At 42.8% G+C, this 576,716-nt stretch overlaps 1 protein-coding gene across 6 annotated transcripts; it reads left to right on the top strand.

Annotated features, from left to right (window-relative positions):
• Window positions 1–157,523: 157,523 nt before the first annotated feature.
• On the top strand, window positions 157,524–490,227 carry PLXNB2 (plexin B2). 6 transcript variants are annotated; one of them, XM_056573757.1, is made up of 38 exons: window positions 157,526–158,020; window positions 269,458–269,522; window positions 354,085–354,141; window positions 361,412–362,519; window positions 374,369–374,563; window positions 382,336–382,458; window positions 383,310–383,410; window positions 385,010–385,136; window positions 386,653–386,806; window positions 386,892–387,006; window positions 387,095–387,197; window positions 391,938–392,039; window positions 394,091–394,180; window positions 395,613–395,694; window positions 396,109–396,266; window positions 398,490–398,638; window positions 418,510–418,618; window positions 419,945–420,081; window positions 439,344–439,511; window positions 442,656–442,776; window positions 447,739–447,969; window positions 448,706–448,882; window positions 453,747–453,883; window positions 455,161–455,261; window positions 455,521–455,750; window positions 456,407–456,585; window positions 461,811–461,877; window positions 462,181–462,327; window positions 465,714–465,870; window positions 466,901–467,001; window positions 467,162–467,246; window positions 468,741–468,895; window positions 468,984–469,144; window positions 471,333–471,480; window positions 475,197–475,261; window positions 479,703–479,778; window positions 480,501–480,575; window positions 488,999–490,227. In XM_056573757.1, exons 4-38 carry the CDS (start codon window positions 361,425–361,427, stop codon window positions 489,101–489,103), a joined length of 5,526 nt encoding a protein of 1,841 aa, XP_056429732.1. In that variant the 5' UTR covers window positions 157,526–158,020; window positions 269,458–269,522; window positions 354,085–354,141; window positions 361,412–361,424; the 3' UTR covers window positions 489,104–490,227. The 6 variants fall into 6 exon arrangements, with proteins under 6 accessions (XP_056429736.1, XP_056429732.1, XP_056429734.1 ...); XM_056573761.1 differs by lacking the exon at window positions 354,085–354,141 and having other exon boundaries at window positions 157,524–158,020; XM_056573759.1 differs by lacking the exons at window positions 157,526–158,020; window positions 269,458–269,522 and adding an exon at window positions 294,941–295,164.
• Window positions 490,228–576,716: the final 86,489 nt, after the last annotated feature.

The following is a 576,716-nucleotide window of genomic DNA, read 5'->3' as shown; positions in this document are numbered from 1 at the left end:
GTCTTTGTCTAATATATTTGGCCCTGTTATATTTGGAGTCCGATATTATGCTAGAGCCTGGGCCCTGTAGACAGTTGTACATACAAAATAAGAAATGCACTGGTTTATAATAGCTACTGATGTTTTGCCACCATTGTATATACCACTGAGCAGCTAAATCAAGACAGAAATAATCCTGTTTATGAAAAATGTTATATAATACCTGTAGTCAGTGATCTATTACATTAGCAGCCCAAGATACACGCAGCAGGAGCATTTGAAGTATAACAATCATAAATAGTGAACTACACATCCTGTTCTCTCTGCTCATAAATGTATAGATATCCACCAGGGTTGGCAACCTAGTCTTTTCTTATTTCTGGAAAACTTCACACACAGCCAACAGTTTTTACAAACACTCTGGAAAACCACAAGAAAAGATTATATTTAATACATGACAATGTATAGCTTAGAATACGGATATTAACATATAAGTAACATTTACTATAAACATAAAAATGATAATTATATAATTGACAACTAAAATAACCTGTACAAGTTCCTCCAACTTCAAAAAGAAATCACAGACACATGAATTTCTTTTCACAGATGCTGGAAATAAGTCCCCAATTTATTGAGGCTGTCCATAAATTTATCGACAGTTTGCAATCCTTACATCTTCTATGGATATCAGGCAACATTGTTTGTTTACAGCTTCTATTATGATAGGAAAAAATAAACCTCATATAGTCAGGAATTTTGTATCAGACGGGAGGCTCCTATCATTGCATTAATCTCTCTTTAAAGGGGTACTCTGCCCCTAGCAACTTATCCCCTATCCAAAGGATAGGGGATAAGATGTCAGATTGCAGGGGTCCCACCACTGGGGCCCCCCAGGATCTTGGCTGCAGCACCCCACTATCATTACTGCACAGAGCAAACTCACTCTGTTCGTAATTACCGGCAATACAGGGGCCAGAGCACGGCTCCACCCCCTCATGACATCACGGTCTGCCCCCTCAAGACAAGTCTATGGGAGGGGGCCTGGCAGCCATCACGCCCCCTCCCATAGATTTGCATTAGAGGGGCGGGCCGTGGCCTCATGATGCTCTGGCCCCTGTATCGCCGGTCATTACGCACAGAGCGATTTTGCTCTGTGCAGTAATGATAGCGGGGCACTGCAGCGGAGAACCCGGGGGTCCCCAGCGGCGGGACCCCCGCGATCTGACATCTTATCCCCTATCCTTTGGATAGGGGATAAGATGCTAGGGGCGGAGTACCCCTTTAAAGCTCAAGTAGCAATCACATAAAATATATATCAGTGAATACATATAGAGAAAAAAACTGAAATCTGCATGGTATCAGTATGCAAAACAGGTGGCTGATGCATCCAATCACAAACAAGGATAGTCTTTATAAACTGCCATCTTGACTGACTCCTCCTCTTTCTTTATTGTTCATCAGAAAGATACATTATTATTGTCACTACCTCATAATATAACGTGTTATATATTAGATCATATTATTATAGCGTTTATTATTTCTCCCTTATTCTCCCTTTTTCTCTTTCATTCTATTTACTGCTTATCCCATATGAATATACTATTGCTGCAACTCCTAAATTGTTCTCTTTTCTCCTCTCCATATATATATATATATATATATATATATATATATACAGAGAGAGAGAGAGAGAGGGGGGAGCATTACTCCTATACTCCCCTACCATTATTCTCATTTGTTCTTCATTTTGTACCTCAATAATTTTATATATACCTACTATATATTATTCACATTATTTTACAATATTGTATACAATATGTCTGAAAAAGGGTATGGTTGTTAGGATGGAAGGAGGCTTTTCCCAGTCAGGTGACAAGGTCTCTGTTATCCCTATCCAAGAACTTGTGGACAGGTCAGTGTCCAGATCAATACATAATGCAATTAAAACTGTAATGTCCTCTATGGTGGACAATATTGCCAGAACAGTAGCAATGACTATATCATAAAATCCTTTTGTTCAATTACCTACTCTCAACCCTCAACCATCGATGCCCTCTGACAAATTTTGGTCGGCGGATGACTCGACCACTCAAATGGCCAAAGGCCTTAAGAGACCTGGAAAAGGCATCACTGTGTAGACATATTTGACTCTCCTGCAAAACATCCTATGTTAGAACCATATCAGAAATCAGATCATTTAAATCTGTTCAAGATAAATTGCTAGACCTCCTTGACCCGCTTACAAAGATTATTTACATTTCAGAACAAGCAGCTACATCGGGAGATCCCGTAGACACTGAAAATCTACGTGGATGGGCTCAACGAGCTATGTGCATGCTGGGCAATGTAATCGCTGCAATTAGCATGGAACATCGCAGATGAATTTTAATGCGACTTGATTCTCAGCTAACTCACTTAGCTCCTAAGGAACCAGGTCCTTCAGCAGAAGGGTTCTTATTTGGGGATTCATTCCTAAAAGATACAAACAAGTTTGTAGGTCTGTTCACTAATCTGGATAAAGCCGGAACTTCATTAAAAAAGGTATTTAACCCTAGAGTTTTTGGCAAGGCTGGAAAAGGAAAGGGCCGATTTCCCAGCCGATCCTCATCTTCCTGTCCATTTAATAGATATCCTACCTTCCCTCAAGAAAGGGTACAATACCCACCCACAATTTACCAACCTCCCCCCTTCTTTCCTTCACGTGAAAGGCCCTGGCGAGTACGTGGACAACGTGGATACCCAAGATCCAGGCCCTCTACAGGTAAGTTAAATTTCTTCCCTATCTCACCCAATTCCACTGGGGGGCAGACTTCAATATTTTTCACCCGCTTGGTCCACGATCACATCAGATTTGTGGATCCTCAATACAGTAACGGGTTATCAACTAGAATTTGGAACCCCTCCTATTCAATTCCATCTTCCCCATCCTATCCGTTTTTCAATATCAGACAAAAATCTAATACAAACAGAAATAGAGGAACTGTTTCAAAAAGGAGCAATAGCTACAGTTCCTTTACAGACTTCTGGCTTTATAAGCAATATATTCTTAGTCAAAAAGAAGAATGGCCGTCACAGACCAGTCATAAATTTGAGATTTCTCAATGATTTCCTCAGATACCACCATTTCAAAATGAAAGGTATTCACCTGCTGAAAAACGATTGGTTGGTGAAAATAGATTTAAAGGACACATATGTTACGCCGAGCGCTCCGGGTCCCCGCTCCTCCCCGGAGCGCTCGCTACACTCTCCTCACTGCAGCGCTCCGGTCAGGTCCACTGACCCGGGGCGCTGCGATACCGCCTCCAGCCGGGATGCGATTCGCGATGCGGGTAGCGCCCGCTCGCGATGCGCACCCCGGCTCCCGTACCTGACTCGCTCTCCGTCGGTCCTGTCCCGGCGCGCGCGGCCCCGCTCCCTAGGGCGCGCGCGCGCCGGGTCTTTGCGATTTAAAGGGCCACTGCGCCGCTGATTGGCGCAGTGGTTCCAATTAGTCTGATCACCTGTGCACTTCCCTATATCACCTCACTTCCCCTGCACTTCCTTGCCGGATCTTGTTGCCATCGTGCCAGTGAAAGCGTTTCCTTGTGTGTTCCTAGCCTGTGTTCCAGACCTCCTGCCGTTGCCCCTGACTACGATCCTTGCTGCCTGCCCCGACCTTCTGCTACGTCCGACCTTGCTTCTGTCTACTCCCTTGTACCGCGCCTATCTTCAGCAGCCAGAGAGGTTGAGCCGTTGCTAGTGGATACGACCTGGTCACTACCGCCGCAGCAAGACCATCCCGCTTTGCGGCGGGCTCTGGTGAAAACCAGTAGTGACTTAGAACCGATCCACTAGCACGGTCCACGCCAATCCCTCTCTGGCACAGAGGATCCACTACCTGCCAGCCGGCATCGTGACAGTAGATCCGGCCATGGATCCCGCTGAAGTTCCTCTGCCAGTTGTCGCTGACCTCACCACGGTGGTCGCCCAGCAGTCACAACAGATAGCGCAACAAGGCCAACAGCTGTCTCAACTGACCGTTATGCTACAGCAGTTACTACCACAGCTTCAGCAATCATCTCCTCCGCCAGCTCCTGCACCTCCTCCGCAGCGAGTGGCCGCTTCTGGTCTACGCCTATCCTTGCCGGATAAATTTGATGGGGACTCTAAGTTTTGCCGTGGCTTTCTTTCCCAATGTTCCCTGCACTTGGAGATGATGTCGGACCAGTTTCCCACTGAAAGGTCTAAGGTGGCTTTCGTAGTCAGCCTTCTGTCTGGAAAAGCCCTGTCTTGGGCCACACCGCTCTGGGACCGCAATGACCCCGTCACTGCCTCTGTACACTCCTTCTTCTCGGAAATCCGAAGTGTCTTTGAGGAACCTGCCCGAGCCTCTTCTGCTGAGACTGCCCTGTTGAACCTGGTCCAGGGTAATTCTTCCGTTGGCGAGTATGCCGTACAATTCCGTACTCTTGCTTCAGAATTATCCTGGAATAATGAGGCCCTCTGCGCGACCTTTAAAAAAGGCCTATCCAGCAACATTAAAGATGTTCTGGCCGCACGAGAAATCCCTGCTAATCTACATGAACTCATTCACCTAGCCACTCGCATTGACATGCGTTTTTCCGAAAGGCGTCAGGAGCTCCGCCAGGATATGGACTCTGTTCGCACGAGGCGTTTCTTCTCCCCGGCTCCTCTCTCCTCTGGTCCCCTGCAATCTGTTCCTGTGCCTCCCGCCGTGGAGGTTATGCAGGTCGACCGGTCTCGCCTGACACCTCAAGAGAGGACACGACGCCGCATGGAGAATCTCTGCCTGTACTGTGCTAGTACCGAACACTTCCTGAAGGATTGTCCTATCCGTCCTCCCCGCCTGGAAAGACGTACGCTGACTCCGCACAAAGGTGAGACAGTCCTTGATGTCTACTCTGCTTCTCCACGTCTTACTGTGCCTGTGCGGATATCTGCCTCTGCCTTCTCCTTCTCTACTATGGCCTTCTCGGACTCCGGATCTGCAGGAAATTTTATTTTGGCCTCCCTCGTCAACAGGTTCAACATCCCGGTGACCAGTCTCGCCAGACCCCTCTACATCAATTGTGTAAACAATGAAAGATTGGACTGTACCATACGTTTCCGCACGGAGCCCCTTCTAATGTGCATCGGATCTCATCACGAGAGGATTGAACTTTTGGTCCTCCCCAATTGCACTTCTGAAATTCTCCTTGGACTTCCCTGGCTTCAACTTCATTCCCCAACCCTGGATTGGTCCACTGGGGAGATCAAGAGTTGGGGGCCCTCTTGTTCCAAGGACTGCCTAAAACCGGTTCCCAGTAACCCTTGCCGTGACTCTGTGGTTCCTCCTGTAACCGGTCTCCCTAAGGCCTATATGGACTTTGCGGATGTTTTTTGGAAAAAACAAGCTGAGACTCTACCTCCTCACAGGCCTTATGATTGTCCTATCGACCTCCTCCCGGGCACTACTCCACCCCGGGGCAGAATTTATCCTCTGTCCGCCCCAGAGACTCTTGCCATGTCTGAATACGTCCAGGAAAATTTAAAAAAGGGCTTTATCCGTAAATCCTCCTCTCCTGCCGGAGCCGGATTTTTCTTTGTGTCCAAAAAAGATGGCTCCCTACGTCCTTGCATTGACTACCGCGGTCTTAATAAAATCACGGTTAAGAACCGCTACCCCCTACCCCTCATCTCTGAACTCTTTGATCGCCTCCAAGGTGCCCACATCTTTACCAAACTGGACTTAAGAGGTGCTTATAATCTCATCCGCATCAGAGAGGGGGATGAATGGAAAACGGCATTTAACACCAGAGATGGACACTTTGAGTATCTGGTCATGCCCTTTGGCCTGTGCAACGCCCCTGCCGTCTTCCAAGACTTTGTTAATGAAATTTTTCGTGATCTCTTATACTCCTGTGTTGTTGTATATCTGGATGATATCCTGATTTTTTCTGCCAATCTAGAAGAACACCGCCAGCATGTCCGTATGGTTCTTCAGAGACTTCGTGACAATCAACTCTATGCCAAAATAGAGAAATGTCTGTTTGAATGCCAATCTCTTCCTTTCCTAGGATACTTGGTCTCTGGCCAGGGACTACAAATGGATCCAGACAAACTCTCTGCCGTCTTAGATTGGCCACGCCCCTCCGGACTCCGTGCTATCCAACGTTTTTTGGGGTTCGCCAATTATTACAGGCAATTTATTCCACATTTTTCTACCGTTGTGGCCCCTATCGTGGCTTTAACCAAAAAAAATGCCGATCCCAAGTCTTGGCCTCCTCAAGCGGAAGACGCCTTTAAACGGCTCAAGTCTGCCTTTTCTTCGGCTCCCGTGCTCTCCAGACCTGACCCATCTAAACCCTTCCTATTGGAGGTTGATGCCTCCTCAGTGGGAGCTGGAGCTGTCCTTCTACAAAAAAATTCTTCCGGGCATGCTGTTACTTGTGGTTTTTTTTCTAGGACCTTCTCTCCGGCGGAGAGGAACTACTCCATCGGGGATCGAGAGCTTCTAGCCATTAAATTAGCACTTGAGGAATGGAGGCATCTGCTGGAGGGATCAAGATTTCCAGTTATTATTTACACCGATCATAAGAACCTCTCCTACCTCCAGTCTGCCCAACGGCTGAATCCTCGCCAGGCCAGGTGGTCTCTGTTCTTTGCCCGATTTAATTTTGAAATTCACTTTCGGCCTGCCGATAAGAACATTAGGGCCGATGCTCTCTCTCGTTCCTCGGATGCTTCTGAAGTTGAACTCTCTCCGCAACACATCATTCCTCCTGACTGCCTGATTTCCACTTCTCCAGCCTCCATCAGGCAAACTCCTCCAGGAAAGACCTTTGTTTCTCCACGCCAACGCCTCGCAATCCTCAAATGGGGTCACTCCTCCCATCTCGCAGGTCATGCGGGCATCAAGAAATCTGTGCAACTCATCTCTCGCTTCTATTGGTGGCCGACTCTGGAGACGGATGTTGTGGACTTTGTACGAGCCTGCACTATCTGTGCCAGGGATAAGACTCCTCGCCAGAAGCCCGCTGGTTTTCTTCATCCTCTGCCTGTCCCCGAACAGCCTTGGTCTCTGATTGGTATGGATTTTATTACTGACTTACCCCCTTCCCGTGGCAACACTGTTATTTGGGTGGTCGTTGATCGATTCTCCAAAATGGCACATTTCATTCCTCTTCCTGGTCTTCCTTCAGCGCCTCAGTTGGCTAAACAATTTTTTGTACACATTTTTCGTCTTCACGGGTTGCCTACGCAGATCGTCTCGGATAGAGGCGTCCAATTCGTGTCTAAATTCTGGAGGGCTCTCTGTAAACAACTCAAGATTAAATTAAATTTTTCTTCTGCATATCATCCTCAATCCAATGGACAAGTAGAAAGAATTAACCAGGTCTTGGGTGATTATTTACGACATTTTGTTTCCTCCCGCCAGGATGACTGGGCAGATCTTCTACCATGGGCCGAATTCTCGTATAACTTCAGAGTCTCTGAATCCTCCTCCAAATCCCCATTTTTCGTGGTGTACGGCCGTCACCCTCTTCCCCCCCCTCCCTACCCCCTTGCCCTCTGGTCTGCCCGCTGTGGATGAAATTTCTCGTGACCTTTCCATCATATGGAGAGAGACTCAAAATTCTCTCTTACAGGCTTCATCACGCATGAAGAAGTTCGCGGATAAGAAAAGAAGAGCTCCTCCCATTTTTTCCCCTGGAGACAAGGTATGGCTCTCCGCTAAATATGTCCGCTTCCGTGTCCCTAGCTACAAGTTGGGACCACGCTATCTTGGTCCTTTCAAAATTTTGTGCCAGATTAATCCTGTCTCTTACAAACTTCTTCTTCCTCCTTCTCTTCGTATTCCTAATGCCTTTCACGTTTCTCTTCTTAAACCACTTATCATCAACCGTTTCTCTCCCAAATCTGTTCCTCCCACTCCTGTTTCCGGCTCCTCGGACATCTTCTCCGTCAAAGAGATTCTGGCATCCAAAAAGGTCAGAGGGAAAACCTTTTTTTTAGTGGATTGGGAGGGTTGTGGTCCAGAAGAGAGATCCTGGGAACCTGAGGACAATATCCTAGACAAAAGTCTGCTCCTCAGGTTCTCAGGCTCTAAGAAGAGGGGGAGACCCAAGGGGGGGGGTACTGTTACGCCGAGCGCTCCGGGTCCCCGCTCCTCCCCGGAGCGCTCGCTACACTCTCCTCACTGCAGCGCTCCGGTCAGGTCCACTGACCCGGGGCGCTGCGATACCGCCTCCAGCCGGGATGCGATTCGCGATGCGGGTAGCGCCCGCTCGCGATGCGCACCCCGGCTCCCGTACCTGACTCGCTCTCCGTCGGTCCTGTCCCGGCGCGCGCGGCCCCGCTCCCTAGGGCGCGCGCGCGCCGGGTCTTTGCGATTTAAAGGGCCACTGCGCCGCTGATTGGCGCAGTGGTTCCAATTAGTCTGATCACCTGTGCACTTCCCTATATCACCTCACTTCCCCTGCACTTCCTTGCCGGATCTTGTTGCCATCGTGCCAGTGAAAGCGTTTCCTTGTGTGTTCCTAGCCTGTGTTCCAGACCTCCTGCCGTTGCCCCTGACTACGATCCTTGCTGCCTGCCCCGACCTTCTGCTACGTCCGACCTTGCTTCTGTCTACTCCCTTGTACCGCGCCTATCTTCAGCAGCCAGAGAGGTTGAGCCGTTGCTAGTGGATACGACCTGGTCACTACCGCCGCAGCAAGACCATCCCGCTTTGCGGCGGGCTCTGGTGAAAACCAGTAGTGACTTAGAACCGATCCACTAGCACGGTCCACGCCAATCCCTCTCTGGCACAGAGGATCCACTACCTGCCAGCCGGCATCGTGACAGCATATCATACAGTCCCAATTTACCCTTCTTTCCATCAATATCTTCAGTTTATTTGGAAAGATCAGAAATGGCAGTTTACATGCCTCTCATTCGGCCTCTCATCGGCCCCTTGGTGCTTTACAAAATTGATGAAGCTGGTTATAGCCATTCTCTGATTATTTATCGAGATGATATATTGATCATGGCTTCTTCCCTTCCTCTAATCCATCAACATTTGGAATGGACACTTTCTCTACTTTCAGACCTGGGTTTTCTGATCAATCTCAAAAAGTCTGTATTAACTCCTTTCAAAGAACTGGAATTCTTAGGATTCCTAATAAATACTCAATTGGCTCTGCTGAGTCTTCCCGCCAGGAAAATGCGTATGATTCACAAGGAAATACGCTCTGTCCTTTCAAAACATCTAATCTCCTTAAGAAGATTAGCTTGAATCGTAGGGTTACTTTCTTCTTCGATTCAAGCAATCTTCCCAGCACCCCTACACTGCAGAGCCCTTCAAGGATTGAAATCTCAACATCTGAGAGAAGGTCTGAGTTACTCAGATGAAATTCCCCTGTCTCCCAAAGCCAAAAAGAACTAATTTGGTGGCTTTGTCATGTTTAGGATTGGAATGGGAAAACCATCTTCAATTCCAAACCAGACTTAATGATAGAATCAGAAGCAAGTCTTTTGGGTTGGGGTGCCCGATATGGTCATCTTTCCACAGGAAGCAAATAGTCAGAGACTGAATCCTCCCTTCACATCAATTGCTTGGAACTGTTAGCCAGTTTTTTCGCTCTCAGGAGTTTTGCCAAGCTCAGGTTTCTCTTCTTCGTTTAGACAACATCTCAGCGGTTCAATATATCAACCGTCTGGGAGGTTCAAAATCGAAGACGTTGGCGGAGATTGCCAGAGATTTTTGGCATTTTTGCCTAAACAAAAATATTATCTTGAAAGCCGAATACATTCCGGGCATTTCCAACTCAGTTGCAGATTGGAATTCCCGTTACCTATCCAATTCAGCGATTGGAAACTAGATCCAATTATTTTTCAGAAAATACTCTCTCTTTTGGGCCCAATACAGATAGATCTTTTTGCCTCTCGCCTCAATTACCAACTTCCACTTTTCTTCAGTTGGTGTCCAGATCCAGAGGCTCCAGGACAGGGGTCTCAAACTCAAATTATCTGGGGGCCACTGGAGGTAGCATGCGCCCCTCACATATAATGCCCCCATCATGCACCCCTCACATATAATGCCCCCATCATGCGCCCCTCATCATCCACCAGCAACACCCCCCCACCAGCAGGAGCACCCCCATCATCCAGCAGCAACACCCCCCATTACCTCTACCACCCTGTGGTAATAGCATGAGCAGATGGATGATAGAGGTGGTACTGCTGGGGGGGGGGGGGAAGCATTAGGTAGGCAGCAGTTTCCCCACATTAGGAAGGTAGCAGTTTCCCCACATTAGGTAGCACAGTTTCCCCACATTAGGTAGCCTTAGCACAGATTCTCCACATTAGGTTTCCTTAGCATAGTTTCCCCACATATGGCAGCACAGCACAGTTTCCCCACATTAGGTAGCGCAGCACAGTTTCCGCACATTAGGTAGCCTTAGCACAGATTCCCCACATTAGGTAGCTGTAGCACAGATTCCCCACCTGGACAGCGCTACTTACATCTGCCTGCGGGGACTTCCCGGCGGAGGTGCGCGCTATAAGTGACATCATCGCACGCGCTGCGCAAGATGTCGGCATCCCTGCGCGGTACTTGCGATGACGTCACTCACCGCATGCACATCCGTCAGGCACATGTAAGTAGCAGTATAGTGATGGGGCAAGACTGGTTGCGCCGTCATATGTGCACCAGGTCCCATGTAGCAATGTTTGCCAAAGTGTGTGAATTCTTCCGGCATTTAGCCCTGCTTGCCCAAATCCCTGGTACGGGCCGCAAAATTTAATTCTTGTGGGCCGGGGGTTTGAGAGCCCTGCCCTAGGAGTAGACGCGTTTCGCCAAGTTTGGCCTCAGGAGACCTTGTATGCATTTCCTCCTTTTTCCCTCATTCCAAGAGTACTTCTTCAAACTTGGTCACAAGAATCGACGATCGTTCTGATCACACCATGGTGGCTGACCCAAACATGGTTCCCTCAGATTTTGGGAATGACTATAGATATTCCAAAGATTATTCCATCCCATTACCATCCTCTTCTTCTATCTCTCTCTGGTCGCTTGGCTAGTCTTGGGTCAACAAAAGCTGATCTGGAATTTTCACAATCAACTAGAGATATCCTTTCCAATGCATGGGCCCCAGGTACCAGATCTGCTTACAGATCAGCCTGGAAACTTTGGGTTCATTTGTGCTCACAACGGGATTTGGATCCCGTACACGCATCTTTGCCACACATCCTAAATTTTCTCTCTGATCCTTTTGATTCAGGTAAGGCCTATGGAACAATTAAAGTTTATAGATCAGCCATCTCATCTGCCCATGATCATAACTTAGTTTGAAAGTTTGAAAGGTATTCGCTTTAGTCTGTGCTGGTGTAGAAACCTTCTTTCCACTAAACGTAGAGAATGCCCCCTTGTTATGGATACATAACATCCAAGACGTCCAAGCTCTAGACATCTCGAATAGACAATACTCTCCTCATTGCGTTCATTTTTACATTTCTCGTCGTACTAAGATGAAACTATGTGTGGCTAGATGTTTAAAATCTTATGAACAATAAAATGACTCTCTTCATTCTTCTTCTTCCTCTCAATTACTCTTTTCTTTTTGCCATCCTCAATTACCTGTATCTTCTTCTACTTTTACGTTCCTGATGAATTTCTACTAGCTGAGATTGATGGTATTTCATCGTCCGGGTTCCTGATTCACACTTCGAAAGAGGAGGAGTCAGTCAAGATGGCAATTTATATAGACTATCCTTGTTCATGATTGGATGCATCAGCCAACTGTTTTTCATCCTGTTACCATGCAGATTTCATTTTTTTTCTCTATATGTATTCACTGATATATATTTAATGTTACTGCTATTTGAGCATTAAAGAGAGATTATAAAATCTATATTTTCCATCTCCAAGGTTAGGAAAATCACCAATTATTTTTTGGTGATTACATTTTATTTACTGTAACCCATCACAACCCTTATGGTAAGTTCACATGTGGTGTGAATCAGTCCCATTCACCTAGATAGGGTTATTTGACATGATTAAGACAGTTCCAAAAATGTTTTCATCAAACCTACTGCATAGGAAAAAGTACATGAAAATTTCATAGACAGTAAAGGCCCTTTTACCCTGGTCGATTATGGGGCACATGAGGAACACTTATTCCAGCTCTGTCTTCAGCTGATTGGATCTTCTGTACAACCAACAAATAATTGTTTGTGAGATTGGCACTCGTCACCTGAGCAGCATTGACCCATGGGTCACGCAATTGTCACCCAGAGACAACCCTTTGTTAGGACAGTAGCCACAATCTGGCTTCTCAAATCCCCAGCAAATGGCAGATTTTGTAGCTATTTTATGGTAAATGTAGAATAAAATGTGTCCATTTAAATAAATGGTTGATCATGTAATACATGAACAACATTAGTACATCAGAATGATAACCACTGTGTGTCTTTCTCAAAGAGGAGGCCTGATGCCTTTAGGCCTTTTTTTTACATGGGTGGAACTTGTGGGGAATGTCTGCACTTAATATTCTGCATGGACATTCCGCTGCAGCAGAGTCCAATTCATTTATATGGGATTCTGCTATACTGTTCACACGGCAGAATTGTCTGCGCCAGATGTTTTTGCCGCAAAAATTATAATTCCGGCGTCCGCAGGAAAAATAGAATAGCGCACAGATTTTTTCAAATGTGTAGAATGTCCACTGGTATTTGACATTTTACACCCATGTGAACATAGCCTGTAAGGGTTGTTTTTGTGAGACAATCGGTTTAAGGCTAAGTTTCCACTTGTTTTTGTTTTTTTCTGGCAGTTTTTGGAAAACTGCCACTGCAGTTATTGAGCCAAAGTCAGAAGTGGATCCATAAGGGAGGAGAAGTGTAAGTCCTTCCTTTATAATGTATGTCCTATTCCTTTTGAATACATTTCTGGTTTTGGCTCAAAAACTGCAGTGGCAGATATCCAAAAACTGCCAGAGAAAAAAACAAGTGGAAACTTAGCCTTAGAGAAATGTGAGGGTTTGGGTTTAGTTATCTCATTGCAGACAGTAATAGAAATAATTTTACTTCCCATATTCTCATTACCATTGTTAAATCTAAACAGAGACAGTCACGTGATTTTACTTCCTCTGTCTGAATATCTTGTTAACTCAATTTACATATTTAGTACATGTCCTCACAAAAGGAAAATGTGTTAACTTGTTCTTTCTAAATGAAACAATAGCACTGGATTGCTTTTATCCTCAGTGAACAGAATTGTTGACAATTACTCATACTACATCTTGCTTTGGAATACATTAGCAAGCAGATGTTATTATTTCCAAAGCTTGGACCATCACTTTGTTTGTTAAATGTCGACATACTAATGTTTGGTCACTCAGAATAATTTGCAAGAAAATAAGACAATGTGGTTTGAAAACCGCCTTCCAAATACATTTGGATTTTTTTTTGCCAAGATAAGTAGACAACAGTCTGAGACACCCAAACATACAAATAACATGCCTGTTAACCCCTTACCAACACAATGATATTTTACTAACAGAGGAAGAAAGTAAAAAGATGGCACTCACCCTAATCTTGGAGACAAGTTTCTGACTATAGCTAAAGACACTTATCTGTCCCAAATGGTACAGGGCCCGACCAGAGGGGGCGCCCTACTAGACTTAATATTAACCAACAGATCTGACAGAGTAACTGATGTGTAAGTAGAAGGATACCTAGGGAATAGTGATCATAATATAATACATTATAACTTGTTCTTCAATAAGGGAATCTCTCCAGGGGCCACAAAAACAATGAACTTTAGGAAAGCAAAGTTTGATCAACTCAGAGAAGCCCTTAACAATATGAAATGGGATATTGTCCTCAAAATATGAATACTGACACTAAATGTCACCCCGAGTTCTAAAGGAATTAAGTATTGTAATAGACAGACCTCTATTTTTAATATTCAGGGACTCTATAGTAACAGGGACTGTTCCCCAGGACTGGCGCATGGCAAATGTGGTGCCAATATTTAAAAAGGGGACAAAAGGTGACCCTGGAAATTACAGACCTCTTAATTTAACCTCCGTTGTATGTAAATTGTTTGAGGGTTTTCTAAGAGATGCTATTTTGGAGTACATTGATAAAAATAAATGTATTACTCCATATCAGCATGGCTTTATGAGGGATCGGTCCTGTCAAACTAACCTGATCAGCTTTTATGAGGAGGTGAGCTCCAGACTGGACCAGGGGCAATCGGTGGATGTCGTATATCTGGATTTTTTCAAAGCATTTGATACGGTGCCACATAAAAGATTGGTGCATAAAATGAGAAGGAACGGGCTGGGGGAGAATGTGTGTAAGTGGGTAAGTAACTGGCTCAGCGATAGGAAACAGAGGGTGGTTATTAATGGTATTTATTCTGATTGGGTGACTGTTACTAGTGGGGTACCACAGGGGTCAGTCTTGGGTCCTGTTCTATTTAATATATTTATTAATGACCTTGTAGAGGGGTTGAATAGTAAAGTAGCAATCTTTGCAGATGATACTAAACTCTGTAAAGCAATAAACACAATAGAGGACAGTGCACTGTTACAAATGGATCTGGATAGTTTGGGGGTTTGGGCTGAGAAGTGGCAGATGAGGTTCAACACTGATAAATGTAAGGTAATGCACATGGGGAGGAAAAATCTGGGATGGGGTTATATATTAAATGGGAGCACACTTGGGATGACTGACGTGGAAAAGGACTTAGGGGTCTTAGCTAATAGTAAACTTAGCTGTAGTGACCAGTGTCGGGCAGCTGCTGCCAAGGCAAATAAAATCATGGGGTGCATCAATAGGGGCATAGATGCCCATGACAAGGAAATAATTCTACCGCTGTACAAATCACTAGTCAGACCACACATAGAATACTGTGTACAGTACTGGGCACCAGTGTACAAGAAAGATATAGTGGAGCTGGAGAGGGTTCAATGACAGGCAACCAGAGTAATATGGGGAATGGGAGGACTACAGTACCCAGAAAGATTATCAGAATTGGGGTTATTTAGTTTAGAAAAAAGAAGGCTTAGGGGAGACCTAATAATTATGTATAAATATATCAGGGGGCCGTACAGAGATCTCTCCCATGATCTATTTATACCCAGGACTGCCTCTATAACAAGGGAGCATCCTCTACGTTTAGAGGAAAGAAGGTTTCTATACCACCACAGATGGTTCTTTACTGTAAGAGCAGTGAGACTGTGGAATTCTCTCCCGGAGGAGGTTGTCATGGTGAACTCTGTAAAAGAGTTCAAAAGGGGTCTGGATGCTTTTTTGGAGAATAATAAAATTGATGGTTATGTATACTAGATATTTAGGGACAGCATGTTGATCCAGAGATTTATTCTGACTGCCATATTTGGAGTCGGGAAGGAATTTTTACCTTCAGTATGAGGGTTTTTTGCCTTCCTCTGGATCAACTCAGTAGGGACTCGTTAGGGATATAGGTTGAACTAGATGGACTCTGGTCTTTTTTCAACCTTACGAACTATGTTACTATGTTACATTAAGTGGGAGATTTGTCAAAACCTGTGTAGAGGAAGAGTTGTGCAGTTGCACATAGCATCCAATCAGATCGCTTCTTTCATTGCTCAGAGGCCTTTTTAAAAATGAAAAAAAATTGATCTGATTGGTTGCTGTGGGCAACTGCACCACTCTTCCTCTACACAGGTTTTGATAAATCTCCCCCTTAAATTTTCTCTTTATTGATTAAATAAAAAGGAGCAGGTCAGGAAGCGTAGATAAAGTGGTAAGAAATAATTTAACCTCCGAATAGCAAGACAACGCATAAAAAAGGTCAAATCTATATCTGTATATATGAAACTCAATATGTGTGTATGTGTGTGTATATCTGTTCCAGCATCACTTCCAAATGGCTGGAGATATTTTGATGAAACTTGGTACACATGTTACTTATGCATCAACTAAAAATATAGGATAGTAAAATTAACTCTAAGCCTGGGTTCACATATGTCCGGCATATGTGACGACGCAACTGATGCCACAACTGATGGCAAGTTGTCATTAGTTGTATGGCATCCGGTGTCCATTGAAAGCAACCGGCTTTCCCCTGTCCAGTGTCCTCCTGCTTGTCTAACCATCCGGTGACAAAATTGAGATGCTGGATGATTGTAAACTGTCCCATTCAATATGAATAGGATCAGATCAGTTTCCCTCCAGTGCATGGACACCTGATATATGTGAACCCAGCCTAACCCACCCCCATTTTCCACGCAAATCTATAGAACTTCCGGTACCTTACTCCACAAGCTCTGCTCTGTATCTCCTGGTGGGTGTGAATCTCCAGCTTGCAAGCCACACCCCTCCCACCAGCCATGCCTCTTTTATTTTTGCCCCTTTGTTTGTTTCAGCTGAAGGCCGAAAACACATGTTTTGCCCGATAAACCCTCAAGACAGGTCTTTCAACCACAATCTTTTCATCACAACTCAGCCCCACAAGCTACGCTTCATGGGTGAATGAGTCAGTCCACCCTGCAAGCCCCACCCCTTCCACAAGCCACAAACTCTTCTATTATCGGCATACAATTTCTTCATTACAGCTCAGCCCAACCTGAGGATGGGATATGAGGATAAGATACGAAGACAAGTTATGAAGACGGGCTATGGGTACAAGATATTAGGATGGATATGAGAATGGGGTATGAGGACGGGATATTAGTTGGGGATAGGAGGACTATAGATATGAGGACTGGATGAATGAGATATGAGGTTGGAAGGGCAGGAAGGACGGGATATGAGGAGAACATCATTGTTGCTTTTCCTCTCCCACAAGGTTTAGGTAAAAAGACCGGGCCACGCTGGTACTCTGCTAGTATTGTTAAAGCTTTAATGGCATCATACAGCAGATGGCAGGCAGAAGTGAGATTTAGCAAATAGTTATACAATTTTTGCATTATCAAAAGTGTGTTCTGTTCTCCTATTTGGAAATTGAATTCATTGTTGGTCCATGACAGTGAGTTTGTGCTGCCACTCTTTGTAAGCCGTGGTAAGAAAGCATTTGTTTAGCAACCTTGTGATTCAGAATAATCATGCACTGGGATGGAGGCCAGACAAAAAAATCACAGATGTGGCTACACAGAAACATGGGCAAAGGATATCTTGTGGTCAATACTGGCTGCAAGAAAACAAAACATGGTAAGACTGAAAAATGTAAAAATAATGCATGACTCACAATACTACTATAAATAAAACAACTGTTTTGTTCTGATGCACATAAGAAAATGTATATAATATAAAATGCAGTAAGAAAGGCAAATACAGTATGATAAATAACATTCAGAAAACATCATAGCCAGGATATGTCTGCCAGGATATGTATTCTGCTGAAACCACAGGCAGCATAACATTTTTAACCCCTTCCCAATCCCAAACCAAATTAAAAAATGTTTTGCTTTTTTTATCTTACACCTCACCTTCTTAGACGCATAACACTGAGTGGACTTATTTTTTGAAGAATATGTTGTACTTTTTACTTGCATCCTTCATTTTACCATATAGTGAATTATGAAGCCAGAAAAAAAATTATTTTGGAGGGTAAAATCGAAGAAAAAAAAAAAAAGCAATTGGGGTTGTGCATATTTGGTGAAATATATATTTTTTACTGTATGATGAAACTAATTATATTTTCTAGGTCATTACAATTCCTACGATACCAAATTTGTATGCCTTCTCTCTATTTTTTTTTTTTTGTACTATGAAATATAAATGAAATAAAAAAATATATGCATTGCAATGATCTAAACCCTATAACTTATTTTCTGTGTAAGGCTTAATTTTTGTGCCATGATCTGTAGTTTTTAATCAGTGCTACTTTTACTTAGTTGTGAGTTTTTGATCACTTTTTTTTTCTTAATAAAAAATCTGTAAATTGGGTGTTTTGTATTTTTTTTTTGCCTACTTTTTATAAGCTACATTCAATATTGATTGCAGCATCTAAACAGTTAAAGGGGTATTTCAGGGTAAAAACTTTTTTATATACAGTGGGGGAGATTTATCAAAGGATTTAGACTGTTTTTTCCTGTCTAAATTTGTCGCACAGAAAGTCGCAGTCTAAATATGTGCGACTTTTCTGCGACATTTGCTCTAGAGGATTTTTAGAACATGGTGCATGCAAGTCTATTTTAGACTGAAATGCATTGGAAAATGCATTGGTGCTGAATTTATCAAAAGCGACTTTTCAGCGACAAGTCTCATCGACTGAAAGTACGCCGAAATGTAAGACCATGTTGGAGCAGGTTTAAATATAGACTAAAGCATAGATCATGCAGTCTGTGCACAGAATTTATCAAGAGCCGTGTGCCATTTGATAAATTATGCGCACAATAGACCAGCCTAATGCTCTGTAGTTTGGTCTATATTGATGCAGGACATAGACAGCTTTGATAAATATCCCCCAGTATATCAACTGGCTCCAGAAAGTTAAACAAATTTGTAAATTACTTCTATTAAAAAAATCTTAATACTTCCAATAATTATCAGCTGTTGACGTTGAGTTCTTCTTTTCTGTCTGGCAACAGTGCTCTCTGCTGACATCTCTGCTTGTCTCGGGAACTTCACAGAGTAGAAGAGGTTTGTTATGAGGATTTGCTTCTACTCTGGACAGTTCCCAAGACAGGTGTCATCAGAGAACACTTAGACAGAAAAGAACAACTCAACTTCAGCAGCTCATAAGTACTTAAAGGACTAAGATGTTTTAATAAAAGTAATTTACAAATCTGTTCAACTTTCTGGAGCCAGTATACAAAAAAAGTTTTTTCCTGGATAACCCCTTTAAATGACCAGCATCTGAGTTATGTCAGTCAATACCTGTGGGTGTAACCTTCTGATAGCAGCTGGCACCTGCTGTGTATGGTCCTCAGCCTGCGCCTTACTTATTCATGGGTCAGAAAGAGGATAGGATCAAGCCTGTTAATATGTAGGCAGAAATCTGGGGGGGTTGTGCCCTTGATGAGGAGTCAGTCTTTCCAGCTCACACCCGAACCCCCCCCCCCCCCACCCCCTTTCCACCCAACCAGCTTGATTGTCAGGTCTCTACCTATACACAAAGTTGGGATGAACCTATGACTCACACAGAGGCAGGTAGGGGGAAGCTAGGAAGACTACCTACTGGTTATCTTGTGACCATGTGCTGTGACTGAGTTTAAAATTAATTTTTGTCCCTCAAACATTTCAGAGTAGAACTTAGCTAACGTTGATGAGCGAACTTGTTGTTATTTGATGCTGTCCTGTTGATTCCAGGAATGTATATGAGCAAGTTTACTATATACAGGGGCAATAAATGAATGTACTTCTTAATCCTTTTGTATTGGCCGTATGCATAGAATAAACAGAATCTACCATGGCGGACATCCTGGCCAGATGAATACAGATATCAGCAGCTGGGACACAGTGTTATCATCTGAGAACCTCTTCAAGGTCTTATTCTATTAACTTACCTGAGTTAAGCGATCAACTGTACATGGTTGCAAACGGAATATATTTTATGCTATTCTCTCTTTTGCTGTTTATTAGTATTAGACAGTTGCTATGTGCATGTCCCTTTGCCTTTTCTAAAGCAATGGGTCAGGCATTCGTGATTGTTCATGCTTAGATAGTTTGGAGTGGAGTTTCATAGGTTATCTTGAAAATTTCCATGGTCTAATGACCAGCCAGCATTTTACATGTAGGTACACAATCTTAAAACAGCATAGATACCAACATTTTCTCGCTGCCATAAATGTTTGTTCGTCTTTACGTTTTTTCACAATGTCACTCCTAACCAGTGTTAAGGATTGCACTCTGGCCGCACACGCCGGCCGCGAGCGCTTTGCCCCTGATGTCAGCGGGGGTGGGATTCGCATCGTGGGACGCGCCCGCATGCGAGTCCCAGCCTGTCACTTACCATGCTCCTCTGACTCCTCCGCTGCTGCTTCTCAGCTCCGGCACGCATGTCCCTGTCCCCCAGGGCGCGCGTTCGCTGGAGCTCTGAAATTTAAAGGGCAGTGCACCCATAATTATGTCACACACCCAGGGGCGGACTGACAACACTCGGAGCCCCTGGACCAAAAAAAATGCAAGGGCCCCTGCTAGGCTCTGCAGCTCCTCAATCTTCTGCCACGCCTCTATTCAACCCAAATCCCACACACAATAAACTAAAATTTATATATGTAAGAAACACTTTAACGTAGGTAAATTTCCATGACCAATAATACTGGTATACAAGGAGTAAATATATACTGCCACACAATAACTGGATAATACCACAATACTGTACTGAATAAAACAACTATACACAGACCAGTACACTATAAAGGATCTGTATACAATATAAGTGATTATATACAGGACCATATGGTGGTAGATAACAGCTGTTCACAGGATGTGTATACCATATAAGTGATTACTGTTACATTTTGGGACTCACAATTATGTATTTTCTGATCAGTGGAGTCTTCTTTCCTTTTCTTCTCCGTCCGGATAAGACCGCCATGTGGATCTCTTAACATCTGCAGGACAAACATGTCAGACTCTGAATTTTTCCAGTGCCCTCCCCTACACAATCTTTCCATCTATAGGCCCACAAACTGTAATAATGCCCTCCTTGGGGTCCTGCATAGTAAAAGGGCAGGTAGGTAGATATCCAGGTAAATAGGTAATTAGGTAGGTAGATCAGGAAGCGAGATATGTAGGTAGGTGACAAGCCAGGTAAGTAGAGGGCTAGCTAGGTAGTTAGGAAGTCATGTATGAAGGCCAGGTATGTACATAGTTAGGTAGCTGGGTATGTAGGTAAGTAGTTAGGCATCCAGGTATATAGTTAGGTAGCCCCCCTTTCCCGTAGGTATAGGCAACAGAGTTAACTCCCCCTTCCCTGTAGGAATAGGCAGCAGAGTTAACCCCCCCTTCCCTGTAGGTATAGGCAGCAGAGTTAACCCCCCCCTTCCCTGCAGGTATAGGCAACAGAGTGAGTTCCCCCTTCCCTGTAGGTATAGGCAGCAGAGTTAACCCCTTCCCCTGTAGATATAGGCAGAAGAGTTAACCCCCCCCCCCCTTTCCCAAAGCTACAGGCAGCTGAGTTTTCCCCCCACCCTTCCCCATAGGTATATTCAGCAGAGTAAACCCCCTTCCCAATAGGTATAGCAACAGAGTTAGCCCCCCTTTCTCCTTAGGTATAGGCAGCAGAGTCCCCCCCCCCTTTCCACATTGGTATAGGCAGAGTTAACCCCCCCCCATTCCCCATAGGTATAGGCAGAGTTAAAACCCTTTTCCAAATAGATATACGCAGCGATCTCCTCAGCAGCAGAGGCCCGCGTCTTCTCCCCTCCACAGTACAGATGCGGATGAGTGATGTCATCTGTGGCTGTAATATGTGTTGCGTGGGGGCGGAGGTCACGTCTCCTCTGTGTAAGCTGCAGTTGCGGCTCAGACTGAGGGGACGCCTACTCCTGTATGTGTTTTTATCACACATACCAGAGAAGGCAGCGCTGTCTGCTGGGGATCTAGCGGCGGCGGGCCATTAACCCAGCCAGGCCCTTGGACGACGCCCGATCAGCTCTGCACACACCTGACACTTGTCTATAAGTTCCTGCACCTCCCCCTGTTCCCTGCCGGATCTTCAGTGCCATTAGCATGAGATTAAGCGTTCCTTTTTGCCTGTTTGCCTTTTTCGTGTATCCAGACCTTCACGCTATGTTATTTGACTTGGCACTTTTGCCGCCTGCCTTGACCTTCTGCTACACCTGACTAGGCTACTGCCTTATCCTTCGGTACCTCACTTTGCCCAGCTACCTGTGTGGTCGAGCCGTGTCGGGGGTAGCGACCTGGGTGTCGCCTGCCACAGCAAGCCCATCCTGCCTTGCGGCGGGCTCTGGTGAAGACCAGTGGCACCTTAGACTCTGCTCCCCGATACAGTCCGAGTCATCAGCCACACAGGTTAGAGGATCCACATCCAGCTCCGTAACAGCAAGATCCGGCCATAGATACCGCTGGGGTCCCTCTGCCAGGTAATCTGGATCTCGCTTCCATCATGGCGCTCCAGTCACAGCAGTTGAGCTAGTTGTCTGCCATGATGCAGCAGTTACTCACTGCTCAACAACAACCGCCACAGCCTCCTCCTGCTCCGGCAGTCGTCTCTGGATCAAAACTCCGCTTGTCTCTTACAGAGAAATATGAGGGGGATCCCAAGTCCTGTCATGGTTTCGTAGCTCAGGGCTCTATGCACATTGAACTCATGGCAGAACAGTTCCCTAAAGAACGAGCAAAGGTGGCCTTCGTCATCAGTCTCTTAACTGGAAGGGCTTTGGCCTTGGCAACTGCGCTTTGGGATCGCAGTGATGCTTTCACTACTAATCTCCAGGCATTCCTATTGGAATTTCAGAGTTATCATGGAATAATGAAGCTCTTTGTGCTACCTTCAAGAGAGGATTATCAAGTCACATCAAGGATGTCCTCGCTGCCCAGGAATTGCCATCTAACTTGAATGAACTAATACAGGTGGCCTCCCGGATTGATATCTGTTTCTCTGAGCGACGTGAGGAACTACGCCAAGAAAGGGAGTCTGCACAACCTCGGCGCTTTCCTCGTCTGGCACCTGTCTTTCACCTGTCCCGCAGTGGAGGCTATGCAGGTAGATCTGTCTCACCTTACCCTGCAGGAAAGAACTCGCAGACAGAATGAGAATATATGCCTATACTGCACCAGTGCAGATCACTACCTCAAAGATTGTCCTCTGTGTCCACAGTCACAGGGAAATGCTCACACCTAGGGTTTGTGGGAGAGGCCTCCCTAGGTGTGAATACCACCTCTCCATGCTTACATTTGACTGTCCAGCTTTTTCTACCCTCCAAAGAGATCATCTCTGTTCTTGCCTTTCTGGACTCTTGCTCTGTGGGAAACTTTATTGATGCTGCCCTAGTACAGTGTGATGACTCGCTCTTGCAGATTGGTGCGGTTGCAGTATAGAGGCAAGGAAACAGTTCTTTTCAAATCAAAGTTCAGTGTTTTATTCACACTTGGCAAACTGCAAAAACAGTCTTAGAAGCAGTTCAAAGAAAAAGTAACAAAGTCCACCTCCGTTCCTTAGGTGTTAGTTCACACCTGAGTCCATGCCATATGGCAATAAGCAAGTCTTTTCCAGGCCTCCAGGCAGGCTGCTCACCAGCTTCGAAACTTGGAGCAAATGCAGGGAAAATTCCATCTCACCACTCTGGCAGAGTGAGCTCCAACATGCAAATTCCTCACAGCTGGTGAAGCAAGCTGCCTTTAAGGCCAACAAAAGGCGGCCTGGATTGTGGGGAATGGCCCCCATCCTACACTTGACCATTCCCAGTAAGAGTCGTCCCGGATTGACCTTCCAGCCATACTACGGCTACAGTGTCAATCTGCATCACAGCACAGACACTGAATAAATACTGGCTCTTACTTTACCAAGGCCAGGAGCCTTGGTGACATGTATCAACCGGCCACTATTATCCCCTTCACCTTCTCACATACCCCCACCTCTTTGTTCAATCCTGAGGGGGTGGACACCAGTGCAACAGTGGACCCATGATAGGGCATCAGCGTTGCCTAGCCTCCAACCAGCCTTGTGTTCAACCGTGAACTTAAAGTTTTGTAAGGACAAAAAACACTGGGTGACCCTGGTATTTTTGTCCTTAGCTTGATACATCCACATGAGGGGGTACTGATCTGTCACAAGACTAAACTTCCTCCCTAAGAAATAATAATAATAATCGAGTGCCCACTTAATGGCCAGGCACTCTCTCTCCACTATACTATACCGGGTCTCGGCCAGGGTAAGTTTGCGTTTGAGAAAGACAACGGGATGTTTCTCCCGGTTGACTTCCTGTGAGAGTACAGCACCGATACCTACCACAGAGGCATCAGACTGTACTACAAACTCCTTTTTGAAGTCAAGGGTCACCAAAACCGGAGACCCACATAGGGCCGACTTCCAAGCGGAGAAAGCCTGCTCTGCCTGCTGGTTTCAACGCACCATTACAGACTTGCATCCCTTCAAGAGGTCTGTTAAGGGTGTAGCTACCATAGCAAAGTGGGGGATAAACCTCATATAGGAACTCACTTGTCGGGTTGTGACAGGTGGTGGCCAATTTTGAATGGCCTCTACTTTGTTTACCTGGGGTTTGACAATTCCACCCCCATTGACATACCCAAGGTATTTGGTCTCTTCTAACCCAATTGCACATTTTTTGGGGTTAGCAGTTAACCCAGCCTACAACGGCCTACACTTTTGGTAGGTAACTTTCCCAGTCTGTATTGTGAATGATGATATTGTCTAAACAGTCTGACGCATACCGACGATGTGGCCGAAAGCACAATGTCCATTCACCTTTGGAACGTAGTGGGAGCACCATGTAGACTAAAGGGTAACACCTTGTATTGAAACAAGCCTTCTGGTGTGACGAATGCGGTTTTCTGAAATTGTTACAGAACCATAACGAACTGTCTGGTTTGGGTATTAAAACTATGGGACTGGCCCACTCACTTTTCGATTCTTCAAAGACATCCAGTTTTAACATCTGTTGCACTTCTTCCGAAATGGCTTGTCGCAGCGACTCAGGTACCCGGTATGGTTTAAACCATATTTTCACCTGGGGTTCAGTGACAATGTCATGGCGGATGACAGAAGTACGTCCAGGAAGATCTGAGAACACACCAATGTTCCTACTGATGAACTTCCTGGTCTCCTGAGTCTGTGCAAATGAAAGGCTGTCAGCAATCTTTACGGTGGCAACTACTTCCCTCGCCCGAGAGTGAGGGACAGGAAACTCTACCCCTAACAAACCTGGCCTGGGGCTGTTATCCACACTAGTCTCCCTATCTCTCCAGGGTTTCAACAAGTTTACATGGTACACTTGCTCTGGCTTCCTCCGCCTGTGCTGGTGTACCCTGTGCGTCACCTCACCTACTTTTTCGATCACTTCTTGGGGACCTTGCCATCTAGCCAGGAACTTACTGTCGACCATTGGTACCAGAACCAGAACCCGAGTCCATGCCATACGGCAATAAGCAAGTCTTTTCCAAGTCTCCAGGCAGGCTGTGCACCAGATTCCAAACTTGGAGCAAACTCAGGGAAGATTCCACCTCACCACTCTGGCAGAGTGAGCTCCAACATGCAAATTCCTCTCAGCTGGTGAAGCAAGCTGCCTTTAAGGCCAACAAAAGGTGGCCTGGATTGTGGGGAAAGGCCCCCATCCTACACTTGACTATTCCAAGTAAAAGCCAATCCCGGATTGGCCTTCCAGCCATACTATGGCCACAGTGTCATTCTGCAAGGCAGCACAGACACTGAATAAATACCAGCTCTTACTTCACCAAGGACAGGAGCCTTGGTGACACATATCGACCATCCACTATTATCCCCTTCACCTTCTCACAATAGGTATCATCTGCCTGTGTCCCGCCTGTTAAAGCCTCTGTACATGTCTACGGTCAATGGAGAAAAACTGGACTGTACCGTGCTATATTGTACAGAACCGTTGTCGATGCAGGTCTGACTCTTGCATAAGGAGAACTTGTCCTTCTACGTAATACCTCATTGTACCTCTCCTCTCTTGCTTGGCCTACCTTAGATGCAGCTCCATGCCCCGCAGCTGGATTGAAAAACTGGAGAAGTTCTTCACTGGGGTCCGCAGTGCAACAATACTGTATTCATATATGTTTGTCTAAGTTAGAACCTTCATCTTATTGTCCTCTGCCCTGTTTGCCTTCGTTCCTCCAGGGCTTTAATGATGTCTTCTGTGAAAAGCAAGCTGAAGTTTTGCCTCCACATCATCCCTACGATTGACCTATTGACTTACTGCCCTGCACCACTCCTCCCAGGGGCAAAATTTACCCTTTGTCTGTCCCAGAACCTTCAGAAGGGGTTTATCAGGAAGTCCTCTTCCCCTGCCGGAGCCGGCTTCTTCTTCATGGAAAAAAAAGACTGGTCTTTGCGACCATGCATTGACTGCCGAGATTTGAATAAAATTACTGTAAAGAACTGCTACCCACTTCCTTTAATCTAAGAGGTATTTGATCGTCTGCTAGGTGCCAGGATTTTCTCTAAACTAGATCTTCGTGGGGCCTTTAATCTAATTCGTATACGTGGAAGGGACAAATGGAAGACTGCGTTTAATACTCCTGACAGAGATTTTGAATATGTTGTGATGCCATTCAGACTCTGACTTCAGCAGTCTTCCAGGAGTTCCTCAATGATATTTTCTGTGACCTCCTGTACTCCTGCATCGTTGTCTATTTGGATGACATACTCATCTACTCGCCCAATGTCCAGTCTCATTGCTCTCACCTCCGCCAAGTGATACAGCTTCTCTGTGAAAATCATCTCTATGCTAAACTGAAGAAATGTACTTTTGAAAAGACTAGCCTTCCTTTTCTGGGCTATATTGTTACCAGTCAAGGTCTTCAAATGGATCCCAACAAGTTATCCACAGTTCTGGACTGGCCACAACCTACTGGTCTGAAAGCGATTCAGCGCTTCCTCGGCTTTGACAATTACTATCGGCAATTCATTCCTTACTACTCCACTCTTGTAGCTCCCATCGTTTCGCTTACCAAGAAGACTGCTAATCCTAAAGTCTGGACTCCTGAGACTGAAAAAGCGTTCAAACAGTTAAAGTCTGCCTTTGCATTTGCTCCTGTTCTATCTAGACCTGATCCTAGCAAACAATTTATCTTGGATGTGGATGCTTCTTCAGTTGGAGCAGGTGCAGTGTTAAAGGGGTACTCCGGTGTAAAACTTTTTTTTTTAATCAGCTGGTGCCAGAAAGTTAAACAGATTTGTGAATTACTTCTATTAAAAAATCTTAGTCCTTCCAGTACTTATTAGCTGCTGAATACTACAGAGGACATTCTTTTCTTTTTGGAACACAGTGCTCTCTGCTGACATCACCCACACAGTGCTCTCTGCTGACATCACCCACACAGTGCTCTCTGCTGACATCTCTGTCCATTTTAGGAACTGTCCAGAGCAGCATATGTTTGCTATGGGGATTTTCTCCTACTCTGGACAGTTCTTAAAATGGACAGATATGTCAGCAGAGAGCACTGTGCTCGTGATGTCAGCAGAGAGCTTTCTGTTCCAAAAAGAAAATAATTTCCTCTGTAGTATTCAGCAGCTAATAAGTACTGGAAGGATTAAGATTTTTTAATAGAAGTAATTTACATACCTGTTTAACTTTCTGGCACCAGTTGATTTAAAAAAAACATTTTACCCCGGAGTACCCCTTTAAAGCAAAAGTCTACTAAGGGGAAAACTGTAACCTGCGGATTTTTCTCTAATACATTCTTCCCTTTAAGTTGGCTTTAGAAGAATGGCGTCACCTCTTGGATGGCTCTGTTCATCCTGTTACTATTTATTTAGATCACAAAAACTTGCTCTATCTCCAGACAGCCCATCAACGTCAACCCGTCAACCCAAGGCAGGCCCGGTGGTCTCTATTTTTCTCGAGATTGGACTACATGCACTTCCGCCCTTCGGAAAATGATTTATGAGCAGACGCTCTTTCCAGGTCTTCTGATGTGCATGACCATCAATCTTCCCCCCAGCATATTATTTCTTCTGAACGTCTCATCTCTGCAGCACCTGCAAGTCTTCAGCATTTGCCTCCCGGAAAGAAACTCAGAGTCTTGAAATGGGGACATTCCTCTCTTCTGGCCGGCCATCCCGATATTTGTAAATGACTACAGCTCATCTCCAGACAATATTGGTGGCCTACCTTAAAACGGGATGCCATTGATTTTTACTGGTCCTGCTTAGTCTGTGCTCGAGACAAGACCCCTCGTTCCAAACCAGCAGGACTTCTTCAGCCCTTGCCGTTCCAGAGCTTCCCGGGACCAATATTGCCATGGACTTCATTACCGACCTTCCATCTTCCCATGAAAATACAGTCATCTGGGTGGTAGTAGGTGGTAGTAGATCGATTTTCTAAAATGGCTAATTTTGTTACCCGGACTTCCATCAGCACCACAGCTTGCTAAGATTTTTCTTCAGCATATCTTTCCTTTACACGGACTCCCTTCCCATATAGTTTCTGACTGTGGAGTCCAATTCTTTTAGAGAAGAATTCTGGTGGCCCTCTGCTCACGTCTTCAAGTTAAGCTGGATTTTTCTTACCACCCTCAATCCAATGGACAGGTTGAGAGGGTGAATCAGGTCTTAGAAGACTATCTGCGCCATTTCATATCTGCACCTCAAGACGACTGGGTTGATCTGCTTCCCTGGGCAGAGATTTCCTACAATCATAAAGATTCCGATTCCACTGGTACTTCACCCTTCTATGTGGTCTATGGACTTCACCCTCATCCTCCTCACCCCTTATCTTCTTCCTCTGGAGTTCCTGCTGTTGATGAACAAGGGCAGAATTTTTATTCCATCTGGCAGAAGACACGTCGCTCTCTTCTATATGCTATTTCTCACATGAAATTCCAAGCGGACAAGAAAAGACGTCCTCCTCCTGAATTTTCTCCTGGAGTCAAAGTCTGGTTATCAACTAACTACATCAGTTTCAAGATACCCAGTTATAAACTAGGTCCTTGCTATTTGGGTCCCTATAAAGTCAAGTAAAGACTTAATCCTGTGGCCTATTCCCTCCCTCTACCCTCCTCTCTCCGGAACTCGAATATGTTCCATGTTTCCCTCTTGAAACCAGTCATCTACAACCGTTTTTCTCAAAAGGACATCTAACCTTCTACCATCTCTGGTACCTCAGATGTTTATGTTGTTAAGGAGATCTTGGACTCCGGAGGAGAGGTCTTGGGAGCCGTAGGACAACATTCTGGACCTGGACTTTCTCATGAAATTCCTGAACCGCAAAAGGAGGGGGAGACCAAAAGGGGGGGGGGGTGTTAAGGATCACGCTCCGACCGCACACGCCGTCCGCGAGCGCTTTGCCCCGGCTGTCGTGGGGCTGGGATTTGCATCGCGGGACGCACCCGCATGCGAGTCCCAGCCTGTCACTTACCATGCTCCTCTGACTCCTCCACTGCTGCTTTTCAGCTCTGCACGTGTCCCCATCCCCTATGTCGCGCACATGCCGGAGCTCTGAAATTTAAAGGGCCAGTGCACCGATAATTATGTCACACACCTGACACTTGTCTATAAGTTCCTGCACCTCCCGCTCTTCCCTGCCGGATCTTCAGTGCCACTAGCTTCAGATTAAGCGTTCCTTGTTGCCTGTTTGCCTTATCTGTGTATCCAGACCTTCCTGCTACCTTATTTGACTTTGCACCTTTGCCGCCTGCCTTGACCTTCTGCTATGTCTGACCACGCTACTATCCTTTGGTACCTCGCCTTGCCCAGCTACCTGTGTGGTCGAGCTGTGTCGGGGGTAGTGATCTGGGTGTCGCCTGCCGCAGCAAGCCCATCCTGCCTTGCAGTGGGTTCTGGTGAAGACCAGCAGCACCTTAGACTCCGCTTCCCGATACGGTCTGAGTCATCAGCCACACAGGTTAGAGGATCCACATCCAGCTCCATAAAAACCAGTTTATCCCCTACCGTTTTCCGTTTTTTGTATGTAAACATAGGGGTATCTCTGAACAACGATCCGTACTTCTTATCAGTAGATAGCAATTTCCAGTACATTCTAATAGTATGTTGGATGATAGACGGACGTTTGTCATATCTACCAACATACATAACACGTTCCCTTTTTTCCTTTTTGGTGACACAACTGCTTCTAGTCTGTCTTACAGCATCTCTACTAGTTTCTCCAACTTCCATTCTTATCTTTTCTACCATTTTTTTATTGTACCCCTTCAATACAAATTTCTCCACAATTTTAGTTTTTTATGTACTCACTATCATTACTTTTGCTTATGCTTTTGGGGAGTCCCTTTAAATTTGTAGGGGCATGATAGCTGCGTCTGTGTAGCATACTTTTTCTATCCGTAGGTTTTTTAAATAATGTGGTCTCAAAACCTGTTTTTGTTTTTCTTACCTTCACATCTAGGAAACAGATACTATGTGGATTGTGAGTCAATGTGATTGTATTATGGAACAAATGTAATTGCTCAATGAATGACTTTAGCGAGTCTTCCCAAACCCCTCCATCGCATGAAGACATCATCCACGTAGCAAAGCCACGTGGACGACGCCTCCAGGCCGAGGGATCCAAAGACATATGTGTTTTTAAAGTTTGCCATAAAGGCACTAGCCAATCCTGGGGCAACTGAGGACCCAATTGAAACACCGTATGTCTGCAGAAAAAAATTCTTGATGAAAATAATTCTTTGAGAGAGCATATTCCAATAACATCATGAGGAAGTTAAATTTTCTATCATGCAACTTAACATCTTGAGACAATAGTTCTCTAATACATTGCATCCCTTCGATCTGAGGTATATTACTGTAAAAACTTTGTACATCAAACGTACTTAAAAAAATAATTCCCTCACTGTTAACTGCTTCTAATCTGTCAAGAAAATAATTCATATCAATAAGACATCTCTCCAATTTTCTGATCCATGGTTGGATATAACTATCCACAAGGATCGAGAGAGGCTGCAAAAGGGAGCCCGATCCTGACACGATTAAGAAAGAAGTCGATTTATATATCTCTGACAGTGTACAGAAGGGCATAATATCAGATAAGCTGGCAAACATGTTGATTACCGACCATCCTCCTGTTCCAGTATTTTATAGGCGCCAAAGATCCACAAGGATCAAGAGAGGCCACCGGGTTGCCTGATCGTGGGCTCCCTGTTTCAGCCTCTCTCGATCCTTGTGGATAGTTATATCCAACCATGGATCAAAAAACTGCAGAGATGTCTTATTGATACGAATGATTTTTTTGACAGATTAGAAGCAGTTAACAGTGAGGGAGTTACTTTTTTGTGTACCCTTGATGTACAAAGTTTGTACACTAATATACCTCAGATCGAAGGGATGCAATGTATTAGAGAACTATTGTCATAAGACGTTGAGTTGGATAATAGAAAAATTGACTTCCTCATGATGTTATTAGAATAAGCTCTCACAAAGAATTATTTTTGTTTTGATCAAGAATTTTTTCTGCAGATATATGGTGTTTTAATGGGATATTCAGTGGCCCCAGAATGGCTAATGCCATTATAGCTAACTTTGAAAACACATGTCTTTGGATCCCTCGGCCTGGAGGCATCGTCCACGTGGCTTCGCTACTTGGATGACATCTTCATGCCATGGAGGGGTTCGGAAGACTCTCTAATGTCATTCATTGAGCAATTGAATTCATGCCATAATACGATCAAGTTCACAATGACTCACAATCCGCATAGATGTGGAGGTAAGAAAATCAGAAACAGGTTTTGAGACCACATTATTTACAAAACCTATGGATAGAAACATATGCTACATAGATGCAGCTATCATGCCCCTACAGTTTTCAAGGGACTCCCTAAAGGCCAATTTGTGAGGGCTAGGCGAATTTCAAGTAATGATAGTATGTACATAAAAAACAAAACTAAAATTGTGGATACATTTGTATCGAAGGGGTAAAATAAAAAAAAATTGTAGAAAAGGTAGGGATGGAAGTTGGAGAAACTAGTAGAGATGCTGTAAGACAGACTAGAAGCAGTTGTGTCACCAAAAAGGAAAAAAGTGAAAGTGTTATGTATGTTGGTAGATATGACAAACGTTCATCTATCATCCAACATACTATTAGAAAGTATTGGAAATTGCTATCTACTGATAAGAAGTACGGATCGTTGTTCAGAGATCCCCCTATGTTTACATACAAAAAAGGGAAAACAATAGAGGATAAACTGGTTAGGAGTGACATTGTGAAAAAATGTAAGGACAAACAAACACTTATGTCAGCGAGAAATTTTACTTTTTCGTGTCTCTCTTGTACACAGTGCAATGGCATTATAAAGGGCGGTGACATTGTACATCCCACAAAGGGCCATAAAATCCCTATTAGAGGTTATCACACATGCAACAGTACCAATGTGACTTATCTTTTGAAATGTCCGTGCGGTTTTGTCTATGTAGGACAGACCGCACGGATGATTAAAACTAGAGTCAGTGAACATAAGTCCGCAATAAGGCATTACACACATGAAGAATCTGTGGCATGTGCAGTACCGCAATATGGAGAGGCAACTGTAAAGAACACGTGTAGCGTCTGATCTAAGATGGCAAGTTATAGAGGAAGTAAAGGTGAACAGTAATGTGGATGTTAATAAAAAGAATTTACTGAAGAGGGAAACATTTTGTATTGGAGAATTAGAATCTTTGGAACCAAAAGGGCTGAATGAAAAGTGTAACTTCAAGGTCTGTTTGTAAACAGTGGATTTGAGCGTGCTAACGTGTCCTGGATGGCCCATGAAGATTTGTGAAATGCGCTTGTCTGAAAGAGTTAACTACTCACCTGTGTCCAGCCATTACCATTCTTAAACCCACTTCCAAATCAAACCTATGCGCATGACTAAGGGGGTGTTCCCCTGAAACATAGCACGGCAGGTTTGTATTCATGTCTCTCTCCACCTCACCAAGGTATGCTGTTTTTACATCTTGCACAGTCAATATTGGCATTTACTTGTCTGAATACATGCATATACAGTATGAAAATACCATGAAGATTGTTATGCTTTATTAACCTGTCTGCAGTAAGAATGCCACGATCTACTGAGTACATACATAGAGGTACACAGCATTAAACCAGTACTGTTCCCCCAACAGCACTACATTCCAGAGGTTGGACGCTCACCAGTCAAAAAGAATGATGGTATAACCTAGCAATATGCCATCACTTTATGAGACTGGAATACTCCCTAAACGGGCACTGTCACTATAAAAACTTTTCAAGTGACAGGTACAATTTCATCTCTGCAACCTTCTTATGATAATGAGATGACTCTGCTCCTCTAAGGCTATGTTCACAAGATAAAATTTCCATGCGTAATTCTGCAGCAGCAGAGTCCTATTGATTTCAATGGAATTCTGCTGCACTGTTCACATAGCATAATTTTCTTCCTGGAAACATCTGGCGCCAAATTCTGGTGCCCATAGAAAGAATAGACATGTCTCTTCTTTATGCGGACTCCGCACAGAAATGCATTATCGAGCGGTTCTAGTGCCAGGTTGTTCTGCCAGCGCTCCACTCTCAGGGGAATGTCCGCACAGAGATTTCCCGTGCGGACATTTCCCCGTGTGAACATAGCCTAAGAGTCAATAAGCCTCTTGTCTGTTGAAGTAAAAGTCACATAGCATTTATATCTACTTAAACTCATTTTAAATAATCTGCAAATCTCTGATCAATCATTCTTAATACATCACAACTGTTATGATATTAACCAAATTCTTCTCAATCGTGAAGTCATTCAACCCTTATACGTTTCTTGCTGTGGAATTCTTGCTATTTATTCTTTCTGATCACATTTTCTGATAAAATGCACAAAATATCAACAAAACATTTTTGAAATATGAAAGAACATAAAACAAATAATTGTGTGCAATGATAAAGATTTCAAATCATAAGCTCACTCCATTACTGCATAGTTTCACAATCTCCAGAACAGATCTTGGTCTCATTCCAGGAATTCAGAAAATGGATTGCTAGTTTAAGTTTATAATTCTTTTGCTTTAGAAAAACATGGATTTTTCTTAAAAAAATAAATAGAATATGGTAAGTCATATTTTAATGCCAAGCCAGAGATGGCTTCAGAAGGAAAGACTACCCATCTGCACACAGCAGTTTCTGGGTTTGTTACCCCTCATCAGTGCAGAGCAGAGTGTTCTGACTTAACTTGTGATAGGATTATTGACAAGGTAAAGGGGGAGATCAACATGAATGGTGTATGGAGCATGTAGAACTATCCAGTTCTCATTAAAGTGGGTAACTAAAATGAGAAAAAGCACTCATCTTGTCTCAACAAGAGTAACTACCCCTACCTCTTTTCAGTTGGTCTTCAAAACATTTTCCAAGCATTTAGTTGGGGTTTTATTTTGCATCATTTACAACAGCTGAAATAAGGATCAAACAGGTCACCATTTTCCTCACTAAATAGTTTCTTTGAGACAACAGTACCTGCTAATTCCAGGTCTTTTTTGAAGCTCTCCACAATTGGTCCTTGGCTCTTGGACAACTGTTCTGAATATTATTTTCATCCTCTGTCAGAAATCTTGTGAGGAGCACCTAGCTGAGGCAAATTTATGATGTCGTACATAGAGGGGTTTGTGTCACTTTTGTGCACTTTCCAGGATGTCAATTCAGTTGCTATGCCTCGAAAATCAGTTTCACAGCTGGTAAAAAAAACACTGCTTTTTTACTTTCCAAACCTGTTGCTACTCTCCAAAGGGAATAATTTTTGAACCACTTGGAAAAGCCATTAAGGGCATTCATCAATGAAATAATGATGAAAACAATCAAAAAGTCACATAACTTTTGCGTAAGGAAGGTCCTTGCACAAAAATGAAAACCTTCTTCCATCAGCAAGGGCATTGAAGATGAAACGTGGCTGGGTCTTTCAGCATGACAATGATCCCAAACACACCACCCAGGCAACGAAGGAATGGCTTTGTTAGAAGCATTCCAAGGTCCTAGCCAGTCTCCAGATCTCAACCTCATAGAAAACCTTTGGAGGGAGTTGAAAGTCTGTGTTACCCAGAGACAGCCCCAAATCATCACTGCTCTAGAGGAGATCTGAATTGAGGAAAGTGCCAATATACCAGCAACAGTGTGAAAACCCTGTGAAGACTTACAATAAATGTTTGACCTCTGTCATTGCCAACAAAGGGTATATAACAAAGTACTGAGATGTACTTTTGTTATTGACCAAATACTTATTTTCCACCATAATTTGCAAATAAATTCTTAAAAAATCAGACAATGTGATTTTATGATTTTTTTCTTATTATGTCTCTCATAGTTGAGGTATACCTATGATGAAAATTACAGGCCTCTCATCTTTTTAAGTGAGAGAATTTGCACAATTGGTGGATGACTAAATACTTTTTTGCCCCACTGTAAACTCTGGCACTGTGTCATCTTTAATTCTGGCAATTAATCCAGTTTTTGTTTGGGATCTGGCAGTGGTCTAGTTTAAGTATGGAGGCCTCATGATGAGCACTTCAATCCTGCCTTTGCTCTGGAGCAACACACTGCCCCAACTGCTCAGTCAGTCACCCCTAGTAGGGGGACAAGGGACACTAAGGGCCCATTCATACGGCGGAATGGCTCATTCTCCATAGACAGCAGTGCATTTCCGAGAGGATTCTACTAAATGAATGAAAGTTTTCATTACTTCAGCAGAGTCCAGAATTAAAATTTTTGCAGCAGATGTATCCGCAGGGGAAATTCTGCTGTGTGCAGGGTGCAACAGAATCCCATTGAAAACATTGGGAGGCTGTTTCATTGGAATTTCTAACCAAATTTTATTCTACCTAGAAATTCTGCCATGTGAATGGGCACTTAAAGCTCAGAGATATATGGAGGGCATCCTTCTGCCACATGTGTTGCCTCTCATGGCAGGGCTTCTAACTGGCATTTTTCAGCAAATAATGCACAATCACCTTCACTGTATATTGTCTTGTCTGCAACTGTAAATTTTTCTATAATGTAAAAATGAAACACCCCCTTTTACATTGCATCCACGAGCATGTTTGATCTCCCAATGCTGATCAAGTACGAAACAGCACCGTCACCAAGAGAAACACCCCCTGTACTTGTTTGTCCTTCTCATACCTGTGTTTTTTATATACTTCAATAAACAGACACCGCATCAAGTAATTCTATGACGAGTGCCCTATTTATTTTTCTCTAAAAGTGTTGGACTTTTTACGGACTTTCTGCTTATTTAATAGTGAGCACCGCTCAGCTTGACGTTTAGTGGAACCTGTCTGAAGAGTAGATGATTGATGCAGTGGCGAGTTTACTTTCTACTATTGGACTGTTGTTAATAAGTTTCCACTTTTTTTTCTGGCTTTTTTTTTTACCTGGAAAAAAAAAGGCACGAAAAACTGTTGTTTTGCACTCCCAGCTTATGTGGCATTTTTGTATTTTTTTTAAATTGGGGGGGGGGGGGGGGGCAGCAATGATAAATCCACTTGCCTTTTATTTTTGGAAGGTGTTTTTCTGTTCCTGTTGACTTCTACGAGATATAAACACCCAAAAAAAAAGAGATAAGTGAAAAAAAATCAGTAGGGATTTATGAAACACCAAACCAATGGCATTTTTTTCTTTGCTGTTTCATAAATCCCTATTAACTTTTTTCATTCAACTTTGACAAACATCACTCAACTTTGACTAGCATATTTTTCACCCAAAAAAAAGCTGTTTTGCACAAAGAAAAAAAAAAAAGGAAAAACATAAGTGGAAACCTTGCTTCATTGCTTCATGTTCTTTCTTGAAGCAGAAAATAATCCTCATTAGGAATTGTCATCAATGGGGCTTTAATTTCCCAAGTATTTCAGGCAGAATTTTCACACAGAATTTTCACATTTCACATCTGCCTCAAATTTGTTATGTGCCATGGTTTTTGAATGGAGCAAACAAGGAAATTCTGAAAAAAAAATCTGCTGATAGCAACCATTGCTAGGTATAAAGCAGGCTCAGCTTCTGAGTTTACTCCTTACACTTCTACTACGGCTCCACTGAACTTGTACAGCGGATTTCATTAAGATCTTAATGAAAACCTGATCTAGAGAGCTCTGGACCTCAGGCACAGCCAAAACAGCACAGCAGTTACTTAGGGAAAACTATGAAAGTCCTTGAGTGGCCCGGACAGAGTCCGTACATAAACCTAATCGAATATCTCTTGAGAGACCTAAAAAATGACTGTCCACTAATGGTCTCATCCAACCTCACAAGCTTCAAAGGCAGAGAAAAATGACATAATATACCCAAACCCCCAAACTCATTAATCATACCCAAGAAGACTGGAGGCTGTCAAAGGTGCTTCAACTAAGTACTGAGTGAAGGGTTTAATTCAATCAAAAAATGGAGAAACACAATTCTGAAACTTGTAGTTCAACTGGTGGATGCTCAGCATTCAAAGACCCATCTCAGAGTCCATGGTAATCCAGAAACAAAAAATGAAAAGCAGTACTCCACAATTCCAATAAAGTAAACATGAAGATTAAAGGGTCTGAATACCAATTGCAATGCAATATTTTAGTTTTTCCTTTTTCAATAAATTTGCTAAGATTTCTAAAATTCTTCCACACACAAGAATCCACCTTGGCACTGCTAGCATATAGTATACAGTCTCTGCAGCTCCTATAGCTAATCCATACGACCTCCTCGGTGCTCACATAACAGACATCAGGTAAAACTTCAGCAAAGGTACATGGAATGGAGCACTCACCCGGTCGGTAACTTCTTAAAAATTTTCTTTAATTATTCAATAAGACAGACATGCAGGAGAATGGACAGAAGCGGTGCAGAGGGGGAGTGTCTGGGCGATGGTCCGTATCGCACACGTAGCACTTCGTGAGGCCCGTCAAGGGCCTGAGCACAAGACAGGAGCTATGTATAAAGAAAACTCCAACACAGGCAATGAGTCACAAACTGGGTAAGGTAATATAGCCCACCTGAGAAGGGCATGGATGACAAGGCCAGATATAATTGGCTCTTTGTTCAAGTTGATTAGCCCAAGTGTCCTCACAGCAACAAAGGATGCATCAGCTGAATACAGGAAGAAATAACCCTTTTACCAGAACCAGATACACTCATTACAGTAGAACACAAACTGCATCATGAAGCCCTAAAGAAAGCTACACATTTTTTTTTTTGGGGGGGGGGGGGTTCAAGCAAAAAAAGTAATGTGTGAAGGACCATTTATTTTGCCAAAAACGCAACACAAATCTAAAAAAAAAAAAAAAAAGGTACATTCAGACAGAATGTTACAGGCAGATTATGAAAAGCTTTCTGTGTCTGCTCTAGTACTTTATCAGAATCATGTAAAAATGTACACTTAAGTTAAATACATGGTACAGTGGCCCGGTTGTTTTCAATCGTCATATTTAGAAATACTGAGTTAATATTGTAAGATCCAACATTTAGGGACCCATCTATTAAACCATAGAGAGCAGCTACATAGAGCATTTCCCACTCTGGAGGACTCAGAATTCACTTGTATTACATTAAGGATAGTTTTACACTTGTTTATTTTTAGGGTGTTTTTCACCTGAAAAAATTCCCGAAAAATCACCAGAAGAGCAGCATTTCCATGTTTTTTCAGCTTTTTCCACTTTTTTTTTTTTCAATGTCTTCAGGGTACCAGGCCAGGCGATCTGCATCCGACCCACGGAGTGTAAGGAGGTAAGAAGTGATGCATAGAATAACTACTTACCGGCAATAGTACAGTATATGCCGGAGCATGGCGCATCTCTGTATGCTGTCCTGGAATCCCATCACAATACTGATGGGAGTCCTTGCTCCTAAAGGGTTAGCTGTTTTTGGGGTTAATGCTAACCATTTTATTGAAGAAAATAAAAAACAAACGCTGGTCTTCGTCATGGTCCACCAAACCCAAGGAGTCCTCCACATTCACATATCGGAAACAAACAAAAAAAGAAAAAAAGAAATACACAAAAAATGGGTTATTACATTTTGGGCACTCTCCCCTGGTAAGAGCACACATGAAGTGCATGAAGGATTTGTTCCCATTCAACATTTTTAACATGCCTTTTTCTAACAAAAAGGCGTGCTAGAAATACAGGATGCATTTTAACATGCCTTTTTAACATGCTTTAAATACAAGAGAAGAACAAAGTCTGACTCACTACTCTCATTCCTGTCTGTCATCTTCCTGTGTAGCCCCACCTCTCCTTATGTCATCACTAGAGGTGGGGCTTTACAGAAGCACTAGCTGCTCAGCAGCTCTAGTTAACTCTTTCCTTGCTGGCACAGCTCAGCCTGGCTAGAAGCAGGGATGCCCCTCAGGATAGTGACAGAAGCCCAGGCTCCACGACACTATGCACAGATCTGCCATCAAAAATGGTTGTGATGGAAAATATAGATTTTACGAAAGACAGGAGACGAACATTATGCAATAAATCCTTCTTTACTGGACTCAGCAGCAAAATAGTTAATACAGAATAAAGCTAAAGAAACTTGAAAATGCAACCAAGTGTGCTGTGTATACAGGTATCCAATCAGGATATAGTCAGGTAACATAAGCAGGTGTAATGTTAGCTCCTCCTCTTTCTTTGTACCATCAGCAGGAAGATAACAGTACATAAACAAGTTCAATTTAAGGTATGTAAAATGTAGTTCAATTTAAGGTAAGAAAAATCAGAAGAATCCAACTTGAACTGGAACAGGAGTGAAGACTTGAAGATGAAACTTCATATATGGAAGTTGAGGGAGTTCAACCGGGTAGAAGAAATGGACAGGATCCATCCAAAGTAGTCTAGTAGGCTATAGGAAAATACATAACTAACAATTAACATATAGGGAGGGACATATGGGAGGGAGGCTAATCTGTAAGCAGATCTGGTAACTGGAGCCCAGGCGTCATTAAGGATGTCTCTAGCTGATTGAGAAATGTCTGAGTCGATTGTGAATGACCCAAAATCAGCCAAGCAACAAGGGAGGGTTGATTCTCTAGAATCAACGGGTGTTGATTCCCTGAAGATCCTCAGAATGTCCAAGAGCATCCCCAGGATTTGAGGAAGTCAAGACTGTGCTGGCCATAGCGGAGTGATCAGGACAATCGTGGATCATTGAATTGACACCTATAAGAAGTGGGGATGCATAAAGTATTCCCGAAGGCCAGATCTGGAGAAGTCCGTCCACACCCAAAGTTTCATATCAGGACGCCAGCTGAAAAAGAGTGGAATTTGTTGATTGAGGTGGGATGCGAAGAGATCCATGTGGAATGGGCCCCAAAGAGAATTGATTTGTTGAAAAATGAAAGTATCTAATTTGCAGTTGCTGAAGTCTGTCAAATGATGGATATTCCAATCTGCAATGGTGTTGAAAAGACCCGGAAAGTATTCCTCTATAAAAGGATGTCCTTGTCTAGGCAAAAATGCCATAGATCTTTGATAATGTTTGCTAAGAGTTTGGATTTGGTGCCTCCGAGGCGATTGACATATTGGATTGCTGAAATATGGTCCATACGAAGAAGTATGCAGCAATGTGACATGTCCTTTGCAAAGGCCTTCAAAGCAAAAAAGCGTGCTAACAGTTCTAGACAGTTGATATAGAGAAGGGACCCTGAAGAGGACCATTTTCCTCCTGTGGAGAGAGGTCTGCAACAAGCACCCCAACCTAAGAGGCTCGCGTCGGCTTTAAAGATGACATCTGGTTTGGCATTGAAGATTGTTTTGCCATTCCAGTCTTGAATGTGATGTAACCACCAGAGAAGTTCTTCTCTGGCTTCTGAGGATAGGTGAATTTTGTCCGAATACCCTAATCCTCCTTTTAAATGATGGATCTTTAGCTGTTGAAGGGCTCTGTAGTGTAGAGGTGCTGGAAAAATCCCTTGTATTGAGGCTGAAAAAAGGTCTACTATCCGAGCTATAGATCTCAGGGATATGGGATCTTTGTAGAGAAGAGATCGGATTTCCTTCCGTATCATCTTTAATTTCTTTGTAGGTAGACTCAATATGGCTGATTGAGTGTTGACAACGAATCCTAAAAATTTGACTTCCTTTGAAGGGGTTAAAATGGACTTGACGTGATTGATTAAAAAGCCGAGATTGGTCAGAAGAGATAAGGTCCATTCCATATGAAGATAGGCCAGTTGGATGGAATGGGCCATGATCAAGATGTCATCTAGATATACCGTATTATCAGACGTACACCTCAGGATCGAAGAGCAGCTACTACTGGTTTCAATAATTTGGTGAAACACCACGGGGCTGAAGAGAGACCAAACGGGAGGCATGTGAATTGCCATTTTTTATTGTTCCATATGAACTGAAGAAATGTTTGAGAGGACAGATGTATGGGAACTGTTAGGTAAGCGTCTTTGAGGTCGATTTTTACCAACCAGTCTGCTTGTAGAAGAAGACCTCTCAGAAGGTGGATACCTTCAATTTTGAAGTGTCTGTAAAGAACATAGTTGTTCAACCTTTTTTAAATTTACTACGGGTAAGCAACTGCTGTCTTTCTTTTTTACAAGAAGGAGATTACTAATAAAACCCTGGGAACGGAGGGGAACTGGTATGATAGCATTTTTTGCATAGAGATCTTTTATCTCCTCCTCTATGAGGAATGATCCTCCAATGAAAACTGAATTGGATGAGGAAGGATAAATTGGATGGGGTTGGATATAACTTCTATCAGATAACCCTGAGTGGTGTTGAGTATCCAGTCATCGGAAGAAATCATACTCCAATAGTGGAAAAAATTTATGAGTCTTCAGCCCACAGGAAGATGGGAAAAATTCTGTAGAGGAAAACTTACCTGGTGCAGGTTTGGAACGGGTGGAGGAAGATTGCCCACGTTGCTCTCTGGTCCTCCAGGGGCATCCCCTATAGGGGAAGAATGGAGGAGATTGTTATGTAGATGCTGGGGAAGAGTGTCTATCCATTTGGAAGAAAACCCTTTGTTGGGGTCTGTAATTGTAGGAACGGCTGGGGAAACTACCCCTTTTTTTCCCAGCCTGTCCAAAAATCTTATTAGAAAAGACTCGTTTGAGTGAGGCCTGGGCCTTTTCTAATGAAGAGAACAGCCCTATGTATTTGCTGATTTCTTTCATAAATTGCTCACCAAAGAGCCATACACTCAGTAGTAGTGGAGGGTTCAAAATTGGCCAGATGTGTAAGGTTGGGGTCTAGTTTTAGTAGTATGGACCCATGCTTCTCAGCGCAGAGTGCTGCATTAGTATTTCTGAAGAAGCATATGGCTCTTGGAGCCCATCCACAGAGAATTGAAACATCTATAGGAGTACCAGATCTAATAGCCTCCTCAGTCAGGTCCATTATTTTTGTAAGAGGTCCTCACAAATAAAAAAAACTTGTCTTGGCACGCTTTGATGGATCCTTTTTTTCGGATTGGATACAGAATTTAATAGATAATGGACCAGAATAGGGTCCAAATCTGGGGTTTGGGCAGCATTATTAGGAAGGGTGGTGCGAGGACACTTAGCTTTTCATTTGTCCTGTTTAAGTTCTTCCTCTTCCAGGTAGCCAAATATTGAGCTACCTGGGGATTGGGCACCCACTCACACGATCTAGGGTGCTTAATGTGGGCTGGGTCAAAGGATGGTAAATGCAATGTTAGCGCCTTCATCAAAATAATCACTTCCCTCTGAGTCCTCTGGACCGAAAGAGTCGCGTTTAACACATCTTGAAGCTTTTTGAACCCATTTACTAATTACCTCCTCACTGGTTGAGGGTATGGGGTGTGTTTGTGTAGCACCGGTCACATGGCTGCAGGATGGTTGCAAACCTTCAACATTATCTTGACCAGTCCCCGCAGGGACAAACTTCCTAACTTCATAGGAAGTATGGTCGTCTTTTTTAAATGCCTCTTCAGAGTGGATTTGTGGTGTATAGAAATATGTTTATGAACATTAGAGGCAAAGTCATCTGCAGACCAAAAAATTTCAGGGGTAACAGGCATATCCTGAGTAGGAATATTCTGAGCAGATCATTGTGCATCAGATTGTGTAATTGCCATGGTGACAGATTTAGATATTGCATCATGCAAAGATGCTTTAGCGCTCTTTATAGCAGAGTTAACTGAGCAGGACACTGGTCCACTAAATTCTGAACTTGATCTTCAGACAAATAGTTAGTCTCTTTAGGTTGTTCAGAAGACATTTTGTATATATTAGCAGTGTAAAGAGTTATATAATATATAGGTAATATAATAGTATAGGGATTAAATAGTTAATATGTTTTTAGTTAATATATAAACAATGTAAATAAATTAAGTTATTAATAAATTAAGTAATAATAAATAGGATAAATTAATAATTATGAATGAATATATATATATATATATATATATATATATATATATATATATATATATGAATTGATATTATTTAAACATAACAATTATGGGGATAATAAAAATTATATATATTAATAAATGCCAGGAATGGATGTAGGAATGAAATAAAACACCAGGGGGAAGTACAGGATCAAACATGTTACTGATGCAGGTTAGTCATCAGTAGCACTGCCGTTCGTGTCAGTGAGGTATGATGCTACTGACAAGAAGGGCGGGAATCACTTCAACTGATCACCAATTGACAATTGAAGCGAGATCTTGCGAGACGTAGTTGTAAAAACAACTGCGTCACTGAGATGAGGGAAAGGAGTGCGGGCCGGAATGCAGGGCTCGCGCAGGAAGTGGAGCTCGCACCGAACCGCCGTTAGATGTAAGTAATATGAGATGTATGGATAATATATATGTATAAGATGAAATGGAGAGTAAAGTAAAATATATATGAATATAAATATGAATATATGTGTGCGGAATAACAGGGAAAAAAAGGGGAATAAGAAGATGTATGATAAATATATTGAGAAATATATATGACAGAAAGAGGGAAAATATGATAGTAATGAACAAAGAGGAATACTGTATAAGAACAATGGAGAGCAAGGAGATATACACTTATCTGAATTTCTGAGCAACAAATAAAGAGGAGGAGCTAACATTACAGCTGCTTATGTTACCTGCTCATGTTACCTGACTATATTCTGATTACCTGTATACACAGCACACTTGGTTGCATTTTCAAGTTTTTTATCTTTATTCTGTATTAACTATTTTGCTTCTGAGTCCAGTAAAGAAGGAATTATTGCATAATGTGAAGTCTCCTGTCTTGACATAAAATTGAAATATCACCAGCAAGTGGTGTTTTAGAGCCCTTGGCTCCTGGCAATGTGGCCCAGCATTCCCTATAGAGTGCAGGCAGTATGATTTCATATTGATTCCCTCTACATCCCTTTTCAGGTGCCAGGCCTGCTTTGTCAAGACAAAAGTGGCATCTAGTGAGGATGGTGAAGGCATGTTACTAAAGAGTATGTGTTATACAGTGGTACAGTATAGTAATATAATACATTCCATTAATTGTGGGGGTAAAATATATAAAAAGAGAATCTGTCAACTCCACACCAGGTTTGAAGCTGCAGACAGCAGCAGATAGCTGATAAGGAGAGAAAGCTAATCAAATCTTTATCTTGATGGATGGCTATTTTCAAAGTAATAAAATTGCTTTAATTCTTTGTAGCTAAAGTGTCACAGAGGCAGCGCCAAGCAGCATGCTTCCTCCTTTCCGCCTGCTTCCACTGATTGACGTACAGGGTTCAGGACTGGAAATCAAGCACTGTACATCAATCACACAAGGTGGGGAGGTGGGGTGGGAGGGAAGAGGCATGCTGAATTGACAGCTACAAAGGAATAAAGACATTTTATGACTGTGAAAATTGCTTTAATTCTTTGTAGCTAAAGTGTCACAGAGGCAGCGCCAAGCAGCATGCTTCCTCCTTTCCGCCTGCTTCCACTGATTGACGTACAGGGCTCAGGACTGGAAACCAAGCACTGTACATCAATCACACAAGGTGGGGAGGTGGGGTGGGAGGGAAGAGGCATGCTGAATTGACAGCTACAAAGGAATAAAGACATTTTATGACTGTGAAAATGGCCATCCATCAAGGCAAAGGTATGGTTAGCCTTTTCTCCCTACAACCTGGTGGTGTCTGTAGCTCTTTACCTGGTACAGAGTCGACAGGTTCCTTTTAAATGAAAGGGTTACAGTATATTAAATTATTTGTGGAAGAGTTGTGTTTATCATAATGAATTTTAGGAAGCACAGTGTTTACTATCTTGAATTTTAGGGGGGTGTCTGTATGTATTATAATGAATTTTAGGGAGGTGGTGTTTCATAATACATTTTAGAGGTATTTAAGAAGTTGTTACTTTAAAGGGGCACAATGAGTGGCAAAGTTATATTTTGAAGGTTCAATGGGCACTGTCAGATTCACAAACTTTTTATATGTTGTACATCTTGGCAAAACATTAAGCTTTCTAATACACTTCATAAGAAAATTTTATTTACTTTTTATAGAAATCATGGCTTATAAAATCATGGCTTTGTCCAAGCTGAAGCACAGGCATGGACAAAGTCCAGTAAGTGAGGGTGGGCTAGCATTCCACTGTCTGATAGGACAGGAGAGAGCCCAGACTAGTCCTATCAGACAGGAGAGAGCACAGAGGAGTACTATCAGACAGGAGAGAGCACAGAGGAGTCCTATCAGACAGGAGAGAGCATAGAGGAGTCCTATCAGACAGGAGAGAGCACAGAGGAGTGCTATCAGACAGGCAAGAGCACAGAGGAGTCCTATAAGACAGGAGAGGGCACAGAGGAGTGCTATCAGACAGGAGGGGGAACAGAGGAGTCCTATCAGACAGGAGAGTGCACAGACTAGTCCTATAAGACAGGAGAGAGCACAGAGGAGTCCCATCAGACAGGAGAGAGCACAGAGGAGTACTATCAGACAGGAGAGAGCACAAAGGAGTGCTATCAGACAGGAGAGAGCACAGAGGAGTACTATCAGACAGTAGAGAGCACAGAGGAGTCCTATCAGACAGGGGGAAGCACAGAGGAGTACTATCAGACAGGAGAGAGAACAGAGGAGTACTATCAGACAGGAGGGAGCACAGAGGAGTGCTATCAGACAGGAGAGAGCACAGAGGAGTACTATCAGACAGGAGAGAGCACAGAGGAGTGTTATCAGACAGGAGAGAGCACAGAGGAGTACTATCAGACAGGAGAGAGCACAGAGGAGTGCTAGCCCACCCTCACTTACTGGACTTGGTCCATGCCTGTTCTTCAGCTTGGACAAAGCCATGATTTTATAAGCCATGGTTTCTATAAAAAGGAAATAACATTTCTTATGAAGTATATTAGAAAGGTTAATTATTTTTGTATCTAACTTTGCACATTTAAGTGTGTGGCAGTATTATATTCTGAGGGTGCAATAAGTGGAGCTGTTTTTTTGTGTGGCAGTGTAATACTTAAGGGCAACGTGTTTGACTTTATTACATACAGGAGGCAAAGTATGCAGAGCTGTTGTGTCACTATAATGATCTTGCCTTCATATAGAGGATCAACTGCAAAAGTGAGAAGCCAATAATGTCTGAGCATCAAACTCTTCAGAGGTGAAGTGTAGCTTGATGAAGTCATGACAGTCTGTAACCAATGGAGAGGTCTGTAACACCTATGAGTTACTTATAACTGTGTGTATTCTGTGTCCCATCAGTAAGGTGTCCACTTGTAAGGTTTGCAGAAATAATGGGTGAAACAACAACTTTCTGCATACCCTTACCACTACTGTAGTTTCACATGGTAAAAACCTCTATAAAGCATTAAACTGACTTGGCAAGTGGTGCATTTGTTTATTAAAGTAGAAATAGTTTTCTTGGGTGCTCTATACCACAGGCATCAAGCAACCAACTACGAAACACATTAAAAAGTTGCATCCCACCCCTGTAAAGACACACCAGTTTGAAGTGCATCCTATATTCTTCTGAGCAGCACACAACTGTTGTGAACACAACTATTGAACAACAGCAGTTGTCCTTTCAAGGAGAAAAAAACATTATAAATAGGATTTAATAAATCACTTGCACCGAAACTGCTAAACTGCTTTTCTTCACAGAAACGAAAGAATTATATATGCAGGAAAAATTGTCAAGGAACCTTCACACAAATGATTGCCGTATGCAGCCCAAACAACATTTATAGCATTTTATCTAATTACATCAAACCATGGTCCACATAAACCACATAAACTGCATGAAAACCACCAACAATGGTACTAAAATAGTTCAGTTTTGGCAGTACAGAATTTGGCATTGTACCACTCAAATGCATTTTGATAATCACATTAAAAATAGATAATGGAAATACTACTAAATACACGAGGTATGAGCTTCAATTAATTCACAATCTGCTCAAATGCTTGAAAAATGCTACATTGTGCATTCTTAACTCAAACTGCACACACAGGATCAGCTGAAATGTCCCTGGTGAGCATTGTGGAAACAGCATAGAGGAATTTATATTTATCCACACCTGTCAAGGTTAGAAAACTGTGGAAACATGATGGAAATGTGAACTGAGTACAAATAAACAGCCATACCTGTATTTATCTTCTAATTTAGCAACAATTTAATATAAAAAATATGTATTTATAATAATGTTTTTGAGAAATGTAGAACTGACTTGAGGTCTGCATGTAAGCATCCAAAATACATCCCCATACTTCTACTGAAATAAACATGAAGAACAAAAGAATCGTATGGTCATTTCATTAAGGTAGAATTGTAGCTAGTCTGAGCTAATTAGGCTGCTTTCACACTATGAAATAGTTCCGTTTAGGAACGTCCGTCACCAGTTCCGTCACTATATCGGCGAAACCCGGCTGTCACAAAACCCCTGACGGCCGTGACTAAATCGCATTGCAGCCTATGGGGTTTTGTAACTGCCCATATGCACCCGTATATGCCCGTAATTCATTACGGGCGTTATACAGTGACGGGATATCGTGGCGAAAAAATTACTGCATGCAGTAATTTTTCCGCCACGATGTCCCGTTTTAATAAAAACACAATGATGGAAAAAATTAAAGCTACTTTATAGGATTCATTTAATTTGAATTAACCCTTTGAGTTACTTGTCCATAGAATGTGGTAGGTAGATGTATGTCCCCATGTGAATGTGTTGCTATGTGTGACGTCCAGATTTTAACGTAGATTTTAACTTTTATATAACTTCCATTATTAATAAATTTCAAATAAAGGTATACAAATAAATACATTACTGCAAGAGTTTAGCCTCAGGGCTTCCCCTTGCCTAGAACAACCAAAGCATAAAGAATATATGTAAAATCCTTCAAGTTCCCCAAGCAATAAATGTCATTGACTTTTAACAAATGGTTTCTCTATTGTCTGAATACTCAATCAGATATCACTGTTCAATGTTACATTAAATCTAAAGAAATAGTCTATACAACCAATGAATTTAAATGTGTTATATCTGCTGCTACACCCACAATAAGTCACTGTGTACAGAATTCTATTGTGGAATTATATTAAGGCTTGTATACTGGGGCTTTTGTTATTTAATATAAGAAGCAATACCCATCTTTGATTTCCCAACATTATTATTATGTTACTGTACATATTCATTCAGTTATTTTACAGAAAATATTTTTCTGTCATGGAATAAAACCATTAAATTTAATAGCTTGTAAAGTATTTAAAAAAAGGTTATATTCTTGTCCCCAATGCCACCAGACATTTATTCTACTTAGGGATGAGCAAACTGAATCAGCCACCCCTGTGCATCTTGTGGCTAGTCACATCAGCGTTCTATTACAGAGAGAGCATTTCACTGCAGGAAGAGATAGAGCATTTTGTGCGTTGCACAGAAAAACTGCTTCACAGCAGCAATTCACAACAAGCCCAAATCATTGCATAAAAGCACTGAAAGAGAGAGAGAAAAAGTACACTTTTGGGTGTAATACACAGTGACTCCACTGCTGCAGTGGGGTGTACAGCAACTCTAAAGCTTAAAAGGGACCAGTCAGGCAGAGCAGTAAAAGCCATTGTCACCTGCTATTAGTGCCTAATAGTACTGTACTGGGCTCTACTACACAGAGATTCTGTACTGCTGCAGTTGGTTGTACTAAAATTGTAAAGCTAACAGGGGCCAGTTAAGGTAAGCACAAAAAGACTAGTTACCTGATTACAGTGCCTAATACAGGTTGCGTAGCAGAGCTTATTGTTCTCTCATAAGTGTAACCTGTGCATACATAGGTGGGGTATGTTTTTTTCTTTTTCCTGAAAACAAATTTTGGCCTAGTTACTGTTAAAGGCCAGCCAAAGCTACAGTTTTAAGCTGAGTATATTGTCCAACTCTCATAAGTGTAAACTGTAGGTACACCTACGTGGTGTACGCTTTTTTTTTTACTGAAAAACTAATTTGGGCCTAGTTACTGTGAAAAGCCAGCCAAAGCTACACCCATGTTTCTGTAGCCTTATACAGTTTGTAGTGGAGCGCATAGTCCTCCTCTCATAAGTGTAAACTGTAGGTACACCTAAGTGGTGTATGTTTTTTTTTCCTGAAAAACTAATTTTGGCCTAGTTACACCCTTGTTTCTGTAGTGGAGCGCCAGCTCTCATAAGTGTAAACTGTAAGTACGCCTAGGTGGTGTACATTTTATTTCCTGATAAACTAATTTGGGCCTAGTTACTGTGAAAGGCCAGACAAAGCTACACACTTGTTTCTGTAGTCTTATACAGTTTTAACCTCTTAAGGACCAAGGACGTTCTGGAACGTCCCCGCACCCTGGGCTTTAAGAACCAAGGACGTTCCAGAACGTCCTGGTGTTTCTTCGGTCTCTGCTGCACGCCGGACAGAGATCGGAATGGCATTCCTGCTAAAATCCTTCAGCAGGCATGCCGTGCAAATGCCGAGGGGGGTCCCGGGACCCCCCCATGTCGGCGATTGCAGAAAATCGCATGTCAATTCAGACATGCGATTTTCTCCTATTCCGGGCTGATCGGGTCTCTGGTGACCCAATCACCTGGAAAATTGTGATGATCTGTCAGTGACAGACCAGATCATCCTGAAGGGCAACCCCCCCGTTCTGCCCACCCCTGGATGTCGAGGGGATCGTGGGAAGAAGAGAAGAAGATGGAGGTCGGTACCTGCAGGAGAAGATGCCTGGAGACCCCGATCATTGCTGGAGACTGCTGGATCCTGGGTAAGGTAGGGAAACTACTGTGGGGGAGGGGGGAATTGAAAGTGAAAGTAAAGTGATCTTTACTGTGGCAATCACTAGGAAGGCCAAACTGCAACTCCCAGCATGCCCAGACAGCCAAAGGCTGTCTGGGCATGCTGGGAGTTATAGTTTTGCAACATCTGGAGGGTCACAGTTTGGAGACCACTGTTACAGTGGTGCCCAAACGGTAGCCCTCCAGATGTTGCCAAACTACAACTCTCAGCATGCCTAGACTGCCCAGGCATGCTGGGAGTTGTAGTTCTGTAACATCTGTCCCTTCAGATTTAGCAATTTTCATGACATTTTTTTAAATTGCTGCTTTACTTTGAAGCCCTCAAATTTTTTCAAAAAGCAAAAATATGTCCATTTTATGATGCCAACATAAAGTGGACATATTGTATTTGTGAAGAAAAATAAAATGTATTGTGAATATCCATTTTCCTTACAAGTAGAGAGCTTCAAAGTTAGAAAAATTCAAAATTTTCAAAATTTTCATGAAATTTTGGGATTTTTCACCAAAAAAGGATGCAAGTAACGCCGAAAATTTACCACCAAAATAAAGTAGAATAAGTCACGAAAAAACAATCTCAGAATCAGAATGATAACTAAAAGCATCCCAGAGTTATTAATGTTTAAAGTGACAGTGGTCAGATGTTCAAAAAACACTCTGGTCCTAAGGTGTAAAATGGCCTGGTCCTTAAGGGGTTAAGTGTAGTGGAGCGCATTGTCCTCCTCTCATAAGTTTAACATATACGCACTGAGCTGGTGTATAAGTATGTCAGGCAGAGAAGTGCCAGGATGTTCACAGAGGAGTGGCAGCGGCCTAAATTGATCAGGCGCAGGCAGAGGTCGCAGCAGAGTAGGGACATGTGGCAGCAGGAGTGGCAGCGAGAGGTCTGAGCTCCCGGTGTCAGCTAGCAGTCGTGCCTCGACCAGCAACCCAGCAGCCGGGATTGATTGGTTCACTGAATCATCCACTTCATCCCAAGTGAAATCCGACACCCCAGTCAACATTCGGTGGGTTCCTCAGACTCAACCCTCAATTGACATGACCCTCATGCTGCTGCTGCCACTTCCAGGCTCTGTCATTGTGCCGCCATATGGTCTACTCATGCTGATGCTGCCACTTCCAGGCGCTCTCATTGTGCAGCCATATGGTCTTCTCATGCTGATGCTTCCACCTCCAGGCTCTGTCATTGTGCCGCCATATGGTCTTCTCATGCTGATGCTGCCACCTCAAGGCTCTCTGATTGTGCTGCTATATGGTCTCCTCATGCTGATGCTGCCACCTCCAGGCTCTGTCATTGTGCTGCTACATGGTCTCCTCATGCTGATGTTGCCACCACCAGGATCTCTCATTGTGCCACCATATGGTCTCCTCATACTGATGCTGCCACCTCCAGGCTCTATCATTGTGCCGCCATGGATACTGCAAAACATAATTAAGGTGCTGGTCCCATTTTAAAGTTTCATGTGTAAATAAAAAACACTTACTTTTAACCTGAACTTTAAATTTTTTTACCAATCTCTAAGAGGCAGCGCCGATGCAGATCACCTTTTTCTACTATTGCTTGCCATGTCAGTAACTGTCCAGAGCAGGAGCAAATCTCCATAGCAAACCTCTCCTACTCGGAATAGTTCCTGACATGGACAGAGGTGTCAGCAGAGAGAACTGTGGTCAGACAGAAAAGAAATTCAAAAATATGAGAACTGCCTGTGGAGCATACAGCAACTGATAAGTACTGTAAGGATTACAATTTTTAAATAGAAGTAATTTACAAATCTGTTTACCTTTCTGGCACCAGCTGATTTAAAAAAAAATTGTTATCCACCAGAGTACCCCTTTAAATACATGTCCAAATAAAATACTTAAGCAGTAGTGTTTTAAAGTAATATTCTGAGGTGTGGGGTACATGACACAGGCACCAAATAAAAAAAATCTATAGTAGGCATAACAAAATGATGTATGGGATATAGAACAGGTTCCAAACATTTCTAAATTATTCTATCATGAAAAAAAAACAGACATGTCTTTGGAAAATAGTGACTAGCTCACTAAGCTGCCTGCTGATAGTATAAATGTATCTATAAGAGTTGAGATAAAATAATGATAAAAATAATGTTTCCTATGAGACACGGCTGTGTCTTCTCAAATTCAATTTTCTTAGGAACTAATGACAAGCCGTACACATCTCTTCAATCAAACAGAGAATCAAACATGACTGCTAAATTATTTGTGCCACTGGGAATGAATATTGCTGTAAAAAGAAGTTACTAGCAGCAAGTGACATTTTCTACATGCCAGCAGAAAAAAATCTTAGAGTTATTGTACGTTAAAAAGGGCAATATTAAGGTACACTAAAAGAATTTGACTTATTTGAATCGTGTAGAAACAAGCAAGCATTTCAAAAAAAGTTACAAAGAGCAAAGCTATTGCATTTGCAACAAGTCAATTTTTGACATAATTGTTGATATTTCAGTTTATGATGTTTTATAGACACATAAAGGCTAGTGTTGAGCGGCATAGGCCATATTCGAATTCGCGATATTTCGCGAATATATGGATGAATATTCGTCATATATTCGCTAAATTCGCATATTCGTAATATTCACGTTTTATTTTCGCATATGTGAAAATTCACGTATACGAAAATTAGCATATGTGAAAATTATCATATACAAAAATTAACATAAGCGAAAATGAGAATATGCAAATTTTTGCATATGCAAAAATTTGCACGCCAGTCTCACACAGTAGTATTAGAGCCTTCTTTACACCACACAAGCTGGAAGCAGAGAGGGGTGATCACTGTGATGTGTACTGTGAAAAAACAAACAAAACCAAAAAATATTCGAATGCAACACTAATAAAGGCTATACAGACATTCTTTTGCACCACAGTACAATCTTCCCATTGTATGCTTATGGGTTAGCATGGGCTCAGTAGTAAGCATGCTTGTAGCACTGGGTCCTGGGTATGAATCTAAGCAAGGACAAGTGGGAAGATTTAGGAAAATAAGAGGAGTTGCCCATAGTAACCAATCAAATGCCTTCTTAAATTTTTTTAAAAGGCCGCTGAAAAAGAAAAGAAGCACTTTGGGTATTAAAGGGGTACTCCTCCCCTAGACATCTTATCCCCTATCCAAAGGATAGGGGATGAGATGTCAAATCGCCGCGGTCCCGCTGCTGGGGAGCCCTGGGATCCCCGCAGCGGCACCCCGCTGTCATTACAGCACAGTGCGAGTTCACTGCACGTAATGACGGGCAATACAGGGGCCGGAGCATTGTTACGTCACGGCTCTGCTCCTCGTGACCTCACGGCCCGCCCCTTTCCATACAAGTCTATGGGAGGGGGCGTGGCCCCCTCCCATAGACTTGCATTAAGGGTTCGGGCCGTGACGTCACGAGGGGTGGAGCCATGACATCACGCTGCTCCGTCCCCCGCATCGCCCGTCATTACGCACAGAGCGAACTCGCACTGTGCTGTAATGATAGCGGGGTGCCGCAGCGGGGATCCCAGGGCTCCTCAGCAGCGGGACCGCGGCGATCTGACATCTTATCCCCTATCCTTTGGATAATGATCTAGGGGCGGAGTACCCCTTTAAGGAATCTTCCCCATTATCTTCCTAGAGTTTAAATGTACTCTGTGTTTGAGTGGGTTTCCTCCGACACTGCAAAAATACACCATGGCCCAGTTGCAATTGCTACTTTTGCATTCCCTGTAGCTATGCCCAAAGATATAAGCGAAAGAGAAAACATAGTCACTCACCATTCAGTAGAAAAGATACATACTTTTTATTCACTTCAGGTCCAGGGGTGAGGCGCTTCAGTGACATGCGCAGTGTGCACAGGTGACAGCGGTTTCGCATGTGATTGTGCTTCTACAGACCTGCCTACATTTTACTGTATACACGATTACAAAAATATGAACGGTTTTACTTGGAGCTCATAGGCTCCAAAGCAAACTCTGTAACAGGGCCCCAAGACACCATGGTCCTGGTGCAATTGTTCCTTTGCATCCCCTGTAGCTATGCCCTAAAGATAGTCAGATACATAATATATTTCCCCCTTCAATTACTGTGTGCCCTTATTGGGAGGACATAAGTGTGATGTAATTCCTAATTGCAGCATGATTGTGGTCTTCTAAATGTGGTCTGAAGATTAACATAGTTAGTCTTCCAAATACAAATACTCCTGAGGGGAATAAATGGTTTTAACCCCTTAAATGGGTACTCCGCCCCTAGACATCTTATCCCCTATCCAAAGGATAGGGGATAAGATGACTGATCACGGGGGTCCCGTCGCTGGGGACCCCTGCAATCTCGGCTGCGGCACCCCGCTGTCATTACTGCACAGAGCAAACTTGCTCTGTGCGTAATGACGGGCGATACAGGGGCCGGAGCATCATGACGTCACGGCCTGCCCTCTTAATGCAAGTTTATGGGAGTGGGCATGACGGGCGCCATGCCCCCTCCCATAGATTTGTATTGAGGGGGAGGGGCGTGACATTATGAGAGGACGGAGCCATGACATCACAATGCTCCGGCCCCTGTATCGCCTGTCATTACGCACAGAGCCAGTTTGCTCTGTGCAGTGATGACAGCGGGGTGCTGCAGCCGAGATCATGGGGGTCCCCAGTGGCGGGATAGAGAATAAGATGTCTAGGGGCGGAGTGCCCCTTTAAGGACCACAGGTTTTTTCATTTTTGCACTTTCATTTTTTCCTTAAAAAATTCATAACGCTTTCAATTTTCCACCTACAGACCTATATGAGGGCTTGTTTTTTGTGCCACCAATTTTACTTTGTAATGACATCAATTATTTCACTACAAAATCTACGGCAAAACCAGACAAAAAATATTTGTGGGGCTAAATTTAAAAAAAATTACATTTTGTAACTTTTGGGGTCTTCCGATTCAATGCAGAGCACTTTTTTTGTAAAAATTACACCTTATCCTAAATCTGTAGGTCCATACAAATAAAATGTTACCCAACTTATTTAGATTTGATTTTGTTTTACTTCTGTTAAACAATTATAACTTTATGCACAAAAATGTGTAGGTTAAAAAATTCCTATTCTGACCCCTATAACTTTTTTATTTTTCCATGTATGGGGATGTGTGAGGACTCATTTTTTGCGCCATTATCTGAAGTTTTTAGTCAATACAAAGTGACCAAAAATACGCAATTTTGGACTTTGGTATATTTTTACGTATACGCCATTGACCGTGCGGTTTAATTAACGTTATATTTTTATAGTGTGGCAATACCACATATGTTTATTTTTATTATGTTTATATATTTTTTATATGGAATTTGGGAAAAGGGGGGTGATTTAAACCTTTAATAAGGAAGGGGTTAATGTGTGTGTGTCTTTAAACTTTTATTAAACTTTTTTTTTTTTACACTTTATTAGTCCCCTTAGGGGACTTTTAGGAGGAGTCATTAGATTCCTCATACAGATCAATATAGTTCCATAGAACTACATCGATCTGTGTGATCTGCACTCGATTGATAAAGCCTGGTCTTGCCAGGCTTCATCAATCTGAGAGCCGGGACCTACACAGAAGGAGAGGTAAGTCCTCCGGCTACCTCAGCAGTGGTTAACAAACCAGATTAGCCTGATGTGTATAATATCATATGCAGATATACTGTAACATGTGCTGTGCAAAGAAAGTGTTATGAAGCCTCTGGTATTGTAGGCACAGGCCTATTGCACCTGATGATTCATTTGGCTTTGGCGTTTCACATTGTCAGTTTCCACTGGCAGAAAATTAGCTTTTTTGGAGATAGATGTGTCACATTTTACAACGCAAGCTCTTATCTTTCCAAAACAGATTTTCCAGTCTGTATCCTATACTAGTCATCTTTATATGTTCAATGGATTCGGAAACTCTACAGACCTTTTCACCTTTTTCACCTTTATTTATGTTGCAATCTTGTGCTAAAAGAAAAAAAATCATGTTCCTCATCATTCTGTGAGGTTGGATGGGGACTGTCGTGCTGTTCGATTGAGCCCAAAACAGAGCTCTAGTTGGGCCACTTAAAGGAGATCTGTAGTGCTCTGAACTTTATTCCCTATCCGAAGGATAGGAGATAAGTTTCAGATCGTGGGGGCCCCAGCGCTCGGACCAGGGCCGTGGCAATGTACAGGGAAGGGGGCGTTCCGTCCCCGCATGACGCGGCAGCTGGCAGGCCCCTCCATGTATCTCAATGTATCTCTAACAACAGCCGGGACCCATGGCTAATAGCGTGCGGCAATGATCGCAGTGCCGCGTGTTATTAACCCTTTAGACGCGGCATTCAAAGATGAACTCCGCGTCTAAAGTGAAAGTAAATCACTGCCGGCAAGCTCAGGGGGTTGTACGGGATGTCCGCGTTGAAATCGCGGCATCCCGAACAGCTCTGGGACACGAGGAGGGTCTCCTACCTTGCATCCTGTTGTCCGATCGCCGAATGACTGCTCAGTGCCTGAGATCCAGGCATGAGCAGTCAAGCGGCAGAATCATTGATCACTGGTTTCCTATGAGAAACCAGTGATCAATGTAAAAGATCAGTGTGTGCAGTGTTATAGCCCCCTATGAGAGCTATAACATTGCAAAAAAAAAGTGAATAAAGATCATTTAACCCCTCCCCTAATAAAAGTTTGAATCACCCCCCTTTTCCCATTTAAAAAAAAGAACAGTGTAAATAAAAATAGTGTATTTTTGGTCACGTTTTATATCATGAAAAAATGAATAAAAAGCGATCAACAAGTCCGATAAATACAAAAATGGTACCGCTAAAAACTTCAGATCACGGCGCAAAAATGAGCCCTCATACCGCCCCATATGCAGAAAAAAAAAAAAGTTATAGGGGTCAGAATATGACAATTTTAAATGTATACATTTTCCTGCATGTAGTTATGATTTTTTTTTCAGAAGTACGACAAAATCAAACCTATATAAGTAGGGTATCATTTTAATCATATGTACCTACAGAATAAAGATAATGTGTCATTTTTACTGAAAAATGTACGGTGTAGAAACAAAAGCCCCCAAAAGTGACGAAATTGCGGGTTTTTTTTTTTCAATTTTGTCTCACAATAATTATTTTTTCCGTTTCGACGTAGATTTTTGGGTAAAATGACTGATGTCATTACAAAGTAGAATTGGTGGCGCAAACAATAAGCTATCATATGGATTTTTATGTGCAAAATTATGATTTTTTTAAAGTGAGGAGCAAAAAATGAAAGTGCAAAAACGGAAAAACCCCTGGTCCTTAAGGGGTTAAAGACATTCACAGAGTTGTCCCTAAGCCTGTCTTGCTAAGGGTCCCGGTCTTGTTAAAAGGTGACCTTTTGGTCAAGTCTGAGGTCCAGACTAGCTTTCTGAATAAAGTTTCATTAATATCTCTGTACTTTGCTCAGCTTTCTTTAACCATGAGCAGTCTCAATGTCCCAGCTGCTGAAAAACACCCCTATAGCATGATGCTCTAACCACCATGCTTCACGGTAGGTATAGTATTGGGCAGGTGATGAGAAGTGCCCGGTTTCAAACACGACACTTAAAATTGAGGCCAAAAAATTCATCACATCAGAGAATCTTGTTTCTCATATTCTGAGAGACCTTTAGGTGCTTTTTTGCATACTATAGAGGAACTTTTATGCATCTCATATTGAGGAGAGGCGTCTTTCTAGCCAAACTGCCCAGACTGGTGGAGTGCTGACCTTCTCCCATCTGTACACAGGATCTTTAGGATCCCATAAGATTGATGGTCAAGTCTTAATGCAAGTCTATGGCAGGGGGCGTGACGACTGCCACGCCCCCTCCCATAGACTTGTATTGACGGGGTGGGCCGTGACGTCACGAGGGGCTGAGCTGTGACGTAACGAGGCTCCGGCCCCTGTATTGCCCGTCATTACGTGCAGAGCGATCTCGCTCTGCGCAGTAATGATAGCGGGGTGCTGCAGCAGCGATCCCCGGGGTCCCCAGCAGCGGGACCCCGGCGATCTGACATCTTATCCCCTATCCTTTGGATAGGGGATAAGATGTCTAGGGGCGGAATACCCCTTTAAGGTTGTTCTCCCCAAGTTACTTTGTTGGGGCCATCAGCTGTAGAAAGGGTCTTGGTTATTCCAAACTTCTTCCATTTAAGAAAGCAACTGTGCTCTCTTCTGGGCAGCAGAAATCGTAAACCTTATAAAGATAGGGATGTAGAAATGATCAAGAGAAAAGGGAGGTTCCAAGGGCTAAATTTGATATGTCAAGGGACTGAATACTTATTTCCATGCAAAATTTTAATTTTTCCTATAATATTAATTTGCAAAAGTTTCTAGAAATCTATTTTCACTTTGCCTTTAAGTATATAGAGAACAGAATGATGGGGAAAAACATATATTTTTTTTTTATATTAGCATAAGGCCTTAACATAACAAAATGTGAAAAAAGTTAAAGGGTATGACTTTCTGAATGCAGTGTACATAGTGAAAAGTATTTAAGTGTATGAATACTTTAAAATGCATTATAAATAGTGAATTTTACTTGTCACTCACTGCCATAGATATGCAATAGTTTTGAAAAATGTAACATAATAACTGTTGGAGCCTTCACATGAAATATTTGCAGTTAGTATAGATACACAATAATATACTATTATCCAAGACCATGCTAAAAATACTTAAGAAAAGTTGTGTCAGAAAAATTAGAGGTCTTATTGTTAACGGACAGATGGTCCAGGTTTCCAGCCAGCTGGGGTTGCTGTGCATGAAATATATATAGTCCCTTTAATTAACTTGGAAATATCACCCACCAAGATGCCAGCAACAAAACATGTTTAACACAGATTATGGGCTGCATGTGACATTGTACAAATTATACTTTGAAGAGGATTTCCTCCTAAAGCCTCAAATTGGCCAAATATTAGTAAATCAAAAGTAACCACTGTTTGATAATCTTATCTTTTTTTATTACTGAAATGTTTCTACTTTCCCATTCAGCTGCCATTTTTGAAAGAGTGACAAGAAGTACAGCCATACAGGTTGTGAGTAATGAATTGTCTTCTCAGGAACTGATGTTAAAGCTGTCACTTCCCTATTGGTAGAAAATATGACAGAATGACAGCTTGTCATTGGTTTCTCAGAAGATAATTCAAGTGTGTCATCCATTATGGCTGCACTTCCTCCCATCAGAGCAGAACAGAAAAATGCCAATATCGCAAGCACTCAAAGACTTCTGCAAGATAGAGTTTTGCATTAGTTGGAGAGCTACATGTTGGGGATCACTGCTGTATGGTCTTTAACTTATCTTGTCTGTCATCTGCTGGTGTAAGTGGATAGTGTTGGGCTATGTTCTCACACACTGTTGTGAGGGATATTTTGAGCTGTAAAACAGCTGTCTGTTACACTCCATGGAAAACAGGTGGTAGTTCCCAACAAATGAACTTACAGAAGCAATCTGATTGGTTGCTATGGACAACTACTCAACTCTTCCTCTACACAGGTTTTGATAAATCTCCCCCTAAGGCAACATTCACATGGTGGAATTTCCATGTGGAATTCCACAGAAGAATTCCACTGGAAATTCTACCAAAATGTAAAGCCCATTGGGGAAGATTTATCAAAACGTGCAGAGGAAAAGTTGATCAGTTGCACATAGCAACCAATCAAATAGCTTCTTTCATTTTTCACAGGCCTCTTTAAAAATAAAAGAACCAATCTGGTTGCTATGGGCAACTGCACCACTCCTCTTCTGAACAGGTTTTGATGAATCTCCCCCATTATGTTTAATGGGATTCCACTGTCCCATTCACACAGCAGAATTTCCGCATTTCTGTCTTTAAATTTTACAGAATTGAGGGCAAAATCCCATTGAACTCAATTGGGCTTGAATTTCAGCAGAATTCTGAACAAAGAATTCTACCGCAATTCCAGTGAAATTACACAATTCCAGAATTCTGCTCAGCAAGCTTTGCTGACTGGAATTTGTGCAGAGTTGCAGATATTCTGCTGTGTGAAGATGGTCTAAGCATGCACTTAGCCTTGCAAACAGCAGTCCAGTTACAGAGATGAGGGAGGGACAGTTTGACAGATCCACTATCTCCAGATCACTGTTAGTTCGAGAAATCCATTGCTGCCACATCCACCAATTTGATCTCAAAAAGCCCCTTTAGGAAGGAATGTGAGATAAAATATTTGAGGAACAAGACACAGTATTTTAAGACAACAAGCACTTTTTTTTTTTAATAATATGCCCAGGCTTCCTGCAAAAAAATAAATAACCTTTACATACCTCCCATGACCAAACCCCCCTACACCGGCCTCAGCTGCAATCCTCTTTCTGGTTCTGGGGCCCAGGATGTCATTGACTGTCACCAGTGGTTTCACACCTCAGCCAGTGATCGGCCGTGCAGCAATGTGCTATATTGAGCTTCAGGCCCTCACCTGCACTGTGACATACTGGACCCCAGAACCAGAAAGAGGATTGCTGCAAAAGCCTGGACAGCGATACGAAAGACACTGGAGGATCACAGATGGTTTATTTTTTTTAATGCAGGCACCCTGGGTATATTGTTAAAAAAATAAATAAAATAAAAAGCTTTTTTGCTGGAGTACCCGTTTAATAAGAAAAGTTTTTAGGAGGGAAAATGTGTCTGTACCAGGCCAGATATAAAGGCACACACGAGGGCATTGGTACAAGAAACTAAGCCACAATCCAGTGTTTCGCTACCTTTTTCTGCCTGGGATCTGGGACCCCTCTCCGAAAAGAAGAATTTGCATAAGGCACCCAAACCAATACATTTTTTATGAAACACAGAGAGATTACAGTGGAAGATTGCAGTGCTGCTATGTGCACTGACTCCAAGATGACATTTTTTCTAATTGAAGTCGTTCCCCTTTATTTCTTCTGACCCAGGCCATCATGACAACTTCCTCCAGTCATAACTCTTCACTACAAAGCCTGCAACACAAATATATTAGGCTCTGCACTTTTTCAGCACTACCTCCAGACTCTCCCCCACACACAAAACCCCCAAACAAAAATAGACATACAATACCTCCAGACTCCCCCCCCCCCCCCACACACACACACACAACCTTCACCCGCTACACATACACACAATATCTCTGGACTCCCCCCCTCCTCTACCTACACACACACACACACACAAAAACTTCAGACCCCTCCCCACACACATACACACACATTAACTCAAGACTCCCCTATCCACACTCACACTCCCTCACTTAATACCTTCAGACTGCCCCAGCACACACTTCAGTCTCCCCCAAGTTCCTCCAGCTACCCTCAAATGCCTCAAGCCTCCCCCCACACACATACACACAATGCCTCCCGTCTTCTCCAGATGCATTCAGTCTTCCCCAAAATTTGCCTTTTTTTCCTCAATACCTTCAGACTTCTCCCTACTTCTCTACACACACACACATAATACCTGCACTCCTCCCCCCCCACACACACACACACAATGCCTCCAGTCTTTTCCAAATGCCTCCATTCTTCCCCTAAATGCCTCATGCCCGTCTCATACACACAATGCCTCCAGCACTCCCAAGTGCCTCATGCCTCCCACACACCCACCATGCGTCTAGCTTCCCCCGCGCGCACACACAATGCCTCCAGCCTCCCCCAAATGCCTCATGCCTCCCCCCATACACACACAATGCCTCCAGCCTCCCCACACCACCACTACTTCCTCCAGCCTCCTCACCTCACCACCATTGCCTCCAGCCTTTCCATTTCATTCTGTGTATGTCGGCTCCTCTCTGGCGGAAGCGCCCAGCATGTGATGCTGACGCTTTCCTTCAGGAAGAAAATTCACCATTCTTTCTGGCAATGTCGCCATCTTCTTCACCGAAGAACAGCAACGCTAGGAATCACTGCCATAATCAATGCAAAAGGGAATAGCACAGGAAGTAACATCACAGCAAGTTTGTAACAGCCCTACATAAACAGTTTGTCAATAGCAGTATTATTGTAGGTTGATAACCACTTTCAGGTAGGTTGAAATAGCTTCAAAGTATCATCGCTCTGTACTATTATATGTTTATTCGCAAGGGATGTTCCTCATGTAATTCCTTAAGAGCTTTAGGACAAAAATCTTTGAGTAGATATTGAAGCATATGGTAGAAAGAAGCTTTTCTCCTGTCAGAATAGTTTATTTTCAGTTTGTCTAATTTATTTTAATGACTTACTGAAATCCGATTCATCTTTTGGTAAAAAAAGAGATAGAAAAACCAACAAGACACAGTTTCTTCTTTCAGGCTTTGCCCTTTCTTTAGCATGCTGATTAAGTCCCATGTGAATAAAAAGAGTGATTATGTATTTAAAGAAACAAAGCTTTCTAGCCCAGCTGCCTATACAAACCTCTACCACTTTTCACTCAACCTATTGATTCTGTGCCCTGCTGAATTTCCAGCCAATTTACAAATTGTAAAATCAAAGATGTTACATTTTTAGAATAAGTGTTTTGTCGCCATTCCTGCCACCTGCTGTCCATTTAAAAGGGCTGGTAGTTCTGTGACAATTACTATTCCAGAAATATCAGCAATGAAGCTAGTTACAATCTTTTTTGTCAGTTGACTGATTATTCATGTAAAAATCTTGCTTCCCTCACCTTATGTAAATGTGTTTGGATGGCTTATAATGATGAGTGCTATATGCCTTTAAGGAGAGGGATTATCTCCATCTGCACCACACTTGATTTGAGATCTGAAAGGCTCTCAAGTGAAAAATTCTACATTCATTCTGACCCACTAAAAAAGCAGCCAGTCACCGGGAGGTGAACTCAGAATCTGGATTCCAGACATAGCTTCACAGAGCTTTACTGACATGCAACAACAGTCTCCGGGTGGGAGAATTTCCCTGTTCATTCAGACTTTATCCTGCACTTATTTTCACCAATAGTGACGGCAGGTGATTCTGCTGTCAGTTTCCCTTTAAATGGGCACTGTCAGATACAATGCTTTTGATATGTTGTAAAGCATGCAAAACCAATAGGTTTTGCAATTGCTTTCATTCGAAAATGTTCAGTATTTCATACTGAAAAAGCCAGTCACACAACTGCCCCCCCCCCCCTTTAAATAAATAAAGGTGCTAGACACATAAAAATTAGATGTACATGGTCAAGATTAGGTACTGAGTGATATATTTAAAAAAAAAAAGTTTTTTTGTTGGATCTGACCGGTACGCTTTAAAGGAATTTATCATCAGATTTGAACTACTAAGACTGCTGTAAGCCCCATAAAGATGTTGGGGAGGGTAGTGAATCCATGCATTTAGATAAACGTTCTATGCCTAGACAGCTACAGTGGCAAGTGTCAAAAAGACAGATTCTTCTTCAGTGCATTGAACTTCCACCATTGAGAGCTTTCATGGTCTATCGCTCACATATGATCGACAGCTCTACCATCCAATCAGAAGACCACTAATGCTATCAACCATAGCTGAGGGGAGGTGACAGGAAAGCTCTCGGAGAGCTCCTTGCACGGAAGAAGCATCTGCCTACGACATTTTCAGGGTTTATCTTGGTTGTGCAAATTGCTTGACCAAAACCTAAAGCAGATTCCACTTCTCTCCCTCTGTTGTCAGCTATCTTTAAAAAAAATATTAGGGAATAGTGTGAAAATAACAGAACACATCTAGTGCTCTAGAGTGTTTGTTTTACTTCCAAAAATTGCTAAATATTTCATTTTTGCTACACTGAATGGTTTTTGATCTGTAAGCAGATTGTTATATTATTCACAAAGTTAGTACTTCTTTTGGTTTTCTTGTTATATGTTTTATTGAAAACACAGGTTTCTAGCCTCACTTGGTTTCAACCCTGCACTGAACTGGAACAATTACATTTCAACACAACTCAATAAATCATAAATTTGTAAAGAAGAACACTGTGCATTTTTAATAAGATGTCTCAATGAAATATATTGCTGTATTTTAGATGAGAGCGGCATATTATTTTAGAGAGACAAGAATGTAGTTAACATGTTCACAAAATATATTTAAAGGGGTACTCCGCCCCTAGACATCTTATCCCCTATCCAAAGGATAGGGGATAAGATGCCAGATCGCTGCGGTCCCGCTGCTGGGGATCCCGGGGATCGCTGCTGCAGCACCCCGCTATCATTACTGCGCAGAGTGAGTTCGCTCTGCACGTAATGACGGGCAATACAGGGGCCGGAGCATCGTTACGTCACGGCTCCGCCCCTCGTGACCTCACGTCCCGCCCCCATCAATACAAGTTTATGGGAGGGGGCGTGGCGGTCATCATGCCCCCTGCCGTAGACTTGCATTAACGGGCCGTGATGTCATGAGGGGCGGAGCCATGACGTCACGCTGCTCCGGCCCCTGTATCGCCCGTCATTACTGTCTGTGCAGTAATGATGGCGGGGTGCTGCAGCGGCGATCCCCGGGGTCCCCAGCAGTGGGACCGCTGCGATCTAACATCTTATCCCCTATCCTTTGGATAGGAGATAAGATGCCAGGGGCGGAGTACCCCTTTAACATAACCCATATAAACTACATCCTTTATCTTTTCAGAACAGATGATATAATGGATGAACCTGGTAATCGAATGTGGGTTAATGTGGGTTAAAGGGGTACTTTGCTGCTGGACATCTTATCCCCTGTCACGCTGCTGGGCACCCCCCGCAATCTCTTTTAGTAAATGCAGGGGATTTTAACTGTCCTGATAAAGACTGGTAGATAATTATACTAAAACAGTAAACAATTTAACGAGTAACAGAGTATAGGGACGGAGCCCTCGTGTGACGTCACACTCCACCTCCTCAATGCAAGCCTATGGAGGGGGCGTGACAGCTGTCATGCCCCCTCCACTAGTCTTGCATTGAGGGGCCGGAGCGTGATGTCACATGGGGCGGAGCCGAGACGTCACTATGCTCCATCCCCGTGATCGCCAGTAGTCAGACCCGGAGCGAGTATGCTCCGGGGGCTGATTCTAACATGGTGCGGCGTGGAAGATCACGGGGGTCCCCATTGGCGGGAACCCCGCGTTCAGGCATCTTATGCCCTATCCTTTGGATAGGGGATAAGATGTCTTAGCGCTGGAGTACCCCTTTAAAAAAAATATGGTTAAAATTAAAAAAAAACTGACTTAGAGAATAGGTCATTTTCTAATAACACATTTCCCTTATGTAAAGTTACTGGTTTTGTTGCAGCACTCTCCAGTTCCAAAGTCTTGGGCCCAGATTTATCAAACTGTGTGAGAGAAAAAGAGATTTTTCCACAGCAACCAATTGCGCATCTACTACCAAGGGGCTTTCAGTTACAATCAGCCAGGACATAGTTAGTTGGGAAGTGCCTCAGAGAATAAAGACTGACCGTCTACTGTCCAGCCCCTTAACTTTAAATATGTAGTAACTCTCAGGAGATATTCAGGCTAGGTTTACACTATGGAATCTCCAGGCAAAGAAACTGGAGGGAGATTCCAAATGGAATATCTGTGGGATAGATTCCACCTAAAGAATTAACAAGATCATTCTTTTGGCAGCAGGATTTCAGTGGCAGGTCTTCAGCTGCTGAAATCCTGTATTGTGCACTGTGTAGAGGAATTCCATTGACAATAATGGGATTCTGCTACACCAGAATTTCAAACCGAAATTCCAAAGCAAAATTCTGCTCGAAAAAATCTGTAATGTGAACCTAGCCTCAGGGTCCAACTGTCTACTCCAGCCAATGTGACATATTAGCTGACCCGGTGGGAATACAAATACCAGTTGACCCTGCCCTTCGACTGTGTCTGCCCCAGAGGTCACTACAATTGTTAATGATGAACAGCCACATTATATCATGCAAGCCACTCAAAGGCCTGTCTTCTAAAAAAAAAAAAAGTACAGTGGTCCCTCGACTTACAATATTTTCAGCATACATTGGTCTCTTCTAGACCATAGTAATTTGAAACCATACTCAACATACAATGCCAAGGACAGCCCAGATCTGTGAAATGTGTGATAATGGCTGGAATTACTGATCAATTAGAATGGACATTTCACTGGTAAAACACCTGTATTACTTAAGTGCATGCACTAACTGGCTACCTGGCAGCGCCCCCCTACATTACAGGGAGGTACTATACTAGTCTTTACCTGTGCCAGGGTTAGCTGCTTCTCTTTGCACCAAGTGAGGGCGGCTCCAATTTACTTTTTTTTTATGAAATTGTGCATAATACATAGACAGTGATTACAGCTCCCAGCAGATCTTTCTTATTTTTATATCTAAGGACTTGCTTTATCTGTATTAGTTATCTACTTATTTTTCTTTAATCCTCACATTTTCCTATTTTTGGATGACATTTTGGTGGCTTCAGAACCAATTACCAGGTTTCCATAGAGTTATGGTATCAACATACAATGGTCATCTTGGTACCAATTAAAATTGTAACTTAAAGCATACCTGTCATAGTGCAAAAAAAAGAAAAAAAGTGATATGTTACTCAGGACCCAATCCTGATAATGTAATGATAATGTAATTTTTATGTGTCTCGGACCTATATATCCAGAGATATAAGCATTTATCTGCTGGTGAGTTACTTTTTCATTGTGCAGGCTGGAGGGGGCGTGTCAGTCTGTCTCCCTCACAGGAGCAAGCCTGGGCAGTCAGCCAATCAGTACTCTGTAACCCTTTCCTCTCTGGTTTTATGCTGTGTCAAGATACTTGGAGCTTGCCTGCAGTAATCAGAAGACATTATGGTGAATTAATAACAGGATAAAATGTATAAATATAAGAATAGGTCTTTATAAAATTAGTGCAAGGACTTTTTAGATAAAAGTACAGCATTTTTATGAATACATGTTCTATCTGTTTTATCTTCTCCTAGTAAAGCTGGATGCTAATCAGCATAGCTGTCACTATGTGTGTCATTCATCTTTCACAGACTCCTGAATGTCTGATCAACTTCTTTGTCATTCAGGAGTCCGAGAAAGCTTTGACTATTTCAGCATGCTGGGAATTGTAGTTTAGTAACAACTGAAGCTGCAATGTTTGTAAATAACTGTGTTAGAGCAGTGTTGCCTCCAGTTGTTTTAAAACTACAGATCCCAGCATGTCCACACATCCTTTATCTGTAGTTTTGCATACACAATAGAAATCTCCTATACTGGATACCGGTATGCTTTACGGCCGGTATCCAGTATGCTGTAAAATCTAGACTAGTCTGTCTGGCTAAAAGACAGGCGACCCCTAGTGGTGGCTATTTTGAGCTTGAATTTCAGGTGAAAATATTTTTTTTTTTAACAGGTGTATATTGTGAAATGTCATATTATAATGAGTCCTGCAATATATGAAAAGTTTTTAACAATGACAGTGCCTCTTTAAGGTACCACTGTATATATTTACACCTTTTTAAATATTAGTGTGACCACATCCAGTTTTGGACACCAGTCTGAAATGGTAAAGAACCTAGAGAAAGTTCAAAGGCGTTTAAAGGGGTACTTCACTGGAAAACAATTTTTTTAATCCCTTAAGGACCAAGGTTTTTTCAGTTTTTGCACTTTCGTTTTTTCCTCCTTACCTTAAAAAAATCATAACTCTTTCAATTTTGCACCTAAAAATCCATATTATGGCTTATTTTTTGCACCACCAATTCTTCTTTGTAAAGATATCAGTCATTTTACCAAAAAATCGATGGCGAAACGGGATAAAAATCATTGTGAGACAAAATTGGAAAAAAAACACCATTTTGTAATTTTTGGGGGCTTCTGTTTCTACACCGTACATTTTTCAGTAAAAATGACACATTCTCTTTATTCTGTAGGTCCATACAATTAAAATGATACCCTACTTATATAGGTTTGATTTTGTCGTACTTCTGAAAAAAATCATAACTACAAGCAGGAGAATTTATACGTTTAAAATTGTCATCTTCTGACCCCTATAACTTTTTTATTTTTCTGCGTATGGTATGGTATGAGGGCTCATTTTTTGTGTCGTGATCTGAAGTTTTTAGCGGTACCATTCTTGTATTGATCGGACTTTTTGATCACTTTTTATTAATTTTTTCATGATATAAAAAGTGACCAAAAATACGCTATCTTGGACTTTGGAATTTTTTTGCGCATACGCCATTGACCGTGTGGTTTAATTAATGATATATTTTTATAATTTGGACATTTATACGTGCGGCGATACCACATATGTTTATTTTTATTTACACAGTTTTTTTTTTTATGGGAAAAGGGGAGTGATTCAAACTTTAATTAGGGAAGAGGGTTAAATGATCTTTATTCACTTTTTTTTTTTTGCAATGTTACAGCCCCCATAGGAAACCATTGATCAATGATTCTGCCACTTGACTGCTCATGCCTGGATCTCAGGCACTGAGCAGTCATTCAGCGATCGGAAACCAGGAGGCAAGGTAAGGGACCCTCCTGCTGTGTCTCAGCTGTTTTGGATGACGCGATTTCGCCGCGGACATCCGGAACAGCCCCCTGAGCTAGCCGGCAACGTTTTAGTTTCACTTTTGACGCGGCGTTCAACTTTGAACGCCACGTCTAAAGGGTTAATAGCGCGCGGCACCTCGATCAGTGCCGCACGCTATTAGCCACGGGCTATTAGCCAACGGCCGTGACCGACCACGCCGTGGCCCCGCATTATAGAACGGAAGCGACCTCAGGACGTACCGGTACTTCCTTGGTCCTTAAGAGGTTAATCAACTGGTGCTAGAAAGGTAAACAGATTTGTAAATTACTTCTATTTAAAAATCTTAATCCTTCCAGTACTTATCAGCTGCTGTATGCTCCACAGGAAGTTCTTTTCTTTTTGAATTTCCTTTCTGTCTGACCACAGTGCTCTCTGCTGACACCTCTGTCCATTTTAGGAACTGTCCAGAGTAGGAGAAAATCCCCATAGCAAACCTATCCTACTGATAAGTACTGGATGGATTAAGATTTTTAAATAGAAGTCATTTACAAATCTGTTTAACTTTCTGGCACCAGTTGCTAAAAAATAAAAAATAAAAATGTTTCCAGTGGGGTAACTCCTTTGAACTCTCTCTAGGTTCCTACCATTTTAGACTGGTGTCCAAAACTTGATGTGGTCTGTCACGATGCCGGCTGGCAGGTAGTGGATCCTCTGTGTCAGAGAGGGATTGGCGAGGACCGCGCTAGTGGACCGGTTCTAAGTCACTACTGGTTTTCACCAGAGCCCGCCGCAAAGCGGGATGGTCTTGCTGCGGCGGTAGTGACCAGGTCGTATCCACTAGCAACGGCTCACCTCTCTGACTGCTGATGACAGGCGCGGTACAAGGGAGTAGACAGAAGCAAGGTCGGACGTAGCAGAAGGTCGGGGGCAGGCGGCAAGGTTCGTAGTCAGGGTGGATAGCAGAAGTACTGGTACACAGGCTTTAGACACACAAAACGCTTTCACTAGGCACAAGGGCAACAAGATCCGGCAAGGGAGTGCAAGGGAGGAGCTCAGATAAAGCCAGGGAACAGGTGGGAGCCAATTAAGCTAATTGGGCCAGGCACCAATCATTGGTGCACTGGCCCTTTAAGTCTCAGGGAGCTGGCGCGCGCGCGCCCTAGAGAGCGGAGCCGCGCGCGCCAGCACACGACAGCAGGGGACGGGAACGGGTAAGTGACCTGGGATGCGATTCGCGAGCGGGCGCATCCCGCTGTGCGAATCGCATCCCCAACGGCCATGACAGAGCAGCGCTCCCGGTCAGCGGGACTGACCGGGGAGCTGCAGGGAGAAAGACGCCGTGAGCGCTCCGGGGAGGAGCGGGGACCCGGAGCGCTAGGCGTAACAGTACCCCCCCCCCTTAGGTCTCCCCTTTTTTTTGTCCGGTGACTGCCTCCCCTGGGATGAGGACACCGGGAAGGAATGGATGGTTTCCTCAATGGCAGGCAGTACAGCAGGAGTAGGAATGGGGAGGGAGGGCAGAGGGTGAAGCTTGGCACGGGGCAGGGAGACACAAGGACGGGAGCCATGAAGGGACACAGAGGCTTGCCTGATGGGACTGGGAGGGGGGGAGAGGCATTTCCTGTGGCAGGCAGAGTCCTTAATGACCTTAGGGGGACCGGATACAGGAGGAACCACAGGGTCACGGCAGGGAGTACTGGGAACCGGTTTAAGGCAGTCCTTGGAACAAGAGGGACCCCAACTCTTGATCTCCCCAGTGGACCAGTCCAGGGTTGGGGAATGGTGTTGAAGCCAGGGTAGTCCAAGGAGAATTTCGGAAGTGCAATTGGGAAGGACCAAAAATACAATTTTCTCGTGATGAGGTCCGATGCACATTAGGAGGGGCTCCGTGCGGTAACGCACGGTGCAATCCAACCTGGCTCCGTTGACCGCGGAAATATGGAGTGGCTTGACAAGACGGGTCACCGGAATGCGGAACTTATTCACCAAGGACTCCCGAACAAAATTCCCAGAGGCACCAGAGTCCAGGCAGGCCACGGCTGAGAGGGAAGAGCTGGCTGAAGTAGAAATCCGGACAGGCACCGTGAGACGTGGAGAAGCCGACTTAGCATCAAGAGACGCCACACCCACGAGAGCTGGGTGCGAGCGTGCGTTTCCCAGACGTGGAGGACGGACAGGGCAATCCACCAAAAAGTGTTCGGTACTGGCACAGTACAGACAAAGATTCTCTTCCTTACGGCGATTCCTCTCTTCCAGGGTCAGGCGAGACCGATCCACTTGCATGGCTTCCTCGGCGGGAGGCCTAGGCGCAGATTGCAATGGAGACTGTGGGAGAGGTGTCCAGAGATCGAAGTCTTTTTCCTGGCGGAGCTCTTGATGCCTCTCAGAAAAACGCATGTCAATGCGAGTGGCTAGATGAATGAGTTCATGCAGGTTAGCAGGAGTTTCTCGTGCGGCCAGAACATCTTTAATGTTGCTGGATAGGCCTTTTTTAAAGGTCGCGCAGAGGGCCTCATTATTCCAGGATAGTTCAGAAGCAAGGGTACGGAATTGTATGGCGTACTCGCCAACGGAAGAATTACCCTGGACGAGGTTCAGCAGGGCAGTCTCAGCAGAAGAGGCTCGGGCAGGTTCCTCAAAGACACTTCGAATTTCCGAGAAGAAGGAGTGTACAGAGGCGGTGACGGGGTCATTGCGGTCCCAGAGCGGTGTGGCCCATGACAGGGCTTTTCCAGAGAGAAGGCTGACTACAAAAGCCACCTTAGACCTTTCAGTGGGAAACTGGTCCGACATCATCTCCAAGTGCAGGGAACATTGCGAAAGAAAGCCACGGCAAAACTTAGAGTCCCCATTAAATTTGTCCGGCAAGGACAGGCGGAGGCTAGGAGTGGCCACTCGCTGCGGAGGAGGTGCAGGAGCTGGCGGAGGAGATGATTGCTGATGAAGTTGCGACTGAAGTTGGTGCACAATGGTGGACACTTCCGACAGCTGGTGGGTTAGATGGGCGATCTGTCGGGCTTGCTGGGCGACCACCGTGGTGATATCAGAGGCAACTGGCAGGGGAACCTCAGCGGGATCCATGGCCGGATCTACTGTCACGATGCCGGCTGGCAGGTAGTGGATCCTCTGTGTCAGAGAGGGATTGGCGAGGACCGCGCTAGTGGACCGGTTCTAAGTCACTACTGGTTTTCACCAGAGCCCGCCGCAAAGCGGGATGGTCTTGCTGCGGCGGTAGTGACCAGGTCGTATCCACTAGCAACGGCTCACCTCTCTGACTGCTGATGACAGGCGCGGTACAAGGGAGTAGACAGAAGCAAGGTCGGACGTAGCAGAAGGTCGGGGGCAGGCGGCAAGGTTCGTAGTCAGGGTGGATAGCAGAAGTACTGGTACACAGGCTTTAGACACACAAAACGCTTTCACTAGGCACAAGGGCAACAAGATCCGGCAAGGGAGTGCAAGGGAGGAGCTCAGATAAAGCCAGGGAACAGGTGGGAGCCAATTAAGCTAATTGGGCCAGGCACCAATCATTGGTGCACTGGCCCTTTAAGTCTCAGGGAGCTGGCGCGCGCGCGCCCTAGAGAGCGGAGCCGCGCGCGCCAGCACACGACAGCAGGGGACGGGAACGGGTAAGTGACCTGGGATGCGATTCGCGAGCGGGCGCGTCCCGCTGTGCGAATCGCATCCCCAACGGCCATGACAGAGCAGCGCTCCCGGTCAGCGGGACTGACCGGGGAGCTGCAGGGAGAAAGACGCCGTGAGCGCTCCGGGGAGGAGCGGGGACCCGGAGCGCTAGGCGTAACATGGTCACACTAATACCGGTATTTAAAAAGGTGTAAATATATACAGTATAATATTTTTCAGTGGAGTACCCCTTTAATGAATATTACACAGGGTCATTGTTTACGATGAAAGAAAATGCAATTGTATCACAAAATTGAAAAGCATCACTTTAATGTCCAAACCATATTGTTATGGAACTTGCTGCCCGGGATTTAGTAATGACTGATAGTGTAAAGTGATTTAACAAACCATGAGACATTTTTCAACACAATATAGAGGGTTACTGTAAAATGCTGTTGATGGGTTTATTGGCAGAGGTTTAAGATGGTTCCCTTCTTTGCAAATGAATCAATGCCATTTATAGGTTGTTTTTGCCTATCTCTGTATCAACCAAGCTTTGAAAACTGAAATATTTTAACTTCATGGGCTTTTAGTTTGTAGAAATAAAGAAATTAAATTATAAAATCCTTTATAGGTAGATACATATGTATGTATGTAATATATAGATTATCAGGGTAGAAAAACTCTCAAAGTACAGATCTGATTTGATAGCGAGTCACACTATGTTTCCCCCTTTACAGGCATCTCTGGAAGGTGTGCGAACAAACCCTTCTGGCACAAAGCATTGCATGTATGTGTGGTGATCTATTGAAAAGTGCTGGATAACATTTGTTCATGCCTCACCCTATCTTGTCAATTAAGAAAAATATTGTACACTTTCTCCTGGAAGTGGCTTTGTAATTCCTCATTACTTGAGTTCTTTGATGTCTGAATAGGTCTTGGAAATAGATAGACTGGTGTGTGGAAGAGTTATTTGTAAAGGATACAAGTAAGAATGACTTTCCTCTCTACCTAGATTGGATACTTTTCAAAATTTCTCCAGATTTCTTTACTCTGTTTTTAAATATTGTCATCTCCTTTCATCTCCTAGTTTCCTTAGGGCTTACATTTTCCAACATGATTAGATTATTTCCAAGCATAGTCTGATTTGTTATGATTTTATATTTTAACTATTGCTGCTGTACTACCTTTTTGTTTCTTTTATGTGTACTTTATTTGTAAAAAACCTAATGACAACTGGACATATATTGTCAAGGACAACAGTGGATAATGAACAAAGATTTAACTTAAAGAATATCGATCACCCTGGAATTTGTTTGTAAACCACCGGCACTCTTCCAAAGATTACAAAAATACCTACATCATACCTATCATACATCTTTAAGTATTGTCTATGTCTTTATTCAGCCCAAACATCTTGTTTTATGTCCCTTGCAAGTGTCAATGAGGTGTTTGCAATGTTCTTCTGTGCCCTAAGGCTAAAATGTGTCTGTGTGCTGAATTCCCAATTTTCTTATAGGTTTACAGACAGGCAGGCCTCAGCTTACAGCACCCTGCTCACCCTTATAGTGTATGCACCATCGGTTTGCATTGCAGTACAAGTGCGTTAAGCTATTCAAATCCTCAATGTTCCTGTGCCACCAGAAAAACAGGAAAAGATCTCACTGCTGTCACCCTGGCAGCACACGTGTGGTGAAGGTTGCAAATAAGGCCACAGCTTCATATAGTTCAAGGAGTCAGTGCCGCAATGCAAAATTATGGAACAAGTGGGTTAAGTAGAGATGAGCGAATTTTTGAAAAATTCGATTCGGCCGATTCGTCATATTTTCCCCAAAAATTTGGTTCGGTTCAAATTTATTTGCCGCGAATCGCTATTAAAAACGGCTATTTCTGGGCTACTAAGAGCCTCAATAGGGGTGTAGAACACTTTCACTTGCCATAACACACATAGGGAGTGTGCTGTGTTAGTGAAATAATACTGTTATTAAGTATGACATGCAGATTACAGGCATCGCTATTAGAATTACTGTCGCAGAGGAGCAAAATGACAGTGCCTGAAGGTGGCATCAGTATGAGGAGACCATATAGTGGCTGAATGACCCAGCCTGGAGGTGGCAACAGCCTGACGAGACCATAGGGCCTCACAATTGAAAAGATTAAAGATATTTTTTAACCTTTAAATTGAAGATTTCAAATGAATGAATCAAAAAGTTTAATTTAATGTGCCAGCAGCATGAGGAGACCACATGGCGGCACAGTGACACAGCCTTGAGGTGGCAGCAGCATGAGGAGACCATAATCTGACAGAATGACACAGCCTGGAGTTGGCGGCAGCATGAGGAGACCATATAGTGGCTGAATGACACAGCCTGGAGGTGGCGAAAGCATGACGAGACCATATAGTGCCTGAATGACACAGCCTGGAGGTGGCGGCAGCATGAGGAGACCATATAGTGGCTGAATGACACATCAGGGAGGTGTCGGAAGCATGAGGAGACCATATAGTGGCTGAATGACATAGCCTGGAGGTTGCGGAAGCATGAGGAGACCATATAATGGCTGATTGACACAGCCTGGAGTTGGTGGCAGCAAGAGGAGACCATATAGTGGCTGAGTGACACAGCCTGGAGGTGGTGGAAGCATGAGGAGACCATATAGAGGCTGAATGACATAGCCTAGAGTTGGCAGCAGCAAGAGGAGACCATATAGTGGCTAAATGGCACAGCCTGGAGTTGGCAGCAGCATGAGGAGAACATATGGTGTCAGAATGAGACAGCCTTAAGGTGGCATCAGCATGAGGAGAACATATGGTGGCAGAAAGAGACAGCCTGGAGGTGGCATCAGCATGAGGAAAACATATGGTGGCAGTATGAGACCACCTGGAGCTGGCATAAGCATGAGGAGAACATATGGTGTCAGAATGAGACAGCCTGGAGGTGGCATCAGTATGAGGAGAACATATGGTGGCAGTATGAGACAGCTTGGAACTGGCATCAGCATGAGGAGAACATATGGTAGCAGAATGAGACAGCCTGGAGTTGGCATCAGTATGAGGAGAACATATGGTGGCAGAATGAGACAGCCGGGAGCTGGTATCTGCAGCATAGGAAGTCCTGAAAGTGACCCGGTGACAGGGTGGGCCGGTGAGTGGCAATACCAGTACCCGTTGATGAAGGCGGGTGAAAAAAGGAGAACTTGGCATCAGATGTGTGGCATCAGGCAGGTGGCAGGGTCAGAATTGTAGCCGAGGCAGGTAGGCAGAAGAAAACGGTCTCTTTTGCAAAAGTGTTAGTGTGCACTTACTACTGAGGATATGCATTAAGTAAAACTTAACTTTTAATAATATTCTTATGATAAAATATATGTACCCAATTTTTTTTAACTTATTTAACCAAAAGAAATGTATTCAGAAAACACCACGTGCCACTTACACCACCAAGTATTGATGTGATGCAAAGATCTCTAAAAGGTGTAAGGGAACAAAGTATGGTCCATTGTAACCAGTGGGGGGTAAAAACTTCCCCTGTAAGGCCCTGCTCTTGCACTATTAATTCCCTTCTTGGCAAGTGTTACTCGCCCTAAGAAGGGGGGCCCCACATAGGAACCTCTCCCTATTTCCACCTACAAACATTGCCATTTCCCAGGGTTTTTAGGTGGGGCCACCCTTTTTAAGATGAGTAACACTTTCCTTGAAAAGGTGGAAGGGAACAACTTATTGTCCATTGTAGCAGGTTGGGGTAAAAACTTCCCCTGTAAGGCCCTACTCTCGCCCTATTAATTCCCTTCTTGGCAAGTGTTACTCGCCCTAAAAAGGGTGGCCCCACACAGGAACCTCTCTCTATTTCCACCTAAAAACCCTGGGAAATGGCAGTGTTTGTAGGTGTAAATAGGGAGAGGTTCCTGTTCCTTTTTAGTAACACTTGCCAAGAAGGGAATTAATAGTGCGAGAGTAGGGCCTTACAGGGGAAGTTTTTACCCCCACCTGTTACAATGGACCATACGTTGTTCCCTTCCATCTTTTAGAGGTCTTTGCATCACATCAATACTTGGTGGTGTAGGTGGCACATGGTGCCATATATTGTGGTCCATATATTTTATCCTAAGAAAAGTAAAAATTTAGCTAATGCATATTCTCAATACTTACTTGTGGTCTGAAGCGGAGGAATTTCTGTAACTGGGGAGCAGCACCTTTAAATATGTTTTGCACTATCCATATTTGTGAAATGTTGTTGTGGCACCATGGTCAATCTTCTCTGTTGCATCAGGCATTGGTGGGTGGAAATCCTGGCGGATCCATGCCTGATTCATCTTCACAAAGGTCAGTCTTTCCACATCTTTTGTGGACAGACGAGTTCTCCTTGGGGTTACTCTGGTCCCCAGCTGCACTAAACACCCGCTCTGATAGCACACTACTGGCTGGCAGGACAGCTTTTCCAGGGCAAACTCTGCTAGTTGTGGCCAAAAATCAAGTTTGGATGCCCAGAAGTCCAGCGGATCTTCAAAGTATGTTAGCAGAGTAATGTAAAGGTATGCCACCACTGGCTGGTTGAGGTCCTGTTCCAGGTTTACCTGCTGCTGATGAGTTGCTTCACTATGCGGGGGAAGAAAGCTATTCATCAGCGACTGTAGACTCAGGCTGCTGCTGATGGAGCTGGTACTGCTCCTGTCACCCCACCCCTCCCTAGCAGCCATGGCAGTGGAAAGTGAGCACAGAGGGCCCCCTGAGTGAGACTTACGAGAGGATGGAATGTTGGCACAGATAGGCATCGTCCAACTGACTACGTAGGATGTCTCTGTTGTAGGTCGGTTTGTCCTGCCCTCTCAGTGGGTGGAAAAAAGGCCCCCATTTTGTGCCAGTAGCGAGGGTCCAATAAGGTAGAGAGCCAGAAGTCATCCCGCTGCTGAATGGTGACAATTTGGTGGTCACTACGCAAGCAAGTGAGCATGCATCGTGCCATTTGTGCAAGTGACTCGGAGGGACTTCCTGCCTCCATCTCCACTGCATACTGCCACATTGTGTCTGGGTCCCCTGTCTCGCCTTCTTTATAACCCTCTAGCTCCTCTGGCTGCTCCTGCTCCTCCAATCCTGTCAGATGACTATACAAACTGCCCATTCGGTGAAACCTAAACTGTGCTCCACTGTCCCCCTTCTCCCCCTCTTCCAGTTCAGCCCCCACAGGGCTCATGTTGCCGTGAGATGTAGGCACCAAATTTCCAGGGCCCTTACCAGCCATCGTTTCCAACACATGTTGTAGGAAATGAAGCAGTGGAATGAAGTTATTCATCCCATAATCCTGACGACTGACTAATAATGTGGCTACCTTAAAGGGCCTGAGCAAACGGCAGGTGTCACATATGAGCTGCCACTGGTTGACACTGAAGTTACACAGGGGAGTCCCCCTATCCCCATCAAGAAATCGGTGATGGCTTTTCTCTGTTCGTATAATCGGTCCAACATATGGAGGGTGGAATTCCAACATGTGGAAATGTCGCAAATAAGACTATGTTGGGGATACCGTTCTGACGCTACAGCTCAAGGAGGGTGTGCTTTGCTGTGTGCGAGTGGCTGAAGTGCATGCAAAGTTTCCTTCCCATTGTTAGGATGTCTTGCAGATGAGGGGAACACTTCAGGAACCGCTTGACAACCAGATTGAACACGTGTGCCATGCAGGGCGCATGTCTCAGGCTTCCTTGTCGCTGCGCAGACAAGATGTTTTTCTGTTGTTGGTCACCATGGTTCCCATTTCCAGTTTTCGCAGAGTAAGCCATGATTCAATATCTTGATGAATTACTTTTAGCAGTTCCTTCCCTGCCAAGGCAAACCATGTGAAGAACAGCGTGACACTGCTGTGCCCTGCACACATGAAATGCTGGAGGAGCACTGAGACTTGTCCGTGCAGTGGAGGCTGAGGACATGGGGGAGGAGGATGAGGCGGAGTTTCACTCTGTCACAAGACCAACGGCCTGAGAGCGTGAAGGCGGAAGTGGCGTGACCTGTCCAAGTTGCTGTTGTGGCTGTGCAGGAACTACATTTACCCAGTGGGCCGTAGTTACAGCTCCACATGTCGGCGCTGCCGTGCACTTTGGTACACACCGACAGGCTCAAGGACTGGCCCACCTTCTGTTCCACAAAATTGTGCAGGGCTGGTACTGCCTTTTTCGCAAAGAAATGACGGCTTTGGACTCTCCACCTCAGCTCGGCACAAGCCATCAGTTCTCTGAAAGGTGCTGAGTCCACCACTTGAAAAGCAGGGACTGCAGCTCCAGCAACTTGGACAGGAGCACATTCAGCTTCTGCGCTGTTGGATGAGTGGGCACATACTGTTGTCTCTTGGACATGGCTTCGCTGATGGATTGCTGGTGGAATGACTGACTCAAAGTAGGAGGAGCAGTAGCATCTGTAACATAGTAACATAGTTCATAAGGTTGAAAAAAGACCAGAGTCCATCAAGTTCAACCTATAACCCTAATGAGTCTCTACTGAGTTGATCCAGAGGAGCGACAGAAGATTGGTATGAAAGACAGACAGACCCCTTCTGCTGAGCTGGGGGATTGTTGGCTGGCTGAAACAGTGATGCACTGGGTGGTGCAGCAGGCCGGACCACCGCATTGGAGCCACGGTTCTCCCAGGCCGCTTTATGGTTATGCTACATATGTTGACGCAGGGCCGTGGTGCCAACATTGGGACCATGGTCATGCTTCACCTTCTGACGACACATCTTGCATGTGGCCAGGTTAACATCCTCCGGATGCTTGATGAAAAACTGCCACACCGCCGAGTAGCTGATTTTCCCCTGCTACTGCCGCTGACTCTAGGAACCCCTGTTCCACTACCTCCTGGTAAGGTAGGCTGCCTCGAAACAGGTGGTCTACCCCGGGCACTTTTGGCTCCAGACTTCCCACTTCTGACTCCCAACCATGCTACCACTTTGCTGGCTCAGCTGCTGCCTCAAGGGCAACCTGCAACCCTCTTCTCCTGATGATAATGAAGCCACTTGTACACCCGGCTATCAAGTGCGATCGGCTTCATCATCATCGACATATGTCTGCACATCACTGATGTCCTCCTCGGGTTCCTCAACAGTGTCTTCTTCAGGAGCCTGAATGCTCACAACACCACCTCCCACGCCACTCTCCTCAGCCCTACTTGCACCCCTAGCAGAGGAAGCGGCGGATGTCTCCTCCACTTCTTGGCTGGGCAGTAGCTGCTGACTTTCCTCTAGTAGATCATTCTCACTAAATAGTGGAGCTGAACCCACAGCATATGATACTTCTGTGGGGGAGGAAACAGAATAGGACAGAGGCAATGGGAGAACAGGGACTGCTCCTGGGCCATGCCAACTGAGGGTTGTGTCTGAGGAACCTTTTTTGTCACAATTCCCTTTGGGGTATAGATACCCCTCTGGGACTAGGTCCTTTCACTAGGGTTTTCCTCTAAAATATAACTTTTATTTTTATTTTCTAAAAAATCCCAAAATTAATAGGTGTAAATATTACAAAAAGTGTGTTAAAAGACACAACCTTTGGTAGGTTCTGGGTCCGTCTGGACCTCTAATATTATGGAGGACTAGTGCTTTCTCCCATATCATCATTTCTATGGGTCAACTGTATAGCACTAGAGTCCCTTATTAGGGAACTTATAAGTTCCTCCTCTATCCACCTAGAAGGTTGCTGATTAAAAGTTTACAATAGTGCCCCCCCCCCCCCCCCCCCCGACGTTTTGCCGGAAGGAACCGGCTTTATCAAGGTGACCAGTGCGGGCATTCATCCGGGTTTAAATCCCCACCGTTGTGGGTGTTCCATGCCGACGAGTGCATTCCAGCCAATGGTGAAGTCCCTCGTCACTCCCCCATGTGTTCTCTATTATTTTTTTATACATTCAATCAATCCCTGTTACGGCCATCTTCCTACGTCATCACTTTGGTTTATTATCATAGGCCTATTCCGTCTCTCCGGCGTCTTCCCACGTCATCACGTTACATCCCCTTTATGCAGTGATGCGTCCGGTCATGTGATTTCCCGGTCATGTGACTCGTCACATGTGTGTGCTTCGCATCCTTTGTGACGTAGGCTTCTTTGTTTATCATCGTATTCGCCGCGCATGCACATTCTCTTTATTTTATATTCCCATATCCTAACCTGTATTCCTATTATTTCCTAATCGTGATATTTATATTCCTAACTTATAAGTTTCCCCTCTCTGTTTACATTCAACTTCATTGGCCCCCATATGATGCCTATATTCACAAATATAGTATATTTTAACCAATTTTTTTTTAGGTAAAGATAATTCAGTGCTATGATTTCTAAAGATGTTAAATATATGAAAAATATTTATGATAAATTTGGGGTAACCATTAATTTGTTAATCTATGCGGGTTATTAATGGGGGAGGGGGATTGGAAGAGGAGAGAAATTATGGGGTGGGGGGAGGGGGGAGGTTGTTAAAGAATATACTAATTTATAAATTTTCTTTAAAATTTTATCCTATCTCTAATTTATTATTTTGGTCATTTTTCTTTTGTTTTTAATTTTTTATAATTTTTCTATAAGATTAAGGGTGCGTTCACATGGAGTAAATGGAGAGTAATTCACGCTGAAAAATATACGGGCGGAATTTTTTTTTTTGCACGAAATTTGTGAGAAATTCGTGCGCAATTTGCGCGTAATTGCGCGTGGACATAGGGGAGAAAGAAGTGAAGGGTTTTTCAACCATTTCCGCACAAATTGCGTGCGAATTCCGCGCAAATTGCCCACGAATTCCGCACAAAAACGATGTCGGGCGGAATTTTTTTTTACCATTGACTTCAATTGATTTCTGCTAGCGGATTCCGCTTGAAGAATGAACATGTTCTTTCTTCAAGCGGAACGGAATTCAGCGTCGGAATTCTGCTAGCAGAATTTCCGCAGTGTGAACAGGACAGCAGAAATAACATTAAAGTCAATGGGCAGAGGATATGTGCATTCATTTGGAGAGGAAAATTCAAGAGGAATTACTCAAGTAAATTCCTCTTGAATTACTCCGTGTGAACGCACCCTAAAGGAGAACTCCAGAATATAAAAATTGTCCCCCATACTGCCGGCAATAAAAAAGTTAAGATGTACATACCTTTCTCCGCTCCTCCGGGGCCTCCGGTAACCGGCTCCAGTCTCTGCCGTGATCCTCTCCCTTGTTGCTGGTTGTCGGCGAGTCATACTGCGCTCAGCCAATCACCGATCGCAGTGAAGTCCCGACTCGGCCGGCGATAAGCTGAGCGGCAGTGTGAGAATGCAGTGAGTCGGGACTTCACTGCGGCTGGTGATTGGCTGAGGGCAGTATGACTCGCCAACCACCAGCAACTAGGAAAAGGATCGCGGCGGAGACTGGAGCCGGTTACCGGAGATGCCTCGGGGGAGCAGATATCAAGTTTCTATTGTTACAATTTATAAACTCTCTCATGAAGTATGTTTTATTGTCTACTGGATTTGTAAATGATTTTATTTAAGGCATAAATTTGCAGTTTACACAATGTCCACATGGGTGGGAGCCAGGTGGAAGTGTGGGTAACCACGTCTGGTTTCTTTCCCTTGTAGCTTCTTTCTGATGGCTATGCACCAGAATGTCTTTTAGGCTCGAGCCTCTCTTATAGGTAATACTTGGTCTCTTACCAATTACATCTCTCAGATCACTATCTGCTTGTAAGATTGGCCAGTATCATTCCATTATTTTAGCAATGTGTGATCATCAAACATGCCTTTGCATCTTATTGTCTTCGGTGTCTTATTTGTTTCCACTTTATCCTCTAGTAACACATTCTTTGATCTCGCCTGCGTCTGAGGAACCCACCGACTGTTGACTGGGGGTGTCAGATGTCACTTGTAATGAAGTGGATTACCGTGTTAACCAATCAATGACGACAGATGGGTTGCTGGTCGAGACAGGACTGCTAGCTGATACCAGGAGCTCAGGATTCTCACTATGACTTCTGCTGCCACTCGCCCCTAGTCTGCTGCGATTTCTGCCTGATGAATTTAGGCCTCTGCCACTCCTCTGTGCACATCCTGGCACTACTCTGCCGGACAATACGCTCAGCTTAAAACTGTACACGGCTACAGAAACAAGGGTGTAGCTTTTGCTGGCCTTTCACAGTAACTAGGCCCAAATTAGTTTTACAGGGAAAAAACGTACACCACATAGGTATACTTACACTTTACACTAATGAGAGCTGGACAATTGGCTCAGCTTAGAACTGTATAAGGCTACAGAAACAAGGGTGTAGCTCTGGCTGGCCTTTCACAGTAACTAGGCCCAAATTAGTTTTTCAGGAAAAAAAAACGTACACCACGTAAGTGTAAATACAGTTTAAACTTATCAGAGGAGGACTCCATTACAAACTCCATTACAAACTGTATAAGGCTACTGAAACAAAGGTGTAGTTTTGGCTGGCCTTTCACAGTAATTAGGCCAAAATTAGTTTTTCAGGGGAAAAAAACGTACACCACCTATGTACGCACAGGTTACACTTATGAGAGGACAATAAGCTCCACTACACAACCTGTATTAGGCACTGTAATCAGGTGACTATGGCTTTTCTTGCTCACCCTAACTGGCCCCTGTTAGCTTTCCAGTTGTTGTACAACCAACTGCAGCAGTACGGAATCGCTGTGTAGTAGAGCCCAGTACAGTACTATTAGGCACTAATAGCAGGTGACAATGGCTTTTTCTGCTCTGCCTAAGTGGCCCCTTCTCTGTACTTTCTCTCTGTCAGTGCTTTTATGCAGTGATTTGGCTTGTGGTGAATCGCTACTGTGAAGCTGTTTTTCTGTGCAACCCACACAATGATCTCTCTCTCTCTGCAGTGAAACAAAATAAAACGCTGAAATAAAACGCTGATGTGACTGGCCGCAAGATGGCTGCTGATTATATAGGGCTGTGACATCACAGGGGTGGCTGGCTGCTGATATGCTGCATGTGATTCAGGGTCATCCCGCCTTCCCAGGATTTCTTGCCCCATGTCCTCACAATGTGGATCTGTCATTTTAGATGTCCTGGAGCCCAGACTGCACTAAATGGAGTTTAATGAAGCGATTTGTGCGATTGAATCGCGGCGAAATTCGGATTCATTGCGAAGCGAATTTTTCCTGAAATTCGTAACGAATTCGGTTTCATCATATTCGATTCGCTCATCCCTAGTGGTGAGGGTGAGCAGGGCTTGGCTCTGTAAACTCAGTGCACAGAGGCTTTGCGGAACTAGGGCACAGCAGATCCTAGGTCACACCTCCTTGACCCTTGCATGGCCCATAAAACAACATTTTGTTGGCTGAAAAAAAATGTAGACACTACAAACAGAGGTATCATCGATACAGTATGCTTTTCAAATGCCGGAGGTTCACAACTAAATTCGGAGGCGACAGATTTGCTTTAAAGAGGTACTCCGATGGAAAACAGTTTTTTTTTTTTTTTTTTTTAATGAACTGGTGCCAGAAAGTTAAACAGATTTGTAAATTACTCCTATTAAAAAATTTCAATTCATCCAGTACTTATTAGCAGATGTATACTACAGAGGAAATTATTTTCTTTTTAATTCCTTTTCTGGCTCTCCACAGTGCTCTCGGCTGACACCTCTGTCCATGTTAGGAACTGTTCAGAGCAGCATAGGTTTGCTATGGGGATTTTCTCCTGCTCTGGACAGTTCTTGACATGGACTGAGGTGTCAGCAGAGAGCACTGTGGACAGACAGAAAAGAAATCCAAAAAGAAAAAGAATTTCCTCTGTAGTATACAGCTGCTAATAAGTACTGAAAGGATTAGATTTTTTTTTAATATAAGTAATTTACAAATCTGTTTAACTTTCTAAAGCCAGTTGACTTAAAAAGACTCCCCCAAAAATGTACCCTTTTAAGGCCAAAACCAGCCAAAAGAATATACCAGAATTGTGATCTTCACCTTTAAATGCCCATATTATTCTAAAAAGTGTTCTCAGAAGCAATAAGCAAAATCATAGTGATACAAATCTAATTTTAATCTTGGCAGAATTCATGATGGATAAAATTAAAATTGACCATGCAGCCAGAAAACAATGCAAAATATCAAAACATCTTTACAATTTCACAGCAACCCAAGAAGCCTGTTGCTCAGGCAACATCCAAAGCAAGTTTATATGTGCACCGTAATAATAATATAAAAAATTGATGTCATAGAGAAAAAAGAATTGATCTGTCAGGGTCTGAGTGTTAACCCCAAGTGATTTCTATAATGAACAGGGAGAAGTGCATATACTTGGCATGTTTTCTCCCAGCTTTGTGTAATTTGGCTAAGATGGTCTCATAATGTAAGTCTATGGAACTGTCTCACAGTGGGTAGAGAAAAAAACACCCTGGTTTTCAATGTAAGTACAGGGACCAGTGTCTCATTATAATAATTGTAATATGATAGACCCATGTTAAGAATTAAGTAAAGATTGGCTTCACCCAATATTTGCTAAAGGGGTATTGTCATGGAAATTTTTTTTTTTAATCCTTCTAGTACTTATCAGCTGCTGTATGCTGCAGAGGAAGTTGTATAGTTCTTTTCTGTCTGACCACAGTTCTCTTTGCTGACATCTCTGTCTGTGTCAGGAATTGTCCAAAGCAGGAACAAATCCCCACAGCAAACCTCTCCTGCTCTGGACAATTCCTGACATGGAAAGAGGTGTCAGCAGTGAGCACTGTGGTCAGACAGAAAAGAACTATACAGCTTCCTCTGCAGAATACAGCTGCTGATAAATACTGGAAGGCTTAAAGCGTACCGATCAGATCCAACAAAAAACTATATCTTTTTAAATATATCACTCAGTACCTAATCCTGACCATGTACATCTAATTTTATATGTTTAGCACCTTTATTTATTTTTTATTACACTTTTAATTTAGCTCACTAGTCTGAATTCCTCTCAAAGGGAGGGGGCGTGGCCTCACTGTGCAGGTCTCCGCCCCCTCCCTCAGTGTGCTGTCAGCTCACATATACCCTATCATTAGCAAAACTACAACTCCCAGCTTGTCCTCACTGACAGTAGGGGGACACAAGCTGACAGTGGGAGGATTTTTCCTCCAGCTGTGAGCCCTGCTCTCACAGCTGTCAATTAAGGAAGTGTGTCCATGACGTAGGCGATGATGCATGGACACAGCAGGACTAGTATGTGTCCAAGCAGGAGGGGGGGTCAGTTGTTTGACTGGCTTTTTCAATATGAAATACTTTTCTAATGAAAATTTTCTAATGAAGGCAGTTGCAAAACCTATTGGTTTGCATGCTTTACAACACATCAAAAGTTTTTGTATCTGACAGTGCCCATTTAAGATTTTTATATAGAAGTAATTTACAAATCTGTTTAACATTCTGGCATCAGTTGATTAGAAAAAAATGTGTTTTCCTCCAGAGTACCCCTTTAATTCTTTCTACAATAGATTCATGTTAGGTCGCTGATACAAGTTTTTCTGAAAAATCACATATAAATGTGCCAATTCTAGATAAATAAGGATCTGTAAACACTATGGTAAAGCACTCTGCTCATGACTGATTGATTCATTGTTATGGATTAAAACAAAAGCTGAAAGGATTTCAGGGAACCCAATTGTATTTTTCATGTCTCCCATTTTACTGGAAAGCCTAGAAGACTATACAAATTTGCCCCCAAATGCAAAAGAATGGAGAAGACAGAACATTTTGACAGACCAAAGGGTAGCTAAAGCTAAGTAATGATATTAAGTAATATCATTATCAGAAAACCCCCTTTGAAGTAATAGAGACATTAACATAAATCTTTCTATGTGCTTTTCTGATCAATTAACAACAGAAAAAATTATGTAGAGAATGGTGATTAATAAAATAACATTGCCAATATGCTGCTATCCTATCTCATAACTGATTCTACTACATATTATACATATTAAGTTGGATCTAGCTATGTAAAAACAGAAACTATAAACAGTGAGTCAGAATTGGTTACATATTTATAATGTGAGTAACGAAGTGGCAACATAGTAACTAAGTAAAGAGTTGACTAATTGTCATCTTCAGCAATAGAAACTGCTTCCATTTCTCCATCAGATATCTTATAGGTGAGGTCATGCGCACATAATGGAAACACTGTAATATTGATTTTCATTTATTTACTTGAACAGTAGAATAAATAAAATGTTATGTACTTATTTCTTAAAGTATCAATTTGTAATTAATTGAATTCCATTAGCAGTGATATTCTCCTCTGATGTACCGAGCTACATGTGACTTAGAGTGCCACTGTTCAACCCGAATGTGGGCCTTAGCATCTATATTGTTCTTCTAGCAGTATCTCTAAGATATATATATATATATATATATATATATATATATATATATATATATAAAAGCATATTATACTTAAAGGGGTATTCCAGGATTTGTTTTTAATTTTAACTATGCTACAGGGGTTGTAAAGTTAGTGTAGTTCATAATATAGTGTCTCTACCTGTGTTTGATGGCTGGTCTCACATTTCTTATGTGATCTTTGTCCCTATGTTTATTTTTAAGAGCATACAAAATGAGTGTAGTCTCAGGTTTCCCAGGTTGCAGTGCAGCCTGAGACATTACATCACTAGTCAGGTTTTGGGGAGCCTGTCTCCTTCAATGGGTGGAATGACCGCTATGTGGGGGGATCATTCTTCACAGGGCTGTGTGATAACCTCATTAACCACTTGAGGACCAAGCCCATTTTGACCTTAAAGACCAAGCCAATTTTCGTTTTTGCATTTTAGTATTTTCCCCCTCCCCTTCTAGAAATCATAAAGTTTTTAATTTTGTACCAACAGACCCATATGAGTGTGGTGTCGGAGGAGGGTAATGTGTAATTAACCATTTCGTGATGCCAAGGTGTGGTTGACCTATACACCACCCCAGGTAGACCAACTTCTCCTGTGCCAGGCACGGGGCAAATAATCACTCCGACGCAAGATTACGGATAACTGGCTTGCTTTACTGAGGTTGGAAAGATGGTACAATCCTATACAGTTCAGATTAGTGTGAAGGAGATGCAGTGTGAACTTTGGGAAGCTTATCGGCTTGCTGGGACTTATAGTTGATTGTGCTGTGACTGACTTGACTTGTATGCAACTTGCACTTGACTAACTTGCAGGACGTGATTTGTATTAAATTCCCCGGACTTAGTGCTTACCGCAAGGCTTTGACTTTCACCTGGGTAGTGGGGTTAACTGGTAGTAGATGTGTGGTTGCGGGACTAGGCCTCAGGTCTCCTTCAGGATCCCCTCACAGACAGACTTCACACTTCTCTCAACTGTACCTCAGCTTGCACTGCAGGACTGAATTCTGACCTCACTATATATGGGAGGAATTTAGAGAGATCTCATTGGTGGGGCAAGTCACCTGGTTCACCTCTGCATACTCCCCTAACAACAAGGTTCATAACAACAGGATTCTTAACCCTTTCCCTCTTTGGCAATTTTTCATTTTTGCACTTTTGTTTTTTCCTCCTCACCTTTTAAAAATCATAACACTTTCAATTTTTTACCTAAAAATCCATATGAGGGCTTGTTCCTTGTGGCAACAATTTTTCTTTGTAATACCATTAATAATTTCACCACAAAATCTAAAGTGAAACCAGAAAAAAATTATTTGTGGGGCAAAATTGAAAAAAAAGCCATTTTGTAATTTTTTGCGGCTCACGTTTCTACACAGTGCAGTTTTTGGTAAAAATTGCACCCTATATTTATTCTGCAGGTCCATACGGTCGCAAGGATATCCAATTTATATAGGTTTGATTTTATTTTACTACTAAAAAAAATTATAACTACATGAACCAAAATTAACGTGTAACAGTCTTACCGTAGATGGCTGGAAAGTGGCTCCGCTGACCTGTGTGGACAATGGCTGAACCACACCAGGGAACAGAGTCTAAGGTGCCGCTGGTTTTCACCAGAGCCCTCCGCAAAGCGGGATGGTCTTGCTGCGGCAGGTGGCACCCAGGTCGCTACCCCTGGCATGATCCATCCACACAGGCCCAGATGAACTTGGCACAGAGAAGAAGCATAGTCGGACGTAGCACGGGTCAGAATGCTGGCAGCAAAGAAGTGTAGTCAAGTCACAGGCACAAGGTCAGGAAGCAGGCGGCAAAGGAGCAAGGTGGGGTCCCAGGCACAAGGTGAGGAGGCAGGCGGCAAAGGAGCAAAGTCAGGACACAAGCTGGAGGTCAAAACACTAATATGGCACAAACTCAGAAACACTTTCCCTAGGGCACTAAGCACAAAGAGCAGAACGGAGTTCTGCCCGCTCCTGGATGTCGAGGGGATCCTGGGAAGAAGATGGAGGCCGTACCTGCAGGAGAAGATGCCTGGGGACCCGGGATCTTCGCTGGAGACTGCTGGGTACTGGATCAGGTAGGGAATCAATGGTGGGGGGGATTGAAAGTGAAAGTAAAATGATCTTTACTGTCACAACCACTAGGAAGGCCAAACTGCAACTCCCAGCATGCCCATACAGCCAAAGGCTGTCTGGGCATGCTGGGAGTTGTAGTTTTGCAACATCTGGAGGGTCACAGTTTGGAGACCACTGTTACAGTGGTGCCCAAATGGTAGCCCTTCAGATGTTGCCAAACTACAACTCTCAGCATGCCTGGACTGCCCAGGCATGCTGGGAGATGTTGAACTGTAACATCAGTCCCTTCAGATTTAGCAATTTTCATGAATTTTTTTTGAAAATTGCTTCTCTACTTTGAAGCCCTCTAATTTTTTCAAAAAGCAAAAATATGTCCATTTTATGATGCCAACATAAAGTGGACATATTGTATTTGTGAAGAAAAATAAAATTTATTGTGAATATCCATTTTCCTTACAAGTAGAGAGCTTCAAAGTTAGAAAAATGCAAAAGTTTCAAAATTTTCATGAAATTTGGGGATTTTTCACCAAAAAAGGATGCAAGTAACACCAAAAATTTACCACCAAAATAAAGAATGATCTCAGAATCAGAATATTCGGTAAAAGCGTTATTAATTCGTAAAGTGACGGTGGTCAGAATTGCGAAAAAGGGCTCAGTCCTTAAGGTGAAAAAGGGCTGCGTCCTTAAGGGGTTAAAAATTAGTATGCACAAAAATTATTTTGCTTAAAATTGAATAAAACTGAATAAAACTTTTTTATTTTTCCGCATACAGGGCTATATGAGGGCTAATTTTTTGCACTGTGATCTGATCTGATTTATCGGTAACATTTTTATTTTGATGGGACTTTTTGATTGCTTTTTATAAATTTTTTATGGTATGTGAAGTGATCGAAAATGCACAGTTTGGTATTTTTCATGTGTACAGCATCGACCGTGCAGCATAACTAACTTTATAGTTTAATAGTTCTGACATTTACACACGTGGCGATACCAAATGTGATTGTTTATTTTTTTATTACATTGAAAAAAAGGGAAAGGGGGGGGGATTCAAACTTTTATTGGGAAGGAGTTAATTCACTTTTATTAACTTTTTTTTTACACTTTTTTTGTCCCCATAGAGGGCTATAACAGGCAATCTTAGGACTGCATACACTGTTCAATGATATGCCGTATCAAAGCATTGATCAGCTTTATCGGTGCTCTGCTGCTCTAGCCTACCATAGCAGGTCATAGCCTCAGAGCACCGATCGGACAGCGAGGAGGCAGTTAAGGGCCGTCCACTCAACTGATCGGGACCTGCGATTTCATAGCGGATTCCCGATCAGCTGTCCTGAGCTAACCGGCACCGTTAACACCACATTTTAGACGCCACGATCAACTTTGATTGTGGCGTCTAAAAGGTTAATGCTGAGTATTGGACTGATCCAGGCATTAACTGTGGGTCCTGGCTTCTCATAGCAACCGGGACCCACCAGGTATGAAGCGTGCTCAGCTCGAGGGTATACAGGTACCTGTTCACCCTTCATCCTAAAGGGGTTAAAGGATAAAAAAAAAACTTAAGGCCACAAATGCAATAAAATAGCAAACTGTTACTTACCTCCCCCTTTGATCCCTTTGTTCTGCCTTTGGCCAGTACTCTGGTGTTACTTTAAGTGTACCTGTCATTATCAAAAACTTTTCATATAATATAAATAATACTATTATATGTATATTTGTAATATACATTGCCTAAAAAATTTGTATATTTTTGGTGAAAAAATGCTGTCCCTGCAGCTATTGCCTGTGTGTCTTCATGAGGAGTCCAAATACAAGAAGTGAGGACAGGTCAAGCAGGGATCTGTGCAAGCTTCTGGCTTGTCAACCATTCTAATGCCTGAGCCGGGAGCGTGTCACAGAGTCTCACTGCAAGGAGTCCTGAGTGTCCTCTGTGCACAGAGCCCTGTTTATCCTCAGTGTACAGAGCCCTACTTGTCCACCCACACTTCCTGTATTTTTAACCAATGTATGTTACAAATATACAGTCATGGCCGTAAATGTTGGCACCCCTGAAATTTTTAAGGAAAATTAAGTATTTCTCACAGAAAAGGATTGCAGTAACACATGTTTTGCTATACACATGATTATTCCCTTTGTGTGTACTGGAACTAAACTAAAAAAGGGAGGATAAAAAGAAAATTGTACATACCAAACCATGTCACACCAAGCTGCAAAAATGGGCTGGACAAAATTATTGGCACCCTTAACTTAATATGTGGTTGCACACCCTTTGGAAAAAATAACTGAATCAGTGGCTTCCTATGACCATCAATAAGCTTCTTACACCTCTCAGCCGGAATGTTGGACCACTCTTCCTTTGCAAACTGCTCCAGGTCCCTCTAATTGGAAGGACGCCTTTTCCCAACAGTAATTTTAAGATCTCTCCACAGGTGTTGAAAGGGATTTACATCTGGACTCATTGCTGGCCACTTCAGAACTCTCCAGCGCTTTGTTGACATCCATTTCTGGGTGCTTTTGATGTATGTTTGGGGTCATTGTCCTGCTTTAAGACCCAAGATCTCGGACGCAAACCCAGCTTTCTGACACTGGGCTGTACAGTGCGACCCAAAATCCGTTGGTAATCCTCAGATTTCATGATGCCTTGCACACATTCAAGGCACCAAGTGCCAGAGGCCGCAAAACAACCCCAAAACATCATTGTACCTCCACCATAATTCACTGTAGGTACTGTGTTTTTTTCTTTGTAGACCTCATTCCGTTTATGGTAAACCGTAGAATGATGTGCTTTACCAAAAAGCTCTATCTTGGTCTTATCTGTCCACAAGATGTTTTCCCATTTTGGCTTACTCAAGTTCATTTTGGCAAAATTTAGTCTTGCCTTTTTATGTCTCTGTGTCGACAGTGGGGTCCTCCTGGGTCTCCTGCCATAGCATTTCATTTCATTTAAATGTTGATGGATAGTTCGCGCTGACACTGATGCTCCCTGAGCCTGCAGGACAGCTTGAATATCTTTGAAACTTGTTTGGGGCTGCTTATCCACCATCCGGACTATCCTGCATTGACACCTTTCATACATTTTTCTCTTCTGTCCATGCCCAGGGAGATTAGCTACAGTGCCATGGATTGTTAACTTCTTGATAATGTTGCCCACTGTGGACAAAGGCAAATCTACATCTCTGGAGATGGACTTGTAACCTTGAGATTGTTGATATTTTTCCACAATTTTGGTTCTCAAGTCCTCAGATAGTTCTGTTCTCCTTTTTCTGTTGTCCATGCTTAGTGTGGCACACACAGACACAAATAGCAAAGACTAAGTGAACTTCTCTCCTTTGTATCTGCTTTCAGGTGTGATTTTTATATTGCCCACACCTGCTACTTGTCCCAGGTGATTTTAAAGGAGCATCACATGCTTGAAACAAACTTATTTTTCCACAATTTTGAAAGGGTGCCTATAATTTTGTCCAGCCCATTTTTGGAGTTTGGAGTTACATTATGTCCAATTTGCTTTTTTTCTCCTTCCTTTTTGGTTTAGTTCCAATACATACAAAGAGAATAAACATGTGTATAGCAAAATATGTGTTACTGCAATCCTTTTCTGTGAGAAATACTTCATTTTCTAGAAAAATTTCAGGAGTGCTAACATTTATGGCCATGACTGTACATATAATGCTATTATCTACATTATATTAAAAAAAACAAATAGTTAACGGCAGGTACACTTTAAGCAATGGTTATCACATGACTGCCACAGCCAATCAGCAATATATGTGGAGAGAAAGAGAACAGGTGGAGGCACTACCTGGTGCATTAATCCTACATGTAGAAAGATTAAAAAAGGTAAAGGGTTGCTCACCTTTTGATATTGTACTCAGAGCATTACCTGATTAGTAGCATGAAGTAGTTATCATTGGTAGCTGACTGTTTCCCAGAACGATATCCAGAGGTCCAGTCTATATCATGGAGTGAAGGAGATCCCTGGAGGGCTCAGGAGAAATGGAAGTATCACTTGGAGCACACTGGCTTTGCGCATACTGGTTCCAACAAGCCAGTATGCACCAAGTGATACTCCCATTTTTCCTGAGCCTTGCTGGGATCTCCTTCACTCCAGTGAGATTGTCGAGGCCACTGATTGGCTGCGGTGGTTATGTTAAATCTGCTTTTGAAGTAACACCAGAGCACTGACCAAAGACAGAACAGGGAAATGGAGGGGGAGACAAGTAACAGTTTATTTTAATGGGGCCTTTAAAAGATTTATTTTTCAAATATAATATTTACAAAAGATTTCTCCTTTAACTACCTTAAAAGATGCAAAATAGGACGCCTCCTTCAAGGAATCAAATTATTAAGTATGTTGAAATCCAAAACGTCTATGAGTCTGCTGGCAGTCAACTACCCTATACACATTTTAACATCAGTTGTATCTACATGCATTTACCTAACATGTAAGATTTAATGACAGGTGGGGGGTCTGAACCTAAATAACAGCAAACTGGATCTTAAATTACAGCAAATACTGTACTTAATTCAACTGGCAGTGTCTGAGGTTACCCCTGTGACTCCCTGTGACCAGATTCAATCAAGATTAACCTGTATCCCTAATGAGTACCTACTGAGTTGATTCAGAGGAAGGTAAAAAAAAACCTCATACTAGAGGTAAGAATTCCTTCCTGACTCCAAATATGGCATCAGAATAAATCCCTGGATCAACATTCTGTCCCTATAAATCTATTATCCATAACCTGTAATGTTATTACTCTCCAGAAATGCATCCAGACTTTACTGAGTTCACCATGACCACCTCCTCTGGAAGAGAGTTCCACAGTATCACTGCTCTTACAGTAAAGAACCCCCCTCTGTGCTGGTGTAGAAACCTTCTTTCCTCTAGACGTAGAGGATGCCCCCTTTTTATTCAGTCCTGGGTATAAATAGATCATGGGAGAGATCTCTGTACTGCCCCCTGATATATTTATACATAGTTATCAGGTCTCCCCTAAGCCTTCTTTTTTCTAAACTAAATAACCCTAATTCTGATAATCTTTCTGGGTACTGTAGTCCTCCCATTCCCCGTATTACCCTGGTTGCCGTCTTTGAACCCTCTCCAGCTCCACTATATCTTTTTTGTACACTGGTGCCCAGTACTGTACACAGTATTCCATGTGTGGTCTGACTAGGCCTATTTACATATTCTGGATTAGATGAGCAGAATTTTGAGGCTGATTTTATTCCAGAATCCATATTGGATCCAGTCACAATTCTCCGCTAATACAAATGAATGGGGTTTTAAAAATACCATTCACATGAATCAGAAAAAAACAACATTTTTTTGTCTACACCACAGAAGAAAGTTATCCATGAGAAAAATGAGCATGTTCATTCGTCTTGTGGATTCTGCACAGAAAATGGCCAAATAGCCCTAGGGAATGTAGCTAATCCTAGTGTGTATCCCACTGGCACACGTGCAGCGCATCCACATCAGAAATACAAGTATCAGCCTTGGATTTCTTCCACACATCCTCATGCAAATACATGCCAGGTTTGCCATAAGCAAATCTGTAATGTATGAACATAACCTAAAAGGGTCAATTTCATATAACAGGTTTAATAGTGTTCCTAGTGATCACATGCCAGTCACATCTTAAGTAATAATAATAGGTCTTGCTGCCAGAATGGACATGTATTTGCCAACACAGAGAAAAACTCCCACTGAATACAAGTGTTTCCTGTAACTGCAAGTAACTACTTACATGATCTATATAAGAACTGTAAATCAGAACATGGCATTAGCCTGGTTTCTAGAACTATGTGGATTGAACCAAGCATATCCCAGTCATTTTTCTAAGATGGGCAGATAGATAATTCAATAAGTATAAGTTATTTTGGAAATAATAGTCACTAAGCATCTTAACCAAAATGAGGAAGACTATATATATATATATATATATATATATATATATATATATATCTCAAGTTACAATATTAATTGGTTCCAGGATGACATTGTATGTTGAAACCATTATATGTTGAGGCCATAACTCTATGGAAACCTGGTAATTGGTTCTAAAGGCCCTAAATGTCGTCCAAAAATAGGAAAAAGTGAGGATTAAAGAAAAATAAGTAGATAACTAATAAAGATAAAGCAAATCCTTACATATAAAAGTAATAAAGATCTGCTCGGAGCTGTAATCACTGTCTATTTCAGTGTTTTCCAACCAGGGTGCCTCCAGCTATTGCAAAACTACAACTCCCAGCATGCCCGGACAGCCTTTGGCTGTCCGGACATGCTGGGAGTTGTAGTTTTGCAACAGCTGGAGGCACCCTCGTTGGGAAACACTGGTCTATGTAGAGGACAGGAGCTTCTTCAGGGTCCTGTACAGAACACGCAATGTCCTAAAAAAAGTAAAATGGAGTCGCCCTCACCTGGTGTCTAAAGGAGCAGCTAACCGTGGCATAGGTTAAAAGTAGTACAGAACATGTAATACCTCCATGTACTGTAGGGGGCGCTACCAGACAGTCAGTCAGTGCATGCACTTTAGGAATACAGGGGTTTTACCAGTGAAATGCCCATTCTGATTGGTCGGTTCTTCCAGCCATTGACATGTTTTGCAGATTCCATAGCATTGTATGTTGAGTCTGGTTTCAAGTTACAATGGTCCAGAAAAGACCATTGTATGTTGAAACTATTGTATATTGAGGCCATTGTAAGTTGAGGGATAACTGTATATATCTTTGAGCCATACTTGAGATTTGCTTAAGATACATGATTTTAGTTACAGTATCTATATGTAAAGTTACAAGTTATGTTTTAAACTCAGCTCCTTAATAAGAATACAATTTTCACATATCCCCCCCCCCCCTACATCTCTAAATAGAAGTCTACACATTGCTTTACACTGAGAAAGAACTAATGAGAAGAAGCAGATATGTTGTTCTCAGTGCAGTCTTTAGGATTCTAATTACAAGACCCTTCCTATACAGCAGCATATGGGTCAATGTCTGCAAAACTGTTGGGATTTTTCACTTGACTGCATGTCAGTAGTCTGCAAGCAATATATCTGACATCTGGAGAGATGTGAACAATCCAAAGTCATATAGAGGTTAGCTATAAATCACAAGCTTGACTGCAATTTTTTGTTCACAAACATTTCTGTGTGTAAAATTATACTCCACAGTCCCCCTAACATTTATCACATCTCACTTCTTTATCACTTTATAGCATGGAATATGGTGCATTTGCTCTTTTATAGCAAGATATTTAAAAGGACGCTCTCAGTCTAACTTGCTACATCTTCAGTCTTTCACTATGACATACATTATGAGTTATGATATAAGAGAGCATAGTGCGCACAAAGAAAAATATTCCCTAAAACACCTAGAATTCTGAAGCGTATTATGATTCTTCTGTGTCTCTTGGTTTATCCTGACTTTGTGATACACAGTAGGATTTGCATAAAAACACGGGTAATCTCCTTGTAAGAAGTAGGTCATGGGGGATTTGTTACAGTTATTGCAAGATGCTCAGTTCTTTCCTATTCAATACTTGAACACTTGAATGCAATGCATATGTATGACATTTTCTACAGTAGCGCAGGCTACACAATATGGATGCTAATATTTAAGACTATTTTTGAGCAATATAACATTCCTTGGTAAGGTTTTCTGCTGTAAATTATTGATATGTCTTGCCTTTTAGACATTATTAACACCATTTCACAATATATGAGTATACAACAAAACATAAAATCTATGGGAATCTTCCTGAAATATTTATTAATGTTCCCATTAATTGGCTGTTAATGTTTGAATACGGCTTATTTGGCAAAGACTGATTAGGAGAAACTACTGCAGAGTACACATCAGATGAGCACGCTCACATTATAGTATTTTATTAGTTTAAGAAATGTCTTCAGCTGTTTTATTTAAATGATTCCTATTGCTATAGTTCATGGAATAAAAACCATTACCAGAGCTTACCAATGAACCAAAAACATGCTCTGATTGCTTGCTTACCCCTCATTTACATTTATCTTGCTTTTGTTTTCTTTTTTGTTTGCCTATTTAATGTCATTTAATATATGCATTTGTTTGTTTTGCATTACATATCCATTTCTCTATATTTCTATGCTCATCTTTAGAAATTTGTCAGATGGAGGAGTATTCATTGCACAATTCTAAAGAATAGGTCAGAGTTTTATGAAGAAAACGAAACAGACAGACTGAAGAAAGATAATTAGCTCTATACTAGTAATATTCATGATCTAAATATATAGTAAATGTTCATCTAAAATAGAGAGTATTTTATTCTCAAAAAGAACAGGCTCTCAAATACTGTTATAGTAACGCCATTGAGGGGTTCACCTGTTGAAACCTCCTTTCTTTGTGTAATAGCATATATTGATATCGCTATCATGTCTGAACACACTGGTGTCCAAAAAACAAAAGGTAAGGAAAATATGACTGGAGAGAATCAACATGCAGTAGAGTCAGTAATGGGAAAATAGAGCAAATCCAATACACTACACAACAGATAAACAGATGGGTGGTCACAGATAATAACATACACAGTGAGGCATCAAATAAGCATGTGGATCAGTTTGGATCAGCAGTAGTTCATGCATTCTTCCCCCATATAAAACAAAATTAAGATAGGCCCACATTCAGTAAGAGTGTTGGGTTTTTACTAGTGTGAAATGTTGTTTTTGACTTGCAGGATTCCACTCTATTTACTATGGGGATTCACAGATTTACAAGACAGAAACATTTTCTGACCAGCTATTTCTAGGTGGAAATTTCTAGCCATTTATTCAAAGCATTTTCTGTGAATGCAATAGTTAACAGGTTGGGCCATAAAACTACACTCCTTCTCAGGCAGACCACACCAATTTCTTGACAGGCCACAACCCTTTTTTGGGTTTTTCGGGTTTATATTGTCACATTGCACCACAAAGTATGGCGCAGACACAATTGGTGACGCAATGCGCCAATATCTGCCGCACTGCCTCACATTTTGGTGCACAACTCGACACAACAGGTTGTGTTTACAATAGTGAATGAGGGTCATTATGTTTATAAAAAATAATCACATGTCGTATATCTGGATTTTTCCAAATAATTTGATACTGTGCCTCATAAAAGTTTGGTGCATAAAATGAGAAGGATAGGGATGGGGGAGAATGTGTGTAAGTGGGTAAGTAACTGGCTCAGTGATAGGAAACAGATGGTGGTTATTAATGGTACTTATTCTGAGTGGGTGACTGTTACTAGTGGGGTACCAAAGGGGTCAGTCTTGGGTCCTGTCCTATTTAATATATTTATTAATGACCTTGAAGAAGGGTTGAATAGTAAAGTAGCAATCTTTGCAGATGATAAACTCTGTAAAGCAGTTAACACAATAGAGGACAGTGAACTGTTACAAATGGATCAGGATACTTTGGAGGTTTGGGCTGGGATTATGTGTTAAATGGGAGAACACTTGGAACGACTGATGTGGAAAAGGACTTGGGACTTAGTTAACAGTAAATTTAGCTGTAGTGACCAGTGTCGGGCAGCTGCTGCCAAGGTAAATAAAATCATGGGGTGCATCAATAGGGGCATAGATGCCCATGACAAGGAAATAATTCTACCGCTGTACAAATCACTAGTCAGACCACACATAGAATACTGTGTATAGTACTGGGTTCAAGTGTACAAGAAAGATATAGTGGAGCTGGAGAGGGTTCAAATATGGGCAACCAGGGTAATACGGGGAATGGGAGGACTACAGTACCCAGAAAGATTATCAGAATTAGGGTTATTTAGTTTAGAAAAAAGAAGGCTTAGGGGAGACCTAATAATTATGTATAAATATATCAGGGTCTGAATGCAATTTTGGAGAATAATAACATCGCTGGTTATGTATAAAAGATTTAGAGGGACAGAATGTTGATCCAGGGATTTATTCTGACTGCCATATTTGTAGTCGGGAAGGAATTTTTACCTCTAGTATGAGGGTTTTTTGCCTTCCTCTGGATCAACTCAGTAGGGACTCATTAGGGTTATAGGTTGAACTTGATGGACTCTGATCCTTTTTCAACCCTATGAACCTTGTTACTATGTTACTAATATCAGAGTGCCACAACTAGCACCTTTTCAATATCTTTTGTGTTTTGGTCCATGTCAGAACACATAAAAAGAAGATTAAATACATGATGACACTGCCTGTAGTATACTGTCTTTATGATGAACAGTTGGCTGTATTCTTCTTTATAGCCTAAAGGCTAGGTTTCCGCTTTTTTTTCTTCTAAAAACACCACAAATTTTGCACATTTTTTTTTTGTGTGAAAAAACCCAACTTACAGATGCAAGCTGAATGTCAATAGGGATAAAATGCGAAAACCATTTGCCTTTTTTTCTTTTGATGCTTTTTACTTATCTTTGGCAGTTTTCTGCAGTTTTTGGCACAGTGAGAGTTCTCCAGAATCGCAGCATGTTCTAAATTTTTCTGGACAGAATCTTTGGCGTTTCGCCGTCTGGTTTATTGGAGAGAGAAAAAATGCCATTAAAAAATTACCTGGGTTTAGCATTGGCATTTTTTCTTGCATTTCTCCCCATTTCTTCAATAGAAATCCTTGAGTCACATGATTAAAGAATCACATGACTTGTCATGATAAAAACGCAGAGGAAAAAACACCAAAGATAAAAATGCCAAGGAAGTGCAAAATAACAGAACATTTCTTTTGGCAGAAAAAACAGATGGAAACTTAGTCTCGTGGCTATTTCCCACAGACATCAGACTGATGCTCTGATGGATATTCACTGATTAAAGTCAGGTATGCTTATAAGATAAAAAAAAAATAGCACTTAAATGGGCACAATCATTAAACATGATTCTTTATATTTGATGTCTTATGGCAAATAAATAACTTTTGTATTTGGCTTCCATAAAAAAAAAAAAAATGTTTTATGTTAGTTTTTCTGCTGTATAATTCTGGAAGCCATTGGTCTCCCCTCTTGGCAAGAACACATTCCGTCTGGTCAAAATCTCAGATTTTGGTCTCCTCCAGGAAGTGTTTCTCTGCACTGAGTTTCAGATATCAAAGTGCTCTATACACAGCTGAAAAGCCAATGCTTTCAGGCGCTCTCTTGTAAAGGGGTTAATAGTATTAACCGAGACGGACCAGTAAAATAAAAAACTGTAGATTTATTTAGAAGAAGGAATAGCCAGCGTGGAATATGCAGAAAGTCCCAATTTATTGTATAAAATCACAAACACAGGTCAGGAGAAGGCATGATGATGCTTTTCAGGCGTGAACCGCCCTTAGTCATATAATAGAACACATGGTCATCTCATCTTATATATGGGGAAACAAATCCGGAAGAGGTGGAGAACACCTGTGACGGATCGGTTAACCCCTTACAAAACGCAAAATAATAGAAATGTACACAAATGAACACAAAAAGAAGAATGTTTTGCACAAGAATAAAATAAAATCAGAAAGATGAAACAAAATCCATATATTGCCTCAAAACAACATCATAGTAGTAGCAAGGCTGGAGAACATATTAAAAATAAAATGTAAAATGAATGACTTGGACTAAATGCCCCATCATCCCCCCAACATCCTTTTCTTCTGCCCCTCAGTTTGGTCCTGTCCCCTTCAGTGCCACATCATTCCTTCCCTTTTATCAGTCCCCGTGCCACATTTACCCCTCTCATCGCCACCCCCCATGTCTCATCATCTCCCCCGTGTCTCATCATTTCCCCGTCATAGACCACCACTAGCCATACAGACATTAAGCATTTAGTGCCTCCCCCATCATCATTTCCCCCGGTCTCATCATCCCCCACCCTGTCTCATCATGCCCCCCCATCATTCCCCCTCATCATTTCCCCGTCTCATCATCCCCCCACTCTGTCTCATCATGTCCCACCATCATTCCCCCCCTCATCAACCCCCACCCTGTCTCATCATGCCCCCCATCATTCCCCCCTCATCATTTCCCCGTCTCATCATCCCCCAACCTGTCTCATCATGTCCCCCATCATTCCCCCCCTCATAATTTCCCCCTGTCTCATCATCCCCCCACCCTGTCTCATCATCCCCCCATCATTCCCCCCCCTCATAATTTCCCCCTGTCTCATCATTCCCCCCCCCCCCTCATGTTCCTCGGCAGTGGTCTTCAACCTGCGGACCTCCAGATGTTGCAAAACTACAACTCCCAGCATGTCCGGACAGCCAACTGCTGTGCGGGCATGCTGGGAGTTGTAGTTTTGCAACATCTGGAGGTCTGCAGGTTGAAGACCACTCTTCCCCTTTCCTTACCTGGCTGCGTTTCGGCTGTCTTGCGGGCTGCGGACAGTGAAGCAGATGAGTGACGTCCTCTCCCGGCTCTTTGCGCGGCATCAGGGATATCACTTTTCGGCGGCGACTACAGGAAATGAAAAGTGATGTCACTGATGCCGCGCAGAGAAGCCGGCAGAGGACGTCACTCATCTGCTTCTCTGACGGCAGCCCACAAGACCCCCCACCTGACCTGACCTGCCGAAGCACAGCCAGGTAAGGAAAATAAACAAAACTATGAAAAGCAGGGAAAAGGGGGAATGATGAGAGAGGGGGGAGGTAAGAAAAATGAAAAGTAAAACTGTCACTTGTTTTCTCCCACACTATCCACAGGTAGTGGTGGATAGTGCGGGAGACACTGATTAAAAGGTAGGGCAGATCCGGACAACGTAGGGCTCATTTTAATCAGCATCTCCCGCACTATCCACCAGTACCTGTGGATAGTGTGGGAGAAAACAAGTGACAGTTTTCCTTTATAGCAGAGCGGGAAGGAGATGCCGCTGGTCACTGATTTAAAGTTATAACCGTTAAGCTGCAAACCCATAAGCCAGACAGAAAATCACAAAAAAAGACAATAACATATGTAGAAATCAGTGAGACGTAATAATGCAACAACACATCTTGTCTCTTATTTAAACCTCCCGGGTTACGGGTGGCAAGGGTTATAATCCAAAATATTTCCCGAGTTAGTAATCTTTGTCTGTGGTCATCACCTCTGGAAGGGAGAGTAACTGTCTCTATTCCCTGAATGCGCAAAGTGGATGTATTGCCTGAATGCTTTTGGGCGCAATGGGCTGATACTGCTGAGATGTGACGTGAGTTAAAATGAGGAACGTCAGCCAGATGTTTTCCGGACCTAACCTTAAGAGGTGTAGTAGTACATCCAACGTTCTGTAATTTACATTCTATGCAGGAGATAAGACATATTACTTAAGTAGTGTTACAGTTGATGTATTGTTTAGTGATATATGTCTTACCACTAACATATGAGGTAAAGCTGTTACCCACCTGCACCCTGGAACAGCAAATGCATGTAATAGAGTGCCTCAACCATGTGGGAACAGGTTTCTGGGTGCTGGACACTAAACTGGGGGACACCAATTGTCCTAAGGTGGGGGCACGTCTGGCCACACATCTGTATCCTCCAGATATGGGGGCTGCAAAAACGGGATCTGTAGAAATTAACGGCATAAATTTGTGAATGATTTTACAGATGTCACTAAAATCAGTACTGTACTGGGTACAAAAAATCACAGTATTCCTCTTGTCATGTGTGTGTCTAGATCTGTCACGTCTCAAGGGATGGGTGTAATTAAAGAATTCCTGTCCTTTTTACCCAATTCCTTGTCAAAAATTGGTCTTAAACCAACATTCCACACTTGATTGATGGAACCATAATTAACAATTCAGGTCTTACATCTATAAGTAATCAAAACCTGGATTCTCATAGACATAGAGTCTCCAATTAGACATTTAAAATGTATTGAAGAGATAAGAGTTTGATGTAGGTCTCTTTCACAGATGTGTGAATGTTTATGTCCAGTCAAATGGGTAATTAACTATTAAACAGAATAACATTCACAAAGTCTTAGGAATATTCCACTAGTCATTATCTCACCCCCCTTTACTTGGGTGAATTTTAGTAGTGATGTCTAGAGAGTGTAACCAGACCCCTTATCAGTAGTGTTGCTCGCGAATATTCGCAATGCGAATTTTATTCGCGAATTTCGCATATTCGCGAATTCGCGAATATTCGCGAATATAGCGCTATATATTCGTAATTACGAATATTCGGGTTTTTTTGTTTGTTTTTTTCACAGTACACATCACAGTGATCATCCCTCTCTGCTTCCAGCTTGTGTGGTGTAAAGAAGGCTCTAAACTACTGTGTGAGACTGGTGTGCGATTTTTCACATATGCGAAAATTTGCATATGCGATTTTTCGCATATACGAATTTTTGTTTATGCTAATTTTTGTATATGCTAATTTTCGCATTAGTTAATTTTCGCATAAGTTAATTTTCGCATATGCGAAAATAAAACAAGAATATTCGCGAATATATGACGAATATTCGTCCATATATTCGCGAATATTCGCGAATTCGAATATGACCTATGCCGCTCAACACTACTTATCAGTCCCTTATCTCAAACACCATAAATAAGGTAATTAGACAATAAGTATTCTACTCCCAGACTGGCATTTAGAGATGCAGTAAAGATGAAACTTCAGAAATTGGCCTACTTTGATTATACGCAAAATGGCTGACATCATGCTCTTATGTTATGAAACATATTAAACATAGTGATTCCTTTTTGGGTGTACAAAATGCATGACAGGCTTGTAAAGGAAGAAAGCAAATTGTTAGTTTCAACTGAACCAGCTGATTTATGTATTTGGGCCACCCTGGTGATGGTGTGGGTCAATTTCAGAGGTTTTAGAAAAGGGACTAACACTTCTTCCCCTGCCTGGGTGTTGTCCACTAGAATGGGTTACTGATTCCCCTGATTCCCCTCTGGTGGTGTCAATTCGCTAGTATCATGTATTGTGAGTATTGATACATTCATAGATGTCAGGATCCGGACTGGTATGCAGTGAGGACACTGGTGGTGGATCCTATGTGTCAGTGGGGTGATGACGTGGGCCGTACCAGGGGAACGGAGTCTAAGGGGTTACTGGTTTTCACCGGAGTCCGCCGCAAAGCGGGATGGACTTGCAGGGGCAGGTAACCCCCAGGTCGTTCCACCCGATAGCGACTCAACCCCAGCTGACAGCTGAGACAGACGCGGTACACAGGGACAAGGCAAGAGCAAGGTCGGACGTAGCAGAAGGTCAGGGCAGGCAGCAAGAGTCATAGTCAGGGGCAACAGCAGAAGGTCTGAGTACACAGGCTTGGGAACACACTAAACGCTTTCACAGGGCTACGCGGATCGCATCCTCGCCGGCGATACTAGTGCAGCGCTCCCGGTCAGCGGGTCTGACCGGGGCGCTGCACAGAGACGAACGCCGTGAGCGCTCCGGGGATAGATAGAGGTTATATTGATAGATAGAGGTTATATTGTTTGAGAGATAAATGTAGAACAGTTGGCATAATATCTTCTACATCAAATGGGATATCCGTTTTTAATTTCTCTTTCAAGCGATTTGTCGTGTCCCTGATGTCCTTCAGAGGATCTTCAATCACAAGGTGAGTATCTTTTGGCATTTGGAGTTCTGCATTGAGCTTGATTGGCAGCTGCAAATAGCCTCAATGACAGCTGCACAGACTATGCTGAACAGACTAAAAGCTGAACAGAGACTCAATGAAAGATACACAGACTGAAAGTTGCTGCACAGAGCTTGAGGTCTTCTATTCATCAAAGCACTGCAACCATGTGAGGGCGGAGGTGGTCCCCCAGCAGGTTTCAGTGATGTCATGTCTGCTGGGAAACGCCCACCTTCTTCTGCTGGAAGATTTCACTATGTGACCAAGAAGAAAGGTAGGGTACAGAGCTTTTTAAAGCTCTGAACTTTTTTCTAAGGGTGGGAGAGGGGTGCTGGGAGTAGTTAGGGAACATAGCATGAGTTAGTTTAGAAAAAAATATTTAGTGACAGGTGATTTTATCATAGTAGATTTCAACAACTAGCTTTGACAGGTACATAAAAAGGTGGAATAAAGTAACATAAGTATGCTATCAACTTGCTATCAAATTGGCATTGAAAGGCCACCTAACCTTGGCCAGCATAATCGGTCCAAAGTGTCACGTGTGGAGGTATAACTGATATCTGGGTGAATAGCTTTAATTGCTATTAAGAAAAAGGAGAGGGCTACTTTTTTTTAAGACTAAACCTTCAGAAGCATTTTTCTGGGGATTTTCAAGCAATTTTCACTATTCATTATTCTAGGAAGGAAAGGAGTAGCAGCTACTTTATAAAATCACTCTGAAATCCCAGCATGTAGGCATTAAAAAAAAGAAATCGAAGCTACTCACTTGACTGGAGCATTTTTTCAAGCTACTCAATGCATTCCTATGGAATGTGGTTTTTCAGTGATATCATGTAGTGAGTAGTTAAAAGTATTGATGTAGCCCTAGCCAAATAGAAACCTAATGTTGATGCAGCACTAACACCTCAAAACTTATTTTCTGTGACAATCACTAAAGGGGCCCATACATTTTCAGTAACGATCAGGCATGTACATTCTCGGTAACACAAATATGCCCTATATACTATGTTAGTAAAGGTTATAAAAGTAAAGTATGCTGAGTACTAAATATACTTCTAGGATTGCCAGTAAGACTGACATTACAGATACAAGACAGATACAAGGGGGATGACTCATGGGTGAGAAATGGAATCCTACATATTACCAGAAAGTAAGTAATAAAACAAAGTTAAAGAGGGTCATCAAAATATGTTATCCAAGGCAGCCAAGTTGTGTCAAAGGTTTTGTGCGTGTTTGTAAAAAGGCTGTTCAACTTATCTTTTGCCATAATCAAATTTAATTTGGATAAGACCAAATCTTAGGCTAGGTTCCTATAAAAGAATTTCTGAGCATAATGAAGCTTAGAAATTACATTCAGAAATTCTGGTTCAGCAGAATGTTATTGCTGTCAATGGGATTCTGCAGCAAAGTCCACATTATGGCGTTTTCCTATCGTAATTCTGTCGCTGAAAGAATGATCTTGATAATTTTTTGCGTGTAATACATGGAATATTTACAGAGTATTCTCAATCTGAACCTAGCCTAAAGAGTATAGATTAAGTTTTTCAACTTGTTGCAATGGCAATTTTGGCCTTATTTGTGGAATTTGCACCTTCTTTGTGGAATTGCTGTTTAAAAGCTTCATGAGCAGTCAATTTTCATTTTTGTGGTTATTTTTCCCTCCTCACCTTTTAAAAGCCTTAACTATAGAATTTTTCCATCTACAGAACCATATGATGGCTTGTTTTAATGCGGCACTAACTGTACTTGTAATGACACCACTCATTTTACCACAAAATTTATGTCCAAACGGAAAAGAAAAAATTGTGGGGTGAAATTGAAGTTTGATTCCTGACACTGATATGCAGCTTTCCAGAGGAGAGGGCTTAAGATGTATGATCCTGAGGGTCCCGCCACGGGGATCCCCGTGATCTCTGCTGCGGCACTGCAGTCATTGAATATTGCTCCATGTCGGATGACTAGCAATGCGGCGTCAGAGGCTTGTGACGTCACACTCTCTCTCTCTCTCAATGCAAGTCTATGGGAGGGGGCGTGAGGGCCGCCACAGGCGCATGGCCATGACGCCACAAGCCTCCGGTGCCGTAGCTGGTGTTATTAACTAATTGCGAGACCCCCCCCCCCCCCCCCCCGATCAGACCTCTTATCCTCTATCCTTTGTATAGGGGATAAGATGTCTAGGGGCAGAGTATTCCTTTAATTGCTGCAAATCTGCACATGGGTTAGCCACATTCAGTGGGGCAGATCCATGTGTGGCAATCTGCCTGTTTTTTAACTTATACTTCTCGAAAAGTGACCCTCATTTTTGTATTCTTGTAATGCAAAGTTCAAATATGTATCAGAGGTACACACAATAGCTATTACTCACAGCCCCTCCCTCCCTCCCTGTGGAATGAAAAGGCCACAGAGCAAACCCAGACACCTTTCCCATGCATGTACATGCAACAGCTTCTATCTATTGTTGTCTATAGACATGTTTCTATATCTGGCTCTAATTGGTAACAAAAAAAGTGATATATTCCCTTTAAATGGGCACTGTCAGATACAAAAACTTTTGATATGTTGTAAAGCATGCCAAACCAATAGGTTTTGCAATTGCTTTCATTAGAACATTTTCCGTATTTCATATTGAAAAAGCCAGTCAAACAACTGCACCCCCTGCCTGCTTGGACACATACTAGTCCTGCTGTGTCCATGCGTCATCACCTATGTCATGGACACACTTCCTTGATTGACAGCTGTGAGCACAGGGCTCACAGCTGGAGGAAAAATCCTCCCACTATCAGCTTGTGTCCTGCTACTGTCACTGAGGACAAGCTGGGAGTTGTAGTTTTGCTAATGCTAGGGGAGATGTGAGTAGACAGCATACTGAGGGAGCGGGCTGAGACCTGCACAGTGTGGCCACACCCCCTCCCTTTGAGAGGAATTCAGACTAGTGAGCTAAATTAAAAGTGTAATAGAAAAAATAAAGGTGCTAGACACATAAAAATTAGCTACTGAGTGATATATAAAAAAATATTTTTTATTATTATTTTTTGGATCTGACTGGTACGCTTTAAGGGTACGTTCACACTGAGGAATTGGAGAGGAATTCTCACGTAAAAATTCCGCCACGGAATTTCAGGGTTTTTTTCGCACGAAATTTGTGTGGAATTCGCAAATATAGGAGGAAACAGTTTTTGTTTTGTTTTTTGCTGAACTACAGCCACCAATTAGAATTTCCCTCTTTTTTTTGCACGAAATTTCCATGCGAATTCCGCGCGAAAACGATTTTGAGCAGAATTTTTTTTTACTATTGATTTCAATGCACTTCTGCTCGCGTATTCCGCAAGAAAAATGAACATGTTCTTTCTTCTAGTGGAACAGAATTCCACAGCAGAGTTCCGCAAGCGGAATTTACGCAGTGTGAACAGTGCAGAGTAAAATACATTGAAGTCAATGGCAAAAACATGGAGAATTCAAGAGGAATTACTCGAGTACACCCTTAAGTGTAACTCTTTTATGCTTTTAATGCTTTTTTAAAATAAATGCATTTATTCGTTTAATACCTGTTTAATACCTGTCTTTTGGCGTTGGGCCTGACTGACCTCTGGAGGTGGAAATACCCTACTGCATCCTCCTTCTCCTTTTATTCTCCGGCCCATAGGTCGTTTCCTCACATTGACCTTGCTCTGGCATCTGAGGTTCTTCTTCTGGCGGTAAGAGATGTTTTCTACACCTCTAGGGGGATCTCAGACCACTCTGCCGTAGTGGTAGTACTGCACCTCGGCCCAACCCCCCCTTCCTGCATATGGCGCATGCATCCTGGCTGGCTACAAGCTGAAGTGGTTGTTGAGGCTCTAAGGGTAGCTCACACTGAATACTGGGAACACAATACTGATTATCCGGACACATTAATGCAGTGGAACGCATATAAAGCTACGATTAGAGGTGCTTTCATAACAGGAGTAGCAGGTCAGAGGAGGCTTAGCTCAGCCATGGAGAGTACCCTGTTACAGAAGGTGGGAGTTTTCGAGGCTGAGTATGTTAGGAATCCGTTGGACTGTTAGGAATAAGAGGGCATGTGTCACGCTTCGGCAGGCTGGAGGTGGATCCTCTGTGCCAGAGAGGGATTGGCGTGGACCGTGTCGGTGGACCGGTTCTAAGTTGCTACTGGTATTCACCAGAGCCCACCGCAAAGCGGGATGGTCTTGCAGCGGCGGTAGCAACCAGGTCGTATCCACTGGCAACGGTTCAACCTCTCTGACTGCTGAGATAAGCGCGGTACAAAGGAGTAGACAAGAGCAAGGTCAGACGTAGCAGAAGGTCGGGACAGGCGGCAAGGTTCGTAGTCAAAGGTGGAATAGCAGGAGGTCTGGAACACAGTATGGGTAACACAGTAAAGCTTTCTCAAGGCACAAGGCAACAAGATCCGGCAAGGGAGTGCAGGGGAAGTGAGGTATAAGTAGGCAAGGAACAGGTGCAAGCTAATCAGGGTGATTGGACCAGGCACCATCATTGGTGCACTGGCCCTTTACATCTCAGAGCGCTGGCGCGCGCGCGCCCTAGAGAGCGGAGCCGCGCGTGCCAGAGCATGACAGCCGGGGACCGGGACAAGTAAGTGACCTGGGATGCGATTCGCAAGCGGGCGCGTCCCGCTATGCGAATCGCATCTCCGCCGGCAATGTCAGTGCAGCGCTCCCGGTCAGCGGGTCTGACCGGGGCGCTGCAAGGAGAGAAACGCCGCGAGCGCTTCGGCGAGGAGCAGGGACCCGGAGCGCTTGGCGTAACAGTACCACCCCTTAGGTCTCCCCCTCTTTTTGTCGGGATATCGCTCCACCTGGGACGAGGACATTGGGAGCGACTGTAGAGTCTCCTTCTGGGGGACAGTGAAGTCCTGGGTACACTCATGAATGGCAGACCGGTCAGAAGGAGTGGGAATGGGGGGGGGCAGAAGGTGAGGCTTGGCATGGAGCAGAGTGTCACCAGGACGGGGACTATGAGGAGGCACGGCACAGTCCTGACAGGCCTTGTGGAGACCAGGCACAGGAGGAGACACTGAGGACCGACAGACGGGGCTGGGGGCAGACGTGAGGCACTCCTTGCGGCAAGCAGGACCCCAATTCTTGATCTCCCCGGTGGTCCAGTCAAGGGTGGGAGAATGGTGCTGGAGCCATGGCAGACCGAGGAGGATTTCAGGTACCTGGCCCTTTACATCACAGAGTGCTGGCGCGCGCGCGCCCTAGAGAGCGGAGCCGCGCGCGCCAGAGCATGACAGCCGGGGACCGGGACAAGTAAGTGACCTGGGATGCGATTCGCGAGCGGGCGCTTCCCGCTATGCGAATCGCATCTCCGCCGGCAATGTCAGTGCAGCGCTCCCGGTCAGCGGGTCTGACCAGGGCGCTGCAAGGAGAGAAACGCTGCGAGCGCTTCGGGGAGGAGCAGGGACCCGGAGCGCTCGGCGTAACAGCATGGGCTAATGCTCAGAGATCTTTGTTAGTTGTCCAGAAGGATAGAGTTCAATTGATATTAGCGGATACGGAGGCTGCCCTGTTTGAATTTGGAGATAAGAATGGTAAACTGTTGGCGTATTTAGCTAGGGCTACTCGCCCGCGGGCCTCTATCCCTTGCATTAGGGGTTGTGATGGGGTGGTAGTGACAGATCCTCAGGGGATAAATGCTGTTTTCAGGGAATTTTACTTCTCCATATATGTTGCCCACTCTATGCCCTGTCAAGGGGAGATTCTATCCTTCCTGCAAGATTTGTCGCTCCCCTCACTTGGTCATGCTCAGGTGGAGGCATTGGATGCGAGGTGGCTCAGGCTATAAGGGATCTTCCTAGTGGCCCCTATTCTTTGTAAATTGTTTCACTCCATCGCTATTGCTGATGCCCTTTCGGATTCTATGAGGGAATCGCTCATTGTCGTACTTCCTAAACCTGGGAAGGACCCAGTGCTCCCTGGCTCCAATAGACCTATTTCCCTTATGAATGTTGATATTAAGATTCTGGCTAGAGTCCTGGCTACTCATTTGTATGGGGTTGTCGGTATCAAAGTAGGTATAAATAGACTCTCATTAGAAAAACAGACGCACATTAGAAAAACAGAGACATGTGATCCCAGGGAGAACCAGCCACAATTGAGGGAGTATGGACAGTATAAGGAGTCATAGAGGGGAGACAGCCATAATGGAGAGAGTCTGGGGAATCACAGAAGTTAAGGCATAATTCCTGAGAACACGAGATCAAAGTAAATGATACTTACCTTGGATTGCTGTGGAGGCTGATGCAGAGAAGGACGGCCTAACGCCGGGAAAAGTGGAAGACTGTGTTGCGGTCTGTGACCGCAGTGTGAATGGCATCAGATAGAAGAGGTCCATCTATTAAGGGTGTCCCGGCCGGAAGTGACTGGGGCCCACTTCCATTATGCCCCGCTTTGCATTCAGAGTGTGCCGGATAGGAAAGTGCGCATGCGCAGAAGTGTGAATCCCGTGGGCACAGTATGGGCACATATCTGTATGATACACCTAACTTTTTGTTGATACACCATTCATCATTCCTACATCATGGTATATGACAGCAATATACTATATACCTGGATACAGCATATTTGTCTCCACTTGATTTATACACCATGTTTTTTGTACTTCATACTGCTCTGATTTTGCCATTTGTTAATTTCGATAGTGAACTTACCCTCTCTCTCTCTCTCTCTCTATATATATATATATGGTTGCCACATAGTATATTCATAACCATCATGTCATTCATGATCATGACCATTGCATTGTCTATGGTTATTGTATTTTTCCATTTTTGACTTTACCTTATCCCCTTAAGGACTGAGCGATTTCACGTTTTTGCATTTTCGTTTTTTCCTCCTTGCCTTTAAAAAATCATAACCCTTTCAAGTTTCCACCTAAAAATCCATATTATGGCTTATTTTTTGCGCCACCAATTCAACTTTACAGTGACATTAGTCATTTTACCGAAAAATCCACGGCGAAACAGAAAAAAAATTCATTGTGCGACAAACCTGAAGAAAAAATGCCATTTTGTAAATTTTGGGGGCTTCTGTTTCTACGCAGTACATTTTTCGGTAAACATGACACCTTATCTTTATTCTGTAGGTTTATACGGTTAAAATGATACCCTACTTGTATAGGTTTGATTTTGTATTACTTCAGAAAAAAATCATAAATACATGCAGGAAAATTTATACATTTAAAATTGTCATTTTCTGAGCCCTATAACTTTTTTATTTTTCTATGTTCAGGGCGCTATGAGGGCTAATTTTTTGCGCTGTGATTTGAAGTTTTTACAGGTACCATTTTTGTTCTGATCAGATTTTTTTGATCACTTTTTATTCACTTTTTTGTGGTATAAAAAGTGATCAAAAATGCGCTATTTTGGACTTTGGAACTTTTTGCGCATACGCCATTGAATGTGTGGTTTTAAAAGCAGTACATTTTTAGAATTTGGACATTTCCGCACGCAGTGATACCCCATATGTTTATTTTTATTCACACTGTTTTATTTTGTTACTAGGAAATGCCGGGTGATTTAAACTTTTAATTCAGAAGGGAATACCTGAAAGGGTTAACTTTTTTTTTTACACTTTTTTTTTGCGAGCTCATAGCTCCTATAGGGACCTATGAGCTTGCAATGGCTGATTGCATACACAGATTGTTGCCTTGCCGTTGCATGGCAACAAGCTGTGTAATCGGAAGTTGATTGCTCCAGCCTGTAACTCAGGCATGGAGCGATCAATCAGAGCGGGGACGCCGACAGAAGAAGGTAGGGACCTTCTCCTCTCCGGGTAGCTGATCGGGCATCGCGATTTTATCGCGATGACCCTGATCAGCCCGACTGAGCAGCCGGGAAGCATTTACTTTCACTTTCGATGCGGCGCTCAGCCGGGACCCCGCGTTATAGACAGGGACTGGACTTAGGATGTACTCATACGTCCTAAGTCCTTAAGGAGTTATGGCATAATTGCCTTGTATTTGTTTCTTTATACTGCCATACGGACATTATTCGACATGTACTACCTATAGATACCTAATTATCACCCATATGGATATCTTTACCTATCTCCAATCAGCAAGCTCTTCCCTATTAGATATACCCCGAGGCTCATAACTGTATATACATTATTTTGATTCTCATTTTGATTTTCTGGTCACTTTTTTCTGATGTCTATATGTTGATATTATTTCAGATATCTGATGAAGACCTTTTTATGGATCAAAACGTCAAAAAAAATATGTCTCGATTGCTATATATGCGGAATCAAATTCACATTATTCAAATTCATATGAGTGCCGAGTTTATTCATCATATATATATATATATATATATATATATCCAAAAAGAAGCAGTGGCACTCCCGTAATTAGTATAAAAAAAACATGTTTCTATATGAAGCAATGGCAAATGATTAGGTAATACTGCATATAAAGCTAACTACATTCATAGAACGTGAAAGCTGCGTACAGTAGTAATGAACAGCATCTTTTTTTAATCATAAATAGAAAATTACATTTATTATATGGGCTGTTTAGGTACTTGAGATACAGAGGAAATGCCTTATTTTTTTTTTCATAACATCAGAATGGACTCCTAAAACAATGCTGGTTAAAACTCAACATTACTACAAAATATATGAAGTATATGTGAATATAGAGCTAGATACAGTCAAGGGCGTAAATCTTGGCACCCCTGAAGTATTTCTCACAGAAAAATGATTTTTGCTATACACATGTTTATTCCCTTTGTGTGTACTGGAACTAAACCAAAAAAGGGGGGGGGGGGAGCAAATTGGACATAATGTCACACCAAACTCCAAAAATTGTCCGGACAAAATTATTGGCACCCTTTCAAAATTGTGGAAAAATAAGATTGTTTCAAGCATGTGATGCTCCTTTAAGCTCACCTGGGGCAAGTAACGTGTGTAAGCAATATAAAAATCACACCTGAAAGCATATAAAAAGGAGAGAAGTTCACTTAGTCTTTGCATTGTGTGTCTGTGTGTGCCACACTAAGCATGAACAACAGAAAGAGGAGAAGAGAACTGTTTGGGGACTTGTGAACCAAAATTGTGGAAAAATATCAACAATCTCAAGGTTACAAGTCCATCTCCAGAGATCTAGATTTACCTTTGTCCACATTGGGCAACATTATCAAGAAGTTTGCAACCCATGGCACTGTAGCTAATCTCCCTGGGCATGGACAGGAGAGAAAAATGTATGAAAGGTGTCAACGCAGGATAGTCCGGATGGTGGATAAGCAGCCCCAAACAAGTTCCAAAGATATTCAAGCTGTGTTCAGGCTCAGGGAGCATCAGTGTCAGCACGACTATCCATCGACATTAAAATGAAATGCTATGGCAGGAGACCCAGGAGGACCCAACTGCTGACACAGAGGCATAAAAAGCAAGACTACATTTTGCCAAAATGAACTTGAGTAAGCCAAAATGCTTCTGGGAAAACATCTTGTGGACAGATGAGACAAAGATAGAGCTTTTTGGTAAAGCACATTATTCTACTGTTAGCCAAAAACGGAATGAGGCCTACAAAGAAAAGAACACAGTACCTACAGTGAAAAATGGTGGAGGTTCAATGATGTTTTGGAGTTGTTTTGCTGACTCTGGCACTGGGTGCCTTGAATGTGTGCAAGGCATCATGAAAACTGAGGATTACCAACGGATTTTGGGTCACACTGTACAGCCCAGTGTCAGAAAGCTGGGTTTGCGTCCTAGATCTTGGATCTTCCAACAGGACAATGACCCCAAACATACGTCAAAGAACACCCAGAAATGGATGGCAACAAAGCACTGGAGAGTTCTGAAGTGGCCACAATGAGTCCATATCTAAATCCCATTGAACACCTGTGGAGAAATCTTAAAATTGCTGTTGGGAAAAGGTGCCCTTCCAATAACAGAACTGGAGCAGTTTGCAAAGGAAGAGTGGACCAACATTCCAGCTGAGAGGTGTAAGAAGCTTATTGATGGTTATAGGAGGCAACTGATTTCAGTTATGTTTTTCCAAAGGGTGTGCAACCAAATATTAAGTTAAGGGTGCCAATAATTTTGTCCAGACCCTTTTTGGAGTTTGGTGTGACATTATGTCCGATTTGCTTTTTTCCCTCCTTTTTTGGTTTAGTTCCAGTACATACAAAGGGAATAAACATATGTATAGAAAAACATGTGTTACTGCCATCCTTTTCTGTGAGAAATACTTCATTTTCCAGAAAAATTTCAGGGGTGCCAACATTTATGGACATGACTGCATATATTACCAGGGATGTGGAAATCCTATCGCCCGACACCCGGTACTAGTAGTTCTTGGCACCGGGCAGGTGAATTTTTTTATAGATTTAGCCCTGTATCGGGCCTAGCAGGGACAGACCGACTTCCCCCTTATTTTTCTTTAATGACGGTGTGAGGCGCAGGAGCCGATGCAAGTCTGCACCTCACACCGGCGCTCAGGGTGTATGGAGGGGGCGGCGGCCGCCAGCTAATTTCAGTAGCTGGGGCGCTGCTCAGAGATAGAGTGCAGTCTGTCCTCCTTCACACACAGAAATCCTCCCCAGCCCCGTGCAGTGCTTCCTCTCTCTCCCCCCTCCCCCTGCTCTGTGTTTTCCCCATGCAAACTTGCAGCCTCTCCGTGGTAGATTAGGTCCTGTGGAGACAAAGCAGGGGGAGGGGGATGGAGCTGTGTGCGGGGGAGGGGAGGAGCTGTGTACCGAGCTGTGTTCGTCCTCGCTCTCCCCCTGCTTCTTGTGTAATGTAGAGTGGGCGGTGTGAAGCTCAGGTGAGGAGGCCGAGCATGCAGGCGGCGGGAGGGGTGGTTGTATATGTATGTAATGTATGATTGGGGGGGTGTATCAGCGGGCATATGTATGGTGTGAGTGTATGTATGGTGTGAGTGTATGTGTGATGTGTTTATGGTGTCTGTGTATATATGATGTGTGTATGATGTCTGTGTATATATGATGTGCGTATGATGTTTGTGTATGTAATGTATGATGTGGAGGGGCAGCGGCGGGTCTATGTATGATGTGTGCATATGTATGATGTATATGTATGGTTTGAGTGTGTGTGTGATGTGTGTATGATGTCTGTCTGTGTGTGATGTGTGTATGATGTCTGTCTGTGTGTGTGATGTGTGTATGATGTCTGTGTGTGATGTGTGTATGATGTGTGTGTATGTAATGTATGATGGGGGGCAGCAACGGGTGTATGTATGTATGATGTGTCTGTATGTATGATGTATGTATGTAATGTATAATATAGGGGCAGCGGCGGGTGTATGTATGATGTGTCTGTATGATGTATGTATGTAATGTATAATATAGGGGGAGGTGGCCGGTGTATGTATGATATGTGTATGCATGTATGTTTTGTACAGGGGCGGACTGACAAGTGCTGCTGCCAGTTGAGCTAATTTTTTAAATGTATTTTTAGTGGCTTCTGGCCACCCGCACTAAATTGCACCCCCAGAATCCCACCCCCTTCATACTCGCCCGCCAACCAAGAGCCCCACGGATTCATGCAAACATGCCGGAACCAAAACTACAACTTCCAGCATGTTGCACCATAACCTAAACTGTAGAACTATAAAGTGTAACATGCTGGGAGTTGTAGTTCTGGTTCGGGTCAGCTGCAGAGCCATAGGCTGCATCAGGGCATGCTGGGTGTTGTAGTTACTAACTGCAATTCCCAGTATTCCTTGACACAGCCTATGGCTCTGCAGCTGACACAAACCAAAACTACAACTCCCAGCATGTCCCACAATAACCTTAACTGCACTACTATACAGTGCAACATTCTGCAACACCCACACAACCATAGGCTGTATCAGGGCATGCTGGGTGTTGTAGTTATCTAGTAACTAAATTCAACGTAACGGCACATAAATTAGAGTAAATAAAATGCATCACACAAACTGGAGAAGCAGAACCCCCCGCCCCCCAGTAACACAGCATTGTTCAGTGCTTTCCAATCAAAAGACTCCATATATAAGTCCCTATGAAGACTGAAAAATAGTGATTACAATATTTAAAAAAGTGCGTATATATGTGAATAAGCCCCTTTCCTAATAAAAGTTCTGATAATAAATGGTTCCGATAAAAACTACAGATCACGGCACATAAGATTACCCTCATACATCCCTGTATATGGAAACATTGGAGTTATAGGGGTCAGATGGGGGGGGCTTACCTCGGGTGTAAAAGGATCTAGCTCCAGCTCTCCCGCTATTAAACCATTAGATCACTGCTGTCAGAATTGACAGCAGTGTCTAAAGGGATCTTATAACCATCCCTGGTGGTCTAGTGGAGTGGATCATATTATTTTGGTTGAAATTATTTAATCTACCAGGGCAAGTGGATTTTCTTGAGGGACAAGTAGATTGTGTCATGCTTTAGTCCCTTGGACAACTACACCAGCCCAGACTTCCACTTTTCCCGGCGTTAGGCCGTCCTTCTCTGCATCAGCCTCCACAGCAATCCAAGGTAAGTATCATTTACTTTGATCTCGTGTTCTCAGGAATTATACCTTAACTTCTGTGATTCCCCAGACTCTCTCCATTATGGCTGTCTCCCCTCTATGACTCCTTATACTGTCCATACTCCCTCAATTGAGGCTGGTTCTCCCTGGGATCACATGTCTCTGTTTTCTAATGTGCATGAGAGTCTATTTATACCTACTTTGATGGCTGATCCCTGTATATAGCTGTATGGGCACACTATCTGTATGATGCACCTGACTTTTTTGAAGTCATTCCATCATTCCTACATCATGATATATGAATGTATGTGAAGAGGTGAATTTCAGAAAAATGGGACCTGCACAAAATGTATCAAATGCTCTGCGACCATTTACTAAATTTGGTGCTCTTAAACATTACCAGCACACAAAAAAGGTGTTAGAAAAATGCTTCACTTATACCTACAATGGTAAATACCGGCCTAAAAATCCATTTGTTTTGTTGGTATGTAATCCTCTCACCAACCATGTCCTCTCACTACTTCATGGTTGTAGTAAGAGCAGTTGCTCAGTACTACAATTCTCAGAATGCGTTTCTTTCTCATCACAGCCATCCCATCCTGCCTGCTCACCTTCCACGGCATTTCTGCCATTTCCCCACCCAGATGTTGCAGAACATTTATACACAGCAGACTATTGCTCTGCACAAAGTAAATATGCTGATTTCATTCACTCTCTGCTCCTTTGTCTGTGGCATTGCTCAGCACAAGGCAGCATTTTGTAAAAATGCCTCATTCTTTCCTAAATGTTCCAATAAAAATGTATGTGTGTATATGACAGGGAGATAGTGATGTAGGTTCTGGTCAGAAGTGGCAACATCACTCAGGGGTTTATCAAGCCTACAAAAACAGCAAAGGATGATGCGTTGTCTCAGAAAAGAGGGAGGAGCCTGGGAGCTGCTGAGACAATACTACATTAAAGATCAAAGAACTTCCACCTGTACACTGGGGGATGGTCTGGGGGTGGGGGCTGTGTTCTGACATGTCAGCGGAAGGGTGGTCGGCATCTTGTGGTTCCTATGCTAGACCTTATTGACTGCCTGTCGGCTCTATACTAGAGCTCTCCTTGACACGGTGACTCAGGGACTTTTTCTTTATGACCAGATGTGTTTCTACTGGGACTGTTCCTTTTGATGCCTACATTTCAGGGAATTGTATTACACTGTAATCTGATTTCATTTTTCTTTTCTTCTGTTTATGTTTTGTATTTGATGAAAAGGGGGATTTCAGGCAAAGACATGCTGGAACCAGTCCAATTAGGGATAACCTGGAGTCAAGTCCTGTGGGAAAAAAGTGTGGGGACAAAAATATTCCAATCAGTGACCTGCAGTTTATAAAAAGGTTCACATTATGGAACCTTCAACCACATAGACATTGCCATCCTTATAGATGACCATGTATTCTGCATGGTTTTCCCACCAAAAGAATGACAGAATTTAGTAATTTGGCAGATAAAATTTAGCGGGGGAAAGCTCTACAACTGAGATTCCATCATGTGCACTGTGTAGCTGAACCCCATTGACAGCACCAGAATTTTCAAGCAGAATTTCAAAGAGGAATTCCGCTTGGAAATTCTGTTGTGTGAACTCAGCTTAGTGAGGAGCCCAGCAAGAATTTAGTGATGCGCAAGACTCATTGCTCCGCCACATATTATAAAACTTATGATATGTGGGGTTCTACAGTTCCATGCACAGATCCCCCTAAGGGTCTATTCACACGGCAGAATTTCCGCACATTTGCACCATTTCCGCTTCCACATTAATTTGGGTGGTTTCTGGCTTGTGTGGATTTCGTAATACACCAAAAGAACCAAATGCGTTTATATGGATCAAATATTCAAACTTTATTACAGCAAATTTAGACAAAGCAATGTAAATACAATTAAAATCGTGACAAGAAAATTTCCAAATAGTAGTCCAGTGGACAAGAACCAAGTGGCAGGGGCTAGGGCAAGGAAATAAATGTGACAGGTAAATGGATCAAATACTGATCTCCATATAGGGCACCAGGGAGCTACGGATCACTATAATGAAGTGCAGTCGTACAAAAGTACATAAAGAAAGTCTCCTTTGTTAGAAGCAAATATAAATAAATAAAGTGCAATAATCACAGTACATATTAGATACTAGATACTGGTCTCCATCTGAGTTACCAAAGGTTAATAAATAATTAATAAAGTGCAGTCATATACAAGGTGCATAGTAAAGTACAACAGGAGACTTAAAGCACAATGGTTTGTATTGCATACTATGGAGAATATATATATCAGCATGATAACAGATACATAATACAACCTGGTAAGTAAACCTAGCCGACCGCCTGACCCAACGTTTTGCTTATCGCTTCAACTGAGGTGTGGCTAATAGACGGAACTACCTCTTATTTAAAGAACAATGGAGTCAATCACATTCTGCTCCCTGCGTCAGCTGATAGCGGTGCGGTAATGTGCACATACTGGCATCACTAAGTTGCGCCCGTCAGAATGAAGCCAGACGGGGACGCCTATATATGGGGTCAGAGATAATCCATCCATTAAGATAGTGTGATTTTACCTTAGAAGAACCAGTGTGTAGTAGGAAGTCCCACACTTAGATGACCAACCAGCGGTCACATGATGTGATCACGTGATCGCGCAGCAACACATCCCTGGAGATGTATGGAAACCGCCGAGGGACACTAAAGTGGCGCTAGTGCACAAAGAATGGAAGAATGGCCAGAGAGACATTGCGGCGAATATAAAAATCTGCCCCGATGTCTCACGTGCGTCGCTAATTAGATAAAGGGACACACATCAAGGAGAAGGACAATGTACCTGGTAAATAAGAATGAATGTTTATGTGAAAATTTGTGTATAAAGATAAAGGTAAATAAAGATTATCCATATATTGTATGTAAAATGTTAAATGATGATAAGTGCAAGGATTGCATATATAAACAAATGTGTAAACAATCTATATATATATATACCGTATTTATAATATATAATATATAATATATATATATATAAAATTTTTAGCCTAAAGTCTATGTGCGTGTTATACGCCGATACACTCCCAGGAAAGGCAGGGGGAGAGAGGCAGTCGCTGCCCACTTCTCTCCCCTGCCTTTCCTGGGGTCTAGAGCCCTGCTGCCGGCCCTTCTCTCCCCCTGGCTATCGGCGCTGCTGCCCGTTCTGTCGCCCTGACTATTGGTGCCAGCGCCCCATTGCCGGCGCCGATAGCCAGGGGGAGAGAAGCGGTGCCGACAGCCAGGGGGAGAGAAGGGGCAGCTGCACCCATTGCCGGTGCCGTTGCCCCGTTGCCTCCCCCCCATCCCCGGTGGCATAATTACGTGTTGCCGGGGTCGGGTCCGCGCTGCTTCAGGCCTCCGGCGTGCGTCCCCTGCGTCGTTGCTATGCGCTGCACAGCGCGGCGCATGACGTCAGTGCGCCACGCCGTGCATAGCAACGACGCAGGGGAAGCACGCCGGAGGCCTGAAGCAGCGCGGACCCGACCCCGGCAACAGGTAATTATGCCACCGGGGATGGGGGGAGGCAACGGGGCAGCGGCGCCGGCAATGGGTGCCGCTGCCCCTTCTCTCCCCCTGGCTGTCTGCGCCGCTTCTTTCCCCCTGGCTAACGGCACCGGCAATGGAGCGCCGGCAATGGGGCGCCGGCACCGATAGTCAGGGGGACAGAACGAGCAGCGGTGCCGATAGCCAGGGGGAGAGAAGGGCTGGCAGCAGGGCTCTAGACCCCAGGAAAGGCAGGGGGAGAGAAGCGGGCAGCGACGGCCTCTCTCCCCCTACCTTTCCTGGAGGTGTATCGGGGTATACACACGCACACACGCACCCTCATTTTACCATGGATATTTGGGTAAAAAACTTTTCTTACCCAAATATCCATGGTAAAATGAGGGTGCGTGTTATAGGCCGGTGCGTGGTATACCCCGATAAATACGGTATATAAAACTCAACGTGTGTGTGTTTGTGTATGTATGTATGTTCCAGCATCACGTCCAAACGGCTAAAGATATTAACATGAAACTTGGCACACATGTTACTTATATGTCAACAACAAACATAGGATAGGTGATTTAACCCTTACTCACCCCCATTTGCCAGGGGCGGGGTTTATGTTAAAAGTCCTATACAAGTCAATGGGAAATATATGTTACTGCATAACTTCCAAATGGCTGGAGATATTTTGATAATACTTGGTCACATGTTACTTATATATCCACTTAAAATATAGGATAGTTAATTTAAGCCTTAACTACCCCCATTTGTGAGGGTCGGGGTTTGTTTAAAGTCCCATGCAAATCAATGGGAAATGTATGTTCCCACATAACTTCCGTACGGCTGGAGATATTTCAATAACTGGTACACATATTATGGGTCAGGATAGGAGGTCGACATAGGAGGTCGGGATAGGAGGTCGGGATAGGAGGACGGGATAGGAGGACGGAATAGGAGGTCGAGATAGGAGGACGGGAAAGGAGGTCGAGATAGGAGGACGGGAAAGGAGGTCGAGATAGGAGGACGGGAAAGGAGGTCAAGATAGAAGGACGGGAAAGGAGGTCGAGATATGAGGACGGGATAGGAGGACGGGATAGGAGGACGGGATAGGAGGACGGGATAGGAGGACGGGATAGGAGGACGGGATAGGAGGTCGGGATAGGAGGTTGGGATACGATGACTGGTATGCCTGATCTGAGGAAGAGGGGTATCCCCTCGAAACGCGTCATCACTGTTTTATGTTTTTATACATAATAAAGACTACTGTGTTCATCTAAACCTGTAGTAATTTGGCCTTTATCCCCACTGGAAACTAAGTTGGCAGCGCCTGGATTCAGAGGCGTAGTGTGGGGGGTGCAGGGGGGCCGGCCGCACCGAGTGAAACATCTGGGGGGGCGCGCTCGCACTTGCAGCTCTCTGCCCCTGCCTGTCTCACTCACTCTCTCTGCAGTGCTGGCTGTGCGAATCCGATCCGAGCCGCCGGGTTGCCGCCCACTGTGGAGGCAGTGGTGGATCCAGGGGGGGGCAACGGGGCAATTGCCCCCCCCCCCCCCCCCCCCGAGATTGTTGCCCCTCTTCCTGAACTATCGCATGGTGGAGCGGGAGCTGTCGGCTGTCCTGCTCCACCACCCCTTTCTCACGCCCATCACATTGCTATCACACGCTTCGGCTGCTCCATTCCTGCAGTCAGTGAGAGCCAATCACGGCAGGCCGGCGCGATGACATCACATCATCGCGCCGGCACCCGGAGATCACGTCCCCGTGGCTCTCACTGACTGCAGGAATGGAGCAGCCGCAGCGTGGGAGAAAGGTGACGGGCGTGAGAAAGGTGAGGGGGGAGCAAATTATAAGTGAGAGGGGCAAATGATGAGTAAGGGGCACATGTCAGGAGGGCATTATATGTGGGGGCACATGACAGGACCCCCCCCCTCTCATGTGCCCCTCACATATAATGCCCCCCCTGACATGTGCCCTTCACATATAATGCCCCCTGTCCTGCCCCCTCAGGGGGCATTATATGTGAGGGGCATATGTCAGGGGGGCATAACATGTGAGGGGCACATGACATGGGGCATTATATGTGAGGGGCACAGGACAGGGGACATTATAAGTCAGAGTCACATGTCAGGGGGGCATTATATGTGGGGGCACATGTCAGGGGGGCAATATATGTGGGGGCACGACAGGGGCCCCCTGTCATGTGCCCATATAATGCACATATAATGCCCCCCTGACATTTGCCGCTTACTTATGATACCCAAAGTCATGTGCCTTGGATCATCTCCAGGGTATGGTTCCATTTTGATGTTTAGTTTTTGTTCTTGATATTTTTTGTCGTTTACGATGGTTGTGAGACGACATATAATAGCATGGCCTATGCTAGGTTACTACATTTGTAGATTTGTATTCATAGACCTGCTGAAAATGTGGAGAATGTGTAATGCATGTTCGCACTCAATAAAGTGTTTGAAAATAAACTTTCAGCAGGAACAATTAACAGCTTTAAAACAGGATTAGATACATTCCTGGAACAAAATAACATTAATGCTTATGAAGAAATATAAAATCCCATCCCTTCCCCAATATCGCGCCACACCCCTACCCCTTAATTCCCTGGTTGAACTTGATGGACATATGTCTTTTTTCGACCGTACTAACTATGTAACTATGTAACTTGTATTTAGATGCATTTTACTTTAATTACATCAGTATTTTCATAACAAACAATACATGTGCTTAGGGGGTAAGGGTTTCTTTAACTAATCTAGTGGAAGAGACTCGAGTGCTAAAATCCACGGATTAGGGGGCGCAAATTACTTGCCTTGCCCCGGGTGCTGACAACCCACGCTACGCCACTGCCTGGATTCCATAGGTCTTTTTTCCATTCCTGTTCATAGACGTCTTCTCCAGGACAAGGGTCCTCTTGTTTCCTGCGACCTCCGGCACAGCAGCCATTTGGACATCAGTGAGTACACCATTGTGGGGTCATATGCGCATTCTTCTATTTCTTCTGGTGAGCACCCAACCATAAGAGCGGTGGGTTATCCACCATAATATATTTCCCATATCACCAAGGGTAATACACGAGGCGCCGTTCCTTCAGTCTTTTTTCTTCTCTTTGGGATACGATGAAGGGATAGGAGGTCGGGATATGACAACAATATATGAGAACGGGATATGAAGTCAAAAGCTTCCTCCTTTGTTTATTTTCCTCCCCAACAAGGATTAGGAAGGAAAAACCGGGCAACGCCGGGTACTCAGCTAGTTATATATATGTAAATATAAAATATAAATTATCTATGAAAAAAAGGACACAGGTAAGCATGAACGATGTGCATAATAAAAAGGTTAATAACTATTTTGGATATTCACCCAGGTGTGCATGGTGTCTGAGTTAGGCCGTGTACCGCTGGCAAGCCTGTGATTGGAATTATTACATCAGTGACAAAAAGAAAAACGAATGGATGAATAAAAATAATAGATGTAAATTAGGGGTACCAAGAGAGGTACCAAAGTGATGCAAAAAATAAATAAAATAAGCAATCACACACACACAGAAGCACTACAGAAAAAAGAAAAAAAAGGAAGGAAAGGAAATGCCGTGCCAGTGAAAAAGTGTGCAAATATAGTGCAAGGTGTGAAGGAAAAGTATACTTACCCTGCGAGAAAAAACATTTAGAAAAACCATTGGTGACCGTAGTATATTACCTACATGGGTAAGAAGCTGATAACCAATAACCAACTCCATAAACATATCCAAGAAATTGTAGAGAAATAACATTTATGAGGTTAGAAATTTAACATTATCCAGGACCAATGGTAACTCACTGAATGGGGACTTTTGGAGCCTACACCTACCCCACCTACCACAAAATGCCACTAAGTAATCAAACATCACAAGGAAAATAAGTTATTCATTATACCATACATGTATAAATTACCTTGCTGTGCTGTTATGCTGTGATATGATAGACGAGGGAGGAGAAGACTTCTGATCACAAAGGCCTGCAATGAATCCATCCCACAATTTATGATGAAACATGTGCAAAAACTCCGACCGCCAGCTGCAACCAAAAGGAAGAAAGACAAACAATTAAAACCAATTAAAATGGAAGTGTTAAAAGAAGAGAATAAATCTGAGTTGAAAAGATCAAGAAAGGTCTATGACAAAATCCTAAAAGTGCATAACCATTGGCAGTAAAACACCCCAAATAGTGTGCACCTATATTATACAAGAAATGGGCATAACTGTTTACCTAATTTAGTCCTTGCTGGTTCCCAGATGAAAAATCCACTGAGTCTCCCATTTTGCCAATATACAGGGCCAATTGCCCCTTTGTGGGCCAATTGTCACATGATCAACCCCCTAAAGCAAAATAGAGAACCGTCAGAGTTATGGTATTGTTTGAAGTGTCATGGAATGGATTTCAAATGTCCTCCATCACTTTCATCTTCGGTTGCTTGTATATCTAGGACATGTTCTCTAATCCATCAACGGAACTCCCTAGTAGCATACTAGGGCATATAGCTATATAGATTACCCATTTTGTTGTACATGTAATATGATGCTTAATTTCATATGTCCTTGTCTCTTTCGGAATTACTGAACTGTGTTGTTCTGTCCATGTTTTTACAGGCCACACATCTACCACATGCTGTACCCTCACTGCCAAAAAGGTAACGATCATTGGATGTTGTGTAATAGCTATGGACCAAAATGTCTCTGATGTTACTTGACCTACAATAGGTAATAGCAGGTGATGAGGGTAACATCTTGCACAGGGCAGAGTCTGTCAGAAGAATGGACCAGTGACGTTTCAAAATGTCAGTTATCTGTAGGCTCCTTGAGTTGTAGTCAAGTATGCAGCAGACCTGTTCAATGGGAGTTGCTGGTTCTTTCCTAGTGCCCAATAGAGAGGTACGGTTCTGGGCCTTGGCTCGTCTATAAGCATAGTTGACGCAATGGTTGCTATATCCTCTTTCTTTAAATCTTTCCTTTAGATCTTGTGCTTGTGTTTCAAATCTTGTATCATCAGAACTTAATCTTCTAGCTCGTAATTACTGACCATATGGAATATTTTTAATGAGATGAGATGGATGTGCTGAGGTGGCACGGAGGATAGTATTTGCTGCTGTGCTTTTTCGGTATAAATCCGTCTGGACATAGCCTCTGTTGTCCACCTGTATTTGAATATCAAGAAAATCAATGGCGGTCTGTTTCATCTTGTATGTTATTTTTATATTTAAGTCATTTTCATTCAAATGACACATATACATATCCAATTCCTCACTGGTTCCATTCCAAATAATCAGAATATCATCGATGTAGAGCCCCCATGACAAAAATTTGTCAAGATGGAGCACCACATCAGATAAGAAGAGGGTCCTCTCCCACATGCCCAAAAAGAGATTGGTGTATGAGGGCGCACAAGCCTCCCCCATCGCCATTCCCCGGAGCTGTAGGTTAGGGACCCCCTTAAAAATTAAAAAGTTGTGTGTCAGTACAAAGGTTAGGAGATCCACTAAAAAAGAAATCAAATCTAAATTCATGTTGCTGGTTTCCAGAAAGAACATAGTCGCTGCTATTCCCTGTGTGTGGTGGATGGACGTATATAAAGACTCCACATCACAGGTTACCAGCCACATGTTGGGGTCCAAATGTATACCTTCCAATTTTCTAAGTATGTAATTTGAATCCTTGATGTAAGAAGGTAGAACTTCAACCAATGGCTGTAAATAAAAATCGATGAGTTTACATACCAGTTCCGTTAGAGAATTGGATCCAGACACTATAGGCCATCCCGGTGGTATCTTGCTGTACTTGTGGATTTTGGGTAATAAATATATGGTCGGTACAGTAGGATGTTGAATCAATAAGCCTCCAATTGTTTCTGAGTCAGGAGACCATTGTCTCTAGCAGATTCCAAGATGGATGACAATTCTGATCTGTAAGACATGAGGGGATTAAACATCAAACGTTTATAACATGTGTTATCATGCAGTTGTCTCAGCATTTCTTTTTCATACATGGCTGTGGGCTAAATCACCACATTTCCACCTTTATCTGACGGTTTAATAACAACCTCTTTCAAGTCTCTTAGTTCTTGTAAGGCCACTCGTTGGGCTTTGTTCATATTGTCATGTAGACGGGTTTACGCTAGGTCCCTAAGGTCTCTGGTCACTGTTTTCACAAACAGATCTATCTCAGGAAATAAATAATGTGGGGGGAAACCTTGTACTTTTCGGAAGAAGATGATTAGGGTACCTGCCTGTGGGTTTGACTTTTTGTTGCAATAACAGTGATTCCAAGTCTTGTAGTGCATTGATCTCAGCTTCAGATTTGAGGCCCATTTCCATAGCTGTTGTCCCGCTATTCCCTGGCATCTGATGGCGCTTCTCATGTCGTTTTTTCAGGGTAAGTTAGCAGGCGAACAGCTGAAGGTCTTTTACTGTTGTGAAAAGATCAAAATTAGCCTGAGGGCAAAACGATAAACCTAGCCCTAATACTTGTTCCTGTGTCTCAGTCAATACAATATCAGATAAGTTAATTACCTTATGGCCCGATGTAGATTGATTGTCCGACATCTTTCCTCAAGGTGCTGAATTTGGTTACTATTGCGAGTTGTGCAGATTGTGTGCGGAATTGGTGCGAAATCCGCATACGGAAATTTAGAAGTGTGAATGGGAGTGCTGAATCCCATAGAAGTCTATTGGGCCTTAATTTGTGGCAGAATCTGCATGTGGAATCTGTGCAGAATTCCAGCATGTGAATAGACCCTAACTCGCATACCTCAAGGACTTGTCCTGTAGAACTCCTGCTAATGGGAAAGATATTCCTGCTGTGGAAAAAGTGCAAGAATACCATTCCCATTCTTTCATGCAGGACTCGAGCCATAAAGGCGTAGTATCACACAGATAGAGATCTGGGGCTCATAAGGGGAGATTTATCCAAACCTATGGGGAGCAAAGTAGCAACCAATCAGATCACTTCTTACAATCTTAACAAGGCCTCTGAAAAATAAAAGAAGCAAGCTGATTGGTTGCTACGGGCAACTGAGCAACTTTGCCTCTCCACAAGTTTTGATAAATCGTCCCCATAGAGATTACATCATCTTTTACACCTGAGTAACACACTAAGTGGAGGATACAGCTGTGTACAGATTCAGTCATTTCCTGCTCTTGGGATATGCAGGTTTTAAAAGGATAATTCTGCAAAACTGAACTGAGTACAAAACTAGGAATATTTAATTTTCATGATATACTGAAAAAGCCTTCTGACCTTCGGCTGTCAGGTCACACTGGGAGCTATAGTTTTGCAGTAGCTGGAAAGCCACAGTTGGAGATCATTGATCTAGCACATATTTACAGTTCTGACAACCTCCAGAAACAAAGAAGTCCACATGTATGGAAAGAGAAGGCTGACACATAGCAGGCTCTCATATTGACAATGGGGGGGATCAGCCTGTAAACCATTCCTTGTCAGCCAGCTGGAGAATTGTGCAGGCTGTAGAAATAAGAAAGCTATGGTTTAAAGCCATTTAATAATTGGCCATCTGACAAATATGCTGAACTTTGGGGGTCAAAGATAATGGCACATATTGGACACCAACAGATTTTGGACTATCCTTGGGAATAAAGCAAGGAGAGGAACGATGAGCATTCACATGGGCCCAGATTTATCAAACTGTGTTAGAGAAAAAATAGAGTGATTTTCCCACAGCAACCAATCACAGCTCAGCTTTCACTTTACCAGATCTCGTTACCTGAGCTGTGATTGGTTGTTGTGGGAAACTCACTCAATTTTTTCTCTAACACAGTTTGATAAATCTGGGCCATGAACATTACAAATAATTTAAATGTCCACTGTCTTTATAAAAAAAAAAACTTTTGCCACATCATAGAGACATATCAAAAATGTTGATTGGTCAGGGTCTGAGTGTTCAGACCCCGACCAATCAGTAGAATGACCTGGGAGAAGTGTGTGCTTAGCAAGTTCTCTCTAGCGTGTCACGTAATCTGAATATGACTTGTCAAAAGTTTTTTATAATGACAGAAACACTTTAAATAGTAGTATGAATAACAAAAAACAATTTCCATCTGTATGCAATGCTGCATTTGTGTATGTAGGCTATAAAAAAGCTTTTCATGAATACGTGAAGACAGACTTGTTGATCTACAAAATTCTTCCATATCTTGAGATGTTCCTCTTATAAACCTCAGTCTGGTCACTGATATGAAATGTCATTGATCTTTTTTATCTACTATCAGTGCAAACCTTTCAATTCTCATACAAAATCCTCTGACAAATAGCTGGAGAAAGCTTGTTATTGAAGATAACATTAAACTGGAAAATGAAGTACAAAGAGCAAATAGGATTAAATACTTCTAAATTCAGCCCTGGTAGTGTTTATTTTAGCTTACCACAATCTCTATAAAAGATAGAATAAAAGTAGTATCTTAATCTTTTTCACATACAGTATATTTTATTGCCAGATCTTTATCTAGAAATAGATATTTTTCAATTATATTTCACAGGTTCTTGGGCAAATTGTACAAGAAAAAACAAAATAAGGAAACAAATGAAAAAACACGTTAAAAGTTTTTGAGTGCAAAGGCAACATAGATAATAATACACTGTTGTGTCAAACTGATAGAGGCAGACATTTTAGTACTGTTTCTGACACAAGTGGCAATTTTTCAAAATCAGATATACCTCACGAGGCACAAAATATCTGTGTACAACAGTCAACAGCTGACATAAAGGGCCTCTTGTGCAATTTTTCATTGCGTATTACTTTTTTGTAAATATGTTGCACAGATGGTTTGCAAAAATTGTAATAGAAATAAACATTTTCATACTAGACACCCATATTCCTAATGAGTTTAAAGATCAGTTTCAGCCAAATAGATATTAAGGTTATTGATTTTTTTTTTTTTTTGTTGTCGTTATTATTTTACTAAATAACTATTTATTATAGAAATAGCCGTAACCACTGGTTCTATGACAGAATCACAGTAATGCGTAACGTTGAGATGTTAGTATACCTGGAATGAAGACAAGATGGGTCTGTCTACCATACATTATGCCTCACCATGATCCCAGGAGAAGGACCATCGTGACATTCCCAAGTAAAAGCCTCTTCATGTTGTTGCTCACATGGTCTCCAGACCAATCTCTGGCTATTACTGAAGAGGATAAACCTCCATTGCCATCTTGCTCTGCATTATTATAGCCATTGGGAGCATTGGTGTGTGATCAATGAAACACCTGTAGCTGTATTTCTAGTTTGTAGCCCAATATCATGCAAGCACCTTCTGATGGTTAGTGTAAACAGTGTTCAACCCCCTAGGTTTGGCATGTGACATTCAATTTCACTCGCAGTAAAGAATGGATTACTACACAGCAGGGGGCATTTGTGTTACGCCGAGCGCTCCGGGTCCCTGCTCCTCTCCGGAGCCCTTGCAGCGTTCTCCTCTCTGCAGTGCCCCGGTCAGAGCCGCTGACCGGGAGCGCTGCACTGTCACTGCCGGCGGGGATGTGACCATTTAATAAATTTGGTGCTCCCACAAATTACCAACACAATAAAAAAAGGTGTAGAAAAATGCTTCACTTACACCTACAATAATAAATGTCGGCCATTATCTTTATTCTGTAGGTCCATACAGTTACAGGGATACCCAATTTATGCAGGTTTTATTTATTTTACTACTTTAAAAAAATTATAACTACATGCACCAAAATCAGTATGTTTAAAATTGTCATCTTCTGCCCCTTATACATTTTTTACTCTTCCACCTATGGGGCTATATGAGGGCTTATTTTTGCACCGTGGTCTGCAGTTTTTATTGGTACTATTTTTGTGTAAATGGGATTTTTAATCGCTTTTTATTAATATTTTTATGGTATATGAAGTGACCAAAAATTAACAATTTTGGACTTTGGTATTTTTTTTACATGTAAGCCATCACAATCGACGCCATAACTTTATATTTTAATAGTTCAGACATTTACGCATGAGGCGGTAGCACATATGATTTTTTTTATTATTACATTATTTTATAAAAAAAATAGGAAAAGGGGGTGATTTACATTTTTATTGGGGGGGGTGGCTTATTCACATTTATTCTCTTATTTTTTTTACCACTTTTTCCTTTTTTTTTAGCCCCTTTACGAGGCTATACCATGCAATCTTTTGATTGCATACACTGTTCAATGCTATGCCATAGCATAGCATTGATCAGTGTTTCCGGCACTCTGCTGCTCTAGCCTGCAGCCAGATCGCCGATCAGACGACGAGGAGGCAGGTGAGGACCCTCTCATCATCCAGTAAGCTGATTGGGACATCGCGATGTTGTCACGATAGTCCCGATAAGCTCCATTGAGCTGTCGGGAGAGTTTCACTTTCAGCTTAGACGCCGCGATCAACTTTGATTGTGGCATCTAAACGGTTAATGCTGGGCACCGGCCTGATCGGCGGTGCCCAGCATTAGCTGTGGGTCCTGGCTGCCTGCAGCAACCGGGACCCACACGGTTTAACCCGTTCTCCGCTCGTGAGAACAGTTTAAACCTCGTTAGTGGGATCAGGGCATACCTTAAAAAAAAAAAGAGCCTGGTTATTAACCCCTTCAGGAACAAGCCCATTTTGGTCTTAAGGACCGGAGCGTTTTTTGCACATCTGACCACTGTCACTTTAAACATTAATAACTCTGGTTTAGTTATCATTCTGATTCCGAGATTGTTTTTTCGTGACATATTCTACTTTAACATAGTGGTAAATTTTTGTCGATACTTGCATCCTTTCTTGGTGAAAAATCCCTAACTTTGAAGCTTTCTGCTTGTAAGGAAAATGGATATTACGAATACATTTTTTTTTGGTTCACATATACAATATGTCTACTTTATGTTTGCATCATAAAATTTATGAGTTTTTACTTTTGGAAGACACCAGAGGGCTTCAAAGTTCAGCAGCAATTTTCCGATTTTTCACAAAATTTTCAAACTCGATATTTTTCAGGGACCAGTTGAGGTTTGAAGTGGATTTGAAGGGTCTTCATATTAGAAATACCCCATAAATGACCGCATTATAAAAACTACTGTCACGATGCCGGCTGGCAGGTGGTGGATCCTCTGTGCCAGAGAGGGATTGGCGTGGACCGTGCTAGAGGATCGGTTCTAAGTCACTACTGGTTTTCACCAGAGCCCGCCGCAAAGCGGGATGGTCTTGCTGCGGCGGTAGTGACCAGGTCGTATCCCCTAGCAACGGCTCAACCTCTCTGGCTGCTGAAGATAGGCGCGGTACAAGGGAGTAGACAGAAGCAAGGTCGGACGTAGCAGAAGGTCGGGGCAGGCAGCAAGGATCGTAGTCAGGGGCAACGGCAGAAGGTCTGGAATCACAGGCAAGGAACACACAAGGAACGCTTTCACTGGCACTAGGGCAACAAGATCCGGCGAGGGAGTGAAGGGGAAGTGAGGTGATATAGGGAAGTGCACAGGTGTAAACACTAATTGGAACCACTGCACCAATCAGCGGTGCAGTGGCCCTTTAAATCGCAAAGACCCGGCGCGCGCGCGCCCTAGGGAGCGGGGCCGCGCGCGCCGGGACAGAACTGACGGGGAGCGAGTAAGGTACGGGAGCCGGGGTGCGCATCGCGAGCGGGCGCTACCCGCATCGCGAATCGCATCCCGGCCGGAGGTGGTAACGCAGCGCCCCGGGTCCGTGGAACCGACCGGGGCGCTGCAGTGAGGGAAGTGTAGCGAGCGCTCCGGGGAGGAGCGGGGACCCGGAGCGCTCGGCGTAACAGTACCCCCCCCCTTGGGTCTCCCCCTCTTCTTGGGGCCTGAGAACCTGAGGATCAGACTTTTGTCCAGGATATTGTCCTCAGGTTCCCAGGACCTCTCTTCTGGACCACAACCCTCCCAATCCACTAAAAAAAAAGTTCTTCCCCTGACCTTTTTAGAGGCCAAAATCTCTTTGACAGAGAAGATGTCCGAGGAGCCGGAAACAGGAGTGGGAGGAACAGATTTAGGAGAAAAACGGTTGAGGATGAGAGGTTTAAGAAGAGAGACGTGAAAGGCATTAGGGATACGAAGAGAAGGAGGAAGAAGAAGCTTGTAAGAGACAGGATTAATTTGACACAAAACTTTAAAAGGACCAAGATAGCGTGGTCCCAACTTATAGCTCGGGACACGGAAACGGACATATTTAGCGGAGAGCCATACCTTGTCTCCAGGGGAAAAAATGGGAGGAGCTCTTCTTTTCTTATCTGCGAATCTCTTCATGCGAGAAGAAGCCTGTAAGAGAGAATTTTGGGTCTCTTTCCATATGGTGGAAAGATCACGAGAAATTTCATCCACAGCGGGCAGACCAGAGGGCAAGGGGGTAGGGAGGGGGGGAAGAGGGTGACGGCCGTACACCACGAAAAACGGAGATTTGGAGGAAGATTCAGAGATTCTGAAATTATACGAGAATTCGGCCCAAGGTAGAAGATCTGCCCAGTCATCCTGGCGGGAGGAAACAAAATGTCGTAAATAGTCACCCAAGATCTGGTTAATTCTCTCTACTTGTCCATTGGATTGAGGATGGTATGCAGAAGAAAAATTTAATTTAATCTTGAGTTGTTTACAGAGAGCCCTCCAGAATTTAGACACAAATTGGACGCCTCTATCCGAGACGATCTGTGTAGGCAACCCGTGAAGACGAAAAATGTGTACAAAAAATTGTTTAGCCAACTGAGGCGCTGAAGGAAGACCAGGAAGAGGGATGAAATGTGCCATTTTGGAGAATCGATCAACGACCACCCAAATAACAGTGTTGCCATGGGATGGGGGTAAGTCAGTAATAAAATCCATACCAATCAGAGACCAAGGTTGTTCGGGGACAGGTAGAGGATGAAGAAAACCAGCGGGCTTCTGGCGAGGAGTCTTATCCCGGGCACAGATAGTGCAGGCTCGCACAAAGTCCACCACATCAGTCTCTAGAGTCGGCCACCAATAGAAGCGAGAGATGAGTTGCACAGATTTCTTGATGCCCGCATGACCTGCGAGATGGGAGGAGTGACCCCATTTGAGGATCCCAAGGCGTTGGCGTGGAGAAACAAAGGTCTTTCCTGGAGGAGTTTGCCTGATGGAGGCTGGAGAAGTGGAAATCAGGCAGTCAGGAGGAATGATGTGTTGAGGAGAGAGTTCAATTTCAGAGGCATCTGAGGAACGAGAGAGAGCATCGGCCCTAATGTTCTTATCAGCAGGCCGAAAGTGAATTTCAAAATTAAATCGGGCAAAGAACAGAGACCACCTGGCCTGACGAGGATTCAGCCGTTGGGCAGACTGGAGGTAGGAGAGGTTCTTGTGATCGGTGTAAATAATAACTGGAAATCTTGATCCCTCCAGCAGATGCCTCCATTCCTCAAGTGCTAATTTAATGGCTAGAAGCTCTCGATCCCCGATGGAGTAGTTCCTCTCCGCCGGAGAGAAGGTCCTGGAAAAAAAACCACAAGTAACAGCATGCCCGGAAGAGTTTTTTTGTAGAAGGACAGCTCCAGCTCCCACTGAGGAGGCATCAACCTCCAATAGGAAGGGTTTAGATGGGTCAGGTCTGGAGAGCACGGGAGCCGAAGAAAAGGCAGACTTGAGTCGTTTAAAGGCGTCTTCCGCTTGAGGAGGCCAAGACTTGGGATCGGCATTTTTTTTTGTTAAAGCCACAATAGGAGCCACAATGGTAGAAAAATGTGGAATAAATTGCCTGTAATAATTGGCGAACCCCAAAAAACGTTGGATGGCACGGAGTCCGGAGGGGCGTGGCCAATCTAAGACGGCAGAGAGTTTATCTGGGTCCATTTGTAGTCCCTGGCCAGAGACCAAGTATCCTAGAAAAGGAAGAGATTGGCATTCAAACAGACATTTCTCTATTTTGGCATAGAGTTGATTATCACGAAGTCTCTGAAGAACCATACGGACATGCTGGCGGTGTTCTTCAAGATTGGCAGAAAAAATCAGGATATCGTCCAGATATACAACAACACAGGAGTATAGGAGATCACGAAAAATTTCATTAACAAAGTCTTGGAAGACGGCAGGGGCGTTGCATAGACCAAAGGGCATGACCAGATACTCAAAGTGTCCATCTCTGGTGTTAAATGCCGTTTTCCATTCATCCCCCTCTCTGATGCGGATGAGATTATAAGCACCTCTTAAGTCCAGTTTGGTAAAAATATGGGCACCTTGGAGACGATCAAAGAGTTCAGAGATGAGGGGTAGGGGGTAGCGGTTCTTAACCGTGATTTTATTAAGACCGCGGTAGTCAATGCAAGGACGTAGAGAGCCATCTTTTTTGGACACAAAGAAAAATCCGGCTCCGGCAGGAGAGGAGGATTTACGGATAAAGCCCTTTTTTAAATTTTCTTGGACGTATTCAGACATGGCAAGAGTCTCTGGGACGGACAGAGGATAGATTCTGCCCCGGGGTGGAGTAGTGCCCGGGAGGAGGTCAATGGGACAATCATAAGGCCTGTGAGGAGGTAGAGTCTCAGCTTGTTTTTTGCAAAAAACGTCCGCAAAGTCCATATAGGCCTTAGGGAGACCGGTTACATGAGGAAGCACAGGGACACGGCAAGGTTTACTGGGAACCGGTTTTAAGCAGTCCTTGGAACAAGAGGGCCCCCAACTCTTGATCTCCCCAGTGGACCAATCCAGGATTGGGGAATGGAGTTGAAGCCAGGGAAGTCCAAGAAGGATTTCAGAAGTGCAATTGGGGAGGACCAACAGTTCAATCCTCTCGTGATGAGATCCGATGCACATTAGAAGGGGCTCCGTGCGGAAACGTATAGTACAGTCCAATCTTTCATTGTTTACACAATTGATGTAGAGGGGTCTGGCGAGACTGGTCACCGGGATGTTGAACCTGTTGACGAGAGAGGCTAAGATAAAATTTCCTGCAGATCCAGAGTCCAAGAAGGCCACAGCAGAGAAGGAGAAGGCAGAGGCAGACATCCGCACAGGTACAGTAAGACGTGGAGAAGCAGAGTAGACATCAAGGACTGTCTCACTTTTGTGCGGAGTCAGCGGACGTCTTTCCAGGCGGGGAGGACGGATAGGACAATCCTTCAGGAAGTGTTCGGTACTAGCACAGTACAGGCAGAGATTCTCCATGCGGCGTCGTGTCCTCTCTTGGGGTGTCAGGCGAGACCGGTCGACCTGCATAGCCTCCACGGCGGGAGGCACAGGAACAGATTGCAGGGGACCAGAGGAGAGAGGAGCCGGGGAGAAGAAACGCCTCGAGCGAACAGAGTCCATATCCTGGCGGAGCTCCTGACGCCGTTCGGAAAAACGCATGTCAATGCGAGTGGCAAGATGGATGAGTTCATGTAGGTTAGCAGGGATTTCTCGTGCGGCCAGAACATCTTTAATGTTGCTGGATAGGCCTTTTTTAAAGGTCGCGCAGAGTGCCTCATTATTCCAGGATAATTCTGAAGCAAGGGTACGGAACTGTACGGCATACTCGCCAACGGAAGAATTACCCTGGACCAGGTTCAACAGGGCAGTCTCAGCAGAAGAGGCTCGGGCAGGTTCCTCAAAGACACTTCGAATTTCCGAGAAGAAGGAGTGTACAGAGGCAGTGACGGGGTCATTGCGGTCCCAGAGCGGTGTGGCCCAAGCCAGGGCTTTTCCAGACAGCAGGCTGACTACGAAAGCCACCTTAGACCTTTCAGTGGGGAACTGGTCCGACATCATCTCCAAGTGTAATGAACATTGGGAAAGAAAGCCACGGCAAAACTTAGAGTCCCCATCAAATTTATCCGGCAAGGATAGTCGTATTCCAGAAGCGGCCACTCGCTGCGGAGGAGGTACAGGAGCTGGCGGAGGAGATGATTGCTGGAGCTGTGGTAGTAACTGTTGTAGCATAACAGTCAGTTGAGACAGCTGTTGGCCTTGTTGCGCAATCTGTTGTGACTGCTGGGCGACCACCGTGGTGAGGTCAGCGACAACTGGCAGAGGAACTTCAGCGGGATCCATGGCCGGATCTACTGTCACGATGCCGGCTGGCAGGTGGTGGATCCTCTGTGCCAGAGAGGGATTGGCGTGGACCGTGCTAGAGGATCGGTTCTAAGTCACTACTGGTTTTCACCAGAGCCCGCCGCAAAGCGGGATGGTCTTGCTGCGGCGGTAGTGACCAGGTCGTATCCCCTAGCAACGGCTCAACCTCTCTGGCTGCTGAAGATAGGCGCGGTACAAGGGAGTAGACAGAAGCAAGGTCGGACGTAGCAGAAGGTCGGGGCAGGCAGCAAGGATCGTAGTCAGGGGCAACGGCAGAAGGTCTGGAATCACAGGCAAGGAACACACAAGGAACGCTTTCACTGGCACTAGGGCAACAAGATCCGGCGAGGGAGTGAAGGGGAAGTGAGGTGATATAGGGAAGTGCACAGGTGTAAACACTAATTGGAACCACTGCACCAATCAGCGGTGCAGTGGCCCTTTAAATCGCAAAGACCCGGCGCGCGCGCGCCCTAGGGAGCGGGGCCGCGCGCGCCGGGACAGAACTGACGGGGAGCGAGTAAGGTACGGGAGCCGGGGTGCGCATCGCGAGCGGGCGCTACCCGCATCGCGAATCGCATCCCGGCCGGAGGTGGTAACGCAGCGCCCCGGGTCCGTGGAACCGACCGGGGCGCTGCAGTGAGGGAAGTGTAGCGAGCGCTCCGGGGAGGAGCGGGGACCCGGAGCGCTCGGCGTAACAACTACACCCCTCAAAGTATTCAAAATGACATCCAGTCAGCGTTTTAACCCTTTAGGTGTTTCAGAGGAATAGCAGCAAAGTGAAGGAGAAAATTCACAATCTTCATTTTTTACACTCACATGTTCTTGTAGAATTTTTACTTGTATTTGTAGCCCAATTTCTCTCGAGTAAGCACATACCTCATATGTCTATGTAAAGTGTTCGGCGGGCGCAGTAGAGGGCTCAGAAGGGAAGGAGCGACAAGGGGATTTTGGGGAGTACATTTTTCTGAAATGGTTTTTGGGGGGCATGTTGCATTTAGGAAGCCCTTATGGTGCCAGAACAGCAAAAAAAAAAAAACACATGGCATACCATTTTGGAAACTAGACCCCTTTGGGAATGTAACATGGGATAAAATGAGCCTTTATACCCCACAGGTGTTTCACGACTTTTGCAAATGTAAAAAAAAAATATAATTTTTACCTAAAATGCTTGTTTTCCCCAAAATTTAACATTTTTAAAAAGGGTAATAGCAGAAAATACCCCCCAAAATTTGAAGCCCAATTTCTTCCGATTCAGAAAACACCCCATATGGGGGTGAAAAGTGCTCTGCTGGCGCACTACAGGTCTCAGAAGAGAAGGAGTCACATTTGGCTTTTTGAAAGCAAATTTTGCTCTGGGGGCATGCCGCATTTAGGAAGCCCCTATGGTGCCAGGACAGCAAAAAAAAAAACACATGGCATAGCATTTTGGAAACTAGACCCCTCGGGGAACGTAACAAGGGGTTAAGTGAACCTTTATACCCCACAGGTGTTTCACGGCTTTTGCATATGTAAAAAAAAAAAAATTTTTTTTACCTAAAATGCTTGTTTTCCCAAAAAGTTTACATTTTTAAAAAGGGGAAAAGCTGAAAATACCCCCCAAAATTTGTAACACAATTTCTCCCGAGTACGGCGATACCTCATATGTGGCTCTAAACTGTTGCCTTGAAATATGACAGGGCTCCAAAGTGAGAGCGCCATGCGCATTTGAGGCCTAAATTAGGGACTTGCATAGGGGTGGACATAGGGGAATTCTACGCCAGTGATTCCCAAATAGGGTGCCTCCAGCTGTTGCAAAACTCCCAGCATGCCTGGACAGTCGACGGCTGTCCGACAATACTGGGAGTTGTTGTTTTGCAACAGCTGGAGGCTCCGTTTTGGAAACAGTGGCGTACCAGATGCTTTCATTTTTATTGGGGAGGGGAGTGGGGCTGTGTAGGGGTATGTGTATATGTAGTGTTTTTTACTTTTTATTTTATTTTTTGTTAGTGTAGTGTAGTGTTTTTAGGGTACAGTCGCACGGGCGGGGGTTCACAGTAGTTTCTCGCTGGCAGTTTGAGCTGCGGCAGAAAATTTGCCGCAGCTCAAACTTGCAGCCATATACTTGCTGTAAACCTCCGCCCATGTGAGTGTACCCTGTACATTCACATTGGGGGGGGGGGGGGGGGGGGGTAACATACAGTTGTTGCAAAACTACAACTCCCAGCATGCGCTGACAGACTGTACATGAGAGTTTTAGTTTTGCAACAGCTGTAGGCACACTGGTTATGTATCACTGAGTTTGTGACCTAACTCAGTGTTTCACAACTAGTGTGCCTCCAGCTGTTGCAAAACTACAACTCCCAGCATGTACGGTGCATGGTGTACATTGACTGCTGAGAGTTGGAGTTTGCAACAGCTGGAGGCACACCGGTCGTGAAACACTGAGTTAGGTAAAAAAAAAAAACTCAGTTTCACAACCAGTGTGCCTTCAGCTGTTGCAAAACTACAACTCTCAGCAGTCACCGACAGCCAACGGGCATGCTGGGAGTTGTAGTTATGCAACTAGCAGATGCACCACTACAACTCCTAGCATGCACTTTAGCTGTTTGTGCAAGCTGGGAGTTGTAGTTATACAACAGCTGAAGGTAACTTTTCCATAGAAAAAATGTGCCTCCAGCTGTTGCAAAACCATAAGTCCCAGCATGCCCATAAGGGAATGCTGGGAGTTGTGGTGGTCTGCCTCCTGCTGTTGCATAACTACAGCTCCCAGCATGCCCTTTTTGCATGCTGGGAGCTGTTGCTAAGCAACAGCAGGAGGCTGTCATTCAACTCCTGCTGCTGCCGGCACACAGGTCAGTCCCTCGCCGCCGTCGCAGCTCCTGGGGCCCCGATCCCAACATTGACGCCGGGGATCGGGGTCCCCAGCACCCGGGGTGCACGTCCCGCACCCGCTCACGTCCTCCGGAAGAGGGGCGGAGCGGGTTTCGGGAGTGACACCCGCAGCAGGCGCCCTGATTGGTCGGCCGGTAATCCGGCCGACGAATAAGGCAATCGTGAGGTGGCACCAGTGCCACCTCACCTCTGCTGGCTCTGGCTGTTCGGGGCCGTCAGAGACGGCACCGATCAGACAGTAATTCTGGGTCACCGGGTCACTGGAGACCCGATTGACCCGGAATCGCCGCAGATCGCTGGACTGAAATGTCCAGCGATCTGCGGCCATCGCCGACATGGGGGGGCATAATGACCCCCCTGGGCGATATGCCGGGATGCCTGCTGAACGATTTCAGCAGGCATCCGGCTCCGGTCCCCAACCGGCTAGCGGTGGGGAACGGAATTCCCACGGGCGTATGGATACGCCCTCGGTCCTTAAGGACTCGGAATGCAGGGCGTATCCATACGCCCTATGCCCTGAAGAGGTTAAAGGGGAACTCCGCCCCTAGACATCTTATCCTCATCCAAAGGATAAGATGTTTGATTGTGGTGGTCCCACTGCTGGGGAGGGGGCATCCCGCCTTTATCACAGCACAGAGGAAAATCTTTGTGCGTTATGACAGGGCGATACAGGGGCCAGAGCACCGTGATGTCACGGCTCCGGCCCCTCGTGCCATCACGTCCTGCCCCCTCAATACAAGTCTATGGGAGTGGGCGTGGTGGCCGCCATGCCCCCTCCCATAGACTTACATTAAGGAAGCGGGGCGTGATGTCAGGAGGGGCCTGAGCCGTAACGTCATGATGCTCCGGCCCCTGTATCGCCCCGTCATCACGCACAGAGATTTTCCTCTGTGCTGTGATGAAGGCAGGGTGCCACTACTAAGAACGCGGGGGTCTCCAGTAAGATCGGACATCTTATCCCCTATCCTTTATCCTATAGGGGATAAGATGTCTAAGGTAAACATTGGGTCCATCCTTAAGGGGTTAAAAAAAGATCAACACGCTTTAAAAACTTTTATTTAAAAAAAAATACTCCCCCACAAGCCCTCATTAACGCTAAATATTTAATTAATAGTAAACTAAAAAAATGCAGATCATCAACATAGTCCACTGAATCTGAAGTAGTCCACAGGATACACGAATCTGAAATGAGAAGAAATTGATTCATGCATTTTTGGCACTCTCCGCTGGGGAGAATGCCCATAAAGCAGGATTTCCAAACAGGGAGCCTTCAGATGTTGATAAATTACACCTTGTTTCTCAACTCACACTGTTCCTAAACTACAACTCCCCTGATGGGAGTTGTAGTTTAGCAACAACTTGAGGCACCCTGTAGCTAAACTAAACTCCCGTGATGGGAGTTGTAGTTTAGCACCAGCATGGAGTCTCGCTGTTCAAAAAAACTACAACTCCCGTGATGTGAGTTGTAGTTTAGCAATAGCTGGAGGCACCCTGGTCCTAAACTACAATTCCTGTGATGGGAGTTGTGGTTGGAGGCACCCTGTTCTTAAACTACAACTCCCATGATTGGAGTTGTAGTTGAACCAGCTAGCGGGCGTGTAGGAATGTGTGGGTGGGTGGCTCTAGACTCCCCAGCCCACTGCCCACATCTACCACCCGCATATGCCAACCGTTGCCAGACAGCTCCCAGCATGCCCTTACAGTGAGGACATGCTGGGAGTTGTAGTCTGGCAACAGCTAGCAGGCAGGTAGAATATGCGGGTGGGTGGCCGGGGAGCTGAGCTTTACAAAAAGTCGCACAAAAAGTCTCAGTTGCAAAAAGCTGTCAAAAGGCATTTTAGTAAGCCAGGTCTGACCTGGCTTTGACTTACGACTTTTTATAGGGGGGTTGCGACTTTTTTTTTTGCTTACGTGTGACATTCGCACTTCATAAATTCACAACCACTGCAAAGTGAAAACTGAAAGTTGCTTAGGTAGTGCACCAAAATTTGCTTAGGCGCATGTGCGACTTTTTGTGAAACTTTTGTAAAAAAAAAGAGCTCTAATTCCTCGATAAATCTCCCCCATAGATTTTAGTATTCAGCCAGATTAATTTCTGTCAAAATTTCTGTGTAAAGGTTAAACTGAAATCATATGACAAGAATCACTGTGGCATCACTGTTAAGAAGACTTAAGGGGGTTTTATTTAGCGGATCTTGTAAAAAAATATTTTCAATTTTAACCAAATATCTATATGTGTAAACAATCAAGTCAGACCTAGGGGTCATAATCTGTATTAGATTATATGAGCCATCAAGAGTAGAGAGAAAAAAATATATGTTATGAGCATACTTGTGACCTTAAAGGGTTGATAACAAAGGGAAATTATTTGTTGAATCTTTGTCCAGTGAACAAGCAAATGCTTCTTAGTCAACTAATCACAAAGAATGTGTGGCTCTAAAAATTATTGTATGGAGGGAAAAAAAAAAAGGAAAAGAAAAAAAGAAGACAGACAAAAGTGCGCAGCAATGTGCAGTTATTCTGGTAGAATGGAGGAGCAATGTGGGGTAATCACAGTCTGCTCACCTGGAAGTGTTGCACTGAGAGTGCAACACCTTTAGTAGCCTCTCGCCCGTTATCAGAGTAGTTAGCCGGGGTGCAGCCAGGAGCTCTCCCGTCCGGAGTAGGTTTCAGGTGTGTCAGATAGAATGCACAAAGATCCACAACTGTGGGTATGAAAAGGCTCCAATCGGCGCTTCTCCCGGGATTTCCAGGAATATCAGTTGTAGCAAGGAACACTCGGATAATCGAGTGAAGAAAGGACAATAAAATGTATTCACATAAAAAAGCGCTAGGATACACATTTTATTCTCCTTTCATCACTCGATTATCCGAGTGTTACTTGCTACAACTGATATTCCTGGAAATCCCGGGAGAAGCGACGATTCGAGCCTTTTCATACCCACAGTTGTGGATCTTTGTGCATTCTAAAAATTATTGTTAATATTGCCATTTCCCCTCCCCGATGTCATGTGACTTGTTAGTGTTACAAAGTCTCAGGTGTAAATAGGGAGCAGGGCCTTCAATGTGGTGTTATCACTCACACACTCTAATACTGGTCACTAGAAGTTCAACATGGCACCATATGACAAAGAACTTCCTGAGCATCTGAACAAAAGAATTGTTGTTCTTCATAAAGATGGCCTAGGCTTTAAGAATATTGCCAAGAATATTACCCTGAAACTCAGCTATAGCACGGTGGGCAAGACCATACAGCAGTTTCACAGGACATGTTCCCCTCAGAACAGGCCTCATAACGGTCGACCAAAGAAGTTGAGTGCACATGCTTAGTGTCATATCCAGAAGGTGTCTCTGGGAAAAAGATGTATGAGTGCTGCTAGCATTCCTGAAGAGGTTGAAGGGTTGAGGGCTCAGCCTGTAAGTACTCAGACTATATGCCGTACACTGCATTAGTTTGGGTTGGCTGTCAACCCAGAAGGAAGCCTCTTCTAAAGAACAAGAAAGCCTGCAAATAGTTAATTAAAAACAAACAGACTTGGACCAGACTGGATTACTTCAATGTCCTATGGTCTGATGAGACTAAGATGAACCTATTTGGTTCAGATTGTGTTAAGTGTGTGTGGAGGCAACCAGGTGAGGAGGACAAGTGTGTCTTGCTGCAGTCAAGCATGGTGGTGGGAGTGTCATGGTCTGGGCCTGTATGAGTGCTGCTGGTACTGGGTAGTTACAGTTCATTGAAGGAACCATGAATGCCAAAAGTAACTGTGATATACTAAAGCAGAGCATGGTCCCTTCCCTTCACCTCCAGAATGACCACTGCCTTTCTAAAGAAGCTAAGGTTAAAGGTAATAAACTGGCCAAACATGTCTCCAGACCTAAACCCTACTGAGCATCTGTGGGGCATCCTTATACAGAAGTTGGGGAAGCGCATGGTCTCTATCATACACCAGCTATGTGATGTCATCATGGAGAATTGGAAGAGGACTCCAGTAGCAACCTTTGAAACTCCATGCCCAAATGGCTTAAGGCAGTGCCGGAAAAATATGATGGGCACACAAAATATTGACACTTTGGGATCAATTTGGACATTTCCACTTAGGATTGTACCTATTTTTTGTTGCTAAGGTTAAGACATTAACCCCTTAACGACCCCGGACGTATATTAACGTCCATCACCGGCTCCCATTATTTCAAGCGCGCTCAGGAGCTGAGCGCGCTTCGTACCTGCTGGGTCCTGGTTGCTATCAGCAACCTATGTCTGTCTATGCAAAAGGACCCTAAGGATATGTGTACACAAGCAAAAACCTTGTCTGTGTGCAGCACTGTGCTATAGTTCTAGCAGAGTCATAGTCAGCAAGGTAGGTCCTGTTATAAAGCATCCATTGATTTCAGAGGGAGCCTCAGAGCGGAGCCACATAGAAAACAGTGACATGCCACTTCTATTCCAGTGCTGTGACGTAGAAACATACAATTTGTCAGTATATTAAAACCCTTTGGCACAAACTGTATATTCTGACTACTATCAATAGTCCCTGGCCTTATCTTTTTCTCAGTAATTTCTCCCTTTAGGTAGCCAGGTCCACTCAGTAATTTCCCCTTTTAGGTAGGCAGGTCCACCCCATTAGTTTATCATTTAGGTAGCCAGGTCGCCTCAGTAGTTTCCCCCTTTAGGTAGCCAGGTCCCCCAGTAATTTCCCCCTATAGGTAGCCAAGTCCCCATATCATTTTTCCCCTGTAGGTAAACAGTGACTCCAATGACAAGAAAACAGGTCTACTCTCTGCACTTTCAGGGAAGGTTTGTGTAAATTCACTGCACACTCACTGCTAATAACACCAAAAACTGTTCTTTTTAGGACTCTCCCCTGTCCCTTGTGCCTAATGTTGCAAAGCAGCTCCCATCTCAACCTTTGCTGATGCCTCCTACTTCAAGATAAAATCCAAAACCTTGCTTTCTGGTGCCAACTACTTTGACAGGTTGTAGCAGTACTGCTAGATTCCCCAGTCCTTACAACCATGGGCAAACAGGCATTCTGAGGTCGGAGGGGTACAACGTTTAGGAGGTGTATCCCTTACAGACTAGAATTTGATACGAGTTCTTTGGTGTTGTCCATACGTTCCAGTGGTGTTATTATCGGTGTATGTCACTGCATTATTGTATATGTGTGTTTACCCTAACCAACTTTATAATTAAACATGACCAAAGCACATTATTCTTTTATCATAATGGCCATAATATTTATTGTACAAAATCAAACCACTCAAGATCAGACATAAGCAACAATGAAGAACTATTGAGACAGCAAGCTTGAGTAAGGAATTAAAGCAATATAATCCATTGCTTGCTCATTCAGAGTTGGTCTAGTAGGTCCTGGTTCTTAAATTTTTTAGGCTAGGTTCACACTACAGAATTTGCAAGCATAAATACCCTTAGAAATTACGATTGGAAACTCCAGTGCAGTAGAGTCCCATTAGTAATGGGATTCCACTGCACAGAGCACATGTTCAAATTCTGTTACCAAAAGAATGATCTTGGTCATTCTTTTGGCTAAATACACTGCCATCTATGGAGTCACCAATGTCTGCACACTCCTAGCCCTGACTAATTCAGTCGGTGTCGGCCGCCCTCTAAATCTCCAGACAAAAAAATTTCAGCCAGAGATTATGTAGTCTGAACCTACTCTTACTCTACTGTGACTCTAGAATAGACTATAGATTGCAGGTTCGTTGAGCATAGTTATAATAAGGCTGAAATCAACAACAAAAAAGGACTTCGCTCACTTAGGACTAGATATGTGCCCTAGGTTACTGGTGTTGCCTACACCCAGAATAGGCCAAGAGTATATGTATAAAAGTATATAAATTATATACAGACTATATAAATTATATGGATGCCAGTCCTCAAAAGTACATACAGAATAAAAGAAATTAGATCCATAAATCCATAAAAGATTAACCTACTGTCATCTTAGCAGGGCCCTTGTGTCTGATGAAGAGGTTAAAACATATGTAAAATAGTAGTATTAAAAATTATATAAATGAACATGCAGATATACCAACTTAATAGCGCTGTGGCCTGTATAGCGCAATAGGGTTCACTGTGGTGTCAGGCTGTATATTGTTAGCAGCAACTGGTGTACTATTAGTCCATAGATTTATCCACAGTATGCAGACAAGTTCATTGGTTATCAAAATAATGAGGAGAGGAAGGAGGCACAGTTCCAACTAAATCAGATACAAAATCCAGCAACTGAAGAGGAGTATCCGGGTGAAGACAGCGAAACAATATTATGAAGTGGGATGGTGTGGTGCATGGATAAATGAAGAATCAAAATGTGAACAAAGGTAACTAATAAAGGTAGAATCCTGCACTCACCGCGTCCATCACTGCATCAGACGAGGCTTCATGGAGAGGAAGGGATGGTAGACGGGGGCTCAGAGGCAACGAACGGTGGTTTCGTACTAATAAGCACTTCTTCCGGCCTCGGCTTACGTAATCGCTCCCGGCTTTTTTTTGTGTATCTTGCAGTGCCCACGTGATGAACCGAACATAGAAAAAATGTGGAAAAGCAACAAAAAACGTGAGTAACAATATAAAATTAATGTATATATCATATCAAAATGCACAGAAAATAATTATTTATCCAAAAAAGGAGAGAGATCAACTCTATCATTCAGTCCTTTAGGGCCTTGGGCTTGTAAACGTAATATCCATTTAGCCTCACTGCGCAGGAGAGCCCGATCTCGATCTCCACCTCCTTTAAGTGTTTTAACTCTTTCAAGACTGCCGAACTTCAGGTTTTCTGTGTTACCCTTGTGATATTCGCAAATATGCGTTATAAATCTGGGGGATCCCTAGCCGGTTTTGATTGAGTTGAGATGTTCTCGGAATCTAGTACACATTTGTCGTTTGGTTTTACCAATACAGAATCGGCCACATTAGCATTTTATGAAGTAAACTATGTAAGTGGATCTACAAGTTATTAATTCTTGAATTGTGTGTTAATAACCTCGTCTTATGCAGTGATGGACGAGGTGATTCTACCTCTATTAGTTTCCGTTGTTCACATTTTGACTCTTCATTTATCCGTGCACCACCCACACCATCCCACTTCATAATATTGTTTTGCTGCCTTCACCGGGATACTCCTCTTCAGTTGCTGGATTTTGTATCCGATTTAGTTGGAACTGTGCCTCCTTCCTCTCCTCATTATTTTGATTGTTATTTCCCTCTTTTGGAGTCTAGCATGTTGTACTTTACTGATCCTATTGCACACCTGTTAAACATGGAGACTGATTCAGATAATCCCAAAGTGAACGTAGCTTTACACTTGGAGAGCAGACGCTGGACAATTCTTTACGTCATGCAACACACAGGACGAGTTGCAAGTCCTGAGTGTCAAGGCTTTAGAATCTAGAATTACCAACCTGATAGATAGGCAAACACGAGCCTTTTGGACGATTAATTCCCTACAGACATACAAAGATTGTGGATGTGTCCCACGAGGATTACTGTTATGCTATGTGCTCCGGCCTCACACGCTGGCCGTGAGCGCATGGTCCCCTTACCTTCTGCTGCCGACGGGGCTGGGACTCGCATCGCGGGGTGCGCCCGCATGCGAGCCCCAGTCCGTGTTTCTCCTGCCTCTGCCTCCGCCTCTCTTGTCCCCGTCCCTTAGGGCGTGCGCTCACCGGAGCTTTAAGATTTAAAGGGCCAGTACGCTCATTAGTGTAATCCACCTGTGGCTTATCTGTAAATTCCTCTACCCTCCTCAGTTCTCTCCCGGATCTTTGTTGCCTTGTGCTCTAGAGAAAGCGTTCCATTGTATTGCCTTGCCGTGTACCAGATCTCCTGCTCTTGTGACTTGACCTTGCTCCTCTGCCACCTGCCTACTTAACTCCTGCTACGTCCTGACTACGCTACTGTGCCGCCTGCTCTGACCTACTGCTATCCAGACTATGAGTTGCCTCGCATCTCCTCAGCCGCCTGTGTGGTCGAGCCGTGCCAGGGGTAGCAACTCTGGTGAAAACCAGCAGCACCTTAGACTCCGCTCCCTGGTACGGTCCGAGTCATCTGCCACACAGGTCCAGCGGATCCACATACACGGGAGTTCCTGTCTTGAGAAACGTGAGTGCTACAATTACGCTCTTTTAAATCACCTTAATTTTTAAATGATATTATATTTTTGGAAAGTTGGAAAATTGCTCACCTTGCACATGCTAATAATTTACTGGATATTATACTCACTAAGAATCAGCAGGAATATGTTAAAATTACAGAAGATCTATGCAAATCCAAAACAGAATTTAGAACACGAGTACACATGCTTATAATTTATAAAAAAAAATCTAGATAAGAAGGCCACTGTTTTACAAGCAGAAATTAAGGAACGCAAACGAGATTAATTTCTCAGAGACAAGAGAGATTATATCCAACAAGAGAAATGAAAACTTAACGAACGAACGAAACTAACGAACTAAATCAAAAGTGCCAACGACGACAACCCCACTTTTCCTTTTGTCTTCCTCGTCCTCCTCCTCATCATGTAGTGATGATGAGCGCACAAGGCAGTGGAGAAGCCGCCATGCGAGGCCACAAACCCCCCATGCTATTGACCCTGTGCCCCATACTAGTACGAGTGACCCTTGCGCCCGTACTAGTCCGACCCCCCAGACAAGTTTACCGGTGCCCTTGTCTGGACTGAGCCAGCGGACTATGAGCCCGTGATTCCTGATTTTGTTGCTGACTCAGGAATCTAGATTGACATTGTCAGGTTCACTGAAAATTAAATTTTTTTTTTCTTCAGAAATGACTTTGTCAATCTGATAGTTGAGCAGACAAACCTGTATGACCTAAGGTTTGTCACCACAAACCCGGGCTCCTTTTTGGCTAGGCCCAATGGACAGTACGTGGTCAGTGCAGCTGAAATTAGAACGTTTTGGGGCTTTGTGCTGCACATGGGCTTTGTACAAAAAGCCAGTGTCAGGTAATATTGTAGTGGGGACGTCCTGCATCAGACTATTTTCTACAGTATGGCCATGACACGTCCTCGTTTCGAGGCTGGTCAACAAGCACTTAAATGGGCACTGTCAGATAAAAAAATGTTTATATGTTGTAAAGCATGCAAAACCAACAGGTTTTGCAATTGCTTTCATTAGAACATTTTCAGTATTTCATACTGAAAAAGCCAGTCGAACAACTGTCCCCCCTGCCTGCTTGGACACATACTAGTCCTGCTGTTTCCATGCGCCATCAACTATGTCATGGACCCACTTCCTTGATTGACAGCTGTGGGCGCAGGGCTCACAGCTGGAGGAAAATTCCTCCCACTGTCAGCTTGTGTCCCACTACTGTCAGTGAGGACAAGCTGGGAGTTGTAATTTTGCTAATGCTAGGGGAGATGTGAGCAGACAGCATACTGAGGGAGTGGGCGGAGACCTGCACAGTGAGGCCACACCCCTCCCTTTGAGAGGAATTCAGACTAGGGAGCTAAATTAAAAGTGTAATAGAAAGCTAAAAAAAAAGGTGCTAGACACATAAAAATTAGATGTACATGGCCAGGATTAGGTACTGAGTGATATATAAAAAAAAAATGTTTTTTGTTGGATTTGACGGGTATGCTTTAAGGGCCACATTTTGGGAAGCCTATGTCCATGGAAAATTTGGTCTCTATTGATAAGTCTCTCATTAGCTTTAAGGGGAGACTCAGCTTCTGTTTAAAAACAAACCCAGATTTATTTATCGGATAGAAAATCAATAGGAGATATACTAGTAAGGGCAGACATAAATAAAAAATGCATTCCAAGACAAACCTTTTTGAAAGCGAGACAAAATGGTACGTTTTCTTGCGGCTCCTGTCAGAACTGCAATGGCATCGTACGAGGTGACACTGTGACTCATCCAATGAAAGGGACTAAGTTCCTTATAAGAGGATGGTTTACATGTGACACAAAGCAGGTAATATACCTCATCAAGTGTCCATGCGGTATGGTATATATAGGCCAAACATCTAGACCTATTAAAATTCGCATCACTGAACATAAAAGTGCAATCAGAACTATGGCAAAAAAAGGTAGCACAAGAAAAGGGAGCAGAAAATACAAAGTTTGAAGAAACCAGTGTTGCAAGACATTTTTATTAAAAAGGGAGGTATACTGGATTACCAAATTAAATTCCATGTCCCCAAATGGCATTAATGAAAACTGCAATTTTTATGTATTTTTATAAGAAGAAATATATTTTTATAATAAGAAATATATTTTTGTATTGGAATTTTGGACAAGATATATGCTAAACCGATGTAACATGATATGGGAATAACATCTACCAATATACGGTATGTGATTTTAATTCTATAGATAAGAAGTCTCGCAAGAGTACGATCTGTAAATAATGGTGGTGGGTTCATTCACATTAGGCTTGAGAAAGGGAGAGATCCTGAAACGTCACCTGGTCTTGTCATCTTCGGGTGAGCTGTTATCCGCTGTTCGGAAAGAAAGCAGGAGGTACGGCTACCATGGACATTTTCATATGGAGCTCCGGCTGGAGTTGGAAGTAATGCCGTAGACCTCATCAGCGACGAGCACTGTGTATAATGTGTTCTATCACACTATGTCCGTAATAATAGTTTTGTATGAAACATGCGGCTTAAGTAAAGTGATTGGATTTGAACACTTATTATTTTGTGTGGAGTGCAGTTTGTATTGGACTGTGCTATACTGAGAAACCGTGGAGACTCAGGTGCACTACATCACACCCAGGTGCTGATTACACCCTCTATTTTGTTTTGAAGAGACTCAGCTTCTGCCAATATATCCCCACTAAGCTGGCGAGGTATGGTGGGAAACTGTATAAACTTTGCGAGAGTACCTTAGGGCAGTGTTCCCCAACCCCCGGGCCGCGGACCGGTACCGGTACTTTAAATAATTTTACTGTGGTGGCCGAGGCGAAGAGCATTGTGCCCTCCCGCCCATTGTGTGACAATAGCGAATGAAAATTCACTATTGTTACACTGATCCTCCTCCTGGCCAATCAGGGAGCGGGTCCTCCCGCTTCCTGATTGGCCGAAAGGCAAACCTAAGTGCCTGAAGAATTCACACAGGTCCGCTCAGACTGTTACTGTACTTACATCAACCTGCAGCAGTCTATAACGAGACTTCCTTGCAGGAATGTGCGCGATTCGTGACGTCATCACATACGCAGCTCAGGACGTCGGGACGCTGACCCTGTGATGACATCACCTATCGCGCGCCTCCCTGCAAGGAAGTGTCGTTATAGACTGCTGCAGGTAGATGTAAGTACAGTAACAGTGTGAGCGGACCTGTGTGAATTCAGTGTGAGATAAACTTGCCTAATATGAGGACCTGCCCGATCACCAGGGGCAAAACTATATTCTTAGGGGGCATACTTGTTTAAATACCGGGGGTGATATCTATCTGAGGGCCTGTATAAACCTATTGGGAAACCCTACCTGATCATCAGGTAGGGCTCCCCAGTAGGTAGACATGCCCCCAGATAGATATGACCCCATCAGTGATGGGGATCATATTTATCTGGGGGCCTGTCTTCATATGGGGTAGCCCTACCTGATGGGAGTCATATCTATCTGGGGGCCTATCTTCATATGGGGGAGCCCTACGTGATGGGGGTCATATCTATCTGGGGGCCTGTCTTCATATGGGGGAGCCCTACCTGATGGGGGTCATATCTATCTGGGGGCCTGTCTTCATATGGGGGAGCCCTACCTGATGGGGGTCATATCTATCTGGGGGCCTGTCTTCATATGGGGGAGCCCTACCTGATGGGGGGTCATATCTATCTGGGGGCCTATCTTCATATGGGGGAGCCCTACGTGATGGGGGTCATATCTATCTGGGGGCCTGTCTTCATATGGGGGAGCCCTACCTGATGGGGGTCATATCTATCTGGGGGCCTGTCTTCATATGGGGGAGCCCTACCTGATGGGGGTCATATCTATCTGGGGGCCTGTCTTCATATGGGGGAGCCCTACCTGATGGGGGGTCATATCTATCTGGGGCTTTGTCCGCCTACTGGGGGAGCCCACCCTTTCTATCAACTGGGGGAACATATCTATCTGGGACATTATTTACTAGGGGAACCCTACCTGCCTACCTGATAAAGGGACATACCTTCCTGAAGTGGGGGGCTACCGACTTAATATGGGAACTTACTTTTTAGGGGCCCTATCTAGCTAATGAGGTGACATGTTTAACTATTTAACAAAGGAGACCTACTTAATTAACAAGCGGGCCACTGAAAATGTATGAAACGTTTACCGGTCCGCGGCGATAAAAAGGTTGGGGAGCACTGCCTTAGGGTATACTAGCAAGTTTAGAGTGTACGAGGGGCGGGATTCCATCCAGACACCTATCCTCAGGGATGAGACCCGTGCCCTTACCAGTGAAAACCTGTTGCCGGTCAGGTATAATGACAAGAGGGATGTCCTTATGCTGACCACAATTCATGGTAATGGCAGCACCCCTGTCCTTGTGTGAGGTACTATGATACCGGTCCTCAAGCCTGATTGTATTTTAGACTACAATCAGTATATGTGGGGAGTTGATCTGCGGAAAACACAAGCATGGTACAAAAAAGTTGCGGTCTACATGGTCCAGGGTGCCATGTACAACTCTTTTATACTGTCCCAGTATGCTGGTAACACGGGAACATTCCTGCAGTTCCAGGAGGAAGTCCTCAAGGCCCTGATCTTTGGCGATTGGGAAAGAGCGGGCTGGAGTACCTCTGGAACTGTAGGCACCCAGATTGTCCCAGCCCAACAGTTTCTAGGTGAGGTTTCCCACTCGGGAAAGAAGGGACGGTCCTAGAAAAATGCAGAGTGTGTTGCAGGAGGGGGATGAGGAAGGACACCATCACTTAGTGATCATGCCCTGATCATCCAGGTCTCAGCATGAAAGAGGTGGAAAACATTTTTTTTTATATCAACTGGTGCCATAAAGGTAAACAGATTTGTAAATTACTTCTATTAAAAATGTTAATCCTTCCAGTACATATCAGCTGCTTTATACTTCAGAGGAAGTTCGTTTCTTTTTAAATTTCCTTTTTGCCTGACCACAGTGCTCTCTGCTAACACCTCTGTCCATGTCAGGAACTGTCCAGAGCAGGAGAGGTTATCTATGGGGATTTGATCCTGCTGTGGACATTTCCTGACATGGACAGAGGTGTCAGCAGAGAGCACTGTGGACAGACAGAAAAGAAATTCAAAAAGAAAAGAACTCATTCTGGAGCATACTGCAGCTGATCTCCTGTACGGGGCCCCGGCTCGCTGGCCAGATAGCGCTTCGGCTTTGCCATAGAGTTGTATTGAGGACGGGTGTCAGTCGCCGCTTTGTGGTGTGGGCAACATGTCCCCTTCCCGCGGGCTGTCAGGGCCCCGTACAGGAGATCGCGGGTGTCCCCAGCGGTCGGACCCCCTGCGATCTGAAAATTATCCCCTATCCTTAGGATAGGGGATACGTATTTCACCACTGGATATCTCCTTTAAGTAATTCACAAATCTAACTTTCTGACACAAGGTGATTTAAAAAGAAATGTTTTTCACCAGAGTACCCCTTTATAACTGTGACTAGGTACCAAATGGAGTCACTACGGCCATAGAAAGCAATGGGGTCCACTGCTCCCATTTAGGCTAGGTTTCCATAGAGGTTTTCTGGCGTATATATACATATATTTTTTTATTTATTTTTTTCAGAGAAAACTGCCACTGCAATTTTTGAGCCAAAGTCAGAAGTAGACCTATAAAGGGAGGAGAAGTGTAAGTCCTTCCTTAATATTTCCAATTTCTTTTGAATACACTTCTGGCTTTGGCTCAAAAACTGCAGTGGCAGTTTAACAAAAAAAAACCTGCCAGAAAAAATACCTATCTGCAAACCTAACTTTACAGCATAAGGGTCCTGTTTTGGGCAGGATACTAACTATAGGGGGGTCACAAACATAGTATGAACCTACCTGACCATGTTTTTGCAATACAGTTCCTGTATCACATTTTTGATGAAAAATGGATTCCTCAAAACCGTACTAAACCGTACTAAACTGTATGTCCTGTTGCATCCGTTTTTTAAGAATTTTTTTTTAATGTTTTTAACTTTCACTCCATTATAAATAAAGTTTCACAACAACTTTCGGCGTACACTTCGCATGTGCAAAGTCAAAAATCGTATGGTGCAAACCGGATGGAACTGTACGCACATAAGGTTCTCTACAACTCCAATTAAGGCTGGGTTTCCATTACGTTTTCCCCCATATGGGAGCGCATACGGTATGTAATGCATACGGTATGTAATTCATTTCAATGAGCCGACCGCAGTGAAACGTTCATTTTTTGCCCCGTATGCGCTTTTTCCTCCGGTTGTAAAAGCGCATACGGGGCAAAAATGAGCTGACCGGACCAAACGTTTCACTGTGGTCGGCTCATTGAAATTAATTACATACTGGAGCGCATAGAAAGGCATACGGGAGCGCAAGTTTTTAGCTCTTCCCTGCCATGTGCGCTCCCGTATGGGGGAAAACGTAATGAGAACCCAGCCTAACTCCCATGTTACAAAAAGTATACATTTTTTTTTTTAAATGGTGGTCTATGGGAACCATACTGAACTGTATGTGCGTACGGTTCCATCCGGTTTGCACAATACGGTTTTGCAGTTTGCACATGCGTAGTGCACGCCAAAAGTTCTTCCCACAAATAGAACAAAAAGAACTTTATTTAATTAAGGACAAACATAAAACCATATCCGTTTTTTTTTAACCACATAGGGACCCAGGGCGTACAGGTACACCTTCGGTCCCTGGTACTTAAGGACCCAGGGTGTACCTGTACGCCCTTGGGAATTTCGGTCCCCGCCACGCGCCGGGCGGGGACCGGGGTGACTGCTGATATCGATCAACAGGCGCCCCGCGCAAATGCCCAGGGGGGGGTTATCAGACCCCCCCATGTCAGCGATCGGTGCAAATCGTAAGTGAATTCACACCTGCGATTTGCGCCGATTGCGGGTCATACAGGTCTATGGTGACCCGGAATATAATGGGGATCGTGGTTGTCTATGATACTGACGATCCCCCTGAAGGGATAAGAGTGAGATGGCAGGGGTGCCACCCCTCCTATCTCTGCTATTGGTCGTCAAGACGCGATGACAGATCGGGGGTGGGGGGTTAACTTTCGGTTTCCCCATTCTGCCCACCCACAATAGGCGGGGCAGAACGGGGAAACCGACAGAGTACCGGGGGCGAAGTCCACTCACCCATCGGCGACGGCAGCGGACAATGGTCGATGGCGGCAGTGGGCGTCAATCGGCGGAAGAAGAGGACGGCGACGCAGCTGCCTGGATCCTACGGAAGCCGGTGAGTTGCCTAGCAACATGTGGAGGGCTACAGTCTGAGACCACTATACAGTGGTCTCTAAACTGTAGCCCTCCAGATTTTGCAAAATTACAACTCCCAGCATGCCCAAACAGCTATTTCTGTGTGGGCATGCTGGGATTTGCAGTTTTGCAACAGCTGGAGGGCTACAGTTTGGAGATCACTGTGCAGTGATCCAACTGTGGCCCTCTAGATCTTGCAAAACTACAACTCCTAGCATGCCCACACAGCAGTTTGCTGTCTGGGCATGCTGGGATTTGTAGTTTTGCAACATCTGGAGGGCCACAGTTTGGAGATCACTGTGCAGTGATCTCTAACTGTAGCCCTCCAGATGTTGCAAAACTGCAAATCCCAGCATGCCCAAACAGCAAACAGCTGTCTCGGCATGCTGGGAGTTGTAGTTGTGTACCTCCAGCTGTTGCATAACTACATCTCCCAGCATGCCCTTCGGCGATCAGTACATGCTGGGAGTTGAAGTTTTGCAACAGCTGGAGGCACACTGGTTGGAAAATACTGAGCTAGGTAACTGAAGGTTTTCCAACCACTGTGCCTCCAGCTGTTGCAAAAGTACAACTCCCAGAATGCACAGTTTGTCAGTACATGCTGGGAGTTAGTAACAAAAAAGAGATGGCACTAATAACCACCTAGGCCATATAATAATACTCTCACAAAAATCGAGGCCATACAGGTAAAGTATGCAAACAGGTATATAATCTTTATTAAACACTACATTTAAAAATACTCCATATAATCACAGAAGAAATAAGATGGTGATCAGAAAAAACACACACATTGAGAAGCTGGGTGAGCTTGTTCGAAATAATGATGGACTGAGGTAGTTACAATCATTAATGCTTGTTCCAGGGTATAGCCCTCTTATGTAGTAAATAGCCGACTGTACAGCACTGGTGAATAGGATATAATAAGAAGGAGGGCACACAAGGAAGCAAGTAATATGAAAGGGTTACAATAAAGGAAACAGGGGAGACTGAAAGAGAATAACAGCATGCAAAACAACAGTTAAACCAGTCAAGCACCCTATGTAGGAACACCTCACCTACCCCGAACGCGTTTTTGCTATTCGCTTTGTCTGGGGGCCCACTGTTCCAAAGATCTGTCAAACGCCAGTGGGGTGTAAATACTCACTGCACCCCTTATTAAATTCTGTGAGGGGTGTAGTTTCCAAAATGGGTTCACATGTTGGGGGGTCCACTGTTCTGGCACCACGGGGGGCTTTGCAAAAGCACATGGCCCCCGACTTCCATTCCAAACAAATTCTCTTTCAAAAAGCTCAATGGCGCTCCTCCTCTTCTGAGCATTGTAGTGCGCCAGCAGAGCCCTTGACGTCCACACATGGGGTATTTCCATACTCAGAAGAAATGGGGTTGCAAATTTTGGGGGTCATTTTCTCCTATTACCCCTTGTACAAATTTAAAATTTGGGGAAAAAACTGCATTTTAGGGGAATTTTTTTTTTACACATCAAACTTTCACAAAAAGTCGTCAAACACCTGTGGGGTGTTAAGGCTCACTGTACCCCTTGTTATGTTTCTTGAGGGGTGTAGTTTCCAAAATAGTATGCCATGTTTTTTTTTTTTTTTTTTTTTTTGCTGTTCTGGCACCATAGGGGCTTCCTAAATGCGACATGCCCCCCAAAAACCATTTCAGCAAAATGTGCTTTCCAAAAGCTAAATGTGACTCCTCTTCTGAGCATTGTAGTTCACCCACAGAGCATTTTACGTCCTAACATGGGGTATTTATATAATCAGAAGAGATGGGGTTACAAATTAATGGGGGGAATCTTCTCCCATTACATTTGGAGAAAAACTGCACTTTAGTGAAAATAATTTTTTTTCATTTACACTTCCGACTTTAACGAAAAGTCGTCAAATACCTGTGGGGTGTTAAGGCTCACTGGACCCCTTGTTATGTGCCTTGAGGGGTTTAGTTTCCAAAATGGTATGCCATGTGGGGGGTTTCTGCTGTTCTGGCACCATAGGGGCTTCCTAAATGCGACATGCCCCCAAAAACCATTTCAGCAAAATTCACTCTGCAAAATCCCATTGTCGCTCCTTCCCTTCTGAGCCCTCTACTGCGCCCGCCGAACACTTGACATCCACATATGCGGTATTTCCTTACTCGAGAGAAATTGGGTTACAAATTTTGGGGGCTTTTTCTCCTATTACCCCTTGTAAAAATTCAAAAACTGGGTCTACAAGAACATGCGAGTGTAAAAAATGAAGATTTTGAATTTTCTCCTTCACTTTGCTGCTATTCCTGTGAAACACCTAAAGGGTTAACAAACTTTCTGAATGTCATTTTGAATACTTTGAGAGGTGAAGTTTTTATAATGGGTCATTTTTTTTATTTTTTTATAAGATAAGAAAGCCCTTCAAATCCACCTCAAAACTGAACTGGTCCCTGAAAAATTCTGATTTTGAAAATTTTGTGAAAAATTTGAAAATTGCTGCTGAACTTTGAAGCCCTCTGGTGTCTTCCAAAAGTAAAAACATGTCAACTTTATGATGCAAACATAAAGTAGACATATTGGCCCACATTTATCATTGTAGGTGTAAGTGAAACATTTTTTTTACACCTTTTTTTGTGTGCTGGTAAAGTGTAGGAGAACCAAATTTATTAAATGTTCACAGAGCATTTGATAAATTTTGTGCAGGTAAACATTTTCTCAAATTTCTCTCTTCACATACACTAAAAAGCTACGCCAGGTCTGGGATGGTGTAGTTTTAGAGACTTTTCAGTGGCTTTGCGCCTTTTTACAAAAAGGCGCAATTCATAAATCCCTTCTATATCACGTGTATTGCCAAAATCAGTGGATCGCAACTCAAAATCAGTGGATCGCAACTCAAAATCAGCAGAACTGTGTAAACAAAAAGGCGCAAAAAAAAGGCACAAATAAACCCTGCTTGCGCCTTTTGTAGACACAAAAAACTGTCTAAAGACAATGATAAATGTTGGCCATTGTATATGTGAATCAATATATAATTTATTTGGAATGTCTGTTTTCCTTACAAGCAGAGAGCTTCAAAGTTAGAAAAATGCTAAATTTTCAATTTTTTTCTTAAAATTTTGGAATTTTTCACCAAGAAATGATTCAAGTACCAGCGGAAATTAACCACTGTAACATAAGGTAGAATATGTCACAATCTCGGAATCAGAATGAAAAGTAAAAGCATCCCAGAGTTATTAAGGCTTAAAGTGACAGTGGTCAGAATTGCAAAAAATGCTACAGTCCTTAGAGTTATAATAGGCTCCGTCCCCAAGGGGTTAAATTATGGACAAACAAAACCGTATCCGTTTTTTAAAAACGTATTAAACCGTATGCAACCGGACATCCGGCTTAAAACCGTACAGAGGTATATACTGAGACATAGGTTTTTTTTTTTTTTTTTTTTTTTTTTTTTACAAAAAACCTGAGACAGGAACCGTATTGCAAAAAACGAGATGTGAATGCAGCCTAACTCCACTGGGGTCCAGTCACCTGATGGCACCTCACAGCATTCATGTAGACAGCAGCGCCTCCTCACAGAAAAAGTCTTTATTTGTATGCAGTCTCTCATAAACCGTGAGAGATTTTACTTTGAATTCGACTGATATCTGTGAAAGGTGCTGCCAGTATGACAATGGAGGTCGTGAGGTAAACGCCTGGGCACATGAACAACGCTCGTACCCTTAGGAAGTGATACCCCTGTGTGGGGCAGATAGGACAACGCTCACACCCCTAGGAGCTAATACCCCAATGTGGGGCAGTAAGCTGCCAGTCGGCAGCGCCTTTGTTATCGATCAGGCAGGCAGTGAGTGGCACTGAGGGCGCAGTCCACGTCTTTCCCGCCCCCCGCCATTCCTCGGCACGGCCAGGCTGTAACCCGATCCTGAGCGGAGGGGAGGAGGAGGAGGACTCGTCTCTCCCTCTCTCTCCTTTCTCCGCTGGATTTTTTTTTTCTGTTTCCTGTCTGGTATTGTGCTGGGGAGCGGATGTGTGCATCGCCCACAGGTGTGTCTGTGCCTGGCTCCTCTCATCCAGTACCAGGGAATCACCTCACCGAGCTCTCCGCTCAGCTATGGACGCCGCCGGCTGACTGCGCTTGGACCTAGGGGACTCGGAGCTGCCGGTGAGTCGGGTGAGCGGGGCCGGGTGTTGGGGGCGGCTGCTGGAGCGGAGCTGGTGTCACCTGTTGGAGCTGTGGGCAGTCATGTGGGGGCGCCGCTCCCGCTCTCCTTCCTGGACTTTGACATGAACTTAGTGAGCTCGGCGTGCAGCGCCGGAGGATGTGGCCGCTCAATTCAGCCCTTTGAGCTCTACTTGTGACTACTTACCTGTACAGGAGTGCATGGTACATGTGAAGTGTATGGGGTGGGGTGCTGGAGTACGGACGTCTCCTGTACTGTGCCAGGCTCCGTGCCCGGGTACTGTGCCCTTATGTCATACAAGTTGTAATTAGCCTTCCCGAGCAGAAGTTCTTAGCAATGTTTGCCCAGTGTGAACTTGTCACATTGCTGACTACATGTTGCAGTTATGAGATTAGAAGTAGAATTTTATAAAGTATCTCATACGTTTTTTTTAATTTATTTATATAAAAGGTTTTATTTATACCTAAATGATCATATCGGTGCCAGGCAGGAGGGTTGGCATTGTATTAAATATTCACATTAGGCTGCAATGTTTTAAAGAAAGTGTCATTGAAATATGGGTTGTGTGGTTACAAGGTCTTTTAGGTGTAGGGTAGTGTTTACCAACTTGTGTACCTCCAGCTGTTGCCGGTTACAAAATCTTTTAGCTGTGGTGTAGGGTAGTGTTTACCAACTTGTGTACCTCCAGCTGTTGACGGTTACAAAATCTTTTAGCTGTGGTGTAGGGTAGTGTTTACCAACTTGTGTACCTCCAGCTGTTGCTGGTTACAAAATCTTTTAGCTGTAGTGTTTACCAACTTGTGTACCTCCAGCTGTTTCCAGTTACAAAATCTTTTAGCTGTGGTGTAGGGTAGTGTTTACCAACTTGTGTACCTCCAGCTGTTGCCGGTTACAAAATCTTTTAGCTGTGGTGTAGGGTAGTGTTTACCAACTTGTGTACCTCCAGCTGTTGACGGTTACAAAATCTTTTAGCTGTGGTGTAGGGTAGTGTTTACCAACTTGTGTACCTCCAGCTGTTGCCGGTTACAAAATCTTTTAGCTGTAGTGTTTACCAACTTGTGTACCTCCAGCTGTTTTCAGTTACAAAATCTTTTAGCTGTGGTGTAGGGTAGTGTTTATCAACTTGTGTACCCACAGCTGTTGCCAATTACAAAATCTTTTAGCTGTGGTGTAGGGTAGTGTTTACCAACTTGTGTACCTCCAGCTGTTGCCGGTTACAAAATCTTTTAGCTGTAGTGTTTACCAACTTGTGTATCTCCAGCTGTTTCCAGTTACAAAATCTTTTAGCTGTGGTGTAGGGTAGTGTTTATCAACTTGTGTACCTCCAGCTGTTGCAAAACTACAACTCCCAGCATGTCCGGACAGCCTTCGGCTGTCCGGGCATGCTGGAAGTTGTAGTTTTGCAACAGCTGGAGGCACACAGGTTGGGAAACGCCAGAATATGGGTTGTAAAATAAACGGGGGCAGTTGTTATATTGAATTGTCTTTATGTGGGGGTGTCAGTTTGAAGTGCACACTAGTATAAGGGGTGAGGAATGAAGAGGCATGTGACTTTGGGGGTGACAAGGTGTCTCAATGAAGGGGGGTACTGCCAGAAAGTGTTCTCTATCTGCGCCATACTGTAAAAGTTCTAAGAAGAAAATTCAGGAAGGTTTGTGATGTGTGTATCCTTGCAGTGTTTGTATAGAAGGGCTGGGGAGAGGACATCTGTGGAGACATGTTGGGTCCTGTTTGTTTTCCACTATACAGCCCATTACATTGTGACCTTGCAGTGCGGTGAGAACAGGTAAATGCAGATATAGACATACCCCAGGTCACTCTACTTTCCCACCAACAAAAAGAAATCCTTTTATTTAGCTGTTTCTTGCATTGGAATTTTAGAATGTACTCGAACCCTGAGAATGTTTATTACTGCCGAGTTCTGGATCTCTAGGAATGAATGATCTACATTAATACCAGATTTCATGCGTTCTGGAAGGTGGTCTGATTTCCGTGACTCCTATCTGCATGTCTCTAAGGCGGCTGTCATATAAATATGCCTGGAGCCAAGGTTGTGGTGTGAGGAGTTCAGCGAGTGCTAGCGGTTTGTGTGTATGCCTAAAAAAAAAAAAAAAAAAAAAATGCCATTCTCATAAAATCCATAAATCTGCCTAGGAGAGGTTTATCGATTTTCCTCGCGATGAAAGTTTGTAGAATCTGGTTACGATGCGCCTGTAATTCGTATTTGCAAGATACAGTCTAAGCTAATCTGCCGCCAGTTCCCATCAGTGGCATAGACCCGGCTTTGTTTGTGTTTTCTCCTGTGTTATTGTGGGATACATTACATTACACAGCAGATACACTAACCGCAGTCACTCTTTTAATTAATCATTATCTCTTTAGCATTCTCATTATGGGAAATAATAATAGGTGTAGAGAAGGTTTCCTAGGTTGCATGTCCTAAGGAAACTTTGTAAAACCCAGATATGTTTAAAGGAGTAGTGCAGTGAAACATAACTTATCTGCTATCCAAAGGAGAGGGGATAGGTTATAGATCACAGGGGTCCGACTGCTGGGACCCCCGCGATCTCCTGAGCAGGGTCCTGGCATTCTGCCGGACGTGGCCATTCTCACCCCGCAGGAACCCGTGTCCTACACGCTCCCCCCATGTATGGGATACATGGAGGGGGGCGTGTCAGCCACTGCTCCTTGCGGAGGTCAGCATGCCCCCTTCCAGCAGACTGCCGGCCCCTGATCAGCAAATCGCGGGGGTCCCAGCGGATGGACCCCCATGATCTATAACCTATCCCCTCTCCTTTGGATAGGAGATAAGTTATGTTTCACTGTACTACTCCTTTTAAGTTGTATACCAACATCTCATACTTCTCTGCATTTAGGAATGTGGTAGGGGTATTTTTTATGTTGGAGTTACGTCTACATTTAATACTGGTCACAAATAAAAGGGGTACTCTGGAGAAGAAATAACAGTTTCACATCAATTTGTGCAGGAAGGATATGCAGATTTGTAAACTACTTCTATTTAGAAACTACTTCCAGTACTTATCAGCTGCTGTACAAGGAAAGTCGTGTAGTTCTTTCCAGTCTAACCACAGTGCTCTCTGCTGCCACCTTTGTCTGTGTCGGGAACTGTCCAGTGTAGGAAAGGTTTGCTATGTAAATTTGCTCCTACTCTGGACAGTTCCTCACATGGACAGAGGTGTCAGCAGAGAGCACTGTGGTTAGTTTAGAAAAAAAAAACTACACAATTTCTTCTGTAGTATACAGCAGCTGATAAGTACTGGAAGGATTAAGATTTTTAAACGGAACTAATTTATAAATCTGTTCAATTTTCTTGCACCAGTTGATTTGAAAACAGTTTTTCTCTCCTCTGGAGTACCCCTTTAAGCTTTGTTAACCATTGGTTTTATGGGTTCTGTGAGGTTTCTGTCATGGTATTTAGCACCATTCCAGACAAAATAACCAGCGACACAGATTTCCAAGATAGGCTTTAATGTAAATGTAAACACAGGCTTTGAAAAGTGTTCTGAACATAAGTTGCAAAATATCTACATTTGAGATTTGAGTTCTCCTTTGTTACTTACTGATAGCATATAGATAGGACACACCATCTCCATTTGATCACTAGGAGTTTTAAAGGAAGTCTGTCACCAGTACTAACCTGTTGGTACCAACAGGTAGTGCAGGTGACACTGGTGAGAACGGTACTTACCTTGTCCCGTTCCGTGGCGGGGATCTCCTGTCATTTCTTCCATTCGTTTTTTGCTCTGGGCACCCGGCTTGGGGCACAGGCGGAGCTTATTGACTACACCGCTGCTGTTGTCTCACAACGAGACCCAACGGAGACCAGCAGCTTGGGGCATGGGCGGAGCTTAGTGACATCACTGCTGCTGCTCCCTGCTGGGTCCCGCTGTGAGAGAACAGCAGTGGTGATGTCAGTAAGCTCCGCCCGTGCCCCAAGCCGGGTGCCAGGAGAAAAGTTAACTGAAGAGATTACAGGAGATCCCCCGCCACGGAGCGGGAAATGGTAAGTACCATTGTCACCAGTGTTACCTGCACTCCCCCCCCCCCCCCCCCCCGTCTACACATACCCTCACAATCCTACCTGTTATTCTGGATTGCAAATCCTTGTTGATCCACAGTAAGGCTTAGTTCGCACTGCAATTTCTGGGCAGAATTTCTGCCGGAGATCAAGCCAGCGGCACTAGGACCGTGCGGACTGCATTGCCGTCCCCATAGATATCAATGCATATCTGAGCAGATCTTCCAAGAGATCCACCCAGAAATGCATTGCCGTCTATGGGGAAGGCAATGCAGTCCATGCTGTCTTAGTGCCACCGGCTAAATCTCTGGCAGAAATTCTGCCCAGAAATTCCGTAGTGTGAACTTAGCCCAAATCTTTGTGTTTCAGGTAGATTTCAGTGTGGATTCCTAGCAGGATTTCCGCCTGCTACATAATAAATGGTCAAATACCCTTTCAAAAAAACTAACAGGAATTTCTGTGTGAAATATGTAAAACACCTAGTGGAAAAAATCTATAGAGAAACAAGTGCTTGCTGGTTTACAAATCCAGTTTGCTCATTCCTGTCCAGAACAGCTATGGATTTTACCAGCGGATTTCACCCTTTTGCAATGCGTAGAGTGTGAGTGTAATTCCTGGTAAATCCGCAGATCCACAAAATCCATGTCTAATATGCTTTAAGATCCACAGTGGACTCCTGTCATATCTAAACTTATCTTTAGATGAAATCATAAATGCAGTTGAGAAAATCCAATGCAAAGTTTTGATTTCAACTTGGAGCAGTATACAATCCACTGCACAGATCTGCCATGTCTGGCCTCCGCCTCATTGAGTGCGAATACCAGGACATTTTTGTCTGTAGATTGTTTTTTGCTCACTGAATGTTAACACTATGGTATATTATTTTGCTTGGTAGTTTCTGAGGCACAGACAATGTTGTTTGTAACTTTTATTGATGCTCTGTGTTGCATGCATTATATATAACCCCCGCTTCGTCTTTATAGTCACAGGACCATTGACAGAGGCTTTTCATAGTGGATTCTTGTCTGCCGGGTCCTCCTTCATACCTAATAAATAAATCTGTTTTTCAGGCATGTAATGTAACATTTGAGATGCTGCACGTCAAACTTTTACTTATGTGATGTGTAACGCATTTAGAAAAGTGAAGTGATGTGAGGGCTGCTTTAATCTAGAGTTATCTTGGTATTAGGTAAAGAAAATATTGGCCATGTACCTCAATTTCTCACCATTACATAAATTTTCATTACACTGGCCAATTTCACAGAAGTATTACACGGTAACGTTTCCACACCTCTGTTACGAAACAACAGGCCTGTAAATCCCTAAGATTCTGTTAGTTTAGGGGATTAGCGGTGGAGATGGACCAGGACAGCCAGAAATGGTGAAGTTGTCCTAAATAATATACAATATGCATTTCATTGATATATAGGCATAAAATTAAAAGGTTATATCCAACTCCCCTTGCCTTCTCTGTTTGAAACAACTGGCTTATTACCTCTTTTTGGGTTTGCCCCTGCAATAAGTGGGCGATCCTACAGAGTTCAAGCTATCTGCACTCTATTTAACCTCACACATACACCCAATATCTTACATACACAGACACTCGCATATGTAGACACAATAGTATTCAAACTCGCACACTTCAGTCACTGTCCTACTACTTCTTGCGTACTGACTCTGAAGGTTAAGGGCCTTTTGATCACATAACACTGGTCCTTTTACCGCTATGGGAGTAAAAATATGGACAGAGGCTGCATAGTACGTCTGTCTGTGTGTGTGTTGGGGGGGGGGGGGGGGTTTGAGGGGCTGCATATCGTAGTTTTGTCCCCACATACACAGACATATAGAGTGATGTCCAGGAATAGTGCCCACCTGCAGCCTGAGTGTTCTCTGCCCCTCGGCACTGAGTGGAACAGTGGCCGGTAACCTACAAAAAGAGCTGATAACAAGGGAAGTGAAAAAATACATGTAAAAGGCAAAAAAAACTAAGTTAAATATATTTTCAAAAATATTTATTTTTGCAAGGCCTTTTATGAATTAATAGGATCCTTCAGTTGGGAATACCTTTTCATTTGTTGTTCCATCCACAAACATTTTAATGGGCCTTTTGCCTTAGAAAGGTGGCGTATGACTCTATCCGATGTCTGAAGAGCACAAATAGTTATTGCACCAGTTTTTATTTACCTACTCACCAACGTCTGACGGACTTGTAAATCAATAAAACTGTTGTAGGTTTTGTGTGCACATACATTAAAGTAAGCTGAACCCACAATTTTGGCAGGATTGGCTCACTAACGAATGTGTATGGGAGACTCCTGGCTTTTCCCTGACAACAGATGGGAAGAACGGTCGGGCAGTTACAATTTTTACCTGCCAATCCTTTTGTTCTTGAGTAGGTAAGCTGCTGCTGCCAGGGACGTCTGGCAGCGACTTTCTCACTACTTCCTATTCAGAACATGCATACATGTGCACGGTTGGGGGCGGGACAGGGGGGGGTGGGGTTAAGGGGGAAAAAAAAACTTTTCCAAGGTACTAAAACAGAGCACAATCTACTTGTCACTCGTGACCCATTTGTATTGGCACACACAATAATTTTAACGAAAATAGTCTGTAAATAAGGTCTTTACTTATAGGCAGAAATAAAAATACTTTAACCCCTCAAGGACTAGGCCAATTTTCATTTTTGCACTTTCGTTACTTTCGTCATTACCCTATAATAGCCATAACTCATATTTTACATCTACAGACCCATATGAGGCTAGTTTTTTTTGCAGGACAAATTGTACTTCGTAATGACCCCTTTCATATTTCCTTAACATATGCTCTAAAACAAACAAACATTTTTTGTGAGGTGAAATTGCAATATTTATTTTTGCTTTAATTTAAAAAAAAAATTTTTTTTTGTGCGCTTCACCTTGTGGTCAAACTTACATGTTATTTTGATACTTAAGGTCAGCCCTGATTACAGCAATATCAATTTTTTTTTCATTGCTCTTTTCTGACCCCTATAACGTTTATACTTTTTTGTATACCGGGCTATATGAGGGCAAATTTTTTTTGCGCAATAACTTGTTGTTTGTATTAGTACCATTTGGTATTAATCAGACTTTTTGATCGCTTTTTACTTAATTTTTTCTGGGATATGAACCCCGCAATTTTTTTTTTAATGTTAATACCAGTCACTGTACAGAATATTTAAAGGGGTATTCCAGGAAAAACTTTTTTTTATATATCAACTGGCTACGGAAAGTTAAACAGATTAGTAAATTACTTCTATGAAAAAATCTTACTCCTTCCAATAGTTATTAGCTTCTGAAGTTGAGTTGCTGTTTTCTGTCTAACTGCTTTCTGATGACTCACGTCCCGGGAGCTGTCCAACTCCTATGGGGACATTTTCCCATAATGCAAGGGATATTCTCCCATCATGCACAGCTCCTGGGACGTGACATCATCATTGAGCAGTTAGACAGAAAACTTCAGAAGCTAATAACTATTGGAAGGATTAAGATTTAATAGAAGTAATTTACAAATCTGTTTAACTTTCCGGAGCCAGTTGATATATAAAAAAAAGTTTTTGCCTGGAATACCCCTTTAATGTTATATTTTAATAGTTTGGACAATTATCGTCCATGGTGACTGCTGCATGTCGGCTATTAGCGGTAGCCCCTGGCTGGGGGCCACCGGGTATGGAGCGGGCTCCTGAATAGGACTCTGAGCACTGTTCTATATTTTTTTTTCAGTGTTGCTCTGCTTTCCCAAAGAAGGGCTAAATGCTTAAAGGGGTACTCTTTGGTGCCAGAAAGTTAAACAGATTTGTAAATTACTTCTATTAAAAAATCTTAATCCTTCCTGTACTTATTAGCTGCTGAATACTACAGTGGAAATTCTTTTCCATTTGAAACACAGAGCTGTCTGCTGCCATCATGAGCACAGTGCTCTCTGCTGACATCTCTGTCCATTTTAGGAACTGTCCAGGGTAAAAGGAAATCCCCATAGCAAACATATGCTGTTCTGGACAGTTCATAAAATGGACAGAGATGTCAGCAGAGAGCACTGTGCTTGTGATGTCAGCAGAGAGCTCTGTGTTTAAAAAAGAAAAGAATTTCCACTGTAGTATTCAGCAGCTAATAAGTACAGGAAGGATTAAGATTTTTTAATAGAAGTAATTTACAAATCTGTTTAACTTTCTGGCACCAGTTGATTTAAAAAAAAAATATAAAAAAAATAAAAAGTTTTTCACCGGAGTACCCCCTTTAAAAAAAACTCACCTACCAGGCTCCCGAAACTGCATGTCCCAAGCATTGGGCAATAGGATTTCCACATGCCTGATGTGTATAAGGGGAACGTTAGACTCATGTCTATCTAAATTGACTCTCTTCTGAAATTTTATTCACAAGCACCTTAAAGCATAATTGTCATGACAAACAACTTTTGACATTCCGACCTTTTTTCTGCATAGAAGCCTCTGCAGAGAAAAGGACGGATCTCCCGGCCGGTGCAATGCCATCCTTTTTTCCGGATAATATCTCAAAATCACAGTGGGTCTCACTCCTGAGATAAACAACTCTTGACATGTCTGATCAAAGTTTTTTTTTTTTTATGACAGTAATGCCCTCCACAAAGCAGGGGCCGGCACGCCCCCTCCATGTATCTTGTGGACTGCCGGGCCACCATGCAAGCGATCGCGGGGGTCCCAGCACCCGGACCCCCTGCAATCCATAACGTATCCCCTAGATCGGGATAAGCGTTATTTCATTGGAGTACTATTTTAAGTAAATTACTTAACCTTTGTTACAAAAAAGGCTTTACTTATTCACATAGCAACATATTCCATAAAAGTGTAAAAGTCACATCTGTCCCTGACCCTATTGGGGTAGACAGTCTAAATTCCAGATTAACCTATCAGTAGAATTTTGGAGTGTGTGAGGAGCACGGAGTACCTGGCACAAGCCCACACAAACACTGGGAGAGCAAACAAATTCCATGAAGAGATTTGCCTTGATCAGATTTTAGCACAGGTCCCCAGGACTGCATAGCCTCAATTCTAAGTTTGCATTTGTCAAGTAAGACACAGAGGAAGGAAATAAAATAGGATGTATGCTATGATTTATATATAGTTAGACATATTTCCATTATCCAGAACTTAAATAGCAGTAGAGCAGTAGAGATGTACTCTGAAAAACATGAAAGAAGGACCTGCTTTAGTAGTTCCATTATATAGTGTTATCAGAAATGCTCTTTAGCAACAGGAGCATATTTAATAACATCCTGAAGTGCTGCATCTTCCCATAGATCATCATGGCGACCTCATGGGCTGACATTGCCTGTGCACAACTAGGAAGAATTGGTATGTCACTACCTACACATAGGAAGTCGATATGCAGAGGTGTGTCCCTTCATTGTCACCCTTAATGCTTATGCTAAACTAGCAAGGACAAAGGTAATAAGAGTTGGTCATACATGGGGTTATGCGACCCCTTCAGATCGGTGAACAATAACGTTGCTGGGTTTTAGTTGTACAGTGGTCCCTCAAGTTACAATATTAATTGGTTCCAGGACGACCATTGCATGTTGAAACCATTGTATGTTGAGACCATAACACTATGGAAACCTGGTAATTGGTTCTGAAGCCACCAAAATGTCATCCAAAAATAGGAAAAGGTGAGGATTAAAGGAAAAATAAGTAGATAACTAATACAGATAAAACAAGTCCTTAGATATAAAAGAAAGATCTGCTGTGAGCTGTAAATCACTCTCTATGTCAGTGTTTCCCAACCAGGGTGCCTCCAGCTGTTGCAAAACTACAACTCCCAGCATGCCCGGACAGCCAAAGGCTGTCCGGGCATGCTGGGAGTTGTAGTTTTGCAACAGCTGGAGGCACCCTGTTGGGAAACAATGGTTTATGTAGAGGACTAGAGCTTCTGCAGGGTCCAGTACAGTACACACAGTGTCCCAAATGGAGCCGCCCTAACTTGGTGTCCAAAGGAGCAGCTAACCCTAGCACAGGTAAGGAGTAGTACAGAACTTGAAGATCCTCCTTGTACTGTAGGGGGCACTACCAGACACCAGTCAGTGCATGCACGTCAGTAATACAGGGGTTTTACCAGTAAAATGCCCATTCTGATTGGTCAGTTCCTAGAGTTATGATATGTCTCACAGATCTGGACTGTCTATAACATTGTATGTTGAGTCAGGTTTCAAGTTACAATGGTCCAGAAAAAAAACATTGTTTGTTGAAACTATTGTATGTTGAGGCCATTGTAAGTTGAGGGATCACTATATATATATATATATATATATATATATATATATATATATATATATGCATGCAGTCAAAATGATATTTGTAATTTGGTCTCTAAGACACAACTGAGTTCTGTACTTGGTTTGATCATAGTCTGCTCCTTAGGGATGCACCGATATATCGGCGGCCGATACATATTGGCCGAAAATAGCTGTTTCGGGGAAATGCCGAAACAACTAAAAATGTGCCGATAATGACCACCTCCCCTGCCCGCCCACAGCACAAGTTACAAACACTGCCAGTGGCAGAGGCACTCGTGGGCGGTGCAGGGGGGGCCGGCCGCAACATCTGAGGGGGGGGGGGAATACTTATTTTTATGTGCCCGGGCCGGCTCCCGTGTGTGGCTGCAGGCGGGGCCAGCCAGAGCATATAAAAACTAATACTGTATACTAAAAACCAGGGGGCCTCCAGCTGTTGTGAAACTACAACTCCCAGCATGCCTGGACCGGCAAAGTCTGTCCGGGCATGCTGGGAGTTGTAGTTTCACAACAGCTGGAGGCCCCCTGGTTTTTAGTATACAGTATTAGGTTTTATATGCTCTGGCCGGCACCGCCTGCAGTCACACACGGGAGCCGGCCCGAGCACATAAAAAGAAGTATTCCCGATCCTATCCCGGACATCCCTGTGTCCCGAAAAATCCCTGTGTCCCGAAAAATCTTACCATTCCCCGGCGTCCTCCCGCGATCCTCCTTCGGTCCTTCGCTTCTCCGCCTCTATGGTCATACGCACGGGACGTCACTGACAACCATAGAGACGCAGGATCGTCGCAGGAGAACGCACGCCGGCCGGGGCCTGGTAAGTGACCGCGTCATCTTCTTCAGTGTTCCGGTCACCGCTCCTCCGGTCCCGGAACCTACTGCTATGGTCCATAGGCCATAGCACTAGATGTGACCCCGGGCCGGAGGAGCGGTGACCGGATCACTGTGGGGGCAGCAGTACAGACATACAGCCTCCAGCCGTACACTGTATATGGCTGGAAGCTGTATGTCTGTGGGGTGGGGGGAAGCTGCCTACTATTGTGGGGGAGCTGCCTAATATTGTTGTGGGGGAGCTGCCTAATATTGTTGGGGGGGAGCGGCCTAATATTGTTGGGGGGGAGCGGCCTAATATTGTTGGGGGGGAGCGGCCTAATATTGTTGGGGGGGAGCGGCCTAATATTGTTGGGGGGGAGCGGCCTAATATTGTTGGGGGGGAGCGGCCTAATATTGTTGGGGGGGAGCGGCCTAATATTGTTGGGGGGGAGCGGCCTAATATTGTTGGGGGGGAGCGGCCTAATATTGTTGGGGGGGAGCGGCCTAATATTGTTGGGGGGGAGCTGCCTAATATTGTTGGGGGGGAGCTGCCTAATATTGTTGGGGGGGAGCTGCCTAATATTGTTGGGGGGGAGCTGCCTAATATTGTTGGGGGGGAGCTGCCTAATATTGTTGGGGGGGAGCTGCCTAATATTGTTGGGGGGGAGCTGCCTAATATTGTTGGGGGGGAGCTGCCTAATATTGTTGGGGGGGAGCTGCCTAATATTGTTGGGGGGGAGCTGCCTAATATTGTTGGGGGGGAGCTGCCTAATATTGTTGGGGGGGAGCTGCCTAATATTGTTGGGGGGGGGGAGCTGCCTAATATTGTTGGGGGGGGGGGAGCTGCCTAATATTGTTGGGGGGGGGGAGCTGCCTAATATTGTTGGGGGGGGGGAGCTGCCTAATATTGTTGGGGGGGGGGAGCTGCCTAATATTGTTGGGGGGGGGAGCTGCCTAATATTGTGGGGGGGGGGAGCTGCCTACAAATGTGGGGGGAGCTGCCTAATATTGTTGGGGGGGGGGAGCTGCCTAATATTGTTGGGGGGGGGGAGCTGCCTAATATTGTGGGGGGGGGGAGCTGCCTACAAATGTGGGGGGAGCTGCCTAATATTGTTGGGGGGGAGCTGCCTAATATTGTTGGGGGGGAGCTGCCTAATATTGTTGGGGGGGAGCTGCCTAATATTGTTGGGGGGGAGCGGCCTAATATTGTTGGGGGGGAGCGGCCTAATATTGTTGGGGGGGAGCGGCCTAATATTGTTGGGGGGGAGCGGCCTAATATTGTTGGGGGGGAGTGGCCTAATATTGTTGGGGGGGAGCGGCCTAATATTGTTGGGGGGGAGCGGCCTAATATTGTTGGGGGGGAGCGGCCTAATATTGTTGGGGGGGAGCGGCCTAATATTGTTGGGGGGGAGCGGCCTAATATTGTTGGGGGGGAGCGGCCTAATATTGTTGGGGGGGAGCGGCCTAATATTGTTGGGGGGGAGCTGCCTAATATTGTTGGGGGGGAGCTGCCTAATATTGTTGGGGGGGAGCTGCCTAATATTGTTGGGGGGGAGCTGCCTAATATTGTTGGGGGGGAGCTGCCTAATATTGTTGGGGGGGAGCTGCCTAATATTGTTGGGGGGGAGCTGCCTAATATTGTTGGGGGGGAGCTGCCTAATATTGTTGGGGGGGGGGAGCTGCCTAATATTGTTGGGGGGGGGGAGCTGCCTAATATTGTTTGGGGGGGGGGGGGGGGGAGCTGCCTAATATTGTTGGGGGGGGGGAGCTGCCTAATATTGTTGGGGGGGGGGAGCTGCCTAATATTGTTGGGGGGGGGAGCTGCCTAATATTGTTGGGGGGGGGGAGCTGCCTAATATTGTTGGGGGGGGGGGGGAGCTGCCTAATATTGTTGGGGGGGGGGAGCTGCCTAATATTGTTGGGGGGGGGGAGCTGCCTAATATTGTTGGGGGGGGGGAGCTGCCTAATATTGTTGGGGGGGGGGAGCTGCCTAATATTGTTGGGGGGGGGGAGCTGCCTAATATTGTGGGGGGGGGGAGCTGCCTACAAATGTGGGGGGAGCTGCCTAATATTGTTGGGGGGGAGCTGCCTAATATTGTTGGGGGGGAGCTGCCTAATATTGTTGGGGGGGAGCTGCCTAATATTGTTGGGGGGGAGCTGCCTAATATTGTTGGGGGGGAGCTGCCTAATATTGTTGGGGGGGAGCTGCCTAATATTGTTGGGGGGGAGCTGCCTAATATTGTTGGGGGGGAGCTGCCTAATATTGTTGGGGGGGAGCTGCCTAATATTGTTGGGGGGGAGCTGCCTAATATTGTTGGGGGGGAGCTGCCTAATATTGTTGGGGGGGGAGCTGCCTAATATTGTTGGGGGGGGGAGCTGCCTAATATTGTTGGGGGGGGGAGCTGCCTAATATTGTTGGGGGGGAGCTGCCTAATATTGTGGGGGGGGGGGGAGCTGCCTACAAATGTGGGGGGAGCTGCCTAATATTGTGGGGGGGGGAGTTGCCTAATATTGTTGGGGGGGAGCTGCCTAATATTGTTGGGGGGGAGCTGCCTAATATTGTTGGGGGGGGAGCTGCCTAATATTGTTGGGGGGGAGCTGCCTAATATTGTTGGGGGGGAGCTGCCTAATATTGTTGGGGGGGAGCTGCCTAATATTGTTGGGGGGGAGCTGCCTAATATTGTTGGGGGGAGCTGCCTAATATTGTTGGGGGGAGCTGCCTAATATTGTTGGGGGGGAGCTGCCTAATATTGTTGGGGGGGAGCTGCCTAATATTGTTGGGGGGGAGCTGCCTAATATTGTTGGGGGGGAGCTGCCTAATATTGTTGGGGGGGAGCTGCCTAATATTGTTGGGGGGGAGCTGCCTAATATTGTTGGGGGGGAGCTGCCTAATATTGTTGGGGGGGAGCTGCCTAATATTGTTGGGGGGGAGCTGCCTAATATTGTTGGGGGGGAGCTGCCTAATATTGTGTGGGGTGGGGGGAGCTGCCTACAAATGTGGGGGGGGGGAGCTGCCTACAAATGTGGGGGGGGGGGAGCTGCCTACAAATGTGGGGGGGGGGGGAGCTGCCTACAAATGTGGGGGGGGGGGAGCTGCCTACAAATGTGGGGGGGGGGGGAGCTGCCTACAAATGTGGGGGGGGGGAGCTGCCTAATATTGTTGGGGGGAGCTGCCTAATGTTGTTGGGGGGAGCTGCCTAATGTTGTTGGGGGGAGCTGCCTAATGTTGTTGGGGGGAGCTGCCTAATGTTGTTGGGGGGAGCTGCCTAATGTTGTTGGGGGGAGCTGCCTACTATTGTGGGGGAACTGCTGACCTAATGTGGGGGGGAGCTGCCTAATATTGTTGGGGGGAGCTACCTAATATTGTGGGGGAAATGCTGACCTATTGTGGGGGAGCTGCCTATTAATGTGGGGGAGCTGCCTATTAATGTGGGGGAACTCCCGACCTAATGTGCGGGAGCTGGCAATCTAATGTGGGGGAATCTAATGAGCGGAGCGCTGCATTTTACCAGAAGACGGGGAGAAGTCATTTTCGGTTTCGGTTTCGGCTGGACATTTTTTTTATTTATTTTGGTTTCGTTTCGGTTCTGAAATTTCCATTTCGGTGCACCTCTACTGCTCCTACTACACTTGGCATAGCCATTCACATGCTCTTATTGTAGCTCCATACCTCAGAGCTGTATAAAAGCGCCCATAGAAGTGTGTGAGGCCTTCTTTGACCTCCATATGTACCTGATTTCAGTTGTGGTATGTTACATCTGATGCTTGATTACTGAGCTATTCTCACCTATGGTGCATTATATAGCAGCATACTGACTGTACATGGATATATAGTACAGTATAGCTACAGGGACTCTTGGTCCCACCATACAGCTTCCTGCGCTTGGCCGTGCAGTGTGCGTGAGGTCCAAGAGTAATGGGAAGGAATACTTAAAATGCCCTGTGTTGGCAAGTTTCCTTTTCAGCATTTCTGTTACATTTCTGTACGCTCAATTATCCTAGATATGAATCGCTCCTTTTCACCAGTGTTTGTTATGTTTGATTAATCCGCAAGGAAAGTTTGTTTTGATGCATTCACAATCTGATTCATTATTGGCTTCCTGACAGTATAATTTGTAAACCTTAGCACTTGTTCAGCTCTGTGGGAGCCTTTTAACCCAAGGTTTAATTGTCCTGTGAATTAAGAGCATTCACATTACTATTGTATGAGTCTGGCCGAATCAATACATAGTGCGCATTCCAAAAGCTTTTTATTCCTTGCTGTGCAAACTAGTTGAGAAAAAAAAAAAAAAAGTTCTTGTCAGAGTGAATGCGTCTTGTTTGTTTTCTATTTAAATCACACCAGTCGTCATTTGGTCATGATTGTTTTTAAGCTAAATATGTGAAAATACCATAACCTGCCTAAAAGAAATTACTCTTTTTATAAAACTCTGCCTGGATTTGTCTGTTTTAGGGTGCGCGGTGAACTTTTACATCAGTGCGAAGGGGGACCCGTTCACACTGAGCAATTTCAGCAGTGGAAAATTCCTCTGCTGAAATTGTTCCGCACAGAAAATGAACACAGTCATTCTTTGTGCAGAATTTTGCGAGCACTGCATAGCAGTCAATGGTGATGGCGCAGTGCCGTGGGGTCCTGCCGCCGTCGGCAGCTGCCTGGCTGAATTTCCGCTCTCTGAATTCTGCGAGCGGAGATTCAGCATTCATTACGCAGTGTGAACTCACCCTACTACACTATATAAAGTTATTGGCATGTTGCTAATTTTTGCTGAATTAAAGGGGTACTCCAGTGGAAAATAAATGTTTTCAATTCAACTGGTGCCAGAAAGTTAACCCCTTAAGCACCACATGTTTTTCCATTTTTGTACTTTCATTTTTCCTCATCACCTTCTAAAAATCATAACGCTTTAAATTTTGCACCTACAGACTCATATGAGGGCTTTTTTTTTGCGCCACCAATTGTACTTTGTAATGACATCAATCATTTCACCACAAAATTTACTGTGAACCCAGACAAAATATACTTGTGGGGAAAAATTGGAAAAAAAAAAAACCACGCCGTTTTGTAACTATTGGGGGCTTCCGATTCTACACAGTGCACTTTCCGGTAAAAAGGACACCATATGTTTATTCTATAGGTCCATACGGTTACTGTGATACCCAATTTGTATACCGTATATACTCGAGTATAAGCCCAGCATGCTTTTGAAACCTCTGGAGGTTTTCAGGTTGAAGACCACTGATGAAGGGATTGACAGGCGGTGAGTTCACTCGAGTATAAGCTGAGGGGGGCATTTTCAGGACAAAAAATCGTGCTGAAAAACTCGGCTTATACTCGAGTATATACGGTATATAAATTGGGTATCACAGTAACCGTATGGACCTATAGAATAAACATATGGTGTCCTTTTTACCGGAAAGTGCACTGTGTAGAATCGGAAGCCCCCAAGACACCCATTTCCCCACTGCGGCCTTCATCATCATCCAGCCCCCCCTAGTCGGGAAGATAGGGTGAGCTGGTCCGGGCCATCTATGCAGCAGCGACAGTCCGGTGGGGATGGTTAGTCGTTGCGTGCTGTCCATTTTCACTGGGGCCTCTTCGCCGCGCTTCGGGCCCGGCCCCGGAGTAGTGACGTTGCCTTGACGACGACGCAAGGCATGCTGGGAGCTGTAGTTTTGCAACATCTGGAGGTTTGCAGGTTGAAGACCACTGATGAAGGGATTGACAGGCGGTGATGATGAAAGGGGGGGGGGGATAATGACGGGGGTCTGGATGAGTACATGGGGGGGATGATGTATTTCCCACCCTAGGCTTATAGTCGAGTCAATAACTTTTCCTGCATTTTTGGGGTAAAATTAGGGGCCTCGGCATATATTTGGGTCGGCTTATACTAGAGTATATACGGTAGGTTTTCTTTATTTTACTACTTTAAAAAAATTATAACTAAATGCACCAAAATTAGTATGTTTAAAATTGTCCTCTTCTGACCCCTATACCTTTTTTTATTTTTCCGTATATGGGGTGTTATGAGGGCTAATTTTTTGCGCCGCGATATGAAGTTTCTATCTGTACCATGATTGTTTTGATAGGACTTTGTGTTCTTTTTATATACATGTTTTTTTTTTTTTTAGGGTATGCAAAGTGCCCAAAAATACACAATTTTGGATTTTTTTTTAAGTGTACGCTATTGACTGTGCGCTTTAATTAACCTTTATATTTTTATAGCTCTGACATTTATGCATGCGGCGATACCACATGTTTATTTTTGTTATGTTTATATATTTTTTATATGGAATTTTGGAAAAGGGGGGTGATTTAAACTTTTAGTAAGGGGTTAATGTGTGTGTGTGTGTGTTTTTAAACTTATTATTTTTTTAAAACTTTTAGTCCCCTTAAGGAACATTTAGGAGGAATCATTTGAATCCTCATACAAATCAATGTGGTTCCATAGAACCACATTGATCTGTGTGCTCTGCGCTTGATTGATAAAGCCTGGTTTTGGTCATTCACAGCGCAGCAGCCGACACAGGTGGTACCTCAGAAGTGGATCGCCCAACTGGACCACCAGGGAGCAGTTAGAGGTACCTTTAGACTCCGCTGTTGGCTTTGACAGCGGCGATCTAAAGGGTTAATAGCCGGTCGCAGCGATCGCCGCATGTTGGCTAGTAATGCAGACCCCTAGCAACAGGAATCAGCTGGGGGTAGGCCGGCTTGAGTCGGGAGCCCGCGCTATACCTTCTTAACGGCACATGGAGGTTTATATACGTCCATGGTTGTTAAGGGGGTCAAACAGATTTGAAAATTACTTCTATTTAGAAATCTTAACCCTTCCATTGGCTGCTGCATACTATAGATAAACTGCAGAGAACAATGTGACATTCTTTTCTGTCTGACCACAGTGCTCTCTGTCCATTTCAGGAACTGTCCAGAGCAGGAGAGGTTTTCTATGGGGATTTGCTTCAAATCTGGACAGTTCCTGGCATGGACAGAGGTGGCAGCAGAGAGCAATGTTGTCAGACTGGAAATAACTGCACAATTTTCTCTGAAGCATACAGCAGCTGCTAAGTATTGGAAGGGTTAAGATTTTTTAATAGAAGTAATTTACAAATCTGTTTAACTTTCTAGCACCAGTTGATTTGAAAATATTTGTTTTCCACTTCTTTCCACCGGAGTTCCCCTTTAACCTCTTCAGGACGCAGGGCGTATGCCTGTATGTATGGGTACCCCCGGGGGAATTCGGGTACCCCCGGGGGAATTCCGGTCCCCGCCGTTAGCCGGTGGGGTCACATGGGGGGGGTCCACTGTTCTGGCACGGTGGGCTTTGTAAATGCACATGGCCCCAGACTTCTATTCCAACCAAATTCTCTCTCTCCAAAAGATCAATGGCGCTCCTACTCTTATGAGCATTGTAGTGTGCCAGTAGAGCACTTGAGATCTACACATGGGGTATTTCCATACTCAGAAGAAATGGGTTTACAAATTTTGAGGGGCATCTTCTCCTATTACCCCGTGTAAAAATGTAAAATTTGGGGAAAAACCAGCACTTCAGTGAAAAAATTTTTTTTTTTCATTTACACATCAGACTTTAACAAAAAGTCATCAAACACTTGTGGGGTGTTAACGGCTAACTATACCCCTTGTTACGTTCCTTGAGGGGTGTCGTTTTCAAAATAGTATGCCTTGTGTTTTTAATTTTTTTGCTGTTCTGGCACCATAGGGGCTTTCTAAATGTGACATGCCCCCCAAAAACCATTTCAGAAAAACGAATTCTCCAAAATCCCATTGTCGCTCCTTCCCTTCTGAACCCTCTAGTGCACCCACAGAACACTTTACATACACATATGAGGTATTTCCTTACTCAAGAGAAATTGGGTTACAAATTTTAGGGTGATTTCTCTCCATTTACCCCTTTTAAAAATTCAAAAACTGGATCTACAAGAACATACGAGTGTAAAAATTGAAGATTTAGAATTTTCTCCTTCACTTTGCTGCTATTCCTAAAGGGTTAACCCACTGAATGTCATTTTGAATACTTTGAGGGGTGCAGTTTTTATAATGGGGTAATTTATGGGGTATTTCTAATAGAGCTGGGCGGTATGATCAAAAATGTGTATCTCACAGTATTTTTGTAACCTATGGCAGTTCCACGGTATATAACAGTATTCCCCCCCACCCCCCAAATCATGTGACCCGCAAGCGCTGTTCTGCTTCTCCCCCCCCAATTAATTATCAGCCCTGCGCTGTGCTGTCCCCATCGGGGAACTAATCACATGTCACCCGCAAGCGCTGCCTTCCTCGTCCTCCTGTTTGTTGCGGGCTGCCGGCGCTGGAACTCTGTACTGTATGCTGTATCCCTATGCTCGGGCTGCAAAAAATAAACAAAATAAACTTTAACTCCCCTCCCGTTGGTCCGGTACCAGCCTCACCTGCTTCCTGGGGATGGGAACGTCAGAGAGCAGTCAGCCTATCACTGGCCGCAGTGATGTTCCGCCTCGGCCGGTGATAGGTTGAGCGCACTGTCATGTAAGAAGACGGTGCGCTCAACCTATCACCGGCCGAGGCGGAACATCGCTGCGGCCGGTGATAGGCTGATGGCTCTCCAACGGGGGAAAGTGAGTTAAAGTTTATCTTTTGCAGCCCGGGCATAGTGATACAGCATACAGTACAGAGTTCCAGCACCAGCGGCCCGCAACAAACAGGAGGACGAGGAAGGCGGCGCTTGCGGGTGACACGTGATCAGTTCCCGATGGGGACAGCGCAGTGCTGGGCTGATAATTAATTGGGGGGGGGTTTAAGCAGAACAGCGCTCGCCGGTCACGTATGATTAGTTCCCCGATGTGGGGACAGTGCAGCACTGGGTTGATGATTCATTCATTCCCGAGGGGGAGGAGCCCAACCAGTATTGCGGTATGGGAAAAATTCATATCGTGCAGGACAAAAATGTCGGTATGAACCTGTATACCGCACAGCACTAATTTCTAATATGAAGGCGCTTCAAGTCCACTTCAAAACTGAACTGGTCCCTGAAAAATTCCGATTTAGAAAAATTTTTGAAAAATATTGATTACTTATCCTCTTCGGTTAGTGCAGAGTTTTTAGTTCTGTGTTTAGTGGTGGACTTTGGCTTATTTCTATTACACTGTACTTTGCGGAAGAATAATCTTGCCACACCCCTCTAGGCTGGTGAAAATGAATATCCTCAGTTCAGAAGGGCAGCTTTGCTTACTGTTTCTGTGAGGATTAGATCAAGAATAGAAATATTTACAGCAGGGACCAACTTAAATAAGAGGCTGTAGTTTCTACTAAATATATATAGCCTTTACCAGGTGGTGAGGGAAGGTAATTATGGAAACACAGCTGTTCAGCTGGCAGTTTACATGCTAAATCTGACCTTCCACTTCTGCTACACCCAGCTGACCTATGAGCTGATATAGTTTCTCTTTATAAGAAGGCATATAGCTTGGAGATCTGTTCCTATAATCTGAATTTAACCTCTTGGGGACGAAGGGCGTTCAGGTATGCCCCCTTGCTCCCCAGTACTTAAAGACCAAGGGCGCACTTGTACGCCCGTGGGAATTTTGATCCCCGCCACTAGCCGGACAGGGATCGGACCGGGATGCCTGTTGATGTCTATCCCCCCCATGTCGGCAATCGCCGGTGAATTCACACCGGGTTGTTAACATTCGGTTCCCCTGCTACCCACCCACTGTAGTGCGGGCAGAGCAGGGGAACAAACGGTGATGGCGCCGGAGGTCAGTTACCCTGGGCCGCGATCCTCGGTGGCGGCAACAACACCGGCGGGTTTACAGTGAGTTTCCTGCTTCAATTTTGAGCTGCGGCAAATTTTCCGCCTCAGCGCGAACTACTAGCGGGAAACTCACCATAAACCCCCGCCAGTGCGAATGTACCCTAAAAATACTACATTAACACATAATAAAAGGTAATACACTACATATACACCCCCTTACACTGTCCCGTCTCCCCCCCCCCCCCCCCCCCCCAATGAAAATGAAAAACGTATTGTACGACAGTGTTTCCAAAACGGAGCCTTCAGCTGTGGCAAAAATACAAATCCCAGCATTTCCGGACAGCCACTGACTGTCCAGGCATGCTGGGAGTTTAACAGCTGGAGCACCCTGTTTAGGAATCACTGGCGTAGAATACCCCTATGTCCACCCCTATGCAATCCCTAATTTAGTCCTCAAATGCGCATGGCACTCTCTCACTTCGGAGCCATGTCGTATTTCAAGGAAACTGTCTAGAGCCACATATGGGTATTTCCGTACTTGGGAGAAATTGCGTTACAAATTTTGGGGAGCTTTTACCCTTATGAAAAGGAAAAGTTGAGGTCTACACCAGCCTGTTTGTGTAAAAAAAAAAAAATAATAATTTGAAATGTTACACTAACATGCTGGTGCTGCCTCATACATTTCACAAGCGGTAAAAGGAGAAAAATTGGGTTGTAACACAATTTCTGCTGAGTACTACTAAAATACCACATATGTGGGCGTTAAATGCTCTGCGAGCGCAAAACAGGGCTCAGGAGTGAGAGCGCACCATGGGGGAGAGTTATCAAGACCTGTGCAAAGGAAAAGCTGCCCATAGCAACCAATCAGATTGCTTCTTTCATTTTGCAGAGGCCTTGTTAAAAATGAAAGAAGCAAGCTGATTGGTTGCTATGGGCAACTGGGCAACTTGGCAACTTTTCCTCTGGACAGGTTTTGATAAATCTCCCCCTATGTACGTATGAGGCCTAAATTGGTGGTTTGCACAGGCATGGCTGATTTTACTGCGGTTCTGACATAAACGCAAAAAAAATTTACCCACATGCTACCCCCATTTTGGAAACAACACCCCTCACGGAACGTAACAAGGGGTATAATGAGCCTTTTTTTAAAAATTTTTATGAACTGGTGCCAGAAAGTGGAACAGATTTGTAAATTACTTCTATTAAAAAATCTTAATCCTTCCAGTACTTATTAGCTGCTAAATACTACAGAGGCAATTATTTTTCTTTTTGGAACAAAGTGCTCTCTGCTGACATCTCTGTCCATTTTATGAACTGTCCAGGGCAGCATATGTTTTCTATGGGGACTTTCTCCTACTCTGGACAGTTTTTAAAATGGACAGAAATGTCAACAGAGAGCACTGTGGTCATGATGTCAGCAGAGAGCTCTGTGTTCCAAAAAGAAAATAATTTCCTCTGTAGTATTCAGTATACAGAATGGCAGACTGAGGTCCCCTCATCTGCCTTCCACGGGTCTTCTGCTCTGGTCTGCGATCAAGCAGACCAGAGCAGATGACGACCAATAACACTGATCAGTGCTATGCTCTATGCATGCATAGCACTGAACAGTATTAGCAATCGAATTGCTATAAATCGTCTCCTATGGGGACTATTAAAGTGTAAAAAAAAAAAAAAATTATATACATATTTGGTATTGCCTCGCGCTCTTCCTGGGGACGGGAACGTCGGAGAGCAGTCAGCCTATCGCTGGCCGCCGCGATGTTCCGCCTCGGCCGGTGATAGGTTGAGCGCACTGTCATGTAAGAAGCCAGCGGAACATCGCTGCGGGCGGTGATAGGCTGACGGCTCTCCGACGTTCCCGTCCCCAGGAAGAGCGTGAGGCCAACGTAGGAAGGTGCGTTAAAGTTTATTTTGTTTATATTTTGCAGCCATGGCATAGGGATAACAGTGTACAGTGCAGAGTTCCAGCACCGGCGGCCCGCAATGAACAGGAGGATAAGGAGGGCATCGCTTGCGGGTGACATGTGATTAGTACCCCGATGGGGACAGCACAGCACTGGGCTCATAATTAATTGTGGGGGAAGCAGAACAGCGCTCGCGGGTCACATGATTTGGGGTGGGGGGGAGAAACACCATGTTATACCGTGGAACCGCCATAAGTTACAAAAATACCGTGATACACATATTTGGTTATACCGCCCAGCTCTAGCGTGAAAACGAAACCTTCCAAAATTATCAAAATTGTAGTTTTCTTTTAAATTTACCCACACACAATTTTTTTTTGGGTTGTGCCATACATTTTATGGTAAAGCGAGTGATTGCATTACAACAGACAACTGGTCCCACAAAAAACAAGCCCTCATACTAGTCTGTGGATGAAAATATAAAATATTTATGATTTTTTGATGGCGAGGAGGAAAATACGAAATTGAGTCCTTAAGGGGTTAAGGTGAAAATGGGCTTGATCCTTAAGGGGTTAAGTGCTGTCATAAATGCATTTTTTTCTTTTTTCCATATGCCGAATAAACACAGTGAGGCCACTGGAACATATACTTAGAGGCACTGTCATTATAAAAAAACTTTTTATATTATGGAGAAATACTTATAATATGACTTTTTAAATATACATTTATAAAAAAAAAATCACTAAAATTTTACTAAAAAATAAGAGATAAAAATAGCTGCCACTAGGGGGCTGCATCTTTTATGCAGACAGACGACTCTGTATTTTGCAACATACTGAATACCGGCTGTAAAGCGTGCCAGTATCCTGGGTAGGAGATAGCTGCTGCACTGGGTGCTGTGTAGGCGCGGGCATGCACTGCCTGTGAGCGAGCGCAGGAAGTCTGCACAGTCAGTGCGGCTGTGATCTGCACGGAAGAGCTTGTCGATAGACTCACACACTCACCCCATCCCTAGAGGGGCCGGCAACATAGAGGAGCGTCGGCGGAGTAATTAGAACATTCCCCGGTCCCATGGAGTGCAGGGGAGCATCCCTTGAGCAAGCAGTGCAACGGACAGGTGTTGGTGGAGTGCAGGGAGCAGGGGGGAGGTGTGTTTGTGGTTTGAGCAGTGCCACTGAGCATCGTCTGAACCCGAAGCCACAATAGCAGGGGAGGGAAGAAGCCTGGGCTATATAGAGCAGTGTTTTCCAGCTAGGTGCCTCCTGCTGTTGTGACCCTACAACTCCCAGCATGCTATTGGCTGTCTGTGCCTGCTGGGAGTTGTAGTTGTGCAACATCTGAAGGCAACACTGCTTTCACAGAGTTTACAAACACTGTACCTCCAGCTGTTAAAAAACTATAACTCCCAGCATGTCCAAACAGCCAAAGGTTGTTCAGGCATGCTGGTAATTGCAGCTAAAGGAACAATGTTTGTAAACTCTGTGTTAGAGCAGTGTTGCCCATCTGCTGTTGAAAAACTACAACTCCCAGCATGCCGGGGCAGCCTTTGTCTGGTCTGCCATGCTGGGAGTTGTTGTTTTGCAGCGGTTCTAGGCACATGTGCAGCATGAAAACCGAGAGGAAGGGGTTACAGTGCAACCTGCAGTGATTGGATGAAGAGACCCAGCAAAGGGAGGAAGGAAGCTGAGTCATGTAAAGTGAGGGTAAGAGAGGGACACGCCCCCTCCCCAATTGAGAATGAGATATAAAGTGAGCAACCGAAGTAGGGTATTTGTGGTAAACATACAGGTGCTAGACAAGGAAAAATTATATGTGCACAATCAGGGTTAGGTACTAAGTAACATATAACTTATTTTTTTTCTGACAGGTACGCCTTAACTTACATATAAACATATGTGCATTTACACATGTTCAGAACCAATCATGACAGAGCCTGTGGAATGGTTGCAATCTATTCATGGACATTTACACCAGTACAAATATTGTACAATTTTTTTTTTTATGAAGGTTCAACTATCGTGCCAATAATGTGCAATTGGGATAGTCCAGATGACAACCATTCACATGTCTGTTACTGGAATTATGACTGTGACCGTTATCTATAAACATTTTACATTACATTTACTCAATCCACTTTCATTGTCAGTATGCTTACACTGGGTGAATAAAGTGATTTTCCAGTCCCAGAAAGCATACTATCCTGCCCTGATCTCTCCCTGCTGCCGTTCCGATGGCTCCCAGCACCCACTGTGATATGTTGTATCCCCCAAGAGCTGCCCACCCAATTACTGACTGCAGTGGTAACCCAGCTCGACTGGTGACTGGCTGAGGGGGCAGTTCCTGCAGTGAGGGTGTCTCACAGGAACCAGGAAGCTGAAGCAAGTGGGATCATCAGAGCAATCTAATATGTTTCCTTTTTTTATTTTCATTGTACGTGTGTGTTTATTTACGGTACATTCTTTCTAGGTCTAGACTATGCCTTTAATCACTTTAAATAGTATATGTAAATACGTTATTTTGTGACGGAAGATAGTTCATGAACTATTTTTTTCCGTACCATCTTCCGTCACAAAATAACGTCCGTTATCAATAATGGACTATAAGGGATTAAAACGGATATTAGAAAAAATCCCATAAACTATAATGGGATTTTCTAACGGACGTATAGGATTTGGTTACTGCCGGTGACAGCTGATTTTAGGACGGAACTAGCGATGGAACTTGCTGAACAGAGTAATTGGCTAGTGTGAAACAAGCCTTAGCGAAGGGCAACTGGCTGACCCTAAAGTTCAGTAGATGTGTTTTTCAGTGATACATTAGATAATGGATTAGAGCCCAGCAGTAAAAGACAATGAATAAATCCCAATGCGAGGGGCATAGTGTGGCTAAGTCAAACAAGGTTGAGTGTTCTAAGATTCACTAGTCACATTACATGATGTAATATTTTACTTGTGAATTTTATTTTACATTTTGTTTTGTTATTTAAGCTGAAAGTTTTTCCTTGTAGTTAGAGTAGAAATGAGTTACTAAACAGCCTGAGCTCACAATTCATTTTAAAATGTGGCGTGACCTCTTGTGGAGAGAAAAGTAGCTCACTCTTATTTTTCTATATGGACAGACAAGTTAATAGACTTGGTTATGTGACATCATTTTTCCTTCTTTAAGTGATTTAGAAAGGCAGTTAGGTCAGTTAGAAAAAGAACTCCTCTAGTAGTTAGCAGGGTCTCCTCAATGACAAGGGACATTGATAATCCACTAGGAAGACCCATCTCTACTACAGATATGCTAACCTATATTAAAACAGGGTAAGGCAAACAATAAAAAAAATCCCCCTTCTGTTTAAAAAAAGGAAATACAGTATAATATATAATTGTATAACTGATAAGACTTTCTGCATTATCATCTTGCCAGATTATTGGAATATTACTGTATTAACTGTGAATGGATTCTTGTTCTCATGAGATTAGATATATTTGCTGCCTGTCTGTTTTTGCTATAGCTGTATAATAGCTGTTATCTTAAAGAAGCATTCCAGGAATTTTTTTTTGCTTGTATGGTGCAGTATAGGCTATTCTCTAATGTAAAGCTTTTGTGTACACCTTTTTCTTACTCTTTTCAATGGCATAGGGAATAGGCTCCATCTTGGTTTACAAAAGCACAATGATATGGGTTGTGTAATGCAGCCTACATTTCCCAGAGAAATATTGCTGAGGAGAAAGCGATTTGACCTATAAGCTATATTGAGGTGTTTTATGAAAGCTAGATATCTTTAAACTGTGATCACACATTTAATTTTTACTGCAATTTTTTGTAACACATTTTTACTGCATTATAGGCTGTGTTGACGCGGGGGGTTGGGGGTTACGGAAGGAAATCGGAGTAGCTCGGTCAACTGCCCTGAGTGTACCAGTGGTACTGGAAGTGTGTGTGTGTGTATGTGTATATATATAATATATTAGGGCTGCACAATATATCGCAAAAGCAATCGAATCGTGATTTTTCCTTTTTGTGATATAGCGATACGGCCCCCCAGTAAAACATGCAATTATCTGCTCGGGCTGGCTCCTGTGGCGGGGGCCGGCCAGAGCAGGTAAACCCTAATTTAAATACTAAGAGTCAGTGTTTCCCAACCAGGGTGCCTCCAGTTGTTACAATACTACAACTCTTAGCATGCCCGGCCCGGCAAAGGCTGTCCGGGCATGGTGGGAGTAGTAGTTTCACAACAGCTGGAGGCACCCTGCTAGAAAAACACTGAGCTAAAGGCGCAGGGAGAAAAATAAAAATAAACCTTCTGCCTACCTAGTCCCGGTCCCTGCAGATTCGTCTCCGTGCGCTCCGAGGTGTCCTCTCTTAGTACAGTAGGACCCTTCCCTTTTCAACCAATCACTGGCCGCAGTGGTGTCACGTGTCAAGCCAGTGATTTGCTGATGGGGAGAGGTCTTGTACTGCAGTAATACACTAGGTTTCCTGGTCCCGTGGAAGATTAGAAATCCCCCTGGGAAACCCAGTGTATTTTGCTGCAGTACAAGAATGTGACAGGTGGGGGGGGGGGGGGGAGGGGAATCTGATAGAAGGGGGGGAGGAGAATGTGACAAGGGGGGGGGGGGGATGTGACGGGAGGAGAACGTGACAAGGGGAGATGTGAAATAGGCAGTGGTCATAAAGTTGGTGGATAGATGTGAAATGTAGGCGATTGGACATGAAATGGGGGGATTTCACAATATTTTTATTTTTTTTAAATATATCTCATCGTTATCGCAATATTTAGGCCCAAAATCGCAATCGCACATTTTCCCCATATCGTGCAGCCCTAATATTAATATATTAGCTATAGTGATAGTGTCACTTGCCCTTTAAATAGGTGCTTATTTCTGCGGCGAATTGCCGCAGAAAAAAGCACCATTTTTGTATCATTGTGCAAGTCCCAAGAGGATATGAGCAAATACATTTTTCCCTCAATTGCTCAGTTTTAAGATACCTTTAGGTAGTGGAAGATTTGAAGAGTCAGGAATACGATCACATGACCAACTGAATAAAACACATGGATGCAGCTGCGCTCAAATAAAACAAATGGCGCTGTATGATTAGTGATAGTGTGCATACATAAGGGTGAAAAAAAAAAACCTGAACTGCTTCCTTAACCTGTTAAGGACCACACACCCTAAATGTACTGGGCTTTAAAGGGGTACTCCGGTGGAAAACATTTTTTATTTTTTATTTAATTTTTTTAAATCAACTGGTGCCAGAAAGTTAAACAGATTTGTAAATTACTTCTATTAAAAAATCTTTATCCTTCCAGTACTTATTAGCTGGTGAATACTAAAGAGGAAATGATTTTTGGAACACAGAGCTCTCTGCTGACATCATGACCACAGTGCTCAGTATCAATAAGAACAAATAAAGGAAGCACGTACGTGCACTCACCGCTCAGCGGAGATAGTTGCGTGAGGGAGTCTGGTTACGGGGTGCTGGGTCTCAGCATCAGTGCAGGTGGAATGGTGCGCGGAGGCTACGCCGGCAGTTTTGCACATGAGTGCGTGCTTTTTCAGGCCGGAAGAAGCACGCACTCACGTGCGAAACCGCCGGTGTAGCCTCCAAGTGCCATTCTGTTTAACTTTCTGGCACCAGTTGATTTAAAAAAAAATAAAGTACCTGAGTGCCCCTAAACTGGCTGCGCTGTAAATGTAAATGCAGCACAGGCTTAAAGTTACTACAGTTCTTGAGAACTCTTTTGCGGTCTACATAGCTGTCATATTAGCGCTGCTGCTAGTGAACTTTCCAATCACCCCAACACACCATAGCTGCTAGGTCTTAGCAGACCCAGATAGGCTCTGCCATTCACTATTTAAAAACAAAAAAAAAACTGTACAAACCAAGCCATCTCCATAGTTGCACAGTTCACTATAAACTAAACATATTTTGAATCAAAACTGAAACAAAATTGAGAACCCATTTAAATGTTACATATGTATTACCTTTTTGTATACATGACTCTTAAAGCAAAAAAAAAAAAAAAAAAAATACGCATCTGTAATGACAAAACAGCCTTTGTAAGGCTAAAGTTTCTACTTTTTTTTTTACTCGAAGAAATCTCCAATTCTGCCGCATGGCGTTTTTTCCGGCCAAAAAACGCTGCGGCCAGATGTTAGATGTAAATTGATGAGAGATCGCAAAATTCTTTTTCAACTTGGCGTTTTTCAGTTTGGCATTTTTTTAAATCCTTTTGGCATTTTTTCATTCTTTTTTGGCGTTTTTCAGCTCCTTAGCGGTTTTGCAAAATCGCAGCATGTTGAGCCACTGGCGTTTTTCTCCCATAGTCTATGGGAGTAAAAAAAACTCCAAGAAAAATGCCATATGGGTTTTAACTTTGGCATTTTTCCTGGCATTTTTTATTCTCTTTGACTTTAGCGATCCAAAAAAGTATAAAAGTATAATAACATTTCGTAGGGTACCATTATAAAATTATAAATTATTAAAGAGATACAGTAGTTATGGAAAAAATTGTATTAAACGAAATGTATCTTTTTTATAACAAAATTTTTATTACGTTTTAAACAGGGATCAATTTATGTGGGCAGGCAGGGCACTAAAAATATAGCCGACAATAATAAAAATGTAGTGTGTGTGTGTGTTTTTCACTTTTTATTCTTTATTTTTTAGGTGGTGGTACTACTACTACTACTTCCAGCATGGAACACACACTGTTCCATGATGGGAGTAGTAGATCCTGTACTAATTGATAGATCGCCCGTTGCGATCCTTCTGTATAATGTATAGATGCGGCCAGCCGCTCTTCTATGGTCCCCTGCACTGATGTATATATATATACACCTATTCATATTTCCCGCAGAGAGCTGTGATTGGCCAGATGGTTCCAGCCAATCACAACTCTCTGTGGGAAATAGGAATACGTGTATATACGTCAGTGCAGGGGACCATAGAAGAGCGGCCGCCCGCATCTATACGTTATACAGGAGGATCACGGCGGGTGTCAGGAGTGATATCCACTGTGATCCATCTTTCCTTAACTGCAGGTACTACTGCTCCTAACATGGAACAGAGTGTTATTCATGTTGGGAGTAGTAGTACCTGCAGTTAAGGAAAGATCACTGCAGGTATCACTCCTGACATCCGCTGTGATCGTCTTTTCTATTGCAGAGATGTGGAGCGGCTCTATACATCGCTCGCATCTCTGCACTATACTCTGGCCAGTGATATGAATAGAATATCCCTCATTCATATTTCCCTCTGAGAGCTGTGATTGGCTGCAACCATCCTGCCAATCCCCACTCTGGGCGGAAAATATGAATGAGGGATGTTCTATTCACATCACTGGCCGGAGTACAGAGCAGAGATGTGAGCGCTGTATAGAGCCGCTCTGCATCTCTATTTTATGGACGATTGCATTGGGCGATCTGTCTATTAGTACAGGTACTACTACTCCCATCAGTGTCTTCCATGCTGGGAGTAGTACTACTTAAAAAAAATGTCAAAAAAGAGAGAGGAAAAAAGTGAAACACACACTTTATAAAAAATTTCTTAAAATTTCGTTATAAAAAAATATAAATTTCGTTAAATAAATTTTTTCCACCACTCATGCATCCTTTTTTTTTTTTTTTTTTTGGGGGTACCAAAAAAAGAAACTCCAAAGGGGCCAAAAATTTCACATAAATGAAAAAACGCCAGACGTAGGAAATTGCACTGGCGTTTTTTCAGGCATTTTTTTTTTTAAAAAAATCAAAAAACGCAGGACAAAAAAACAAAGTAGAAACTTAGCCTAGGGCTGTCTGGCTCCGTTAGGTGGAGCTCCCTCAGCAGTTCCATCAAGTTTAACTGAGAAAAAAAAAAATTCTCCACTAAATTCCTGTAAAATAACCTGATCACCAGCATGCAAGTAAATGGGGGGCGGTTGGAACCCCACAATAGCCACTTGCATCCGATCTGTTTCAGGGTCCGATCGACTAAAGGGGGAAAAAAACAAAAATAAACAATTGGACCCTTAACGGGTCTGATGCAAACGGCAATGTGAACCTAGCCTAACATGAAAGGATGAAAGCAACACAGCCAAATTGTTTAGTTGTACAAAAAATGAAATGGTGATAGCCATCAAACCTCCTGGTATACAGAACTTGAAGTTGTACTAGAACAGTCTAGAATTTCTTCTCCCCCCCACACACACACACACATTCCTTCTCTGCACACGCTTGATTTCTCTACTCTAAATCAAGGACAAACCTTCATGTGAATAAAGGCAAACAAGCAGGAATTCATTTTCATTTTCTAATTGGCTGTTACCCAGGTAAAGTTTCATGGGTGGCTATGCTTCCATGATAGGTTGACTCTTATTGATTTTCTGTGTAGAAGTGAAACTGCGCCCTTCGAGCCGCTTTAAAACTAATCACATAAACACATACATTGTATTGGAATTCATGAATGTCAGAAACTCTTCCTGAAGCTGCAAGAGTTTTCATAAACATTGATCTGGAAGCAGGTAAAATAAATTTTCCTTACCGTACGTTTATATGGTAAGGTAAGATTGTATTTTGTGGCCTTGATAATTGTGTAGGCCTGACATAATATTATTCAGAATAATTGCAGAAAAAAACAAACTAATATAAACACAATTTGGCAGGACCATGTAAATGTTCCCTCCTCTGTGAATTGATTGGCTTACTTGACAGAAGTCTAGACTGGATCCATAGGGAATTTACCGTAATTTCCTCTGCAGTCATGTCACTTGTTTAGTAATTACAAGGAAAGACTCACTTTTTAGCTGTTACCATATTCACAGATATGTTTAAAATAAAGCACAGTATAGACACTGAACACTGCAGTTTTATCTATAGCCATTTTTATATGTTTTCCATGTTGGTTTCCAATTATACATAAACCAGAAATAGTTTTTCGTTGGCTTACATAAATCTGTATGTTAATGGGGTTATCTTGCAATAGCAAACAGAGGTTATTTCAAACAGATCCAACAATCACCATCCAACCTTATATCTGGCAGCAGCTGACAGGTTTAATGATTTAACCACTTAAATTCTGCAGTCAATGGCAGCTGCAGCAACTAGGTGATCAGAAGCAGAGGTTACCATCACTTCTGCTCAATCCCCCCACATACCAAGCAGTTGCTTGGCAGCCAGGGGCTTTCTGGAGGCCATTGTGGCTTTTATGATTCTACTTCTGTTACACCATACCTGCAATTACACACATAAGTCCCTTTTAAAAATATAATAAAAAAAGGTTTTTAAACCTTTCATCAAGAGGCAGGACCCACACACACACAATCCTGGCAACTTAGAACTCTGCTGCTAAAGCAAGCAGTCTACAACATTTTCCATAAGTGTATTGCAATGCAGGTCCATGTGACTTCCAGCAATTGCATATAGCGCTCACTTTAGCAGTGGATTATTGAGTCTTTGAGATTTTGCATGTGAATTCTGTTGCCTACTGAAAAGAGGGGTACCATACCCTTTAAAAATTTTAAACAAATCGGGGGAGATTTAACAAAATCTGTCCAGTGGAAAAGTTGCTGAGTTTCCTATAGCAACCAATGTGATTGCTTCTTTCATTTTTAACTCCTTAAGGACACAGAACATAACTGTATGCCCTGAGTCCACTCCCTTTGTATAACGCAGGGCCATGGCTTAACGGGCTGGGCCCGGGCTCTAACAACGGCCAGGACCCGTGGCTAATAGCGTGCGGCACTGATTGCGATGCCGCATGCTATTAACCCTTTAGACACGGCATTTAAAGTTGATCGCCGAGCCTAAAGGGAAATTAAACTGCTGCCGGTTGGCTCAGGGGGCTGTTCGGGATCGCCGCTGTGAAATCGTGTTGTCCCAAACAGCTGTAGGACATGAAGAGGGTCCCCTTACCTGACTCCTGGTGTCAGATCGCCGAATGACTGCTCAGTGCCTGAGATCCAGGCATGAGCAGTCATGCGGCAGAATCATTGATCCATGTTATCCTATGGGATAACAAAGATCAATGTAAAAGATCAGTGTGTGCAGTCCTATGGGGGCTAGAACATTGCAAAAAAAAGTTAAGATCATTTAACCCCTTCCCTAATAATATTTTGAATCACCCCCCCTTTTCCCATAAAAAAAAAAAGTGTAAATAAAAATAAACATGTGGTGTTGCCACGTGCGGAAATGTCCGAAATATAAAAATATCATTGATTAAACCGCACGGTCAATGGCGTACACGCAAAAAAAAATTCAAATTCCAAAATAGCATATTTTTGGTAATTTTTATATCATAAAAAATTAGTAAAAAGCGATCAAAAAGTCCGATCATACCGCACCGTATGCGGAAAAATTAAAAAGTTATAGAAGTAAGAAGATGACAATTTTAAACGTATAAAGTTTCCTGCATGTAGTAATTTTTTCCAGAAGTACGACAAAATCAACCAAAAAATGCACTGCGTAGAAACGGAAGCCCCAAAAGTAAAAAAAAAACTTAAATTTTGTCACACTGATTTTTTTTCCTCATTTTGCCTCATTTGGATAAATTGACTGATGTAATTACAAAGTAGAATTGGCGCAAAAAATAAGCCATCATATGGATTTTTAGGTGCAAAATTGAAAGGGTTATGATTTTAAAACGAAAGTGCAAAAACTGAAAAATGCAAATTTCTTAAGAGGTTAAAAGTGGCTCTGAAAAATAAAAGAAGCGATCTGATTGGTGGCTATGGGTAACTGGTCAACTTTTCCTTAGCACAGGTTTTGATGAATTTCTCCCGGGGGGAGATTTATCAAAACCTGTGTAGAGAAGAGAAAGTGGTGCACTTGCCCAATCAGATTGCTGCTTTTATTTTTCAGAGGCCTCTTTTTAAAATATGAGAAGCAATCTAGTTGCTATGGGCAACTGTACCACTCTTCCTTTACACAGGTTTTGATATATATAAAGGTGTTATCCAGGAAAAAAACTTTTTATATATATATATCATCTGGCTCCAGAAAATTAAACAGATTTGTAAATTACTTCTATTAAGAAATCTTAATCCTTTCAGCACGTATGAGCTGCTGAAGTTGAGTTGTTCATTTCTAAGTGCTCTCTGATGACACCTGTCTTGGGGAACTGTCCAGAGTAGAAGCAAATCCCCATATTAAACCACTTCTACTTTGTGCAGTTCCCGAGACAAGCAGAGATGTCAGCAGAGAGCACTGTTGCCAGACAGAAAAGAACAACTCAATTTTAGCATCTGATAATTATTGGAAGGATTAAGATTTTTTTATAGAAATAATTTACAAATCTGTTTAACTTTCTGGAGCCAGTTGATATAAAAAAATGTTTTTTTCCTGGAATACCCCTTTAACTTTCTCCCAACTGCAGAAATTATTAGGATTAGGAAGATATCTGTCAGCAGCTTTGGGGATGTGGAATTCCTATCGCCCGACGCCTGGGACATGCAGTTCTGGGCACCGGACAGGTGAGTTTTTCAGGCCCTTAGCCCTGCTTCGGGCAAGCAATGCCAGACCTGAAACTCCTGACAAGCACGGCGACGCTCAGAGGGGTGTATGGAGCAGGCTCCGCACTCGAGCCAGCTTCATATTTTGCAGCCTCCAGCTATTTTCAGTAGCTGGGGGCTGCCGCTAATAGCCAGTATTATCCAGCGATTGCAGTGGCTGGCTAGTAACCCTTTTAGATCGCCGCTGACAGTGGCGTCTAAAGGGACATGTGAATGCTCCCTGGTGGGCTAGTGTGATCGTGGGGGATAAGATGTCTAAGGGCGGAGTACCCCTTTTAAAGTTAGTTTCAGTGTGAGACAGTGTTTTGGCATTTGACGCTGCCCATAATTTGGATTGCATAAATCTGCTGACATAATATATTAAAAAAAATAAATAAATAAAATTTAAAGCACCTCACAATTCTGTGGGTACATAAACAGACATAAGTTACACACAAATTATTCAAACAAGAGGAGAAGGTGGCCTGGAGCTTCCGTGTTCATTATGTCACACCACACCCCCTCTATGTCTATGGGAGGGGGCGTGACGGCTAGTACATTAGTCATGAATGGAAGGGGCATGACTGCTGTGGTCACCTGTCATTGTGTATGGAGCAAAGTTCGCTCCGTGCACTGGATGACTGAGTGCATGCAGCTGCTGGACCCCTGTGGTCAGACATCTTATCCCCTATCCTTTGGATAGGAGATAAGATGTTTAGGGGTGGAGTACCTCTTTAAGGACACAAACAATTTTATTTTTGCATTTTCATTTTTACCTCCTCACCTTCTAAGAGCCATAACTGTTATGTTTCCATCCACAGACCCATATGAGGGCTTGTACTTTTTGTAATGAAATCACAGTTTTTCAAAAGTGTTATTTGTGTGGGAAAATTTAAAAAGAAAACTGCGATTTTGCTAATTTTGGAAGGTTTTGTTTTCACCCTGTACACTTTAGAGTAAAAATGACATGTTTTTCTTCTGTGGGTCAATATGATCAAAATTATACCATGTTAAGATATATTTTCTATTATTGTACTGCTTTCCAAAAAAAAAAAGGTAAAATTTTAATTAAAAGTGTGTTTAAAATTGCCGTATTTTAAAGGGGTACTCCGGTGGAAACTTTTTTATCAATTGGTGCCAGAAAGTTAAACAGATTTGTAAATTACTTCTATTAAAAAAAAAATCTTAATCCTTCCAGTATTTATTAGCTGCTGAATACTACAGAGGAAATGTTTTTCTTTTTGGAACACAGAGCTCTCTGCTGACATCATGAGCACAGTGCTCTCTGCTGACATCTCAGTCCATTTTAGGAACTGTCCAGAGTAGGAGAAAATCCCCATAGCAAACATATGCTGCGGGGGACACTGATCAGTTTGATGCTTACCGTGCCCGGATCCGCCGTGCTGTTCTGCCTTAATCTTCTATTTTCTGTATATTCAAATGAGGTGCTAACTGGCACTCTGATGTCAGTGCCACCTTCCGCAGCACCGCCCAGCTCATCAATATTGATTGTAGGAATTGGAGGAATATTGATGAGCCGGGCGGTGCTGCGGAAGGCGGCACTGACGTCAGAGTGCCAGTTAGCACCCCATTAGCATATACCGTGGGATTAGTTACCCATCGGGGTTACTGTCTATGTCTATATTTATACTTTGAAGTCCTCTGATGTCTTTAAAAAGTTAAAACAAATGAAAACAAAACAAATAAAGTAAACATATTGTATATGTAAAACAAAATTTATTTTGCATGTCCATTTTCCTTACAAGCAGTAAGTTTCAAAGTTAGAAAAATGCAAAATTTTCAAATTTTTCATGAAATTTTAGAATTTTTTTTACAAAGAAATGATACAACTATTGAGGGAAATTTACCACTAACATAAAGTAGAATATGTCATAAAAAAAAACATTCTCAGAATCAGAATATCAGAATGATAGGTAAAAGCATCCCAGAGTTATTAATGAATGAAGTGACACAGGTCAGATTTGCAAAAAATGCCCTGGTCCTTAACCCCTTAAGGACCAAGGATGTACCGATACGTCTTTGGTCCTGCTCCCGTGATATAACGCGGGGTTACACGGTAACCCCGCATCATATCACGGCAGGCCCGGCGTCAAAGTGAACCCGGGACCCGCCGCTAATAGCGCGCAGCGCGCTATTAACCCTTTAGCCGCACGCTCAGAGCTGAGCTGCGCGGCTAAAAGCGAAAGTAAAAGCTGCCGGTTAACTCGGTGGGCTGTTCGGGATAGCCGCGGCGAAATTTCGCCGCGGCATCCCGAACAGCTTACAGGACAGCGGGAGGGCCCCTACCTGCCTCCTCGCTGTCCGATCGCCGAATGACTGCTCAGTGCCTGAGATCCAGGCATGAGCTGTCATGCGGCAGAATCATTGATCACTGGTTTCCTATGAGAAACCAGTGATCAATGATAAAGATCAGTGTGTGCAGTGTTATAGGTCCCTATGGGAGCTATAACACTGCAAAAAAAAAGTGAAAAAAAAGTGACTGAATATCATTTAACCCCTCCCCTATTAAAAGTTTGAATCACCCCCCTTTTCCCATAAAAAAACCCAGTGTAAATAAAAATAAACATATATGGTATCACCGCGTGCGGAAATATCCGAATTATAGAAATATATAATTAATTAAACCGCTCGGTCAATGGCGTACGCGCAAAAAAATTCCAAAGTCCAAAATTGTGCATTTTTGGTCACTTTTTATATCATTTAAAAATGAATAAAAAGCGATCAATAAGTCCTATCAGTGCAAAAATGGTATCGTTAAAAACTTCAGATCACGGCGCAAAAAATGAGCCCTCATACCGCCCCATACACGGAAAAATAAAAAAGTTATAGGGGTCAGAAGATGACAATTTTAAACGTATTAATTTTCTTGCATGTAGTTATGATTTTTTCCAGAAGTACGACAAAATCAAACCTATATAAGTAGGGTATCATTTTAATCGTATGGACCTACAGAATAGGTCCCCTTTGTGTCTTGGGATGCATCAGATTGAGTCTATTCAGTCTGGGGCGAGCATCGGCCCACACAAAGGAACCAAAGCATGCCTGCAACTGCTTCCAGTAGGAAGAGGGGATATATAGAGGGATTGTCTGAAGTAGGTACAATAAACGAGGTGGCCGAGCATTTGTAGGTATGGGACCCAATAGTCACTCCGTGAATGTCAGGGTCCGTTCTAATACAGGCCATCAGATGCTCCATCACCAGAACGTACAGAAGGGGAGAGAGGGGGCAACCCTGATGAGTACCATTATGTATCGAGAAAGGGTCTGACAAAGAGCCGTTGATTTTAAGACGTGCAGAGGGGGCGTGATACAATGCATTACCTTCCCAATGAAAGTGAGGCCAAGGCCAACATTCTGTAAGGTTTGTGTCAGGGAGGACCAGGAAACCCGATCAAAAGCCTTTTCGGCATCTAGAGAGAGGATCATGAGAGGCCATTTCTGAGGCACAAAACCCACCTGGTCAAGATGTACAATGGAAGGGAGAATTAGATTAAGTCTATTGGCCAGCAATTTGGAATTTTTAGGTCAACGTTCAATAAGAAGATAGGCCTATAACTGCCGCAAGAGCGAATGTCCTTAGCAGGCTTAGGCAAGACTATGACATGGGCTTGGGTGGAGGCCGGAGGCAACGGGTGCTCAGTTGAAATTGAGTTAAAGGCCTTTAACAAGAAGGGCAGGATGGCCTCTAACATACACTTATAAAACTTGGCTGTAAATCCATCTGGGCCTGGGCTTTTACCACATGGGAGACCGCGAATCACTGAGGCAATTTCCTCGGAGGAGAAGGGGGGCATCCAGCGCCTCCTGCTCATCCCGGGAAAGGAGAGGGAGGGGCCAAAGGAGCCGGGGACATGGTAGGTGGCAAATGGTACAAATCAGAGAAGAAGGAATGAAATATGGAGTTTATTTCCTCTGTGGTGTGCACCATCGTTCCAGAGGGGGATTTAATAGATGGGATATTGGTTTGGGACCAACGGGTCCTCAGGGCATCCCATTTGAAGCCAACGTCCCCAGGAGGCCTCTAAGAGGCGTTTTACCTCCAGGCGGTCCAGTTGTAAATCCTGCACGATAGGTTGTGAGAGTGATCGTTTGTGCGCCAGTTCCAATGAGGAAACCTTCGCCAGGGCCTCCCTAAGAGTGTAGGCCTTTTCCCGTTTTAAACGAGCGCCATGCCAAATTAGGACGCCACGGAGGACGCACTTCAGTGCCTCCCATATGGTAAAGGGAGCCGTGGGGTCTGAGGTATGATTAGAGGCGAAGTCAGAAACACACCTGGTCAGGTCTGCCGAACATGCCGTGTCCAAAAGGAGAGATTCATTCAACCTCCATGACCAGGCCGACTTAGTCAGGAATGGAACATGGAGGGAACAGAAAACAGGGTCATGGTCTGACCATAGGATGTTGCCGACGCTTGACCCAGTCAACCAGGGAAGGGCATCATGTTGGACTAGAATGTAGTCCAGGCGACTGTAGGAATCATGCGGAGAGGAATAAAAGCTATAATCCCTATCAGAGGGATGTTGCACACACTGATCTTTAACACTGATCCCTGCAAAGCCATAGCTTTGCATGGATCAGCGTTATAAGGGGTTGATTGCTCAAGCCTGTAGCTCAGGCTTGGAGCAATCAAACGCTGATCGGACGCGACGGAGCAAGGTAAGGGGACCTCCACTCGCGTCCTAGCTGATCAGGGCATCACTATTTTATCGCGATGGTCCCGATGAGCCCGACTGAGCTGCCGGGAAGCTTTTACTTTAGTTTTAGACGCAGCGATCAACTTTGATCTGTGCCGTACGCTATTAGCCCAGGGTCGCATCTATCATTAGCCGCCGGGACCGACCCGGTATGATGAGGGGTCACGGCATGACCCCGTTTTAAATACCGGAACCTGGCGCAGGTCCTTAAGAGCTTAATTATTTTTGTGTGATTTTGTTGTCAGCACATTCAACTATGTAAAGACGAAAGTATTTCATACGATTAGTTCATTCATTCAGATCTAGGGTTTATCTTAGTGTTCCCTTTATTTTTTTGAGCAGTGTATTTTGTATGCTCTCTAAGGGCATGTTGAAATGTACATACTAAACATGGCCATCAGAAATTCCAGACCGTGAGCAGAGCAGCTGTAGAGCGTGCACTCATTTGATATAATTGGGTCCCATCAGTGGGAACCCCACTAATCAGCTTTCCTGTGAATAGTGATGCCTTTTAATCTTGGGATGCACCCTTAAAGAGTACCTATCACCATCTAAACTTTCAGTAATCCCCCTCCCCATCTGTCCCTGACTAACTCTCTCCCTGCATTTATTTTGCTTTAAAACCCCCTAAAAATAACTCTTTTCTATGCTCTCCAGTAGCTCAATTCAAGGCACAATGCACAGGAGGTTGTCATAGCAAAGGCAAGTCCATGGAGAGAGCAGATAAGCAGTGCATATATAATTAGCCATGTGGAAAGTGGATAGAGAGGAGAGGAACTGAGAAAAGAGGGAATGTATCCTCTGTTTGCTCCCGACTTGTATATGAGCTGAGTTCTCCCCCTCCCTCCTGCCTGTCTGACTGACAGGCTGGGAGCTGCACAGAGCTGATTTCAGACTCACTGGGGGAGATTTATCAAAGGATTTAGACTGGTTTTTCTTGTCTAAATTTGTCGCACAGAAAGTCGGTCTAAATCTGTGCGACTTTTCTGCGACTTTTGCTCTAGAGGATTTTTAGAATATGATGCATGCAAGTCTATTTTAGACTGAAATGCATTGAAAAATGCATTGGTGCTGAATTTATCAAAAGCGACTTTTCAGCGACAAGTCGCATAGGCTGAAAGTACGCCGAAATGTCAGACCATGTTGGAGCAGGTTTAAATATAGACTAAAGCATAGATCATGCAGTCTGTGCACAGAATTTATCAAGAGCCGTGCGCCATTTGATAAATTAGGTGCACAATAGACCAGACTAACCCTCTGTAGTTTGGTCTATATTGATGCAGGACATAGACAACTTTGATAAATATCCCCCACTGAGTCCGAAATGCTTGCTAACAGGATTGCTAGGGAGAACCCCATTGGAGAAGTTTTTAATTTAATAAAAAAAAAACTCAAAGGAGTTTTATTTAAAATAAAAGTAATTAAAAAGTTGTTCAGTAGGGATTTATCTTTAATATGTATAAAGTTTGTTTCATGAGAGGTACACTTTAAAGTCATCCTGACAGTTATAAGTGTCTCTATGGTTATATCCATGGCAAACAAAATGGTTATGGTTCTTGAAACATAAAGGGCCATTTGGATAAGACAATGAGCCCCACTCCCCTTGTCTGGCAAGCGAGAAGCTATGGTCACTAGTAACAATTGCATCTAACTGGGTATACAGCAGGGAGCAGCATTATCTCCAAACATGAATATTACAGACACTGTCAGCTGCAGTCTACAGCTGACGCCTGCTGTATGCATTTCCTGAACCATCAACAGTAAATGTACTGTAGATGGTGCTAAGGTGTAAAAAAAAAAAAAAAAAAAAAAAAAAAAAACTTTGTCAAACACAGAACAATGTAAAAATAAGCAATATCTCTTGAAATTAGACTTTATTATTAAGACCCAAATAGGGTGGTTCCTGAAGAGTAAATCATATGTATATTAATTTGACTACTTTTAGCTTTCTTTATGTGCTTGTTCCTAAAGGAGTGCCTTTGAACTGGATTCCTGAGCAGAATGCCAGACAAGGCAGGGGATTTCCAGATGGAATGCATTTACTGGGTTATGTTATGAAATAGCCATTCTTGTACTTGGGTAGGGCAAGATATGAGACGACGGGCCTGTAAGGACATGCCTGCATTTTGTCCTTCTAGTTAATTGTACAGTACTAGTAGTATTTATTTTATTTTTTACATGTAGAGAACTTATAGCCTATAAAAATAAATGTTACCTTATCCTTTTATCGGAACCTTTGTCTCATATATTGGATAAGGAATTTTGACTGGTATCCTGATCTGTTGCTGCTGTTTACAGATGAGCCATGCAGCTAGATTTTGCACACTATTGTCTAGTTGCTTGTATATACACACTGTTAATTTTAATGTATTGTTCTTCTGCTGCAGAAGGAAGAAAACTGTCTAGTGCCACCTGTAGTTACCTTTTCTGTAAGCCAAGGAATACCTCTTCATAGAGCCTTGAGACTAGTGATCTAGGCCAAACCAAGGAAAAAGGGTAAAGGGTGGCCAATGACTGCACAGTCAGCAGTTTGGTGTAATAGGTGTCTGTGTTGTAGGTGGGCCTTGAGAGGAGCTGCAATAATGTAACCTCACTACTACATAGTGAATGAAGTCCTTCCAGCCCTTTTTACTGTGTAGTGCGGGAACAGAACAACTGATCATTGGGGGTGTTGGGTGCCTGAACCCCACCAATCAACAGCCTATCCTAAAAAAAATACATCAATCATATTAGCCTGGAAAACCCCATTTTAACTCAACAACCCTATAATGGTCACAAGAGGACTCTGATTGTTCTGTGACAGTCTATATTGGCAAGTTGACGACAGAAAGGGAGCTGCAAAAAAATGTCAGTCCATTTCTGTGACTTTTGTAATCGTAAGTGTTGATACTGGAACATTTCACCAAAACATTTGACAATAGTAGTAAAAACATACCACCAGAATGTTCATAATAAAAATTGTATATTTAAAGTGCAACTGTCATGAAATTTTAGTGTAATAACCTGCACACAGCCTTTGTACTGTGTGCAGGTGTTGTGTACAGCAATTAATTTACCTCATATTTGCAGGCTTTCATGACACTAAAAAGTGATTTTTAATCAAAGCCACTGACGGTCGGATAGGCGTGGTGTGAGGTACATGATGCGCCGCCGCCACGCCCACCCACACGCCTACTTTGTATCTCAGTGCTGGGACCACTGTGTGATTGATACACAGGTCCCAGCGCATGTGCCCTTCAACCAATGTAACGTGCTCGCTGCTGCATGTCATCCAGCAAGCTCTCGCTCCTGCGCTCTCTTCACCTAGCCATGCGTAGGCGCACTGAGGAGGACGACTGCGGCAGTAACGAGCACTTGCTAGATGACACGCAGCAGTGTGCACGTTACATTAGTTGAAGGGCACATGCGCTGGTACCTGTGTGTCAATCACACAGCGGTCCCAGCACTGTGATACAAAGTGGGCGTGGCGGCGGTGGGGCATCGTGTACCTCGCACCACGCCTATCCGACCGTCAGTGGCTTTGATTAAAATCACTTTTTAGCGTCACGAAAGCCTGCAGTGTGCAGGTTATTACACTAAAATTTCATGACCGTTGCGATTTAATGATACATACAATAAAATATATAACTTTTGAAAGGGGAATTTATTAAGACTGGCATGTATGCCATTTTTAAGGCAAGATTTAATAATAGATGCAGGCCGATCATTAGCATTGACAGTTTTTTTTTTTTTTTTTTTACTGTGTGACAGAATGGTTCTGATAGATGTCCATGTAAGAGAGGCAAAATACCGTACTTGTACACCACATAGTGTCTGTCTGACTGCTCTCAGGTTGCAGGTTGGCCAGCTATGCAAATTAGCATAAACTCATCATCTTCTCTTCTGGGCTTTATGTAGTCTCTACTCATGCATATGCAATTGAATTGCAAACCTTGAAACAGTCTCTTCACAGTGGCAACACCGACAATCTGTAATCTGATGGATTGACTGCAGCAAGTTTAGAGTCAGCAATATGCAATACAGAAAAGCCTGGTTAACCCCTCAAGGACAAAGGGCGTACAGGTACGCCTTTGTGTCCTGGTACCTAAGGACTGAGGACGTACCTGTATGCCCTGGTCCTGTTACCGGGGTTTGAAGCGTTCTCACAAGCTGAGCATGCTTCATACACGGTGGGTCCCTGTTGCTATGAGCAGCCAGGGCCCAATGTTAATGCCTGGCATCGCCGATTAGGCCGATGCCAAGCATTAACACTTTAGACGCTGCAATCAAAGTTGATTGCGGCATCTAAAGTGCGGGTTCATAGTTGCAGATTGCATGCCCTCTATGTAGTATAGCACTTCACTTATGAATACAGTAGAAATCAGTAGTCCTCTGTATTTTTTGGATTCAATTAACCTAATTTCACAGTTTTATTTTGTAACTTTTAGTTAAATAGCCTAACATTCCTATCAAAATAATCGGCAGCTATAAAAACTACCAACAAGTGAAGTGAATAACATTGATTATCTTGTGACAGTGACATCTGTCAAGGGGTGAAATATATCCACCATAAAGTGAACTGTCAGTTCTTAAAAATGTGTCCGAAATTTGTCTAAAATAACTTGAGCCCCATTTTATTATGAGTTAAAAAAAATTGTTTAGGCACTCTTCCACGGTGTCTGGCAAGAGGTGTGACGTGGTAAGTGTCAAAATTCCGGCACTACATTAGCAATTTCAAACATACAAATTTTGTTAAAATTATTTGAGATTATCTTTTTTTTTTAAGCGATACAATTCTAGAAAACCATATAACATGGGTATCATTTTAATGGTATTGACCCACAGAATAAAGAAAACATGTAATTTTTACCGGAAAGTGTACAGTGTGAAAACAAAACCTTCCAAAATTAGCTGAATTGCGGTTTTCTTTTCAATTTTCCCATATAAATAAGTTATGAAAGGTGTACCAGTGACCCAACTAAACGAGTTCTTGATAAATTGCGTGCTTTCTTAAGGGCCAGCGTGTTTCTGAAAAAACAAAGCAGAGCTTCTCATGGGATAGTCGTCTGGATAGTGAGATCAAGCTCATCCATCTAATCAGAGAATAGGGGCGATTTTGCTTACCTTTTGTGGTTGTGTATCAGACGCAACCACCAATAGTAGCGTAAGAATGTTGGTGCAACCACCCGGGTTTCAGCAATCAGGGGTCCTCAGCCGAGCGTAGAGACATAAAATAGAGGAATAAAAGTTTCACAGGTTTTTCGGTGCAGGCAGTCTTCAAGTAATCACAGTTGCAGATGTGTGAAAAGGAAGTCCATTTATTAAATAGCCATTACAAACACGTTACGAGGCCTAAACTAGCCTCTTTCTCAATGTTAAAATTGGCATAGGCAAGCAGTGCAGACAGTGAGGTTTATAAAGGGAAAAGGGCGCAAAAAGATAATTGATTGACACAGGGCTGATGTCAGAGCTTCTGCCGGGAGCGCAGAGCACTGACGTGCAGTGTAAACAGTAATCCACGTGTTTCATTCATCAGGAAGTTCGTATGTGAAAGCATCGTGATGTTGACAAGTCCTTCTCCTATTACAGCGACATTAGGCGCTGTGTAGGGGATTAAATTATAGCAAGCGGGGATCGCGGCAGCACATGTGTAAGCGCTGGTCCGCTGCTGATATAAGTTGCAAGGGACACTGGGTCGCGCATGCGCACAATCTGGTTAAATGATCGTGGACATGTAGGTGTTTGTCTGTGTTGTCAGTGAGCGGGGATCGCGGCAGCGCGTGTATAAGCGCTGGTCCGCTACCGGCATGGGTTGCTAGGGACGCTATAGATCGCGCGTGGTCAGTGTAAATGTATGATGTTTGTCTGCGATGGGCACAACAATGCACCCACGGCAGGATGTATGTAAAGTTGCTGTGGCTTGCAATTGAATTAGGTGAATGGTCATGGTCATGCAAGTGTTCATCTGCAGGGGGCAATCGGTGCAGAATAGGATAGTTGGTTCTAGTTCTGGTTAAGAATGTATAAATGTACAGTGGTGGTGGTTAAAAGCCAATGAAATGGGGACTATAATTAAGAGCAAATGCAGGATTATGTTCAATACATGTTAACATATAGTGGTTGTCACCTATTAGTAAACAAAGACAGAAAATACAGTAAGTTACTAATAAAACAGAACTGGGTATAAAAATGATTAAATGCTAGGTATAAAATGCAGATAACCCACAATCTATTCAATAAAAAGAAAGGGGGGGGGTGTAAAAGAGAATTGAAGAGGGAGTGAATTTAAAATGCGGTGTCCTTGCATGCTAGAATAGTGCAATAAGGACAATGTATCTATAAAACATAGAAAGGTTAGTGTGGATGGATAGAAGGTATCAGATATATATATATATACTGAGAAATATCTGGTTATGTAATAATGGGATAATGTATATGCCTTATTTCATATTGTGCTATTCATGAATAGTAGGGCCCGACTAGATACGGAACTGCAGCTTCTATGCGTTAATTTAGTGTATATATGATGCTAAACAAATGAAATGTAAGTATACATAATTTTAGGCAGCGTACTAGATATTATCCGGTTCTTCATTTAGACCGAAAGGATATAGCGTGTTCATTTTGAAAATAAGTACTCACTTTTTTTCAAGCTTTCAAATTGGTCATGTGTATTTGTGGGTATCTGTTCAATCGTGGTCACTATGAACACTGTAAAATCGTTATGATTGCATTCAGCAGCATGGCGCGATACACTATGTTTGATAAAACCGTGATGTATGTTATGGCAGTAATTGTTCATTCTGGTTTTTAACTGTTGCATTGTTTGACCAATATATTGCATTTTACAGTTACACTCAATCAAATAAATGACGTAGGTGGATGTACTCAAGTAATATGCAAAAAAAGAAACAGAAAAGAGAGCGCACTAATGTGCCATGATTCTGTATGTATAGGAGATACACAGGTAAACAAGGACTGCTGCGCTCACCTGGGGGTGTTGTGTTACAGACACAACACCGTTGAAGGCTTATTCCCCAGATCCCTGGGAGGTAGCGGTGGAAGAGCTGCTGGGCACCCGTTCGTCTCGGGAACTGGTCCTGGACGTCTGATATGAGGAGAAGAATAGTGGAATCCTGGTTCCACGAAGAAGCGGTGCTTAGGTAGCGCTCGTTTCCAGCGGGAGACGAAAGATTGTAGTCCACGAACTCGGGTATGGTATAAAGAAAATAGGTGGATGTACAGCTCAATTACATTAACGTGGTCTAAGGTGATAGGAGGTGCTCAACCCCAAGTGCAGTTGTGCGCCTACGCTGGAGTGGAGGACCTGCACCTATGGATCACAATATGGTTTCACTCCTGTGGTTAATGTAAACATTGACATTAGCTAACCCTCAAAACTGATGTAAAATTGAGACATTAGCCAGTATATCTTTATTTGAAAGACATACCTGAGCCTGCACACCACGCCAATGTTTCTCAAGTGGTACGGGATGTACAGCTCAGTCAGCTCTTTATGTTGAACTTCTCTCCTGTGCTGTTGCTTACGTATGTGGTTGCTCCATGGTTTATGTTTATGCATAACTTGCATGTTTTAAGTTGACATTTGTAGCAACCTAGTTTCTCCTCTCTACGGTGTCCAAAAAGGGAAGGAGTACTCTCTCCTGCTCTAATTTTTTCTTTTAATCGACTGAGTACGACTATACTCTTTATTGTCCTGGCACGTCAATATGTAAACTTTGGTTTCTCTGGTAGTATTTTGTTTAAGATGGGATCCAGGCATAAAATATCCCAATGTTTTTCCATGGTCTCTTTAATTTTTAAATGTCCAGCTGAATAGTTAGTAATCAAATTGTATCTATGTTCTTTATTCTCCTGTTGCTCCTGGTTATCCTTCTTGTCTGTCACCTTCTACTTAACCCCTTAAGGACCAAGGGCGTACAGGTACGCCTTTGCTCCCTGGTACTTAAGGACCAAGGGCGTACCTGTACGCCCGTGGGAATTTCGGTCCCCGCCGCGCGCCGGGCGGGGATCGCGCCGGGGTGACTGATATCTATCAGCAGGCACCCCGCGCAAATGCCCAGGGGGGTCATTAGACCCCCCCATGTCGGCGATCGGCGCAAATCGCAAGTGAATTCACACTTGCGATTTGCGCCGATTCCGGGTCATACGGGTCTATGGTGACCCGGTGACCCGGAATAGAAGGGGGATCGCGGGTGTCCTAGACACCCACGATCCCCCTGTAGCGATAGGAGTGAGGTGGCAGGGTTGACACCCCTCCTATCTATGCTATTGGTGGTCTAAACGCGACCACCAATAGCAGATCGGGGGCGGAGGGGTTTACTTTCGGTTTCCCCGTCCTGCCCACCCACAATAGGCGGGGCAGGACGGGGAAACCGACCGGGACCGGCGCCGAAGATCCACTTACCCATCGGCGACGGCAGCGGCGACGATCAGCGACGGCAGCGGGCGACGATCGGCGGAAGAAGAGGACCGCGACGCAGCTCCCTGGATCCAACGGAAGCCGGTGAGTTACTTAGCAACATCTGGAGGGCTACAGTCTGAGACCACTATAGTGGTCTCTAAACTGTAACCCTCCAGATGTTGCAAAACTACAACTCCCAGCATGCCCAGAGAGCTGTTTAGGCTTGCTGGGAGTTGCAGTTTTGCAACAGCTGGAGGTCTACAGTTTGAGACCACTGCAAAGTGATCTCTATACTGTGCACCTCCAGATCTTGCAAAACTACAACTCCCAGCATGCCCAGACAGCAGTTTGCTGTCTGGGCATGCTGGGAGTTGTAGTTTTGCAACATCTGGAGGTCCACAGTTTGGAGACCACTATGCAGTGGTCTCTAAACTATAGCTCTACAGATGTTGCAAAACTGCAACTCCCAGCAAGCCTAAACAGCAAACAGCTGTCTCTGCATGCTGGGAGTTGTAGTTGCGATCCCTCCAGCTGTTGCATAACTACATCTCCCAGCATGCCTTTCGGCGATCAGTACATGCTGGGAGTTGAAGTTTTGCAACAGCTGGAGGCACACAGGTTCTGTTACCTAACTCAGTATTTTCTAACCAAACTGAAGGTTTTCCAACCAGTGTGCCTCCAGCTGTTGCAAAAGTACAACTCCCAGCATGCACGGTCTGTCAGTACATGCTGGGAGTTGTAGTTTTGAAACAGCTGGAGGTTTGCCCCCCCCCCCCCCCCCCCCCATGTGAACGTACAGGGTACATTCACACTGGCGGGTTTACAGTAAGTTTTCTGCTTCAAGTTTGGGCTGTAGCAAATTTTTCACCGCAGCGCAAACTCCTAGCGGTAAATTCACTGTAAACCCGCCAGTGTGAATGTACCCTAAAAACACTACACTACACTTACACATAATAAAGAGTAAAACACTACATAAACACCCCCTTACACTGTCCCCCTAATAAAAAATAAAAAACGTATTGTACGGCAGTGTTTCCAAAACAGAGCCTCCAGCTGTTGCAAAACAACAACTCCCAGCATTTCCGGACAGCCACTGACTGTCCAGGCATGCTGGGAGTTTAGCAACAGCTGGAGGCACCCTGTTTGGGAATCACTGGCGTAGAATACCCCTATGTCCACCCCTGTGCAATCCCTAATTTAGTCCTCAAATGCGCATGGCGCTCTCTCACTTCGGAGCCCTGTCGTATTTCAAGGAAACAGTTTAGTGCCACATATGGGGTATCTCCGTACTCGGGAGAAATTGCGTTTACTAATTTTGGGGGCTTTTTTTCCTTTTACCCCTTATAAAAAAGAAAAGTTGGGGTCTACACCAGCCTGTTAGTGTAAAAAAAATATTTTTTTTACACTAACATGCTGGTGTTGTCCTTTACTTTTTATTTTCACGGGAGGTAAAAGGAAAAAAAGACCCCCAAAATTTGTAACGCAATTTCTCCTGAGTACGGAGATACCCCATATGTGGGCGTAAAATGCTCTGCGGACGCACAACAAGGCTCAGGAGTGAGAGCGCACCATGTACATTCGAGGCCTAAATTGGTGATTTGCACAGGGGTGGCTGATTTTACAGTGGTTCTGACATAAACACAAAACAATAAATACAGACATGTGACCCCATTTTGGAAACGACACCCCTCACGGAACGTAACAAGGGGTATAGTGAGCCTGAACACCCCACAGGTGTTTGACAAATTTTCATTAAAGTTGGATGGGAAAATGAAAAAAAAAAATGTTTTCACTAAAATGCTGGTGTCACCCTAAATTTTTCATTTTCACAAGGGAAAATAAAAAAAAGCCCCCCAAAATTTGTAACCCAATTTCTTCTGAGAAAGAACATACCCCATAAGTGGATGTAAAGTGCTCTATGGGTGCACTTCAATGCTCAGAAGAGAAGGAGCGCCATTGGGATTTTGAAGAGAAAATTTGTCCGGAATTGAAGGCCACTTGTGTTTACAAAGCCCCCATGGTACCAGAACAATGGACCCCCCCCATATGTGACCCCATTTTGGAAACTACACCCCTCATGTAATGTAATAAGGGGCGCAGTGAGCATTTACGCCCCACAGGTGTCTGACAGATTTTTGGAACAGTGATCCGTGAAAATGAAAAATGTAATTTTCCATTTGCACAGCCCACTGTCCCAAAAATCTGTCAAACGCCAGTGGGGTGTAAATGCTCACTGCACCACTTATTAAATTCTGTGAGGGGTGTAGTTTCCAAAATGGGGTCACATGTGGGGGGGGGGTCCACTGTTCTGGCACCACGGGGGGCTTTGTAAATGCACATGGCCCCTGACTACCATTCCAAACGAATTCTCTTTCCAAAAGCTCAATGGTGCTCCTCCTCTTCTGAGCATTGTAGTTCGCCCGTAGTGCACTTCAGGTCCACTTATGGGGTACCTCCCTACTCAGAAGAGACGGGGTTACAAATTTTGGGGGGTATTTTCTGCTATTAACCCTTGCAAAAATGTGAAATTTGGGGGGAAACACACATTTTAGTGAAAAAAAATATATATTTTTTTACATATGCAAAAGTCGTGAAACCCGTGTGTGGTATTAAGGCTCACTTTATTCCTTGTTACGTTCCTCAAGGGGTCTAGTTTCCAAAATGGTATGCCATGTGTTTTTTTTTTTTTTTTGCTGTTCTGGCACCATAGGGGCTTCCTAAATGCGACAGCTGCTGAAGTTGAGTTGTTGTTTTTCTGTCTGGCAACAGTGCTCTCTGCTGACACCTCTGTCTGTCTCGGGAACTGCACAGAGTAGAAGAGGTTTGCTATGTGGATTTGCTTCTAAATCGGGCGGTTTCCGAGACAGGTGTCATCAGAGAGCACTTAGACAGAAAAGAACAACTCAACTTCATCAGCTCATAAGTACTGAAAGGATGAATATTTTTTAAAAGAAATAATTTTCAAATCTGTTTCTGGAGCCAGTTAATATAAATAAAAAAAAGTTTTTTCCTGGTTAAAGGGTACCTCTCATCAAAAAAACTTTTGATATATTATAGATTAATGTATGCAGAATAACTTTGCAATTGCATGTTATTAAAAAATATGCTTCTTTCTATTTAATTTTCCACTTTGAAGAAATGACCACTAGGGGTCTCCCTACCAGTCCTGGCAGCAAGCATTTCAGACTCATGCTGGAGTCCTAAACACTACGAGCTGCCAGTCTGCTTTGTTCACAAAGGAGAACACTCAGAGCTGCCAGCCTGCTTTGTTCACAGCCTGTTTGGCTGTGAACAAAGCAGGCTGGCAGCCCTGAGTGTTTAGGACTCCAGCATGAGTCAGAAATGCTTGCTGGCAGGACTGATCAGGAAAAATACAATAGAAAGAAGCATATTTTTCATTAACATGCTATTGGAAAGTTATTCAACATTCATTAATCTAAAATATATCAAAAGTTTATTTGATGAGAGGTACCCTTTAACCCCTATAATTCTGGGTGGATTCCTCAATGCCCTTTTATAGGCTGCTTCAATGATACTCCTTGGATAGCCTTTCTCAACTAGTCTTTTTTGATGGTGCTGCTTTGTGAGATGTACTCTGTCATCTTGGTCTAATCCGATGGAATTGCCCGTAGGGTATATTGTATTTCCATTTTTTTAAGTGGCAACTATTAAAATCAAGAAGGCTATTGCAATCTACATTCGCTAAAAAAATTTGTGATGATCTTGGTGCCTTCAGTGCTTTATTCCGAGTCTGGATATTCAATTATCTTTTCAGTGCATTTTCCAGAAAACGATAAATTCCAATTGTTTGTATTCAAATACTCTGTAAACTTTGCAAACTCCTCCTCTGTGCTGCTCCAAGTAAATATAAGGTTGCCTATGTACCTTTTTATAGAACTTAATATTATCCTTCCAAGGATGTTCCGTATATATAAATGCTTATTCGTACCCTCCCATATATAGGTTGGCAAACGATGGGGCAAATTTTGTCCCCACTGCTGTGCCGGTTACTTGCAGGTACATCTTTTCTCAAACTATAAATGTGGAAAAAAGTGGAAAAAAGTTAATGTGATTTAACCCCCTTCCCTAAAAGTCCAAAATAGTGTATTTTTGGTAACTTTTTATATCATGAAAAAATTTTATAAAAAGCGATCAAAAAGTCCGATCAATACAAAAATGGTACCGCTAAAAACTTCAGATCACGGCACAAAAAATGAGCCCTCATACCGGCCCACACGCGAAAAAATAAAAAAGTTATAGGGGTCAGAAGATGAGAATTTTAAATGTATAAATTTTCCTGCATGTAGTTATGATTTTTTTCCAGAAGTACGACAAAATCAAACCTATATAAGTAGGGTATCATTTTAATCATATGGACCTATAGAATAAAGATAAGGTGTAATTTTTACCGAAAAATTTATTTTGGAGAAACTGAAGCCCCCAAAATTTACAAAATGGTGTTTTTTCTTCAATTTTGTCGCACAATGATTTTTTTTTTCTGTTTTGCTGTAGATTTTTGGGTAAAATAACTGATGTCATTACAAAGTAGAATTGGTGGCACAAAAAAATAAGCCATCATATGAATTTTTAGGTGCAAAATTGATAGTTATGATTTTTTAAAGGAAAGGAGGGGTTAATTAAAGGGTTAATAGAAGTAATTTACAAATCTGTTTAACTTTTTGCCACCAGTTGATTAAAAAATATATATATATTTTCCATCACAGTACCTCTAAGTCTTTTGTGGAATTGGACTAAATGGTGTAATTGGGCTCATACAGTTTCACAGCAGCTACTTGCAAAGAAGAATGTGCAAACCAAATCCCAATAACTTTCTAGGGTTCATCTTCCTTTCCTATTTAATTATATATCTGTGGTATAATTGTTTTATTGGAGCCTCACCCATTACAAATTAGAGGGACTTGGGCTGCGGGTTGAAGGCATGTGAAGAAATGTAATTCTCATGGCTGCTCATCTTTATTGGATCAGCACATATTATGACCTATTTATGACATTGGTTGTTAGTAGAGATGAGCGAACTTACAGTAAATTCGATTAGTCACAAACTTCTCGGCTCGGCAGTTGATGACTTTTCCTGCATAAATTAGTTCAGCTTTCACGTGCTCTGATGGACTGGAAAAGGTGGATACAGTCCTAGGAGACTCTTTCCTAGGAATGTATCCACCTTTTCCAGCCCACCGGAGCACCTGAAGGCTGAGCTAATTTACGCAGTATAAGTCATCAACTGCCGAGCCGAGAAGTTCGTGACGAATCGAATTTACTGTAAGTTCGCTCATCTCTAGTTGTAAGGTTTAGAAATTATGATTAGAGATGAAAATGATTCGACAGCAGTAAGTCTTTTTACTGGCCAACCATTAAAGGGTACCTCTCATCAAAAAAAACTTTTGATATATTATAGATTAATGTATTCATAATAACTTTACAATTGCATGTTATTAAAAAATATGCTTCTTTGTATTTAATTTTCCACTTTGAAGAAATGACCACTAGGGGTCTCCCTACCAGTCCTGGCAGCAAGCATTTCAGACTCATGCTGGAGTCCTAAACACTACGAGCTGCCAGTCTGCTTTGTTCACAAAGGAGAACACTCAGAGCTGCCAGCCTGCTTTGTTCACAGCCTGTTTGGCTGTGAACAAAGCAGGCTGGCAGCTCTGGGTGTTGAGGACTCCAGCATGAGTCAGAAATGCTTGCTGACAGGACTGATCGGGAAAAATACAATAGAAAGAAGCATATTTTTCATTAACATGCTATTGGAAAGTTATTCAACATTCATTAATCTAAAATATATAAAAAGTTTATTTGATGAGAGGTACCCTTTAAAAAACAGTCTACATATACATGAAGAAAATAATGGACATGGCTTATTTAATTTTTTTTAAACCTCCCAGTTACCTTGGCACTGGACAGACGTAACAGACAATACATAACAATCCCCCCTCTTAGATAACATAACTATCTAAATAACTGGGTGATAAATAACCCGATTTGGATATTCTGTTGAATCTGAAGATCTAACCTGATTTTGAAGTGTCCTTTTACATGTGGTTCATTATCCTAAGGCACATCTTGTGGTGATGAAGATTGTCCCTTTTGCTGAATAAGAGGAGGGTCAGTGGGATATAGGGAATCACCCTGAACTCTTGGTGCTAGAGATGAGTGAAGTTACCAGTGACACGCCGGTAATGACGGACATCAGTGATTGCGCTGATATCCCCCATTAACGCCTCAGATGCCGTGATAAATACAGATTATGGCATCTGCAACAATGCAGGTGTTTGAATGGATGATCAGATTGTCTGGATAGTTCTTACAAGGGAATGGGGGTCTATCGTGACCCAGGAGTAGCTGTTTGATCAGATAAAAAAAAAAAGCCGATTGGACCCTTAAAGGGGTAGTTGCTGCTAGGGCTGGGCGGTATACCGGTTCATACCGAATACCGAAATTTTTCTGTCCCTATCGGGGAACTAATCATATGTGACCCGTGAGCGCAGTTCTGCCCCCCCCCCCAATTAATTATCAGCCCAGTGCTGCGCTGTCCCAATTGGGGTAAATACTCACATATCGCCCGCAAGAGCTGACCTCCTTGTCCTTGTTTGTTGCGGGCTGCCGGCGCTGACACTCTATACTGTATGCTGTATCCCTATGCCGGGACTGCAAAAGATAAACAAAATAAACTTTAACTCCCCTTCCCTGTTGGTCCTGATCAGCTTTCTGGGGATGGGAACGTTGGACAGCCGCCAGCCTATCACCGGCCGCAGCGGTGTTCCGCCTCAGCCGGTGATAGGTTGAGCTCACGGTCATGTAAGAAGCAGTCTGGCTTCTTACACGACAGTGCGCTCAGCCTATCACCGGCCCGAGGCGGAACATCCCTGCGGCCGGTGATAGGCTGACGACTCTCCGACATTCCCGTCCCCAGGAAGAGCGTGAGGCCGGAACCGGACCAACGAGAGGTGAGTTTAAGTTTATTTTGTTTATCTTTTGCAGCCTGGGCATAGGGATACAGCGTACAGTATAGAGTGTCAGCGCCGGCGGCCCACAACAAACTGGAGGACGAGGAGGGCAGCGCTTACGGGTGATATGTGAGTATTTACCCCGATGGGACAGCACAACACTGGGCTGATAATTAATTTGCTCAGCATTTGGAACAAACTGTTCCGAACGCTGGAGCCGACGCCGGGAGCTCGTGACACCACGCCCTGCCACCTCAATGCAAGTCTATGGAAGAGGGCGTGCCAGCTATCACGCCCCCTCATAGACTTGCATTGAAGGGGCGGGGCTATGACGTCACAAGCTGCTGGCTCTAGTGTTCGGAACAATTTGTTCCAAACGTTGAGCAGCGGAGTACCCCTTTAACGGGTCAGATGCGAACGGCAATGTGAACCTAGCCTTAGTTGAGAAGGAAATATCCTTTTAAGTTATTAAGTTTCATATTTGGGCTGGCAAAAGAGTTCCCAGGCTTATTTGCTAAAATGATGCCCTTGTACAGACACTGTACGGAAATAGTCCTTTATAATGAGAACTGTGGAATTTCTATGAGAGATCCTTTAATTATAAATGTGGCCTATAATTTGTTATCCTCCTAAAAAAGCTGTTTTCTTTTATTTGTTGGTGAGACCTTAATGGTTAGGTATGTAAATCTGGTAATCTTTATAAACGTAGGTATCATAAAATTCTGGAAAGGCTGTATTAAAGGGGTACTCCGGCCCTAACACATCTTATCTCCTGTCCAAAGGATAGGGGATAAGATGTCTGATCCTGGGGGTCCTGCTGCTGGGGACCTCCCACGGTCTGTCATTCAGCACGGTCTGCTGAATGACAGATTGCGGGGGTCCCCAGCGGTGGGACCCCCGAAATCAGACATCTTATCCCCTATCCTTTGGATAGAGGATAACATGTATTAGGGCCAGAGTACCCCTTTAAGATACATTCTGCTTATTTCTAGTGTCTAGCAAAGTTGTAAAATACTGAGGGTTATTCAGGGGCTCACGTATGGCTTAGTTGTGACAACTCATTCATATGAAGCGATTTTATAGTGTAATTTGTAATGAATAAAAACAGAAGTTTAGAATTAGGGACTCCAGAAATGATCTCCCTCAACCATAATTAACAGCTTTTGAGGGTGACTGTTTCACTCCACCCTGTATTATTCTACTGCGTGACATTTTCATATTATTTTACAGCCACACATTGCACATATTCCTTTTAATCCAGAGTTAAAGTGAATGTTTCACTTAGATTTTAACTGATTAGAGCCAAATACAGAAACAAGTTTTTTTGTTTGTTTTTTAGTACATCATGATCAGGGAAGCCATCATGCCTGATCTGTTTTTAAAGGGTTATCCACCATAAGGTGACTTGAGTACTTTTCTGCCAGACACTGCTGCTTTCTTTTTGTGAAATAGCTATTTCCTGTTGGAGTTCCCTCTCTCCAACTAAAAGTGCCAGGATTCCTTGTTTGTAAGTGTTAGGTCAGTTTTCTCCCTCCCACACATTAGTCATCCCATCCTTTGCAGCACACCTGAGCTACAAGTGTTAGCTCCACCCATTGAAGCAGACAGTCTCCATTCAACACTTGACTAGTGATGTAATGTCTCGCGCCACACTGCAACCTAGGGAAACCTGACACAACACTAATTCTGTATGCTGATAAAAATAAACATTGGGGCAAAGATTACATCAGAATTGCAAGACCACCATCAAACACGGGTACCGACACTATATTATGAACTACACTAATTTTACAGCCTCTGTAACACAGTGAAAAAAACTAATCCTGGAATACCCCTTTAACAGCAAACTCCATGGACATAGGAATTATGATCATCTTTAGACCCTATTCTTTGTATAGAACAGGTTTCTTAGCATGCTCTGTGACCTGTGCAGAGGTCATTCTTGAGTGGATTCTCCTTTTTGCTTTATCTACTGGTGTCACCTTTCACTGTCCAGCAACCTCCTCCTTACTAGCACAGACAGAACTGGAAGAATCAGCTTAGTTTTGGTTCTAGTGACCAGAATGAAAATAACAGGATTTCAGGATTTTCTTTTTATAATTTGAATAGAAAAACATTGCTTAAACTTCTAAATATGTTTAACATACAAACCTGATTAAAAAAATAAAAAGTCTTGATGGTGTTAAGCATAATTGTTTGGTGGGTTTGTGCTTCTAGAACGCCATTGTATCGTTTTGGTATTTAATTGCTACTAAATGGTTTTATTCCATAGAATAAAGTAGCAGCAGGAGGGTCCGCTCTCAAGGGTCCCCAACACGTCTGGGACTCCAAACAAGATACAAAGCAGCAGATAACAGCCAGTGGTAAAACAGTCGTCTTTATTGGAACCAGGGTAAAAGCCACTAGGCTCGCGGCACAGCCAAGTAAAAACATGCAACAGGGCACAGAATGTGGATGCGTTTTTGGTCTTAACCCTTCCTCTAAAAGGGTTAAGACCCGAAACACGTCCACGCCTATTTTCTGTGCTCTGTTGCATGTTGTAAGCTGGCTGCGCTGCGAGCCTAGTGGCTTTTACCCTGGTTCCAATAAAGACGACTTCGTTTTACCAATGGCTGTTATCTGCTGCTTTGTATTCCATAGAATAGTTTGCATTTAAGTGCACAATATTTGTTTGGCAGGTTTAAATTACTTTATATGTGCCCTATAACCCCTTAAGGACTCAGCCCATTTTCACCTTAACCCCTTAAGGACCAGGCCCATTTTGGACTTAAATGGGTACTCCGCCCCTAGACATCTTATCCCCTATCCAAAGGATAGGGGATAAGATGTCAGATCGCAGCGGTCCCGCTGCTGGGGACCCCGGGGATCGCTGCTGCAGCACCCCGCTATCATTACTGTGCAGAGCGAGTACGCTCTGCACGTAATGACGGGCAATACAGGGGCCGGAGCATCGTTACGTCACAGCTCCGCCCCTCGTGTAGTCACGGCCCGCCCCAGTCAATACAAGTCTATGGGAGGGGGCGAGGCGGTCGTCACCCCCTGCCATAGACTTGCATTAAGGGGACGGGCCGTGATGTCATGAAGGGCGGAGCCATGACGTCACTCTGCTCCGGCCCCTGTATCGCCCATCATTACTCACAGAGCGAACTCGCAGTGGCGATCCCCGGGGTCCCCAGCAGCGGGACCGCAGCGATCTAACATCTTATCCCCTATCCTTTGGATAGGAGATAAGATGCCAGGAGTGGAGTACCCCTTTAAGGACTAGACCAATTTTATTTTAGCATTTTTGTTTTTTCCTCCTCGTCTTCTAAAAATCATAACTCTTATATTTCCATCCACAGACCCATATGAGGGCTTGTTTTTTTGCGTCACCAATTGTACTTTGTAATTACATCACTTATTTTACCATAAAATGTACGGCGCAACCAAACAAATAATATTTATGTGGGAAAATTTTAAAGAAAACAGCAATTTAGCAAATTTTGGAAGGTTCTGTTTTCCCACTGTACACTTTACGGTAAAAATTAAATGTTTTCTTCTGTGGGTCAATACGATTAAAATGATACCCATGTTATATGCTTTTCTATAATTGTACCGCTTAAAAAAAATCTCAAACCATTTTAACAAAATTAGTATGTTTGAAATTGCCCTATTTTGACCACCTATAACTTTCTCATTTTTCCGTGTATGGGGCGGTATGAGGGATCATTTTTTGCGCCATGATCTGTAGTTTTTTTGCTTAGGTTTTACTTTTTATACATTTTTTTATACATTTTTTGGGGGAATAAAATGTGACACAAAAGCAGCAATTTTGGACCTTTTTTTTTTTTTACGTTTACGCCATTCACCGTACTGGATAATTAACAATAAATTTAAATAGTTCAGACTTTTACGCACGTGGCGATACCAAATATGTGTATTCATTATTTTTTTATGCTTATTGGGGGGAAAATTGGGGATAAAAGGAAGTTTTACCTTTTTATTGGGGGAGGGGATTTTTCAAATTTGTTAACTTTTTTTTTTTTTTTTTACACTTTTTATATCCCCATAGGGGACTATTCATAGCAATTAGTTGATTGCTAATACTGTTCAGTGCTATGTATAGGACATAGCACTGATCAGTATTATCGGTGATCTTCTGCTCTGGTCTGCTCGATCTTAGACCAGAGCAGAAGACCCCGGAAGACGGCCGGAGCCAGGTAAGGGGACCTCCGGCTGCCATGCTGGATGATCGGATCCCCACGGCAGCGCTGCGGGCGATCCGATCATCCATTCAATGTACCGCACTGATCACGTATTGATCTCGGCATCTGAGTGGTTAATGGCGGACATCCGCCCGATTGCGGATTTCCGCCATTACCGGTGGGTCCCTGGCTGCTGATAGCAGCTGGGACCTGCCGGGCATGATGCGAGCACCGCTCCGGTGCTCGCGATCATGGTGGCGCGTAAATGTACGTCATGGTGAGTTAAGTACCACATCACCATAACGTACATTTACATTCATTGTCGTTAAAGGGGTACTCCGCCCCCAGACATCTTATCCCCTATCCTCCTGCCATAGACTTGCATTAAGGGGACGGTCCGTGATGTCACGAGGGGCGGAGCCATGACGTCACGCTGCTCTGTCCCTTGTATCGCACGTCATTACGCGCAGAACGAACTCTCTCTGTGCAGTAATGATAGCGCAGTGCCGCAGCGGTGATCCCAGAGGTTCCCAGCAGCGGGACCCTGGCGATCTGACATCTTATCCCCTTTCCTTTGGATAGGGGATAAGATGTCTAGGGGCAAGAGTACCCCTTGAAGGGGTTAAGGACCCGGACATTTTTTGCAATTCTGACCGCTGTCACTTTATGTATTAATAACTCTGAGATGCTTTTACCTTTTGTTCTGATTCCGTGAGTGTTTTTTTTTTCCGTCACATATTTTACTTTAACACCTTAAAGGGGTATTCCAGGAAAAAAAATTTTTATATATCAACTGGCTCCAGAAAGTTAAACAGATTTGTAAATTACTTCTATTAAAAAATCTTAATCCTTTCAATAATTATTGCTGAAGTTGAGTTGTTGTTTTCTGTCTGGCAACAGTGCTCTCTGCTGACATCTCTGCTTGTCTCGGGAATTGCACAGAGTAGAATAGTTTTGCTATGGGGATTTGCTTCTAATCTGGGTGGTTCCTGAGACACGTGTCATCAGAGAGCACTTTGACAGAAAAGAAGAACTCAACTTCAGCAGCTCATAAGTACTGAAAGGATGAAGATTTTTTAATAGAAGTAATTTACAAATCTGTTTAACTTTCTGGAGCCAGGTGATTTATTAAAGTTTTTTTCTGGATAACCCCTTTACGGGCCAAGCCCTTTTTAACCTTAAGGACCAGGCCAATTTTATTTTTTAGTTTTTTCCTCCTCGACTTCTAAAATCCATAACTTTTATATTTCCATCTACAGACCCAAATAAGGGCTTGTTTTTTGCGTGACCAATTGTGCTTTGTAATGAAACCTCTCATTTTATGATAAAATGTACGGCAAAACCAAAATATTTTTTTAGGGAGGAAATTTACAGTTTTCACACTGTACAATTTACGGTAAAAATGACGTGTTCTTTATTCTGTGGGTCAATACGATTAAAATGATACCCATGGCTAGATTTTCCGTATATAGGGTGGTATGAGGGCTAATATTTTGTGCCGTCATCTGTACTTTTTATCGATATCACATTTGCATATATAAAACTTTTCGATAATTTTTATAAATTTTTTTGGGAGTAAAATGTGACTAAAAAGCAGCATTTTTGGACTTTTTATTTTTACATTAACATTGTATTTTGATAGTTCGGACATGTACGCACATGGCAATACCAAATATGTTTATAAAAAAAATAATTTACGCTTTTTAGGGGTAAAATGGGAAAGACTTACAATTTTTATTTTTATTGGGGGAGTGGATTTTTCCCTTTTTTTTTCTTCAAATTTTTTTTTACACTTATGTCCCCATAGGGGACTATCTAAAGCAATAATTTGATTGCTAATACTGTTCAGTGCTATGCAGACGGACGGAGGCAAGTGAGGGGACCATTACACATGATTACACATTACACATGCCATTACACATGATCGGATCGCCGCGGCCGATCCAATCATCTATTTTAACATGCGCACTGCCGCAGATGCCGTGATCTGTATTGATCATGGCATCTGACGGGTTAATGGCGGACATCCGTGCCATCGTGGATGTCAGCCATTACCGGCGGGTCCCCGACTGCTCCCTGATGCTTGCGATCATACACAGGATGTAAATGTACATCCTGGTGCGCTAAGTACTGCCACACCAGGACGTACATTTATGTCCGTGGTCATTAAAGGGTTAATATAGTGGTACATTTTCGTCGTTACTTGCATCCAAATGTTGCATTTTTCTAAATTTGAAACTTTCTGCTTTGTAAGGAAAATGGACATTGCAAAAACATTATATATTGATTCACATATACAATATGCCTACTTTGCTTGCATCATAAAGTTGACATGTTTGTACTTTTTGAAGACATTAGAGGGCTTCAAAGTTCAGCAGAAATTTTCTAAATTTTCCTGAAAAATTCAAAATCTGAATTTTTCAGCGACCAGTTAAGTTTGAAGGGAATTTGAAGGGCCTTTCTGTGAGAAATGCCCCATAAATTACCCCATTATAGAAACTGCACCCCTCAAAGTATACAAAATGACATTCAGAAAGTTTGTTTACCCTTCACAGGAATAGCAGCAAAATGGAGGAGAAAATTCAGAATCTTCATTTTTTTTTTTACACTCTCATGTTCTTGTACAGCCATTTTTTATTTTTTTTACAAGGGGTAAAAGGAGAGAAATCCCCCCATTGTAACCCCAGTTTTCTTGAGTAAGGAAATACCTCATATGTGAATGTAAAGTGCTCTGTGGGTGCAGTAGAGGGCTCAGAAGGGAAGGAGCGACAATGGCATTTTGGAGAGGGAATTTTGCTGAAATGGTTTTTGGGGGCATGTCACATTTAGGAAGCCCCTTTGGTGCCAGAACAGCAGAAAGAAAATAACACATGGCATACTATTTTGGAAACTGCACCCCTCAAGGCACGTAACAAGGGGTCTAGTGAGCCTTAACACCCCACAGGTGTTTGACGACTTTTCGTTAGTCGGATGTATAAATGACATTTATTTTTTCACTAAACTGCTGTTTACACCAACATATGGGGAATGTCCTTTCTCAGGAGAAATTGTGTTACAAATTTTGGGGGACTTTTTTTTTCTTTTTTCCTCTTGTGAAAATGAAAAGTATAGGGCAACACGCGCATGTCAATGTAATTTTTTTACACTAACATGCTGGTGTAGACCCCAACCTTACCTTTTCATAAGGGGTAAAAGGAGAAAAAGCCCCCAAAATTTGTAGCGCAATTTATCCCGAGTATGGAAATACCCCATATGTGGCCCAAACCTGTTTCCTTGAAATAAGACAGGGCTGTGGAGTGAGAGAGCGCCATGCGCATTTGAGACCTAAATTAGTGATTTGCATAGGGGTGGACCCGGATACAAGGATGGCGCTTGCCTCATCCACCAGAAATACTGTACGGCAGTGTTTCCCATTATTATTTTGCAACAGCTGGAGGCTCTGTTTTGAAAACCGTGTTGTACGAGACGTTAAAATTTTTTTTTTATGGGGGGATACAGTGTTAAGATGTATGTATGTGTGTATATATAGTGTTTTTTTTTTTTCTTACCCTTTATTTCGTGTAGGTGTAGAGTTTTTAGGGTACATTCATACAGGTGGGGGTTTACATCAACTTTCAGCTGCCGCAGCTCAAGCTTTGCCCCGAATACTCGCTGTAAACTCCCACCCGTGTGAGTGTACCCTGTTCAGCTGTTGCAAAACTTCAACTCCCAGCATGCACTGACATACTGTGCATGCTGGGAGTTGTAGTTATGCAACAGCTGGAGGCACACTGGTTGGGAAACACTGAGTTAGGTAAGAAACTACCATGGTGTTTCCACACCATGATACCTCCAGCTGTTGCAAAACTACATCTCCCAGCATGCACAATATGTCAGTGCGTGCTAGGAGTTGTAGTTTTGTAACAGCTGGAGGCACACAGGTTGGGCAACATGGAGTTAGGAAACAGACAATGTTTCCCAACCAGTGTGTCACCAGTTATTGCAAGACTACAACTCTCAACAAGCCCGGACAGCCAAAGGACATGGTGTGAGTTGTAGTTTTGCAACAACTGAAGAACAGTTTGCAGACCACTATGTAGTGGTCTCCAAACTGTGGCCCTTCAGATTTTGCAAAACTTTAACTCCAAGCATGCCCTGACTGCCCAGACATGCAGGGAGTTGTAGTTCTGCAACATCTGGCCCTACAACGCTCAGCATGCCTGGACTGTCTGCACATGCTGGGAGTTGAAGTTTTGCAACATATGGAAAGCTACAGTTTGGCACTCCACTCTATAGTAGTCTCCAAACTGTGCCCTTCCAGATGTTGAAAAACTACAACTCCCAGTATGCCGAGACTGTCCAGGCATGCTGGGAGTTGCAGATCAATAACATCTGAAGGGCCAGATGTTGCAGAACTACAATGCTCAGCATGCCTGGACACTGGGCATGCTGGGAGTTGTAGTTTTTCAACATCTGGAAGGGCACAGTTTGGAGACTACTATAGAGTGGAGTGCCAAACTGTAGCTTTCCATATGTTGCAAAACTTCAACTCCCAGACAGCCTTTGGCTGTCTGGGTATGCTGGGAGTTGTAGTTGTGAAACTATAAGGCAGCAGTGAAGATCACTTACCAGAGCTTCAGTGCGGCCTCTGTCTCCGCCACCTGCATTCTGCTGCTGATGGTCCTCCCCGCTGCCTACCACCGACTCCCTCTTCCACAGCGGCTGGTAACCATCGCCGCCATCTTCCCCACTCTGCCCGGACTTCCACAGCCCATTGTTACAAAGATCTGTCAAACGCCAGTGGAGTGTTAAGGCTCACTGCACCTCTTGTTACGTTCCTTGAGGGGTGTAGTTTCCCAAATAGTATGCCATGTGGGGTGTTTTTCGCTGTTCTGGCACCATGGGGCTTCCTAAATGTGACATTAACTAATAACTGTGTAGACAATATTCTACTATAGGCTAATGTGCAATACTTTGGTGCCAATTTTACAATTATTATTTCTTTCATGTAATTTTATGAGGTTGGTCATATTTTATATTTGAGCGAATATTTATTTTTATCCTGATGCTATTATTTTAGTGAATACCGTGATTCCACAAGGGCCCTGTGGGTCACGGTTACCACTATATACCATTAATTTATAGTATTATATTATTGCCGATTATTAATAAATTATTATACAAATTTTCACCTACATCTGGTGTCCACTATCATTGACCTTTGAGCCACAATTCATGTGTATTATTCTTATATCATTTTGAATTATTGGACTGCCCAAGTCTATTTTGGCGTAGATATAACAGGAGCCACTCCATACATTATTTTATTCTAAGATTTGTAAATTACTTCTATTAAAAAATCTTAATCCTTTCAGTACTTATGAGCTTCTGAAGTTAAAGGGTACCTCTCATCAAATAAATTTTTGATATATTTTAGATGAATGAATGTTGAATAACTTTCCAATAGCATGTTAATGAAAAATAAGCTTCTTTCTATTGTATTTTCCCCGATCAGTCCTGTCAGCAAGCATTTCTGACTCATGCTGGAGTCCTAAACACTCAGAGCTGCCAGCCTGCTTTGTTCACAGCCAAACAGGCTGTGAACAAAGCAGGCTGGCAGCTCTGAGTGTTCTCCTTTGTGAACAAAGCAGACTGGCAGCTCGTAGTGTTTAGGACTCCAGCATGAGTCTGAAATGCTTGCTGTCAGGACTGGTAGGGAGACCCCTAGTGGTCATTTCTTCAAAGTGGAAAATTAAATAGAAAGAAGCATATTTTTTAATAACATGCAATTGTAAAGTTATTCTGCATACATTAATCTATAATATATCAAAAGTTTTTTTGATGAGAGGTACCCTTTAAGGTTTCTCTTTTCTGTCTATGTGCTCTCTGATGACACGTGTCTCGGGAACCACCCAGTTTAGAAGAGGTTTGCTATGGGGATTTGCTTCTAAACTGGGTGGTTCCCGAATCCCGAGACACGTGTCATCAGAGAGCACAGAAAAGAACAACCGTAATCCTTTCAGTGCTTATGAGTTTCTGAGGTTAAGATTTTTTAATAGAAGTAATTTACAAATCTGTTTAACTTTCTGGAGCCAGTTGATATATAAAAAAAAGTAGTTTTTCCTGGATAACTAACCCCTTAACGACGCAGGACGTAAATGTACGTCCTGGTGATGTGGTACTTAATGCACCAGGATGTACATTTATGTCCTAAGCATAACCGTGGGCATCGGAGAGATGCCAGCATCATGCGCGGCAGGTCCCGGCTGTGGATCGCAGCCAGGGACCAGCCGGTAATGGCGGTCAACCGCGATCCCGTGGATGTCCGCCATTAACCCCTCAGATGCCGTGATCAATACAGATCACGACATCTGCAGCATCACGGTCACTTAACAGGATGATCGGATCGCCCACAGCGCTGCCGCGGCGATCCGATCATCCTGCACGGCAGACGGAGGTCCCCTCACCTGGCTCCGCTGCCTTCCAGGAGTCTTCTGCTCTGATCTGCCTTCCCGCAGACCAGAGCAGAAGATCACCGATAACCCTGATCAGTGCTGTGTCCTATACATAGCACTGAACAGTATTCGCAATTGAATGGTTGCTATAAATAGTCCCCTACGGGGACTATAAGAGTGTAAAAATAAAAGTAAAAAAATGTGAATAACCCCCTCCCCCAATAAAAATGTAAATTGTCCTATTTTCCCTATTTTACCCCCAAAAAGTGTAAAAATTTTTTATTTTATATACATATTTGGTATCGCCGCGTGCGTAAATATCCGAACTATTAAAATAAAATGTAAATGATCCCGTACGGTGAACGGCGTGAACGTTAAAAAAACAAACCAAAATAGCAGCTTTTTTATAACATTTTATTCCCAAAAAATTAATAAAACATGTAATAAGTAGAGATGAGCGAACTTACAGTAAATTCGATTCATCACGAACTTCTCGGCTCGGCAGTTGATGACTTTTCCTGCATAAATTTGTTCAGCTTTCAGGTGCTCCGGTGGGCTGGAAAAGGTGGATACAGTCCTAGGAGATTCTTTCCTGGGACTGTATCCACCTATTCCAGCCCACCGGAGCACCTGAAAGCTGAACTAATTTATGCAGGAAAAGTCAGCGACCGCCGAGCCGAGAAGTTCGTGACGAATCAAATTTACTGTAAGTTCGCTCATCTCTAGTAATACGTTTTGTATAAGCAAATATGGTATTAATAAAAAGTACAGATCACCACGCAAAAAATGAGCCCCCATACCACCGCTTATACGAAATAATGGAAAAGTTATAGGTCTTCAAAATAGGGGGATTTTAAACGTACTAATTTGGTTAAAAAGTTTTTTTCATGCGCAATAGTAATAGAAAAGTGTATAATCATGGGTATCTATTCAATCGTAAAGAGAATAAAAGAATAAAAATAAAAAACACATGTAATTTTTACCATAAATTGTACGGCGTGAAAACAAAACCTTCCAAAATTAGCAAAATTGCGGTTTTCTTTTTAATTTCCCCACAAAAATAGTATTTTTTTGGTTGCGCCATACATTTTATGGTAAAGTGAGTGATGGCATTACAACGGACAACTGGTCGCACAAAAAACAAGCCATCATACTAGTCTGTGGATGAAAATATAAAAGTTATGATTTTTTTGAAGGGGAGGAGGAAAAAATGAAAACGTAAAAATAAAATTGTCTGAGTCCTTCAGGTCCAAATGGGCTGAGTCCTTAAGGGGTTAAGGAAGGTAGCACTGGTTACCATTTTTCAGGATAATCAGTCATTCAGGTTTACAAAATGTAGTATTAATGGCCTAGTCTGACTAATATTAAATGATAGTGTACAGCTAAAACGTATATACCATCCAAGATCAAGCTATGCCCCTCTCTCATTTTAAGAAAGAAACCACTGTGTATAATCTTATTGGAAGTCACTGAAGTTAGATTTAAAAAAGTGCATAATGTTGTTATCCAGTACTTGGGAATGAAAACATTTGAGGCTTTCATGAAAACATTCTTAGGAGTAAATTTCATATAAACATAAGAAAGCATAAAAGAATATGGAATACAAGGTAAACAAATGTAAGAGAGAATTTATCTTTAAATAATCTGCAATTTGTCACAGAACAAGTTAAACCTTTGTGCCTTTATTTGGGGACAATAATTGCATATTCCTTCTGGGCTCACAGAAGTACAATGGGGGACATTTATCAATGTTTGTTTATGTATTGCTTTTTTTTTTGTAATTTTTTCTTTACTATTTTTTTGCTTATGTGCGACTTATTTATCACCTGGTTTCAGCCTGTTGCTAATTTTCTTTCACGTAAGCATTTATTCTCTTTTACTTTGGTAGTGGCTTTTTCTGCTCCATGTTTGAGCTGGAGTAATTTAGTCAATTTTTTTTACCTTGTTGCAACTTTTCTTTGTACAGTTGCGACTGTCGCAGTTAATGAATACCAGACTGTAGTCCATTTTAAAATTATTACTACATAGTTACGTTTTGGAAAACTTGCTTTTCTCGCTTTCCAGTCAAAATGTTGCACGAAAAATCGCGTAGTCGCAGGTGCGACATTTGTGCGACATTTTTAGTAAAAATTTTTTCAACTAAATCGCTTAATAAATGTCTGTCAATGTGATCTCTTTTGGTAAATTTCTTACGTGCTTTCCTGTGATGGCAAGTTAGTGAGGAAATAATTTTCTAACAGTTTAAAATTAAAGTTGGAGGATGAAGTATAAGAAATAAAATCACTGTAGCTTTTCAGCCAACATCTGTCTCACACCGTCATATTCATGTGTGCATGTGTTGTGTTCAGGCCACTGCCAGAAACCTCTGGTGGATACTTTAAGGGGGTTATCCAGGCATTGAAAAAAGGAGCTAATTTCTTTAAAAATTAAATAAAAAAATAAAACACCACATTTGTCCTTAGGTTGTGTGTTATTACAATTTTAGCTCTATTCACTTTAATAGAAGTGAACTACAATACCACACACAACCTGAGGACAGGGGTGGAACTGTTTGTTTAATAAATCAGCTATGTTTTTCTAACCCTGGATAACCCCTTTAACCCCTTAAGGACGGAGCCCATTTTCACCTCTAGGACGAAGCCCTTTTTTTGCAAATCTGACCACTGTCACTTTAAACATTAATAACTCTGGAATGCTTTTAGTTATCATTCTGATTCCGAGATAATTTTTTCGTGACATATTCTACTTTAACATAGTGGTAAATTTTTGTGGTAACTTGCATCCTTTCTTGGTGAAAAATCCCAAACTTTGATGAAAAAATGTAAAATTTTGCATTTTTCTAACTTTGAAGCTCTCTGCTTGTAAGGAAAATGGATATTCCAAATAATTTTTTTTTTTGTATTCACATATACAATATGTCTACTTTATGATTGCATCATAAAATTGACGAGTTTTTACTTTTGGAAGACACCAAAGTTCAGCAGCAATTTTCCAATTTTTCACAAATTTTTCAAACTCGCAATTTTTCAGGGACCAGTTCAGGTTTGAAGTGGATTTGAAGGGTCTTCATATTAGAATTACCCCATAAATGACCCCATTATAAAAACTGCACCCCCCCAAAGTATTCAAAATGACATTCAGTAAATGTTTTAACCCTTTAGGTGTTTCACAGGAAAAGCAGCAAAGTGAAGAAGAAAATTCAAAATCTTCATTTTTTACACTCGCATGTTCTTGTAGACCCAACTTTTGAATTTTTACAAGGGGTAAAAGGAGAAAATGTATACTTGTATTTGTAGTCTATGTCTATGTAAATTGTTCGACGGGCGCAATAGAGGGCTCAGAAGGGAAGGAGCGACAAGGGGATTTTGGAGAGTACGTTTTTCTGAAATGGTTTTTGGGGGGCATGTCGCATTTAGGAAGCCCCTATGGTGCCAGAACTGCAAAAAAAAAAAAAACACATGGCATACCATTTTGGAAACTAGACCCCTTGAGGAACATAACAAGGAATAAAGTGAGCCTTAATACCCCACAGGTGTTTCACGACTTTTGCATATGTAAAAAAAAAAAAAAAAAAAAAAAACCATTTTTCACTAAAATGTGGGTTTTCCCCCAAATTTCACATTTTTAAAGGGTTAATAGCAGAAAAGACCCCCCAAAATTTGTAACCCCATCTCTTCTGAGTATGGAGGTACCCCATAAGTGGACCTGAAGTGCACTGCGGACGAACTACAATGCTCAGAAGAGAAGGAGTCATATTTGGCTTTTTGAGAGCAAATTTTGCTCGGGGGGCATGTTGCATTTAGGAAGCCCCTATGGTGCCAGAACAGCAAAAAAAAAACACATGGCATACCATTTTGGAAACTAGACCCCTTGAGGAACGTAACAAGGGATAAAGTGAGCCTTAATACCCCACAGGTGTTTCGCGACTTTTTCATATGTAAAAAAATAAATAAAACATTTTTCACTAAAATGAGGGTTTCCCCCCAAATTTCACATTTTTAAAGGGTTAATAGCAGAAAAGACCCCCCAAAATTTGTAACCCCATCTCTTCTGAGTATGGAGGTACCCCATAAGTGGACCTGAAGTGCACTGCGGGCGAACTACAATGCTCAGAAGAGAAGGCGTCATATTTGGCTTTTTGAGAGCAAATTTTGTTCGGGGGGCATGTCACATTTAGGAAGCCCCTATGGTGCCACAACAGCAAAATAACCCCCACATGGCATACCATTTTGGAAACTAGACCCCTCACGGAATGTAATAAGGGGTGCAGTGAGCATTTACCCCCCACTGGTGTCTGACAGATCTTTGGAACAGTGGGCTGTGCAAAATTTTTCATTTTCATGGACCACTGTTCCAAAGATCCGTCAGACACCTGTGGGGTGTAAATTCTCACTGCACCCCTTATTACATTCCGTGAGGGGTGTAGTTTCCAAAATGGGGTCACATGTGGGTGTGTTTTTTTTTTTCCGTTTGTCAGAACCGCTGTAACAATCAGCCACCCCTGTGCAAATCACCTCAAATGTACATGTGCACTCTCCCTTCTGGGCCTTTTGTGCGCCCCCAGAGCACTTTGCGCCCACATATGGGGTATCTCCGTACTCAGGAGAAATTGCGTTACAAATTTTGGTGGGCGTTTTTCCCTTTTACCTCTTGTGAAAATGAAAAGTATAGGGCAACACCAGCATGTTAGTGTAAAAATTATTTTTTTACACCAACATGCTGGTATAGAGGCCAACTGTTCCTTTTCATAAGGGGTAAAAGGAGAAAAAGCCCCCCGAAATTTGTTAGGCAATTTCTCCCGAGTACGGCGATACCCCATATGTGACCCTATTATGTTGCCTTGAAATAAGACAGGGCTCCAAAGTGAGAGCGCCATGCGCATTTGAGGCCTGAATTAGGGACTTGCATAGGGGTGGACATAGGGGTATTCTATGCCAGTGATTCCCAAACAGGGTGCCTCCAGCTGTTGCTTAACTCCCAGCATGCTTGGACAGTCAATTGCTGTCCAGAAATGCTGGGAGTTTTTGTTTTGCAACAGCTGGAGGCTCCATCTTAAAAACACTGCCATACAATACGTTTTTCATTTTTATTGGGGAAGGGGGGGTGGTAGGGGGGGGCAGTTTATGTGTGTATATGTAGTGTTTTACTCTTTATTTTGTGTTAGTGTAGTGTTTTTAGGTTACATTCACACTGGCGGCGGATTACACTGAGTCTCCCGCTATGAGTTTGAGCTGCGGCTACGGTTTAGAGACCACTGTAAACTGTGGCCCTCCATATGTTGCTAGGCAACAACTCACCTAGCAGGACCCGGAAGTATTGCTGCCGCCGCCACACGTGGGGGAGGATCGTGAACGGGGATCCGGGATCCAGGTAGGGACCTTCGGCGCCGACCTTCCCTGGACGGTTCCCCCGTTTTGCCCGGACACCGATAGGTGGGCAAAGCAGGGGAACCGAACTTTAACCCCCCCCTCCCCCCGGTCTGCTATAGGTCGGTCGCTCGGCCGACCAATAGCAGGGATAGGAGGGGTGGCACCCCTGCCACCAAACTCCTATCCCTTTAGGGGGATCGAGGGTGTCTCGGACACCCCCGATCCCTCTTATTTTCCGGGTCACCAGTGACCCGTATGACCCGGAATCATGCAGATCGCAGGTCTGAATTGACCTGCAATTTGCGCGCATCACGGTCATGGGGGGGTCTCAGGACCCCCCTCGGCGATGTGCCGGGATGCCTGCTGTTAGATAACAGCAGTCATCCCTGCACGATCACCGCTACCGGTGACGCGGCGCTCCCGGAACCCCGCAACGTACATGTACGTCGCTGTGCGCCAAGTGACACTTCACGGCGCCGTACATGTACGTCGCTCGTCGTGAAGGGGTTAAAGGGGTACTCCGGTGAAAACCTTTTTTCTTTTAAATCAACTGGTGGCAGAAAGTTAAACATATTTGTAAATTACTTCTATTAAAAAATCTTAATCCTTCCAGTACTTATTAACTGCTGAATGCTACAGAGGAAACTCCTTTCTTTTTGGAACACTGATGACATCACGAGCACAGTGCTCTCTGCTGACATCTCTGTCCATTTTAGCAACCATGCATAGCAGATGTATGCTAAGGGCAGCATGGTGGCTCAGTGGTTAGCACTGCTGCCTTGCAGTGCTGGGGACTTGGGTTCAAATCCCACTAAGGACAACAGTAAATCAAGTGTTATTATTATAATAACATCAGCAGAGAGAACTGTGCTCGTGATGTCATCAGAGAGCATTCCAAAAAGAAAAGAATTTCCTCTGTAGTATTCAACAGCTAATAAGTACAGGAAGGATTAAGATTTTTTAATAGAAGTAATTTACAAATATGTTTAACTTTCTGCCACCAGTTGATTTAAAAGAAAAAGGTTTTCACCGGAGTACCCCTTTAAATAACTGGACTTGCTGAGAACCAACTGGCCCATTCTGGTCTCCCCCAACAGTTGCTTTCTGGGGAGAGTTGAGATACCCTCCATACACATCATATGGCTATAGGAAGAAGTAGATTTCCAGCCAGGTTTTCTTGTGCAATAAAATCTTGTGTCTTTAATAAATCACAGCAGGAATACAGAAGACTTAGCCAAAGTGATGTGTTTCAGCCTCCATTGAGGACTTACTCATACTAACTCCTTTTTTATAGGCGAGGGTCATCTACAGACATATGCCTGTACACACGGACACTGGACAGGTGATCACCCTCACCTATATGCTTCTCTACAGCATCGGATTTTCACAAGTACGTGCTCAGTTAGCTTATCTTTAGTCTTTGCTAACAGCAACGGACACGACGAGAATCATTCAGATTTCTAATAAAAGCATGAAAACCAGGTGGTGTATCGAAAAAACAGGGTTCTACACTTAAAATATCATAAACAATAAAGAGGATAATTCTTTATGCATGACATTCAGGATATGTGAAGAAATAATGTGTATAGCATTATATAGCCATGTACTGTAATTGTATGCATCAATGTCCACAAACAAGAATTTTATTTTATTTTATTATTTGTGGACATTGATGCATACAATTATAGACATTATTATTTCTTCTTCACATATCCTGAATGTCATGCATAAAGAATTATCCTTTTTATTGTTTATGATATATATTTTAAGTGTAGAACCCTGTTTTTTTGATACACCACCTGGTTTTCATGCTTTTATATGTGTGTACAGGCGTATGTCTTTAGACGCCCTCGCCTATAAAAAAGGATCCATTTGCCATTAGGAGTTAGTATGGGTAAGTCCTCAATGGAGGCTTAACCCCTTAAGGACTGAGCCCTTTTTCACCTTAAGGACTCGGCCATTTTTTGCAAATCTGACCACTGTCACTTTAAACATTAATAACTCTGGAATGCTTTTAGTTATCATTCTGATTCCGAGATTGTTTTTTCGTGACATATTCTACTTTAACGTAGTGGTAAAAATTTTTGGTAACTTGCACCCTTTCTTGGTGAAAAATCCCCAAATTTGATGAAAAATTTGAAAATTTTGCATTTTTCTAACTTTGAAGCTCTCTGTTTGTAAGGAAAATGGATATTCCAAATAATTTTTTTTTTTATTCACATATACAATATGTCTACTTCATATTTGCATCATAAAATTGATGAGTTTTTACTTTTGGAAGACACCAGAGGGCTTCAAAGTTCCGCAGCAATTTTCCAATTTTTCACAAAATTTTGAAACTCGCTTTTTTTCAGGGACCAGTTCAGGTTTGAAGTGGATTTGAAGGGTCTTCATATTAGAAATACCCCATAAATTACCCCATTATAAAAACTGCACCCCCGAAAGTATTCAAAATGACATTCAGTAAGCGTTTTAACCCTTTACGGGTTTCACAGGAATAGCAGCAAAGTGAAGAAGAAAATTCACTATCTTTATTTTTTACACTCGCATGTTCTTGTAGACCCAATTTTTGAATTTTTGCAAGGGGTAAAAAGGAGAAAATTTTTACTTGTATTTGAAACCCAATTTCTCTCGAGTAAGCACATACCTCATATGTCTATGTTAATTGTTCGGCGGGCGCAGTAGAGGGCTCAGAATGGAAGGAGCGTCAAATGGTTTTTGGGGGGCATGTCACCTTTAGGAAGCCCCTATGGTGCCAGAACAGCAAAAAAAAAACACATGGCATACCATTTTGGAAACTAGACCCCTCGGGGAACGTAACAAGGGGTAATGTGAACCTTAATACCCCACAGGTGATTCACGACTTTTGCATATGTAAAAAAAATATATATTTTTTTTACCTAAAATGCTTGGTTTCTCTAAAGTTTTACATTTTTAAAAAGGGTAATAGCAGAAAATACCCCCCAAAATTTGAAGCCCAATTTCTCCCGATTCAGAAAACACCCCATATGGGGGTGAAAAGTGCTCTGCTGGCGCACTACAGGTCTCAGAAGAGAAGGAGTCACATTTGGCTTTTTTGAAGGAAATTTTGCTCTGGGCAATTCTGGACAGTCAACGGCTGTCCGACAATACTGGGAGTTGTTGTTTTGCAACAGCTGGAGGCTCCGTTTTGGAAACCGTGGCGTACCAGACGTTTTTCATTTTTATTGGGGAGGGGAGGGGGGCTGTATAAAGGTATGTGTATATGTAGTGTTTTTTACATTTTATTTTATTTTTTGTTATTGTAGTGTAGTGTAGTGTTTTTATGGTACAGTCACACGGGCGGGGGTTCACAGTAGTTTCTCGCTGGCAGTTTGAGCTGTTGCAGAAAATTTGCTGCAGCTCAAACTTGCAGCCCGATACCTACTGTAAGCCTCCGCCCATGTGAGTGTACCCTGTACATTCACATTGGGGGGGACATCCAGCTGTTGCAAAACTACAACTCCCAGCATGCGCTGAGAGACTGTACATGCTGAGAGTTTTAGTTTTGCAACAGCTGTAGGCACACTGGTTATGTATCACGGAGTTTGTGACCTTACTCAGTGTTTCAAAACCAGTGTGCCTCCAGCTGTTGCAAAACTACAACTCCCAGCATGTACGGTGCATCGTGTAAGGTGACTGCTGGGAGTTGTAGTTTGCAACAGCTGGAGCCACACCGGTCGTGAAACAATGAGTTAGGTAAAAAAAAAACTAAGTTTCACAACCAGTGTGCCTTCAGCTGTTGCAAAACTACAACTCTCAGCAGTCACCGACAGCCAACGGGCATGCTGGGAGTTGTAGTTATGCAACCAGCAGATGCACCACTACAACTCCCAGCATGCACTTTAGCTGTTTGTGCAAGCTGGGAGTTGTAGTTATACAACAGCTGAAGGTACACTTTTCCATAGAAAAAATGTGCCTCCAGCTGTTGCAAAACCATAAGTCCCAGCATGCCCATAAGGGAATGCTGGGAGTTGTGGTGGTCTGCCTCCTGCTGTTGCATAACTACAGCTCCCAGCATGCCCTTTTTGCATGCTGGGAGCTGTTGCTAAGCAACAGCAGGAGGCTGTAACTCACCTCCTGCTGCTGCTCCATCGCAGGCTGTCCCACGCCGCCGCCGTCGCTCCTGGGGCCCCGATCCCAACATTAACGCCGGGGATCGGGGTCCCCAGCACCCGGGGTCGTCTTCCCGCACCCGCTCACGCCCTCCGGAAGAGGGGCGGGGAGCGGGTGCGGGAGTGACACCCGCAGCAGGCGCCCTGATTGGTCGGCCGGTAATCCGGCCGACGAATCAGGGCGATCGTGAGGTGGCACCAGTGCCACCTCACCCCTGCAGGCTCTGGCTGTTCGGCCCCGAACAGCCAGTTATTCCGGGTCACCGGGTCACTGGAGACCCGATTGACCCGGAATCGCCGCAGATCGCTGGACTGAATTGTCCAGCGATCTGCGGCGATCGCCGACATGGGGGGGCATAATGACCCCCCTGGGCGATATGCCGGGATGCCTGCTGAAAGATTTCAGCAGGCATCCGGCTCCGGTCCCCAACCGGCTAGCGGTGGGGACCGGAATTCCCACGGGCGTATGGATACGCCCTGCGTCCTTAAGGACTCGGGATGCAGGGCGTATCCATACGCCCTGCGTCCTTAAGAGGTTAAACACGTCACTTTGGCTAAGTCTTCTGTATTCCTGCTGTGATTAAATAAAGACACAAGAAAACCTGGGATGGACATCTTCTACTTCCTACTGCTCTATTGGTGTGGTCTGCACCAGTCCGGGCCGGGTCATGTGCAAGTCGGGTGGAGCTGGCGGCTTCTACTACTCCTACATCATATGGCTGTCTGGTGCCACTAAAATCATCACGTTTGTGTACACTTCTGGATATATGAGAGGTTCATAGCTTTTACAGTATATCAAATACCGTACTACACAAAGGTTTGGCGTGGATACTGTATGTGTGTGGTGTGACTGTGTTATTATTTTTAATCAACAATATAAAGTAAGACTAGGAGGCTATTATGTAGAAACTCTTGATCTGACAACCTTCTTTTGTGTGCAGTATATTTCCTTTTTATTTCCAGATTTAGCATCTGTTAAACTCCTACATCACCTGCATTATGTAGTTAAGCTTGGCACCTATAATTTCCAGCTGAAGACTGTGGAAAGTGTATGATTATTATGGCTGCCAGCTCATGTCAAATCAAGTGCTGCTCTCACAGGGGATGGTGGGAGGCTTAGTTAGAAAAGGTGTGAAATTGCTCTTCCTTTCGGAAGTGAGAAATCATCATTTTTACAAGCTTCAAATTGACATGACTGATGAAAATGGAGCTTCAGTTTATTGCCTAGGAATCCAACAGATCTTTCATATTGTTGTTTGGTCTAAAAGCAAAAACTTTTGGAAGATGGTCTTGAGGCCCTTTTACACGTGCTGTTTAACCCCTTAAGGACCAAGCGTTTTTCTGTTTTTGCACTTTCGTTTTTTCATCCTTACCTTTTAAAAATCATAACCCTTTCAATGTTGCACCTAAAAATCCATATTATGGCTTATTTCTTGCGCCACCAATTCTACTTTGTAATGACATCAGTCATTGTACCCAAAAATCTACGGTGAAACGGAAAATAAATTATTGTGCGACAAAATTGAAGAAAAAACACCATTATGTAAATTTGGGGTACTATACCCTACTTATATAGGTTTGATTTTGTCGTACTTCTGGAAAAATCATAACTACATGCACGAAAATTAATAAATGTAAAATTGTCCTCTTCTGACCCGTATAACTTTTTTTTTATTTTTCTGCGTACGGGTGGTATGAGGGCTAATTTTTTGCGCTGTTATCTGAAGTTTTTATCGTTACCATTTTTGCTTTGATCAGACTTTTTGATTCCTTTTTTTTTTTTTATGGTATGAAAAGTGACCCAAAATACGCTATTTTGAACTTTGGAATCTTTTTACGCATACTCCATTGATTGTGCGGTTTAATTTACAATATATTTTTATAGTTCGGACATTTACGCACGCGGCGATACCATATATGTTAATTTTTATTATGTTTATATATGTTTTATATGGAATTTGGGTAAAGGGGGGTGATTTAAACTTTTAATAAGGAAGGGGTTAATGTGTGTGTTTTTAACCTTTTTTTTAACCTTTTTTTTTTTTTTTTACACTTAGTCCCCTTAGGGGACTTTTTGGAGGAATCTGATTCCTCATACAGATCAGTGGGATTACATACAATCCCATTGATCTGTGTGCTCTGCACTCGATTAATAAAGCCTGGCCCTACCAGGCTTTATCATTCTGAGCACGGGAGCCGGCATGAAAGGCGAGGTAAGCCCTCAGGCTACCTAAGTAGTGGATAACCCCCAGCGGTCGCACTGCGGGAGGGGGGCGATCCACCCCACTGGACCACCAGTGACTGGATACGGGCACCTTTAGACGCCGCTGTCAACTTTGATCTAAAGGGTTTATTGCCGAATGGTAAGTCGGGAGCCCGTGTCATACCCCGGTAATGGCCATTGGACGAGCATAGACTTCCATGGTCGTTATCGAGTTAATGGGAAAATGAGTATTCATGAGAATACTCTTGCTCGTCTACTGCTCACGTCTTTTGTGCAGCTTTTATTGGCTGCACGTCCCTATGTGTAAACAGGTGATGACCAACTGACCATAATGAAGTCACCATAGACATTAGCACAGACTTCTTGGTTAAATAAGTAATCCAGGATTTTAAAATCAGTGGTCATCAATATTAGATTAGCTGTTGTCTGACTTTCAGTACTCCGGCCAGTCAGCTGTTTGAAGGGACCATGATGCTATGGTTAGTGCTGGAGCCTTTTTATTGTTTAGATGTCATCATACTTGCACATGCAGTACTTTTCATAGCCGTTGTGCTAGGTATTTCAGCTCTGTCTCTCATGCTTTGGTGCTCAGGGTCACATACTTTAGGAAGTCCTAGTTTTGTGCATATCAGAAAAGGGGATTCGGTTCTAGGTAATGCTCAGGGCTTAGATGTCAGAGACTGTGCTAAGCCGCAGCATGCACACCTCCTCTCTCCCCCACCCCTCCCTGCCTGTATTGAACGATGTACAGGAGAAAGTAGGCATGTATACTGTTGCTCAGCACACCCTATTCAACACTTGAGCATTTTGCATCATCTTTAGCTGACAGATTCCAGTTTTGCCTACACTATATGCTTTTTCAGTATAACATTGTTGAAAATAAAAACCCATGAAACCCAAAGCTACAAACGCGGAGTGGCTGTTTTGCTAGTAACTACTAACAGCAGAGGGCTAAATATCACTCTGTCCTTCTATACAACATAATGGGAGCTCACAAACCAGTACTCCAGTTGTCTGCTATAAACCTGAGCATAATAAATAGTAAATGACCATCTAGTTAAATTGAGATTCCTCGCAGTTATTACACTTCAAGTATGTAAATCTATGTATAAATCCGCTTAGGGTATGTTGCTATAGTGAATACATATGAAGCCAGTGTAAATAGTGTCCTTCTAACACTAGTGTTAAAGCAAACGTGTCATTACTGAATTTCTGTCTTGTGAGTCTATAAACAATCTTCTGAAGTTGCTTGTGTGTGAGTATTCTTCAGCTACTGCTTCCTGCCTTTGTGACTGATGTTTATCGCCTCTAATATGGGGCTAGATAGATCCATGTTCAGACTGGGTCATTTTTGGAATGGGTAGTTGTGAATTTAGTCCTGTAGAATAATTCAGATGGAAGAGGTGCGGTAGTTCACGATAATGTATGAAGACATGAAAATGACTAAATATTGGCCTGCATTTAGCAGGTTTAGTTCCTCCTTGTGTGATAGCTGTATAACGAACGGCTTATTATTACAGACTTCTGTATTGCAGCAAGCCTCCAGAGACATTGTGGTAAAGCGTGTCTCATTGAAGCTCCATGACTTTTTATTAGTTCCCATGATCCCAGGAAATGGGAACAGTTTTTTGTTTTCTTTTTCCCTGGTCGTTTTGGGAAGTCTGTTATTTGTAAAACAAGCTATTAAGTATTGAAGATAGGAAGTCGCGGTCATACGTATCATCAGAGACTTTTATTTGTCTCCAGCTTGTGGTTTTAAAGTGAGTATTGCAAGCTGCCAGACACTGACTAAACCTGTTTACAGTAGCCAATTATAATCATGGTCCACTCTTTGGCTACTGTGAATGCAAAAGTCCTGCGACAGAGTATTTAGAGTCCTATTAGCACAACATATCCCTCCTTGGCTATTTTTTTTTTTTTTTTTTTAAATATGCCCCTTATCTATTTGGCACCTTTTATACTACATGGTGGATTGGATTTACTACAAATTTCACATTCACCAAGCAGAATCTGCAATTTATATATGTTATACAGTATCTGTGTTTGACTTATGATTTTGTGATTCCTGCCCTTCTCAGAAGTGACTTTAAGGTTAAGAGTTCCTACATTGTAGTTTTACCACCAAATTTGTTTGGAGCGTTGTGCTACACCTGCACAAGTTGTATGACCATAAACAAAACGACAAAGCCATAGTAATTTATGGCTAAACCCCATGGTTTATGGCTAAGTGCCACACATTTGACATCTGTGTAATATCACCCTTATAAATGTATACCCCCTTCATATTTATTTGTGATGTCCGAAAGATACCTCCTGTTTTCTTATGAAGTTTACCACCGACAGACATTCTACCTCTGCCCAGCACCTTCTCCTTGTCCACCTGCTTCAGAGACCTGGCAGCCAGAAGCTACCTTCTTTTTTTTTTTTTTTTTTATGTGTAGTCTGCAGGACTGAGAGAATCTTTTGGGACCTCCTACATGCCAGCATGTATTATTACTATGAATCGACTGATGCGGGTGCTTTAAATCAATGAACTGCAGTGGCTTTTGGGGGCCAAAGACCGCCGCCCGCTTCTCTCCCCCTGCCTTTCCTGGGGTCCTGAGTCCAACCACCACCGCCCGCTTCTCTCCCCCTGCCTTTCCTGGGATCCTGAGTCCAACCACCGCCGCTGAGCCCTCCCTCTGGCCAGAGACCGCCACCGCCAGCTTCTCTCCTCCTGCCGGTCCGGAGTCCAACCACCGCCACTGCCCCATTGCCTCTCCCATCCCCGGTGTTATAATTACCTGTTCCCGGGGTCCGCACTATTTCTAAAACCGGGGATGGGGGAGGTAATGGGGCATTGGCGGTGGTTGGACTCAGGACCCCAGGATAGGCAGGGGGAGAGAAGCGGGTGGTGGTCTCTGGCCCCGCAAAAGCCGCTGCAGTTCATTGATTTAAAGCGCTCGCTTTCATTCATTGATCTGCAGCGGCTTCTGCGGGGCCAGAAACCATTTATCAGGGTATACCCGCACACACACATTTTACCAAGGATATTTGGGGGGGATTCGGGGAGAGAAATAGCCGATAACTTATACCGAAATATTGGTATAAGTTATCGGCTATCGGCCTCAAAGTTCACACGTTATTGGTATCTGTATCTGCCCTAAGAAAATCAATATTGGTTGATCCCTAATTATTACATCAATTATGTCTATTTATCACCAGCCTATCACTGAGCAGGTTGGAGACGTGAGAGTGCTGGCGGTTAGATCAAGATGTCTTACCCCCTCTTGTCACAATTCCTATTGTTGCACCCAGGTTCAAGAATAAAAATAATTTATGGCTGGCCATTTTGCGACTGTAAAAATTGCCTAAAAATCTTACTTCTGCTCTTTGCCCTTTTCTTTTAGTACTTAAGCTCTTGCTGAATAGAGGATGGTTCTAACAAGAGGCATAGTTATAGGTATATAGGTATTCACGCCTCTCTGACAGTAAGGGTTTTCAACACTATTGATGAAAATCAAAGTACGCTACCCTATTGACATTATTACTTGTTGTCCAACATCTACTTCATACATACAGTGGGAATGGCAAAAATGTTGGCATAATGAAAAAAAATGCATGGTCAGACAATCCATATGGCAGCTGTCAGGTGGATGAGCAGTTTAATCACTGTTGGTAAGGTGAAGCATAAAAGTATGCTTACACCTGTCCGAATTATTTAAGGGTTTCCTCCTGGATTTGTGGATGGAAAATCCAAATAGTTTTTGTTCTTCAGGAAATTTTACAGTGACAAATCTGCACTACATTTTGGGTTAGTTTGTGTGCACAGCATATTATTCTCTCGGAACAACATGTCTTGAAATACAGGGCATCGGTTCAAAGGGTGTCCATGGGTTTCTGACACTTTCCCTTTTTCTCACCACATTTTGTTGCATCTTTGGATGTGAATAGGCCTTTATCAATGTCACTTATTACAGTAAATTTAAAATAGATCCTAAAGATGTACACACTGTAGTTTAATATGAACTGCGTCAGGTATTCCTGTTGAAAACCATCAAATGCATTGAAATACGCAGTGTGTGAACTTTGCCTTTAAAGGCAAAACAAAGGTTCATGTGCCTTCCCATTATTTCCCTAATGTGCATTTGTTGCCTATATTGCTCCATTTCCCGGCTGAATGTTTTTCTGGATATCAGGGGGGTGCTGTGGTAATGACCATGGATGGCAAAGGGACAAATCTGTAAGTCGTATGCGAAGCTAAATATAAATTCTCTAAAAACTTGAGGCATTTATGTTTTATGGGATCTCACATATATTTCTGCAATTTCCTTTCCAAAAATGTTTGTATATGCCAACTGCAGCGTGGTTTATACCATTGTGTATCTTTTCTGCACTGACAGGTTTGGAGCTGTATAGTAACTGACAGTAATATATTTGGTCAGGTCCAATACATTTTTCAATGCTTCTGGTCATGAAGATGATTTTATTGCCCACAGTCAGTAAATCCCTTTTACATGTGCGAGGAATGGAACACTCTGATCTGCTAGTAGAGAGTTAACAGGGCTCTGTATTACTGTTCTGTTAATCTGCTAAAGGCAAGGGAGAAAATTGCATTCATTTTGTTAAATTGATTCCCATTTTGTCTGTCTGGTACAGTAGTTATAGTGTTGAATAACAATATTCCCCGATCTATAAATCAGTCGCCTATCATGAATGAGGTTTTGAAGTATTGGCGAGTGATCTGTTTTCATTTGATGTGTTGTGTTTTGTGAATAGCCAGGTGATTCCTTTTGATACCAGTGTGCTTCTCAAGTAAATGATGTTACTGACCTCGGTGAGACATAGTGTCCTTATTGCAAATGCATGAGATCTCTAATTGGCTTTTATTATGTTCTGCTTCTTGTGCTGGAAGGTTGTTTAGGTCTCCGCTAACCAATTCTGTAACATCTCCATTAGATTATGATGTATTAATTAGACTTTTTCAATCAAATAGGAAAAGATGAGAATTCAGTAATGATGACTTTCCAGGCATCACTTGCATTAATCATTTACATTTTCTTCATAAGGGAAAAAAATCTGCTCTGTATCGTGAGTACAAAAGACCTTCTGATCATAACCTTTTTTTAACAATGTGAGATTAAGACATGGTGGTACCTGGAATAGAAATGCAGTGAATCTTTTTTTTCATAAAACCACCCCCTTGTCCAGATCAGAATTTTATATTACAAATTTTTTGTTCCATCATATATTATACATACTGGCCATGTTCTTTAACCACTTAAAGGGGTACTCCACCACTAGACAAAGGATAGAGGATAAGCTGTCTGATCGCGGGGGTTCCGCCCCTGGGGACCCCCGCAATCTCTCTCCTGCAGCACCCCAGTACTTCAGCAGCATGGAGCTATGTTTGTTCGTGACTGATGACGGGTGATACAGGGACCAGGGGTATCGTGATGTGTCAGCCTCGTGACGTGATGCCCCATCCCCTCAATGCAAGCCTATGGAATGGGGCGTGACCGCTCATCTCTAGTTGCAAACTTCTTGATAATGTTGCAAACTGTGGACAAAGGCAAATCTAGATCTCTGGAGAGGGACTTGCAACCTTGAGATTGTTGATATTTGGAACAATTTTGGTTCAGTTGGACATTTCTCTTCTCCTCTTTCTGTTGTCCATGCTTAGTGTGGCACACACAGACACACAATGCAAAGACTAAGGGAACTTCTCTCCTTTTTATCTGCTTTCAGGTGTGATTTTTATATTGCCCACACCTGTTACTTGCCCAAAGTGAGTTTACTTGCATTAATACATTTGGGACACTTTCTAAATGCATATCATAAAAAAAGAAAAAGAAAAAAAAATGGAGAAGGACTCCTCCTCCAGGAACAGGAGTACAAATAGGATGCACATCCCTCTCTGCCTCAGTTCCTGGACTAGTCCATGCCTCTAATGGTGTGGATATAGTGACTGGATGGGGGGGGGGGGGGTCCAGAGGAGGCCTTTCTCTCTCGTAGTTGGGAGAGTAATCCGGACCTCCAATAACCTACTGGTTGAGGGTTTTTCCGTATTGTGCCCCCAGCAGCGGCATTCCGGCACCGCCGCCAGCCTCCCTTCTCACTCCGCCTCTTAATCTCAAGTGTGCGCGCAGCCGACCTGTAGGTAGTTGTGGGTCAGGCTGCGCTTTTTACCTTATCTCTTGCTGGAGCTCCGGCAGAGTCATGCGGAGAGCTCCATGGCTGCGGCCTTCCTGGAGGCGGGGCTAAGAGGTCACATTATAGTGACGGCTGGGGAGGAGAGTGTCACACATGACGGCAGAGAGAGGGTTAACAACCACGGCCTGTGGTTCGAAGAAAAGGTGCCAGGCGCTCTGCTCCGGTTTTGAAAAGTTCTCCTTCCAATCGCAAAGAAGTGGACTCCAAAGGTTATATAAAAAATGATTTTTATTCAAATTAAATAACATAAAAAGAAAAACAAACAGCAAACAAGAAATGGGCATGGACTACGTGTTTCGAGGGGCGTGACCCCCTCTCCGTCGGATCACGCCCCTCGAAACGCGTAGTCCATGCCCATTTCTTGTTTGCTGTTTGTTTTTCTATGTTATTTTATTTGAATAAAAATCATTTTTAATATAACCTTTGGAGTCCACTTCTTTGCGATTGGAAGGAGAACTCTTCAAAACCGGAGCAGAGCGCCTGGCACCTTTTCTTCCAACCACAGGCCGTGGTTGTTAACCCTCTACTTTCCAGACCATCCCAGGAGAACTCCAATATGGAGTGGTGCCGGCAGCACTCCCAGGTTTCTGCAACGGTGCACAGCCGACTGCCTGGGCGAGAAAGCACTATATAGTGTTGTGCTCAAAGTACAACACCAAAAGGTGAGCCTAAACTTTGATATCTAAATCACAAAATTTGGTTACCAAGGGTAACGGCACATGTTGCGCCTCTTTTCTCAGTTTTTTTTTTTTTTTTTACATATAAATTCTTCTGCACATGACAGCAGATGTGATGCCTTCCAGGGTGGCAGATTTAAAAAGGAAATCCTTTCTGCTGCTCTGCCTCTGTTGCACATAGGACAACCGTCTGGAAGATAAATTGCGGTTTTCTTTTCAATTTTCCCACATAAATTATTATTGTTGTGCCATACATTTTATGGTAAAATAAGTGATGTAATTACAAAGTACCATTGGTGACACAAAAAACAAGCCCTCATATGGGTCTGTGGATGGAAATATAAAAGTTATGATTTTTTAGAAGGCAAGGAGGAAAAAACAGAAATGCAAAAATAAAGGATGGTCTGGTCCTTAAGGCCAAAATGGGCCTGGTCCTTAAGGGGTTAAAAAACTGCCTTTCTTATAGCTGTCAGGTCTGCCAGGAGAGTAGGGGAGCTATTGGCCCTATCTACTAGAGAACCCTGTATTCAGATCTTAGATGATAGAATTATTTTGAGACCTGACTATTCCTTTTTACCTAAGGTTGTCTCAGATTTCCATTTATCTCAAGTTGTCCTTCCGTCCTTCTGTGCAAATTCATCTTCAGAAGGTGAAAATTTATTCCACATGCTTGATGTCCGCAGATGTGTTAGAATATTTAGTAAAGAACCAAGCATTTTAGGAAGTCAGATCAATTGTTTATTTAGTTTGCAGGTCCCAATAGGGGAAATAGTATCGGAGCAGATACTATTGCTAGGTGGGTTAGGCAGGCCGTTGTTGCAGCTTATTCCTCTGCAGGTCTGTCTCCTCCAGCCAACCTGTGAGCTCACTCTACTAGAGCAGTCGCCTCATCATGGGCAGAGAAAAGAGGTGCTTCTATTGCTCAAATCTGTAGGGCGGCTACTTGGTCATCCGCACAGACTTTTTTCGGCACAATACGCTCAGGGCTGACAATCTATCCTCTGGCTTTTGGGTGCAAAGTTCTTCAGTTGGTGGTCCCTCCCTAATACTTCTCTAGTATTTTCTCTGGTGGTGCTGTTGTGATGGCGTGGAAAGACGGTAATTACTCATCGGTAATTCTATTTCCTCGTAATCACGACAGCACCATGTACTATTCCCACGCTTTTCTTGTTCTTCTCACATGTGGTGTGTTCACTGTTGTGAAGCACTATGTAGGATGCTTCTTAAGTCTCGGTAATTCACTGAAGCAGAGAGGGATGTGCATCCTTTTTGTACTCTAGGTTTCCTTTTCCTGGAGGAGAAGTCCATCTCTCTGGTGATGCTTTTGTGACTATGAGGAAATAGAATTAGCTGTAAGTAATTTACCGGCTTTTATTGAGAAATTTATGGTTGAAAAATCCACCACTACGGGTCCCACTAGTAGCAATTGATGGTTTTACAGCATAGACTGCTCAGTACTGCTTTATAATGTCCTTCTGCTTGGAGTGTATAGGAGTCTTCATAGCGTCTATGCTCTATCCACTCTGTAGCTGTTCTCAGGTGCACAGCAGTAAATGTTTGTATACCATTCTGAAGGTATCTCAACAAACAAAGGGCATGTAGCAATTGTGAACATATCCTAAAAAGTAATAGGGGGAGATTTATCAAAACCTGTACAGAGGAAAAGTTGCTGAGTTGCCCATAGCAACCAATCAGATCGCTTCTTTCATTTTTCACAGGCCTTTTTTTTTTTTAAATCAAAGAAGCTATGGGCAACTCAGCATATTTTCCTCTGGACAGGTGTTGATAAATCTCCCCCATAGTGTGTTCTTCCTATTCAATATAGTACAATGTAGACTGGAAGAAAGAGAGACAGCCATAAGTGTGATCAGAATTCCGATAGCCAAAGGTGTGGCACCTCCTGCACAATCTGAACAGAACTCTAAATTTGCTGCTTGCACTGTTCACTGAAACACACTTAAATTTTCTTTCTAACATTTATTTTGCTGGCCTTTTACTATGTTATAAAAAATTTAAAGGTCAGATAGACAAAGAAAATTATTTTACAATCATCTTATATAAATCTGTCAGTCTTCAAAGCGAAGACAAGCTCAGCGTGATACCAGTATGGACCTTCAGCTTAGCTGCTCTTTTTAAGTTATTCTGCTGAAAGAAATTCTGTTTTATTATGCATAAAAGCAGTGATCCTTTTTAAGTTTGTGCATATGGGAATATAGTCTTTCTAGCTTTGGAAATGTGTATACATGCTAATATAATAGACATAATACATATTGTAATATGTAAGAGTCTTCCCATCTCATAGATTGTTGGCATATCCTATCCATCAATTTATAATCACTGGGGGTCTGACCTCTTGGATCCCTTCTGGTTGAGAATTAAGAGGACGCAGCTTTGGGGGCTCTGTTACATCAGCCTCCGGCCATTTGTCTTAACAGGTAACTGCAGTGTGACCCCAATCAAGGGAAAAGAGAACTTTGCATAACCAGGTGGTTGGGAGCACTGCTGTGTTGGAAAATCTCTAAATAGGATGCAGTGGTGCCTCGACACTATGTCCCCTTTATTTTTACAATCTGTGGATGGTCCCCAAAGGTGGGCACCACCGATAACTATGTGATGGCATATGCTTGCAGACTGCTATGAGATGGCCATACCCTTTTAGAGGGGCTGTTTCATGTTAAGGCATATAAACCTGGTATGGGGTCCAGCCAGAACAGAGATCTTTATGTGGATGGCCACCATGTAATGCTCTCTTTTCCTTTCAGTGATTGATGCAGAGAAAAGGACTGGCTGGTGGTGGCATCCCATTGCAAAATCAGCTGGCTTCTTGAAATGTATATGCCTTTATAGCCTCCTAACTCTTAGGGTCTATTCACACGGGCAGAATTTCCGCAATCATTCCTCTTCCTTGGGTGGATTCTGGCCTGTGGAGATTTTGTGTGGAATTGGTGCGGAAATTCCACACGTGGAAATTCACAAGTGTGGAATCCCATAGAAGTTTATTGGGCTTTCATTTGAGGTGGAATTCTGCGAGTGGAAATTTCCGCTCTTGTGAATAAACCTTTAGGCCCTATTCACACTTAAAAATTTCCGCTCGTCCGCCCCAATTCCACTTCTGCTTTTGAGGACTTTTTGTTGCATTAATGCGGAATCCAAGCAGAAATTCTTCAGAAGTTTGAATGGGAGTGTGAACTCCCATAGAAGTGTATTGGGCTTTCATTTGAGGAGGAATTCCTCAAGCAGCATTCCCCTTGAGGAAATTCTGCTGTGTGAATAGGGCCTAAGGGTCTATTCACGAGGGTGGGATTTACGCTTGCGGAATTCCCCCTCAAATAAAAGCCCAATAGACTTCTATGGGATTCCGCATGCCGAATTTTCGCACAAATTCCCCACAAAATCCGCACAAGCCAGAAATCACCTGAGGAAGCGGAATTGGTGTAGAAATTCCGCCCATGTGAATAGACCCTTACGCAATTTCAGAAACAGCTGCAGCATGGGGGCACTAAACAGAATTACATTTATTTATGGTCACATAGATTTATCATCTGAATATTGTGGGTGGCGTCGTATTACAGTGCCAGGAAAATAAATGAGAATTTTAACAAATCTCATTCACTCGCAGCAGAAACACTGGCTCTGAAATTGACCTGCGGTCTGCATTTTTATCTCTGCAGCATGTTGGTTTATGTTGTGAATACACAGGATTTGTTGCAGTAAAATAATATTACTTTTATTCTTTTCAGTACCCACACCACAATCTACTAATGTGCAACTAGTCTGCACCTATATCTGCACACTGCAGTTTTTAAATCTAGATTTAGGGTACACTCACACATACAGGATCTGCTGCATATTTTGTGCAGCTGATTTTGCTACCCATAAACTTCAATGGGAAGCAAAATCAGCTGCAAAAATGTGCAACAAAAATTGGGCATTGAAACATGATGTTTATCTGCACTGTGTGAACACTGATCATCACTGTCTGACTGGAAAACAAAATTACCAGAAAACTGAGAATGAGAGATTGGTGCAGTAAATGGAGAAGTGTTTGGAAGTGGAGAAAGAATAAAATATTGTATTCTGTAATAAAATATTAGTTTCTTTTCATTGCTTGTTTTATTGATTACTCTAACAGTTGAACATGTGTTCATGTTAACTGTAATTACATTAAAGGAGATTTATCAAGCTCGGTAGATTTTTTTTTGGCATAAAAAAAGTTTCACGTACTTGCGCATGTGCGTCTTTTCTATATATGCTGCGAGTTTTTGATTTTTGCTCATTCCAAAGCACATTTCTGAAATCTGCTCACATAGTTTTTTCTTTTCTTTGCAGTGGTCATGTATTTATCAAATGCCATAGTCGCTATTTATGAAGAAAAAAAAGTTGCACCTACATTTAAGTCTCATATGTATTCCAGGTCCGACCTGGCTTACAGAAAGTGCATACGTCTGCAGAAAGGGAAATTAACACCTGTTCTTGCTCTGCATCATGAAACAAGGCTACTACATTAATGTTAATTATAGAAAAAATATTATTATATAACCAATAACTATTCATTTTAAGGTTAAAAATATGCACTGCACACCTTGTTAATTTTAGGACATGTACATGCTGGCGTACCCACTACATTTTTAAATTAATGTTGTGTTAAAATAGAATAAAGCACAAAATAATTGTGTAAGAATTTTTACAGACTACGTAAATAACCCATATGTGGCACTAAAATATTTCCTTAAAAAAAAAATAATAATAATTCATAGTAATACAGCTTCATGCACATTTTGGGGTGGGTAACATATGTGTGTAAATCTGTGTTGTCTAGCTAATGTGCATGTGAATGAATAAATGAAGTCTGTGTGTGTGTGTGTATCTAATTCAGGATGCCTACAATCATATGCCTCCAGCTGTTGCAAAACTAAAACTCCCAGCATGCCTGCACAGCCAAATGATGTGTGGGCATGCTCAGAGTTGTAGTTGTGCAACAGTAGGAGGAACACAGCCTGCAGCAACACTGCTGTAAATCTGAGTTTTATCAACCATATGCCTCCAGCTGTTGGAAAACTACAACTCAAAGGATGTGTGGGTATGCTGGGAACTGTAGTTTTGCAAAAGCTGTAAGCACACTGTGACAGATGCTCACTCCCCATACCAGTGACCGAGGACTGTGATTAGACAGAAAATAACTTCCTGTGGAGCATACAGCAGCAGCTTAGTACTGGAAGGATTAAGATTTGTTTTTTTATAGAATTCATTTACAAATTATTTAACTTTCTGGCACTAGTTAATTTTTCCACCTTAGTACCCCTTAAAGTGCAATTAGTCCCACAAAAAAAAGCCCTCCATATGGCTCTGTGGATGGAAAAATTAGTTATGGATCTTGGAAGACAAGGAGGAAACAAATTTTAATAAAAAAATAAAAATTAACTGTGTCTTCAAGGGGTTAACAGTCAATAAAGCCAAGAATGTGTACTGCTTGTAGCTGGAAACAATCATTCACCAGATGATCAGTCGTTCAACAGTTGTTAGACCATCATCTTTTTTTCTATCGAAGTGTATGGCCACCTTTTACACATCCGTTGTCACAAATTGTCTACTGCCAATGGATCTTAAAGCTTTATTTGTATCAACTGTTTGCAGCATTTTCATCAGTATAATGTATGTATTCAGCCCATCCTTCAACATAAGAGAGAACATAAACCATAAGCAGAAAGCTTTCAAAAGGAATAGGTCTGTGCTTCATAAATGAGTGGTCCATCTGTATTACTAAAGCCATTTTAAAATGGAAAATCCCCAGGCAGGTAATATTTTTTACTTGTTACCCCCCCCCCCCCCCCCTCGTACACATGTAGCAAGAACGCACATTGTGGCATGTATTATAAAATTAAACTAGTTCTTTGGAGTAGAAATGGGAGAAAATAGAGTTAGTAATTACTTGGTCACAGCATTGATCGGTAAAGAACGTTGCACAGTGTGGATATAATGTATTAATCATTCCTCCTTCTTAAAGGGGTACTCCGGCCCCAATACATCTTATCCTCTATCCAAAGGATAGGGGATAAGGTGTCTGATCGCGGGGGTCCTGCCGCTGGGAACCCCCGCAATCTGTCATTCAGCACCCACCTTTGCGAGCTCTCTGCAGCGCTGGAGTCTCCAAGTGTGTGCAGCGTGAAGACTCCGTCCCCCCCCCCCCCCCCCCTGACGTCACACCCTGCCCCCTCAATGCAAGTCTATGGGGGGAGCTCGTAAAGGTGGATACTGAATGAGAGATTAAGTTGGTCCTTATCGGCGGGACGCCCGCGATCAGACATCTTATCCCCTATCCTTTGGATAGGGGATGAGATGTATTAGGGCCGGAGTTGGATATCTGTAGTTGGGTATCTGTATGTAATGTGTTGGGTCATGACTACTAAAAGTTTGCTGTCTTCCTCTCTTAGACATACATTTGATATGTCTTTTTCTTTCTTGGCTCCCACCGTCGTTGTGATGAGTGACACACACAGTCAATCTCATTAGTCAAACATGGTTGATAAAACACAGGCTTTCCATCCAGAAACAGCTGAAATAATAAACTTTCATAGTCTGTCTGTAATTTCTTTTAACCTAAAATGCCCTTTATTGTTTGAACAAGATTAAAATCTGAATGGAAAGTGTTTCAAGCCCCTCGATAAGGGTGGTTTGTAGTGTGGTCCTGTAGTGTGCATACGTTGTACCAGAAATTCTCTTACCTACATATCTGGACAGAGGTCAGGAATAAAGACACTTGATTTAAACCACATGCATTTGTGCCAGGAAGTCTTGTGCATACAAAAAACAAATAAATAAAGGGGATGGGTGTGTAACATGACACACACATACCTAGGTTGATTATTTCTTCCCATTTGTTTTGTATGAAAACTTCTTAACCTCCCTAGCGGTACGATTCCGTCTGGAAATTTGTACCAAAAGCGGTACAATTTTTTGCATTGAAATTCCACATCTCCCCCCGTCACATTCCCCCTCCCTTGTCACATTTCCCCCCCCATATCACATTCCCCCCGTCACATTCCCCCCCCTTGTTGCATTCTCCCCCCCCCCTGTCACATTCATCCCCCCTGTCACATTCATCCCCCCTGTCACATTCTCCCCCCTTGTTACATTCTCCCCCCCGTCACATTCATCCCCCCTGTCACATTCCCCCCTTGTTACATTCTCCCCCCACCTTGTTACCTTCTCCCCCCTCCATGTTACATTCCACTCCCCCCCTGTCACATCCCCCCTGTCACATCCCCCCCCCTTGTCACATTCCCCCCTATGTCACATTCCCCCCTGTGTCACATTCCCCCCTGTGTCACATTCCCCCCTATGTCACATCCCCCCCCTTGTCACATTCCCCCCCCCCCCTTGTTACATTCTCCCCTGTGTCACATTCCCCCCTTGTCACCTTGTCACCTTGTCCTGCAGCAAATACACTAGGTTTGCCGGGCAGATTTCAAACCTAGTGTATTTGCTGCAGAACAAGCCCTTTCCCCTTCAGCCAATCACAGGCTTTACACCACTGCGGCCTGTGATTGGCTGAAAAGGGAAAGGTCCTGTAAGATGAATAGAGCAGTGAACAGAGCGCACGGAGGGGAACGACATCTTCAGGGACCGGGACTAGGTGAGCAAAAGGTTTTTTTATTTTCTTCCTTCTTACTTTTACACTTAGTTCAGGGTTTTCTACCAGGGGGCCTCCAGCTGTTGTGAAACTACTGCTCCCAGCATGCCCGGACAGCCTTTGGCTGTCCGGGCATGCTGAGAGTTGTAGTTTTGCAACATCTGGAGGCCCCCTGGTTGAGAAACACTGACTTTTAGTATATGTCTTTACCTGCTCTGGCCGGCCCCCGCCACGGGAGCCGACCCGAGCAGATAATCACATATTTTCCCGGGGGCTGCATCACTACATCGCAAAAAGCAAAAATCGCGATTTGATTGCTTTTGCGATATACTGTGCAGCCCGCACAGCAACTCTGCAATTCTACCCCGAGCGTGACTCGGGGTTACCGCTTCTAGCAGCGAAAATTAACCCCGAGTCACACTCGGGAATACCGCTAGGCTGGTTAATGAATTAAATTTTGCTTACCTGAAAATTTCAATTCCTGGAGTCCGTAGGCAGCACAGAATGGGTTAAGTTCGTCCTCCCGAACTTGTCAGAAGAGGTAATTAGCATAAAAAAATTAACAAATTAGCGTAATTAGCCCAATTAACAGACCCCTCCCTCTAGGTATAAATGGACAAACCCACAAACAGACCATAGAGTAGTTATAAAGCAATATTTAATTAGGGTGGGATCCCTGTGCTGCCTACGGACTCCAGGAATTGAAATTTTCAGGTAAGCAAAATTTAATTCATTCCTGGACGTCCTACGGCAGCACAGAATGGGATTTAAGTAGCAGAAAATAATAAAGGGAGGGCATTACTTCCTAAACGCTTCTTCCAACACTGCCTTGCCTAGGGCTGAGCTACTGGAGACGTCCAGACGGTAGTGTTGAATGAATGTGGTTGGCGTTGCCCACGTAGCCGCTCTACAGATCTCCTGAAGTGATACCTGAGAAGCTTCAGCCCAAGATGCCGAGGTTGCCCTGGTAGAATGGGCTTTTAGATCCCTTGGAGGCTCCAGGCCTTGCTTTTGGAAGGAAAAACTGATAGTCTTCTTAATCCAGTTGGCAATAGTGGATTTGGCTGCCTTGGAGCCTTTAGATTTGGCTCCGAACTGCACAAACAAATGTTCCGAGCACCTGAATGATGCTGTTCTAGCAATATATTCTAACACTGTACGTCTGACATCTAACTTGGAGATTTCTTGATGTTCAGCTAGAGCCGGTAGAATAATTTCCTGTTGAAGGTTATGCACAGAATGGACTTTCGGGATAAACCCGGGAAGAGTACGAAGTACTAAGGCATCCCCAAGATCTCTTAGATATGGCTCACGGCAAGAGAGTGCCTGAATCTCACTGACCCTGCGTGCTGAAGCGATAGCCACTAAAAAACAAGTTTTCCACGTGAGAAACTTTATATCAATGGATTGAATGGGTTCAAAGGGGTCTGATGTGAGGCACTTCAAGACTCTGGAAAGATCCCAAGACGGTATAGGCTTGCTGACTTTCGGGCAAATATTATTTACCCCTTTGAAGAATCTTTTGACCAACGGGTTTCCAGTAAATCTTCCTGCTAGAAAAAAATTTATAGCGGCAAATTGGACTTTCAGAGTGGACTGCTTGAGACCCTTACTGAGTCCGAGCTGAAGAAAGTTCAGAATATCAATAATTGACGGATTATCTCCAGGAAACTTGGACTTGAAGAGACTCCATACTCTGGAGTAACACTTTCTTGTACCTGTTTTGCTTGATTTGTCCAAAGTAGATAAGACCTCACTAGATAGCCCTTTGGACCTAAGCAGGTTCAATTCACCTCCCAAGCAGTCAGATGCAGGGAGTTGAGCTCCTGATGGCAAATCCCCTGCTGGGATAGAAGATCCCTTGTCTTGGGCAGATGCCAGAAACGATTGTGAGATACTTCCATGGCTAGGGAGAACCAAGCCCTCCTGGGCCAATAAGGGAGGATCAGGATCGCTCGAGGGTTCTCCTTTTTGACCTTCAGTAGGGTCCTCTGGATTAGAGCAGGAGGAGGAAACAGATACAGGAACCTCCCCTCCCAGGATAATGACAGACCGTCCAGATGATATGGGTGGTCCAGACAAGAGAGAGAGCAGAACTTCTGCAGCTTGGCATTCCTCCTTGTCGCGAATACATCTATCTCCGGGGTACCGAACCGCTCTTCTAATTGGTTGAAGATCTCCATGCTCAATTCCCATTCGCCTGGATGAAGGGATCTCCGACTGAGAAGATCCGCTTTGACATTCAGGATACCTTGTAGGTGTACTGCCACAAGACTGTTGACGCTGCATTCCGCCCATCTGAAGATCCTGGCACACTCGGACATCAGGGATTGAGACCTGGTTCCCCCCTGTTTGTTCAGATAAAAAACTGTAGGCAGATTGTCTGACCTGACTAGGACATCCTGGTGAAGCAAAACAGGGGTGAAGTGAAGCAGTGCTAAACGCACTGCTCGCAGCTCCTTCATGTTTGAGGACAGCGAATCTCCTTCCTGGGACCAAAGGCCTTGGGTCCAGCGATTGCCAATGCAGGCTCCCCATCCACGAGCTGAAGCATCGGTCGTGATGACAATTTGTTGCGATGGTAGTAACGATTTTCCTTGAGAGAACCTGTTCCGCATGAGCCACCAACGAAGTTCCCTGCGGAGAATTGAAGGAATCGAGACACAGCTTTCCAAATCTGTCTTTGATCTGTTCCAGCATGAGAGAACCCTTGTCTGCAGACTGCGCATATGGGCCTTTGCCCAGGGGACCGCATCTATCGTTGATGTAAGGCTGCCCAGGACTCTCATTGCTTGACGAATAGATACCTTCTTGGATCTTATCAGGAATTTTATCTGATTCCTCAACTTCGTTTCCCTCTCCCGGGAAATGGAGATTTTCATCGCTAGGGAATCTACTATGAACCCTAAAAAAAGAATCTGCTGTGATGGAATCAACTGAGACTTTTCCAGGTTGACTAGGAAGCCATGATTTTGGAGAAAATAAATTATTTCCTTCATGTGATGGGACAAATCTAGGCTGGACCCAGCTCTCACCCACCAGTCGTCCAGGTACGGCACCACCGTGATTCCTTGGAGGCGTAATGCCGCCGAAAGAACCACCACTAGCTTCGTAAACACCCTCGGTGCTGAGCTCAGCCCGAAGGGAAGACACTTGAATTGTAGATGCCATGTTGTGTTGTCTACCATTAATGTGAATCTGAGAAATTTTCTGTATGCCGGATGGATGGGAACATGTAGATAGGCGTCTGACAAATCCAGAGTCGCCATGAAGTCTCCCTGGTTCACCAAAGGAAGTACTGATCTTATAGTTTCCATTTTGAAGTGTTTCTTGATCATGAACTTGTTCAGGTACGTGAGATCCACAACTAATCTCCACTTCCCGCTGGACTTCGGTACTGCGAAAATCCTTGAATAAATCCCGGTGAACCGCTCCTGATGTGGTACCCATTCCACTGCGTTCTTCTCCAGAAAACTCTTGACCAGAGAAATCACATTCTGGTCCTGCTTTGTGTTGAGAAGAAATCTCCCCGGAGGGGAGTAAAGAAGCTCGAGTTTGTAGCCTTTCTGAATCACTGAAAGAACCCACTTGTCCTGTGTCGTATGAGCCCACACTTGAAAAAATTTTTCTAACCTTCCTCCAACCTTGGGGGATGTTAAGGTGGCGTCATAAGGGCTTCCTTTTTTCTGGAGGTTTGCTCTTAGAGGCAGAGCTAGAGTTTGCGCCTCTCCTCTGCCTACCAAACCTAGGCCTATTATACTGGCCTGGCTGAAAATTCCTCCTTTGGAATTTGGGAGACCTCCGCCATTTTGGACGGCCTTTAGATGCATCCCTTTTGGATGTTCCTGGGAAGGCATCGTTGTCATCATTCATGTCTTTGAGGATACTCTTTAGGCTTGGCCCAAAGAGAGATTCTGGGGAAAAAGGTAAGGAGCAGAGGTTATTCTTGGCTGCTACGTCCCCCTTTCCCCATTGCTTGATCCAAAGGGCTCTCCTTATAGAGTTTGATTCAGCCATATTTTGGGCTGATAGACGCAGTGTGTCCAGTGGAGCATCGCACAGGAACTCTGCCGCAGACTTCATGACAGGAATTTTCCTGATGATGTCGTCCCTAGGGACTCCATCCATAAGATCTCTGGATAATTGACTTATCCATATTCGGAGCGCTCTGGCCACCGGAACAGAGGACATCGCTACCTTGGATACTGCTGCAGCAGTAGAAAAAGCTTTTTTAGACAGAGACTCTGCTTTTCTATCCATAGGATTAGCTAGAACAGAAGATTCCTCGGAAGGAAAGTATGACTTCTTGACTAGCTTGGCTACAGGCAAATCCACCTTAGGAGGATTGAACCATGAGGAGGTAGCCTCGGATGACAGCTTGTATACCGCCCTAAAACGGGATCCAACATCTACTCTTTTCTCCGGCTTATCCCAGTTGGCCGTGAACCACTTGGTGATGGCAGGATGAGAGGGTAACACCCTGTCCTTGGAGACAGGAAAGTAATAAAGACTTTCCCTGGGAATTCTCCCCTCTGTGGAACGATCAGTCTCTAATACGTGTTTCACCGATTTTATTAGGGAATGCATGTCATCCTTGTGAAAGATATAGTAATCCTCCGGAGAGTCTTGTGACTCTACAGAGGACCTTGATTCAGATGCCTCAGAGTCTGCAGGAGAGACAGCTCTGTGTTGTATCTTACGCCTTTTTGCTGAGGGACTCTCTCCCGGTAGTATAGTGGATATCCGTTTTTTAAACCACTCAAAGAAGGAGGAAGCCTCATCTCCAAACCTATCATCTTCCACTGGTTGCTGTAGTGAACATCTGCCGCACACATCCCCTTCTGCATCATCTGCTAGAGGCTGGGAACATGATTCACATAGCCTGTGTTTTGCCTTGCTGGACCTTTTACCCCTAGGTGCCTCGTCCGACATCTGTAGACAAAAAGGGGGGGTCAATAGTAAAGCAATTCTGAACTGTATGACCAGACCACAGCATAAACAACCAAGATAGTAGTGACAGTAATTAAACGGGAAGGTACTTCACAGTAACCTAATAGATGCATATCCACAGTATGCTAACCAATCAACTACTATATATACATATTGGCAGTGTGGGAAACTTCACAGTAAACCATGCATACCCAGAAGCAAACAAAAAAACTTACTTTTAATCTCCAGAGCCCTGCTGCCCCAAGCACAGTGTCTACGGCAGCAGGGATGACAAGGAGCAAGTTTATAAGCCTCACATGGCGGGAAACGCAGGCGTCCCGCCCACTCCCCGTGACGCGCAGCTCATTTCCGGACTCCCGCGAATCGCGACTCACTGCACGCGGGAACGCCCCTTGGATCGCGGACCTCTAAGCGCTCCGGAGACCGGAGCTGCGTTGACTCGGAAGCAAACACGCCGAGCCCAGAGCACACCAGACCGGGCAGGCACCGCATGGTAAGCTAAGTACTTCACAGTACCTGCTAGGCTCAAAGTACACATCTTCATGCGAACGGGACTTCACAGTCACCTTAACATAGCGAGAAAAGCGGAGTGCTTCACAGCTTACCCGCATAATCCAGGCCAAAAACCTGTAAAAAAAGAAACAATAGTATATATAAATACAGGAGGGAAAAAAACCCCCTAATACCCCTTCTGAGATCAGAAGAAAAAAACTCTGTGGTCTGTTTGTGGGTTTGTCCATTTATACCTAGAGGGAGGGGTCTGTTAATTGGGCTAATTACGCTAATTTGTTAATTTTTTTATGCTAATTACCTCTTCTGACAAGTTCGGGAGGACGAACTTAACCCATTCTGTGCTGCCGTAGGACGTCCAGGAATGGTGCATGTTGGTACATTGAATGCACATAATGTGTGTGATGTAGTGTTAGGTCAGTGTCTCTTTTTTTTTTTTTTTTTTTTTACCTCCATGGCAAACAAGTGCAGCAGCTTGGACTAGGGACATAGGCTAAGCTTCTATAAGTTTTTTTTTGTTGCCCAAAAATACCCAGAAAAACGCGACAGCATTTTCCTGTGTCTGGCATTTTTTTCTGGCGTTTTTTTCTGGCGTTTTTTGCATTTGAGTGGAAATTGCATTTTTGGCCCCTTTGGCAATATTTTTTTTTTTTTGGTACCCAAAATTTGTTGGGTACCAAAAAAAAAAAAAGTATGCAGTAGTGATGGAAAAAAAATTATTAAACGAAATTTTATATTTTTTGACAACATTTTTATTAATTTTTAATAGTGTGTGTTTCACTTTTTTCTTCTATTTTTAATTATTTTTTTTTAAACATTTTTTAGGTAGTACTACTACTCCCAGCTTGGATCACACTGTTCCATGATGTGAGTAGTAGCACCTGTACTAATAGATATATCACCCCGGATTTCAGTTGTGACACCCTATGCAATCATCCATAATATAGCAGAGATGCGTAGCGGCTCTATACAGCGCTCGCATCTCTGCACTATACTCTATACTAAAAAAAATTATGTATAGATTCTATGGTCCCCTGCACTGACGTATATATACACCTACTCATATTTCCCACAGAGTTGTGATTGGCTGGAACCATCTGGCCAATCACAGCTCTCTGCGGGGAAATTTGAATAGGTGTATACCGTATTTATCGGGGTATACCACGCACCGGCCTATAACACGCACCCTCATTTTACCAAGGATATTTGGGGAAAAAAAGTTTTTTACCCAAATATCCATGGTAAAATGAGGGTGCGTGTGTGCGCGTGTATACCCCGATACACCCCCAGGAAAGGCAGGGGGACAGAGGCAGTCGCTGCCCGCTTCTCTCCCCCTGCCTTTCCTGGGGTCTAGAGCCCTGCTGCCGGCCCTTCTCTCCCCCTGGCTATCGGCGCCGCTGCTCATTCTGTCCCCCTGACTATCGGTGCCGGCTTCGATAGCCAAGGGGAGAGAAGCGGCGCCGACAGCCAGGGGGAGAGAAGGGGCAGCGGCACCCATTGCCGGCGCTGCTGCCCCATTGCCTCCCCCCATCCCCGGTGGCATAATTACCTGGGTCGGGTCCGCGCTGCTCCAGGCCTCCGGCGTGCGTCCCCTGCGTCGTTGCTATGTCTGGCGCGGCGCACTGACGTCATGCGCCGCGCCGTGCAGCGCATAGCAACGACGCCGGGGATGCACGCCGGAGGCAGCGCGGACCCGACCCAGGTAATTATGCCACCGGGGATGGGGGGAGGCAACGGGGCAGCGGCGCCGGCAATGGGTGCCGCTGCCCTTTCTCTCCCCCTGGCTGTCGGCGCAGGCAATGGGGCGCCGGCACCGATAGGGGGACAGAACGGGCAGCGGCGCCGATAGCCAGGGGGTGAGAAGGGCCGGCAGCAGGGCTCTAGACCCCAGGAAAGGCAGGGGGAGAGAAGCGGGCAGCGACGGCCTCTCTCCCCCTGCCTTTCCTGGGGGTGTATTGGCGCATAACACGCACATAGACTTTAGGCTAAAAATTTTAGCCTAAAAAGTGTGTGTTATACACCGATAAATACGGTATATATGGCAGTGCAGGGGACCATAGAAGAGCGGCCACCCGCATCTATAAATTATACAGGAGGATCACAACGGGTGTCAGAAGTACAGGTACTACTACTTCCATGCTGGAAGTACTACCTAAAAAAAAAAAAAAAAAAAAAAAAAAAGTGAAAAACACACAACATATTGATTATTTTTGGCTACATTTTTAGGTCCCTGCCCGCACACATAAATTGATCCCTGTTTTAAAAATTCATAAAAATTGTTATAAAAAAAGAAATACAATTTTGCATCTTTTTTTTTTATTTTTTGATGGTACCCTACCAAGTTTTATTAAAAAAGGTATCTCCATCACTTTTTTGGATCGCTAAAAACACCAGAAAGTTAAAACCCACACATCGTTTTTCTTGACGTATTTTCTCTCCCAAAAACGCCACAATTTCAGGGGAAAAACGCCATTGGCTCAACATGCTGCGACTTTGCAAAACCGCCAAGGAGCTAAAAAAGAATGAAAAACGCCAAAAGGCTAAAAAAAAAAAAAAAATTTTAATAAAAAGCCAAACTGATAAACGCCAAGTGGAAAAATAATTTAGCGATTTCTCATTGATTTACAGCTAACATCTGGCCGCAGCGTTTTTTGACCGAAAAGAAACTGGCTTTTTTCTTGGCGTTTAAAAAAAAGAAAAAGAAAAGAAAAAAGTAGAAACTTAGCCATAGGGGGGAGATTTATCATTGCCTTTCTGACATTTTATTGGCCAAAATTTGGCGCAAAAAATTTGCACAATTTACAACTTTAATAGACGTCTAGACAACTTTGGCAAAAGTGACTGTGAAATGCCGTGCTTCATTCTTGACTATGCAGGGGACGAGATTTATTAACGGTCTTTTTTATAAAAAGGCACAAAAATTATGCGCAAATATAAAAAAAATAAACAATTCGAATTCATACAACCTTTGCCTTGCCTCAGAAAAATGACACCCTACAGAAACTTCTGAGGAGAATTTATATTTGTGCAAAATGTATTTGTGCAAGTGTATTAAAAAAGAATTGGAAATATAAAAGGACTTCATGTTGGATCCGCTGGCTTTGGCTCAAAAATCACCAGCAGCTGTTCCCTGCCCTACCAGCTTGGATTGAAGAATATCCTGTACATACTTTCACAATGCCCTTATGACACGACAGTGTGACGGGCATCAGGGGAGCCAGGGAGAATAGCGGGAGGAAAATGACTGCAAGAGTCGTCTTTTTCTCCCACTATTCCCATTAAAAAAACGGCCGGTCGAGGCGGCCCCCATAATAGTAAATGGGAGCTGCCTGGACCCGTTGTTGCCCATTGCTCCCCATCACGAGAACGGCCGTTAAAGTCACAAAAAAACTTTAACGTCCGTTCTTGACTGGGAGCAATGGCAGTGTGAAGGGCCTAAGCCTTCATTCTCTTCTATCAATACTAAAAGGTGTAATGGACAGTTAATTGGTAATGTCTGTATTTTGCCTGAGATAACCATTATGATCTCTCGCATCAGATCTCCCTCATGAATTGTAAACCAGTTTTGCATGCATACACCTTCAAAAATAAGACTCCACTATACTAGCTTATAAGAATATATATACATTTCTTTATTCATAAAAAGTAAATGTTATAATAATATAGAAATGTATATGTTCTTAGCTAGTATTGTGGAGTCTATGATAAGTACGTACTGTGGAGTTTATTTCTGTTGGTGTATATGTTGATATTTAGACTCTAGATTCTCTGAATGTGCACTTCTACATACAGATGGAAACGTTGGGACACATTAGAGGAAAAATGATAGTGTTTGTTTGGAGTAAAAGAATACCGGACAGACTTTGAACGTATGTGGAGATGTGGCTTTACTCACCATAAAGCTATGCTATGCTAAGCTATTCACAGAAAGTATTTTGGGCTGTTTTTGAGCCATAAACCACTTGTTTTAAAGGGGTACTCCTGTGCTTAGACATCTTATCCCCTAACCATAGGAGATAAGATGCCTGATCGCGGGAGTCCTGCCGCTGGGGACCCCCGTGATCTTGCACGCGGCACCCCGTTTATAATCAGTCCGGTCTGATAACCGGCGACTACATGGCAGGCGGCGTGTGACTTCATGCCTCCGCCCCCGTGTGACATCATGCTCCGCTCCTCAATGCAAGCCTACGGGAGGGGGCGTGATAGCTGTCACGCCCCCTTTCATAGACTTGCATTGAGGGGCGGAGCGTGACATCACACAGGGGCGGAGGCGTGACGTCACGCCGCCCGCCCTGTAGTCGCCGGTAATCGGACCTGGAGCGAACATGCTCCGGGGACTGATTACAAACGGGGTGCCCCATGCAAGATCACGGGTGTCCCCAGTGGCGGGACTCCCGCGATCAGGCATCTTATCCCCTATCCTTTGGATAGGGGATAAGATGTCTAAGCACCGGAGTACCCCTGTAAGGTCCAAAATAACTATCATAATAAGGACCAAAAGAAAACTCCTGGAAAGGCTCTTTGCCTATTTTTCCAGACATCTATGGGTCTCAAATAATAGCTGTGAGAACTTTGTGGAAGCATAGCCTGAGTGTTCATGCATTTTCTACTCTTAATGAAACACTTCTCCCCCTTCCCATGTCCCCTATCCCCTATAAATGTAGCATCCTGGAATGTCAGCAAACAGGTAAAAGTCCAGCTCGCTCCTAAGCCCGTAGCACCTGGACTGGCGTGGGCAATGCCTACAGCACAGTAATATGAATGGAGAGAATGTCCAGCACAGGTAGATCAGACAAATTCTTTATTATATCTTGCTTCAACACATGGGGAACATGACAGTGACGTGTTTCGACCTAACGTTGGGCCTTAGTCATACAAAGTAAAACTGAACATACAAATCTTATATAGGGAGCACTTCACTAGGCTCACCAATCATCTGGTCTGGACCGTGAAGTACACTCCTCCTACTCAGTTACCGTGCAGGTGCGGCAACACCTGTATTGTTGGTGCGGCACGGCAGCACGGAATGGAGTAGCATGACAGTATGGGACATAAAATACCATGCAATGTATCAATCAAAATAAATAGGAAACTATAAAAAAAAAAAACTATAAACTATAAAAGAAAATGTTTATAAGTATAAAACTATAATATCAAAGACATATATTATTTCAGTCAAGCGGACACTAGAATTTTTTTATATATATACTACTGAATAAATGTTGAAATAAAGTTCATGATTTCTTAAAATTTATATATAAGCTTATATTGTTAATATTTGACAAATACAAAGTATATATAAGACCTTTAAATGTGCCAGCATACAGTCTGCTGACTGAAACATGTACGTATGAGAAAACATGAGATGTTCAAAACTGGAGGAACATATATGTAAAGTCCCTGGATAAACCTACATACTAGAGGAATAAATGTTCCACAAAATAATTTCTGAATACAGGTAAGTATGGAGACTTACATGTCAACCAGAATGGCAACCCCATTAGAAAGAATAGATATATGAACCAGGGAGCCACAATGGAGAGAATCAGGTAATGGGACAGACGGGGCTGGACCATACCGAAAAAGTATATGTGTGAAAAATAATAATAAAAAGAAGACAATAAATAAAAACTGAAATAAAGATATTAGTACAAGACTGGACTATATGAGAAAATATAGACTCTTCAATAATGGAGAATGGTGTCCATCCTTTAATTTAAGCCTTTCAGGATGTGGCTATCCAACTTTTAGAATCCAAAAGACCTCCCGGTCTAGGAGTTTTGATCTGGTGTTGCCGCCCCTAATCGGAGGTGTGACTCGTTCGAGACCCTGTAACGCAAGGGAAGAAGTGTCCCCTGCATGTACTTCTGCTACATGTTTGGACACCATAGACATGTGCTTTGAATTGAAGTGGGGTATGTCCGAGATGTGTTTCCGGATACGGACCTTTAATGGGGTGGTCGTACATCCCACGTACTGCAGTCTGCAATCACTACATGTGAGTACATAGACAACATTGGGTGTGTTGCAGTTAATATATTTCATGATCTTGTAGGAATCAACAGTAGAAGTTAATACCACAGTAGCAGAGTTTTGCATGAATCTGCAACATACACATTTGCCATGGCCACACTAGTATGATCCAATATAACGCAACCAAGTAGGTTGCGGTTTTTGCGAATGTGTGGAAAACAGACTGGGTGAAATCAGCTGTCCTACTGTGGGGGCCCTCTTTGAGATGCATTTGTAACCGGCTATAAACACACCCTGAAAAGCAGGGTCACAGGTAATAACCGGCATGTATTTATGAATGATATTACAAATCTGCTTAAACTGTTGTACTGAACACGATAGGGGAGTCTGTTCCAGGGGACTGAGTATAATCAACTCCACTGGAAGCAGGGGAAATAAGTCTATCCCGTGTCCTCTTAGAGTCAATATTGATACCCCGTTCAATGTCTCGGGGACGGTAACCTCAAGCTGGGAGACAAGAAAAGATATTCCGTGCCTCCAGCTCAAAATCGGGATCCGCAGAACAATTCCTGCGGGCCATGATCATTTCTCCCACCAGAAGGTTGCGGATTACATGTGGAGAGGGACAGGAGGATGCATGAAGTATGGAATTGACCGAAGTTTCTTTACGGTATGCGTTGGTGATAACACTGAATCTTCCCTCGTCACCCACCAAATGCAAATTGAGGAAATTGACACTGGTATCTTCATGGGCCACTGTAAATGTCAAATTCAGGGCATTATTATTGAGATACTTGCAGAAGTCTGGTATGGCCGCCACATCCGACCCCCAAATAATCAGGAGGTCATCTATGTAGCGGCCATACCAGACAATAGATGTTAAAAAGGGGTTCGACAGGGAAGAAGATGTATATGTTGGCGAGAGAGGGGGAGAACTTCGCCCCCATCGAAGCTCCCGTAGTCTGCAAGTAAAAATGGTGATCAAACATAAAGTAATTATGGTGTAATAAATACTGTCTGAATGATATAATCCTGCAATACAGGGGTATAATCTGAGTATGTGGTGAGGAACCAAGTGAGAGCCTGCAGAGCCAAGGGTTGGGGGATAACTGAATACAAAGAAACATCCGCTGTAATCCACCTGTATGTGTCCCTCCACTTAATATGGCTCATCATGTACAATGTGTGCCCTGTGTCCTTAATGTATCCCGGCATATGTGGAATTAGGGGCTGGAGGGAAGCATCGACCCAAGAGCATAGTCTCTCATTCAGAGAGTAAATGCCTGCTACAATAGGTCTGAGAGGGGGAGGAAAAAAAACCTTGTGGACCTTCGGCAAAGAATGAAAAATGGGGACTACAGGGTCATCCACTATCAAGTATTCAGCTTGTTTTTTTTAGATCGAATACCATAATTTACAGCCAGGTGCACATGGGTGAATAATTCCCGTTTAAAGGGGTTCTCCGGTGCTTAGACATCTTATACCCTATCCAAAGGGTAGGGGATAAGATGCCTGACCACGGGAGTCCCGCCGCTGGGGACCCCGTGATCTTTCACGCAGCACCCTGTTTATAATGAGTCTGATTACCGGCGACCACAGGGCTGACAGCGTGTGACGTCACGCTCCGCCCCTCAATGCAAGCCTAGGGGAGGGGGGCGTGATAGCTGTCACGCCCCCTCCCATAGGCTTGCATTGAGGGTCGGAGCGTGACGTCACACGCCCTCGGCCCTGTGGTTGCCGGTAATCAGACTGATTATAAACAGGGTTCTGCGTGCAAGATCACGGGGGTCCCCAGCGGGGATAAGATGTCTAAGCACCGGAGAACCCCTTTAAAGAGAGCTGCTGGATCACTGGAGAGGGGCCTATATGTGTCCACGTCAGATAACATGGACAAATTAAGTTTAGCATAAAGGCCCCCATCCAGAATCACCACGGCTCCCCCTTTGTCCGCTTGGTGGACAACCATATCCTCCATTTAAGACAATTCTGATAATGCCGGTTTTTCTTTTCTGGTAAGGTTTTGCTTGATTTTACATGGTTGTCTCTCCAGGGAGGTAAGCTCCCTCTCCACTGCATCCTGGAGAATATCCAGTGCAGTGGTGCGGGAGCTAACCGGATAAAAATTGGGGTTTGGGGTCGGAAATTAAGGTGTGTCCACACCATAATCATGGTGCTGGAGTTCCTGCAGCTCCGACACTAGAACCAAATCCCCAAAAGTTAAAGGTTTTTCTACATACCCCATAACAACAGAAGAAGAGATATGTGAATAGGACTCAAAAACAGTGGCGTTAGTTTCCTCATTATGCATATCAAATGTATTGTTAATACTGGCATGAGAAACACTTGCAAAATCATGATTAGCAATTTCATGAATGGATGTATTAAGCATTTCTATCCCAGGACTAGCGTTATCAACAAAGTCAATGTTATGAAAATGTCTTTTCACCGTCATGTTGGGAACAAACTTGTTCATGTCCAATAAAGTACGGTACAAATCGAAGTGAGTCGCGGGTGAAAAAGTGAGTCCCTTAGGCAATACAGACAATTGTTCAGTAGAAAGAAGCTTGGCAGATAAGTTGTATATCGTTATTGTCTTTACCTCCTGTTCCGTTGGGACCTCCAATTGTCCACTTGACTGAAAGAATGTCTTTGATATTATGGTTTTATACTTATAAACATATATTTTTGTATAGTTTCCTATCTATTTTGATACATTGCATGGTATTTTATGTCCCATACTGTCATGCTACTCCATTCCGTGCTGCCGTGCCGCACCAACAATACAGGTGTTGCCGCACCTGCATGGTGATTGAGTAGGAGGAGGGTACTTCACGGTCCAGACCAGATGATTGGTGAGCCTAGTGACGTACTCCCTATATAAGATTTGTATGTTCTGTTTTACTTTGTATGACTAAGGCCCGACGTTAGGGCCGAAACACGTCACTTTGTCATGTTCTCCATGTGTTGAAGCAAGATATAATAAAGAATTCGTCTGATCTACCTGTTTTTTTTTTTTTTTTTAAATAAACTGGTGCCAGAAAGTTAAACAGATTTGTAAATCACTTCTATTAAAAAAATCTTAATCCTTCCAGTACTTTTTAGGAGCTGTATACTAAAGAGAAATCCCAAAAAGAAATGCATTTCCTCTGATGTCATGACCACAGTGCTCTCTGCTGACCTGCTGTCAATTTTAGGAACTGTCCAGAGCAGGAGAAAATCCCCATAGCAAACATATGCTGCTCCGGACAGTTCCTAAAATGGACAGCAGAGGTCAGCAGAGAGCACTGTGGTCATGACATCAGAGGAAATGCATTTCATTTTTGGATTACTCTTTAGTATACAGCCCCTAATAATTACTGGAAGGATTAAGATTTTTTAATAGAAGTGATTTACAAATCTGTTTAACTTTCTTGCACCAGTTGATAAAAAAATAAAAATAAAAAATAAAGTTTTCCACGGGAGTACCCCTTTAATAGTGATGGTAATACTCTGTTGCTTCTGGAGGTCAGCACTTTTAAATAATTATCTTGTGAAATAATTTGACAGCACAATTTACATTACATGTGACTGCATATTATTTCCTTTTTACTGTCAGAAGGCTTGTATTCTAGCCAAGATGCTTGATAGATGAATAAAATGTTTTCTTAAACATTCATATCTATCTTAAATATATTCAAGAGATTCCCTTTTCCTCTCACTGACAGCTTGTTCTACCCATGGAGTTTATTAACTAACCTTTTTTTTATATTAAAGGTTATAGAGACTTTTCCCTTTTAGGCTGTAGCTATCACTAGTCTGTAACACTGACTTGTTGCCTACAGTACTAAGGCATGTTTGTTTCTTTTTCTGCATTATTCAGGAATCACTAAAGGAAAAATATCGCCTTTTCTAGTACATTTGTGTCATGTAAGAACAATTGCATAGTTTAGTGGTATTGCAGAGAATATTAGGTTTTCCTTAGCAAATCAGACAAGTTTATATGCACCCTTTTTTTTTTTTTTTTTTTTTTTTTACAAATGGCAGGGACTCTAACTACCTGTGCATAATTTCTATATAATCCTATATAATAATTTTATTCCCCCCAGATTCTGTTCCATGATGGCGGTAGTAGTACGAACAGTAATGTAGCCTCCCCAGCCACCGGCAGACTCCCACAGTCAGGAAGCTACTACTCCCATCATGGAAACAAGTTTGTTTTGTTATGGGAGTAGTTGTCCCTCAGCACTGCAGGAGTCTGCTGATGTCACCTCTTCTGAGCATGCTCAGAAGTAATAACGGATATTGTAAACCTGGTGCAAACGGATGACATTAACCACTTAAGGAACCAGGGCATACCTGTACACCCGTGGGATTTCCGTTCAGCAGGCACCCCGAGCAAACCCCTTGGGGGTGGGGGTGGGGTGTCAATTCAAACCCGCTATCTGCTGGAGGGCTACCGTTTGGAGATCACTGTGCAGTGGTCTCTAAACTGTGGCCCTCCAAATGTTGCAAAACTACAACTCTCAGCATGCACAAACAGCGAAGGGCTGTTTGGGTATGCTGGGATTTGTAGTTTTGCAACATTTGGAGGGCCACAGTTTGGAGATCACTGCGGTGGTTTCTAAACCGCGGCCCTCTAAGTCTTGCAAAACTACAACTCTCAGCATGCACAAACAACAAAGGGTGTTCTCTCCATGCTGGGAGTTGTAGTTGGGTACCTCCTGCTGTTGCATAACTACATCTCCCAGCATGCCCTTCAGTGATCATTACATGCTGGGAGTTGTAGTTTTGCAACAGCTGGAGGCACACTGGTTGGAAATTCTGAGTTAGGTAACAGAACCTAACTGAAGATTTTCCAACCAGTGTGCCTCCAGCTGTTGCAAAAGTACAACTCCCAGCATGCATGATCTGTCAGTGCACGCTGGGAGTTGTAGTTTTGCAACAGCTGGAGGTCCACACCCGACCCCCCGATGTGAATTTACAGGGTATATTAACACGGGCGGGTTTACAGTGAGTTTCCTGCTTCAAGTTTGAGCTGCGGCGCAAACTCCTAGCGGGAAACTCACCGTAAACCTGCAAGTACGAATGTACCCTAAAAACACAACACTACACTAACACATAATAAAGGGAAAAACACAACATATATACCCCCTTACACTGTCTCTTACTGCCTCTTATCATACTGCAGTGTTTCCAAAACAGAGCCTCCAGCTGTTGCAAAACAACAACTGCCAGCATTTCCGGACAGCCACGTACTGTCCATGCATGCTGGAAGTTTAGCAACAGCTGGAGGCACCCTGTTTGGGAATCACTGGCGTAGAATACCCTTATGTCCACTCATATACAATCCCTAATTTAATCCTCAAATGCGCATAGTGCTCTCTCACTTCGGAGCCCTGTCGTATTTCAAGGAAACCGTTTAGAGCCACATATGGGGTATTTCCGTACACGGGAGCAATTGCGTTACACATTTTGGGGGCTTTCTCTCCTTTTACACCATATGAAAAGGAAAAGTTGGGGTCTACACCAGCCTGTTAGTGTAAAAAAAAATGTACACTTCGTGCTGGTGTTGCCCCATACTTTTTATTTTCACAAGAGGCAAAAGGTAAAAAAAAGACCCCCAAAATTTGTAATGCAATTTCTCCGGAGTATTGAAATACCCATTATTTTGGCGTAAAATGCTCTGTGAGCGCACAACAAGGCTCAGGAGTGAGAGTGCACCATGTACATTTGAGGCCTAAATTGGTGATTTGCATTGGGGTGGCTGATTTTACAGCGGTTCTGACATAAATGCAAAAAAAATAATACCCATGTGTGACCCCATTTTGGAAACCAAACCCCTCACGGAACGTAACAAGGGGTATAGTGAGCCTTAACACCCCACAGGTGTTTGAAGAATTTTTGTTAAAGTTGGATGGGAAAATGAAAAAAAAAATTTTTTTTTAGCTAAAAAGCTGGTGTTACCGAAAACTTTTTATTTTCACAAGGGAAAATAGGAAAAAGGCCTCCCAAAATGTGTAACCCTATTTCCTCTGAGTAAGAACATACCCCATATGTGGATGTAAAGTGCTCTGCGGGCAAACTACAATGCTCAGAAGAAAAGAAGCGCCATTGGGATTTTGGAGAGAAAATTTGTCTGGAATTGAAGGCCACGTGTGTTTACAAAGCCCCCATAGTGCCAGAACAATGGACCCCCCCCCCCCTCCTACATGTGACCCCATTTTGGAAATTACACACCTCATGTAATGTAATAAGGGGTACAGTGAGCATTTACACCCCACAGGTGTCTGACAGATTTTTGGAACTGTGGTCCGTGAAAATGAAAAATGTAAGTTTTCATTTGCACTGTTCCAAAGATCTGTGAAACGCCAGTGGGGTATAAATGCTCACTGTACCCCGTATTACATTCCGTGAGGGGTGTAGTTTCCAAAATGGGGTCACATGGGGGGGGGGGGCGGGGAGTCCACTGTTCTGGTACCTTGGGAGGCTTTGTAAACTCACAAGGCCCCCAACTTCTGAGGCGCTCCTTCTCTTCTGAGCATTGTAGTGTGCCAGCAGAGCACTTCATGTCCACACATGGGGTATTTCCATACTCAGTAGAAATGGGGTTGCAAATTTTGGGGGGCATTTTCTCCTATTACCCCTTATAAAAATGTTAAATTTGGGGGAAAAAACACAATTTTAGTGTAAAAAAAAATTTCATTTACACATCGAATTTTAACGAAAAATCGTCAAACACCTGTGGGGTGTTAGGGCTCACTGTACCCCTTGTTACGTGCCTTGAGGGGTGTAGTTTCCAAAATAGTATGCTATGTGTTTTTTTTTTTTTTTTTTTGCTGTTCTGGCACATAGGGGCTTCCTAAATGTGACATGCTCCCCAAAAACCATTTCAGAAAAATTCACTCTCCAAAATCCCATTGTTGCTCCTTCCCTTCTGAGCCCTCTAGTGCACCCACAGAGCACTTTACATTCACATATGAGGTGTTTTCTCTCCTTTTACCTCTTGTAAAAATATAAAAACTGGATCTTCAAGAACATGCAAGTGTAAAAAATGAAGATTTAGAATTTTCTCCTTTACTGCTATTCCTGTGAAACACCTAAACGGTTAACACACTTACTGAATGTCATTTTGACTACTTTGAGGGGTGCAGTTTTCATAATGGGGTCATTTATGGGGTATTTCTGGTATGAAGGCCCTTCAAATCCACTTCAAAACTGAACTGGTCCCTGAAAAATCCGATTTTGAAAATTTTGTTAAAAATTGCTGCTGAACTTTGAAGCCCTCTGATCAATGTCTTCCAAAAGTAAAAACATGTCAACTTTATGATGAAAATTTTAAGTAGCCATATTGTATATGTGAATCAATATATCATTTATTTGGGACGTCCATTTTCCTTATAAGCAGAGAGCTTCAAAGTAAAAAAAAAAAAGGCCAAATTTTTAGCAAATATTGGAATTTTTCACCAAGAAATGATGCAAGTATCGACAAAAATTTACCACTGATATAAATTACAATATGTAACGAAAAAACCTTCTCGGAATGAGAATGAAAAGTAAAAGCATCCCAGAGTGACTGCGTAAATGGTCAGATATGCAAAAAATGCCTGGGTCCTTAAGGGGTTAAAGGCTCATCCATTTGCCATGGACTTCAATGTTAAAATTTTAACGGTCGTTATTCCACCGTTATTTCTGACGGGACAAAAATTAGTGCATGCACGGTCTTTTGTGCCATCAAAAATAACGTCCGTTAGTCATAACTGATAATCAAAAAATCCCATAGACTTGAATGGGATTTTGTAACGGCCATTCAATGGCCGTGTTTAAGGGTTTCCTTAACAGGACATTATAACGGGTCTTTAAAACAGAGCAACAGTTGGTGTGAAAGGAGCCAAAGCTATATGATACCTAGATGAATGCATACCTATATGTGGTATTTTCTACCTGTTTTTAAGAAGCTGTAGGAAGGAGGCAAGGTATTGCTAACATTATAACTACATAATTTATAACATACCTGTGATTTCTTAGTTTTAAAAATCTATTTAGCCCCTGAGAGTCCCTATCCATGGTGCACAACTATTTTGCATTCTCTCGCTCTTTTTCTTTTTTTTTTCCTCTGGGCGTGACGGGAGCTGCATTGTTTGCCAGTAGTGCACAGTTATTTATTTTCCCACACTTGTCTGGCCAGTCACAGCCCAGCACCTAGTCCTTACTGCTATGTCATGACTTAGTGCAGGTAAAATTGCACAAGACTCAACAGGCTGGAACTATGCTTTTGAATGATTTACATTACTCTGCTACAGATAGAATATGGAGAAAAGGGATTACTAATGCACTGGCTTTATAAGGTGCTGTGTCAGCAGAAATAAATGAAACTGCAGCAACACAGCAACAAAGATTTGTACGCTATGTACTGATCTGTAGTGAGTGGGAAACTTTGATTTACCTTTTCAGGGACAGTGTGATCCTTACACACCACAAAGCTTCTCCCACTTCCCGTTTTCCATCTTTGTTTCTCTCTTACCAGAGATGGAGTCTAACAGGCAGTGAATGGCAAATTTAATAGAAGTAAGACACCTGGTGGCCATGCTTTTTTTTTTCTATTTTAAGTTGTCATTTCTGGTTATGACATTGACCATATAATGGAATAGCCACACGTGACCTATGTTGCAGATTTTCCTGCCATTGATGTTTATCCTTTTAAAATTGACAAAAGTGTAATCAAAAGCCTTGATGCCAACAGTCTGTTGCATTCCTTTTTTCATGTATTTAATGTTTTATGTTAGATATTTGTAACTTACTATACCAAGAGATATTCATTGCTTTCATTTTACTTCTAGATCTGAAACTAGTCAATAAATCTGAGTAGTCCGTGTCTTCTGTCCAAGTTCCTGAATAACAACAGGTAGGTGTTTTTTTTTTGTTTTTTTTTTGTGTAAATTTTCATAAAAATATTGTGAGATCTTAAATATTTTGTGCTGAGGAAATTTTGTGTGCATAGTTAACAGTGCACATCTGCTTTGAGACCACAGTCTGCTGTGCCTTCAAACCATGTGGTAACGAATATAAATAAAGTACAATTAGTTGTGAAAGCTTTATAGGAAAGTCTAAGTGGATTGTAACACCAGGCTAAGGGCGTGCTGCTCTTGGGTTCCTTGTACATAAGTAGACAGCTGCCCAATCGACTATGTACAAGTCAATCAGCGCATGGAAAAAGGAGCCTTAGGCTAGGTTTCCACTTGGTTTTTTTTCTGACAGTTTTTGGATATTTGCCACTGCAGTTTTTGAGCCAAAGCCAGAAATGTATTCAAAAGGAATAGGACATATAAAGGAAGGACTTACACTTCTCCTACCTTATGGATCCACTTCTGAATTTGGCTCAAAAACTGCAGTGGCAGATATCCAAAAACTGCGAGAAAAAAAAAACAGAGTGGAAACCTAGCCTTTCAGGACCTAATTATTGTGAATAAAGGGTTGCATGAATGATCGCTAGATTGTTCAAGGGGCTGTACTCTTCAAGAAGTACATCCTCTGTTTACACAGGGAGATGATTTTTAGGGCCGCACAAGCTAAGCAACTAGCTGACAAACAAACTTTTGCTTATTGGTTAGCTGATCACTAGGCCTTTTATACAGGCCAAATAAGTATTGGCCTGTTCTGTTGATAATCGTCATGTGTAAAAGGCTCCTTAGGCTGAAGATGCTCGATTTAAGAGCTTATGCACATAGAGAATGCCTGCATACAATACTTCCTGTGTAAATACCTCCATGTCTGTACATTGTGGAGCCTGCACTTTATTTTTTTACTTGCAAAAAAAAAAAACTCTACTAATGACAATGCTTGGGCTCACATATTTGTAATGTTTTGTAGAAAAAGCGTTACTGTCCTGCACATATGGTTTATGGGGTGATTTTTTTTTTTTTTTTTTTATAGGAAGACTTGTTGCAAGTCAGTGTTATCTATGCCCTGGTTCTTTACAACATTATCCAGATGCTGTTTACACAAAACACTTAATATTCAGATGCATGCTGGAAACTTTGGGGCAATCAAAAAAGACACTTCATTATGTTATGCTACTCTGGTCGACAACCCTATCCCCTAGATACAGTTGGCTCCCTAAGATAGGCAAGAAATGATTGGCTGTGTTTGTCAGTCTGAAGGTAGGAATACAAGCTAAAGTATAGAAGTATCCTCTTGCAGAGCCTTGCTAACAGAAATAGGTTTGCAACAGTATGTAGTAATGTGACAAGTTTTACATCACTGGTTACTATAAGGAATGTCTGTTATGGTATCATTAAACACTACAATCTATCTATTTACAATCACTGGCTGGAATTTAGAAGTGAAACTATTCACAGCATAAAGATTAAGTCATCAGTGGCTGTGCTTCTCTTTAATAAACCTTATGTGTTCAACTGATGATTTAATATTAAAATACCTTCATGACAGGCTTGTTTATTACCTAATCATATATTCAAGATTGTTGACTAGGACTTAATCATAATAATAATAATAATAGTCTTTAGCCGTATTACCATTACAAATCTAGTACTTAAGCTTTAAATCTAAATAGTTTCAAATTCAGGATACAGTTATTTTGTGTTTATTTGAGGCCGCCCAAGTAGACTAATCTAAATCCACAGTATTAGTCGTTGCTGCTTTTTAAACTTCCAAACTTCGTTAATTAGAGGTTTTAGATATTTGGCATGGAAAAAAAAAAGATACTTATGTTAGTGGTTGTCTTCTTGTTGCTATCGCTAACATTGAAGGAAGGGAATGGAAGCTGTAAAAAGACTGGGGCAGTGTGTAGTCATATTTATACCAGAAGCAGCAGGACCACCAGATGTGTGCAGGTGTTGCCCAGGACCTTTTTATGATGAATGTTGCTTAGTTTTGCCCTTAGTAATCAAATCAATGATTTTGGTGCACATTTTAAAGGGGTACTCCGCCCCTAGACATCTTATCCCCTATCCAAAGGATAGGGGATAAGATGTCAGATCGCCGGGGTCCCACTGCTGGCGACCCCCTGGATCTTCCATGCTGCACCCACCTGTAGCGGCTTCCGGAACCGCTGGAGGTCCTGAGGCGAAGTCCATCTCGACCATCGGGACGGAAGATCGTGACGTCACGGCTCCGCCCCCGTATGACGTCACACCCCACCCCTTAATGCAAGTCTATGGGAGGGGGCTTGACATCACATGACTTTGGATAGGGGATAAGATGTTTAGGGGCGGAATACCCCTTTAACAGCCTTATTTATTTATTTTTATTTGACTATGCTACAGGGACTGTAATGTTAGTGTAGTTCATAATATAGTGTCTGTACCTGTGTGGGATGGTGGTATCGCAATTCTTATGTAATCTTTGCCACAATGTTTATTTTTAACAGCATACAGAGTTACTGTTTCAGGTTTTTCCAGGTTGCATCACTGGGTGGGAAGGAGATCATTCTGCTGGGAATTGTAGTTTTACAACAGCTGTAGGCACCCTGGTTAAAAAAAATGGTCTATTGATTACAGCAAAGCATGGAAGGCAGCACACCTGTGTTTCAATTTGTGGGAGGGAGAAAAATGACCTCACTCAAACTACAAATCCCACAATACTTTGTAGAACAGAGATTTCCAACAGGAAATAGCGATTTTACAAAAAGGTAGCCATAGCGCTATGGTGAACTCACAACATAGCCATTTAGCCCCAAGACAAGCGCGAAGCCTTCCTAAGCATGGGTGGATAACCCCTTTTAAGTGTATAATTGAGATCTTGTAGCATGAAATGAATTAGAATCGAGAATAAGAGTTATTGTTGCAGCTCTTCTTCTCAGCTTCACCTCTATCCGCATCTGTAATTGCAGCAATAGGTGGTTCTACAAAGTATTGACTCCAGGGGGTTGAACACTTATCTAATAGATGTCAGTATTTTTTTGTTTTCATTATTGTTTGTGTCACAATAAAAAGTATTTTGTACTTTCAAAATGCTGTGCATGTTGTGTTGGTCAGATGGTAAAAGTCCTATTTAAAGGGTACCTCTCATCAGAAAAACTTTTGATATATTATAGATTAATGTATGCAGAATAACTTTACAATTGCATGTTATTAAAAAATATGCTTCTTTCTATTTAATTTTCCATTTTGAAGAAATGACCACTAGGGGTCTCACTACCAGTCCTGGCAGCAAGCATTTCAGACTCATGCTGGAGTCCTAAACACTACGAGCTGCCGGTCTGCTTTGCTCACAAAGGAGAACACTCAGAGCTGCCAGCCTGCTTTGTTCACAGCCTGTTTGGCTGTGAACAAAGCAGGCTGGCAGCTCTGAGTGTTTAGGACTCCAGCATGAGTCAGAAATGCTTGCTGACAGGACTGATCGGGAAAAATACAATAGAAAGAAGCATATTTTTTCATTAACATGCTATTGGAAAGTTATTCAACATTCATTAATCTAAAATATATCAAAAATTTATTTGATGAGAGGTACCCTTTAAGTCTTTTTAAGTTCAAGGGGGTGAATACTTATTCAAGGATTAAATAAAGGTAACTTGTAAAAAAAAAAAAAAAAAAAAAAAAAAAAAAAAAAAGTTGGTGACTCTTCTCCATGGTCCTGGCTCATTTTTAAACTTTCTTTCTGAATTGTTTGAGTGATACATTGCTGTCTGCAAAAATGGTGCCTGTCATAATTTCAAGTAAGGCTGGGTTCACACTACGTTTTCTCCCATACGGGAGCGCATACGGCAGGGGGGAGCTAAAATCTCGCGCTCCCGTATGCCTTCGTATGCGCTCCCGTATGTAATTCATTTCAATGAGCCGGCCGGAGTGAAACGTTCGGTCGGCTCATTTTTGCACCGTATGCGCTTTTACGACCGGACCTCAAACCGTGGTTGACCACAGTTTTAGGTCCGGTTGTAAAAGCGCATACGGCGCAAACGTTTCACTCCGGCCGGCTCATTGAAATGAATTACATACGGGAGCGCATACGGGAGCGCGAGATTTTAGCTCCCCCCTGCCGTATGCGCTCCCGTATGGGAGAAAACGTAGTGTGAACCCAGCCTGAATGAGGCTATTGAGGCAACTTGTATTTAATTTATTGCTCTTTGTTTATCAGTTTCTTATGACTTTTGTTATGTATTTTTATGCACTTCTATTTTCTTGTGCGTTATTTCCCATTTTTTATATACATTTTATTTATATTATCTATATTGCTTATTTATGGGTGTACAAATTGATGTAATACTTAATATTTAATAAATTTGTATAATTGTTTTACAATCACACTATGAAGTGTTATATGCACTCTGTTTTATGTTAGTGATATCTAAGGAAGGGGACAGAACATCCTTGAACATCTGTGTTGTTGTAAATAAATGTATATGGTGGTTCACATTCTGGATTGTGGCAGTGTCCGTTACTCCTTGAATGAGAAAGAAAGTGGTTCTGTGATTTGTATGCACCTATAGTGTTGGAAGGAGCAGCAGCCTTGACATGATCCATTTCCAATGCATTTAATGTGTTGTGCACACTTTTACACAACCAAATTTGGTAAGCAATTTAAACCATCACCTGTCACTCTGTTGTTTTGAGGTTTCACACAGGGCAGTGCGCTTTGTTCATTTCATATGTTTCAGGATTTAATGCTGCTCATGGTTCACACATGAATCGTCTAACAGATTCCCTTTAATGGGAGATCATTATTGTTACTGGTCACCTGAAACCTCTTTCTGCCAACATTTGGTTTTTTGTCCTGCTTTTTTGGTAGTTATTTCTCTTAACACAAAATGAGCATTTTAGACTAACATAAGAAACATTTTGGAATACTGTCAAATCTTTTTTTTAATTCTTTGGATCAACAGCATTTGCCACTATAAAATAGTCTGTTCCCCTCTCTCAACCATGTAAATTGATCTTGGCTGAGGATATGAAATTGAAATACCTCATTTTCTCTCACTCTTGGTGGTGAAATGAGGGAACTTAAACAGCTGGGACTTCTTGAGTGCGAGAGTCTGGCAAGTGTAATGCTTTAGTCAAGGTATTTCTCATTTTAGCAAGAACACATTTAAGGTGCAAAGGTTGATACAAAACAAAACATGCTTTCATTTTTAACCAGAAGAATGCTGATAGTTTATAATTCTTTTACACTTGCCTTTGAGTTTAGCAGTTGGGTTTTTATGCTGCTGCCCATTGATAACTTGTTTGAGAAAAACATAATTTCTTTGTCCATATTATTTCTTAAAGGGGTACTCCCATGGAAAACTATATATTTTTTTTTTTTAAATCAACTGGTGCCAGAAAGTTAAACAGATTTGTAAATCAGTACATTGTGAAGCAAAAGATGGCACTCACCCGCTTCAAAGGACTTGTAAAGGTGACTTTAAAGGGGTATTCCAGGCAAAACCTTTTTTTATATATATCAACTGGCTCCGGAAAGTTATACAGATATGTAAATTACTTCTATTAAAAAATCTTAATCCTTCCAATAGTTATTAGCTTCTGAAGTTTTCTGTCTAACTGCTCGATGATGTCACGTCCCGGGAGCTGTGCATGATGGGAGAAATATCACCATAGGCTGCACAGCTCCAGGGACGTGAGTCATCAGAGAGCAGTTAGACAGAAAACAGCAACTCAACTTCAGAAGCTTTAATACGTGCTTGTCATCCAAAATGCATGTGCATGGCAGTATACAGCGTACAGACAGGTAAAGGCAGGCAAGGATGCCGGGAGACCCGGCGTGCAGGTTACAGCTGTCTCGCACCTCCGTGCTTCATGAGACCATATCCGCTCCCTGGATGATCCCAGGTAAATACTTGTAAGACCTCCCCTAGGGGCGGAAACTTAGAACACCACGTGATAAAAACAAAATCAAACAGATGATGCATAGTGTGCAACATTAAATCAATTATCAAAAATCAATATTATGTAGCAACGCTGGGATACAAATGCTAGATGCACCCCGGGAGTACCCCTTTAAAGAAAACAACATTCTCTTCTAACGCTTCGAATATATCCTGATGCCATAACTGTCTGACAGTAGTAAGCACACCTATCTCAAGATCAAGTGATCCCCCCCCCCCCCCCCCCCCCCCCCCCCCCCCCCCCAGGCCTTGTTATTGCTTGTGGCAGCTGTAGGTGGTTGGGAAGCCAAAAATAGCACATGGACTACAAGCTATGCTGTTTCCGCATCTCTTGTTTAAGTCTGAAGGAGTTTTGCCATATTTGGCTACCCACATCTATCAGACATTTATAGCATAAAAATCTGAAGCATTCTCCTTTAAAATTTACCCCAAAAACTCTTTAAAATATTTTATATGTTTTGTTTCATGTTACTGTGATAAAAATACTATACTAAATAAAAAAGCTAAAGGCTTTTTACAGAATTCAGATGATTCAGACTATAGGGCTTACAAATAATTTTTGATTTCCTTCATGAACAGCAGACGCTTGGGGACTATAATAGGTGTTTACTGACAAGACCGTATTTAGTTTAGATAGACTTTAATTCTAAATTCGGGTTCTCTTAAAGGGTACAGAAGAATACTAAGCGGTGGTGGTATTTTCACTGAGCAGGGGCTTGCAGACTTGTGATTTTACTGTATAGTGGTGGCCATACACATTAGATAAAAATTGTCTGAACATGCAATTTGCGGCGGGAGCAGTGGGGGGGGGGGGGGGGGGGGTGGGGGATGATCTAATTTGTATGGCTGTGTACTGGGCCTCTGCCAACTCCAGATTACATGGCTTAGGGAAGTAGGGTCATGTGCTTTGATTCTTAATATGCTTGATTTTTCTTATTTCTGTAAGAGATAACACGCTGATAAGTGTGCATATATAACGGGGATTTGGAAGTAATATTCATTGGCTAAGCAAGAATTGTAACTGTGATAATGCTGCACTTTCACTCCTGTCTGACTCACTAGTTTATCAATATTCAACATATAACATATATATATATATATATATATATATATATATATATATATATACCTGTATATATCATTTAATAGAATTCCTATGAAATTTCCCTCAGCAGCATAATTGTGCAGACATATTGTTTTGCGTTTCTCCATTTGTTACACAAACTGAAGATTAGGGCTAAGGGACACCTCTTTGATACTTGACTCCAGAAATTAAAAGCACTTTTCTACATTATGGAACACAAACAGATCTATTAGGTACCATGTGTCTTCTTGCCCTAAAAGCGATCGCACAGTGTAAGACATGTAGCTGAAAGATTACTTTTAAACTAACCCTTCCCATTTTAACCTTATATAACATAACCTTACAAATAAAATACTTTCTTCATTTTTTAATCAAAATTTTATTGACCTTTAACCCCTTGCCGCAAATGGATGTATATATACGTACATTTTTCCCATGACTTAACGCAAATGGACATATATATAGTATATACACATGTCCATTCCCGATCACGGCTCACTAGCATGCGGACGGTGATCGGCGGCTGGGGCCGGCAATCATATATCACCGGGTACCCGTCGCAGCTGTCGGGTGCGGAGCTGTGCTCAGATCCAGACAGTTGACCCTTTCAATGCTGCTGTCAATGTGACCGAAGCACTGATCGCCGGTAATAGAGGGAGGGAGTTCCTCCTGTTCACCAACAGCGGCGCCACGACACGATCGTGGGTCACCGTTGGTTGCTATGGCAGTAGGAGGTCAGATGATCTCCTGTATGCCTGCTACGGAAGCCTGTGAGATCCAGCCAGAGGCCTGTGTGCAGCTGATCAGGTCATACTGTGCTGCAGTACAAATGTTTTGCAGCACAGTATAACCTGTAAAAAGTGAAAAAAAAAAGTTTGTCAATAAAAGTATGAACTAAAAATAAATAAAAATGCCCCCTTTCCCCAATAAAAGCCCTGTATTATCATTAAAAAAAAGCACAAATCATATACATATTAGGTATTGCCACGTCCATAATGACATGTACTATCAAGGTATAATGTATATTATCCCGCACAGTGAACACCGTAAAAAAATAAAAATATGCAAAATTTGCCAATTTTAATACAAATAGCGGAATAAAAAAAGATCAAAAGGTAGCATGTATTGCAAAATGATAACATTAAAAAGTACAGCTTGTCCCGCAAAAAAATAAGCACTCAATGGCGTCGGACGAAAAATTAAAGTTACGACTGTCGGAACATAACACAAAAAAGGGAAAAAAATAATTTTGCTCAGAAAAAGGAAAGAACATAAAAAGCTATATAAAATGGGTATTGCCATAATCGTACTGACCCACAGAATAAACATAACATCGCTTTTGCCACACAGTGAACACATGAAAGAAATAATAAAAAAAGCCAGACATTTTCCAGTTTTTCACAATATTTGTGACTTTTTCACAAAAAGGCTTTGTGTCAACAAAAATGCACCACTTATGTAAAGTAAAATGTCATGAATGTAACTCTGCTCAGAAAAAGCGTTCTAAAGTTATTACCATTTAAAGAGAAATGTCAAATTTTAAACAGAGCCTGGTCATAAGATAAAAAAATAGGTACGTCCTTAAGGGTTTAATAATGACGATACAGTAATGTTAAGACAGTACAGCAGTACAAACATGCATGCAAGAAGTGATGCCCATTTTACATCCTAAAGGCTAGACATAAATTAGTTTTAAATGTATTACATTTATTCTCTTAAAAGCATACCTGTCAGATCCCACACACAAAAAAAAGTTAAATTACTTAGTGCCTCATCCTTTATCATGTGCATATAATTTTTATCTATCACTGATATTTCTCTACAAAATAGCATTTTACAGCTGCTCAATTCAATGTATTTTCAATCTTCCCAAAGGGAGGGGGTGTATCCTTCTCTTGCCTGCACTGTGATGACTCCTCCCCCTCACTCTGCTGACTCACTTGTCTCGGGAGCGAGCCAGGCAGCCCTGCTCTGTAACCCTTTTATGCATACATTTGTTTTATGTATTTTTTATGCATACATTTTCTATGTATTCCTATGTCATTCATGTATCATCCTTTGGCAGTCTTGTAATGCTGGGACTTGTAGTTTTGGAATAGTTGGAGGTACAGTGTTTGGATAACTCTTTTTACAGCAGTGTTGCCTTCAGCTGTGTACCTACAGCTTTTGCAAAACTACAACTCCCAGCATACCCAGACATCTAGGCATGCTTGAAGTTGTAGTTTTGCAACAGCTGGAGGCACATGTTTGGTAAAACTCTGTGTTATAGCAGTGTTGCTGCAGGCTGTGTTCCTCCTGAAGCCTTGTCAATCAGCCATCTCTGGTCCATGACCCTTGGACACGCTCATGCTGCTGTGGGACTCATCAGTGTCCCAGGAGTGGTGGGAATTTCATAGGCAGTTTTCTTTAATAATAAAATGTGAAAATATTTTTAAGAAGTATATTACTATTGTTTTGCCAAGATGTACAACACACAACACATAAGTTTTTTTATGTTTACAGTGCCCATTTAAACTGCAAGTATTGCCATTGTTATCATTTGATATACTCATGTAAAAACTTAGTTTACATGTTACAACTTAATGGTTACTAGTGTGCCTTTTATGCCCTTTTTGTTCTTTACGAGGCCTTTTTCTAGATCACTAGTTCCTGCTATAATAACCAGGATCTGAGAAATCTCAGTCTCTGGCTGTTTATCACTGATCGCTATGATCAAAGTCACCTCTCCTCTTCCATTGGTCACCCAATGTTCTGGTGACATGCTCAGATTAGGAGACTGTTACCCTAAAAACAGCCACACTTAGTGACACATATCATACAGTACATATTTTGTTTAAAGCAAACTTGTAAAATAGCAAAACTTGGGTTTAAAAAGAAAAGTAATAATAAGAAAAAATGATTTAGTATAAAACACATTTTCTAGCGTATGTGCTGAATAAAAGCAAATATTATTTTTTTTTTGGTAGATTAACCACCAACCACTTCTGTGAATCAGTCATTTTATATCTACCGTACAAACTGAGACAATGTTTTATACTGCCATATGAACACAGAAGCTATGTCTGCTGGAATGCAAAGAGACAATAATGAAGAGGTTAAAATGTAAAATACAGCGGGGCGATAATACAGTGGAATGTAAAAGAATGTAGTCTCTTTACAGCAGGGACGATATTAGTGATAGTGTATACATGACCTGTCTGCAGCCTGGGTTCCACAGTTAACAAAAAACATCTGTCCAGCATTGTATATGCCACTACAGCTTTGCAATATCTCTTGTCGTCAGGATGTATACTTGTGAATAGCTTCCTGTATTGTTCAGTTCCTTTGTCTCAGAATTCTGTATGTGTATTTTTCCCCTTTCAGTAGACTGGATGTAGAGTAAATTACAATGCTCTTGTGATTTGTTGGAACCACAGGGCGCAGGCGAATATTAATGTGGTGTTTTTGTGGTAGAAAGTTGCAGCTGAAAACTACAGTACAACTGCACATTTCCACTGACTTAATTGCAGTGTTAAGCCTCTTCATTATCCCCTGACAAGTAGCAATGATGCTCTGACTTCCTTGATAACACAAGAATCTGCTCATGATAATGACCATTAACTCGTTTGACAGGGTGATAACCAGATTACAGGGTTCACTTTCCCTTTATAAACTTGGGCAGCACATGTGTTTCTGAAGGCGACAAGATGTAATGTTTTCAGAGCATTGTGTGGCTGGTTAAACAAAGTGACATTTATGGCTGTCAGCTTTCCTAGGCTTTTTGTTTGTGGGTAATCGGTGTGTCCCTTAAAGGAACATTTCACATAAAGGCGGTATCATCCTTATTTTCTTTTTACTGTGGTACGGTTTTATCATTCCCTGTGCCAATATCTACACACACATGTTCTTAAGGGAAAAGTGTAGTGAAAGATAACTTATCCCATAGCCAAAGGATAGGGGATAAGTTATAGATCGCGGGGGGTCTGACCGCTGGGAACGGGCCCCCGGCAGTCTGCTGGAAGGGGGTGTGCTGACCCCTGCACGGCCCCCTCCATGTGTCCCTTAGAGATGCATGGAGGGGACGTGTCAGCAGCGGCTTTCTGCGGGAACTGAACGTCCGCTTCTGGCAGACTGCTGGGGCCCCGTTCAGGAGATTGCGGGGGTCCCAGCGGTTGGACCCCCCGCAATCTATAACTCATCCCTTATCCTTTTGATAGATGTAATCTTTCACTGCACTACTCCTTTAAGTGGAATCACTGGTGCAAAGTGTAGAAATATATCTGCCCTATAATAACTTTTAAGGCTATGTTCACACTTCTGGAATGTCTGCACGGAAAATCTCTGTGCAGACATTCTGGAGACTGTGAGCAACGTCTCAGATGGCTATGCATTCCGTGCGGAGTCCACAGAAAGAATAATCAGGTTCATTCATTCTTCGGACATGTGTGCACAGCGCAGCACAATCCCACTGAATACAATGGGACTCTGCGCTGCTCTGGCAGATTTCCGCACATGTGAACATGGCCTCAGAGTTCTCCAGAAGCAACTTTGCAGTCATTGCCCCAAAGCATCAAATATTGCATCAATTGAAAGACTATTCTGCATTACTTAAAAAACATACAGCAGCCTGATAGGGCTTTAAAATGATAAAGTACACTGTACTCATCTAGCCTGGTCCTGTGTCCTCTCTCTGGTCTACCCTCGGGTCTGTGTTTGTTTACCCTGGTAATGCACTTTTCCTGCTTGGCCTCAATGGTGGGATCCCAGTGTTTTCAGGGGAAAATTAGATGCTCTCATCTGGGGTTGTTGCATGAGAGGCAACAACTATATGTAAATAATCTTAGCAGGCCCTGCTGCCATGCTTGAACTCCAATACACTTCTGGTTAAAACAGCAGATTAGTATCCTTGGTGACCCGAGTGCTGCTTGGGGATGAGAGAGAATGAGTTCTGGGCTGGCACTGGTACTTGTGGTATATAGTGCATTAGACAATCCACAGTTCCGGAACAGTAACAGGATCTTTATTTTCTTATATTAGAAGAAGTACAAAACAAAGGACTTCACTGCCATGTTATGGACCTGACGAAAAGAGACACAAAGCCCTCAAAATGCACTGTTTTTATTTATTTTTATTTTTTAATAGCACAATGTTTTTTGTTTTATACTTTTTAAATTGAGTAATTGTTATTGATCTGGCATCTCCATGTCTGTCCTCATCATCCTCCTCCCCTTCTTTATATTACATTTTACAAATCTTTGAAGTTTTAGTCCCAATAAACAAGTGGGATGTCCACACATTCCTTTTCTTCCAGTTAAAAATGTGACCATATTTTTTTCTGTTTTCATTCAGACATTAGTACAGAGCTGGAATGCATATAAAACTATACAGAAAACCAGATCTGTGGCAAATAAGTATGATATTTTTTGCCCCTGTAAATGTCAGCCCCTAAAGTTTTGTGTTTGTTTTCAGCCTTTTTTCTTTTAGATTTCCGACTGGTGGGGCATAGCAAAATAAGATATGGGACTTTGTTACAAATGTAAGGCACCTATGTGATTTATATCTTACTGATGTAGGGACCATTTAGCAAAGAACAGCCCTTTCTTATTGAAAAAGGGGTAATGTTTCTCCTTGAGGAGAGCATCATAAAGACATGTGGAGACTTGGGCTGGGTTCACATGGCAGAATTTTCTCACTGAATTTCTTTTATCTCTCCATGCAAAAGCCATGGAATTTGAGACAGATCTACACAGAATTTCCATGTGGAAATTCTGCCAGAAATCCTTGTGAAATCAAAGCGCCATTGGTGTTAATGGATTATTTTCGGAGAGGAAATTCTGTGAACCCACCATTATAGACCATTTATGCACCATTCAGAGCAACTTATCCTACTTGGTTCAGGTAGCTTTCCTTTGATGTCAGTATTTCACTTTAATTAGAAGTCTTGGAAACTAACTGGGAGTGTATGCTATGCCAGAGAACTCTCCAAAAGAAAAGAATACTCATCTGCAGACAGCTGTTCTGGAGTTTTGTCCCATCGTAAGTACAAAGCACAATGTTGGGTGACTAGTGAGAGGCCTATCATTGTGGGACAAAAGGGGTAATGTTTCTCCTTGAGAAGAGGGTCTTAGGGACGTGTGGAGTCTTCACACATCTCTCCTTAACCCCTTAAGGACTCAGCGTTTTTCCGTTTTTGCATTTTCATTTTTTTCCTCATCACCTTCCAAAAATCATAATGCTTTCAATTTTGCACCTAAAAATCCATATGATGGCTTATTTTTTGCGCCACCAATTCTTCTTTGTAGTGACATAAGTCATTTTACCCAAAAATCCACGGCAAAACGGAAAAATAACTATTGTGCGATAAAATTGAAGAAAAAAATTTCATTTTGTAATTTTGGGGGCTTCCGTTTCTACGCAGTGCATTTTTTGGTCAAAATGACACCTTATCGTTATTTTGTAGGTCCATACGGTTAAAATGATACCCTACTTATATAGGTTTGATTTTGTCGCGCTTCTGGAAAAAAATCATAACTACATGCACGAAAATTTATAGGTTTAAAATTGTCATCTTCTGACCCCTATAAACTTTTTTATTTTTCCGCGTACAGGCCGGTATGAGGGCTCATTTTTTGCGCCGTGTTCTGAAGTTTTTATCGGTACCATTTTTGGGTTGATCGGACTTTAATAGTTTTTTTTATAAATTTTTTATGATATAAAATGTGACCAAAAATACGCTATTTTAGACTTTGAAATAGCTTTGCACGGATCAGCAAGAGAGGGGCTCGAGTGCTCAAGCCTGTAGCTCAGGCTTGGAGCAATCAAACCCCGATCGGACGCTGCAGAGTCAGGTAAGGAGACCTCCGCCTGCGTCCCAGCTGATCGGAACATCGCAATTTTATCGCGATGTCCTGATCAGCCCGACTGAGCTGCCGGGAAGCGTTTACTTTCGTTTTCAGACACGGCGATCAACTTTGATCGCCGCGTCTAAAGGGTTAACAGTGCGCGGCACAACGTTCGATGCCACACGCTGTTAGCCCAGGGTCCCGGCAAACGATAGCCGAGACTGACCCGCTCAGGGCGTACAGATACACCCCGAGTCCTTAAGAGTTTAAAGGGGTACTCCAGTGGAAAACATTTATTATTGTTATCATTATTATTATTATTATTTTCAAATCAACTGATGCAAGAAAGTTACAGATTTGTAAATTACTTCTATTAAAAAATCTTAATCATTCCAGTACTTATCAGCTGCTGTATACTACAGAGGAAGTTTTATTTCTTTGTGGAGTTTTCAGTCTGACCACAGTGCTTTCTGCTGACACCTCTGCTGCATCAGGGACTGTCCAGAGTACAAGCAAATCCCCATAGCAAACCTCTCCTGCTCTGGACAGTTCCTGACATGGACAGATGTGTCAGCAGAGAGCACTGTGGTCAGACAGAAAAGAATTCCAGGAAGAAATAAAACTTCCTCTGTAGTATACAGCAGCTGATAAGTACTGGAAGGATTAAGGATTCATTTTAAATAGAAGTAATTTACAAATCTGTTTAACTTTCTGGCACCAGTTGATTTGAAAAAAATCCTTTTCCACCTGAGTACCCCTTTAAGGAGAAACATTACCCCTTTTGTTCCACAACGGGCTCCTCACTAGCCAGCTAGCTCTCTGCTCTGAACTGAGGGGCAAACCCTGAAACAGTGAATTATGTATGTTAATTTAATTTTCTTGTGTGCTATGTGTGGTATTTTAACCAATTTTATAGGTATAGCACCCTGGAATTAAGGGTACACTGAACAATATATAATAATTTATGTAGGTTGTTTTAGCCTTTTGGTTGCTTTTGATAATGCATTTGGAAAGTGTTGGTGAAACTTCAACAGCCAGGTAATTGATACCAGCATTTTCTACAGCAAATTTCTTGTGGGTAGTAAAACTACTATTTCTACATGTATTTTTTTGGACATTACAAGTCTTTATTTGATGTACAGGTATTTCCATCCATATATTGTGGCATAATCATTATGTGAGAACATGCAGACTGAGGTTGGTCATAGATAATTGTGGACACCTGTGGATAAAGAAGTCTCCTGCTGGAGATATTGAATTGATGAAGTCCGTTCATGTAAATGGAGCCACTACCACACGTTGTGCTGCCTAATAACACAGTGTCAAGGGATCAGCGAACGCGGAGCCAGTTACAAAATATGTAAATAGAATTTAGGCTTTCAGAGTAACAAAGCTGACATCTGGCACATGAAATTTACTGCAAAGATATGTAAATTTGTCAAAATTAAGTGAGACAAAAGGAATTATAAAAAAATCTAAAATTTCAACATTGAAACCTTTTCTGGGGAAATCTGGGAAAAACAATTAGTGTAGATAGGAGCAAAATAATATAAAGCCCAGATAAGAGTATGATCAACGTGAAATTGCTGTTTTAGGGGATTTAATTGTTGCTAGTAAGCATTATAGAAATGAACCACAAAGTGCTGCAATTCAAGCGGTATTTGATTGAATCCTATTGAATATCATCAGGTGAGAATTTATATATACCGTATATATATTACAGTTAAAACTAGTTTTTAGTTAAAACTAGTTTTCCCTAGTTTAACTAGTTTTAACTAAATGCCTTTGTGAAAACTAGTATTGACTGCTTTTCCCCAGTGAAAACTAGTTTTGACTGAACACCTTTTTGAAAAGTAGAATTGACTGCTTTTTCCTAGTTAAAACCAGTTTTTACTGAATGCCTTCGTACAAACTAGAATTTATGCCTTTGTGAAAACTAGAATTAACAGTTTTTATTTGTTTCATTGCTTGAGGTTGTTTTTGTGTGTGACATATTGTACTTTATATTAGTAGTACATTTTGTTGATACATGCAGTGTTTTATTTTTATTATCTTTTTGCATTTTTCTAGATTAGAAATTCTCTACTTGTAAGATACATAGTCATACCAAATAAATCAAATTTTTTTTAAGACCGGGTACGAGTACAGATCCATTTGCCGATACCAATTACGTCACTATTTTAAATGTCATGTGACAGTTTTTTTTTTTTATGTGAATAAAGGGATGTTTTCAGTTTTTATTTGGGAAGAGCATTTGTTATTATATATATATATATATATATATATATATATATATATATATATAAAAAAATGTATGAATATAAAAGTAAATCCACCAGATAGCTGTCCCATAAATGAAAACCCTCATATAAGATATGTAGGTAGTAGGTAGCCCCCCCCTTATTAGATTGGTAGTTAGTCTCCATAATAGCTTGTAGTTAGTAGATAGTTCCCCACATTAGGTATCTAGCAGATTTTCCCCACATTGGGTATCTAGCAGAAGTCCCCCACACTAGGTAGGCAGCAGAGGTCCCCCCATGATAGGCAACTGTCCCCTCATAGTTGGCAGCAGTTTCCCCATAGCAGGCAACAGTTCCTCCATAGCAGGCAGCAATTTCCACCACCCACATCTCCTCCAGCATGCATACCTCCTGTGGCTCTTATTTCTTTTCCCCCTGTCCACCATCTTACCAGGCGCAGCGCTACCCATTCAGCGGCGGCCAGTATCTACATGAAGCACATGTACGTCACAGGTTGGGAAAACCTTCCTTGACGTACATGTATGTCATGCTTCGGGAAGGGGTTAAAACTAGTTTTAAGTTTACAAAACTGTTTGAGTGAAATGTCTTAGTTCTTTCCTCTGACCTCAGCAGGACTCTGTGTGATTAATGTCACATTACAGGGATAATAACCCAAATGATGTCACAGTACAGGGATAATGCACACAGTACAGGGATAATACACAGTGATGAGTGATGCTGGGAGTTGTAGTTTTGCAACAGCTGGAGGCACCCTGCTTTGGAATCACGATATATGTACTCACTCAGCAGTTGACATTTGGGCCACTTGTCTTTTTTTATTTGGGGAACAGCCCCGTATGTTTTAATCTAGTGATGCCCCTGGCTGTCAGCATATTACAGAAGTCACACATCTTGTAAAGTCCTGCACTGCCCGTAGCTCGATAACATCCCACATCCAATCAGCTGTTTTCCAACTGTGCCGAACTTTGCCACCACAGAAAAGAAAGAAAAAAACTAAACTATAGCAAAGTAGAAACATTTACAGAAAAATATAATGGTGTCCCTTGAAGTGAAGCTCCATAAAAGTTTATGAACTCCTGGTCTTGTGTTGCGATCCTCAGAGGCTCCTAGCAATGGTGCTGTAAATTCATGCACGCTCGCTCCTGGCAGCCACGTGCTCCCCTATGCAAAGTGACAGGCCGGGAGTGAGCACAGCAGAATGCTAGTCCCATCTGGGGGCAGCGTGGTCAACCCACCACGAGTCAGGCGACGTTACACAACCAATGAGAATCATTCTAAAGCACCGCATGTGAGCTAGATTAACTTTGACCTATGGGAAAACAGTTTGAACTGAGTAATTTTGTTAAAACTAGTTTTCTCTACTTTAAACCAGTTTTAATTGACATTCGTTTTTTGAGTAGCAGTAAATTCTAGTTTGTACGAAGGTGCTCAGTAAATACTCTAGTTTGTAAGAAGGCATTTTAGTAAAAACTGATGTTTTAACAAAGGCGTTCAGTAAAAACTGGACTCAGGAGGACCCCCGGACAGGCAGAGGGAGAGAAGCGGGTGGCGGCGGCGGTCTCTGGCACCGCAAAAGCCGCTGCAGTTCATTGATTTAAATCAATGATCTGCAGCGGTGTCGCAGGGGGGATAAATAGCCGATAATTTATACCGGAATATCGGTATAAATTTTCAGCTATCGGCCCTAACCTCCACAGATTATCAGTATCTGCCCTAAAAAATAGATATCGGTCAATCCCTATTTTCTTTATTCTGTGGGTCAATACGATTAAAATGATACCCATGTTATATGCTTTTCTATAATTGTACCGCTTAAAAAAAAAAAAATCTCAAACCATTTTAACAAAATTAGTATGTTTGAAATTGCCCTATTTTGACCACCTATAACTTTCTAATTTTTCCATGTATGGGGCAGTATGAGGGCTCATTTTTTGCGCCATGATCTGCAGTTTTTATCAGTACCACTTTTGTTTAGTACAACAAAGAGAAATGTCCAGCGCTGCTCCCGTTAAAAGAATGGTTTATTCTGAATACACCAAGGTACAAGACTGTAAGGTAGACACAGGTGACGCGTTTCGGCTAATCAGAGCCTTAGTCATATGACTAAGGCTCTGTGACAAGCCGAATGGCGTCACCTGTGTCTACCTTACAGTCTTGTACCTTGGTGTATTTGGAATAAACCATTATTTTAACGTGTATACAAAAAGAGAGTTCAGACAACACCTTGATAATTAAAATCATGATTTTATTAAAGCAATTTTGAAAACACAGTGTAAACAGAATCCAATAATTGAAAATGGGATTAAGGTTAAATACCAGTACAAAAAAGTAGGGCTACTGCCAGCTACAATAAGCTTGTATGTAATATGGTGTAGAAGGTAATCAGTATGGTTTCTCAGTCCCTTAGAGAACTACACTTCACATGATAAATCATTCCTGCTAGAATGCTCGGAGTGCGGTATATATAGTATACACTTACCACGATTTTGGATATTACTAAATATTGCACCAGTTCAATGAGGTGCCTGAGTGTACTAAAGTGCCAATGTGCATATACATACAGTATATTAGTAATTTATCACAATGATATTGCACAACAGTAATATAAAAATATAGTAATTACCGTACTCAAGCACTATCCATGGATACATGCAGACTACAGAGAGACATAGAAACTAATCAAGTCAAAGTGCATATAGTTTCCTTACCCATATTGAGCAGCAGAGCCCTGACCACTACGATCGTTTCGGTTTCCCTTTATCAAGAGGTACTCCATTTCTCTCGTATACCTCATATGTGGATGTAAAGTGCTCTTTTAACGGGAGCAGCGCTGGACATTTCTCTTTGTTGTACATATCTACCGTGGTGTAGTCTGCACCAGTCCGGGCACTGCAGGACACAGGAGGTGAGCTGAATGCTTGCACCATACAGCACTTTTGTTTAGATTTAACTTTTTATACATTTTTTATTAATTTTTTTTGGTAATAAAATGTGACGAAAAAGCAGCAATTATGGTCTTTTAATTTTTTTTTTACATTTACACTGTTCACCGTACAGGATAATTAACAATATATTTTAATAGTCCAGACTTTTAGGCACACGGTGATACCAAATATCAAATTTTACTTTATTTAAATTTTTAAAACATTTTTTAAATTTTTTTTTTTTTTTAAATTTTAAATTTTTTTGATTTAATTTTTTTTACACTTTAACCACTTGGGGACGGAGCCCATTATAACCCTAAGGACCAGAGCATTTTTTGCAATTCTGACCGCTGTCACTTTAGGCATTAATAACTCTGGGATGCTTTAATTTTTCATTCTGCTTCAGAGATTGTTTTTTCCAGACATATTCTACTTTGTTAGTGGTAAATTTTTGTCGATAATTGCATCATTCCTTGGTGAAAAATTCCCAAATTTGATGAAAAAGTTGAAAATGTAGCATTTTTTTTTTTTTTTTTTTTTTTACTTTGAAGCTCTCTGCTTATAAGGAAAATAAATATTCCAAATAAATGATATATTGATTCACATATACAATATGTCTACTTTGTGGTTGCATCATAAAGTTGCCATGTTTTTACTTTTGGAAGACATCAGAGGGCTTCAAAGTTCAGCAGCAATTTTCAAATTTTTCACAAAATTTTCAAAACCGAAATTTTTCAGGGACCAGTTCAGTTTTTAAGTGGTTTGAAGGGCCTTCATATTAGAAATAACCCATAAATCACCCCATTATAAAAACTGCACCCCTCAAATTATTCAAAATGACATTTATAAAGTTTAACCCTTCAGGTGTTTCACTGAAATAGCAGCAAAGTGAAGGAGAAAATTCAAAAAAATGTTTACCCTCGCATGTTCTTGTAGACCCAGTTTTTGAATTTTTACAAGGGGTAATAGGAGAAAAAGCCCCCCAAAATTTGTAACCCAATTTCTCTCATGTAAGGAAATACCTCATATGTGTATGTGAAGTGCTCGGCGAGCACAGTAGAGGGCTCAGAAGGGAAGGAGCGACAATGGGATGTTGGAGAGTGAGTTTTTCTGAAATGTTTTTTGAGGGGCATGTCACATTTAGGAAGCCCCTGTGGTGCCAGAACAGCAAAAAAAAGAAAAACACATGGCATACTACTTTGGAAACTACACCCCTCAAGGCACGTAACAAGGGGTCCAGCAGTGATGTGGAAATCCTATCGCCCTACCCCAGCTGATTTCAGTAGCCGGGGGCTGCTGCTCAGAGCCCCCCTGCCGGTGTGAGGGGATCTCAGGAGCGAGGGCAGAGCCCGAGGTCATACGTCTGCACGAGATGATTAAGCCACGCCCCCTCATCCCCCCTCCCGGAGGATGGAGAGCGCAGCTCTGCATAATACAAGACGACAGGGGGAGAATGAGGAAGTCTACAGCTCCAGCTCTCCCGCCGCTAATAGCCTGGCATGCTGCGATCACCGTGGCCGCTATTAAACCATTAGATCACTGCTGTCTAAGTTGACAGCAGTGTCTAAAGGGATCTCAAAACCATCCCTGGTGGTCTAGTGGGGGGAATCGTACTATTTTGGTTGAAATTATTTTATCTACCAGGATAAGTGGATTTTCTTGAGGGACAAGTAAATTGTGTTCCACTTTAGTCCCTTGGACAAGTAGTTTTTTTTTTATTTTTTATTTCCACACCCCTGAGTCCAGTGAGCCTTAACACCCCACAGGCATTTGACGGCTGTTCATTAAAGTCGGATGTGTAAATGAAAAAAAAAATTTCACTAAAATGCAGTTTTCCCCCCCAAATTTACAATTTTTACAAAGGGAAATGGGAGAAAATGCCCCCCAAAATTTGTAACCCCATCTCTACTGAGTATGGAAATACCCCATGTTAGGACGTAAAATGCTCTGTGGGCGAACTACAATGCTCCGAAGGGAAGGAGTCACATTTGGCTTTTGGAAAGCAGATTTTGGTGAAATGGTTTTGGGGGGGGGGGGGGGGGGGGGCATGTCGCATTTAGGAAGCCCATGTGGTGCCAGAACAGCAAAAAAAAAAATAAAACACATGGCCTACTACTTTGGAAACTACACCCCTCAAGGAACATAAGTGGTGCAGTGAGCCACAGGTGATTGACGAACTTTCGTTAAAGTGGGAATAAGAATTTTGCGATTTCTCATTGATTTACATCTAACATCTGGCCGCAGCGTTTTTTGGCCAAAAAAACGCCATGCGGCAATATTGGCGTTTTTCTTGGCGTTTTCACAAAAAAGAAAAGTGGAATCCTAGCCTAAAGGGCACTTGTCATTTTTTTTACCCTGTATAACAAACTGCAACATGAAATGAACCTTAATGGTGTTTCCTACCATGTCTCGATGCCCGGTATATGCTGTGTATATGCATTGCAGGTAGTCATGTGGGCAGGCGGCTTGTTGATGTAGTCAGTGTTGAGTTGAAAGCAGACATATCGAGGCATAATTGACAGCCCAATGTCATTGCTGTTCTGCAGGAAATCTTGCGCATATCCAGAAGTATTGTTATGCTTTTGGGCAATGCATAAGATTTCATGCTGAACAGTATACACACTAGTGTCCTTAGTACACCTCGGCTGTGTACATTGACCTCTGACTGACTGCTGTCCCACTTTGATGCGTTAGATTGCAGAGATGACCTCTGATTACAGCCCAAGACAGAGTGACCACTACCTTAAATTTTATTCAATATGCATGGGACATATATTAACCCCTTAGGGACTCAGCCTATTTTCACCTTAAGGACTCGGCAAATTTTCCTTTTTGCATTTTCGCTTTTTCCTCCTTCCCTTCTAAAAATCATAACGCTTTCAATATAGCACCTACAGACCCATATAAGGGCTTGTCTTTGCGTCACCAACTGTACTTTGCAAAGACATCACTTATTTTATAATATAACCTGCGGCAAAATAAAAAAAGTTATTTGTGGGATGAAATAAAAGTAAAAAAAGCGCAATTTTGTAACTTTTGGGGGCTCCCATTTCTAAGCATTGCAATATTTGGTAAAAATGACACCTTATCTTTATTCTGTAGGTCCATACGGTTACAAAGATACCCAATTTATATAGCGCTTTTTTAATTTATTTTAATACTTAAAAAACTTATAAACTACATGCACCATAAAAAGTATTTTTGAAATTGGCACCTTATGACCCCATCGGGGGCTAAAACATGCAATCATCTGATTGCATACACTGATCAGTGCTCTGCCATTGCAAAGCACTGATCAGTGTAACTGGGGATCTGCTGTGTGGAGCTTGAAGCAGTAGGTCGCCAATCAGACAATGGAGAGGCAGATGAGGACCCTCCCGTCGTCCGGAAGCTTATCGGTACATCGCGGTTTTGTCGTGATAGTCCCTATCAGCTCCAATGAGCTGCCAGGATTCTTTAACTTTCGTTTTAGACATCGTCTAAAGAGTGTATTTTGTGGCTAGGACAGCAGACGTCTGGAAATGGTAGGAAATACCTTATTAAAGTCCATTAACGTGTTTTGTCATATGTTGTAAAGGGTAAAAATAAGCAAAAGGTTTCCTTTTAAAGGCAAGCACAAGTATTGGCTCGCTCAGCCATTCACTGTCCCACTAGCCACTGATTGGATGAGGTAGCTGTCACTTGGGCTTGTCTTGAAAGGAGGGGCAGACCAAAGGTGAAAAAGTAGAATGAGCCAGTACAGTAAATTGCGGGGAGTCCAAGCAGTTCGGACGCCCTCATCATCAAACACTTATCCCCTACCCACAGAAACTTCAGTTCCCTAGAGTACCCATTTAAGGTAGATTATTCAATAAATATTTACCCCAAAAATCTCTCACTTCTCTCTTGCATGGTGATGTCTAATATGTGGAAATTGTTTAAAGGGGAACTCTGGTAATCTCCTGCTCGGCACCACGGTAATCCGCAAGCACGGAGCAATCTCTGCTTTGTGCCAAATTACTGTTGATCACCGCCTCCATATAGCTCCATGGGAGATCCGTAAATTCAGGATCTCAGTTTCTCCCATAGACATGAATGGAGGGGTTGTGTCAGCCACTCCAAAGACTAACACAGCCGGAGTTCTGAAATTTTCAGAAAACCAGGGTGCCGGGCCCAACAGTACAATCAGACATATATTATCTCCTTTTCTGTAGATGGCACTTTTTAGAGTGTTTTGAGTCTTCTTCATAGGTTTTCTTTTTTTTTTTCTTTCTTCTGATTTTGCACGTAGAGCGATAAAGCAGCTCAGAAACCTTAAAGGAAATGTGTCCTTTTTTTTCTCATGTGTCCGGAGATATTTACTTACAGTTTTCCTACAGCCCTTGGTGTAAATTTCTCATAATGGTGCAAAGGAATGCAGAGCAGCACACCTCAAAAACCACCCAAATACACTAAATGACTAGCACGTTAAGTAAATCAGATGGAATGTGAAAGCTAAACCCTAATGCGTAGGGCTTTTGAAAACCTGACCATCTTAGTTAATCTGGGCCAGTGTGTAATGCTGAATAATACTGCCCAAAACATTGCTGAAGCCCATAGTCTTCTACTGTTTGCTGACTTCTATTTCTGCTCTGTGGTCCAGTGGTGGAATGCACAAGAATGGAGATGTTCTGGCATATCAGGGCTATAATTTACCAAGGGATTGCTGACCTTTCTGCATAATGATTATAAGTGGTAGAGCATGCTTTTACTGCTTCCATTCAGCGTGGTAAAGACTATTTCAATGTATTGCCAAACAATTCCAAGTGTTTAGTGTAAATGTCTTTGTGGTTAACTGTATAGTATTGATATATTCAACAGTGCTAAAAAAGCAGGCACTTCTGTCTGCTTTTAGTCAATTTTATTTACTAGGCATATAGTATTAGTTGTACAGTGTCTTTTTTTTTTTTTTTTTTAAATCTGTGAAATAGATATTAACTTGTTAGTGCACAAACCTGTTGTGAATTTGACATATGTCATGCTGAATGTTCTTGCATAACATGACTTCAGCTCAGGTCTCCAATATAGCTTATTACAGACTGGCTGTTTCCAGAGCAACACATTTAAAGGGGTATTCTGGCTTTATATACCTTACCCCATATCCAGCGGCGGGACCCCTGCGATCTCTGTGCAGCCCCCGACATTCTGTGTTGGGCGCTACGCCCCCTAGTGATGTCACGCCACACCCCCCTCCATTCATGTCTGTCTATCAGCAGGCATCTCATTGGTTCCCCACTAGTGTGCCTACAGCTGTTGCAAAACTACAACTACAACTACAACTACAACATGTACAGTTTGTCAGTGCATGCTGAGAGTTGTAGTTTTGCAACAGCTGAAGGTTTTCCCCCGCATGTGTGAATGTACCCTAAAAACACTACACCTACACAAAATAAATAGTAACACACTACATATACACACCCTTACACGTCCCCCCCCCCCCCCCCCCCCCAATTCAAATGAAAAACGTCTCACGCGGCAGTGTTTCCTAAACGGAGCCTCCAGCTGTTGCAAAACAACTCCTCCCAGTATTGCCGGACAGCCATTGACAGTCCTGGCAGGCTGGGAGTTTTGCAAATGGAAAAAAAAATGTAGATTTTGATTTTTTTTCTCCTCCATTTTGCTGCTATTCCTGTGAAACACCTAAAGGGTTAATAAACTTTTTGAATGTCATTTTGACTACTTTGAGGGGTACAGTTTTCCTACTGGGGTCCATTATAGGGGATTTCCAACATAAAGATCCCCATATTCACTTGAGAATTTTTCAGGGACCAGTTCAGTTTTGATTTTGAAATGTTGTGAAAAATGTGAAAATTGCTGCTGGACTTTGAAGCTTCTGGTGTCTTCCAAAAGTAAAAACTAGTCAGCTTTATGATGCAAATATAAAGTAGACATATTGTATTTGTGAATCAATATATTATTTATTTGACATGTCCCTTTTCCTTACAAGCTTCAAAGTTAGAAAAATGCTACATTTTTCCAATTTTTCCTGAAATTTTTGAATTTTTCGCCAAGAAATTATGCAAATATAGATGAAAATCTACCACTAACATAGAGTAGAATATGTCTCTGTCCCCAAGGGGTTAAAAGACTAGAGGATAAGGAGAAAGAGCCTGGCGTACAATGGAGCCTGGCAATACAACATTCTTCATTGTCAGTTTTCTTAAACCATTATGGTTATTTAGTGCAAATGACATTTGAGAGAGTAGTTTCTGTACTGTGTATAGGATACTGTATACTGCTGTGCACACCATGAATGGGTTAACACGCAGACTTACTCATCTAGTTGTTTGGTTTCTTATTGGCTCCCAGTAGTATAGAAGCTTGGGAAGTGTGAAAGTCCTTCCTGCAGTCTGCTCTAGTGTGCAGCAGATCACTCATGTCTTCTCAGCATTCTCCACCCAATACTTGTTGTGACACATCTGGAATACATTGCAGAGACTGGTATTCTATGAAGCCGGCCCTCCCAGCAACTTTCCTTTTCTACAAAGCCTCTTTTTTGGGGAACGCTGGCTTATTCTCTTGCTCCTTTAGATGTTGTGATCTTGTTCTTCCCTATTGTTTTTATTTTCCTGGAAGTGGTCATGGATTTAAACACACAAGGTATGTGTCTTGTGGGTATCCTTCATATCTCAGATCCCTTTGCTAGTAGTTCTTACAGTTCTTCCCATTGAGACCGTACACTGTGGTAGTTCTTTTTGCCGGAGGCAGTACACTGAAGCAGTCCTTGCTGACTTGTGCTCAGCCTCTCCTTTCATGCTTGGAATTCAAGCTTTAGGGGGGGTGGCAGAGGTCAAGGGAAAATATTCTGTTCCCTTTGCTTTCTGCTCCCTTTACACAGTTGTGAAATGTAGTACTAAAGGATCACATGGCCAGCTAGTCACGGTGTGTCATAGTGCCACACAAACGGGAACTTTAGGGACTTTGTAGGCTTGTTTTCCTTTAGTAAGCTTCATGTTTCAGTCTTCTGTTTGTTTCTCGCTGAACAACTTCAGTTCACATTTGATATCCCTGAGTGTTGTAGAAAGATTAAGCAAATGCAGCAGTGGGCTGTTTTATGTATGCAAGTTGTTTTATGCTAAATATTGTAGTGACTGTTGACAACCAATAGATAGAACACTTGGCTTGTTCTGTGAATTCCACATCAGAGGTGTACACAGTATATCTAACTAGCTGGGGAAAATGTTTAACTTCCCTGCTGTTTTAGGCATTTACTTGTCTCTGTGCTTATTACTTACCGGCTGTAAAAATACCATGGGGTGGTTGCCCTAGTTTCTGCAGCCACAATAATTTATCTCTTAGTAAGGAGTAAAGGTAGGATGCAGAATTATAATGTTTTTTGCTGTCACGGGTTAAATGTCTGTTCATTCTCTAAAAGAAAGTAGATCATGCTGTTGTGTCCATGTATGCATATGGTAAAACCTTGCTCCGACTTCAGGGCAGGAACGTGACCAAAAGTTATTACTCAGTTTAAAAGTCCACAGAAAATTCCAAATGTCTCTCACACCTTTTGGAAGACCTGCATGTGATTTAAGAAACATATTCACCAGCTACACATTCAGAGGTCCTTATTGGCCATATCCTCTGTAAGGCTGGGTTCACACTACGTTTTCTCCCATACGGGAGCGCATACGGCAGGGGGAGCTAAAACCTCGCGCTCCCGTATGCCTTCGTATGCGCTCCCGTGTGTCATTCATTTCAATGAGCCAGCCGGAGTGAAACGTTAGGTCGGCTCATTTTTGCGCTGTATGCGCTTTTACGACAGGACCTCAAACCGTGGTTGAACCAGTGATTTCAAGTTTTTTCGGCTTCTGCACATATTTTGATGTAGATTCCAATGTTGAATCAAGTAGGTTGTATTATCTGTGGTAAATGCTTAATATCTGTGATCTCCTTTAGAGGCCAGAAGAAAAAGCAGTGTACAGTGTGGGAACCCACCTTAAAGTGGGCACAGTTTTGCATGAAGGTTTCCACTAATGCTAAATACAAGTGAATTTGGGGTGTCTATCTACATTTACATGAAGGGGAACAGGATCTGCACAGTTTTATGGTAAGATGAAATTTCTTTCAAAATAGGGGATGTTTAGAACACAATCTAATATAATTCTGCCCCCCTGTTGTTAAGGATTTCTCTGCATTCCACTGATTTTCTGTTTTAATTTACCCTTAATATTTTGCTTCTTATGCTTGCTCCTCCAGATTTAAAAAGGGGATTCTAATCCATGGATTTTGTTGTTGCATCTGCTGGCACCAGATGTTGACTAAGCACTATATGCTAGTGCCTTATGCACATTTAGGGAGATTTATGAAAAATGTGGCCAGTTCAGAGCATTCAGATTTTCTTTCATTTTTAAAAAGGCCTCTGAAAAATAAAAAGCAATCTGATTGGTTACTTTGGGCAACTACACCAGTTTCCCCTCGGCACAGACATAGATCATACCCATTGGGGGTCATTTACTAATGTGTTCCTGCCTTATCAGGTTTTGCACCCAAATTGTGTTGCACGCTACGTGTGCCAGAATATGCAACTAAAAAAACCAGACTTTTACTCAGAAAACCAGAAAAGGAAGCATGGCTGACAGTTTTGGTAAATCCCAACATGTTTACTAATGTTCGTACATAAAATGTTCTGGTTTGAGCTCTGGAAAACCAGACGGCTCAGAGAAATTGTAAAAAAATAAAAATAAAAAAAAAGTTGGGTAAAAGCAAAATGTAAAGAAAAATGGGTAGATACTGTGGAAAATACTACGCTCCACTTTAAAGGGGTATTCTGGCTTTATACATCTTATCCCCTATCCAAAGGATAGGGGATAAGATGTATGATCTCAGGTGTCCCACCGCTAGGGCCCCCTCAATCTCTGTGCAGACCCCGGGCGCTGCCTCAAAGATGGGGGCGTGACGTCACTCAACGCCCCCCCTAGTGACGTGCTAGGCACAGCCTTCAAGACAGGGACTTGACGTCACGGCCACGCCCTCTAGTGGCGTCACACCACGCCCCCTCCATTCATGTCTATGGGAGGGGGCCTGACGGCAGGTAGTGCGGGTGACACTGATGACATCCATACTCACGTGTGGTGATATGTTCTTCCACTCTCCCAGTATCTTCATCTGTTCCCTCCGTTCGGCCGACACGCTTGGGGCACAGACTGGGATTCGTGATGTCATGGCCGCTGTATATCTGCTGGGCCCTGCTGCAAGCAGGTCTAGGGAAACAGCAGCAGCGACGTTATGTAGCCCCATCCGTGTCCCAAGCCTGTCGGCTGGGCAGAGTAAGCAGATGAAGATACAGGGACAATGGGAGCATGAATGGTAGACACGTGAGTATGGTTGTCATCAGTGTCACCTGCACTACCTGCCTGTAACAGCAGGTTAGTGTGGTGACACTGATGGCAGTTTTCCTTCAATTGATAGCCTTAGTGCAAGAATCAGCTCAACACACAGGCTGTCAATTACTCCACTCTTTTCACTAGAATAGCAGGCTACCTGTGAAGATGCCATGTCCCCTCTCCATGACCTGAATTCAGCCATGGCATGCCTAATTTAAGCATGTTTTTTGCTTTATGAGATATAAAAAAAACTAGTGGTATGCAGCATTTCTTACAATATTATAGAGAGCCTAAGAGAATTGCAAGAATTCATGAAAAAAGAAACTTTGTATGTGTTTGTTACATTTAAGGCACATGGTGGTAAAGTATGTGTCCATAGTATGACTAAATTCTTATTTCTCATAATACCACACTTATTACATGAACATATGTATGAAATGCTCCCCTTCCCTGCAGGTGGTAGTGAAACATATATTATCATGTTGTGCTACATAATATAACAAATAATAAATACATATAAGCTTTATTTAACTAGAGCTTGAACACACTTTTCTTTTTTGCTGTATTTTGGATTGACTGCCCAGGGGTGTGGAAATTTACAGATCAATGCAGTTCTATTGAACTCCATTGATCTGTGTACATTTGGTTGAGCCTGTTCAAGGCTCAATCAAATGCTGATCTATGGGGGCAGTCACGAATGAAAGGGCAAGCCCTCCGGCCACCTCCACATGGGATCCCCCCCCCCCCACGATCGCGCTGCGATTAAAGGTGATCTAAAGGGTTAATAACTGCCCGCGTCAATCGCCGCATGCCGGGCTATTAGCGGTGGCCCCCGGACGCAGAGCATGGAGCAGGCTCGAGTCAGGAGCCCACTCCATACACCCTGAGCCCTGGTATGAAGTGTAGACTTGCGTCCCATACAAGTCTGCATCCGCTCCAGCACCTCACACTGGCATTATTAAAAAAAAATATATATATATATATATATATATATATATATATATATATATATATAGAGGGGGGTAGTCAGTCCGGCCCTGCTTGCCCGATACAGGGCTAAATCTATGGAAAATTCACCTGCCCGGAACTACATGTCCCGGGCGTCGGGCAATAGGATTTCCACATCCCTGCTGCCCTAATGACATAATTTATACACCATACAAATTAAAGGGGTTATCCATATTTTCATGGTTAGAATAAGTGAAAATACCAAAAAACATTATTTTGTTTTAAAGCCCTCAAGTATCTTGGCTGTGACTAGCTCCTTGGGGTAGACTATTTTACAGATTCACAGTTTTTGATATTAAAACGGCCCCTCACTCTAAAGATTAACTTTTCTTTTTTTTTTTTTTCTTTTTTTAAACTGATCTCTCATAAGGCTCCCTGGGTAAAAGAGGATCATGGCCCCCCATGCACCATATATTATAGTTTTAACTGACCCTTTTTGGTAGTGCTGTGGCCCCAAAATTTTTTAAGCTGCTTTGTGTTGCCAATATGGGTGTGGTTTATTGTAAGTGGGGTTTGGCTTGTCACAGGGTAGGGTTTTTTCAGATTTTTCCCTATATATTGTCCTCACAGTAAGGACAGCAGCTCATAAGTACTGAAAGGATTAAGATTTTTTTTTATAGAAGTAATTTACAAATCTGTTTAACTTTCTGGAGCCAGTTGAGATATATATTAGAGGTGCACCGAAATGGAAATTTCAGAACCGAAACGAAACCGAAAAAAATGTCCGGCCGAAACCGATACCGAAAATGACTTCTCCCCGTCTTCTGGTAAAATGCAGCGCTCCGCTCATTAGATTAGATTCCCCCACATTAGATTGCCAGCTCCCCCACATTAGGTCGGGAGTTCCCCCACATTAGTAGGCAGCTCCCCCACAATAGTAGGCAGCTCCCCCACAATAGTAGGCAGCTCCCCCACAATAGTAGGCAGCTCCCCCACAATAGTAGGCAGCTCCCCCACAATAGTAGGCAGCTCCCCCACAATAGTAGGCAGCTCCCCCACAATAGTAGGCAGCTCCCCCACAATAGTAGGCAGCTCCCCCGCAATAGTAGGCAGCTCCCCCGCAATAGTAGGCAGCTCCCCCACATTAGGTCAGCATTTCCCCCACAATAGTAGGCAGGTTCCCCACAATAGTAGGCAGCTCCCCCCAACAATAGTAGGCAGTTCCCACACAATATTAGGCAGCTCCCCCCCACAATATTAGGCAGCTCCCCCCCACATTAGGTCAGCAGTTCCCCCACAATAGTAGGCAGGTTCCCCACAATAGTAGGCAGCTCCCCCACATTAGGTCAGCATTTCCCCCACAATAGTAGGCAGGTTCCCCACAATAGTAGGCAGCTCCCCCCAACAATATTAGGCAGCTCCCCCCACATTTGTAGGCAGCAGTTCCCCCACAATAGTAGGCAGTTCCCCCACAATATTAGGCAGCTCCCCCCACATTTGTAGGCAGCTGTTCCCCCACAATAGTAGGCAGGTTCCCCACAATAGTAGGCAGTTCCCCCACAATATTAGGCAGCTCCCCCCCCCCACAATATTAGGCAGCTCCCCCCCACAATATTAGGCAGCTCCCCCCCCACAATAGTAGGCAGCTCCCCCCCACAATAGTAGGCAGCTCCCCCCCACAATAGTAGGCAGCTCCCCCCCACAATAGTAGGCAGCTCCCCCCCAACAATATTAGGCAGCTCCCCCCCAACAATATTAGGCAGCTCCCCCCCAACAATATTAGGCAGCTCCCCCCCAACAATATTAGGCAGCTCCCCCCCAACAATATTAGGCAGCTCCCCCCCAACAATATTAGGCAGCTCCCCCCCAACAATATTAGGCAGCTCCCCCCCAACAATATTAGGCAGCTCCCCCCCAACAATATTAGGCAGCTCCCCCCCAACAATATTAGGCAGCTCCCCCCCAACAATATTAGGCAGCTCCCCCCCCAACAATATTAGGCAGCTCCCCCCCCAACAATATTAGGCAGCTCCCCCCTACAATATCAGGCAGCTCCCCCCTACAATATCAGGCAGCTCCCCCCCACAATATTAGGCAGCTCCACCCCAACAATATTAGGCAGCTCCCCCCACATTTGTAGGCAGCTCCCCCCCACATTAGGTCAGCAGTTACCCCACAATAGTAGGCAGCTCCCCCCACCCCACAGACATACAGCTTCCAGCCATATACAGTGTATGGCTGGAGGCTGTATGTCTGTACTGCTGCCCCCACAGTGTTCCGGTCACCGCTCCTCCGGCCCGGGGTCACATCTACTGCTATGGCCTATGGACCATAGCAGTAGGTGCCGGGACCGGAGGAGCGGTGACCGGAACACTGAAGAAGATGACACGGTCACTTACCAGGCCCCGGCCAGCGCGCATTCTCCTGCGACGATCCTGCGGTCCTCCTGCGTTTCTATGGTTGTACGCACGGGACGTCAGTGACGTCCCGTGCGTACGACCATAGAGGCGGAGAAGCGAGGGACCGAAGGAGGATCGCAGGAGGACGCCGGGGAATGGTGAGTGACCGGCGGACATTCTTATGTCTTGAAAAGATTTTTCGGGACACAGGGATGTCCGGGATAGGATTAGGAATACTTCTTTTTATGTGCCCGGGCCGGCTCCCGTGTGTGGCTGCAGGCGGGGGCCGACCAGAGCATATAAAAACTAATACTGTATTCTATAAACCAGGGGGCCTCCAGCTGTTGTGAAACTACAACTCCCAGCATGCCAGGACAGACTTTGCCGGTCCGGGCATGCTGGGAGTTGTAGTTTCACAACAGCTGGAGGCCCCCTGGTTTTTAGTATACAGTATTAGTTTTTATATGCTCTGGCCGGCCCCCGCCTGCAGCCACACACGGGAGCCGGCCCGGGCACATAAAAAGAAGTATTCCTATCCCGGAGAGCGCGCCCCCCCCAGATGTTGCGCCCGGTGCGGCCGGCCCCCCCTGCACCCCCCACGAGTGCCTCTGCCACTGGCAGTGTTTGTAACCTGTGCTGTGGGCGGGCAGGGGAGGTGGGTCATTATCGGCACATTTTTTGTTGTTTCGGCATTTTGCCGAAATAGCTATTTTCGGCTGATATGTATCGGCCGCCGATATATGGGTGCATCCCTAATAAATAAATATATATATAGCAAAGAAAAAATTGCAGCACTCAAGCTTGAGAAAGGCTGCAAGTGGGCAGCCGAAACGTCGCTATGCCGCCAGGCTAATAAATCCTACACTTTTTGCATTGGAATCTGGAGTGGTGCAATTTTTTCTTTGCTGTGTATCCTTTGACCCGTTACCAGGGACAACAAGTTGCTGGCACCCATCACCTTTTTTCCTTTTTTGGGTTGTGCTGCTCCACATCTACTTTATAGTTATCGGCATATAACACGCACCTTTTAGGCAAAAATTTTTAGCCTAAAGTCTACCTGCGTGTTATACGCCGATAAGCTGCTGCAGTTCAATGATTTAAAGTGGGCGCTTTAAATCAATGAACTGCAGCGGCTTTGCAGGTGCAGAGACCGCCACCGCTGCCGGCTTCTCTCCTCCTGCCTGTCCTGGGGTCTAGAGCCCTGCTGCCAGCCCTTCTCTCCCCCTGGCTATCGGTGTCGCTGCCCGTTCTCTCCCCCTGACTATCGGTGCCGGCGCCCCATTGCTGGCGCCGATAGCCATGGGGAGAGAAGCGGTGCTGGCAATGGGGCAGCGGCGCCGACAGACGGGGGGGAGAGAAGGGGCAGCGGCGCCCATTGCCTCTATGCGCTGTGAGACGCAATTACGTCACTCGTCATTGCGCCGCACCGTGCACTGCATAGCAACGACGCAGGGGACGCACACCGGAGGCCTGAAGCAGCGCGGACCCGACCCCGGCAACAGGTAATTATACAACCGGGGATGGGGGAGGCAACGGGGCAGCGGTGGCGGCAATGGGTGCCGCTGTCCCTTCTCTCCCCCTGGCTATCGGCGCCGGCAATGGGGCGCCGGCACCAATAGTCAGGGGGAAAGAATGGGCAGTGGCGCAGATACCCAGCGGGAGAAAAGCGGCGGCAGCAGGGCTCTAGACCCCAGGAAAGGCAGGGGGAGAGAAGCGGGCAGGGACGGCCCTTCTCCCCCTGCCTTTCCTGGGGGTGTATCGGGGTATACGCATGCACACACACACACACACACACCCACCCTCATTTTACCAAGGATATTTGGGTAAAAAACTTTTTTTACCCAAAAATCCTTGGTAAAGTGAGGGTGCGTGTTATAGGCCGGTGTGTGGTATACCCTGATAAATACGGTATGTATATATATATATATATATATATATATATATATATATATTTTTTTTTTTTTCCTGGATAACCCCTTTAATTTATTCAACAGAATAAATTGTGAAATACATTTCCTTCTATTGAGACTGCAGATTTTCGAGCCATCCTAGCTTGTTTTGCTGGTGCCCACTACAAACAGAATCTCCACCAGGAATATCTCCAGACAGAAAATCTGTAGTGTGAATTAAAGGGGTAAAGGGGTATTAAAGGGGTTAGTGTAGTTCATAATATAATGTCTGTACCTGTGTGTGATGGTTTTCTCACAATTCTTCTGTGATTTTCACCCCAATATTTATTTTTACCAACATACAATATGACAGTTGGTAATGCGGCCGAGACGTGACTCACTAGCCAGCTGATGACAGGGAACCTGTCTGCTTCAATGGGTGGAGCGATCGCTTGGTGGGAGAGAGCTCAATCTGCACCTAATGCAACAGATGTAGGCACCCTGATTGAAAACCACAGGTCTTTTGATGGATGGAGCTCATTTATGTTTCAATGGGTGGGGTTGCTGATATGTGGGAAGGAGGAAAATGGAATTGTGGGATTTGTAGTAAAAAAAAGTCAAACAGGAAATACCAGTTCACAAAAAGCTAGCCACAGTGTAATGGTAATCTCACAATATAGCTATTTAGCCCCAAGACAAGCGCAGATCCTTCCTAAGCATGTCTATTACTGTCTGCCAGGTACGAACTAAAATCACCTTATGGTGGATAACCCCTTTAATGGGCAGATATGTTTAGTCCCTCTCCCCACACCCCGGTCTTTGTGTAGTTATACTTTGTTCATTAAAGAGTAACCAATAACTGTTTTTTTGTCCTGCTTGGCTGGGAAGAAGCAGAGCCTCTGCAGTAACACAAAAGTATAGCCGAGGAGACTACTCCTGCAGAATGTTAGCTGCCAGATGGAGAAGAAGACTGATTGTGCCCAGAGTCTACCCCAGCAGCACAGATTAGTAGCAGTTCTGGAGAGTATATATGAACATAACAAATTATGTTTATGTAGAAAAATTACACTTTACTTTAAGATTAACAGGCATTCTGGATTTTTGGCATGAAAATAATCCACAGGATAACCTCTTAAATACAGATGTATATAGAAATCATAGAAAGTGCTGTACAAACATGTATCTATTAATCTCATCACAACTAATTGCTTTTGTTTCATGAACGTAATGGAAGGAGCTCTTTGTTATTTCAGTATAAGTTTGGATCATGGGGGAACTATCATTTTCTTTGCAGTGTAACATTTTCTTTAGTAACACTCTGAAAGGTGCCAGACAGAATACAGATGCAGTGTTGTAGCAGAAACACCTGCTCCTGGATGACATCCTGAGCCTGGAGCTAAAGTGCTTTATTCTAGCACGTAACAGTACAAACAATTTCCTCTTCTCTGACTTATAGCTGATAACTCTGCTGCTGCCTTGTCTTCATATGTAAGCTGCTCCACGTTGGTTTGTGTCTTGGGTAGTGGTTTTCATGTGAAACATATTAAAAGGTTATTTAAAGTATCCTTTTATTCTATTATTAACTGAGCACTATTATTTTGGACTAGGAAAGTCAATCGAAATAAAAATTCTTCATGGTTGTCCAGCACAATTTACCACATTTCGTGGTCTTATATAGCAAAAACATATTCCAAAGACTTTACAGTACAGAGGAACATGTACAAACAAATTGAGGCATTACAGTTACAAAATAATTCAAGAGAAGTCAGGGGCTCTGCACACAGGAGCTTACAATGAGTCTTCATGTGGTATGCAGGTAAGTGTCACAAGGCAGCCTGTAGCCTATTTATAATAAACCTAACAAGGAAGTAGCAGGTGCTTGCTTTCTGCCAGATTGTTTTAATCTGTGCTCTCTCTAGGATGATGATCAAAGATCACCATAGTTAGTGTTCCTGCCATTTAAATAAAAAACAAACTATGTCCTGAGACCTCCTTTGTTCATTAGATATATCCGGGTAAAGCAAACAGCAGCTCACTTCACTCCCCGGCTTGTCGCACAGCCTGAGTGGTGACATGAGATGGGCCCTATAGACTAATAATGGACCCTGTTTTCTGCAGTCAGTCGGACTGAGTGGGGAACAGAGGATAGAATCTTCTGCGTACTTCACCTGGATATTTGGAATGATCGGAGGCGGTCTCATGACTTAGACCCCAGGTGATTTGAACTTTTGACATGTCTATGTGACAGGTCATAAGTTTATCTCCAGTTTGAAGTCACTGGCTCCCCTATCATAATACAGAATGGTTTACTCTTAAATGCTTTAGCATATCAGAGAAATAATTGTATGCAAACAGACAAGAAGCAGGGCTGCCTTGTAACTGGGGTGCTTCTCGGTGGTCTCTGCCTGCCTTTCTGTACTTGACTGATAGGACGTCCTAGACACATAGAGCGATCTACCATTCAAGTTCAGAGGGTTGTAGATAACCACCTGCTGAACTAATGATTCGGAGCCCCATTCCTGGCAAGTTTTAAAATATGAAATTATTTATTTATTTAATGTATTCATTTATTTTAAATCTGCAGCCTTTTGGAATAAATCAAAGTTTATTATAATGAAGCCTGTGCCTGTTTCATACATCCCGTGGTTTGGGCAGCATGATACGCCTGACAGATTATCTTTTAGTTGTTTAACAGCAAAAGGGATCTGCAGAATCTGGTACAGTCTCTCAGCCTAAATGGTCACTTATCTCAGAAAAAAATTAGTAGAGCCTTCTTTCTGGTATAATGTACCGACACTGACAGAATTGACTGAACCCAATAAGACCCTGTGTCACTGGGGTTCATTGGGGGTCATTGGTAGTGATTGCGATTGATCTGGCACTGCTATCCTGGTACTGTGACAGAACAAAACAAAAAAAACTGCTGTGAGACCTCAGATGTAAACCTAGCCTAATATGAAGAGCAAAGAAAGTTATACTGTGGATTTTGTTTTCTAGATTAGCCCTTCAGATTACGGCTTCTGTCAGCATAGATTCTACTATTGCAATCTTACATTGCAACAGGAGAGCTTATTTTGTTACCTTGTGAGACAAGCACTTTCAAGTGCTATAAACTTTATATAGTTTCTTGGGAATCAGGAAATGTAAATGTTAGTTTCTACGAAAACAGTATGAGTAAAGCTTCTCTACGCCAGTGGTTGGGTTATATTGGCCTATAATTAAGTTATCCCCTAGTCATGGAATAGATAGAATAATTAGCCGATTGTTTGAGGGTCCAACCTCTCTAATGAGAATGGAGAGAGAATTGTCCAGAAATGAATGAATGAAGTAAATGGTCATTGTCCTGGCCAGCGAGGGTACCAGACGTTGAACAGCCAGCTAGCAATCAGCTAGGGGATAACCCCTTTAAGGCCACTTTTACATGACATTATTTTACATTGACTTTTGGATTACAAATACTTAAAGGGGTACTCCGGCGCTTAGACATCTTATCCCCACACGCCACCGACCCCGTGGTCACCGGTAATCAGACCCGGAACGAACATGCTCCGGGGACTGATTTTAACTGGGGTGCTGCGTGCAAGATCACGGGGGTCCCCAGCGGCAGGACCCTCGCAATCAGGCATCTTATCCCCTATCCTTTGGATAGGGGATAAGATGTCTAAGCTCCTGAGTACCCCTTTAAGTAGATTCAACACAGAGAAACTATAATGAAAACATTTGCTCTGCTTCCATATTCTATGCCTACTCCTAGTTTTGGCTTCCAAATACTGATGCAAAGTACTGTAATATCCTCCTTACTACACATGGTGGAATACACAGTGGGAACCTGTGACAAATCCACAACACAATAAGCATTGTGGGGAAGACGTATTCAGAAACAAAAACAACAGCAACCAATCAGAGCAAAGCTTTCATTTTGCCAGTATAGTTTAAATGGGTTTTCACATTAAATGGGTTATCCACCATAAGGTGATTTTAGTACATACCTGGCAGGCAGTAATGGACATGCTCAGGAAGGATCTGTGCTTGTCTTGGAGCTAAATGGCTTTGTTGTGAGATTACCATAACACTGTGGCTAGCTGTTTGTGAACTAGTATTTCCTGTTTCAGTTTTCTTTTTTTGACTACAAATCCCACAAATCCATCTTCCTCCTTCCCACACATCAGCCACCCCACCCATTGAAACATAGATGAGCTGCATCCATTCAAATCAGTGTGGTTTTCAATCAGGGTGACTACAGCTGTTGCATTAGTTTTTAGTTTGATCCCTCCACCCATTGAAGCAGACAGGCTCCCTGTCATCAGCTGACTAGTGAGTCAGGTCTCGGACGCATTGCAAGCTGGGAAAAATCTGAGACAACAGTCATTTTGTATGCTGGTAAAAATAAACATTGGAGTGAAAATCACAGAAGAATTGTGAGAAAACAGTCACACACAGGTACAGACATTATATTATGAACTACACTAACTTTACAGCCCCTGTAGCATAGTAAAATAAAAAAAATCCTGGAATACCCCTTTAATCTGTTCAGGACCCATGTCGTACCGGTACATGTACGTCCGTGGGAATTCCGGGTCATACGGATCTATGGTGACCCGGAAAATAAGGGAGATCGGAGTTGTCCAAGACACCCACAATCCCCCCTGAAGCGATAGGAGTGACATCTAGACATGACCACCAATAGCAGATCGGCGGTGGGGGGGGGTGGGGGGTGGTTTAACATTCGGTGTCCCCTTTCTGCCCACCCACAATAGGTGGGGCAGATGTTGCCTAGCAACATCTGGAGGGCTACAGTTTGAGACAACTATACAGTTGTCTTTAAACTGTAGCCCTCCTGATGTTGCACAACTACAACTCCCAGCATGCCCAGACAGCTCTTTGGGCATGCTGGAATTTGTAGTTTTGCAACAGCTGGAGGGCTACAGTTTGAGACTACTATTCAGTGGTCTCGAAACTGTAGCCCTCCAGATGTTGCAAAACTACATCTCCTAGCATGCCCACACAGCTGTTTTCTGTTTGGGCATGCTGGGATTTGTAGTTTTGCAACATCTGGAGGGCCACAGTTTGGAGATCACTGTGCAGTGGTCTCTAAACTGTAGCTCTCCAGATGTTGCAAAACTGCAAATCCCAGCATGCCCAGACAGCAAACAGCTGTCTTGGCATTCTGGGAGTTGGAGTTGCATACCTCCAGCTGTTGCATAACTACATCTTCCAGCATGCCCTTCGGCGATCAGTATATGCTGCGAGTTGTAGTTTTGCAACAGCTGGAGGCACTTTGGTTGGAAAATACTGAGTTAGGTAACAGAACCTAACTGAAGGTTTTCCAACCAGTGTGCCTCCAGCTGTTGCAAAAGTACAACTCCCAGCATGCACGGTCTGTCAGTACATGCTGTGAGTTGTAGTATTGTAGTTTGCCCCCCAATTGTGAATGTACAGGGTACATTCACACTGGCGGGTTTACAGTGGGTTTCCAGCTTCAAGTTTGTGCTGCAGCAAATTTTTCACCACAGCGCAAACTCCTAGCGGGAAACTCACCGTAAACCTGCGCCAGTGCGAATGTACCCTAAAAACACTACACTACACTACTCTAACACATAATAAAGGGTAAAACACTACATATCCACACCCCTTTCACTGCCCCCCCCCCCCCCCCCCCAATAAAAATGAAAAACGTATCGTACAGCAGTGTTTCCAAAACGGAGCGTCCAGCTGTTGCAAAACAGCCACTGACTGTCCAGGCATGATGGGAGTTTAGCAACAGCTGGAGGCACCCTGTTTGGGAATCACTGGCGTAGAATACCCCTATGTCCACCCCTATGCAATCCCTAATTTAGTGCTCAAATTCGCATGGCGCGCTCTCACTTCAGAGCCCTGTCGTATTTCAAGGAAACAGTTTAGGGCCTCATATGAGGTATTTCCGTACTCGGGAGAAATAGCACTACAAGTTTTTGGGGGGCTTTTTCTCCCTTTACCCCTTATGAAAAGTTGGGGGCTACACCAGCCTGTTAGTGTAAAATTTTTTATTTTTATACACTAACAGGCTGGCGTTGCCCCATACTTTTTATTTTCACAAGCGGTAAAAGGAAAAAAAGACCACCAAAATTTGTAATGCAATTTCTCCTGAGTATGGAAACACCCCATATGTGGGCGTAAAATGCTCTGCGTGCGCACATCAAGGCTCAGGAGTGAGAGCGCACTATGTACTTTTGAGGCCTATATTGGTGATTTGCACAGGGGTGGCTGATTTTACAGCGGTTCTGACATAAATGCAAAAAAATAAATATCCACATGTGACCCCATTTTGGGAACTACACCCTTCACGGAATGTAACAAGGGGTATAGTGAGCCTTAACACCCCACAGGTGTTTTAAGAATTTTCGTTAAAGTTGGATGGTAAAATGAAAAAAAAAAAAAAAAATAATTCTTCACTAAAATGCTGGTGTTACCCTAGATTTTTCATTTTCACAAGGGAAAATAGGAAAAAAGCCCCAAAAAATTTGTAACCCTATTTCTTCTGAGTAAGAACATACCCAACATGTGGATGTAAAGTGCTCTGCGGGTGCACTACAATGCTCAGAAGAGAGGGAGTGTCATTGGGATTTTTAAGAGAAAAATTGTCTGGAATTGAAGGCCATGTGTGTTTACAAAGCCCCCATTGTGCTAGAACAATGGACCCCCCCCCCACATGTGACCCAATTTTGGAAACTACACCCCTAATGTAATGTAATAAGGGGTACAGTGAGCATTTATACCCCACAGATGTCTGACAGATTTTTGGAACAGTGGTCCGTGAAAATGAAAAATTGAATTTTTTATGTTCACAGCCCACTGTTCCAAAGATCTGTCAAAGGCCAGTGGGGTGTAAATACTCACTGCACCCCTTATTAAATTCTGTGAGGGGTTTAGTTTTCAAAATGGGTTCACATGTGGGGGGGGGTCCACTGGCACCACGGGGGGCTTTGTAAACGCACATGGCCCCTGACTTCCATTCCAAACAAATTCACTCTCCAAAAGCTCAATGGCGCTCCTTCTCTTCTGAGCACTGTAGTTGGCCAGCAGAGCACTTGATGTCCACTCATGGGGTATTTCCATACTCGGAAGAAATGGGGTAACAAGTTTTGGTGGTCATTTTCTCCTATTACCCCTTGTAAAAATGTAAAATTTGGGGAAAAAACAGCATTTTAGTGAAAATTATTATTTTTTTCATTTACACATACAAATTTAACAAAAAGTCGTGAAACACCTGTGGGATGTTAAGGCTCACTGGACCCCTTATTATGTTCCTTGAGGGGTGTAGTTCCCAAAATGGTATGCCATGTGGGTTTTTTCCTGCTGTTCTGGTACCATAAATGTGACATGCCCCCCAAAAACCATTTCAGCAAAATTAACTCTCCAAAATCCCATTGTTGATCCTTCCCTTCTGAGCCCTCTAGTGCACCCACAGAACACTTTATATCCACATTTGAGGTATTTCCTTACTCGAGAGGAATTGGGTTACAAATTTTCCGAGACTTTTTCTCCTATTACCCCATGCAAAAATTCAAATACTGGGTCTACAAGAACATGCAAGTGTAAAAAAAAATTAAGATTTAGAATTTTCTCCTTCACTTTGCTGCTATTCCTGTGAAACACCTAAAGGGTTAACAAACTTGCTGAATGTCATTTTGAATACTTTGAGAGGTGCAGTTTTTATAATTGGGTCATTTGTGGAGTATTTCTAATTTGAAGGCCCTTCAAATCCACTTCAAAACTGAACTGGTCTGTAAAAAAATCCGATTTTGAAAATTTTGTGAAAAATTGGAAAATTGCTGCTGAACTTTGAAGCCTCTGATGTCTTCCAAAAGTAAAAACATTTTAACTTTATGATGCTAACATAAAGTAGACATATTGTACATGTGAACCAATATATAATTTATTTGGGATGTCCATTTTCCTTACTAGCAGAGAGCTTTAAAGTTAGCAAAATGCAAAATTTTCTATTTTTTCAGCAAATTTTTGAAATTATGCAAGTATTGATGAAAATTTACCACTAACAAAGTAGAATATGTCACGAAAAAACATTCTCGGAATCAGAATGAAAGGTAAAATTATCCCAGAGTAATTAATGCATAAAGTGACAGTGGTCAGATGTGCAAAAAATGTCCGGGTCCTACAGTGAAAATTGGCTGGGTCCTAAAGGGGTTAAGAAAAAGGGTGTAAGTTACTTTAAAACAGCACTTTTGGACTGGTTTACATATATGTATGTGGTACACATCTGATATTACCAACTTTGCTTTGTGGGACCACTGAAAGCTTAGCACTGATTGGTTGCAGTTGGCAACAAAGATTATTTTAGTCTCAAAGTGCTAATGTCTATATTTCTTTGTGGAAAGCATATGTAAAATTTCATAACTGTCCTTGTACTGTAATTCACTGCTAATTTTATCTGTGGGTAAAATCTCAACAATTCTGTTCCATGTGGTTTTACCTTTTTGGCTTTTACTGCAGTCATACCTAAAGTGTACTGAAAAGTTTCATGAAAAATGACAGTAGCACAGCAAAGACATTTTTATTAATTATTTTCACTTTTAATTTGTTGCCTAAATATCTTGGAGGGACTGTTCTCTCCACCACTCATAACTGTGCTTTAAAAGACTGAGCTTCCTTTAGCTATGTTCACACGGCAGAATGTCCATCCAGAATGCCACATGAATATTCTGCACGGAAATTCCGCAGCAGCAGAGTCCCATTAATTTCATTCGGATTCTGCTGCACTGTTCACATGGCAGAATTTCCATGGCAAAAATTCTGATTTTGGGATCTGCAGAAAGTCATGTCTATTCTTTTGAAGGAGTCTGCAAGGAAATGCATCGTCGGCATGTCTGTGGAATATCCGCATGGAAATTAACCGTGTGAACATGGCCTCAGTCTCCACCATGAGACCCAGCATAATGTGTTTTAATGACACTAGAGACTGGTGCTGCGGAGATGGTGCAAGAAGCTCTGTCAGCTAATTCACAGCAGCAGGGGACCATGGCATCTCTAAGGTTAAGGCTTTTATATTGCCTGTATGTCTTTGTGAGGGGTCCAAAAACAGGAAGTGAGGGCAGGACAAGCAGGGCTCTGTGCATAGAACCTCAGTGTGCAGAGCCTTGCATGTTCTAAGTGCACAGAGTCCTGCTTGTCCACCCACACTTCCTGAATTCGGACTGTTCATAGAGACACACATGCAATATACACATTTTTTAACCAATGTCTATTACAAATATACATATAATGGTATTATCTACATTATATAAAAAGTTTTTGTTGACGACAGGTACACTTTAAAGTCTTAATTGGATGGTTGGGCTGGAACTGCATCTAGGTTATTTTTATATGCAGAGTCTTGGCAACCCTGTATCCTAGAAAATCGCTAAATGTCCTAGAATGGTATATGTCAATGGTAAATCAACCCCACAAGATATGCTTAAAGGCTTATATTTGAGGTGTCCTCTCTCTGGGACCCCTGCCATTTGGACAGATGAAGTAATATCTGGGAAATGATTTGCAGGGCTTCCTCCTTTAAAGTCAATAGGAGATCTAGAAACCACCAAATAAGTGAAAATAAAAGATTAGTGTTCACACTGAGTTTTGGCTTGCCAAAAAATATCAAAACTGTCCTTTGTGATCTTATAAATGTCTGTTTAAATGGACATATTCCTTTAAAAATGTAATTTTTTTTATGAGAGAGATTAATTAAACATTAATGATGAATTTTTCCTTAGCCATGAATGATTTTACATGAAATCTAAGAACATTTCGACCGTGTTAGATTTGATTCATATTAGATAACCCATGAGCATTCTTTATGCTGGCAAACACAATTTTATGGGGCCAGCAGGGGTCTGTAATTAGTCCTTGATTTAAAATGGAATTTTAAGCATTTATTATGTTTATGTAGTATTTATTTTAAGAACTTCTACCACACCAGTTGTTTATATTTATTATCTGATTAACTTTCTGGAGCCAGTTGATATAAAGAAAAAGTGAGGGCAAACAATATGAAGAACAGGGCATAACCTTCCCTTTTGGAAAGCTTTTAATTTTCTCTAGGACTAACTTTATTTTTTTCACAAACGGGGGAAAAAAAAACATATAATTTTAGAGCAAACCATAATAATTCTGAGACCTGCTGTGATCACAGCAATGTCTGTTTAAATGTCAGAATATGATATTCAAATACCCTGCCCGGAGCCCTGAATAGCCGCACCAAGTGGACATTCACAGCTCTTGGCGGGGTTCTTAAAATTATACAGTGAGGTTCAGTGTTTTTACGTAGAGCCGTCTGGCTGGGGAGCGCAAAGCAATGCTGCTTGCTTCCCTGGCAGGAGCCGTCCCTCCTAATACTGCTCCCATTTGTGTTGCAGATTTATTAATGTACACAAATCACTAAAATCATAGACACTGCTAGTCTACCAGCAAATCTAAATCACAGAACATTATAGACTAAAATATTTCTTTTATTAAATTACCATTAATATTAAGGTGACAACTTTCATAGGAAAAAAACAGAACAAAGAAAAAGAAAATACGAAAGATTATGCGCACACGCAAAACAAATAACACTGAATGTACCCAGTACCACAATAGGAATCTCATTAGATAACAGTCCTGATAAGAAAACCCTAAAACGTGGTACGTTTCATTTACTAAGGTCCCCCTTCACTTTGTCGCTGTGCCAGAGAGAAACTGGTTGTAGAACTGATACCATTAATTTAAATGGGACAGTTTACATTCATCCATCCCCTCAGTATGGATGCCAGATGGTAGGTCATGCATCACAGGCACTGGAAAGGGGAAAACATCTTGCCCATCCGGCCTGCACAATTAATGACCACTGGTGCAAAATAAAGCACTTAATCACTTGTGGTATCAGTTGCGGTCAGTTTTAAGCTGGGTTCACTGAGCTTGACACCAAATATATGTGAACCCAGCCTAACAGAAAGTTTTCATTGTTTACCAAAATAAAGTGGGGCTGCTGCCTGGTCCAAACACCTTTATAACTCATACTTATGTATTTCCTTATTACCAATACCGATTTCCACTATTCTCTAAACACCTAAAAACTTGTTTAATCTTCGCTGAGGCTGCTGTAATCACAGGTCTAAACAGAACTAATTAACTTGTAGTTTCCCTCCTCCAGATAAACTTATCACATTTATTTCCCCATTTTGCAAGATATTTCAGTTAAAGGGGTACTCCGCTGCCCAAGCATTCAGTAACATTTTGTTCTGAACGCTTGGAGCGGGCGGCGGGGGGGTCATGTCAGGGCCACGCCCCTCATAATGTCACACCACGCCCCCTCAATGCAAGTCTGTGGGACAGGGTGGGACGTCACGATCCCCGCAGCCCACACCCAACGTTTTGAACGAATGCCGTGTGCTGCATAGAGATTGCGGGGGTCCAGCAGCGGGACCCATGCAATCAGACATCTTATCCCCTATGCTTTGGATAAGAGTATAAGATGTTTAGGGACGGAGTACCCCTTAAATGTAGTTATCTCATACTAAGGCCATTATCACAGTAAGGCTATGTTCACACAGCGAAATTTTTGCTATTCAACGCAAATTCCGCTCAGAAAAGCAGACTGTGGAATTTTCAGTTGTGCTTTCAAAACACAGATTACATTCTAATTCTGAGTCCCCTTTTACTGCAACCGGGCTCTAAATTGAATTCCACAAAATCTAAAGATAGGTCTTTTATATTTTGCAGATTGTGGAAATTCCATTGTATGAATTCCCATTGAAGATAATGGGCGCAGCATTCCGTGGCTGTATTTTTCTGCTCAACAGTAGGTCTAATGGCCTAAACTAGACACCATTCTTGATGCTGTTGGTAAAAGTCTATAGATCTGCATCCTGCCCAGGACTTGAAGCTGTAATACAGATGCAAAAATATAGCGTAAGTTTAATGTCCAAAGAAGTTGACAACTGGTATGCTCTAAATAATAGAAATAAATTACTATATATGAAAAAAATGTTTAAGTGGTTTTAAGATTAGGGTGCTTTAACACTGCAAAATACTCCCGTTAATAAACGCCTGTTAATAAAATCCCAGGAGATCTGCATTATTTCTCCCGTTCATTCGCCACAAAATAACATCTGTTATTAATAACAGGCAATAACGGGTTAAAACGGCTATTAGAAAAATCCCATAGACTATAATGGGATTTTCTAACGGCCGTTTAACTGCTGATCTACTGGGATTTTATAACGGGCGTTTATTAACGGGCGTATTTTACAGTGTGAAAGCAGCCTTAGTTTTCTGCAGCTATCACGTGTTAATAACGTGTTTTTAAGTTACCTTTGATAAAATACGGTATGTAGCGTTATTTGTCAACCCCCTACAAAGAAGGCTGGTTGTTCCATATATTTTGTTGCTTTGTGAGAGCAATTCTGTGGATTTTATTGCGCACTTATTCTTATTGATTTAAGAATTTGCCCTCAAGAAACCCAGGGACTGGCTCATGCATCTCTGAAAGGCATTTATATTTGGGATTCCATTTTGTTAGCAGTCCCCTGAAGTGTTTCTACATCATGACAGCATGTTTTCATGTTAAACGCCGAATACATTTGATTTGCATTGCTCCTTAGTTTACCATAAAGTCATTATGCATGAATAAAACCCAACACCAGGCGTGTAATTAAAGCTTGATGTAGGGGTTAAAAAGGCATTATTTCCAGTAATGATACATTTGTAAGGCCTAAACAAAGGCTTACACAAATATGAACTTAAAACGGTAATTTGTCTGCTCCAAGTCTTTTGAGCAGAGCTTGCTAGCTGCCATCATTAATGCGTCTGTACTCGCAGGCAGATGTGCTCAAGCTCGGTTTGTTTTAGTAGAATGTAGAATTATTATTAATGCTAACTTGAGGAACGTGTAATTGCAGCTGTCTAAATTGCCATAAAATCAGCTGCACGTGTAAATTTAACAGTCCACATAGAGCTAGACTGCTGCACAAATATTTCAGCACAAAGGCAACTATTGTGATATGATTTCTTTCTAGCTCTTTCTCAGATGTTATTGGTCAGATTAGATGGGATTACTCCCTTTAAAGAAAAAAAAGTGAAATTTTTTATTGGTTTGTATTTTTTTTAATCTGTTATCTCGTTATTGTCTTTCATCACTAAGAAGCTTCCAGTCTTATGCATTTACTGAAAGATATCTAAGCAGTGTTAGTTCTCACCTATAAAGCAAAGACAGTATGATAAGCAGCTTGTCGCCTTTCTATTCCTTCAGAAGTCACAAACCCTGTGTTAACCTGTTAAGTAGGCAAGTCGTATGGGTACGCCCTTGCATCCTGGTAGTTAGGGAAGTAGGGTGTACTTGTTCCCGTTACCGCTGTTTGAAGCATGCTCATGAGCTAAGCGTACTTCATACGCGGTGGGTCGTGAATGCTATCATCAGCCGGGACACAGGGTTAATGCCGGCCACTGCCGATCGGGATGATGCCCAACATTAACCCTTTAGACGTCGCGATCAAAGTTGATTGCAACATCTGAAATGTTTTAAAAAAAAATAAAAAAGGATCCCAGCTGCTCAGCGGAGCTGATCGGGACCAACGCGGTGAAATCGCGATATCCTGATCAGCTGAGAGGATGACCGGTTCTCTGAAGTCCCTAGCCAGGCTCTGCAGGCTGGAGCGGCAGAGCACTGATAACACTGATCAATGCTGTTCTATGGAGCAACATTGATCAGTATATGCAATCTAAAGATTGCATGTTATAGCCCCCTATGGGGACTATAAAAAAAAAAAAAAATAAAAAGTAAAAAGTGTAATAGAAAACTTAATAAATGACTAGGCCCCTTCCCTTAATAAAAGTTTGAATGAGCCCTCATTTACCATTTTCTTAAATAAAATAACTTAAAATAATTATAAACATTATTGGTATCGCCGACCTGCATAAATGTCTGAACTATTAAAATATATGGTTAGCTAAAAAATACCAAAGTACAAAATTGTGCATTTTTGGTCATTTCATATACCATAAGAAATTTTAAAAAAAAGTTACAGGGGTCAGAAGATGACTATTTCAAACATACTAATTTTGGTGCATGTAGTTATTATCCCTATAACCGTATGGACCTACAGAATTAAGATAAGGTTACATTTTTACCGAAAAGTGCACTGCATAGAAATGGAAGCTTCCAAAATTTACAAAAAGGCGGTTTTTATTTCAGTTTCACCCCACAAATAAATTTACATGGAGTATGTGCAGAGCATTGCACCCTAGTGTCATTTTTACTGAAAAGTGTAACAGTTGATAGAAGGCAAAGGAAAAAACAGCACTCACTGGTACTTCTAATCTTCTTGCTGTATTGCATGCTTGATACTCACATATAAAGGAAGGGAGACAAACAGTGGGTGGAATCGGCTATTTACTGAAAAGTGCACTGCATAGAAACGGAAGAAACATTTAGTTTTTTTATTTTACCCCACAAATATTTTTTGCTGCGGATTATGTTATAAAATAAGTGATGCCATTGCAAAGTATGATTGGTGATGCAAAAAACAAGACCTTATATGAGTCTCTAGGTGCAAAATTCAAAGTGTTATGATTTTTAGAAGGGGAGGAGGTAAAAACAAAAGGTTAAAAAATGAAAATTGGCCTGGTCGTTAAGGCCAAAATGGGCCTTAAGTGTTTAAATGCTTGGAATTAATGGATTCCCAGGGAAAAATAAGGTTGATATGAGATTACAAACGGTGTTCTCACTTCCTACTAGAGGGCTGCATTGGGATTGGGATCCCTCAAATCTCGCAGAATCCCGCACCAGTCATATGACTCGAAATGATACAGTGACTTGCGCATGAAAGTCCCTGTGCGTCGTCGTCAAGGCAACGTCACTAGTCCGGGGCTGGCCCGGAGCGAGCGGAGAAGAGGGCCTTCCGGTGAAAATGTACAGCCCGGAACGACTAACCCTCCCCACCGGACGGTCCCTGCAGCATAGATGGCCCGGACCAGCTCACCCTTCCTTCCCACCGAGGGGAGGTGAGTAGAAAACTAAAGGGGGGTCTGGAGGATGACGAAGACCCGCGCAGATGTCTTCAACCTGCAGACCTCCAGATGTTTCAAAACTACAACTCCCAGCATGCCCGGATAGCCGATGGCTCTGGAAGTTGTAGTTTTGCAACATCTGGAGGTCCGCAGGTTGAAGACCACTGATGAAGGGATTGACAGGCGCAGAGTTCACTCGAGCATAAGCAAAGGGGGGCGTTTTCAGCACGAAAAATCGTGCTGGAAACTCTGCTTATACTCTAGTATATACGGTACCCTATGGGAGTTATAACAAAAAGTAAAAAGTGTAAAAAAAAATTTTTTTTAAATTAACCCCTCCCCTAATAAAGCTTGAATCCCCCCATCCTTTCCCATTTTTTAAACAAAATAATGTAAAAAAATATAAACATCTGGACTATTAGAAAATAATGTTAATTAAATTGCACGGTCGATGGTGTACACATAAAAATACTAAAGTCCAAAATTGACAATTTTTGTGTGCCATTTTTATATGCCATAAAAATAATACTAATCGATAAAAAAGTCCTATCAAAACAAAAATGGTACCAGTAAAAACTACAGACCATCGCGCAAAAAATGAGCCCTCATACATCCCCCATATACGGAAACATAAAAAAAAAAGTTATAGGGGTCAGAAGATGACAATTTTAAGCATACTAATTTTGGTGCATGTAGTTTTTTTTTAAGTAGTAAAATAAAACCTATATAAATTGGGTATCCTTGTAACCGTATGGACCTACAGAATAAATATAAGGTGTCATTTTTACCGAAAAGTGCACTGCGTAGAAATGGAAGCTTCCAAAATTTACAAAATGGCGTTTTTTATTTCAGTTTCACCCCACAAATAAATTTACATGGCGTATGTGCAGAGCATTGCACCCTAGTGTCTGTATATTCCTATGTTAGCAGGGGGGATTGGTCAAACATTTTAGCGGTAGTGGGCGGGATTGGACACAAATATTGCTGGAGTGGAGCAAACACCCTACGGGAGCGGGTGGGATTGGTCAAAAAATCATTGGGAACGGGAATGAAAAAAACAGTCCTGCACAGGGCTCTACTTCCTACTATTGACTTTTACAATTCAGTGCTTTAAAGCTGTACCTTTTGTATGTTACAGAGGCAATGTTTACTTACTTAGGCTCATTAAAGTGAATGGATTTCAGCACCAGTCTGGCTGGGGAACGGTAGCGCCCAGTTTTCCCCTCCCCTAGCCAGATTCGGCAACCGTAAGCTGAAAACGAGGTGTGAATGCAGCCTATGAGAGGAAACCTGAAGAGTCTTTTCTACAGCAACCAATCACAGCTTAGTTTTTATATACCAGAGCTTCTTAAGATATGAAAGCTGAGCTGTGATTTGTTGTCATGAGTCTCTCTGAGGTTTCTCTGAGTTTGATAAACCTAGGTCTATGTTTGTGGGGGGGGTTTATAACTGTAAGGGAAGGGATCAATCATGAATCTGTAACTATCATAAGCTTTTACACAGATGTGAAGAAAACCAAATCTCCCTTCTGTTTTAAGTGACTTTTTCCTTATTTCAGCCTTTCCCACATTTGGCTGGGTTCACATAAGCGTTTTTCATCTCAGTTATAGAAATGAACAGCAGAGATGAAAAAAGAAGGTAAAGGATCCCATTCATGTCAATGGGCATTTTGTAATCTCCACTGTACTCTATTCCGGTCCGTTGCATTGAATTAGCTTTTTTCTTTAGCAGAGAAAAGATGTGCATGCTGGGTTTTTGTTCCGTCATAAATAACGGATGTAGTCATTTAACATTAAAGTCTATGGTGACGCAAGTAACTTCCTTACACTCTGTTATTTCCATCCGTTATTGCTGCTGAGCATGCTCAGAAAAAGTGTGAAAAAAAGAGGTATGTTAATGGCTTGTAACGGATGCGAACGGTCCTTTATTATATATGTAAGTTTTACAAAAGCTTTAACCATTTTACTTCCGTTAACATCAGTTTCATATTCATTATGAGTGACCTCCATTATGTGTCAATAATGGACATCATATAACAGTTTTGAACAACTCTGATGTGAACATAGCCTTACTACTGTTCTTGTGTTGTATTTGCTGACATCAGGTCCTTTCCTTAAATATTAAACTTTTTTACACAGGAAATTTTTTTTCTTTATGATCGTAAAGTTTGTTGGCATTTTGCTGAATATTCTACAACATTTTACACTGCGGAAATAGTAAATATATGAATTGGCACAATGAAAAGAATGAACATCAGTCCCGTAGAAATGCGTCAAAGGATATTGCTGAAAAAAGTATAGTTGTCATTTGTTTTATGAAAGTGTTGGTTACAACTCATGGATACTTGGGGACATTTCAGGACATTTCTCCTGAAGTGCTGAAACCTAACTGATTTTTAGTGCATGGAATTGTGTTTGTCAGTATTATGTTGCTTTTGTCTTATTGGCTGAAACTAATGTTTTCCTCATGTCTCTGTTTATAATGAAAGTAAAAATGTTACGCATACATGGGATCATGTGAGGTTTTGTCTGATCCCAAGGTTACCTCTATATTGTGCATGATTTACAGTATGAAAGCCTCAGCTCTTCCATCCTCCTGCCTCTGGAGGTTTGGTAACTGCTGTAATTGGATCTGCCTGGTGTGAGTCATGTGCCTGGTATGCTTTGTTTTTACTTGTACCATGTTCTTCTGGGATGGTAAAGAATGTATATTGTCTCCACCATAACATATAGAGCTGTAGTTTACTGTGTTTTCCCGAAACATGAAGTTGACAGGCTGAGAGAAGAAACAACAGCTTCTGTTTATCTCTTATGAAGATCGACATCTGTTGCACTTCACAAGAGATTTCATAACCAGTCTGGGGGAAATTCACAAATCTGTAATCTCTTATAAGAGTATAAAGTACATTTCTTATGCTCCAATTTGTAAATGGTATAATATTGTCCACAGTGACTTCTGATAGGCTGCATATGTTGTTGAGGTTGATATGTGTGTGCAGATGCTTTTGTGCTTGAGATTGCTTGTTGGGTCTATTGCAGCTAGCCTTTTTCCCATTATGCTCCATGGTGTCAACTCTACTTAGGTGAGGAAGATAGTTCATCAGGCCAGACACCCTTCTTCTGTTGGTCCGTGTTAAAGGCCTGATAGCATTGTTATTGCCTCACCTTGGAATTTGTGACTGTACTGTGTGTGCTGATACTTTTGTATTACAGCCAGCTTTTTACAGTAACATAGGCCGAGGCAGGCTAGCCTTCATTCCCTATGTGCATCATTGAGCTTTAAGTACCCCTGATCCCGTTGCTTGTTCATATATCTTTCTTGGTAGGTATTAACTGCCGCATACCAGGGAACACCCTGATACTCTGGCCTAGTTATCTAGTCTTCTCATTTTTGCCATTGTCAGTCACTCAGATACTTACTTATGCCCATTTTACTTCCAATAGATCAACTTGAAGAAATGGCTGTTAACTTGGTGCCTAACATCCTGCCCATTGGTGCCATAATGAAGTAATCAGCATTGTTCACTTCACCTTCCAGTGGTTTTAACTGGGTTCTCCAGGATTAGAATAACAGCAGCATATTTCAAAAAGATCAGTGCAACACCTGCCCTCAGGTTGTATGTGGTATTACAACTTGGCTCCATTCACTTTAATGGAACCGTACAGCAATATCACACACAAATTTAGGACAAGAGTGGCATCGTTTGTGTGGAATAATATGTACAATAATAAATCCCTCCATAGTCTTTTACCAAACGATAAATTCGGCTGTACAAAGTGCAATGGTATAATGTCTCTGCTTGTTTTACAATGTTTAAATAGACCTTAGAGATAGTCCTAGTTCTTTTACCCCATCTGTGTGCATGATTAAAATACAGCATGGAAGGTGACATTCTATATAATTGATATCACTGTCAACAACCTGGTTTGTTGTCCATGGGACAAGCTGACTTTCTTCAGGTCAGGAGTTGTTTTTTGACGAGAATTTGTTTGCTATCTCGATATATTGACAAAAACTTGGCAGACCGGCAGCTAGTCATTGATCTGAGTGTTTAAAAGATGAACTTTTATACCCAAATAATGAGCTGTGCTGGGGCTGGAGAGTGTCTGGCACTACACATGTGAAAGACAGATTTTAAACAGATTTTCTAAACACATTTCCCTCTTGGAAATTTCCTTTTGTTTTTGAAGAAAAGAAAACATTCCTCCTACAGAACAAACTATGTAGGATCAGTGGCGGTCATCCAGTGATATAGCGACTGTAGTCCTGAAAGATGAATGCATAGCCTTCATTTCCGAAAAAATCTAGTTGTTAAACAACGCTATTGTTTTGTGTCCTATGGTTATGAATTCATCTCTGCGTGTGTGTATGTGTGTATATGTATTCTTTGTTTGTACCCCATAATTGTAAGCGCTGCCGAATCTGTAGGCGCTATATAAATAAATTAAAATGTGTGTGTATATTTATATATAGGAAAATGAAAGTTTTATATATATAAAATTATCTTTCAACAGTAAGTGAAGTATTTTAAATATATAAACCTAATTATATACATGTATATAAATTAACGGCTCAGTTAACCCCTTCATTGTCAATTCTACTGTAATGAAGGTGTAAAAAAAGGGCCTCATCCATCCCATGACAAACACCAGCAACACCCATTTAATTGATTCAATTATGGTGTCTATCATTCTGACATGAAGAATAGTGCTGCATGCTACACTATTCCCATCAAATGTGTTAGTCTGCCGCAAATGTTCTAAACTGAGTCTTCCACACAGATGTGAACAGAGCCGGATATAAATTTTCGGTGATATTGTCAATTTTTTTGTGAGATATTAATAGTTGTTTGTTAATAGAAATGGTACACCCATTGTTTACATTTGGTTCTATGGCGCAGACACACAATATTGTGCTTGTTGATTCAAGAACTGTGCAGCGGAGTGGCAGCCCCCAACAGAGGACAGCTGCAGGTGAGCTGTCTACAAGGGTGGGGGCTGTGGTCTACAGGGGGGGCCTGCTGTATAAAGGAGGACCCTGCTGTCTAAAGGAGGGCCCTGCTGTCTAAAGGGGGGGGCTGCTGTCTAAAGGGGGGGCCCTGCTGTGTTAAGGGGTCTGTAAAAGCAATGGTCTGCAGTCTGCACATATACATGTGTATAGGAGTGCTATATAAAAAAGTAAAGAAAAAAAAATGTAAATGTACTGCTCTCCCAATAAAAATTAGCTCCCCCTTTTCCTATTGCTATGCAAAAAAAGTAAAATAATTTTTTCTTTTACATCTTTGATACTACTGCATGGGTAACTGTCTGAACTATTAAAATGTAATAGTTCAGACAGTTACCCATGCAGCAGTATCAAATTTACACTGGTTTCTGTACAGGATCATTAATAATGATCCTGTACAGTAAAAGGCGTAAAAGTAAAAAAAAAAAAAAAAAATTAATAAAATTGCTGCTGTTTGGTCACATCACGTCACAGCTAGAAACTTTTAATATGGCTACTGTACATAGTTTTTCAAGTAGAATCAGCTGAACCCCTTTTTTTTGGCATTTTTTCCGATTAATCGATAAAATAATCAACAACTAATCGATTATTAAAATAATAATTAGCTGCAGCCCTAGCTTTAAGTCTTTGGAATATATCTATTTCTAAGTAGGTCTAAAGGCTGGAGCTGTTTAACAGTGGATGAACCACAAACAAAATGGCTTCCTGGACTTATAATCCAATGAGCCGTTACACTTAAGCCTAATATTGTGTGTGTGCTGTTTGTGCTGTGAGAACAGCTCTGACCTGTCAAAGCATGAGGTCCACAAGGTATTTCGCTGAATGTTAGTCGTGAAAGAGTTGGGGCCATGTTTTACCAGCACATCCCACAGAGCATTGATCAGATTGTGATCTAAGGAATTTGGAGGCAAATTCAACAGCTTGATCTTTGTCATCCTCAAACCATCCATGCATGTTCTTTTTTTAGTGTGACTAGGCGCATTATCCTGCTAAATTTACTTGGTATGTATCAAAGAAACGGCCACATAAATGACAGGACCCAGGGTTTCTCCAAAGAATATTGTCTAGGGCATCACACTGCTTCCATCATCTTGTCTTCTTCCCATAGTTATTCTTGGTGTCTTCTGTTCCCCAGGTAAGTGATGTACATAGTCATCCACACCATGTAAATAAATGTGATTCTTCAGATCAGACCATGGTCCAGTTCTGATGTTTACCTGCCTATTATAGGCACTTTTGGTGGTGGGCAATCCTCATGGGCACTATGACTGGTCCATGGCCACACAGCACTTTACACAAGCTGTGATGCACTGTGTATTCTAACACCTTTCTAGTATAGCCAATAGTAACCTATCATTTTGACTCCACAGGAGTTTTCCAGAATTTAATGCAAAGGATAAAAAAATTGCCCATTTTACAATTATTATTTCTATTACCATTCATGCTCATTATGTTATGCCCAGCTTGTGTTATGGCTCCACAATGAATTGTTATGCAGGTTTTTAAAGAGTTTTTAAAGAGTACAAAAATACATTACATTTGGCAAGTATCTGCTTTGGGAGCACAGATTTTGCTAGAATTTTCAGGCATCATGTTGCATTAATTGAGCCCCAAAAGTACCAGTGCAATAGAAACCTTCATTAAATAATCTACCATTCATGGAATTCATCTCTGGGTATTAGGGATCGACCGATATAATTTTTTTTAGGGCCGACACCAATAATCTGTCGCCTTTCAGGCCGATAGCCGATAACTTATACAGATATTCCGGTATAAGTTATTGGCTATTTCAAACCCCCCTCCCCCCCCCCCATCCTGGCGGGGCAGAATCCGTTGCAGATCAATGATTTAAAGCGGGCGCTTTAAATCAATGAGCTGCAGCGGCTTTTGCTGGGCCAGGGACCGCCGCCGCCCGCTTCTCCCCCCTCCCTGCCTGTCCTGGGGTCCTGAGTCTAACCACCACAGCTGCCCCATCGCCTCCCCCCCATCCTCTGCCCACATACCGCCGCCGCCCCATCGCCTCCCCCCATCCCCGGTGTTATAATTACCTGTTCCCGGGGTCCGCGATACTTCTGGCTCCGTCGGCGTCCTGCGCTGTCACTGTGCGCACTGACGGTGACGTCGCATTGGGGACGTCACTCGTCATTGCGCAGCGCACAGCAACAGCGCAGGAGCCAGAAGTATCGCGGACCCCGTGAACAGGTAATTATAACACCGGGGATGGGGGAGGCGATGCGGCGGCGGTATGTGAGCAGAGGATGGGGCGGTGGCGGTATGTGGGCAGAGGATGGGGGGGAGGCGGTATGTGGCCAGAGGATGGGGGGGAAATGGGGCAGCGGTGGCAGTATATGGGCAGAGGATGGGGAGAGGCATTGGGGCAGTGGCGGCGGTATGTGGCCAGAGGATGGGGAGGCAATGGGGCAGCGGCGGCAGTATGTGGGCAGAGGATGGGGAGAGGCATTGGGGCTGTGGCGGCGGTATGTGGCCAGAGGATGGGGAGGCAATGGGGCAGCGGCGGTGGTATGTGGGCAGAGGATGGGGGGGGAGTCAATGGGGCAGCGGTATGTGGCCAGAGGATGGGGAGGCAATGGGGGGCGACGGTAGTCTCTGGCCGGGGGGGCGGGGCACTATCGGCATATCTGCAAGATAATGTCCAAAATCGTGAATATCGTCCGATAATATCGGCCAAACCGATAATCGGCCGATCCTTAATGGGTATAGTGATTGTTTTGACAGTTAATAGAAATTATTAACACTGGGCTATGACAATTTAAATTATTATAATTTTTTCCCCAAAATGTCTACTGTTAACAATGAATGATAAAACACTGTTACACAATTTCTCCTTAATATGGCAATTCCCCCATATGATGGGCACACTGCAGGGCTCAGGAGGGAAGCATCTTATAAGCACAGAATGTACTGGAATATTTTTTGAGCGCCATGTTGGGTTTTCAGAGCCCCTAAGGTACCAGTACAATGAAACCCCCCTAAGAAGTGAAATTTTTAATGCTATACTTGTATTGTTTTGTGGAAGATTATATTTGAATTAAGTGCATAAGGGATAATTAAGTGGATAAGGGATAAGATGTCTAACAGCGGAGTACCCCTTCAACCCCTTAAGGACCCAGACTATTTTCATCTTAAAGGGTTACTCCAGTGAAAACCTTTTTTCTTTTAAATCAACTGGTGGCTGAAAGTTAAACATATTTGTAAATTACTTCTATTAAAAAAATCTTAATCCTTCCAGTACTTATTAGCTGCTGAATGCTACAGAGGAAATTCCTTTCTTTTTGGAACACTGATGACATCACGAACACAGTGCTCTCTGCTGACATCTCTGTCCATTTTAGCAACCATGCATAGCAGATGTATGCTAAGGGAAGCATGGTGGCTCAGTGGTTAGCACTGCTGCCTCGCAGTGCTGGGGACTTGGGTTCAAATCCCACTAAGGAGAACAATAATTAAAGCGTTATTATTATTATAATAACGTCAGCAGAGAGAACTGTGTTTGTGATGTCATCAGAGAGCATTCCAAAAAGAAAAGAATTTCCTCTGTAGTATTCAGCAGCTAATAAGTACAGGAAGGATTAAGATTTTTTAATAGAAGTAATTTACAAATATTTTAAATAGGGAATGTACAGGGCCCTTGTACTCCCCTAATTAATTTAAATTAATACAAAATTATATAATAAAAACAACAATGAATATGGCAACTATAAAAATATTCTGCGACTTAAGCCTGTAATACCAGTATAGCAATCTAATAATCCTGAGGAACAACAATTTTCAATGCGAATGTTCATTCAATTGTTCCTGTTCTCAGTGATCTTCAATATAATGCAGATACAATGTAGCAGCTACAGATATACAGTTAATCAATTGATGCAATGGTATTATATCTATCCAGACAGTGATAACTCGATCCAACCGATGCAATATAGCGTTTGGTGATCAGTAGCGAGTTTAATAACAGTCACTCAAGAGCGCTCCTTATGAATCTCTGTGTATATCACACATTAAAATGTCATATTAAATCAGCCAATTTGCAATAAACTCCATAAAATACTCACCACTCCCGGGGCACCACGGATCTCCCTTAAGTGTAGTCCTGTATGCCGGCTGTATAGGATCTTTTGCCTGGTGCCTTGCCTCAGTCAGGGATCGCACTGCTGGAGTCTCGGCCAACTCCTAAGTAAGCAGCACTTGGTGGTGGGCACCGTTTGGGGGGACTGCAGCACTGTCAAGCGGAGTCTCTTAGTCGGACCAGCTGGGAATGGTGGCGGTCAGCAAGCATAAAGTACTTATTGTAGATAGCCCGATTGGCTTTTTACTTGCATTTAATGTAACGGCTGTATGCGGTATACAGATTGAATAACCCGGCGGCGTTCCTCGTGCACAGGTCGCGCGCTCGGGAGATGGCGCACTGTAATAGATGTCTTGGATCTGTCGGATGATCACTGTTAATGTCAGGCAAGTGTTCAATATTGTCAGGCTCAATATCGCATATTTATGATCGCTGGACGCGTTTCAAAACCATCCTCGGTTTTTTCTTCAGCAGCGGAACGTTCCACTGCTGAAGAAAAAACGAGGATGGTTTTGAAACGCGTCCAGCGATCATAAATATGCGATATTGAGCCTGACAATATAGAATGTGCCCCTCACATATAATGCCCCATCATGCGCCCCTCATCACCAAACAACACCCCCACCATAGGTAACACTCCCATCATCCACCAGCAACACCCCCCCCCCCTCATTCCTCTACTTCCCTGTGGTGATAGCATGAGCTGACTGATAATGGGGATGTTACTGCTGGGGGGGTGGGGGGGGGGGTTTGTTGGATGATTGGATCCACTGTTCTGGCACCATGGGGGCTTTGTTCAACGCACATGGCCTTCGATTCCAGCCAAATTCTCTATCCAAGAGCCCAATGACTCTCATTCTTTTCTGAGCCCTGTAGTGCGCCAGCAGAGCACTTTACATTCACTCATGGGGTATTTATATAGAAATGGGGTTACAAATTATGGGGGGCTTTTTTCCTATTACCCCTTGTGAAAATGAAAAATTTGGGATAACACCAGCATTTTAGTGAAAAAAATAAACAAATTTCATTTTCATGTCCTAATGTAACGAATATTCTTAAAACACATGTGGGGTGTTAAGGCTCACTATACACGTTCCGTGAGGGGTGTAGTTTCCAAAATGGGTTCACATGTGGGTGTTTTTTTTTCCTCTTCTGTGTCAGAACCGCTGTAACAATCAGCCACCCCTTTGCAAATCACCTCAAATACTCATGGTGCGCTCTCACTCCTGAGCCTTGTTGTGCGCCCGCAGAGCATTTTACACCCACATATTAGGTATTTCCCTACTCAGGAGAAATTGCATTACAAATTTTGGGGGTCTTTTTTTTCCTTTTACCTCTTGTGAAAATGAAAAGTATGGGGCAACACGAGCATATGAATGTAACATTATTTTTTTTACAATAACATGCTGTAGTAGACCCCAACTTTTGCTTTTCATAAGGGGTAAAAGGAGAAAGAGCCACCCAAAATTTGTTAGGCAATTTCTCCCGAGTACGGAAATATCCCATATATGGCCCTAAACATTTGAGGCCTAAATTAGGGATTTGCATAGGGATGGACCCAGATGCAAGAAAAACACTTGCCTCTGATACTAAAAGTGCAGTGTTTCCCAAACAGGGTGCCGCCAGCTGTTGCAAAACTCCAAACATGCCTGGACAGTCACTGGCTGTCTGGCAATACTGGGAGTTGTTGTTTTGCAACAGCTTGAGGCTCCGTTTTGGAAACAGTGCCGTACCAGACGTTTTTCATTTTTATTGGGGAGGAGAGAGGACTGTGTAGGGGTATATGTAGTGTTTAACTTTTTATTTTGTGTAAGTGTAGTGTAGTATTTTTAGGGTACATTCACACAGGCGGGGGTTCACAGCGAATTTCCCAGAAAATTTGCTGCATCTCAAACTCGCTCGAGGGGAAGGGGGCAAACCTTCAGCTGTTGCAAAATTACAACTCCCAGCATGCCCTTTGGCTGTCCATGCATGCGGGTGGTTGTAGTTATGCAACAGCTGGAGGCACACACTGAGGGTTTGGTAACAAACTCTGTGTTTCTAAACCAGTGTGCCTTCAGCTGTTGCAAAACTACAACTCTCAACATGCACTTAGAGCCGAAGGGCATGCTGGGACTTGTAGTTATGCAACAACTGGAGGCACACTACTGCAACTCCCAGCATCCCCTATTGGCTTTCAGTGCATGCTGGGGGTTGTAGTTATACAACTGCTGGGGGCACACTTTTTCATAGAAAAAATGTGCCTTCAGCTGTTGCATAACTACAACCCCCAGCATGCACACAATACCAAAGGTCCTGCTGGTAGTTGTAGTTGTGCCTTCTGCTGTTGCATAACAACAACTAACAGCATGCCCTTTTGTGCATGCTGGGAGTTGTTGCTAGGCAACAGCAGGAGGCACAGCCTTACCTCCTGCTGCTCCTCTGCTGGGTACTGCCGCTCCTGGGGCCCCGATGCCGGGGATTGGGAGCCCCAGGTACAGATGAGGACTCCTGTCACCCGCTCTCGCCCTCCGGAATAGGGGCAGAGCGGGTGCTATTAGGGACACCCTACAGCAGGAGTCCTGATTCCAGCCGGCGAATCAGGACGGAATCTGCTAAAGGGGATGGACATCGGAGCGATCGCAGTTGTCCATCATTACCGGCAGATGTCATCTGCTGATAGCATCAGGACATTTCCCGGTCATGACTCTGACCCGACCCGCGGGCCCCCGTCATGTCCGCCCACCCGACCTATGACGTACATGTATGTCATGGGTCGGAAAGGGGTTAAGGGCTGTGATATTACTTTCTATTTACATATATACTTTTTATTTATTTTAATTTTATTTTTGTTTACGGATTTTTTTATGTTTTTTTTATTTATTTTTTTACTATATTTACCGATATACCAGATTTCTGGAGAGACCTCTCAAATTCTTCTTTACTATTCTGCAGGCCGCTGTCCCTTTTTTAAAGAAACTTAGAGGGACTCCTAGAGGATGATACTCTTTACCTAGCAAGCAAAGGGCAAAAAATGTCCCATTATAATTGTGCTACTTTTGTTGAGGATGATGGTACTCCATATCTTGTATGTTTACTTCCAAACCTTCCCCTTTACAAAATGAGTGACTCATCTATGTACATTTTTTTTCTGGGTTGTATTCCTTTAAGAATTTTTTACAGAAATGAGTCAGCAATGGCCTAAGTTTTGTCTGTTATTATTTGTCATTATTTCCCCGGAATACCCCTTTACCTGCACTTCAGATTTTCTCTATAGTTCCCATTTGATATATTATGTTATCAAGTAAGGCTGCTTTCACACTATAGAATTCTCAGTTTTAAAGATACGTTATAATGACCCGTTAACAAAACCATTAAAAACGTTCAGTCCATTAACAACAGTTTTTAATGGTTTTGTTAACGGGTCATTAGAACGGATCTTATTAAATCCTTAAGGACTCAGGGCGTACCTGCACACCCTGATTCAGCTAATGGGGTTTAAACCGTTCTCACGAGTGGAGAACAGATTATACCTCGTGGGTCCCTGTTGCTACGGGCAGCCAGGACCCACAGCTAATGCCAGGCACCGCTGATCGGGCCGATGCCTGCATTAACCGTATAGAAGCCACAATCAAAGTTGATCGTGGCGTCTAAACTGAAAGTACAACTATCCCGGCAGCTCAGCAGAGCTGATCGGGACTATAGCGACTGGACGACGGGAGGGTCCTCACCTGCCTCCTCGTTGTCAGATCGGCGATCTACTGCTCCATGCTTGTGCTATGGCATAGCATTGAACAGTGTGTGCAATCAAAAATTGCATGGTATAGCCCCCTTTTCCTATTTTCTAACCCCTTGGGGACAAAGACAATTTTAACCTTAAAGATCAGGCCATTTTAAGCATTAATAACTGGGATGCTTTAACTTATGAATTTGATAGAGATTGTTTTTTCGTGACATATTCCACTTTGTTTGTGGTAAACTTTTGTCGATACTTGCATCATTTCTTGGCAATTTTTTTTTTAAGCATTTTTCCAACTTTGAAGCTCTCTTCTTGTAAGGAAAATTGACATTCCTTATAAATTATGTATTGATTCACATACCGTATATACTCGAGTATAAGCCGACCCGAGTATAAGCCGAGACCCCTAATTTCAACCCAAAATCCCAGGAAAAGTTATTGACTCGAGTATAAGCTTAGGGTGGGAAATACATCATCCCCCCCTGTCATCATCCAGACCCGTCATTAACATCTTCATCATCATCACCGCCTGTCATCATCCAGACCCTCATCATCATCACCTGTCATCATCACCTGTCATCATCCCCTTGTCATCATCCCACACATCCCCCCTTCATCATCCCCTTGTCATCATCCCACACATCCCCCCTTCATCATCCCCTTGGCATCATCCCACACATCCCCCCTTCATCATCCCCTTGGCATCATCCCACACATCGGCTGTCCGGGCTTGCTGGGAGTTGTAGTTTTGAAACCTCCGGAGGTCCGCAGGTTGAAGACCACTGCGGCCTTCAACATCATCCAGCCCCCTCTCACCCCCTTTAGTTCTGAGTACTCACCTCCGCTCGGCGCTGGGCTGGTCCTGCAGGTGGTCCGGTGGGATAGTGGTTCCGGGCTGCTATCTTCAGCGGGGGCGCCTCTTCTCCGCGCTTCCGGCCCGGAATAGAGGCGTTGCCTTGACAACGACGCAGAAGTACGTTGGCAATGAACGCACCTCTGCGCTGTCGTCAAGGCAACGTGACTATTCTGAGGCCGGGCCCGAAGCGCTTAGAAAAGGCCTCCCCGGTGAAGATAGCAGCCCGGAACCACTATCCCACCGGACCACCTCCTCACCGGACAGCCCTGCAGGACCAGACCAGCGCCGAGCGGAGGTGAGTACTGTACAGAACTAAAGGGGGGTGAGAGGGGGCTGGATGATGTCGAAGGCCGATGGCTGCCCGGGCTTGCTGGGAGTTGTAGTTTTGAAACCTCTGGAGGTCCGCAGGTTGAAGACCACTGCGGGTGGAGAGTTCACTCGAGTATAAGCCGAGGGGGGGTGTTTTCAGCACGAAAAATCGTGCTGAAAAACTCGGCTTATACTCGAGTATATACGGTATACAATATGTCTTCTTTTTGTTGGCATCATAAAGTTGACATGTTTTTACTTTTTGAAGACATTAGAGGGCTTCAAAGTAGGGATGGACCGATTATCAGTTTGGCCATTATTATCGGCGGATATTCACGATTTTGGACGTTATCGGTATCTGCAATTACCTTGCCGATAATGCCCCGCCCCCCGACCAGAGGCGACCGCCGCTGCCCCATTGCCTCCCGCCACATACCGCCGCCGCTACCCCATTGCCTCCCCCCATTCTCTGCCTACATACCGCCGCTACCCCATTGCCTCCCCCCCATCCTCTGCCCACATACTGCTTCCGCTGACCCATTGCCTCCCCCCATCCTCTCCCCACATACCGCCGCCGCTGCCCCATTGCCTCCCCATCCTCTGGCCACTTACCGCCTCCGGTGCCTCATTGCTTCCCCCCCATCCTCTGGCCACATACCGCCGCCGCCCCATCGCCTCCCCCCATCCCCGGTGTTATAATTACCTGTTCCCGGGGTCCGCGATACTTCTGGTTCCTGCGCTGTTGCTGTGTGCTGCGCAATGACGAGTGACGTCCCAAACGCGAAGTCACTGTTTATGCGCACAGTGACAGCTCAGGACGCTGATGGAGCCAGAAGCATCGCGGACCCCGGGAACAGGTAATTATAACACCGGGGATGGGGGGAGGCGATGGGGCAGCGGCGGTATGTGGACTGAGGATGGGGGGAGGCGATGGGGCAGCTGTGGTGGTTAGACTCAGGACCCCAGGACAGGCAGGGGGGGAGAAGCGGGCGGCTGCGGTCTCTGGCCCGGCAAAAGCCGCTGCAGTTCATTGATTTAAAGCGCCCGCTTTAAATAATTGATCTGCAACAGCTTCTGCCCCGCCGGGGGTTGAAATAGCCGATAACTTATACCGATATTCCGGTATAAGTTATCGGCTATCGGCCTGAAAGGTGACAGATCATCAGTATTGGTATTGCCCCTAAAAAATCGATATCGGTCGATCCCTATTTCAAAGTATAGCAGCAATTTTCCAATTTTTCACGAAAATTTCAAAATCAGAATTTTTTAGGGACCAGTTCAGTTTTGAAGTGGATTTGTGGGTCTTTATGTTCAAAATACCCCATAATGGACCCCATTATGAAAACTGCACCCCTCAAAGTATTCAAAATGACATTCAGAAAGTTTAACACTTAAGGTGTTTCACAGGAATAGCAGCAAGGTAGAGGATAAAATGTAAGATCTTCATTTTTTACACTAACTTGTTCTTGTAGACCCATTTTTTATTTATTTTTTTTACAAGCGGTAAAAGGAGAAAAAGCCACCAAAATGTGTAACCTAATTTCTCTTGCGTAAGGTAATATCTCATATATGGATGTGAAGTGCTCTGGGAATGCACTAGAGGGCTTAGAAGCGAAGGAGCGACATTGGGCTTTTGGAGAGTGAATTTTATTGAAATGGTTTTTCTGCATGTCGCATTTAGGAAGCGCCCTTGGTGCCAGAACAGCAAAAAAAAAAAAAAACACCCACATGGCACACTTTTTGGGGAACTACACGCCTCAAGGAACGCAACAAAGGGGGTTATAGTGAGCCTTAACACCCCACAGGTGATTGACAAATTTTCACAAAAGTTCGATGTGAAAATGAAAAATTAGATTTTTAGGTTATCCCAAATTTTTACTTTTCACAAGGGCTAATTTCCTGAGTATGGAAATACCCCATATGTGGATGTAAAGTGCTCTGCAGACAAACTACAATGCTCAGAAGAGAAGGAGCGCTATTGGGCTTTTGGAGAAGGAATTTGGTTGGAATAGAAGTCAGGGGCCATGTGCGTTCACAAAGCCCACGTGGTGCCAGAATGGTGGACCCCCCCACACACACATGTGACCCTATTTTGGAAACTACACCCCTCATGGAATGTAACAAGAGGTGGTGAGCATTTACACCCCACTGGCGTTTGACAGATCTTTGGAACTGTGGACTGTGCAAATGAAAAATTGTATTTTTCATTTTCATGGACCACTGTTAAAAAATCTGTCAGACACCTGTGGGGTGTAAATGCTCACTGCACCCCTTGTTACATTCCATGAGGGGTGTAGTTTCCAAAATGGGGTCACATGTGGGGGGGGTCCACCGTTCTGGCACCATGGGGGCTTTGTAAACGCACATGGCCTTCAAGCCAAATTTTCTCTCCAAAAACAAAATTTTGCTCCTTCCCTTCTGAGCCCTGTAATGAGCCTGCAGAGCACTTAAAGGGGTACTCCGGGGGTTAATTTTTTTTTACTATGTTGCATCTTCTTTGTAAGTTTAGTTTTTTTGCAATATACATGTGTTATATGTTTTGGCAGCATGTGTGTGTTTTGCTTACCTGTTTGTTGGGCAGGAAGTTCAGTAGTTAAGTGTTTTCTTTTACTGTCGTCCACAGCGTCGGCCAAGTTCTGAGTCTACTGTGGACATCATGTCAGGGCTTTATTTCCCTCTGTCTGCATAAAAGAAATAAGTCGCGCCCCCTCATCTCCCCCCCCAGCATGCTGTCCAGGCATGCTGGTAGTAGTAGTTTTGCAGCACCTGGAAGCACCCTGGTTGGGAAACACTGGTGCATGCCCTATAGAGGTGTGGTGAACTACAACCCCCAGGAGACTACAGATGCAGCATGTTGGTGTTATACCTCAAACTGAAGACTCCTGAATGACACATGCTGGGAGTTGTAGTCCCTTTTGTGTGTGTATGCCAGAGTATCCCAACCAGGGCTGATTTATATTAGTGTGCTGTGTATAAAGGGGCTGACCCGGGAAAATAGTAGGATGGGTAAAGGGCGGAACAAAAAAAAAAAAAGGAGCCGCCCCAAACCAGCAAGGCATGGGTAGTTTTCAGCACAACAAGAAACAGGAAATAGAAGCAAAGATAGGAAAACAAAGTGGGGGATAAAAAGACAACAAATAATGGAAATATAGTAGCCTAAACAACAAGAATAGAAATGAAACAAAACAAATAAGGTAAGTCAAAAATGGGAAAAACACGTTGACCACCGGAATACCCCTTTAACATCCACATATGGGGTATATCCATACTCATAAGAAATGGTGTTACACATTTTTATTTTATTTTTTTCTATTACCCCAGGGATAACACCAGCATTTTAGTGAAAATTTTTCATTTTCACGTCCAACTTTAACGAAAATTCGTCAAACACCTGTGGGGTATTGAACACCTGTGGGGTATTAAGGCTCACTATACCCCTTGTTACATTCTGTGAGGGGTGTAGTTTCCAAAATGGGGACACGTGGGTGTTTTTTTTTTTCTTTGCATTTATGTCAGAACCACAGTAACTACCAGCCTCCCCTTTGCAAATCACCAATTTAGGCCTTAAAGGGGTACTCCCATGGAAACCTTTTTTTTTTTATTTAATTTTTTTTATCAACTAGTGCCAGAAACTTAAACAGATTTGTAAATTAGGGTAGAAAAACAGACATGGTGCACATCTACAATCTTGTATAATGATCTGATTGCTTCTCAGCATAATATCAAAAACGAACAGGTTGTTAGTATACATTTTTGATCAAAAAGTACAAGCCCACTCGCCACGTCAAGGCCACCTATTTAGAGTGGGACCCTAACGTCCCTAGCATAAAATGGCGCAGCACCGAGCGGCGACCACCACCGCCGCGACACCAATGCCCACAGGGGGGGAACGACCCACCGGCAGAGCGGCCCCAATGCCACTCAAACCAGTCTATGGGCCGCACCCCCCCGCAGACACGGCGCCACGGCAGTAACGGACACCGCACAGCACCACACCAGTGTGAACAAGGTGTAATAGCTCACTTACCATGCTCTCCCAGTCAGACTGGGAGGCTGCTAGGAAAGAAATGACCCATGTGTAGCTAACTACTACTTATATAGGGTTGGGCTGAGGGGGTGGGGAAGAGTGCAGACAACATGTTCAAACAAAAAAAAAAAGAGGGGATAGAAATCACAGTGTGAATTCGGGTAGAAAAACAGACATGGTGCACATCTACAATCTTGTATAATGATCTGATTGCTTCTCAGCATAATATCAAAAACTAACAGGTTGTTAGTATACATTTTTGATCAAAAAGTACAAGCCCACTCGCCACGTCAAGGCCACCTATTTAGAGTGGGACCCTAACGTCCCTAGCATAAAATGGCGCAGCACCGAGCGGTCGACCACCACCGCCGCGACACCAATGCCCACAGGGGGGGAACGACCTGTATACTAACAACCTGTTAGTTTTTGATATTGTGCTGAGAAGCAATCAGATCATTATACAAGATTGTAGATGTGCACCATGTCTGCTTTTCTACCCGAATTCACACTGTGATTCTATCCCCTCCTTTTTCTTTGTTTTAACATGTGCTGCACTCTTCCCCACCCCCTCAGCCCAACCCTATATAAGCAGTAGTTAGCTGCACATGGGCCATTTCTTTCCTAGCTGCCTCCCAGTCTGACTGGGAGAGTATGGTAAGTGAGCTATTACATCCCTGTTCACACTGGTGTGGTGCTGTGCGGTGTCCGTTGCTGCCGTGGCGCCGTGTCTGCGGGGGGGTGCGGCTCATAGACTGGTTTGAGTGGCATTGGGGTTGCTCTGCCAGTGGGTCGTTCCCCCCTGTGGGCATTGGCGTCGCGGCGGTGGTGGTCGCCGCCCGGTGCTGCGCCATTTTATGCTAGGGACGTTAGGGACCCACTCTGGATAGGTGGCCTTGACGTGGCGAGTGGGCTTGTACTTTTTGATCAAAAATGTATACTAACAACCTGTTAGTTTTTGATATTGTGCTGAGAAGCAATCAGATCATTATACAAGATTGTAGATGTGCACCATGTCTGCTTTTCTACCCGAATTCAGATTTGTAAATTACTTCTATTTAAAAATCTTAATCCTTCCAATACATTTTATGGGCTGTATACTACAGAGGAAATGCTTTTCTTTTTGGATTTCTCTGATGTCATGACCACAGTGCTCTCTGCTGACCATTTTAGGAACTGTCCAGAGCAGCATATGTTTGCTATGGGGATTTATCTCCTGCTTTGGACAGTTCCTAAAATGGACAGCAGAGGTCAGCAGAGAGCACTGTGGTCATGACATCAGAGAAATCCAAAAAGAAAAGCATTTCTTCTGTAGATTGTTTTAATAGAAGTAATTTACAAATCTGTTTAACTTTCTGGCACCAGTTAATTAGAAAAAAAAAAATAAAAATTTTTCCACGGGAGTACCCCTTTAAATGTAAATGGTGCGCTCTCACTCCTGAGCCCTGCTGTGCGTCCGCAGAGCACCATACGTCCACATGTGGGGTTTTTCCGTAAAAATTATGGGGGTCTTTTTTTCCTTTTACATCTTGTGAAAATGAAAAGTATGGGGCTAAACCAAAAATGACTGGGGTATTCCAGGATTTTTTATTTTACTATGCTACAGTGGCTGTAAAGTTAGTGTAGTTCATAATATAGTGTCTGTACCAGTGTGTGACGGTTTTATCACAATTCTTCTCTGATTTTCACCCCAATATTTTTTTTTAACAGCATACAAAATGACTGTTGTCTCCCAGGTTACAATGCGGCCCAGACCTGACTCACTAGTCAGCTGATGACAGGGAGCCTGTCTGCTTCAATGGGTGGAGTGATCGCTTGGTGGGAGAGAGATCAATCTGCAACCAATGCAACAGCTGTAGGCACCCTGATTGAAAACCACAGGTCTTTTGAATGGATGCAGCTCATTTATGTTTCAATGGGTGGGGTGGCTGATTTGTGGGAGGGAGGAAAATGGAATTGTGAGATTTGTAGTCAAAAAAAGAAAACTGAAACAGGAAATATCGGTTCACAAAAAGCTAGCCAGAGTATTATGGTAATCTCACGACATAGCCATTTAGCCCAAAGACAAGCGCAGATCCTTCCTAAGCATGTCTATTACTGTCTGCCAGGTACGACTAAAATCACCTTATAGTGGATAACTCCTTTAAAAAAAATGTTTACAATAACATGCTGGTGTAGACCCCAACTTTTCCTTTTCATTGGGGGTAAAAGGAGAAAATTCCCACCAAAATTTGTAACGTAATTTCTCCCGAATAAGGAAAAACCCCATATGTGGCCTTAAACTGTTGCCTTGAAATACGACAGGGCTCAGAAGTGAGGGAGCTCCATGCGCGCAAGGCCTAAATTAAGGATTTTGCATGGGGACTGACCCGGATACAAGCATTAGACACGCCAAATTACGCTACGGCATTGTTTCCCAAACAGGGTGACTCCTGGACAGTTGGTACAGTTATTTTGCAACAGCTGGAGGCTCCGTTTTGGAAACTGTGCCGTACAAGACATTTCTCATCAGGGGATCAGTGTAAGGGGGTGTAGTGTTTTACTTTTTATTTTGTGTAGTGTAGTGTTTTTAGAGTACATACACACGGTCGGGTTCACAGCAAGTTTCCTGCTGGGAATTTGAGCTGCAGCAGAAAAGTTTCCGCAGCTCAAGCTTAAAGCGGGAAACTGACTGTAAATCGCCACCCATATGAATGTCACGATGCCGGCTGGCAGGTAGTGGATCCTCTGTGCCAGAGAGGGATGGCGAGGACCGCGCTAGTGGACCGGTTCTAAGCCACTACAGGTTTTCACCAGAGCCCGCCGCAAAGCGGGATGGTCTTGCTGCGGCGGTAGTGACCAGGTCGTATCCACTAGCAACGGCTCACCTCTCTGACTGCTGAAGATAGGCGAGGTACAAGGGAGTAGGCAGAAGCAAAGTCGGACGTAGCAGAAGGTCGGGGGCAGGCGGCAAGGTTCGTAGTCAGGGGAGATAGCAGAAGTTCTGGTACACAGGCTATAAACACACAAAACGCTTTCACTAGGCACAAGGGCAACAAGATCCGGCAAGGAAGTGCATGGGAGGAGGTTAGATATAGTCAGGGACCAGGTGGAAGCCAATTAAGCTAATTGGGCCAGGCACCAATCATTGGTGCACTGGCCCTTTAAGTCTCAGGGAGCTGGCGCGCGCGCGCCCTAGAGAGCGGAGCCGCGCGCGCCAGCACATGACAGCAGGGGACGGGAACGGGTAAGTGACCTGGGATGCGATTCGCGAGCGGGCGCGTCCCGCTGTGCGAATCGCATCCCCAACGGCCATGACAGAGCAGCGCTCCCGGTCAGCTTGACTGACCGGGGAGCTGCAGGAAGAAAGACGCCGTGAGCGCTCCGGGGAGGAGCGGGGGCCCGGAGCGCTAGGCGTAACAGTACCCCCCCCCCCCTTAGGTCTCCCCTTCTCTTTGTCCGGTAACTGCCTCCCCTGGGATGAGGACACCGGGAAAGGATGGAGGGATTCCTCAACGGCAGGCAGAACAGCAGGAGTAGGAATGGGGAGAGAGGGCAGAGGGCGAGACCTGGCACGGGGCAGTGTGACACCAGGACGAGGGCCATGAGGGGACACAGAGGCTTGCCTGATGGGACTGGGAGGGGGGGAGAGGCATTTCCTGTGGCAGGCAGAGTCCTTAATGACCTTAGGGGGACCGGATACAGGAGGAACCACAGGGTCACGGCAGGGAGTACTGGGAACCGGTTGAAGGCAGTCCTTGGAACAAGAGGGACCCCAACTCTTGATCTCCCCAGTGGACCAATCCAGGGTTGGGGAATGGTGTTGAAGCCAGGGTAGTCCAAGGAGAACTTCAGAAGTGCAATTAGGAAGGACAAAAAATACAATTTCCTCGTGATGAGGTCCGATGCACATTAGGAGGGGCTCCGTGCGGTAACGCACGGTGCAATCCAACCTGGCTCCGTTGACCGCGGAAATGTGGAGTGGCTTGACAAGACGGGTCACCGGAATGCGGAATTTATTCACTAAGGACTCCCGAATAAAATTCCCAGAAGCTCCAGAGTCCAGGCAGGCCACGGCTGAGAGGGGAGAGCTGGCTGAAGTAGAAATCCGAACAGGCACCGTGAGACGTGGAGAAGCCGACTTAGCATCAAGAGACGCCACACCCACGAGAGCTGGGTGCGAGCGTGCGTTTCCCAGACGTGGAGGACGGATTGGGCAATCCACCAAAAAATGTTCAGTACTGGCACAGTACAGACAAAGATTCTCTTCCTTACGGCGATTCCTCTCTTCCAGGGTCAGGCGAGACCGATCCACTTGCATGGCCTCCTCGGCGGGAGGCCTAGGCGCAGATTGCAGTGGAGACTGTGGGAGAGGTGTCCAGAGATCTAAGTCTTTTTCCTGGCGGAGCTCTTGATGCCTCTCAGAAAAACGCATGTCAATGCGAGTGGCAAGATGAATGAGTTCATGCAGGTTAGCAGGAGTCTCTCGTGCGGCCAGAACATCTTTAATGTTGCTGGATAGGCCTTTTTTAAAGGTCGCGCAGAGAGCCTCATTATTCCAGGATAGTTCAGAAGCAAGAGTACGGAATTGTATGGCGTACTCGCCAACGGAGGAATTACCCTGGACCAGGTTCAGCAGGGCAGTCTCAGCAGAAGAGGCTCGGGCAGGTTCCTCAAAGACACTTCGAATTTCCGAGAAGAAGGAGTGTACAGAGGCAGTGACGGGGTCATTGCGGTCCCAGAGCGGTGTGGCCCATGACAGGGCTTTTCCAGACAGAAGGCTGACTACGAAAGCCACCTTAGACCTTTCAGTAGGAAACTGGTCCGACATCATCTCCAAGTGCAGGGAACATTGCGAAAGAAAGCCACGGCAAAACTTAGAGTCCCCATTAAATTTGTCCGGCAAGGACAGGCGGAGGCTAGGAGTGGCCACTCGCTGCGGAAGGGGTGCAGGAGCTGGCGGAGGAGATGGTTGTTGCTGCTGTAGCTGTGACTGTACTTGCTGTAGTTGTGACTGGAGTTGCTGTGTCATGGTGGTCAAGTACGACAGCTGGTGATCTTGTTGGGCGATCTGACGAGCTTGCTGGGCGACCAGCGTAGGGAGGTCAGCGACAACTGGCAGAGGAACTTCAGCGGGATCCATGGCCGGATCTACTGTCACGATGCCGGCTGGCAGGTAGTGGATCCTCTGTGCCAGAGAGGGATGGCGAGGACCGCGCTAGTGGACCGGTTCTAAGCCACTACAGGTTTTCACCAGAGCCCGCCGCAAAGCGGGATGGTCTTGCTGCGGCGGTAGTGACCAGGTCGTATCCACTAGCAACGGCTCACCTCTCTGACTGCTGAAGATAGGCGAGGTACAAGGGAGTAGGCAGAAGCAAAGTCGGACGTAGCAGAAGGTCGGGGGCAGGCGGCAAGGTTCGTAGTCAGGGGAGATAGCAGAAGTTCTGGTACACAGGCTATAAACACACAAAACGCTTTCACTAGGCACAAGGGCAACAAGATCCGGCAAGGAAGTGCATGGGAGGAGGTTAGATATAGTCAGGGACCAGGTGGAAGCCAATTAAGCTAATTGGGCCAGGCACCAATCATTGGTGCACTGGCCCTTTAAGTCTCAGGGAGCTGGCGCGCGCGCGCCCTAGAGAGCGGAGCCGCGCGCGCCAGCACATGACAGCAGGGGACGGGAACGGGTAAGTGACCTGGGATGCGATTCGCGAGCGGGCGCGTCCCGCTGTGCGAATCGCATCCCCAACGGCCATGACAGAGCAGCGCTCCCGGTCAGCGGGACTGACCGGGGAGCTGCAGGAAGAAAGACGCCGTGAGCGCTCCGGGGAGGAGCGGGGGCCCGGAGCGCTAGGCGTAACAATGAATGTACCCTGTACTTTACTTTAGGGGTGGGGGGGGTGGGGGGTTGCAAAACTACTACTCCCAGCATGCACTAACAGACCGTGCATGCTGGGAGTTGTAGTTTTGCCACAGCTGGAGGCACAATGGTGGTGAATCGCTGAGTTAGGTTACAGACTAATTCAGTTTTTCCCCACTAGTGTGCCTCCATCTGTTGCAATACTATGTCTCCCAGCATCCAGATTGTCCAGGCATGCTGGGAGATGTAGTTCGGCAACATCTGAAGGGCCAGATGTTGCTGAACTACATCTCCCAGCGTGACTGACTGTCTAGGCATGCTGAGTTGTAGTTTAACATCATCTGGAGGGCCACAGTTTGGAGACCACCGGGCCGGCGACGTGTGACGTCACGCCTCCGCCCCCGTGTGACGTCACGCTCCGCCCCTCAATGCAAGCCTACGGGAGGGAGCTTGATAGCTATCAGAAAAAAATGTGAGAAAGCGATCAAAAAAAGCAAAAGTGGTATTGATAAAAACTAAAGATCAGAGCGCAAAAAATGCATTGAGCTACAGAATAAAGATAATGAATCATTTGCACCTTAAAGTGCACTGTGTAAAAACCAACCTCCCCCCCCCCCCCCCCCAAAGAAAAAAGGAGCAAAATTGCAGTTTTCCTATAAATTTCAACCCCTAAATATAATATTTTTTGTTTCATGGTACATATAATGGTAAAATGAAAGATGTCATTACAAAGTACATTTAGTTTCACAAAAAAACAAGCCCTCACTCATATGTGTCTGTCTGTGAAAAATTAGTCATTGATTTTAAAAGGAGTGAAGGAAAAAGCAAAAATGACAATTGGCCTGGTCCTTAAGCAGTTAATGTCCGCCATGACAAGCCTTTCCCTTACATTTTACTTCAGAAATATTCCACTGCACATCCCAATCTTCAGTTATGTCTAAAAAGCTTTTTTTTGACCGCATGTCCAGGCTGTGTCTAAATGTAATAGTAAGAATGCTTGTTGTGTTGATGAAGTTGTAATGAATTTGCTTTGCCCAGCTGTTTAATGTCTTATTCTTGCTGTGACTTAATTTAGAGTCTGTAGGTTTTTTTTGTGTGGAAACTAATTGGCATTGACTGGTTTTTCAAGAGCTTAATTCTAAGCTGCAAATGATTCATAATTGCACTTGATTTTTTTTTATTTTGTCTGAAATTGTTTTTGTCACCTGCTGATCGAGTTCATTTTTTCCTCTATGCAGTCAATCATGAAGTTTCTCAATCTGATTAAAACTTTACCCATAGACCTGATGCAGTAAAGTTTACAATAATCATTTCCATGAATGAGAATTGCTTGTAGCTTTAATGCTGGAATTAGATGCAATGATTATCTCGTGATCCGATTAATTCCAATCCTATTTAGTGATGTAGCTGTGTGTAAATTACCTGAAGCCGTTCACCTTCGATGATCATCATTGCCACATAATTTGAAAGCTATATAAGGTTTGCACACTTGTGCAATTGATCTTAGTGTCCTGCCATGCTGTGTCTACACTTCCTTTGTACATAGTAATGACAGAAATGCTTAGGATCATAAATGCAAACCCTGTATAGGTTGATCCTGCAGCCATGCTCCCTTCAATCTGTTTCTTACATTAAATACAGTAGGTTAGCAAAAAGTATGTCAACTAAATTTATGGAACACTCATTTGTTGATGAAAGTTCCATTCTTTTGATTGGATTCTCTCTATCTGGATTACGTGGATTTCTGAAAGTTTTATTAAAATTAATGGGATAGAAGTAGAAATTTCTGCTACAAATTCATCAGAATATAACTTTCAACAAGCCTTCTTTCAATGTGCAGGTTGAGTTTCAGATAACTGATCGTTTTGGGTAGCTATCGGCGTGTAAAAATTACACTACAGAAATTTCAGTTCAACATAAACCCATAGCTGTCAATGAGATGAGATTCCACTGCACACTCTGAACCTCAGGACGGAAAAAGTCTGCAGTATAAGTTCTGCCTTTAGTTATTTGTACCTAAAATTTTCTGAACAATAGCTAGGACACATAACATTGAAGCCTACATGCTAATCTTTGCTAAGATTTTAATGTGCACATATTGCAGTATGAAAATGAAGTTCACACTGCACCTGACTCATGTTATGGATTTTTCCACCTCCATTGTTCATTAATCTGTGGTTAGCGCCGTTGCCTTGCAGCACTGGGTTCAAATGAATGCTTTACTGCACTGCGGGTGGGTTTAAAGACTATCTGTACCTCTGTTGCTGTCTCCTGGGCCATGTATATGCTGCCTGGCTGATGGAGATGAATATTAAGCTGCTTTTAAACTATGAATAGAACCCGTTATATAACACCCGTTATAAAATAGCGGGCGATTGCGCTGTTAAACTGCCATTAGAAAATCCCTAACGGACGTTAGAAAATCCCATTATAGTCTATGAGATTTTTCTAATAGCCGTTAGCCGTTTTAACCCTTTATCGGACGTTATTTTGTGACGGGCGATTGAACAGAAGATATAGTGCATACACTATTTCTCCCGTTACTATCTTCCGTCACAAAATAACAACAGCTAGCACACTAGTGTGTGTACGCACCCTAACTCTGGATCACCCATACCAACAACCTGTATATTCAGGTCAGTAGGTTTGATCGATATGTCCGTTTTCCTTTAAGGAAAAATCGTATCAGGCAAGTCTCTGGCTGAGGGTGCATTCACACCACGTTACTGTCAAAAATTTGCTGACCGAAATCACTATCTGACTCCGGTCAGTGCATTTAAATGAGATGTGGTGCAGTATCCAGCAGGGATATAGTAGCAGCCGGTTTTGAAATGTCCCTGCGGATCCTGCAGCCATATCAGCAAAACGTGGTGTGAATGTACCCTTAACGTTTTTAGGAGATTTGAACAGATATCTTAGCAACATCTATTTTACGTTTTAAAATGCACCTGTCATCAGGAAAACAGGAGTGTATAAGCCCATAAATATGTACGGTAAGTTCAATTTTAGATTTCGAGCATACCTTTATTTAGTTATTCCATTCCACTGCTGAGATATAAACCTTTGTTAATATGAATATGAGGCTTAAGTGTCAATAGGGTGTTCCCCAGAATTGCAAGAGCTCATGGTTAGCCACCTTTTTCACCATCTCCTTGTCTGCTGTCAATGAAATACATTTGCTAATTGCCGCAGAGGCAGTGAATAAGACAGGCTGGCTTACCCCGAGCTCCTACCATACCGGGAAAGACCTTCTGGGCACTTAAAGGGGTACTCGGGTGGAAATTTTGTTTATTTTTAAATCAACCGGCTCCAGAAAGTTAAACAGATTTGTAAATTACTTATACAAAAAAAAAATCTTTCTTTCCAGTACTTATCAGCTGCTGTATACTCCAGAGGAAGTTCTTTTAGAATTTTTCTGTCTGACCACAGTGCTCTCTGCTGACACCTTTGTCCATGTCAGGAACTGTCCAGAGCCAGAGCAAATCCCTATAGCAAACCTAGATGAGAAGCCCCTTCTAGCCATGTGCTTATTTTTACCGATGTTTTCCTACTTTAACTATTAAAAAGTTAAAATCCACTTTAACTATTAAGCTGAATAGGTGTCATTCTAAAGATCATAAAGAGGGAGATGTATCAAAACCTGCCAGAAAGAGTTAATCAGATTTGTAAATTACTTATATTAAAAATTGAAAATTAAAAATCCTTCCAGAACTTATTAGCGGCTGTACACTACAGAGGAAATTCTTTTTTTTTTTTCTTTTCGGCAATGACAACAGTGCTCTCTGATGACACCTCTGTCCATTTTAGGAAATGTCCAGAGCAGGAGAGGTTTGCTATGGGGATTATTTCCTGCTTTGGACAGTTCCGGACATGGACAGAGGTGTCAGCAGAGAGCACTGTGGTTGTGACACAAAAAAAATGAAAATAAAAGAATTTCCTCTGTAGTATACAGCTGCTAATAAGTACTGGAAGGATTAAGATTTTTTAATAGAAGTCATTTACAAATCTGTTTAACTTTCTGGCATCAGTTGACACAACCTAAACTGCACATCAGGACATAACCTACTGCCCCCAACTTCCTGCCTTAAAGTAATGTCTGATTCCCAAATCTGAAACCTTTTAGTTTTAGTTTTCTCTTCATGCATGGATGCAGACATAACTTTGTTTCAAAACATATGTAGTAATTTACAGTTCACGCTACATGTAGACCAAGGAAATTGTTGTTGTGGCTTGTGTAACCTTTTTGTGATTTGATGGTCACTATCAGACTGTTCTAAACTTAAAGGGAATCTGTCAGCACTAGGACATGAACTGTCTTGCTGATGGTACACTAATGCTGATATGACCTTTCCTGCAGTGCTCCCATTTGTAACCTAATAAAACAGTCTTCTTTTATCTTAAATGTAGAGTCAAAAAGGCGTTAACCAGCCACATCAGTGCCGCTGTCTTACACACCTCTCTGCTTCTTTCCAAAAATAAAAATAACTTGTATCTACGTAAGGGTTTCCAGGTTCGTACCTCTTACGTATAAGTTATGGTACAATATTCTATTTGTGAGATCTGCTCTGTAATAAAGATGACTTAAACATTGATGGTCTATCCTTCAGAGAGACTTCTACCACTCAAACTGCGTGAAAAAACTGCCTAAAAGCCCCCATGTATATTACAAAAAAGTTTGTGGGTCTTCTGACTGTATGGGGGCCTCTACACACTACCTTGACAGATGTTAGGGCAAATCTTCCTGGTTGGATATTAACTGATCTATCTGTTCTCCAAGAAATAAGCTTTCCCCAAAGAAGACTGGCAGTGGCTTACCTCCCCTTTCTTAGTTCAGAGCACATAAACACTCTGCGTAGCCAAATGTTCATGTGTATGGGGGAATCAGAAGAGAGAATTGTCTGCTGAATGAATAATTGGCCAACATCTAGCCCATGTGTAGTAATATCTGTAAAAGACAGGTTTGTTTATTCTTGTAGAAATTTAAACTGTTGGAAAACTTCTTTCCGTGCCTGCATTTTAATCACTAAGTAACCTATTAACCCCTTAAGGACCTGCGGCGTAAATGTACGGCACTGCTAAGAAGTTCTTAGTGCAAAGCGCCGTTCATTTACGGTGCCACGTTCCTTGATCACTGCGTCTCCGGGATGGCTGCTGGGCAGAGATGGCTGCTTTTATCTAATAGCCCCGTGATTGATCGTCCGAGACCTGCAAACCAATCACGAGTCCTGCTGGGCGGGTTATCGGCAGCGGCGGGGGTTGTAATTTTGCAACAGCTGGAGGCACACTTGTGGAGAAACACTAACTTAGTCTGTTACCTAACTCAGTATTTCCCAATCAGTGTGCCTCCAACTGTTGCATAACTACAACTCCCAGCATGCATAGACAGCCAAAGGACATGCTGGGACCTGTAGTAGTTTGCCTCCAGCGGTTGCATAACTCCAACTCTCAGCATGCCCTTCGGCTGTCAAGGCATGCTGGGAGTTGTAGTTCTGCAACAGCTGGAGACACACTGGTGGGGAAACATTGAGTTAGTCTGTTACCTTACTCAGTGTCTCCCCACCAGTGTACATCCAGCTGTGGCAAAACTACAACTCCCAGCATGCATGGTCTGCCAGTGCATGGTGGGAGTTGTAGTTTTGCAAAAGCTGGAGGTTTGCCATGACACCCCCCCCCCTTTTCTCCTTTTACCCCTTATGAAAAGGAAAGGTTGGGGTCTACACCAGCCTATTAGTGTAAAAATGTTTGGCTGGTGTTGCCCCATACTTTTCATTTTCACAAGAGGTAAAAGGAGAAAAAGATCAACAAAATTTGTAACACAATTTCTCCAGAGTACGGAAATACCCCATATGTGGAGATAAAAATAGGGTTACACATTTTGGGGGCTTTTTCTCCTATTACCCCTTGTGGAAATGAAAAATTTGGAGTAACGCCAGCATTTTAGTGAGAAAAAATAACTTTAACGGAAATTCGTCGAACACCTGTGGGATGTTAAAGGGGTTATCCAGGAAAAAACTTTTTTTTAAATATCAACTGGCTCCAGAAAGTTAAACAGATTAGTAAATTACTTCTATAAAAAAATCTTAATCCTTTCAGTACTTATGAGCTTCTGAAGTTTAAGTTGTTCTTTTCTGTCCGAGTAATCTCTGATGACACGTGTCTCGGGAACCGCCCAGTTTAGAAGAGGTTTGCTATGGGGATTTGCTTCTAAACTGGGCGCTTCCCGAGACACGTGTCATCAGAGATTACTCGGACAGAAAAGAACAACCTTGACTTCAGAAGCTCATAAGTACTGAAAGGATTAAGATTTTTTTATAGAAATAATTTAACAAATCTGTTTGACTTTCTGGAGCCAGTTGAAATATATATTTTTTTTTTTTCCTGGAATACCCCTTTAAGGTTCTCTGTACCCTTTGTTACATTTCTTGAGGGGTTTTGTTTCCTAAATAGTTGCCATGTGGTGTGTTTTTTTTCTTCTTCTTCTTCTCTGTTCTGGCACCATGGGAGCTTCCTAAATGAGACAAGACCCCAAAAACCATTTCAGCAAAATTCGATCTCCAAATCTCCAAAAGACAAATGTTGATTCTTCCCTTCTGAGCCCTGTAGTGCACCTGCAGATCACTTCACATCCACATATGAGGTATTTCCATACGCGAAAGAAATTGGTTTACACATTTTAGGGGGCTTTTCCTCCTTTTCCCCATTGTAAAAATGAAAACAATAGGGCTACAAGAACATGTTAATGTAAAGAATGGAGATTTTGAATTTTCTTTGTGTAAAATAGTTCAGTTGGAGCTATACTGTATATTAGAATGGAGAGACCCTTGGCACCATGATTAGGGCTGGTTCACATCACGTTTTCTCCCATACGGGAGCACATACGGCAGGGGGAGCTAAAACCACGCGCTCCCATATGCCTTCGTATGCACTCCCGTATGTAATTCATTTTAATGAGCTGGCCGCAGTGAAACGTTCGGTCGGCTCATTTTTGCGCTGTATCCTATGTTTGTTGTTGACATATAAGTAACATGTGTGCCAAGTTTCATGTTAATATCTTTAGCCGTTTGGACTTGATGCTGTAATATACACACATACACACATACATACATATACCCACACATACACACACACACACACGTTGAGTTTTATATATATAGATTTGTAAAGTGTCAAATAGTTCCTGAGCTGTTTTTACTGAAAGTAAAAATGTCCTTTTTTAAAAGCCCAGTAGCACTAAAACACACATTGAATTACGATAGAATGGCCCCTTTTTATGTAAAAATAAGATGAGATGAATATGATTAAGGGTGTTTTCACACGTACAGTATCCTGCACATATTAAATGTGCAGGATTTGAAGCCTAAAGAAGCTAAACCTCTACCAGAGAGGTTTATGGTAGCTTTGGGCGAAATTGCTTTCTGTCAAGCGAATGTTTAGCCAAGAGCATCTCATGTGTATTGCTTTAGGCTATGTTTATACACCTGTTTAAAGCCAACCTTACCAGCTTCAACATCAGTAAGATTTGTCTTTTACGGAGGCAGATAACTGCCCCATACTAGGTTGATTGGCACTCGCTGAAGGTATCATATAGACAGCCCAATTATGGTGAGTGAACAGTTGCACAAATGATGGCTCGATCAGCCATTCACTTCCATTATGGTCAGCAGGACTTCAAAGGTAGGAGAACAAAAAGGCATAAAGGAAGGGTTAAAGTAAAGCCATATTTGGTACATATGTACTTGGTCCTCATCCTTTGGGGAGACTCCAACTTTCCTACTTGGTGAAGCACTCTAGAGTGTGGAAGTTTTTTGTTCTCCTGCTTGTCCCTGGTCCTTTTACATCTTGCTACACATACTGGTGGATATCCTTAGGTGGTGCAGCAATTCTTGGAGTTGTAGTTTTACACCATGTTTAGGAAAAACTGTAGTAGGGAGATTTACTAACTGCAGCATTTGTTTGCTCCACCCATTTGTGGTGCGCTGAATTTAGCAATCGGGTCATTCCTCTTAGTAAATCCAGGGTATCCATTGCATCGATTGCAGAAATATTCACTACTCCTGGCACACTCCCTTCATGCCAGGCAGAGACCACTTACATAGTTCATAAGGTTGAAAAAAGACAAGAATCCATCAAGTTCAACCATGGGGACATTTACTAAGCAGCACAAACGATGCAAATACATGTAGAAGCTCATATTTTAGCACATTTGCCACTTCTGCGTAAACATGTCCATCTGTTTAGCAATTGCGCCGCTAGCTCAGCTTAGAAAGTGTCCTCCTCCATAGGTTGAACTTGATGGACTCTGTTACATAGTTCATAAGGCTGAACAAGAGAAACTATAGTGCATCCATTCCTGGAAAATATATTTATGAAACACTTGTGCAGTAGAAATGCATTGTACCCCTTCATACATTCCTAGAGGGGTGTACTATTTGTGATGAGGTCAGTTTTTGATGTGTTTCTAATTTTATTTTCCTCAGAATCTCCGCCCCTTGTCAAATCACTAATTTTATTTTCACAGCCGACTGTTCCAAAAATCTGTCGAACACCTGTGGGGTCTAAATAGTAACTGCATGCCTTTTTACATTCCTTGAGGAATATAGTTTCCAAGATAGGGTCTTTGTGGGACTTCTCTTATATTTTAGTACACCAAAGCCTCGGCAAACATGAAACAAATGGAGGTCTCAAAATTCACTAGATGTTCCTTCATATCTGAAGCCTATGGTTGACTGAAATAGCTCACTAGGGCCACATATTGGATATTTCTAAAAACTGCAGAATTACAGAGAAAAATTGATATAACTGGAAAATGTAGATTTTGACTTTTCTCATCCATTTTGCTGCCGTCATTGTGAAACAACTAAACTATTGAGGGTAGCAGTTTTTATAATGGAGTATTTTATATGGGATTTTTAACATAAAGACCCATCAAATCCACTACAAAACTGAACTGACCCCTAAAAAAATTAAGTTTGAACTTTTCGTGAACATTTGGAAAATTACTGCTAAACTTTTCTGCCCTCTATAATGTCTTCAAACAGTAAAGATTTCTACTTCAGAATGAATCAATATGTAATTTATTTGGCATGACCATTTCCCCCACAAACTAATTTCAAAATTAGAAAAGTTCCAATTTTTTAAAACTTTTTTCATGAAATTAGTTTTTTTTTTTCACAAAGAAGTTGTGGCAAGTATTGCCGAAATCTTAGAAATCATCTTAGAATCTTAGAAATCAGTATGATAGGTAAAAGCATCACAGTTATCTTTATATATAAAAAGAGAAGACCTGACTCAATGACTCATCAACGCCCAGCCTAAACCCTTGGACCTAGAAACCTGAATTTTTGCACAGGTGTTGTTTTTAAGACGTAGACAAGGAATAAGAAAGGATTTTTCGAGATTCCACCCTTAAGGGGGTGAAAAAGGGGTTGTGTTTTTTTTTTATTTTTATTTTTTTTTTAAGTCCCATACAAGTCTATGGGAAATTTGTTACAGCATAACTTCCAAACGACTGGAGATATTTCGATAATACTTGGTCACATGTTACTTATATGTCCACTTAAAATATAGGATAGTTCATTTAACCCTTAACTACCCACATTTGTGAGGGTCGGGGTTTTTGTTTAAAGTCCCATGCAAATCAATGGGAAATGTATGTTCTCACGTAACTTCTGTACGGCTGGAGATATTTCAATACCTGGTACACATATTACAGGTCGGGATATGAGGACCGGATGGGAGGTCAGGATATGAGGTCAGCATAGGAGGTCGAGATAGCAGTTTGAAATAGGAGGTTGGGACAGGAGGTCGAGTTAGGAGGTCAGGAATATGAGGACTGTTGGCAGTATATAAGCAGCGCGAGAAGGCGGGTTCCCCTGCCCGCAGACTCGGTAAAAGTCCTCATAGGATGTCGATCTTCAATTCCATGAAACAGCAGATGTAATGTTTCGGGTTGTTTGGATGCCCGTAGACTTTACCCAGCGCGGCCTCATTACTATAGGATCGTAAAAAGTAAATCTATGTTACCCCAAATTTAACGCGAGCGAAGCTGCTGGCAAAAGCTAGTTAATGCAAATAGCAACACAGGTCACTGTTGGCGCAAAACTGCATCAGACCATTTTGGATGTATTCTTCCTTTACTATGACTTCCTTCCTTGCGTGGTAGGCAACTTACTCATTAAGCTACTATGTTGTCTTTCTCTGCATTGTGAACTACAGTTCAACAGATTTTGTGTACAATGTTATCGTCTATACATCTTTATTTTGTTTTACAGTGCTATGTTCAGCGCATTAGTTCTTCTTTTGTTCTGTAATATTTGGAAAAAGTTCAATAAAAATTGTTGAAAGTAAAATGACACTGGTTAGAATTGAAAAATTTGTCTGTGTACTTAAGGCGAAAAGTTTGCTGTAATACAGATTTTTTAACTAAAATAGCACAATGGTCATCTGTATAAAGTAGCATATTACTAATATTTATACAGTGGTCCCTCAACATATGATGGTAATTCATTCCAAACGAGCCATCGTTTGTCGAATCCATCGTATGTTGAGGGATTCGTGCAATGTAAAGCTGTACTCACCTGTCCCCGCCGCTCGCCATGGTGTCCCCGCCGCTCCCGATGGTGACCCCGGGCCTCTGCTGGGCTCTCCTGGTCTTCTCCGGTCCTCATTACGCAGCTGCGTACACCATTCCTATTGGATGACGTGCGCAGCAGCGTATTGACGTCATCGGAGAGGGCCGAGAAGACACAGGAAGACCAGCGCTGGACCCGGAGCATCGTGGAGGGGTAAGTAATACTTACCGCACCACACGGGGAACATTAAGCTGCTATCCGGCAGCAGCTTAAGCATTTTGCGCTGCCGGATAACACTTAATGCGATGGCCCCAACATAAAAAAGCATCGTATGTCAATGCTGACATCGACATGTGATGGCCTCTGAGAGGCCATCGTATGTCGATTTGATCATATGTCGGGGCCATCGTAGGTCGGGGGGTCACTGTATTAGATTTGTGTGGCTAGCCATTTCATAATGATTTTACTTGTCTGTAACATCAGATTTAGACTATGACTTTTCATGACACAAAGATAATCTGACACGCTGAATATTTCATTTGCTGCTTGGGTGTAGTCTTCATATCTTTTTTAACAAATAACAGATTGGCGCCAGTATACACGTACCCCTGTCATGTTCATCATTGCCTCATGCCTCTCACAGACCTACACAGAGATCTATCTGTTTTTTTATCTTTGACAATGTGGATAATAATGTCAGATCAACAGTCACTAGTCATTTATAATGTATAACAAGTTTTTCATATGCTGTTTACAAGCTACAAGTCACAATGTAAATAGTGATTGTGCTTTTGGTTTTTAACACAATTTGACAATTTCCACAAAAAAAAGGGAAACCGAAAAAGAAAAAAAAGTAATGATTTGGACAAAACGCCCAAAAGTCTATCTTATGAGAATACATTCTTGATGGTCTGTTTACAATTTTCATTATAGAATTAGTGTCACATAGAGAAGGGAAATTAAAAAGTAGCTTCTCAAGTCTTATAATTAGAAGCCATTTTCAGAATGTGCAGGCTGACAGGGGAACATTAGATGCAAATGGTACTATCTGCATTCTAAATTTAGTACCCATTGAAATTTGTAAGGCACAAAATGCTTGCTTTTGTGAAGAGAATCTCATCTTACTGTTTTGAAAAAAATCTTTTAAGCAAATGGAAACCGCCAAAGGGATGTGAAAGATTGTTGTCTTAATCCTAGTTTGTAATCACTAAGACTAGCAATGTTTTCACTGGGGGTCCCACATTCCACTAGTAGTGATAGACTATTATTAATCTGTTGTCACGCTAGTCAAGTGTTGTACATAGCTTCTCATACTGATGACAGCATGTTTAAAAATAGCCTTTATGGCTGTGGAACCTTTATAGTAGATCATATAAATTACCACTAGGGCCGTATCACTAAAAGTATTGTTAGTAGAAACTTCTCACTGCAAATGTGAAAGCAAAATCTGTTTACCAAAATGCGATTTAGAACCTCATTGTAAATTTTAACTACCTTCTTTTGCAATGAATATACCTGTGTTTTCCTTGCAGGGTGAAGTCCCGAGCATTAACAAGGAAAGCCGAATTTAAATTAGCAAAATAAAAATTGTAAGTATCTGAACATTAGAGTTCTACAGTAAATATTTTTGTACCATCCCAATGATGTACATGTATTGGACTTAAACTAACTTTTTAAATTTTTTTAAACCTAAGTTTCAGGTTTTTGCATTCCCTGATGTTCTTAACCCCTTAAGGACCAGGCCAATTTTCACTGTAGGACCAGAGCATTTTTGCACATCTGACCACTGTCACTTTAAGCATTAAAGGGGTATTCCAGGCAAAACCTTTTTTTATATATATATCAACTGGCTCTGGAAAGTTAAACAGATTTGTAAATTACTTCTATTAAAAAATCTTAATCCTTCCAATAGTTATTAGCTTCTGAAGTTTTCTGTCTAACTGCTCAATGATGATGTCACGTCCCGGGAGCTGTGCATGATGGGAGAATATCCCCATAGGAACGTGAGTCATCAGAGAGCAGTTAGACAAAAACAACAACTCCACTTCAGAAGCTAATAATTATTGGAAGGATTAAGATTTTTTTAATAGAAGAAATTTACAAATCTGTTTAACTTTTTTCCGGAGCCAGTTGATATATAAAAAAAAGTTTTGGCCTGGAATACCCCTTTAATAACTCTGGGATGCTTTTAACTTTCATTCTGATTCCGAGATAGTTTTTTCATGACATATTCTACTTTATGTTAGTGGAAAAATTTTGTCGATACTTGTATAATTTCTTGGTGAAAATTTTGCATTGTAAGGAAAATAGACATTCCAAATAAATTATATTTTGATTCACAAATACAATATGTCTACTTTATGTTTGCATCATAAAGTTGCCATGTTTTTACTTATGGAAGACATCAGAGGGCTTCAAAATTAAGCAGCAATTTTTCACAAAATTTTCAAATCTTAATTTTTCATGGACTAGATCAGGTTTGAAGTTGATTTGAAGGGCTTTCTTATTAGAAATACCCCATAAATGACCCCATTATAAAAACTGCACCCCTCAAAGTATTCAAACCAACATTCAATAAGTGTGTTAACCCTTTAGGTGTTTCACAGGAATAGCAGCAAAGTGAAGGAAAAAATTCAAAAGCTTCATTTTTTTACACTCGCATGTTCTTGTAGACCAAGTTTTTGAATTTTTACAAGGGGTAAAAGGAGAAAAATCCTTTCAAAATTTGTAACCCAATTTCTCTCGAGTAAGGAAATACCTCATATGTGCATGTAAAGTGCTCTGCGGGTGCAGTAGAGGGCTCAGAAGGGAAGGAGTGACAATGGGATTTTGGAGAGTTTTTCTGAAATTGTTTCGGGGGGGGGGGGGGGGGGGCATGTCACATTTAAGAAGCCCCTATGGTGCCAGAACAGCAGAAACCCCCCAACATGGCATACTTTTTTTGGAAACTACACCCCTCAATGCATGTAACAAGGGGTCCAGTGAGCCTTAACACCCCCACAGGTGTTTGACAACTTTCCGTTAAAGTCGGATGTGTAAATGAAAAAAAAAAATTCCACTAAAGTGCAGTATTTTCCCCCAAATTTACCATTTTTACAAAGGGTAATAGGAGAATATGCCCCCCAAAATTTGTAACCCCATCTCTTCTGAGTATGGAAATACCCTATGTTAGGAGGTAAAATGCTCTGCGGAGGAACTACAATGTTCACAAGAGAAAGTCACATTTGGCTTTTGAAAAGCAAATTTTGCTGAAATGGTTTTTAGGGGGCATGTTGCATTTAGGAAGCCCCTATGGTGCCAGAACAGCAAAAAACACATGGCATACTATTTTGGAAACTACACCCCTCAAGGAATGTAACAAGGGGTACAGTGAGCCTTAACACCTCACAGGTGTTTGAAGACATTTTGTTCAATTTGGATGTGTAAATGAAAAAAAAAAATTTTTTCACTAAAATGCAGTTTTCCCCCCCAAATTTTACATTTTTACCAGGGGTAATAGGAGAAAATTACCCCCAAGATTTGGACCCCCCCCCCACATGTGACCCCATTTTGAAAACTACACCCCTCACAGAATTTGTTCTTTCGGACAGTGGGCTGTGCAAATGAAAAATTACATTTTTCATTTTCACGGACCACTGTTACAAAAATATGTCAGACACCTGTGGTCTTAAATGCTCACTGTGCCCTTTATTACTTTAAATGAGGCGTGTAATTTCCAAAATGGGGTCATATGTGGGGGGGGGGGGGTCCATTGTTCTGGCACTATGGGGGCTTTGTAAACATGTGGCCTTCAATTCCGGACTAATTTTCTCTCCAAAAACCCAATGGCGATCTTTTCTGAGCATTGTAGTGCACCAGGGCTTTTTTCCTATTTTCCCTTGTGAAAATGGAAAATTTAGGGCAACACCAGCATTTTAGTGAAATTTTTTTTTTCTTCATTTTCCCATCCAACTTTAATGAAAATTCGTCAAACACCTGTGGGGTGTTAAGGCTTACTATACCCCTTGTTACGTTCCGTGAGGGGTTTAGTTTCCAAAATGTCTCGGTGAGTATTTCTTTTTTTGCGTTAGAACCGCTGTAAAATCAGCCACCCCTGTGCAAATCACCAATTTAGGCCTCAAATGTACATAGTGCGCTCTCACTCCTGAGCCTTGTTGTGCGCCCGCAGAGCATTTTGCGCCCACATATGGGGTATTTCCGTACTCAGAAGAAATTGCGTTACAAATTTTGGGGGTCTTTTTTTTTTTTTTTTCTTCCTTTTACCGCTTGTGAAAATAAAAAGTATGGGGCAACACCGGTATGTTAGTGTAAAATTTTTATTTTTTTACACCAACAGGCTGGTGTAGCCCCCAACTTTTCCTTTTCATAAGGGGTAAAAGGAGAAAAAGCCCCCCAAAATTTGTAGTGCAATTTCTCCAGAGTAAGGAAATACCCCATATGTGGCCATAAACTGTTTCCTTGAAATATGACAGGGCTCTGAAGTGAGAGAGCGCCATGCGCATTCGAGGACTAAATTAGGGATTGCATAGAGGTGGACATAGGGGTATTCTATGCCAGTGATTCCCAAACAGGGTGCCTCCAGCTGTTGCTAAACTCCCAGCATGCCTGGACAGTCAGTGGCTGTCCGGAAATGCTCGGAGTTGTTGTTTTGCAACAGCTGAAGGCTCCGTTTTGGAAACGCTGCCATACAAGGGGGTGTATATGTAGCGTTTTACTCTTTATTATGTGTTAGTGTAGTGTAATGTTGTGTTTTTAGGGTACATTCGCACTATCGGAGGTTTACAGTGAGTTTCCCGCTGGGAGTTTGCGCTGCGGCAAAAAAATTGCCGCAGTTCAAACTTCAAGCAGGAGGCTTACTGTAAACCCTGTACATTCACATGGGGAGGGCAAACCTCCAGCTGTTTCAAAACTACAACTCCCAGCATGTACTGACAGAACCTGCATGCTGGGAGTTGTACTTCTGCAACAGCTGGAGGTACACTGGTTGGAAAATCTTTAGTTAGGTTCTGTTACCTAACTCGGTAATTTCCAACCAGTGTGCCTCCAGCTGTTGCAAAACTGCAGCTCCCAGCATGTACTGATCGCCGAAGGGCATGCTGGGAGATGTAGTTATGCAACAGCTGGAGGTACGCAACTACAACTCACAGCATGCCCACACAGCTATTTGGGCATGCAGGGATTTTCAGTTTTGCAACATCTGGAGGGCTACAGCTTAGAGACCACTGCACAGTGATCTCCAAACTGTGTCCCTCCAGATGTTGCAAAACTACAAATCCCAGCATGCCCAGACAGCAAACAGCTGTGTGGGCATGCTAGGAGTTGTAGTTTTGCAACATCTGGAGGGCTATAGTTTAGAGACCACTGTATAGTGGTGTCAAACTGTAGCTCTCCAGATGTTGCTAGGCAACTCACCGGCTTCTGTAGGATCCAAGGAGCTGCATCGCCGTCCTCTTCTGCCACTGATCGCCGCCCACTGCCGCCGCCGATGTGTAAGTTGACTTCAGCGCCGGTCCCCTTCGGTTTCCCCGTTTTGCTCAGCCTATTGTGGGTGGGCAGAATGGGGAAACCGAAAATTAACCCTCCTGCCCCCGATTTGCTATCGGTCGTCGCTTCTTGACGACCAATAGCAGGGATAGGAGGAGTGGCGCCCCTGCCACCTCACTCCTATCCCTTCAGGGGGATCGGGGGTGTCTTGGACAACCCGATCCCCCTTATTTTCCAGGTCACCGGAGACCTGTATGACCCGAAATAGCACCAATCGCCGGTGTGAATTCACCGACATGTGGGGGTCTTATGACCCCCCCTGGGCATTTGCACGGGGTGCCTACTGATAGATATCGTGTAATGAAGGAGGTCCCAGCACTCACCAATGCAAGCAATTGATAGTTTATTGTATAGCCAAGTCACAGGACGCGTTTCGGCGCTTAGCCTTCCTCTGCTGTCTTGACTGCAGAGGAGGGCTAAGTGCCGAAATGCGTCGGATGGCTTGGATATACAATAAACTATCAATTGCTTGCATCGGTGAGTGCTGGGACCTCCTTCATTAAACTGTATCACTTCTCTCCTCGTGCACCACCACCTTTCAGATTGTGCCGACCATTGCCCTACTGCTGATAGATATCAGCAGTCTCCCCGGAACAGACCTCGCCCGGCACGCGGCAGGGACTGAAATTTCCACTGACGTACGCGTATGTCCTTGGTCCTTAACTACCAGGTAGCTAGGACGCATAGAATGTGTGCTGCTGCAGGGAGATCGCGAGGGGTCCCAGCAGTGCCCCCCCCCCTCCCCCGATCAGACATCTTATCCCCTATCCTTTCGATAGGTGATAAGATGTTTTTGCCTGGAATACCCCTCTGTCTGTGCAGACATAAGATGCTGATTCAGATGGAGGCTCATTTTGCATAGTGTGAACATACCCTAAAAGGTATCAGACAGCAAGCTTTTAAAGGGGTACTCGATAAAAAAAAAAGTTTTCCAGCAAACTGGTTCCATAAAGTTAAACAGATTTGTAAATTACTTCTGTTAAAAAATCTTATTCCTTCTAGTACATATCAGCTGCTATATGCTCCACAGGAAGTTCTTTTCTTTTTGAATTTCCTTTCTGTCTGACCACAGTGCTCTCTGCTGACACCTCTGTCCATTTTAGGAATTGTCCAGAGTGGAAATGTAAAGAGGTGTCAGCAGAGAGCACTGGTCAGACAGAAAGGAAATTCAAAAAGAAAAGAACTTCCTGTGGAGCATATAGCAGCTGATAAGTACTGGAAAGATTTATATTTTTTAATAGAAGTAATTTACAAATCTTTTTAACTTCCTAGCACCAGTTGATATAAAAAAAAATGTTTTCCAGTGGAGTACCCCTTTAATGCTACTTGAGTGTCTTCATCAAGCTTGTTCATGTTAAGCCATGCCTGATGAGGAGACCTAGATAATCTTAGTCATTAAAGTTGACTTGTCAAAGTAAGTGAATATTTTATGATATTACCCCTTTTGTGGTATGTTTAGTAACTCTTCTATGACCAGAAACAGTGGGGTGTTTTTTTGTTTTTTATATTTTACCCACCTTTGTCAAACAGTAAGTCTTGCTGGACTGGTTTGTATTTGTCCTGTGAAGAATGTCTTTGTATGATCTTCTCTGGGAAAGGTGCAGCCCAGTTTACACCTGGTAGCTGATGACAATAATTGCATGTTGTTTTCTTGTAATACTTCTTTCTATTGAATCCAATACATGACATCTGGTTTCCTGATTTTTAACAACTGTGATGCAATTAATATGGGTGTCATATATATTTTTGTTTCTGCTCTGTGAAAAAGCAACGTTCTCTGCTTTGAAAAAAGAAAAAAAAAAAGTACAAGACTTCATGACCGATTGCACAGATTTTTTGCATGTTTATTTTCTGGAGTATTCACTAGAAAGCACCATAGAAGCAATTAGGCGATATTCACAAACAGCAGAAATCTGTTATGGAGCATTCTAACAAATCCACAGCTACATTTTTGCGGAGATCAGGAGTAGGTAAGTATATCTTTTTTTTTTTTTTTACCTACAGCCGATTTTATTTTATTTTTTTTTTTAAACTGGGAATACCCCTTTAAACTAATTCTCAAATCTAAAATGGCTGAACAAGGCAGTACTGGGCAATCTATCTACCTACTGCATATGGCTTCAAACTTATTCATGCAATTCTTCTTGAGGTCTATCCCGTCTCTCCAACCCCTATGGCATGGTTCACCTACTTAGTGCACTCTTGTCAAAATGGGAATACCCTGTCTATCCAGTGAGCAATAATCTTTCATGCCTGGTCTAACCGGCTTAGGTATGCCAGGAGGCACTGCAATTCAAAATGTATAAAAATACTTTGGGCTTTGGCTCAAAAACTGCCATGTACTTTATTCCATTAACTCCCACTTCATGTGAAGCATACAGGCTTGCATTATTCCGCACTTAGGATAGGCTTGCCTAGAGATGTAACTGGAAAAGGCTGGTCCCAATAGAAAAAAATCTGAATTTTCCCCTCCACCGTAGTTATTGCTAGAACCAAGGTGCAGAAGCACTATGCTGGGCCCTTTTTGTTTCTTTGCTTTTATGACCTTATCAGAGCAAGCAGTATATAGATTTGCAAAAAGTATCAAATAGTTTTATTGAATCTGTTTACTTCCATGAGCGAAGTGCTTCTGCCCATTCATTCTAGCTGGATTCATAGCGGCCAGACCCCCACTGATAACAAGTTCTGAAAAAGGTTTTTTCCCCCATGTCATTAAGTTATCCCCTGTTCGCTTCTGTGGGGCCATGGCTCTATTCTTTCTCCTCATATTTATTAATTCTATGAAGCTTTATTTTTTTTATTTTTTTTAACTTTCACTTTCATTTCTGTGGCTGCAAAATGTGTGCCTGTCATTCATTTCATGGGTTTCCCCTTGGATACATGCCTTTTGGCATTGCTCATGATCTGCTCCTTTTTAGGCCTGGGCTATATTAAGAGCTAGCATGTAATCTTTGGCCTTTTCCAATCTCTGAAGTTATTTGCAATAACAACATGCTTTTCTAGGTTTTAGTTTTTCTTGTTTTTTTCCCCCTTTTCCTTCCCATTGTCTGATTTTATAAAATATTGTATTGCATCACTTATATTATTACAGGAGGCATTATAACAATAAAAGGAAAAATGTACCAAGCATATACTATTCTTAGGGTATGTTCCCACTGAGGTAATTTCGCAAGAAATGTCCCCATGTAAATCTCTTGTTGCCCTGCACGGGCAGTTAACTGAGCCATGATCTGCTAGCCCGGACCTTGTATAAGTCTTTTCTTGCTTGTTTCTTTGCCTGCTGATTTTAATCAGTTTCTTGTTTTTCTTTTGCAGAATTTATCCAGAAATGGCCACATGGATCCACCTTGTAAACATCTTTATCTTTATTGCTCAAGTATCAACCATAGAACAGTTTCCATTTTTTTTGAGTGACACAGAGTTAAATCACCTAAGAATTAATGAGGGCACTGGTGAAGTGTACATAGGGGCAGTTAATCGACTTTATCAACTCTATGGGAACCTTAGTTTACATTTCAACGTTAGTACTGGACCAAGACTTGATCACAAGAAATGTACGCCACCTATTGATTTCAGCCAGTGCCCTTCTGCAGCTCAAACAGACAATTATAATAAATTACTTGTTCTTGATGTGCCAAAAGGAAGGATAATTGTTTGTGGTAGCATATTTAAAGGAATCTGCTCTCTAAGAAAGTTGAACAACATAACAGAACTGATGTTTTATGATGATAGCAGGGGAGAGAAGTCATTTGTTGCCAGCAATGATGAGAAAGTTGAAACTGTGGGATTGGTATCTGACATGAGTGAAGATGGCCCTAGGGTTCTGTTTGTTGGAAAAGGCACTAGCCAACATGATAATGGAATAATTATTAGTACTCGAATACTGGATGAAATGGACGACAAAGGCCCATTTGAAACGTACGTGGATTCCGCCACCTTTAAATATGGTTATTCTTCTGCGAGCACACAAGAATTTGTCACAGTTTTTGAAGATTCTCAACATGTTTATTTCATATCTAGCCTATTGGACAAAAACAATAGTAGAAATCGGACATTCATTACACGTCTTTGTAAATCGGATTACAACTATTTTTCCTATGTTGAGATGGATCTTGTATGTAAAGATGAGAACATTCCCTACAATATCTGTACCTCTGCCTACCTTGCAATCCCAGGAGAAAACTTGGCACATGCAATGGGAATCTCTGACATCAACGACAAAGTTCTCTTTGGGGTTTTCAGCACTTTTGACAACAATCAGGAGAAATCTGCTCTATGTATGTTTTCTTTGGAGAATATTTCTAAGAAGTTTGAAGAAAACCGAGAATTATGTTACACTAGCGATTCAGAGCCACTAAATGATAATGGGGAGAGTATATTCTCCAAACCATTTGGTGATAAGATAGGCTGTGGCGGAAAGCAGGTAAGAATATCTCATGATTTTTCTAACTGTGTTTGTTTGGTTACACACACACACACATATATATAATTTTTATTTTTTTTTTATATATATGAATGCTAAGGAGAGGGGAAAATTATAGAAGGAATACTCATACTGTCCATGATTTTTCTAACTGTGTTTATGTTTGGTTACACACACACACACATATATATAATTTTTTTTTTTTTATATATATATATGAATGCTAAGGAGAGGGGAAAATTATAGAAGGAATACTCATACTGTATGTTGTTTGTTTAGGTTAACTGGAAAAATGGATTAAAAAAATGACAAAATATTTGCACTGTGATTAAAGCATTATTGTGTTGTGTAGGTTATCCAGTTAGTACACCTGTAAGGATATGTTCATTTCTAGTAGATTTGTTGTAGAAAGTTCTGTTGAACATCTACATGAAGCAGGTTTATTTCTGCTGCGTTTGTGCATATTTTGGCAAGCCTCATTCCAAATAATGGGGCACCTGCAGGAATATCTGCAACACATCTGCTATGTGAAGCCTAAACGTTTAGGGTATCTTTAGTGATATTAGTAAACTTCTCTTGTTGTAAGACAATGCTGCCAGTGTGCTTCATTGAGGAATGGCAGTACCAGTAAACATGCAAGATTCAATTTTCCTAGCAAGCAGTTATGTATGTTACATGCATTTTTTGGTACTTATATTTAGTTCATACTGCATTACAGGTCATGCTATTGCTTTAGTGCATCAAACGTGAAAAAAAGGCACCTTTACTTATAATCTTGATTTCAAAATATCATTCGGTACCCACAAGTCTTGTCCCCATGGTTACATACTACAAACTCTGTATAATCTCATGCTACTGTCATACTCCCTTCTCTGTTTCCTACTTCTTGACAATCATCTGAATGTTACCGCCTTTCTAACCAGACACGTTTTTAGATTTTTATTACTACATGCGGATTTGAAAGCTATAAAACATCTAAACTTCAAAAAAATTTTTGTGCTGTCTTGATGTGATACATCAGGATTTATTTTTGTCATTTTTATCTTAGTAAACTTTTTTTTTTTTTTGTCACCTGAGGGAAACTTTAAAAAATAAAGCAAAAATAAGTGTTTGTTTTAAGTGATGCTAAAATAATGTTTTAGGTACACACAGTACGGAGTTCACACACAGTATTTTGGGCAATATTTTTTAGCCAAAACCATCGATAGAAAAGCCCATGATAGAAAATATTGCCACTTATTCTGTGTTTTTAACCCATTACTGGTATTCCCTAAAAATACTGACCAAAATATTGTGTGTTAATCTAGCCTCAAATGTATCTCCTTTCTGTTACAGTCATTACATATGGATGTATATGAAGGCAAGCTAGTAGCATAGTTTTTACCATTTTCTTTTGTTTGTTTGTTTTTTCTCTATTTTGTTGTATATATTTTTAATTTGTTTTATTTTATTTTTTACCTTTCAATTTAATAGGGATGTTCCCGATACCATTTTTTTTTTTAAGACCGAGTATGAATACCGATACTTTAATTCTAATACTCACCGATACAAATTGCAAGTACTTTTAGTTTAAAGGGAATCTGACACCAGGGTGACCTGCTTTCTGGAGCTGCTTACCGTATGATATGTGGGTTCTTTGTTGTGTGCAATGGAGGCGGCTGCTGTAGTATGAGCCAAGATTTCTCTCTTCTCCATTGGGCAGAACATGGAATTTGCATTGGCGGCAAGACCGGGTGACCTGCACTATCTACCTATAAATTCAAGTTAGTGCAGGTGACTCTGCTGTAGGATTTCCTTTAATAGTAGGTAGTATCCCCTTGCAGACTTTAGCAGCAGCCCCCTTGCAGACATTAGTAGCAGTCCCCATGTAGACAGTGACCCCCCTTTGTAGACAGCAGGCCCCCCTGTAGACATTACTAGCAGCCCCCCTTGTAGACAGCAAGGCCCCCCCCCTTGTAGACAGCAGGGCCCCCCCTTGTAGACAGCAGGGCCCCCCCTTGTAGACAGCAGGGACCCCCCCTTTAGAAATGAGTAGCAGGTCCCCTTGTAGACCTCAGCCCCCCTGCAGACGTTAATAGCAGCCCCCCCTTTAGACAGCAGGGCCCTCCTTTAGACATTAGTAGCAGTCCCCCTGTAGACCACAGGCCCTCCTGTAGACCGCAGCCCCCACCCTTGTAGACAGCTCATCTGTGGATGTCCTCTGTCGGGTGCTGCCGCACCGCTGCCCCGTTCTCCCGTCCTCCCATCATGGAGTTCTATACACGTCACTCTGCTTCCTCCGTAGCATTACGCTGGTCGCAGTGGAGTGACGAGTGTGTCACATGCTCCTCCATGGAACACCATGATGCGGATGGAAAAACGCGTCAGCAGGTATCGGATTTGGTATCGGGGACAATGGATAAGTCCCCGATACCATGGTAATGGCTAATATCGGCATCGGGACATCCCTACAATTTAACATATGTGTACACCTTTTTGTTTTACATTTAGTTTTTTAGTTTAGTTTTTTTTTTTTTTTTTACTGTACTACTTTTAAAGTGCAACTGTCATGACCATTGAATGCCACAACCTAAGCCCAGTATGGTAAGAAGCTTAATGCAGCCATAACTTTGGATGCTTTTTAGTAAGCCTCGATTGTCCTATAAAACGCTTTTTACTTGCAGCCACCAATAGCTGAATAGGCATGGACAGGAGTAGGCAATGCCACAGAGATGCCACGACCTATCTCCTGTACCTCAGTGCTGGGACCACTGTCTGATACACAGGTCCTCAGCGTACGCATTCTGCATCTCTGTTTTGATAGAGTTGTATTGGTTAACCTGTTGAGGACGAAGGGTGTACAGGTATGCCCTTGCTCCCTGGTACTTAAGGCATCCCATGACCACGCTTGGGGGGGGTGGGGTCCTGAGATCAATTCAGATCGGCGATTTGCGGCGATTCTGGGCTAATCGGGTCTGAGTGCGTAAAAAATAGAGATAATCGGAGCTGTCAGAGACCACCTCGATTATCCTGAAGGATAGGAGTGAGGTGGCAGTGATACCACCTGCTTCTATCCCCTGCGATTGGCCGATCAGGACTGGAAGCCGGGACAGAGCGGGAAGATGGCGGCAGGTTCCTTGGGCACCCGGGGACCGGCAAGTGTAGGCAGCGTCAGAGGCAGCAGTGAAGAATGCTGTAAAGTGATCTTCACTGCTGCTTCTAGGAGTTTCAAAACTACAACTATCAGCATGCTCATACAGCCTTTGGCTGTCTGGGCATGCTGGGAGTTGTAGTTTTGCAACATCTGGAAGGGCACTGTTTGGAGACCACTATACAGTGGTGTCCAAACTGTAGCACTCCATATATCAATTTAAAGCATGCCGAGACTGTCCAGGCATGTTGGGAGTTGTAGGTCGGCAACATCTGGTCCTTCAGATGCTGCCGAACTACAACTCCCAGCATGCCTGGGCAGTCTGGGCATGCTTGGAGTTGAAGTTATGCAACATCTGGAGGGCTACAGTTTGGAGACCACTACACAGTGGTCTCCAAACTGTTCTCCTCCAGTTTTTGCATAACTACAACTCCCAACATGCCCTTCGCCTGTCTAGGTATGCTGGTAATTGTAGTATTGCAACAACAGGAGGCACAAAGGTTAGGAAACAATGTCTGTTTCCTAACTCAGTGTTTCCCAACCCGTGTTGAAAAACTGGGAGTTGTAGTTTTGCCCCCCCCCCCCATCATTCACATGGCTGTGGGTTTACAGCAAGATTCCCGCTTCAAGTTTGAGATGCGGCAAATTATCCGCTGCAGCGGGAAACTCACTGCAAACCCCCGCCCGTGTGAATGTACCCTAAAAACGCTACACTACACTAACCCTAAATAAAGATTAAAACACTATATATACACTCCCTTACACTGTCGCCCCCCCCCCCCCCCCAAATAAAAATTAAAAACATCTTGTATGTCAGTTTTTCCAAAACAGAGCCTCCAGCTGTTGCAAAATAACAACTCCCAATATTGCTGGGCAGCCATTGACTGTCCCAGCATGTTGGGAGTTTTGCATCAGCTGGAGGCACCCTGTTTGGGTAACACTGACGCAGTATTTTTGGTGCAGGAGGCAAGTAGGGATCGACCGATTATCGGTTTGGCCGATATTAACAATTTTGGACGTTATCGGTATCGGCAATTACCTTGCCGATATTCCGATAATGCCCCCCGCCCCCACCGCACCGTGCCGCACCCCCCACCGCCGCACCGTGCCGCACCCCCCACCACCGCACCGCCCCGGCCAGAGACCGCCGCTGCCCCATTGCCTCCCCTATCCCCTGTTTTATAATGATCTGTTTCCGGGGTCCGGGGCTACTTCTGGCTCCTGTGCGTCCTGTGTTAAGCTGTGCGCTGCCCTGTGCAATGACGAATGACGTACTCAACGCGACGTCACAGTCAGTGCGCACAGTGACAGCTCAGGAGGACGCCGCAGGAGCCAGAAGAAGCGTGGACCCCGGGAACAGGTAACATTGGGGAACATTTTCACCTATTACCCCTTGTAAAAATTAAAAATTTGCGGTAACATCAGCATTTTAGTTAAAAAAAATTTTTTTTTTAATTTTCACGTCCAAGTTCAACGCAAAGTTACATAGTTAATATGGTTGAAAAAAGACATACGTCCATCAAGTCCAACCAGGGAATTGAAGTGAAGGGTGTAAGGGGATAAGGGAAAGGGATGTAGTTTTATGATTCTGCATAAGCATTAATGTTGTTTTCTTCCAGGAATGTAGCTAACCCTGTTTTAAAGCTGTTAATTGTTCCTGCTGTGACCAGTTCCTGAGGTAGACCGTTCCATAAATTCACAGTCCTCACGGTAAAGAAGGAGTGTCGCCCCTTTAGACTAAACCTTTTCTTCTCCAGACGGAGGGAGTGCGGGAGGGAGGGAGTTTTTCTCCATATTTTTTATATGGGCCATTCATATACTTATATACGTTTATCATATCCCCCCTTAAACGTCTCTTCTCAAGACTAAACAATTGTAACTCCTTTAATAGTTGTCAAATACCTGTGGGGTGTTAAGGCTTAATGTACCCCTTGTTACATTCCTTGAGGGGTGTAGTTTTCCAAATAGAGTGCCATGTGGGTTGTGTTTTGCTTTTCTGGCACCATAAGGGCTTCCTAAATGAGACATGCCCCCCAAAAACCATATCAGCAAAATTTGCTTTAATCACAATGTCGGTCCTTCCCTTCTGAGCCCTCTAGTGCACCTGCAGAGCACTTAACATCCACATGTGAAGTATTTCCTTACTCGAGAGAAATGGGGTTTCAAATTTTGGGGGACATTTTCACCCATTACCCCTTGTGAAAATGAAAAATTTTTGGGTAACATCAGCATTTTAGTGTCAAACACCTGTGGGGTGTTAAGGCTCACTGTACCACCTTTTAAGTTCCTCCAAGGGTGTAGTTGTGGGGTGTTTTTCACTGTTCTGGCACTATAATGGCTTCCTAAATGCTACATGTCCCGGAAAAACAATTTCAGCAAAATTCGCTCTCCAAAATCCCATTGTCGCTCCTTCCCTTCTGAGCCCTCTAGTGCACCCACAGAGCACTTTGTCCACATATGAAGTATTTCCTTACTCAAAATAAATTGGGTTATACATTTTGGGGGCCTTTTTCTCCTTTAAAGGGGTTCTCCGGTGCTTAGACATCTTATCCCCTATCCAAAGGATAGGGGATAAGATGCCTGATCGCGGGAGTCCCGCCGCTGGGGACCCCCGGGATCTTGCACGCGGCACCCCGTTTGTAATAAGTCCCCGGAGCGTGTTCGCTCTGGGTCTGATTACCGAAGACCACAGGGTCGGCGGCCTGTGACCTCACGCCTCCGCCCCCATGTGACATCATGCTCCGCCCCTCAATGCAAGCCTATGGGAGGGGGCGTGAACATCACGCCCCCGTGTGACGTCACGCTCCGCCCCTCAATGCAAGCCTACGGGAGGGGGCGTGATAGGTATCACGCCCCCTCCCATAGGCTTGCATTGAGGGGCAGAGCATGACGTCACAGGGGGGCGGAGGCGTGACGTCACACGCCGCCGGCCCTGCAGTCGACCGTAAACAGTCCCGGAGCAAACACGCTCCGGGGACTGATTACAAACGGGGTGCCGCGTGCATGATCCCGCAATCCCGCAATCAGGCATCTTATCCCCTATCCTTTGGATAGGGGATAAGATGTGTAAGCACCGGAGTACCCCTTTAAAGCGTACCCATCAGATCCAACAAAAAAATGTTTTTTTAATATATCACTCAGTACCTAATCCTGACCATGTACATCTAATTTTTGTGTGTCTAGCACCTTTATTTTTTTTTATTACACTTTTAATTTAGCTCACTAGTCTGAATTACTCTCAAAGGGAGGGGGCGTGGCCTCACTGTGCAGGTCTCCGCCCCCTCCCTCAGTATGCTGTCTGTGCACATCTCCTCTAGCATTAGCAAAACTACAACTCCCAGCTTGTCCTCACTGACAGTAGCAGGACACAAGCTGACAGTGGGAGGATTTTTCCTCCAGCTGTGAGCCCTGCGCTCACAGCTGTCAATCAAGAAAGTATGTCCATGACATAGGTGATGATGCAGGACTAGTATGTGTCCAAGCAAGCAGGCAGGGGGGGGGGCAGTTGTTTGAGTGGCTTTTTCAGTATGAAATATTGAATATTTTCTAATAAAAGCCATTGGTTTTGCATGCTTTACAACATTTCAAAAGTTTTTGTATCTGACAGTGCCCATTTAAGGTCAAAATGGGCTTGGTCCACATGGGGTTAATAAAGTGTATAAAACTCTGGTCTATAAAGGGTACAGTTCCTCCATGCACCAGACAAAATGTATCTTTGACAGCTCTTCTTATGGCTCCCCATACAGTGCGCCTGTGTAACACTGAGATGGTAGCAAGCGCTGTCACAGCATTACACAGGCTAGGACAATCAAAACTACTAAAAAGCAGCCAAAGGTATGGCTGCATTAAGTTTCCCACCATCTTCTACAAACTTTGCTTAGATTGTGGGGGGGTCAACAGGGATGTGGAAATCCTATCGCCCGACTCCCGGGACAAGTAGTTTTGGGCGCTGGGCAGGTGAATTGTTTATAGATTTATCCCTGTATCGGACTAGCAGGGAAAGATCGACTTCCCCCTTATTTTTCTTTAATGCCGGTGTGAGGCGCAGGAGCGGATGGAAGTCTGCACCTCACACCGACACTCAGAGTGACCGCAGAGTCCCCTTATCTCCCCTCCTGGAGGATGGACGGAGCTCAGAAGACACAGCAGGGTGAGAGAAAGGACGTAGACAGCTCCGTGCACAGCTCCATCCCCCGCACACAGCTCTATCCCTCCCCCTGATCTGTCTCCACAGGACCTAATCCACCACGGGGAGGTTGCTAGTTTGCACGAGGAAAACACAGAGCGGGGGGGGGGGCGGAAATCTCACCTCACACTGGCGGTGACTACAGCTCTGATGTCCACTCATGGCCGGCTCAGGTGAGGAGGCCGAGAATGCAGGCGGCGGCAGGAAGGGTGGTTGTATATGTATGGTGTGAGTATGAGTGTATGTGTGATGTGTGTATGTAATGTATGATGGGGGGGGGCAGCGGCAGGTGTATGTATGATGTGTGCATATGTATGGTGTATATCAGTGTTTCCCAACCAGGGTGCCTCCAGCTGTTGCAAAACTACAACTCCCAGCATGCCCTGGACATGCTGGGAGTTGTAGTTTTGCAACAGCTGGAGGCACCCTGGTTGGGAAACACTGGTGTATATGTATGGTGTGAGTGTATATGTGATGTGTGTATGATGTCTGTCTATGTGGGATGTGTATGTAATGTATGATGTGTGTATGATGTCTGTGTGTGATGTGTATGTAATGGATAATGTGTGTATGATGTCTGTGTGTGTGATGTGTATGTAATGTATGATGTGTGTATGATGCCTGTGTGATGTGTGTGTGTGTGTGTATGTGATGTATGATGTGTGGTGGGCAACGGCAGGTGTATGTATGATGTGTGCATATGTATTGTGTATATCAATGTCTCCAAACCAGGGTGCCTCCAGCTGTTGCAAAACTACAACTCCCAGAATGCCCTGAGCCCTGGCTCAGCCGGAATGTTGGAAGGGCGCCTTTTCCCGACAGCAATTTTAAGATCTCTCCACAGGTGTTCAATGGGATTTAGATCTGGACTCATTGCTGGCCACTTCAGAACTCTCCAGCGCTTTTGTTGCCATCCATTTCTGGGGGCTTTTTGACATATGTTTTGGGTCATTGTCCTGCTGATCTCGGTCCCAAGATCTCGGACACAAACCCAGCTTTCTGACACTGTACAGTGCGACCCAAAATCCTTTGGTAATTCTCAGATTTCATGATGCCTTGCACACATTCAATAGATGCGTGGAAAAAACAAAGCACAACCGTGTGCACATATAGCCAAATCAGGATTGCTCAGTAGGTCTGGAGTGCAGCCGGCATCACAGCCCGTCCTTCAGACGGTCAGGGAAAAGAAGCCAAAGGCGTTGTGAACACAGCTTGAAAATGATGTCCTGAGGCGCTCTCCAGAATTACCAAATAATATTAACCGTAAGACACGAACTAATAAAATAATAAAGATTTATTTAGCATAAGATAAACTTGGACAACGTGTTTCGAGGGGTTGGACATACTCTTCGTCAGGACCTGACGAAGAGGGGGTCCTGCCCCTCAAAACGCGTTGTCCGAGTTTCTTATGCTGAATAAATCTTTATTGTTTTATTAGTCTGTGTCTTACTCTTAATATTATTTGGTCATTCTGGAGAGCGCCTGAGGACATCATTTTCCAGCTGTGTTTACAGCGCCTTTGGCTTCTTGCACACATTCAAGGCACCCCAGTGCCAGAGTCAGCAAAACAACTCCAAAACATCATTGAACCTCCACCATATTTCACTGTAGGTACTGTGTTCTTTTCTTTGTAGGCCTCATTCCATTTTTGATAAACAGTAGAAATATGTGCTTTACCAAAAAGATCCATCTTGGTCTCATCTGTCCACAAGACATTTTCCCAGAAGGATTTTGGCTTACTCAAGTTCATTTTCACAAAATGTAGTGTTTCTTTTTTATGTCTCTGTGTCAGCAGTGAGGTCCTCCTGGGTCTCCTGTCATAGCGTTTCATTTAAATGTCGCCGGATAGTTCGCGCTGACACTGATGCTCCCTGAGCCTACAGGACAGCTTGAATATCTTTGGAATTTGTTTGGGGCTGTTTATCCACCATCCGGACTATCCTGCGTTGGACAAAGGCAAATCTAGATCTCTGGATATGGACTTGTAACCTTGAGATTGTTGATATTTTTCCACAATGTTTGGTTCTCAGGCAGTTTTCTTCTCCTCTTTCTGTTTTCCATGCTTAGTGTGGCACACACAGACACACAATGCAAAGATTAAGTGAACTTCTCTCCTTTTTATCTGCTTTCAGGTGTGATTTTTATTTTGCCCTCACCTGTTATGCTGAGTTTAAAGGAGCATCACATGCTTGAAACAATCTTATTTTTCCACAATTTTAAAAGGGTGCCAATAATTTTATCTGGCCCATTTTTGGTGTTTGGTGTGACATTATGTCCAATTAGCTTTTTTCCCTCCCTTTTTTTTTGTTTAGTTCCAATACACACAAAGGGAATAAACATGTGTAACTGCAATCCTTTTCTATGAGAAAGACTTCCTTTTCTAAAAAAAAATTCAGGGGTGCCAACATTTACTGCCATGACTGAAGATGGTAGAAGTAGAAATAAATTCTTAGACTTTAACAAAAAAAAAAAAAAATTTTATTTGAACAATAGGTCAATTTCTGATTAAACATTTCCCTTAACACATTCCCACAAATTACACTGCTCACAAAAATAAAAGGAACACTAAGATAGCACATCCTAGATCTGAATGAATTAACATAGTATGAAATACTTTCATCTTTACATAGTTGAATGTGCTGACAACAAAATCACTCAAAAATTATCAATGGAAATCAAATTTATCAACCCATGGAGGTCTGGATATGGAGTCACACTCAAAATCAAAGTGGAAAACCACACTACAGGCTGATCCAACTTTGATATAATGTCAAACAAGTCAAAATGAGGCGTAGTAGTGTGTGTGGCCTCCACGTGCCCGTATGACCTCCCTACAATGCCTGGGCATGCTCCTGATGATGTGGCGGATGGTCTCCTGAGGGATGCCCTCCCAGACCTGGACTAAAGCATCTGCCAACTCCTGGACAGTCTGTGGTGCAACGTTGGTGGAAGGAGGGAGACTTGATGTCCCAGATATGCTCAGTCGGGTTTAGGTCTGGGGATGGGCAGGCCAGTCCATAGCATCAATGCCTTCCTCTTGCAGGAACTGCTGACACACTCAAGCCACATGAGGTCTAGCATTGTTTTGCATTAGGAGGAGCCCAGGCCAACCACACCAGCATATGGTCTCCCAAGGACTCTGAGGATCTCATCTCGGTACCTAATGGCAGTCAGGCTACCTCTGGCAAGCACGTGTAGGGCTGTGCAGCCCCCCAAAGAAATGCCACCCCACACCATTACTGACCCACCGCCAAACCATTCATGCTGGAGGATGTTGCAGGCAGCAGAACGTTCTCCATGGCGTCTCCAGACTCAGTCACGTCTGTCACATGTGCTCAGTGTGGAACCTGCTTTCATCTGTGAAGATCACAGGGCAATAGTGGCGAATTTGCTAATCTTGGTGTTCTAATTGGTGTGCTAATTGCCTAAAATTTCCACCTGTTGTCTGTTCCATTTGCACAACATCATTGTCAATCAGTGTTGCTTCCTGAGTGGACAGTGTGATTTCACAGAAGTGTGATGGACTTGGAGTTACAATGTGTTGTTTAAGTGTTCCCTTTTATTTTTTTTGAGCAGTGTATGTACATGTAGGTCCTGAAGCAGTCAGGCAATTTGGAATGGGCTTCAGAGCTGAACCTGCCACGTGTGGCAAATGTTAATGTGCTTGGAGGCGCCTTTCTGCTTAATTCTCTTTTCCTTCACAAAAATTATGTCTTTTTCATTTCAGATGCATTGGAACAATAAGAATTTGCTGCAAAGCAAATAAATTATAAATAAATATAAATTAAATCATCTTACTTCTTCTTTGAGGATGGTGAAGTTTGCAGGTTTTCTAGTTGTACATTTTAAGCTGGATGTTTATTCACTATAGGGGTTGCCCTGCTGAGTTCAAGCAGAAATTTATAATCTTAAAGTGAAGCAGTTGACAGTGTGACCTAGGTCATTTAATACCCATTCTATACATGTGTGTTATATGTGTGTCCAATTTACATATATGTTTTTAGATATTAAACGTTGTTTTCTGCCTGCGCTGTATAGAAGTCATCTGGAGTCATCAAGGCAGTACACTGCAGGTCTGAGTCAAGACGTGATCACACTACATTTACCTCTCCTCCTGCTGCAGGCACGCTTCCTGTCGGATGATTGAAAGCCCCTCCATGCAGAGAAGAATGCATAGAGACCTCTTCAATTCGCCAGTATGCCCGTTCCCTCTGTTTTCTAACCCTGATAATGGTCTCTCCCTGCTCTACTGATAACATTACCAACATGCTGCAGCCAGTCACTGAGGCTGCAATGGGTTTCGAATATTAGCAAAGCAGGGAGAGCACATCATCAGAGGACGTAAACAGATACTGGGGTGGACTGTGTAGTTAGTGCTGGAGTGAGTGAGGAGAGTTCAATGTAATTTTTTTATTCAGGTTAAGCAGGAGGCAGTTATATTTTAAGAACTCTGAATGCGCCTGCAACCATATTTAAAAGGGATTTACTGGGTGAGCAACACTCATAAGGGATTTCTGCTTTCTTGTGTTTCAGTATCCGACTCCCAATGAGTCTATCAAGTATCCATGTGGATCAGAACACTTGCCATACCCATTGCAGAGCAGGAATGGTGTAGTTGCAAATGCTGTTCTAACCCGTGCAAATAACCCCTATACCTCTGTAGCAGTATCTGTAGAAAAAGAGCACACCATAGCATTTCTGGGAACAGCAGAAGGAAAACTGATAAAAGTAAGTATAGGTTTGATTTAAAAAAAAATGTCTAACCTTTCATGCTTACAGACTATAAATTTGGGCTATATATAATGTCTTTTTCAATACAAGCTATTGTACAGGCTGTAACCTAAAGGCTTTAGATAATTGTCACCTAAATATTCATTATCTATCATACCTGTTCTGTGATCTTCTTTTGATCTTCAGGTTTACCAGAAGTTCGAGAAGAGTAATCTTAGGATAGGTTCACATCATGTGTTTGCCGTATAATTGTTTTGTACAAAAAGTATTCAAAATATGTGCACATTTAAGCGCATACATTTTCATACTCTTGCCCTTTGAAATCAATGAAAAAATTAAAGACTAATGCGAATCCGGCCTTACCACAATGGAATGAATCTTTTTCATTGCAGCAGATAGTAAAGTGTTGTCAGGACCGCTGATTAAACCATGTTGATCCCGGAGTTCTAGATAATTCAGATTGATGCACACAGCAAGCTCACAGGCATTGGTCAACTGTGGTAAAGGACTGCCTTTACATATGATCCCAGTTTCTTATCAATTTCCTTATTTTTATTTTTTTATTTTTTTTAAAACAATGTTTAATTTTGAAAGAAATATATAACAAAGAAATAACAGTGAACATCATGAAGAAGGTTGAATAGCATAAGCATGTGTACAGCATAAATGAAATAATGCACTTCAGAGAGCAACGTAGTGTAACATGGCATACAACAGCCTACAAGTAATACGACAAACAGTATTCTTCCATAAGGCAAAAAGTAGGTGGAAATACATTAGTAGGAGCTTGAGATTGTTTTTCAATTCTTTAACGAGTTTTATTCATGACTATAGCTTGTTTTATCTGGACCAATGATTTAGACCCTTTGGTATAACACTTAAAATTTAGCCCTGGGAACCTCCCATTTCTCTTAATCTGTTGTAAATTCAGGTGATTGGACATAATTTGGAAAGACACAGCCCTGTCTATACATGATCTCACCACTGACGATGAATATCAGAACAAAAACCAAGCCATGAGTAAAAATAACTACCAGTAAGACAGGCTGTGGCTGCACAGATCTGGAAAAGGGTAGGACAAATTTCTGCTCCACCCAAACTTCCAAAAAGACAGTGGCCTTTATAATTCTTAAATGGAAGAGGGTTAGAAAAAACATGAGTCTTCCTAGAGTTGTCTGCTCCACCAAACTGAGTTATTGGGGGAGAGGGGCCTTAGTAATAGAGGTGACCAAGAACACAATGATCACTCTGGCTTAGCACCAAAGATCCTTTGTGCAGATGGCCATTACTGCAGCACTCCACTAATCTGAGCTTTAACCACTTAAGGACTCAGGGCGTACAGGTACGCCCTGTGTTTCTCCGGTCCCTGCCGCTCGCCAAGGGACCAGACTGGGATACCTGCTGAAATCATTCAGCAGGCATCCTGTGACATTGCTGAAGGGGGTCCCTAGATCCCCCGTGTCGGCAATCGCTGCAAATCGCTGGTCAATTCAGACCAGCGATTTGTGGCGATTCTAGGTCATATGGGTCTCCGGTTGGCCGACACAGCCCCGATCCCCCTGAAGGGATAGGAGTGAGGTGGCAGGGGTGCCACCCCTCCTATCCCTGCGATTGATCGGTCAGAAGCGACCGACCAATCGCAGAAGGGGGGTGGGGGTTAAAGTTCAGTTCCCTTGCTCTGCCCACCCATGGCGTCCGGGTAGAGTGGGGGAATGGTGAAGCTCACCTGATCCAGGCAGTGGCGGTCATGGCGACGGTGGCGCAGAAATTCAGTGGCCTGGACATCTTAAGGACCACAGTTTAGAATCTCTACAGTTTAGAATCTCTACAAATTCCAGCATGCCCAGACAGCAAATGGCTGTGTGGGCATACTGGGAGTTGTAGTTTTGCAAGATCTGAAGGGCCCTTCAGATCTTGCAAAACTACAACTCCCAGTATGCCCACACAGCCATTTGCTGTCTGGGCATGCTGAAATTTGTAGTTTTTCAACAGCTACAGTTTGGTGATCACTGTGCAGTGGGCTCTTAACTGTGGCCCTCCAGATGTTGCATAACTCTACAAATCCCAGCATGCAGGAACAGCAAACTGCTGTCTCGGTATTCTGGGAGTTGTAGTTGCGTGCCTCCAGCTGTTGCATAACTAAAACTCCCAGCATGCCCTTCTGCTATCTGCGCATGCTGGGAGTTGTATTTTTTCTACAGCTGGGGGCACACTGGTGAGGAAACACAGTTAGGTAACTACTACAACTCCCAGCATGGACTGACAGACCGTGCACACTGGGAGTTGTAGTTTTGCAACAACTGGAGGCACACTGGTGGGGAAGCACTGAGTTTGTCTGTTACCTAACTCTGTGTTTCTAGCTAATACCCACCGCACCCCCCCCCCCCCCATAAAAATTAAAAACTCTCGTACAGCAATATTTCTAAAATGGAGCCTCCAGCTTTTGCAAAACAATAAATCACAGCATTGCCGGACAGCCATTGACTGTCCAGGCATGCTAGGAGTTTTTCAACAGCTGGAGGCACCCTATTTGGGAAACACTGCTGTAGGGTATTTGTGGTGGCGGATGCAAGTGTAATTCTTGCATCCAGGTCCACCCCTATGCAAATCCCTAATTTAGGCCTCAAATGTGCATGGCGCTCTCTTACTTTGGAGCCCTGTCGTATTTCAAGGCAATAGTTTAGTGCCACGTGTGGGGTATTTCCGTACTCGGGAGAAATTGCGTTACAAATTTTGGGTGACTTTTTCTTGATGTAAAAGGAGAAAAAGCCCCCCAAAATTTGTAACCCCATTTCTTCTGAGTAAGGCAATACCCCATATGTGGATGTTAAGTGCTCAGCGGCTTTTGGAGAGAGAATTTGACTGGAATTGAAGGCCTTGTGCATTACAAAGCAGTGAGCATTTAAACCCCACAAGGGATCTAACAGGTTTTTTTTTAACAGTGGTCCATGAAAATTTAAAATAACATTTTTAATTTGCTGAGCCCACTGTTCCAAAGATCTGTCGAACCCCAGTGTGGTGTAAATGCTCACTGCACCACTTGTTACATTCTGTGAGGGGTGTAGTTTCCAAAATAGGGTCACATGTGGGGGGGGCCATGTTCTGGCAGCATGGGAGCTTTGTGAACGCGCATGGTCTCCGACTTCTATTCCAACAAAATTCTCTCCAAAAGCCCAGTGACGCTTCTTCTCTTCTGAGCCCTGTAGTGCGCCTGCAGAGCTCATTGCATCCACATATGGGGTATTGCCTTATTCAGAAGAAATGGGGTTACAAATTTTGGGGGGATTTTTCTCCTATTACCCCTTGTGAAAATGAAAAATTTGGGTTAACACCAGCATTTTAGTGAAAAAAATAAAAATTTTCATTTTCACGTCCAATTTTAGCAAAAATTTGTCAAACACCTGTGGGGTGTTAAGGTTCACTATGCCCCTTGTAACATTCCTTAAAGGGTGTAGTTTCCTAAAAGCGACATGTCCCCCAAAAACCATTTCAGCAAAATTCGCTCTCCAAAAGCCCAATGGTGCTCCTTTTGTCCTGAGACTTGTAGTGTGCCAGCAGAGCACTTTACGTCCACATATGGGGTATTTCCTTACCCAAAATTGGAAGCCCATTTTCTCACATTAAGTCATGGGAAAATGAAAAATTTGGGATAACACCATAATTTGTGTTAAACATCCCATTTATTCCCGTTTATTTTCACGTCCAACTTCAACGCAAACCTGTCAAACACCTGTGAGGTGTTAAGGTTCACTATACCCCTTGTTAAGTGTCTAGAGGGGTGTAGTTTACAAAATAGTATGCCATGTGGAGTTGTTTTTGCTGTTCTGGCACCATAGAGGCATCATAAGTGCAACATGCCCCCAAAAACCATGACAGCAAAATTCGCCCTCCAAAATCCCACAGTTGCTCTTTCCCTCTTGAGTCATGTTGCGAGCTTGCAGAGCATTGTACGTCAACATATGAGGTATTGCCATACTCGAGAGAAATTGTGTTACAAGTTTTTTTTTTTTTTCTCTTTATACCCCTTGTAAAAATGAAAAAAAAAAATTGGGCTACAAGAACATGTTGGTGTAAAAAATGGAGATTTAGATTTTTCTCCTTTACTTTGCTGCTGTTCCTAATGGGTTAACAAACTTCCTGAATGTCATTATGAATACTTTGAGGGGTGTAGTTTCTATACTGGGGTCATTTATGGGGTATTTCTCACAGGAAGGCTCCTCAAATCCACTTCAAACTGAACTGGTCCCTGAAAAATTCAGATTTTGAATTTTTGGTGAAAATTTAGAAAATTGCTGCTATACTTTGAAGCCCTCTAATGTTTCAAAAAGGAAAAACATGCCAACTTTATGATGCAATTATAAAGTAGACATATTGTATATGTGAATCAATATATAATTTATTTGGGATGTCTATTTTCCTTACAAGCAGAGGGTTTCAAAGTTAGAAAAATGCTAAATTTTCATGAAATGTAGGGACTTTTCACCAAGAAAGGATGCAAGTAGCAACGAAAATTTACCGCTATGTTAAAGTAGAATATGTCACAAAAAAAAAAAATCTCTGAATCAGAATAAAAGGTAAAAGCATCCCAGAGTTATTCATGCACAAAGTGACAGTGGTCAGAATTGCAAAAAAGGGCTGAGTCCTTAAAGGGGAACTCCCCCATTGTGCTATGGGGTTGTTTTTCAGTGGCTGGGATGGTGAAGACTGATGAGGGTTGAGGAAAATCTGAATGGAGCAAAGTACAGAGATATTCATAATGAAAATATCCAGAGTGCTCTGGACTGGGCCCAAGATTCACCTTCCAACAAGACAATGTCCCGAAGCACACAGCACAGGGGTGGATTAGGGACAACATTGGGAATGCCCTTGGGTAGCTCAGCCAGAGCCCTGACTTGAACCCAGTCAAACACCTCTGTAGAGAACTGAAAATATATGTCCACTGACAGTCCCGTCCAACCCGACAGAGTTTGGGAAGAGCTGCAGAAAAAATGTCAGAAAATCTTCAAATCTAGATGTGCAAATCTTGTGGCATCATACCTAAGAAGATTGAAGGTTGTAATCACTTTAATGGAAAGGTACCAACAATTTGGTCCATGTCTGTAGTTGAAGACAGAAAAAACAACAATGCTTCCTGAAATAACCTGAAACTGACAAAAATAATGACTGAACAGTTTACTGCAAATTGACAAATGAAAATCAGACATTGCTTTTGAGTTGTGATTCGACTGAATCATTTTGGAAGACTAAATAATTAAACTGATCTTGACAAAAATGGTCCACTGAACTTAAATTTTTGTTGTACAACCTTCTGAGGCAGTCACTGCAATGTCTGTAGCTCTCATTGAGACTTCTGCACTTGTCTACAGGTATCTTGGCCCACTCCTTAAAAGCAAACTGCACCAGCTGTCTCAGGTTTAAAGGTGCTTTCTCCAGACTGCATCTACCTTGTACAGATTCAAGACAGTCATTCTCTGTGTGATTCTCGGGCTTTGCTATATAAGTTAATTTACCCCATTCCTACCATGGGGAGCTGTTGTGTGTATATTAGTTATTGCAGGACTCTCCTTGATTTAACTTGCCTATTAGGGATGTCCCGATACCAATACTAGTATTGGTATCTGGGCCAATATTAGCCATTTCCATGGTGTCGGGGACTCGTTCAATGTCCCCGATACCGAATCCCATACCTGCTGCCGCTCCGCTGCCCTGTTCTCCCATCTGCATCATGGCGTTTTATGGAGGAGCATGTGACACAAACATGTCACTCCACTGTGCCCATTGTAACGCTAAGGAGGAAGCAGAAGGATGTGTATGTCACATGCTCCTTCATAGAACAACAGGAGAACGGGGCAGCAGAGCGGCATGCACCCAACAGAGGACAGCCGCAGGTGAGCTGTCTACAAGGGTGGTGACTGCGGTCTACAGGGGGGGCTTCTACTAATGTATACAGGGGGCCCTGCTGTCTAAAGGGGGGTCCTGCTGTCTAAAGGGGGCCCTGCTGTCTATAAGTGGGAGGCATGCTGTCTAAAGGGGGGCCCTACTGTCTACAAGGGGGAGGCCTGCTGTTTACAGCGGGGGCCTGCTGTCTACAAGGGTGGCTGCGTTCTAAAGGGGGCTGCTGCTAATGTCTGCAAGGGGATACTACCTACTATTAAAGGCAATCTTACAGCAGAGTCACCTGCACTAACTTGAATTTATAGGTAGATAGGTCAGGTGACCTGGTTTCTGCCACTGCTCACCATGTGAACCTGGTTATCTGTCTCGCTGCCAATGTAAATTCCCTGTTCTGTCCAATGGAGAAGAGAGAAATCTTGGCTCATACTACAGCAGCCGCCTCCGTGTACACAACAAGGAACCCACATATCAGCACAGTAAGCAGCTCCAGAAAGCAGGTCACCCTGGTGTCAGATTCCCTTTAAAATAAAAGTACTCGTAATTGGTATTTGCAAGTACTAGAATTAAAGTATTGGTACTTATATTCGGTCTTAAAAAAATGTTATTGGGGAATCCCTAGTCCCTATTGTCAAATTATTTCCTATTTGTCCTAGGGGTAACCATTATTTTTGTCCAGGTCAGTTTCATTATTTTTTTATTTTTTTTTTAAATGATTCTGTTGAAGCACAATTCAAAAGAAATGTCTAATTTTTATCAGTTACATTTTTCATTATTCATTACTTATTTGTCAGTTTCAAGTTATTTCAGGGAGCATTGTGGGTTTTTAACGGAAGGGTACCAACAATTTTGTCCATGTCTGTAAGTACTTGAGTATAGGGTCTGAATACCTGTGTCAATACAATATTTGTTTTTCCATTTTAATAAATTAGCAAACATTTCTAAGTTTCTGTTTTCACTTTATTTTGGGATATTGAGTGCAGAAGAATGGGGAAAAACTAAATTTTTTACTTTAGCAAAAGTCCGCAATATAACCAAATGTGATTGTGTAAACACACCTTCGTTTCTTCAAAATCGTAGTTTTTTCTTCTGCAATTGCTGCATGCAATGTTTTAACATAATACCTGTCTTGTAAGGCAACTTTTTCCAAAGGATTAAAAAAAGAAAACACTAAGATGTTGAGGAATTGACAGTCTGTATCAGGATTTATTCCCTAAGGGATTTTTCTACTATTTTCTATTGGTGGTCAACTGTTTAAATCCCGCCCAGCAAGGTGTGTATTACCTAAGATATCATTGTGGAGCAGACGTAGAGCTCTGAAAAGCTTAGGGGACGTGTCCCATATGTGTTTATGTTTTGGAACTGTAAGACACAGATTCTGTTTGCAGTTCTGTAAACTAAAACCTATATGGTCTGAAAATGTTCTGAATGCTGTGTATATTTTAACTTATTGAAGCTAACAGAACAATGGCACAGGTCTACAGTTCTGTATGCAGTAAGAGGGTATTCATGTTAAATTCCTTTTCTGTGAGGTCCCTGAGAGAGAAAGTGAAAACTATAATTATTCCTTTCATCCCACATTCTGCGCGCTCCCTCTGTGTGCCAAGTACTAAACATAGACTTTTGTTGGCACCATTCAAGCACACAGCCCTTTCTTTATGCCTAAAACTCTAGGATATCAGGTTGATTAGCAACAGATTTTTAATTTGGAATATACCGGTAATTGTAGCACCATAAGGGAAAGACACTAGTACAGCATCTGATATTTTGGCTATAGTACATACAATAATTTTTCTTTTCATAATGTCCTTTCTGTGCTTTATTTTACTGTGTTCCATCTCTTAAATAAGATACTGAATTGTTGGCTGTATTTGTAGGCTTTTCTACATGATCCGCCAAGAGAGTACAGAGTTGTGCCATTCGATACTAAAAGTACAGTGAAAAATGGAATGGTTTTTGATGCTGCCAAAGAACACGTCTATGTAATGACTAAGAAGAAGGTTTGTCCAGTAAAAAGTTCACACATGCATACACAAGCTGCAGAACTTTTCCATCTTACAACAGCAGTTCACACCATGAAATTATATACTTTTTATTTAACCTGCCCTCCACATAACCAACTGCATTCTTTCGTAAAATAGTTATTTGGGCTTGCTCTGCTATTTCATTGATAACTGGTCTACACATTCAGCAAAATGTTTACTCTTATGGTTATACACTGATCAGCAATAATATTAAAGGGGTATTCCAGAGGAAAATTTTTAAGGAAATGTAGATTTGAAAATGACTACTATTAAAGCTGCTGTATCCCATAGAGGACGTTGTGTAGCATTTCCATTCATGCACTGTGCTCCTTGCTTCCACCTCTGTCTATGTCAGGAGGGGTTTGCTGTAGGGATTTGCTCATGCTCTGGACAGTTCTTGACAGGACAGAGCTGTCAGCAGGGAGCACCTGCTTAACTGAAAAACTGCATGGCTTCCTCCAAGGTGTACAGCAGGTAAAGTATTAGGAAGCTTTTACCCCTTTTTCATATAAAATAATGTGAACAAAAATAAACATATATGGTATGACCGCATTAATTAAAACCGCACGGTCAGTGACATAAACATAAAAAAAAAAATTGTCCAGAATTGCAAATGTTTGGTCACTTTTTGGTCACTTCATGAAAAGTGACCAGAAAGTCCCATCAAAACAAAAATGGAACTGATAAAAAACACAAATCACGGCAGAAAAAATTAGATCTCATATATCTTTCTATACATCAAAATAAGTGTTCTAAGGGTTAGAAGAGGACCATTTTCAGCATACTGGGCATCTTTCCTAATGTAACTTATTTTTTATATGCTTTAGGTGCACCGTGTTCCTGTTCAGGACTGTTCCCGATATTCGGACTGCAGTGAGTGTACTCAGGCAAAGGATCCTTATTGTGGGTGGTGTGTGATAGATGGAAAGTAAGTAAAAATGATTCTGTGTTACTCAGAAATATTTAAATGGCTGAAATGGGAAAGACTGTGAATGCAACTTTTTCTGTACTAGTAGCAGCTAAATCAGTATTTCCCAAACGTGGTCCTCAAGTACCCCCAACAGGTCATTCAGGATTCACAGGTGATATAACTGTGGTGATGCCTGATTCACTGACCATAATTATATTACCTGTGAAAGACTAAGGAAATCCAGAAAACATGACCTGTCGGGGGTGCTTGAGGACCACGTTTAGGAAACACTGAGCTAAATGAAAGAGTGATAGAGCCACTGCTAAGTAATAAAAACTCCTAATATTATCTTTGATATGGTTGGGGGGGGGGGGGGGGTGTCCCAGAGGCCGGACCCTCGCGATCAGACATCTTATCCTCTTTTTTTTGAATAGGGGATAAGATGTCTAGGGGCGGAGTACCCCTTTAATGTCTCCCCTTGTGACTGATCAGCAACCCCAATACATATGTGCTGGGGTCTGATCAGTTTTCATGCCAGCGGGAGGTCATCTCACCTGCTCCCACTTGCATAGCATTGCTCACATTTGCATAGCATTATTCACTATTAGCAATTGCTTGCTTACAATAGACCCATGTAGGGACTTAAAAAGTGTAAAATAAATAATAAAAACATATTTTTAAAAATATTTAAAGCCCTTCCCCTAATAAAACTTTTTTTTTAAATCATTCCCCCTTTTCCCATTTTACAAATAAAAAATGTAAAATAAAAAATAACACACATTTGGTATCATCACATGCAGAAATGTCCAAACTAATAAAATATAATGTTAAGATCCCATACAGTAAATTACGTTAAAGTATAAAAATACCAAACGCCAAAAAGCCCTCAGAAAAACAAAAATGGTAAAAATAAAAACTACAAATTACAGTGCAAAAAAGCTCTCTTACAGCACCGTACACAGAAAGAAAGTTTTTAAAGTTATAGTGGTCAGAATAGGGCAAATTTAAGCTTACTGATGTTGTTCAAAATAAAGATACTTTGTCAGTTTATGCACTGCAAAATTTTTAGGTTTTTGTTCTGTTGTACAATTGGTCATGCAAAAAACAAGCTATTATATGGCTCTCTGAATGGAAGAATGAAAAAGGCGGAAAAAAAACACACAAAAATGAAAATTGGCTGTGTCCTTAAGCGGCTAAATTGTGTTAATTTTTGACATGTTGCACAGACAGTTCTGAGACACCCTCCAAACTCTAGATATAGCCAGGAGAAGCGCAAGCTCTCACCACCCAACAGCCCAATCCAACTGATTGCAGGAGATGTTCTCAACAGACTTGGAGCCTGTCCTGTCTCTTGCACTCAGTCGGACTGAGAATTTCTCTAGGAGAGAAGCACACAGCTGCACCTTCACCTACTTCTGGGTAGGCACCGAGACCCTAACTGATCTAAACTTTTGACATATCTGTGCAACTTGTCAAAGATTTGTTTAAATGACATTAATACTTTAAAGAGGCCTACCTACCTGACATCTAATGTCCATATGCTGTATTAGTACATGTGAACTATTTTGTATGTTTTTTTTTTTTTTCTTCACCAACACATTCTTATTATTCTTTTAGATGCACCATAAAAAAAGACTGTGATCGAGCCAGTGAACCATATCACTGGTTGTGGAGTCCTGATGTTGTCTGCTTGAAGATTGAAAGTGCATATCCAAGTAATATGAGTGTTAAACATCTAAGTAATGTAAGTAGCTCACACTCATACAGAACTTTATGCCACTGAAATTGTTCTGCTTGTGGGGTGGAGGCTATATAACAGACAATGTGTTAAATTTAACCTCTTAAGGACCAAGGATGTACCGGTATGTCCTGAGTCCGTTCCCTTTCTATAACGCGGGGCCACGGCGTAGCCCTGCGTCATAGTGGGTCGTGCCCGGCCTCTAACAACAGCCGGGACCCGTGGCGAATAGCGCGCAGAACTGATCGCGGTGCCACATGCTATTAACCCTTTAGATGCGGCATTCAATGTTGAACGCCACATCTAAAGTGAAAGTAAATCACTGCCGGTTAGCTCAGGGGCCTGTTCGGGATGTCCGCGGCGAAATCGCCGCATCCCGAACAGCTCTGGGACACGAGTAGGGCCTCCTACCTTGCCTACTGGTGTCCGATCGCCGAATGACTGCTCAGTGCCTGAGACCGCACGGTCAATGGCGTACGCGCAAAAAAAATTCCAAAGTTCAGAATAGTTTATTTTTGGTCCCTTTTTATATCATGAAAAAATGAATAAAAAGCGATCAACAAGTCTGATAAATACAAAAATTGTACTGCTAAAAACTTCAGATCACGGCGCAAAAAATTGGCCCTCATACCGCCATATGTGGAAAAATAAAAAAGTTATAGGGGTCAGAAGATGACAATTTTAAACATATAAATTTTCCTGCATGTAGTTATTATTTTCAGAAGTACGACAAAATCAAACCTATATAAGTAGGGTATCATTTTAATCGTATGGACCTACAGAATAAAGTGTGTGTCATTTTTACCGAAAAATGTACTGCGTAGAAACGGAAGCCACCAAAATTACAAAAAGGCGGGTTTTTTTTTCTCAATTTTGTCTCACAATTATTATTTTTTTCCCTTTCGCTGTAGATTTTTTTGGTAAAATGACTGATGTCAATACAAAGTAGAATTGGCGGCGCAAAAAATAAGCCATCATATGGATTTTTAGGTTCAAACTTTTAAGAGTTATGATTTTTTTAAAGGTAAGGAGGAAAAAATGAAAGTGCAAAAAATGGAAAAAAAACCTGGTCCTTAAGGGGTTATCTCACAGCCATAGGCTGAGAGCTGTAGTTTTGCAACAGCTGGACCTAGTTGGGAAACTTACTTAGCATTTGAACTTTGTCACTGCAGGTAATCGCACACTTTTCCTGGGCATGCTATATATTGTGCAGTCTTACTGGCCTCCAATAGGCATTCAATGTTTTTTCTTTTTCTTTTTTTTTACTAAGATATCATTTTTGCCTTCAATTGAGTAAGGGTTTTATTATTAAGGAGGGGTTTGCATATACACTATGGGGGAAATGTTGTTGCTGAGTTGCTTTCATTTTTGAAAGGCCTCTGAAAAATAAAAGAAGCGATCTAATTGGTTGCTATCGGCAACTCAGCTACTTTTCCTCCGGACAGGTTTTGAAAAAACTCCCCCTATATCACAGCTTTTTGGTTAAGCAAGTACTCTTTATTTTATTTTTCTACTACAACAGATTGTGTTAAGTTTTGCACCATCAATAAAACTGCATGAAGATGACCAGTTGAAGTGTAACTATGGAGAAAACAACAAGACAGCCATTCTGGGAGAGGACGGATCTATTTCTTGTCCTCAACCTGATAGTATACCCACCACTGTTAATGGATATGGTAATAAAAAAATTAAATAATAATAATATTAAATACTTATTTTTCAGAAAAATAATTTCTCTTTAAAATCTTTATTTTAATACAGATTATGTTAATGTCACTATAAAACTTTTTTTGACGAAAAATGATGTGTTCATTGCTGATTATATCTATAAGTTCTACAACTGTGAAGAGTCAATGAACCTTTCGGAGAATTTACCGTAAGTAATTGTAGTGCAATCTAGCCTTTAGTCTGTTTTGCCTCCTACTCATGAGCATAAGTAATACAGAGTATGTCTTGCTCCTTAGATGCATTTCTTGTGTAAATGCCAAATGGGAATGTCAGTGGGACATAAAAAATCATAAATGTATTGACACGCCTCCAAGTGATGAACTCACTACAATTAACAAGGTAAGATGCTTACATAATAAAGATTTATAAAAATTTGCACCAAATTGTAAAGTTTTGTTCAGAATGCCATCCAAAAGTTTTTAAATCTGGCAACCTTCATTATCTTTGTTTCCAATTAAACATAATTTATTTACTTAAAGGACAACTGTAGTGGTACACTTTTATATATTCCCGGACCTCAAAAATAAACAAAATAAACTTATAAATACCTTCCTACGAGCCCCCGTTGGTCCGGCACAGGCCTCACGGTCTGGCAGTGCTGACCTCATTCCACTTCCTGGGGACGAGGATGCCGCAGAGCCGTCGGCGTATCACTGGCCGCAGCGATGTCCCTCCCCAGCCGGACCAACGGGGGCTCGTAGGAAGTTATGTATGAGTTTATTTTGTTTATTTTTGAGGCCCGGGAATATATAAAAGTGTTCCACTATAAACAAGCAATTTAAAATGCATATTAGTGGTATTAATAAAAACTGAGAAAGTTATAGGTGGTCAGATTAGGGCAATTTTAAACTTATATACTATACTTATTTTGCAAAAAAAAAAATGTCAATGCAGTAAAAGAATAAAGTATGTAAAAATGGGTATCATTTTAATTGTATTAACCTCTTAAGGACGCAGGGCGTATGGATACGCCCTGTATCCCGAGTCCTTAAGGACGCAGGGCTTATCCATACGCCCGTGGGAATTCCGGTCCCCACCGCTAGCCGGTTGGGGACCGGAGCCGGATGCCTGCTGAAATCGTTCAGCAGGCATCCCGGCATATCGCCCAGGGGGGTCATTATGCCCCCCCATGTCGGCGATCGCCGCAGATCGCTGGACAATTCAGTTCAGTGATCTGCGGCGATTCCGGGTCAATCGGGTCTCCAATGACCCGATGACCCGGAATTACTGGCTGTTCGGGGCCGTCTCTGACGGCCCCGAACAGCCAGAGACTGCAGGGGTGAGGTGGCACTGGTGCCACCTCACGATCGCCCTGATTCGTCGGCCGGATTACCGGCCGACCAATCAGGGCGCCTGCTGCGGGCGTCACTCCCACACCCGCTCCGCCCCTCTTCCGGAGGACGTGAGCGGGTGCGGGAAGACGACCCCGGGTGCTGGGGTAGTTATGCAACAGCAGGAGGCAGACCACCACAACTCCCAGCATTCCCTTATGGGCATGCTGGGACTTATGGTTTTGCAACAGCTGGAGGCACATTTTTTCTATGGAAAAGTGTACCTTCAGCTGTTGTATAACTACAACTCCCAGCTTGCACAAACAGCTAAAGTGCATGCTGGGAGTTGTAGTGGTGCATCTGCTGGTTGCATAACTACAACTCCCAGCATGCCCGTTGGCTGTCGGTGACTGCTGAGAGTTGTAGTTTTGCAACAGCTGAATGCACACTGGTTGTGAAACTTAGAGTTTTTTTTTTTACCTAACTCAGTGTTTCACGACCGGTGTGCCTCCAGCTGTTGCAAACTACAACTCCCAGCAGTCACCTTACACCATGCACCGTACATGCTGGGAGTTGTAGTTTTGCAACAGCTGGAGGCACACTGGTTTTGAAACACTGAGTAAGGTCACAAATTCCGTGATACATAACCAGTGTGCCTACAGCTGTTGCAAAACTAAAACTCTCAGCATGTACAGTCTGTCAGCACATGCTGGGAGTTGTAGTTTTGCAACAGCTGGATGTCCCCCCCCATGTGAACGTACAGGGTACACTCACATGGGCGGAGGCTTACAGTAAGTATCGGGCTGCAAGTTTGAGCTGCAGCAAATTTTCTGCAACAGCTCAAACTGCCAGCGAGAAACTACTGTGAACCCCCGCCCGTGCGACTGTACCCTAAAAACACTACACTACACTAACAAAAAATAAAATAAAAAGTAAAAAACACTACATATACACATACCCCTACACAGCCCCCCTCCCCTCCCCAATAAAAATGAAAAACGTCTGGTACGCCACGGTTTCCAAAACGGAGCCTCCAGCTGTTGCAAAACAACAACTCCCAGTATTGTCGGACAGCCGTTGACTGTCCAGGCATGCTGGGAGTTTTGCAACAGCTGGAGGCACCCTGTTTGGGAATCACTGGCGTAGAATACCCCTATGTCCACCCCTATGCAATCCCTAATTTAGGCCTCAAATGCGCATAGCGCTCTCACTTTGGAGCCCTGTCGTATTTCAAGGCAACAGTTAAGGGTCACATATGGGGTATCGCCGTACTCGGGAGAAATTGGGCTTCAAATTTTGGGGGGTATTTTCTGCTTTTACCCTTTTTAAAAATATAAAGTTTTTGGGAAAAGAAGCATTTTAGGTAAAAAATGTTTTATTTTTTTTACATATGCAATAGTCGTGAAACGCCTGTGGGGTATTAAGGTTCACTTAACCCCTTGTTACATTCCCCGAGGGCTCTAGTTTCCAAAATGGTGTGCCATGTGGGCTTTTTTTGCGGTCCTGGCACCATAGGGGCTTCCTAAATGCGGCATGCCCCCAGAGCAAAATTTGCTTTCAAAAAGCCAAATGTGACTCCTTCTCTTCTGAGACCTGTAGTGCGCCAGCAGAGCACTTTTCACCCCCACATGGGGTGTTTTCTGAATCGGGAGAAATTGGGCTTCAAATTTTGGGGGGTATTTTCTGCTTTAACCCTTTGTATAAATGTACATTTTTTGGGAAACCAAGCATTTTAGGTAATTTTTTTTATTTTTTTTTACATATGCAAAAGTCGTGAAACACCTGTAGGGTATTAAGGTTCACTTTACCCCTTGTTACGTTCCCTGAGGGGTCTAGTTTCCAAAATGGTATGCCATGTGTTTTTTTTTGCTGTCCTGGCACCATAGGGGCTTCCTAAATGCGGCATGCCCCCAAAGCAAAATTTCCTTCAAAAAAGCCAAATGTGACTCCTTCTCTTCTGAGACCTGTAGTGCGCCAGCAGAGCACTTTTCACCCCCATATGGGGTGTTTTCTGAATCTGGAGAAATTGGGCTTCAAATTTTGGGGGGTATTTTCTGCTATTACCCTTTTTAAAAATGTAAAACTTTAGGGAAACCAAGCATTTTAGGTAAAAAAAAATTTTTTTTTTTTCTACATATGCAAAAGTCGTGAATCACCTGTGGGGTATTAAGGTTCACATTACCCCTTGTTACGTTCCCCGAGGGGTCTAGTTTCCAAAATGGTATGCCATGTGGGGTTTTTTGCTGTTCTGGCACCATAGGGGCTTCCTAAAGGTGACATGCCCCCCAAAAACCATTTGACGCTCCTTCCCTTCTGAGCCCTCTACTGCGCCCGCCGAACACTTTACATAGACATATGAGGTATGTGCTTACTCGAGAGAAATTGGGTTTCAAATACAAGTAAAAATTTTCTCCTTTTTACCCCTTGCAAAAATTCAAAAATTGGGTCTACAAGAACATGCGAGTGTAAAAAATGAAGATTGTGAATTTTCTCCTTCACTTTGCTGCTATTCCTGTGAAACCCGGAAAGGGTTAAAACGCTTACTGACTGTCATTTTGAATACTTTCGGGGGTGCAGTTTTTATAATGGGGTCATTTATGGGGTATTTCTAATATGAAGACCCTTCAAATCTACTTCAAACCTGAACTGGTCCCTGAAAAAAAGCGAGTTTCTAAATTTTGTGAAAAATTGGAAAATTGCTGCGGAACTTTGAAGCCCTCTGGTGTCTTCCAAAAGTAAAAACTCATCAATTTTATGATGCAAATATAAAGTAGACATATTGTATATGTGAATAAAAAAAAAAATTATTTGGAAGATCCATTTTCCTTACAAGCAGAGAGCTTCAAAGTTAGAAAAATGCAAAATTTTAAAATTTTTCATCAAATTTTGGGATTTTTCACCAAGAAAGGATGCAAGTTACCAAAAAATTTTACCACTACGTTAAAGTAGAATATGTCACGAAAAATCTATCTCGGAATCAGAATGATAACTAAAAGCATTCCAGAGTTATTAATGATTAAAGTGACAGTGGTCAGATTTGCAAAAAATGGCCGAGTCCTTAAGGTGAAAAAGGGCTCAGTCCTTAAGGGGTTAACCCACAGAAAAAAGAGAGCATATAATTTTACAGAGAAGTGTATAACGTGATACTGAAAATATTTTTGGGGTTTCACCATACATTTTAAAATCAGTCATGTAATTACAAAGTACAATTGGTTGTGCAAAAACAAGGCTACATATGGGTCTAAAGATGGAAAGTTATGGCTCTTAGAAGCCAAAGAGGGAAAAAATGCAAAAATTAAGCTGGCTGTGTCCTTAAGGCCCAAATTGTCTGTGTCTATTTTTAAAATAGAATAATGTAAGCAAAAATAAAAATTTGTTATGATCACATGCCTAAATGTCTTGAACTATTTAAATTCACTAGATAAACCATGCGGTGAATTACATAAACATAAAAAAAAGTAATGAAGTCCAGAGTTGCAAATTTTTGCTCACGTTCTATTTACCGAAATAAGAGGCATGGTGTGTCTGTTCTTAAAGTCCCAGAAGTGGGGCACACCATGTGCAATGTGACACTTATCACCTAACCTGCAGATTCTGTAATGAGTTTTGATTTATCGAAATCCACTTTACTGTACAGCTCCAGAAAATGTTATTACTGGAAGCAATCTAGCAATTCTGACCAGGCTGCAAAGTAAACGTAACTATTTGATATGAAAGGATTCTTAAATTTACTGTTTGACAAAAGGTTTTATTGTGTTGCATTATTTTCTGTTTTAGGAGAGCTGATTATACTCTTATCTTTTTTCAGGAAGAAGATTGTCCACAGTTCTATGAACCAAATCCATCATTTATCCCAATGGAGCTAAAAAGAACAATAACATTTTATGGGAAAAATCTTGAAAAATTGGAAGTAATGTACCATTTAATTTTATTTTAATTTTATTTTATTCTGGACAGATGTATTCATGGATTCATTTTTTTCATCATGTCAGTGATGTCCTCAAAATCTATTTTTGGTCTCTATATAATTAGTAGTATACGTAGTTGTTTTTATAGAAAGATAATTAAATATGGGTACCGTGCAGTGTATATTTCTTTACATTGGACCCTGTAGGTGACATATCCCACTTTATGCCTGTACAGTGCAGTATGTTGCAGCTTTCCATTGGAAGTATATAAGAAAAACTTTTCCCGGCATTTACACCAAATAATTGGCAATAGCAGGACATGCATAGAGCCTGCGACATATGACCTTCTGTACCTTACATTAACTTTATGGCACTATGATTTTTGACAACACAACGCAGGGTTTATTTGTAGGCTGTAGCTATGCAGGATCATAGGGCAAAATAGGAGCCATGGTATATTTTTGATCAAGGCTATGTTCAGAGTTGCTAGTTTTATTATGTTTTAATATATGAAATTGATCCAGTGTGTATATAATAGATGCTGAGCTTAGGGAAATGCATCTCTACAGCTTGATTTAGTATTTTCATGTATAAGGCTGTTCAACTACTACCAGAACTCATAGAGAAACCCTGAGGCTGTGCTTACCCGCTGTGGCTATTAGTGGTACAGCAGCTAATTACCGCATGTGAATGACCAAAATTGTGGTAAAAAATTGTGCATTTTGCTGTAAATTTACGGGAAAATGCACAATTTTTACAGTGATTTGGGTCATTTGCAGAATCACATGCATTAATAAGCTGTGGTACTGCTAATTAGCCGCAGCATGTAAACACAGCCTGAGAGTCCTGTTTTCACACCCACAAAGTTACAAGCTTTTTTGTGTTGGTTTATATAAAGAACTGTCAATCACCCGGCATGGTGGGACAATGCACAGATGTTTCTAAACCCATCTGCAGTTAAGCATCTTTGCTTAACTTAGAATGACATTACAGAGAACTATGTATCTCCCCTTATGATGCTGGTATGTTTATATCAGTCAGAATTCATGTATGAACCATAAAGCCATGTCAAGTTGTATGCAAAATGTCATCTCAGAAAGTCACTCTTTTGTTATATACTGTTGGTGGCAGGTTCTATTTCTATATTGTACTCTAGGTCAGACCTTTTTAGAGTGTGTTCACACATTAGGTTTTAATTGCAATTATTGAATTGCAATAAGTATCTAAGTGCTCTTCTTTTTAAATCCATTGTTATTAACCCCTTCTGACCCATGACATACATGTACGTCATGGGTGGGGTGAGGAGAAAATGGCGCGAGCCCACGAGTGAACACAGCTGACTCTGATGTCCCTCAGTTAAATGGTGAAAGAGCAGTCAAGGCATTTAAATATTAAATGCCGGTAATCCCTGATTGGGGACCCATCTGCATCGCTGCCATGTAATTGTGGGATGCCAATGGGTTACTGTGGAAGAACAGGGACTTACCCATCCTTCCTAGTGCTTGGTGAATCGGCCATTGCTTAAGGCTGCCTTAGGCAGCCCTTAGCAATTGAGTGCCGATAACATAGATCAGTGTAATATGTGAACTCTGAAAAAATTAATTTCCCATAAAATTGTGCAATTTCATATTTTATTCACTTTTGTCTTACATATATATTTTTCCAGCCTCCATAATACATTATATGATAAAATAAAGTGTGACAATGAAAAGTACAACTTTTCTTAGTATGTGTGGAGAGAAAAATGAGCAAAAAAAATTGCTGTGTCATGAAGGGGTTAAAAACCTAATCATGTAAATACACACTTGTTTGTAGCAAATATTTTCTGAAATTTCAGTGATTTTTTTCCACAGTGGAATTCTAAAATGTATGCTAGTGTAACTCTATAAGGGTATCATACCAATGTCAATGTTTAAGGTTTATTTTATGGGTAAAATGCCATTTAAAAATCCATTCTAGTTTTAATGTATGAAGGGGTTTGTGAACTATATTACCCTATTTTTCTTAACATTTATTTTATTTATCTAAATACTTTTGTTTTAAAAAAATGCAGAGTAAATCCTTTATCGCTGGGAACGATAAGCTGGTATTCAGAGCTCGTGTAGTAGAAGAGGAGAACTCGTTTTCAATTTCAATTCCAGAGGTATTTCTCTGAAGACATTTTTCTTGCATGACTTGATGCACTATGTTAAGCGATTTTCTAAAAGTATGTAGGTAACTATCAGTAGATATTCTCACTCTTCCTAATGGACCCAGGTTTTGTCTATGTGTGCACTGTGTGGCCAAAAGTATGGGAACAACCCCATCATTTTTTGAGTTCACACCCATTGTGAACAGGTGCTTAAAATGAAAGCACACAGCAATGCAATCTCCATAAACAAACATCCGTGGTAGTATGGGTTGCAATGAAGAGCACTATCACAGGGTATCTACCAAAAATAAGTAAAGTTGTTAACTATAACCAGAAAGCTAAATTATAACCCAGTCCGACTATAGAGTGAGTGAGCTCTTTGTATAAAAAAACATACATTTATTGTAACCTTCTTGACATCATGGCAGACAGTACATAAAACAAGAAATCTTCATATAAAGGTAGTCCTTAGCATAAGTAAATAATGTAGGAGGGTTATGGAGGCATGTCCATAAATCTTGTCTCACCAGCTGGGATTTCTTGCTAAGTACTTCTTCCAGCATAGTGGATCAATCTTGAAATGTTCTTTTAAGATGGGCGCTTCTGTTAGCTTCCTCAAGCTGTCATCCTCCTTGTGCTGGAAGGATGTACAGGGATGTACAGGACTTCCTTGGAGACCCTCGTCCGTTCCTATTTCTAACAATTATTTGCTTCAATTTTTGTGGGAACAGTATTGTCAAGGCCCTTTTCTTTGTTGCCATGACTGTGTCCCAGTGTACAAAGCAAGGTTCCTAAAGACATGTTTTGACATATTTGGTTTGGAGCGAGTGTATTGGCCTGCACAGAGTCCTGAATTCAACCCCATCGAATGCCAGATGCCAACATTTTGGAATGCCAGATGTAGCCCTTGCATCACACAAATTCATGCAGACAAAATCTTGTGAGAAGTCTCTTCAGAAGAGTGGAAACTCATACAATAGTAAAAGGAGGTTCCAACTCTTTTAACACCTAAAGTTTTGGAATGGGATGCACAACAAGCTCAATTGTCCACATATGTTTACATCTGATTCATCAGGCTATTTTGGACAGGACATATTGCTTTCTATTACCAAACAGTATTTATCTTGTTCATAACTGAATAATTTCCCAAAGCTTTTTAATTACCACCACCTTTATTCTTGCAGCTGTGGTCCTTAAGGGCCCAACTATCAGGACATGTAAGCATGTCTCGTGCTATGTTACCAATCACATTTATACATGTGAATGGGCTATGCAGTGAATGCAATGAGGCCTTCATATGTGTGTTACAATTATAGGAATGTTTGAAAACAAGCAGATCTGCATAGTAATACTCGATTCCTACGTGGTTATTTTTTTGTTTTGTTTTTTTTACAGCTGTTGTAGGGCAATTTATAACCTCTTTATTTTCTTAATTTCGGTTTAGTTACCTGCTCAAGATGAAGAATCCACTTCCCTTAAAATTTACATTAAACTGAATAATCAGAAGATTGACAGCAGTTTGAATGGTATGTTAATCTACAGAAGTAAGGTTATAAGTAGATAACAGTCACATAATTTTTTTTTATAAACAACAAATGTTAAGTGATATGCATATTATATGCATATTAATATGCAATCATAATGCCAATAATTTTACACACTACAATAATTGGTAAAATGAGGTTGAGTTCTAAAGAAAAATGCACAATTTTACATAAGATGAACAAACTATGTTGTTAAACCATTTCTTTCATTTACTGGGGACATAACCTGGTACTACTCATTCCAAGCATTCATATGGGTGCAATTATTGGGAAATGTAAATAGGCCATGGACGTTGCAGAGCAGTTTTTGTTTTCTAACTTTTACATGTAAAGCTTATATAGAGATCTTATGGAATTATGCTATTCTTTAACATCCTAATGTGTTTTTATCTCTAGTAAACTTGTACAACTGCTTTTATGGAAGAAGTGATTGTAGTTTGTGTCGAGCTGCTGACACTAAGTATGAGTGTGTCTGGTGTAACAACAAATGCGTCTACAAAGATATGTGTAATATATTTTCTGCAACGGAGTGTCCCAATCCTTCCATCACAGATGTAAGTTTTTTTTATTATTATTATTCTTCATTCTTTTTTTTATTTTGCTAAAACAAATTACCAAGGGTTTATTTGTGCAAACTTCTTTACCCCCTTAACGACGCAGGACGTATATTTACGTCCTGCGCCGGTTCCCGCGATATGAATCATCACGCGATATGAAGCATCACATCGCGTCGGTCCCGGCGCTCATCAACGGCTGAGACCCGCGGCTAATACCACACATCGCGGCAATGTGCGGTATTAACCCTTTAGAAGCGGCGGTCAAAGCTGACCGTCGCTTCTAAAGCGAAAGTGAAAGTATCCCGGCTAGTCAGTCGGGCTGTTCGGGACCGCGCGCGGTGAAATTGCGGCGTCCCGAACAGCTTGCAGGACACCGGGAGGGCCCTTACCTGTTTCCTCGGTGTCCGATCGACGAATGACTGCTCCGTGCCTGAGATCCAGGCAGGACCAGTCAAGCGCCGATAACGCTGATCACAGGCGTGCTAATACACGCCAGTGATCAGCATAGGAGATCAGTGTGTGCAGTGTTATAGGTCCCTATGGGACCTATAACACTGCAAAAAAAAAGTAAAAAAATTTTTTTAATAAAGGTAATTTAACCCCTTCCCTAATAAAAGTTTGAATCACCCCCCTTTTCCCATAAAAAAAATTTAACAGTGTAAATAAAAATAAACATATGTGGTATCGCCGCGTGCGTAAATGTCCGAACTATAAAAATATATTGTTAATTAAACCGCACCGTCAATGGCGTACGCGCAAAAAAATTCAAAAGTCCAAAAAAGCGTATTTTGGTCACTTTTTATACCATTAAAAAATGAATAAAAAGTGATTAAAAAGTCTCATCAAAACAAAAAGCTTACCGATAAAAACTTCAGATCACGGTGCAAAAAATGAGCCCTCATGCCGCCCTGTACGTGGAAAAATAAAAAAAAGTTATAGGGGTCAGAAGAGGACATTTTTAAACGTATAAATTTTCCTGCATGTAGTTATGATATTTTCCAGAAGTACGACAAAATCAAACCTATATAAGTAGGGTATCATTTTAAACGTATGGACCTACAGAATAATAAGGTGTCATTTTTACCGAAATATGCACTGCGTAGAAACGGAAGCCCCCAAAAGTTACAAAATGTCGTTTTTTTCTTCGATTTTGTCGCACAATGATTTTTTTTTTCCGTTTCGTCGGGAATTTTTGGATAAAATGACTGATGTCACTGCAAAGTAGAATTGGTGACGCAAAAAATAAGCCATAATATGGATTTTTAGGTGGAAAATTGAGTCCTTAAGGGGTTACCTGAGTAACTTTCTGCAAGAGCAAGGTCTCTGCGACTCATTGCCTATAAATAGCCACCATCCACCAGCTAATTTTTCTGAAATTATGTTCAATGGAAATAATACATGCAGAATTGTTTTTTCACTGAGTCGTTTTCTCCATTTCTCAATTACTCCTGCCTTGGGATTTCCACAGGCAAGGATGTTGAATTTTGTTTAATTCAAAGCCGATCAATACAGTTGCCTGCTGATAAGTAGAAGAACAAACTTGAAGAACCTCTGCACATCATCCATTTCACAGTGCCACTGTGAGCTCTGTCTCAGTCTTGGATTTTGTTGTTTTTCAAAACATTTTAAGTTTTAGATAAAAAACAGGGTAGATAGGCTTGCCGGGCAGTGTGTAGCTTACATTTTGCAATGTGCTTAAATTGCACAAATATATATGGTAAAAAGTTTAGTAGTCATATTAACCTTTGTCATTTTCTACCTTCTTAAATGGGTACTCCACCCCTAGACATGTTATCCCTATCTGAAGTATAGGGGATAACATGTCTAATCACAGAGAATCCGGTGGCTGGGATCTCCAGGCTGGCGCCGCGGCGTTTAAGCCAGGGGCTTTCTCGTTCGTGACATCTCGCCACTCTCCCTCCATTCATGTCTGTGGGAGGGGTATGATGGCTAGTACACAGCCCTCACGCCCCCTTTTTATAGACCTGGATGGACAGGGCTTGGCGAGATATCACAAACATGGAAGCCCCTGGTTCCACATGCCCTTACTGAGATAGGTAGAGAACATAAATTATTATTTTTTTTGTCTCATTGATTTGTCTCCATTGATTGGGTGGAGTTGATTGATTGCTTGTGGACTAAAGCCAAGGAAACTCTATCAAATGTAGATTTTAAAACTCCTACATTTGGGGTATTCTAATACAAAATGTTTGTCTTTAGTTTACACCAAAAGCTGCACCCTTAAATGGAGGTATACTTCTCACTATAATGGGATCAAACTTGGGAATAACACCTGAGGATGTGGAAGAAATTAAAGTTGCAGGCGTGAACTGTACTTTCAGGAGAGAGCACTACTCCGTTTCGACCAGGTAGGTTTTTCTGCTTTATTTCCAATCTAATGTTGTAGGAAAGTAACTGTGAAATCTGCATTTCTTGTAAATCTTTTAAAACCTTGCCATAGATCCACCTCCTTTGAGGTGTATTTTGTTGAACAGTCCTGCAAAAAACTGGTGGAAATTCAAATTCTAGACGTGTTCATTCTTTCAGTGGAATTTGCTCGGATATGCATTGCCATCAATGGAGACAGCGCATATACATGAGGTTATCTTTCTCTGAGTAGAACCTAAATGGTAGTAAATTGTTAATGACTATTAGCTGCTTTGTTTTGCAATTGGGAAACAAACATGAAATAAAACAAGTTTTAAAGGTGTCCATAGCCTTCAATACTTCCTCTATAGGGAATCTACCTAGCCTCTCTTGAATGATTGTAGCATTAAAGGGGTTTCCCAATGAACCAAAATTGGTGGTAAAGCTGAAAGAATTAGATATATGTAAGCGAATACAAGTGGGTTGTTTTTAGGTTAATAGCCTACATCTCTATACTTTACTCCTTCTCCATAGATCTGATCACTTACTGGTTTCCTCTCTAATCCTGCTTTTGCCAGGCAACAGAGCACACACTTTCCTATACTCCCCATGAGTGCCTACTGAGTAGAGAGAAACGAGCAATATGCAGTTGAACTGAGTATGCCTGGCCGTCTCAATAGATGCATTAAGATGGTCTTAACCTAGGGACTTGGGGTCTCAGAAAGTGTATATATTTCATAAACAGAAAATATTCAGAAATGCTTGTACAGTGTACTGTTTAATTTTACATAATGCAGCAGTTTAGACCTATTGATGTTTGTGATAAAACCCCTTTAAAATATATGGCCATATTTGGTCTGTTTTCCTCCCTCGATCTACTGTGTGATATAAAAATGTTATACACAAAAGAAATTTGGAGTTCAAACAACACCTTATGCAATTAAAATTAACGTTTTTATTAATTAACATTAAAACACAGTATTAATCATGGCACAGTGTTTAACAATTTATGAACAACCTATTGCAAAGAAATGAGGAAGCACTATTGTCTGTACTGCATAATACTCTGCTTCCCAAAAATGAATGTATGTTTACGTCTTCTGCAGGCTCCCGGTGTTATGATGCTTGCCAGTCGGGCCGATGTCCGGCATTAACCTTTTAGACGCCACGTCAAAGTTGATTGTGACATCTAAATATGGTAAATCCCGTTACCAGCTAGCTCAGTGGGCTGATTGAGACCACTGTGACGAAATCTCTGCGTCCTGGTGAGTCTCAAAACCTGAGCAGAGAGAGTGCACGTTACCAATAGCAACCAATCAGATTGCTTCTTTAATTTTTAGAGGGCTGTGGAAAATGAAAGAAGCAATCTGATTGGTTGCTACATGCTCCAGTGTAACATTGAACATTTCACTGGATAGAAACAGAAGCACCCAAAAGTTGCAAAATTGTGTTTTTTTTTGTTTTGTTTTATTTTTCAATTTTGCCCAACAAATTATTTTTTGTTTTTCACTGTACATTTAGTCTTAAAATAAGTAATGTCATTACAAAAAATAAAAAAAGCACTCCTTTTGGTCTGTAGATGAAAACATAAATTAGGTCTATTAGACTGCGAGGAGGAAAAAACAAAACCTTAAAAAAAAAAATAGTCTCCGACCTAAAAGGGTAAAGAACGCTGCTAAATTTATATACAGTGGGGATCAAAAGCTTGGGCACCCCAGGTAAAAATTTGTATTAATGTGAATTTGTATTAATGGGGATAAAGAAGCCAAGGAAACATGTAAAAAATCTCCAAAAGTCATCAAATTACAGATTAGACATTCTTCTAATATGTCAACAAAAGTTAGATTTTATTTCCATCATTTACACTTTCAAAATAACAGAAAACTAAAAATTACGTCTGCAAAAGTTTGGGCACCCTGCAGAGTTAATATCTTGTACTGCCCCCTTTGGCAAGTATCACAGCTTGTAAATGCTTTTTGTAGCCAGCCAAGAGTCTTTCAATTCTTGTTTAAGGTATCTTTGCCCATTCTTCCTTACAAAAGTCTTCCAGCTCTTTGAGATTTCTGGGCTGTCTGTCACGCACTGCTCTTTTAAGGTCTATCCATAGATTTTCAATTATGTTGAGGTCAGGAGATTGTGAAGGCCATGGCAAAACCTTCAGTTTACGCCTCTTGATGTAATCCCCCGTGGATTTCGATGTGTGTTTAGAATCATCATCCATTTGTAGAAGCCATCCTCTCTTTAACTTCAGCTTTTTCACAGATGGCATCAAGTTAGCATCCAAAATTTGCTGAAATTCTATTGAATCCATTTTTCCTCCTACTCGTGAGATGTTCCCTGTGACACTGGCTGCAATACAACCCCAAAGCATGATTGATCCACCCCCATGCTTAACAGTTGGACAGAGGTTCTATTCATTAAATTCTGTTCCCCTTCTTCTCCAAACGTACCTTTGCTCATTCCGACCAAAAAGTTCAATTTTAACCACATCGGTCCACAGAACTTGTTTACAAAATGCATCAGGCTTGTCTATATGTTCATTTGCAAAGTTCAAACACTGATTTTTGTTGTGAGGACGTAGAAGAGGTTTTCTTCTGAGGTCTCTTCTATGAAGACCATATTTGTAAAAGTATCTCTTTATAGTGGAATAGTGTACCACAACTCCAGTGTCTTTCTGGAGGGATTGTGCAGTCAAACGTGGGTTTTGAATTGTTTTTCTCACAATCCTGCGAGCTGTTCTGTCTGATATTTTTCTTGGTCTTCCAGATCTTGCTTTAACTTCCACTGTTCCTGATGACTGACATTTCTTAATTACATTCCGGACAGAGGATATTCACATCTGAAAACGTTTTGCTATCTTCTTATAGCCTTCTACAGCTTTGTGAGCGCCAACTATTTTCAATTTCAGATTTACAGACAACTGCTTAGAAGAACCCATGGGGCTGATTGTTGGGGAAAGGTCAGATGAGTCTGGGCATTTAAAACCTTTGAGATTGACATCACCTGGTCTTCCCAGATGATGATTGAGAACAATCCAGGACACTAGCAGGTCTCGGCTTTTGAGACAAAAACAGATGGCGCAAGTGGTAATGTTATCAGTAATAACTATCAGCATTTACTTGGAGTCAGCACATAGCTGGCAAAGATGTTATTTTATTTTAGATGATTTTTTTTTTTTTCTCCAAGAAATTATTTCTTTCCTTTTATATCTTACCTAATAAGTGGAAATAAGAGAGTGGTAACTAGCCGTGTTTTTGGAAACTAATTTAAAAATGACTTGTGTTGCCATGAAGACTGGTTGCATAACTGAGAACATTAGGGGTGGATTTTTGAAAACTGGATAACAGTATTCTGGAATATAAAAGTCAAAGTAAAAGCACATTTTTTAGCAACCTGTGATTTATTTCCACTTGGCACTTTCTGTAAAGTGGGTGTGTCTTAAGTGGGTGTGGCTTAGTGTGGGGGCACTCTTTGGCATGAATTAGTCTATTTCCTTTAATTTATGCCACACACTCGCATAAATTAAAAAAAAATTTGCCCGAAATCTATACCAGTGATCCTATAGGAACAGGAAGCACAAAGAGGTTAAAAGGTCCCTCCCCAGATAACCCCTCAGTGTTTCCTTTTCCTATGGGAAGCATTGAGGTTTACCTGATGGTCCTGGGCCTGGCGACGGAATCAGAGCTTTCAGCAGCCAGGCGGTAGAGGTCAGCATCTGGGATTGCCCCTCTCTAGTGGCACTTCTCTGGGTCTTGCTGGTCTGTGCTTACTGCAGCATGCCTTTCTGGTCCTGTTGCTGCGCTCCGAGAGTTAATGCAGCGGGTAGAATTCCAGTAAGTCCTTGGGTGCACGTGCGTTATGCCCCTGGCATTTCTGGTCTCCGGTGACTTCCTGCACGTGATATCTGCGGCTCGTGGCATGCTGGGATTGCCATAGACCGGAAGTGCTGTCTCCTGAATGACGATTTTGAAAATCATGCCTGGGATGGTGCAAATTCTGGACGCTGGGGCCTAGGCGCCAAATTAGAAATTATGGACACATGTAAAGGTAGGACCCCCTCTTTCTTATTTGTCTCATGTCAGAATGGATGCTTCAGCTTCTTCTCGTTCTGACTTTGTGGCTCAGACACAGATTTGTGGAATGAAGCTCTGAAAGTAATGGCGGTGTTCAAGGCTCAAAAAGCCTCAGTCTCTCATTCAAGATAATCATGTGAAGATCTATTCCGACAATGCTACCGCAGTAGCTTTCCTGAATTATCAAGGGGGAACAAAGCACAAATTCCTGCAAGACCCGGTGGGAAAAATCATCTTCTGGGCAGAGAACAAGATTTTGTCCATTTCTGCTGTTCATCTCAAAGGCAAGAAGAATACTCAAGCAGATTATCTAAGTCACCACCAGGTCAATCCTGGAGAGTGGAATGTTCTTCAGACGTTCCAGATCTTAGTGTCAATGTGGGGGACACCAGAAGTGGACGTTATCGCGCCTCGGAAAAAAGAGGTAAATACATTTTGTTCCCTGTTTCCAGGCGACCAACCAACGGAGCAGATGCACTTCAGCAAAATTGGGACTTCATACACTTTTCCTTCATTTCCCCTAATCACCAAGACCATGCAGAAAATTCGGGTGGCATCGTCCAAAGTCATTTTTATAGCACCAAGGTGGCCAAAAAGGTGATGCTTTTCCCTAATCCAACAACTAGCAGTGGATCAACCTTATCCCTTTCCCCTGAGAGAAGATCTCCTGTTGCAGGGCCCTCTATTCTTCAATGATCAGGCAAATCTGCAGGTAGCAGCATAGCATTTGAAAGGTCAATTCTAGGTCAGAAGGGTCTCTCCTCTAAAGTAATTGACACTCTGCTGATGCGCAACTGCGCCTATCTACTGGAAGGAGAGAGAAAATTTGTATCTTGGTGCAGCGTCTGTTCTCCGGACCCTCTAAATCCTAACATTTCACAAATTTTTACATTTCTTCATTACTGATTTGACAAGGGCCTAGCCCTTAGTACTCTAAAAGTTCAGACTGCAGCCCTTGATTTTTTAGAGCCATTGCAAGGTTAAAACCCAAGATATCCAATGTCTCTCCTCCTTGGGATTTAAATTTGATCCTTTCTAGTCTCTCTAAAGATCCATTTGAGCCTCTTCAGAATTCTTCTTTGAAATTTCTTACTTGGAAGGCAGTCTTAACAACCATCACCTCAGCAAGACGCATGAGTGAAATTGAAGCACCACCTATTGATGAGCCTTACCTAACAATTCTTGATAGGATTGTCTTAAAGGGTAACTCTCATTAAAACAAATTTTTGCTATTGCACTCCTTATGGTAAATAAAAAAAATATTTCTAATATACTTTGTTTTAAAAAAAAAATGAAGTTTTCTATGTTTTATTTGTGCTTAAAAAAGCTCAAGAGCACATTTTCCCCCATCTTATACACAGACTTTGGACCGAAGTCCAAACACAGAAAGTGCAGCCTGGAGTGCTTAGGGGGGGGGTGTCCAGCCTCATCCAATCATAGCTCCTCTCACACTTAACTGCCATGTGCTGTTGGTTGGACACACACCCTCAGCACTCCAGGCAGCACTTCCTATGTTTGGGCTTCGGTCCAAAGTCTGTGTAGGAGATGGGGGAAAATGTGCTCTTGAGCTTATTTTAAGCATAAATGAAACATAGAAATTTTCATTTTATTTTTTTATACAAAGAATATTATAAATATGTTTTATTTACCATATGGAGTGCAATAGCAAAAATTAGTTTTAATGAGAGTGCCCATTTAAAGTTAAATCCAGCATTTTTTACCAAAAGTGGTTTCAGACTTTCATAGGTCTCAAGACATTATTTTGTAACGCTCCAAAAAGAGAGCGAAGCTTTTCACTGCCTGGATGTGAGGACTATTCTCTATTATTTACAACAAACTAAAGATTGGAGAAAGGATTAGTTCATTTAATTTATTCAGTTCCAGGGTCCTAACAAAGGGGGGGGGCTCTAAAGCATCTATTGCCAGATTGGTGAAGTCTGCCATTTCTGAAGCCTATAAAAAGTCAGAAAATCAGATTCCAGAATATCTCAAAGCTTATTCTACTAGAGCCATGACAGTCTCCTGGGCTGAAAAGCCTTCTGCCTCATTAGAGCAGATATGTAGAGTAGCGTAGGATCTCTCTCTTCTGTATACTATTGTGCAACTTCATAGCTGCTATTTGTATATTGCTCTATGTGAATATGGATATTTATCTAGTTCTTGATTTTGCTGCTAGTTCTTCTCTGATACACTTTTGCACTTTATATAGGGTCTGTGAGTCCTGAGAGAGTTCATATACTACATATCATTGAGACTAGATGGGGGTGCCCCTGGGTTTTGGGGTCCCTTTCCGTGGCTGAGGGTGGTCAATGTGTATTGTTTGGACCCCCTCTTTTTAAGTGGTTTTAATTGTGTGAGGCTATTTCTTGTGAATTTTCAATAAACAATATCATTAGTGTATTCGGTGTGCAAGCCTTCTTTTTGCCTTGCTATTTTTTCTTGGTTGATTTGTATGATTTTATAAGCCATTATTTATTTAAAAAGGAAATAAAATCTTCTTATGAAGAATACTAGAAAAGGTAATGTTTTGCCAATATGTATAACATATAAAAGTGTTTGAATCTGACAGTGCCCATTTAACCTCTTAACGACGCAGGGCATAAATATACGTTCTGGTACGGTGGTACTTAACACATCAGGATGTAAATTTACGTCCTATACATAATCGTGAGCATCTGAACGATGCTTGGGTCATGCACGGCAGGTCCCGGCTGCTGATAGCAGCCAGGGACCCTCCGGTAATGGAGGACATCTGTGATCGTGCGGATGTGCGCCATTAATCCCACAGATGCCGTGATCAATACAGATCAAGGCATCTGCGGCAGTGTGGTCACTAGAGTGGATGATCGGATCGCCTGCAGCGCTGCCGCGGACATCCGATCATCCAGAACGGCAGACAGAGGTCCCCTCCGCTGCCTTCCACGTGTCTTCTGCTCTGGTCTGAGATGCTTAGCACTGAACAGTATTTGCTATAAATTGTCCCCTTAAACTGTAAAAATAAAAGTAAAAAAAAAATTAAAAAATCCCCTCCCCCAATAAAAATGTAAAGTGTAAAAAATAAAAATCATAAACATATTTGGTATTGTCGCGTTCGTAATTATCCAAACTATTTAAATATAATGTTAATTATCTCGTACGGTGAACGTAAAAAAAGAAAGTCCAAAATTGCTAATTTTTTTATAACATTTTATTCCAATTAAAATTGATTAAAAAAATGTATTAAAAGTTTTATATATGCAAATGTGGTATGAAAAGAAATTACACATCAGGGCGCAAAAAAATTGCCCTCATATACGCTTATACGGAAAAATGAAAAAGTTATAGGTCAGCAAAATAGAGAGATTTTAAACGCACTCATTTGGTTAAAAAGTTTGCGATTTTTTTTTTTTTTTTAAAGCTGTATAATAATTGAAACGTATGTAATCATTGGTATCATTTTAATCATATTTACTCACAGAATAAAGAAAATAGGTCTATTTTACCGTAAAAGTGTACAGTATGAAAACTAAACCTTCCAAAATTAGCAAAATTGCGGTTTTCTTATCAATTTCCCCACACAAATAATTTTTTGGTTGCGCCATACATTTTATGGTAAAATGAGTGATGTCATTACAAAGAGTTACAAACTAGTTGCGCAAAAAATAAGCCCTCATACTAGTCTGTGGATGAAAATATAAGAGAGTTATGATTTTTAGAAGGCAAGGAGGAAAAAACAAAAACGTAAAAATGTAATTGTCTGAGTCCTTAAGGGGTTAATGTTGATGTCCCCTCAAAATAACTTAGCACACAGCCATTAATGTCTAAGCTTTGGCAACAATAGTGAGTACACCCTAGAGTAGAAATGTCCGAAAAGTGTCAATATTTTGTGTGGCCAGTATTGTTTTTAAGCCCTAATACATCTTATCCCCCATCCAAAGGATAGGGGATAAGATGTATGATCGCGAGGGTCCCACCGCTGGGGACCCCCGCAATCTGTCATTCCGCACCCACCTTTGTGAGCTCTCTGCAGCAGTGGAGGCTCCCAGTGTGAAGCATGACGACCACGGGGCCAGAGTATCGTTACATCATGACTCCGCCCCCTTGTGACATCCTGCCCCCTTAGTGCAAGTCTATGGGAGGGGGCTGACTATTTGGCTTTGTTTATTAAGTACACCACCAACCCTCTCTGCATTAAACCAAAAAATGTCCCAGTAGGTCTCGGGATCAATACTTTACTCCAATCCCCTTATTGGAGGGTGACCCCTCCGGGGAAAAATACCCCAAATTAGAGACCCACCTAAAATATCATTTTTTTTTTTGCCTTTTTAAAATGTTATTTATAACACACAAAGGGATTAAAATTATCAGGTAGTGTGGTGAGACACAATTTCGGTTTCAGCCCACTAGGTGGTGCTGTTATGTAAGTCTCAGCCTATGATGCCGATTAACATCAGTGGTTCAATGTATGTATATAACTTTCCTTGAATCTATGTGTCAATGTGTCATCCCACACTCCTGTCTAAAACCACACACCCTGCCTTGACGTTTCGCTAGAATAACTAGCTTTCTCAAAAGGACACTGGGTATCATACCCAGTGTCCTTTTGAGAAAGCTAGTTATTCTCCTCTCTGTTTACAACTGCATGTGCAGAGAGAAGAAAGATGGGAGCTCAGAAAGTTAAATGATTGAGGGCATGCAGTAAGGCAGAGTCAGGAGTATGATCTGCTGTGCTATGAGCACAGTGCTGGCTCCTGCCTGTCAACCAATGTCCCAGGTGCAGTCTGAGATTTAGGATTCCAGCATGAGTCTGAAATCTATAAAAAGGGTTTGCTGCCAGGACTGGTAGGGAGACCCCCTAGTGGTAATTTTTATTTTTAATAACATGCAATTGGAAAGTTATTCTACATACACTAACCTATAATTTATCAATTTTTTTTTATTTTTTTTTATAAAAGGTACCCTAAATTCCCCACCCCTTCCTCTCCACACCAGTGTTTTTTCCTGTCCCTGTCAAGGAAGGAGCTGAGAGGTGCGGAGGACTAGTTTCCTGTGCAGAAAGAGAAGGTCCTTACCGGGGCCTTGTAGACTCAGGGTGCTGAGATAGCACACCCCCTGTCACCTTTCTCTCCCAAAGGTCCGGTCCGGTCCGCTCTGCGGGTCCGCTCTGGGAGTACGGAGGATACGGAGAACGGGAGCACTGCATGGGGAGCTGTTTGGGCATTACGCGGAGCTTCGGGCAGTGTTCTTTCAGCGGCCCCAGCTTCCTCCGGTGCGGCCTGGCTTCACTGCCATGAGCGAGCACTTCCTGGTGATATCACTTCCGGCAAGGAGATTACAGCGTTGGCCTTCCGGTCGGAACGCTGACGTCTGACGTATCTACCAGCCGCTTTTGGGCGGCGAATTTGAATCTGGAGACCAGCCTTTTTCTATAAAGAGCCCATCTCCCATATGGAAGCTGCTCTGCCTGATTTCAGGGTTGGATTTCCCAGGCTGAATCATGAGCTCACCTGCAAAGATTCCAGATCCTCCGGTGGTCCTCGGATCCGTGAGTACCGAGGGCATATGGGTTCGCCCTAGCCTATCTTCATTAGCTTAGTGTTTTATCCTTCTCTTCCTTGTATTTTCAGGGAGACAAGGATTCTGCGGGTTCTTCGGTTACACCGAAACAAAAATCTAATCCTAAAAAATGTATAATGTATTACAAAGATTTTCCTGAATCTGCTTCTAAACCTTTGTGTAAAGCATGTATTTGCATCGGTGGTTAAGGATGATTCTCCCACCCTTATGCAAGAAATAAAACCATAATCCATTCGGAGATACTCAGCTTTAGCTTCATTTACCCCACCTGCTACCCCTGTGGCATCTACTACTAATGTTAATGTCTCAGCTGTAAAGAAGATTAAGATGGTGTCTTTTTTGGGATTCTGAAGAAAGTTTATCTCCAGAATTGGAAGAAGGGGAGTATGTAGAAAAACCTCATGAAGAGGAAGATTGTTCTCAGTAAAAGGTTTTATTTTATACTGATGATATTGAATCCTTAAATAAGTCTATCTGTACTACTTTAAATCTGGAAGAAGTTCAGGAGGCTTAATCTATCCAGGATGAGCTTTTTGGAGGCCTAGAAGACAGGAAGTCTTGTACTTTCCCTGTTCATGCTAATTGACATAAAATGATTAACCTTTTAAGGACACCGGGCGTATGCATATGCCCTGCATCCCCAGTCCTTAAGGACGTGGGGCGTATGCATATGCCCGTGGGAATTCCGGTCCCCGTCGCTAGCCGTTGGGGACCGGACCAGAATGCCTGCTGAAATCATTCAACAGGCATCCTGGCACATCGCCGAGGGGGGTCCTGAGACTCCCCCATGTCGGCGATCGCAGAAAATCACATGTCAATTCAGACATGCGATTTTCTGCTATTCCGGCCTGATTGGTTCTCTGGTGACCCGATCACCAGTAAAATATGGACGATCGGAGCTGTCAGGGACAGCCCTGATCATCCTGAGGGATAGGAGCAAGGACGCAGTGCTGCGATCTCCTCCTATCCCCTGCCATTGGTCAGAACTGATTCTGACCAATGGCAGGGCAGGACAGTGGGTTGCCATGGCAACCCCCGTTGTGCCCACCCCTGGATGTCGAGGGGATCACGGGAAGAAGATGGTGGCCGGTACCTGGAGGAGAAGATGCCTGGGGACCCCGGATCGTCGCAGGAGACTGCTGGATCTTGACTCAGGTAGGGAAACCACGTTGGGGGGGGGGGGGGGGGGGGTAATGAAAGTGAAAGTAAAGTGATCTTTACTGTGGCAACCACTAGGAAGGTCAATCTGCAACTCCCTGAATGCCCAGACAGCTAAAGGCTGTTTGGCCATACTGGGGGTTGTAGTTTTGCAACATCTGGAGGGTCCCCGTTTGGAGACCACTGTTACAGTGGTGCCCAAACGGTAGCCCTCCAGATGTTGCCAAACTACAACTCTCAGCATGCCTAGACTGCCCAGGCATGCTGGGAGTTGTAGTTCTGTAACATCTGTCCCTTCAGATTTTGCAATTTTCTTCACATTTTTGAAAATTGCTGCTCTACTTTGAAGCCCTCTAATTTTTTCAAAAGCAAAAATATGTCCATTTTATGATGCCAACATAAAGTGGACATATTTGTATTTGTGAATAAAAATAAAATGTATTTGGAATATCCATTTTCCTTACAAGTAGAGAGCTTCAAAGTTAGAAAAATGCTAAATTTTCATGACATTTTGGGATTTTTCACCAAAAAAGGATGCAAGTAATGCCGAAAATTTAGCACCAAAATAAAGTAGAATATGTCACGAAAAAACAGTCTCAGAATTAGAATATTCGGTAAAAGCGTTTTCGAGTTGTTAATTCGTAAAGCGACAGTGGTCAGAATTGCGAAAAAGGGCTCAGTCCTTAAGGTGAAAAAGGGCTGCGTCCTTAAGGGGTTAAGGATGAATGAGCTAAACCAGAAAAGAATGCTTTTATTCCTAAAGGTCTGAAAAGGCGATACCCCTTTAATGACTCAGGCTCTAGCACTTGGGATACGATACCTTTTAGTTGACGTCCCGGTTGCTAAAGTAGCAAAACATACCTCTCTGCCTTTTGAGGATGCTACACAACTAAAAGATCAGATGGATAGAAAGGCAAAGAGTTTGTTAAAAAAAAAAAAAAGAAAAGACCTGGGAGGCTGCTTCATCTTTGTAAAGATCCAGTATAGCCTCTACTTGTGTGGTTAGATCAACTGCAATTCCATCTTCAGTCTAATACCCCTAAAGACCAGATTTTGGAATCCTTTCCTCTTCTTAAAATGGCGTCTAATTTTTTTGTCTGATGCCTCTGCTGAATCCGTTAAACTTGCCTCTCGTACTGCTGTTTTGTCCAATACCACTAGGCTTGTACTATGGCTAAGATCTTGGTCGTGACATGTAAAAGTAAACTCTGCTCCCTTCCTTTCCATGGTAAATTTTTATTTGGTCCAGATCTGGATTCTATATTTGAAAAAGCAGCAGGAAAGAAAAAGGATTGCCCTTTAGATAAGGTTCAACCTAAAAAAAAAAATCTCCTTTTTGTCTTTTTTGTCAACCAGACCAATCTTCTAGAGGAGGTAAAGGGAAAACAGGACATTGGTCATACAGGAAGGGGGGTAGGGGAAGAAATATCTTTACTAACCCCGGTCAGTCCTCTTCCAACCCTAAACAATGCCAGGCCAGTAGGGGCAAGGCCTTCTCATTTTGCTCCAGTTTGGGAGTCCCTGATTCCCAATCCCTGGATAGTAGAGATAATATCTCAGGGCCTCTGGATCAAATTGTCATCACCTCCCCCTCCAAGGTATGTTGTTACTCAACAGAGTTCAAAAAAACTGAAATTGGTTCTCTGGGGTGTTCAGGACCTTCTCAGCTTGGGTGCTATCCAGTAGGTTCCTCTCCTTCAGTGGGGCCTACTCTTCCCTGTTTCTATTTTCCGAACCAAACGGGAAGTTCCGTACAATTATAAATCTGAAACCCTTGAACAAATTTGTGGTTTACAGGAAATTTAAGATGGAAACTGTAAAATCTGCGGTTCAGTTAATAAAGAAGGAGGCGGTGATGGCGACAATCGATCTACGCAATGCATATGATCACATTCCCATCCATTCAAATTCCAAAAAATGAGATTTGCCATCTGATGGGGGTCCAGTGTCTGCCACTTTCAGTTTGTTTGTCTCCTGTTTGGCCTGTTATCTGCTCCTCAAATTTTCACCAAGGTCTTGGCAGAGGTAGTTACCTTTCTCAGGCAGGAGTCTATTCTAATTATCCCTTGTCTAGACGACATTATGATAGTGGCGGACTCAGTTCCTCAATTGGAACTTCATTTCCAGAGAACTGTTCTTGTTCTCCAGAAGTTGGGTTGGATTGTAAATATGGAGAAATCAGATCTTATTCCCAGTCAGAGGAAGATATTCCTGGGTCCCCTTTTGGATACGATGATCCAGACATCCTTTCTTCTGGATTCCAGGAGGGTACTGCTTCGTGCCCTAATCTCCTGGTTCCTAGCCCTTCGCTCTTTTTCAATCAGGACCGCAATGTCCACTCTGGGCCATATGGCATTGTGCATTCAATCAGTAGCCTGGGCCCAGTTTCACTCCAGGCCTCTACAAAAGTGGATCCTAGCCATTTGGGACAAATCTCAAAGGACTTTAGACAGAAGAGTGATAATTCCCACTCAAGTAAAATCCCATCAAAAGTGGGGAATGTTGAGAAAAAAATCTAGGAAAGGGAGTAAGTTGGTTTCAGACAAACCTGTTACTTATAACAACAGATTCCAGTGCATGGGGATGGGGGCTCTCACTCAGAGACTCAAGCAGTCCAAGGAAGGTAGGATCTCCAGACAGCAAGGAAATCTTTGAATTTCAGAGAACTACCGGCCATATGGATGACACTCAAAGAGCTGGAACATCCTCATTTATTTGGGCAATACGACAGCAGTGGCCTTTTATAAGACATCAGGGAGGTCCAAGACACACGACCCTTGGGCAGAAAACAAAGTGCTTTCCATTTCAGCAGTTCATCTCAAAGGTGTCTGGAATCTGGAAGCGGACTTCCTGAGCCATTAGACCCAGAGGAATGGTCTCTAGCTCCTTGGGCATTCAAAATGATTACAGAGAGATGGGGAGTTCCTCAAGTGGACCTTTTTTAACCAGGAGAAATCACAAGGTGGATCTATTCTATTCCCTCAATCCAAAAGATTCTCCACTAGCAGTAGATGCTTTGGCTCAGGATTGGACATTCAGAGTAGGTTATGCATTTCCTCCCCTGCCTCTAATCTCTCGGGTCCTTCAAAAGTTAATGAACTGCCATTCCATTCTAATTCTGATAGCTCCATACTGGCCAAAGAGGAGCTGGTTTTCTCTATTGAGAGAGTGTGGATGAGCCCATCAGTCTTCCTCCTCAAAAGGATCTTCTGTCCCAGGGACAATCCTTTCATTGTCACATCCAAAGCCTCAGCTTGACAGCATTGAAATTGAAAAGTCCATTCTGCTGAAGGAAGGTTTCTATGAAAAGGTAGTGAATACGCTTCTATCTAGCCATAAAGATACTACCTATAGAATTTATGCTAAGACTTGGAAGAAATGTATTTCTTGGTGTGGGGATTCTTTCTATTGACACTCCGGTGATTCCTAAAATTCTAGACTTCCTTCAGCAGGGATTTGATTTAGGTCTTTCCCCTAGTACCCTCAAAGTACAGGTTTCTGCTCTGAGTGTTCTCTATCATGTAAAATTAGCTGATAACATGGATTTCTAGACTTATTAAAACATCTATAAGGCCTAAGACTTTAACTTTCTGTCCTTTGTGGAATGTAAATACGGTTCTCGGGGGTCTTCCCCTGGATTCCTTTGAACCTCTGGATTCTGTTTCTGATAAATTCCTGACACTTTTCCTGACTTTTTAGTTGCCATCACTACAGCCAGAAGAGTAGGTGGGTGGAATTCAGGCCCTTTCTATCCAGGAGTCTTATATAAGATTTTGTTTTAAGCTTGATACAAATTTTTTTTACTTAAGGTTGTATCTACTTTTTATAGGTCACAGGATATCGTAATTCTGTCATTCTTTTCTGTAGGCAGAGAGAAAGCTCCAGCCCGGACAGATGGAGCAGCGGATCTACGGCACCGGACTGTGTCGGCCACAAGCAAATAGACAAGAAGAGATGATCCAGCTCTTGCAGGTAAAAACTAGGTATGACTAAGAGCGCAGTGTTTGGTACTTGAAACGCGTTACTTCTGTCCATGTTTCCTGTGGTTGGGTGCCAATAAAACCTAGTTTTTACCTTCAAGAGCTGGATCATCTCTTCTTGTCTCATTCTTTTCTAATCCAAAAATGATCTAGAAAGATCATATAGTCTTCTGGATGTTAGAAGAGCTGTTCTCCAATACATTGAAAGAACTAGTCAGTGGAGAAAAGATAATAATCTGTTTGTTTAGTTTGCTGGTCCTAATAGAGGCAAAAAAGCCTCTAGAAGTTCTATAGCCAGATTGATTAAGACCGCAATTTCAGAAGCTTATGTGGCCAGAGGTAAATCCCCACCTATTCTATTGAAAACCCATTCTACTAGAGCAATTTCCTCATCATGGACAGAGAGAGCTGGAGCTTCTGTAGAGATAATTTGTAAAGCTGCTACTTGGAAAAACCTTCATACTTTTTCCAAACATGGAGTTTATGTTTTGTCTTCTGAGGATATGGCCTTTGGACGTAAAGTCCTCAGTGCTATAGTCCCACCTTTGGTATTTCTCATGGGTGCTGTCATGGAGACAGAAGGGGAAATGGTGAATTATACTCACCGATAATTCCATTTCTGGAAGTCTCCACGACAGCACCCATACATCCCACCCTTGTGGTGTTCTTCTGCACTTTTTTAACTTTCCTTCGGTTTTACAATAAGTATGACAGGTGTTCTTTGTAAATACACTGGTGTGGAGAGGAAGGGGTGGGGAATTTAACCTGTCAGTGTTTTTTCCTGTCCCAATCAGGAGGAGGAGTTAATCTCATGGGTGCTGTTGTGGAGACCTCCACAAAAGGAATTATCAGTGAGTATAATTTGCTGCTGCTTCTCCTTTTAAGTAATCATTGTATTTTGCAAAATGCTGTCTAAATTTGAGTCCGTTAAGCTGGCAGCACATGATGGAGTTAGGCAGTTTGCTCAATAGAGCCCTTTTCATATTCAACAGTAAGCCCCAGAAGTCCCTATTAGCCATACAGCTATAGTGCTCATAGGATGGATTATGCTTCTTGCTGCACACATTTTAGAAATGCAGGTTAATATAATGCTCTCTGAGAGGTTGCTATTTGTGTTTTGTTAAAATTTTTGCTGCATCTAATGAATATTGTGCTTTAAGCTAAATAAACCATCCTAGAAGTAGATTGTGGGTTTTTCCTTTGTAGCAGTGAGTCACAGGATAAAAAAAAGGTGTCAATTAGGAGACCAAAAAATGTAGTACATTTTTAGGAAAGGATTTGCCGATATCTTGCTAATTGTGTGATTTCTGTTGGGAATAACTTTACAGCATTTCAAAGTGAGAGACACTGCACTCATCTAGTAACTAACACCTCATGAAATGCAGTCTGTCACTGATATATTTGTCTGTTGTTAATGAGCTACTACTATTAGAATGCAAAGTAATGTACTGGAGGAAAGAGGAATGTTTTCATTGTTAAAGCTACACAAAGCATAAGGGGAAATAGCAATATGACTTTCAGTTGTGTGGTTTTAAAGTGGTAAATGGCACAGCTATAACTTAGAAAGTAAAGCCTTTACACTTGGGCTAATGGATCCTAATGAATTCTATTGACATTAATGGTAAAATAATGATTGTCAAGTTTCCATTTAATTTTACTTGGTGCAATGACTGCATACTATTCTGTCCCCTGAAAAAAACATAAAAACTCAAAATTAATGATATTTGCCATCCCCAAAATCCCACAGAAAGCAATAAAAGTTCTTAGAGAAACCCTAAAAGTGGAGATATTGGCTGGCATTTATCATTGTAGGTGTAAGTGAAGTATTTTTCTACACTTTTTTTTTTGTGTGCTGGTAATGTGTAGGAGCACTAAATGTATGAAATGATCACAGAGCATTTGATAAATTTTGTGCAGGTCACATTTTCTGAAATTTCTCTCTTCACATACACCAAAAAGCTAAGTCTTGGCTGGTGTAGTTTTAGAGATTTTTCAGTGGCTTTGTGCCTTTTTTACAAAAAGGCACAGTTCATAAAACCCTTCCATATCATGTGTATTGCCAAAATCAGTGGATTTCAACTCAAAATCAGCAGAAATGTGTAAACCAAAAGGCGCAAATAAACCCTGCTTGTGCCTTTTTTGCGCCTTTTGTAGACCCAAAAAACAGTCTAAAGCCCATGAGAAATGTTGGCCATTTTATCTTTAATGTCAGTGAATATCAAGTCATAGAGAGATCATGTTACAGCTGCTGTCCATAGAAGTCTTTATAGAAGATAGAAGTAAACAGCTACAGAAAGCCAGAGGCAGAGAAACCTTTCCTAAAGTATATGTTCTGTGTTTGTTATTTGACTAGTTGAAACTAGAATCAGTGTCTGTGTTTCTCTGCCTTGGTATTTTTTACATTTCTGCCATTAACCATGCAGTTAAATTTTAATAGCATGGACATTTCCGTACATGGTGATACCGCGCATGTTTATTTTTCATTTCTTTGAAAAAGGGGAAAAGAGGTGTGATTCAAAGTTACAGACTATTACATGCAATCTTTTGACTGCATACACTGAACATTTGTGTCATAGAACAACATAGATCAGTGTTGTCAGCGCTCCATTAGTGCAGGCTTCTGAGGCTGCCTGCACTATTTTATCGCTAATCTGATGCGGCGGTGCCAGGTAGGCACCATAGGCCCATCTCCATCAGCTGATTGGGACCCCATGCAGTAATCCCGGTCAGCTCTCTGAGCTAGCTGGCAGTAATTTTTGGCAGTTATTTTTTTTTACTTTCTTTCATGTAAATGGTGTAATCAACTTTGAGCGTGATTCAAACAGCAATAGCGGGTGCAGGGCGTACATTTTCATCCTGCATTCTTAAGGAATTAAATAGCATGAAAAAATTTAGTGATTAAAAAGTTGTCAAATCATAAATGGTACCAATTAAAAATAAAGATCACAGCGCACTCATACAGCCTGTATACGGAAAAATAAAAGTATTGTAGGGGGTCAGAAGTGGACAATTTTAAACATACAAGTTTTATATCTGGTATTGTTGTAATTATATAAATCTAGAGAATATAGATAACATGTAATTTTTACAGAAAAGTGCACTTCATATTTGTTTTTCAATTTTGCTCCACAAATAATTTGTTTTGGGTTTAACCTTAGATTTTGTGGTAAAATGAATGTCATTTCAAAGTACTATTGCTTCTACAGTCTCTGCAGTTTGCTGTGCAAGTCCTGTTCTCCCTCAATACTCCTTCACAGCCTATATAATTCCCCACTGCACACCACCTTGTGTGTGTAGTCCCCTCTCTTTCTGCAACATATGTGAGCTGTCCTCTAAGGTTTCTCTCGCCCATTTCACTTTCCCTGTTGCTATCTCTAACATTGAGTGAGCACAAAGTTCATCTGATGGACTTATCTCTATTTCTGCAGTTAAAGCGTTACTCTTAGTAAAAAAAAAAATTAGAAAAATGCTCAAGTCAGTGTAGTAATGTGCACTAAGACATATATATATATATATATAATGCATGTTTTTTTATGTAAATACCTTTTGATCTATGTATTACTTAGCTCACTCTACTTGCAGACCTCCTAAAGTGTGGGGGTGTTTTTTTCAGGACCATGTCACACTTGCTCCTTCCCCCCCCCCCCCCTCTCTCCTTTCCCTTGCCATGACATCTGCATTAAGTTTTTTTACATTTGCAAAGCTTTGTGCCTAAAGTGCATGCTTTTTATAACTCTTATGCAGCCATGTGTAAACTATATGGTGCAAAAACACAAGAAATAAGTTCATAAAATAACTAAAGAGAAATCATTTTGCATATAAATAATAATTTAGCACCTTGTATTGCTTGTCAGTGTGCATGGTAATGCTCCTCTTCTAAAAAGACAGCAAGCTGTCTGGATCTCACAGGTGTTCAGCTCAGGCTGGGTCCACACTACGTTTTGTCCCATACGGGAGCGCATACGGCAGGGGGGAGCTAAAAGCTCGCGCTCCCGTATGTTACCGTATGCGCTCCCGTATGTCATTCATTTCAATGAGCCGACCGGAGTGAAACGTTCGGTCCGGTCGTCTCATTTTTGCGCCGTATGCGCTTTTACAACCGGACCTAAAACTGTGGTCAACCACGGTTTTAGGTCCGGTTGTAAAAGCGCATACGGCGCAAAAATGAGCCGACCGGACCGAACGTTTCACTCCGGTCGGCTCATTGAAACGAATGACATACGGGAGCGCATACGGTAACATACGGGAGCGCGAGGTTTTAGCTCCCCCCTGCCGTATGCGCTCCCGTATGGGACAAAACGTAGTGTGGACCCAGCCTCACACTGGTGAAAGCTGGATTATACACTGCACTGAGGCACAGCAGGGAGATAACCATACCTCCTCCCTTCAGTAAAATAGTCCAAAATACCTAGTTGCTAGTACCAAAAGGACTTGGTTACCAGGCTTGTTTGCAAAATTAAAGAGACAAAGACCCCCCTAGTGGCCATTTTTTTAACAATTTTTTTCACATCTTTAGCAATCAAATTTTTTAATGGACTTAGGAAAATGCTTAATTTTTAAGGAAGTATTAAAGGTATCATTCCTCTCTGTGTGCTGTATATGGGAGACAACATAGCAGCTAGCCTGCACCCACTGTGGACTGAGCACCGATTAAACCGGCATTTAGAGATAAAGCCTGTAGAGGAGGAAACTTACAATAAATTCATGTATAGGGTACATAATGGTCAGAAACAGTTTTTTTTTATGCATGTACATACACATAATTTTATTCTGAAAAGTCTGACTTGCTCAAATATTGTATATTGTATAGTAAATTCTGTACATTTAGGGATATTTATCAAAACCGGTGCAGAAGAAAAACTGAGCAGTTGCCCATGGCAACGAATCAGATAGCTTCTTTCATTTTTAAAAGGGCCTCTGAAAAATTAAAGAAGCAATTTGATTAGTTGCTATGGGCAACTGGTCAGCTTTACCTCTGCACAAGTTTTAATAAATCTCCCCCATGTGGGAAGAAAGCATTTCCAAATGTTTGATAGTGGATGTGACTTATGTTGCTTGTATCCTTTTGTGTTCAGCAGTCTTACATAATTCTCTTTTTATCCAAAGGGTGATATGCGAAGTTGGACCAGCCCATTATGCACAGTCTGGACACATTAATATGCTTGTAAATAAGAAGGAAGGAATCTCACCAAGCAGTCTTACTTTTACATATCAGGTAAATATAGGGGATTTATGAGTGGCAACTACGGTACTTAGCTTTCCGCTTAGAAAAATGTCTTATGCCAGCAAACAATAATATTGAGTTTCTTTCATTGTAAGTCTTTTTTTGCAGTTTACTGTAACATCTTCCCTAAATATGTCACATGTAAAATGTCTTATTAAAAATTATAACTCTGATATGCTGTACACCACCCAGCCAACATGAAAACTTTAGTATAGGTTGTAGCTTCCATACTCACTCAAGTGATGCAATGCAGAAAAGACAAGACAAATACAAAAAAACATGCTGCTAAAGAAACTGCACTTGCTATATATCTATATTTGCTTTTGATGCTTAATTTGTTACCAAAATCAGTGTACTAATGGTGTATATTGTTCATTGATGTAGATTGTTCCTGTTCCAACAAGTTTGTAATGTAAAATTTAGCAGATGAAAGTTAGATATTTTTTTTTTCAAAAGCCGCCCTGTTGTATCTTCAACGGAGAATATGACATTAAAGCAAGCCCCAAGATGTGATCTGTGGTGATCAAGATTCAGCTGCAGCAACACTTCCCAAATCCCTATCATAACTAGAGGCAATGCAAATGAGTATGTGAGTTGCAGACTGATGCTGACACCACTGCAGTGGCTGCTTCCGATCTAAGCTCTGTGCATCCTTTGTGTCAGAGGATACTGTCAGCTTCAGATGAGGGCAGCAACAAGCTGTCTACTTCTCTTGGCTCCCTTCCTAGTACATAAAGGAAGTGTGGAATTTCTGATGCTCTCTGGCACGGTAGCTTTAGATCAAAGCTGACATCTGCCCTTTTGGGATTGCTCAAAGCTTCTGTGTACCTCTTCTTTCATTTATAGGATATGGTAATACAGTTGTTTCTAACTTTTCTGAAAGCTCTCAACAGAATGCATACTTAAATTTATATGATAGGGAAAAATTGTAGACTTTAGTGGTCAGAATTATAGCAATTCCTGGAAAAATGTACCCGTTATATTGCAATGTAAAAGTCTACCCATATTTTTTAGATGGGTGCATTCCCTTGACTCTTGCTAGTTATAACTAACCCACCCACTTAGGCCCCTTTTACATTACCGTTTTTGTCCGGTAGGTGACATCCGTCTTTTTCTCATGCTATCATAACGGAAGATAATGGACATTATAACGTTGCAGTATAAACATAATTACATTTCAATCTGAAAGAAAGCTAGAAAACTTCTGTACATTTTTTAACTAGAAAAAATTAAGAAATATGGTTAATCATTAAGGTTATATAGTGAATTAATTAATTATATACTGAGACTAACTACATTTTTCCCTCTCGCTTCCAGGAACCAGAACCAACATCAGTAAGACCAGACAAAGGTGTACTTGCTGGGGGAACAATTATTACGATATTCGGAAACAATTTAGAAACTGGTTCAAAAAATGATGTCCAAGTGTCTCTTGATGGTTTCCCTTGTACAGTGTAAGTAGTATTTAAAAAAAAAAAAAAAAAAAAAAAAAAAAAAAAAAGCTTGACTCTAAACTGTAGCAGAGTTTTTTTTGTGTAATACTGTCATACCTTGTTCTGAAAAAAAGATGTGGCGATCAATAAAGCAAGCAGTTGGAAGGCTGCATATATGGGTCATAGACATGTTGCAGAATCTTGAAAAGGACATGAGAATTAATTAGGAGAGAAGGGAATTCACTCACTGCTTGGCTATACAAAGGCAAGGAATTGGTTAGAGCTTTGTTTAGGGTAGTTTACAATAGGGGTTGGCACCACCCCAGATGCCTGCCAAATTCTGCTTGAAAGGTTACACTAATCAGGACAGCAAATTATAAACATGTCTGACACATTTAACTAGAAGGGAAATAATATGCAAACTATAACTACTTTTTAGTCTTAGTTTCTTCTGATATTTTAACTCTGTCTTCCCTACGAGATAGTCAATGATGTGTTTAATACATAAGTGTCTGGAAAGGCAACCAAATCTTTGGCACAAATAAAGACATTTTTGTTTTCAGAGTTGGCTATAATTACATTAAGTGGCTTCTGTTAGCATGATGACCATGGTTTTAGTTTGAGTGAAGTCGATGCATGATTTAGTTAACTCTGATAGGGTCAATAGCTAATTGGAATGCTGTGTGAATGAAGGGTTACTGTGCTGCTCACCAGAACCTTTGACTTCAAGCTGTGCTAGAGAACTTGCCAAATTGTTCCAGCTGTCCCTGTTGTATTCCGAAGCTTTGCTTAGAGATTTGCCAATTTGGCTGAAGAGAGATACAGTGATTAGTAACAAATGCTCCATGATTTTCAATTCCCTTTTAAATAAGTAACTTCAGCCAATCCCACTCCAGCTAGTGTTCACCTCTGAAAATCAAATAAGTTATTCAATATGCTGTGCTTCCCTATTTGTAAAAGAATGTAGTGCTTCATTGTATTTGTTTGCAATGAAGAGAGAACTTTTCCCTGAAATTGAAATCTTTACTTGCAGTGACATTCCTTAATCCAGCACGTCATAACTCAGTTTTGAAATCCATTTTTTTAATTTTATTTAGCACAGAACTGATTCAAAAGCAGTTACAGCACTAGATAAAATGTATGCAGCTGTATAGCCTCCATGTTCTCTGTTCTCCATTGGAATATACATTTAAGGAGATATTCTTCCATTGAACAATGCAAGAATTCATGCATACGGCGTAAGATAGAGAATGTAGCTTTTTTTGATGAGTACATATTTGTAGTATTGTAGGCACAATAGAGGACTCATGGACATCTATGGCCTATCACTGCTACATAGAAAACTGAGATGAAATATAGTCATGTACATAAACCCTGATTTATAATTTTCATAATCCAGCTATTTCAGGTTCCCGTCGAGTTTGTTTCAAGAGCTTTTTTTACTTCTGTTATTAAAAAGTGCCTGTCACCACATAAACTTTTCTAAAATAACTAAGGCTATGTTCCCTAACTACTCCTAACACTCCTCCCACCCTTTAAGAGCTTTAAAACGCTCTGTATCTTACCTTTCTTCTTGCTCACATAGTGCAATCTCCCTGCAGCAGAAAGTGGGTGTTTCCCAGCAGACATGACACCACTGAAAGTAGCAAAAAGTATAAAGATCAGCTCACTAATTTTTTTTATAAGTCCCGGCGTCCAGCACAACCTCTCCTCGTGGAAGCTCGAGAATGACTCTGGGGCTGGCTCCCCAGGTGGTATGATAGAAAACAGAGGAAAATTATTTCCGGCTCCCAGCTCTGATAAAATCCAAGACTTTAATTAAATTCCTATTAAAATCCAAAACAGCATACAAATGAAAAAGAATAAAAGAACACTAACGAAACGCACCAACGCGTTTCGACTTATTAAGAAGTCTTAGTCATGGCCATGACTAAGACTTATTAATAAGTTGAAATGCGTTCTTTTATTCTTCTTTTTCGTTTGTATGCTGTTTTGGATTTTAATATGAATTGAATTAGTCTAGGATTTTATCAGAGTTGGGAGCCGGAAATCCTTTTCCTCTGTTTTCTATGACACCACTGAAGCCTGCTGGGGGACCACTTCTGCCCTCTAATTGTTGCAGTGCTGTGATGAATAGAAAACCTCAAGCTCTGTGCATCTTTCAATGAGTCTCTTTGCATCTTTCAATTAGGCTCTTTGCATCTTTCAATGAGGCTCTTTGCAGCTTTCATTGAGGCTCTGTGCAGCTGTTAATCAAGCTCAGAGCAGAGAAACACTTCCTGAGTTTGGTCTCCTGCGAGGCCGGGAGGAGACCAAACTCACTGTATTAATTGTGGCAGGGAACAGAACAGAGCCACATAGTGGCTGTTTTTTCTGTTACATTTTAAACATATTTATGTTGATAATTTTAACCCCTTGAAGACCAAGCCCATTTTGACTTTAAGGACCAGGCCAATTTTCGCTTTTGCACTTTTTCACTTTTGCAGTTTTTTCCTCCTCCCCTTCTAAAAATCATAAAGCTTTCAATTTTGCACCTACAGATCTGTATAACATAATCTGTGGCAAAACAAAAACTTATTTGTGGGGGGAAATAAAAAATGCCATTTTGTAACTTTTGCAGAGATGTGGATAAGATCCAAAAAGAAGGATATCCCAGACGGCTCTTCTACTCCTCCTTTTTGGATCTTATCCACATCTCTGCATCATTATCCAGCTGACCGAAAGGCATCTGGACAGGACCCGTGGCTGCTGCCCTCCTTGACCACTGTGGGTGTACATGCCTGTTGAGGTGTTGTGCTCTTAGCACAACACTGTCTGGTAAGCTCCCAATTTTTTCTGCGCACATTGAAGCTCTGTTTAAATGCCTACACTAGGAGTGCACCTTGTTTTTCTTTCTATTTTATTCATTTTGTAACTTTTGGGGTCTTCCATTTCTACACCGTGCACTTCTCTGTAAGGTCCATACGGTTACAAGGATACGCAATTTATGTAGGTTTCATTTTTTTTTACTATTTAAAAAGATTATAACTACATGCACCAAAATGAGTATGTTTAAAATTGTCATCTTCTGACCCCTATAACTTTTTCATTTTTCCACATACGGGGCAAATTTTTTGCGCCATGGTCTGTAGTTTTTATCGGTACCATTTTAGTTTTGATGGGACTTTTTGATAGCTTTTAATATATATATATGTATATACATATATATGCAGTGATGTAAAATGCACAATTTTGAACTCTGGTTTTTACGTTTACGCCATCGACCGTGCAGTTTAGCTACCTGTATTTTAATAGTTCGGACATTTACGCATGCGGTGGTACCATATATGATTATTTTTATTTCATTATTTTATTTTTTAAAAAATGGGAAAAAAGGGGGGATTGAAACTTTTATTAGGAAGGGGATAGTTCACTTTTATTAAAGGGATATTCCTGTGAAAAAATATATTTTTTTTTTATATGAACTGGCTCCAGAAAGTTGAACAGATTTGTAAATTATAATTAATTTAATTAATTCTATTTAAAAATCTTAATACTACCAGTAAAATTAATACTATTTAAAAATCGTAATACTACCAATACTGCTGCTGAAGTTGAGTTGTTCTTTTCTGTCTAACAGTGCTCTCTGCTGACACCTCTGTCTGTCTCAGGAACTGTCCATAACAGGAGCAAATCCCAATAGCAAACCTCTCCTGCTCTGGACCGTTCCTGAGAAGGACAGAGATGTCAGCAGAGAGCACTATTGTCAGACAGAAAAAAACAACTCAACCTCAGCAGCTTGTAAGTACAGGTATGATTACGATTTTTAAATTGAAGTAATTTACAACTCTGTTTAATTTTCTGGAGCCAGTTGATATGAAAAAAAAAAGTTTTTCACCGGAATACCCCTTAAACTTTTTTTATTTTATTTCAACACTCAATTTTTTTTTTAACCCCCATAGGGGGCTATAACATGCGATCTTTTGATTGCATATACTGATCAGTGCTGTGTCGTAGCATAGCATAGCATTGATTAGCGTTATCGGTGTTCTGCTGCTCCAGCCTGCATGGCAGGCTGGGAGCAGCAGAGCACCGATCGGACGGCAAGGAGGCAGATAAGGGCCCTCGGGCCATCCTCTCAGCTGATCAGGACATTGCGGTTTCACCACGAAGGTCCCGATCAGCTCCACTGAGCTGCCAGGGTACTTTTACTTTTGGTTTAGACGCCGTCATCAACTTTGATGCCAGCGTCTAAAGGGTTTATGCCGGGCATCGGCCGATCGGCGGTGCCCAGCATTAACCCTGTGTCCCGGCTGCTGATAGCAGTCGGGACCCACAGGGTTTGAAGCATGCTCAGCTCGTGAGCACGCTTCAAACCCCCCACTAACGGGACCGGTCCGGGTCCTTAAATACCGGTACGCAAGGGCGTATCTGAGCGCCCTTGGTCCCCAATTGTTTAAAAGCAAGTGAATGGGAAAGTGTCTGCTAATTACACAAGGAACACTATATTAAAAGTTTTATTTGGTGACAGGTACTCTTTAAAGGGATGATAAAATGAAATAAGAAATAGAATTGTCCTTGCGATTTGTCAGTTAGGCGCATTCTCTGGATGATCCTGAGAATTTGTTTCATAGAATTCTCCAGGGACCTCAGTGGTTAAACTACTTGATCTGTTCCATCTTCGGGTGGTGATCAGCTAAGGGGTGGGGCTTCACATTTTCAAAGGTTCTTGCTCCAGCCAGTTGTTTTATAACCAGGCACCAGTTTGGGAGTATGAGGGACATGACTGTGCTCTTGGGACAAACATGATTCTTTCATATATTACAAAGGCTGGGTTCACACCACGTTTTTGCAATACAGTTCCTGTATCAAGTTTGTGATAAAAAAAAAAAAAAATGGATTACAGTAAACTGTAATAAAAAGTGTGTTACAAAGTTTAATCCATATACGGTTTGAGAAATGATGTCCTGTTGCATCAGTTTTTTTTTTTTTTCCCTTTCCATTATGAATAAAGTTTCACTTGTTTGATTTAAATTCCAAGAAAAAAACTTTGCAAAGTCAAAAACCATATGGTGAAAACCGGATGGAACCAAACGCACATATGGTTCTGTACGGTTCCCATTGACTCCCAAGTTAAAAAAAAATAATAAATTTAAAAAATTATACGTTTCAATACGGTTTTTCACCCGGACCAAAAACCATGGTAGGCTACGGTTTTGGGTACGGGAAAATAACTGAAAAAAACGTACAGGATGCAAAACGGACACAACCTGATTCATCTTTTGGCAAATGGTTTTCAATACGGTTCCGTATGGTTTTCAAATTGAAAATGTATGCTGGAACTGTATTGCAAAAAACGTGGTTGTGAACCCAGCCTTAGTGTTAACTATAATGTGAAGCAAAGGTTTTAAACAATAGGATAAAAGGAAAGAAGCAGGTTGTAGGCTTTTGTGTGCATTTTCTGTATTTAGCATAAAAAAATGCATCTGATCAACATCATTCATTGTCTGTTTATCCTTAATTATGTTGATGGTTCATTGATATATGCATCGCCTCTTGATAGCTTATTCATCGGTTTAAGAAAAGGATTCTGACTTGCGAATCACTAGGCAAATCTAAAGTGAAATAATTGCTGAAGATGTACAACCTTATTTGTTACTGAATGGCACTTCTGATTTCAGATGTGATTGGGGGTCTATTAAAAATTAGCTTGTTGAGATTATTTCTGTAATATTTTATTTCACATTATAACCTGTTGAGGAAGGGTGTACAGGTAAGCCCTTGCGTCCTGGTATTTAAGGACCAAGGGAGTACCTGTATGCCCTGGATCCTTAAGTGGCTTTGAAGCGAGCGCAGGAGCTGTGCTCGCTTCAGAGCAGTGAATGTCTGCTACTATCAGTAGCCTCTCACTCACTGCTTATGCAGGCATTTAACTCTTTAGATGCCGTTATCAATGCCAATTACGACATCTAAAGTGAAAGATGCCGGCAGCTCAGTGGAGCTCGCAGAACCCCCTAGATGTCATTGTGAGGGTTCCATGAGCCAAACTGACAGAGGAGGGTTCCCTTACCTGCCTCCTGCTGCCCGATCACTGAGTCACTGATGTAGCCTGATTGTGCAAACCTCTGCGGCGATTCTGGGTCAATCAGGTTTCTGGTGACCTAGAAAAAAGGGTGAATGAGTCTGTCTGAGCCAGCTCCATTCACCCTTACCCAGCAGGAGTGAGGTGGCGGCGATCGGGGCCGGCGGGGGTCTCCTACCTCTCCCTGGCCCGGCGAGTGCCACCTCAGGAGAGGCAGCAGCAGCGATCACAGCAGCAGGAGCAGTGGTGGCAGTCCCTACAGCAGGAGGTGAAGCCTGTTCACCTCCTGCTGTTGCTTAGCAAAAACTCTCAGCATGCACAGCCAAAGGGCATGCTGGGAGTTGTAGTTTTGGAACAGCTGGAGTTCCAGCTACAACTCCTAGCATGCCCTTTGGTATTCCGTGTATGCTGGGGGTTGTAGTTATGCAACAGCTGGAGGCACATTTTTTCTATGAAAAAGTGTGCATCCAGTTGTTGCATAACTACAACTCCCAGCATGCGCAGACTACCAAAGGGCATGCTGGGAGTTGTAGCAGTGTGCCTCCAACTGTTGCAAAACTACAACTCTCAGCATGCCCTTCAACTGTCAATGCATGCTGAGTGTTGCAGTTTTGCAACAGCTGGAGACACATTGGTTTGTGTCCTAACTCAGTGTTCCGCAACCAGTGTGCCTCCAGCTGTGTCAAAAATACAACTCCCAGCATGCACTGAGAGATTGTACATGCTGGGAGTTCTAGTTTTGCAACAGCTGGAGGCACACTGGTTGCAAAACACTGAGTTAAGAAACAAACTCTGTGTTGCGCAACCAATGTGCCTCTAGCTGTTGTATAACTACAATTTCCAACATGTATGGTCTGTCAGTACAGGTTACAATCACATGGGCGGGGGTTTACAGCGAGTTTTCTGCTGCAAGCTTGAGATGCGGCAAATTTTCCTCCGCAGCACAAACTCCCAGCGAGAAACTCTGTAAACCCCCACCCATGTCATTGTACCCTAAAAACACTACACAAAATAAAAAGTAAAACACTACATATACCCTTACACAGTGTGTCGCCCCCCCCCCCCCCCCCCGCTCCCCAATAGAAAAAAAATAAAATCGTCTTGTACTGCACGGTTTCTAAAACGGAGCCTACAGCTGTTGAAACACATCAACTCCCAGTATTGCCAGACAGCCCCTGACTGTCAAGGCATTCTGGGAGTTTTGCAACAGCTGGAGACACCCTGTTTGGAAAACACTGCCAAAGGGTATTTTGGTGGTGGCTGCAAATCCCCAAAATAGGCCTCAAATGCGCATGGCGCTCTCTCGCTTTGGAGCTCTGTCATATTTCAAGGCAACAGTTTAGTGCCACATATGGGGTATCTCCGTACTCGGTACTATCAACCGCACCTGTGTAAATCACCAATTTAGGCCTCAAATGTACATGGTGCGCTCTCACTCCTGAGCCCTGTTGCGCACCTGCAAAGCATTTTGTGTCCACATATGGGGTATTTCCGTACTTGGGAGAAATTGCGTTACAAATTTTGGGGGGCTTTTTCTCCTTTTACCCAATATGAAAAGGTAAAGTTGGGGTCTATACCAGCATGTTAGTGTAAAAATTTTTATTTTTTTACACTAACATACTGGTGTTGCCCCCATACTTTTAATTTTCACAGGCAGTAAAAGGAAGAAAAAAACAAAACAAATTTGTTAAGCAATTTCTCCTGAGTGCGGAACTACCCCATATGTGGGTGTAAAGTGATCTGCTGGCGCACAACATGGCTCAGAAGTGAGAGCACACGATGTACATTTGAGGTTTAAATTGGTGATTTGCACAGGGGCAATCAACAAAATATTCCCAAGGATTCCAGGGCAAAGTACAACTACTACCTTTAGGGGTCACCCCCAAGAGGCAAGCCATAAACTAGAAATCACCCCCTAATAACAATAATTTATTGGATTACTTTAATATCAATTGATAACCTACTGAACATAAATGTGACCTAAAATTACAGCCAGTGTTCCTTACTGTGGGTTACACATCCTTCACTTTGACATGCTTGTTTTTGCACTCTACATTGAGGAGTGTGTATTGTATAAGGTCTATGGACACATGGCTGCTGTTAAAAGCTGATCTCAGTTTGCCCTCCTGACATTTCGTCAGACACCAGTGGTCTGCAGTGAGCATTTACACCCTACAGGTGTCTGACAGATTTTTGGAACAGTGGTCAGTGAAAATGAAAAATTACATTTGTCAAATGTCAGTGGTGTGTAAATGCTTACTGCACCCCTTATTAATTTCTGTGAGGGGTGTAGTTTCCCAAATGGGGTCACATGTGGGGGGGTCCACTGCTCTGCCACCACGGGGGGCTTTGTAAACGCACATGGCCCACCGACTTCTATTCCAACCAAATTCTCTCTCCAAAAGCCCAATGGTGCTCCTTCTCTTCTGAGCATTGTAGTTCGCCCGCAGAGCACTTTACATCCACATATGGGTTACAAGTTTTGGGAGGCTTTTTCTCCTATAACCACTTGTGAAAACAAAAAATTTGGGGTAACACCAACATTTTAGTGAAAAAAATCAAATTTTTAATTTTTGTGGCCACCTTTAGCGGAAATTTGTCAAACACCTGTGGGGTGTTAAGGCTGACTGTACCCCTTGTTACGTTACGAGGAGTGTAGTTTCCAAAATAGTATGCTTTTTTTTTTTTTTTCTTTGCTGTTCAGGCACCTTAGGGGCTTCCGAAATGCGACATGCCCCCCAAAAACCACTTCAGCAAAATTTTCTTTCCAAAAGCCAAATATGAATTTTTCTGAGCATTGTAGAGCGCCCGCAGTGCACTTGACGTTCACACATGGGGTATTTCCATACTCAGAAGAGATGGGGTTACAAATTTTGGGGGGCATTTCTCCTATTACCCCTTGTAAAAATGTTAAATTTGGGGGAAAACCAGCATTTTAATGAAAAAATTAATTCACACATAACTTTACACATCCCACTTAAACGAAAAGTCGTCAAACACCTGTGAGGTGTTAAGGCTCACTGTACCCCCTTGTTACGTTCCTTGAGGGGTGTAGTTTCCAAAATAGTATGCCATGTTGGTTTTGCCTTTTTTTTGCTGTTCTGGCACCATAGGGGCTTCCTAAATGTGACATGCCTCCCAAAAACCATTTCAGAAAAGCTCACTCTCCAAAATCCCATTGTCGCTCCTTCCCTTCTGAGCCCTCTATTGCGCCTGACCGAACACTTTACATACACATATGAGGCATTTCCTTACTTGAGAAAAATTTTGGGAGGCTTTTACCCCTTGTAAAATTTCAAAAACAGGTCTACAAGAACATGCGAGTGTAAAAATGAAGATTTTGAATTTTCTCCTTCACTTTGCTGCTATTCCTGTGAAACACATAAATGGTTAACGCACTCTTTCTGAATGTCATTTTGAATACTTTGGGGGGTGCAGTTTTTATAATGAGGTCATTTATGGGGTATTTCTAATATGAAGGCCCTTCAAATCCACTTCAAAACTGAACTGGTCCCTGAAAAATTCAGATTTTGAAAAATTGGAAAATTACTGCTGAACTTTTAAGCCCTCTGATGTCTTCCAAATGTTTCCCGGCGGGGCAGAAGCCGCTGCAGATCAATGATTTAGAGCGGGCGCTTTAAAGGGGTTATCCAGGAAAAAACTTTTTTATAAATATCAACTGGCTCCAGAAAGTTAAACAGATTTGTAAATTACTTCTATTAAAAAATCTTAATCCTTTCAGTAATTATTAGCTGATGAAGTTGAGTTGTTCTTTTCTGTCTAAGTGCTCTCTGATGACGTGTCTCGGAAACCGCCAAGTTTAGAATCAAATCCCCATAGCAAACCTCTTCTACTCTGTGCATTTCCCGAGACAAGCAGAGATGTCAGCAGAGAGCACTGTTGCCAGACAGAAAACAACAACTCAACTTCAGAAGCTGATAATTATTGAAAGGATTAAGATTTTTTAATCTTAACTTTCTGGATCCAGTTGATGTAAAAAATAAAAATAAAGTTTTTTCCTGGAATACCCCTTTAAATCAATGAACTGCACCGGCTTTTGCGGGGCCAGAGACCGCCACCTCCTTCTCTCCCCCTGCCTGTCCTGGGGTCCTCCCTAGTCCAACCACCACCACCGCTGCCCCATCGCCTCCCCCATCCCCGGTGTTATAATTACCTGTTCCCGGGGTCCGCGATACTTCTGGCTCCGGCGGCGTCCTGCGCTGTCACTGTGCGCACTGACGGTGACGTCGCATTGAGGACGTCACTAGTCATTGCACCGCGCACAGCAACAGCGCAGGACGTCACAGGAGCCAGAAGTATCGCGGACCCGGGAACAGATAATTATAACACCGGCGATGGGGTGGCGGTATGTGGCCAGAGGATGGGGGAGGCAATGAGGCAGCGGTGGCGGTATGGGGCCAGAGGATGGGGAGGCAATGGGGCAGCGGCGGCGGTATGTGGCCAGAGGATGGGGAGGCAATGGGGCAGTGGTCGTCTCTGGCCGGGGCATTATCGGCATATCGGCAAAGTAATTGCCGATACCGATAATGTCCAAAATCGTGAATATCGGCTAAACCGATAATCAGTCGATCCCTAATATGTGAATCAATATATCATTTATTCATTTGTTATGTCTATTTTCCTTATAAGCAGAGAGTTTCAAATAAAATAAAAAATTTAAATTAACATTTTTTATCAAATTTTGGAATTTTTCACCAAGAAATGATGCAAGTATCAACAAAAATTTACCACTGACATAAAGTTGAATATGTCTCGTAATCAGAATGTAAAGAAAAAGCATCCCAGAGTTATTAATGCTTAAAGTGACAGTGGTCAGATGTGCCAAAAATGCCCGGGTCCTTAATGTGAAAATGAGCTGGGTTCTTAAGGGGTTAAAGGTTAAATAAACAAAATATTTTTTTTTTATTTTTTTAAATCAACTGGTGCCAGAAAGTTAAACAGATTTGTAAATGGCTTCTATTAAAAAATCTTAATCCTTCCAGTACTTATTAGCGGCTGTATACTTCAGAGGAAATCTTTTTCTTTTTGGATTTCTTTTGTCACAACCACAGTGCTCTCTGCTGACACCTTTGTCATTTTAGGAAATGTCCAGAGCAGCATATGTTTGCTATGGGGAATTTCTTCTGCTCTGGACAGTTCCTAAAATGGACAGAGGTGTAAGCAGAGAGCACTGTGGTCCTAACAAAAAGAAATCCAAAAAGAAAGAAATTTCCTCTGTAGTATACAGCCACTAATAAGTACTGGCAGGATTAAGATTTTTTAATAGAAGTAATTTACAAATCTGTTTAACTTTCCGGCACTAGTTGATTTAAAAAAAAAAAAAAAAAAGTTTTCCACCGGAGTATACCTTTAAACAGTAAATGCAATCTAATGATTGCTTATAAAAGTCCCCTACAGGGACTTAAAAAGTGTAAAATGAAAAATAAAAAAGTTTCTAAAATTTATATAAATTTAATTACCCTTATTTTCACATAAAAAAAAACATAATTGGGATCGCCGGGTGCGCAAATGTCCAAACTATTAAAATATAATGTTTATGATCCCACCCGATAAACAGCGTTAATGTAAAAAAAAATACTAAACACCAAAGATACTGATTTTTTAATCACATCATATATTGTGAAAAAATGTATAAAAAGTGATCAGAGAGTCCCATCAAAACCTAAATGGTACCGATAAAACCTACAGATCATAGCGCAAAATTTGAGCCCTCATACATCCCTGTATACAGAAAAATTTAAAAGTTATAGGGATCAGAAAATGAAAATTTTATGCATACCAATTTTGTAAAAAATAAATAAAAATAATGTACAATAATAGAAAAACTATATTAATTGGGTATCATTTTTATTGCATTGACCTACAGAATAAAGATAATGAATAATTTTCACCATAAAGTGCACCGTGTAAAATCTGGCGCACTACAGGTCTCAGAAGGGAAGGAGTCACATTTGGCTTTTTGGAAGCAAATTTTGCTCTGGTGGCATGCCGCATTTAGGAAGCCCCTATGGTGCCAGGACAACAAAAAAAAAACACATGGCATACCATTTTGGAAACTAGACCCCTTGGGGAACGTAACAAAGGGTAAAGTGAACCTTAATACCCCCACAGGGGTTTCACGACTTTGGCATATGTAAAAAAAAATAATAATTTTTACCTAAAATGCTTGGTTTCCCAAAAATTTCACATTTTTACAAAGGGTTAAAGCAGAAAATACCCCCCAAAATTTGAAGCCCAATTTCTTCCGATTCAGAAAACACCCCACATGGGGGTAAAAAGTGCTCTGCTGGCGCACTACAGGTCTCGGAAGAGGAGTAGTCACATTTGGCTTTTTGGAAGCAAATTTTGCTCTGGGGGCATTTAGGAAGCCCCTATGGTGCCAGGACAGCAAAAAAAAAAAAACACATGGCATTACATTTTGGAAACTAGACCCCTTGGGGAATGTAACAGTGTTACAGTGAGTACTTACACCTCACAGGTTTTTTGAACAGTGGCCCGTAAAAGGGAAACATTAGATTTTTTTGCACTATATTGATAGTGTTAACCCAAATGTTTCATTTTCACATTGGGTAATAGGGCAAAAGGCCCCCAAAATTTGTAGAACAACTTTGTCTGAGAAAAAGAAATACCCCATATGTGGATATAAATTGCTCTGTGGACGCACTACAATGTTCAGAATAGAAGGAGTGAAATTTTGTTGAAATTGAAGTCTGGGGTCATGTGCATTTATAAAGCCCCCAACAGCAAAAAAAAAACACATGTGACACCATTTTAGAAACTACACCCCTCAATGAACGTAACAAGGGGTACAGTGGGAAATAACACCTAACAGTTTTTTTGAAAAATGGGCCATAAATTGAAAAATTAGATTTTTTTACACTAAAATGCTGGGGTTACCTAATTTTTAACATTTTCACAAGGGGTAATATGAGGAATTGGGTTACAAATTTTTGAGGGCTTTTTCCCCTGACTATAAAAATACATCCACATATGGGGTACAACAAGGCTTAGAAGTCATAGAGGTCAGTTTGTATTTGTGGCCTATGGCATATCAGTAGCTGATGGTTACATACATTCCGAGGAAAAAACTAAAATGAAACACCCACATGTGACACCATTACAGAAAGTACCCACCCTGAGGAATGGGTATAGGTGTAAAGAGGACATTTTGAACGCACAGGTGTTTCCTAAATTTATTTTCCAGGAATGGATGAAGGGTAGCTTTTGAAAATTGCAATTTTCAACCTATGCTCTGCTTCATCTTTCTGGGAACAACTAACATGTGACTCCGAATTGTCGCCTGGAATTACGACAGAGCTCAGCGAGAACTCTTCGCATTTGAGGCGGATGTTTGTTACGGACCTAACAGTTACATACATTCAGAGGAAAATACAAGAAAGGAACACCCACATGTGAACCTATTACAAACAGTACACCCCCTAGGGAAGGTGTATAGGGTGAAGTGGAGATTTGGAACAGATGGGTGTTCCCTTCATATATTTTCCAGGAATGGATGAAGTGTACTATGGGGGGAAGAAAATTGCAATTTTACTGATATGGCAATTATTTTCCCAGAATGATGACCCAGAGTACAGCCAAAAGTAAAAATGATGCCCGCCCCAAACCCTGTACTCTGAATCATCATTATGGGAAGGGGATGTGTGGGGCCGTCCCTATTCTGTTACCTCAAATGCGCAACCCGCTCAGGTGGGGAGAGAGAGCGTTGCGTATTTGAGGCAACTGCAAACCTCCAATGCTGTTGACTCTGTGTCCCATGACCCATTTTTTAGAGGGAAGAAAAAAAAAAAAGATATTGGGGTATTGGAAAATAGTTTTTTTTTTTTTTTTTTTTGGGGAGGGGGGTATTTTGAAATCGGTATTTTAAATTTGGAAGTCAATGTACCCTGGACTGGTACATTGGAGCCGAATTCTGGGGAATGAAAATTAGGGCAAAGGATGGAAAATTTAGTACTCCATGGAAGTGTGATACTCCCTGAAGCAGCCTATGCAGAGGCCCGGATTATCTGGGCAAGTGTCACACTGAATGGTGGTGTCCCTCAGTCTCCCCTTCCTGTGACACACTCTGCATTTCTTCTGGGTTCGTCCTGACCTTCTAGTGTTGGGGATCACTCCTGGAAAGTGTTGGCCCTGGACGATCCGGGGACCTAAACTTCCAGAGGTGCTCTGACCCGCTCCTTGGCGGTCACTGCAACTACCTCTTGGAACTGCAGGTATGTCCCTGTGTTGCCAGCGTACTTGTACAGTATAAAAGAGTTGTACATGGCAACCTATACCATGTAGACCGCAACCTTTTTATACCATACACGTGTTTTCCGCATGGCATTATATGGCTTGAGGGCTTGATCAGAAAGACCACTCCCCCCCATATACCGATTGTAGTCCAGAATACAATTGGGCTTGAGGACCGGTCCCGCGGGTACCTCGCACAGGGACAGGGGTGCTGCCGTTCCCATGAATAGTGGTGAGCATAAGGACATCCCTCTTGTCCTTATACCGAACCAACAACAGGTTCTCATGGGAAAAGGCACGGGACTCACCCCGGGGGATAGGAGCATGTAGGGGATGGGGCGGAAGGCCTCTTTGATTCTTCCGGACTGTCCCACAAGTGACCGTGGATCTGGCGGCAAAGGAAGTGAAGAGAGGGATACTAGTATAAAAGTTATCCACGTAAAGGTGGTAACCTTTATCTAGCATTGGGTGCAAAAGGCCCCAAACGATTTTCCCGCTAACACCCAGAGTGGGGGGACATTCTAGGGGTTCAAAACGGGAATCTCGTCCCTCATACACTATAAACTTGCAAGTGTACCCGGAGGTACTCTCGCAAAGTTTATACATCTTCACGCCATACCGCGCTCGCTTGGTAGGGATGTATTGCCGGAAGCTGAGTCTCCCCTTGAAGCTGATGAGAGACTCATCAATAGAGACCTCCCACCCCGGGACATAGGCCTTCCAAAATCTGGCCCCGAAGTGATTGATGACCGGCCTGATTTTATTCAGGCGGTCATACGCAGGATCAGTTCGGGGGGGACATGCCGCATTATCAGCATAATGCAAACATCTCCCAATGGCCTCGAACCGGGGACGTGTCATGGCCATACTGTAGAGGGGTGTCTGGTAAAAGATGTCCCCACTCCAGTATTGCCTGACACTGGGTTTTTTAACTAGACCCATATGCAGCACGAGGCCCCAAAAGGTCCTCATTTCAGCTGCATTGACTGGAGTCCAGCCGCCGGGTCTAGCTAAAAATGAGCCCGGGTTAGCGGCGACAAACTGTTGGGCATACAGATTTGTCTGTGTAACCATCAAATTAACAAAGTCGTCACTAAAAAAATGACCGAAAAAGTCCATTTCAGTGAACCCGACAATGTTAATTTTGATTCCTGAGTCGCCAACAAACTCAGGAATCACGGCTCGTGGTCTGCTGGCTGAGTCCAGACAAGTTCGCCGGTACGATGTACCAGTGATTGTGGCTGGGGGGCTTCACTAGTATGAGCGCCAGGGGGACTCATACTAGCATGGGGCACAGGGTCAAGGGCAGAGGAGGTTTGCGGCACCGCACGGCGGCGAGTTCGCCACCTTGGTCGCTCATCATCTGAACTAGATGATGAGGAGGACGATGAAATAAGGAAGGTGGGGTCTTCATCGTCCTCTGAGATGCTTTCAGAGTCGGAGGCAAGTATGGCTAATGCCTCCTCCGCCGAAAAAAACACTCTGCGGGCCATTTCCCTACTCTAATGTGGATACAGGTGTGTGTGTGTGTGTGTGTGTGTGTGTGTGTGTGGGAAAACTTCATTGGTGTATGTGCTGCGTGTGGTGTGATACTACCTCCCTAACCCGCCCTAACCTAACTAAACTAACCCGCCCTAACAGAAAAAAAAATAAAATAAAAAGGGGACTTTAAAAAAAAAAAAAGGGACTTCTAGCGCAAAAAAGCCCTGCATAAAAAAAAAACGTTTATCTAATCAGTGGTGTGCGCACTGATTAGCGCTTGTGGCGGAAGGGGGCGCAGAAGTCAGTGGGGGGTCCGGCCACTCAGCCCAGAACAGTGGCTGGTGGCTTTTTCACAGACCCCCACACACAAAAAAACAAAAATAAAATAAAAAAATGCTTAACCCCGGAAAAAGGCACCCACCTGAACCCAAAAAAAAAAAAGCTGATCAGTGATAAATCACTGACAGCGGTTGGACAGGCTGCACACACAGGTACGGTCCGTCCACACAGTACACGCCTGCTACTGGTGGCACGGACCGCCTATGGGTGCAAAAAAGCGCCGGCACCACAAAAAAAAAACTGATCAGCGGCGGGTGGGCTTTAACAAACGGTGGCGGACCGCTCTTTTATAACTAAGAGGGTCCGCACACACGCTTAGGTGAAAAAAAAAAATCTGCGCCAAAAAAGAAAATGGGCCGGGGTCACGCAGCTATAGGTGCTACGGACCCACGGACACCCACTGAGGTACGCTGGGGGAAGAAAAGAAAACTTTTTTTTTTTTTTTTTAACCCTATCCTGTCCCTACCTAATCTAAAGCTACCCCTGGGGGATTTCTGTGCCAAGGGGCCACAGAAAGGAGGCAAGGGGCACTTTTTTCAACTGAGGGGATGGTGGGCAGCACGGGGCTCCGTCCTGCTCGCCAGATCTCTGTGGAATGGCGGGCAGAACGGAGCAACGTGCTCCTAGCCCCCACCATCCCCTCCCATTACACTGTGATTGGTGTGGTCACTTTGGCCACCCAATCACACTGTAGTGGGGGCGGTGGCAACAATGCCAGCCCCCCAGTACAGCACTGATGTTGATTGGTGGTGTATATTACACCACCATTCATCATCTATATCCGGGTCACACGTGACCCTGATGACCCGGAAGTGCTGCAGAACACCGGTTAATACTTAACGGCATCCTGCAGCGATCGCCGGTATAGAAGGTCCTCCGGACCTCCTCTGGCACACTGCCGGGATGTCTGCTGACATCCGGCTCCGATCCTCGCCCGGCTAACGGCGGGGAACTGAATCGCAGCACATCGCTCGTCTGAATTGACGAGCGATGCGCTGCGATCGCCAACATGGGGGGTCATCATGACCCCCCCTGGGCGATATGCCGCGATGCCTGCTGAACGATGCCTGCTGAACGATTCGGACACCGGCTCCCCTCCACCTAGCGGCGGGGGGCCGAGATTTGACAGGACGTACTCAAACGTCCTGAGTCCTTAAGAACTCGGAAAAGGGGCCGTTTGAGTACGTCCTGCGTCCTTAAGGGGTTAAGGCCAAAATGGGCTTCATCCTTAACCCCTTAAGGACTCAGCCCATTTGGACCTTAAGGACTCAGACAATTTTATTTTTACGTTTTCGTTTTTTCCTCCTCCCCTTCAAAAAATCATAACTCTTTTATATTTTCATCCACAGACTAGTACGAGGGCTTGTTTTTTGCGCGACCAGTTGTCCGTTGTAATGCCATCACTCACTTTACCATAAAATGTATGGCGCAACCAAAAAAATACTATTTGTGTGGGGAAATTAAAAAGAAAACCGCAATTTTGCTAATTTTGGAAGGTTTTGTTTTCACGCCGTACAATTTATGGTAAAAATGACGTGTTTTTTATTCTCTGGGTCAATACAATGATACCCATGATTATACACTTTTCTATTACTGTTGCGCTTAAAAAAAATCGCAAACTTTTTAACCAAATTAGTATGTTTAAAATCCCCCTATTTTGAAGACCTATAACTTTTTCATTTTTCCGTATAAGCGGTGGTATGAGGGCTCATTTTTTGCGCCGTGATCTGTACTTTTTATTAATACCATATTTGCTTATACAAAACTTTATTACATTTTTTATAAAAAAAAATTTTGGAATAAAATGTTATAAAAAAGCAGCTATTTTGGACTTTTTTTCTTTTTTACATTCACGCCATACTGGATCATTTACATTTTATTTTAATAGTTCGGATATTTATGCACGCGGCGATACCAAATATGTATATAAAATAATTTTTTTACACTTTTTGGGGGTAAAATTGGGAAAATGGGACAATTTACGTTTTTATTGGGGGAGGGGGTTTTTCACATTTTTTTACTTGTTTTACTTTTATTTTTACACTTTAATAGTCCCCATAGGGGACTATTTATAGCAATCACTCGATTGCTAATCCTGTTCAGTGCTATGTATAGGACATAGCACTGATCAGGGTTATTGGTGATCTTCTGCTCTGGTCTGCGGGAAGGCAGATCAGAGAAGAAGACTTCCGGAAGACAGTGGAGGCAGGTGAGGGGACCTCCGTCTGCCGTGCAGGATGATCGGATCGCCGCGGCAGCACTGCGGGCGATCCTATCATCCTGTTAAGTGACCGCGATGCTGCAGATGCCGTGATCGGTATTGATCACTGCATCTGAAGGGTTAATGGCGGACATCCGCGGGGTCACGGGTGTCCGCCATTACCGGCGGGTCCCTGGCTGCGATCCACAGCCGGGACCTGCCGTGCATGATGCCGGCATCGCTCCGATGCCCGCGGTTATGCTCAGGATGTAAATGTGCGTCCTGGTGCGTTAAGTACACCACGTCACCAGGACATACATTTACGTCCTGCGTCGTTAAGGGGTTAAAGGGGTACTTCCCTGGAAAACATTATTATTATTATTTTTTTTTTACTAAACTGGTGCAAGAAAATTAAACAGCTTTGTAGATTACTTCTATTAAAAAAATCTTAACCCTTTCAGTACTTATCAGCTGCTGTATGTTCCAGAGGAAGTTGTTTTCTTTTTGAATTTCATTTCTGTCTGACCGCAGTGCTCTCTGCTGACACCTCTGTCTATTTTAGGAACTGTCTAGAGCAGAATAGGTTTACTATGTCTATTTAAGGAACTGTCCAAAGTAGAAGCAAATCCCCAGAGGTGTCAGTAGAGAGCACTGTGGTCAGACAGAAATGAAATTCAAAAAGAAAACAACTTCCTCTGGAACAAACGGCAGCTGATAAGTACTGGAAGCGTTAAGATTTTTTAATAGAAGTAAATAGCTTACATTGAGGACATAATAGCTGCCATATGGCTTGTCTGTTTTTCCTGTGGAAGACCTGAGGCGTGAAGGATGCACATATTTATTGCCTAGTACGTAGTCACTAGTCCTTTTATTTGAAGAGCATTACCTGCTTAACATCAACCACCTGACATGTGTTGTTTTTTCTCATAGTGTTTCATTTGGTGAAGAAATAATCTGCATTACAAGTCAAGCAAAGAAAGAAGGAACTGTCAAAGTGAGGTTGTCCTATGGTACTAATACTGTAAAAGAAGCTGGAAAATTTACATACAGAAGCAATCCCACCATTACCCAGTTTAACCCTGATCGCAGCTTTGCCAGGTATTTTTACATTATCTGCTGCAAGAATAAATTATAGCAAATGTGTATTTCTACTTTCTTTAACTACTGTCACTTCTCTAAAATGTTCTGGATATGAATCTTAAATCCAGAACTGAACTGTGTACCGAGACTTGGGAGCACTCAAACTTCCCACTGTTTTAGTTGTGTGGGTTTGTTGCTCTGTTTTTTTTTATTCATAAAAAAAAAAAAAAAAAAAAAAGCTGAGGGTCATATTTGGAAGATGTCTTTTTGTTATGTGATAACATTACATTTAGAGAATATAATAGTGGGATTAACAAGTCTTCTGACAGATGGTGTCCAAAAAAAGTTAGTTTAGGCTGGTGGATTTTCAAAACTATCTGAAAATTTTACTTGCAGAATTAGTATTGTAGCTTCCCTTTTCAGCCACCCTGGAAATAGAGATGTTATGATTATTGCAGCTCTCTTCCCTCTTCTGTTCACAGTAAATGTTATTCACAATACATATAAAGAGCCATCATTGTCACATACCTGACTAACCTCAGGAAGAGGAACTAGTTACCAAGGGTAGAGTTTTCTTTTAATCACATTAATACCAACTAGAAGCTTAAGAATGCCTAGGGTCCAAGTCATTTTACATGCCTCGCAACAGTGTGCAGATCTCCAAAACCTTTTGATTTGAGGTATTTGCTTTTTAATGTACACATAAACCCTTATTTACTTAGCCTCTTAAGGACCAAGGACGTACCAGTACGTCCTGAGTCCTTTCCCTTTCTATAACGCGGGGCCACAGCCAGGAACCGTGGCTCATAGCGCGCGGCAATGATCGCGGTGCCGCGCACTATTAACCCTTTAGACGCGGCGTTCAAAGTTGAACGGCGCATCTAAAGGGAAAGTAAATCACTGCCGGTTAGCTCAGGGGGGCTGTTCGGGATGTCCACGGCAAAATCGCGGCATCCCGAACAGCTCTGGGACACGAGGAGGGTCTACTACCTGGCCTCCTGGTGTCCGATCGCCAAATGACTGCTCAGTGCCTGAGATCCAGGCATGAGCAGTCAAGCGGCAGAATCCTTGATCATTGGTTTCCAATGAGAAACCAGTGATCAATGTAAAAGATCAGTGCGTGCAGTGTTATAGCCCCCTATGGGAGCTATAACACTGCAAAAACAAAAAAGTGAATAAAGATCATTTAACACCTCCCCTAATAAAAGTTTGAATCACCCCCTTTTTCCCATTTAAAATAAAAATAAACATATGCGGTATCGCAGCGTGCGGAAATGTCCGAATTATAAAAATATATTGTTAATTAAACCACACAGTCAATGGCGTACGGGCAAAAAAAATTCCAAAGTCCAAAATAGTGTATTTTTGGTCACTTTTTACATCATGAAAAAATGAATAAAAAGAGATCAACAAGTCCTATCAATACAAAAATGGTACCGATAAAAACTTCAGATCACAGTGCAAAAAATGAGCCCCATACTGCCCCATATGCAGAAAAATAAAAAAGTTATAGGGGTCAGAAGATGAGAATTTTAAACGTATTAATTTTCCTGCATGTAGTTATGATTTTTTTCAGAAGTACGACAAAATCAATCCTATAAAGGTAGGGTATCATTTTAATTCTATGGACCTACAGAATAAACAGAATGTGTGATTTTTACCGAAAAATGTACGGCGTAGAAACAGAAGCCCCCAAAAGTTACAAAATGACGTCTTTCTTTCAATTTTGTCTCTCAATGATTTATTTTTTTCTGTTTTGCTGTAGATTTTTCTGGTGAAATGACTGATGTCATTACAAAGTAGAATTGGTGGTGCAAAAAATAAGCCATCATATGGCTTTTAGGTGCAAAATTTAAAGAGTTATGCTTTTTTAAAGGTAAGGAGGAAAAACTGAAAGTGCAAAAAACGGAAAAACCCCTGGTTCTTAACCCCTTAAGGATGCAGGGTTTTCCGTTTTTGCATTTTCATTTTTTCCTCATCACCTTCTAAAAATCATAACTCTTTCAATTTTGCACATAAAATTCCATATGATGTCATTTTGTAAATTTGGGGGCTTCCGTTTCTACGCATTGCATTTTACGGTAAAAATGACACCTTATCTTTATTCTGTAGGTCCATACGGTTAAAATAATACCCTACTTATATAGGTTGGATATTGTCGTTCTTCGGAAAAAAATCATAACTACATGCAGGAAAATTTATACGTAAAAAATTCTCATCTTCTAACCCCTACAACCTTTTTAATTTTCCGTGCACAGGCCGGTATGAGGACTAATTTTTTGCGCCGTGTTCTGAAGTTTTTATCGGTACCATTTTTTGTATTGATTGGACTTTTTGATCGCTTTTTATTCATTTTTTCATGATATAAAAAGTCACCAAAAATACGCTATTCTGGATTGGATTTTGGATTTTTTTTGCGCATATGCCATTGACCGTGCGGTTTAATTTTGATATATTTTTATAGTTCGGACATTTCCGCACGCGGCGATACCACATGTTTATTTTTATTTACACAGTTTTTTTTATGGGAAAAGGGCAGTGATTCAAACTTTTATTAGGGAAGGTTTTAAATGACCTTTTGTAAAAAAAAAAATTGCAGTGCTATAGCTCCCATACGGAGGGGTTTTACTAGTGTGAAATGTTGTTTCAGACTTGCAGGGTTTCACTCTATTTACTATGGGGATTCAGATTTACAAGTCGGGAAAATTTTCTGACCAGCTTTTTCTAGGTGGAAATTTCAAGCCATTTATTCACAGGATTTTCTGTGAATTCAATAGTAAATATGTCGGATTGTGAAACCACGGACCTTTTTGTACTGCCACGCCCCCTTTGCATCAAACCTCACGCCTTTTTTGCCTTTTCCTAATGCATTGTCGGGTCAGTCGGCTTTTCCTGTTGCACACTGGCGCAGACATGCTCAGACACTATGCTCCAAAATAACCTGAAAAAAACAGACAAATACTAGTGAGTTTTAGCTTAGTAAATGAGGGCCATATTGGCAATTTTTACTTGCCAAAAACACCACATACTTCATCATACTTACCTGTAATAGGCTTGAAATAGTGAATCTGTTTGCAGGGAAATGTAGTATGGTTGTTTAATAAATTTTGATTGTAACTATGACTTCACTACAACGCTAACATATTTTTTTTATTGTTTTAGTGGGGGAAGAAAGATCTCTATCTCTGGGATAGGATTTGATCTTGTTCAGAATTTCAGTATGATAGCTTTATTGCAGTCAAGAAGGGAAAAAAGAGAACTGGATGACAATACTTTTCAAGTAGTAAGTATTTACCTTATTAATATGTCACAACTAAGGGAAAAAAATTCTATAGGGCAAAGAAGTTCTGCATATGTTTGACAGCTTCACCTCTAAATATTTGCGTTTTTTTGGCTACAAATCCTGTATAGCACGGCTGTACTATTCTTTACTGCAGACAATACTACAATGCTGCTTTTGCCATAAAAAATACTGGGACACCTTAGGCTCCTTTCACACTATGAGCATTCATCCGTTACTAAACATCCATTTTCTGTGTAAAAACGGATGAAATAATGGGTGCTAACGGCTGAATAAATATTCATCCGTTAAGACCCGTTATAACATCCCTCATGTATGGCAGTTTTAACACCTCTGCCTACAGACTCCCACAGCCATGGAACAGACTTCTATCCATGATGGGAGTAGTAGTTCCCTGACTGCAGGTGTCTGCCGGTGGCTGGGGAGGCTACATTAGTGGTTGTACTACTACTCCCATCATGGAACAGACTCTGTTCCATGATGGGGGTTGTAGTACAGGGGCTGAGGAATTGATTGCATCGGGTCTCACTTCTGAGACCCGATGCGATTAGGGGTTATTAAAAAGGGGAACGGGCGGCATGCTGCGCTCCCCTGCAATGTACGATGTATTCACTTTCATTTTAAAATTCCCCGACGGGAGCCCTGAATGGCCGGTACTGAGGAGCGATTCAGGGCTCCCGGTGGGGTTTTAAATAGAAGCTCTGTGGTGGGGAAAGATATATAGAATCGCTTGGGGGGGTATATATCTGGCCCCCACAACCTCACGATGTATCTTGCCGCAGCGCCTTTATATATGTTCCCCTCCACAGCACAGTTATGTATGTTACCACCGCAGTGCAGTTAAATATGTTCCCCTCTGCAGTGCAGTTATATATGTTACCACCATAGCGCATATATATGTTCCCCTCGTAGCGCTATCATAAGCCCTCGGCAGCGCTATGAATGAAAAGTATTCTACAGCAGGGCATGTGGCCGGCGTGATGTGCTGCTGAAAGAATACTTGTCATTCATAGCGCTGCAGCGTCATCTGTATATAGATGCGCTGCAGGGGTCAGATATATATCATATGGCTGGCCCCCAACAGCGCTTCTGTAATCAAATGCCTCCGCAGTGCTATGAATGAAAAGTATTCTACAGCAGCGCATAAAGGCGCTGCAGAGGGGAACATTTATAAAGGCGCTACGGGGGGAACATATATAAAGGCGCTGCGGGGGGGGGCAATATATATATATATATATATATATATATATATATATGCGCTGTGGGGGCCAGATATATACTATATACCCCCCCAGCGATTCTATATATCTTTCCCCACCGAAGCACTTCTATTTGAAAACCCTACTCCCAGTAGGGTTTTCAAATAGAAGTGCTTCGGTGGGGAAAGATATATAGAATCGCTGGGGGGGTATATAGTATATATCTGGCCCCCACAGCGCATATATATATATATATATATATATATATATATATATATTGCCCCCCCCCGCAGCGCCTTTATATATGTTCCCCCCGTAGCGCCTTTATAAATGTTCCCCTCTGCAGCGCCTTTATGCGCTGCTGTAGAATACTTTTCATTCATAGCACTGCGGAGGCATTTGATTACAGAAGCGCTGTTGGGGGCCAGCCATATGATATATATCTGACCCCTGCAGCGCATCTATATACAGATGACGCTGCAGCGCTATGAATGACAAGTATTCTTTCAGCAGCACATCACGCCGGCCACATGCCCTGCTGTAGAATACTCCTCAGTGCCTCAGTGCCGGCCATTCAGGGCTCCTGGCAGGGACCTAAAAAATGAAAGTAAATACATCGTAGGGTTGCGGAGCATGCCGCCCCCTCCCCTGTTTAATAACTTCTAATCGCATCGGGTCTCAGAAGTGAGACCCGATGCGATCAATCCCTCAGCCTCTGTACTACAACCCCCATCATGGAACAGAGTCTGTTCCTTGATGGGGGTAGTAGTACAAACACTAATGTAGTCTCTCCAGCTGTCTGCAGATTCCCACAGCCAGGGAATTACTACTCCCATCATGGAAACAAGTCTGTTCCATGATGGCAGTAGTAGTAGATCTTCAGCACTGCAGGAGTCTGCAGATGTCACCTCTTCTGAGCATAATAGTAATAACGGATATTATAAACCAGGTGCAAACGGATTACATAAAGTCTCATCCGCTTGCCGTAGACTTCAGTGCTAAAAATAATGGCCGTCAATTTACCCGTTTCTTGTGACGGAAGAAAAATTAGTGCATGTGCCGTTTTTTCTTCCATCACAACTGACGTCAGTTATTCATAATGGCTATAACGGGTCATAACGGATAATCAAAAAATACCATAGACTTGAATGGGATTTTGTAACGGACGTTTAACATCTGTTTTTAAAGCTTTTCTAACGGATGTTTATAACGGGTCTTTTAATGAATGAATTTCATAGTGTGAAAGCAGCCTTACAAGCATAAATGTCACTTAGCAAAGGCTTATTCAAAAGTGATAAATAAGGTTTTGTTCACTGCTGTGTTTAAGTTTTCTTTATAACCCTAAAACACACTACACAGTTCCAAATGCATTGCACTACAAAACCATTGACGTTTAATGAGATCCATCAGATTCTGCCAAGGTGTCCATTGTTTTGTAACAAAAAAAATCACTTTCAATGCAGATGTGAATACAACCTTATATTCGCTGCATGTCCCGTTGACACTTTAACTGAGCAGAGAATGCCGACACCCTTGTAATATAAAAAATGGCAGCGACTTATATCTTTTATCATAATGTGACCAGCAACACTGCAAAAATATTTCAGGAATGGTTTGAGGAGCATGTCAGTTCAAGGTGACTCCACATTTCCCAGATCTCAGTGCTATCTAGCTTCTGTGGCATGTGCTGGAAAAACACATCAGATGATGGATTAACCTCACCACTTAGAGGACTGAAATGAGTGAAGGCCCTTTTACAAGAGCTGATGATCAGCAAATGGACATTACTACGATTATCTTATCAATGCAATATTAAGCAGACTCTTTTTAATGCTATGGCTATTGGTCAGTTTACTTGGGTTTCCCTGTAGTCATCTGTTCACCCTTTTTGTGAAAACGGAGAAACCTCTTTATTATATTTATAAAGATCCCTGCTCCCTGGCTACCGTAAAATCAGGCAATGAAGCATACGGATCAAGAGTGCTGTGACCCACCTCCCCTAAAGTTCCTAGAACCAGCTCCTTTTTTCGGTGCCATAAGAAAGTGCCTCCCAGCACTGTAGTAACTAACTGCAAGTCCAAATGACTGACAAGTCGGGAAGCAACCTCTGGCTAGGAGCCTCAATCCAACAAAAATCGGGCAGGGGGCGGGATAGAGATCAGTGTCTGATTATCCAGATTATAGTCTGAACCTATGCATAGAGTGATTGACTGCACCAAGCAAGACTGCAAACACCTATGACTGAAGTATAAATATACTGCACTTAATAGAGCTTTAGTCTTTCTATAATATTAGTCTCATCATATCGGTGCATTTTATTTCATTTTCTGTATATGTTTCTTATTATAGTTGCAGTATGCTAATCTGCCTATAGAGCATTGTGGGTCAGATTCATGAGTGGTATTACCTAGGGAAGGCTTTTAGCCCCTTTCACAGCATCCTCATTGGAACTGAAATTTTACTTTGTTCCATATTGGGCTTTGTAAACCTTTTTGCAAAGCTGTAAGGCATATTTTCTGTGTTTTATTCCAGTATTAAAAACTCTTATATCTCAAGTTACAGTTTTTTGTATTTTTTACAATAAACTGACCTTTTTAAATACTACCATATCCTGCAACACTACTTCTGCTGTAGTTAAACCATGCTGTTTTATATAAGCCACCTCCTGAAAAAGAGACACTTTTAGTTCAATGCAATACTGTGGTATTGTAATAGTATAGTAGTGTAGTATAGTAATACCACCACTTATGTTGGTGTGAAGTAGTAGAGAGTTTACCCTTTTGCTTGGTGTATTGTTTACACAGTTTGTCAAAATTTACCAAAATGGTTCACAGACTTGATAAGCTTTGTGCTCTTGCATCTAACACTTTTGTACGTGTCCCATTAGGTGGTGTAGGTTTGTGCAAAAAAGTAGGCTTTGCGCAAAAAAACACTTCTAAATTAAATTTGTGCAAATAATAAATACAGCTCCACTGCAAAAAGTGGTGTACAGTGCACCAAACAGTAGACAACTTTGAAAGATGTTCTAGCGGAAATTGCGCAAAACAATTGTGCACAAAAAATGCAATTGTGCAATATTTGCGGGGACATTTAGAATATTAAAGTGGTGTAAAGCCAATGATAAATCTCCCCCTATGACCATCCCAGTTTTCCCTCCATCCAACTAGTCCATTTTAGTTTTCTTTTACCAAACACCAGGGTTAAACATATTCTTAGCTGCATGCTTTATGCTGCTATATGTTCAATAAACTCAGTAGGGACTCATTAGGGTTATAAGTTGAACTTGATGGACTCTGGTCTTTTTTCAACCTTATGAACTATGTTACTATGTTACTTTAATAAGATTTTGAAGATCATTCATGTGAATCTTTCTTAACCAAAGAGTTAGTGCCAACAAACATTCCCTCCCTTTTCTCTGCATGTGATAACATCCCCAAAAAGTCACTCATATTCTTGCCATAATCCAAGTCTCCTAGGTTGACATCTCTGCATGCAGTAGAATTAATACAAACCTTACATGTTGCATATATATCTACGTTTTGAGTAAATTAGGGCTATTTTGCGATTATCCAAAGATTTATGTTTCCTTTTAGACTGCTCTTTTTTCACTTCAATGTAACAGTCCCCTTTTTCCTGAGCTCCATTAACTGTCTATAAATGTGTAAATGTGTGTTCCTATTTCAGTACTATGCTCCATAGCATGTTATTTGAGAGGTCAGCGATTTTCTTTCTTTATTCTTTACAGATAGAAAAGCAAGGAATCCTTGAAAAAGTCAATGACACAGTAATAATATTCTCTTCTCCTCAAGTACCGGAAAATTACCTGAACTCTGAGGTTATTGTAGTGATTAAAATGGATGGGTTTGTGACACCTCTGCAGACAACTGAACTCTCTTTCAATTATGTCTCTGATCCTACTTTTGATAACTTCACAGATGGTATCAAGAAACAAGTGAACAATCTCATTAATGCAAAGGTAACTATCCTTATTACTCTGGTGACTATGTGGGCACATTTGTGTGTATATTTATGGGTTAGCTTGGTGCATTTATTTTTTAATGTCTCCTTTGCTAGCAGCCATTTTGATCCTTGTGAAGTTGGCCATTGTGTGGTTAGAGGAGTACTATGGTGCTTTTTTTTATTAACCCTCTGTGCCCGGGCTGCAAAATGAAACAAAACAAACTTTATTTCACCTGCCAATGTCCCCCCATTGCTCCAATGTCTGTGTCCTGTTCTCCGGTCCCTGTCTTCTTCCGCTTCCTGTGGGTCGGTGAGTCACGCTGCTCACAGCTTCTGCTCACAGCGTGACTCACCGACCCGCAGGAAGCGGAAAAAGACAGGGACCGGAGAAAGGGACACTGACATTGGAGCAACAGGGAAATGTAGGCAGATGAGTTAAAGTTTGTTTTGTTTCATTTTGCAGCCCGGGCACGGAGGGTTGATAAAAAAAAAAGCGCCATAGTACTCCTTTAAATGATCAATGGTGAAGATTTCTGTATTTGGCACTTTTTTTGTAATTCCTCAAAGCATACGTCAACTTTTGAATCAAAAGGATATGAATAATATCTTTTCCTTGGCACAAGTTGCAACTTGATAACTATTCAATTTGCTTGTAGTGCCCCTAGTGTCCATTGAACTTTTTTTTAACATTTTGTTTTTGACAGTAAATAAATAGCAAATTTCAATACGTTTGATCTTTAATTCTTTTTTAGGGCAGTAAACTGAATGAAGCTATGACTATAGAAGAGGCTAAAGCTTTTGTTGGTGAAGGTATTTGCAAGATAAATACTTTAACTGCGACTGACTTGTACTGTGTTCCACCTGAGGAGCAACCTCCACCCAGGAGGCGCCATAAGAGAGACACCACGGATAACTTGCCAGAATTTACGGTATGGTCTTCATTTCTTTAACCCCTTAACAACGAGCGCCGTAAATGTACAGTGCTGCTTTTTGTCACTTAGCGCACAGCACTGTACATTTACGGCGTTGCGTTCCATGATCACCACGTCTCTAGACGTGGTGATCGGGCCGGGATGACTGCTGTTATCTAACAGCAACCACCCAGTTATATCGTCTAGGGGGGATCCTTCTGCTGGACGAAGTCGTGGGGTGAGCAGCGGTTGGTGGGGGTCACCTTTGTAGCGGCAAGGCGGGGGTGGCGGCAGCGGGTCTAGCTGAGGCAGCGCGATCGCATGGCGGCAGGATCCGGAGGCAACAGCAGGAGGTAAGGCCTGTGTGCCTCCTGCTGTTGCTTGTGTACAACTCCCAGCATGCAACAGCCAAAGGGCATGCTGGGAGTTATATTCATGCAACAGCTGGAGGTACACTACTAGAACTCTCAGCATGCTCTTCGGCTTTCCATGCATGCTGGGAGTTGTAATTTTGCAACAGATGGTGGCACTTTTTTGCATCTAGCTGTTGCATAACTACAACTCCCAGCATGCTCAGACAGCAAAAGGGTAGTTGTAGTGGTGTGCCTCCAGCTGTTGCATAGCTGCAACTCCCAGCATGCCCTTTGGCTGTCCGTGCATACTTGGAGTTGTAGTTATGCAACATCAGTGCTACCATCTGTTGCAGAACTACAGCTCCTAACATGCATGGAAAGTGAAAAGGCATGCTGGGAGTTGTAGTTATGCAACAGCTGGAAGCGCATAACTACAACTCCCAAAATGCAATTTATCAGTCCGTGCATGCTGGGAGTTGTACTTATGCAACAGATGGAGGCCCTTTTTTTTTTTTCCAAGCAAAAAGTGTGCCTCCCAGCTGCTGCAGCTCCCAGCATGCGCGGACAGCCTAAGGGCATGCTGGGAGTTATAGCCGTGTGTCTCCAGCTGTTGCATAACTATAACTCCCAGCATGCCCTTTGGTGGTCAGGGCATGCTGGGAGTTGTAGTTAGAGTACCCGGGTGGGCTTACAGTTAGTACCCGGCTCCAAGTTTGAGTTGCGGAACATCCGCCGTGTCTCAAACTTGTAGTGAGAAACTCGTTGTAAACCTGACCTTGTGCACGTACTGTAAAAAAAAAACTACACTGCACACACAAAAAATAAAGAATAAAACACTACATATACACACCCTTACACAGCCCCCCTCCCAAATAAAAACGTCTTGTATGGCACTGTTTTCCAAACAGAGCCTCCAGCTGGTGCAAAATAACAACTCCCAGCATGCACAGACAGCCATTCACTGTCCGGGCTTGCTGGGAGTTGTGGTTTTGCAACAACTGGAGGCATCCTTTTTGGAAAAACACTGCCGTAGGGTATGCAAATCCCTTATTCAGGCGTCAAATGCTCATGGCACGCTTTCACTCTGGAGCCCTGTTGGATTTCAAGGCACTGGTGTAGGGCCACATATGGGGTATTTCAGTACTCAGGAGAAATTTCGTTACAAATTTTGAGGATCTTTCTCCTTTTAAGGAAAAGTTAGAGGTTACACCAGCATGCTAGTGTAAAAAAAAAATTATTATAATTTTCTACACTAACAGGCTGGTGTTGCCCCATACTTTTCATTTTCACAAAAGGTAAAAGGAGAAAAAGACCCCTGAAAATTTGTAATGCAATTTCTCCCAAGTACGGAAATACCCCATATGTGGACGCAAAATGCTCTGCAGATGTGCAACAGGGCTCAGAAGTGAGAGCGCACTATATGCATTTGTGCCCTAAATTGGTGTTTTCCACAGGTGTGGTTGATAGTTGCAGCGTTTCTGACAAAAACGCTAAAAAAATTAGATCCATGTGACCCCATTTTTGAAACTACACCCCTCAAGGAATGTAACAAGGGGTGCAGTGAGCATTTACACCACACAGGTGTCTGATTTTTGGAATAGTGGTCTGTGAACATGAAAAATGTAATTTTTCATTTGCACAGCCCACTGTTCAAAAGATCTGTCAAACGCCAGTGGGGTGTAAATGCTCACTGCACCCCTTAACAAATTATATGAGGGGTCTAGTTTCCAAAATGGGGTCATGTGTTTTGTTTTTTGTTTTTTTTGTTTTTTGTTTGTGTGTGTTTATTTCCTAAGTGTGCAAATCTCCAATTTAGGCCTCAAATATACATGGTGCTCTCTCACTCATGGACCATGTTGTGCGCCTGCAGAGCACTTTATGTCCACATATGGGGTATTTCTGTTCTCTGGAGAAATTGCATTACAAATTTTGGGGGGGGGGGGGCTTCTCCTTATGAAAATTAAATGTATGGGGTAACACTAACATACTGGTGTAGCCCCAACTTTTATTTTTTATAGGGGATAAAAGGAGCAAAAGCCCCCCCAAAATTTGTGAAACAATTTCTCCCAAGTACAGAAATACCCCATATGTGGACACAAAGCAATCTGCAGGCGCACAACAGGGCTCAGGCGTGAGAGCGCACCATGTACATTTGACGCCTACTTTGGTGATTTGCACAATGGTGGCTGATAGTTGCAGCATTTCGGACATAAAAAAATCCACATGTGACCCCATTTTGGAGACTACACCCCTCACGGAATGTAACAATGGGTACGGTATGCATTTACACCCCACAGGTGTCTGACAGATCTTTGGAACAGTGGTCCGGGAAAATGAAAAATAAAATTTTTCATTTGCACAGTCCACTGTTCCAAAAATCTGTCAAACGCCATTGAGGTGTAAATGCTCACTCCACCCCTTATTTAATTCTGTGAGGGGTGTATTTTCTAAAATGGGGTCACACGTGGGGGGTCCACTGTTCTGGTAGCACGGGGGCTTTGTAAACAGACATCACCCCTGACTTAAATTCCAGCCAAATTCTCTCTCTAAATGCCCAATGGGGCACCTTCTCTTCTGAGCCCTGCATAGCACTTTACGTCCACATATAGGGTAATTCGATATTCACAAGAAATGATGTTACAAATTTTGAGGTTCTTTTTTCCTATTACCTCTTGTGAAAATCTGGTAACACCAGCATTTTAGTGAAAAAAAATCTAAATTTTCATTTTCATGTCCAAATTTAACGAAAATTCGTCAAGCATCTGTGGGGTGTTAAAGCTCACTGTACCCTTGTTACATTCCTTAAGGTGTGTAGTTTCCAAAATAGTATGTTGTATGGGGAGTTTTTTTGCTGTTCTGGCACCAAGGGGGCTTCCTGAATGTGACATGCCCCTCAAAAACCATTTCAGCAAAACTCACTCTCCAAAATCCCATTGTCGCTCCCTCCCTTCTGAGCCCTCTAGTGCACCCACAGAGCATTTCACATCCCCTTATGAGGTATTTACTTATTCGACAGAAATTGTGTTACAAATTTTGGGGGGCTTTTTCTCCTTTTAGCCCATAAAATGAAAAATGAAATGAAAAAAAATAGGGGTACAAGAACATGTTAGTGTAAACAAAAGGAGATTTGGATTTTTCTCCTCCACTTTGCTGCTATTCCTGTGAAACACCCTAAAGGTTAACACACTTTCTGAATGTCATTTTAAATACCGTATTTATCGGGGTATACCATGCCCAGGCCTATAACGCACACCCTCATTTTTCCAAGGATATTTGGGTAAAAAAAGTTTTTTACCCAAATATCCTTGGTAAAATGAGCGTGCGTGTGTGTGCATGTGTATACCCTGATAGCAGCTGCCGCTTCTCTCCCCCTGGCTATCCAGAGACTGCCGCCGCCGCTGCCCCATTACCTCCCCCATCCCTGGTTTTATAATTACCTGTTCCCGGGGTCCACGCTGCTTCTGGCTCCGGAGGTGTCCTTAGCTGTCACTGTGCGCGGGCCACTGACGGTGAGGTCGCGTTGAAGACGTCACTCGTCATTGCGCAGCGAATCGCATAGCAATAACGCAGGACACCGCGGGAGCCAGAAGCAGCGCAAATCCCGGAAACAGGTACCGTAATTATAAAACCGGGGATGGGGGAGGTAATGGGGCAGTGGCGGAGGCGGTCTCTGGACCCCAGGATAGGCAGAGAAGCGGGTGGCGGCGGTGGTCTCTGACTCCGCAAAAGCCACTGCAGTTCATTGATTTAAAGCGCCCGCTTTAAATCATTGAACTGCAGCGGCTTCTGCGCATTTTTTAAGTTTATCAGCGTATAACACGCAGATAGACTTTAGGCTAAAAATTTTAGTCTAAAAAATGCGTGTTATACGCCAATAAATACGGTACTTTAAGGGGTGCAGTTTCTATAATGGGACATTTATGGGGGATTTCTCACAGAAAGGTCCCTAAAATCCACTTCAAACTTAACTAGCCCCTGAAAAATTCAGATTTAGAATTTTTCGTGAAAATTTGGAGAATTGCTGCGGTACTTTAAAGCCCTCTATTAGATTCAAAAAGTAAAAACATGTCAACTTTATGATGTCAAGTAGGCGTATATGTGATTCAATACATAATTAATTTGACATGTCCATTTTCCTTACAAGCAGAGAGCTTCAAAGTTCGAAAAATGCTAAATTTTCAAATTTTTCATGAAATGTTGGGATTTTTCACCAAGAAATTTTGCAAGTATCGACAAATATTTACCACTAGCATAAAGAAGAGGAGGTCACAAAAAACTTTCTCGGAATCAAATTTATAAGTTAAAGCATCCCATAGTTATTAATACTAAAATTGACAGAGGTCAGATTTGCAAAAATGGCTGTGTCCTGAAGATCAAAATGGGCTGCGTCCTTAAGGGGTTAAACATGTTTGATAGTGTTTTGGATTTTTTTTTTAAGTTTATATGGCTACCCTAAGTTTATTTTTTTCCACCCTAAAGGCAGCTGTAAATTGTAGAAAGATACTTATCATTTTTTTTCTCCCATATAGGTTCAATTTGGAAACAGAGAATGGATACTGGGAAAAGTAGAATATGGACAGTCCCCTGCTATTCCTTTACACATAATTATTCCAGTAGTCCTCATACCAATGATCCTAATAATCATCACCGCAGTTTACTTCTATCGGTATGTAGTGTCTTAAATTGTCTTTATTTAAGCAAGAAAATACCTTCAGTGAAGTCAGCTTCATTAAGATATATCATAATAGTTATGCTAAAATATTAAAGGGGTTATCCAGGAAAAACATTTTTTATATATATCAACTGGCTCCAGAAAGTTAAACAGATATGTAAATTACTTCTATTAAAAAATTGTAATCCTTTCAGTACTTATGAGCTTCTGAAGTTGAGTTGTTCTTTTCTGTCTAAGGGTGCATTCACACCACGTTTTTGCAATACAGTTCCCGTATCAGGTTTTTGATGAAAAACGGAAACCTCAAAACCTGACTAAACTGTATCAAAACGTGTGTACAAATTTAAACCCGTATACGGTTTGCAAAATGATGTCCGGTTGCATCCGTTTTGTAAGAAAAAAAGTATACATTTTTTACTTTTCACTCCATTTTGAATAAAGTTTCACTTGTTTGATTGAAATTCCAAGAAAAAAAACTGTGCAAAGTCAAAAACCGTATGGTGAAAACCGGATGGAACCATATGCACATACGGTTCTGTACGGTTCCCATTGACTCAAATGTTTAAAAAAATAGTATACGGTTTAATACAGTTTTTTACCCGGACCAAAAAACATGGTAGGTTTTGGGTACGGGTAAAAAAAACTGGCAAAACCGTACAAGATGCAAAACGGACACAACCTGATGCATTTTTGGCATACGGTTTTCAATGGAGAGTCGATGCATACGGTTTTCAATACGGTTCTGTACGGTTTTCACATTGAAAACATATACGGGAACTGTACTGCAAAAACGTGGTGTGAATTCACCCAAAGTGCTCTCTGATGACACGTGTCTCGGGAACCACCCAGTTTAGAAGCAAATTCCCATAGCAAACCTCTTCTAAACTGGGCGGTTCCCGAGACACGCGTCATCAGAAAGCACTTAGACAGAAAAGAACAACTCAACTTCAGAAGCTCATAAGTACTGAAAGGATTAAGATTTTTTAATAGAAGTAATTTACAAATCTGTTTAACTTTCTGGAGCCAGTTGATATTTATAAAAAAAAAAAATCCTGGATAGCCCCTTTAAGTATTGTTCTCAGTTTTGTCTTTGAGATGACTTTAATTTATAATTGAAAGAAAATGACACAGGTTATAAAAGTTTAAACTTTAGATCAAAATCATCTGTCATTTGGCATCCACAATAATAGTAATAAAATCCTGTGGCTGCCATTCCAGTTGAGTGATTTAGTGAATTTGTTTTATTATGATATATGGCATTATATTCAAAGGAGGAAGAGTCAGCAAGCAGAGCGAGAGTATGAGAAAGTGAAACAGCAACTAGAGGGTTTAGAAGAAAGTGTCAGAGATCGCTGCAAGAAGGAATTCACAGGTAAACAAATGTGAAATTGACTCTATATAGAGATAAAGTGCATGTTCTAAAATAAAACAATAAACATTAACATACCGGTAATACTGTAACCTCATTGGCTTTCATATAGCATCCTAACTTTCTCTCTGCCCATCTATGTTCAAATATAGATTTTAAATTTCAAGTTTTAATGTACTCCCTGTTCATGTATGAGCATTATTACAACAAAAATGTTTGTTCCTTAGTATTTTTATTTTACTTGTTTTATGTATATTTTTAGATCTTATGATAGAGATGGAAGACCAAACAAATTACCTCAGTGAAACTGGAATTCCATTTTTGGATTACAAGATGTACACAGACAGAGTATTCTTCTGGCCTTCCAAAGATGGGGAGAAAGATGTAATGATCACTGGGAAACTTGATATTCCAGAAGCAAGGAGACAAACCGTAGAACAGTCATTGAACCAGTTTTCAAACCTACTGAACAGCAAGTCATTTCTCACAATTGTAAGTCCAGTCTCTATTACAGTATATCTGAGAAATTCATATTTTGTAAGGTTTTATTCTCTGTTCAAACACAACACTCCTTTTCCTTATAATCCTTCTTTAAAAATGTGTTTGGGGAAGCTGCCTTCCCAGGACATCCATAGCTGTTCCACATGAAGCACATAGTAGGTAGCAGTCTGGGGCTTCCAGATTGTATTCAATACTCTGTAGTGTTTAAAACATTAGATATCCCCTGAACAGCAATATGTACCACCATGTAGCACAATAAACTGTTGTTCTTACCTGTTCTGCTTGTGATTGTCAACACCAGCACTCTACAAAGAGTTTATGGAAAATCCTTTATATCAGCTACATTTCTGAACAATATATATCCATATATTATATAATGCAGCTAATATGTGCTTTTGTATTTACAGATTGTGATATCACGATTCATGTTGAGTGACTAATCCATTGTTTTCTATAATACTTTTTGTTTGTTTTACTTTGCAAACTTGAGTAAAATTAGAATTTAGGAAAAAAATACTATTCTCTGGTTTATTCTGTTTTCATTAATGCCTTCTATAGCAATAGATTATCTTTAGAAAGAAAAGGGTGTGCACTATAGTCATATTTTATTAATAGTTTTATTTTTATTTTTTATTTTTTTTTCATAGTTTATCCACACTCTAGAAAACCAGAAGGATTTCTCTGCCAGGGAAAAGCTTTATTTTGCCTCCCTGCTTACAGTTGCCTTGCATGGAAAGCTGGAATACTACACAGATATCATGAGAACCTTATTTGTGGAATTGATGGAGCAGTATGTGGCCAAGAATCCCAAATTGATGCTAAGAAGGTATGCAAACTGTAGCTTTACAGTTCAGGTTTAGATCTGATTCTCTGTTATTTGCCTCTTGGTTGATATAGCATCAGTCTTATGAAATGCCTGTCACACTGGTGCATGGTGGATATGGCCAATGTCTTCATTTAGAAGTCTGTTGCGGAGTTTAACATATGCTATATGTCTGTGGAAGTGTGAATAGAGCCTTAAAGGAGTACTCTGCTGCAGAGTATTCCTGCTCCGTCCTGCAAAAAAAATTTAAATGAACCATCTCTCAGCTTCCTGGGTTCCCGCGGAGCGCCACTACAGCTGATCGGTCCTCCGGTCTATCCTCTTCATACTTCCGTGTGAACGAAGCGTCACATGGCGCTCAGCCTATCGCCGGCAGCCGCGATGTTCTGCCTCGGCCGGCAATAGGCTGAGCGCCATGTGATGCTTCGTTCAAACGGAAGTATGAAAAGGATGGACCGGAGGACCGATCAGCTGTAGTGGCGCTCCGCGGTAACCCAGGAAGGTGAGAGATGGTTCATTTTCATTTTCTTTGCAGCCCGGGCAGGACGGAGCAGGAATACTCTGCACCAGAGTACTCCTTTAAAGCTTAAGTTCAAATTTTCCTGTATCGATAGAAGTTTAAAAAAAAAATATATATATATTCTCCCAGCAAAAACAATGCAGTACTAATTTGTTTTAAGAAATACCCTGCACTGAAATAGAGAATTCACTGTAGCATCAGTATAAAACGTAACTTTAAATATATTGATATAGATCAGATTAAAATATCAATATATAAAATAAATGAGTATAACCAAAAGGATTAGAAGACGTATCCCTGTGAGTTTCGAATCCATTAAACCACCAGATATATTAAGCACCCACGTCACATATGTACATGATTGTAATAGTCCACTATACTAGAGTCAGTGTATCAAGACACAAAAATGCACAAAGCTGTCCCAACGCGTTTCACCAGGTAGGTGCCGGGATCTTCAGGGGACCAACTGGGAACTCCTCCAGACATCAACGGCACATGGGATGTCGCAAGTGGCTCCATTGTGAGCCTGCACTTTGTATTATGCATGACCCGACTGTTGAATATTAGAGCAGGATGCCATTGAGTTCCTGTTCTGTTACTCTTGTATCTGCTACAGCTATGATGGGTCAATGATTACATGGGTTCATCTTTTTGTTGTTGAAATTCGCGTTTGGTGCCCTGAAGATCATGGCACCTATTGGGTGAAACACATTTGGACAGTGTTGTGGGGTTTTTTTTGTGTCTTGATACTGAATTAGTATACTGTTATTGCATTACAATCATGTACGTATGTGACCTGGGTGCTTAATATATCTGGTGATTGGACGTAGTTCACTATTGGATTCGAGCCCACAGGACTACATCTTCTAATCCCTTTGTCTGTTTTTGTTATACTGATTGTAATCTGATTGCATATTAAAAGTTGCGTTTTATACTGATGCTACAGCAAATTCTATATTCTCCCTGCATCAACAAATCAATAGCCAAAAAGCTGCCTTAAACTCTTTTAACTGAACGAAATTGTGTTCCTGTTAAACAATTAGGAAAGCAAATAAGACTTCTACAGGTTACATAGTTCATAAAGTTGAAAAAAGACAAGAATCCATAAAGTTCAACCTATACTCCGCTGTGCCCCTACTGTTTTAGGCTGGCATTCCACTGATTTTTTTTTTCTTTTAAACGCCGTAAAAAAACGCACATTTTCCTGCACTGCGTTTTTTCAGCGAAAAAACGCCGTGTCCAGAAGTTAGCTGCTAGTCAATAGTAAACTGCAAAATGCCAGATTCACTTGGCGTTTTTCAGTTTGGCGTTTTTTTAATCCTTTTGCCGTTTTTCAGCAATTTCGGGCTCAGAGGCTGGATTTTCAAAACGCCCAACAAAACCTAGTTTGGCGTTTTTTGCACTGAAATCGTGGCGGTTTCCTCCCATAGAAGTCTATGGGAGAGCAAATACGCCAAGAAAAACACCATGTTGGTTTTAACTTTTGTGTTTTTGCTGGCGGTTTTTATTCTTTTTTGGACTAAATAGGAAGGACGATCCAAAAAAAGTGATGGAGATACATACCTTTTTTATTACAATTTTGTAGGGTACCAATAAAAAAAAAAATAATAATAATAAAAAAGATACAGTAGTGATGGAAAAAATTGTATCTAACGAAATTTATCTTTTTATTTCAAAATTTTTATTAATTTTATTTATGTAGCCGATAATAATAAAAATGTAGTGTGTGTGTGTGTGTTTCAAATTTTTTTTTTTTTTTTTAGGTAGTGCTACTACTCCCAGCATGGAACACACTGTTCCATGATGGGAGTAGTAGTACCTGTACTAATAGACAGATCGCCTGTTGCGATCCTTCTGTATAATTTATAGATGCGGCCAGCCACTCTTCTATGGTCCCCTATACACCTATTCATATTTCCCGCAGAGAGCTGTGATTGGCCAGACGGTTCCAGCCAATCACTGCTCTCTGTGGAAAATATGACTAGGTGTATATATATACGGCAGGGCAGGGGACCATAGAAGAGCGGCCACATCTATACATTATAACGGAGGATCACAGCGGGTGTCAGTAGTGAGTCCCGCTGTAATGTGTTCTTAACTACAAGTGGTACTACTCCCAACAAGCTGTAGTACCTGCATTAATAGACCGATCCCAACAGGTGTCAGAAGTTAGGTGCGATCTGTCTATTAATGACACCCGCTGCAATCGTCCTATCTATTGCAGAGATGGAGCGGCTGTATACAGCGCTCCCCATCTCTGCTCTGTACTCCGGCCAGTGATGTGGATAGAACATCACTTTCCCTCTGAGAGCTGTGATTGGCAGCAACCATCCGGCCAATCACCACTCTCGGTGGGAAATATGAATCAGTGATGTTCTATTTACATGACTGGCTGGAGTACAGAGCAGAGATGGGGAGTGCTGTATACAGCCGCTCCGCGTCTATTAGTACAGGTACTACTACTCCCATCATGGAACAGTGTGTTCCATGCTGGGAGTAGTAGTACTACCTAAAAAAAAGAGAGAAAAAAAGTTTAACACACAAACACATTTTATTATTTATTAAAATTTCGTTAGAAAAAAGAAAAACATTTAGTTAAATATAATTTTTTTTTTTTTTTTGCTTTGGTACCCAACTGTTTTTGTCCAAAAAACGCCAAAGGGCCAAAAAAAGGCAAATTCCACACAAAGGTAAAAATGCCAAAACGCAGGGAAAAACAGGCTGTTTTTCTGGTGATTTTTCTGGCTTTTTTAAAGCCAAAAAAATCGCAGGGCAAAAACCTCAGTGGAATTCTAGCCTTATCCAGATGAAGGCAAAAAAACTCTCATAAAGCGGATGCTAATTGCCCCATACCGGAAAAATTTCTTCCGATTCCAACGTTCTCTCCAGAAATACGTCTAAGCCCCTTTTGAACTCTTGAGTATTGAATTGTACAGAGGTAGAATTATTTCCATGTCGTGGTCATCTATGCCCCTATTGATGCACCCCATGATCTCATTTGCCTGGGTATCTGCTGCCTGACACTAGCGGTTACAGTTAAATTTACTGTTAACCAAAACTCTTAAGTCCTTTTCCATGTCAGTCACCGCCAGAGTTTTATTTACTACATTTTCCGAGCCTGGATTTCTCCTTACCATGTATATAACCTTAGTTTATCAGTGTTGAACCTCCGCCACTTCTTGGCCCAAGCCTCCAACCTATCCATATCCATTTGTAACAGTGCACTTTCCTCTATTGTGTTAACTGCTTTACACAATTTAGTATTATCTCCAAAGATTGACACTTTGCCATACAATCACTGCACAAGGTCATTAATAAGTCTATTAAAAAGACTTGGGGCCTGTAACTGACTCCTAGGGTACCCCACTAAATGAACTTGACTGAACAATACTTTGTCTTTAGCATTACATTCATTAATTTATTCAGCACTATAAGAGAAGTAAAGAAGGTAACACTGTTATTCCCAATAATTTAAAGAACAATGTGGAACCCATCCCATCACCATCGGCAAATGACTCAGGTCTAGTCAAAGATACAACACAGCCGCATTCACATAAATGACCAGGAGCAATGCTGTGAAGGAGGAATTTCAGAGGAACTACTGCCCTCTAATCATACTGGTTTGGCATAACCAGCAGTATGCCATGATAATATCTCATCATGTTTTATACAGTTTACATGGGGCTATTTTCCTGTTATTCTTTCCTTCCACTAAATATCTCATTTGAATGAATCATGGTATCATTGAAACTTTAGGTACTTAAAGCGTACCTGTCATAGTGCAAAAAAAAGTGATATGTTACTCAGGACCCAATCATGATCATGTGCATATAATTTTTATGTGTCTCAGTCCTATATATCCTGAGATATAAGCATTTATCTGCTGGTGAGTTACTTTTTCATTGTGCAAGCTGGAGGGGGCATGTCAGTCTGTCCCCCTCACAGGAGCAAGCCTGGGCAGTCAGCCAATCAGTACTCTCTACTCTGTAACCCTTTACTCTCTGGTTTTATGCTGTGTCATTTGTCAGAGGAAGATACTTGGAGCTTGCCTGCAGCAATCAGAAGACATTATGGTGAATTCATCACAAGATAAAATGTATAAATATAAGAATAGATCTTTATAAAATTAGTGCAAGGATTTTTTAGATAAAAGTACAGCATTTTTATGAATACATGTTCTATCTGTTTTATCTTCTCCTAGTAAAGCTGGATGCTAATCAGCATAGCTGTCACTATGTGTGTCATTCATCTTTCACAGACTCCTGAATGTCTGATCAACTTCTTTGTCATTCAGGAGTCCGAGAAAGCTTTGACTATTTCAGCATGCTGGGAGTTGTAGTTTAGTAACAACTGAAGCTGTAATGTTAGTAAATAACTGTGTTAGAGCAGTGTTGCCTCCAGCTGTTTTAAAACTACAGCTCCCAGCATGTCCACACATCCTTTATCTGTATGCTTTACGGCCGGTATCCAGTATGCTGTAGAATCTAGACTAGTCTGTCTGGCTAAAAGACAGGCGACCCCTAGTGGTGGCTATTTTGAGCTTGAATTTGAGGTGAAAATTAAAAAAAAATTTAACAGGTGTATGTTGTGAAATGTCATATTATAATGAGTCCTGAAGTATATGAAAAGTTTTTAACAATGACAGTGCCTCTTTAAGCTGATGTGATTAGAACAAATCAGTTTATCGCATACTTTATCTTATTTGCAGATCTGAAACTGTTGTCGAGAGAATGCTTTCAAATTGGATGTCTATATGTTTGTATCAGTTCCTAAAGGTAGGTAATGGATCTTCAGTCAGCACAAAATGCAGCCAGTAGGGAAGGTCAGTTTCTTTGAGTATTTGGGTATGTCAGCCCTGAGAACATGCTGCTTTTTAGTGTTTTGTTAAATTGCGTACCCATCCCAGTTTAGAGGCAATTTTAAAGACTTGGCTTTTACTTCTGCTATCATAAAGCATTGGTTGTTCATGCATGAACATAGAATAGTTTCCACTGGAAATAGGTATTTGAGATGTTAACAACACTATTAAATGCTTTTTCTAGATCTATTTAACAGGGATGTTTTTCTTCCAAATGCAGGACACAGCTGGTGAGCATCTATACAAACTCTTCAAGGCAATCAAACACCAAGTGGAGAAGGGTCCTGTGGATGCTGTGCAAATTAAAGCCAAATACACCCTGAATGATACTGGATTACTGGGGGATGATGTTGAATACACACAGTTGGTAAGTGGTCTCTTTTATAAATAAATAGATACAATTGCACAGAAGGCACAGTTGGTTTGTACTGTTGACCAAGGCAGTCATTGTGATTAACAACCCTAAGGAAAGGTAGATCTGTTATCTTTTGAAATTGCTTTTGATGGCAGTAACTGTAACTCTAGAAATTTTGCTAAAACTTCTATTGAATAGTGAAACAACATTTGAAAACATTTAAAACTAATGCCATAATATAAGTAGTTAGTCTTTTTCCTCTTTAAATTATCTTTTGGCCCTATTCTTTTGGATATTGCAATAATTCTTCTACCTGTGACTTCAATCTTACAAACTAGTATCCCTGGTCTCCAGTTGTAGCAGTGGGTACGGTGGCGGGCTAAGGACTATCATTTAATTAAGCTCCACCCACACACACACAGCTCTGCTACATATACACATTCACACACTCAACTCTGCTACATACACACTTACCTCTGCTACATACACACATTCACACCCTCAGCTCTGCTACATACACACACTCACATACTCAACTCTGCTACATACACTCACACACTCAACTCTGCTACATACACTCACACACTCAACTCTGCTACATATACACACTCAGCTCTGCTACATACACACACTCAGCTCTGCTACATACACACACTCAGCTCTGCTACATACACACACTCAGCTCTGCTACATACACACATTCACACACAACTCTGCTACATTTACACACATACACACTCAACTCTGCTACATACACACTTACCTCTACTACATACACACATTCACACCCTCAGCTCTGCTACATACACACACTCACATACTCAACTCTGCTACATACACAAACTCAACACTGCTACATACACTCACACACTCAACTCTGCTACATATATACACTCACATACTCAGCTCTGCTACATACACACACTCACACATATACATAGACCTAACTGCCCTATATCCTTCTCCCTCCCTGCACATACAGTGGTATATTCTTAGCTATGGTCACCATGGTTACACTACACAGGCGCAATCTCCTGCTCTCATGGAGAACAGCAGGGAGTTTGAATTTTACACAGCTCCGCACCCGCACTATAACCGGTTTATTATCCCGGTTTATCGGGTTAAACTGCGCTAGCCAGACATTGCATATATGTCCATTGTGCATGCGTAATGAGCGCTTACTCCGTTCCTCCTACTCCAGGACAAGGGGTTTGCTGCGCTTGCGCTGTGAAGCCGCATTGATTGGCTCTGACAACAGAGTCAATGGATGAACAGGGGAGGAGAGGGTAAAATGAATATGCAATCCTTGGGCCGGGCCGAAGCCGTGCACGGGGGCGGGCAGCTGTGAGCAGGCATGACGTGATGACCACAAAATGGCCGCAGCTGAAAAAAAAAAACGTAGGTCGATATGCGGGATTCAGCAGCGCTTCCTGTCAGAATAGGAAGGCATGAAAAAGGTACTTTCCGTTTAGAATGGCTAACTGACTACATTAGATTGTTATATAACTTTCGAATGTCTGGCTAACTGTAAATAATTTTTCACCATTGGACTACTCTTTTAATGCCGGGAATCACCGATTGGGCTGATGCCCGGGATTAAACCTTTAGACGCAGCAATCAAACTTGTGGCATCTAATATCAACCTAAAGTATCCCGGCAGCTCAGCGTAGCTGATCGGGACTATCGCGAAGAAATCGCAATGTACCGCCGAGAGGACGGCGGGAGGATCATTACCTGCCTCCTCGTCATCCGATCGGTGTTCTATTGCTCCAAGCCTGCCATGCAGGCTGGAGCAGCAGAGCACTAATAGCACTGATCCATGCTATGTTATGGCAAAGCATTGAACAGTGTATGCAATCAAAAGATTGCAATCAGTGTATGCAATCAAAAGGGCAAAAAAAAAAAAAATATTAATCATATGTGGTATTGCCGCGTGCATAAATGTCTGAACTATTAAAATATAAGTTTAGGTAAACTGCACGACTGATGGCATACATGTAAAAAAAGAAATACCAAAGTCCAAAATTGTGCATTTTTGGTCACTTCATATACCATACAAATATTAATAAAAAGCTATCAAAAAGTCCCATGAAAACAATAATGGTACCAATAAAAACTGGAGACCATGGCGCAAAAAAATTAACCCTCACACATCCCCGTATGCAGAAAAATAAAAAAGTTATAGGGGTCAGAAGATGACCATTTTAAACATTCTAATTTAAGTAGTTATAATTTTTACTGAAGTAGTGAAATAAAATAAAACCTACATAATTTGGGTATCCTTGTAATCATATGCACCTACAGAATAAAGATAAGGTGTCATTTTTACCGAAAAGTGCACTGCGTAGAAACGGAAGCCCTAAAAAGTAGCAAAATGGCGTTTTTCTTTTTTTATTTCACCCCACATATAAGTTTTTCTTTTGTTTGGCCACAGATTGTTCTAAAATATGTACCGTATTTATCGGCGTATAACACGCACTTTTAAATCTTAAATTTAAGCCAAAAACCCTGCCCTGGGTGTTATATACGCTGATAAATGTGCTAATCACTGATTTAAAGTGGCAGCAGCGGCTGCAGCTTGTTAAGGATCAGCAGCTCGGCTGCGGCCTCTTTAAAAGAGTGACCTGTGGAGGCTCCTGTGGGCTCAGATGCAACACTTATTCCCTGCTCTACTTTTTATTTTTTTATTTTCCTTACTTGGCCATGCTCCGGCAGGCTCAGGTCAGGCGGCGGGTCTTGCAGGCTGCGCGGTCAGTGAAGCATGATGAGTGACGTCCTTCCTGCTCCTCTGGGCAGCATCAGGGACGTCACTTGTCATTCCCTGCAGTCGCTGCTGGTCAGAGTGGTCGCAGCGCCGGCTGCTTGTTAAAGTTCAGCAGCCCAGCCAATTTAGAACAGTCACCAGGGGATGATGAGTGACATCCCTGACTCCGCGCAGAGGAGCCGGCAGAGGACATCACTCATCATTCTTTACTGACCTGAAGGCCCGCATGACCCAACACCTGACCTGAGCCTGCCGGAGCGCGGCCAGTTAAGGGAAATAAAAAAATTAAATGAAGGTTGATGAGTCCGGGGGGAAGGGAATGATGATGAGAGGGGGTAGGGGGGAGATGATGGGGGGGGGATGATGATGAGGCAGGAAGGAATCATGGTAAACAGGGCACACGGGATCAGGGGGGGGTGTAAATGTGGCACAGGGGCTGATAAAGGAGAAGGAATGATGTGACACGGGGGGGATGATGTGGCATTTAGTCCAAGTCATTTATTTTACTTTTTAGAAGAGAAGGAAAAATAAACAAAAGTGCAAAAACAAGTCTTTAAGGTGTTAAAATTCTGATGTGTTGTGTAGTGCGATTTCATTCATGGTCATGTAATTTGACTTAACAATTTCTTTTCAGACTGTTAACGTCATTGTTCAGGATGAAGGGTTGGAGCCTGTACCAGTGAAAGTATTAAACTGTGATACAATCACACAAGTTAAGGAAAAAATAGTTGAACAGGTTTATAAAAACCTTCCGTACTCGCATAGACCAAAAGCTGACAGTTTGGCATTAGGTGAGTGCATACTACTTGTTGCAATATCTGACAGCTTTGTATACTTGGGTGTTTTGTTTCTGTTGTTTAGTTTTTGTTTTGTTTTTGTTTTTTGTATTTTTTATAAGGTCCTACTGTACTTATGTTTTATAGCAAGATACGAGTTTAGTTTCATGAACCACAGAAAGCATTAATCGAAACACACATCATTATCGCTGTAGAGAGACACTTGTCTGATTATTTACAAGGAGTTAAAGGAGTTTTGCCACCAATATTTAACAATTCCTCACCACTTTTCCTATTCATAGTTGTCTTTTAAACTAAATTGACATATAAGGTAGCCATACACCTAAGATAGCTGTTGGCCAAAAGCTCATTTAGATGAGCCATGTTGGTTCTTAAAAGAAAACAATCAACAAATTATGAATTATCAATGTTTTCTTTTATTTTAGTAGTAGTTCTCTTGTAAATAAGCTGTGGGTTTGATAAGCTGTCAGATACTGATACCCTGCTCCTCTGATATTCACATATTCAGGTGTTTAATACATGTTCACATGCTGGATTTTTATGCAGATTTAATCAATGAAATTTGTGTGAATTCTGACCCCAAACCCCATCCTATTAATTCTAATGTTTATGAATGCTAGCGCTTCTCTATAGGCCAACTCTCCTCACTGCTCACTGTATTGCTGAGGAAAGCTTTTTATTTTTTTATTTTTTTTATAGAATATTACAATAGGGGAATAGAATAAAGGTGTTAGGTGATCTATAGGAAAATACATAGGCCAGTTTAATTTTCTTAAAATTTTCTTTAATTGATGTCACAAAGCTTGCAATTTTGTTAAGGAACATACATTAGTTTTAACCTGCTCGCTTATATTGTACTCTATGGTCCTTCTGTATATTTTTAATTTGCCACATGATGCAAATAAAAATATATAAAATAAAATACTGTATTATGTGCCATATTTTATTTAGCAGGAAAGGTGTGTTATGTTGAATCCCAAGTGTGAGTTCTAATGTACTGTATGCACTGCTGCTTCCTTTATAGAATGGCGACCAGGCTCAACAGCACAAATACTGTCTGACTTGGATTTAACATCACAGAAGGAAGGCAGATGGAAACGGATTAATACACTAATGCATTACAATGTAAGCAATTTTTAATATTAGTGCTGGTGACATTAAAAGTGCATACTTTAGAACCAAATCAAACTGTTGTTTGTAGTGTTATTTCTTCAAATTGGTTATTTGCATATTGTACGTGTGTGTTAGATAGTAACTCTTCAGAAAATTGTGCTTAAATTTGCAGGTTAGAGATAATGCCACGCTTATATTATCAAGAATTGGAATTTCTCAGCAACATGAAGAAAATCACCAAGACTTTCCAGGAGAAAGTATGTTTTGTTCTGTTCATTGCTAGTATTTCCCAGTTTGAGGAGTTTTCTACCACCTATTTTTTTTATTTATATATATATATATATATATATATATATATATATATATTTATTTTTTTTTTTTTATTGAATGCCTGCGAATGCTTCCCAAAAATTGTAGCATGCCTTATGAAAACGTTATCAATAGTTTGGCTTTCACAAGCTCTCCCCTAAAAGAGAAGGGTCCACCTGTGATTTGTTCCTCAGCTTTCTGAGCCAGAAAGCTTTGCAAGGATCGAGGACCTGTGGCCTTTTTTCAGTGACGCTAAGGGATGACTTGTATGTGCTCTGATATCCGCATAGGCTGTCAGTTGCACATCTGTTGGAGCTCCAAGTCTCTGTTTTATACCACCCCCTTAGACCTTTAGGAGGGGACATCCAGTAGGAAAGCAAAACCTGAACACTCCTGTGACAAGCAATATGCAAAGTGAACACACAAGTGACTTTCATACTCATTGCCTTTGATGTCCTTCAAAAGATGTAAAAATATTAGGGATGAATTAGTAAGAGGTAGTTTGCAACTTAATACGTGGTTACGTGCATCCCAAAGAACTATAAATGTGGACACTTTTTTATTTTTTGTCTCAAGTTGTATACACACCATATTTTACAAGTGAGTCCCATACAGCATGCACCTTATGAGTTTGACATATAGATAGTGCTTTGTAGTTTTTGTTAAATTTTGTCTGTAAATTTTTAAATGTACACTTTTTAGATGTTTTATTTTATATATTTATTCACTTAAGACATGAAAAGATTCAGCCCACATGAAAGATTATCATAGGAATGAAAGTGGTAAACCTACCTTTGGTTTACCTACCTTTGCCAGTCTCACAATGTATCACAAGGCTCCTTTAAAACACAAAAGGAGACACCACTAGCCCTGTAGGCCTTAACAATGGAAATTTATATTCCCACCTTTTTTATATTAATTTTATGATATTACTGTTGATAACATACCGCAATTGTGCTTAATTTGCATATCTGAGGCTGAATGTGGAAATTTAAGTGTCTGTACACAATCTCCCTACAAGCCTTCAGGAAGCATCACATGACAAGAAATAGCTATTGACTGACATTGTGGTTTGCCCTCTGACATTTGTATTACCTGCAGTGAAGCAATAATAAAGAAGCTAAATGCATTGTTGAGAGCATTACTGAGCATAACCAAGGCTGTAATGTGCAGTTCCAAGTATATCCTAGATTTATGGTAGGAAAATAAGGCTACAGAATAAGGTTGGTAATAAACAATATATGTATTCAAAAAATGGTCTGCCCTTGTGATGGTTTCCATTGTTGAGACCGAACTACTGTAGCACCCAATCATTCTGGGAAGCTGAAAGATGAGCTATGTGACTGGTTGCAATGAGCATTAACATTATTTTTTTTGGTAGTGTTTATAAACAGTGTGATAAAAAACTGAATTTTTTTTTTCCGTATGTCTCTCAATTTTAGGGCATGCACTACTAGAAGATGAAAACAAAATATGGCATCTTGTACGTCCAGCAGATGAAGTTGATGAAGGTAAATCCAAAAGAGGAAGCATGAAGGGCAAAGAACAGACAAAGGCTATAACAGAAATCTATCTGACACGGCTTCTGTCGGTCAAGGTAAAGTTTCCTTACCTGCTGTTTTTATCTAACAGAACCTCTTAGTATGTGTTGGTAAGTAGCTGATTGAGATTATTTCTTTTACTAGGGTACGCTCCAGCAGTTTGTAGATAACTTCTTTCATAGTGTCCTTAATTCCAATCAAGTGGTTCCCCCTGCTGTTAAATATTTCTTTGACTTCTTGGATGAGCAAGCAGAGAAATATGAAATCAAAGATGAAGATACAGTTCACATATGGAAAACAAACAGGTATGAGGTCATAAGGATAAAAATGCTGTTAATGTTTGTGTTTTTTTCAATGTGATCTAGTCCATACTTCTGTTAATAAAGTGTTGCAGTTGTGCTGTAGTAACATGTGGGGGTATATGGTATTGCAATGAAGAGTTTGCATTGCCATAGTATATGGGTAGGCATTGTGTGGTATTGTTTTTTTTATTATTACAATTTATTTTACTTCCTACTGTTATAAAGATAGGAGAGAGCCTCCAGCTCTTTGCACAGAGGTTTACTTTAATTAATATCCTGAAATAATATATAAAACACAGAAAAAGTACAGCTTACTAACAATATCTGGGCTTAAAGATATAGATATAGAAGTTGCTCTATAATAACCCTGAAATTTAGAAATATCAGGAAAAAAAGTTTACCATTTGGGTATGTATGAAAATGTCTTTCCCTTAGCAGCTAATCTTATGGCTTCTTTCCATACTACGTTGAAAGGCTTAAATCTGCTAAATGTTTTGCTAGGTTGCAAATCTCTAAGTAAATTATATAGCACCATTCACATCAAGATCTACACATTTACACCCATTTTTAGCCACATATGTGAGCATTGATGTGAATTGTGACATGACTCTACACAATGTCACAATGATAACATTGAACAAAGTAAAATATTGCAAAAGATATGTGAAAGTAGTTTCAATTCACATCCTAGTTATACCCAAAAATGCACTCTGTGGGAGTCACGTAATACTGAAAGCCGCCCTGTTGTCCGCAACAACATATCAGTTTTAAATAATTAAAAAAATATAGAAGTTGAACTTTGGTTCTTATAATCAACATATCCACACTTTCTCTGTGATCCATTAAGCCCATTTTACCATCGGCTGCAGCGCTTATTCTAAAGCTGCCTATATGTATTTTTTAGCTATATTTTTATTAAGCAAAGAGATTCCAGCACTTCAAAGAACTGTTAAGACACTTTATTTAAATTTCATCCTGGACCAAACATGACAGGGAGGTAAAACAGTATGGAAACATGTAGCAGTTAAAACTGTTCTACCCCTCTGCCACGTGTGGTAATGACATTCAGATAAAATGAGTGCATTTTAACAGGTTTTTGAAGTGCTGAATTCTTTCTGCGTAACCCTTTAACGACCACGGACGTATATTTACGTCCGAGCTTGCTCCCGATCTGTGAAGCGTGCTCAGAAGCTGAGTGCACTTCATATTTGTAGGATCCCAGTTGCTATCAGCAACCAGGACCCGCAACTAATACCGGACATTGCCGATCGAGCTGATGTCCGATATTAACCCTTTAGATGCCACGTTCAAAATTGATCGCGGCATCTAAAACGGGAGGGGTCTATAACACTGCATAAAAAAAGTTAAAAAAATAAAAAGTTAAAATGATTTAACCCCTTCCCTAATAAAAATCTGATCACCCCCCTTTTCCCATTTAAAAAAAAAGTGTGTACATAAAAATAAACGTGGTATCGCTGCGTGCGTAAATGTCCGAACCATAAAAATAAATCGTTAATTAAACCGCACGGTCAATGTTGTACGCGCAAAAAAATTCCAAAGTCCAAAATAGAGTATTTTTGGTACTTTTCATACCATAAAAAAATGAATAAAAAGCGATTAAAAAGTCAGATCAAAACAAAATTGGTACCGATAAAAACTTGGTGACAGCGCAAAAAAGTTACTACCCCGTGGAAAAATAAGAAAAAAAGTTATAGGGGTCAGAGGATGACAATTTTCAATGTATTAATTTTTGTGCATGTAGTTATGATTTTTTCCAGAGGTATGACAAAATCAAACCTATATTAGTAGGTATAAGTTGGGTATAATTTTAATTGTATGGACCTACAGAATAAAGAGTTGGTGTCATTTTTTCTGAAAAATTTACGTCGTAGAAACGGAAGCCCCCAAAATGACAAAATGGCATTTTTTTTTCCATTTTGTCGCACAATGATTTTTTTTTTCTTCAGTTTCGCCGTAGATTTCTGGATTAAATGACTGATGTCATTACAAAGTAGAATTAATGGTGAAAAAAAACCAATCATATGTATTTTTAGGTGCAAAATTTAAAGGGTTATGATTTTTAATTCCTTGGAAGTAAATGCGATATGTGAGAGAGACACTGGTTTTGCTAGAAAACGCCAAAAAAAAAAGTACTCCAGATAACTTCTAATATTGGAATTATTACTTGCAGTTTATCGCTACGGTTTTGGGTTAACATACTAAAGAACCCACACTTTATCTTTGATGTTCATGTACATCAAGTAGTGGACGCTTCCTTGTCAGTAATCGCACAGACTTTCATGGATGCTTGCAGCAGGACGGAGCACAAACTAAGCAGAGTAAGTGAACCAACTCATTGATGTCTGTAATCTGGTCCCAATTCTCTCCTCTCTCTAGTTTCTGAGAAAAAGTCGATATGTCACGTCTTGAGTGCATGCAAGTAGAATCACTCACTATATTGTTAGGAAGACTGAAGCATGTTGGTGTCAATGACAGGACCATGCAGTGCAAGCTAAAGATGAAAGCTTGTCGAAGCACTGTATTTTTTTGCAGAGCTGACAATCTGCTCAGAATATCCATTTTTTCCATTTATCTAAATATTGTAAAGCTTTCCTTTTTTTATATGTAAAAATGTTTTTTTTATAATATATGTGTATATATATATATATGTATAGGCATAAATGAAGAGTGCAGATTAATACATACATTATGGAATATAGAAAATCCATGTGCAGCATGTGCCATTGTATAACCGCGCTGACGTGCACTGTCTGCACAGTATTCTAAGTCCAGAATTTGAAATTCAGAAGCGTGCACAGTGCAGCAAAATCCCCTTAAAGACAATGGGATTCTGCTGCATCGGAAACTCTGCCCGATGCATGGGTCAATTCCTGTGTTGAAAGTTTCCACAGCATATGGATGAGATTTTTAAAATCTCATTTAATTGCCTCCTGCTATATTCCCCTAAAGGATTTTACCTGCACCTTTTAGTATTTCCATGTCAATTTACCCTCTGTACTTTCATCTGTAAATTTTTATTAAAGTTTTACAATACAATGAAAAGAATCCAGAAAGAATTCCAAACAAAACAGAGGTAATAAAGTAACATATGAGGGTCAACAATGAAGCCAACCATAATGCAAAGAACCCTAGGTGTTCCGCTCATGCAGCCCACAACAGGCAAACTCCGGTTGAATCCAGCATAGGACAAAAAATAAATAGCTCCCTCTAGGAGCCAGAACATATGTTTATGTAAACATCCCAAAAACTCGACAAACATAGACAGACAAAACACACACCAGTTAGACAAGGGATTAGAGAAAGGAGAAAAAGAGGAGGTGGTTTAGAGAGGGAAAGAAAAGATAAAGTTGGGAAAATATAACACAACTAAGGGGGTTGTCTATCAGAGAAGTGGTCCCAGGGTTCCCAGACAGAAAGAAAGATAGGCGAGGTATTGTTGAGAGATGCAGTGAGGGACTTGAGAGATCTGATCTCCTTAATTCTCCCCGGAAGATCCATCTCAGATGGGGGAAGGGTTTGCTTCCAACACTTAGTAATGAGGGTTTTAGCCGCCAGAACAATTTGCATAAACAACTTGAAAGGCTGCTTAGATTAGACCCTACTGGAAAGATAGTAAATCACATAAAGAACATACCAATAAGGTATAAAATAAAACTTAACCTTTACTTCAGTAAATTAAAACTGATATTACAAAAGTAGTGTACAGTGCATTGTTGGAACATCAGTTTCTGTGAGGGAGGAATGAAAGAGGGTACAGATGAATACCTAATCTAACAATAATCCTATTCCTAACAAAGGAATATGACCCTCCCTAAACTAAGTGTGGACTGGGGAAGGGGGACAAATAATATATACAAATACATTTCTTAAATTGTGGCAGACCTCTCTTAGCCAACGCGTTTTGCCCAGTGATAGCAGGGGCTCATCAGAGATTAAAAGGAAGCCACTGGAGGATCCAAAAGGTACTACAATACACTTTTTACAAAATGCCAAAATGTGGCATTTTGTAACAAGTGTACTGTAGAAAAAGAGATGTTGGAGAAACTGAAAAGAACCAGAGCTATCAGTGTGTTTCCTGAATAAATACTATATTGGCCCTCTGCATAACCAACTCCCGTTGCAAAAGGGACATTTAGGGGGGGGTTGAGGCCCTTCACATTCAGGGAAAGACACTTAGCCATGGCAAAAGAGAAACGGTGAAAAGGAAAAAGCAGGAGGAGAAAATGCACTCACCCATACACAGTCAGGAACTACCCCCAACGACAAGAAAGGGGATCAAGCGAGAAGTTTTCCACCTCAGAGAACATATTAAGAAAGAGGAGGGAAAAAAAAAAAGGGACAACACAAGGGGGGGGGGGGGGGACCCGATTGCGACAAAGGAATTCCGATTGCGAGGCATCAGTAGATTGAAGCTGAGCAATATACACCCTGGTAGAATCATGGGCTTCCTCCAAACCCTCCACCCTGTCAGAGACATGTTGCAAATCTTAGCGAAGGGAGGAGACTTCAGCACGGCAAGTATCCTTCACTTCTGCAATAAGTGAACGAAAGTCCTCCTTAGTGGGAATTTGCGACAAAAGCAGGCTCCAATCATGGGATGCAGAGAGTAGCAGCGACCCCAGAGTACACCAGGTCTGATTCTGATAGTTTCCCATGAAGGACCGCCATCAACCGCAACTGGGACCATGTGTTTAGAGGAAGGGCCATAGAGCAGGGTGCTCCCGCAGAAGATCTTGCAGTAGCCATACTCCTAGGGGGTTTGGGAGCACAGGAAAGGGGGAGCAGTGAGTGTCCAGGCAGTGAGGGAAGTGGAGAGGCCCAATCCAGGGTGGTTGTCAGAGGGCCCTGGGGAGAGTCCAGAGGGTTCTGGGAGGCAACAGGCAGACCTGGGGTTTGGGGGGTGCTGTGTGAGTGAGCCTTTCACAATGGCTGCCCAGGAGGGCAATGGGGAGTTTGAAGCCCAGAGAAGAGAGGGCCCGGTGGTGAAAAAAGCAGGGGAGGGATGGCAGAGTCCTCCCCCACTGTGTGGCAGTCTGAGAGCGGTGGGCTGATGGAGGTCCCGTACCTGCGACAGTGATGGCGGATATGTCGCTCTCTCCCCAGCAGTCTCTGGTCCCTGGAGGGTGCCGCAGGTCAGTATTGCCGGGTTCTCTGAGGGCCTCCGATGCAGGGGAGTCAGTAGGTTGAGCAGGTCTCAGTGCTGCCGGCATCCGCTGCGGTGAAGCGTGGCCAGAAGAGTCCCCACAGGAGGAAGGAAGCTCAAAAGCGGGACTGCAAGCCTGCGGCAGGCCCTGCAATGGCGGGCGGGATGTCTGTGGAGGGAGCCGACCTGGAGTCCAGGTGTCTCCGGATGCCGCCGGGCAACGGAGGATCTCTTGGGGGCTCTCCAGGAGGTTCCCCCAATAGGGTGGCAGGCAGTCAGGGCTGGTTATTGCAGGCAGAGGGCCTCATGGCGTGGGAGCACTAGCACTAAGCGGCCATCTTCGTCGTCCCCCCCCCCCCCTCAAGCTGTATTTATATCACCAAAAAATATTACTGAAAGAGAAATAAACAGCACCCCTTTATCACAATGTACACATATTGTCTTAAAAGGGATGTCTTATGAAGCCCACCTCTGTCTATAGCCATGATTAGTGTATAAGAGCAGCATAGAGACAACCCCCTCTATCAGCCAGAATGGAGAATGGTTGTGTATGAGATGACCTTGTGTCTAAATGGCAACCATATAATTCTACATATCTCCTGCCTTGGCTGTTGAAGGGGAAATGGCTGGCCTCCTGCAAAATCTGCTGTTTACCAGGGGCTCTGGCACATGTGGCACCAAGGGCAAACAGCTGATTACCTCAGGCCATATTTTTAAAGGAGTAGGGTTACCTTTTTAACCCCTTTTAAAGTGGGAATAAAAAAATATAACTGGATTTAATAGCAACATTGAAAGACTAATCATAGTAAATGTAATCTTGGCAAATGGAGTATGAAGTGTGTGTGATAGACACATAACATGGTTTTTATTCTCTGATTGTAATCTCTGCAGGAATCCCCCAGCAACAAGTTGCTCTATGCAAAGGAAATTTCAACGTACAAAAAAATGGTGGAAGAGTAAGTAGTAGTAATATTATATTAATTCATGTAATGTAAAGCATACATCAAAGAAAACCATTAAAATCAAGGTCTTACTTGGGGGTGGTCAGACTGGCTCTCAAAACAGGGGGGCATTACCTGATGACTCAGAACACTAGGAAGGCCCACAGCCAAACTGCACCTCGAGGCTGTGTTCGCACACTGTAGTTGAATTATGTTTTTTTCTTTACTTCAAATAGAAAAAGGCTTTAAGCACTGGAACAACTAATAGACTAGTGAAGAAGATTCATCAAAACTTGTAGATAGGAAAAGTTGACCAGTTTCCCAAACTTCTTTCATTTTTAACCTCTTAAGGACGCAGGGCGTACCTGTATGCCCTGCGCCCGGTCCCGGTGTTTAAAACGGGGTTACACCGTGACCCTGTATCACACCGGGTCGGGACCCTGGGCTAATAGCACGCGGCACCGATTGTTGTGCCGCACGCTATTAACCCTTCAGACGCGGCAATCACAGTTGATCGCTGTGTCGAAAATTAAAGTAAAAGCTTCCCGGCAGCTCAGTCGGGCTGATCAGGACTATCGTGATAAAAACGCGATGTTCCGATCAGCTAGGACGCGAGCGGAGGACCCCTTACCTTGCTCCGTCACGTCCGATCAGCGTTAGATTGCTCCAAGCCTGAGCTACAGGCTTGAGCAATCAAGCCCCTATTACACTGATCCATGCAAAGCTATGGCTTTGCAGGAATCAGGGTAAAAGATCAGTGTGTGCAGTGTTATAGCCCCTATGGGAGCAATAACACTGCAAAAAAAAGGTTCATAAGTCATTTAACCCGTTCCCTAATAAAAGTTTGAATCACCCCCCCCCCCCCTTTTCCCATTAAAAAAAACTGTGTAAATAAAAATAAACATTTGTTGTATCGCCGCGTGCGTAAATGTCCGAACAATAAAAATATATCAGTAATTAAACCGTACAGTCAATGGCGTACGCGCAAAAAAATTCTAAAGTCCAAAATAGCATATTTTTGGTCACTTTTTATATCATAAAAAATTTATAAAAATCGATCAAAAAGTCCGATAAATGCAAAAATGGTACCGATAAAAACTTCAGATCACTGCGCAAAAAATGAGCCCTCATATCGGCCCATACACGGAAAAATAAAAAAGTTATAGGGGTCAGAAGATGACAACTTTAAACGTGTACATTTTCCTGCATGTAGTTATGATTATTTTCAGAAGTGCGACAAAATCAAACCTATATAAGTAGGGTATCATTTTAACTGCATGGACCTACAGAATAAAGATAATGCACTGCGTAGAAACAGAAGCCCCCAAAAGTTACAAAATCAAATTTTTTCAATTTTGTTGCACAATGAATTTTTTTTCCCGTATCGCCGGGGATTTTTTGGTAAAATGACTAATGTCACTGCAAAGTAGAATTGGTGGCGCAAAAAAAGCCATCATATGGAATTTTATGTGCAAAATTTAAAGTGTTATGATTTTTAAAAGGTGATGAGGAAAAAATGAAAATGCAAAATTGGAAAAACGCTGAGTCCTTAAAGCGTACCCGTCAGATCACTCAAAAAAAAAAAAAAACTGTTATATGTTGCGCAGTATCTCATCCTGATCATGTACATGTACTTTGTACGTGTCCGTGACCTACATTTCTCTCAGAATTAGCTTTATTTCTGAAATACCTTAATTTTATCTACCAGAAGTAGGGGGGGGGGGTACTCACTGTGATAACCACTCCCTCTCCTCCCCCTCCCTCTCCTCAGTCCAGTGCTTCCCAACCAGGGTGCCTCCAGCTGTTGCAAAACTACAGCTCCCAGCATGCCCACACATCATTTGGCTGTGCAGGCATGCTGGGAGTTTTGGTTTTGAAACCGCATGAGGATATGATTGTAGTTCCCCTTTATTACACACACACACACACACACACACGGTTCATATATTCTTACATATACACATTAGATAGACACACTGATATACACACATACACATATATCCACACACACACACACTGGGTTCATATATTCTTACATATACACATTAGATAGACACACTGATATACACACATACACATATATCCACACACACACACAAACTGGGTTCATATATTCTTACATATACACATTAGATAGACACACTGATATACACACATACACATATATCCACACACACACACACTGGGTTCATATATTCTTACATATACACATTAGATAGACACACTGATATACACACATACACATATATCCACACACACACACTGGGTTCATATATTCTTACATATACACATTAGATAGACACACTGATATACACACATACACATATATCCACACAAACACACTGTGTTCATATATTCTTACATATACACATTAGATAGACACACTGATATACACACATACACATATATCCACACACACACACACTGGGTTCATATATTCTTACATATACACATTAGATAGACACACTGATATACACACATACACATATATACACACACACACACACACACACTGGGTTCATATATTCTTACATATACACATTAGATAGACACACTGATATACACACATACACATATATCCACACACACACACTGGGTTCATATATTCTTACATATACACATTAGATAGACACACTGATATACACACATACACATATATCCACACACACACACTGGGTTCATATATTCTTACATATACACATTAGATAGACACACTGATATACACACTTACACATATATTCACACACACACACACACACACTGGGTTCATATATTCTTACATATACACATTAGATAGACACACTGATATACACACATACACATATATCCACACACACACACTGGGTTCATATATTCTTACATATACACATTAGATAGACACACTGATATACACACATACACATATATCCACACACACACACTGGGTTCATATATTCTTACATATACACATTAGATAGACACACTGATATACACACATACACATATATCCACACACACACACTGGGTTCATATATTCTTACATATACACATTAGATAGACACACTGATATACACACATACACATATATTCACACACACACACACACACTGGGTTCATATATTCTTACATATACACATTAGATAGACACACTGATATACACACATACACATATATCCACACACACACACTGGGTTCATATATTCTTACATATACACATTAGATAGACACACTGATATACACACATACACATATATCCACACACACACACACTGGGTTCATATATTCTTACATATACACATTAGATAGACACACTGATATACACACATACACATATATCCACACACACACACTGGGTTCATATATTCTTACATATACACATTAGATAGACACACTGATATACACACATACACATATATCCACACACACACACTGGGTTCATATATTCTTACATATACACATTAGATAGACACACTGATATACACACATACACATATATCCACACACACACACACACACTGGGTTCATATATTCTTACATATACACATTAGATAGACACACTGATATACACACATACACATATATCCACACACACACACTGGGTTCATATATTCTTACATATACACATTAGATAGACACACTGATATACACACATACACATATATCCACACAAACACACTGGGTTCATATATTCTTGCGTATACACATTAGATAGACACACTGATATACACACATACACATATATCCACACAAACACACTGGGTTCATATATTCTTGCGTATACACATTAGATAGACACACTGATATACACACATACATACATGCTTGGACACTTACTTTTTCATCTGCAATGCATGTTTCTGCCTCTCTCATTGATGTCTGCTGTGTGAGAGCCGGCAGCAGGCTTCCTGTCCTTCCCCTTCTCTTCATATGTATCTCTGCAGTGTGTTCAGCCCCTCCCCCCCTCCAAAACGTCCCGGAGTCCAGGACGAAGCAGTGTTCACAGAAGCACTGAATGCATCCTAGGAAGCAGAGGGGACAGTTGTTTGCCTGGCTTTTTCACTATGAAATACTGAAAATTTACAACATATCAAAAGTTTTTATATCTGACAGTGCCTATTTAAGGGGTTAAAAAGAAGCAATCTGATTGGTTGCTATGGGCAACTGGTCAACTTTTCCCCAGCACAGATCTTGATGAATTTCCCCCAGTATGTGTATTTTCTGAAGCTATTAGTTGTGTTCTTTAAAGGGTAATTGCTTTAAAAATAAAATGCACAGACTATTCTGGTAATGGTTCCAGTGTCGCATGCTGCTCACATTTTAAGCCAATAAAAAAAATACAATTCAACTGCATTGTGTGAGCCCAGTCTCAATTTTCATGGAGATCAGAGCGCTATTCTGCTTGACATGAGATCTTCGTTAGATTCACTATAATTTCTGTTCTGTTTTAAGGGTTAATGCAACATTTTTTTTTCCCTAGCTATTACAAAGGAATCCGTCAAATGGTACAAGTTAGTGACCAGGACATGAATACACACTTAGCAGAAATTTCAAGGGTATGTTTAATTCATAAACATTTTAGCAAGCTACTAACATTTTGAAGGTATATTTTTCTAAATTGTGTTAGTATTGTAATGTGCTGAATACAGTCATAATGGCCACAGTATTGTAAGTGGAATGTTCAGCTTGCCTTTTTTTAAAGACAATGTTCTGGGAGTACAATCCCCTTTTAAGATGGAAAGATTTGGCTGCTGAAATGCAGGCTATCAGTTGCAATAACAGGAAAAATCTGTCGCACCTGCACATTACAGCACCAGGGTGGTATTCCATGGTACCTATTTAGCCTATCTGCAGCTGTTCCTGTATCTAATAAAGAAATTTAAAAGGACTAAAACCTTAAACGTTACAAAGTAGCCTTTGTACTAGGTACCAGGATTATGTGGATGGTGTTTTCCTATGAGATATTCTCTCTAAAGCGTTATAGCATATTAGACCTAGCACTTAAGTAAACCCTGGCATTAAAAACTGTGGCAGGAACTGTTGATCACAAGGAATGAGACTGATGCCATCTATGTTGTCTTTCTGTTGTGGTATAATGACATTTTAATACAGTTAACTGCTTAGTTTAGTGTATAATACTTGGTATGCTGCATGTGTTGTAAAAATAAAATCCATCCTTTGTTTTGCTGATGGCTTTGTCTGTTTCAACCAGATTGTTTTGTAACTGTTAGTTTTGTTTATTCCTCCATTATTAACAATTTTTTTCTGTTCTTCACAGGCACATACAGAATCCTTAAACACAGTGGTAGCACTACACCAGCTCTATCAGTATACAAAGAAATATTATGATGAGGTAAGTAAAGATGTGTCTTTATTGATTTCATGTCGACTATTACATTACATTTTATGTCGCACTACATAAACCAAGGTTTTCTGATTTTGACTAAACAATGTTTATTCTTTGATCAGTTGAGAAATTGATACATATGTAAGAAAGTAAAGTGTGCACATTTTTTTTTTTAGAGGGGACATTGCTTTCCTGATAAAAGTCACATTCTATAATATGCCTATTCTAAAAAGTAAAATACTCTACAGCTTCAGCTCAGTAACCTTTTGTTGTTCAGACAGTGCTGCATCTGTTTGATGGACATTTCACATTATTCTCTTTCACACCTTTTCCTGCAAAGCAATAGTATGTTTAGTTCTATTTGGCGAATATTTAGGCTCATATGTGGTTTGCAATGTACTGCAAAAGCAGTTAACATGCTTTGTACCACATGTATTATGTGTTTTTGGACACTGTTGTGTATTTTTGCACCAGTTTGCAATGTGGCATGGCATAGAAAAAATCCTGGCAATAACGTGGTCTGAAAAATGGCACAATGCACCAAAAATGACACACAATTTTGCCACTAGAAACTTGCGTACAATAAGCCCACTAATTGTTGGTCTAAAGACACACCACATGTTTCAAACCGCATGAGGCACTGTGATAATTCTGTTTAGCCTATATTTACGCTTTCTAGGGGTCCTTTTACATAAGGCAATTATCTGCCAAACAAAGCAAATATTCTCTGTGTAATAGGACCAGCAGTCATCCGACGAAGAAGCAAATGCATGTTCGTCAGCTCATAGCTGCTTTTTGACAGGTTAAATGAGCACTGTCATGAAATCAAAAAATTGATATGTTGTAGTACTTAAGTACTACAACATATCTCTAATATACTTTAATTAAAAAAGTGATTTTAAACCAGTTTAAAATCACTTTTAAATTCGGCCACTAGGGGTCGCCCTCCTAGTGGCCAAATGCATTCTGCAGTGACGTCATTACAGAATTTCGAATTTCGGGGGTTGCGTGTTCACCTATACAGTATGCCTCCAGTTTCCCCACTACAACTCCCAGCATGCCCTGACAGCCAATAGATATCAGGGCAAGCTGGGAGTTGTAGTGGGGAAACAGCTGGAGGGACACTGAATAGGTGAACTAAGGGGGGTGGGGAGGGGGAGTGGGTTGAGCGGCGGGGCTGTGGGAGTTGCGGTAGGGCTGGACGGTATACCGGTCGCGGGATGTGCAGGAGCGGGAGCCACTGAGCTCACGTGAGGTGCACATCACCGCTCCCCCTGCAGCTGCCGCTTGTTCTCAGTGATCAGAGCCAGGGGAAAGCGCAGAAACTTCATCCCCTGGCTCTGATGTTTCTCTCAGCCCCGAGCCTGCTCCCTGTTCAGCCCCCCTCTCCCCTTCCTGCAGGCTGTTTGTTTGCTGTTTGTTTATCATGCCCATCCCCAGGTGCGGGCTCTGCAGGACCTCCTTCCCCCTGCAAGCACTAAATGTGACAGGCAGACACAGGGCATCTGATCTTCATCCCCGCTCTGTTCTCTGATCCCCGAGAGGGGACCGGGATCAGAAGCTCTGCAGCGCCCGTACATTCAGTGCTTGAAGGAGGAGAAGACTCTGCTGTTTCTCACATTCCCGTCCCTGCTCGGGGATCAGAGAACGGAGTGGGGATGAAGATCAGAAGTGCTGCGTCTGCACATTCTGCGCTTGCAGGGGGAGAAGGCTCTGCAGCAGCCGCAGCTGGGGACCGGGATTATAAGCTGTGCAGCGGCGAAAATGTAAGTGAATAGCCATCAGTGTGCCCATGGGGGAAATCATGATAGCGCTGCAGCTGACAGTTAACCCCTGCCCTGACAGCCAATAGAGAGATTGGGGTGTGAATGAAAGAAGCATCTTCCAATGAACCTGGACATAATCTTGTACCAACCGCCAGTAGTCGGTCCCAAATCCCATGAGATAAATTTGTTAGTGGGGAGCTACACTTGGGGCAACTAGTAATTCTGTCTGGGAAAAAAGGTGAAGGGAGAATGTAAAAGCCATACAATGCAGAGTGAGACAACTTAAAGTAGGTTTCCCTCCATCTCTCATTAAGGACGTATTTACAGGCTGCACCCCCCCCCCCCCCCAAGCCCGCCAAGATAGTGGTGTGTATATTAGTGTCACCCGTCCACCGTTCCCAGGTTGTGAAGTGTCTCTAAGGATTTAATTTGAGAAGATGAGGACTGAAGGCCAGGTAAAGTGAAGAGATGGAAACCCCCCCTTGGTTCCTGGCCTATAATATATAATCGATGAGAGGTAGTTTCTTGCGTGAGGTCTCGAAGTCTGGAGGAACAGAAGGCATGTACTTGATGTGCATAAAGGAGGTATGACGGGAAGATGAAAGGTGAGAATGATATCCCTAGGTGCTAACCATCTACGAGTGTACCTATTCATAAGTGTCCCTGCCGTGGACACGCCCCTTGCCTCCCACAAAAGTAGCCAGGAGGAGGAACAACTCTGAGGGAACTCAGAAGAAAGGGAAGGCCAAAAATCTTCCGTACCTCCTTCCAGGATATAATTGTGTCCCTAAGCAATATCGAGCTCCTTCCAGGATATAATTGTGTCCCTAAGCAAGAGGAGCTCTTCACCTCTGGTGGTAATTTTGCAAAGGATGTGTGTAGCAGTACAGGAAGAGACCACAGTGCAGCCAGTGCCCCCTCAATCCTCAGGTTAGAAAAATAGGTAAAACCATGAATCCAGTCCATCACATGGTGAAATAAACATGCCAGAGTGTAGCCTCTAATATTCAGAAAGTTGACTCCCTCCTCCACCCTACATAACATAAGTTTCTGTAAGGCTATGCGTGGGCCTTTGCCCTGCCACAAGAAGCGTGTAAAGGCGGAATGTAAACGATGGACATCGTCGTGTTTCAGGAGAAAGGTAAGGGTTTGAAGGGATACAGCAGGCAAGGGAAAATATTCATCTTGATGGATGACATTGGCCTAGAAAGGAGAGTGGCAGGTTTTTCCATTTTCTCAATTCCGTAACAATACCCCAGAAGAGGGGGACATAATTGGGTGAGTAGAGCGTGTCAGGTGTGCGACCATTGAATGCCCAGGTATGTGATGAAGGTGGTGGAAATCCTCACTTGCAGGTCCCCTGCTGTAGACAGCCATCTAGGTGAGGCAGAACCCAAGGGCAACAACACGCTTTTGGAAGCGTTACTCTTATAACCTGTGAAGTCCTCCACAGCAGAGAAAAACTCTAATATTTTAGGGACTTCACTACTCTGACCACTAACATAAAGGAGGTCATCCGTAAACATGGATAGCTTAAGTTCCTGCAAACCCACCGTAATCACCCTATATAGATCAGACGTTAGCAAGGAGCGCACCAACTGTTCAATTGCCAGGTCAAATAACAGCAGTGACACGGGACAGCCCTGGTGTGTACCTTTCAGTAAAAGCAGGGGGAGGGGAAAGGATACCCAGGGTAAAGACTCTGGCTGTGAGACCATAATAAAGGCCCAGTAGAAAGGAACTAAAGCGAGTCATGACCCCGAACTTGTTCAGCACCAGTCTCAACCAGTCCCAGCGAACATTATCAAAGGCCTTTTCAGCATCCAGGTAGGGTGGAGCATCGGTTGAGACCAGCGCTGGACACTATCCATGGCTGAGAAGACTTTGCAGATATTCGTGACTGCTGAACCCACCTGATGCTCTCCGATTAGAGAGGGTAGAAACTTAGCTAGTCTGTCTGCCTGGATTTTTTAGAGCAATTTCACATCCTGGTTGATCAGCTAAATGCATCTGTAAGGACCAGGATCTAATGGGTATTTTCCCGGTTTAGGTATGACTTTAATATACGCTAGTTTAGCCAAGGAGATCTGGCCCGTACTGTCATTAAAATAGGTGGTCAAGGAGGGAGGAACATGATCTACCAGGAATTTGTAAAATTCATTGAATAGCTTTCTGGCCCCGGTGCTTTGCCATTTGCTAGGGACTTAGCCTCCTCCCCTGTCACTACTGCATTCAGCTCCTGGCGCTGCTCCTCCGATAAGGACGGGAGGGAGAGACGTTCCAGAAACTGAATCCCCGCCATGGAAGGAGTGGAGGGCATGGAATATAGCTCAGTATAATAGAAGCCCAACACAGCATTAACTGAGTGAGGATCGTTCCTGATTTGACCCTGAGAGTCTTTCAATGCTGATACGTGAGCCGGTGCAAATGCTCCTTTAGCCAGCCTGGCCAAAAGACGGCCAGACTTATTGCCATGTTTAAAGAACTCCAGTTCAAGGTGAGATCTATATATGCGTTCCCGTCTATCCAGCCAAAGTTCATAAGATGATTTCGCTTCCTGCCAAAGGAGTTTATGGGTTGGAGTGGGGGAGTCAACAAAACGGGAATAGGCTGCTGCAAGAGTCGCGCTAGCCGCGGCATGGCCTTCCTGTGTTTTACATTTGAGGGAGCTGGTGTACGCCATGATCTTCCCTCTAAGCACTGCTTTCACTGTTTCCCAATAAAGTGTGGGGTTATCTTCGTAAGCTGTGTTGTCTGTCTCAAACTCAAACCACCACCCCCGCAGAAGGTCTATAAATGTCCAACGGTAGTCAGACCCTCTGGGGCACAATGGCAAGAGCTCAAAGACCACTGGGGAATGGTCCGAAAGAACCATGTCCTGTAAGTCCACTGTGTCCAAACGAGCACATAACAAGGGACTGACCAGGAAATAGTCAATACCATGACCCATTTGTGTGTGTTGGTGTGTACTCACGGCCATCCTGGTGGAGATTACGCCAAGCGTCCTGCAAGCCTGTCTGGGATAGAAAAGGGGGGAGCACTTTGTCACTTGAACAAATGACCACTGGCGGTGTAGAGGAGCTCTGTTGGTCCACTAATGGGTCCACCACCAAATTCAGGTCCCCTCTCAGGACTGTGAGTAGGCCTGCTGCCTGGGCTACAGAGTCTGCTAAGGAAGCAAAAAAAGAATGATTATCACCATTTGGGGCTTAAACATAAAAAAAATCATAAATTTGTCCACAATGTTCTAATTTAAGATGGGATAATCGTGGGAAAGTAAGCGGTGGGCGAAGGATTTATGAATTAACGTCAGGACTCCAGAACCACCATCAACTGCTGGGGAACCCACAACCTTCCCACCCAGTATTTGTGCATCCTCTGAAAGTCGCTCTCTGTGAGATGCGTCTCCTGAAGGAGAATCATATCGGGACGCAGACGTTTCAGAAAACGCAGAATAGACATGCTTTTCTGTAGAGACACGAGCCCCACCCCCACACGCCTTCTGGATTTTAAAATTAGGCTAGGGCAAGTTACAAATAGAGTGGGACCGTACCCAACCCAGGAACCGTGTAAGGAAAGAAGAAAAACTATCTTTGCTCCCACTGGCCCTAGTAACCTACTGTTAACTAAACATGGAGCAGAAAACAATTTAGCCAGGCAATAAGACATTGGAAAAATTGTCAAAATAGCAATATGCAATACTCAGTCGGGGAGGAGGATCTGCTGCTACGACTCCTGCTGCGTCTCCCCACTGATTTCCTGCATTTCCTTGACTTTCCCGGCGAGCGAGTGTGATCATCTGCTTCTGAGAGGTCTGGAAGGGATATCAGGTTGTTCCCTCGGAGATGGAGAGCGATGTTGGGGGGATCGTGAAGGTCGCACTGAGGTCATCAGAAGATCTGGAAGGGCTGCCTCCGCAGCTGCTGGAGTTTGATAAGAAGTGAAAGTCCCATCTGAATGGAAAACCTTCAGGGTCACTGGGTATTGGAGCTTTATAAAGTTCCGTGCAGACCTTACTGTAAGCCCGTCTGCACTTAGCAACTTCAGCGGAGAAGTCCTCGAAGATCAGTATCTTCCTATTGTGGAAGGTCAGTGGTGAACTATGTCTGCGAAAGGCCTGCAGGATCTCAATTTTGTTGTTATAGTCAAGCAACTTAAAGGTAACTTGTCTCGGTCGATCATCTGCTCCAGCTCGTGAATGCTCAGACACCAACTGTGCCAGATGGTGAGCCCTTTCAACTCGACACTTGTGTTGAAGCCTCAGAGCTTTGGGCAAGCCACCTTCACAAATGGCCTGAAGATCTGACTGAGGAGAGATTCACTAACTCCCACCAGGCGCACGTTGTTGCGACGGGAGCGGTTTTCCAAGTCTTCAAGTTTTTTGCTGACATAGCACAGATCTGTTTCGGTCTGTCTCAAACGGGTAGGCAGACTGCCATTTTCATCTTCTAATGCAATTATTTTCTGTTCAGCTTCCCCCAGCCTTCTTGATTGAGCAAGCAGATCATTCTGTATAAGGGTACGATCACACTACGGAATTCCCGTGGAATTCCACGGGCGGAATTATGTGAACATTAGTGTGAATTGGTCTCTGCGAGACCCATTCACACTGCGGAATTTCAGCGGCGGACAATTCCGCTGCTGAAATTGTTCCGTGCAAAGAAAGAACATGTTCATTCTTTGCGTGGACTCCATGAGCACTGCATAGCAGTCAATGGTGACGGCTCAGTGCCCCACGGCCCTAGTATTTTCTGTGGCTGCCGCCAGATGGAATATCCGCTCTCTGAATTCAGTGAGCGGACATTCTGCAGTGTGAACGCACCCTAAGAGTCAGTGTGGAATGCATAGTGTTCTCCATTGTCTGCTGTATGGTAGGGGTTATTAATTTGACCAAAGCTGCTGCAAGGGACTGGAGGTCCATATGAGTAGTTAAAGATACTTCCATAGCAACCGCCTGAGCAAGGTTCTGTGGAACTGTAGTAATCTGTTTCAGAGCGTCATGAGGGGAGAACAATAACTGGGTCCTTGCAACCTGCATGACTGCTGGCAGTGGCTGGGTGGCAGGCATCAGGGATTGAAGAGGTGCAGGTGTAGAGGTCAGAGTAGTCTCTGAGGCACCCTCTTAGTCAGGTAATGGTCCATAAAGAATAGATGCACTCCCAGGGCAGGGAGAGTAGGAGGCAGCTGGCTTCGGAGCAGAGAACGGAGCAAAATGTTATCTGCCAATAGTGTTGTCCGGGCCTCAAACTTTATCCAGTGGTAGCAATGGTAAAGAGGCGAGGTTGCTCTTACTGTCCCTGCATGTAGCGTGGTCTGAGCACTTAAGATGGTGGCGGCCCCTTATAGCTGGGGGCGCTGGTAATAATGCTCCACTGCAGGGCCCAGTATCGGAGGAGAGGAGAGAGATCCGACAGAAGGGAGAGGTCCCCCACTCACCTCCCAGAGCTATGCTGGCTGGTGCCTTGTCCGGAATGCTGTGCTGTCTGTTGCTCCTGCCCATCTGTGCTGCCCTGCGTGCAGACCTGCGCTGCAGGGGAAGATAGCGGCGAGCGGGAGTTTGCCTGTGCCGAAGGTGCCGGAGCGCCTGCTATGCGGGGAGGCACGGGCACAACTCTATGGATTCCCTCTCGTTCCCGGGAGCCACCAGGGGGGTTTGCGGGGTAAGTCTTCCCCTGTGATGCCTGCACGGCACGCGTATGGGGTCCAGGGTGTGGGAGCTCTGTATCCTTGATCCTCACATACCCGCACCAGAACCGGAAGTCTTAAAGGGAACCAATCATCAGATTTTACCCTATATAATGCTTGGTAAAGCGTTATATAGGGTAAAATTGTTGTCCTCACCATCCTCGGGGGACGCTCCTGCTCCATGGATGGTGAAGATATGAAGTTATAAACTAGTCACCGCCGCCGTAAGTAGTCATCTGGGCGGGGAGCTCTTCTCACCTACTCCCGTTCTTCGGCCAGCAGCGACGCCCCCTCCGCTTGATTGATGGGCAGCGTCATTGTTCCGCTCACTGAACAGACTGAGCAGAGCGATGACGCGGCCCATCAATCAAGCGGAGGGGGCGTCGCTGCCGGCCGAAGAACGGGAGTAGGTGAGAAGAGCTCCCCGCCCAGGTGACTACTTACGGTGGCGGCGGTGACTAGTTTATAACTTCATATCTTCACCATCCCTGGGGGCAGGAGCATCCCCCGGGAATGGTGAAAATAAAGATCTTACCCCATATAACTCTTTGCCAAGCATTATATAGGGTAAAATCTGATGATTGGTTCCCTTTAAGGCTATTTTCACATGTTGTCGTACCCCAACTAATCACTGGGCATTTTACAGAGATTATGCTATTTTGGCCATTCTGGGCAAAAAGGCACTCACCAATTCGTATTACAACATCTGAACATGGCCTTTATAAGCTTTTTTAACTACATAATAGGTGCTTGTTTACAGCATACGTTGGCCCATCTAATGGGGACCTAAGAATTAGACTGTTTTAGTAAATCTGGGCCACAATGTGTAGAATTTTGAATTGCCTAATTACACACACATTATGCATGAAGTTTTAGTAACACAGGCTATATATTATATATTATTATATTTATATTAGATCATTTTTAGTAAGGAAGGTTAATGGAATTCATGTAACTATTTGTTTTTATTTGTTGTAGATAATAAATGCTCTAGAAGAGGATCCCAGTGCACAGCGCATGCAGTTAGCAATCCGGTTACAGCAAATAGCAGCTGCCTTAGAGAATAAAGTCACTGACCTTTGATTGTGATGGCGGGAGAGAAAGAAGCATGGAAATGAAGACTTTTTTTTCTTCCTAAGAAACAGAGTGTTATATTTTTAAAATGCCCTTTTTGCCTTTTCTTTTTTTTTTCTTTTTTCTTTTTTTTTTTTTTTAGACGTATTTGTCTTGCACAGTTTAAAAAGGAGACATTGTTTTTACTGTAAATTATGCCTCAAATGAAACCTGTGTTCTGTGGGACAGTTTTTATAGGCGATGCTGACAATGGCGTTGACATTTTTAAATTCATTATGCAAACATACTAAATTTGTAATGCCACTTCTAGTAAAAGCAATACATATGCCAAGCAATCATTTCAACACATTAGAACATAGTTAATCCTATGCTTCCCCGATATTTCCTGTTTCAACAACTGGACAAGTAATGTGAATTGGTAGCACTATTTCCATTCTCCACAATGTGCCATGAGGTATCATGCAATGCAGTGTATTGCTACCCACCTTTTAATGGAGTTCTGAATGCTGCCAATAGGAAGCACAAACTGAAATTAGTGTTTTGTTTTTCGTTATTATTATTTTAAAATTTATTTTATATAAATATACATTCTAATGTGCCTTACATGTACCAGTTAATGAACGACTGAAGATACATGATTTTGTAAAGAATATAGAAAATTTTATTTATGTCACTGATTTTTTTTTTTTTGTCTGTGACCAAACGTAATGAATTGTGTGTCAATGACATACACATTGACATGATTACTATGTAAAGTTTTAATATGTTTATCATGTATTAAAATGTTACCGGAATTTTACATCTTTATCTGGTAGCTAATCTTAAAAGCACCTTTTCGTTGTATCTCTACATTAGGAATGTAAATTGCTATATATGATGTTAGACCACAACCAGCATCTGATTGTACATTTCAGTACCCAATAAAGAGTCTTACATCCCTTTATTATTAATGTAGCATCAACACTAGTTACATTGCTTGTTATGTATAAAATTGTCGCATTTGTGTCAAATATGTATAGGCCATGTGACTACCCATCATTTAAAATTGCCTTAGTTCTGACTTTACTGAAAACTGATTTCTTTTTGACACCTCCAAAGCATCTTTGTTATGTTTAAAGTGGTTGTCAAGCACTAGAATATTTATAAAAAGACTTCAGACTGAATAGGAAAAAAAAAGCCCAGTCCCCACTGATCAGCACTTCCTGGTCTTGACACAAAGAAATGCCTACTCAGCAAATCACTAATTGAGGTGGATCACCACTGTAGTTAGTGATTGGCTGACCAGGAATTTACTGTGCCAAGACTGGTACCAAAAAATGCTATTTGGGAGGACCAGGAATCATCAGAATGGCGGACACCTTGCCTATCTGTATACATTAGGCTCTTGGTTAGTAGTGGTCCATTCATTGTAGAAGTGATTTAGCTTCTCAGTGATTTGTCAATGATCTGTGCTTATTCTACTGAATATTCTTTACAGAGATGATCACTTAGTTTCATAAATTATCTTTACATCAAGTTGGATGATTTCAGAAACATACTGAAAACATCTTTTTAATCTTCCCTTCTCTTGTGCATTTCTACAGTGTTAGCCAAGCAGGTCAGCAGAAGAAAAGGAGGGAAACCTTATTGTATACTAATACAGATTTATTGCTTAGGCCAACGGTAATGGTATCATTACTGGTTCTAACCAAACATCTGTAATAGCAAGGGACAGAGACCAGTATAATGCAGAATAGGATATTTTACTCTAGAGGGAAAAACTCAGATTTGTATTAAAAATTAGTTTTCATAAAGCTTAAACATAAAATATTACCTAATATATCTCCTTACAAAGCCAGAACTGCTAATAGAAATGTCCAGTTCCTTTAAAGAGTATTTAGTTTAATAAATCTAATAGTGCTGTTAAAGTTGGTGACTTAAATGTCCCCCAGGGAAGAATTACTCACTTACCACCTCCTCAGGCTACAATGCTATGGAGTTATAAAATGTCTGCATGCTTTTAGAAAACTAAAGGACTGCCAAAAGAAGTTTGTAGTCCCTGCAGGAATCTCTTCACAATTCTTCAACACCCCATAGAAACCATGACTTATATTTGCACTTGCACTGCAGTATAAATAAACTTGGACCTGAGTAGAAATGTTTAAATATTAAAGATTAAAAGTGTCAAAAGTGCTTAAAAAGAGAAAGCGAATAAAACATAACAGGTATTGTGCATTTTCTGAAACAAGGTAAAATATGTTTCATCTTGTCTAGCTTGGGTTTTCCCTATACTTTCATCGCTACAACAAATTTTCAAACCATTTTGCTTTCTGAATAAATTAATAGACCCCTTCAAAGTTAGTGTGCCTGGAGTTAACAAAAACTTTTTGTATAATGTAGATAATACAATTATATGTATATTTGTAATATTCTTGGTTACAAAATGTGTATATTTTGTCCCTACAGCTATTGTCTGTGTGTTTCTGTGAGGAGTCCAAATACAGGAAGTGTGGGTGGACAAGCAGGTCTCTGTGGACTTAGGACAAGCAGGGCTCCTTGCACTGAGGCTCTGTGACACGCTTCTGACTTGCACAGCAGGAGCCTGCAAAGAGCCCTGTATTTGGTCTCCTCACAGAGAAAGCATTTTTTCACCCAAAAATATATGCATTTTTGATCCATGTATGTTACATATATACATATAGTATTATCTACATTATATCAAAAGTTTTTGTTAATGACCGGTACACTATAAAATTGACTGTATCACATAATAATTTTGAGAAATATGAGCTTAAGTTTTATTGACTACAGCGTGTTTAATCACATCAATTTTCATGCTGCATAACTTTAATGGGGCTAAAAGTGTTTGGCTCCTGATTTTGGTTTGTACTCCAGGTCAGGTGCATCTCATTTCAGTGTCCAAAATTTGTCTGTTAATTTTGACTGATTACATTTGCCCTGACAGTTTTTCCATTGTGGCAATGTCCTGGTGAAACATTTTAACCATGTTAGTCACTGACTGCAGTCATGTCCAAGTCACTGACTGCAGTCATGTCCAAATATGAATGGCATGTTGCACTTCATGGTTGTGTATGCTTTAAGACATTTGTCAGTCAGCTTAACCCGATAACGACCATGGACGAGTATAGACGTCCAGGTTGGCGGGCGTTCCCGCACCTGGACGTCTATACTCGTCCATTATTCTCGTGGGTGCTGCCCAGTGCACCCACGAGATCGCGGCAGGGACTCGGCTGTATCACACAGCCGGGACCCTGCTGCACTGCCGGGACCGAAGTAAACTTCGGTCCCGGCAGTTTTAACCCTTACAGCCGTGGTCGGAAGTGACCGCGGGCTGTAAGTGTTATGACAGAGGGAGGGTGCTCCCTCTGTCTCCTCTGCAGCACCCCGCATCGCGATCGCGGGGTGCTGCGTGTAATACGCTGCTGGCCGGGGCCTGCCGCACTGCCGGGAGTGAAGTTCACTTCACTCCCGGCAGTTTAACCCTTACAGCCGCGGTCAGAAGTGACCGCGCGCTGTAAGGAGTTCTGACAGAGGGAGGGGGCTCCCTCTGTCTCCTCTGCAGCACCCCGCAGTGCGATCGCGGGGTGCTGTGTGTGGCCGCACTGCCGGGAGTGAAGTTCACTTCACTCCTGACAGTTTAACCCCTACAGCCACAGTCAGAAGTGACCGCGCGCTGTAAGGAGTTCTGACAGAGGGAGGGGGCTCCCTCTGTCTCTCCTGCAGCACCCCGGAGCATCGCGGGGTGCTGCTGCATACCTGGGCAGCCGGGGGTCCCCAGGTTTGCCCTGGGTATTGCCTGCTAGTGAAATATGCTGCCTGCTAGTGAAAACTGGCAGGCAGCATATAACAGCAATGCTTTGGAATACTAAGTATTCCAAAGCATTAAAAAGTGTAAAAATAAATAAATAAAAGTGTAAAAATAAATAAAAATGTAATAAAAGTGTAAAAAAAAAAAAATTATTAAAAATACATTTATTAAATGAATCTAATTTAAAAAATGCATAATGTGTAGGATCGCATTGGCGGACATCCGCAGCATGTAATATGCTGCGGATGTCCGCCACGTGATCCTACACATTATGCAGCACTCACGGTAATGAGCTCGCTGCTGCGGCTGGGTAGCTTTGTGTGTCCACTCATAGCGGCGGATTTCCCGCCGGCAGTCATGAGCGGAAACACTGAGCTACCCAGCCGCAGCAGTGATGGATATATTCGCCATGAGCGGGTGCTTATTCCCACAACATGGCGGATATATCCATCAGGAGCCTTAACTGTCACAGACAGACGCGTTATACTGCCAGTCGACCAAGGACCAATCAGAGAGGTCCCTGGTCCAGCCAATAACTTGTAGGGGTGCGGTATATAAATGGGGTCACTTGTGGGGGTGGGGGTACTGTTCTGCCCTGAAAGCCAAATGGCGCTCCTCTCCTTCTGAGTCCTACCACGCGGCCAAGGAACCATATATGGCCTAAGCGGGGGTATTTCCGAACATGGGACAAGCAGCTAAATAAAATATAGGGTGCATTCCTTTCAATATCAGAAGTGATGTACAAAAAATATGTCCCCCAAATGATGCATTTGTGAAAAATTGCAAATTTCAAATTTTTAACACTGACTTTGTAATAATTCCTGCCAAAAAAACTATGGTGTTAAAATACTCACTGTACCCCCTAGCGAATACCTTGAGGGGTCTAGTTTTTAAAATGGGGTCATTTGGGGGGGGGGGGTGTTCCTATGTTCTACTACCTTTTAATTTCTGCAAACCTTGCATAGCACATAAAAAAAGATGTACTTTTCACATTTTCAAAATTTCAAGTTAAATTCTTAGGCTTCTAACTAATTTAAAATGTTAATTAAAAACTAAAAAATGACGTCAAAATAAAGTAGACATCTGAAAGTATAAGTTTCATAAACTATTTGGTCAGTATGTATAAATATATGCAACCAATTAGTGTTAAAACAGCAAAAAATCGTAATCTTTTGTAAAAATTTCATGATTTTTTGCATTGTAAAAAAAAACTACAAATGATATCGGCTTACTTTTACTATGTACATGAAGGACAACTTGTGACAAAAAAAACAATGTCAGAATTATCGTGATTGGCAAAACGTTACCAGAGTTATTCTCTAATAAAGACAGACATCCCCGATTTGAAAAAACAGGCCTGGTCTTTCAGGGGCGTACAGGTTTATTTGCATTGGTCCTTAAGGGGTACTTACTTGGTGTACAATAGTTTTGTGTTTGTATGTTCCATTTGAGTGTGCACCATAGCCAACAGGTATTAAAGAGTGGACCTTGCTATGAAGCTTAAAGGGTAGCTCCCACCATACTTTTTTTTTTTTCTGTCCCGGCCTATATATTCCATCTATCCCTAACCCCTTTTCTGCCTTAAAAATTGTTTTTCTTATCTTAGAAATGCCATTTTGTCTGCCTGGTAGTGGGCTCACTACCAGGCAGACTTCCCCAGCAGGCATGACATCACTAATGCCTGCTGTGGTGGCCGACTTCCGCCCTTAGTTCACCTATACAGGGTGCCTCCAGCTGTTTCACCACTACAACTCCCAGCTTGCCCTGACATCTATTGACTGTCAGGGCATGCTGGGAGTTGTAGTTGTGAAACAGCTGGAAGCACCCTGTGGTGAAAACAGTATCTGAGTTACCCGAACCCCGCAACCCACTCCCCACTGCGCTCCCCCACCCCAAAAAAGACATACCCAAGTAGTAGAGTAGAGTACAGGACTTCAGTGGTGGTGCATGAGTGCATTGGCATGTGAGCCAATGCACTCCTCTTTGTTCTCAGTGCTCACTCCCGCCTGTCTGATTGACAGGCAGGGAGCGAGCGTAGCCTGAATGAATTCGGACCGATTGCCCGGCTGGCATCGGTCCGAATTCAGGCGTGATGTCACGCCAGGCTGCAGCCGGACACTTGGAGGGAGACCCCTAGTGGCCGGTTTTAACATGTAAAATAAACTATTTACATTTTTTTTTTAAATGCAAACTATATTAGAGATGTTGTAGTACATAAGTTGGTGACAGTGCCCATTTAACACTGATGAATCAATAAAGAAACACAATTTTTGTGGGTCATACTTTCAACCCAAACATGTCAACAACCCATCAATATCAGTACAGATTACAAGGTTGTCAGCCTATGCAAAAAATGCTGTGAAATCTTCTTTGTGGCTTTGAAATACAGAAATATTTGTACCTTTTGACAGCAAACCTCATCCTTGCAGTCTTGAACCTGGTACTTCTGCTTTTACTTATGCTACACCTAAGTCCTACTAGGTAAACTACTAGTGTGTAAGTCCATGCAATAAGGTACATTATTTGTTAAAGCTGCACTTGATCTTTGGAGCTCCGCTTTCCCTCTGGATACAAACATATTTATCAAGGCATAGAGTATACTGCAGAAAATGTTGAACTTTATGTACAAAATGGAACGCACAGACCTCGTTGGTAATCTTCCTTCTTGTTCATTTATTCCACATATTCGTTTCAGGTACAAATGACGGTCTTTTTTTCATTAATGCATATTATTTCCAGAGCACAAGATCTATTCTCCTACGGCCATTACGAAGTCAAACATGCAACATTTCAGGGCATACCGTTTTATCATGCCCCAATGTAATTGCACATTTCATTTAAAGGACAACTGTAGTGCAAGACTTTTATATATTGCTGTGCCCGGGCTGCAAAAATAAACTTTACCATACCTTCTTACGTGCTCCCGTCGGTCCGGTACCAGCCTCACGGTCCAGCGGAGATGTCACAGAGCCGTCGGTGTATCACCGGCCGCAGCGATGTCCCACGCCTGGCTGGTGATAGGCTGAGCGCACTGTCATGTAAGAAGCCGGCCAGAGCTCTGTGACATCTGTCTCCAGGAAGTTGAATGAGGTTCGCACCGCTGGACCGTGAGGCCGGTACTGGACTCACGGGGGTACGTAGGAAGGTATGTTAAAGTTTATTTTGTTTATTTTTGCAGCCCAGGCACAGCAATATATAAAAGTCTTGCACTACAGTTGTCCTTTAAGCCTTTTGGCTCATGAGTCTCAATCTCACTGATCCAATACGCCTCTTGCTGCATCAGTTATTAGATGAAGTTCACAGACATAAATAGTTTAAAATCTGGTTCTATGTCACTGTGCTTAGCTGTTACATTGCAGCATCTTCATCTCTTTTGTCTAAGCTCCGGTTCTCTGGCAGCTCTGGTGTCAAGACTGTGATCATGTGGCACTGGTCTAATGGCTAAAGGCAGAATTGGGCATTTAATTGATATATTATTTTTAGCAGAAAAACAGACTTTAGTCAGGCAGAAGTAACAGTCTGTCACATGAGCATTCTGCTCTTGTCATATCATTGGGACAGCAAACGACATTGCCTTCCTCTGAGCCAAGCTCTAAGATAAATTGCTTATTGTCTTTCTTACCAACCTTCAGGCTCTGTGCTTTAAAACATATTTTTTTATATTGACAGTTGTGTTTTCTTACCCCTGAAAATGTATGAATAAATGGACAGCTGGGTGTTGCCATTTTTCCTGTGAGCAGGAGATGCCCATACATACTTTAAGGTTATGTTCACATGTCAGAATGTCCTTACAGTTCTGCGGACACCGGAATTTGAATTTCCGCACCAGATGTTTCCGGCACGGAAATTCTGATATGTGCACAGGGCAGCAGAATCCCATTGAAATTGCTGCAGAGTCAACATGCGGAATTCTGCACAGAAATTCTGGCATGTGAACATAGCCTTATACTATCAGTAATTATTGGATAGAGCCCTTTGACAAGAAAAATCTATCAAAGTATGTATCGGCATCTCCTACTGACAAAGAAATTGGTAGCACCCAGTTATCAATTAGGCCTGGGCTACATACAGACTTGTAGCACTAGCAACTGATTTTAACCACCAGAATAGTTTTTCTGGGTATGGGTAGGTTCAAATTGCCATTTGCATCCTGCCTGTTCAGGGTACGATAGGCTCTTTTATGTTTTTTTTTCTTGAGCCGAAAGGACCCTAAATGGGTCAGATGCAAGCGGCTACTGCTGGGTGCTGTCAGACCCCATTCACTTGCATGGGATCCATGAGTGATCGAGTAATTTTACAGGAGTTGAGCAGAGAGAGAAAAATAGTGCTTGCACAATTTTTTTCTCTGCTAAACTTGATGGAACTGCCGACGGGGCTCCAACTAAGGGAGCCCAACGGCATTGTGAACGAGCTCTAATATGAGAATGTACAACAACACGTGTCAGTAGGGTTGAGAGATCCTCTGTTAATCCAGTGAGACTCTGATGAAGTATTCTATAATTGTAGATGTTTACTTTCCCTGACACTAAATTATTTTCCACTTCCGAATGCAACCTCTTAATTCATATGTCCAAAAATCTGCAAAATATACAAATCTGTGTATACTTTTGCAATATAGGTATTTTTATAGAGTTTTTGTGCTAGTACTTAATGAATATCTAATAAAAGTTATGTTTTAGGTGGGGGTAAACAAGAGGGTACAACAATCCCATTTCACTGGGATCTTGTGAAATTTGAAGTTGTTAATTTACCTATGATCCCACCGGGGTACGTTTTGTATTCCATAGAGATGAACAGAATAAATGTGAACAGCACTTTCTTGATTTGAATATAGGCTAAATAGATTACATTGTTACTAACCCTGATGGGTCATTTCAGTCCCTACTGTCCCATGGTCCAAACAGAAGTAACTTTGATGGTGAGTAATACCACTTGTATAATGACCTACTGTACCCCTCACCCCCATTCTTCCTAGGGCCCCTTACCCCCATCTTTTACAGTGCAACACACGACCCATGCTTTATAGTGCACCACCACCTCACTAGAGGTAAGGTTATGGTGGTGCACTATAAATGATAGGTTGCAACCAGTATCCTTTATAGTGCAAACTGTACCCTTCACCACATTCTTTATAGTGCACCCAGGGCCCCTCATCCAAACAATTGGGGGTGGTGACATATCTCCATATTTGTTTTTATAGTGCACCACTGCATTTCTTTACAGTGCACCACTGTGAATGTTGTGGTCTCAAGCTCCATGTTCCACTGAGCAACGTGTCATACACGTCTAAAGGAGCGTGTTGTCAGTAGGAGGAGGCGATGGCTCTTCATAGGGAAGTGGCATAGCATTCTGTTGTGCAGTAACATACTGACAGGACCTGCAAGCTGACCTTGTTAATGTTTTCCCATCACCATGACAGTACCACCTGAGAGAGAGGGACTCCGCCCCTAGGGACAGGAAACCTTGGAGGAATAAAAGGGAGTCCTCTCCATCCTCAGTGGTTTCCTGTCCCTATGGGAAGCCTGGAGGAGCCCCTGTCTCAAGTGGCGCTTTAGGAAAATGACCGAGGGATTTCTTTATGCTGGGCCCCTCAGTGTAGTCTGTTTAGGATCCCTTATGATCCCTGGTTGGGAATCTTAGCTAGGCTCACTTTCTTTCTTTCCTCTATTTCAAATCTCCTGCCCTTTCCCCACTCTCCTCCGTTGGAAGCCCGTGGTAAACTTACAATTCATTATGTCCGCCGCCACTGGTATGCGGGCGGGTTGTGGCCGGATTGATGGCTGTGTGCGGCAGGCTGCTGACAGAGGATCCCGGCGGCTGAGCGCTTCGCAGACAGCTGCGGGATGGCTGCAGCCAGCATTGGGGGGGCAGGGATTGGCATCATCACTGCTAGCAAGTCAGAGGAAGCCAGAGGTCAAAAGGGGGCGGATGTGACGTCACACACCGGGCCTCATGCGCTCAGGAGGTGGCAGATTTAAAAGAAAACTCCTTTTCTGCCATTCTTCCTCCTGTGGTGAGCTGGCCAGTCATTCATACCTGTCCAGTGTTGGAGTGGGGGATTTTTCCTGATGTTTCCAGCATGAGTACCAAAGGTGAAAACCCAAGGCGGACTCCATCTGACTCATCTGCAAAGACATAATCTTCGGTATTGGCGGTTTCTGAGTGAGAGTATTTTTTCTATGTTTCAAAACTTCTTTTCTAAATTGTGGTCTTTTCTGTTATTTTCAGCACGGTGATGATGCACCTAGGAAATCTTCCTAAAAGGCAAAAAGTCGTGAATGTAACGTGTAAAGAAATACTACCTCCTGAATATGGAAAAGCTTCATGCCAGTCTTATATTAATAAGCTGATCACTTCGGAGGTTCCAGCCTTAGTTCCGTCTCTTCTGGCACAAATGTAGGATCTTATTAGAAAGGAGATCCAGTTATCCATTCAGAGTTTAACAGCAGCTGCCAATCCTGTAGTCACTGATTCTGCACCTCTTCCCACTGCTTTAAATGTTATTACTACTCCAGTGATCTTAACTCAATCTGATTCTGAAGAAGAGGGTATTATTGTGCCAGATGGGTCAGACTCAGGAGAGGAGTCAGAGGAAGACTCCTTAGGAAAAGCATTTTTTTTTTCCTTTGAGGACACTGATCAATTAGTAGGCTGTACGTTCCGCTCTAAATATGGAGCCCAAGGAAGCAAGGTCAATTCAAGATATTATGTTTGAGGGTCTTGATTCTAAAAAAGAGTATTTCTTATACACAAAATTATCTCTAAAGTTATTCTTAAGGAATGGGAGAACCCTGACAAAAAGACTTTTTTTGCCTAAAGCTTTAAAGAGAAAATATCTGTTTGCTGACACTGAAACTAAAATTTGGGATCACCCTCCAAAAATGAACGTGTCTATTTCCAAAATCTCTAGAAAGGGATCTCTTCCCTTTGAAGACCTTGGGACCCTTAAGGATCCAATGGATAAAAGAATTGACATGTTTCTTAAATGAACATGGGAAGCTTTAGGGGCAGGAATATTCATCCCATATCTGGACGATTTTCTCCTGATGGCAGACTCAGCTTCAAAGGTACAGTCTCTTGTTTCTCGCACCTTACAAATTATAGAAAAACTGGGCTGGCTAGTCAATTGGGAGAAGTCGTCTCCATCCCTAACCCAACAGAAGGTGTTTTTAGGCATTATTTTGGATTCTATAAAGGAGAAATCCTTCCTTCCCTAGAGTAAAATGGACAAAATTGTAAATTTTGTGGAAGAAGTTAGGAGTTCCCCTCAGATTACCATTAGGAAAGGAACGTCTTTTACTAGGTTTATTTACAGCCTCGTTTCCTGCCGTGCCCTGGGCTCCGTTTCATTCTTGCTGCCTTCAGGCTGAGCTTCTAAAAGTTTGGAATGGATCACCTGAAGATCTTGGTAGGTGTTTTATTCTGTCTCCTGAAACTCTGTCTATTGTTACAACTGATGCCAGTCCTTGGGGTTGGGGAGCTCATGTTGGTAGCCAAAATTTTCAGGGGCCCTGGGTATCTTCCTTACAGTATGAGTCTTCTAATTATAGAGAATTACTGGCAGTCCTTCATGCTGTGCAGACAATTGGACATACTATCTCTCAGAAAAATGTAAAAATTCTTTCAGATGATTCAACTGTTGTGGCCCTTATAAATAGACAGTTTGCAACTAAGAGTCCTCATCTAATGTCTCTCTCTTCCCAGGTGTCCTCCTATGCAGAAAAAACCTAGCCTCAATATCAGCAGTTCATCTAAAGGGCTCTCTAAACACCAGGGCAGACTATCTGAACAGGCATTGTCTCCATCAGGGAGAGTGGCACCTAAACAAGCACATATTCTGGAAAATTTGTGTACTTTCAGATATTTTTGTCACCAGAGAGAATCACCAAGTAAAGAAGTTTCTCTCCCTGTCCCCCTCAGAGAACCCTACAGCAGTGGATGCACTGTCCCAGTTTGAAGTGGAGTCTGAGCTATGCATCCCTCCACTAACTTTAATACAGAGAGTTCTAAAAAAAAAAAAGAAGACAGCCACCTGGTCGTCTCCCCACACTTTTTTTTCGCCACTATAGGTTGGACGTGGGGAATTTTTCTGATTTATGCTTTGGTTGTAAGGTTCTCCAAACTGTTATCCCACCCTAGTCTTGGTCTCTGGTATTCTCTCAGGTGGTGCTTTCACGGCGATGGAAAAAGCCAATAATTACAGCACCGCTGCATTCCCACCCTTTTGTTTTTCTAAATAGTTATTTTTTCACGAGTGCTTAGATCACTTGGGTGTAGAGTATTAAAATTGATATATTCCTTTGTTCAGTTATTATTATGACTGTTATTACTAACTGTAGGAAGGCTCTTCTAGGTCTCTGTAACTCACTGAGGATGGAGAGGAAAGGACTTCCTTTTATTCTTCAAGGTTTCCTGTCCCTAGGGGCGGAATCCCTCTCTCTCTCTCAGGTGGTTTCCTGTCCCTAGGGGCGGAATCCCTCTCTCTCAGGTGGTGCTGTCATGGCTTATGAAAACAGAATTACCGGTGAGTAATTACCGGCTTTCACTGTGTACGATGTTCTGTAGTGCTGGCTCACAGTCTACAAATACTAACAATCAGTAGCAATGATCAGTTTTTCTATTTACTCTAGTGGCCCACTGACTGACAATTTAGGTGGCCTGCCCAGTCTGGCAGATTATCAGTTCGGGTCTGAGGACAGTGTCATATGCATACAGTGCATCCAGAAAGTCTTCACACCCTTTCACTTTTTTCATATTTTATGTTGTGGCCTTGTGCTAAAAGCAACAAAACTCAAGTTTTCTCTGTTTGATCTGCACTCCATGAGTAGATAAAATATTAACCCCTTAAGTACAATGGACATAAATGTAAATTATGTACATTTACGTCCTATACATGAAGCGAGCACAGAAGCTGTGCATGATTGAAGCACAGCAGGTCTCGGCTGCTATAAGCAGCCAGGGACCAACCGGTAATGGTGGACATTAGTAATTGTGCTGATCACGGCCATTAACTCCTCAGGTGCCATCATTTCTACCAATCTCTACCTCTGAGGTATTTGCGTTGTTGCAGGTGACGGATCAGACTGTGGAGGTTCAATAAGTCAGGATAGCTGCCAGGGGTCCTGGTTTGCCTTATAGCAGACCAGAGCAATAGATTGCTGATATTACTGATCAGTACTATACATATGCATAGCACTGAACAGTAATAGCAATCTAGGGATTGCTATGTATAGTACCCTATACATTAAAAAAAATGTATATAAAGGTATATAAAAAAGTTTTAATAAAATGTGAATAAGCCCTCCCCCCAATAAAAATAGTTGCTGTCACCTCACATCCCAGAAAAATTAAATAAAAAGTGATCAAAAAGCCACATATACGCAAGAGTACTGATAAAAACTATTTTAAAAAATTAGCCCTCATACGGTATATGGAAAAATGAATACGTTATTGGGGTCAAAATAGAGCCATTTTAACTGCTTAACAATCAAGGACTTGCATACACATCCTTGTGCTGTCAACGGGGTATGACACGGGCTCCCAATTCAAGCCTGCGTCATACCGGCCAGCCTTCAGTTGATTCTTGTAGCTGAGGGCTGGCGTTAATAGCCGACGTGCCAATCGCCGCGGCCGGCTATTAACCCTTTTGCGGCGTCTAAAGGTACATTTAATTGCTCCATGGTGGTCCAGTGGGGTGGATCACCCCCCTGCAGCTCGATCGCGGGGGGCGCTCCACTTCTGAGGCAGCTGGAGGGCTTACTTCTGCTGTGTTGGCTGCTGCCCTGTGAATGATAAAGCCTGGCAGGACCAGGCTTTATCAATCGAGCGCAGACCACACAGATCAATGTGGTTCTATGGAACCACACTGCTCTGTATGAGGAGTCAAATGATTCCACCTAAAAGTCCCCTAAGGGGACTAAAAGTGTAAATAAAAAAATAAAAGTTAAAAACAGAACATCAACCCCTTCCTTATTAAATGTTAAAATCACCCCCCCTTTTCCCAAATTCTATATAAAAATATATGAACATAATAAAAATAAACATGTGGTATCACCGCGTGCATAAATGTCCGAACTATAAAAATATAAGGTTAACTTTGTATACCCTAAAAAAATTTATAAAAAGTGATCAAAAAGTCTGATCAAAACAATCATGGTACCAATAAAAACTTCAGATTGCAAAAAAATTAGCCCTCATATCACCCCGTATATGTAAAAATAAAAGTTAGAGTCAGAAGAGGACAATTTTAAACATACTAATTTTGGTGCATGTAGTTATAATTTTTTAAGTAGTAAAATAAAGAACACCTATATAAATTGGGTATCATTGTAACTGTATGGACCTACAGAATAAATATATAGTGTCATATATGCACTGTGTAGAATCGGAAGCCCCAAACATTACAAAATGGCGTGTTTTTTTCCAATTTTGCCCCGCTAATTTTTTTTTCTGGGTTTGCCGTAAATTTTGTGGTAAAAAGCCTGCCTGCTTCAATGGGTGCAGCGATTTCTTGGTGGGAGAGAAATCAATCTGCAACTAATGCAACAACTCTAGGCTCACTGATTGAAAACTACAGGTCTTTTGAATGGATGCAGCTCATTTATGTTTCAATGGGTGGGGTGGCTGATGTGTGGGAGGGAGGAAAATGGAATTATGGGATTTGTAGGCGAAAGAAGAAAAGTCAAACAGGAAATAGTTCACAAAAAGCTAGCCACAGTATTATGGCAATCTCACAGCATAGCCATTTAGCCCTAAGACAAGCACAGATCCTTCATAAGCATGTCCATTACTGTCTGGGAGGTACGTACTAAAATCACCTTATGGTGGATAACCCCTTTAAGGGGTTAAACATATTAATTTTGTTATAGTTTGATTTTTTTTTTAAATAAATGGTACGATTATAGAAAAGCATCTAAACATGGATATCATTTTAATCGTATTGACCCACAAAATTATGAGAACGCCAGTTTTACCGTAAAGTGCACTGTATAAAAACTAAACCCTCCAAACGGTGCAAAATTGTGTTTTTTCTTTTCAATTTCACCACAAAATATATTTTTTTGGGCTGCGCCGTACATTTTAGAGTAAAATTAAAGGTGTCATTACAAAGAACAATTGGTCTCTCAAAAAAACAAGCCTCATATGAGTCTGTGGATGAAAAAAAAATCTAAGAGCTATGGCTCTTAGAAGGTGAGGAGGGAAAAACTAAAATGCGAAAATGAAATTAGCTTGGTCCTTAAGGCCAAAATGGGCTGAGTCCTTAAGGGTTTAAAAGGGAAGTTGAAAATTTTGCATACAAATTTTGGACATACAATTTCAGACTCTTTACTCAGTAGTTGAAGACCTTTGTCAGCAATTGCAGCTTTCAGTCTTCACGGGTATGTTGCCACAAGACTTGCACACCTGGATTTGGGGATTTTCTGCCATTCTTCTCTGCAGATCCTTTGAAGCCTTAGCAGGTTGGATAAGGACCCATCTGTGAACGGCCATTTTCAGGTCTCTCTGGAGATATTCAAGTGAGGGCTCTGGCTGGGCCGCTTAACCCCTTAATGACGCAGAATGTATTTTTATGTCCTGCCCCAGCTCCTGCGATATAATGCGGGGTCACACTGGGTCATATTGGGTCGTCCCAGCGGCCATCAATAGCTGGGGCCCACGGCTAATACCAGACATCACCGATTGCGGTGATGTCCTAACCCTTCAGGCACAGATCAAACATGACCGCCACGTCTGAAGTGAAACTGAAAGTATCCTGGCAGCTCAGTCGGGCTGTTCGGGACTCCCGCAGTGAAATCGCGGTGTCCTGAACAGCTTGCAGAACACCAGGAGGATCCCTACCTGCCTCCTGCATGTCTGATCGCCGAATGACTGCTCACTGCCTGAGATCCAGGCAGCAGCAGTCAAGCGCCGATAACACTGATCAATGCCATGCTATTGCATGGCAGTGAACAGTGTAAGAAATCAGTGTATGCAATGGGGGCTATAACATTGCAAAAAACTAAAAAAAAAAAGTATTTAAAAAATTTGATTTAACTCCTTCCCTAATAAAGTCAGAATCACCCCCTTTTCCCATTAAAAAAAAACTATGTAAATAAAAATACATATGTGGTATCACCACGTGCGTAAATGTCCAAATCATAAAAATATATGGTTAATTAAACTGCATGGTCAATGGCGTACACGTAAAAAAAAATTCCAAAGTCCAAAATAGCTTATTTTTGGTCACTTTTTATACCATTAAAAAATTTATAAAAAGCAATCAAAAAGTCCGATCAAAACAAAAATGGTACCAATGAAAACTTCAGATCACAGCGCAAAAAAATTGCCCTCTTACATCGCCATATGCGGAAAAATAAAAAAGTTATAGGGGTCAGAAGAGGTAATTTTTAAATGTACAGTGGTCCCTCAACATACGATGGTAATTCGTTCCAAATGAACCATCGTTTGTTGAAATCATCGTATGTTGAGGGATCCATGCAATGTAAAGAATAGGAAGTTGTACTCACCTGTCCCCGCCGCTCCGGACCATCACCGCTGCCCTGGATGTCGCCCTCCATCGCTGTTGCCGCATCCCCGCCGCTCCGGAACGTCTCTGCTGCCTGGGTACGTCGCTCACATCGCCGTCATCACGTCACTACGCACGCTGCTCCTATTGCATGACGGGACGGTGTGCACGGCAACGTGATGACGACGATGGAGAGCGCCGACGATGGAGGGGATCCCGAAGAGGACGCTCCGGAGCCCGAAGGACAGGTAGGAGACCATCACCGGAGCACACGGGGCACCGTAAATGGCTATCCGGTGGCAGCTGAAGCAGTCAGCGCTGCCGGATAGCTGTTTATGCGATGGCCCCGACATACAAAAGCATTGTATGTTGATGCTGCCTTCAACATGCGATGGCCTCTGAGAGGCCATCGCATGTTGAAATTATCGTATGTCGAGGCCATCGTAGGTCGGGGGGGGGTCACTGTATAAATTTTCCTGCATGTAGTTATGATTTTTTTTCAGAAGTACGACAAAATCAAACCTATATAAGTAGGGTATCATTTTAACCATATGGAAATACAGAATAATAAGGTGTAATTTTTACCGAAAAATGCACTGCGTAGAAACGGAAGCCCCTGAAAGTTACAAAATTGAATTTTTTCTTCACTTTTTTTTTCACTTTTTTTTCTGCAGTGTTATAGCTCCCATAGGGGGCTGTAACACTGCACACACTGATCTTTTACATTGATCATTGTTATCCCATAGGATAAAATTGATCGATGATTCTGCCGCTTGACTGCTCATACCTGGATCTCAATATGCAGAAAAAATTGGAAACACAAAAGGGAAGCGCAACAATGTGCCGTAAAAGTTTTCATATATAACGAAGACAAAGAGGTGAAAAAAACTTGCTCACCTTCTGGTGTTGTGCAGTGGGCACAACACCATATCGCGCTTGTATCCCGTTGCAAAGGGAATAGTGAAATCAGTGGGTGCAGCTCACACCGTGGCGTCCTGGGATTCCTGGACGTCTGGAGAATGCAAGAGGTGAAGATCCCCGGGGCTCCGGTTCACGTGTAAAAAAGGTGTGTTCCAGCGCTCACTCCTGTAGAATAGCTTGGCTGGGATCGTGGCAGTAAGAAGTAGCCGGACACGGTTAAAGATATAATAACCGGATTTTATTTGGATAGATCATAGAACGCGTTTCGAGGGGTGGGACCCCCTCTTCGTCAGATCAATGATGTGGCAGATGTGGGAGGCCACTAATTTATGCAAAAAAAGCCCGCGAAATTTAACAGCAATTACCGAGTACAGATTAAAATACAAATATGCATCTGTGCAATACAATTTCCACAGTGTTGAAGATGTCTCAAATCCAAAGCAAAACATAAATTTTAATTTAACACATATTACAATTAACATGAATGGTGCTTGGGTGGCAGATCAAATAAGGTATTACTGCTATTAGCCTGGCCTTCCGTTCGGGGAGCTGAGCAAGTAGAAAAATCAAAGCGCCGCTCTCCATGTTGTGGCGTCATCTCACAGATAGAGGCACAACTGGACCGTGGTCTTCCCCTGTATGGGAGACCCCTCATTCAGGTGCTCGGGAGGAAATGTCCCAAATTACAAAAAAGTTCATTGCCGCATTGGATCGATTTAACAAATGCAGGCATCGGCATTGCAATAGAGCATATTCTATGCAGTAGTGCCGTAGTGTATATTGATGTCATTGATACATACATTTATATATATATATATATATATATATATATATATATATATATATACACATGCGCAGTTGTACACACATCCTCCCGTGTATTCTTCTTTGGTTAATTGCTGGGCTGGTGGGGGTCATCTTTATTAGTAAGAGGGCAGGATGACACATTCAGTGAAGCCAGCCAGCACAGATGCAATATAAAAAAGGGATTTATGCTTCAAGGTTTGTCACGACACGTCACGACCAAACACAATGGGGCCACAGGAATTTCATCCATCCTGCCCATTGACTACATCCCAGCACATGTTACCAATCGCCTGGAAGCTCTGGGAAAGAAAGATGTATTGGATTTACAGACTAGAATCGCTCCAACCCCATGGGCTGAATGAGGCTACAGAGCTCATTCACTGAATGTGTCATCCTGCCCTCTTACCAATAAAGATGACCCCCACCAGCCCAGCAATCAACCAAAGAAGAATACATGGGAGGATGTGTGTACAACTGCGCATGTGTATATATATATATAAATGTATGTATCAATGACATCAATATACACTACGGCACTACTGCATAGAATATGCTCTATTGCAATGCCGATGCCTGCATTTGTTAAATCGATCCAATGCGGCAATGAACTTTTTTGTAATTTGGGACATTTACTCCCAAGCACCTGGATGAGGGGTCTCCCATACAGGGGAAGACCAACGGTCCAGTTGTGCCTCTATCTTTGAGATGACGCCACAACATGGAGAGCGGCGCTTTGATTTTTCTGCTTGCTCAGCTCCCCGAACAGAAGGCCAGGCTAATAGCAGTAATACCTTATTTGATCTTCCACCCAAGCACCATTCATGTTAATTGTAATTTGTGGTCGTGGCTCGAAGAGCCGTTAATGAATAACCTAAGGAGAAAACATGATTAGGATGACTTACCGACCTAACCTTGAATTCCTATGGAACCTGGAACATAAGAAGAAGTAAGGAAACAGCGGTTGAAGTGTGCCCAAAGTACCGCGACCGTGGGTACGCCTATAGAGGGCAAAAGTCATAAATAGGGTGCAACTTGATTTTATTTAGTTTACAGAGCCAGTATCTTAAATACATTTGCCATTTCCATTGAAGGGTCGGGCACATAACGGTCAAAGCAAGCAGAACTCCAACAACCCAGCTTCTTGATAACATGAGCTGGAACGTTGTGTCTAGAAGCAGCCGAGGCCGCGCCAATTCTGAATGAGTGCCCTGTGATGCCTGCAGAGTCTTTACCCAACATGGTGATGAGTGACCGGACATGTTTGATGAACTGTGATGACGTTAAAGCCTGGCCACCAAGAGGTAGAAGAGGACCGTCCGCCACTCGCCCCAACAACATGGCCAGTAAGGCCGATAGGGCAGCTACCGGGCACCAACGATGTGACGTGGGAAAGTAGCGGACGGACGCCACCCACCTGCAGGTTTTGGTGGCCAGCAGAGAGAGGGTGAAACCTGAGCCACTAGGCGACAGCTGGCCCGGGGTCAGGCCCGGTGATCTGTGCCTGAGACGCGTGAACTCACCGGGCCTGAGAAAGCCATAGAAAGCGAGGTGAATGGCCGCTTTGATGACCGTACTTAGGTGGTAACCGAAAGGGTGAGTGTCTAGCAGGGTGCACATGGCCCTGAAGAGGTCCCCGGTGACCGGTGCGCAGGAAGGTGACCTGCAGTGACGGTGCATTAGGGTGCAACAAGGACCTGTGGTGCTGAAGACCCGTGAGGTGCAGCTTGATGGTATTGTGGGACAAGTGTAAGGAGGAGTGGCAAAAACCAATGAACGCTAGGGAAGAATGCACCGAGAGTGTGGCAGGCAGACTTAAGTTGTTCATGAAGGTAGTGAAAGACGCCAGAGCAGAATCATAAGCCCGAATCGTGCTGGGTGCTAAGGAACCTCGGTTTAGAGCGATAGCCACTGCTGAGTAGGTGGCTAAGCCGTCAGTTGCTGGAGCGGGCTGACCGTTCGATCTGCTCCTGGTAGTACCTGAAAGAACAGCCTCAGGTTAGCTCGGGACAATGCGTCAGCTGCAACATTTAACCTGCCCTCAATATGTTCGACTGAGAAGTGGAAGTTGTGCTCGAGTGCTAGAAACACGAACTTCCTGACGAAGCGCATGATGTGGGGGGACTTAGAGCACCCTTTGTTTAGTATATTGACCGTGGCCGTGTTGTCACATATGAAGCGAACAGTCGTGTTACTCCAAGACCGTCCCCACACTGCAGCGGCCGCTACAATGGGATATATCTCGAACAGTGCAGAGGTTTCTTTGAAACCGGGAATGTTGCCGATCTCTGGAGGCCAGGACCTGCCAGCCACTGATTCTTGTGTATAGCTGCGAACCCGAGTGCAGAAGCATCGGACCGCACAATGGAGGACAGTTCTGATGCTCCAGGAGTAAAGAAAGACACTCCATTCCATTTGTCTAAAAACTGGTCCCACATAAGTAGATCTGCCATGGCTTCATTGTCAATGTGAATAGTCTGCCTCTGGCCAGAGATTGAGGGGAGAAGGTCCAGGAGCCTGGAAATGAATGCTCTCCCCTGAGGGATAATCCTCATGGCGAAAGCCATCATTCCCAGGAGGCTTTGAAGCTCGACCGTGGAGACCGTACGACACCTGGAGAGGCTGTGTAGTCGCTCCCGGATTCTGGCCAGTTTGTCCTGTAGTAGTCTCGCTTGCATGTTCCCGGTATCCAGGATGATACCCAAGAAGACAAGCTGGGTGGAGGGACCCTCTGTTTTGTGTGAAGCGACAGGGATGCCAATCTCTTTGAACAAAGCCAGCAGTGAGGAAAGGTTACTTGGAGTATGTTTGGGGTGTTCAAGCAGCAAGAAATCGTCCAAGTAATGTATGGTGTGTTGACAGTTGGTGACGTTTTGGAGTGCCAAGTGAAGGGCTGTGGCCAACTGATCGAAAAGCCACGGGCTACTCTTTGCGCCAAAAGTGAGTTTGGTGGTGAAGTAATATTTGTTTAGCCATTTAATGCCATGCCACTGCCAGAGGTCTGGCCTAATAGGGAGTAATTTTAAAAGCATCGGTTATGTCTGCTTTTGACAACCAGGTGTTCCTCCCTAACTGCAGGACGATTTGTATGGCCTGGTCAATGGATGAATACTTCATTGAGAATTCCTCTGACAGAATTAAAGCATTGATTCTGGGTATGACAGACGAATAAGGAGCGGAGAGATCGTATATTAACCTCTTTTTATTATTGAACTTTCCGGTAGTGAGCCCCAGTGGGCTGACTCTCCAAGTGCAGAAAGGAGGCGTGTCAAAAGGACCGATCATGAATCCTTTTTCCAGCTCTGACATGATCAGACTGGACACCGCCTCTGTGTCAGCAAGGGCTGACACCAAATTTTGACATTCATAAGTACACTGTGGGAGGGCGACCAAGCCTGTGTGGAATCAGTCACAGAACCCAGCCACCAACCAACTGACCCAGTTGGGATCAGGGTGACAGGCGAGGACCCCGGCCAGGACCTGCACCTGGACCACGCCTAGTCACGCCTGAGAGCCCTTCTGGGAGCAGATTGAGCTGGGGTGAGCTCTGTAACAGGTGAGACATATGTGTAGGAGTCTGCAGTTGCTGTATTGACAGGAGGAGAGATTGAAGTTGTTGCAGATCGGGGATTTGCCCAGGAACCTCACCGGCCTGCCCAGCCTGTCTAGAGCGCCTGTGTTCCTCTGAGGAGCAGAGGCGTGGGAGCTGGGGCCCCTGCTGGAGCTAGGCTCCCCTGGGTCGCTGCTCCTAGGACACCAGTTGGCTGAGTGGGAGGTGAGTCCGCACACAGCGCAGGACGGAGCTTTTGTGCCTGCGAAGTGATCGCAATAGAGCTCCGTATCAACAACCCCCCCAGTTAGTTATATAGTTAAATTCTGCGTAAGCTGCCGCTGCTTTGGCCGAGAAGTATTTGTGGTAATCATAAAACGTAGTGCCCCCGTATTTATGAGCCATCTGGATAACTCTGTGCAGATACAGGTCTAACTCGACCCTGCGGCTAGGGCTGACCGAGCAGATGACGTCCCTAAAGAGGCCTAATGCAAGGACGAATTCGGTGACGTTTAAGGACCTGTTAAGCCTGGCGTCCTTGCTTTGAATGTCACCGCCAGCTCACCACAGGCGACAGTCTTGGTGTCCTTGATGTCTGTCGTAGCGATTAGGAGGGAGGCAAGGTTGACATCCTTGCCCTCTAGGATCTCTTTTTTAATGGGCGCCGAGATGAGATGCGCTGGGGTGATGTTGGGTGGGAGTTGTGGCGTACCTGTAGGCGTAGCCTGTGAGGTAGAAGCCGTGGGAGCTGCCGTAGTGGGAGCAGATTTGCTACTCTTGGAGGTGTCCATAAGGTCCAGTCTGGCCTGGAAGCCAGCGACTGACGCTAGGACGTCTGCCATCATAGTATGAAGCTGGGACAGCGAGGCGCTTGACGCCTGAGCCTGGACAGCTTCCTGACTGCCCCTGGGCGCTTGGTCGGCAGTGAGCAGGTTATACAGTTCGCCCTTCCTGGCAGAGGCTGGGAAGGGGATGTCCCTTCGCCTTAACTCCTCCTCAAGGGTGCCGGTGGGGAAAAGAAAAAATGACTGATCAATTTGCAACTAACTCAACTTCACCTAGCTACTAGACACAGGAACTGACCTGCTGCTGTCCTGAGCTGTAGGGACAACGCGACAGCCTTGGCGGCACGACCTGATACAGCTGTGAATATTATATGAGACAATTAGCGTGGTGTACTGAGTAACAACTAGAGGGTGTGGGTGGCGAAGAGAGTAATTACTGTAGTGACTATGTGTATGCCGTTTGCGCTGAAGAAGAGTCAGAAACGGCACACGCAAAGGACCCCGCTGAAGACGTGTCAGACAAAAGGTGATCCTCCACCTAGTTTAATGACATGTTGCGCTGAATGAGTCAGGTGCAACATGAGTGCCATGCCCCGACTGAAGCAGAGTCAGATCGAGAGCCGAGTGGCAGGTGTGTGTGAGGACGCGCGTGGCTGTGACGGAATGTCAGTAGCAGCGTCATGCATGACATTGGGGAGTATACCCGTGGATGTCAGAAACGTGGATCACGGGACGTGAGTTTGTGGGTTTGCACGTGTGTATGTGTATATAATATGTATTTCCCCCCCCTCCTTTTTTTTTTTTTGTACCTCGAGCTGCAAGCTGAGAGGAAAACGTTTAGAAGGGAACCTAATCACCGACCACCAACTAGACAACCTGAGGGGGGAAAGAAATCACAGAAATGACATTTTGGAAGCATAGTAGATAGTGCGGTCTCCAGTAGCAACCGTGAAAATGGAAATTACGAGTGGTACAGTGTGAGTACGCAATTCTCTCCCTGCCTTGAGCTGAAGGGAGCCACTGGTGAGGTCTGGTAGCCATGGGAACTGAGCAACAACGTGGAGCATGCATGAGTCGTGGGCCCGTTGCTATGGAGACCATGGAGACCGGTGTTTTGAGTGGGCGTGAAGCCCTGCGCTCACTGAACTCACTGAGGCCCTGTGCAGGTGGCCAAGGCGAGAAGTGGCACCCTGGATTTTTTATGTGCTGCCCCAGGAGAGTGCATGCATGCCTTTTCCCTCTTGTTTTATAGTCTTTTACATGCCCTGTCTCCCAGGGGAGACCCCCATATGCAGCAATACCCCAAAACAAAACTCCTCCCCTTTATGTACATTATACATGTATATGTCTATTTTTCCCGGGGCGCATGCCCCGCCCACCGTGACCCCGGAGCCCCTCCTGTCTCCTTGCCATGTCTAGGACACACCGGGAGACCGGAGAGGGGAAGGTGCGCGAGGCCTGACGGGACAGATACACCGATCAGCGCCCGTGTCGGCTTCCCCTCGGTGAGTGACGCGAGGCGGCGCCGGGGGAGTGACGCCATTCGCTGTCGCCGCGAAACCCCGCCCCCCCAGCCACGCCGCCGACCGGAGCCAGCGAGCGGCGTGAGGGAACGGAGCAGCGGGACCAGCACGATGACGTCTCCCCGCCCCGGGCCAGCGGCGCCACCAGGCCGAAGGAGAACCAGGTAGGGGCGGAGCCCTGTTGTTGGACTCCCGGGAGCGGCAGCAAAGCCGACGGGAGGGCCCAGGAATGTGGGGGGAGGGCGGCCCTGGCGAGGAGAGCAGTACCCTGTCCCAGAACAAAGTAGACAGGGAGCAGTGGGGTTGCATAAACAGGACACATAGAGGCCGGGAACCGGCGCTTACCTGAAAAACCTCGTGGAGGACGGGGGATAGGACCGACACAGAAACCACCAACTAACTCTCCAGGAACGTGAGACCTAATACAGCAGCCTACAAGAGAACTACTGCCAATGATACACCCCCCTACCTGTGGGAGAGGTGTGGTTTTATACCCCACGCCACTCCCACAAATGCAGCCAATTAGGCTTTCAACATGTGTTAAATTTAAATTTATGTTTTGCTTTGGATTTGAGACATCTTCAACACTGTGGAAATTGTATTGCACAGATGCATATTTGTATTTTAATCTGTACCCGGTAATTGCTGTTAAATTTCGCAGGCTTTTTTTTGCATAAATTAGTGGCCTCCCACATCTGCCACATCATTGATCTGACGAAGAGGGGGTCCCACCCCTCGAAACGCGTTATCTGTGATCTATCCAAATAAAATCCGGTTATTATATCTTTAACCGTGTCCGGCTACTTCTTACTGCCACGATCCCAGCCAAGCTATTCTACAGGAGTGAGCGCTGGAACACACCTTTTTTACACGTGAACCGGAGCCCCGGGGATCTTCACCTCTTGCATACATGGATCTCAGGCACTGAGCAGTTATTCGGTGACACAGGAGGCAGGTGAGGACCCTCCTTGTGTCTGCCAGCTGTTCGGGACGCCCTGATTTCACCGCGGCAGTCCTGAACAGCCCACTGAGCTTTCACTTTAAATGCGGCGATCAACTTTGAACATCGTGTATAAAGGGTTGATCAGTGCTGCGCGCTATTAGCCATGGGTCCTGACTCCCCTCATTCTCATGTTGAAAGGTTAACTTTTGTCCTAGTCAGAGGTCATTAATAATACCTTTTAACTTTGCTCAATTCAGCTATCCCTGCAACCCTGACCAGTCTCCCTCTTCCACCTACTAAAAAGACATCACCACATCTTGATGCTGGAACCACAATGCTTCACAGTAGGGCTGATGTTGGGCAGGTGATAAGCAGTTGATAAGCAGGGACTGGCTTCCTCCAGACATGTGACTTAGAAATGAGGCTAGAAAGTTAAAGGGGCACTCTGCTCTAATCAAAGGATAAAGGGATACGATGTCTGATCAGCACCCTGGCTTTCTGAACATTAAAATTCAAAATGCCGGTTTCGGGCAGCCATGGTTGTGACGTCACACCCCCTCCATTCATGTCTATGGGGGGGGGGCTGACGGCTGGAGCCCCTTTAAAGGGGTACTCCGGTGGAAAACAATTGTCTTTTAAATCAACTGGTGCCAGAACGTTGAACAGATTTTTAAATTACTTCTATTTAAAAATCTTAACCCTTCCAGTACTTATCAGCTGCTCTATGCTTCAGTGGAAGTTCTTTACTTTTTTAATTTCTTTTCTGTCTGACCACAGTGCTCTCTGCTGACACCTCTGTCCATGTCAGGAATTATCCAGAGCAGGAGCAAATCCCCATAGCAAACCTCTCCTGGTCTGGACAGTTCCTGACATGGACAGAGGTGTCAGCAGAGAGCACTATGGTCAGACAGAAAAGAAATTCAAAAAGAAAAGAGCTTCCTACATAATATGCAGCAGCTGATAATTACTAGAAGAGTTAAGATATTTAAATATAAGTTATTTACAAATCTGTTTAACTTTCTGGCACCAATTGAGTTAAAAAAAATTCTACTGGAGTACCCCTTTACATGTTCACTTCATCAGATCAGAGAATCATGTTTTTCACAGGCTTAAAGTCCCCAGGCAGCTTTTAATTTATTTTAGTTTATTTTTTTTTTAATCTAAGGAATGGCTTCTTTTATGTCCATTCTGCCATAAATTCCTGATTAGAGAAGTGCTGCAGTGATGGCTGACCTTCTGGAAGCTTCTCACATCTGCACACAGGATCATTGGAGCTCATCTAGAGTGTCCAGCCCTAAGAGTTTTGGTTGTTTCAAACTTCATCCATTTAAGAATTATGGAGACAACTGTGCTCATGGGAACCTTTAGTGCATTATACTTTTTATTTATTCCCCCCCCCCCCCCGCACAATCCTGTCTCTAAGCTCTACCTACAGGTTACACAAGATCCCAGTGAAATGAGATCACTCTAACTTATTTAGATATTTATAAAATACTAGCACATAAATGCTCTAAAATTACCTATATCACCAGAATATAAAAATTGATGTGTGCCACAGGGCTGAATAGTATATACCTCAATGGTGCTTATAACTGTACACTGTATTGCACAACCCTATCGGCCTCTTCTCTTGTCTTAGCAAATTGGTAGCTGCAGTCCACCAGCCTGATTAACCTCTTGGGGATGTAGGGCATACCTGTACACCGGGCAGGGACCGGACCTGGATGCCTGCTGAAATCATTCAGCAGGCATCCCGGCACATCGCCAAGGGGGGTCCTGAGGTCGTCGTCGCCCCCCCCCCCCCCCATATGGAGCTTCAGAAGGCCATTAAGCACTCCGCGGGCATTCTGGGTAGGGGAATAGCAAAGCAGCTCATTACATCACCTTTTCAGGTAATGTTCCCTGGTATCAGCTTAGCTCCTGTTAAGGAATATAAAAGCTGATCGGGATTTTATGCCAAGCCAGACTACTCCCCAAAAGGGAAGTTTCTACCCATCTGCAGACAGCTGTTTCGTGGTTTATATATATATATATATATATATATATATATATATATATATATATATATATTATTATTTTTTTTTTCTAAACGGGCCCTCATAGCCATACAAGAGCGGTCCGCCACCATTAGCCAAAGCCCACCTGCCTCTGATCAGTCCCGTAGTACTGCACAGCGTTGTTTTTTTCGTGGTGCAGGCATTTTTTCGGATTACAGCAGCTTTTATTTTATTTATTTATTTTTTGCACCTATAGGCGATCCGTGCCACCAGTAGCAGGCCTGTGCATTTTTTCGGGGTTAAGCATTTTATTTTATTTTTCGGGTATTTTGTGTGGGGGTCTGTATGTGCCATCAGCCACTGTTCTGGGCTGAGTGGCTGGACCCCCCACTGACTTTTGCGCTCCCTGCTGCCACCAAGCGCTAATCAGTGTGCATACAACTGATTAGGTAAACTTTTTTTTAATGCACTAGAAGTCTTTTTTTTTTTCTTCCCTTTTTAGTTTATATTTTTTTCTGTTAGGGTAGGTTAGGTTTAGTTAGGTTATGGCGGGTTAGGAAGGCAGCCTCGCACCACACACAGCACATACACAAAGTTTTTCCCACACATATACCCCCCCCCCCCTCCCTTTTCAGCGGAGGAGGCATATGCCATACTTGCCTCTGACACTGAAAGTGCCACAGAGGAAGACTCCAGCTTCCTTATTTCCTCGTTCTCCTCATTGTGACGGGACACAGCAGGTGGTGGATCCTCTGGGCCTGTGTGGATAGTGTGAGCCGTGCCAGGGAGCAGAGTCTAAGGTGCCACTGGTTTTCACCAGAGCCCGCCGCAAAGCGGGATGGTCTTTCTGTGGCAGGTGGCACCCAGGTCGCTACCCCTAGCACGACTAGTTCACACAGGTAGCTGTGAGGTGGCGTGGCACAGAAGGAGATTGGCAGGACGTGGCAAGATGGCAGTAGGTCAGAACAGGTATCACAGGTGCAGGGGAGGTAAGGTAGCAAGGAACAGGTACATGGTAACAGGGACACAGACTTTCACTATGGCACAAGGTAACCAAAGATCCGACCGGGAAGTGAGGAGGGTGGAGGAATTTATCAATGAGCCACAGATTTATTACACTAATGAGCGCACTTGCCCTTTAAATCTTAAAGCTCCGGTGTGCGCGCCCTAGGGGACGGGGACACATGCACAGGAGCAGAGACGGGGGCAGGAGAAGCACCAGGTGATTGACGGACTGAGGCTCACATGCGGGTGCATCCCGCGATTCGAGTCCCAGCCCCGCCGGCAGCAGCAGGTAATGGGACCATCTACTCCTGATGATGAGCCACCAAGGTGGCAGAGCCGCAAACCTCCTCTGCTCCTGACCCTGTGCCCCATGCTAGTAGGAGTCCCCCCTGGCGCTCATACTAGTCAAGTCCCCCAGCCAAGCTTACTGGTGGCTGGTACCGGCGCACTTGTCTGGACTCAGCCAGCGGACCACGAGCCCATGATTCCTGAGTTTGTTGGCGACTCAGGAATCAAGATTGACATCGTCGGGTTCACTGAAATGGACTATTTCGTTTTTTTTCTTTTCAGTGACGGCTTTGTCAATCTGATGGTTGACCAGACGAACCTGTACTCCCAACAGTTCTTCACTGCAAACCCGGGGTCCTTTTTTTTTTCTCTCACTACTTGTAAAACTAAAAATAATTTGGTTAATACCAACAATTCAGTGTTTAAAAATAAATTATTTCACTTTACGGCCCGCTGTTCAAAAAAACATGTGAGGTGTAAGTACTCACTATAACCCTTGTTACGTTCCTTGAGGGGTGTAGTTTCTAAAATGGTGTCACGTGGGGGGGGGGGGGGGGGTTCTGCTGTTCTGGCACCATGGGAGGTTTGTAAATGCACATGGCCCCTGACTTTAATTCCAACAAACTTTTCACTCCAAAAGCCCAATGACGCTCCTTCTATTCTGAGCATTGCAGTGTGCCCGCAGAGCACTTTACATCCACATATGGGCTATTTTCTTTCTCAGCCACTGAGAAATTGCACTACAAATTTTGGGGGCCTTTAGCCCCATTATCCCATGTGAAAATGAAACATTTGGGGTAACACTATCAATATAGTGCGAAATTCAAATTTTTCACTTTTACTGCCCACTGTTCAAAAAACCTGTGAGGTGTGAGTACTCACTGTAACCCTTGTTACGTTCATGGAGGGGTGTAGTTTCCAATATGGTGTCACATGTGGGGGGATTCTTCTGTTCTTGCACCATGGGAGGTTTGTAAATGCACATGGCCCCCGACTTCAATTTCAGCAAAACTCTCTCTCCAAAAGTCCAATGGCGCTCCTTCTGTTCTGAGACCTGTAGTGCGCCAGCAGAGCACTTAACGTCCACATATGAGGCGTTTTCTTAATCGGGAGAAATTGGGTTTTAGGTTTTGGGGTCCATTTTCTCCTATTTCCCCTTGTGAAAAAGAAAAATTTGGGGTAACACCATCATTTTAGTGTTAAAAATAAAATTTTCTATTTTCACGTCCAACTACAATGCAAAGTTGTCAAACACCTGTGAGGTGTTAAGGCTCACTATACCCCTTGTTGCACGCAGGGGTATAGTTTCCAAAATACCCTTGAGGGGTATAGTTTCCAAAATAGTATGCCATGTGTGTTTTTTTTTTTTTTTTTTTTTTGCTGTTCTGGCACCATGGGGGCTTCCTAAAAGCAACATGGCCCCCAAAAATCATGACAGAAAAATTTGTTTTAAAAAATCCCACAGTTGCTTTTTTCCTCTTGAGCCATGTTGTGAGCCCGCAGAGTACTTTATGTCAACATATGAGGTATTTCCTTACTCGAGAAATTGGGCTACAAATTTTGGGGGTCTTTTTCTCCTTATACACTTTTAAAAATGGGGCTACAAGTACATGTTAGTGTAAAAAATGCAGATTTAGATTTTTCTCCTTCATTTTACTGCTATTCTTGTGAAACACCTAAAGGGTTAACAAACTTTTTCTGAGTGTCATTTTGAATTCTTTGAGTGGTTTAGTTTCTATAATGGGTCATTTATGGGGTATTTCTCACAGAAAGGCCCCTCAAATCAACTTCAAACTTAACTGGTCCCTGAGAAATTCAGATTTTGAAATTTTCGTGCAAATTTTGAAAATCACTGCTATACTTTAAAGCCCTCTAATGTCTTCAAAAAGTAAAAACATGTCAACTTTATGATGCCAACATAAAGTAGACATATTGTATTTGTGAATCAATATATCATTTATTTGTAATATCCATTTTCCTTACAAGCAGAGTTTCAAAGTTAGAAAAATGCAAAATTTTCAAAATTTTTCAGGAAATTTTGGGTTTTCTCACCAAGAAAGGATGCAAGTAATGATGAAAATTTACCACTATGTTAAAGTAGAATATGTACAAAAAAAACAGTCTCGGAATCATAATAAAAGGTAAAAGCATCTCAGAGTTATTAATGCATAAAGTGACAGTGGTCAGAATCGTAAAAAAATGGCTGAGTCCTTAAGGTGGTCCCTAAGGGGTTAAAGTACTCTAGTGACACTAGACTTATAATATATTAACACACCTAGTACCCCTGACATGTTTCACTCAGCCAATCGTCTTCAGAGGTCTTGGCTAATTTCTGTCAAAAGCTGACTGTTTGGGCTTATTTGTGCTCTGTTTGTGACATCACCCACATTGGGAGTGCTACAGAACATCCAGTCATGTCCTTCGAGGGATGCATCATGTACCAAAATCCAATCAGACTACCTGTTGTTAAAGGGGTACTCCGGCGCTAAGACATCTTATCCCCTATTCAAAATATAGGGGATAAGATGCCTGATCGTGGGGGTCCCGCCTCTGGGGACTCCCGTGATCTTGCACGCAGCACCCCTTTACAATCAGTCCCCGGAGCATGTTCGCTCCGGGTCTGATTACTGGTGATGACAGGGTCGGAGTATTGTGACGTCACAGCCCCGCCCCGTGTGACATCACGCTCCGCCCCCTCAATGCAAGCCTATGGGAGGGGGCGAACATGCTTCGGGGACTGATTGTAACGGGGTGCTGCGTGCAAGATCAACCTTTGGAGACTTCCGGTTTCGGCGCAGGAGATGCAGGACGCGTAGAGAAGGAGCTCCCGTCCCGCGGCCCATACCTGCCTCTTACCCGCATGATCCGGCTGCATAGGGGACCTCACCACTCACCCCCCGGACTACCACACGCCCGGTGAATGGACCGATACCTTCAGAGGGGAGGAATGTCCGCTGGACAACCGCTGGAGCTGCCCGCATTACGCAGCAACAGCGCGCCCAAGATGGCCGCCGCAGCATCAACGCCGCCTCAGGAGCCACACGCGCTGCGCCCTCGAGTGCCGGAGAAGGCTATAGTACCCTCACCTCTGTCCCAAGCACAATTACCAGCTGACTTACCGGTGACCGCCACTCAGGGTGATGCAGCCGCAATGGAAATGGACACAGCTGACACTCCACTTCAGGATGTATCCTCGGGATCCTCTCCGGCCTCCTCAGGGCAGAAACAAACCGAGCAACAGGTCAGTGTTCGCAGTGATACCTACTCTGGCTCTATAAACATAGACTATCAGCGCCTGGCCCTAGAGATGTCCCAACAGATGGCACCCAGCATGAAAGCTATAGTGGAGGATGCCCTAAAAAATGCACTTCAGCACCTGCAACTAGAACTGTCTGATCATACCGCTCGACTGGGGGAAGTTGAACGGAGGGTCTCCTCACTAGAAGACAGTGACACTACAGTCTCCAACAGGATGCGCTCTGCTGAGCTGGAAATTACTTGACTATCTGATAAAGTTGAGGACCTAGAAAATAGGTCCCGCCGTAATAATTTACGCATTGTTGGGGTCAAAGAGTCAGTGTTACAGCAAGATCTCCAACGGTTCTGTGAGAGGGACCTGCCAAAAACTCTAGGCTTGCCTCACCCCTGTAGGGTGGAACGCGCCCACCGAATTGGACTGGCTCCTATATCATCTCAAAGGGACACTGACCCCCTAGCTCATCGCCCACGCCAAGTGATACTCCGTCTTCTGGACTTTAATGACAAAGTCGACCTTCTGCGGGCATATAGGCGTCTGTCACAACCGCTGGTAGTTCAAGGTATGCGCCTATTATTATTTGAAGACTTTTCAGTGGAAGTCGCTAAAAAACGAAGGGCGTTTAGCGCTATCTGCACGTCCCTCCACAGACGTAATCGCTGCTTCCAATTGCAATACCCGGCTGTCCTGAGAGTGTTTAATACCGACGGCTCCTCTTCAGTCTTTAATACCCCGGAGGCAGCCGAAGCCTCCCTGAACTTACCGGGTTCCCCCTCCAGGGGCCGTACCCCGCAACCAAGGAAATCGGGCAGCCGTTCTCGCTCACCCAGAGGAGACAGGACCCCCAAGGGACCAGCCAGGAACGACTCTTACTCACCTGACCCAACAGGACGAAGGAAACGTCCACGTTCACCCAGACGGCGCAGAGGAGACAGACAACCATCCCCAGACTGAGCTTGGAAGTGCTGGATATTTGAATGACTCTGCGACGAGCATTGACATGCTTTCATTGACCAGGTTGCTCTAATGCATGTTATGTCTGATGTGGTCTCCAACTGTGGTTGTCTGGCGAATAGTAATTACTTCTCTGGATGATGATTTTCTACATCAACCCCCCCCCCCCCCCCCTCTCCTCACCCTTCTCCCTCATTTTCCTACCAGTCACCCGTATGTGTCTACCGTCTCCCTCCCTTCCTCCCCCCCCTAACCCACCTACCTCCCCCACCCCCCACCCTCGTGTTCAATCTATTCCTTTCTCCTTTATTTCACCCCGCTCATTTACGTGTCTCACTGTAATATCTACTTGTACCGAGGGCAGTAGGTAGCTGCTTTACCTAGCAGCCAGATGGGGCCGTGGGAGGGGAGATGCTTGAATGGAAGTCGCTTCTCATTCTCTTACCGCTTATATATCATATAATGTTTGAACCTGCACCGCCTGAAAAAAGGGAGTCCATTACCCTATTGGAGTGTGCCCTACTTGCCCTGGTGGCACACTCAGGGTTTATTTTTTCCTCTATAGTACCTATGATTGTTATGTTATGCGTTATTTATACTGTTTTGTTACAGTTTTTTTCACATGTCTCTCGCCCATGGCATGCAAGATATGAAGTCCGGGAGGTCCGCTCCAATGCTGCTGCACCTGATATATGCACCCACCACATACTCCAGTTATTCTACGCCTGCAATCCGATCGACTTATTTAAGGTACCATGATTACACTCATCTCATGGAACGTCAAGGGTCTTCGCTCCCCCCACAAACGAAGGCTCTTGCTACGTTATCTCAAAAAACATCGTCCTGACATAGTCATGTTACAAGAGACTCACTTGTCTCAGCAAGACTTTTTCAGGATGCAGCAGCAATGGGTCGGACAAGTTTATGGATCCCCTGCAATTGAAGGCAAGGCTGGGGTGCTCACTTTAATGCACAAATCTTTCACTCATACACTGCTCTCTCAGACTGCCGACGAGGAGGGTAGGCTCTCCCACCTACAGATTGACCATAATGGGGAGGTTTATAGTCTGTATAATGTTTATGCTCCTAATGGGGAAAATAAGACATTTTTTGAGGGTCTTCAAGATATGATGTTGACTGATGACACACCTCATAGGTTATTGGGGGGGGATTTGAACACGGTTCTAGATCCCCTGACAGATAGAAAGGGTCGCTCCCAGGTACAATCAACCCCTAGACAACGTGACTGTGTGCTACCCGACTTCCTGATAAGCCTAGCCCTGACTGACGCCTGGCGACTTTCCCACCCGGACGATAGGGAATTTACACACTACTCGTGCGTCCACCAGTCCTGGTCCCGAATAGATTATATCCTAATAGACCGACGACTGAGCGAACGCATTGATAAGGTGACCATTAGTGACTTAGTGATTTCTGACCATGCCCCGGTGATCCTTTCCCTACTTCCCACATATCCGAAGGGCACTGATATCCTCTGGCGCTTCCCAACATTTCTGTCTAAGGATGAATCCTTTATAGAACTTCTTCAGGCATGGTGGCTAGAATTTGCAAACGATAACGGGTCCCACCGCTCTAACGCGGGGCTATATTGGGAAACTGGAAAATCAGTACTGAGGGGGAGATTGATAGCTCATTTCTCGACCCTTAAACGTACTGCTTCCACCAAATTCACCGAGGCTAGTGCTGATCTACGACGTGCCTATGCCGGATATCTACGTGCCCCTACGGATGCAAGCAGAGAGGATTGGCTCAAAGCCCGTACACAATTCGAATTATGGCTAGATAGGAAGGAACGATTTCATCGCTCCCATTTTGAAGCGGATTTATTCCGCCATGGTAACAAAGCAGGCCGCCTGATGGCCAGGCTAGCAAGGGGTCGCCTTGGACTGTCCCTTCCAACTAAATTGAAGGACGGAATGGGTATGCTTCAAAGTGACCCTCACCAAATTAACAAAATTTTCGCACAATTCTATAAGGACCTCTATGAGGACTCACCCTCTGACCCTTCCTCAGGTAGGACGTTCCTAGATTCTTTGGAGCTTCCGCGCTTGGTAGAGAGTCAGAGGGAACTCCTTAATGCACAGGTTACGGAGGAAGAAATTCAGTACACCATAAAATCCCTACAAAACGGTAAAGCCCCGGGACCTGACGGATATACAGGGGAGTTCTATAAAGCACTCCTGCCACAGGTCTCTCCGATCCTAAAAGATCTGTTTAATGAATTCATATCCTCGTGCCAGATTTCTAAAGAGGCATCGGTTGCCTATCTCAAAGTTCTGCCCAAACCAGGGAAAGACCTGTCTGACCCCGGATCATACAGGCCGATATCGTTAATAAACCAGGACATCAAGATCTTGTCCAAAATAATGGCAGACAGGCTATCTAGACTAATGCCAGAATTAGTGGGAGCGCACCAAGTGGGGTTTATACGGAGGCGCTCAGCGACCATGAATATCCGAACGGTTTTAGCAGTTTTGGATCGTGTCCAACACCAGCCACAGGTGGGCGAACAACCAGCCTTGCTTTCCCTGGATGCTGAGAAGGCATTTGATAATGTGCGATGGAATTGGTTGTGGCTGGTGCTTGATAAGTTCGGTATTCACGGTCGATTCAGAGACTTTCTACATGGGGTATATAGCTCACCTGTCGCAAGAGTGTACACACCGGGTATCCTCTCCCAACCCATCCGTCTCTATAGGGGGACACGCCAAGGATGCCCACTTTCCCCATTACTCTTTGACTTGGCCCTAGAACCCCTGGCCAAACATCTTCTCGATTCGGCTGTTTTCTCGGGCATACAGGTGGGGGCGTCCGCGATCAAACTTACCATGTTTGCGGATGACATCCTCTTGTTTCTCGACAAACCAGCTGTGTCTTTGCCTACGGTGCTGACCTCGCTGCGAATGTTCGGTGAATTTTCTGGTTACAAAATTAACGTAGATAAATCCGAATTGCTGCCGGTGGGAGCTTCTCCACCTCGCTGGTTGCCGGACGTAACGAACCTAGGGATACGTCTAGCCTCCAGTTCTATAACTTACCTAGGCATTAAAATAGGACGCACCCCTGACTCCTTGTACCGCCTTAATTATCCTCCCTTGATATTGAAAATACAAACAGAACTGAAAAAGTGGGCAGGAATACCTCTCACATTCATGGGCAGATGTCATTTGATAAAAATGGTTAGTTTTGCGCGCCTCTTGTACCCCTTGCAGACCCTCCCCTTATTATTACGACACATGGACATACGCTCCCTGCAATCAGCCTTTACCAAATTTATTTGGGGTGGGAAACGCCCACGCATAGCGCTTCAAAAATTGACCATACCAAAGAAAGAGGGAGGCCTTAATTTCCCAAATATTAGGGGTTACAATTTAGCATGTCTCTTCCGCTTTGTGGTGGACTGGCTCCACGGTACCTCTTTCCATGTCAACTTTGGCCTGGAAAGTGACTTAGCAGCCCCATGGAGTCTGGCGGCACTGCTACATACGCCGTTTTCCAGACTGCCCCCGTTGATCAAGCACTCCTCCTTGCTCAGGGATACCATCGTGACATGGAAAGTGACCCGTAAGCTGTACCGTCTTCCCTATTTAGTATCGAAATACCTTCCTCTTGCTGGCCTGCCTGAACTTCCGGATGGCATCACGGCAAGGACTCTAACTGTGTGGTCAGATCATGGCATCCGTACAGCTAACGATCTGATGAACGTACAGGAGCATACCTGGCTCACACCTGAGCAACTAGCGGATAAATTTCACTTACCGACATCTCACATTTATTCTCTCAATCAAATCTACTCCTTCCTAAAACACCGATTGCGCGATCTGTCCAGAGAAGCGAACACGCATCCCATGGACGAACTCATAGGTTCGGTCCAACGCAGCCTGTCGATCTCGGACCTTTATCCAGCATTTAGACAAACCCTCCTGAAAACAGACCCTTCCTCTCTGTTTGCGTCCTGGGGAAAGTGGATCCTTGATGACAATATCTCAGATAGTATTCTGAAGGGATGGCAAAAACTACTCACATGTGTAATCAATGAGCGCTGGAGAGAGACTTATTTTAAATTGGCACACAGAGCTATCTATGGATTCAATATCCTCCCTTCCCCAGACTTCCCCGACAGAATAACGGCCTGCCCCAAGTGTGCATCACCGCTTACTGACCTTTGGCATGGTGTGTGGGCGTGTGGTTCTACTCAGGAATATTGGGCGATGATTCAGAGTTATCTTAGAGACACTTGGAACTTGACCTTACCCCTTCAACCTCAGGTTTTCCTCTTTCACCAACTGAGACCCCCTGAAATTTCCCAGACAGAGCACTCGAAGATACCCTCACTGATTCATGTCATCTTACTGGTAGCCTTACGCTGCCTTTTCACTGCATGGTTGTCTAACTCTATTCCCACATTATCAATGGTAATCCAGCAAATGAAACAGTTCTGTAATATAGATCGGCTTGACACGGAACGACACAAAAACACTAAGACTCAGAAATTTTTTGACAAATGGGAACATTTTATTATTAACCATTATACGACTCCTGAAATAGCAGACATAGTCCAACCCTTCAGCCTCACAGAGTGGTATTGTGTACAATCTATAGGGAATACCTTGGGTACCCTACGCCTGCCTCATTCATAAATGGGACCACAAATACTCCACGACTCGGCATGTCAAATCCCCTTGCTCCCCCCACCCCCCTCCCGGACTTCAATCTTGACTTAACAACGATTTAGTTTGTAATGGACGAGATATCTAATGTTACTCTGTCTAATCTGAGTTGATGACTTTATGATGCTGCAAGACATTGCAAGTTTTTATATTGTGGTTGTTTGTTGAAAATATCAATAAAATATGTTTAAAAAAAAAAAAAAAAGATCAACCTTTGGATAGGGGAAAAGATGTCTTAGCGCTGGAGTACCCCTTTAACCCCTTAAGGACCGAGGGTTTTTCCGTTTTTGCATTTTCGTTTTTTCCTCCTTGCCTTTAAAAAATCATAACTCTTTCAATTTTGCACCTAAAAATCCATATGATGGCTTATTTTTTGCGCCACCGAAAAAAAACCCGCTGTTTTGTAAGTTTTGGGGGCTTCCTTTTCTACGTAGTACATTTTTCGGTAAAAATGACACCTTATCTTTATTCTGTAGGTCCATACGATTAAAATGATACCCTACTTATGTAAGTTTGATTTTGTCGGACTTCTGGAAAAAATCATAACTACATGCAGGAAAATTTATGCGTTTAAAATTGTCATATTCTGACCCCTATAACTTTTTTATTTTTCCGCGTATGGAGCGGTATGAGGGCTCATTTTTTGCGCCGTGATCAGAAGTTTTTAGCGGTACCATTTTTGCATTAATAGGACTTATTGATAATTTTTTCATGATATAAAAAGTGACCAAAAATGCACTATTTTGGACTTTGGAATTTTTTTGCGTGTACGCCATAGACCGTGCGGTTTAATTAACTATATATTTTACTATATATATATATATATATATATATATATATATATATATATATATATATATATAATAACATTTCTGCACGCGGTGATACCATATATGTTTATTTTTATTTACAGTTTTTTTTATGGGAAAAGGGGGTGATTCAAACTTTTAATAGGGAAGGGGTTAAATGATCTTTATTCACTTTCTTTTTTCACTTTTTTTTTTTGCAGTGTTATAGCTCCCATAGGGACCTATAACACTGCACACACTGATCTATTACATTGATCACTGGTTTCTCATAGGAAACCAGTGATCGATGATTCTGCCGCTTGATTGCTCATGCCTGGATCTCAGGCACTGAGCAGTCATTTGGCGATCGGACAGCGAGGAGGCAGGTAGGAATCCTCCAGCTGTCCTGTAAGCTGTTCGGGATGCCACGATTTTGCCACGGCTATCCCGAACAGCTCCCTGAACTAACCGGCATGCTTTCACTTTCACTTTAGACGCGGCGTTCAACTTTGAACGCTGCGTCTAAAGGGTTAACAGTGCGCGGCACCGCGATCAATGCCGCTCGCTATTAGCCACGGGTCCCGGCCGTTGTTAGAGGGCCTGACCAGCTATGACGCGGGGCCACGTCGTGGCCCCGCGTTATAGATCAGGAGCGAACTCATGACGTACCGGTACGTCATGGGTCCTTAAGGGGTTAAGGTGCTCACTTGTTCATCAGCTCCAATAATCTCCTAGCATTTGACAGACATAACCACCTGCCAGTCACACATTGCCAGGTCATGCCTTCATCACATACCCATCATGCCTATCAGTTGTTAGATATGTCTAATAACCAATCAGGAAATGCCAGATCATCCTTACATCATGAAGGTTCATCTGTTAGTTTGATCGGTACCTATCACCTCCTAACATTCTGACAGACATAGTCACCTGCCAATCACACATTGCTAGCTCATGCCTACATCACCTTCCCATCATGTATGTCTGTTGCTAGACATGTCCAATATCAAGTCATGAAATGCCAGCTTATGCTGACATCATGCAGGTCCATCTGATAGGTTCATCAGCACCAATCATCGTCTAACATCTTGACAGACATAGCCACCTGCTAATCACACATTGTTAGCTCATGACTACATTACCTCCCCATTATGCCTGTCAGTTATGAGACAGGTCCAATATCCAATCTTGAAATGCCAGCTCATGCTGACATCATGCAACTTCACCTGATAGGTACATTGTTTAAACCAAAGTTCTACCGCAGCTCTGCAGGTAGTTCTCCCCCATATCATGGTTTTTGCTCTGATATGCATTGACAGCTGTAAGATAGACAGGGCTGTGCCTTTCCAAATCCTGTCCAATCAACTGAATTTACCACAGGTGACTCCAATCAAAGTGAAGAAACATCAACAAAGTGATTGAGAGAAATGGGAGGCCCCCAAGACCCCAAGAGCTCAATTTCAAGTGTTCCAGCAAAAGGGTCTGAATAATTATGTCCATGAGAATTTTTTTTTTCCTTTTTAATCTGCAAAAATTTCTAAAATTCTATTTTCACTTTGTCATTATGGGGTATTGAGCGCAGAATGATGAGGAAAATAGGAATTATTTCTACCGTTAATACTGAGGGGCAGAGGATATCCCAAACAGGAGGCATAATCAGAATTGAAGGTGAAGAAAGACTCTCTTTACTACTAATACTGTGAACCTGAAGAATCTTTGATACCAAGGATAAATCAGAAGGTTCAAGGAACAAAACTAGACGTTCCTTGGAATTTTATTGATTCTCTCTTAAATCTTCGCTACGACACCCACTGATTAATCCACTTGTGGTTGATCATTGTCAGGTTTGACCCATTTGATAGGGTTGAGTCATTTCCCTGGCCCCTTTGGGCTGGGGGAATGGGAACCACTCCTAAAGACAAAAGATCCTGGACACCTTTTCCTAGGAGGAAAAGTTGTTTGTAGGAGATCACCCTGGTGACCTGGGACTTGTTAGGGGAAATACTCTTGAACTCTATTTTTAATCCTAACTAAATGATCTCAGAAACCCATCTGAGACTTTCCTTTGCACTTGGGTATGTTGTAAAACTTTCTCAATCTTTATTCGCCAGGAAAGTCCTTTTTGTCAGCCACACTATCTAAAAATATATCTATCTCTGGTCCAAAAATAGGAGACTCCTCAAAAGGGATTGAGCATAACTCATTCTTAGAAAAGCTATACCTTTACCATAACCTAAGCCAAATAGTGCTGTGGGTGGAAAGAAAGACAGTCGGATCTAGATCCAAATATAAGACAGAAAGACAGTCGGATCTAGATCCAAATATAAGACAGAAAGACAGTCGGATCTAGATCAAATATAAGACAGAAAGACAGTCGGATCTAGATCCAAATATAAGACAGAAAGACAGTCGGATCTAGATCCAAATATAAGACAGAAAGACAGTCGGATCTAGATCCAAATATAAGACAGAAAGACAGTCGGATCTAGATCCAAATATAAGACAGAAAGACAGTCGGATCTAGATCCAAGTATAAGACAGAAAGACAGTCGTATCTAGATCCAAATATAAGACAGAAAGACAGTCGGATCTAGATCCAAATATAACAGTCTCTGCAGGGGCATCTGCTAGAAATCCTTTGGGCATCTTTACTAATGAGACGGATTCCAGGATCTTCTTGCAGGGAGTAACCATGAGAAGATGCTTTTCTATTTGATTAAAGGGGTATTAGGATAGGGGATAAGATGCCAAAGGATAGGGGATAAGATGCCTGATCGCAGGAGTCCCGCCGCTGGGGACCCCCGGGATCATGCACACGGCACCCGTTTGTAATCAGTCCCCGGAGCGTGTTCGCTCCGGGACTGATTACCGGCGACTACAGGGCGAGCGGCGTGTGACGTCACGCCCCTGCCCCCGTGTGATGTCATGCTCCGCCCCTCAATGCAAGCGTACGGGAGGGGGCGTGATAGCTGGATAGGGGATAAGATGTCTAAGCACCGGAGTACCCCTTTAAGCCATAGTATGTGCTATTGAAGTGGCTGCTATATTTCTTTTGTTTTGGCACTGGCAAATGCTTCCTATACTCTGTTCAGTAATTCTTAGGCTAAGTCACCACTTGGTTTTTTGCACTGCGTTTTTAGGGATTAAAAAAATGCCTGAAAAATCGCCAGTGCAAGTGACGTCATCATGCGTTTTTTTCTGGCGTTTTTTCTGGCATTTTTTTCATTTGTGTGGAAATTGCACCTTGGCGTTTTTTTTTTTGGTACCCAAAATTTCTTGGGTACCAAAAAAAAAAAGGATGCAGCAGCGATGGAAACATTTTTATTAAACGCAATGTATATATTTTATAACCCAGTTTTTATTATTTGTGTGTGTTTCCCTTTTTTTTTTTTTTTTTATAAATTTTTTACTTTTTTTATGTAGTACTACTACTCCCAGCATGGAACAGACTGTTCCATGCTGGGAGTGATAGTACCTGTACTATAGACATATATCGTCCATAATATAGCAGAGAAGCGAGCGGGTCTATACATCGCTCGCCTCTCTGCACTATACTCCGGCCACTGATGTCAACAGAAATTCATATTTCCCACCCAGAGCTGTGATTGGCCAGATGGTTTCAGCCAATCACAGCTCTGAGGAAAAGATGAATGAATGAGTGGCCGGCCCGGAGTATAGTGCAGAGCGGGGATGCGAGCGATGTATACAGTCGCTCCATCTCTGCTATAGACAGGACGATCACAGAGGGTGTCAGTAGTGACATCCACTGTGATGTGTCCTTAAGCAGGCACTACTACTCCCAACATGGAGCACACTCTGCTCCATGCTGGGAGCTGTAGTACCTGTATTAATAGACAGATTGCAGCAAGTGTAACTTCTGACACCAGCTTCAATCTGACTATTAATGCAGGTACTACAGCTCCCAGCATGAGGCAAAGTGTGCTCCATGTTGGGAGTAGTAGTAGCTGCAGTTATGGAAAGATCACAGCAGGTATCACTTCTGACAGCTGCTGTGATCCTCCTGTATAATGTATAGATGCAGAGGCTGCTCTCCTATGGCCCCCTGCACGGTCGTATATATACACATGTTCCTATTTCTCACAGAGAGCTGTGATTGGCTGGAACCATCTGGCCAATCACAGCTCTGTGGGAAATATGAATAAGAGTAAATATACATCAGGGCAGGGGACCATAGAAGAGCGGCCGCCGCATCTATATATTATACAGAAAGATCGTAGCGGGCGATCTGTCTATTTGTACAGGTAGTACTACTCCCATCATGAAACAGTGTGTTCCATGCTGGGAGTAGTAGTACTAACAAAAAAAAAAGTAAAAAATAAAGCAAAAAAGTGAAAAACACACACACAATACATTTTTATACTTGTTGGCTACATTTTTATTTCCCCGCACACATAAATTCCTCCCTGTTTAAAAAGTAATAGTTTTTTTTCAATAATATAAATTTCGTTAGATACAATTTTTTCCATCACTACTGTATATTTTTGAAAAAAATGTTTTGATGGTACCCTACGAAATTTTATCTACATCACTTTTTTGGATCGCTAAAGTCCAAAAAAGATTAAAAACCGCCTGCAAAAATGCCAAAGTTAAAATCCACATAGCGTTTTTCTTGGCGTTTTCTCACTCCCATAGACTTCTATTGGAGCAAAACGCCACGATTTTGACAAAAAACGCCGGTTTGAGGGAACTACAGCCTTTTTTTCAAAACACCTAAGAGCGGGAAAAAAACGCAGAAAAAGTGAAAAAACGCCAAAAGGATTTAAAAAAACGCAAAGTGAAAAAACGCAAAGTGGAATTCGAAATTTGCGATTTCTCATTGACTTACAGCTAACATCTGTCCGCAGCGTTTTTTTGACCTAAAAAACACCATGCGGCAGAATTGGCGTTTTCTTTGCATTTTGCAAAAAAAAAAAAAAAGTGGAGACAGCCTTAGATTTCCGACCCATAGGATCCTTCAATTGAGAAGAGTCTTCAAAGGGTATGAATGTCCTTTTTACAACCTTAGCCACTTGAACATCAATTTTTGGGGAATTTCTTCCCATAATTTTGAGGGCTAGGGGTTAATTCTTCCATAATTAATTACTTTAAATTAGGATTAAAATGGAAGATAAGCTTCTTTTTTGCTCTCATGTCACCAAACATCTCAGATTTAGTTTGAAAAATCTCCTCTATGTTCATTGTGTCTATAATGGCTGTCAGTAAAAAAAAAATAAAAAAAAAATGTCAGCCTAGTTAAAATAATACAGTCCTAAAGAATATGTGCTGGACAGCCTTAAATTAAATAATCCATTTGCACTGACAAAAAAAACTTCAGACCTTGCACTCAGCTCCAAAGTGCAACTTAGGTGGTGCTATATAAATCAACAGGAACAATGCAATTCTCCCAAAGTAGAAGAAAGAAACTAGCACTCGGGCGTGTTTGGATAGGGGCTCTTAACCCCTTGACGACCATGGGCGTAAATGTACGTCTTGGTGAGGAGGTACTTCGCACACCAGGACATACATTTACGTCCTGTACAAGACCACGAGCATCAGAGAGGACCCACCGGTAATGGCGGACATCAGTGATCATTCTGATATCAGCCATTAACACCTTAGATGCCGTGATCAATATAGATCACTGCATCTGCAGCAATACACGTTTAAATGGATGATCGGATCGCCCGCAGCGCTGCCGCGGGGATCCAATCATCTAGAATGGTAGCCAGAGGTCCCCTCACCTGCCTCCGGTCGTCTCCAGGAGTCTTCTGCTCTGGTCTGATCAATCTCAGATCAGAGAAGAAGATTGCCGATAGCACTGATCAGCGCTGTGCCCTATGCATAGCACTAAACAGTATTAGCAATCAAATGATTGCTATAGATAGTCCCCTATGGGAACATAAAAAGTGTAAAAAAAAATTTAAATATAAAAATTTAAATTTTCCCTTTTTCCAATTTAATGAAAAAGTTATAGACGGTCAAAATAGGACGATTTTAAACATACTGATTTTGTACACAAAGTTTGATATTTTTTAAAAGCAGTGCAATAATAGAAAAGTATGTAAAGGTGGGTATGATTTTAATCATATTGACCCACAGAATAAAGAAAACATGCCATTTTTGCCATTAAGTGCACAGTGTGAAAAGATAACCCTCCAAAATTTTCTAAATTGTGGTTTTCATTTAAATTTACTAATTTTTAGGGTTCGCCGTACATTTTATGGTAAAATGAGAGGAATCAGTTCAAAGTACAATTGGTGATGCAGAAAACAAGCCCTCATATGGGTCTGTATATGGAAATATAAAAGAGTTATGGATTTTAGAAGACAAGGAAGAAAAAACAAAAACACAAAAATAAAATTGGCCTGGTCCTTAAAGGGGTACTCCGGTGAAAACCTTTTTTCATTTAAATCAACTGGTGGCAGAAAGTTAAACATATTTGTAAATTACTTCTATTAAAAAATCTTAATCCTTCCAGTACTTATTAGCTGCTGAATGCTACAGAGGAAATTCCTTTCTTTTTGGAACACTGATGACATCACAAACACTGTTCTCTCTGCTGACATCTCTGTCCATTTTAGCAACCATGCATAGCAGATGTATGCTAAGGGAAGCATGGTGGCTCAGTGGTTAGCACTGCTGCCTTGCAGTGCTGGGGACTTGGGTTCAAATCCCACTAAGGACAACAATAAATAAAGCGTTATTATTATTATAACATAAGCAGAGAGAACTGTGCTCGTGATGTCATCAGAGAGCATTCCAAAAAGAAAAGAATTTCCTTTGTAGTATTCAGCAGCTAATAAGTACAGGAAGGATTAAGATTTTTCAATAGAAGTAATTTACAAATATGTTTAACTTTCTGCCACCGGTTGATTTAAAAGAAAAAAGGTTTTCACCGGAGTACCCCTTTAAGGTCAAAATGTGCTTGGTCCTTAACCTCTTGGGGACGGAGGCCATACCTGTACACCCTGTGCCTGCTTGCGCGATTTAATGCAGGGTCATATAGGGTCGTCCCGGCAGCTAACAGTAGCCGGCACCTGTGGCTAATACCAGACATCACTGATCGCGGTGATGTCCAGTATTGACCCTTTAGACAAAGTTGATCCAAGACCACCATGGTGAAATTGCTGTGTTCCTATCAGCTGTACAGACATGAGGAGGGTCCCTACCTGCCCCTTCATTGTCCGATCGTCGATTCACTGCTCCGTGTTGGATATCCAGGCAGGAGCAATCGAGCACCGAAAACACTGATCAATGCTATGGCATAGCATTGATCAGTGCTGGCAATCAGTGTAATGCACGTTATAGTCCCCTATGGGAAAATAAAAAGTTAATAAAGTTGATTTAACCCCTTCCCTAATAAAAGTTTGAATCACCCCCCTTTTCCCATTTAAAAAAAACCTGTGCAATTAAAAATAATTATAAACATATGTGGTATTGCTGCGTGCATAAATGTCCAAACTATAAAAATATATAATTAATTAAACCGCTCAGTCAATGGCGTACACGTAAAAAAAATTCCAAAGTCCAAAATAGTGTATTTTGGTTCACTTTTTATACCTTAAAAAAAATGAATAAAAAGCGATCAAAAAGTCCGATCAAAACAAAAATGATACTGATAAAAACTTCAGCGCATGGTGCAAAAAATGAGCCCTCATTCTAACCCGTATGCGAAAAAATGTAAAAGTTATAGGGGCCAGAAGAGGACATTTTTAAACATATTAATTTTCCTGCATGTATTTATGATTTTTCACAGAAGTGCAAAAACTGAAAAAAAACAGAGTCCTCAAGGGGTTAAGGGGTTTAAACCTCTGATTCCTGTCTCTACAGAGATGGCATCCTCCTGTCATGGTACTGTCATGAAGAGGGATGCTGTTGAAAACTTGATTTCAGCACAAGGGTGCAACATAACAAATTGTGAGAAAAGTGAAAGGGTCTAAAGACTTTCTGAATCTATTGTATATGATGTGATGATGGAATAAACCATGGAGCAATATAAAACACTGTTTATTGTAAAACCCATTTATTAATGGCCATTCTGAGTCTATGAAAACAGCTCTGTGTTTAGATTCACAGGTTGCTAGTATTGGAGTCCAGTATCAGAGAAGACATTGTTATTCTAAAACTGACAGCCAGATGACAGAACATTGATGTGGAGGTATTCTAGATGGAGCACATTCCTTATTAATATTTCAGCACTGAAGAACGTTACAAGTGAAGACTGAAGCATAGATCTTCCAAATTCGGGTCGAGCATATAGCACTCCTCTGCTGACCCCTGCAGGATAGCATAGAGGCAAACAAGCAGGCAGAAACCTGCTAAGTGACAGGTGCTGGGAGAGACATTCATCGCATTTCAATTGTTACATTAATTTGTGAAATACATTTATTGTAATTATGAAATCCTCAGATTAAGGCTGCTTTCACACTATGAGGTTCTCCCGTTAATACACGTACGTTTGAAACATAATTATTAACACACGTTAAACAACCCTATTCAAGTCAATGGGTTTTTTCGTTTACCCTTTGTCACACGTTATAGCCCGTCATGACTAACGTACGTTAGTTGTGACGGGACAAATAACGGGACATGCACTAATTTTCACGTCATAAGAAACTGGTAAATTAACGTATGTTATTTTTAACATTGAAGTCTATGGCCAACATACCTTAGTAAATACACCCCTTAATGCCCGTTATTATAACGGACATTATTTTTACTGAGCATGCTCAGAAGAGGTGACATCAGGAGACTCCTGCAGTGCTGAGGTACTACTACTCCCATCATGGAACGGACTTGTTTCCATGATGGGAGAAGTAATTCCCTTCTGCGGGAGTCTGCCTGTGGCTGGGGAGGCTACATTAGTGTTTGTACTACTACCCCCATCATGGAACAGACTGTTCCATGATGGGGGTTATAGTACAGGGGCTGAGGGATTGATCGCACTGGGTCTCACTTCTGACACCCGATGTGATCTGACGTTATTAAGCAGGGGAGCAGCGGCATGGTCCGCAACCCTGCGATCACAATGTATTTTTTAATTTCATTTTTAAATTCCCCGTGGGGATCCCTGAATGGCCAGTCCTGAGGAGCCAATCAGGGATCCCCAGGGGTTTTTAAAATGGACAATGTGAGGGGACATATGTATAATAAAAGTGTTGTGTGTGTGTGTGTGTGTGTGTGGGGGGGGGGGGGGGGGGGGGTCATAGAGAGCTATATATCTAGCCCCCGCCAGCGCATTAATAAAAATATGACCCCCACCAGCGCATTTATAAGTATATATCTATACCCCCAACCAGCGCTTTTATAAGTATATATCCATACCCCCTGCCAGCGCTTACTGTGACCCCCGCCAGCGCATTTATAAGTATATATCTATACCCCCCGCCAGCGCATTTGTCCTAATTTTCTATTGCAGCACTATATGTGACAACCATACCTATCAGAACGTATTCAGCAGCCGCCCGGCCAGATGATCCTGACAGATATACTATTCATTCATAGCGCTGGCAGCTGTATATGTATATAGATGTACTGAGGGGCAAGACATATAGCGTTTTCTGACCCCACAGCGCTTCTATATACATATGCAGCTGCCGCTCTATGAATTAATAATATATCTGTCAGGATCATCGGCCGAGCGGCTGCTGGATGCGCTCTTGACATATATACTTTGTCACATATAGCGCTGTATACAAATGCGCTATATGTGACAAGTATATCTATCAGAACGCATCCAGCAGCCGATCGGCCGATGATCCTGACAGATATATTATTAATTCATAGAGCGGCAGCTGCATATGTACAGTGACCCCCCGACTTATGATGGCCCCAACATATGATCATTTCAACATATGATGGCCTCTCAGAGCCCATCATATGTTGAAGGCAGCATCGACATATGATGCTGCTGGTTGTCGGGGCCATCGTACAAATAGCTATCTGACAGATAGTTGTTTAATGTCCCCATTCTGCCTCCTGTTACTCACATGCTGTCCTGCTAACTCATGCAGGCTTCCACTGTGAGCTCCATGTAAGCCCCGCCCCCCCAGTGCAGCCATAGCCAATAGCCATCTTGCTGCAGGCATCCAATGAGCTGCTGGCTGCCCTCCCCTTCCTTTCCTATAGAGCTGTAGTCGGCAGGATGGTAATGGAGGACATTCTGTCCCCCCTGAAGGTATTTAAAGAACTGTACAGTCTGTATGCGATGTCACACATCACATACAATACATATACACACTATACACCCCATACATCAATGTTTCCCTATCAGTGTGCCTCCAGCTGTTGCAAAACTATAACTCCCAGCATGCCCAGACAGTCAATGTCTGTACATGCATGCTGGGAGTTGTAGTTGTGCAACAGCTGGAGGCACCCTGGTTTGTTAAACACTCCCCATACACTCCACATACAATGGTCATCCCAGAACCAATTAGCAGTTTCCCATAGAGATATGTATTCAACATACAATGGTTCCGAGGCCCCAGAACCAATTACCATTTTTACATAGACATATGTACTCGACATACGATGGTTTCAACATATGATGGTTCTCCTGGAACCAATTAATATCATATGTTGAGGGACCACTGTATATAGAAGCGCTGTGGGGGCAGATAACGCTATATGTCTGCCCCCTCAGTACATCTATATACATATACAGCTGCCAGCGCTATGAATGAATAGTATATCTGTTAGGATCATCTGGCCGGGCGGCTGCTGAATACGTTCTGATAGGTATGGTTGTCACATATAGCGCTGCAATAGAAAATTAGGACAAATGCGCTGGTGGGGGGTATAGATATATATTTATAAATGCGCTGGCGGGGGTCATATTTTTATTAATGCGCTGGTGGGGGCTAGATATATAGCGCTCTATGCCCCCCAACACACACACACACACAACACTTTAATATACATATGTCCCCTCACATTGTCCATTTTAAGAGCCCAGCGTGCCTGAAAAGAAAATATAAGCACAATGAATACATTACTCAAGGACAATGGTTGAACGGCGGAATCGTAAGTAGCCCACTAGCGGCACTTGGCTAGTTTTTTTTTTTTTTCAGGTATCGTAGACAGACCAAAAACAGCATATTGTTATATGTTTTTCTCTAGGTGCCTGGAGCAAAGTGCATAAACAGTGAGTGCGATTTTTTGACAGAAGGATCAGCACCCAATCATCTAAGGGACCATTGTCCTCGAGTAATGTATTCATTGTGCTTATATTTTCTTTTCAGGCACACTGGGCTCTGTTTTCTGCCATCCATTGGAAAAGAGGGAGAGCACTAGTATCGGGTGCCCCTCTTATTTAAACTATATGTTCAGCCACAATATAATATTTTGCAGCATATTGTTATAATATAATCACCAACTCATATACCTGCTGGGTAATACTCCTGAGGATGCTCTAATACTGGGGCAGAAACGCGTTGGGTTTCAGCCCATGTATGAAATAGAGTATGTGCTGTAGCATATGAGTAAATCCACTTATATACCTGTTATATACCTGTTGGTGCAAACCAACCAATTTTTGTTTGTGTTGGTGGCGGTATTTATGAACACATATTATTTAGTTTGGTGTATCTTAATACATACCAATAAAAGTGAAGTTTTAATGGCACTTCCCCTGAAATTTTAGCAATATATTTTGTTATTGTTTCCATGGTCTCTTCTAAAGCCGGGAGGTAATAGCTTTGTGTAGGCTCTCTGTTATCCATGCACTATATTTGAAGGCATCATAAAATGGACATATTTTTGCTTTTTGAAAAAATTTGAGGGCTTCAAAGTAGAGCAGCAATTTCCAAAAATGTCATAAAAATTGCTAAATCTGAAGGGACAGATGTTACAAAACTACAACTCCCAGCATGCCTGGGCAGTCTAGGCATGCTGAGAGTTGTAGTTTGGCAACATCTGGAGGGCTATCGTTTGGGCACCACTGTAACAGTGGTCTCCAAACTGTGACCCTCCAGATGTTGCAAAACTACAACTCCCAGCATGCCCAGACAGCCTTTGGCTGTCTGGGCATGCTGGGAGTTGCAGTTTGGCCTTCCTAGTGGTTGCCACAGTAAAGATCACTTTACTTTCACTTTCATTCCCCCCTCCCCAACTTGGTTTCCCTACCTGTGCCTGTCTCCAGCGATGATCGGGTGTCCCCAGGCATCTTCTCCTCCAGGTACCGGCCTCCATCTTTTCCCCACGACATCCAGGGGTGGGCAGAATGGGGGGTTCACATGGCAACCCACTGTCCTGCGCTGCCATTGGTCAGTATCAGTTCTGACCAATACCAGGGGATAGGAGGAGATCGCAGCACTGTGACCTTGCTCCTAGCCCTCAGGATGATCGGGGCTTTCACTGACAGCTCCGATCATCCCTATTTTCCGGGTGATCGGGTCACCAGAGACCCGATCAGCCCGCAATAGCAGAAAATCGCATGTCTGAATTGACATGCGATTTTCTGCGATCGCCGACATGGGGGGGTCTCAGGACCCCCCTGGGTGATGTATCGGGATGCCTGCGGAATGATTTCAGCAGGCATCTCGATCCGGTCCCCAACCGGCTAGCGGCGGGGACCGGAATTCCCACGGGCGTATGCATACGCCCCACGTCCTTAAGGACTCGGGATGCAGGGCATATGCATATGCCCGGCGTCCTGAAGAGGTTAAACACCGGGACCGGGCACAGGGCGTATAGGTAAACCCTGTGTCCTTAAGAGGTTAAATATTAGCACCACATTTGCCATGCGCCAGTCCTGGGGAATAGTCCCTGTTACTATAGAGTCACTGAATATTAAAAGTATGGGTCTGTCTATTACATTACTTAATTCCTTTAGAACACTGTGGTGAATGCCGTCTGAACCTGGTGATTTGTCTATTTAGATTTTTTGTAGGCGGCACTATACTTCTTCCTGGGTTAGACAGGTGACCTGTACTGGGGAGTTTATCTTATCTCGCTGTATTTCACTTGGCATTTCATTTTCCTCGGGGAATACAGCGGAGACAGTGGAGAAGAATTTGTTTAATATATTTGCTTTTTCCTGATCCCCGTTTATAATTTCCTCCTCATAATTTTTTAAAGGGCCAACACTTTTCATTTTTAAGCTTTTTGCTATTTATATTGTAGCTACACTGCAGTGGGTAGGTGGATTTCACTGGAGAACACGTGACCTCTGATGTCATGTAAATCCCTCCCACCATTTCCAGAGTACCATGCAGCCGGAGACAATACATCATATGGTCATATGTTCTTTAGGGTTGCGCATTGCACGGTGGAAGGGATTTAAAAGACTCCAGGTGTCTCCAAGGAAATATGCTCACCCACTGCAGCATAGCCACACTCACGCAGAGACCATGTGACTTTGTGAACTCTAGGAAAGTTTGGAGACAATAGTAAAAACAAATCACTTGTACTACAGCACTTCAGGATGTGGGTCTCCTGCTCAAAAGAGCAAATTTATGTTTATTACACACTAATATAACTTGGCATCATGGGCTCAAACTGCAAAATTAGCCTAAAGGGAAAAGAAAAAAGAAAAGCGTAATATCCCTTTCACCCCTGCTCCTTGTGTATGAAGCCTTATACTTGGTTGGTTAAACAGGCTGATGTCTGGCATTAACCCTTTAGCTGCCACCATCAAATTTGATTGCGGTGTTTAAGAGTTCCAAAATTGCTGGTAGCTCAGGGTAGCTGATTGGGACAACAACAGCAAAATTGTGAGATCCCGATCGGCTGAGAGGATTGGCAGAGCAGGGCCAGACTGGGGCTAAAGACCAGCCCTGGAAAAATGATCATACCAGCCCCACAGCATTGCATCATTGTGGCAGCCGACAGCTGCAGGGAAGGGACAGGGAAGCCTGACATTTGATTTGCCAGACAGAAATGTGGTATTAATGCTATGTAAAATCCACTTTTAAAAGAAAAAAAAACCTCTCTCTTCCTTGCTCTTGTGTTACCACCAGAATCACGGAACTCAGTTCCCGGTGTCCAGAGCTTCTGGGTCAGATTATGTGACATTACACCGCTGCTCATTCAATTACAGGCCGAAGCAACGTCCAGCCTCAGATGCTGATTGAATGGCTGGTCGTGTAACGTCATGTCACCTAACCCGGAAGTGCCAGATACCAGGAATAGAGTTCCGTAATTCCATTGGCAGTGCGGAAGCGAGGAATTTAACCTGTTCAGGACCCAGGGCGTACGGGTACATCCTGACACCCTGGTACTTAAGGACCCAGGACGTACCTGTACGCCCGTGGAAATTTTGGTCCCGGCGGGGACCGGACCGGGGTGACTGCTGATATCGATCAGCAGACACCCCGCGCAAATGGCCCCCCATGTCGGCGATCACGGCAAATCGCAAGTGAATTCACACTTGCAATTTGTGCGATTCCGGGTCATTACGGGTCTATGATGACCCGGAATATATGGGGGAATGCGGTTGTCCAAGACACCGACGATCCCCCTGAAGGGATAGGTTTGAGGTGGCAGGGGTACTACCCCTCCTATCGGTCGTATAGACGCGACGACCAACAGCAGATTGGGGGTGGGGGGGGTTTACTTTAGTTTTCCCCGTTCTGCCCACCCACAATAGGCAGGGCAGGACGGGGAAACTGACAGGGACCGGCACAGAAGGTCATTTACCGATCTGCGGAGGCTGCGGGCGACGGTGATCGGCGGGCGGCGATGTCGTGCGGCTGGCTCCCTGGATCCTACGGAAGCCGGTGAGTTGCCTAGCAACATCTGCAGGGCTACAGTTTGAGACCACTATAAAGTGGTCTCTAACTGTAGCCCTCCATATGTTGCAAAACTACAACTACCGGAATGCCCAGACAGCTGTTTGGGCACGCTGGGAGTTGTAGTTTTGCAACAGCTGGAGGTCTACAGTTTAGAGACCACTGCACAGTGATCTCCAAACTGTGGCCCTCTAGATCTTGCAAAACTACAACTCCTAGTATGCCCACACAGCAGTTTGCTGTCTGTGCCTGCTGGTATTTGTAGTTTTGCAACATCTGGAGGGCCACAGTTTGGAGATCACAGTGCACTGGTCTCTAAACTGTAGCCCTCCAGATGTTGCAAAACTGCAAATCCCAGCATGCCTAGAGCAAACAGCTGTCTCGGCATGATGGGAGTTGTATTTGTGTACCTCTAGCTGTTGCATAACTACATCTCCCAGCATGCCCTTTGGCGATCAGTACATGCTGGGAGTTTTAGTTTTGCAACAGCTGGAGACACACTGGTTGGGAAATATTGAGTTAGGTAACAGAACTTAACTGAAGGTTTTCCAACCAGTGTGCCTACAGCTGTTGCAAAAGTACAACTCCCAGCATGCATGGTCTGTCAGTACGTGCTGGGAGTTGTAATTTTGAAAGAGCTGGAGGTTTGCTCCCCCATGTGAATGTACAGGGTACATTCACACGTGCAGGTTTACAGTAAGTTTCCTGCTTGAAGTTTGAGCTGCGGCAAATTTTTCACTGCAGTGCAAACTCCTAGTGGGAAACTCACCGTAACCTGCCAGTGCGAATGTACCCTAAAAACACTACACTAACACATAATAAAGGGAAAAATACTACATATACACCCCCTTACACAGTTTCCCCCAATAAAAATAAAACATTTATTGTATGGCTGTGTTTCCAAAACAGAGCCTCCAGCTGTTGCAAAACAACAACTCCCAGCATTTCTGGACAGCCACTGACTGTCCAGGCATGCTGGGAGTTTAGCAACAGCTGGACGCACCCTGTTTGGGAATCACTGGCGTAGAATATCCTTATGCCCACCCCTATGCAATCCCTAATTTAGTCCTCAAATGCGCATGGCACTCTCTCACCTCGGAGCCCTGTCATATTTCAAGGAAACAGTTTAGGGCCACATATGGGGTATTTCTGTACTCGGGAGAAATTGCACTACAAATTTTGGGGGACTTTTTCTCTTTTTACCACTTATGAAAAGGAAAAGTTGGGGGCTACACCAGCTTGTTAGTGTACAAATTTTTATTTTTTTACACTAACAAGCTGGTGTTGCCCTATACTTTTTATTTTCACAAGCGTTAAAAGGAAAAAAAGACCCCCAAAATTTTCAAAGCAATTTCTCCTGAGTATGGAAATACCCCATATGTGGGTGTAAAATGCTCTGCGGGCGCACAACAAGGCTCAGGAGTGAGAGTGCACTATGTACATTTGAGGCCTAAATTGGTGATTTGCACAGAGGTGGCTGATTTTACAGCGGTTCTGACATAAACGCAAAAAAAGAAATACCCACATGTGACCCCATTTTGGAAACTACACCCCTCACAAAACGTAACAAGGGGTATAGTGAGCCTTAACACCCCACTGGTGTTTAATGAAAATTCTTCAAAGTTGAATGGAAAAATAAAATAAAAAAAAAAATTTTCAATAAAATGCTGGTGTTACCCTAAATTTTGCATTTTCACAAGGGAAAATGGGAAAAAGCCCCCCAAAATTTGTAACCCCAATTCTATGAAGAACATATCCCATATGTGGATGTAAAGTGCTCTGCGGGCAAACTACAATGCTCAGAAGTGAAGGAGCATTGAAGGAGCTTTCGAAGAGAAAAATTGTCAGGAATTGAAGGCCACGTGTGTTTACAAAGCCCCCATAGTGCCAGAACAATGTACCCCCCCCCACACACACACACATGGGACCCCATTTTGGAAACTACACCCTTCACGTAATGTAATAAGGGGTACAGTGAGCATTTACACCCCACACGTGTCTGACAGATTTTTGGAACAGTGGTCCGTGAAAATGAAAAACTTAATTTTTCATTTTCACAGCCCACTGTTCCAAAGATCTGTCAAACGCCAGTGGGGTGTAAATACTCACTGCACCCCTTATTAAATTCTGTGAGGGGTGTAGTTTCCAGAATAGGGTCACATGTGGGGGGTTCCACTGTTCTGGCAGCACGGGGGACTTTGTAAGCGCACATGGCCCCTGACTTCCATTCCAAACTAAATTTTTTTCCAAAAGCTCAATGGCGCTCCTTCTCTTTTGAGCATTGTAGTGCGCCAGCAGAGCACTTGACGTCCACACATGGGGTATTTCCATACTCAGAAGAGATGGGGTTACAAATTTTGGGGGCCATTTTGTGCTATTATCCCTTGTAAATATTTTAAATTTGAGGGAAAACTAGCATTTTAGTGAAAAAAAAATAATTTACACATCCAACTTTAACGAAAAGTCTTAAAACACCTGTGGGGTGTTAAGGCTTACTGGACCCCTTGTTACATGCCTTCAGGGGTGTAGTTTCCAAAATAGTATGCTATGTGTTTTTTTTTTGATGTTCTGGCACCATAGGTGCTTCTTAAATGTGACATGCCCCCCAAAAACCATTTCTGCAAAATTTGCTTTTCAAAAGCCAAATGTGACCCCTTCTCTTTGAGCATTGTAGTGTGCCAGCAGAGCACTTGGCGTCCACACATGGGGTAATTCCATACTGAGAAGAGACAGGGTTACAAATTTTGGGGGGCATTTTGTCCTATTATTCCTTGTAAAGAAAAATTATTTGAGGGAAAACAAACATTTTAGTGAAAAAAAAAAAATAATTTACACATCAAACTTTAACGAAAAGTTGTTAAACACCCGTGGGGTGTTAGGGCTCAGTGGACCCCTTGGACCCCTTGTTACGTGCCTTGAGGGGTGTAGTTTCCAAAATAGTATGCCATGTTTTTTTTTTTGCTGTTCTGGCACCACAGGTGCTTCCTAAATGTGACATGCCCCCCAAAAACCATTTCAGAAAAACTCACTCTCCAAAATCCCACTGTCGCTCCTTCCCTTCTGAGCTCTCTACTGCGCCCACCGAACACTTGCAATACACATATGAGGTATTTTCTTACTCGAGAGAAATTGGGTTACACATTTTAGGAAGATTTCTCTCCTTTTACCCCTTGTAAAAATGTAATAACTGGGTCTATAAAAAAAAAAAAAGAAGATTTTGAATTTTCTCCTATTGCTGCTATTCCTGTGAAACACCTAAAGGGTTAACAAACCTTTTAAATGTCATTTTGAATACTTTGAGGGGTGCAGCTTTTATAATGGGGTCATTTATGGGGTATTTCTAATATGAAAGCCCTTCAAATCCACTTCAAAACTGAACTGGTCCCTGAAAAATGTTATTATAGTTTAACCAGTTGGCGTCTAAGGACGAGCTGGCAAGCGGTGTATGGCGCAGGCTCCTGACTTGAGCCTGCGCCATACTGGACAGCCCCCAGCTGATTCTTGTAGCTGGCAGCCGCCGTAAATAGCCGATATGCAGCGATCGCCACAGCCGGCTATTAACCCTTTAGATCACCGCTGTTAAAGTTGACAGCAGCATCTAAAGGGACATTTAAACTATCCCTGGTGGTCCAGTTGATCGCCCTCCCCCCCCCCCACAGCGCCACCGCAGGGGGAAGGGCGATCAACTGTGGAGGTCGCTGGAGGGCATACCTCTGCTCCTACGGCTGTCCCAACTCTTTGATAGATAGCTGAACCAGGCTTTTTCAATCAAGTGCAGAGCACATGGAACCACATTGATCTGTATGAGGAATCTAATGATTCCTCCTAAAAGTCCCCTAAGTGGACTAAAAGTGTATAAAAAAAAAAGTTGAATAAAAAGTTTTAAAAAAAAAAACACCCCTTCTATATTAAAAGTTTGAATCAGCCACCTTTTCCCAAATTCCATATAAAAAAATATGTAAACATAATAAAAATAAACAGATCCCCGCGTGCGTAAATGTCCGAACTATAAAAATATATTGTTAATTAAACCACACGGTCGATGGCGTATACGTAAAAAAATTCCAAAGTCCAAAATTGTGTATTTTAGGTCACTTTGTATACCATAAAAAGCGATCAAAAAGTCCCATCAAAGCAAAAATGATACAGATAAAAACTCCTGATCATGGTGCAAAAAATTAGCCCTCATACCATACATCCCTTTTCTCTTTTCCATTCCAATTTTGTCCCACAAATATTTTTTTCTGGTTTCGCCATAAATTTTGTGGTGAAATGATTGATGTCATTATAAAGTACAATTGGTGGCGCAAAAAAAAAAAAAGCCCTCATATGGGTATGTATGTGCAAAATTGAAAGCGTTATGATTTTTAGAAGGTGATGAGGTAAAAACAAAAGTGCAAATATAGAAAAACCCTGCGTCCTTAAGGGGTTAAAAATGTCACCAGGATACAGGTAAATAGTCACAGCGTCGGGTCCCTGCCCAGCCAGCTTGATTGACATGTCTCTCCTTAGCAGTATATAGGAAGACACAGTGGTCAGCACCACTAAGTCCAACACTTCCCGCTAGGGACTTGAATAACCCATGCACGGACAGAAAACACCTTTTCCTGACTTTGCAGGTTCCTTCATACAGACGAGTTGCTCAATCCCAATTGTTTAGTTGTTCTAGTAGTAAGTAAGCATTGCAGTCTCACAGTAGAAAATGATGGGAGGCACTCACCAATCTCTGCGCAAATTAAACCTTCTTCGGTGCAGCATAGATACTTACAGCTGTTGCACGTGATCCTCACACTTCATCAGACCATAACAATTCTCACACCTCAGGGTTCATAAATAAACCTCTCTTGTAATGTATGAAAGAGGGCATACATATTAAAAGTATATAGAAATGTATTAAAAACATACAGGTATGAGAATGGGTATGATCTGATGAAGATTAGGGAACATGTGCAACAGCTGTAATCTGTTTTGTAGCTATTGCGGCATTGTCCGCCACAATACTCTATATCTAAGCTGCACTGTCCATGATTTTATACTGCAGGAATGTATAGGGATTAGGTCTCCAAACTGTAGACTGCTAGCTGTTCCAACAATACCAACAATAGTCTGGGCATGCTGGGATTTGTAGTTTTGCTGGGAGTTTTAGTTGAGCAACAGCTGGAGATCCACAGTTTGGAGACCATTGGTATAGGGAGAGATGTGTCACCCGCCCTGCTGGGACCCACTCCGAGGACTAATTACCGGGGTTCCAGTGGCATTTTCAAACTAAGATTACTCTGAACCGAGTGTTTCAGTGTAATTAATAGTTTCCTGGGATCGTGATGCCTGCACCAGTTTTATGCTGCCCGCTGTTTGGGCAGCATAAAACTGATATCAGGTTCCCCTTTACTGTAGTTAAATATAAAAAATATAGTTAATAAAAAAAATATATATACAACTTAAATTGCAAAAAAAGAGAACCAAAGTGCCCCTCTCTTACAAAGTAGTAACAGTAGGTATCCTCTCCCCAAAGCCCACCCCACATAACAGGTCCCCCCCTCTCCAGCCTCCACATGACAGGTCCCCACTCTCTGCCAGCATCCCCCCCCCCACATAACAAGTCCCCCCATCACAGGTCCCCCTCTCCAGCCTCCACATCACAGCTCCCCCCTCTCCAGCCCCCCACATCACAGGTCCCCCTCTCCGGCCCCCCACATCACAGGTCTACCCTCTCCAGCTCCCCACATTACAGGTCCCCTGATTCCAGCCCGCCCACATGACAGGTCTCCCCTCTCCAGCCCCCCACATCACAGGTCTCACCTCTCCAGCCCCCTCCCCCACATCACAGGTCCCCCCTCACCAGCCCCTCAAATCACAGGTCCCCCTCTCCAGCCCCCCACATCACAGGTCCCCCCTCTCCAGCCCCCCACATCACAGGTCCCACCTCTCCAGCCCCCCACATCACAGGTCCCCCCTCTCCAGCCCCCCACAGGACAGGTCTCCCCTCTCCAGCCCCCCACAGGACAGGTCTCCCCTCTCCAACCCCCCACATCCCAGGTCTCCCCTCTCCAGCCCCCTCCCCCACATCACAGGTTCCCCCTCACCAGCCCCCCACATCACAGATCCCCCCTCACCAGCCCCCCACATCACAGGTCCCCCCCCTCTCCAGCCCCCATCACAGGTCTCCCCTCTCCAGCCCCCACCCCACATCATAGGTCCCCCCTTTCCAGCCCCCCACATCACAGGTCCCCCTCTCCAGCCCCCCACATCACAGGTCTACCCTCTCCAGCTCCCCACATTACAGGTCCCCTGATTCCAGCCCCTCCACATGACAGGTCTCCCCTCTCCAGCCCCCCACATCACAGGTCTCACCTCTCCAGCCCCCTCCCCCACATCATAGGTCCCCCCTCACCAGCCCCTCAAATCACAGGTCCCCCCTCTCCAGCCCCCCACATCACAGGTCCCCCCTCTCCAGCCCCCCCATCACAGGTCTCCCCTCTCCAGCCCCCCACATCACAGGTCCCCCCTCTCCAGCCACCCACATCACAGGTCTCCAGCCTCCACATAACAGGTCTACCCTCTCCAGCCTCCAAATAACAGGTCTACCCTCTCCAGCCCCCACATTACAGGTCCCCTGATTCCAGCCCCCACATCACAGGCCTCCACATCACAGGTCCCCCCTCTCCAGCTCCCACATCACAGGTACCCCTTCTCCAGACCCCCACATGACAGGTCCCCCCTCTCCAGCCCCCCACATCACAGGTCCCCCCTCTCCAACCCCCCCCACATCACAGGTCTCCCATCTCCAGCCCCCCCACATCACAGGTCTCTCCTCTCCAGCCCCCTCCCCCACATCACAGGTCCCCCCTCACCAGCCCCCCACATCACAGGTCCCCCCTCTTTCCAGCCCCCATCACAGGTCTCCCCTCTCCAGCCCCCACCCCACATCACAGGTCCCCCTTCTCCAGCCCCCCACATCACAGGTCCACCCTCTCCAGCCCCCCACATCACAGGTCCACCCTCTCCAGCCCCCACACCACAAGTCCCCCCTCTCCAGCCCCCCACATCACAGGTCCCCCTTCTCCAGCCCCCCACATCGCAGGTCCCCCCTCTCCAGCCCCCCACATCAAAGATTCCCCCTCTCCAGCCCCCCCACATCACAGGTCTTCCCTCTCCAACCCCCCACATCAAAGGTTCCCCCTCTCCAACCCCCCCCCACATCACAGGTCTCCCCTCTCCAGCCCCCCACATCACAGGTCCCCCCTCTCCATCCCCCACATCACAGGTCTCCCTTCTCCAGCCCCCCACATTACAGGTCTCCCCTCTCCAGCCCCCTCCCCCGCATCACAGATCTCCCCTCTCCAGCCCCCTCCCCTGCATCACAGGTCTCCCCTCTCCAGCCCCCCGCCTCATCTCAGGTCTCCCCTCTCCAGCCCCCCCCCCCCCCACATCTCAGGTCTCCCCTCTCCAGCCCCCCCCCCACATCTCAGGTCTCCCCTCTCCAGCCCCCCACATCACAGGTCTCCCCTCTCCAGATCCCCAACATCACAGGTCTCCCCTCTCCAGATCCCCCCACATCACAGGTAACCCCTCTAAAACAGTGTAGAAAAAAAATATTATACTATTAAACAATTATAATCAAATATATATATGAATATATATATATATATATATATATATATATATATATATATATATATATATATATAGCTATAACAAAAGTGCTACAGGCACATACAGTGTCACCTGTCCGATTCTCTGGGCATTCTTGAAGTGAAGTGCCGTGAGGCCTATACTACACTGTATTTTCTTTGATTAGTTAGATATTTGATGCTCCAATGTTATTTTCCTACATTACTTGTATTTGAGGAGGTTGCATACTATGAAATCCAATAAAATGTTTTACAAACCAAAAAAAGTGTTATAGGCATCTGAAAAGGACAATTTTAAGAATGCAGATTTTCTTACAAAAAGTATAATTTTTTAAAAGTAGTAAAATAAAACAAAAGCTATATTAATTGTAATTATATGGTGGACCCACAGTATAAAGACTGTGTCATTTATGTTGAAAAGTGCCCTCATATGGGTCTGGAAGGCAAGGAGGGAAAACAAAAAAAAAAGCAAAAATAAGAAATCGATGCATCCTTGAAGGGATACTCCCGTGGAAAACTTTTTTTTCTTTTAAATAAACTGGTGCCAGAAAGTTAAACAGATTTGTAAATTGCCAGACAGTGAATACCCCCCACTGCGATCCCTCTCTCCCTCCTTTTGTACCAATTTTTACATGTGAGTATGCAATAAAGAAACAACCATGAAAAAGAAGTCCACGGTGAGTCTGCCGACTTTTTTCACTTTTTCTTCTGCTTCAAGATATGTGATTTGCTATCACTAGTCAGAGCACCACCTGTACTTTGGGGAACACTCCTACACGTCCCATAGTCCAAGCCCGTGTGAATATCAGCAGCAGTGCCGGACATTACACTTTTCCTCTGAAGATTTGTAAATCACTTCTATTACAAAATCTTAATCCTTCCAGTACTTTTTAGGGGCTGTATACTAAAGAGAAATCCAAAAAAGAAATGCATTTCCTCTGGTGTCACAACGACAGTGCTCTCTGCTGACCTCTGCTGTCCATTTTAGGAACTGTCCAGAGCAGGAGAAAATCGCCATAGCAAACATATGCTGCTCTGGACAATTCCTAAAATGGACAGCAGAGGTCAGCAGAGAGCACTGTGGTCATGACATCAGAGGAAATGCATTTCTTTTTGGGATTTCTCTTTAGTACACAGACCCTAAAATGTACTGGAAGGATTAAGATTTTTTAATAGAAGTGATTTACAAATCTGTTTAACTTTGTAGCATCAGTTGATTTAAAAAAAAAAAAAAAAAAAAAAAAAAAAAGTTTTCCACGGGGTTAACAGAATTAAATCTGCAGCAGCAAATCTGCAATGGTTATGGTATGTGAGAATGTACCATAAGGAAGTGGATTTCTTTTATTTTGCTTACAGTTCTAGTGTTCTTAGCATGTGGCCACGTATACAGGCACAAATAAGTTACTACAGCTTAGTCACTGACACAAGTACTGTATTTAACCCCTTAAGGACCAGGCCATTTTATACCTTAAGGACCGGAGCGTTTTTTGCAATTCTGACCACTGTCACTTTAAACATTAATAACTCTGGAATGCTTTTAGTTATCATTCTGATTCCGAGATTGTTTTTTCATGACATATTCTACTTTAACTTAGTGGTAAAATTTTATGGTAACTTGCATCCTTTCTTGGTGAAAAATCCCAAAATTTTATGAAAAAAATTAAAATTTTGAATTTTTCTAACTTTGAAGCTCTCTGCTTGTAAGGAAAATGGATATTCAAAATAAAACATTTTTGGGTTCACATATACAATATGTCTACTTTATGTTTGCATCATAAAATTTATGAGTTTTTACTTTTGGAAGACACCAGAGGGCTTCAAAGTTGAGCAGCAATTTGGAAATTTTTCACAAAATTTTCAAACTCGATATTTTTCATGGACCAGTTCAGGTTTGAAGTGGATTTGAAGGGTCTTCATATTAGAAATACCCCATAAATGACCCCATTATAAAAACTACCCCCCCCCCCAAAGTATTCAAAATGACATTCAATAAGTGTATTAACCCTTTAGGTGTTTCACAGGAATAGCAGAAAAGTGAAGGAGAAAATTCACAATCTTCATTTTTTACACTCGCATGTTCTTGTAGACCCAATTTTTGAATTTTCGCAAGGGGTAAAAAGGAGAAAATGTTTACTTGTATTTGAAACCCAATTTCTCTCGAGTAAGCACATACCTCATATGTCTATGTTAATTGTTCGGCGGGCGCAGTAGAGGGCTCAGAAGGGAAGGAGCGTCAAATGGTTTTTGGGGGGCATGTCACCTTTAGGAAGCCCCTATGGTGCCAGGACAGCAAAAAAAAAAACACATGGCATACCATTTTGGAAACTAGACCCCTCAGGGAACGTAACAAGGGGTAAAGTGAACCTTAATACCCCACAAGTGATTCACGACTTTTGCATATGTAAAAAAAAAAAAAAAAAATGTTTTACCTAAAATGCTTGGTTTCCCAAAAATGTTACATTTTTAAAAAGGATAATAGCAGAAAATACCCCCCAAAATTTGAAGCCCAATTTCTCCCGATTCAGAAAACACCCCATATGGGGGTGAAAAGTGCTCTGCTGGCGCACTACAGGTCTCAGAAGAGAAGTAGTCACATTTGGCTTTTTGAAAGCAAATTTTGCTCTGGGGGCATGCCGCATTTAGGAAGCCCCTATGGTGCCAGAACCGCAAAAAAAAAACCCACATGGCATACCATTTTGGAAACCAGACCCCTCGGGGAACGTAAAAAGGGGTAAAGTGAACCTTAATACCCTACAGGTGTTTCACGACTTTTGCATATGTTAAAAAAAAAAAAAATTTTACCTAAAATGCTTGGTTTCCCAAAATGTTTACATTTTTAAAAAGGGTAATAGCAGAAAATACCCCCCAAAATTTGAAGCCCAATTTCTCCCGATTCAGAAAACACCCCATATGGGGGTGAGAAGTGCTCTGCTGGCGCACTACAGGTCTCAGAAGAGAAGTAGTCACATTTGGCTTTTTGAAAGCAAATTTTGCTCTGGGGGCATGCCGCATTTAGGAAGCCCCTATGGTGCCAGGACAGCAAAAAAAAACCCACATGGCATACCATTTTGGAAACTAGACCCCCTCGGGGAACGTAACAAGGGGTAATGTGAACCTTAATACCCCACAGGTGATTCACAACTTTTGCATATGTAAAAAAAAAAAAAAAAAATTTTACCTAAAATGTTGGTTTCCCAAAAATTTTTGATTTTTTAAAAGGGTAATAGCAGAAAATACCCCCCATAATTTGTAACACAATTTCTCCCGAGTACGGCGATACCCCATATGTGACCCTAAACTGTTGCCTTGAAATACGACAGGGCTCCAAAGTGAGAGCGCCATGCGCATTTGAGGCCTAAATTAGGGATTGCATAGGGGTGGACATAGGGGTATTCTACGCCAGTGATTCCCAAATAGGGTGCCTCCAGCTGTTGTAAAAGTCCCAGCATGCCTGGACAGTCAGTGGCTATCTGGTAATACTGGGAGTAGTTGTTTTGCAACAGCTGGAGGCTCCGTTTGGAAACAGTGGCGTACCAGACGTTTTTCATTTTTATTGGGGAGGGGAGGGGGGCTGTGTAGGGGTATGTGTATATGTAGTGTTTTTTACTTTTTATTTTATTGTGTGTTAGTGTAGTGTAGTGTTTTTAGGGTACAGTCGCACGGGCGGGGGGTTCACAGTAGTTTCTCGCTGGCAGTTTGAGCAGCGGCAGAAAATTTGCCTCAGCTCAAACTTGCAGCCGGATACTTACTGTAATCCTCCGCCCATGTGAGTGTACCCTGTACATGTGAGGAATTGGGTTACAAATTTTGGAAGGCTTTTTCCCCCGACTATAAAAATACATCCACATATGGGGTAACGTGCTGGACGGGCGCACAACAAGGGTCAGAAGTCATAGAGGTCAGTTTGTATTTGTGGCCTATGGCATATCAATAGCTGACGGTTACATACATTCCGAGGAAAATACAAAAATGAAACACCCACATGTGACACCATTACAGAAAGTACCCACCCTGAGGAATGGGTTATAGGGGTAAAGAGGACCAGGAATGGATGAAGGGTAGCTTTTTGAAAATTGCAATTTTGCTTCATTTTTCTGGGAACAACTAACATGTGACTCCGAATTGTCGCCTGGAAATACGACAGAGCTCAGCGAGAACTCTTCGCATTTGAGGCGAATGTTTGTTACGGACCTAACAGTTACATACATTCAGAGGAAAATACAAGAAAGGAACACCCACATGTGAACCTATTACAAACTACACCCCCTAGGGAAGGTGTATAGGGTGAAGTGGAGATTTGGAACAGACGGGTGTTCCCTTCATTTATTTTCCAGGAATGGATGAAGTGTACTATGGGGGGAAGAAAATTGCAATTTTAGTACTGATATGCCAATTATTTTCCCAGAATGATGACCCAGAGTACAGCCAAAAGTAAAAATGATGCCCTCCCCAAACCCTATACTCTGAATCATCATTCTGGGAAGGGTATGTGTGGGGCTGTCCCTATTCTGTTACCTCAAATGCGCAACCCGCTCAGGTGGAGAGAGAGAGCATTGCGCATTTGAGGCAACTGCAAACCTCCAATGCTGTTGACTCTGTGTCCCATGGCCCATTTTTTAGGGGGAAGAAAAAAAAAAGATATTGGGGTATTGGGAAAAAGGTTTTTTTTTTTTTTCTTGGGGGGTGGGGGGTGTTTTGGTTTAAAATTTGGAAGTCAATGTACCCTGGACTGGTACATTGGAGCCGAATTCTGGGGAATGAAAATTAGGGCAAAGGATGGAAAATTTAGTACTCCATGGAAGTGTGATTCTCCCTGAAGCAGCCTATGCAGAGGCCCGGATGATCGGGGCAAGTGTCACATTGGTACGTGGTGTCCTTCCGTCTCCCCTTCCTGTGACACACTCTGCATTTCTTCAGGGTTCGTCCCGTCCTTCCAGTGTTGGGGATCACACCTGGAAAGTGTTGGCCGGGGACGATACGGGGTCCTAAAGTTCCAGAGGTGCTCTGACCCGCTCTTTGGCGGTCACCATAGATGAGGGCCTTTAGAAATACCTCTTGAAACTCCAGGAATGTCCCTGTGTTGCCAGCGTTCTGGTACAGTACAAAAGAGTTGTACATGGCAACCTGTACTATGTAGACCGCAACCTTTTCATACCATACGCGTGCTTTCCGCATGGCATTATATGGTTTCAGGACTTGATCAGAGAGATCAACTCCCCCCCATATACCGATTGTAGTCCAGAATACAATCGGGCTTGAGGACCGGTCCCGCGGTACCTCGCACAGGGACAGGGGTGCTGCCGTTCCCATGAATAGTGGTGAACATAAGGACATCCCTCTTGTCCTTATACCAGACCAACAACAGGTTCTCATGGGAAAAGGCACGGGACTCACCCCGGGGGATAGGAGCATGTAGGGGACGGTGCGGAAGGCCTCTTTGATTCTTCCAGACTGTCCCACAAGCGACCATGGATCTGGCGACGAGGGATGTGAAGAGAGGGATACTAGTATAAAAGTTATCCACGTAAAGGTGGTAACCTTTATCTAGCAATGGGTGCAAAAGGCCCCTAATGATTTTCCCGCTAACACCCAGAGTGGGGGGACATTCTGGGGGTTAAAAACGGGAATCTCGTCCCTCATACACTATAAACTTGCAAGTGTTCCCGGAGGTACTCTCGCAAAGTTTATACATCTTGGTAGGGATGTATTGCCGGAAGCTGAGTCTCCCCTTAAAGCTGATGAGAGACTCATCAATAGAGACCTCCCGCCCCGGGACATAGGCCTCCCAAAATTGGGCCCCGAAGTGATTGATGATCGGCCTGATTTTATACAGGCGGTCATATGCAGGATCAGTTCGGGGGGACCTGCCGCATTATCAGCATAATCCAAACATCTCCGAATGGCCTCGAACTAGGGAACGTGCCATGGCCATACTGTAGAGGGGTGTCTGGTAAAAGACGTCCCCACTCCAATATTGCCTGACACTGGGGTTTTTAACTATACCCATATGCAGCACGAGGCCCCAAAAGGTCCTCATTTCGGCTGCATCGACTAGAGTCCAGCCGTCGGGTCTAGCTAAAAGTGAGCCCGGATTCCTGAGTCGCCAACATACTCAGGAATCACGGCTCGTGGTCTGCTGGCTGAGTCCAGACAAGTTCGCCGGTACGATGTACCAGTGAACATGGCTGGGGGGCTTCACTAGTATGAGCGCCAGGGGGACTCATACTAGCATGGGGCACAGGGTCAAGGGCAGAGGAGGTTTGCGGCACCGCACGGCGGCGAGTTCGCCGCCTTGGTGGCTCATCATCTGAACTAGATGATGAGGAGGAGGATGAAATAAGGAAGGTGGGGTCTTCATCGTCCTCTGAGCCGCTCTCGGTGTCGGAGGCAATTATGGCATATGCCTCCTCCGCCGAAAACGCTCTGCGGACCATTTCCCTACTCTAATGGGGATATGGGTGTGTGTGTGGGGGGGGGGGGGGAAACCTTATTGATGTGTGTGCTGTGTGGTGTGAGACTACCTCCCTAACCCGCCCTAACCCTCCCTAATCTAACCTAACTAAACTAACCCGCCCTAACAGAAAAAAATATAAAATAAAAAGGGGACTTTTTCTTTTTTTAAAAGGGGAATTCTAGCGCAAAAAAGCCCTGCGCCAAAAAAAGCGTTTATCTAATCAGTGGTGTGCGCACTGATTAGTGCTTGTGGCGGCAGGGGGCGCAGAAGTCAGTGGAGGGTCCGGCCACTCAGCCCAGAACAGTGGCTAGTGGCTTGTACACAGACCCCCACCCAAAAAAAAAAAACGAAAAATAAAAAAAACGCTTTACCCCGAAAAAAAATGCACCCACCTGAACCCCCCAAAAAACGCTGATCAGTGATAAATCACTGACAGCGGTGGGACAGGCTGCACACACAGGTACGGTCCATCCACACAGTACACGCCTGCTACTGGTGGCACGGACCGCCTATGGGTGCAAAAAAAAAAAAAATACGTGTTAACCGAAAAAAGTGCCTTTACCACAAAAAAAAAAACGCTGATCAGTGATAAATCACTGACAGTGGTGAGGCACGCCGCACACACACAGGTACGGTCCGGCCACACAGCACACGCCTGCTACTGGTGACACGGACCGCCTATGGGTGCAAAAAAGCACTAGAAACCCCGAAAAAAGGGCCGGCACCACAAAAAAAAAAACGCTGATCAGTACTACGGGACTGATCAGCGGCGGGTGGGCTTTAACAAATGGTGGCGGACCACTCTTTTATAACTAAGAGCGTCCGCACACACGCTTAGGTGGGAAAAAAAAGATATGTGCCAAAAAAAACCCCGCTGGCGGCAGATCGCAGCGACCCAGCAGGGCCGGGGTCACGAGCTAAAGGTGCTACGGACCCCGGACACCCACTGATGTACGCTGGAAATTATTATTTTTTTTTAACCCTAACCTGTCCCTACCTAATCTGAAACTAACCCTGGGGGATTTCTGTTCCAAGGGGCCACAGAGAGGGGGCAAGGGGCACTTTTTTTTTAACTGAGGGGATGGTGGGCAGCACGGGGCCCCCACCAATTCCTCCGATTATACTGTGATTGGTGTGGCCACTTTGGCCACCCAATCACAACTGTACTGAGGGGGGTGGCCACAATGCCAGCCCCCAGTACAGCATGGATGGTGATTGGTGGTGTATATTACACCACCAGTCACCATCTATATCCGGGTCACAGGGTCACACGTGACCCTGATGACGCGGAACCACTGCAGAACGCCGGTAAGTAGTTACCGGCACCCTGCAACGATCCACGGTAAAGGAGGTCCTCTGGACCTCCTCCGGCACACTGCCGCGATGTCTGCTGAATGAAATCAGCAGACATCCGGCTCCGATCCCCGCCCGGCGAGCGGCGGGGAACGGAATCTCAGAACATCGCTCGTCTGAATTGACGAGCGATGTGCTGCGATCGCCGACATGGGGAGTCATCATGATCCCCCTGGGCGATATGCCGCGATGCCTGCTGAACGATTTCAGCAGGCATCGGGCACCGTCTCCCCTCCGGCTAGCGGCGGGGGGGCGGGAATGGACAGGACGTACTCCTACGTCCTCGGTCCTTAAGGACTCGGAAATGGGGGCGTGGGAGTACGTCCATTGTCCTTAAGGGGTTAAAGGACATCTGCAGCAAAATACAACTTATGCCCTATCCACAGACTAGGGGATAAGTGTTGATCACGGCGGGTCCGACCCCCCCCCCCCCCCCCCCCTGCGCGATCTCCTGCACAGGGCCGCGGCTCTCCCATGCAGGTGTGGTCATGCCTCCCCGCCTCTCCCATAGAACTGTATGTGGAAGGGGAGTACCATCGACCTCAGAAAAGTCGACGCTACGCACATTAGCCGCTCACATAGAGTTTAGGATATCCCGTTTGGGAGTGGATAGGGGATAAGTTGTCTTTTGCTGCAGATGTCCTTTACTTTTCTGTTAATCTGTTATCAATAACGGACAACACTGACTGTTGTTATCTGAGAATCCTAATTCTTTTCAGTGGTCCTCCCTAGTGAAAATAGGATGTTTCTTTAATGGAGTGATGTGGTACAGGACACCTTAACCTCTATCCAAAGAATAGGGTATAAGTGTCTGATTGAGGGGAGTCTGACCGCCGGAACCCTCCTTCTAGTGCGAGGAGTGATTTCCGCTCCATGCAAGGAGACTGTTGTCCCTGCACAAAGCAGGGGACAACACGCTCCCTCCATGTATCTCTATGGGAGAGATACATCGAGGGGTATGCCAGCCATCACTTCCTGCCGTGGCCAACAGAGCTCCTTCCCTGCAAAGATCTGGGGTGCAGTGTGGGAAATTGTGGGGGGTCCTAGCGATCGGACTCCCTGCGATCAGACACTTATACCTTATCCTTTGGATAAGTTCTCCTGCACCACATCACTCCTTTAAGCCCACTCTATTTCCTAGTGAGACATAGGGTGTACATTAACTGTGATGCCAACTGACCCAAACTACCTATAGTTAATAGTTTTGCATATTACTTTGGCATATTGAAGTATGGTAAAATAAGCTTGCACTTCTGGCTTGTTCTATTGACTATATGACATATCAAATGTTATTTTATAATGACCGATCAAGAGAAAATACTGTTTATTGTAAAACTTATTTATCGATGGCCATTCTGAGTCTAAGAAAACAGCAGTGGAGGTAGTCTAGATGGAAGAGCTTTGATCTTCCAAACACTCCTCTGCTGACACCTGCAGGATAGCATAGAGACAAACAAGCAGGCAGAAACACGCTAAGTGACAGGTCCTGGGAGAGACATTAATCACATTTCAAATGAGGACTTTCATACATAACACTATATTTATGTTGTCTCCCACCTACAGTAATACAAACAGTTATGGGCGTATGCCTGTCCAGTGGCATCAAGTTCCAATTAATTTGTAAATACATTTACTATAATTATGTAATCTCCAAATTTAGAGGATGTTAAAAGTCAAGTACATTATTTTGTTTTTATTCTGGCCAGGGTGCTGAAATAATAATAAAAAAAAAAAGTTTAACTTGCTCCCCTGGTGCCGCTGGAAACGATCTCCCGTCCTTTGGCTCTGGTCTTCTTTAGGCTTCTGGGGCCCAACATGTAACACTGCTGCGATGTCTCTGTTTTCACATCCCCCAGCATGATCTGGTGACCCTATTAACAAATCGTGGTGTGAATGCACCCTTAGCCACGTTCAGACATAGCAGATTTCTTGTGATTTTAAACCATAAATCCACAACAAATTTCAAAGTACAATACATGTACCATGCAGAGCTTACAAGTACAGCCAATGCTGACTGATTCAGTCAGCACTAGGACCTCTCTGGCATTGCCATCCTCATAGATGGCAATGTCTGTGGAGCACACTCCACCTAAAGAATGGGAAAGTCCATTCTTTTGGCAGCGGAATATCAGAGGCAGAATATCCACTGCTTAAATTCTGTAGTGTGCACTGTGCAGCTGAATCCCATTACCAGCAATAGGACACTGCTGCATCGGAATTTCTAAGTGGAATTTCATAATGAAATTCCTTTTGAAAATTCTGTAGTGTGAACCCAGCCCTATTGTTCCAAGGTAAAATACATATGACATTTGTCCTACACATAGACTTGATATTAATATCAATATCTTTATTTTTATTATTATTTTTGGTTACTTTAAGTAGTACATTTTCCAAGTTTTACTGTGTTTTGTCACAAAAAAACATAAGTAACCAAACATCCTGCAATATATTTCCTGACTACATAATGTTTAGATGTATTACTGGCAATAATAAAATCCATGAATGAGATCTTGGCAGACAATTGGGAAATGGAAAGTTCACAGTACTTTTTCTAGGTCGTTATATGAAGAAAGGGTATCCTGCTTCCTTTGAAATACCATCTCTATTTACGAATTGTGTTTTTATTAAATATGTCTGGAATTCCTAATTTTTAAAATATCATTGTGTGGAAAGAAAAAAAAACTCCCAAACTGGAAACTTAAAGAATTCCAATACCATATTTGCCAAATCTAAATGATGACTTTTGCTATTTCTACAGTGTCCAGTACAGTCTCCATTTTTTTATTTTCTTATTGGCTTCTCTAGCAAGTTGTTCCCGCTTTTGTTGATTTGTTTTGTGTAAATAAGATTGTCATCACACAGGTAAATCCTGACATGGAGCTTCTGCAAATACATGTTTATTTTGAATCAATGTACCTGTATGCAAGCATTTTTAGACCAGTGTTTTCCAAACAGTCTGTCTCCAGCTGTCCCAGCATGCTGGGAGTTGTAGTTTTGCAATAACTGTAGACACACTGTTTGGAAAAAAAATTTAGGCCAATCAAATTACTATGTTAACGTTTTTGACTCTTATGGCATTAAAGTGTACCTGTCATTTGCAAAAACGTTTTATATAATGTAGATAATAACATTATATGTATTTTTGTAATATACATTGGTTAAAAAGTTAGCATATTTTTGGGTGAAAAAAATGCTGTCCCAGCAACTATTGCCTGTGTGTCTCTGCGAGGAGTCCAAAAACAGGAAGTGAGGGCAGGACAAGAAGGGCTATGTCTAGGCTCCTGGCTTGTCAATCATGCTAATGTGTTAGTCGGGAGCATGTTATAGAGCCTCAGTTCACAGAGCCCTGCTTGTCCTCATTTTTTAAAAACATTATACATATACATTAACAAATATACATAATATAATATGATAATATGATATAATATGATAAGATAATATTATTATCTATGTAAATAGTACCTACTTTTGTTTTTTGCGTTTTTTTCTTAACTAAACATTAGGGGCTGCTGCACTAAAGGGGATGGCTGCTGCTTTGAAGGGGGCTTCTGCACTAAAGAGGGCTGTTGCACTAATAAAGGGGTCTGCTGCAATAAGGGGGGCTGCTGCACTACAACTACCTAAAGGGGGCTGCTGCATTAAAGGGAACTGCTGCTCTAAAGGGGGCTGCTGCACTAAAGGGGGCTGCTGCACTAAAAGGGGTTGCTGCACTAAAGGGGACTGCTGCACATTTACCTAAAGGGGCTGCCGCAATATATATACCTAAAGGGGGGTGCCGCACCTACATTTGCCTAAAGGGGACTGCCACACCTACATTTGCCTAAAGGGGGTTGCCGCAATTACATTTACCTAAAGGGGGCTGTTGCACTAAAGGGGGCTGTTGCACTAAAGGGAGCTGTTGCACTATAACTATTTAAAGGGGGCTGCTGCACTACAACTACCTAAAGGGCGCTGCTGCACCTACATTTACCTAAAGGGGGCTGACACCTACATTTACCTAAAGGGGGCTGCTGATACTACATTTAACTAAAAGGGGCTGCCACACCTACAACTACCTAAAGGGGGCTGCTGCACTACAACTACCTAAAAAGGGCTGCTACTACCTACAAGGGGACCTACCAACAGGGTGTATACCCTACTTATAGGGGCTGCTGTTACCTAAAGGTAGTAACTATCTACAGGGGCAGCTACCTACAGGTGACACCTACTTACAGGGGCACCTGCATAATGAGGGAAACTATGAGAAGGGACCTGTATACCTACTGGAGTGACCTAACTACTTTATGGGGGGGACCTACCCATTATTTTCCAACTAACTTATTTACCCTTTCTACTGTGTAGGACACTAAGAGTGTTATTATTGCTGTTTTGGAAAAGTGCAGATCCTAAAATGTTTTTTTGGCAGGTTATTTAGCAATTAGTTGTGGCTGAAAGAAAAAATCATCATGACAGTCTGGGTCGGATGGAGGAGAAAAAGGAAAGTGAACGACTTCAATCAGAGAAGACATCACCTGCAAGTCACCGGATTTAACTGTATGTAATCACTTATATGGTCTACATAGCAGTGTAAAGCTGATATCTACCACTATATGGTCACTGTAGGGGGTATATTTCCTCCTTGTATACTGTTATTATTGGTAATATTAGTCTCAGTATACAGGATTTAGTCAGTAACAGTATGATTGGTTATATGTATAGTGATGAAGAGAAAATACTGCTTTATGCGGATGATGTGGTACTATTTGTAACAGACCCAAAAAGAAAATTATTTAGTATTATTGAACGGATTAAGGATTTTGGTAAATATTCTGGCTTTCAGATTAATTGGAAGGAATCGGGGCTATTAATGCTGTCAGGAGATAACCAGGGTTTTCAATGAGAGATACATGTGCTGCAAGAAAATGAGGCCCTAGACTATTTAGGAATTAAAATATCCAGAAATATAGAAGATTTTGTTCAGCTGAATATTGTTCCACTGAGACAAAGTAAGAAATAAAATTCAAATATGGAAAAAACTGCGCATGAATATGGCTCAAAGGATTATTCTGATAAAAATGATTATTTTTCCCATGCTCTTGCATGTGGTAAGGGCAGCACATATATGGTTAGGGGAACATCACTTTAATAAAATACAGAGTGAGAATAATGGGTTTTTATGGGATGTCTTAGGGTGCATTCCCACGTGGCGTATTTTGCTGCGTATTTGCTGCGTATTTGGTGTTGCGTATTTTCCTACCCATTGACTTCAACAGAGAAAATAAAATACGTAGCAGCAAATACGCAGCAAATACGCCGTGTGGGAATGTACCCTTAAAGGTTTTTTTTCTATAAATTGGGCTGTAAGGGAGGTATCACAGTGGAATTAATTGAAGGTGGAAGATGTATGCACACTGATTGGGGAAGAATATGTTTAATAAAGTATGGAGATTCACGAGACAATTAATGGGCATTAAGGGGAGTGTGCACTATACACTATTGTGGGGTAATGGATATTTTCCAGAAATGATGAACGTGATAGTATGTAGATTGGGAGAAAAAGGGGGTAATTAGCGTTAAAGATTTAGTGGTAGAGAACACCTTAAAAGAGTGGAGAACACTTAAATTGGGAATTTAATATAAATCAGAATAATTATTTTTTGTATTTACAAATTAAAAGCGCATTTGAAAAGGAGAAAAATTATCCCAGATGGGCAATAAATAGGCACGAGTTAATGGATTATATATTTGGGCTTCGGTCCTCTTCTACAAAAATACTGGGCAATGTATATAAGGGACTGGTTAGATCTTCCCTGGAAAAATCTCCTCCTAAAAGTAGGGATAAATGGAAGCAAGAGGTGGGTCAGATAGAAGGGGAAGAATGGAGGGAAGTGTTTTCCAACATCACACACTCATCCCTAAATATGAATCATAAAATTTCAACGAAAAAATTTATACATAGGATTCCGTATACACAGGATTCAAAATGCCCAAAGTGCTACATGGAAGGAGCAGATTTGTCCCATATGGTCTGGGTATGCCCAAAACTGTCCTTGTTCTGGATGGAGGTATACAAAACCGTAGAGGTGAAATTGGGAATAAAGATAATGTTTGATATTAAAACTGACATTTTAGGGATAGGACTAAGGGAGCAGGAGAAGAACAGTGTTATAATCAAGGTCTTTGGAATGGCTAGAATAATGATTCTGAGGAGATGGTCCATGTTGGGTTGAGTGGCAGAAGGAAATAGAACAAATGAGAAGATTTGAGGCCATATATTATCAAGGGAAAAAGATGGGACGGAAAATAGAAACTGAGAGGAAGAAGTGGGGGGAGGCATCCTAGCTGGTAGTGGGTCGGGGTGGGAGGGTGGTTTTTGGGGAAAAAGGTTTATATGTGTTTGCATTCTTTGTATTGTTGATATAATGAAATAAAAAAAATAAAAAAATATGTATGGTGATAACATTTTCTACTTGTATACTGGTATTATTGGTAATATTGGTCTCAGTATACAGGATTTGGTCAGTAACAGTGTAATGATGATATGTATGGTGATAATATTCCTTATTGGATACTACTGCTATTTTTGGTAATATTAGTCTCAATATACAGCATTAGGTCAGTAATAGTATAATGATGATATGTATGGTGATAATATTCCTCCTTGTATACTGGTATTTTTGGTAATATTGGTCTCAGTCTACAGGATTTGGTGGGTAACGGTTTGGTGGTAATATGTATGGTGATAATATTCCTCCTTATATACTGGTATTATTGGTAATACCGTTCTCAGTATACAGGATTTGGTCAGTAAAAGTATGGTGGTAATATGTATGGTGATAATATTTCTCTTTGTATACTGGTACTGGTAATATCATTCACAGTATACAGGATTTGGTCAGTAAAAGTATGGTGGTAATATGTATGGTGATAATATTCCCCCATGCATACTGGTATTATTGGTAATATCGTTCTCAACATACAGGATTTGGTCAGTAAAAGTATGGTGATAATATGTATGGTGATAATATTTCTCTTTGTATACTGGTATTGGTAATATCGTTCACAGTATACAGGATTTGGTCAGTAAAAGTATGGTGGTAATATGTATGGTGAAAATATTCCCCCATGCATACTGGTATTATTGGTAATATTGTTTTCAACATACAGGATTTGGTCCGTAAAAGTATGGTGATAATATGTATGGTGATAATATTTCTCTTTGTATACTGGTATTGGTAATATCGTTCACAGTATACAGGATTTGGTCAGTAAAAGTATGGTGGTAATATATATGGTGATAATATTCCTCCTTGTATACTGGTATTATTGGTAATATTGGTCTCAGTATAAAGGATTTGGTCAGTAACAGTATGATGGTAACATGTATGGTGATAATATTCCTCCATATATTCCGGTGTTACTTGGTAAATATAAGACTTCTATAGAGGATCATGTGTTTGTCACACACCTGAATGTGGGCTGTCATGGATGTGGATCCTCTACCTGTGTGACTGATGACTCGGACTGTATCGGGGAGCGGAGTCTAAGGTGGTGCTGGTCTTCACCAGAGCCCGCCGCAAAGCAGGATGGATTTGCTGTGGCAGGAGACACCCAGGTCGCTACCCCCAATACGGCTCGACCACACAGGTAACTGGGCAAAGTGAGGTACCAGAGGATGAGACAGAGGCGTAGTCAACGTAGCAGAAGGTCTAGGCAGGCAGCAAAGGTTCGGAGTCAAAAACGTAGCAGGAAGGTCTGGAAACACGGGTAGGCAAAACAGGCAATGGGAACGCTTTCTCTTAGGCAATGAGCACTGAAGGGAGGTGCAAACAACCTAAAACATGGGGACAGGTCCATTCACTAATTATGGGCGCACTGGCCCTTTAAATTTCAAAGCCCCAGCGCGCGCGCCCTAAGGGACGGGGACACGCGCACCAAGGCTGAGAGGAAGCAGCAGGAGCAGAACGAGGTAATGGACGTGCCGGGATTCGCATGTGGGCGCGTCCTGCGATGCGAATCCAGGCCCCGCCGGGAGTTGGGAACACTGGGACGCTGCACTCACGTCCGGAGTCAGCGGCCAGAGCGCAGCATGTTACAGTGTTTATTATGGGGAATTGTCTTTTTTTTTTTTTCCCTATTGTATACCATATTTTGCCCAACTATGATTGACATTTTACCCTTCCCTTTGTGGCTCCGCTGTCACATAGCCACACCCATGACCGAAATTATATTTTTGGTTCCAGTCTGGCCCTCTTTCTGATTGTCAGCAAAAAATGTATATAGACATTTACTGCTGTGTACCTACAGAGTTTAATAGGCCAAATACAGTCTACTTGTGACTATGTTTTGTCTCCAGTATGTGACTATGTTTTGTCTCCAGTATGTGTTTTGTTTGACAGAAAAGCATAGTAGTCTAAGTCACTCAATTCCACAAATAAAACATATACCCAAAAAGCAGACCGAACATAGTTACAAGACAACACTTTTTCTTTTAAACCCTACTGGTATGCTGCATGCTCACCACAGTAATGGTTGTGTACCTTTTTCATTGCATTCTGAGGAATTTGCGTAATTTCTAATGCCAACATACCCTTAAATCTGTAAAAAAAAACTGTAGCAAAAACATTAATATTACATGTCAATAAATAAAGGAGACGTTAACACAAAAAGTCAAGTGCTTTCTGGAGATACAAATTAAATCTTGGAGGTGTTTTTTTCATGGATACACCATACAGATCACTACAGGAGATCAGTGACCAGTTTCAAGTGTCTGAGAAACTCTCAGTCATACTCAATAAATAAATAAATAAATAAATAATGAATAGTCACAATCCAGTGAGTGACTTCTAACATTAAAGGAATACTGTAGTGGAATATAACTTATTAATCCCCTAATTTATAGTTGGGGGGGGGGGGGGGTTCAACCGCTGAACGGGGCTGCGGAAGTCTACAGGAAGGGGGCGTTCCATCCCCGCATGACATGGCAGCGGGCACGCCCCCTCCATGTATCCCATTGAGATACATGAAGGGGACATGGATCGGCTAATAAAATTTATTAGCCGATCCATATTTATCAAAAGTCATCTCCAGACGACCAAGATTCACCTACCGAAAATCCGCATCACTAAAGTCCCTTCTAGCTCCGAGTCAAATTAGAAGACAAACAAAATGGAATTCTGCTAATGTATCTACTAAAAAAGGTGCTTATAAATGTAGAAAAGCGAGATGCATGTGTTGCCAGGAAATTCAGCATGGTATCACCAAGGGGGGGAACCTAGAGCATTTGGCACCTGGGGCGGACCTTTGTTTGGCACCCCTCCCCCCCACACACACACACGCACCCACCCCTTAATTACACCCCCTCCCTCCTCTCCCCCCAGGGGCGTACTGACAACACTCGGGGCCCCCGGACTAAAAAAAAGGCAAGGGCCCCTGCTAGGCTCTGCACCTCTTCAATCTTCTGCCATGCTCCTATTCCACCCAAATCCCACACACAATAAATTAAAATTTATATATGTAACAAACACTTTAAAGTAGGTAAATTTCCATGACCAATAATACTGGTATACAAGGAGTAAATATATACCACCACACAATAATTAGATAATACCGCCATACTGTACTGAATAAAACCACTATATACAGACCAGTATACTATAAAGAATCTGTATACAATATAAGTGATTATATACAGGACCATATGGCGGTAGATATCAGCTGTACACAGGATGTGTATACCATATAAGTGATTGCAGTTACATCAAGGGACTCACAATTACGTCTTTTCTTATCAGCGGCGTCCTCTTTCCTTTTCTTCTCCGTCCGGATAAGACCGCCATGTTGATCTCTTAACATCTGCAGGAAAAACATGTCAGACTCTGCATATTTTAAGTGCCCTCCCCTCCTCTACACAATCTTTCCATCTATAGGCCCACAAACTGTAATAATGCCCTCCTTGGTGTCCTGCACATTAAAAGGGCAGGTAGGTAGGTAGCCAGGTAACCCCCTCTTTCCCATAGGTATATGCAGAATTACACCCCCCCCTCTTTCCCATAGGTATATGCAGAGCTACGCTACACCCCCCCCTCTTTCCCATAGGTATATGCAGAGTTACACCCCCTCTTTCCCATAGGTATATGCAGAGCTACACCCCACCCCCTCTTTCCCATAGGTATATGCAGAGCTACCCCCCCCTCTTTCCCATAGGTATATGCAGGGTTACCCCCCCCCTCTTTCCCATAGGTATATGCAGAGCTTCACCCCCCTCTTTCCTGTAGGTATATGCAGGGTTACCCCCCCTCTTTCCCAGAGGTATATGCAGAGCTACCCCCGCTCTTTCCCATATGTATATGTGGAGCTACACCCCCCCTTCCCCATAGGTATATGCAGAGCTACACCCCCCTCTTTCCCATAGGTATATGCAGAGCTACACCCCACCCTCTTTCCCATAGGTATATGCAGAGCTACACCCCACCCTCTTTCCCATAGGTATATGCAGAGCTACACACGCCCCCCCTATTTCCCATAGGTATATGCAGAGCTACACCCCCCCCCTCTTTCCCATAGGTATATGCAGAGCTAAACCCCCCTCTTTCCCATAGGTATATGTAGGGCTGGGCGGTATACCGGTTCATACCGAATACCGAATTTTTTGGGCTGCACGATATGAATTTTCCCCCATACCGCAATACCGGTTGGGCCCCTCCCCCTCGGGAATGTATTAACCACCTAGAGCAGCGCTGTCCCCACATCGGGGAACTAATCCTATGTTACCCGCCAGCACTGTTCTGCTCCCCCCAATTAATGATCAGCCCAGCGGGGTACTACTCACATATGTCAAGCACTGCCCTCCTCCTCTTTGTTGGGGGCCGCCGGTCGCTGGAACTCTATACTGTACGCCAGTGGTCTCCAACCTGCAGACCTCCAGATGTTGCAAAACTACAACTCCCAGCATGCCCGGACAGCCAACGGCTGTCTGGGCATGCTGGGAGTTGTAGTTTTGCAACAGCTGGAGGTCCGCAGGTTTGAGACCACTGCTGTACACTGTATACCTATGCCCGTGCTGCAAAAGATACAGAAAATAAACTTTTAACTCACCCACGACGGCCGCACGCTGGGGATGCCTTTTTACATGACAGTGGGTTCAGCCTTTCACTGGCTTGGGCGGGGCATTGCTCCGGCCGGTGATAGGCTGACGGCTGTCCGGCGTTCCCGTCCCCAGCGTGCGGTCGACATCGGTGAGTTAAAAGTTTATTTTCTGTATCTTTTGCAGCCCGGGCATAGGTGTACAGCAGTGGTCTCAAACCTGCGGACCTCCAGCTGTTGCAAAACTACAACAGTCGTTGGCTGTCCGGGCATTGTAGGTTTGCAACAACTGGAGGTCCGCAGGTTGTAGACCACTGGCGTACAGTGAGTTCCATCGCCGGCGGCCCCCAACAAAGAGGAGGAGGGCAGTGCTTGACACATGTGAGTAGTACCCCGCTGGGTTAATCATTAATTGGGGGGAGCAGAACAGTGCTGGCGGGTCACATGAATTTTTTGGGGGGAGGCCGAACACCGTTCATGGGTCACAAGATTGGGGGGGGGGGCAGAACAGCACTGGTGGGTCACATGATTTTTTTTTTGGGGGGGGGGGGTGTGAAAATACGGTTATATACCTTGGAACCCCCGTAAGTTAAAAAAATACTGTGATACACATATTTGGTCATACCGCCAACCCTAGGTATATGCAGAGCTACACCCCCCTTCCTCATAGGTATATGCAGAGCTACACCCCCCCTTCCCCATAGGTATATGCAGAGCTACACCCCCCCTCTTTCCCATAGGTATATGCAGAGCTACACCCCCCTCTTTCCCATAAGTATATGCAGAACTACACCCCCCTTTCCCCATAGGTATATGCAGAGCTAACCCCCCCTCTTCCCCATAGGTATATGCAGAGCTACACTCCCCCCTTCCCCATAGGTATATGCACAGCCCCCCCTCCCCTATAGGTATATGCAGAGCACCCCCCTCTCCCCCTTCCCAATAGGTATATGCAGAGCACCCCCCTCTCCCTCCCTTCCCCATAGGTATATGCAGAGCCCCCCCTCCCCTATAGGTATATGCAGAGCACCCCCTCTCCCCTATAGGTATATGCAGAGCACCCCCCTCTCCCCCCTTCCCTTTAGGTATATGCAGAGCACCCCCCTTCCCCCCTTCCCTATAGGTATATGCAGAGCACCCCCCCTCCCCCTTTCCTATTGGTATATGCAGAGCACCCCCTCTCTCCCCCTTCCTTATATGTATATGCAGAGCACCCCCCCCTCTCCCGCCCTTCCGTATAGGTATATGCAGAGCACCCCCCTCTCCCCCTTTCCTATTCGTATATGCAGAGCACCCCCCTCTCCCCACTTCCGTATAGGTATATGCAGAGCACTCCCCTCTCCCCCCTTTCCTATTGGTATATGCAGAGCACCCCCCTCTTCCCTATAGGTATATGCAGAGCACCCCCCTCTCCCCCCTTCCTTATATGTATATGCAGAGCACCTCCCCCCTCTCCCCCCCTTCCCTATTGGTATATGCAGAGCACCCCCCTCTCCTATTCGTATATGCAGAGCACCCCCCTCTCCCCCTTTCCATGTAGGTATATGCAGAGCACCCCCCTCTCCCCCCTTCCCTATAGGTATATGCAGAGCACCCCTCCCCCCCTTCCCTATAGGTATAAGCAGAGCACCCCCCTTCCCTATAGGTATATGAGGAGCATCCCCCCTCCCCCTCTCCCCCCTTCCCCATAGGTATATGCAGAGCAAAAAAAAAAAAGGATGCTCACTTGATATCCCACGCAGCGATCTCCTCAGCAGGGCCCGCGTCTTCTCCCCTCCACAGTACAGGCGCCGGATGAGTGACGTCACCGGCGCCTGTACTGCGTGCTGCGTGGGTGCGGAGGTCACATCTCCTCTGTGTAAGCTTCAAATGCGGCTCACACAGAGGGGACGCCTTCTCCTGTATGTGCTTGTATCGCACATACAGGAGAATGTAGCGCTGTCTGCTGGGGATCTGGGACGAGTGTCCCGGACCTCAGCAGCGACGGCGGCGGGTCAGTCCGCCCCTGGCACCCCCCTTCAGAGTGCCCCCCCCTTGGTACGCCACTGGTATCACCGAATATACATCCTCCTATACTGGTGAAACATTTCAAATCAAATTTAATCTAACTTGCCAATCCGATTACGTTTTATATATATATATATATATATATAATATATAAATAATACAGTGCCTGAATTGTCCCCCTCAATATATAGGTCGGACTACTCGCCTCCTTCATCTTCGTCTAAACCAACACAGACAGAACATAAAAAAGGAATACCTGCTGCACGGAGTGTCTAAACATCTCGCCCTTGCACATCCTGATAGTGTACATCACATTTCCATCACACCAATCGATTATGTGCCCCCCTCTGCAAATGACAGATTTGAACAACTAAAACATCTTGAAATGTTTTGGATTTATAAAATGCAGACGTTATTTACTCACAGCCTTAATGAAGTCCATTAAATTATCTCTAAAATAAAATCTGTTCTGTTATTTGTCCCACATTCCATTCAGCTTACCATCATCCCTGAAACTTTCCGATACACATCTATTGCCATGCACTTCCTCGGTATATTTGGTTGGTTGCGTTTATATGTTCCGGATTCTCACTTATACACATATGCGCAACATCAGGTTGCTGCCGTACACGACAGTCCCATTGATAAAATCAATCAATGTCAGAGCTATCTACGGGACTTGTATTAGTCCCAAACTAATGTGCTTTTTTTAGCTGTGTATACTCTTATGGTATTGGTGCTCTATGCATGTTTCTACCGTTTCTGGCTCTGAGATGATTTTTTTCCATGTTTTTATATTTTTACTATGTGTTAATCTATTATGTAATTTTGATTCTGACCTTCCGGTCTGTGCGTCACGGTTCATCACCCGGAAGTATTTTCTGAAATGTACGTCTTTATGTAGCTATGTTGAAACCATTTTATCTCAGCCTGATGAAGAGCCTGGTACGGGCTGGAAACGCTCCTCATATTTGGCGTTGCATCCATGTTAAATAAATCTTCCAATTCTGTATACGAGTCCTGTTTCAAATTCCCATTTTTCTCTTTGGAAGCTTTCTCCTTCCTCTGCATGACCACTATCCTTCGGATAGGAGATAAGTTATAGTCCAATACAGTACTCCTTTAACATTAGTCATTAGCCAGTCAGATAAGAAATGCATTGTAATAAGGAATAATGCTGCAATCTAGCATCAGTATATAAGGCCAAAAGCAAACAGTAACAGGAACTCACCCTCTGTTGTTAGATGTGAAACAGGGATATGTCTGAGAGGAATGCTGATATGAAGACACCCAACTGTGTCATAACTTTATGTCTGTGAGAATTGCCAGTCATCCGGCACAAAGAGAAGTTCACTCTGTGCACGGATGTCTGGGGTGCCGAAGTTGAGATTGCGGGGGTCCCGAGCGGAGGGACCCCCGCAATCAGACATCTTATCCAAAGGATAGGGGATAAGATCTCTAAGGGTGAAGTACTCTTTTAAGCTTCAACCACACCACTCTCCCTACCTACTTGAGATATCCACCCAAAATAGAGACAGACCCTTTCCAGCCTAAGTGCACAGAACCTAGCCTAGTCCTTAAGGACATAAGGGTTTTTCATTTTTGCAGTTTTGTGTTATCCTCCTTGCCTTCTAATAACCATAACGCTTTTAGTTTTCCACCTACCGACCCAGAAGAGGGCTTGCTTTTTTTAACCACCAATGTACTTTGTAATTAATAATTTTAGCACAAAATTTACAGTGAAATAAAAAAAATAAAAAAATGAGTGGGGTACAGCTGGAAAAAAAAACAAAATGACATTTTGCTAATTTTAGGGGCACTTGTTGCTACGCGGTGCACTTTTCAGGAAAAATTACACATTGACCCTAAAATATCAATTTTGTAAGAGAAAAACAACCAAATCACAGTTCAACTTTTACTTTACCAGAGCTCGTTAAGATATCAGATAAGTTGAGCTGTGATTGATTGCTATGGGCAATATTTCTCCAGTTCTTCTGTAAGTTGTCCTTACTATCTTTATTCTGTAGGTCAATATGATTACAATGATACCCAATTTATATAGGTTTTGTTTTATTTTACAACTTTTCCAAAAATTATAACTTTGTGTACGAAAATAAGTATGGTTAAAATTGTCCTCTTCTGACCACTATACCTCTTTTATTTTGCTGTATTTGCCTCTTTTTTAGTTTGTATCAGTACAATTTTTTTATGGGAATTTTTGATCATTTTTTTTTTTATAAAAAAAAAAAAATTCTAGTATATGAACCAAATTCTGGACTTTGGTATATTTTTAAGTTTACGCCATTAACCGTGCAGCTTCATTAGTAGTATATTTTAATAAATTGGAAATTTTTATGCATGTGGCAATAACACATGTTTATTTTTGTTAAAACATGTTTTATGTACTACCAATTTTACTTTGTAATTACATCAGTCATTTCACCACAAAATCTATGGCGAAACCCAAAGAAAAATTATTTTGGGACAAAAATGGGAAAAAAAACACGCCATTTTGTAACTTTGGCTTTTGTTTCTACACAGTGCATTTTTCGGTAAAAATGACACCTTATATTTATTCTGTAGGTCCATACAGTTACATGGAAACCCAATTAATCAATTTATGTAGGTTTTATTTTGCTATTTAAAAAATTATAACTATATGCACCAAAATTAATATGTTTAAAATTGTCATCTTCTGACCCCTATAACTTTTTTTTAATTTTTACGCATACAGGGCCATATGAGGGCTGATTTTTTTGTGCTATGGTCTGTAGTTCTTATCGGTACCATTTTTATTTTGATGGGACTTTTTGATCGCTTTTTATACTTTTTTTAGGGTATACAAAATGACCAAAAATACGCCTTTTTGGACTTTGGAATTTTCCTTACGTATACGCCAATGACTGTAAGGTTCAATTAATGTTATGTTTTTATATTTCGGACATTTACGCATGCGGCGATACCAAATATGTATGTGTTATCTGCGCTCGATTGCTCCAGTCTGCTGAGCCAGGCTGGAGCCTCACAGAAGAGATCAGATGGTGAGGAGTCAAGTAAGGGCCCTCCCGCTGTCCTCTAAGATGATCCCGATCAGCCCGACAGAGCTGCCGGGAATGCTTGTTTTCATTTTAGGAGTGGCAATGAACTTTGATCGCCGTATCTAAGAAGTTTATGCCAGGCCTCACCATGATCAGTGATATGGGGAATTAGACACGGGTCCCAGCCATTAATAGCCGCTGGGACCACCCTGCTATGATGTGGGGTTAGCTCGTGATTCTGCGTCATAGCAGGGGAGCAGGCACAGGGTGTACAGGTATACCCTGCGTCCTTAAGAGGTTAAAAAAAAATGGGGAAAGGGGGGGGATTCAAACTTTTATTAGGAAAGGGACATTTTTGTGGGCATTTTATTAACTTTTTTTTTTAGTCCCCATAGGAGACTATTACATGGAATATATCGATTGCATACACTGAACAATGATCTGCCATAGAACAGCATTGATCAGTGTTTTCAGCACTCCATTACTACAGGCTGCAGAGGCTGCCTACAGTGATGGAGTGCTGATCAGACAAGCTCGAGGCAGGTAAGAGACCTCCTCTCGTCCTCTCATCTGATGTTGGTCTCGACCATTGACACTGAGCTACCTGCAATATATTTTTATCATTTTAGCCACTGCAGTCAACTTTCGACGTTGGCCATTGGCCTGATGAGTGGTGTCCGCCATTAGCGGTGTGTCATGGCTGCTGACAGTAATGAGCATGCTTCATACAACGGGAGTGGGACAAGGGCATACATTTACGTCCTTTGTCCTTAAGGAGCTAGGGGAATGAAGGTAGTCAGAAAAACTGGGCCAGAACCAGCCATGGGCATAACAAAGACAAAATCAGAAACATAATCAGGAGACAAAACCAGCAGGGCTGATTGCCACAGCAACCAGGCTATGCCATTAGCACTGCAGAAGCTGGGAAGAAGAGATCACCACTGCAAAGTGGCAAAGTAAGTACATTTCAGACATCACATATTACATGGTGGACATCTCCACATTAATCTTCCTCCCTAGAAAATACGTGCAACAAGTGGGTTTGGTTGTCTGTAGACTGAAGATACTACCTCACCACTATGATTATTGATAGAATATACCAAAGAACTGTTATTCTACCACAAAAGGAGATCATTTCATCTGTGCCAGATCAAGGACCCGAAATGCCCGTTGGTGTGAAGATATCCCAGAACTGAGTGCTTTTATACTAAGTTCACTAGGTAAGATTTGTATAACTTAATTAGTTATTTCAGTGCATATTGCCCCTTTTCTTTGGTCCACTGAGAAATTTAGCTTAAAGAGTACCAATCATCACAAATACTTTTAATATATTGTTCATTAAAGGGGTATTCCAGGAAAAAACTTTTTATATATATATCAACTGGCTCCAGAAAGTTAAACAGATTTGTAAATTACTTCTATTAAAAAATCTTAATCCTTTCAGTACTTATGAGCTTCTGAAGTTATGGTTGTTCTTTTCTGTCTAAGTCCTCTCTGATGACACCTGTCTCGGGAAACACCCAGTTTTGAAGCAAATCCCCATAGCAAACCTCTTCTAAACTGGGCGTTTCCCGAGACAGGTGTCATCAGAGAGCACTTAGACAGATAAGAACAACCTTAACTTCAGAAGCTCATAAGTACTAAAAGGATTGAGATTTTTTAATAGAAGTAATTTACAAATCTGTTTAACTTTCTGGAGCCAGTTGATATAAGTTTTTTTTCCTGGAATACCCCTTTAATGTCTCCCTAACAACTTACTAAGTGCATATCATTACCTAAAATGTTTATTTATATATTTATTTTTAATTCTAAAATATTACGACTAGGGTCTCCCTACATGTCTGTTTCTCATAGATTTCGGACTCATGCCGTCCTGGTATGAGTCTGAAATCTCAGTGCAGACGGGCTGACAAACAAGCACAGCAGAGGTCATCAGACTCCAGCAGCAGCATGGCAGCTCTGTGCTCCGATCTTCTGTAAGACACATGCTTTAGTACACTAAGGGTGTTTTCACACGCTAGTAGCTAACAGCGAGTTTCCCGCTGAGGGAAACCCGCTGCGAGTTACACTACCATTGATTTAAATGGCTCCGCGGACAGTCCGCAAATCTGACACTATTGCAGACTGTCTGTGGACCCAATCAATGGTAGTGTAACTCGCAGCAGGTTTCCCGCAGCGTGAAACCCGCTGCTAGTGATAGCCTGTGAATGCACCCTGAGGAGACTCCGGAGCTGCTGGCTGTGCATGCATAGAGGGATCGCAGCATAGAGGAGGAAGGGCAGGCAACGCCCCCTTCCTCTCTCCACACGGACTGCAGAGTGAGCAGAGAAGAGAAAAAGTACAAAGGGGGTTTTTAGAAGAAAAAACTGCAGGGTTAGTGTCAGAGTCAGGGACAGATGGGGGGGATTAGGGACAGTTTAGTTCATGAAAGGTACTCTTTAAGATGATGTTATAGTTAATTTATTCACTATCTGGTGTCTTTATATACTTTTGTTTACCTAATTGAACCACATTTTATCTATATTGTAGTAGTCACTGTCACACTGTTTGTTTGTGTATTTATTTATTTACATGGACTGGCACTTTTTTGCAATTTCATTACTAAGCATATTTATTATTGTAATACTTCAATATATGAATAATAATTTCAATTCTGCATAATGTATTATTTTGTATGGTCTGGTTAGGGTACCATTTTTGTATTTATGTTTATGTTGATGAAGGCCATGAGGTGGCCAAAACGCGTTCTGTGAATTGCCATATCACTATGTACGCTTATGATGAATAAACACTTCAGGTGATTTGCATCCAAGATTGTGTGTGTCGGGACTCCTTCCATTTACCTATTGCTTATCTGTCCATGAGCACCATGCCAAAGGTGATGAGTGCCGACTCTCACTACTACTACCTACTAGTAAACCATATAGTGGCTGAATGACAGCCTGGAGCTGGTGGTAGCATGAGGAGACAATAGGGCTTCACAATCACTAAGATTAAAAGATACATTTTCAAATTTAAATTGAAGATTTATGGTAACTAGTGCTACCATAAAAAATTTTAGGTAATGTCCCAGGCCCAGCAGGATCAGTAAACCATAGAGTGGCTGAATGACACAGCCTGGAGGTGTCGGAAGCATGAGGAGACCATATAGTGGCTGAATGACACAGCCTGGAGGTGGCAGCTGTTACGCCGAGTGCTCCGGGTCCCCGCTCCTCCCCGGAGCGGTCACAGCGTTCTCTTATTCACAGCGCCCCGGTCAGACCTGCCGACCGGGTGCGCTGTGATATTGCTCCCAGCCGGGATGCGATTCGCGATGCGGGACGCGTCCGCTCGCGATGCGCATCTCGATTCCCTTACCAGACCCGTTCCCCGTCTGTGCTGTCCCGGCGCGCGCGGCCCCGCTCCTTAGGACGCGCGCGCGCCGGGTCTTTGCGATTTAAAGGGCCGGTGCGCCACTGATTGGCGCAGCAGGTTTTAATCAGTACCTTCACCTGTGCACTCCCTACTTATACCTCACTTCCCCTGCAC

The sequence above is a fragment of the Hyla sarda genome, chromosome 4 (assembly GCF_029499605.1).
Source record: "Hyla sarda isolate aHylSar1 chromosome 4, aHylSar1.hap1, whole genome shotgun sequence".
In the NCBI taxonomy this organism is placed as follows: Eukaryota; Metazoa; Chordata; class Amphibia; order Anura; family Hylidae; genus Hyla; species Hyla sarda.
Note: the sequence above shows the minus strand (reverse complement) of the source record. Positions and strands in the feature narration are given on the sequence as shown.

Excerpts from the sequence above, each read along its gene's own strand:
- PLXNB2 (XM_056573761.1), top strand. The coding sequence starts at position 361,425 with ATGGCCACATGGATCCACCTTGTAAACATCTTTATCTTTATTGCTCAA. Across the intron at positions 442,777-447,738 it reads ATGACAATACTTTTCAAGTA|ATAGAAAAGCAAGGAATCCT; the intron begins GTAAGTATTTAC and ends TATTCTTTACAG. Across the intron at positions 475,262-479,702 it reads TACAAAAAAATGGTGGAAGA|CTATTACAAAGGAATCCGTC; the intron begins GTAAGTAGTAGT and ends TTTTTTCCCTAG.